This window comes from Callorhinchus milii, unplaced genomic scaffold (genome assembly GCF_018977255.1).
Source record: "Callorhinchus milii isolate IMCB2004 unplaced genomic scaffold, IMCB_Cmil_1.0 Scaffold3, whole genome shotgun sequence".
NCBI lineage: Eukaryota > Metazoa > Chordata > Chondrichthyes > Chimaeriformes > Callorhinchidae > Callorhinchus > Callorhinchus milii.
The window spans coordinates 55,505,285-56,082,000 of record NW_024704744.1 but is presented as its reverse complement, the minus strand read 5'-3'; the positions used below and the strand labels follow the sequence as shown (position 1 = coordinate 56,082,000).

Here is a 576,716-nt window from a genome sequence, read left to right as displayed (position 1 = left end):
CAACCTTTGTCAGATGTGATTTTTCCTGAAGATGCGGAAGGATCAGAACATTCACAGAAGCTAACTAATGCTGCATGAATCAGCACAGACAAAAGGGGAAACACACCTTTGTCACAGCTGGATTGTTCTTTTAAAAAAGATCCAGCATTGGCTGGAGGAAGTTTGGGAAGGACACCTTATTTTTGTTGAAGAAATTTATACGATGACACTTGGGAGATTTATTATGTTCCTATATTGCAACTTTTGACTGAATTGCTCACTGCAATCTCAAGCTGTTGATGGTGAATATATTCTGTCGGGACAGGTACAGTTACAGGCCCTTTAAGCTAATGGTCTATGGTTCCAGAAAGTAGTCCAGCTCTCTTGTTACTGAAAGACTTCTGTGCGCTGTTTATGAGATCAGAAGATTTTAAAGAACGGTCTCAGTCAACTTGCAGTAGACGTTGTAATTGATCACTGAAACTCAGGCAAGGCTTCCGCAGATGTGACCAGATCGACCAAGGTAAGCACATGGTGTTTACTTACCACTGTGTTTCAAAAGTAAAATTCAGATGGCTTCTTAAATGGGGAGATGCTAAATATTTGCTTTGAGTTTTACTTGGATGGAATTGACAAACTGTTTTGACCCGCACAAATAATTCTGGTAATCAAACGCAGTGTTTGTGTATTTGTATGATTATATGTCAGTCAATTTGCGCACATCAAGGTGGGAGAGAAAAAATGACTGAAAGCGTGGTCAAAGAGGTATGCTTTGAGATGTGCCTTGAAAAAGTGCCACAACTTGGATATACACATAACTCACAGTCAAGTAAATTTTAGCTTGTAAAAAGTTTGTCGTCAAATCGAAGATATGAAAAGCCTATTTTCTGTAATTAATAAAAACTGGCTTCCAGATTGAGACTGAATTTAAGAATTTTCCCGAATTCAGTCCAGTGTTTAATTTTAAGACAAAAATGGTTTTACGGCCAAGACTAGGTGGAATTTTTAGTTTCAAGCTCTGAGGTACGGTACATGCTTCCTTGTCAAAGTTGTGGGCTGGAGTCAGGCTCCGCCACTGTTAAGTGCTCTGAGATGCTACCCTGTGTAGAGGGCACTATAAAAAGTGCAAGTTGTTGCATTTCAATCAAATCTGCCTGCCATAGATGTGATAAGTAAGAGTCTAGAGCTCTTGACTGATGACGAGTATTTTCCTACAGCAGAGTGTTTGACTCCAGCTGAGATGAATGCAAATCAATCACCTCCTGTAATCTGAATCAAGTTTCACCTCAGTTCAGGATAGATCCAGACTGGCTGTTACATCCTTGATATACGCTTCTATCACTAATCAGTTGAGGTAGCAAATTCTTTTTTTTTGGTAAGGGGGCAGGAGGGAAGAGATGAATGATTCAAAGAATGAAATGTTAACTTTCCTCATAATTACATTTGAGATGTTTTGACTGTAAATTGTAATGATAATTCATGATAATCCTTGCAATTGATACAGCACCTTTCACATTGAGAAGTTGTCTCAAAGCATTTTACAGGGTTTACTGTGAAGTAACTGTGTATGCATGGTATACACATGTACACAATAAACCATTTTGTTCATGAACCACAAAGAATGGAAGCTCAAATGTGCTCCGCTCCTCTCTGCAGGATCTCTGATGCCCTTTCAGTCCAGCCAAGTTCTTGGGATTGTCAGAAAACAATCCTCCTGACATGAAAGGCGCATTTCCAAATCAAGGATTATAATTATTATTTTGAAAATGAATAATTGAAATCACCAGAATAAGCCACAAACAACAATAATGTTGGATAATAGTTGTTCAATTCCCAGTACAAACCAACATCAAAGGCATCTTATTACCTCAGCAACAGCAAGAGTACAACGTGGAACCTATCATTGTGGTAGCATGTTGTTTGTTTTTACACGATGGAGCTCATAGTATGAAGTTTTCCCTGCAAGCTATTGAAAATAAACTTGTGCAGACCAACAATTATTTACAAAGCAGACCATAATCCCTTCTTACCAATTCATTCCTCATTTACTTGCTATTTGTATGCATACCCTTAGGAGGCTTCTGGTGTGCTGAAGCTATCAAGGGGGTGGGAAGCAGAGATATCAATGAATTTGTTTCTTGCAGTGACTGCTGCTAAATTGAACAAGTCTCATAAGATTTAAGATTTTGGCATTTTCGGTCTGCATAAACAGTGGATGTCAGTGGAAACAAAAGCAAAGTAGTTATTCAGTTAACATTTACATCATCACATAGTTAAAATTATTAATTTGCAAACTACCTATGGGACCTTCACCCTCTCCCCTCCCTTCCTTTGCTGAAAATTCTGTGTGCCATGATAAATATTTACATCCCTTACATTCTCTCAGTAAGCCCTGCCACTGAGAATGACATGTTTGGAGTAAGACAAGTGGATCTTGTAAAACAAAGCCGGCCTTGGAGGTGGTAATGGTAAAGGGTTATGCGCTTTCGCTGCAGGGAACTCAGAAGTGCATCTAATAAAAAGGTAGACCCTTGAGGACAGGAGTACTTTTCCAATGCTAAAATTAAGCTAAAGTAATAAGGCAGAAAATTATAGAATCTTAGTTTGTAACATAGAAGCAGACATTTAATCCATCATACTTGTGTTGGTGCAGAGTTATCATCATGTGAAATGTCTTACCACAAATTATTATTTACGTTGAACCATTATGGGCAGTTTTGAAAGGCAATTGAACAAATGCATATACACTGTTCTATAAAGGGTCTAATGTACGATGTTTTAAAACAGGATTCCTTATTAATGAATTCCTGTTTTAAAGCAATGTACATAAGACACCTTTATGCAAAGTCAGTTTGAGCTATCTGATTCCAGCTACTAATAGCCATAGCCCCACAGTGCAAAACAGTCATGATTAAATACTGATTACAGTAAATTGATAATCTTTCTCAGATAAGCCACCGGATGCGTGGTGTGGGAAATGGGAGATGTTACAACAGAGCATGAGCACTCCTAATTCAGAGCTGAAGCACATTATTGGGCAAAATAGAGGGAACTGCACTCAGCATGTATTTATAGATTGTTATTACATAGACTGCACACCATGGAAATGGGTATTAGACCCAAGTAGTCCATGCCAGTATTTATACTGCACATAAGCCTCAATCCATTCTAATATCCTCTACAATATGCATTCTTTCATTAGCTAAAACAGGCTTTTCTCACGTCCCGCGACTCTTGCGAGCCACTATCAGTGGTCGTGCTTCCAGCCACTGCACTCCTAACCTCACCAACTTCCTGTCTCAAATCCTCCACCTCACAATCTCTATCTAACTTTAAATCCCACCTTGAGACCTACCTCTTCGATCATGCCTATGGTCACCTTAATCAATGCATGGAGTCAAACCAGCCCACTGTGCAGCATTCCAAGACACTATTCTTTGTGAAAGGTGCACTATAAATGTAATTTGTTATCATACTTGTACTGTCTCTGATTTTAGCCTAGAATGCTAAATACTTTAAAACATTAATTGTGGGTAATTTTAATCTGCACATAGATTGGGACAACCAAATTAGGAAACGTAAGATAGAGGAAGAGTTTATAGAATGTATTAAGGATAATTATCTAGATCAGTATGTCGAGGAGCCAACCAGGAAACAGGCCATATTAGACCTTGTTTTGTGCAATGAAGCAGGGCTGATCAGCAAACTGGAAATTAAGGTGCAAATTCTTGAAAACCTACCAAGAATAGAGGGGAACCAAGAAGACAATGTTAGCGAGCAACTTGGGGGAATTAATATTAGTAAAGAAATGGTTTTAGGTAAATTGTCAGGTATTAAAACTGATAAATCTCTTGGACCTGATGGCCTGCATCCTAGGGTTTTAAAAGAGGTGGCTACTGAGATAGTGGATTTCCTGTCTTTGATCTTCCAAAATTCTCTGGATTCCGGAACGGTTCCCATTGATTGGAAGATTGCAACCGTAACACCACTATTTAAGAAGCGTAGGAGAGAAAAAATGGGGAACTATAGACCAGTTAGTCTGAAATCAGTGGTAGGGAAAATTCTTGAGTCCTTAATTAAAGATGTCGTTATGGGATTCCTGGAAGACCATAACAAGATTAGGCAGAGTCAACATGGCTTTACAAAAGGGAAGTCATGCTTAACTAATCTTTTAGAGTTTTTTGAAGATGTATCTAGCAGGTTAAATAGGATGGAACCAGTAGATGTAGTATATTTAGATTTTAAAAAGGCATTTGACAAAGTGCCACACAAAAGGCTATTGCACAAGGTTAAGGCCCACGGGATTAATGGGAACGTATTAGCATGGATTGAAGAGTGGCTAACGGGTAGAAAACAGAGAGTAGGGATAAATGGGTCATTTTCAAATTGGCAGGAGGTGACTAGCAGAGTGCCACAAGGATCAATGCTTGGGCCTCAGCTATTTACGATTTACATCAATGATCTAAACGAGGACATTGAATGTAACGTATCTAAATTTGCAGATGACACTAAACTAGGTGGGAGAGTAAACTCTGAAGGTGATGCAAAAAGATTGCAACGGGATATAGATAGATTTGGGGAGTGGGCGAGTAGGTGGCAGATGGAATTTAATGTGGGGAAGTGTGAAGTTATTCACCTAGGTAGAAAAAATAGAAAAACAGATTATTTTCTAGAGGGGGAGAGATTAGATAGTGTTAGTGTTCAGAGGGATTTGGGTGTCCTTGTACACCAGTCTCAAAAAGTTAGTTTGCAGGTGCAGCAAGCAACTAAGAAGGCGAACGGCATGTTAGTGTTCATTGCAAAAGGTTTAGAGTACAAGAGTAGGGAAGTGTTGCTGCAACTATATAGGGCCTTGGTGAGACTGCACCTAGTGTATTGTGTACAGTTTTGGTCTCCTTGTTTAAGAAAGGACATACTTGCCCTGGAGGGGGTGCAGCGTAGATTCACTAGGTTAATTCCTGGGATGAGGGAACTGACCTATGAGGATAGGCTGAATAAACTAGGGCTATATTCTCTAGAGTACAGAAGAATTAGGGGAGATCTTATTGAAACATATAAGATTCTTAAAGGGCTGGATAAAGTAGACACTGAGGGACTGTTTCCCCTGGTAGGAGAATCTATAACCAGGGGTCACAGTCTTAAAATAAAGGGTCAGCCTTTTAGAACAGAGTTGAGGAAACATTTCTTCACTTAGAGGGTAGTGAATTTATGGAATTCACTACCCCAGAAGGCTGTAGATGCTCAGTCCTTGAACATCTTCAAGGCTGAGACTGATAGATTTTTTAAAAATAGAGGGATTAGGGGATATGGGGATAGGGCAGGTAATTAGAGTTAGGTCTGAAGATCAGCCATGATCTTATCAAATGGCAGGGCAGGCTCGAGGGGCCGAATGGCCTACTCCTGTTCCTAATTCTTATGTTCTTATGTACTGAAACTGGTTACCCAGCATTGTGTTCCATTCCTCAGTGCTAACGCCCCTCCTCTTGATAAGCGCCAAAAGATTTGGGTGGTTTGTTTTTAAAAAAATGTGCAGCTCCTTCTAAAAGCTCATGGCTTTCAGAACCCAGATATTACTTCCTGACTCTGAGCAATTGCTCTCAATGTACTTCCACAAAAAGCTTGTAACTTAAATCCATAATTATGTTGAGGAGAACAAGCCACAGAATACTGCACAACAATTTTGAATGATTAACTACAAAGAATTAAGCAATTTCAATTTTCATGTTTCGTTGGTCATGTTTCAATACATTTCCCTTCATCTGCACTGCACACTGCACTTCATGCTCATTCTAATCTCCTCCTGATACTTTCTGGAATTAAGTAAGCAGGATGCATCTCTCCAGGTAGAGACTGCCCATTTCAACAAATATCTCTGGAATTTCCATGTGCAAGTGGGATATAATAATAATATAATAATCCTTGCATTTGATATAGTGCTTTTCACATCTTCGAGATGCCTCAAAGCGCTTCACAGAATATACTGTAAAGTGAATTGTTTGTATATTTGTGGGCGAAATACAGCAGCCAATTGCACACAGCAGTGTCCTACAAACAGTCGTGGATTGAAGTGACCAAATTATTATTGTTTTTTTTCTTGAGGGATTATTATCAGGCGTGTGGAGTAAGGAAACTTGCCCAAGGTTTTGCCCTGCAGGGAATTGAACCCAGGTCTTTCGCTTGCGAGGCAAGTGCTCTAACCATTGAGCTACAGGACTCCAAATGGAATGCATGGAACTCTATTTGTTTTGGATACTCTTAAGCCTGGTGATGGATTTCTGCACATGTCAGAAACTCAACAGACCAAGCAAAAATTTAAGCTGTGACTTAAATAAACCTTAGAGTGAATCACCTGTTTTTTGAGAATTTATAACAAAGAGTACATTCTTCCTCAATCTTTATGCTTCCAGGAGCTAAATAAGCAGATTAGAAATGATTGCGTAGCATTTTTTGTGGTAGCCTGGTTTAGTTGGTAGCGCTCTTGCCTCTAAGTCAGAGGAGCCAAATAAGAAGGTTGGAGTGATTTCTGTTGAAGCTTGCCTCATTAGCACTCTGTAGTTTCAGACCCTTTCACAGATATACAGCAATACAATATGACTTACATTTATACAGCGCATTTCACATCACTGGAACATCTGAAACATCTCAAAGCGCTTCACAGGGTGGCTGGGTACTTGAGCCAGTGGGGGGGTGGGGGCGTGAGTTAGAGAGGGAGGAATCAAACATGGTCAAAGAGGTCTTAAGAAGACAGAAAGTGTTCTGATTATAAACCATTCTTTTGACTGTATACATATGGAAACATCTGGATTAAAAATTCCAGATTTCTTAAATTATCGAGAGGCAATTCTTTTTTATTGTCTGCTTCTTTACTTTGTCACATTACAAATCTTTCATTATTTCTAACACTATGTTCCACTTGCTGGCAATACAACATGATTAATAGCAGATGAAAAATATAACCTGATGGCAGGTTTAATTAAAAATTGAATCAATAAATTCCATTGCCCTTTACCACCCAGCTGCCAATGATCTAACACAAATCATTTTGTCTGAGGTCAAGTGAGGTCATTTGATCTTTTTTCTATATTAAAATGGGTCTCGGCTCGGAGATGGATGGACATCATCCCGCTTCCAGAAAAGAAATAGTCAAAGAAAGTTACAGAAAGAAATGTCCTGTAAAATAACCCAGCAATCTACCACAGTCAACACTGACCAGTTGTTCAAATGTATCTGCTTACGCTTATTGGAATTAGTCATGATATCAATGGTAAGGCAAAAAATTTAAGTCTAAAAATATCAATGTCATGACACTCAGCGATAAACACGTGAAAGAAAATCAACTCAAAGTAAAAGCTACACAGTTTTAATTTACTCAGTCTGCTCGATTGGGAAAAATGGCCCAAGGCACTACTGAAATGCGATTGCACAGGATTCTTTCCACTTAAAACAACAAAATTGGAAATAGCATTCGTACTCGCAGAAGTAGCTATTTCTGGGACCCAGTTAAGATGAGAGTTGTCTAAGATGGAGAGGGAAGGAAAACCATCAAAAGACAGTGTGATAACTCACTGCTTTGCCCAATTCTCTCATGCATATCTCTGCCTTTTCTCTGTTGTGTCTGAAGACACTGACCCGACAGCCCAAGTTGTCATTCTTCACATGTGAGGAATCGCTTTTCTGGGGATAATAATCGCTTAAAAATTAAAAAAAAAAATTTGGTCACTCAATCCACAACAGTTTGTGGGACTCTGCCGTGCGCAATTGGCTACTGTGTTTCGCCCACAAAACATAGTCAATTCACTTTACAGTATATTCTGTGAAACGCTTTGAGACATCTAGAAGACATGATAAGATGCTATATCAAATGCAAGGATTATTATTTATTATTATGTTGCCAGCAATTCTCAGCTGCAAATTCAACTATGGCTACTTCCATATCCAAACCTTCACACCCTCCCCCACCGAGTACATACGCACATACAATTTTGTCACCAAAATATACATTCAGAATACCCTGTGAAATGCTTTGAGATGTCCTCCCAATATGAAAGGCACTATATACCAAAATGTAGCTGGACAAGTAGTGGGAAAACTTGTAGCGGGTGCTCTCAAAGGCACGTTTTAGCTGGTTAGACTCCAGCACTACCTCAACGCATATTCTGGGGACCCCAAACTTTAGGTTTTACCAATCTGCATCTAATAATTTCTGGAATTAGGTCAGGATGTGTCCCTCCAGGGAGATAGTGTGCATTCCATTCTGACAAATGTCTCCATTTGGAATTTCCATGTAAAGGTGAGATGTATGGAACTCTGTTTTGGATACTCTTAAGCATGGTTTACGCATGTTTTAGACACGTGGCTGAGCAAAAAAAATCAAAATGTAAGGATTATTATAATTGTATTATTTCCAGGAGCCGACACAAGATAATGATTAGGATTTTTACCCCTTTCCATTTACATGTGCAGTATCACCAAGGTCAATCGTAGCATTACTTGGTTCACACCACCTAAGATCACTTTCCTGCACTGTACTGTTTGATATTATACACATAGTACTGTATATTTTCCTATTAGAAAGCTGTGAACCAAGCTTATTTCTAGTATTTCATCATGGGCTATTTGTAATGGACATTTTTAACAGATTCCAAATGCAATAATAACTCATTTGTTTACTTTGTACAGTATTTCTGTGGTCAGAGTCCATTATTTCCTTATGTGATATACAAGGCAATATTCATGGGCTGTTAATGATTCTCCCTCCTCCCCCCGCGTACTCTCAGCACTTCTGTTGAAATTATGGACAGACCCAGTGTGAGAGACTTATTAAACCTTCAGTGCTAGCTGTCTACAGGGCTTGTTAGTAATAACTGTGTGGAGGTGGCTGATATCGCATTTTTCAGTGTGACTGTGTTTGACTGTTTGACAGGCCAAAGTTTTCCATTCCACCGTGATGGAGTATATTTGTGAAAAATTAAGGGATCATTTCTTTTCTGATCGAGTCTTCACTGCATTTGACGATCTCTCTAAGATTGTAAGCCATTCAGAAGGCATGGGTCTTCTGGTTACACTCCAGCAGTACCCCAACATACACTCTAGGGTTCCCAAGACTTGGCTCTTGCCAACCTGAGGTAAATACTCTCTGGAATCAGGTAAGCAAAAATGCACCCTCCAAGGAGAGAGAGTGTGCGTTCCATTCCAGACATGGGTATTTCCATATATAGGTGGTACATGTGGAGCTCTGTTTGGTTTGGATACTCTTCAGCATGGTGACGGGATTTCTCATGTATTGTTGTTTTGACGGTTGTTTTTCTGACTGAAGCGAATTGTGCAGTGTCCTCCAGGGGTTGGTGTTGGGACCACTGCTCTTTTTGATCTATATAAATGACCTGGACTTGGGTATAGGGAGTACAATTTCCAAGTTTGCAGATGATACTAAGCTAGAAAAAGTAGTAAATGGTGAGGAGGATAGTAGCAGACTGCAAACGGACATAGACAGACTGGTAGAATGGGCAGACACATGGCAGATGAAGTTCAATGTGGAGAAATGTGAAGTGATGCATTTTGGGAGGAAGAATGAGGAGAAGCAATGTAAGCTAAGCTGGACAATCTTAAAGGTGGTGATGGAACAGAGAGACCTGGGGGTTCATATAAGTAAATCTTTGAAGGTGGCAGAACAGGTAAATAAAGCTGTTAAAAAAGCATACGGGTCACTAGGCTTTATAAATAGGGGCACAGAATACAAAAGTCAGGAAGTTATGATGAACCTTTATAAAACACTGGTTAGGCTTCAGCTTGAATACTGTGTTCAGTTCTGGGCACCACACTTTAGGAAGGTTGTCAAGGCATTGGAGTGGGTGCAAAGGAGATTTACCAGGATGGTACCAGGAATGAGGTATTTCAGTTATGAGGAGAGGCTAGAGAAACTAGGATTATTCTCCTTGGAGCAAAGAACGTTAAGAGGAGACTTAAAAGAAGTTTTCAAAATGATGAGGGGATTCGATAGGGTGAACGAGGAGAACTATTTCCATTGGTGGGTGGATCGGTAATCCGAGGACACCGATTTAAAATAGTTGTTAAAAGAAACAGAGGAGGTGAGGAGANTTTTTTTACACAGCGAGTTGTTTGGATCTGGAATGCATTGCCTGAAAGGGTGGTGGAAGCTGATTCGATAACAACTTTTAAGAGAGTAGATAATTATTTATGGAGGACGAGTTTGCGGGGCTATGGGGAGAGAGCAGGGTAGTCGGATTCAATTGGATAGCTCTTTTCAAAGAGCCGGCACAGACACAATGGGTCGAATGGCTTCCTTCTGTGCTGTATTATTCTATGATTCTATGATGTATCAGACTCGCCGCTGATCGAATAAAGTCAGATGGTATGCAATAGTGAGCTTGTGTTACATTGCTGTTTTCAACCCTATTCCATTAATGAGGCAGTTTCACAGTTTGTGGTGTGTTGAGTGTTTGAGCAAACACCAATTATGGCGTGCTATCTGATTAAGGGTTTTGCATTACTAATCTTCACACATGTCACAAACACTTGACTTGAAGGCTTGAGCCATTGAACACTGGTAAGGGATTGATGGGAAATAGTTTATTTTTGGGGGACATCCTCTCAACGTGAAAGTGCTCTATTAATGTAATTTGTTGTTGTAGTTGTACTAAGATTATTGCTGTTGAGGAGGGAAAGGGAATACAGGCCAGTTATTGCTTCTACTGGGAAGGAAAGCTTTGAATAGCAGTATGTCTTTGCACATTATTGTGAACAGTGGATTAACCAAGTAGGTTTTAAATGGTAAACACACCCAAATGCAGTGTTTTTTTATATATATATATATCAGACTCGCAACACATCCAAACTGGAGTACCTAGAGTGCCTCAAGATTATGGTGTGATGCATGAGTTATAATAATAGTAATAATAATAATCATTGCATTTGATATAGCATCTCATCACATCGTTGAGATGTCTCCAAGCTCTTCACAAGATATACTGTAAAATGAATTGACTGTATATTTTCCGGGTGAAATGTGGCAGCCAATTGCACATAGCAGCATCCCACAAACAGTCATGATTGAGTGACCAAATTATTATCTTTAAAGAATATAAAGAATAATATAGGATTCAAATACTACAATAAATATAAATATAGAACGAGAAGAGGGGTGATTGTGGTTAAGTTGGAACTTAACAAAATAATAAGCAGCAGCATGTGGACAACCCACCCCCTCCCCACCCACCAAGGATTACAAAAAATGCTGATTTGTAGGTTAACAAAAAAAACTAAAATAGAATTGGAGTTATGGCATGGACATGGTGATTGCACAAGCCACTGGGAGATGTGGGTGTGGGGGTAATATAGGGTTGGGTGAAGGAAAGGAAGTGAAGAGAAATCCACCTCCTGAAGAGGAGACCAGGCGAAGCCAAGCTGTCAGGAGTAGTGAGCAATCCAAAGACGTTAACAGAACATTCCTAGATTTACTCAACACACAGCAAATAAATAAAGAATTGTCACTCGTGACAGAAGGAACGAGCCTCTGGAGGGTTTTCTCTTCCAAATATTCTCCTAAATTGAGTTGCTGTTTGCAGAGTGTATAAAAAAATCGCTTATTTAATTTAATGTCAGAACTGCAATAAAAGCTTTGGTTCTCAAGAATTTTTACTGCATTTAATTATAGTAGGAACCGTTCAGGGACCTATTGAAAAGGGACGGCGTTTTCATGTGTTTTGTGTTACTCCAAGATTTCATTTTGAATTAATTGCTCTGTAGCACGGATCTCTTTTTGGTCTGCCATGTACCACTTTCATTTTGTTTGGGAACACAATCATTTTTTTCCATGCTTTATTGCATAATATTGATCCAATTGTTTTCAGAAACCTTCAGTCTCTGTGGCAGTACCATCTGAATGTGATTTCTCCTTTTCAGTTCTCTGGTCTCAAAGCATTGTGACGCCAATTTCCATGCCTGTTTTGTGGATAATCTCACTCTGCAGATTCATCCCTGTCTCATTTATTCTGATGCATTTCGATTAAAAATGTGCAAGATTTATTATTGGACAAATTATGAGTTTTATTTTGTTATTACATATTACTGTATAGCTGTGGTAATTGGACAATCAGAATTTAGTTCTGGAAATTTTGAGATGTATAAATGCAGTAGAACCATAGAAATGTATAGCACAGAAGAAGGCCATTTGCCCAATTGTGTCTTTATTGGCTCTTTTAAAGAGCAATCGTTTCAGTACATTTACCTGCACATTCCCCATACCCCTGAAGTTTACCCTTGGGGTACCTCATGTGAGCAAGCACTCTGAACATATATGCAGGAAATGATGTTGGTGTTGTCTTGACAATTCAGAAGTTGGCCATATTTAGTGCGTTGGAAACCAACTATTTGACACATCAGCAATCCTGCCTTAAACAATCCTACCTTAAAAGGGAGTTGCATTGTAATAATGCTTGCATTTGATATTGCACCTATAATCATTAAAAAAAAGTGCTGCACTGGTAATTGCTGTTTAGTGTAGTGACTGTGTAAGTGATTTTGTTGAAATGAGATTTTGTCTGCCGGAGGTTAACTATGTTCCAAAGATCTGCTGGAGCATAGACCTCTGAACCCCTGTGATATTTACGCCTGAATTTTATTGCTCATGGTATATTTGATCTGATACCTATTCTTTCCCTTGGGAAGAACACATCACAAAAAATATTCTGTAACTTGAAAGGGAATAAAATATTAATGCCCTGCAGTGATTTTGAGACTCTAATAAACTCATGCTAGGGTTCAGGTGGAGGTGAGGAATGGATCAAGCTTTGTTCTTACAATGTATGATGTAAGTTGTAGCCCTCGATGAGATGGCTGCTCTGCTGTCACCCTGTTATCTGTCCTATTTACGCAACAATAAACATTGTTAGTGCGATTTGCTGCATTGAACTGTTGGTTGTCATCTGATAATTGTTTGATCATTCAGCAAGATGCCCACATGTATCAATTGCTAAGGCTATTCTGGTCATCAATGACACCACGATGAGTTAAACCAAACTATGAAGAATTGAAGGAAACTAGCTGCATCAACTCATGTAGCTTAATCCCATTATGACATGCTTCATTATCTTACAGGTTTGCTTACTTGTTTAGCATTTTACTTACTAAATACAATTGCTACACAATACAACAAATTTTGTGAAGCGCTTTGAAATGTCTTCTTGACCTAGAAGACCTCCATTTTACCCTACTCCTGGTATCAGGAATTCGGATTTAGCAGGGTGGAGCCCAAAAACCTAAATTATTATTTTTTTAATTTCCGCAGGCTCACGTGTAGACTCCCAATGCTCTTAGCAAACATCACACTGAGCAGCCTCACCATCCTTGCATGTCTTCACAGTGGCCAGGGATATTGATTTTGACTTGGATTGTTGAAAACCCATGATCAGAGGATTGCTTATCTACTATCTCTCCAGTTCACCGGACCCGATCTCTTTCTCCCCCCACCCATTAGTCTGGCTAGCCTGGATTAAAATGGATATTTCAAACAGACAAATTAAAAGCAAAGATTATTAAATATGAATATAGGAGATGTAGGATCAAAAATATATTCAAAGCAAAGAATGACCTTGACACTTGTGAGTTTGCTACACATGGCACTTGTTGTTTCTCTATCTTTATATAAGGACAGAACATATGGTGTGTTTCAATAGTCTGACACACTGTAAGAAAATAAAATCAGCCAAATCTGTAAGGAAATAACGCTAATTCCTCTAACCAGATATCAGACTGTTTTATTATTATTCGTTCGTTATTCCCCAATATCCCGATGGGTCACACCAAAGGCCGGTACAGTCAACAGATCTTACAACAGAATAACACCCCTATAGATATCTCGAGTTCAAGAGTTCAACACTGTGTCTTTCCAGCACACAAGCTTGATTCTTCATGCTTTCAGTCTTCTTGCTTACAGCTTTCAATCTTCCATCTCCGTACCCTTGTCTCTGCGACCCAGGACGGCCCCATCTCCCGTATCCTTGTCTCCACGACCCGGGACGGCCCCGTACACAAAATTAACGGAACTCTTATACCAATGTTCGTCCAATCATGGTGCGGACATTAGATCACCTGTCGAAATCATGCCGGGTTCACGTGAACACCTCATGGGGTGTATGTGCCTCAGCACACATACACATTGTCCTTAAGACCCCTGTTATCTGATCTAATTGTCTAAGATAGAGGATTGATCAGTTTAGGACTGTATCTGGTGCTCATTATTTTGTGGTGTGGGATCATTCCTTTTAAGTGACTGGTTATTTCTTATCAGTATCCCGGGATGGTACCAAGGCCCTCTAGTTTAAGCAACTTGCTCATTAATTGCTATTCTTGAGGGTTGCCTTCTGTCGGTTGGCTCTGTCAGAATCTAGCGACTTATTGCTCAGTTGAGATCCTGTGTCGACTGGTACCTTGGACCGTTACCTCTGTGGCTTGTTGTCATTTACTGATAAGAGGTGACCCCTGCCCCTGTCTGTTATTCTTTCAAAAACAGAGAAAACCAGATGAGTCCTATACCATGACTGTCAGTCCAGTTGTCCCCCACACTTAACTTAAAAGTTAACCCATTCACAACATCTATTATGATTCTAGCAGTATACAAAAAGTGTATATTCTAACAACATGGTAAAATCCGTCACCATGCTTAAGAATATCCAGACCAGACAGAGTTCCATGTCACCTACACATGGAAATTTCCCTGTGACTGGAGGGAATGCCCTGGTTACCTAATTCTGAACAGTAGTGCCTAAGATGGCAAGAGACAAGGCTTGAGGACCCCAAAGTGTGTGTCAGGGGACTGTTTTAACCAACTGATACAGTGTAACTTCCCATTCAGAGAACTTGAAAGCTTTCCTGCTAATTGTCCAGTTAGCACTACCCTACATGTTAGAGGTTTGGCTCACAGGGTTAATGGGAATTGAGTGAAAGGAACCCCCATGATTGTCTGCGCCTCAAAGTCCTACGAATGAGCCATGCTGTCATCAGCAATGTCTTGCAATACCGACTCAGGAAATGGACTATCCTCACACAGGATGATTCCACCATTCCGTTGTCAAGCATGTCACTTTGGAGCGAATTCAGCTTCAAGGAGATCCCATTTAGCTCACCTCTCTGCCCCACTCCGCCCACTCCCCCACCACCCAAGGAGAAGAGTAAATTAGATTTAAAAAAAGGCAAAATAATGCAGATGCTGGAAATCTCAAAGAAAAACAGGAGTTGTTGGGAACACTCACCCGGCAGCAATTATGGAGAGTGGAATGTAAATTAACTTTTCAGGTCAATGACCATTCGGCAGAACCTTTTGTCAGACCTCACGTGCTAAGATTAGCTTTCAAGTACTCCCTTCACAAACCCCTTCAGTTGGGTTTCCGTGCTGCCCACAGCACAGAAACAGCTTTGGACAAAGCGACAAATGACATTTTGTCCATGTGTGACTAGAGCTGCCTCTGTCTCCTCGTCTTCCTTGACCTCTCTGCTGCCTTTGATACCGTTGCCCACTGTATCCTCCACCGCTGCCTCTCCTCTCACCTCAACCTTCATGGTTCTGTCCATGAATGGTTCAGATCCTACCTTTCACACTATCTCCACTTCATTTCCACAAACGGCGTCTCCTCCAGTCCCCGCACCATCTTGTGTGGAGTTAGTCAGGGCTCTGTCCTTGGTCACCAACTTTTCAATATCTATATGCTCCCTCTTGGTGACATCATCCACAGACATGGGGTCAATTTCCACATGTATGCGGATGATACCCAATTCTATCTCTCTGCTTCCACCCTTGACTCCAGGACCACTGCTGTTCTGACAGAATGTCTATCAGACATCAAGTCCAGGCTGAGAGCTAACTTTCTCCAGTTGAACATCAACAAGACTGAGGCTCTCCTGATTGGCTCCTGTCAGCACCTCCAAGCCTCAGTCATTGACCGCATCACTGTCGATGGATGCAAACTCCACCTTACTAACCCAGTCCAGAACCTTGGCATCTTTTTTGACCCTCGACTGTTTTTTCTACCTCACATCTGTGTCATGACCTGCTGTGCCTTCCCCCATCTCTGCAACATCGACCGGCTCCACCATTGTTTCATACCGCAGGCCGCTGAAACCCTCATACACGCATTCAGAAAATCCATGCTCGACTACCAAACTCCCTGTTTGTCGGCATCCCCAACTCCTCCCTCCATAGGCTGCAGATCATCTAGAAGTCTGCAGCCCGTGTCCTCTCCCACACCAGGCTCCATGACCCTATCACCCGTGTCCTCACCCATCACACAGAAATACAGTTCAAGTTCCCGGTCCTCACTTCAAAGCCCTCCACGGCTTTGCTCCCCCCTACCTCTGCGACCTTTTAATTCCCTACCAACCTGCTCGCTTTCTCCGCTCAGCGGGCTCTGCCCTGCTTCATGTCGTCCTCCTCGCCCGCCTTAACATTGGTAGGCCGGCCTTCTGCCCCTCTGCCCGCACCCTCTATAACGCCATCCTATAGCCCCTCTGCCTCATCCCCTCCCTTGCCTCATTCAAGACAAGTCTCAAGACCCTCCTCTTTGACTGCTTTCGGTCACCCTCCTTCATCTCCTGCTCTCCACCCTCCATGATCCCAACCCCCAGCTCGGGTCCGAACCATTGATTGTCCAGCGCCTTGGGACATCCTCCTGATGATTTGCTTTACAAATATAATTTTGTTGTTCCTGTTGCCTGACCAGCTGAGTGTTCCCATTGAAAAGTAAACTATGCTTGATGGGAAAGATACAAAGGAAATTCAGTAAATTCCATCAGAACATTGACCAATAAATTCATATTATTTTCAATGTTCTGCGGGATTTTAAAAGTCAGAGAAAAAGTTGAACTTTACAAGATAAAACAAGTTGAATTTCTAGAATGAATACTGAAGGTTTTCAACATAAATTGCACCTAGTGGCCAAATGTTAATTGCACAGATATTAATAATAATTTATAATAATAATGATTTAATAATTCCTATAGTTTAAAGCATGGTGTGTTCTTCCCTTTGGGTTAACCGCTGGAGTCATTCAATAGAGTATTAACCTTTGAAATATCATTCATTTGGTAGCTATATTGATCACTGTGATGGAACAAGGTAAAATGTTCATTATATCCAGTATTTAAAAATCAATATGCAACTAATTGTATTAGTTAAGTATTTAAATAGATAAATAGATAAGTATTTCTTTATCAGATTAATAAATTAACAGTTCAAGATTGTTATTTCATGTGGAGTTACAAATACTATGGCTGTGCAAGGGTTGGAATTGAAAGGTTCTGGAAGCATGAGCAGCTTCTCATTGTTGCAAGACTTGTCAATTGTTGTTGATCATAACTGTGTACCACTTTCTTGATGTACTGTTTGGCAAATATACTTTCAGAATGAAATGGGATTGGCTGCATAATCACTGTGCTGGTGCTGAGCCTGAATGCTGTGAGGTGAACATTAGGCACAGTTGGAACTGGTGATGCAAAGGACCCTCATTGCACATTAGATTCAAAAATCATTAGGAGCAATGGACTGGATGAAAAGGGGCCACTTAATGCCAGAGTCCATCTTTTACGACAGGGGAGAGAGTGCTTGAATAGACCGAGTAATTTACACAGCTCCACAAGCCCCCAATTATGGCACCACTCAGACCTCAATGTTTGCACCAGAAGCACAAGAGCTTCTATGGCTGCACCTTACCATTCTGTTGTCTGAAAGTGCACACAAGGCAATGTTTCATATATCACTCTATTTACAGAGAGTGTTGATACACTGTCCTCTTATTACAGAGCTGAGGCTGCCTAGTCACTAGAGGCATTACAATATATTCTATGAAGCGCTATGAGATGTCTTGAAGACATGATAAGGCGCTATATCAAATGCAAGGATTATTATTATATTGCACAGTATTGGAGGAATGAACTATGAGAAACAATTAGAGGTGTTAGGGTTCTTCCAATCTTGAAAAAAGACCTCTCAGAGGGAATTTTATAGAAGTATATAAAACGCTTACCACAGTAGAAAAAAATAAACAGACAATTTTCATTTATACCAAGGCAGCAGGACAAAAAACAAAGGTTCAGAGTTGTGAAGTTTATTTTAAAGGTAGCTCACTGGAAATGGGTTACCAGGAAGGCGGGTTGAGGTCAAGAAACTGGACTCCTTTTAGAACCAACTTGATCCTGAAATGGGGAAATGGTAGGTTTGGTATTCTGGAAGGATATGATCGAATTGGCTAAAGGGTCTTAGTTATCCTAACCTCTGTTGTGATAAAGTGAAAATTTAATCTCTTGCACCTTCCCTGAAGACCTAGTTACAGATGTTAGATACCAAAGAAAGGAACAAAACGGAAGGTCTCTAACAATTCAGTGAGAAATTTAAATGCAGAGTTAACTGTCTTTAGCTAAATATGGTTGCTCAAACATGTGTTAGCGTTGTGACAGTCTGTCTTCTGCTGGCATTTTTAATCTGTATCTGAGCATTTGCTAGAGTCAGAGCCAAATTTATACACTTCCAGCTGCACCCCATTGTTGTGCCACATGAAATATGCAAAACTTTTATTTGTTTGATTGTTTAAATTTTTAATGGTTGCTTGTGCCAGACCTTTAAGATAGCAGAGGTACACTTCTGGCACCACAATCATACATTGCATCAAACGCCTCTCTTCATTCTCCAGTGCACATAATCAAACTCAGACATTGGTCCATCAATAACCAAGAAATCCTTCATCTTCTATCATTTCAAGTGATGTTTTGTAGTTTGCTTACACTGCAGTAGTCATCTCCAATAAAACAACTGGCTAAAAATTGTTCAACACTGAATTGCTAGATCAACCCATGAGCAGTTATTTTACTGTTCATTTATCATTGTACGTTATGGTTTATCTATTACTTCCAATTATTGCCCATGCTCTGTTTCATTTATAATAATAACAGTAATATTACACAGCAATGAGGGAATCCAATACAATAATTAAACCACCAATGGGTGTTAATTATTATACAGGGTGACCAAGAAGGCGTGATACCATTTTGGTCTAATAAGTCTTAAAGAAATTATGATTCTTTTAGATAATAGAGTAGCTGAAAAATAAGACTTTTTGGTCACCCTGTAGTTTGAATCTCAGCTGAATTTCGTTTTGCTTTCTTTACAGTGTCTAAAATAATCTATTTCATTAAAATTGACTGGCCCAAATATTTCACACTTCATCACATCAATATGTTTTTCACAGATTCAACATTCTTCTACATGAATATGAATCTGCTGGGATTCTTATAACTGTACCTATTTGGGACATGGCACACTGGCTCTGTAAATTTTCAATTAAAAAAATGTAGTGGGCAATATTGTGTAGCAATTTTTAGTGGAATTACTTAATATGAAATCTGAGTGGAGACTTTGTCTGGTAATCGAAAGAATATCCTGTACATTAGGCTGATCAAAAAGGAATTCTGTTCCAAAAGTAGATTCCATTGGAGTGAAGTTCCTAATGGTTGACATGGCATACTTTAATTTCCTTATTAAGGAAATCCCATTGGAAATTGCTGCATATTGGAACTCAGTATTTCAGTGATAAAGCAGTTTGAAAATTAAGATAGCTTTATTACTGTAAAAAGTAACCACATATGAAAAACATAATTCCAAGTTTTCCTTTACCTGTGCGTGTTCTGTTGTCCTTAAATATGTAGTAGCAGGAATATTTTTTCATTCAAAAATACCATTCAATATCAAGCAGAGAGAAATAAAGTGCTGTCAGAGTCGCTCTCAATGTGGACAGTTCAATGTCAGATGTTAAAGAATGTGATAAGCAGTGACATATTCAGGCTGTGACAATGAGCTAGGAGCAAATCTTTTATATGCACAAATTACAGTCCAGGTCATTTGTCAGACTCTCATCAAACTGTTGGTTGACCACACATGTCACCATGCATGTCAATTGTACCCCTCAGAAAAACAATACTGTTATCAATGACTGGAGAATTCAGATTTATTACTAAACAAATCAAGGGAGAAGTTAGGAGTTTTGTTTACACACAGGGGATTGTTAGCCCATGGAATACCCTGGAACTGTGGAAGATAATTTTATTCAAATCCATATTAGTTTTTCTAAGAAAGAATTCAACTAAATATCTGAAAGAAGAAATATGGTAAAGTTGAAAAGGGCAGGAGAATGGAACACATGGAGAATGTTGTCCTGTAGCTTAGTGGTTAGAACACTCGCCTCGCAAGTGATAGGACCTCAGTTTGATTCCTGAGCAAGGCGAAACGTTGAGTAACTTTCCTTACTCCATAATCCTGTTTACCTAGCAGCAAGTAGGAACCCAGTTGTGAGTTGATTAGCGGATCACTTTTTCGGGAGTAATAATCCCTTAAAAAAAAAAAACAATTCGATTACTCAATCCACAGCGTACAGTCAATTCACTTTACAATATATTTTGTGAAGCACTTTGAGAAGTCTCAAAGACGTGATAAGGCGCTATATCAAATGCAAGGTTTATTATTATTATAGATAACTAACTGTTTCACTGAGTCAAAAAAGGTATGATGGACTGATTGGTTTCCTTCTGTGCGGTAAATTTCTATGTTCTAAGTTGAGAAAAGTGGAATCACTGGAGTGCCCTAGTCAAACATAGAATTGCAATTTCCCTTGCAATGACTCTGTGTGCTTTTTGAAATAGAGGGTTTATACTTTAAGATACTATTTCAAAATCAATAAAAGGCATCTCCAGACTGCACAATGTCATCAAAAAGGCTGAGCTCACCGTGTGTCACCCATCCATAACTCGTGTCAATTTATACGTGCTGATGGATATGTGTGCTATCTCGCACCCCTCAGTTCTTTTCAAGATTTTTAATTGATTTTGAGTTCTAAATTCAGCATTGTGAGTCGAAAAAGAAAGCTCTTGGTCAAAATAATTTTTTGAATGGCCTCCTTTGTGCTGTGGCACTTATTGTACCAAGTGATAATGGGCAATTTTAATCTATCCAGGCATTGCAGGAAGCAGCTCCACTACTACATATAATTATGTATTGTGGAGTCCTGTAGCTCAGTGGTTAGAGCACTCGCTTTGCAAGCGAGACACCTGAATTCAATTCCAGGCAGAGGGCGAAACCTTGGGCAAGTTTCCTTACTCCACACGCCTAATAATAATCCCTCCAAAACAAAAAAAAACAATAATAAATTGGTCATTTTCAATCTACGACTGTTTGTGGGACATTCCTGTGCGCAATTGGCTGCCGTGTTCGCCCACAAATATACAGTCAATTCACTTTACAGTTTGTTCTGTGAAGCGCTTTGGGACGTCCTCCTGACGTGAAAAACGCTATATCAAATGCAAGGATTATTATTAATTAATAATCCTTGCATTTTATACAGTGCATTTTATTTTGGAAGGAAGTCTCAAAGAGCTTCATAGGATGTACTCTAAAGTGTAGGGACTGTAGGTGAATAGTAATAATAATATTCCTTGCATTTGATATCGTGCCTTATCACATCTTTGAGACATCTCAAAGTGTTTCATAGAATATACTGTAAAGTGAATTGACTGTATATTTTGTGGGTGAAACGCAGCCAATTGCGCACAGCAGTGGCACACAAACAGTTGTGGGTTGAGTGACCAATTTATTATTATTTTAATTGTAGGGGCATTATATTTATTATTTAATGTAGGGAGCAATTTGTAATAGCAATGTCCACAATCAGCCATGAAGTGAGTGACCCTTTTTATTTGGGGGATTTTTGACCATAGCACCAGGAGAAACTTCCTTCTGTTTTGAATAATGCCATGAGATCTTCAATGTTCGCCTGAACAGGCAGGCAGGATCTTGGTTTAATGTCTCATCCAAAAGATGCCACCTCCGACAGTGCAGCACATCCCAACAGTGCACTGGGAGTATCAGCCTAGATTTACATTCAAAGTCTCTTTATGGGGCTTGAACCCACAATCTTCTGACTCAGAGGGAGAGTGCTATCAACTGAATGCCTGTTAGATTTCATTTGCATCAGTTTTCACTGGTCCTGCATAACATTATTGCTTATTTGGTCTTTTATACCTGATTGCTATGGGTGAGTTAACTTTTACTTTGGTATTGCTCCAAGCAGAACCTTCACTTCATTCCCAAAGTTTGCTGTTAGGTGGAAGCCAATTGCAGAACAGATTGTGTGGTGGAATGGATCACGTTTCACATTGCAGTGGACTGTGATTCTCATTGCTGAACCGTTGCCCAGTCCCTAATGTTGAAATACAGAAAAGCTATGTTGCTTTTCTAAAACTAAAGATAGCAACAGGGTTGCCATGGTAGTGTTAATAGTGCTTTTAAAGATGGTATTACATATTACAGCATATTTTTACCGTTGCCTTATAAATAGAATTGTATCTTTAATTGCAGCAGTATGTGCTGAGGTAGGCTACACTGAGAGAGGTGAAAGCTCTCTGTGTGTTTTGATCTCAGCTTAAGCTGAACATTCATTTTCGCAAAAGTGCTCTTTACTCTCATTAACTTTTATAAATAGTTGTTGCCTGGAAATTAAATTGGCAAAGAATTGAATTTGGTGCTTTTCACAATTCTGCTTTTAATCACAGTTCAGGTATAATTCTCAAACAATTGAAGGGAATGAAATAGAATGCTGAATGACTCCTCACCCTAATACCCATCTCCTTACAAGGCTCCACTTTCTTTCTTTCTCCCTCGCACACATTCCACGGAAATCCTTTCTCTTGTTCTCTCTATGCCTATTCTTCCTCTCTTTCTATTATTTCTTTCTCTATATGTCTAGTCCACTCTTCTTTATTCCTCACTATTTCTGTATACCTATTCTTTCTATCTATTCTTCATCTCTCTCACTTTTCTCTCTCTCTCTCTCTCTCAGTACAGATATTCTTTCTGTCTTTACTCCATCCAATCTCTCTATTCCTCCAATGTTTTGCTCTTTGGAATGCATGCTCCCTTTCATTCCCTTTCTGAACTTCATTCACTCTCTTGCAATCTCTTATCTCCTGTAAAATAATTTCAACTATGTCAGTGTTTAATTCCGAACACTCCCTGGAGCATTCAGTAGCTGAATTAGACTGAAGTGAGTGTTTGAATATAGCTGCTGTGGGTTCCAGCACAGTACTCTACAATGAGAGCAGGGTTACAGTTAGCACAACATGCTGCATGGCTAGACATTTTTTTAATCTTTGCTCTGATTTTGATTGATGGCTTAAATACATTTGAATTGCAGGATTAGCCATCCCCTGTTCCACACATTAAAAACTAGGTATTGATCCACTTTTGAATTCCTAGTTCACTGTCTATCTCTGAACTACACAATGATTTGAAATGTGGAAACGACTGTGCAAACAGAGTCTGTGCCGTTTGCTCTTGATAATAGTCTCGAAATGGACTTGAAATAAATAATATCTTATACTTCTTAAGACTGAACATCAAATGTTTCAGACCATCTTTGACTTGCAAGAGTTATGCTGTACTGTTCAGACATTCTTTTCTGGTAATTATAGGAAATCAGTAACATGTGGAAATACAAAAAAAAAAGTCATTTTGCAAACAATTTGCAGAAATTTGTTTCAGGAATTATTACCAATCTTTCTGGTTATGTAATTTTACTGAGGAAAATAGAGAAATAGAATGGGTGCCATAAGGTTCTGGGTCAAGCCCCACGTCAGGACTTTGAACTCGTATATTCTAGGGTGACACTCCTGCGCAGTGCTATGCATTTTTGGAGATGCCATCCTTTGGATGAGTTAATAAACCAAAATCCCATTTGCCTGTTCAGTTGGACGTTAAATATTCCATGGCACTATCTGAAAAGAGAAGGGAGTTTCTCCCTGTGTCCTGGCCAACAATCCCCCAAATAATATCCATCATTCACTCTCTGGCTGTTTGTGGGACATTGCTATGTACTAATAGACTGACATTTCCACCTACAAATACTGTCATTCCAAGTTACAAAGGGCCAGCTTTGGGACATCCTTGCAATGCGAAAAGCACTGTATTTATTATAAGAGTTATTATTATTGAAGCAGGTACAAGGACCTCAGGGCAGGAATGCTTGAGGGGTGCAGCCTATTCCTTCTTAAGGAGGTGACAATTCCCCCATCTCTCTCTTGGTGCTGGGGCTGGGCTGAGAAGGGTGAAAACCCAGGGAGCATGAAGCCAGTGCACATGGCCTATGGTTGGTTAATGGTTAGAGGGCTGGGAGGGATTGCAAGTGTGTGGGTCTGTAAGAGGGATGGCAGGCACTGGTTGATCTGGCTGCACAGTTCATATGTTGCTGTTCTGAGTTCTCCCCCCACCCCAGAGATTTAAACCTGTATTATAGTGAGGGTATTATGTTTGGGTGTGTATCTACCTGCTTTGGGCAGATACAGACATTTTGATAAACATTTTGACAGGCAAGAGTTTTTGTGTTAAGGATGAAGTAACTATTTTGTTCTGTTGAATGAAAAGAAAGCTTTGTCCTCACTTAACATTTGACAACATTTTCTTTACACTGAGAGGGTTGGAATGTGTATTTCCACCTGTCCGCCTCGGGTGAATGGGAAATACTGTATCACAAGATATGGAAAGTGGATAGAACATTCGCAAGAAACATTTCACCTCTGCACATCTGCAATAGAATTCTAATAAAGACTGATGTCCTGGATCACTGATTATATTTACATTTATGTAGGGCCTTTCATCTGGGGTAGCGTCTTGGAGCACTTAAACTACACACTGGGGTTTTAGTTTTGCATGGTAGACAAGCATGCAGAACTGAGGCTTACAAAGACCAGAGGCCCATGGAGTACAAAGGGCCAGCTATGCCAACAACAGTGACTTGAAAGCCCTTAGCATTTCATTGTAAAAACACAACTGAAAACAAGTGATAAATGATCTAACTCCAGAATATGACATATTCTCACAGATGTACATATCCAACCATGAACTGCTGGTGCATCTGATCTTACAGCTCATGATCCTAACGGTGATCTACTGTTTGTCTTTGACAACTGTTAGTTATCCTCTACATGGTCTTTGGAGACACTGTTGTTTACAAGAGTAAGTGGCAAAGAAAATTGGATCTTAGCTTTCATTTCATCTGACTGAGGTGATTAAAGCTTCTCCTTCAGGCGTGTACCATTACATTATCTCTTTCATTCCCTTAAAAGACTGAACAGGTTTATACTGGCTGCAAGCTGCAGAATACTGCACCTGTTTCCCAGACAGTCCAGTCAGTGCTCATCAGGGAACACAGTGCTTTGCCCAATTAGGATAATTAAGTTGTCAATCAATTTAATACTTGTTTTTTAATTCTGTCAACTATTTAAAGTGTTCTTGGAAGATTGCTACGTGCCCTATACCCAATCTGACTGTTGCCATGGTGTTTTTTTTAACATTTCTTGGGAGAGATTCCTTTTTTAATAAAATAAGAGTTACTGCATAATTTAAGAACCCCATTATTCACTAAGGTGTCACTAGCCTAAACACTCAATTTCAGTGGGTTCTGCGATCAATTCCAAGTAGATCTACTCAGCCCTTTGATTTTTTGATCATCATGTCTAAGATATTCAGAGATGGCGGAAGGCAGGGTCTCCCTGGGACAGAAATGATACCAGGAGATACACAAGGTTTACTGTGCACAAGACATGTGCACAGTAAACCAAAGACATTGCTTATGGCTGACCAGCCTGCCTCACACATCGATAAGATATAGAAATGCAGACACCGTATGGTGTCCACCATGTAAAAGTATACCCCAGCAGGTAGTCTGAGAACTCTGATATGCTGCCCCATGTGAAAGGTGCTATATACATGCATATTGTTGTTTTATGTGTGTTCTTATTATAGCTATTCAAGCTAGACAAGTAGGATGTAGCTCAGTTTCCAATATAAAATAACATGGAGCATGAAGACATTTCTGCATTGGCTCTCCTAAAATTTGCAAACTGTTACTCATTGAGGACCCAACATTATGTCTTACTTTTGTGTTCAACTTAGTCTTTAAAGACTTTGATGACAAGACACTTAAGAGGGTTAATACATGAGAAAATAACACAAGCCTTCGAAAGCAAAGCATGACATGGGAAAACTCAACTCATCAAGCAAGTCACTTTTACAGATGAGATACCCCCCTCCCCTCCACACACACACACACACTTGAATATGATCACTCTATGACCTGATTCATCAGTTATGGGAAGATTTCCCAAAGGCTTTCTCTGCTCCCATCCCCCAAAGAAGCAAATCAAGTAAAAATCAGTCTCATCATCTTCTCTTAATTCTTGGGATGGTATTTGTTCGGCTCCAGCAGGTCTTTTGCACAGCATTTAATAGCTGCACTGCTATTTGTATTTAGCATTGCTACCTGGGTCCCATTCCTTAACGGATACTCACTTGAATCTTATTGAAAGGTATTAATTAACAAGGCATTACTTGCTTTATCTTCAAGTGAATAATACATATTCAGTGCTCTGAGAAGGAAAAAAAACAACCTTCTAATCTCCAGTCTTGCTTGAGGCACATTCATTTTACACTCCTGCCTTCAAGTCTGCACTCAAAGCACAAATTAAATAACCTACATTATCCATTCCAGTCAGTGTTTTATAAGCCCAGATCACGATTCTTCTTGATGTTCTTTCCTGTATTGGAACCAAATTCAGTTCTATGAATCTGTCTTCATAACTAAGGGTCTAAGTTGCTAAATGTTCCTCGCTGTTCCGATGAATCAATGTCCTTTTGACTGCAGAGCGCCCAAAGTCACACAAATTATTGCAAAATATGGGCAGCTGAATGAATCATAAAAGCATGCAGCATCCTGATTTTGACTTTCAGTCAAATGCCCTTAAGGAACATCCAGTATATGATTAGCCTTCAATTAGACTCTGACTTTCTGATGAGAGGTGTCACATAGCATGTAACCTATCTCTTCTTTCACCCTCTGATCAACCTACTGTGTATTTACAGGATTTTATATTTCATTTCCACTGAAGAATTGCCTACTTAGCATTCTGTTGACTGGATATGAAAGGTTGTCTTTTTTAACCTTTTGTATCTTTGGATTGGCTTTCATTGCATGCGCATCGCATTGTAACCTGAAGACACAGAAGTCGGTCTTTTTTAAGCACAGGAGGCCAATGTGGCAACCTGGAGACCTGATAACCTAGAAGTTACAACAACAACAAAAAGATTACTTTTCTATAGAGCCTTTCACGTCGGGAAGATGTCCCATTTAGTTATTTTTCCACACTTAGTTATAATGTGGGGCCTGCAAGATTGAACGCAGGTGACTATTATAATTGTATTATAATTGAAATTCTGTAATTTCTCCATGGTTGTTATCTAAACCAATGAATCATAATTTTAAATATCTCTATCGGGTCTCCTCTCAGCCTTCTCAGTTCTAAGGAAAATAGCCTTTGTTCCTCCAGCCTCTTATCACAAGTAAACTCTCTCATCCAACATCTCATTCCAGTGAAACTCTTCTGCATCTTCTCATTGTGCACATCTTGATTGCCGCCCCGACCCAAGCTGCATTTCCCCAAAAATGCTCCCTACCCTGCAAATCTCCTGCTCTATCTTCCTTTCTATCTGTCCTGCTCACCTCCTATCTCCACTTATAATAATAATACTACTAATAATAATCCTTGCATTTGACGTCTCAAAGCTGACATCTTCTAGACATTTCAAAGCGCTTCACAGAATTTATTGTAAAATAAATTGACTATATTTGTGGGCGAAATGCAGCAGCCAATTGCGCACAGCCATGTCCTACAAATAGTCATGAATTGAAGTGACCAATTTATTATTGGTTTTTTTGACCATCTTGACTATCTCACTATCCCTCTGCTCCAGCTTGGGAATTTTCCGTCGGACTCGCCGTTGGCTGTCCACCAGCAGTCACACTGACTGCCCCATTCCCCACTATCACTGCAAGCCCCGCCAGACCCAGACCCCGGGGGCTAACCTCTCCTCCCTCATCCACATTCCCATCCTCCCTGTCAATCTTCCCAAAACCCCCTCCTATCTCACACATTCCTTTGTCAACTGTCCTCCTCCCCATTGGCCTACAAAATGTCCGCTCCCTTTCTAACAGGCTCTCACCATCAGCAACATCATTGGTGATGAAAACATCAATATCCTGGTTATCACAAAACCTGGATCACCCCAGACAATATCTTCCCCCTGACAGAGACCGCACCACCTGGCTATACCTCCCACTATACTCCACGTCCTACGTCCTAACCACCGCGGTGGTGTGGCTCTCATCTCCAGGTGCTCACTTGCTCTATCCCTCTATGCCCCGGCTCATTTCCCTCCTTCTAGCACCTTACCCTCTACCATCTCTCCAACCGTTCCCTCAAAATTCTTCTGATTTATTGTCTCCCCAAACCCTCCCCCACCTTCATCACTGACATCTCCGCCCTCTTAGCTTCCCTCTGCCTTTGTTCTGAACGCCTCCTTAGGCAACGTGAACCTGCACTTTATCCCCTCTTGCTCTATTTCCACTGACTTCTGTCCTTTCCTCTCACAACTTCTCCCTCCACATCCACTCTGCCACCCACATTCATGGCCACCCATTCGACCTGGTGATTACCCGGGGCCTCAGTGTCTCAGACCTCATAATCACAGATAAAGCTATCTTAGATCACCATTTCATCTCCCTTAACTCCTCAATTCTTCTACCCACCACCACCCAACCTACCTCCATCTTCTATTGCCCCAAGAATTTTTTTTTCCCCACACTCCCTCTCCGTAGCCCTGGAGTCGTCTGAACTCCTCCCATTCCGGCCTCCCTCCCTCACCGAGTTATCCTCCTTAGTCAATCTCCTCCACAACTCCCTCTCCACCATTCTCAATGCCTTTGCCCTCCTCACCTCCCGAATCACCTCCTACTCATGCAACTCAGCCTGGTACACCAGCCACCTCCACTCACTCAAGGGTCAAGTGCGTGCTGCCGAATGCACCTGGCTCAAATCTGATTTGCAATGTCTCACAAATAGCAATAAAGTGAAGGGCGAATTTAATTTGGGGATTGTTGGATAGGACACTGGGAGAACCTCCTTTCTCTTTTTGAGTAGTACCGTGGTACGTATAATATCTGCCTAAACTGGAAGATGGGATTTCAGTTCAACGTCTCATCCAAAGGATTTGAGTGCAGCGTAAACTGTAGAAGTTCAAATTCCCAACATAGCATTTGACCCCACAGCCTTCTAAATCACAGGTGAGAATGCTACCAACTGAGCCAGGCTGATGCATATCCTAAAAATATTTAACAATTTCACTTCCAACTGTTCATTTAATGCACAGTTGAATTCAATTGAATTGGCCTTTAATATTACATTACACATGACTGGCCATGTCATTTATATCCATATAAGAATATGTGACTGCACTCATTAAATATATATTTCTCCTGGCTTAGAGTGCTTTGTGTAGGTAAGATTGTTGCATTCTGATTTTAGTTTGTTTTGGAGCTATATTAAGTATTTAAGGCAATCCTTATTTTAAGGTTTTAGATTGAACTAAAATTATATATGGCAACAGATGTGAGACGGGAGTACTTATGGGTGTCAGGTATGATCACCATACTCTGCATTATTTTGGGCTATATTGTGTTTGTTGTATTTGAACCTAGAAAGAAGGTCCAGTGGGTAGCTCAGCTTGCAACAGAGCCAGGCAATCAATACTATTTGACTGCATTGGTGACTGGCACCTCAATGAGTCTTGGAGATGTCGATTTGCTGTATATATATATGAATATATGAGAATATATGAGTCAATACTCTCATGTTCAAAGAGGTCCTGCCTGGGCAAGTACTGGGGAACTTGACAGTACAATTGTTTGAAGCTGAGAACTTTCACAAGCTATCATGATGCTGCACATCTACTCTATATCTTCCCTGTGTAGTAGAGCACTCTGATCAATACATTTGTTGCAAAATGTTAGATTTCTGGAGGGAACAGGATCATGTGAAATGGACGTTTGCTTCAACCAGTTGCTTTTACTTGGCCTGTTCGGAAAAAAAACTCTATTTTTTTTAGTCCAAACAGGATGTGCGAGTGCACAGGTTAGTTTTACAGTGACAACTGTTTTCCTGAAATAAAATTGACTGAATGCAAACTGGACTGGTGCATACTATAGTATGACATACCACTGAACTCCAGGTCCGCCGATGTTCTCTCAGCTTGTCTGGTGGACATCAGGGCCTGAATGAGAGAAAACTTCCTATAACTAAATGTTGACATGACAGAAGCCATACTCATTGGCTTCTGTCAACGTCTTTTATCCTGCGCTCTGACCTCCTCAACTTACCGGCCTATCCCTCAGACCTACCGAATCAGTGTGCAACCTTAGCATCAGGTTCAATCCCCAGCTGTCCCTTCCTTCCCCACATTCGGTCCTTGACCAGGACCGAATTCCTCCACCTCCACCATATTGCCCGACTCTGACCGCACCTTACCCCAGATGCAGCCGAAACACTCATCCATGCGTTTGTCACCTCCCGATTCAACTTCTCAAATGCCCTCTTTGCCAGTCTCCCCAGCCCCACCATACACATGATCCAGCTGATCCAAAACTCCGCCGCCTGCATACTCACCCGTACTAAGCTCTGTATACCCATCATATCAGTTCTAGCCAAGCTCCACTGGCACCCTATTGCCAAAAGGATTGATTTCAAGTTCCTCACATTCATTTTCAAATTCTTTCATGCCCTGGCACCTCCCTACCTCTGCGACCTTCTTCCTCCCCAACCTAAAACCCACTGCTTCAGCTTGACTGGCTCCGGTCTTCTGCATGTCCTTCATCCCCTCCGTTCCACCATTGGTGGCCGCTCTTTCAGCGACTATGTCCCGAAACTCTGAAACACTCTTCCTCTATCCCTCCGCTTTGCCCCGTCCTTCCCCATCTTCAGGTCCCGCTTGGAGACCTTCCTATTTGTCCGTGCCTACAGTCGCCTCCCCATCCCCCTGGCTCGATGTCGTGCTCCTCTACTGCCATGTACTCTGGGATGGTACTCTGCCTGAGGGGTGCTATAATAATTGCAAGTTGTTGTTATTGAAGTTCCTTTATGACATACAGTAATTACAATCAGTCATTCATTAAAGAGGCAAATCTGAATAGAAGAAATTGCCATAAATGTTTCCTCTTTAAACATATTACTTTTGTTGTCTTGATTCAGTGTACCAGATTTAACAGCTTTAAAGTTTTATTGGGTGAACATAGAATTTTCTGTTCTGGGAAGAGGAGACCTGACACTGGTGTAGTTTGGGTACACCTCTTTGATTTTAAGCGCTCTTGAGATACCTGCGTGAAGTGCGCTATGTAAAAGTAGCTGTTTTTTTTTGTTGCCGTTGGTTGGACATGGCTGCATTGGTATCTGGCAGAAACGTGCAATGTTGATTAAAATTCTGATGCATTTTTTAAATTATGTTGTTGAGGTATAGTAAAATCTTCTGAAGGAATCATTGTGGAATGTCTTGATGGATTTGCAGTGTAAGTGCAGATAGGCTGATGTGGGAAACACAAACCCAACCAGTGCATTTAGTACAGTACTACAGTGGAGTTCTGTAGCTCAGTGGTTAGAGCACTCACTTTGCAAGTGAGAGACCTGGGTTCAATTCCAGGCAGGGCGAAACCTTGGGCAAGTTTCCTTACTGCACACGCCTAATAATAATCCCTCCAAAACAAAAACCAACAATAAAATTGGTCATTTTCAATCCACGACTGTTTGTGGGACATTGCTGTGCGCAATTGGCTGCCGCGTTCGCCCACAAATATACAGTCAATTCACTTTACAGTGTGTTCTGTGAAGCGCTTTGGGACGTCCTCCCGAAGTGAAAAGCGCTATATCAAATGCAAGGATTATTATTATTATTATTTAACACTAATAACAAGGGGGCTAACTGGAGCCCTTATTAAAATGAAAAATGATCAAGCCACTAGGTTGGTAATTTACAGCGAGCTCTTTTATAACGCATAGCTAATCAGAACCTCAGTTCTGAAGAATACAGACAGCTTGGAGATCCTCACTCGAAACTAACCAGAAAATCCTGTTTTCGAGTGCTCAGTCAGAAGACTGTCTCCCTCACAGCCAGCAGACTCATCTGCCATTCTGAAAACCAATACCAGCGAGGAGATTGATCTCAATTTATTTCTGCATGTTCTGCTTACGTGGTGTGACTGCACAATTTCTTATTTTGTCCTCAAAGTAACGTCTTTCATTACATTTGTATGTGTGAGGAAATGTGGTGTATAAGAAGCAAAAACAAGCTTGTTTCTGGTCAATGTACTGACAGAATGAGGCCTTCTGAATCCTTAAATACCCCAATGCCTGTTCTTGAACGCATGGATTCATGCTGAGGTAAAGCTCTATGTGCATCAACAGCCTTCCACTACTCTGTCAACTGGCTACTCTTCACATCTGAGACTAGTCAATGGGGGTGGGGGGGGGAGATGAAGAAAGTTGTAGTCGAGACTGAACCTGTCTTCATTTGATAACCACACACACACTATCCAGCAGAAGTCACAGAAATCACTGGACAGGAATCAGTATTTTATGGAGATTTTATTTGCTCCTTCCGAGCTCAGAGACATTGATGCCAATTGTAGCACCATTTCATCTGAGATCAACTAAGTCAGTCAAACGTTTTTTATTTCTCGATTCTCAAGTTACATTGTTTCTCCTACTGATTTGCGCTCAGCTGTCATTGCTGTTTCTTGTGCTTTTGTTCCTTGTCAGCACATTGCTGAAAGTGCCCAGTTCAATTTCCATTTCAAAATCCCTCCTGGGCTCCATTGGCTATTTGATCAGTCTCCTGATTCCTTCACAATGATATTTGTGTTTTCCTGCATTGCACAACCCTAAAAAGATTGTGATTGCCCTCAAATTAGAGCCAGGCAATGTTTTCCCCATTCCATTAAACTGGAAAAGGAGCTGGCATTTTGCATTGAATTCTCCCATCCAGGACAACACAATACAAATTTACATTGATGTAGAGCCTCAATGACGAAACTGCAATGGTGCAAGTGGTGCAGTCATGCCAGGGCCCATGAAATTGTGGGGGCCCAACCCATGTTGCGGGGGCAGAAACAATTTTAAAAATATAGCATTCCGGAAATAGTTGTCTGCTTCCTGAGTTCGAAGTGGGCTGGTACGTGTCAGGACGGTAAGCAACATTTTAGATTAGATTTTGGAATCGGCCTCAGACCTATTCATTCACCAGTCCTCCTGATGCCTTGTTGCATCCAAAAGCGCAGTCAAAGGGGTAGATCTTGAGATAGACCTTGATTGGAACATTGTGAACAGGAGCAGTGAATGAGGCAAGTTCTGGTCAATCATGATTGCCTTTAGCCAGTGATTGAATAGGGCAATGAGGGATAACTGAAAGATACTCATATGTTTGCAAATTTCCTTTCTTAGATTGCAGAGATCTTTCAGAGCAATGGTAACACCAGTGAATGTCACAATAATAATAGACAAGTTGTTTTATTGCTACTCTTGTAACCAATTTTAATTATGGAACGGTTAATCAAGCAGACAGTATAATGGCAGTTTTCATTATTTAATCTACCTTGTTACATAACTGTACTGTGTAATTGTCTTGCTATCAATCGCACAGTGCACAGCTGTTAAAATCATTGTTATCACCAATGCTTCATTTTTACCACCTACATAGGAGTATACAAAACCCTTAAAATTCTGGCCGAGTAGAAAACGTATGAGGTAGAGAACTGCTCATAAAAAGGCGTTGTTTGTGACAATGTTTGTTTCCTCTTGCTGCCTTGTCAGATTTACCATTGACATGTCAGTGGGCTGAGCAGCAATCCCACGGCCAGACAGGATTTGTGGGCCAAACAGTGAGAATTTCTGCAGGATCATTGTTACACCTGTCACTCCAAGTGAACTGGAGAGAGACGGGACTATTAGCTGATGGCACACTTGAACAGCTCTAACAAATTACTTTTTGTGAACTACTATATACTGAGTACAACAAATGGGATTGAGAACGTTATACGTTCAGATACAGGAGGTCAGGAGTGGACAGGTTCATGGTTTGTGAAGGACAATTTTAGGACAGACATGAGGAGGTATTTCTTCTAAAAACAAAGCAATCAACAACTGGAACAGGTTATCAGGAAGGATGAGTCCTGGATACTGGACTAATTTCAAAGAACTTGATGCTTTAGTGGGAGGATAGTGGGGTGAGTATTTTGGAAGAACATAAGAACATAAGAATTAGGAGCACGAGTAGGCCATTCGGCCCCTCGAGCCTGCACCGCCATTCGATAAGATCATGGCTGATCTTCTGACCTAACTCTAATTACCTGCCCTATCCCCATATCCCCTAATCCCTCTATTTTTAAAAAATCTATCAGTCTCATCCTTGAAGGATGAGATCAAATGAGCCAAATGTCCTTCTTTATTCAAACCTCTATTTTGATAAACTCGCATCCAATAGCTCAACCAATACATTCACAAAATGGAGTGCCATTTGGAGAACAGTTCAAGTTCTGCACAGCATTTACTGTTAAGTGTAGTGACTTTATTTGTAAGTGGATGCAGCAAACAATTTACACTTGCAATGTCCCAAACACAGCCGTGAGGTGAATGACAAATTCTTTTAAGAATTTCATTATTGGCTGGGACACAGGGAGAAACTCTCTTCTCTAATTGTTCCATGGAACCTTTAAAGTGGAGTCCTGTAGCTTAGTGGTCAAAGCACTCGCCTTGCAAGTGAGAGGACCTTGGTTTGAGTCCTGGGCAGAACGAAACATTGGATAAGTTTCCTTATTCCACATGACTCTGATTAGCAAGCAGTAAGTAGGAACCCAGTTGTTAGTCGATTGGTAGATTGCTTTTCTGGGGGTAATAATCCCTTTTAAAATAAAATAATAATTTGGTCACTCAAACCACGACTCTTTGTTGGACACTGCTGTGCTCAATTGGCCTCCACGTTTTGCCCACAGATTATAAAGTCAACTCACTTTACAGAATATTCTATGAAGTGCTCGAAGATCTGAAAAGGCGCTATATGAAATGCAAGGATTATTATTATTGTATAATGTGCACTTGAACAAGTAAATCAGACCTCAGTTTCATATCTCAACTTGAAGGATGGCACTTCCAACAATGCAGAACACCCGCAGCACTAATGTGACAATATTGGATTGTCAGCCTAAACCGAGAGTTTGAAGTTCCAACATGGGGCATGAACCCACAACTTACTGACTCATGCAAGATGCTACCAACTAAGCCAACCTGACACCAATGAGCAATCCAGAACAAAGGAAGACCAGCTGTCAGCTAATGCTGACTATGCTGTCAGCTAATCTTAAACTAGAGCATTGGTATGACAGTTCTTTCTGTTTCTAGTCTAGGGAGAGGAAATCAAATTAGTGAGAAATTTTACTATTTATCTATTGATAACCAGTTAATAATCCGTGTTGGAATGCGTCTGTATATATAATTTTGTTAGCGAGTGGGTGGAAGATAATGAAAAGATTGGATTCAACTATGATACTCTCCATGACTGAATGGACTATTAATACTATCTACACATGATTGCAAATTAAGAAGGTATCAGAGCATTACTGGCATCATTGAACTGCCAACCTTCAGAAGAGATGTGGGGAGAAAATTAAATTAAAAAAGTGCCTTCCTTCTTTTTTATATATAGAATAAAATTACATTATTTAATAGTTAAAATATAGATTTGGAATATTGTGATGGGAAGTTTTTTGTTTTCCTGTCATTAATATCATTCAGTCATGAATAAAATGATAATCCTTTTCCTTTGTACTGCACATAATTTAATTCTCCATGCCATTGATTTAGCAAACTCAGAGTATATCCTGAGTCTGTGCAACGTAAGTGTAATCCAACCAGCATTGATTGACTTTAGCGGTCCTCAGATCAGTTTATGTTGGGTAAGTCTTTCAGAGGAGACATTAAGCCAAGGTCCTGTCTCGCAGTTCAGATGAACGTTTGAGACCCCATGGTACTATTCAGAAAGAAAAGGGAGTTTCCCCCGGTGTCCAAGCTAATAATCCTCCAAATAAAATAAAAAGTGGTAATTTACTTCATGGCTGCTTGTGGACCATTGCTGTGCGCAAAATTGGCTACCAAGTGCATCTAAAAAAACAGTCACTGCACTTCACAGTGAATCCTTGAAGCATTTTGAGATGCCCTTGCAACATGAAAGACACTATATGAAATACAAGTATTTTTAGTATTACCTTTATAGACCAGGTATATTAATCCAGAACTTTTCACCTCAAAGTTCTGGTGCAATAATAATAAATGATAGTGAATGATTTTTTGAATGAAAAGGAATAGTACTGCAGGAGGGATTGATGTTACAGAACACTTTATCACATAATACTTCCCTTTTAACTATTTTAGTACACTCGTGAATAAAGTGTCAATCTTTTTGCAAATGTGTGTTTAAACGACTAAGCAGGAGGAGACTGTTGACTTCTAAATCTTCTCTCATTGAGCTATCTGTCACCAATTCATTTACCGCGTTACCTGGATGTCTGTTGTATCAAAGTTATCTGTATCTTGGGTCTGGCTGTCTGAATTCTGTGTGACAGGTTTTGACAGGAATGGCTCGAGGAAAGATTAAACGTGTGACCTCCATTACTTAACCTTCTCTCAGGGGGACTGTAAATTTCCACCGAGAAGACATTGGGCTGAGGTGCAGACTACAGCTTGCTGCCAAAGCAGTACTGTGGAGTCCTGTAGCTCAGTGGTTAGAGCACTCGCTTTGCAAGTGAGAGACCTGAGTTCAATTCCAGGCAGGGCGAAACCTTGGGCAAGTTTCCTTACTCCACACGCCTAATAATAATCCCTCCAAAACCAAGAAAAAACAATAATAAATTGGTCATTTTCAATCTACGACTGTTTGTGGGACATTGCTGTGCGCAATTGGCTGCCGCGTTCGCCCACAAATATACAGTCAATTCACTTTACAGCGTGTTCTGTGAAGCGCTTTGACGTCCTCCCGACGTGAAAAGCGCTATATCAAATGCAAGGATTATTATTATTATTATTACTGTTCATAAACTTGGAAATCAGAGAAAGCAAATGTATGTTTGAAGGGACTGTACTGATCTCCTGGTTAAAATTATTTCTGAAATTGATATTTACTAAACAATTCACCCCTTTGCCTATACATCTCTTGTACTGCTTCCCTCATTTATAGATATTAGTACAAAGAAGGAACTTGAATTTTTATATCACCTTGTATGTTGGAGCTTCTCAAAGTACCTTTACACTACTTACTGCCAAGTGAGTAAAAACTCCCTCATTTTGAATAGGGTCATGAGATTTTTAAGGCCCAGCTGAAATATCAAGGAGAACGCATTTGGTTTAACATTTCATTCAAAAGATGTTCCTTCTAACAATAAAGTATTGAAGTGTCAGCCCATACTGTCTGGAACTGAAATCCTGGTGTAGGTTGAAACCCACAACTTTCTGGCCCATAGATGAGTACTGCCAACTGAACCATGTTGACACCTAATAGAAACTATCTGAATACTACCATAATACACTTTGTTTAATTTTTCATACCAATTCTTTCACTCCACTCTGGAAGAGTAGGGGAAGTTATTTTTCTCTTCTACTGGGCCTTGCTCACTTGAGTGCACCTTCTGATGCTTTGCTGAAGTGGCCAATATTCACTTGTTAACCCTGACATTTTTGGGATCTACTTAGTGATAGTCACAAAAGGTTAGGAAGTGCTAACTGGGACTTGTGCCTTCGCTGACTAATTTATAATATTCAATAAATTGTGATCTCCAAAAGCTGCTCAGGTGTGAGACAAGATAGGTTTTTGCTCTTGTGCGGTGTTCCTCAGGGGTTCGGTCCCCTCCTCTTCACCTTCTCCATGCTCCCCCTTGGTGACATCATCTGCAGACATGGGGTAATTTTCCACATGTACGCAGATGACACCCAACTCTATCTCTCTGCCTCCACCCTCAACTCCAGGACTACTGGCATCCTGTCCGACATCAAGTCCTGGACAAGGGACAACTTTCTCCAACTCAACATCGGCAAGACCGAGGCCCTCCTGATTGGCTCACGCCATTGCCTCCACACCTCAGGAGCTGGCAGCATCAGCCTCCACGGCTGCACACTCAACCTCACTAAGCCGGTCAGGAACCTGGGTGTCTTGTTTGACCCTGAACTGTCTTTTCTCCCCCACATCCGCGCCATGACCGGCACTGCCTACAACCACCTCGGCAACACTGCCAGACTCCACCACTGCCTCACCCCTCAGGCTGCCGAAACCCTCATCCACGCATTCATCACATTAAGGCTTGATTACGGAAACTCCCTCCTCATCGGCCTTCCCAACTCTTCCCTTCACAAGCTGCAGATCATCCAAAACTCTGCAGCTCGTGTACTCTCGCACATCAGGCTCCGCGACCCCATCACTCCCACCCTCGCCTGACTCCCCTGGCTCCCCATCCCCCAGAGGATTGAGTTCAAGATCCTCGTCCTCACTTTCAAGGCCAAGCATAGCCTTGCCCCCTCCTACCTCTCTGACCTGCTGACTCCCTACCAACCTGCTCGCTCCCTCCATTCAGCGGGCTCCGGTGTGCCCCATGTCTCCTGCCTGACCCACCCTACCATCAGTGGCTGGGCTTTCAGCCTCTCTGCCCCACACTCTGGAACCCCATCCCATGGTCCCTTCACCTCACTTCCTCCCTTGCCTCCTTCAAGGCTGGTTTCAAGACCCTTCTCTTCGATCGTGCCTTTGGTCACCCTCCCACCTCTCTATCTTCCCACACCCCTACACCACCCCTCCCCCATGCTCAGGTCCCAACACCTGACTGATCAGCCCTTTGGGACATCCGACGTGAAAGGCGCTCTATAAATGTAATTTTGTTGTTGTTGTTGTTGCTCCTTAGACATTCTGTGACTATTTGAAATCAACAAAGAGAAAGTTGCAATTACCACTTCACATTCAATTTTTTAAATATTGCAAACATAAAATCTCGATGAGTGCAATCTATCCTACAATGACCACAATGAGTGTTGGAAGGCAAACTTTTAGTGTTAGTAGTATCAGAGGCAAAACTCATTCTTTACACACATATCTACTTCTAACAGATGTTAATAGTGCTAGTGGATCTGATATCCCAGCTGATTTTCCCCTCCCTAAACAAAGGACAGTTTGACTGAAGCTAAGAGGTAACTGCACAGATCAGTACTTGTTTGTGTGGCTTAGCGTCTCACTGAACTATGGGGTGAGGGAAAGTGGGGGATGAGTATTTATTTTAAAATTAGAATTCTGATGTGCTTTCATGCAGATCAGAAGGAAAGGATTAAGCTGCCATAACCCATGAGCCTAAAAATAATTCTGCGTTGTTTGCTGATTTCAGGTAATTTCCAGAACACTATGAAACCAATCACCTTTGATTCCCTGGCGAGTGACTTTCTAGTTATAAATTAGGGCAATGATATCAAAATGAAGGTAAAAGGAAGCATTCTCTGAATGAACGTGTTTGTTGGAAGTTTTGTTTTCCAATCTGTTGGCTTGTACCCTGGCCAACAATCCTGCAGATAAAATTGGTCATTGCTGTGTGCAAATTGGGTTCCATGTTTGCCTACAAAATATATTCACTATTATCTACAGTAAATCATGTGAAGTGTTCTGAGACATTTTGATGACATAATAAGGCACAATATTAACAACAACTTGCATTTATTTAGCTGCCACCTTGATGCAGGGTAGTGTCTCGGACCACTTTAACAGTGGTGTAGCCTGACACAAAGAGGGGGAGAGAGGACTAGACTCTTGGCACAGTCGAAGAGAACGGTGTTCAGGTGTGATCTAAAATGGGCAAGGAGGAGGCAAAACAGAGGGATTGAGTTAGAGAGTTCCAGAATTTCGGGGTGTAGTAGCTGAAAGCACGTCCGCTGATGGTGTAGTGAGGGGATGAGGGACATGTAGAAGGCTGGAGCTGGCTGAGCAAAGTAGGTGGGTAGTGGGTCTAGTGGAGGTTAAGCAAGTTGGAGAGATGCCTTGAGTTGAGTCCAGAAGATTTACAGACCAATGTTTTCGCTTTGTTAACTCAAGTAAGTAAATTTGAATGACAGGCAGCCAGGTTGCTTAAACATAAGACTTCTGGCTGTTAGGTTTTGAATCACTTGAGTAACCACCTGTAATATATTTCTTTATATACACATATTTTACGTAATATCTTGAATCTCATAACATTCTGCATAAAATTGATGACCGGTGTGACAACAAGAGTGATTGTTAACAAGGTGGCAAAATCGGACAAGGATTGAAGGAGCCTGCCTCTCTGTTTTCAGCCTGTTTTCAGTGCAGGATAAGCATGACTGGGCTAAGCAGAAAATCATGTCAGCTTGTATAACACCACAATGCATATTTAAAGGTACAATCGCAGCAGTTCGCCGACAACACATCACCCTACAGCTGTTGCACTGAAGGCTGATTCTGCAGAACTGAATCTATGTATAGATTTTACTCAGCATGTTTCATTGACAATTAAATAACCTAATAATATTTACAGGTGTCCCTTAAGTGACCTAAAAGATCATAATCAATTTTATCTACAGTAAAGCTAATAGTAAATTGAATTTAGGTGTCAGTTCATTTATTAGCTCTCACTGGCATAAATTTTAAGTTCAATTATTTAAATGGGATTCAAAACTGGTGTTTCACTGAATTATAGATAAATGATACAATGATTGAATATAATTGGTACACGAATGTTATAACTATATTAGGATAATGCATTTCTTCATTGATCCTGAACAACTATTAGGAACATAGGATTGATGCCTTGAAGGGGCAAACAAAAATCTGTAAACCAATGTGTTTTGGATGATACATTAAACTCTGGTCCCATTTGCCTGTACAGGTGGATGTTAAAGATCCATGACACTATTTGAAAGTAGAAGGGAGTTTTTCCACAATCGCCCAAATGAGAATCCTTCAGTTAAATTTATGGTTAAGTGGGACCTTGCTGGCACTAATGGCTGCCATGTTTGCCTACAAAAATGATCACTGTACTTGACACTAAATCCTTATGAAGTGTTTGGGGATATTTATCCCAACAAAGGAACTAGACAAATACATGCTCTTCCNTTTTTTAGAGATGTACTACCAGGGTTTACGATGTCATGGGTGGGTTAGATACTTTGTACAATGGTGGAGCATAAACCTATGCCTGCAATTTTACAAGAAAAATTATTTTCTGTGCCACTATCAGGAAGTGTGGGACAAAGGTTAGGTGTAACAAAGGATATAAGAAAGGTCAGGAGAAATTGATGGTTAATCAGCGGTAATTGCAGAGTTTGGAAGAACTTCACCAGAAGATAATCCTTTAATTTTTGCCACATACACATCTGAGATTAATGTGCACATATTCATTGGCTATAAATGTATGACACAATTACATAATAATAATCCTTGCCAGCTGATTCGCTCACAAATGTCTCACAACCAGCCATGAAGTGAATGACCAATTATATGTAGGAGATTTGGGGATTATAGTGAGGGTATTCTGATCTGCTTAAACACTTGATAATTGCAGAAAAGATAACAATAGTTGTTATTTTCAGGGGTATTTTGCTTGTTTCTTTTAATTGTTGTGACCAGTATCCATCGGCTTACTGGCCTCACTGGTTTTCCATTCCGCTCACCCTGGACAATCACTTAGTGTGTTACATATGGCTCTCACTATTTATCAGAGGCTCCAGTACTGGTGTTACAAATCAAGAAAGTGCAATTCATTTTCTAAAAAATCTTGAAAATAATAATAATCCTTGCATTTGATATAGCGCCTTATCACGTCTTTGAGACATCTCAAAGCACTTCACAGAATATACTGTAAAGTGAATTGCCGATATTTTGTGGGCAAAAAACCAATACGGCAGCCAATTGCACACAACAGCATCCCACAAACAATCATGGATTGAAATAAATCATTTATTATTTTTATTATTTTTTTGAAGGAATTATTACCCCTGGAAAATTGATCTGCCAATCAACCAACAATTGGGTTCCTACTTACTGTAGGGAAACAGTGGCGTATGGAGTAAGGGAACTTGCCCAACATTTCGCCCTGCTGGGAATCGAACTCAAGTTTCTTGCTTGAGAGGCGAGTGCTCTAATCACTTTTGCCCACAAATATACAGTCAATTCACTTTACAGTGTATTCTGTGAAACGCTTTGAGATGTCTAGAAGACGTGAAAAGTGCTATATCAAATGCAAGGATTATTATTGTTATTATTAGCTACAGAACTCCACGAATGTTATAACACATAATAATCCTTGCATTTGGTGTAACACCTTATGACATTGCTGAGACGTCTCAAAGCCCTTCACAGGATTTTTACTGTGAAGTGCATTTTGTAGGCGAGATGGTTGCTGTCAGCTCCTTTTATTGAATCGGTGGAAATGATATTATTCTAAAAAAGGTCCAGCTTCACTGTAATCATCGGAGAAAGTAAGGATTAAAATAAATTCATTCAAGTCATTTCAGTATTGCTGTCCATTATAGCCATTTCCAACAGAAAATATTCATATTTTTCCTGTTTGTTTTTCACTTAATTTCATGCTCTGCTGAAGCGCACAGTAACAGGTTGAATCATCGGATTAGAGGCAAAGATTGCTTTGTAAATTCAAAAGCAGCTGCTGAACATAATAAAGCTAGCAACGTTGTTGCTGTTACAGAAGATGTTTGAGCAGGAGATTCTGTTTGAACGTTTCATTCAGTTGGTCTCAGGGAAATTCTGTGAACACCTGTTGGGAAAATCAGAGATTTTAGCAATGAACAATTCAGATAATGAGAGAATTTCCAGAAAAAGATAGAAATTCAAGTAAATTTAGTCTTAACAGTGTTCTGGCCAATATGATTTCCAAAACCAAATTTACCAAAACATAATATTAAATAGTCCTTCATTTTATATTAGCCACTGTATTTGTCTCAGTAACAATGCAGCATTTCAAATTATCTCATTGTATGAACCAGTTTGATATGATTTAAGGTGCTATATCAAATTTATTTATTGTCAATTCATTTTATTTAAGTTCTTAAAACATTTTTTTTACTTAGTATGTTTAATTGGCTGTTACATAAGCTAATATTATTTACACATGTCCCTTACATGATGTAACTATTGTGGTTAGCTGTACAATAATAATAATTCTTGCATTTTATAAAGCACTGTTCATGGAAGAACATCCCAAAGCACTTCACAGGATATACTGTGAAGTGTCGTGACTATGTTTTTTGTGGGAAAATGCAGCAGCCAATTTGCGCACAACGATGTCCCACAAATATCCATGAAATTAATGACAATTTTATTTGGAAGACTGTGGGCCAGGAACTGAGGAGAAACTCCCTTCGCTTCTTGAATAGTGCTATGGAATCTTTAAAGTTCACTTGAATGGGAAAATGAAGCCTCAGTTTAACATCACGTCGGAAAGATGGGACCTTGACAACACAGCACAGCCCACTGCTGCATAGTGTGTTAGATTAGAATATGTGAATTCCAAATCCCAACATACGGCTTGAACCCACATCCTTTGACTCAGAGGCGAGAGTGCTGCCAACTGAGTCAAGCTGACATACCCTAAGAATGTGGAAAAGGTCATTTCAACCCATCCAACCAAATTTCCTTTTAAGGGTTTCTCGGGAGCTAATCTGACCATTTCTATCATTTATCTACAAATCCATGTTCTCTTCACCAAGTCAAGAATTGAGTCAGTTCCCTTTTGAATGCTTCAGCAAAGATGCATTTGTTGCACTAGATGGCAGTCTGTCCCACGTGTGTCTTTACAATAGCCATTGCCAGGAGACGGTACAATAAATACTCCTCATATGTTCTTGCTAATGTTTTGTATATTGCTACCAACACTTCATTGTACCTGTGCACCACAGAACTATTTACTTCAACATTTTATTTGTCGTTCCTTGAGCTGCTGTACACTATGCTAATATTTTTAAGTTTGATCAAATTTTCTAAATGTTTCTTTCTCTTAACACTCATTTCATTCAATACATGACATCCTCCTGATGTGAAAGGTGTTATATAAATGTAAATTGTCCTGTACTGTACATTGCCTAGGGAAAATATTGTGATGAAAATATTGCTATCTTTAGGTTGTTTTTGTCTGAATTTGAGGACTTTTGCACGAGGAATTTCTCCTGGTGTCCTGGCTAACAGTCCTCTGGTTCAGGTTAATTGGTCATTTGTTTTAGCACTCTTTGTGGGATCTTGCTGTATGCAAGATGGATGTTGGTCTTTTGCTCCAAAAACAAACATTGACAGCAATTATAAATCATCCATCTGATGCTGTTTCTAATCAATATAAGAATACTCCAGGTTTCAAAGGCTATTTCATTGCTGATCTATCCCCACTTTATAAATTTAGAAACACTGGGGTTCTGTAAATTCCACTGGAGTCTAGATTAATGTAGCATTTCAGAGTTTCATGAATTTGACAAATTCTCAAATATCGCCTTAATTTTGAAGCCAATTTTATGTTAACTTATTTTATGATCTACAGAAATTGGCTTTAATTAAAATTGAATTAAAAAATTTGCTAAATTTTGCACGCTCTGAAATGGAAATCACCATTGGAACACAAGTGGAACATATTATGAGCATTAATTTCTAAATTTTTCTGTCATGCATCTTTACAATATATTGGTTGAATAATCTCCCCCAAATTTCTTGTAATAAAGTGTTCCATTAGGTGGCATCTCATAAGCATCCCATTTAATACTCCAGGTTTCAAAGACTTTTAAGCGTTCTGAGACGCTACCCTGCATGGAGGGCGCTATATAAGTGCAAGTTGTTGTTGTCAATGTAAAAAGTACTTCACAGAAATCATATCGCTATAAAGTTAATAATAAATTTGTAACAATTCTTACAATCTACACTGCTCATGTGGAAGTAATTATGCACTTGTAACAACTGTCACCTTTAACATTCTGGGTATTTTAATTGTAACCTTTGCATTTCAACTTTCTCTCAACACAACACGTGCAAATCTGGAGTTCTCTGAATAAATACATTTGATCTACAATAGCTTTCAGGATTGCTAGCAAGACCTGATGAGGAGGCCTGCTCTCAACTGCTTTTACATAAGAACATAAGAAATGCTAGACGAAAAAGACCAAGGATCCATCTAGTTCACTTTCCACATTCCTAGCAATCACATGCACATATGTCCCAAACTACCTATGTACTCTATGCAAGCTATTCCTTGCACAATTTGTAAAGGGTATCTGTATGCAAAAATAACTGGGCCACAAGTCCTATATCCATTCTTGCCTCTTTATACCTACCAAGTGTAAACAACTGTCTTACCAATTTGAATAAATATAGAAGTTACAAAACATGATATGCTGTTACAGCATCACTTTTTGTATTTAACCCTAATATTCTCAATTTATTCTTAGTTATTCACTTATTCCTTCCCTATATCAACATTTTCTGTCATTCATAAAAGAACTTAACATTAAACTGGCATCAAAATTAAGGCTGAATTTGAGAATTTGTCAAATTCAGGATACTACGAAATGTTACATTAATCCGGACTCCAGTGGAATTTCTAGACTAAGTGTTTCTGAATTTATACAGGGGGGATAGATCAGCAATGAAATAGCCTTTGAAACTTGGAGTTTTGGGGTATTGATTAGAAAGAACATTAAATGGATGATTTAGAATTGCTGTCAAAGACAGTGTCTGTTTTTGTAGCAAAAGAACAGCAGCCATTTTACACGCAGTAGATCCCACAAACAGTGCTGAGATAAATGGCCAATTAAGGTGAACCGGAGGACATTTTAGCCAGGACACCAGGAGAAATTCTCTTTTGTGAGTTTTCCAGTTGTGAGTTTTCCAGTAACTTATCCCACTTTGCCTCACCTTTGTCCAAGCCAAAGTCACCATCTTCACTGACAAACATATACTTGTTTAGAATCTGTAGTTTTGCACAACTCTTTTCTTTACATTGTGAATTAGAACGGAATAACCAAGCAATACGATCTGCACAATGGCTTTTCACTCTGATCTTTTCCTTGTCTTTGTTGGACCAATTATTTCCACATTCAATCCCTACACTTTGCACCCTGCCTCTCTTCAAATCCTGCTTTCAAACTCCTTTTTGATCATTCATATGGTCACCTCCTCCCTTCCACTCCCCCTGGCTTGTCAAGACTCCGCCACTGTCAAGCACTCTGGGACCCTACCCCGCGAGAAGGGCACTATATCAGTTCAAGTTGTTGTTGTTGAACGTAACCTTATCCACTATCCCCAAACCTTCCTATTCCCTTCATGTTTATCCTTCTCATACTTGCTTCTTGTGTTAAGGACCGTTTGACACTCATGACATTTTCCTGTTTCTTTTCCATCACAAATAAGTGCAGAACTCAAACACATTATATTTGGAAATGTGCCTACATTGAATTACAATCCGTGTGCATCTCTTTGTATTCCTGATTAATATTTCTTACAATGGTACAAACTCTTATCATCTGCTAAATCATTTTTGGATTTGATAACTTGAACATTTTATAAACATCACAAAATATAACTCCATCCCCTGAGACTATCTCAGTAGTTTATTTCTTCTCCCATTCTCTTGACATCATTGTTATTTTGTGCTCTATATAGAGTTCCACTCAGGGTTTCATTGACCTCTTCATATAATCTCATGTTTGACGCCACCTCCTCTCTGCTTGCTTCACCCAATATTGTCTCAATATCTGAATATCAAAGGAAACACAGCAGGTTCAAAGAGCACTTGTATCTGATCTAATATTTTCCTGTGCTAGGATAACAGCATTATGAATTTTCCTTATCATAAACTCATTGTCCCAATTGAAAAATGAATATTTTGATACTTCCAGTTTCATAACAAATTCATGAATTATACATTTTCTACCTCATTCAGGTTTTTCTCATTATAGCTTGTACAATGTACCAGTATCATCAAAACATAAGCTATCTTTGCATCTTAATGCACCAGAAGGTCAAAATGCTAACATGACTCGAGCAGCAATACCGCAAGGAGAATAGCAATAGTGACACACCATCTCCTGGGTACATAGACAACAACATTAAACAAATATATTTATTTCGGTGTTTCATCAGCCTTTGCATAATAGCTTGTCCCTGTGTTCAAATCCCTCCACTGTCTTGTTCAGGTTACCTCTATTACCTTCCGTACCCTGAATACCCTAGCCACTCCTTTCACTCATTGAACATTGATGTGCTTCATGTCACTTGCCTGTCCCACTTCTTCTTTGGGGGCATGCTTTGAACCTTTTTGTTCTCTGGAACTCTATCCCGGAATTTCTCTCTACTCCCCTCCCCACTTTTGTAATCTGCCTCAAAGCTTTTGGTCACCTTTTCCTCCCTTTACCTCACCTTCCTCAGCCCCATCACCCCCATCCCCAACTCAGGCTCTCAGTCAGCTCTCTGCAGTGGTTTGAAATATATGAAATTCATTGTATAAATGCAAGTTGTTGTTGTATAACTAGTGTGAAAACATTGGATGTTTTGCTTCTCACGTGCTGTGATGTTCTTTGTTACATCAATTTACTTCACCCACAAAATATACAGTCAGTTCACTTTAACGTGTATTCTGTGAAGCGTTTTGTGACATCTCGAAAAAGTGATCAGCCGCTTTATCAAATGCAAGGATTATTATTATGTATTCCAAATCTTCAGCCCTCTCCTCTCAAAATTCTGTGCACTAACTTGTAACATTCCTCTCCTCTTCATCGTATATCACATGGCAAAGCTGTTATAATATTTCATAGCAGTTTTTCAAAGTTAGCACCAACTCTGAGGAAAGTCTGGCCATTTTTCCTACATAGAGTCAAATACAAATGCACTTGCACATTAAATAGCTCACATTAAATAGCTCATCAACTGTGCCTGTTGTATTTACACCCCCCCCACTACCCAAGTAAACATATTCAAGATCTCTTGAAAATACTCAGTCAAGTCGCACACATTAATCATGATTGAAAATATTCACATCTACTCTATTTATTTTCACAATCATCATCAAATTTAAAATTATTCAGAAACTGCATTGAAGACAATGTAGACTTATTTGTCATTCGGGGAGAATCAGAACATTCCTCTCTGGCAAGTGCAAGTCTGTGTTCCTATTTCTTTGTCTCCATCAATGAGAGATGATTAAATGTCAACACATTTATGACTATTTGTTGGAGGTGAAGATTCTTCACCATCTACTTTGCTCCCAATAGAATTTATTTCTTGTACTTTCATTAAATTGATGTATGATCTTCAGTTTGAAAATCACATTCAATAGGGCGTAACAGTCTATTGGATTCCTGTATAACATTTCAACACTAACTTTGTTTCTCTTCCATCCTCAATGTCCATCAATTTCCTTTAAAGATCCTCTTCTGTCAGAGATGTCAAAATCCCCTCACCCATTAATGTAATCATTTCAATATTCCTTCAGATATTGAAGATTACCTGAAATTAAATCGGCCACCACGTTATCGCAGTGAACATATCTTTTGTGATCAAATCTTATCTCTAATTTCGCAAACCTAGGCTCTTTTTTTCTGAGTTACTGCCTGACAGGTCACTAGAATGAATCAAACAAGACATTTTTTTTAAAAAAAACTCTTATCTCCTATGTGTACAATGTTAAATACACATAAATTTTATACGATAAAGTTCTGATAAATGTAAGTTCACATTAACCCTCAGGAGAATCACTTTTCCTGAATCGGAGCTGAATGAAGAGCATGACAGCAAAGGCAATGGTACATTATTCAGACTGTGCAATGCATATTGATATCTTACAAATATATTACAGCCAGCAGTCATTTTTAATATATACCCCTGCATTACAAAATAGTTTCGAATTAATTGGCACACCTGTTCTAAGTGATGATAAATGCTAGCATAGGACATGTAGCGATAGAGTATTAACTCCAGGAAAAAGCTAAAGTGGTCTTTTGATCTTTACTGAGTATGACATGTAATGTGTCATCTTTATAGAATAGCAGAGGAAATATTTAAGTTTTATTGCAGGCTATTATTCAGACTTTATTTTTATCTTGTTATATTTCTAAGTGCCAATGAAAATTTTAGATATGATCACTGAAAGTCGTACGTGGCTGAAATTTACAATGCATTTACTGACTGTAGTGCAAAGATGAGTCATACATTCACAGATGCATCATGTATACTGGTGTGTAGTGTGGGTAAAAAGCACTTTGATCTTGAATCACCTGAAACCGCTTCTGATCACGGGTACGGGAGAATCCCTGCTCTAAGTCTGTTAATGACACAGATGTGTGAAAGTGCCTGATATCTTCTCTGAAAGACGCTATGCAAATGTAATTTTCTTGTTATTGTTTTCTTTCACTGAGGAAACTCTTCTCCATCCAGCAGCTTTCCACTCAGCAATGCTGAGCTCAGGAATTCACCCCAAGGGGAGTTCTGAATTCTGAGAATCTGAAACAGTATGTTGGAGGAGCATTGCCCCAGCCTATAAGTAGGATAGATCAGTGTCTATCTTCTGAGGATTGCGTTTTTTCATCACCTTCTGAAATGGTAACTTGTTTTATGAGTGAGAAAAAAAAACTGTGTCTCGTGTCAGTTGTGGGGAAGCTATTTGAGGTCATTATAAGAGATGTCATTGTGGAACATTTAGAACTGAGGAGTAGCCAGATTATTGAGGGATGTTGTAAAGGGACAATTATGGCTGACTAATTTGATTGATTGCTTTGAAGAGGTTACCAAGAATATGGATGAGAGAGATGCAGTAGATGTTGATTATTCAGGTTTTAGGAAGCCATTCGGTAAAGTGCCACATACTTGTGACCAAAATTAGCACACATGGAATAAATGGAAAGCTAGTAAAATGAATAGAGGAATGGTTAAAGGACAAGTGGCAGAGAGGAGGAATTAAGGCATGTATTTTTTATGATTTTACGACCTCTATTTTTCTTTCTCTCCTCTCTCTCTCTCTCTCCCTCAATAATCTGGATGCAGGGGTTGACCATTGGACGTCATACTTTCAGCCACTACGTCCCAAAGGTCTGGAACTCTCTCCTCAATCCCTCTGCCTTGCCCCCTCTCTCCCCTTTTTCAAGTCCCACCTGAAAATCTTCCTTTTCGACTGCATTTGTGGTCACCTCCCCCACCCCCCTGGCTCTGCCATTATTAAGCACTCACAAACCCTGCAAACCGATGGGGTAGTGGGATGGCCCTCATCTTCCAAACATCACTTACCTCACTCTATCCCCCTATTACATCTGGCTTGTTCCCCTCTTCTGAACATTTAATCTTGTACTATCCTCCCTCTCCTTCAAAATTCTCCTTATTTATCATCCTCCCAAACCACCTGGTTCCTTCATTTCTAACATCTTCTCCCTCCTCTCATTCCTCTGCCTCTGTACTGAACAGTCAGGTTTCCGCCCTGCCCATAGAACAGAGACAGCGCTTGTCAAGGTTACAAGTGATGTTTTCTCTCTCTGTGACCAGGGCTCCCTCTGCTTCCTCGTCCTCTCCTCCCTCATCCTCCTTAGTGGAACCGCATTAGCCTGGCTCGTGTCCTACCTAACAAATTGCCTTCACTTTGTCTCTTCAAAAGGTTTCTCCTCCCACCCCTCCCCGGTCACCTGTGGCACACCCCAGGCCTCTATCCTTGGCCCTTCCTTTACTTGACCTATATGCTCCCTCTTGGTGATATCATTTGTGGACACGGGGTATGCAGATTTCACACAAATCTACTTCTCCTCCAGTTGCGACTCCAGGTCTGATGTTCTGTCAGCTTGTCTGGCAGACATCAGGGCCGGGATGAGCGCAAACTTCTTATAACTAAAAGTGGACAAGGCAGAAGCCATACTCCTTGACTCTCGTCAATGTCTTCTATCCTGCGCTTCCGACCTCCTCAACCTCCCCGGTCTATCCTTCAGATTCGCTGAACAGGTGTGCAACCTTGGCATCAGGTTCAACCCGCAGCTGTCCTTCCCTCCCTCCAAAAATAAAACAATAATAAATTGGTCATTTTCAATCCACGACTGTTTGTGGGACATTGCTGTGCGCAATTGGCTGCCGCGTTCGCCTACAAATATACAGTCAATTCACTTTACAATGTGTTCTGTGAAGCGCTTTGGTGACGTCCTCCCGACTTAAAAAGCGCTATATCAAATGCAAGGATTATTATTATTATTATTATTATTATTATTACCTCCTTCCCCAGGACCGCCTTCCTCCACCCCAATCACATTGCCCACCTCCAACCATACCTTAATGCAGACGCAGCCAAAACACTTGTCCATGTGTTCGTCGTCTCCTGACTCGACTTTTCAATGCTCTATTTGCTGGTCTCCTCAGCTCCACAATGCACAGGATCCAGCTGATCCCAAACTCTGCCCCCCGCATACTCACCCGCATTAAACTCTGTACCCCATTCACACCAGTTGTAGCCAGACACCACTGGCTTCCTATTGCCGAACGGATTGATTTTAAGTTCCTCACACTCGTTTTCAAATCCCTTCATGCCTTGGCACCTCCCTACCTCTCTGACCTGCTTACCCCCAACCCACTACTCACTGCCTTCATTCGACTGGCTCTGGTCTTCTACATGTCCCTCGTCCCCTCCGTTCCACAATCAGTGGTCGTGCTTTCAGACACTGTGCCTCGAAACTCAAGAACACTCTTCCTCTATCCCTCCATCTTGTTCTCTGGGATTGTGCTGGAGATATAGGGATGAGGGAAGCATTGTGTGCCATAACACAGATGAGTATTTTGGCTACAGATATTATGAGATTTACCTGCAGTCCAGATTGAAAAATTAATGCTAGTTATGGGAACTTCCCTATATTGTCAAGAAATACAGATGAAGCAACCAACATGCACAATATCTGGAGTACAAAAGCAGTGGGTCTGAATCAGAACAATACAAATTTATATATATGTAGCACCTTTCATGTGGGGAGAATGTACCAATGCGCTTGACAGTACTGACTTGTATCCCAAGATGAATGTGGGAACAGAGAATAACAACAACAACCTGCATTTATATAGTGCCCTCATGCAGGGTGGCTTAACAATGGCAGAGCCCGGTCCTGAATCAGGGAGAGGGGGAAGGTGACCATAGGAATGGTGGAAGAGGAAGGTCTTCAGGCGAAATCTGAAAATGGGGAAAGAGGGGGCAAGGCGAAGGGATTGAGGGAGGGAGTTCCATAGCTTCAAGGTGTAGTGGCTGAAGGCATGGCCGCTGATGGTGGAGCGGAGGATCTGAGGGACAAGGAGGAGGCTGGAGCCAATAGAGCAGAGGCAGGGGGTAGTGTTGTGAGGAGAGAGGAGGTTGGAGAGATAGGGGGGTGCCAAGAGATTTAAACACTAGAGTTTGGCAAGGTCTGGGGTAATCGGGGTGCGGAGTTTAGTGCGGGTGAAAATGCGGGTGGCAGAGTTGGCTGGAAAGGGGAAAGATGACCAAGAGGAAGACTTTGAGAAGGGACCTCGAAAGAGTTGAGGAAGGGGGCACTCCAGATGGAATTCCAGAGAGTGGGGGCAGACAAGCTAAAATTATGACCACTGATGATGGGCCAGGTAGGGTGGGGGGATATGAAACAGGTCAGGGCCCACTGATTGAAGAGAGTGGCCTGATTGGAATCAATTCCATCCCACCTCCCAAATGGTCTCTTTTTGAGACATCTTTGGCCAGGCTGAGAATGTCCAAAGTCTATTTTTTTTTATAAATGTTGTTGGAGCCAGTTGCATACATATTCCTTCCATACAGGTATGAACACCAAGTTCAACGTTTTGATCATTCACGAAACCAAAGGTGTGCAAAGCTATGCTCAGCCCCTCAGCCCCATCAATGGAAGTGCTGGAGTGTAAATCAGACTTGCTGCTGCTGTATTTGAAGATATATCACTTTGCTTCCAGCAGTATAAACAGGGAATTAGTGTCGTACCTTGGATGAAGTATAGTCAATAGATTCCTTGCAGAGGAGAAAAGGATGATAGGTTACTGAAAAAGTATCTCCAAACCTGCACAGTCATAATGAGCCCAATGACCACCTCCTGTGCTGTACATTTTGTACAAAATTCAGTGTTTGCAGTTATTCTGCTTCATTGTCCTTTTATGTAACACAATCACAATTTATGAGTTAATGTAATACTGCTGATGCTTCTCTTTCCACTAAGTGTTACATTTCAATTCTCAATGTACTAAGTATGTGAACCACAGCCATTTTGGACGTTTGCATTTTGGTTGGTCTAGTTGTATGGAGACTTCAGATGCCATTGCTTTTGCTATATTTATTTCAAAAACACTTTTCAAACTGCAGCTTATTAAATATATCATCTGGATCATGGCTTCACCGGGGAGAAGATTGATTCTGGCTTTAATTTACAAGTAGCACCAGTGAACAAAATGAACGACCAAAATGTGTTTTATCAATAAGATGATTTTATGTAAGATTTTCAGGCTGAATGATGCCGATCAGGACCAACTGACAGCAGCATGCCTCAAGACATTGCTGTGTGCAAATTGGCTGCTGTGTTTGCATACAAATATGCCATCACTACATGCATTTCACAAAAAAATCCTGTGAAGTACTTTGAAATGTCTGAGTAATATGATAAGGGATTATAACAAATTCAAAGATTGTTTGTATTATCATGACGACATTTAAATTATCACAATTTGAAGCAGTAAATTATAAATGCTTTGTAATCTTTTTCACCTTGGTGCTGAAATCTTCCTTCACCGTACTGACAGTGCTGCACAAAGGGAAACCATAAACCCCAGTGCTGACACACACATTTTGTAGTAGTGCTGAATTTTTTTTACTGGCAACACCTTCTTAAAAACCCAGCCATGAATGCAGGATTGAGTAGAAAATATACAATGTGCACATTGAACTTGACTAATGGTGAATTACAGGGCAGCATTTAATGAAGACCAAACTGATGTCTTGATATTTCATTTGAGAGATGCCTCAAGGCAACTGCAGAGCATGGAAGCATGGAAATAATAATAATAATAATAATAATAATAATCCTTGCATTTGATATAGCGCTTTTCACGTCGGGAGGACGTCCCAAAGCGCTTCACAGAATAGACTGTAAAGTGAATTGACTGTATATTTGTGGGCGAACGCGGCAGCCAATTGCGCACAGCAATGTCCACAAACAGTCGTAGATTGAAAATGACCAATTTATTATTGTTTTTTGTTTTTTGGAGGATTATTATTAGGCGTGTGGAGTAAGGAAACTTGCCCAAGGTTTCGCCCTGCCTGGAATTGAACTCAGATCTCTCGCTTGCAAAGCGAGAGCTCTAACCACTGAGCTACAGGACTCCACTCTCAATACTCTCAAGACGAGCTGATGGCCCATGGCACTAACACCAATATATATTGGACACCAGTTCACAAAGTTATTAAATGCAAATGGAAGGATTATTTTTATATTTTGACTGGTGTGGTGTTGGTGGGGGTGTGGGTGGGTGGTGGAACTGGCTTATTCTCCAAAGAATTGTATTTGGAGGAAGTTTCTCATCTGTGCATCTTGAGAGTTCCCTTAGTCTGACAAGATCGAAGAGCCATTGATGGCTGCTGTTATTTCAGATCCCATTTGAGGATCAACAACAACAACAATAACTTGGATTTATATAGCACCCTCCACGCTGGACAACGATTCAGAGTGCATCAGGACATGATGGTGTAAAAACCCCATCTGGTCACAGCCTCTCCATTACACATTGGTTGGGGAGTGGTGCAATCTGTGAAAATAATAATCCTTGCGTTTGATATAGCGATTTATCATGTCTCTGAGAGGTCTCAAAACACTTCACAGGTTATACTGTAAAGTGAGTTGACAATTATTTGTGGGTGAAACACGGCAACCAATTGCATACAGCGGTGTCCCACAAACAATCGTGGATTGAGTGACCAAATTATTATTATTGCAAATTCTTTTTTTTTGAGCTTGTGTGTGGCATAACAGGTCCTTTGTGTGAGACTCGGTCTGAATTCTTCCTTCATTAAATAATGGGTGGCATTCCATCAGTTCAAAATCCTCTCTGTCTTTGCAAGTTCACACATTAATATATTCTAAAGGGTTTTATAGATATAACAATAATCCTTAATAATCCTTGCATTTGATATAGCGCTTTTCACGTCGGGAGGACGTCCCAAAGCGCTTCACAGAACACACTGTAAAGTGAATTGACTGTATATTTGTGGGCGAACGCGGCAGCCAATTGCGCACAGCAATGTCCCACAAACAGTCGTAGATTGAAAATGACCAATTTATTATCGTTTTTTTGGAGGGATTATTATTAGGCGTGTGGAGTAAGGAAGCTTGCCCAAGGTTTCGCCCTGCCTATCCCAAATCTACAAGCACCCTTCCTCAAACACAGTTATTCTAGTGAGCTAGTATCCCCAGGAGTAATGCTTAAGATGCTCTGGTCAGGTCACTCAATGAATACTGCGTACAGTTCCGATCAATGTAATATAAGATACTCAAGGAATCCAGAGGAGAGCAATGTAGATAATCCCCATTGCTAGAGATAATGAGGTATTGAAAGGTATTCAAAATCTCCCCCTTTTCCCTCACGACTGCCTTAGAGTCGTCTGAACTCCTTCCCCTCTGGGCTTCCTCCTGCAATGACCTATGCTCCTCGGTCACTCTTCTCCACAACTCCCTCTCCTCCACTCTTGATTCCCTTACTCCCCTCTTCCCAAACCGCCTCCTATTCATGTAAGTCACCTTGGTACACCAGCCATCTCCACTCCCTTAAAGCACAGGTGCGTGCCGCTGAGAGCACCTGGCTTAAATCAAACTTAATGGTCCATCAGCAGATCTGGCTGGACCATGTCAAATCTTACCACTCCGCCCTCACCACCGCTGAATCGTTGTTCTACTCCAAGACAATCTTGGAGGCTAAGGACAACCCCAGGCTCCTCTTTTCCATCACCAATCGGCTCCTCCACCCAGCCCCTGACGCCTTGCCCATCCTAACCTCCAATGCCAACTGCGAGGCGATGCCAGTCTTCCTCAAATCCAACGTTGAGGGGATCCGCTCAGATGCCTCTGCCCTTCCGTCTACTACACCCTCTCCATCTCCCCCTCCACACCGTTGAACCTGACTCCTACTCCTCTCTTATGAAACCAACCACCTATTCCCTCAACCCATCCCTATCCCTCTCCTTACCCCCCAGCTCCACCTCCTTGCCCCTCTACTCACAGACATCATAAACCTCTCCCTGTCCATTGGTACTGTTCCCACCCGATTAAAAATGTCCGTCGTCACTCCAATCCTTAAAAAAACCCTCCCTGGATCCACCTTTGCTCTCAAACTACCGCCCCATCTCCAACCTCCCTCTCTTTTCCAAGGTCCTGGAACAAGATGTTACTTCCCAGATTCGCTCCTTCCTCTCCCGCCACTGCCTTCTCGAAGCCTTCCAATCGGGTTTCCGTGCCGCCCACAGCATACAAACAGCCCTGGTCAAAGTGACAAGTAACATTCTGTCCATCTGCGACCAGGGCTCCCTCTGCCTCCTCGTCTTCCTTGACCTCTCTGCTGCCTTCGACACCATTGATCACTCTATCCTCATCCACCACCTCTCCTCTCAGCTCAAACTTTGTGGCTCTGTCCTTGACTGGTTTAGATCATACCTCTCACACCGCCTCCATTTCATCTCCACAAACAGTTTCTCCTCTAGCCCCAGCACTATCTCATGTGGTGTTCCTCAGAGCTGAGTCCTTGGTCCCCTCCTCTTCAATATCTATATGCTCCCTCTTGGTGACATCATCTGCAGACATGGGGTCAACTTCCACATGTATGCGGATGACACCCAACTCTATCTTTCTGCTTCCATCCTCAACTCTAGGACCACTGCTGTCCTGACAGACTGCCTGTCGGACATCAAGCCCTGGATGAGGGCAAATTTCCTACAGTTGAATGTGAAGAAGACTGAGGCCTTCCTTATTGGCTCGCGCCAGCACCTCAGCACCTCAGGCTCTGGCTGCATCAGTCTCCATGGTTGCACACTACAACTCACCAAGCCAGTCGGGAACCTGGGTGTCTTGTTCAACCCTCAACTGTCTTTTCTTCCCCACATCCAAGCCATGACCCGCTCTGCCTTCCTTCATCTCCGTAACATCGCCCGACTCCGCCACAACCTCACCCCTCAGGCCACTGAAACTCTTGTTCATGCCTTTTTCACCTCCAGGCTCAACTATGCAAATGCCCTGCTTGTCGGCCTTCCCAACTGCTCCCTCCGCAGGCTGCAGATAATCCAGAACTCTGCAGCCCGTGTCCTCTCCCGCACCAAACTGTGACCCCATCTCCCCCACTCTCGCCCGACTCCATTGGTTCCCTATCCTTCAGAGGATCTAGTTGAAGATCCTGGTCCTCACATACAAAGCCCTCCGTGACCTCGCCCCATCCTACAACAACAACAAGAAGATTCCTTTTATGGAGCGCCTTTCACGTCGGGAGGACGTCCCAAGGCGCTGGACAGTTGGGTCAGGACCCGAGCAGGGGGGAAATGGTCAGGGTGAGGGGAGGGGAGGGAGCGAGGAGGGGGGAAATGGTCAGGGTGAGTGGAGGGAAGGGAGGGAGCGAGGAGGGGGTAGAGAGTTGAGAGGGGAGCTGAAGGCACGGTCAAAGAGAAAGGTCTTGAGACCGGCCTTGAAGGAGGAAAGGGAGGAGGCGGCGAAGGCACTGGGGGATAGAATTCCAAGAGCCTCGGGGCTGAGAGGCTGAAGGCCCGGCCACCAATGGTAGGGCGGTTGGGGCGGGGAATGTGGAGCAGACCGGAGCCAGAGGAACGGAGGGTACGGGCAGGTTAGTAAAGGGGATAGTAGGTCCGAGAGGTAGGAGGGAGCAAGGCCGTGAATGGCCTTGTAGGTGAGGATGAGGATCTTGAATTCAATCCTCTGGGGGATGGGGAGCCAGTGGAGGCGAGCGAGGGTGGGAGTGATGTGGTCGCGAAGCCTGGTGCGGGACAGTACACGAGCTGCAGAGTTCTGAATGACCTGCAGTTTGTGGAGGGAGGTGGCGGGAAGGCCGGCGAGGAGAGAGTTCCCATAGTCCAGCCTTGAGGTGATAAAGGCGTGGACCAGAGTTTCAGCAGCGTGAGGGGTGAGGTAGTGCCGTAGTCTGGCGTTATTCCGGAGGTGATGGAAGGCGGTGCCAGTTGCGGCGCGGATATGAGGGAGAAAGGACAGCTCAGGGTCGAACAGAACCCGAGGTTCCTGATGGCTTTGAGAGGTGGAGAGTGCAGCCTTGGATGCTGATGCTGTCAGCGCCTGAGGTGCGGAGGCGCTGACGTGAGCCAATCAGGAGGGCCTCAGTTTTACGCACGTTGAGCTGGAGAAAGTTATCTCTCGTCCAGGACTCGATGTCGGACAGGCAGGCTGTCAGGACATCGGTGGTCGTGGAGTTGAGGGTAGAGGAGGAAAGGTAGAGTTGGGTGTCATCCACATACATGTGGAAGTTAACCCCATGTCTGCGGATGATGTCACCGAGGGGGAGCATATAGAGGGTGACGAGGAGGGGACCGAGGACAGCGCCCTGAGGGACACCGCATGAGACAGTGCGGGGGCCGGAGGAAAAGCCGTTCGTGGAAACAAAGTGAAGACGGTGGGAGAGGTACGACCTAAACCACTCAAGGACAGGGCCTTGAAGGTTGAGGTGGGAGGACAAGCGGTGGAGGAGGATAGCATGGTCGACCGTATCGAATGCTGCCGATAGGTCGAGAAGGACGAGGAGGCAGAGGGAGCCCTGGTCACAGATGGTCAGGATGTCATTGGTGACCTTGACCAGGGCAGTTTCTGTGCTATGGGCAGCACGGAAACCCGACTGAAGGGGTTCGAATAATGAATGGGTGGAGAGGAAAGAGCGCAGCTGGGAGGCGACAACTCGTTCCAGGACCTTGGACAGGAAGGGGAGGTTGGAGATGGGCCGGTAGCTTGATAGCTGCGACGCATCAAGGGAGGGTTTTTTCAAGTTGGGAGTGATGGTGGCAGTTTTTAAGGGAATGGGAACAGAGCCAGAGGAGAGGGACAGGTTGACGATGTCTGTGATATGTGGGGCAAGAAGGTGGAGCTGGGAGATAAGGAGTGGAGTGGGGATGGGGTCAAGGGAGCAGGTGGTGGGTTTCAGGGATAGGATGAGTTTGGTGACAGAGGGTGGGGAAACGGGTACGAAAGTGTGTAGGGGAGGATGGGTAGAAGTCGGAGTGTGGGAGGGAGGGGGTGGGAGGTGGGTGGATGTTGGAGGGGAAGTGACCGTGGAGCGAATTCCCTTGATTTTGGATTCAAGGAAATCCAGCATCTCCTCACAGTGAAGGTTGGAGGAGATGACCTGCACGGGGTAGCGGGGGGGACGGAGGAGTCGGGATGTGGTAGAAAACAGTAGCCTGGGGTTGTTCTTCGCCTCCAGGATTATCCTGGAGTAGAAGGACGACTTGGCCGAGGCTAGAGTGGAGTGGTAGATTTTGAGGAGGTCCAGCCAGATTTGTCGGTGGACCGTTAGGCCAGATTTGACCCAGGTGCGTTCAACGGCCCGCACCTGGCTCTTCAGTGAGCGGAGGTGGGTGGTGAACCAGGGGGAGGAGTGAGAGTAGGAGACAGTACGGGAGGTGATAGGGGCAAGAGTGTCGAGTGTGGAGGAGATGGTGTTGTGGAGGAGGGTGAGAGGAGAAGAGGGGTCAGTGAAGGTTGAAGGCTACCTCTGCGACCTCCTAACCCCCTACCAACCCATCCGCTCCCTCCGCTCAGCTAGCTCCAGCCTGCTCCACATCCCCCGACCCACCTGCCCCACCATTGGCTGGAAAGTCTTCAGTCACTCTGCCCCCAACCTCTAGAATTCCATCCCCAAGTCACTCCACCTCGCCCCCTCCTTAGCCTCCATCAAGTCCCGCTTCTTCGACCATGCCCTCAGCCAGCCCCCTTCCCTTCCCTTCCGTCCCCCTGACCCCAGCTCGGGTTTGAAATCCTGTACTCTGTCCAGCGCTATACAAATATAATATAATCTTGTTGTTGTTGTTCCATGACCATATGCATATTCAGATTCAGGTGAAGAGGTATCTCCGATCGATTTGATTGCATTCTTCTAGAAGACAAAACTATTTTCCCATCACAACATCAGACAGTTTCTTTAATGATATTAGTATCCTTGCTCATATCACACTATTTGGTGACTCTGTGTAGTTCCTCTAGATGTCTGTTGGTCTTAACAGAGGTCAACTCTTAAAATGTTGAGAAATGTGGCATAGGTTAAATGTACAAGGAATGTCTGGCTAAGTCATGCCAGCCATTGTTTTGTTTTGTTGACTGGACTAATAAGGCAAATAGTCATGTGGATTTGTTTTCAGTCAACGTTGTGCTTCCTGCTACACCACAGTGTTATGGTGACAGGTGACACTTCAGAATGACAGTATTAATGGCAGAGCCCTTTGAACGATTAGACAGTGAGATAAAAAGTTGCTCAGGCCTTCTGGGCTCTCGAGAGTCATTTAGGTGAATGCTTTTTCATTCAAAGGATAAATTGTTTGGAGCAGCTTGGTGGGGGAGAAGGCAATCCTGTTTACCTGACTGATATTAGTAATTAATATAATAAAATGCATTTGATGATAAATATCAATAGGGAATTCTCTTAAAGGAAGAAAAAGAGACAAACTTTATGTTTGAAAATGCAATATTTGGAAGCTGAAAGTTGTGATTCCGGATAGCTTTTTTCTTTTGTGGCTTTTCTTGCCTGAGAAAAGACTCAAAAAAACTCTTGACAGAAGGCTGGAAAGAACAACAACTACAAAGGAACTTTACAGGCTTTTGAGACTAGAATTTTTACCCCAACGTTATTCCCAGTTCTTAGTGGATTTCAACAATTGTGACAATTTTGTCACACAGCACCAAGAATTCCACATTATCATTTGCAAAACTGAAGTTGCTATTAGTGAAGGACTTCTGGTTTGTCCTGAATTTGCCCTCTGCAACTCTAAACCAATGCCATTGTGTTCTACTGACATGGTGCATCCTGAAGAATTGTTCTGGATTTACTTATTCAATCCCATTTAAAATGTTATGTACCTCTGAGACAGATATTTTCTCAAGAGCAAAAGTAAGAAAGGTTAAATATGCATTAAAACCTTGGTTAGACTAAATTAGGAGTACTGTGCACAATTCTGTTCAGCATACTACAAGAAGTATATTGTGACAATGAAGAGAATAAAGCATAGCTCTACCAAGGTGTTACGTGATGAGAGGATGCAACTGTCAGGAACGAAAGACTGGATAGGCGTTGGAGCTTTTTTCCTCGAAGATGAGAGGAATGAAAGGAAGATGTTTGAAATTATGAAGGTATTATACCTAATTATAATTATAAGGTAAATATAAATAAACTGTTTCCATTTGTTGGCAAGTCTTAACAATGGACATAAATATAAGACAACCAATGACACATGTAAAAGAGAGTTTAAGAAGAACTTCTTCACTCAGCAGATTATGCTAAACGTTGATGCAGAACAGATTAGTGTATTTAAACGGAACCTCAATACACACGAGAGAAAAGGGAATAGAGGCCTATGGAGGAAGGCTGGGGGAGGGCTGGGGTTCAGGATGGGTGGAATATAAACACCAGCATAGACACAAGATGGACTAAATGGCCTGTTTCAGTGTTGCAGATTCTATATAATTCTGAGTAATGGAAAGTAAAACAATATTGAATGTATCCTTCAATGTAGGAAGGGGAAAAGAATGCTGGCTGTGGAGGGAAGCAGGCCAACATTATACAGCAGAGCCAATGTATGAATCTTTATTCCCTTTGAGAAAAAGGGCTTACCAATACAAACCTTTCCCAATAAGATATAATTGGCAGTATTTTTATTCTGTGGTGGTACATTTTGTGTGTGACCTGAGGCAAGTATGAGCTTATGAGACAAATAAAGTTTTTGACCATATCATTCATTTACATTCTACACAATCCGAGTGAGCTGATCCCCAAGCATTGCGGTACAATAGAGCAGAATGAAGACTTTTTTAAAAAATCTTCACTTATTCCAATCTAATTTATGATTCTCCATCCCAAAGGTTTATTCTGCACATTCTACAGCTGATATTATCTTGTAAAGCTGCCCCATTGTGATTAATTTAAGTGTCTGAATTCAGATGGTGGTTAATTTTCACTGTGTGTTGGGTCGTGGCAATTTTGGGGCTTTCTTTTGTTCATGTGCTCAATCTTTCTGAAGGCTCTGAAGGCATCATTAAATTGACTTGGTGCCCTTGATTTGCCTGCTTAATATGGAGTAAAGTACACTATCAAAAAAAGCAGTCTGTTTTCACATATTGTGCAGTAGTTTTCATTTTTCCACAATCCTTTGTGTATTGTAGACCTTTCAGAAAAAATAATCATCACTGTCCAACCACAACAAACAACATGGATTATTAAAAGTTTATTATTTAACAGCCAAACTATTATCTCTTATAACACGAGGGATTTTTAAACCTATAACTTTTTCTCAGATTTTCCTTCTTTGCCACCAATGTTCTGACTGGTGCTGGGAAGAATTCCCTTTGGAATTTCTGAACTGATCCCATTAAGAAATACTGAAAAATGTATCCTTCTTTGTGGGAACAAAAATAATAATAATAATCCTTGCATTTGATATAGCACCTTATTACATCTTCGAGATACCTCAAAGCACTTCACAGAATATACTGTAAAGTGAATTGATTGTATTTTGTGGGTGAAACCCGGCAGCCAATTGCACAAAACAGTGTCACACAAAAGGTCATGGATTGAGTGACCAAATTTTTTTTAAGGGATTATTACCCCCGGAAAGCGAACCGCCTATTGACTAACAACCAGATTCCTACTTATTGCTAGTTAAACAGAGGTGTGTGGAGTCAGGAAACTTGCCTAAGATATTGCTCTGCCCAAGAATCAAGCTCAGCTCCTCTTGTTTGTGAGGCAAGTGCTCTACGCAATACACTACAGGACTCCCAAAATCAATAAAATAATCTGACAATAATAATCTAAAAATTTCCAATTGCACATTATTTCTGGACAAATAAAATTGAAATTAATTTAAAAAGGAAATTATTAATATTTGTTGTAAACTTTTAAAAAATTACACAAAGGTGGAGGGAATATATACTGAGTGCAATACGTTTAAGAAACTCTAGGACCCTGGGACGTCTCTCCCAACGGCCTGGGATGTCTTTCCGATGTGAAAGGCGCTATACAAGTGTAATTTGTTGTTATACAATGGTCTTGTAGCAACTGTGCTTACCCAATGCAGCACCAATCCAGAAATTAAAAGTTCAAATCTGTGCTGAATTAAGTGATCTCAGATGGAACAGCAGTAGGAACATTATCATCAATGCCCTGAGTTAGAGAGGGGAAAATTGAAGTGCATGCATTTGCATGCTAGCCAATGACACTAACCCTGCTGTTAAAGTGTGTATATATGCACATTAGAAAACAAGATTGGGTTGGGACACCTTTCATTGTCCAATGTCCTGTTGACACTCACTATCAAGATTCACACAGTTAAGATGGTGGCTTGGTTTATATACCAGAGGGTATCCGTGATTCCCATACACCTGTACAGATTCACCACTGAAGCAAATGTAAGGATTATTATTACTACCTTCAGGTGAGAGGTGATGGGAAAATATTGAACAACACTTGCAAGTGAGAGAGAAAAACATGGCTATATAGGCTGCAATTGAAGTGCTCCAGATTTTTAAAAATAAATATTGATTTCATTCACTTAATTTTGAAGGATAATAAAATAAACTGTGTTTGTGTAAATCCATAGCAGTATACTGTGTAATGAGATAAGTATTCTGCTGAAATGCAGGCTAAGCGCTGTACAAATAATAAGAACTTTGTACTTTGTTCATGAATGAGGTCACTTTGTATTAATGAAAGGCCAAAGAATTTCATGTTTGATTGTAAATGTGGTTTCAGTCAGTAGTGTCTTTCGTCAATTCCACTCTAACGTAGCCATGCCTTTGAAAGCACCACTTCTCAATTTGGGATCTCGGGATTATTTCAGGGCTGTATCTTGATCCTTTGATCAGCAGATCCAACGTAAGTCTATTTGTATTGTTGTGTTTATTCTAGCTGTCTCATAGGTTCCTAATGTTATTAATATAGAATCAACAGGCAAAGTGCACTGAACTAAGAGTTGATCATCAACCATTATTTAATGAAACAAGTTCTTTGCATGCCATGATCGCTTGATACAAGGTGTTCCTTTCATCTTTGTGCTTCTGGCTGATGTCATCTGTGGAAAGACATGTACAATAACTTTAAGCATGGCAGGGGTCCAGTGTGATCTATGCAACACATTCAAAGCCGTTTAATGTGATAACTCATGAGAGAACACAATCTGATTGTGGTGATTGATTGATAATAAAATAAAAACCTTGACTATCAGAATAATTATTTCTCCTGCTTACCATATACATTGTAAAGGCACAGAGACATATATTCACATATATTTACTTCCAAAATAAACTTCTCAAATGCCTTTCTCGTCCACCAGTCCATGGGTTTAAGAACGAGCAAAATAAATATAGTCTGTTGGACAAGAATGATATGATTTGAATGATTGTTTCTGCCTACCAGTGATGGAATACAAAGCAGTTCACTTAGTTAGTTACATAGTTCTAGGATGATTGATGGGGCCTTTTCCAAATATTCAACTGCTACACTGAACAGGTGTTCAGTTTGCTCCCCGGATTATGTTAAAGCCAAACTAACATTGTGAACCATAGAATCACATTTAGGAAAAAATAAATGTTTTACTTCAATTATCCTGTATGAAAATTCCTAATGATATTTTGCAGATCCTTCACACCAGGTTAGGATGGTTTAGTGCTGTTGAAACTGTTGAAACATTTCACTATCAATGAAATTGAACACCTAAAGCCATAGATATTTACAGCACAGATTAATCAAACAGGCCTATTTTGCCTGTTCTGGCTCTTTGAAAAAGCTATTGTTGGTTTAGTCTCTTTTCCTTTTTTCCCATTCCCTCTATATTTCTTTATTTCAGATATTTATCTAATTCCCTCTTAAAAACTAATATGAATTCTGCCTCAACTACCTTTCAAGGTAGAACATTTTGCACCATAACCACCCTCCATGTAAATCCTAAACCATCTCTTTGCTCTTTTGGTAATTATCTTTAAATCTTTGGCCTCTATTTATTGACTCACTTAACAAATAATTTGTTAATTTGTCAAATTTGTCAAAATCCCTAGAAATGAAAAAAATAACCATTGAATCTCCTTTCAACCTTCTCTTTTTTATGGAAAACAGCCCCAGTTCTTCATAAGATTTCTTTAAAATTAAATCTTTCATTCCTATAACCTCATAGTGAATCTCATTGCACTCTTTCTATAGTGAGGTGCTTCAAACTGGACACATTACTCCTAACTGTGTTTTACTCATGTTAGATTCAAGTTTAGCATTACCCTCTTTTGCATTTATCTCTGGGAGTGAAGTTGGGCTCTCAAATAAATTAGAAGTTAATTTACTAATATCTGTTTAATAATCAGTCTACTAATATAGTTTACTTTTATCACTCATTGTAATGATATTGGGCCTGTAGCTCAATGGTAAGAGCACTCGCCTCGCTAGCGAGAGACCTGGGTTTGATTCCCAGCAGCGCAAAACCTTGGGCAAGTTTCCTTACTCCACACGCCTGCTATTAATCCTTCAAGAAAAAAAACAATAATAAATTGGTCACTTCAATCCATGACTGTTTGTGGGATACTGCTGTGCGTAATTGGCTGCCGCGATTCGCCCACAACTATACAGTCAATTCACTTTACAATATATTCTGTGAAGTGCTGGGTGACAAATTCTGTATTAAGCAATCTATATGGCATTAATCTTTTATATTAGTACTGCACATCCTGGCAGGTGCTACATGTTTTGGGTGAGGACACAATGTCCCTGTTTCAATTCAAGACAGATTTGAGGACGATACAATTAATGGACCAGTGCTCTCCAATTGTCTGATATGTCACTCATATTATAAGTCAAGTCTTTCCCCTTCTTTTGACAGGAACAGATAATAATAATACTATAATAATCCTTGCATTTGATGTAGCACTTTTCGCTAGATGTCTCAAAGCGCTTCACAGAATATACTGTTAAGTGAATTGGCTGTATATTTGTGGACGAAGATAACAAACTCTCCACCAGGATGATATTAAATAAAGTAAATCTTATTTTTTGTTTTGCTCAGCTGCTTGTCCAACACACAGGGAAACTCATTACAGTTTAAAAGTTTCCAAAAGAAGAAGATTCCTTTTGTCTGGCATAGTGTGTGCACTCTCTCACTGGAGGGACCTGAGTAAATCCTATTAGCAAGTGCTATGCAAATAAAAGTGAGATGGATTATTTTCTCTGCAGGAGGGAAGGTGATAATGAGTTTAGATTTATATTTTTTGGCATTCCTTTATATGAAAGGCACTATAATAATAATAATAATCCTTGCATTTGATATAGCGCTTTTCACGTCGGGAGGACGTCCCAAAGCGCTTCACAGAACACGCTGTAAAGTGAATTGACTGTATATTTGTGGGCGAACGCGGCAGCCAATTGCGCACAGCAATGTCCCACAAGCAGCCGTAGATTGAAAATGACCAATTTAATTATTGTTTTTGGTTTTTTGGAGGGATTATTATTAGGCTCTGTGTGGAGTAAGGAAACTTGCCCAAGGTTTCGCCCTGACCTGCCTGGAATTGAACTCAGGTCTCTCACTTGCAAAGCGAGTGCTCTAACCACTGAGCTACAGGACTCCACTATGTAAATGCAAGCAAATTTATCATGTTATTGATGACTCTTGTATTGGTCATTCAGTGCCCTTAACTCTGTATTTATAGGGATTGGAATGAAAGAACCAGATTTAACAGGGAAATAATTTTGCAACAGTTTAGGGTACAATAAAAAATACTTGTGTAACTGAGATTGATCTTTTTTAGTTTGTTTATTTCTGGTTTTCATTGTACTTTGGTGCAAACCTGCCTGGGTAGACCAATAATAAGAGGGTGCCTAGTTAAAATGTTACTTTGGAAGTCTGCAGGTGTATGAGTATCCAAAATCGATGTTCTCTGTTTCTTTGACTAATGATGTGCCAAACAAAAATCAGACTTGAACATATATATTTTGTATCCTAACACTCCCCCACCCCACCATCAGTAATTGGTAACAAAGGTTAGAAAGTTCTGTCTTATCCTCACTTGTGGATTGTATAGCTATCGCTCAGAGACTGTGCCTTCAAGTAAATGGATACAAGGCACTGGAAGTGCAAAGTAAAATAGGAAGCATGTGTGCTCCATAGGTGGGAGAGAATTTGCCAAGAGGAAAGTGTAAAGACAGCTGGGAATGTTAGTTGATACATTGCTCACCACGTCCAGACAATGCAAGACAGCAATAAACAAAGCAAACAAGCTTCTGGGATATACTGTCAAATCAGTTCACAAAGTCACAAGTCCAGTTCAGATGAAAGAAAGCCCTTTGATTTCCTCCTTCTAGAATGCACAACCTGCAGTGGTTTCATTATAGATTCCCAGAAGTCATGCTCAAGCTGAATATAGTGCACTGGTTAGGCTGCACACCTGAAGTATTGTGCACAGTTCAATCTTCCAAATGTATGAATCTGCCCCTTCTCTTGAACAGTATTGTGCACAACATAAGGAGCCGGGGTTAGGGCCACTGAGCTCAGCCATATAGGCAAAACCGAGACAATACACCAGTGTTAGAGGGATCAGCTAGAGAAAGAACAAGTTAAGCTAGGGATCTTCAGCCTCAAAAGTAGACATCTTAGAAGGGACCTTGTAATGTTTTTGGCTCTATAGTAAATATATTGGAAGTGTATCTTTACATAAATGATAATTAGTAGCTGCAACAGATTGTTTGGAAGGGTGTTTGATGTCAGGATATGTCTAGGTAACAGCATGATGCTGCAATAGGAAGGGTTGATATTCTAGAAAGATGAGACCAAATGAGCAGAAGGCTGTTCTTTATCTACATCTTTCTTCTGACCTTGTTCATGTTGTGCCACCTTTTAACTGCAAGGATGGCAGAAGGAAGTTGGGCAACATTGAATCGTTGAAGATGGTCCAATTTACAAGGTGGGAAAGGACTGAAGTGTGCTCCATATTAAACCAAACAGTATCTTATGGTGGGAGGAGGAAGCTCATTGTCATTTCATTTGTTTTTTTAACTTTGTCTTAGAATGTGGATGATACTGACATTTTTGTCAGCATTTATTTTCCATCCATAGTTGCCTGAGAAGGTTGTAGCCTTCTCTTCCAACAGCTGGATTTGCAACTGAGTGGCTTGCTACACTATTTTAGAGGACATATGAAAAGTAAACCAAGTAGAATGAGCCTGGATTGATATGTAAAGTTGGCAGATTTATTTTCCCGCTGAACTGGTTGAATATTTACTACGGTGCCTCTGCCACTGTCAAGCACTCCGGGACACTAATCTGGGTGAAGGGTGCTATATAAATGCAAGTTGTTGTATTTTGGCTTTTTGGTGTTCAATCAACAAAAAATGTAAATCTTCCTGGGCCTCCCAACAATGTTTATTCAGTTAAGGCAGGATTAGCTTAAAGTGGCACAAGATGTTGACCGGTTTCCATATGTAACCAGTAGTTTGTTGTTTTTCCAGCACCAGCTGAATGGAAATACTTGGGGAGTTCCTCCAACTCTGGGAAGCAGGGTACAGGTTAGTACCAAATAAAAAATGAAACTTGTGCTGGCAAATTTCCTTCAGTCTTCCAAATGTATGAATCTGCCCCTCCTCTTGAACAGCATATGTGTCAACTAAATGTGAAAGTTATTATAAGGAGCACAAGAAAGGTAATAATAATCTTTGTATTTGATTTGGATCTTATGTTGAAACGTCCTTAAGCATTCTACAGAGCTTTCTGTAAAGAATAGTGACTATGCTTTTGTTGGTAAATGTGACAGCCATTGCAGTGTCCTGCAAAATGCAAAATGCCTCAAATATGTATTGTATTTCAGCAAATGGGCATAAGAGATGGAGCACACAATTTTGCAAAAAAAAATCAGTGCTTTGCAACTGATGTCCTGTATCTCAGGATTGGAATCCAGAAACTGATTGTGAACATTCCCCTCCCCCTTCAGCTCCCACCCCCATCTCTGGAACCCATTCCATATTGTTAAGTGCTTGGGGTCATCTTGACGTGAAAAGGCACAATATAAATATAATTTGTATTGTACATAGATTCTCACACTGTGTAAACCACATCAGGCTGAAAGTGGTACAGCACAAGATCCAATAACTTAAGGTGGGATCCATACAGTATTCAGTCAATCACACTTCAGAAGTATATTTCTACCAAATTGAGGCATCAATGGTAGTATAGGAATGATATCAGAAAACAGATTTTTTAATTCGAAATTATACATAAAACAGTTGTGTACAAAAATGTTATGACTAAAATGGTTCATTTGAAAAGCTATGAATATTTCAGAAGTTAATCCTTAATCCTTAATATAATAATCCTTTGCATTTGATATAGCGCCTTATCACATCTTCAAGACATTTGTATGCTGTAAAGTGAATTGACTGTATATTTTGTAGGCAGCCAATTTTGTAGGCAAAACGTGGCAGCCAATTGCATACAGCAGTGTCCCACAAATAGTCATGGATTGAAGTGACCAATTTATTATTATTATTTGTTTTTGAAGGGATTGTTACCCCCCGGATAAGCGATCCACTAATCGACTAACAACCAGGTTTCTACTTACTGCTAAGTAAACATAGGCATGTGGAATAAGGAAACTTGCCCAAAGTTTCACCCTGCCCAGGAATCAAACCCAGGTCCCCTCGCTTGCGAGGCGAGAGCTCTAACTACTGAGCTACAGGACTCCACAACTAACACAAACCAATCTTGTTGAAGCAGAGTCCATAAACTCGAATTAGATAGGTGCTTAACGAGCAAGAAGGGTCTGCTGAGCAAGTGAGCGGTTGTTAAATTAAATTGGTTAATATGGAGAAAAAACAGCAGCATTAACTTCATAAGCTGATATGCCTGTTTCTATGCTGTACCATTCTATGATCCTTGAATCTATGAACTGCATTTTGTTTCCATATGCCCATCCTCTGACAAGGTATAACATATTGCATTTCAAATAAATCTGACAAGTGTGACAGCAGTAGCAGCATCACTGAATGCTGGACTCCTATTGAAGGCTGTTAATAAAATGCTTCAGGGTATTTCAGCGGCACTTTAGTGAACAAGGACCTTTCTGTTATAGCTGCTCTTAGTTAACAGACACATTGGCTGTTCATAGGATATCAATCCAAAGATACTCAGGAGGAACTCGGGAACACAAAGCTTAAAGCCATGTGTTTTCATCAGCTGATAGTATTTCATTCCAGAATACATTGATGCCTACTAAAGTCATTCATAAATATTTTGTATGGAACCAGAGATTCCATTTAGTTTCTGAACATATAAATGTACATGAAATTACCACCCTAGCAAATTCTTTACTCTCAATGCTTCACTTACATTACTTCATCGTGAATCAGTCGGTGAGGCCACATTTCAAGTATTTGTGCAGGCTTTAGAGCACTATATTATCAAGAGGCATTTGAAACATTGGAGAGAATTCAGAGAAGTCTAACAATAACAATTCTGGGCCTCCGAGCTCTGAGTTCTGAGAAGCAGCTTACAGAGCTGATGTTGTTTTCATTAGACAAAAAGTGGTTGAGAGGGCATGGGATCCAGGTTTTAAAATGATAATATGAATCCTTGCCGTTGACATAGCACCCCATCACATAGTTGTGACGTCTCCAAGAGCTACACAGGTTTATTATGTGAAGTGTAGTGACCGTGTATTTGTAGCCAACCTGGCAGCCAATTTGCACACAGCAATGTCCCATAAATAGCCATGAAGTGAATGACTAATTTTATTTAACACGTTTGGAAACCCATCAACATGCTTAAGAGTATCCAAACCAGACTGAGTTATCTGGATGCCACTTCCACACGTAAATTTCTGGACAATGATTCAAGTCACTCTTTCTCTGACTAGATTGCAATTGGGAATGATTATGAACATATTTTAACAAATACTTTCCCATTTCACCTGAAAGGAGAAGGGATTCAGATTAACAACAGTGCTGGGTATTTTCTCATTAGGCTGTCACTCAAGGACTCTAATAGTGCAGATCTCATTAGCCCTTTAATTTGGTCTCTGGCAGATCTCTTCTTGTGATGACTTGCTGCTAAAATCTGCTCTGTCACATGCCTTCTGACATAATAATGTCAGTTCCATAGGGGTTTCAGACCATGTGTAAGTGTCACTATATGACCTTCACATCATTTATCTCTCCTCTTGTGCAAAGCTGCTGAAAATCTGCAGGTCAGACCTATTGGCTAAACAGACATCCAATGTTGCCAGATTAGATTGGCCTTTTGTATATTATGCAATAGTTTCCTATATTGGCTCAAAGCTTTGGGTATTTTTGTTTACCATGTATGCACAGCAGGAAACGTTTGAATTGGTGAAGAGTTAGGAATTGGTGAAATGTTTTAACTCACTGAATGACACAGAAATATATAAGTTCAATCTCACCTTTCTAAATCACAAATCTGCACTGAAAATTGTTATCTGGATGTTAGCTGGATCATCCCCTTTTTGTTTTGTTTCAGCCATCTTGTGAATGGTTCTTCCCTCTGAAACTATGGAGTAGAAATCTCATCTGAGACTAGATTTACTATTAAAATAGCATGTGAGAGCATCCAAAATTAAGAAAATTCTTTAATTTGGAAAGTTCTTTTAAGAACTACGAAAAAGTGTCTTCATAGTTAGGTCTCAGTTCAACAATTTGCCAAAATGCTCTAAAATGTTACAGTCGTAGATGAATCTAGACTCGGGTGCATTTCTCCCCATAATTGTCTGAGCTGGGGGAGCGCTCTATGGCAAGTCCAGGACGGAGGTAACTGTTCAACAAAAGACTCTGGACCCTTCAATTTAAAAGCAGAATTTAACCCTCAATTTAACCCTTGGTTTTGATTAGCTGTGTCAACAGGCAGCTTCACACTGACTGAAACTTTCTGTGAATGGTTCTTCCCTTTGTCTTCAGGTTGTCTGCTATAAGCATTATTGAGCAAAACACGTCTCAGTGAGTGCAGCTCTGATGACCATTATGTAAAACATAATGTGAACTCTTCTCTGTGATTTCCTCTGAGGACAGGTTATAAATTATTCATACTTTTCATGTCTCTTGTCTTCAAAGAATTGTGTTTAAAAAGCAATTATCAAGCCCTTATCAAATGTTCTCTGAAAGTCAAACTAGAATTTCCACTTCTTTACTTTCATTCAATAACTTTCGTACATCAAAGAATTCCAATAAATGTGTTAAGCATGACTGGCTTTTCATGTTGGCTTTGATTTATTGTCTTTACTATCACTATATGCTCCTGAGATGTTTCCTTTTTAATAGACACCATTATTTTCCCCAACATGGGTGTCAGGCTAACAGGTCTATAATTCCCAATATCATCCTCATTACTGAAAGATTGCAGTCACTCAGCTATCATCCAGTGTCTTTAGTATCACTCTTTGTCCAATGAGCTTCATAGAATTGCAGATACTGCATCCTTTTCCTGCTTTTAATGAGAGCTAACTTTCTTCAGTTGAATGTCAACAAGACCGAGGCTCTCCTGATTGGCTCCCGTCAGCACCTCCACACCTCAGGCGCTGACAGCATCACCATCCATGGTTGCACACTCCACCTTGCTAAGCCAGTCCGGAACCTTGGCGTCTTGTTTGACCCTCAACTATCCTTTCTACCCCACATCTGCCTTTCCCCATCTCTGCAACATCGCCCAGCTCCACCACTGTCTCACACCACACGGCATTGAAACTCTCACACACGCTTACATCGAGGCTCGACTGTGCAAACTCATTGCTTATCGGCCTCCCCAAATCCTCCCTCCACAGGCTGCAGATCATTCAGAACTCTGCAGCCCACATCCTCTTCCGCACCAGACTCTATGACCCTAACAGCCCAATCCTCGCTCGACTCCACTGGTTTCCCATCATTCAGAGGATACAGTTCAAGATCCTGGTCCTCACCTTCAAAGCTCTTCACGGTCTTGCTCCCCTCTACCTCGCCGACCTCCTAACCCCCTATCATCTTGCTCGCTCCCTCTGCTCAACGGGCTCCGGCCTGCTTCACATCCCCGCCTTGCTCGCCACACTATTGGCGACCAGGCCTTTTGCCACTCTGCCCCCACCCTCTGGAACTCCATCCCGCAGACCCTCCGCCTCACCTCCTCCCTTGCCTTCTTCAAGACCCATCTCAAGACCCTCCTCTTCAACCGTGCTTTCGATCTCCCTGCTTCCCCCACTGCTCTTGACCCTCCCCCACCCCAACCCCCAGCTTGGGTCCAAAACTCTGTCTGTCCAGCACCTCGAATTCAAGATCCTCATCCTCACCTACAAGGCCATTCACGGCCTTGCTCCCTCTTACCTCTCCGACCTACTATCCCCCTACCTAGCTGCCCTTACCCTCCGTTCCTCTGGGTCCAGTCTGCTCCACATCCCCCGCCCCAACCGCCCTACCATTGGTGGCCGGGCCTTCAGCCTCTCAGCCCCAAGGCTCTGGAACTCTATCCCCCAGTGCCTTTGCCTTGCCTCCTCCTTTTCCTCCTTCAAGGCCGGTCTCAAGACCTTTCTCTTTGACCGTGCCTTCAGCTCCCCTCCCTTCCCTCCCCTCACCCTGACCATTTCCACCTTGCTCGAGTCCTGACCCAACTGTACAGCGCCTTGGGATGTCCTCCCGACGTGAAAGGCGCTCTATAAATGGAATCTTGTTGTTGTTGTTGTTGTTGTTGGGATGTCCTCCCGATGTGAAAGGCGCTTTACAAATGTAATTTTGTTGTTGTAATGGATTTACTGTAATCTATCTGAAGTTGTTGTTTTCTTAATAATAATAATCCTTACATTTGATATAAGGGCTTTCACATCATGAGGACATCTCAAAGCACTTCACAGGATATACTGTAAAGATTGTGAGTTTTGCAGGCAGCCAATTTAAAACAGCAAAATTCCATAAACAACCATTGAAGTGAATGACCAATTTTATACCATATCATTATTTTCACTGAAAAGTCACTTTATTTACTTGCTTGATAATAGTGTCAGCACCTTCCACAGTATATTAGTGTTCTTACTGTCTCACCATTCTCACCCTCAAGAAGCAAGTTTTTATTTTCTTCTAAAATCCACTGAAATTGCATTTCCACTTTTATCTTTATTCCTCTGATCCCTGTTTTAGTATACCTTGATTTGCTCTCATATGCTTTCATATCTTGGTCCATGGATCTTTCCTTGTATCATTTAAAATTATTTTATGCTTAACTCTAATGTCTCCAGTTAATACTTTTGGTCTTGATTTGATATTGCTTTCCTGTTTCCATGTTGTCTTGAATCTCATTTTAGTCCTGTCCAGTATGTTGCATTGTACCAGTTTTATTCCCCACTTTACTTTCCAAATTCTTCTTTTATTGACTTTAAATCTGCTATACTGAAATCCAGTGCTTTTGGTTTATAATGTATTGCTCCTGCCTATACTACAAGATCAGATCTAATTGTATTATGAACTATTACACTCACGTGCACAGTGATCGCCCGATTTTCCATCATGTCAAGCTCAATAATAAAGTTAAAGTACAGCATTTTTTGACGTGCTTCTTAACATGCTTAATGGATATATATCTAGTTAGAAAATGATTCTGAAGTTTCTTGGAATAGCTATAGGCGTGAGGTGATCAAATGCTCCATGAAACACAACTGGGGAATAATTTCATCTGGATTGAACTGTTGAATATAGCCTTAATATTATAAGTTGCTTTTCCTGAAAGAACCTATGGAAAACCAGCTACATTGTTTAGAATGTATTTAAGAATTTTCTAAATTCTGGGAACTCAGCTAAGAAAATAGAGTAAACCATTTTACTAAACCCAGGTGAAATTTCTCCTCTAACATGATGCTGGGACATGCCATGAGTGGAGAGTAAACAAAGGCAGCACAGAATAGAAGAGGTGTAAGTGAGGATGGATATTGTGAAGTTTTGATTAAAACCCTTTGGGCTCAGATTCCCCTTCAGGTTATCATAATAATAATAATAATAATAATCCTTGCATTTGACGTAGCGCTTTTCAAGTCTTCTAGACGTCCCAAAGCGCTTCACAGAATATACTGTAAAGTGAATTGACTGCATATTTGTGGGCGAACGTGGCAGCCAATTGTGCACAGCAATGTCCCACAAACAGTCATAGATTTAAAATGACCAATTTATTATTGTTTTTTGGAGGGATTATTATTAGGCGTGTGGAGTAAGGAAACTTGCCCAAGGTTTCGCCCTGTCTGGAATTGAACTCAGGTCTCTCACTTGCAAAGCGAGTGCTCTAACCACTGAGCTACAGGACTCCACATATATATGTTATATATATATTATATTCATTGCCATGTGTCCATAATGAAGTAACTCACTCCCAGTCTGTGGAAGGAGCAGAATTGATGCTCTTTTCTTTTCTTTCTTAAGTAAACTTAAGCTTCCAGGTCAAACTTCTTTTTAATATTTTAAGCAGATTATTTTATTCATTTTCTTCAATTCAGTCCCATTTATGATACAGTTTGATGCAGTATATATTATGGAGGGATGTCCTCCCAACATGGAAGGTGCTGTACCAGTATAAATTGTATTGTATGTGATCATTAGTGCTGGGGGAAGAATATTTTATTCCAAAGAAGAGAATTATTCATCCATCTTCCCAGTGTCCTGGCCAACAATCCCCCAAATAGAATTGGTCATTTGCTTCATGGCCATTTCTGGGACTTGTTTTGCATAAATTGGCTGCTGTATTTCCCTACAAAACACACAGTCACTATATTTTACAGTAAATCCTGAGAAACATTTTGTGATAGCTTTCTGACATGAAAGGGGTTGTATTAAATGCAAGGATTATATATTTATCTTAAGAATGTTTTAAACAACAATGCAAAATTCAACTTTAATGGAGCCTGTTTAAATTAAATTGAATTTGTCAATTCTGAGATATCTATGTTATTATTATTAATGGAAACTTGCAGTTCCAGATAATTTTTAATCTCAACATTCTGATGGTTCACTCAGCATGGCTACCCTCTAAGCAAAGAAGCTGCCTTGTTCTTTCAAGCTTGATATTGATCAGTCCGAATAGGAAAGGAGGAATTGAAACACATTCATGCTATCTTGATAAATGGTAACTTTATTTTAATTAAAATAATTGTGAAAACAATATCTATGCTTATTATAAAGATTTTAATCTTAATCAAGCTGAAAATATGACATGGCTATAAACCATTCCTTATATTATAGCTGGTACAGCGAGGGACAAGATTCAGTTAGTTACAAGCAGTATATCTTATATTATTAATATTTAAGATAACACAAAGACAAGGCTCTTGTGCCTATCTCTGCAAAACAATTAGTCAGTGGTGACAAAAGCTGATTACATGAAAAGACGTCTCAGGCAGAATTCAATTAGTTGCACACCAAAATGGTTCTGACCTTAAGTTGGCATTCCATTGCTGAAAGCTACTCAAAACTGATATCTGTTTGACCAAAGTTCCTGTACGCCCAATGAAGAACTTTCTCGCTGATGAACAGCTCAAGGCTTGTGAATCAAATGGGTTATACCTCCCATTGCACTGGTCGAAAAGAGAAGAGTTTCTCCCCGTGGCAACAATCCCACACATAAAATCAGCCATTCCCTTCATGGCTTTTTTGTGAGACATTCCTGTGCACAAATTAGCTGCTGCATTCACCTGCAAAATACTGTACACAGTCAATACACTTTACAGTTTGAATTATGCAGTGATTTGAGATGTCCTCCCGATATGAAAGGTGCTATAACAAATGTGCATACTATATTATTATTAATAAATCATTGAAGACAGAGCATCCCACAGGATAAGCAACTTGTAAGGCTAATGGAGTTGATGCTGCATTGATTGATTCCTGTGCCTTGGGACATCCTCCCGACACGAAAGTGCTATGCAAATAATAGCGCTTTTCACATCTTCTCGACGTCTCAAAGCGCTTCACAGAATATACTGTAAAGTGAATTGACTGTTTATTATGTGGGAGAAATGCGGCAGACAATTGCACAGCAGTGTCCCACAAACAGTCATGGATTGAAGTGACCAATTTATTATTGTTTTGTTTTGGAGGGATTATTATTAGGCGTGCGGAGTAAGGAAACTTGTCCAAGGTTTCGCCCTGCCTGGAATCGAACCCAGGTCTCTCGCTTGCAAAGCGAGTGCTCTAACCACTGAGCTACAGGATTCCAATGTAATTTGCTTTTGTAGTTTTTTTTGCTGATGCAGTCCCAAAGTTTGTCGAATGAGGCAATGGTATGAAACTGCAACATGGGATGTGTTGGTAAGCATTGATGTAATTATCACATTGTTGATAAATGTGACGAATGAATCCAACTAATAACTGACTATATAATGATACCTGAAGGCATGGTTAGCATTTTTAATATAAACAAGTGGCAAAGGAAAGAAGACGTTGGGATCTAATTGCACAAAGAATTTGGAAATAGCAAATCCCTTTTGTGAGCACCTTCGACCATACCTATGGTCACCTCCCCCTCCCCCTTCTTTTTTGCTTAGTGTCCAACCCCACCAGTGTGCAGCGCTCTGAAACGCTATCCTGCGTGAAGGGCGCTATATGAATGCAAGTTGTTGTTGTTGATCGAGCCGACCCTCTGGAAATCTGCTTGGTAGCTAACTTAGTGGAAGTTGGATCTGACATTAACAGCTGGATGGTAATCCTGTGATGCAGTGGGAATTTGCAACTGAGATCCCAGTGTGAACATTGTCGAAAGGAAGACAGTGATTTGGTGAGAGACAGAAGTAGAGGAACAGAACCTAGGCCTGGAGAAACAGTAAAGAGCATTCACATTAGAATGAAGAATTTACCCCATGGGGCATTATCCAGTAGGATCAGTTATATACATTGTATAAATTATAGATGAAGTTAGAAGCAGCAGTAACAGTTTGTTCAGTCAGAACACAACAAATCTCGTACCTGAACTACAGAATAAGCAATGACAAACAATGAAACCAGACAGTCCTAATTTCATGCTGTGCAGCTACACAGACCCTTACTTGGACATGCAACAGATTGGAAACACAATAAAATTCACCTTTTAAGCTAGAAGAAGACCTACCACCTAACTGAATGACTTTAGCTGTTACTTTGGATGTGGGGGTGGGGGGCGGGGGGATGTTCTCTTCTGTATGATTGTTGGTTCCATAAATTTATTTCAGTACTTCTTATCAGGGGAAAGTAGAAAAAGGACATTTTAATTTCAAGCCTAATTAAGTTAATTCTGCTGGCTAGGGCGGTTGACATGGTTGACATAATTGGTTGATTAACTCCTTCAATAAGGAACTCAGGGAAGCATCTGTTTAAGAAGTGTTAGAAGATGTAGGGAAAGAAGGGTACAGGCTGAGGTGAACAAATATTCCTCGGGGCGGGAGAATTCGTGCTGACGATTGTGACCTGTGATGTGATGAATATCATTGGTGATAATACAGTCCCGCCTAACTTCAGCTGCTGCGGCTGAGTTCTTCAGAGGATATACTCTAAAATAGATTGACTGTATTTTGAAGGTGAATGCAGCAGCTAATTTGAACACAGCAATATCTCACAAAAAACCATCAAGTGGATAACTGATTTGATGTGGAGGATAGTTGGCACAAAGAGAACCTCTTCTCTTTTCGACCAGTGCACTGGGAGCTATAATGCCCATCAAAACTCCCTTTTTGTCAATAAAATGATCTAAATGTTAATATCTGACATTTGCTTCATTTCTTAACAGATTTGATACGAATTGAATCTGTTGTACATCATCGTGTTTAGGGGGAGTTTAATGTGTTCAAAGGTAATAGAAAATACAGAGCTCTCAGCTTTAGAAATGGGATCATGGGAGAGTATGAGCAGGAAGGGAAGAAAACCAAGATAAAAGAAGCAATCCAGCCTCTCTATAATCTGTCTCCAGTCTAAATCTATTCTCAATTAACATGTGTTCAGCAGAAATGATTAGTTAATACACAAAGTTTACTGGATGCATTTGAACTTTCAGTATATGACATAATAGTGAGGTGAATTGACTTCTTGAGATGTGCTGTCCCAGACTGAGCCAAAGCTCTTGTCTGAAATTTAAATTCCACATTATTAAATGTATCCAAATTGTGTTAGGCAGACAATGGGGAGAAATAATTAAATTGAACTGTTTTTGTGCTCTGCTTTCTATATTGTTCTGATTGTAGTCTCAAAGGATTCTGTACTCTACAGTTACATTGTAACACTTAATCTGACTTAATCTGCCTCATTAGCTGCTTCAAAAGCATAAAGAAGTTATTATCACAAGCACATTGCCTACATCATTGCCTGCTTTTCTGTTAACACTAACAGCATTACATTTCTTGGGCACAGCAGTTTGGAATGCCAGGCGCTGATGCGATTTTGTTAGTTTTTGTAAATCTTGTCACCAATGCATCATTCACGAATGCTACAAAGCAGGAATACTAGACTCAAAATGATTATTTAGACATCAAAGCCTGGACCATGACCATTATCAGGACCATGAATTGAAAAAAAATGAACCTCTTTGTATTTTCTGGTTTAATGGAATATGTTGCTGCCTCCATTCTGATACTTACCCACTAAAAGACGATGCACAAATTGTGAGTTATGGTGGGTTATTATTATCAATAATAATAATAATAATTACATTTGTTATAGTGCCTATCATGTCAGATGAACATCTCAAAGCGCTTGACAGGATTTACTGTAAAGTATAGTGACTGTAGTTTGTAGGTTTAACTGTTATTGTGTGCAATATGAATGGCTGGTTTGGTGAAAGCTGCTTAACTGTTTACTTCAGTCACAGGAACAGTTTTCCAATGTTATTTATCACAACACCAACAACAACTTCCATTCATATAGCACCCTTCACAAAGGTAGCATCTCTGAGCACTTAAATTTACAGAAAGTTCCAATGGAACGTTTTAGTTTCTTTATCTCTCCATTACAGAAAATTATGAATCTAGTCCTGAGGAATATTCTGAATTAAAGCAGCTTTGTTGCACACTGAGTCAAGTAATTGGTCACGGCATATTGAGTGAAAAACTATGTACTAGTTTGTCACACTTTGTCACTGTCCTCGCCGTAGTTATTTGGAGCACAATTGATACCTGTAAGTGGATGAGGCCATAATCTCATTAAAGGCAAAATAATAATAACCCTTTCATTTGATACAACACCTTATCACATCGTTGAATGTCCAATTTCATTGGGGGGAATTTTGTCCAAGACACTGCGAGAAACTCCCTTCTCTTTTCAAATAATGCCATGGGATCTTTAACATCCACCTGAACAGGCAGACGGGACCTCAGTTTAACATTTTATCCGAAGAATGACACCACTGACAATATAGCTGCATTGGAGTGTCAGCGTAGAGTATGTGTAGGGTAGGAGAGAATAGAGTGGGTTAGACGGAGTATATGGAGTGGGTTGCAACTATCATCTGAACACTGTGAGGAGATTGCAGAATTGAACCCACTGAAGGATATGTATATTTGTATTGGAGTGAACATCATGGGATGTTTCTTGATTGTTCTTTTGTCTGTTTTGCTTGGAGCAGACTTCCTATTTCAAGTCAGCTTGCTCCATGTCATCAGAAGGTGGTGAGGATTGTACTTTAATCACTTCAGAGTTTATTGGGTGCAAATCAACACTTGGGTGGCGGAAAATAAAGCACTATGGTGGGTATATATCAGATCATATTTGGTGAAGTGTTTGAGGCTGTGAAATGGTGACTGCAATCCACAATAATCAATCTAAGACCCACTGAAATCAGTCTAATAGGAAATTACCTGAGACTCATTACCTCTTATCAGAATGAATGCTCCTTTCACACCAAAGTGTAATTGATGACTTTGACTGCAGTTTCTTCCACCGAGCACAGTCCAAATCGAATCACTGAAGACCTGGCGGAATTGGTTGCCAGTCTGCATGGTTAAATAAGAAAAACAAAAACGGGAACATACAGTGTAAAATCAAACAATTGCTTCAGGTCTTTGTGCAAGCTAATATCCGCCTGAGGAAACAACTTATTCTTGTAAAAATTTAGAGGGTTTTCAGCCAACCTGCTGATCATGGTGATGCTGCATTTACAAGGTTAACACACGATTTATGGTTGGCAAATATTTGACGGCTGGCTGAGATAGAGATGAAAGTCAGAAAGCTCTTCTGTGTAATGGAGCTAGCATTGCTAATTGCTGATGGTGCAGATAAAAATACTCAAGACCTACATTACTTTTCTTATCCATGGTTTATTGGAGTATAACGAATCCAAGGAGGACTGCAGATATGCCAAGGTAAGAATTGTTTTATATTTACTGCTTGCTTTGTGAAACATTTCACAACTTTGTAAAGGAAAGGAACTTGGCTTATACACTGGATGTCTTTAAGGGATATGTTAATCTGGATCTAACTTGGTTGCCGGAGATTTGTAGCCTCACCAGTTCCTTTAATGGAAAATGTATTCTGAAATCTCAAACATCCTGCATTTTATTTCCTGTTCATCATCTCCCTGAAGCTGAATTTGATGATACTAAAGAAGCAACTGGGGGGAGAGGGAGGAGGGGATATTACATATTTCTGCTTCTATATTTTCTTTGACCGATAACCCTCTGTCAAGAAATACAAAAAGGGACAGAACTGTAAGTTTTGTCAGTGTACAGGGGCTCTATGAGGATCTCTGTTTGGATGCAGAGCTGTGGCAAGCTTGTGTGTAAGCAGGTTTGATCCCCTAGCTGTCTTTCCTACACAACATCTGATCCCTGCCCAGGACCACTTTCCTCCACCTTTGTCACATTGCCTGCTTCCAACCATACCTCAACACTTAACGCAGACAAAACCCTCGTCCAGGATTCATCATCTCCTGCCTCAACTATTCCAATGCCCTCCTTGAGGATCTTCCCAGCTCCACTATCCACAAAATCTAACCAATTCAAAACACTGCCGCCCGTGTACTCACCCACTTTAAACTCCATACCCCCATCGCGCCAGTCCTCGACAGGTTCCACTGGTTCCCTATCATAGAACTTCAAAATCCTCACACTCAACAACAACAAGATTACATTTGTATAGCGCCTTTTATGTTGGGAGGACATCGCAAGGCGCTGGATAGAGTACAGCATTACTACAAATCCCTTCATGCCCTGGATCCTCCTACCTCTCTGACCTGCTTACTCCCACTCAACCACCTACGACCTCCGCTCGGCTGGCTCCAGTCTCTTGCTTGTCCCTTGTCCCCTCCGTTCCATCATCCGCGACCATGCTTTTAGCTACTATGCCCTGAAACTTTGGAACTCTCTCCCGCAATACCTCCGCATTGGCCCTCCTTTCCCATTTTCAGATCATCCCTGAAGACCTTCCTCTTCAACTGTTCTTATGGTCACATTCCCCTCCCCTGGCTCGGTGTCAGACTCCACCACTGTTAAGCACTCCCAGAAGCTACCCTACATGAAGGGTGTTATATCAATACAAGTTGTTGTTGTTGCTTTTCCAGCTATAATGACTCTACATGTTGTCCATCAGGAGGGGTGGAATCTGGAGTTCCTGTGTCACCATGGATCACCACCGCCTTTGGATGTTGTGTTGCATGTGCAGGTTGTGAGGATATATATCCATACTTTTTGATGTTTCACTTCTATTAGTGGTAAAACACTGCACTTTAGTTATTAACTAGTTATTTTTGGGAAAGTGACACATCAATGGTTTATTGATGGGCTAAGAGTGGAGTCCTGTAGCTCAGTGGTTAGAGTACTCATCTTGCAAGCGAAAACCCTGGGTTCGATTCCCGGCAGGGCGAAACCTTGGGCAAGTTTCCTTATTCCACACACCTGATAATAATCCCTCAAGAAAAAAGAAACAATAATACAATTGGTCATTTCAATCCATAACTGTTTGTGGGACTGTTTGTTGCTGTGCGCATTTGGTTGCCGCATTTCACCTAAGAATGTACAGTCAATTCACTTTACAGTATTTTCCTTGAAGTGGTTTGAGACGTCTAGAAGACTTGAGAAGCGCTATATCAATGCAAGGATTATTATTATTTGTAAGCAGCTCATTTCAAGTTGTACAAAAGCGTTAATTTTGGTCAAGGCATCAAAAGACTGGTGGGGAACTGAACCAATAGTTATTAATAACGAGTTATTAATAACTCGTTGTTTTGAACACTGAAGGCTGCTTTGTTCAGCAAATAAAATTGTTGAGGCAGAATTGTTATTTCCACCTCCAGTTATATGTTTCTCAAATGTTTTGTCACTGACTATCATTAAAAATGACTGCTGTATGCAGAGATTTACCTGATCTCAATCCCCACTCTATGTTTTCACACTGGCTGCTAATGCTGTTTCCACAATTCCCCAGTATGAAACGAACTGCTGCATGCTGTGTAAACACTTAAAGAGAAAAGATGACACTTTGTGTCCACATTTAAATACGTAATCCACGGTCCCAGTTGGCTGTCCAAATTCATTCAATGATCCATAAAAGTTTGTGGGATAAATAACCCTCTCACACTAGCATAATGTTTTCATTCTATAATCTTAGCAATAGCTAAATTTAGCAATTACTGTGTTTGACATTTTAGTTCAGTAACCAGCCTTATTCACTTCACAATAAAATACATAGTAATGTAATTCACTAACTGTAATGAATTGTTGATTTGAAAGAATGGATTCACCGAGTTTAAATACTTGAACACTTGTACACTGAGCTGCTGAGTTACAAGATGCACTGTTCTCTATTGCTCCTGCTTGCTGATGAATAATACAGTTTAGTGTTGTAATATTTACAAAGATACAGTATGAAGAATGTGCAACTGTGCTAAAACCTTCATCAGGCACAAATCAGTGGTGATGCTAAAATCTTCAGATGGTTTATTTTGCAGAAAAGCACAATTTCATACATATAAATAATGCTGCTACATTCGCATACAAATAGATAGTCATTATACTTCAAAGTAATATCCGGTGAAGTGCTTCAAGCCATCTCGAGAACATGATAAGGCACTCTATCAAATGCAAAGATATTATAAGGATGATTTGCAATTCAGAGGAAAGTGACATGAAATGGAACTGAAAATCTTTGGGGAATGTAGCAGGCTTGTGCGAAAGGCAAATATTTTCAAGGAGGTTTTTTCTGCTTGTAAAATTGAAAATTCAAAGACAATTAATGAATGTGAGTTAAGTCCAAGAGAACCATGAAGAGGAAAAACAATCTCCACTCATTCAGGTAACAGCAAGGTGTTGAAACTTACATATTTAGTTTGCAACCGTGGAGAAATTTGATTAAGAATTTACGTCTGAGAATATTTTATGCAAAAATGGGAAATGAGGTTCAATTTAAGAAGAGCTTGGAGCGTCAAGGTTTTTAACAATACAATGAACTAGTATAAAATAATTGATATTTGAAAGAATATCTGAGGATATCTCTGTGACAGCTTCAAGAGTACTATATGCAATTAATTTAGATAATAATAATCCTTGCATTTGCTGTTGCGCCTCAATCACATTGAGAACATCTCAAAATGCTTAATAAAGTTTTCTGTTTAGTGTAGGGACTGTGTATTTGTAGATGGCTTAATTTGCTTCTGAGTAGGTGTTAAGTACCTCGCACATAACTGTCCAGAATTCAGCCTGAATTAGTGTTTGATTAGAAGGCTTATTCAGAGAAGCCCAGAGGCTGGTTCAAGAAATAGAAATGTCATGCTGGATAAAAATAAAGTGATGCTTTACTGAGGTGAGCCTAAAGCACATTGTTGGGACAATACTGACAAACTTTACTCTGCGACTGATCTGTGTTCTGACGTGAACCTTCCAGCTCACAATCCAGCTGACACTCAAGGGGACCACTGAATTGTACCATCCCACAGTTGAGATGTTAACTGAGATTCCAACTGCCTGTTCTGGTGGACATTAAAGGTCACATCACTGTAGGAAAATAATCAAAAAGTGTTAAAATTAAGGGAAATTATTATGCAGTTTGGCTTTGTTGGTCTAAGAAAGGGAGCAACCTTGGTTATATGAAAATCTATGGCTGGGAGGGTAAATATTTCAGCCACACCAGAATCAAAACTTTACTTTGCTACAACATCTTTACCAAGATGTCCAGCTCCAAACAATCCTATACTAGGTGTTCTACCAAAGGCTCAAACACTGGGATAAATTACTCTGAGTTAATTTATGAAACTTGTAGCAAAGTGTGCAGGCTGCGTGAGCGTTTGAATCTGTCACTGTCACAATTTTCTAATAGTGTCTCTTATTTTTAGTGAATGACGTTTCAATGGCCCCTTACTTGGTCACTACAAATTTCAGCTGCACCCATCTTTGCTGTTACCGAACTTATTCGGAGATGAGCACTGAGGCACAAGTCACACTCCACAACATCAGGATGGAAATACTTCAGCTATCTTGTCAGCTCCTTTTCCAATTGAAGAATTAGCTTTAAATTCCAAATGTTAAGCAAATATTATAAATATACATAAAGTGATAAGTAAAAAATTAAACACAAAGGAAAAATGGGAGGTTTTACCTACGACCCATTTTGCTTTGCAAAACAATCTTTTTTTCTTCATAATATAGAAATAGTCAATCAGGCCGGTATACTCTCTATGTTGCAAATTCAAGCACCATATCTGGACTAGGCAGATACTCTAGTGTAGTACTGGGGATTGTTGCATTCTGAAGATGTTTGTCTTTTGATAAGTCTCTATAAATGGCATGTTCGTCCATGGCAGATCTCCACTCCAGGGTTGTGGATAATGCAGAGCTAGCAATCATAGTTATTTTACACTATGTATGTGCATAATTTATAATGTCTATGATTGCTAGCTCTGTTATGTGTGTATACATATACATTGCATTATATTTATGGATGTATACAATACCATAGTGGCTAAAAAAGATCTGTTTCTCTGCCATGTTTTCTATGCAATTTTCTGTGCAAAAAATGATTTCTCCTGCTGCAACAATGTGGATAGGCACTTGAAACGAACAGTGGCCATCACTTAAGCACATAAGCTGAATGAGGCCTGGAAGATCCTTAGTGTGAATCCCTGGAAGAGCAAAGAAGCCTCCAAGGGCAACATAAAAATAGAAAATGCACCTGTTCCACGTACCACTGTCATCTTGGGAGATATCTGTTAAATGCAATCTTTAGTAAAAGCACAATACTTCCAACTATGGAAGGTTGTGGCACATTGGTGTGTACAATTAGGCTGCCTTGTTCGCTAATAAATATAGTCATTATATTTTACTATTATTAAGTATCTGTTCCACCTTATCACATCGAGGAGGAATTTCTCTGTGATGATGAGACTGATAATTCTTTAAATAGTGCAGACACAAGCATCTCTAATGATACCCACGTTTCATCATGTGCGACATTAAATTGATGAATACAGAAAGAGCCATAATATTTGGGGTATCTTCTTTTCAATGGTAATAATAATCCTTGCATTTGATATAGCGCTTTTCACATCTTCTAGACGTCCCAAAGCGCTTCACAGAATATACTGTAAAGTGAATTGACTGTATATTTATGGGCAAACTCGGCAACCAATTGCGCACAGCAATGTCCCACGAACAGTCATGGATTGAAAATGACCAATTTATTATTGTTTTGTTTTGGAGGAATTATTATTAGGTGTGTGGAGTAAGGAAACTTGCCCAAGGTTTCGCCCTGCCTGGAATTGAACTCAGGTCTCTCACTTGCAAAGCGAATGCTCTAACCACTGAGCTACAGGACTCCACGTATTCACTTATGCACAAGGATTTTAAATAACTGCCTAAGTGTAACTTTTGTAGATATTTGCATACTGAGTGGAATTCTAGGCCATAATGATTGGACTGATAGTGGATTCTGTGGAATTGCTTTCATTATTTCTTCGTTATTACGTCTGTATTACAGCAGAATGCTTATGCTACAGCTTATTATGGTGTATGTGTAAGCTCAGTGTAATTAATTTTTTTATTTATCTTAAAAGTCTGTCCATTAATTATAAGAGTATTGGATGCAGAATTTGGTAGGATATACCGTTGAATAGAAATAAGTAAGCAAACAAGAGTGTGAAGCAGATGAAGTATCATAGATTACTAAGGATTCTTGTTAAAATTACAGTACATTCTACTATCTGTGGTTCTCTGATTTAGGTATTACACTGTTCATGCACTGTGTGTTCATGTTGTTACAGCATGTAATTTGATATGTCCAAAGTTGCACCACTTCCTGCTCTACAATTTGTATATTGAGATACACAACCTGTTGCTGGGCAACGTCTCCAACAATTCAACCCAACACCAACATTTACATCTGTCTCCTCCATCCTCATTAAATCCTGTTAATCCTGTTTCTGAACCTTCATGATGACATTTGTTTAAGGAAGCAGATATTGTTATTCACATTACCACAGAATCGCTAATGTGATACATTATTTTGCCTGTAATGAGTGCACATTTCCACAAATTAACTCACGGTTATATAATAATAAACATGATAATAACCCTTGTATTTGATATAGCACCTCATCACATCGTCAAGCTGTCTCAAAAGCATTTCACAGATTATTATTGTAAAATGTGGTGACTGTATTTGTAGGCATGGTAGCTTGTTTGTGCACAGCAATATCCCACAAAGAAGAACTTGTATTTATATATCTTATCTTGTCACGCATAGTAGTGTCTCAGAGCGCTGACGTATCCAAGTGTCTCAGAGCACAGACCTAAAGTGAGTGAGCAACTTTATTTGGGGGTTTGAAACAAAAACAGAAGTCGCTGGGAATACTCAGTAGGTCAGGCAGCATCTATGAAGAAAGAAAATCAGTCAGTGTTTCGGGTCCACGACCCTTCGTGAGAACCGTTCTGACTCACTTTCCTTTCACCATAAATGCTGCCTGACCTGCTGAGCGTTCCCAGTGACTCCTGTTTTTGTTTCGGATTTCCAGCATTTGCAGTATTTTGTATTTAGTTTATTTGGGGGTTTGTTGGCTTTGTAAGAAAAGGTGGTAATTGCTGTGAGGAAGATGGCTACTCTGTACTGTACAGGGTGAGCAAAAAGTCATGATATCTACCCTATTATCTAAAAGTAACCCAAAATATCATAATTTCTTGAAAACTTATTAGACCTTGAAATGGTATCACGACTTGTTGTTCACCCTGTATTTAATAGAATGTGCTGTCATTCATTCATCAGCCTCGTGCTGCCTGCTCTCTCATTCTGTGCATCTTCTTGTCACTCGTCTCGCTGTCTGCATGTGTCACAAAACATGGTGAGAATAATCAACTTAATGGAATGGCATTTGTCTTACTGGGCCACAATATTAGCTGTCTATCCATCTCAAATGCTAGAAGTGGCACAATGAAAAAATAATTTTGCTGGCTGTCACAGCATGGAAATTGGAATTTTGGATTTTTTCAGATGAAAATTAAGAAGTCTGTAGCGTTGTGTGTGAATGCATCAAAATGCCATTGGAGAGAAGTCATGAGCAATGAGGTGATCTTGTTTACACTGGTGCCAACCAAAACATGTCCCATAGGAATTGCATGGTGTTCTTCTATGCTCCAAAGAATTGAATTGCTTTTTAAGGATTCTATGCACTCGTTAATATGGAAAGTTAACAATTTAGATTCAGCCTTGCCAGAGGAGTAGCTGAAATGTACCAATGATTCAAAGGAACTGTATGAGATGTCTCTATTTTTTGCTTTCACCTTTGCTAGCCACTATAATATAATAATCCTTGTATTTGATATAGTACCTACCTCATCGCCAAGACATCTCAAAGTGCTTCACAGGATTTCGCTGTGAAGTGTTATGACTGCATATTTGTCGGCAAAAGTTGCAGCCTATTTGCGCAAAGAATCTCCCACAAACAACCAGGAAGTGAATGACCAATTTTATCGGAGCGATTGTTGGCCAGAACACCAAGAAGGATGTTCCCATCTAAAGGAATAACAAGCAAGTGCACAACAATTTATAATTAATTAATATAAAAGCAGTGGCCCAGGAGTAGTGGATGAGCATTATGAAAAATCATAATTAAAGGATATTGCAAGTGTTCATGTAATTCTTTGTCCCAGTGAACAGATCTATGTCCTTTATATTCTATATGGTTTGTATTTTTGAATCCATCTGGATTGGATTAAAAATGGACGCAGATTAATAGATTTCACAGAGCAAATGGTTTGTGAAAAGCAAAGTTTCCTGTGTTGTCTTTTGATTTTTACCCTACATTAAGTAAACACTGCTTCTGTTTCAGAACTTTGAGCACATGTGCCTAATGGCAGTCAACATTTGTTTGGTTATGTGCTTTCAGGTAATCTTTCTGAATGGCTTTGCATAGTTCACAATTCCACTTATTCCTGGATCTACATGTATTAGTCAGATGTAAGCAAAACTCTGCTATATATATAATTCTAAATTGTTGTGCATTCTTTGAGGAACACTTGCTAGTTATTTATTATATCAAAAGTTAAAAATTTGGTTGGGTTTTAAATAGCAGAGAGAATGGGAGGACAGTCTGTATGCTCACACTGAAGTTATTTGCTGCTAATATTGAAAATGTCCTTATTCAACCTTAATTTATTTGTGATTTGTGCTCATGAGCCTTCCTTCAAATTGCTTTGTATGAAGTATTCCACAGTATCTTCCTTGTCCTTCATAGATGGCAAGAAATAGTTATATAGAGTTTCTTAATCTATTGCCAACAATCCTTTAAGTATTGATGTCATTTTATAATGCCATTTATATATGTACAATCATAGAATGGTACAACGCAGAAACATAACATTCAACCCATCAATTTTGTGTTGGTGCTTTTCTCCCGAAGCATCATATTATGCGTCTAACCTCATGCTACTCTCTCGTCAGCGACTTCTCTCTATCCTTTAACACAGTATTCGTCTTTTCAAACATCTATTGAATTCCCTTTAAAATAATGTATGGACTCTGCTTCTACAGTGGATAACTCAATTTGGCCAGATTATCTCAGGGAGGTATGTTGAGTAGTCTGTTCAATAATAAACATGTGCTATTTATTTTTGGTTCTGGAGTCACAATATCGCATTGAGTGGGATTCAAGGAAAGTATCTCAAGTGTTAGAGATATGTCGGTGCTAGCTGCCAGCAGGTTGATTGAATGGTTCGGGAGAGATAACTGTTATTTCCCTGTCCCACATCACTTAGCAAAGGTAAGCACAACTTGCTTTCCATCAGAAATCTGAATCAAAAAGTGTCAAACTGCAGCCTTCTGACTTAGTCTATTACAGTCTAGTGCTGTAAATATTGTGGTTCTTTGTTTTATCACTGGTTCAATTTATGCAAATTTTAACCTGGACTAAGAGAAAGGATGGAGCCTGACTTTACCCATCTTACCCAAAACATGCTCTTGAGTTAAGTAAATACAGCACAACACTGGTAAGGGTAGTCATGGGTGTGAAAATAACTATTTCACTTACAAATATCATCACTACACTTTACATAAAATCTTGTGAAGCGTTTTAAGATTGTTTGACAATCTGATATGGCACTACATCAAAAGCAAGGATTATTGTTATTATTCAGCTATTATTGATGGGGAAAGAAGGTGTGGGGGCTCAAAATTAAAGAAATGACAACATTGAAGAACAATAAGTGTTAATGAACCATTGCTTCAAAAAAACTGTTTGCTTCAAAAGAAAGTAATTGACGTAATCTTGTTTAGAGGGCTCCATATATATAGACATTCATCAGTGTGGACTAAATGCTTTCGCTCAGTTCACTCAATGTTAATTTGCCCCTGTGCTCTTAAAATAATTCTAATTCAATTTTAAAATACAGACGATACTTTAAAATTGTATTCAAGCTGTTAGAAGCATAGGGGGACAAATTTAACAACTTATTGAATAAAGAGTAAAACTTATTAATTAATGCTTGGCCTGTGCTTGTTGGATGTCAAATGATCAATCACTAACTATCCTCTGGGGGGAGGTAAACAGGGTCTCTGTGGAGCTCAGCTTGTTCCAACGTCATTGCTTGCCAATAGAATGTCAGATTTAAGTCATTCTCAGTAGTCTGGTTCCTAAGCCAGGCGGGTTCACAATACGTTAAGGTAGTGTGGTGCTGACAGACCAGCCAGCCTGGCTCATCATCAGGACTTGGATAGGCAGAACAGTCACTTGGAGTAGCAAATCTTCCCACTCAGCTCTGTTAACCCTGCAAGCCCAAATGGATAGAGTGGCCCAAGCTGAACAGCACTCTCAATTGCAAGCAATGTTGTTTTAGCTGGTTGAATTTCAGCAGTTCCCAAAGCACTCTCTGGGGTCCCCAACATTTGGCTCTTGCCAATCTGCTCCTGGTAGCAGCTACTGCATAGTATAGGACAGCCTGTACCAGTGTCTCCCTCCCTCCCACCTTCTCTGTCTGTCTGTCTGTCTGTCTGCCCTGTCCTTCCCCTGCAGGCTGCTCGTTGCTAAACACAATGAGCGCCCGCCCCCCTCTGCGCCAACTCTAGCCCCTCCCAACCTCCTGCAGGCTGACAATGTCCTGCTAAACCCGCCACTTCTTGTCTGAGCGTGCGCATCTTGGCTGCCTCCCCTGACCCGAGCTGGCCCTTCCTCAAAATGCCCCCCTCCCTGCAACTCTCCCGCTGTGTCCTGCTCTCTCTCCGCCCTCCCCGCCTCCTATCTCTGCTTGACCCCCCCCCCCCCCCCCACTGCCTCCCTCTGCTCCAGCCTGGGAATCCTCCACCGGGCTCATCATGGCACTCGGTGCTGGCTGTTCAGCAGCAGCCACACCGACTGCCCCATTCCCCACTACCGCCGCAAGCCACCCTGGACCCTGACCCCGGGGGCTAACCTCTCCTCCCTCATCTGCATCCCCACTCCCACTCTCAACCATTCCACTACCCCCTCCCATCCCACACATCCTCTGTCAACTGTCCACTCCGCATTGGACTTCAAAATGTCCGCTCCATCTCCAACGAGACCCTGGTCTTCAATGAACTCATCCTCGATGAGAACATTGACATCTAGGCACTCACAGAAACCTGGATCACCCCAGGTGACACCTTTCCCCTCACTGAGCCACACCATCCGGCTACACCTGCCATCATGCCCCACGCCCCAACCATCATGGCAGTGGTGTGGCCCTCCAGTGGATCACTTGCCCTATCCCCCTACTCCACTGGCTCATTTCCCTCTTTCGAACACCTTACCCTCTGCCATCCCTCCCACCTCTCTCTGAAAATTCTCTTACTTTACCGCCCCACAAAATCCTCTCCCACCTTCATCTCTGACATCTCCCCCCTCCCTCTGCCTCTGCACCGACTGCCTCATCATCCTCGGCAACTTCAACCTCCACTTCACCCCCTCCTGCTCCAACTCCTCAGACTTCTCCACTCTCCTTTCTTCTCTCAACCTCTCCTTCCACATCCACTCTTCTACCCATATTCACGGTCACCTGCTCGACCTGGTGATCACCCGGGGCCTTAGCGTCTCAGATATCACCATCACTGACAAGGCCATCTCTAACCACCACTTCATCTCCATCAACTCCCATATCCCTCTCCCCATTGCCTCCAAACCTATCACCATCTTGGAGTCCTATAGCTTGGTGGTTAGAGCACTCGCTTTGCAAGTGAGAGACCTGAGTTCAATTCCAGGCAGGGCGAAACCTTGGGCAAGTTTCCTTACTCCACATGCCTAATAATAATCCCTCCAAAAAACAAAAAACAATCATAAATTGGTCATTTTCAATCCATGACTGTTTGTGGGACATTGCTGTGCGCAATTGGCTGCCGCGTTTGCCCACAAATATACAGTCAATTCACTTTACAGTATATTCTGTGAAGCGCTTTGGGACGTCTAGAAGATGTGAAAAGCGCTATATCAAATGCAAGGATTATTATAATTATCTTTTACTGCCCATGGAAGAAGATCTCCCCGCAATGCCTCTCCACTTCCCTGGAGTCATCTGATCTCCTCCCCCTCTGGCCCACCTCTTGCAACAACCCACTCGCTGCACTCACTCTGCTCCACAGCACCCTCTCCACACACTCGACGCCCTTGTCCCCCTCACCTCCCGAACTGCCTCCTATTCCCGATCCTCACCCTGGTTCACCAGCCACCCCTGTTTGCTTAAGGGCCAGGTGCGGGCTGCCGAACGCACTTGGCTCAAATCCGGCCTAACGGTCCACTGGCACATCTGGCTGTAGCTCATCAAGATCTACCGCTCCACTCTCGCCTCAGCCAAATCATCCCTCTATTCCAGGTTATTTCTGGAGGCGAATGGCAACCCCAGGCTTCTGTTCTCCACCACTAATCGGCTCCTCTGCCCTCCCTGACACACCTTGCAGATATTTTCCTCTGACTCTCACTGCGAGAAAATGCTGGACTTCCTCGATTCCAAAATCGAGGGAATCCGCTCAGCTGACACTGCTCCCCCAACTTCCACCCCGTCCCTAACCCAACCCCCCACTACCCATCCGACAATTACCCATCCCTCCTTCCACACCTTTGAACCTGTCACCCCCCTCCTCTGTCTTCAACACGATAATCTCCATGAAGTCCACCACCTGCTCCCTTGACCCCATCCCCACACCTCTCCTTAAATCCCAGTTCCACCTTCTTGCCCCTCTACTTGCCGACATCATTAACCTCTCCCTGTCATCTGGCGCTATTCCTTCTCCTCTCAAAAAAGCCACTATCACCCCCACCTTGAAGAAATCTTCCCTCGACCCATCACAGCTATCCATCTACCGGCCCATCTCAAATCTCCCTTTCCTATCCAAGGCCCTTAAGGGAGCTGTTGCCTCCCAGCTTCGCTCTTTCCTCTCCTCTCACTCCCTCCATGAACCCCAGTGTCCCTGCACCTCTGGCGCTGGCAGCATCAACCTCCACGGCTGCACATTCAACCTCACTAAGCCAGTCAGGAACCTGGGTGTCTTCTTTGACCCTGAACTGTTCTTTCTCCCCCACATCCGCGCCATGACCGGCACTGCCTACCACCACCTCCGCAATATTGCCAGACTCCGCCACTGCCTCACCCCTCAGGCTGCCGAAACCCTCACCCATGCATTCGTCACCTCAAGGCTCAACTACGGAAACTCCCTCCTCATCGGCCTTCCCAACTATTCCCTTCACAAGCTGCAGATCATCCAAAACTCTGCAGCTCGTGTATTCTCACGCACCAGGCTCCGCGACCTAATCACTCCCACCCTCGCCCGACTCCACTGGCTCCCCATCCCCCAGAGGAACGAGTTCAAGATCCTCATCCTCACCTTTAAGGCCATCCATAGCCTTGCCCCCTCCTACCTCTCTGACCTGCTGACTCCCTACCAACCTGCCCGCTCCCTCCGTTCATCGGGCTCCGGCCTGCTCCATGTCTCCTGCCCAACCCGCCCTACCATCAGTGGCCGGGCTTTCAGCCTCTCTACTCCCACACTCTGGAACTCCATCCTACAGTCCCTTCGCCTCGCTTCCTACCTTGCCTCCTTCAAGGCCGGTCTCAACTCAAGACCCTTCTCTTCGACCGTGCCTTTGGTCTCCCTCCCACCTCTCTGTGTTCCCTCACCCCTACACCACCCCTTTCCCTTGCTCGGACCCCGACACCTGACTGTTCAGCGCTTTGGGACGTCCTCTCAATGTGAAAGGCACTCTATAAATGTAATTTTGTTGTTTGTTGTTGTTGTAATACTCTCCAGAATTAGGTAAGCAGGATGCGTTAGGGAGACAGTGTGTATTCCATTCCACACACTTGAAAATTTCCATATGAAAGTGACATACTTATTTAGAACTCTTATGCACAGTGATAGGTTTCTGTATTTATCAGACACCCATCTGACCAAATAAAACACGTAATCAACATGAACAAATGTACCACAAGTAGTGCTGTGAAGCATAATAAGAACCATAATGTTTAACAGTTCCTCCATAGATCCCTAAAGGAGATCAAAGTGTAAAAAGGGAAGCAAAACATGGCAATGGGACCAGGCAGCAGTATCTCAGGAGGGTTTATTTGCATATGGCTTACCTTCAGGACTCTGCAAAGATGCATTTAGTAGCACATTTACTCAACATATTTTTATACATTAGTAACAGTACATTTATCTAGGTATTTGGTGTATTCCCTCAGTAGCTTCTGTTTCCTCTAGTGTTTTATTGTCTACTTTTCACACTGAATCTAATTGGTTCTCCATTATATCTACAAGTAAGTGTATTGGAAATCCACCTGCAACACTGGATTTCCCGCAACACGTTTCTGATGTTGCTGACAGTATTATTTCCATTACACTCCTCCACCAACTTCAGATCCCCCCTTACGTAAAAGGCGCTTATAACTATTATAAGTATTACTTATTATACGTATCACTGCAGTAAGGCCATGACTCAAACAAGAACTGTTCCATTTCTGATAAGTGTCATATTACAGATGGAAAGAATAATAAATCATTCACACTCCAACACATTTTTATTTGAATATGGATTTAGTTCTGCAAACTGCAATTCTCATTGCTGGATGCTGGGCGGTGGTGGGATGGGGTCGGGGGGTGGGTGGTGATCATAGGCGTGGTCTGTCTTAATGTGGGATTTAAAGGTAGATAAAGAGGGGGTAAGGCAGAGGGATAGGGGCAGGGAGTTTCAGAGGTTAGGGGCCTAGAGGTTGAAGACACTGAAGTGGGCAGAGGTGGGGGTGTCTGGTTAGAGAGGTAGGGAGGTGAAGTGTAGGGAGCCAGTGGAGCCTGGAGAGGATTGGGATATTGTGGGGTGTGGAGTTTGGTCCAGGTGAGGATGCGGGAAGTGAGATTTGCATTTGTTGGACCTGGTGGATGCTACAACTGGGGAATTAATTACTGCAAAGCCCTCTTTGAGATGCTTAGAGGTGATAACATGATACAAAAAAACATTAGCTTTGAGGAGAATGTGTGGAAGTTGTAAGTGTTTACAATGGAAAATAGATGATTGAGGGCCATTTTGATAAAAGTACTCCAGATCTTATATGGTCCAGCCAAGCTAGACTCCAATACCTTATTTAGTGCAGTTGACAAGTCCACAATAAGAAACAGGGATCATGGTCTTAAGCACCAATGTCTTTCAACAGCCATTAGCTGTGGAAGCACAAGCATGTTGTTACATGTGTCCTGTCTTTACCATACGAGTGCCAAGTGCCTTATTTCTATAGCATAAAACTGTGGACACTCACATTCAGAGCAGGACCTAACTAAGACAATTGAGAGTAGGGAACATGATAGTAGTGGTGTTGTGTGTTTGTACTACACCACCCGGTGTAGCACTAGGCCGTATAGACCACAGACCTGTTATCTCAGCTATAAGGGCAATACTGCCTAGGCCAGGAAGCAGTAAATCAGCTCGGGTTTCAGCTCCTGATAACTATATGGTGATCTCTGCTGGAAGGTCTATATTTATGGATGTTGGGTGCGGAGGGGATCAGGCTTGAGTTTGCCAAATAGTCTGCCAGCACTTGCTATCAAGGATCTCCCATGAAGAACGGTCACTTGTCTGAGTAGCTAGGTAGAAGAAAATTGGTAAAAATAAAATTAACAAAAAATGCTCTTTTTAAAATTAGGATGCAAGAATATTCTAAAGTTTAGGCCTCTGTAAGTATTTCACTGTAATAAATGGGCTGGTTTATCAGTCAGCACTCGCAAGAATCCAATGAGCATCAATGAATGCAGTACATACAATTGCAGTGAACTGATAAATCCGCATCTCACTACCCAGTGATTACAGTGCACCGATCTTGCCTCCTTTCGGGAAGCGATCTAAATCCAGAGCTTAACTGGAGAAACGTTAATAATAATAATAATAATCCTCGCAGTTGATATAGTGTCTTATCACATCATTGAGGAGTCTCAAAGCACTTCAGAGTAAAGTGAATTGACTATATTTGGTGGGCAAAACATTGTTGAAAGAATGACAGACTTATAATGCTGAAGATCTATTTCAGGAAAAATGTTCCTGGCTCCTTTGTTGAAATTCAACTTAATAATAATAATAATAATCCTTGCATTTGATATAGCGCTTTTCACGTCGGGAGGACGTCCCAAAGTGCTTCACAGAACACACTGTAAAGTGAATTGACTGTATATTTGTGGGCGAACGCGACAGCCAATTGCGCACAGCAATGTCCCACAAACAGTCGTAGATTGAAAATGACCAATTTATTATTGTTTTGGGTTTTTGGAGGGATTATTAAATGACATGCCCAAGACATGCTCTGACAGATTTCTATAAATCAAGCAGTGTTACAAGGCATTGATCATTCAGGGTCTGACTGATTGAATGTCCTCATCAGTGAAGATCAAGAAAACAATTAATTATTTCATCTAGAAAGCAAGAAGATCTAAGTTTTTAAAAAATGTTAATGTTCTAATTTAGAAAACCTGTGTTTCGTTGTACAGTGTGAATTGCAGTGCTTTGAGACATTCATTTTGCTATGATACTAAAGTAGCATTTCGTGCTTTGGAAACCGGAAGCATAACACACTTCTACACTGATAACAACATTTTGTGAGCCATTTCAGTCAGGCTGCATCAGGATTAACTCCATTAGATACATATACTATTGAAAAGGTCCCAGAATACAAATCACATAAAGCAATTAGGGGCTTTAGTCAGTGAAGCATGTAAGACTAAGAATACTATCTTTCCACATACGTCTGTTCCCTGTGAAGTGAAAGGATTTAATGGACTTGTTTTCAACCCATTACCTTTAATGCACGTGGCCAGGGAATGGTTGGGTTTCAGCACAATTGCTTAATGCACAGCCCCACCACCAAGTGGCAGACACAAACTATTGCACGCTACAGGGTAATTGCAGAACTAGCTGGGCATTCACTTCCATTGCCGTACACTCCAGAGAGTGAACTGGTGCTGCTGATAATTAGAAACTGCTAATATCACTGTTCGCATATTACACATCCAAAACAATGGAGTGTCGGAAGTCTTTGTTACGGGTTGCTTTCTTTCTCTTCAAATAACCACACTTCATCATGGAAAGATGCTGCTGCACTGGTAAGAAGACTGATTTTTTTCATATGTGGCATTTGCTTATCTGGTATACCTTATAGCAGATAACCTACGAGCGAAGGTAAGACCGTATTATAATATAATAATAATAATCCTTGCATTTGACATAGCGCTTTTCACGTCAGGAGGACGTCCCAAAGCGCTTCACAGAACACACTGTAAAGTGAATTGACTGTATATTTGTGGGCGAACGCGGCAGCCAATTGCGCACAGCAATGTCCCACAAACAGTCGTAGATAGAAAATGACCAATTTATTATTGTTTTTGGTTTTGGAGGGATTATTATTAGGCGTGTGGAGTAAGGAAACTTGCCCAAGGTTTTGCCCTGCCTGGAATTGAACTCAGGTCTCTCGCTTGCAAAGCAAGTGCTCTAATCACGGAGCTACAGGACTCCACAGAGTATTGGGTTCAGATGATGAACATGGAAACTGTTCAAGTCCCATGCTACCCTCGCATCACAGCAGCTCTGACTGTAATGTGAAGGTAGCAGTATTTGCTGCTGAGAACCTTGCACCTAAGGTGCTTTCAGGACTTCCCTGGAGACTGCAATGTTGATGACAACAATCCAAATACTCACTGTGACACATTGACACACAGGTCAGCAGTATATTGCTGGCACTAGGAGATGAAAGTGGCCAGCCACTAATTTCCGCAAAGCGGTATGGGCACGAGCTATTGGCCGTGTACGTGTTTGCCACTGGTGATGTGGATTCAGCTTCACAGCATAAACAGGACTGATGCATAGCACCAGAGATCTGAGCATCATGTGGATGCTTGTGATTTCCTCCCAATATGAAAGGCGCAAAAACAATTATGGAATGAGTGACCAAATTATTATTTTTTTTTTGGAGGAATTATTGCCCCTGGAAAGTGAACTGCCAATCGACTAACAATCAGTTTCCTACTTATTGTTAAGTAAGCATAGGCGTGTGGAGTAAGTAAACTTGCCTAAGGTTTCTCCCCACCCAGGAATCAAACCTGGGTTCTCTCGCTTGCGAGGCGAGCCCACTAACCATTACGCTACAGGACTCCATAATTGCATTGCAATTACTGTCCCCAACTCCTGTTTATTCCTGGTCTGTGCTTACTCTGCCTCTTCACATTGATGGTTTTCTATCCCAAGCAAGATATTTCACTCCCTGTCTAGAGTATGAAAGACTGAAAATAGCAAACTAGTGATCTATCTACATCACCCACCCCCCGACCTCAGATAAAATTGGTCACTCACTTCATGACTATTTGTGGGACATTGACTGTCAAATTATAAATACACAGTCACTACACTTTACAGTAAATCCTGTGAGGAGCTTTTCAACCTCCTCCCAACCAAAAGGCAGCATATCAAATATTTGAGGTGCTGTATCAAATTAGGCACTATATCAAAAATTATAATAATTATTGTCATAAAAGGGACGTCAGAAAATTCCCCAACTGAATTCGCCAAAATTCTCGCTCTCTTTATGTCAGCTGTTAGCCATCTCATTAATAAAACCCTTAGAATCGCTTACTGTCACTACTCAGTGGATCACGACCAGCAGCTCGAGCGCACATGTGTCATTACCCATTTCCTGCCACCTGCTGCTAAGGAAAACTTGCACAGGACACAAGTACAAGTGTGATTTCCTAATGTAATTCTGCTGGCAGACAGGTTGTTAGTACAAGATATATAATGTTTTGTGCAGGTGGCATAGGTATCTCTCCCCTGATTCACAGTGTTGTATTAGTATCAACGCTTTTTTCAACCAAGACTCTCATCCTTACATATCCAAATGATCAAATCATAAGCACACACCATTACAATCATGTTCCCTACCCACAATCTTCTCAGTCAGGTGCTGCTTTGAAAGTGAGTGTCCGTAGTTTTATGCTATACAAATAAAGCACTTGGCACTTGTGTGGTAAAGACAGCACACAGGACATTTATTTCCACAAATGCTCTTGGTAATGCTGCACGTTGGGACCTGGCACCAAGGAGCAGAGGTAGCATCAGTCCATAGAGATAGCTCTTACCCGCATCAAACTCCGCTCCCCGATTACCCCAGTCCTTGCCAGACTGCACTGGCTGCCTGTCCCAGAGAGGATCGACTTCAAGATCCTCACTCTTGTTTTCAAATCCCTCCACTCCTCTGTAGCCCCCTACCTCTCTGACCTCCTCTCTCCTCACAACAGTGCCTGTTGCCTTTGTTCCACCGGGTCTGGCCTCCTCTTTGTCCCCCGAATCCTCCGCTCCCCCCCGAATCCAGCCACTACGCCCTGATACTCTGGAACTCCCTTCCTCACTCCCTTTGCCTCGTACCTTCTCTTCCTATTTTCAGGTCTCGCTGAAGACCTTTCTTTTCGACCGTGCCTTTGGTTACCTTCCTCCCCCTTCCTCTGGCTCGGTCCCAGGATCCGTGACTGTGAAGCACTCTGAGACACTGTCCGACATGGAGGGCGCTATATAAATCCAAGTTGTTGTTGTTGTTGTAGCTCACAATCTCTGCTTGAAAACATGAGATTCCTTGGAAGAAAGCTCTGTGTATCTATCCTATGACCTGGCAGAGAATGGAACAATTAGATTGGGTGTCCTCATGCACCTCCTACTGGCTGACTGTCATTGATGTTGACTGTGGCCTGAAAACAGAGTATATTCCAGCTCCCTCTCTCTCTCCCTCTTGTTTCTCAATCCTTTCCATCTCTATCGTCTAACCTTCTCTCTGCTCTCTTGTTCTCTATCCTATCTCTATCTGATGTCTTTTCTCTCTGTCTTCTCACTCTCTTTCCTCTATTCTCTCTCTATTCTCTTTCACTCACACCTCTATCCTCTCTCTTTATTCTCTTTCTTATTTCTCTCTCCCCACCTCTCTCTCTCTCTCTTACACATTGGGTTCAGGCATAAATTGTACCCATCAATGGAGGTTAAACTGGGTGGACTGAAAATTAAAACCCTGTATGGAATCAATCGTTTTCAAGATCCTCACCCTTGTATTCAAGTTCCTGCACTCCTTTCTGACCTCCTCTCTCCTCAAAACAATACGCGTTGCCTCCGTTCCTCCTGGGCTGGCCTCCTCCTCGTCCCCCGAGTCCTCCGCTCCACACTCGGCGGCCGTGCCTTCAGCCACTGGAACTGCCTTCCTCACTCCCTAAGTCTCGCTCCCTCCCCATTTTCAGGTCTCTGCTGAAGACCTTTCCTTTCGACAGTACCTTTGGTCACCTTCCTCCCCCTCCCCCTGGCTCGGTCCCGGGATCCATTACTGTAAAGTGCTCTGAGACACCGTCCGACGTGGAGGGCGCTATATAAATCCAAGTTGTTGTTGTTGTTGTCTGCCCAAACAGTTTGAATTAGTGAGTTCATGTGTTGCACAAACAGACTTCAAAAAGTATTTTGAGACTTATTGCTGCAAAATTGATGCAAGGAAAAGGCAACAATTGAATTAAATAGAAGGCAATTTGCCACTTAAAAAATCTACAAAGTTAATAATTTCAAGAAGGTCACTTCAATACCGCATAGAATCATAACATGTTATTCCGACTGTTCTCCATGGTGATGTTTTTCTCCACAAAAGACAATCTAATTTAACCCTCCTTCTCAACCCAGTATCTTTGAGTATTCCTTCCCCTAAAGTATCTATCTAATTCACTTTTTATATAATTAATGAATTCTGCCTTAACTATAGTTTGCCTTAACACCTATTTATAACTATGCCTTTAATTCGTTTTTCGATTACCTTAAATTTATGTTTCCCTCATTACTGTCATTTTGGTTCGTGGTAACACCCTCGTCTCTTGAGTCAGAAGGTTGTGGGTTCAAGTCCCACATCGGGGCTTGAAACTCATACAGTCTAAGCTGACACTCCAGTGCAATGCTGTGGGGTGTTTAATTGTTGGAGGTGTCGTCTCTTGGATGAGATGTTAAACCGAGGTCCCGTCTGCCTGTTCAGATGGACGTTAAAGATCCCATGGTGCTATTTGAAAAGAGAGGGGAGTTTCTCATGAAGTCCTGGCAAACAATCCCCAAAATAAAAATTGGTCATTCATTTCATGGCTGTTTGTGGGACATTGCTATGCATAATTATGCTGCTGCAATAGAATAATGGCAGTGCCCAAAATCGGTGCAGAATTATTTGCTGAATATTAGTTCATAAGTTTATAATAAATATAACGTTCCACTTGATAGAGTGCCTATACCAAAATGTTGCAAAGCACTTCAGAGCTTTCCAGATGAGCCCATCAGCCAATTTGTTGTTGTTGCAATGCTCCCCCAGCACTACACTGGAGTTTTGTGACTTAACATCCATTCCTAAACCCTATATTTTTTCACGCTCTTAGCCTGATGACCATTGATGAACCACTTCCTCATCTCCCTCTCCTCCCCTTTTCCAAGACCTCCACCATTTTTTTCCGCCCCTGGATAAAGCTTCCCCCTGAGTCCCTAACAAATGCCCTCTCTTCCTCAGACCTCCGCTCCCTCTGTCCCTCCACACGCAGTGATCCTGATGCAGCCATTGAGCTGCTGAATGACCGTGTCTCTACAACCTTTAAGTCCCAGGCTCCCCTGAAATTCGGGGTTGTTTTCAAACCCACCCGCTCCCCCTGCTACAACAGTCATGTCCGCTGAAAGCACAAACCCAGACCCTCGAGTGCAGATGGCAGAAATCCGGTCACACGATTCACCACCATCTGTGGCTCGAGCACCTCCTCACCTCCCTTTCACAGGCCCAAACTGACTTTTACTCCAAAGTCAAAAACAACCCAAAGACACTGTTTTTCCACTGTCCATTACCTCCTCCGTGCACCCCCACACGTTCCCTCCATCTTACATCAAACGCCAAGTGTGAAGAGGTCTTGACTTCTTCACCTCAAAGATTGAAAACATCCACTTGGCTGCATCGTCCTCTCCCCATATCCCATTCCACCCCACCTAGACTATCCACACCACCTTCTCCCTCCGCCACAGCTCCTACCACTCCCCCTCTTTACACTCCTTTGATTCCATTTCTCCTTCCTCCGTCTCAACCACAATCACCCAGATGAAATTCACAACCTGCTGCCCCGATCACCTCCCCACCCAGCTGCTGATTATTCAACTCACCCTCCTCTCCCACCTGCTGGCTGACATGGTCAACCAGTCTCTCTCCTCAGGTTCTGTTCCACTCCCCCTGAAAACCGTTGTTATCACACTGCTCCTGAAAAAATACACCCTCGATCCCTCAAACTTCGCATACTACTGTCCCATTTCCAACCTGCCCTTTCTTGCCAACGTCTTGGAATACATTGTTGCAGGTCAACTTTGGTCACACCTCTCCCTCCACTCCCTCTTCGAGCCCCTCCAGTCTGGTTTTCGCCGTGCCCACAGCACAGAGACAGCACTTGTCAAAGTCACAAACAACATTCTCTCTATCCGTGACCAGGGCTCCCTCTGCCTCCTCATCCTCCTGGATCTCTCTGTCGCGTCGACTAAGTCAACCACGTCATCCTCCTCCACCGCTTCTCTTCCCTCATCCACCTTAGTGGGACCGCACTCACATGGCTCGAGCCCTACTTCACTAACTGCATCCATTTCATCTCGGCAAATGGTTTCTCCTCCCAATCCCGAGTGGTCACCTGCAGGGTACCCCAGGTCTCCATCCTTGGCCCTTTCTTTTCCTCATCTATATGCTCCCTCCTGACGATATCATCCATAGACATGGGGTAAACTACCACATGCATGCTGATAACACACAAATCTACTTTGCCTCCTCCAGTATTGACTCCAGGTCCACCGATGCTCTATCAGCTTGTCTGGCAGATATCAGTGTCTGGATGAGTGCAAATTTCCTGCAGCTCAATGTGGACAAGACAGAAGCATATTCCTTGGCTCTTTTCAACATCTTCACTGCTGTAGATCTGAACTCCTCAACCTTCCTGGGCTCTCCCTCAAACTCACCGAACCAGTCCGCAATCTTGGCGTCTGGTTTGATCCTCAGCTGTCCTTCCTCCCCCATATCCGGTCCCCGACCAGGACCACCTTCCTCCACATCCGCCACGTTGCCCGCCTCTGACCGTACCTTATCCAAAATGCAGATAAAGCCCTCGTGCATGCGTTTGTCACCCCAGCCTGGATTACTCAAGCACACTGCTCACCAGTTTCCCCAGCTCCACTATTGAAAAAATCCAGCTCATTCAGAACTCTGCCACCCCCATACTGACCCAAACCAAACTCTGTAACTCCATCTCACCAGTTCTGGCTAGACTCCACTGGCTCCCCATCCCCGAACAGATTGACTTCAGGATCCTTACACTCGTGTTCAAATTCCTTCACTCCCTGGAACCTCCCTACCTCTCCGACCTCCTCACTCCCCAATCCACCACCCAGCACCACCACTCGACTGGCACCAGCCTCCTGCCCATCCCTCGCACCCCTGCCCACAATTGTAGTTCGCGCATTTAGCCACTACGCCCCAAAACTCAGGAACTCTCCCTCAATCCCTCCACCTTGCCCCGTCTCTCCCATTTTTTAAGTCCTGCCTAAAAATCTTCCTTTTGACCATGCTTATGGTCACCCTCCGCCCTCCCCACTCCCCGGCTCGGAGTCAGGTTCTGCCACTGTTAAGCGCTCTAAGACGCTGACCTGTGGAAGCCGCTATATAAGTGCAAGTTGTTGTTGTTTTAAAACTAGTTATTTGAAGTACTATGGAATAACAGCTTTCAAATTAAAACTGTTATTCAAAAATCTTCCCAAATTCTACACAATCTTAATTTTTAAGGCAATGGTCTTCAAGCTAAGAGTATGTGAAGCCCCTCTCACCCGCCCCGCACCACACACACATTCCTCCAGAATTTCCCCTTTTTATTACAAATCTACCTCACTGCTTGGTTCTAGACTTCATAAATAGGCCAAAGCAAACCCCTTCGCTGTATGCCCAGGAGCTTGGAACCATGAAGGAGAATTGTTTAGATGGATGTCTTATATAGCGTAAGCTTAACCTGCATTCGCACAGGGCACTTGGATCATTTTCATCTCTCATGATAGCAAAGTCCCAATGCAGGTTAAGCTTCCAGCTTTAAATACCAGAAATTTACTGATACCAGAAGTATTCCAAGCTCTTTTGATAAATGACTTGAAGTCTTATGATGATGTAAAACAAGTCAACAAAACGTTAGTTTTGCTTTTTGGGGTGGATTTTCAACTTATGCAGATTCCACTTCGCAAGAGAAACGAGACAGAATCCAGAATGGTGAGGTCATATTGCACCTAAAGTCATTCAATAATGTAAAAGCACCATTAAATTCTCTTAAAACCTGCTCCAGGATCTCTATAGACAGAAACTCAAATGGGATCAAGGCCAAGTGGCATTGTTTGGCATGTATGACTCTAGTGAATAGATGGCACCCATAAAAATTTTAATTTGAATCTGTTGGAACACAAAGGGACGTTGTGCCACACTGCACTGCATAGATATTCAGCCTTATGGTTGAAATGTGTCCCATCTCTCTTCCTACTGAATTAATTCTAAATTAAATGACAGACAGCTATTGTGCAGATAGCTGGCTACTATATTTGTGCAATTCATTTGGAAATGCCACCCCCCCATCCCCCCAAACACTCATATTACGTATGAAATAAAGGGACACATTTTTAAATCATCTGCTGAAAAGAGCCATCATCTGCATCTTGTGCCTGAGATGAGTTTTTGACCCAATCAGAGCACCATGCTGCTATATGAAGCTCCTTTTGACACCTAGCAGACAAGGCTGACATTTTCACGTGTTTAAACAAAAGGGTGTTTAAGAGCCTTATACATCTTTCATGAAGATCCATTCTTTCTATTTTATTACCTCATTTAATAGACAGTTGGCGTGGCAGTTTGTTGTACTCGTTTGTGTATTATACCTATTCCAATGTAGCTATGTTTACTAGCGCTCGGTGCTTAGCGTGGTTATTTACAAGGATAATGCAGGATTCTCTGCCATAGACTATAATTAAGGTCACAGATTTGTGCAGTGTTAGGCTGACTCAGTAAGTAGCACTCTCACACTCTTGGGTCAGAAGCTTGTGGGTTCAAGTTCCTCCTTTGACAGGCTGACAATTCAGTGTAATGTTGGGAGAGTGCTGCATTTTCACACGTGACGTCCATAAGTTGAGATGTTTAAGTTGAGAGGTGGAAGTTGAACAGCAAGTGCACAGTTGCTATGTTAAACAGAAATTGCTATGAGGTACTTTAAGGTATTTCAAAGTGAAAAGATGCTATTTGAAAAGCAAACATGATTATTATTATTTAGATTGTTTGTAGGACAGTGATTGAAGTGCACAAATTGGCTGCTACATTCGACCAGAAATACACAGTCACTTTGAGACATTTTGACAACATGCTATGTAAAATGAAAGGATTATTATATTATTATTGTATGATTGTAGCGAATAAAAGATAAAACCAGATAAAATAACACCTTAATCGGGATGGCACAAAACATTGATTCATTCCACATCCTTAGAATATGCTTAGTTTATATTTCCTTGCTCCACATGCTTTTGTTTACTTAGCAGTAAGTAGGAACCCGGTTGTTAGTCGATTGGCGGATCGCTTTTCCGGGGGTAATAATCTCTGTTTGTGGGTCACTGCTGTTCACAATTGGTTGGCACATTTCACACACAATATATACAGTCAGTTTACTTTACAGTATATTCTGTGAAGCGCTTTGAGACATCTTGAAGACATGATATATCAAATGCAAGGACTATTATTATTATTATGCTTAGGTCCACTCACTCAGCAGTTTATCATATTTTATTTCACAAATGGCACATTTACGCTGCTAAGTTCATGCCAGAATGAATCTGGCATTTACAATGCTGAGTTAACAGTCTAAACACTACTGAATCATACACTTCAGTCCCAGACTGGCATGAAAAATGTGATTCTTCATGTCTACAGTGTAAATAAGATAGGCTGAATGACATTGGAGGAGTGAGCACCAGGCTAAATGCAGACTGAGGAGAAAGTATATGTGCAAAGATTAGGGTGGTCTCAATGAACATGCATTAAACTCTTCACAATCACCAATTGAAATAATATTTCAGGCACATTTCTGAACTGAGAGGGAAACAGCAGGTACAAAATGTAGTCTATGATGCTATGGATAGCTTGGCTTGTGAGAGGCAGGTTCTCTCCAGCCAGTACTTTTACAGCAGAAAAACACAATAACAAGAAGTTACCGAAAGATTATGTTGCTATAGGAACTACAATCAGCCTCATCTCTCCTGGGTTAGTAAGGGGGAATAAGCCAGAGTTCTCACTAATATAGACCGAAATTCTGGTTAAAGTTCCACATTGTGATTTTGATAATGTTGGGGAAATCTCATTTGATACACCATGTGGCTACACAAAATCCAATCAGACTTTCAGCACTTTGGATGGTAAACAAGCACGGGTCTAATCATTTGAGGGCAGGATCAGGCTCGGCCACAGTAAACCCCCAAACCGCCCTACTCCTGCCCCCTCATCAATAGCCCACTAACACTCAGTTGAGGCATAAGGTGGCATCAGGAGAGGAGTAGGGGAAGAAAGAAACAAATAAAAATCAAGCTCCTCCAAGGGGGAAGCTGCAAACTGGTTACTTTAAGTGCAGTCAGGCAGCAAACTGTGTTTCCCATCAGTCAGGTGACAGATTTGATTGTGGCTAAATCACTAAAACCAGCGGTGAGCACTGACATGATGATAGATGGTTTTCTTTTCATCCAGCGTCTTCCATGCCCTTCCTCACTTATTTATTACCATAATCGTAATTACATGAATCGTATGAAAGCACAGTAATCATTTACGAACTGATTGGTAAAGAAATTCTATCCTGCTAAAATACGTTGTTCACTTCAGCTCAAATATAACCTCAAATCATTGTTTTCTTAAATTTAATTTTCCCAATTTCTCAGTTCAAAACTTTGCATTATTGGGCTTGCTTCCTCCGCTGGTCAGTTGTTCAAAAGATGTTTTCCTTTCAAAAAGTCATGCAATAAATAAATGGCAGGCTATGAAGTTTTCGCTGGCTAACCCCCAAAGAAAAGTCTGTGGTCCTCAAGCTTTGGCTCTTGCTAACATACTCTATTACTCTCCGATATTAGATAAATGGGGTGATTCCATTTAGGGAGAGAGTGCACATTCCATTCTAGATACAGGGAAATTTCCATGTATAGGTGAGATGCATGGAATTCTGGTTGGTTTGGATACTTTTAAGCAAGGTGATGGGTTTCTGACACCCTGCTGACCAAAACTCATGTAAGAATGGTGCCGTGATTACTATCTCAAGTTAGTACTCAAGTTTACATAGCGATTAATATTTTTGGGAGAGGGGGAAACAATATGTGATAACGCAAGAACAGAACATACTTTTACAACATATACATAAAACATGTTGTAATGTCTGGATTGGGAAATAACCCATTTCCCCCACACCCAGACTTTGGGAGAACAGTTTTGGTCACTGGAGATCCAGTGTTGCTAATGTGTTTTTTGGCCCGCTATGTGGTGAAGGTGAAGTGTTGCTCTGGCGACTGGGCGTAACAAACAAGAAAACATGTCAGCAACATTTCAAATTCAGTGGATGAAAATCTTCTTTGTGTGCGAGAGAGAGGCAGAAAGAAATAGAGAAAGAAAGAAAGCGAGAAAGGGAGAAAGAGAGAGTGTGTGTGTTCAATCCCAAACCTATTGTTAAGGGCAGAATTTTAGAATGCTAAAAACCTGCTAATTATCATCAGTGACTAACTACCTCATAATACATTTTACCTACTGAAATGTAAAATTCTACCATCCCAATGGAACCATTGCAGGGAAATGGTAGAAATAATAAAAATAATAATAATAATAATAATCCTTGCATTTGATAATGCCCTGATATCAGCTGTAGAATAACACCGCAGATGGTGAGTCTGATAATGTACACAACTTTTGAGGCATTCTAACTCAGAATTCTTAAATAATCTTAACCGACAGTGAGTCCATTTTCATGATCCATTGGGAAAATACATCCCTAAAGACTGTCAGTGTTTAAAATATAGTTTTCATGTTCTCATATTCATTTCAATTAAAGTATTAGCAATACTGAATGGCGCCAAAGCAAGAATACATTAATGATGGTCAAGTAAATATTTGAACAGTTAAATCTCTCGCTTGTGCCAGCTCCTTTCAATATTGCTGATACCATGCCCACATGAGAAGAGGTGCAGTTTATGATGAATATTGCAAGGAGGCTCTTCCTTCCAGCTATAATCAAGAGAAACCAAAAGCAGCTCAGACATTCTGTGTTCCTTGTGAAAGGTGTATTAAACAGCAAGTGTTATGAAACCATGCAATGGAATTTTGATGAATCCGGTTTATCTGAGTTTGCTAGGTAGCTTTGTCTACTTGACCACGCCTATACTTACAGGGAAACTGTGCTGTGCAACTTCAATTAATGCCCTTAAAACACCCAATTCACTTCCCCCTATCCTAGTGCATCAACTGGAAATCCTCTTCAACTAGTCAGCATGCAGAGCGTGCACACATTCTGGGCCCAAAATTCTGATTGAGTTTATATGTTTTTTGGGCCACTTCAGTAGTGTCCATAAATTTTCTGTAGAAGTGCGCTGCTTCTAAGATTGGCTTCTCTCTCAAGGCCGTGGGTGGGGATGAACATTAGTATTGCCAAACTCCTAGGCGTACAGATAAGCAGATTCACATGAATGCACACACTAAAGAACATTTTGCAAATGAAGCAAAAATAATGGAATGTAGAAGAGGAGAAAATAAAGGCCATTTTACTTAAAGGAGCATGGACTGCTTTTGAGCTGCTGCCCAATCTTCCAAAGCAGTTTCCTTGTCATAAGTTTTCTACGATAATAATGTGGAAATATTTATACAGCAACAACTTGCATTTATATAGCGCCCTTCATGCTGGGTAGCTCCTGGAGTGATTAAAGACCTACACAAAAAGACCAATGGAATTTGCCATACATTTCAACAAAATGCACCTTACGTTGTCCCCAAATTTTCTTATCCTTATTTTGTCAATAGAAAATTGCTTGTAATTTAGACCCCTCCGCTCTGAACTGCTGTTTCATTGATTTGTCTGCAGAGATCCCTTGACTCACATGAAGCCAGCTTCACACCATCCTGTGTTTAAAGGCTTCTGGTTTAAAATAGAAGAACCTGATTACTTTGCTGCCTGAATACTTTTGATAAAATAATAAAGTCCAACTTTCAATCTCCATAAATTTGTAGCAGATTTGCCTTTGGGTTAGCAGAGTTTAGTTTCCGGTCAGTGTGCAGTCGGAGCTTGATGCGATTCTTGCTGTGACACTAGTGTTCCTTTGTAGCATTGAAAATAGATTTCAGGCTAGGGTGCCTCAAGCTCACCTATTAATGGTAAAATGTCTGTTCTATTTGTTGCTTTTCACACACTTTCAACCTGAATTGGAACAAGTATGAGTTTGAATGGCAGGACAATTAATAAGTCAGGCTATCAAAGCCTTTCTCAACCACTAATCCTAGGGTTGTCAGAGGCCAAGAAATGGGTTGTTGCTACTTTCTTCCTTGAAAAATATCATGTGATGTGGAGAGAGAACTTTGGGAGGAGAGGGAAAATTACCTTAAACATGGGGGTGGAGGGGGGAAGTAACCTTTGTTGGAAGAACTAACAGAGTAAAAATTGCGACGTGATATTCTGACAGGTGATAATTATCACATCGAACAAAGGTTCAGTCAAAAACAACAACGACAAAAAAATGTTTATATAGTGCCATTCATGTCTCAGAGAGTTTAACAGCTGTTTGGTTTGATGGCGAGCTGGAAAGAGAGGGTTGGTGACCAAAGGCACAGTCTTTATGTGTGATGTGAAGATGGATTGAGGCAGGAAGTTTCAGAATTTGGGGGCATAGTGGCTGAAAACATGAACACCAATGGTGAAATAGAAGGGACGAGAGATGTGTAGAAGACCCAAGCCAGTTGAGTGAAGATGGCAGGTAGTGAAGTGGGTTGTGAGCAGATTGGAGAGGTAGGTAGGTGCCAGGATTGAAGTGATTTGTGATTTGTAGGTGAGTGTGAGGATCTTGAAAGTAATCTGTTCTGCAACAGGGAACCAGTAGAACCTGTCAAGAACCAGGGTGATGGGGGCGCGGCGCCTGGTATAGGTGATATTGACAGCGAAAGCAGTCTCTAGTTAACACCGATCTTGAGGTGAGGAAAGACATAAGAGTTTCCAACTTGTAGGGTGTAATGATAGCTACTGAGTGTTTTTGATCCCATTTGGAGCAATAGGATCATTTTCAATTAATACATTTTTGCTCTCAATGAACTAACTGAAATTTAAAACTTGTTGACATCAAATGTGTTTAATAAGACACATATTTGGTTGGAAAATGTAACATTTCATCAACAGATTCAATGTGCTAATACTTCAGCTCTATTCTGAAATATCTAAATGTTGACCCTATTATTGTAAATGCTATCATATCTTAGAAGTATGAAGTACTTCTCTCAAACAACATTGCTGCCCAGTGTAAAATGATGTGACTTCCATTGAGGTGCCAGGGATCGAATTATTTATGGTCATGATATAAGGTTGCAATGTCCAACTAACTGGTGCATAAAAAATATTTGAAAATGTCATGGAGCCTTACTAAATGCAGTCCATTTTCAGCAGCAGCTCAAAAAGCAATAATGCGCCAGAGTATTATGCTGACCCTCTGTGCTTCCACTGAGTGAGTTCAACTGATCCATATTTGAGAGCAAATTTATCTGATTCACTGGTTCACAAAAGATGCAATAATTCAAATTTGAAATCTGAGTAAAAAGCAAAGTAGTGGGTGAAGGTTTTTGCAATATATGTATTGAAAGCAAGTGCCAAAAGAAACAGACTAAATCTGCAGCCAGGGATATGCAACTTGCGATTAGCTGTGAGGCTGTTCCCCCCACCATGGATCTTCCGCCCCACATGCTGTGTTTTTTCCTCCAAATGTAACTGGACTGGTGGTCACACTACCAGCAGAGACAAGATGCTTTACTACAGTGAGAATGGCAAACTCCAGCAAAAAGAAGCTGTCTGAAGAGCAGTGGAAAGAAAAGGCTGGTTGCTGCTCTCCTGACTACTCCCTCCCCATTCCCCTCCCTTTCTGGGCTGCGGAATTATCCGTGGTATAGTTTTATGGGATAGAAGTTAAATAAATATTCCACTGGGACACTCACTGAAGAGATTAAAAGAGCTGGGCAGAGATGTCTAGTACAAATTGTACATGTTCTTTAGAGGGAATAGACATGAGCACTGAATTGCCTTTCCCTTGTTTTCGGTCTTTTATTTTCTAATTTATTGGGCTTTCAATTCGTGCAGCTTGATAGTTTATACTGCTCGACATTGCTTATGGTTAATTTAGAAGTTTATTATATTTTTCTCCCTTTGTCACTCATAGCTCCAGTCCAGTGTCGGGTCAGTGAGAATGGCCAGGTTTATGGCCTGCACACAGGTGCAGGATGACATCTTTGGTTGCTAAGATACTGATTCAGTACTATTTTATTTGTCTTGTATTAAATTGCATTGCCATTTGCAAATGTGAGCTGACACTCATTATGGCCTGAATGCACCCATGCTTTTAAACAAGCCTGTGTTTGACATGATTTTCAACTGAACTGAATTTAGTTTTTTTTAAATAAACTAGAAAAGTAAGTGAGTTAAGCTTTTTCCTGGCCAATTACCCCGTAAATAAAATCGGTTACTCATTTCAGGGCTATTTGTGGGACATTGATGTGCACAAATTTGATGCTGCTTTCACCTGGACAATACACAGTCACTCCACTTTACAGTAAATCTATGAACTACTTTGCGATATCATCTCGTGTAAAAGGTGCAATACTAAATGCAAGAATTGTTATTAGTATTATAAACTGAAGAGTTCAGAAGATAAAAGTCTCCAGTTGACTTTATGACACAACTAATGAGACAATTTCAGCATTCAAATGCGCCTTCGAAGGCGCAGTCAAAGAGGAAGATCTTCAGATGGGACTTGAAGAAGGCAAGAAAGGGGGTGAGGCAGATGGATTGTGGGATAGAGTTCCTGAGTGCGGGGGGCCGAGATGCTGAATGCCCGACCACCAATGATGGGGCGGGAAGTGCAGGGCGACCTGGAGCAGGCCGGTGTCCACTGAGCAGAGGGAGCAGACAGGCTGATATGGGGTTATGAGATCAGAGAGGTAGGGGGGAGCAAGACCATGGAGTTCGTTGAAGGTAAGAACAGGGTTTTGTACTCGATTCTCTGAGGAATGGGGAGCCAGTGAAGCCGGGTAAGAATGGGGGTTATAGGTTCCTGGAGCCTGGTGCAGGAAAAGCCACGAGCTGCAGAGTTCTGGATAATCTGCAGTTTGCGGAGGGAAGAGATGGGAAGTCCAGTGAGTAGGCAGTTGGTATAATCAAATCGGGACGTAATGAAAGCGTGGATCAGGGTCTCGGTGGCCTGCGGTGAGAGGCAGTGGTGGAGGCGGGCAATGTTGTGGAAGTGTGGAAAGGTGGAATCGGTCACAGCACGAATGTGGGGTTTGAAGGATAGCCGAGGGTTGAAAAGGATACCGAGGTTTTGGATTGGCTCAGTGAGATGAAGAGTGCAGCCATGAATGATGATAGTGTCAGTGGCTGAGGTGAGGAGGCGCTGCCGGGAGCCAAGCAGGAGGGCCTCTGTCTTGTCAACATTGAGCTGGAGGAAGTTGGCTCTCGTCCAGGACTTCATATCAGACAGACAATTAGCCACAACATCAACGGTCCTGGAGTCGAGCGTGGAGGAGGCGAGATAGAGTTGAGTTGAGATACATGTGGAAATTGACCTGCATTGACATCGACGAGCAGGAGCGTGAAAAGTGCTATATAAATGTGGGAGGTAAATAGGAATTTAAACTAGTAAAGGGGGGGAATATAAAGGTAAGAGAAACCATAAGTTAGCATTAGAAAAAGTAAAGATGACAGTGCAGAATAGCATGTCAGATAATAGGAATATGTTAACTCGGGGTAAGAAGCTTGGCAAAGCAGAGAAGGAATCAGAGAGTAGAGGAAGTGGTAGGAAATTAAAAATTTTATATCTGAATGCGCGAAGCATTCGAAAGAAAACTGATGAATTAAAAGCACAGATAGACACATATGGGTATGATCTCGTAGTCATCACTGAAACATGGTTACAAGGAGATCTAGAGTGGGAGTTAAATATTCCAGGGTTCTCAGTTTACAGGAAAGATAGGCACTGTGGGAAATGAGGTGGGGGGGTAGCCCTGTTAATCAGGGATGAAATAAAAGCAGAGGAGAGGAAGGATCTGAAATCCGATGACCAGGAGGTAGAGACAATATGGGTGGAAATAAAAATAATAAGGGGCAGAAAATATTAATGGGAGTGGTTTACAGACCCCCAAACAGTGATCACAATATAGCACAGGGTATTAAACTTGAAATCAGTGGAGCATGTTGGAAAGGTAAAGCGATAATAGTAGGTGATTTCAATCTCCACATAGATTGGGAAAACCAAATCGGCAAAAGTAGGTTAGAAGAAGAGTTCATTGAGTGTATGAGAGATACCTTTCTAGAGCAGCATGTCGAGGAACCAACTAGGGACAGGTCATCCTAAACCTTGTCTTGTGTAACGAAACAGGGCTAGTCAGCAGTGTAGGTATTAAGAATCCTCTAGGGCAGAGTGATCACAATATGATTGAATTCTGCATTAAGTTAGAGAGGGATATAGTTAAATCCGAGGCAAGTATTCTGAATTTAAATAAGGCTAATTTTGTAGGTATGAGGAAAGATTTAGGTAAAATAGACTGGAGAATAAGATTAAGAGGTAAAAATGTAGACCAACAGTGGCAAATATTTAAGGATGTAGTGCATAATTCTCAGCGGTCGCATATTCCCTTGCGGAATAAGAGTACCACAGGGAAAGCAATTCATCCGTGGCTAACTAGAGCAGTTAGGGAAAGCATCAAATTAAAAGAAAAAGCTTATAAAACTGCCAAGAAAAGCAGCAAATCTGAAGATTGGGAGAGTTGTAGAAACCAGAAAAAAAAACTAAAAAACTCATTAAGAGCGAAAAAAAAAGTATGAGGGTAAGCTAACTAGGAACATTAAGTCAGATTGTAAAAGTTTTTATAAATACATTAAGAGGAATAGGCTAGTGAGGGTAAATGTAGGTCCACTTCAGTCAGAGACGGGAGAAGTTGTAATGGGGGATAAGGACATGGCAGAGTCCCTAAATGGGTACTTTGCATCTGTCTTCACCCTAGAAGACACAACAAGTCTGCCAACAATAGACTCACCAAGTGGATAAGGACAGAGGGCAACTTAGAGAAATTTTCATTAGTAGAAAATTGGTGCTGGGGAAACTGTTAGCACGAAAAAGTTACAAATCCCCTGGTCCAAATGGCTTGCATCCCAGGGTTTTAAAAGAGGTAACTTATGAGAAAGTGGAGGCCTTGTGTCTGATCTTCCAACAGTCCCCATGGATTGGAAGATCGCAAATGTCACAGCACTATTTAAAAAAGGTGGAAAGGAAAAGATGGGGAACTATAGGCCAGTTAGTCTCACATCAGTGATAGGGAAAATTTTAGAATTGTTGATTAAAGATGTGGTAGTGCGGTATTTAGGGAGCACAATATAATTAGGCCAAGTCAACATGGCTTTACAAAAGGGAAGTCATGTTTGACAAATCTCATAGAATGTTTTGAGGATATATCGAGTAAATTAGATAAGGGTGAATCAGTGGATGTGGTCTATTTGGACTTCCAGAAGGCATTCGATAAGGTGCCGCATAAAAGGTTAGTCCAAAAGATAGGGGCCCATGGAATTGGGGGAGCATATTAACGTGGATTGGGGAATGGTTAACAGGTAGGAAACAAAGAGTAGGGATAAACGGGTCCTTTTCAGATTGGCGGGATGTGACTAGTGGAGTGCCACAAGGATCAGTCCTTGGGCCTCAGCTATTTACTATCTACATCAACGATCTAGATGAGGACATCGAAGTTAATATATCTAAATTCACAGATGACACAAAACTAGGAGGAAGTGTCAACACAGAGGATGCCATTAAAAAAATGCAGCGAGACATAGATAGGTTAGGTGATTGGGCAGGTAGGTGGCAGATGAAGTATAATGTAGGGAAGTGTGAAGTCATCCACCTAGGTAGAAAAAACAGTAGAGCGGGTTATTTTTTAGAAGGGGAGAGATTGGAATGTGTTAGTGTCCAGAGGGACTTGGGTGTCCTTGTACACCAATCACAGAAAGTTAGTCTGCAGGTGCAGCAGCAATTAGGAAGGCGAACGGTATGTTAGCATTCATTATGAAAGGATTAGAGTATAAGAGTAGGGAAGTCTTGCTGCAACTGTATAGGGCCCTGGTGAGACCACACCTGGAATACTGTGTGCAGTTTTGGTCTCCTTATTTAAGGAAGGATGTACTTGCCTTTGAGGGGGTGCAGCGTAGATTTACTAGGTTAGTACCAGGGATGAAGGAGATGAGTTATGAGGATAGGCTGACCAATTTGGGCCTATATTCTCTGGAATATAGAAGACTTAGAGGAGATCTTATAGAAAGCTATAAGATCATCAAAGGGCATGATAGAGTAGATAGTGGGAGATTGTTTCCCCTGGTTGGAGAAACTAAAACCAGGGGTCACAACCTTAAAATCAGAGGCCAACCCTTTTGCACTGAGTTGAGGAAGAACTTCTTCACTCAAAGGGTGGTGAATGTATGGAACTCGCTACCCCAAAGGGTTGTTGACGCTCAGTCCTTGAACATATTCAAGACTGAGATAGATATATTTCTTATTGCAAAAGGGATTAAAGGATATGGGGATAAGGCAGGGTTAGGTTATTAGCTGGAGTTAGCTTAGAAGATCAGCCATGATTGAATGGTAGGGCAGACTCGAAGGACCGAATGGCCTACTCCTGCTCCTACATGTTACGTTATGTTATGTTAAAAGTAGTTTCATTGTTTAAAAAGAAAGGCATATCACGTCAAGGCGATTCTTCAACCTTGGTATTTCAAATCTATATTTATTAGTAACAATATAATATAATGCACTTCAGAAATACATTGTCACAATTATAGAATACATTTTGGTGTCCTTTTGTGTTGAAAGAAAGGTGTACAATATCATAAGAGCTGTTGCTCAAAATAGTGGAAACTTTTGGAGTAATTTCAATTCACAAGGACACTTCCTGTATGATTGTGCAGATAATTTGCAGTATTTAACAGGATCTGTTAAAAAGGAATCATTTGCACAAATGGTACTTCGAAGGCAAATACCAGGCAAATGAGACCTTGGTTAAATGATTCCTCCAAAGAAATGTACCTTCAACAATGCAGCACTCAGTAATTTTGTAGGTATTCAAAGTACCAATGTAGGGTTTTAACCTACAACCTTCTGACTCAGAGGTAAGAGTGCTACCAAATGAGCCTGGATAACACCCAGTTTGTTTGTTTCACTAAATCTGTTGAAGTCTGCCCTCTGGCTAGGTTCAGACTAAATCCATTCAGAGACCTCACCATAAGTAGCAATTACTTCTGCGAAGTTGCCTGAGTCTTTTTTTGGATTTATTTATTTTACTGTACAGCACATAATACTGTCATGTGTTGTTTTATCATAGAAAAAATGTTTAAAAAATGAAAAAAACAATATCACGGGTGCCCAAAAAGATATTGGAAATGGGAGTTCACTAGCCTAATTAATACAACATTGAAAAAAGCTTGATAATGTTAACAGAGAAGCTTCTACTTTGATAGCAAAAGCTCAGCTACAGAACAAACTGCTAGCAGTCACTGAACATGCCTGTTGATGGTATACTCGTATTTTGAATAGGTTGCAGATGGGGTGAAAAGGGTTGCAAACTGTGAAGGAAAATGGCATTCTTAATCTTTCACCAAATCGGAAATTAATGTCTTCTGGTCAGAATATTGCCAAGGAATGTTGTTCGCTATCCTACGTCTGCATTCCTCTGGCTCATGTTTAGGAATTTTTGTGATTGGCAATGCCTTTCAGCTCTGTGATATGTCAGCCACTTTGCTTGATTTACACTATGCATCATGTCGTACTTAATACATAGGATTAGAACTGCCTACAGACATAAACAATGGCGATGGTCAGTAAAGTGGCTTCATGTTAAGTTGGAAAAATCAGCCACGCTCACGTTAGTGATTGGACAGATATTTTTAGTTTTACATTTGAGCCGATGGCAGGAGTGAAACATCAATTTTCAGCACAGAAGGAAAAGTTTGGCCAATTGTGTCTTTGCTACCTATTTTTCGAAGATGTCCTCTTTTATTAATCCCACATTCCAGCTATTTCCCCGGATGCCTCAATGCCGTAAATAGTATTAAGGTGTGAAGGTAAATTGGTGTAGTTCCGTCAATGTTAAATCTTATACAAAAATGACTGAAGGTTATTTAAGCATTTCATATCAATTTCTTGGAATTAATTATGATTACTCTACTTGAGATTCAATAGTCTCAATTACAAAACCATTTCTGGAGAAGTTTTTGCTATAGTCAGTGGAGCATTTGGAACAATTGCTGTACATATTTTGTAAGCACGACAAGTTTGGATGGTGAATTAAAGCATTGGTAGCCACAGGAATTTAAAACAAATAGGAGTTTGTCAATTGGTCTGTCCAATTCTCCTGTTTGTTGTATGTTCCTATGGCCACCTAAGCTTATCAATGCTTTAATTGACCATCCAAACTCATGCCTACAAAAATACAAAATAATGGAGTTTAAAATTCATTAATGGTCTGATTTGATTTGTTTTTGACAAAAAACATTAAAACCATAGGATCGATTGTCCCTGCAGTGCCCGTGTACAACAACAACAATAAAATTACATTTGTATAGTGCTTTTCATGTCGGGAGGATGTCCCAAGGTGTTGAAAATGGTCTATTATGTAAATGGTATTTATCCCATACAATGTAGAATATTATGGTTAAGATTAATTCTGCTATTTCTTTGGGGAGATCTCAAGTAAAATACAATGATCAAATGTTTACTATGTGATTGTAACATGCAAATCAGTTCATTGTGACAACAAACACTCATTAAGATAATTACCTTTATCACTGTGAATTTTCTCTAAACCTTGTTCACTTCATGCCTGTGTGCAAATTGGCTGCCATGTTTCCCTACTGAATACACAGCCAGTCAAATTTTACAAGGTTTCACTTGATAGTAAAAATCCTGTGAAGGGTTTTGAGACATCTCGCTGATGTGATAAGCCTCTATATCAAATTGCAATAATAATTCGCCCAAAATAATAATAAATTGGTCATTTTCAATCCACGACTGTTTGGCTGCCGTATTTCGCCCACAAATATACGGTCAATTCACTTTACAGTCTATTCTGTGAAGCGCTTTGAGATGTCGAGAAGGCATGAAAAAGCGCTATATCAAATACAAGGATTATTATTATTATCAAATTGCAAGGATTATCATAAACAAAGATTATCAGAAGTGAGTCTCTCGCTCGGTCATGCACTCACTCACTCCCCCCATCCCACACTCCCTCCACCCCTCTCCCACTCCCTCCACCTCTCCTCCAGTCCCCTACTCCCTCCCTCATTGGAGTCCTGTAAGCGAGAGGACCCGGGTTCGAAACCTTAGGCAATTTTCTTTACTCCACATGCCATTGCTTACCTAGCAGTAAGTATGAACCGGGTTGTTAATCAATTAGTGGATTGCTTTCCGGAGGTAATAATCCCTCAAAAAAAAATAATTTGGTCACTCAATCCACGACTGTTTGTGGGACACTGCTGTGCCCAATTGGCTGCCGCGTTTCACACATAAAATATATATTTACTACACATTACTATATATCCTGTGAAGTGCTTTGAGATGATGATAAGGCGTAATATCAAATTCATGGATTATTTTTATTTATTTTATTTAAATTTTTTTATTTTTTATTTTATTTAATTTTATATCATTTATAATATTCTTTTATTTTTATATTATTTTTTAAAAAAAATTATTTAAAATTTTTATTTAAAGTGATTCATGTTCATGTTCAGAAAAGCACCAGTTTAGATTTAATGGGCCGAATATGACCGGTTTCTAAGTTGTAAAGTTCTATGATTTCAAGTCAGGCAATGGAATGGATTTTTTTCTGTAATGTGTACCTGGACAATTTCATTTGGATTTTTTTTTGGTCAATCGATTGTGGGACATGTGAAACTCGTCACCATTGTTAACAGTGTCCAAACTGCACTGAGTGTTCCACATACATTGGCCACTGATTAATTTCCATGTGTCTGGAATGAAATTCATTCTCTCTCCCTGGATGTTCACACACTGTCACTCATAATGACAAAGCACTGTCTTGGCTACCTTCCCATGACTTGTCCAGTTAGGATCACCCTATTCATTAGGGATTTGGCTTGCAGGAGTAACAGGAGCTGTGTGGAAGACTGATGACCTTCCAGTTTGTCCCTCCAAGTTGGTGGTCTCTCAACAGCAGTGCCTGTGAACATGGATCAGGAACTCGTATCTTTCACGCAGCCACTGTATGGAGGAGAAAAATATTCTTCTAATCTCTAGTTCCATTTTCGTGGTATAAATCAAATGGTCTGTTTATATCTACCTTCCGAATAATAGCAGATGTCCATGCAGCATAAAAATATTAACACTAGATGTCACTGCTGTAGTAAAGTAGATAAGTACTGTATTTGGGAAACTTATTATTAGGCAGCACCGAATCTTTTTATATGGGTCCTGCTATAGTGGTATAGTGGAAGCTGTTTATGTGATGGCAATTTGTAAGCAGAGAAGTTACTTTGAAAATATTATGGTGAGTTGCTGGAGTTGTGGAAGTAAATTACTTACTCCGGTGTCCTGCCCAACAGTCATTCAGATAAAATGAATCACTTTATGGCTGTTTGTGGGACATTGCAGTGTGCAAATTGGCTGCTGTGTTCAATAAAAATACAGTCATTACACGTTACAGTAAAATCCCATGAAGCACTTTGAAATGTTTCAACAATGCAATAAGGCAATATGTAATGCAAGGATTCTAATTTTAGCAATTCCCTCCATTCGTAAATACATCTAGTCATATTATAAATAGTGCAGAAGATAATTAAAAAAACAGCTTTCAGTGTTTGTTAACTCCTTCTGTAAATAGAGCACATGGTGATCAAAGGAGATTCTAAGATACAGTTTCACATCTTTAACAGCACTTGGCCCGTCCTTTCTCTGCAGTGTTTGAATCACTGTTGTCAGGTATCAGTGTTGTACACATCAGGGATTCCATCTGTCAATCACAGCAACAACAATTTTATATTAGTATAGTGTCTTTCACATCGGGGGGATGTCCCAAGGTGCTGGACAATCAGTGTGTCGGACCCGAGCTGGTGATCGGGATTAGGGAGGGTGGGGGCAGGGGGAGAAGGAGGGTGACTGAAGGCACGGTCGAAGAGGAGGATCTTGAGATGGGTGTTGAAGGAGGCAAGGGAGGGGGCGAGGCGGAGGGTCTGTGGGATGGAGTTCCAGAGGGTGGGGGTAGAGTGGCAGAAGGCCCACCCGCCAATGGTGGGGTGGGTGAGGCGGGGGACGTGAAGCAGGCTGGAGCCCGCTGAGCAGAGAGAGTGGGTAGGTTGGTTTAAGAGGTCCCAGAAGTAGGGGGGAGCAAGACCATGGGGGGCTTTGAAGGTGAGGATCAGGATCTTGAACTGTATCCTCTGTGATGGCAAGCCAGTGGAGTCGAACGAGGATGGGGGTGATAGGGTCATGGAGTTTGATGTGGGAGAGGACACAGGCTGCAGAGTTCTGGATGATCTGCAGCCTATGGAGGGAGGAGTTGCGGAGGACGACAAGCAGGGAGTTTGCGTAGTCAAACCTAGATGTTATGAATGCATGTATGAGGGTCTCAGTGGCCTGTGGTATAAAACAGTGGTGGAGCTGAGCGATGTTGCAGAGGTGGTGCAAGGCAGAGCGGATCATGGGATAGATGTGGGGTATGAAGGACAGTTAAGGGTCAAACAAGAAGTCAAGGTTCCGTATGGCCTCCATGAGATGTAGAGTGCATCTATGGAGGGTGATGCTGTCAGTGGCCGAGGTATGGAGGTGCTGACGGGTGTCAAGCAGGAAAGCCTCGGTCTTGTTGACATTCAACTGCAGGAAGTTAGCTCTCATCCAGGACTTGATGTTCAACAGTCGGCAGGCAGTCTGTGACAACAGCAGTGGTCCTGGAATCAACGGTGGAGGCAGAGAGATACAATTGGGTGTCATCCGCATACATGTGGAAGTTGACCCCTTGTATGCAGATGATGTCACCAAGGGGGAGCATATAAATATTGAAAAGGAGAGGCCAAAGCCAAGCCCTGAGGGACGCCACACGTGACGATGCGAGGGCTGGAGGAGAAGCCTGTAGTGGCGATAAAGTGGAGACAGGGTTTCTGCTGTAGCCTGTTGGACTGAAAGAGAACTGATTGAAATGAACCCAAATGCAGAATTAACAACCAATCAACCAACCCCACATTGCTAAAACAGAGCTCCTGGGAGAAATTTTTGCATATCGATCAATTTGATCTAACCAAGCTTCTACCAGTGTCAAATATGTAATACTGTCACTGGTACTAGTAATGTTGTGGAGTAATGTGGAGTCCCTCAGGGCTCTACTGTACTAGTAATGTGGAGTCCCTCAGGGCTCTGTCCTCGGTCCCCTCCTCTTCACCCTCTATATGCTCCCCCTCGGTGATATCATCCGCAGACATGGAGTTAACTTCCACATGTATGCGGATGACACCCAACTCTACCTTTCCTCCTCTACTCTCAACTCCACGACCACCAATGTCCTGACAGCCTGCCTGTCCGACATCGAGTCCTGGACGAGAGACAACTTTCTTCAGCTCAACGTGCGAAAAACCGAGGCCCTCCTGATTGGCTCACGTCAGCGCCTCCGCACCTCAGGCGCCGACACCATCAGCATCCAAGGCTGCACTCTCCACCTCTCAAAGCCAGTCAGGAACCTCGGCATTTTGTTCGACCCTGAGCTGTCCTTTCTCCCTCACATCCGCACCACAACTGGCACCGCCTTCCATCACCTCCGGAACATCGCCAGACTACGGCACTACCTCACCCCTCACACTGCTGAAACCCTGGTTCACGCCTTTGTCACCTCAAAGCTGGACTATGGGAACTCTCTCCTCGCCGGCCTTCCCGCCACCTCCCTCCACAAGCTGCAGGTCATCCAGAACTCTGCAGCTCGTGTACTGTCCCGCACCAGGCTTCGCGACCACATCACTCCCACCCTCGCTCGCCTCCACTGGCTCCCCATCCCCCAGAGGATTGATTTCAAGATCCTCATCCTCACCTACAAGGCCATTCACGGCCTTGCTCCCTCCTACCTCTCCAACCTACTATCCCCCTACCTACCTGCCCGTACCCTCCGTTCCTCCGGCTCCGGTCTGCTCCACGTCCCCCGCCCCAATCGCCCTACCATTGGTGGTCGGGCCTTCAGCCTCTCAGCCCCGAGGCTCTGGAACTCTATCCCCCAGTGCCTTCGCCTTGCTTCCTCCCTTTCCTCCTTCAAGGCCGGTCTCAAAACCTTTCTCTTTGACCGTGCCTTCAGCTCCCCTCTCGACTCTCTTCCCCCTTCTTGCTCCCTCCCATCCCTCCCCTCACCCTGACCATTTCCCCCCTCCTCGCTCCCTCCCCTCCCCTCACCCTGACCATTTCCCCCCTGCTCGGGTCATGACCCAACTGTGCAGCGCCTTGGGACGTCCTCCTGACGTGAAAGGCGCTTTATAAATGGAATCTTGTTGTTGTTGTTGTTGTGTTGGTTACCAGAAGAAATCCACATGTGCAACTCAAAGTCCTTCTTAAGAAATCCTCATTTTGGGGTAAACATCAAGTGCTCCCAAGTCATGCACTGAGCAGGCGAGTTAAGCTCCCTAACCATGGACTGGTTGGACTGAATGGACTGTTTTCATGCTGTACATTCTTTGCAAATCTTTGTAAGCACTCCCATCCAGTTTCAGAAGAATGCCTTTGCTAAATCATTCTTGTGATTTCTATGATTAAGATTGATTTAATTGGCCAACTTGTGACAGTTTTGTGCTTCGAACTCATATCTAGTAAAAATTTAATTTGAAATCACTCAAATTCATGTCATTATTTTAATGATAATCCCCACATTTGTCAGGCGCTAGGTATCAGTCAAACTCATACAATACCAGTCCAACCTCTGGGTCAGAATTCCCACATCGGTCCTTTGAGCTCATTGTCTAAACCGACCCTTCATTGCAGTGCTGGGGGAGAACTGTGTTGTCAGTAGTTCTGTTCTTCAAATTAGCCATTAAGTGAGGTTCCGTCTACCTGTTCAGGTGGAAGTTAAAGATTCCACGGCACTATTGGGAAAGAGAAGGGAGTTGTGTCCTGGTCAACAATCCTCCAGATAAAATTGGTCATTAACTTCATGGCTATTGATGGGATGCTGTGCAAATTGGTTTCAGCATTTGCCTACTAATATGCAGAAACTACAGTTAGCAGTAATATTGCAAAGCACTTTGAGATGTTCCTTGAGATTTTAAGCGCTATATCAAATGCCAGGATTGTTATTTGATATGGCATCCACATGTCAAAATATCTCAATGCTTCAAGAATAATTGCTCCAAAGTGTAGTGACTATTTATATGTAGACAGTGCAACCAATTTGTCATAGCACTGAGACTTCATGATGGTAAGATGAATGAAGAGTAATAAATTCATAAGACCTGACCTGAAGTAAAGTTTAGCTGCACTTCACCAGTGCTCAGTTTGAGACACCTTCCAGGTACCTGGCAGATTTGATTCATCTTTATTGTGAATTTTAATAATATATCAATGAATCTCCAAAAATGAACCTGATTATCATCAGTTTTGGAGCATAATTGAGGTCTCCAGTGATAAGCAGATTGGGAGGGAAGAACTTTTAACAGGACATGGTGATTGTTTTTCTGAGGATGGATATAATACAATACAAAATTACATTTGTGTAGTGCCTTTCAAGTCAGGAGAACATCCCAAGGTGCTGGATAGTCAGGGATTTGGACCCAAGCAGGGGGAGAGGGTTCAGGTAATTGAGGGTGGAAGGCAGGGAGGGTAGGAGGGTGGCTGAAGGCACAGTCGAAGAGAAGGATCTTGAGATATGCCTTGAAGGAGGCAAGGGAGGGAGTGAGGCAAAGGGCCCGTGGGATGGAGTTTCAAAGGGTGGCGAAGGAGAAGCTGAAGACCTAACCGCCAATGGTGTGGCGGGCTGGGCAGGGAATGTAGAGCAGGCTGGAGCTTGCTGAGTGGAGGGAATGGACAGGTTGACAAGGGGTTAGCAAGTCACAGAGGCGAGGCTGTAGAGTGCCTTGAAGGTGAGGATGAGGATTTTGAAATCTATTCTCTGAGCCACTGGAGGTAAGGGTGGGGGTGATGAGGTCACGGAGCCTGGAGAGGACACGAGCTGCAGAGTTCTGAATGATCTGCAGACTTGTGGAGGGAAGAGTTGGGAAGGCCGACAAGCAGGAGTTGGCGTAGTCGAACCTAAATGTGATGAACGCAATGATATAAGGTCAGTAAGCCAAGTTTCAGTAGTTGATAATGGATAATGTATGAGTATTGCAGCGATTTTTCTTGCTTGGGAGACAGGAAATACTCGCATTAAAATAAAGAGTGGATGGGATACATTTATGGAAAAATTAATGATTTTCCCACATATTTGATAGCATTAATTATATTCATGTTATGTACATGACAAGTAACCTGAACAAGCACTAACTTGCATCAAATTATTTTAACCTCAGTGACTGTGCTCATGGATAATGGATTAGCCCTCAGATATCCACTTTCCTAATTAGAATGGCCATTTTGTGCTAATCCCAAACTACCAGAATAAACTCACAAAGCCCACAGTACTGGCATTAAACCAGCATTCACAGGCGCACTCAGCACCCTTGGCACCAGTTATACAGCTAATCCTACAAACAGAACAGAAACCACCTTTTGGCAGCCCAAGGGATTTGGAAATTGAAATAATATACTGGACTAGTAGCTTTTGTATAAAATAGTATTCTAGTTATTTATCATGCAGTTCTGGGTTGTAATGCAGCTCAGTTAAACAAATATTAACATTTATTTGTTTGTTTAGGGCGTTAAGATGACGTTGTCGTGTGTCACAGGGCAGTCAGGCATGGTGTGCGCTCTTTTCACACATCTTATATTTCAACATCCAATTCGCCACCCGTCAGTTACTCACAGGGACAGAATATAAATCAAGGGAGAGTTGCCTTGAGCTCTCAGCCCACTCCTAGTGACTGGATTCAGAATAGAAAGGGTGCAAGTCCCCAATCCATCCCTCATTGGGAAGTAGTGAAGGTTTGGGCAAATAAATCAATGATATTTTAAATAATTGTCGTTTTTTTTGCAGTTGAAACAAATTTACCAGTGGTAAGGTCCTTGTTTGCGAAAGAGGGGCTTGCATGCAGGAAATAAAATACGTGTGGTGATATGAGCAAGATGATCCCCAAATAGCCAAACAGTTTGAAGCCAGGGATTGTGCAATATTTTATCATAATTTAAATGGAAGTTAGATGACCTCTCCATATGTATTATACTATACCATGGTTCATGGCCTTGGGCTTCTTGAATAGCATTCATTGGATATAATTTGTGTGCACTGAATGAGGGGATGTCAACATAACTGAATTAATCGTGTTGAGAACCCTCTGATCCCAAAAGCCCCAAATCACAAAGAAATCTGCTTAAAACTGTTTTAAAAACCCTCTTCTAAAAAGGTGCATTTTTCTGCCTTCCCTTTGCTTTAAGCACTTTGAGATGATCCTGATGTGAAAGGCACTATATAAAAGTAAATTTGTATTGCAATGATTTAAGCTATCAACTGTAAAGCAGTCAAACATAGCATAAAATTGATATGCGATCAATTCTCCATTCAAAATACTATGATTTTTGTTGACTATGTTGTGTTCAGAAATACTAGGGTCTCTCATGTTAAGGATCTGATGTGAATTCTTTGACATCAGTTTGTAATGGGAAATTGCAATATAAATATCAATGGAATGTGTATTACAAATAGTGAACAACATGGGATAAATCCTGCTGTCTCCCAGTGGAGGACAGTTTTTCACTTCTATTCTACAATGTTAATCAACTGCTTTTTAGTGTACATGGAGTTCTTTCAGTGAACTTTTCATTATGATTCAAAATAAAAGTCTCATTGCATGCATTGTGAATCGCCTTTATCTGACACTTCATCACTAGGTATGGTTGCTGCCCAAATTTGTATAGGGTGTTTTATTTGCAAACCAAAATAAACCCTTTAGGTTTTGTTTAACTACCAGTAAAAAAGGAGTGGTGCTCTCTGTAATAATACCAGTATTTGTTGATGGGCTGGTGCACAATAAACATATTCAAATGTAAAGCTAACTGAACAACGTCAAAAGTAGTACAAATAAACCAAATTAAAAAGGAAAGCACATTATTTTTATATTGAGAAATCTAGAAATCTAAGGACATAATATAATATTCCACCAAAGTTGAAGAGGCTGGGAGAGTGGACAAGAGGGACACCAAGCTTGGATATAAACAAAACACAAATACTGCAGATACTGGAAACCTGAAACAAAAACAGAAGTCACTGGGAACACACAGCAAGTCAGGCAGCATCTATGGGAGAAAGGAAAGTAAGTCAACATTTTGGGTCCATGATCCTTCGTCAGTTCTGACGATGGATGCTGTTAAGCATCTATCATCATGCCTGACCTGCTGAGTGTTCCCAGCAACTTCTGTTTCTGTTTAAGCTTGGGTATAATGCTGCTGTGGTTTAGTAGAGGAGAAGACTGAGGGGTATGAGGAATTGTATTAAGGTCCTGAGAAACAGTGAGTCATACAAGATAGTAGGGCTGTTTTTAACAAAACAAGCATGTAGGGAGTACGAAGTGTATGTAAGGGTATATCTGGATCTTCAGAGGAATAGGAGACGATATTTCAGTTAAGCATTGACCATTGCAATGTTAATAAAGAAAATTAAATATATATGAATAGATAAATTCATGCCCTGTACACATGGCTAAAGGCACCGACTCTCTCTTTGTGCTCTTTGTGTTCTTTTAGGCCTAGGAGTATATTTAGGACAATATATTGATGTAAAAGCAATAAAAGTTAATGCACTGCTGGCTTCTACTGCTGGTCCATTTCCAACGGGTCACACAGGAGGCAAAGAGCAGCAAGGCAGTGCTCCTCTGAGAGCAATAGGCATCATCTTGTACACAGAGTCAAAGTGCTGTGCTGAAGGGTAAAGCACACGTTGTAGTGATTGTTGTATTATAGTGTGGGAGTCTTACCAGATTTTTGTAGGAGTCTGGGGATGGTTGGATGGTGCTGCTAATAGACCCGTAACGGTTTCCACTGATTGTGATAAAGTGTTAAAGGTACTACATATTCTCATTTATTAAGCTCATCTCGTATGCTCAGTTAATAGTTTTCTTCAGCTTCTCATGGAGAGCATTCAAGATACATAGGTAGTTCAGGACATATGTCCATGTGACAGCCAAGAAGGTGGAAGGTGAATTAAATGGACTTTGGTCTTTTTTCGTGTAGCCTTTCTTATGTTATGTAACATGTAGATGTTGGTGTCAGTCTCCACTTGCAGCCATGTACTTGCCTCTTCAGGTTGAAGGAATGATGTACATAAGGTAGCAGGTAAGAATGGTGAAATGATTTGAGCAATTTAGCAGAATTGTTATGTTAGTTTGGTTTGACCTCTTGTGCCATGTACTGAAAGTGAATCTGGGCTCAACATAGGCATATTGAATGCTTACAACAATGTGACAATTAACTTTTCTTTTCTGTATATTAATGTGTATTATAAGAACAGGAAGCACAACAAATAATATGGTGGAATAGTATGACATTCAAAAAGATTTGGATCTGTTTGGATCTTATTAAACTGGGCCAGTAGACAGATGCAGTTCAATGTAGATACTTGCAATGTTTGGTGCGTGAGAAAGGAACCAATAAATAAAGGGAGAAGGATATATGTTTTAACTGCGATAGCTTGTTATTGTGCTGATCAAGAAAGAGATCTATGGTTTATTATTGGGGATCTGCTTATGAATTGTGCTGTTTAGGTCTGTTCTTAAATTATTAAATATGCTTAGACAAAGCAAATAACAAACTTTAAATTGTATAGTTTTGAGAGTTCAGCCCTTCAGTATTTCAGTAAGGCAATGTTGACAGTCGTCCTGGATAATTGTTAGCACGAAAATGGTAACAAATGGAACTTGCGTTTTTTCAGTTTAGTCTCCTGTAGAGCTGAATATAGACAAGCGGATCAATCAAGCCATTTTCAGGACCAGGTTTGCACCCCGGTTCAACAAACACAAACTTTGATTAGTGGCTGGAGGTGTCAGTCATATATATAGGCTGGTTTATATGGAAAAGGGATACACAAACATGTCACACAATCATGAGATTGATTTGAATGAGAAAGCCCTTTAATTATCTGATCTCATTCCTCCAGAATGTTCACCCTACTCATCACAGCATAAAGCTACTTTTAAATGAATAGTGCCCTAGCCTCGACCACCCTTCCTAGCAACCTGTTCCAGTCATTAATTATTCTCTGAGTGAATTAAAAGTTCCTGGTATCTGTCCTGAAGCTGTCCTTTGCAACTCCAAAACTATGTCCTCTTGTTCTGCTGTCCTTGTGCATCCGAAATCTAGAATAGGAGATGAGAGAGAACCTTTCCAAAAATAGTCAGTCTCATTTTTCCAAGGATGCCCATGCAGAGAATTTTTCCAAGTGCTTTTCTGTAAGACAATTTTGTCTCAAAATTTAAGATCTTGCAAAATTATTGAAAATTCTTCAACTCAGTCTTAATTTGGAAGCCTGTCTTGTTAAGAACCATGGAAAAGCAACTTCGAAATTAAATATGAATTTAAGAATTATATTGCAGTGTTGTGCAATCTTTAAATGTTAAGACCAAATGTTTTTACAGGCTAAGACTAGGTGGAATTTCAGCCTCATACTTCTAAACAAATCCCTCTAAAGGGAAGTTACATAAGTTTTTATTCAGGTCTACATTCTCTGCCACCAACACAGTGTATGGTTGAAAGACGTGAATCCAAATTGGTATCCACATGAAATCCACCACTGAGATAGATCTTGTTTTAGAACACTGCAAATGTAATTCACAGTTGCATCCACAATTGTAGTGAATTATTGTGAATATCAGAGACTGAATTTGAGTTGATTTCGGAACCTATCCCAACTCCTTTAGTCCAGCATAATGTGGACCTTGTCTTAAAGATACACAATTTAGGAGTTTGTAAGCTTCAGAGGAAGCGGGCACTTATTGTTTATTTAATACATGTTTGATACTGTTGGCTACAGTGCTTTCTTGGTATTCCAAGAATTCAGCTAATACTGATGGGATGAAAGCATCTGTAGAAGAGCATTGATGAAAGCATAGAGGAATTAGCAGAGATTTAGAAGGGGCTGCATTTTTTTCTGCTTTACAAATACAATAACTTGGATTTATCTCTGATGCACAATTTCATAGAATTATTTCTCTCTAAGCAATTGTGGGAATGTAAAAAGACTAAAATACGTAAAGTACAGAGTGTCTAGACTATGATAAGATTAAAGTTGTTTTTTAAGCAACAATGTAGATGTAGATAAATTAGAGCAGAACCAGTGTCCTTGTCCTGTAACTGTCTGCAAATGTATAATTAAACTTGTGATGACTGAATATTACTTGTCAATCAACAGCAAGAATTGTTTTGAGACATAATCCTAGCTATAGCGACTACATTCTGGGTTCGACACAATCTGAATAACTGCAGTGCAATATGAAATTATTGTGCCAATATAATTTATTATTAACCCTGCAGTTGCTTGTGCTAATAGTTGTTGTGATTAGCCAGTTTAGGATTGTCCCAATTATATAATCAAAATGACAAAAGAAAAATGAAACAGCTGTTGAATCTGTGATCATTTTCTTATGATAACAACTCATTTCTGTAATTAACTTTGTCCGTGTATGTGAGGTACCTCCAGGTTACACCTTTCACCAAACCCCACGGCCTAATCGTCATGGCAGTGGTGTGGCTCTCATCTCCCGGTCCCCCCTCGGCCTTTCCCCTTACTCCTCCGGAACCTTCCCCTCCTTTGAACACCTTACCTTCTACCGCCCCTCCAGGCTTTCCCTCAAAATCCTCCTTGTTTACTGTCCCCTCAAGCCTTCCCCCACCTTCCTCTTGGACATCTCCACCCTCCCACCTTCCCTCTCCCTCTGCTCCTAATCTTAGGTGGCTTCAACCTCCACTTCACCCCCTCCTGCTCTACCTCTGCCAACTTCTCCTCCCTCATCTCTTCCCTTAACCTCTCCCTCCTCATCCACTCCCTCACCCACGACCGTGGCCTCCCCCTTAACCTGGTGATCAACCAGGGCCTCAATGTCTCGGACATCACCATCATCAATAAAGCCATCTCGGACCACCACTTCATCTCCCTCAACACCTCAGTACCCCTTCCCCTTTCCCAACCCTCCACCATCACATACCGTCTATGGAAACAAATTTCCTCCCTCTCCCTCTCCACTGCCCTGGAGTCATTGAACTCCTACACCTCTGACCCTCACTGACTGATCTCCCCTCCTCACTCTCCTTTCTCCACAACTCCCTCTTCTCCATCCTGGACTCCCTTGCCCCCCGTCACCTCCTGAACTGCCTCATATTCCCGTAAATCCCCCTGGTACACCAGCCATCTCCGTTCCCTCAAGGCACAAGTGCGAGCTGCCGAAAGTGCTTAGACCAAATCCAAACTAAGGATCCATCGGCAGATTTGGCTTCACCAAACCAAGACCTAGCACTGCGCTCTTGCCTCTGCCAAATCCTCCTTCTACTCCAAAGTTATCTTGGAGGCAAAGGACAATCCCAGGCTTCTCTTTTCCACCACAAACTGTCTCCTCTGTCCAGCTTCCCATACCTCACCCATCCTCTCCTCAAAGTCCAATTGTGAGTAGATGCTGGACTAAATCTAAAATCGAGGGGATACGTTCAGCTACCTCAGCCCCGTCCACAGCCACCCTAACATCACCTCTCCCTCATGACCCACCCCCCACCCATCCCCCCTATACGCCTTCGACCCTATCTCTCCCTCCTCTCTCATCATGATTGTCTGCAAACTCAAAGCCACCACCTGCTCCCTCGATCCCATCTCCACCTCGCTCCTCATCTCCCAACTCCACCTTCTGGCCCCCTCCTTGAAAAAAACTTTCCCTGGACTCATCCCTCCTCTCCAGCTTCCGCCCCATCTCTAACCTTCCATTCCTTTCCAAGGTTCTGGAATGAGTCATCGCGTCCCAGCTCTGCTCGTTTTTTTCACACCATTCCCTCTTTGAACCCCTCCAATCCGGCTTCCGCACTGCCCACAGCACGGAAACAGTCCTGGTCAAAGTCACTAATGACATTCTGAACATCTGTGATCAGGGCTCCCTCTGCCTCCTTGTCCTCCTCAACCTCTCTGCCGCCTTTGACACTGTTGACCACTCCATCCTCATACACCGCCTCTCCGCTTTACTCAATCTTCACGGACCTGCCCTTGCCTGGTTCAATTCCTATTTCTCTCACCGTCTCCACTTTGTTGCCTCTAACGGTTTCTCCTCCAGCCCCCGCACTGTCACATCTGGCATCCCCCAGTGGTCTGTCCTTGGCCCTCTCCACTTTAATATCTACATGCTCCCCCTTGATGACATCATCCTCAGACATGGAGTCAAACTCCCACATGTATGTAACTCTACTTTCTGCCTCCACCCTCAACTCCAGGACCACTGCCATCCTGACAGACTGCCTGTCGGACATCAAGTCCTGGATGAGGGCAGAGGCCCTTCTGATTGGCTCGCGCCAGCGCCTCAGCACCTCAGGCTCTGGCAACATCAACCTCCATGGTTGCACACTTCAACTCACTAAGCCAGTCAGGAATCTAGTTGTCTTGTTCGACCCTCAACTGTCTTTTCTTCCCCACATCCAAGCCATGACCCGCTCTGCCTTCCCTCACCTCTGTAACATCGCCCGACTCCACCACTACCTCATCCCTCAGGCCGCTGAAACTCTTGTTCATGCCTTCATCACCTCCAGGCTCGACTATGCAAATGCCCTGCTTGTCGGCCTTCCCAACTCCTCCCTCCACAGGCTGCAGATAATCCAGAACTCTGCAGCCCGTGTCCTCTCCCGCACCAAACTCCGTGACCCCATCTCCCCCATTCTCACCCGACTCCATTGGCTCCCTAATCTTCAGAGGATCCAGTTCAAGATCCTGGTCCTCACCTACAAAGCCCTCCATGGCGTCGCCCCACCCTACCTCTGCGACCTCCAAATCCCCTACCAATCCGCCCGTTCCCTCCACTCAGCCGGCTCCGCCTGCTCCACTTCCCCCAACCCACCCGCCCCATCATTGGCGGGAGAGCCTTCAGCCACTCTGCCTCCAACCTCTGGAATTCCAACCCCCAGTCACTCCGCCTCACCCCCTCCTTAGCCTCCTTCAAGTCCTGCCTCAAGACCCTCCTCTTCGACCATGTCATTGGCCAACCCCTTCCCCTCCCCTCCCTTCTCCCCCCCTGACCCCAGCTCGGGTCTGAAATGCTGTACGCTGTCCAGTGCCTTGGGACGTCCTCCCGATGTGAAAGGCTTTATACAAATGTAATCTTGTTGTTGCTGTATGGGTTGTGGTTTTATGAATGCAGGATTGCAAAAATAATAATCACAGAATACAAAGCACCAGACTCCTATTAAAAATATTTGGAATATCTGAATTCTGTTCCACTCCTTCCCCCTTACAAAAATAAAGTGGTCACTCAATCCACGACTGTTGTGGGACACTGCTGTGTGCAATTGGCTGCCGCATTTTGTCTGCAAAATACAGTCAATTCACTTTACAATATATTCTGTGAAGCTCTTTAAGATGTCTCAACGATGTAATATGTTGCTATATCAAATACAAGGATTATTATTAATATCACTTAAAATCTAGGCCAGTTCAACTATTCTACCTGGTAGGAGTATTCAGACTTTTGTCCTTTCTCCCGAAGCCCACACCCCACTCTTTCAAGGCTTGACTGCAGCTCATCTATCTGAGAAGCTATATTTCTAAAATATAGAGTGTGCCCCCTAGTGTACACAATGGAGCTATTGCCTTTGCTATCTTGTGAAACATCAGGTGGTTGTGTGCTTCGGATTGAGATATTGAGAATTCATTGTACCTCAGTCCAGGATTGTTCAACCCATAAGGTTATGTGAATATTCACTGTTTAGACTGTATATGCTGCAAGACTGTCAACCAATTGCTACCATTGAACAGACCAAAGACAAGGCAGGCAGTTATGCTTGAAAGTGTGTACAGTAATTCTCTTTTAGCTAAAATTCATTGCGGATGCCTCAATAGTATTATTTTATCCTTTGTCTACAATTGCTGCCCATTATTCTTGTGCTCATTCATTCTGCTTTATCTCGGCGAACACAATAAGCTCAGTACAAAAACGTGTTCATAATAATTGTGATAAAGTAAAATACTCCCAGTGAAGCTATTGTGAGATACTAAGACTACTGCAAATAGTTCAGTCTGTCAACTTTCACACTGCCACACATCCAGGTCCATCTTTATTTTATCATAAATACTTAAACTTGTGAACAGAAATGGAAAGCATTTTACAGGTTCATAGAAACCCTAGAAATTAAACAATCATTATGTTTAATGTAGGTGCACTGTCTGCAATGGAGAATTACTGGCAGAGTCTGAATACCCATGTGGACTGATAATTGTGCAGATTTGAAATGTGACAGGTGTTATTAACATTCTCTGCTCATATCGACCTTGATCACAATAACAGTGGCACTGCAAAAACAAAAGATCCCCCCTCCAAAACATTAAGGTTGATATCAGTCCCCCTATGAAAACCTATGGCATCAGAGGCTTTATCAGTGTTTCTGTCAATCACTTGCAGTAAGGGAAATTGCTCACAATGAAGTTTCCATGTCGCCGCTGTATTAAGAGGAATTCATGTAGTACAGTATACTACAACTTAATTGGAGCTTTCAAAATAAATATTCCATGCTTCATTGTAAAAGTCTATACAATCAGAAGGCATTTCACCCTTTGAAAAATTCACCAAACATATCATAAATAGTGAATAGTTTGTCTGTATCACATTGTCAGGAAACAAAATAATTGATGTACAGTAAACAGATCTACTGTGATATATCACGTGAATGTTACAAATTTCTAACCCTTCTCTTTCTCTTGCTCTATGGGAATGCTACTAATAGGAATAGAAACATGATATTCTTCAAAAGCAAATATTATTCCCCAGTGGAACACAGGATAACTATCACATGTAAATGTGGTACTCAATCCATACATTCCAGTGGTAGGGTCTGTAGTTCAATATGTGATCTGTGGAATGTTAACTGATCTCTGTCCAGATAGTGATTGACAAGCACTCCAGCTGGCTTCAGTGGGCGGGGGAAGGGAGATACTGGAGCTGACTGCAGTCTACTCAGCCAGGGGTCTTGACCGTCAATAATAACTTGCATTTATATCGGCCCTTTAGGTAGTATCTAGGAGTGCTTAACAAGAGTGTAGTTTGACACCGAGCAGGGAGAGAGGAGAGGTAACTGTAGACACAGCCATAGAGGAAGGTCTTCAGACCTGATTTGAAGATGGGAAAGGAGGAGCAAAGCGGAGGGATGCAGAGTTCCATAATTTCAGGGCATAGTGACTGAAAGCATTGCCGCTAATGTTGGTGTGGAGGGGATGATGGAATATGTTAGAATGCTGGAGATGGCTCAGCGAAGGTGATTGATAAAGGAATGGGGTGCAAACAGGTTGGAGAAGTAGGGAGGAGCTGGGGCATGAAGTGATTTCTACTTCTTTGTGAGGATATTGACATTGATCTGTTCTGCAATAGAGAACCGGTAGAGCCTGGCAAGGCCTGATGGGATTGTGAACAGGTGAGAATACAAGCAGCAAACTTTTGGATCAGGTGGATTTCATGAATGATGGAGCTAGGCAGATGGTCGAGGAGGGCATTTGAAAAAATAGAGGTGTGAAGTGATGAATCCAGTAGGATGTAGGACAAGGAACAGCGGGAGCCCTGGTAACAGAGAGATAGGATGTCATATGTAACTGACGAGCACTGTCTGTGCTGTGAGCAGAACTGAAATCGGACTGGAGAGGCTTGAGTAGGGAGTGGAGGGAGAAGTTAGTTGGCACCAACACTTTTCAGGAATTTAGAAATGAAGGGATGTTTGAAATGGGCTGGCAGCTTGCAAAGTTAAAAGGATAAAGGGAGTGGAGGTGGTTGCTATACCAGCGGTGAGTGGAAGCCGGTCCTGGATTTCAGTGATTGCAGAAAGATTTTGTCTTGGATAATGATTGTTCTCCAGTCATCTCCACTGGACATTAGCTGCGGATAAAATCAGACTCAAATACGATTCTTCCCTGTGGTCAAAATCATCCACTGCCCCTCATTACAGTGTCTGGTTCCATTTACTCATGACATGATTCCAGTGTACTGGAAACCTGCTGGTGGCCAATGAAGTTAAACTCTGATATAAATAACCATCTGTGTGTCAGCCTGACTCAGTGGTAGCACTCTTCTCTCTCGCTTCTGAGTCAGAAGGTTGTGGGGTCACGTGGGAATTGAACTCACATCACTTAAGATGACACTCCAATGCAGTGCTGGGGATGTGTTGGATTGTTGGAGGTGCTGTCCTTCAGATGTTAAACCGAGGTCCCATCTGCTTGCTTAGGTGGATGTTAAAGATTCCATGATCCCATGACACTATTAAAAAAAAGAAGGAAGTTTCTCCCCGTGTCCTGGCCAACAGAATCTCAAATAAAATTGATCATTTACTTTATGGCTGTTTATGGGATATTGCTGTTTGCAGATTGGTTTGCCGACAAATACACAGACACCTCTTCACAATAAATCTTGTGACATGCTCTTGCATGTCCTACGACATGAAAGACGCTAAATCAATTGCAAGGATTATTAATATAAAAGAGAGACCATTGGGGGAAAAAAAATTCTGCAGATGATATGCACAAAAACAAATATTAGGCAATTGGTTTGAGGCTATTATTCCAGACCGCAGTGCTGATAATATTTATAGCTTCCTTGAACTGAGCTCCTGTGCTTGTGATGCCAGCAGAACCCTTCGATTAGCGACAGGTTCTGCAGCTTCCCATCAACAACAACAACTCGCCTTCCACCTTTCCATGCAGGGTAGGGTCTCAGAGTGCTTAACAGTGACAGATCCTGACTCCGAGCTGGGGGGCGCGTGATGGGGGCAGACATCCGTAAGCACAGTCGAAAAGGAAAGTGATTAAAAAAGGGAAGAGAGAGAGGGCAAGGCGGAGGAATTGAGGGAGAGTGTTCCACAGTTTTGGGAGTAGCAGCTGAATGCGTGACCTCCCATGGTGGGGCGGAGGGTGCGAGGGGTGGACAGGAGGCCGGTGCCAGTTGAATAGAGGCGCCAGGTGGTGGATTGAGGAGTGAGGAGGTCGGAGAGCTAGAGAGATGCCAGGGAGTGAAGGGATTTGAACACGAGTGTGAGGATCTTGAAGTTGATCCGGTCGGTGATGGGGAGCCAGTGGAGCCTGGGCAGAACTGGTGAGATTGGGGTATGGAGTTTGGTCCGGGTCAGTATGCCGGTGGCAGAGTTCTGAATGAGCTGGATTTTTTGAATAATGGAGCTGGGGAGACAAGCAAGGAGTGTGTTTACAGTAATCCAAGTGGGGGTAACAAACCCATGCACGAGGGTTTCGGCTGCATTTAGGGTAAGGTACAGTCGGAGGCGGGCAATGTGGCGGACGTGGAGGAAGGCGGTCCTGGTCAGCGACCAGATGTGGGGGAGGAAGGAAAGTTGGAGGTCGAACCAGACGCCTAGATTGTGTACTGGTTCGGTGAGTGTGAGGGAGAGCCCAGGGAGGTTGAGGAGTTTAGATCCACAGGAGTGAAGACATTGATGGAGCCTGTAAGATGTTTAACTTTCTGTGCAATGCACCACAAACAGTTAATATTCGTAATAAGTGCACTCTGCTGTATGATTTATGAATAAGATTACTGAGCAATGAATATCATTACCTGTGATTGGATATCAAGGCTGTACCCCGGGGTAAAACTCCCTTTAAATTTTAGATTTTTTCCCTGTGTGTGTTGATGTATGAATATGCTGCTTTGCATAACTATCATTTATGGTTTGAACTCCATTGAAACCCGTTAAGTTCTGAGAGGATTTTATTTTTAAAAGACTGATTGATATCTTTTTTTCCGAAAGTTCATTGAAGTGAATAATAAACTTGAAGACCTGCCAGGGTTGTTCTTTTTTAATTTAAACCATGCTACTCAGGTTCGCTGGCTTTAACTAGCAATTTATCTGGCATCTCACTGACTACATTTCAACCACAAAACAATGCTATTGGAAGAGTTTTGAACCTTGCTGGTATCTTTGTGCGACTCAGAATGCTACTAAATTTGAAAAATTTCCATGTTAAATTGAATCAAAACTTACAAAATCTTTTTTGTTTTTATTCACTGATTTCAGGTGAATAAAATGTAGATTACCTCAAATTTAAAAGACTCACATTTAAATACAAAATGGACTCAACTCACATATCACTGAATGGATTTGCCAATGATAATGATAATAATCCTTGCATTTGATATAATGCCTGATCACATTTTCGAGTCGTCTCAAAGCGCTTCACAGAATATACTGTAAAGTTAATTGACTGCATATTTTGTGGGCAAAATGCGGCAGCCAATTGTGCATAGCAGTGTCCCACAAACAGTCGTGGATTGAGTGACCAATTTATTATTTTTTGTGTAGAAATTATTACCCACGAAAAAGCGATCCAACTATTGACTAACAACTGGATTCCTACTTACATGTAGGTAAACAGAAGCGTGTGGAGTAAGGAAACTTGCCCTACGTTTCGCCCTGCTGGGAATCAAACCCAGGTTTCTTGCTTGCTAGGTGAGTGCCCTAACCACTAAGCTACAGGACTCCACTGTAATAAATACAATACAATACAAAATTGCATTTGTACAGCACCTTTCACGTCAGGAGGACATCCCAAGGGGTCGATAAAACCCAAATGTGAGGTCCTTGAAGTGGAAAGAGCCCTGCAATTCTCCTTACTTATTGCATTTCACCTCAACGTGCTGCAAATCCAAAGGCAGGTTGAAGTTGGAAAACACCTTGATATCATGGCTCATTTAAAGATGAGCAAAACCATGACCTGATCAGCATAGCCTGTTGCTTTATTAGTCAATATTCTGCCGCGTTTGCCCACAAATATACAGTCAATTCACTTTACAGTGTGTTCTGTGAAGCGCTTTGGGACGTCCTCTCGACGTGAAAAGCGCTAAATCAAATGCAAGGATTATTATTTTATTATTATTCATCATCCTTCATTCAATTCACAATGTGCATATGGATCAAGTAGGTGTTGCCAGTCATTACGTCAGATACTGAGCAACAAATCAGCCCAGGACATGGGCGGCAACACTTCACAAGTGCCTGAAGGAATTCCAGTACAAGTCAGTTAAACAGAGGCTTGAAGCCAAGAGCAGTCTGTAATAGAGAGAGAGAGAGACCACTTGCATTGAGTAAAACTGAAAGAGGAATAATGGTGTCACACTGAGAGCTTCTCATTTGATTTGGAAATGCCTGTGTTGGATTAATGTGCAATGGGTCATACCGATTATTTTGTAGATTATTCATGCACGTGCAGCTGAGGAAAGGTGAGTTGATTTTCATCACTTTGCTTTTATAACTGTGTTGGAGGTTCAGCAAGTCTATTGCAATTGCAATGCAACCTTTATCGTGTTTACAAATTATATTGCACTGTGTCACTTAGGTGGCATCTTAAGAATGTAAAACCACAGGCATATTATCCGTTTAACAGGGTGTTTTTTTTTCTCTGTGGCTTGTGAGTCCTATTTAATTGTGTGGTTTACTTGTGTGGTTTACTGAAGTTTTGATGCAACTGCAGCCACTGGTGGTAGTACAACCAGCAAACCCTGCAGAAGTCATTTCCTTAGCCATAATCAGGACGTTTTCCTGGTTGACTTCTCAACGAGTAATGTTTTTTTTTAAAAAAAACCATTTAATTCATTTCCAAACAGCCCAGTTTCTGACAAGATTAAATCAAGGCTTTGCCACCCACACGAAGTGCTTTTTTTTTGCTGAATCGACAGGGGAAGAGAACATCAGCACAGCCACCTTCCTTCCTCAGGGCATCCAGTGTATGGCAGTAAACACAAGCACACACTTTGCAGTCAAAAACTCACCACAATTCCGATGAGTTTAATTTATTGCCGCAGAACTGAGTCGAAATTAAGAGCGACAGCACTCATCCTTTTGCATTTGGTGACAGCGCCTTATATTATCGCTTTTTGCAAAATATCGAAAGAAAAGAAACTGCAGCTCTGATTTTTGACAGTGATTTTCGTCTGGGCTTCTGTTTCTTTAGAACTGGGGGTCTGCGCTGCCTGAGAAGCCGCGTTGGTGTCAGACAGGACTGAGCCCCTCACTGGGAGAGGGCGAAGGGAAAGAGAAGCACAGCATTTCTCTTCTCTCCCCTCCCTCTCTCCCCCTCCTCCCCACACACACACACACACACACACACACAAGAACATGCACAATGATAGCCTCGGTGGCATCACTCTGTCGTTGTTCAGCACAACGTTTGCACTTGGCTTTGCCTGGTGCAACATTGAACAGTCACTTATTCCCCCCTTTGCCCACACTTTCCCAATGAAACAGTGCGCACCTTGCAGCTCAGATCGGTTGATGCACGTCGTTCAGAAGAGGTTTGAATAAACACGAGTTTAGATTTCAACCCATTTGCTTCAATGTGCCAAAGGACTCTTTTTTTGTTTCTTCAAAAAAAAATAACCTGTCCACTTGCTATTTTGCTTACACTTTGACTAAACTCTTGGACTCGCAGTTGTGTTTGTCAGGGTTTTTGCTGAGGTGGATGGTGGCGATGCTGAGTGCATTGATGCAACCGATCCATATAAAGGCAGACCTGCAGCTCACATCAAAACACAATCACTAATTTCAGTGCAACGTTAAAAACACACACAAAAAAACATAGCCTTTGAGCCTGACCAATTTCTCATGAAGCGCACCAGGAATTTCAGTCCAATATTGGCAAAAATGTACAGTATTTACTGCAACTTTCTAATGCTAAGTAGTAGACCATGAAATAAACCATAGCGGACCTGTGGAATGCTTCTCTGCGCATGGGATGCTTTGAGTACATTGAACAATGTTACAGACTTTATTTTCATTGACAAAAGCTGCCGAAGCCTTCAAAATGATTAATTATCTGCCCATCTCATGATGCCTGCAATGCATTTTTTTCTCTGTTCATTTCCAGTGATGTGAACAGTAACGTTAACAGTAAATGGTATATGACTAGACTACTGATCATCAGTGAAATCACATTAATGAACCTCTTTTGGTGGGTGAATCGAGGGGACGTGTTGGCTCAGGGGCAGGTCTATTTTTTTCCCGTCAGTTGTCTGTCTGACACAAGCAGAAACTCCTGGCCATCCTTAAGAAATCTCCAGTTCCACCTGCCACAAAGCAGATTTCTGCTTTGCCAGATCTGAAGTGCACAATCTCCTTTCTCTCTTCTTTCTCTCTCGGGGAAAGAGGGGTGATGCAGGAAGCATATACCAACCACATGCCTAAATTCAGTGAAAACCGTTGATAGAAGCCCCAAAAGAGTTACTGTGCAGGGGCACTGTTGGAATTAAATGCACTGAATCACTAATGGACTGTTGAGCTTTTCGCTCCTTATTCAGCTAGGATCATCCTATCCTTTAGGGTAATATGTTGCAGCAGAGTAGGGACCAAGTGGGAAGAATCCCACTCCCAATAATTCTTCTACCTTTCCAATTCCCATTGATGAACAAGGCAGGCTGGAATCACTACAGCACTGCAAAGTTATGTCCAGTTATGCCATCTCATAGCTGTAGACACCATAGAGAGATCCTGCTTACTCTCCCCTCCTCCAAGGAGAATAGTCACAGATTGTCAGAGCTCTTGCTAAATTGATAATTGAAGTCTCTTCCCTACTTGTATATAACAATAATCCTTGCATTTGATGTAATGTCTTATCACGTTGCTGAACTACCTCAAAGCGCTTCAAAGGATTTTTACTGTGAAGTGTAGTGACTGTGTATTTTGTAGGCAAATGTGGCAGCGAAATTGTGCCCAACAATGTCCCACAAACAGCCATGATGTGAATGACAAATATTATCTGGAAGATTATGGGCCAGGACACTGGGAGAAACTCCCTTCTGTTTTGAATTGTGCTATTGGCTCTTTAACATTCAGCTGAACAAGCAGATGGGACTTTGGTTTATCATCCCATCGAAAGGACGGCACCTCCGACAATGCAATCCTCCCCCAGCACTGCATTGGAGTATCAGCCTAGATGATGATGAGTTATTTCTGACTCAGGGGCAAGTGAGTTACAAATTGAACTAAGTTGACAAACTGGTATCATGAACACAACTCCACAAAACTGCATTGCTGCTATCCTGCATAATACAGCCAGGAAATACACTGTCTTCCATTGAATAATGACACCAGTAATTGGAGGCTTCAATGGCAGTCCATGATTTGATCGACAAGCAATTTTTCAGCACTCTGAGATGCTACCCTGCATATAAATGCAAGGTGTTGTTGTATCTTCCTTTACAAGGTAGCTGTTAACAGAACCAGCAGCAAGCACTATTACCTAAAACAGTTTTCATATTAAATAACAAGCAATAATAAGAGCAGCACCTGTTTGAAAATCAAATTGCAAAGATTCTGCAAGCTATTTAAGCACATGTGTATGTTACTCCGAGAAGCGACAGATTTTCAGGGAAGGCAAAAATAAGGCACCACACGTGATTTCAGAATGAACAGGTGGACAATTCATTACTTTCTGGGAGCTGTCCTCAATGTGAGTTCAAGGTTGATCCTTTCAATTGTTTTCCTTTAATTGGACAACTGATGAAAAAGAGGTAGTGAATTCCAAGTGAATCCATTACTTTGCTCACTTGATCGATGCTAAGGGACTTACCCTCTCATGGTTGATCTACTGAGGACAATGTTTGAATGCTGCAGTTAAATATTAGGTTAACTGTAGCAAATCTAACTTGCGTGTCTTCATAGATCTATTAATTTCAATGTTTGGAGTTTTCATACTTGATAAAATGGATAATGAATTGCAAAATCCTTGCAATATGACGGCAAACATGTGTACTTATGCTGCAGTGCCCTATTTGATATCACAAAGCCAATGTCGCACAACAGGAATCCTAGCTCATGTAAATCAGGAGAAATTTGAATCATGCTGTTGTAATACCAAATAAATGGCATACCTCAAGGCTGAAGAATTTCCTGATGGTGGTTGATGCTTAAAGTGTTGACAAGGATGTGATTTGCTCCCCCCCGACCCAACAATTGAGAGGGTTGGGGGGAGGGTGCTCTGTGTACAATTCGACACATATGCAGAACTCTGTGTTATTAATAATAATCCTTGCATTTGATATAGTGCTTTTCACATCTTCTAGACGTCTCAAAGCGCTTCACAGAATATACTGTAATGTGAATTGACTGTATATTTGTGGGCAAAATACTGCAGACAATAATGAAGAAGATTTGACTATTTCTCTAATAACATGAATACCTTTACAGCATCCCAAAACTGGATTGCTGTGAAGATTAAATTAGCTAATATACAATGTATTTATAATGCAACTGATGTATCAGTTTCATTCCTGCAGTGGGGCATGAATCAAGCCCTTAAAACCTAATTTATACAGCAGAGTGATTCAACATGAAGTATAAATATGACATTAGTTGATGGGAGTGGCTGCATCTCTGGTTCATAAAACTGGAATCTACCCATTGTGTACTGTGTACATTTTATAGAGTAATGTATATGAAAATACAATTTTAATTTTGAATAGCATTTTCCTGCATTCTAAGCACTGTCCTGTTACAAGTGCACATTATTTACAGAGACACTTATTTAGAACTGCTACTCAAATGATTGACGACTGTGGAATGAAGTGGGGCCTGCTTTGCTCAGCAGAAAATTGGTGCTAACTCCGCAGAGTTCAAACTTTTATATAACTTTTACAATGGTCGTAAAGTCACTGTTCATTTTGTTTTGGTGATTTATTTCACTACTTTTCAAGATAGTCGTTGTCTTGGGCAATGTGATGCTTTTCTGCTTTTGGCACCCAATGTCAGTAGTAAGCATTCCTGGTCAAGTCACCATAATCAAAAAACTCTATTAATTCCTAATGCAACCTCAGAAAAGCATCTCAACTCAACTAATGGACATTTTTCCATGTCCCACACAAGGGCTCCTCGTATTGCTAAATTGTTGGTAGTCTGGTGAATACTCAGAATGCCATGAAGACTGACAACCTCATTCACTTTAGTCTCTTACAGAGTCAAAGAGTGAGAAGACTTTCATCTCATTATTATACTATTTGGATTCAAAGCCTGATCAGAGGTGGAAGAATAGCATTGAAACCAAATGCACCCCAGTTCATCCCTAGCCTCTAAGTCATTCTGTTTATCTAAAGAATTCTATGAAATTAAAAATGGTTTCACAGTTTCAAACACTTCTTTCACATAATCAACATTGGAGGTTTTCTGATATTCCTTTTTCAAAATGTTACTTAGATTTTTTGTTTGCTGAGCTGGGTGTATGAATCCCATCACCATGCTTTAAGTGTATCAAACCAAACTGAGAATTCCACATATATATTCTATCTACCAGAGAAATGTCCCTGTGTCCGGAAAGGAATCAGTACTTTCTCCCTGGAGGGTTGTATCCTGCTTAAATAATTCTGGAGAGTATTAGGTGCAGGTTGGCCAATGTTTGCAGACTCCAGAGTCTGCATTGGAGTACTGTTAAAGTTTAACCAGTTAAAACCATAGAGCTTGCCATGGAGAACACTCTCTGGCAAATTTCCTGCTGCTTGTCCATCTAACACCACCGTGTATGTTAAGGCAGGGTTAACAGAAACTGGGTGGGAAGAATGCAAGAATACTTGCTTCCAGTGACTGGTTTGCCTGTCCAAATCCAAGTGCAAGTCCTGTCAATATTCCAGACTAGCTGGGCTGTCATCGGCAGTGCCCTGGAGTACTGCAGACCAACCTGGCTCAGGAACCAGACTACCAACACAGCCACAGAGGCTTGACTTTATTCTGACATACCATTGCCAACCAAGTCATTTGGAAGCCAGCTCAGCTCCATGGAGACCCTGTTTACCTTCTCCCCTGGAAGATAGTCATTACTTGACACCTGACAAGCATGGGTTTGAGGCTTCAGTGGGTGGATGGCATGTACCAGGCACTCTCTGCAAGCTTCTTAATGAGCAACACAACTCAGTATCAAATTTGTGAGAGTATTGCCACCATCTTTCTCAGACACTATCTGCCCACAGCTCACACACCCATTAAACAACGGTTCCCCCACTTGGATGCAGAACTTGTGTAGCAAGTTCTCATCCAGAGTTCTCATCCAGAACTCTGCAGCTCATGTCCACTCCCGCACCAAGCTCCATGACCCCATCACCCCATCCTCGCCCGGCTCCACTGGCTCTCCAGCCCTCAGAGGATAGAATTCAAAATACTCGCCTCACTTTCAAGGTCATCCATAGCCTTGCCCCGCTCCTACATCTCTGATCTACTGACCTCCTATCAATCTGCCTGCTCCCTCCGCTCAGTAGGCTTCATCCTGCTCCAGATCTCCTGCCCGACCCGCCCTACCATCGGCTGCTGAGCTATCAGCCTTTCTACCCCAACTCTTTGGAACTCCATCCCATAATCCCTTCGACTTGCTCCCTGTCTTGCCTCCTTCAAGGTACAACTCAAGACCCTCCTTTTTGACCGTGCCTTCAGCTACCCTCCTACATCCTCTACCCTCCCTCATCCCAACCCTGCTTCTCATGCTTGGGTCCTGATCCCTGACTGTTCAGCGCCTTGGGACATCCTCCCAACATGAAAGGTGCTTTAGAAATTTAATTTTGTTGTTGTTGTTAACTTGCAGTAGAATATTGATGTCTTTAAAGAGAAACAATGAACCTTTGGCCCTTATGAGCATGGACTTGCAGATCAGTGTCCTAGCCTACCACAACTTCGAGATACCATTAAGAATCAATAATTGAGAATGATGCCCTTGATATCTTCCAATCAATCTTTGAGGTTACCTCACGAGCCATGCAGAGCTGATTCTGCATGTAGGGAAATCTACCACCATGTCCCACTGAGTATCCCCAGTGTTGGGGATGGAGAGTACAGTACACACGATCCCCAGCCGAGTCTGCCAACAGCACAGTAATGTCTGCAAACAGGTAAGCAATTCTGTCAGGAATCCTGGATGAGATACATCAGGTCCTTCCCCCTCTATGCCATCCAATCACATAGAGGTAATCTGATAATATTTGAGAGCTAGAAAGCATACTTTGAGCTCAAAGGATTGATTCATTGTTTTCCACCGTGTTCCTGTGGTGCAGGATTATATCTTTAAGCCGCAAACTAATAACATTGGTCTCAAACTATTCCTTGAATGTGAATTCCCTGTAAGTTACTTAGCTAAATTTTGAATAACCCATTAAATACCAATGATCTTTAGCTGGTTTTTGGAATATACATATCTTTTCCAGTAGCATTGACACACAGTGATGCTGTATTTTGTTAATATTTAAAGAACACTATTACACAGTGACATATTCTTTGTAAAATATTTGAAAGGAAGTAACTTTATTTCAGATTAATAAAATAATAAATAATTCCTGTGTGGAAATGTCTCAAAGCACTTCACAGGATTTCATTGAAAAGTGTAGAGGCTGCATTTTGTTGGTGAACACAGTGCCAATTTGCATAAAGCAACGTCGCACAAACAGCTATGATGCAAATGAACAATTTCTGCTGCCTGAACACTTTCNTTTTTTGATAGTGCCATGGGATCTTTAGCTTCCACCTAAACAGGTAGAGGGGACTTTGGTTTAACAGCTCAGCTGAAGGATCGAACCTTTGACAATGTTTCGCTCGAAGTTCTGATGTGGAGCTTGAACCTACAACCTTCTGACTCAGGCAAGAGTGCTATCAACTGAGACAGATTCCATTGTGTATATCTGGAATAGGTACGTTTGAATATGTCTTGAATATGCAGTTGGGCATAGTTGTATACATATTTGTGTTTCTTTACTGTAGGTGTCTGACCATGTATATTCTTGGATCTACATGAAATTTGAATGTCTGTATGTATTGTTCATCTGTATGTACTGTACACGTTTATGTTTTTCCATGTACAGTGTATATCTGTATGCATATGTTTGTGCATATCTACCTACATATATATGTATATGAGTTGTATTCTGATTGAGAAATGCTACTAAAATGCAACTATTTACCCATTAGTTAAATTTTAAAATAAATTAGACAGGAGTTAGATAGGATAGATCTCTGATCTATACTTGCAATTCTATTTGAACTCTTTCAGTTGAATACTAGAAGAAGAAGCTTTAGCATATTTTCAGAAATGAGATTTAATGATGGTATCCATCATATTGGATATAAATTCAGTATTTTCACAAAGTTTAACCTCTGTGTGGTCAGAAGTGAATCTAGATATTCTCATTTTCATTTGCACACAACCCCTAGTATGAGGTTTGCAAATTCTCTTTTTTAGATATCTGTCAAGTTCCTTCTTGAAAGCTGATATGGATCCTGCTTGACCATTGCATCTGGTAGGGCATTCCACTATTCCACATCCTAACAACTCTCTTGGTGTAAACAATCCTTCCAATAACCCCCTTTACTCCTTTGGTAATCATTGTAAATTGATGCCTTCTAGTCATTGACTCAGTAACCAATTTAAATTTCTCTCAAATGACTCTATCAAAACTACTTAATTTTAAGGACCTCTATCAGGTCTCCTCTCAGCCAGTGAAAATAGGCCCAGTTTCTCCATTTTCTATTAATAGGTCACTCCACTAATACCTGGTATCATCCTAATAAATCTTCTCTGTTTCTTTATTACCATTAGAGAACACACAGAGGAAAGTTATTTTATCATTGAAATAGAAGGATATAGGAAGACAAGATATTTAGTATCTTTATCAACGCGGGAAAGTTGTGCAAATAGTTAAACAGAGATATACGATGAGAAAGATTGGATTATGGTTACCGTTGTCTTATTTCATGGAAAACATGCTACATTTTACAAGGATTGTTACATTCTACAAGGATACTCCCGTGACTAGAGGTAGATCCAGATGGTTCTCCTACCTACTCCCTTTTTCACACATTCTTTCAATAGACCGATTGAATCTCAACTCATTTCATTTCTCTTTTCCACTATAAAACAACAGCAAACAATACAGTCAGTACACTTAACAGTATATTCTGTGAAGCCCTTTGAGATGTCTCAATGATGTGATGAAGCGCTTTATCAAATGCAAGGATTTTTATTATATTATCAAAACCCTCCATCCAAAATGTTATTCTTTATCCCAATCTCCTTTAACTTAACTCTTATTTTACCTTCTCCACTGCCTGCACTCTTTCATCACTCATTGTGTTTGGAGGGCTCTTTCCGTTGCTGGTTGCTGGGGTTAAGTGGAAGCTAAATTGCTCCTTCATCTCTGTCATTATTACTCTGTAACTGTCCACTAGAGCAGAAATGTGTGATATCTCGGCAGGTGGAGCCTGGTGTCAAGGATTGTTGAGTTAAATCCCACATCAGGACTTTGAGCTCATAGTCTAGATTGTCCTCCAATACATTGCAGGAGGAGCACCGAATTGTTTCAGGTGCTGTCTTTCAGATAACACATGAAACCCAGGTCCATTCAGCCGGACATTAAAGATCTCATGCACTATTTAAAAAGATAAAGGTGCTTCTTCCAGTGTCCTGACTAACAATGCCCCCGATTTAAAAAATGGTCATTCACTTCAGAGCTTTATATGAAAAATTGTTGTGTGTGTAAAATGATAGCTGCATTCACCTACAACTACACTGTTGCCAGACTTTACGGTAAATCCTGTGAAGCACTTTGAGAAGTTTCAATGATAAGGCACTATATCAAATGTAAGGATTATTATTATTTTTATATGTTACCTTTCCTTACAACCCTGAGATCAGTACCTTATACTTGTAGAATATAAGCAATGTCAGTATTCTAGATGCTTCAGACACTTTTGAAATCTTCCTAGCAATCCATGTAAGTTTTCTATCATCAAAGGTTGACCTTGTATACTCCATTGCATAAGAGTGCATCATTTGGCTCTTTTGTATCTGACAGGCAATATGTACAAGATCTTAGGACCACTGAGCAAGCTAAAATGCAGAGAAATAGGTTAATAAACATCTTCACAATGAATTTAGCAGCAATACTTCATAACTTTGCAAACTTCACAGAAAATTGATGTGAATTGCAGTGATTGAGTATTCGTTTGCAGAATTACTTTTAAGTAACTGCACAAACTGTAAAATGTGATCACTAAAATGTGTACTTTTTTTAACAAACAAACTAGAGTTGAGACAAGTGTTTTCTTTGCACTTGGGTCGTCAGCATTTTGTTTTTAAACAAAACCACAATTTACTGAATTTTTTTTAAGCGGTTCAAGACGCCATCCGGCGTAAAGGGCGCTATATAAATGCAAGTTATTGTTATTGTTTCACATGTGATCAGTTGGGTGCTCATGCATCTGATGGCTTATTAAGAAAGGTCCCTCATGTGCCTCTGCTTCTGATTTGATTGCTGATATTTGTCAGTGAATTCTCATAATTCACTCTTTTCAGTCACAGTGGCACTCCTAAGGGCATTCTATGCAAAATGGTTGCTTCCCAACTGCCTCCAATAATTATTTTAAACCCCTTGATTTGTTGCTAAAGCCTAAATTATGGTAATATGGGGGCAATTCAAAGACACCAATTACTACTGGGCATTTAAGAATATGCCAGTTCTGTAGCATGTAGTTTTTCTCTAATAAGAATAATGAGAGCATGAGTTGAGAGAAGTCTTGTACATTGTAACTCCAGCTATCAGTCTAATCTTCTGTCAATTAATTAACACTGATTTAATGGGAATTGCAAGAACAACAAATTACATTTGTATAGCGCCTTTCAGATCAGGGGGATGTCCCAAGGCAACTGTCAATACCCCATTTTTGAAAACAGTCTGTCATGTGAGATGATAAACCAAGATCCCATCAGTGTGTTCAAGGTCAACAATGCATGTTCCCCATTACACTATTTGAAACGGGAAGGGAATTCTAGCCAAACAACCGTCCAAATTAATTTACCGATCACCTCTTGGCTGTTTGTGGGACCTTGTTGGTGCATGTAGCAGGCAGGTTCATCTACGAAAGTAGATCACTACACTATACAAATAAGTAGCAAAACTCAAGTGAGAGTCTTCACCCTTTCCCCCAACAAAAGGTTGGTTTGTGGAGCAGACTTTCAGGAGAAGTAGATAATGCTGTGTTGGTTAAGTACTTTTTGAAAACAAAACAATCTGAATAAATATCTGGTCAAGCATGGAATTGAAGTTTAGAAGGATACATGTAAGGAAAGCTGCCTGTAAGATAAGGTGGCTTATCAAATAATGTATAGAGCACAGTAGGAATGTCATCTGATGAACTGCAGGCTGTTTGGCAGTGTAGATTGTCACACAGTATCGGGATGATACCTGGGACTTTTTCTGAATTAATTTGGAAATCAATAGAAATATCACAATGTTTCTTTTGCTCCTTGGACTCTTTTGCTGACCACTAGTTACCTTTCTCAGGAGGTTTAATAGATTGCTTGCAGTTTAAGGTACAACAAAATATGCATGAACTTGAAGTGCAAAACAGCATTTTCTTACTGTGTATATTTTCAATATATCTTTGTTCTCTCATTTTGGAAGATTATTGCACATAAATCATTATTCAAGTTTTCTAATACCATTCTGTTTTATTCCTAATACCATCCATAAACTTCAACATCTAAAACTCCACTGCCCACATCTTCTCCTGCCCCAAACTCTGATGTCCATCACCCCAGCCCTCTCCAGGCTCCACAGACTCCCTGTCTCTCAGCGGGTTGATTTTAAGATCCTCACTCTCACCTATCAATCCCTTCAGACCGTACTGTACCCCCATTACTCCAATCTACTCCCACTCATCATCTCTGCTCAGCTAACTCGGGCTTATTGTGCATTGACCGCCCTATCCATGTCTCCATCGGTGGCTGAGTTTCTTAAGTCAATGCCCCTCATCTCTGAAATTTCCTCCCTTGACCTCTCTCTCACTCTCTGTGTTTTCAAGTCCCAACTCAAACCTGGCTCTTCGACTGTGTCTGTGGTCACCTCCCCTCTCCCCACCTCACTGCTCAGCATCCATCTCTGCCACTGTAAAGCATTCCAAGGCATTGTTGAGGGGCACTATGTAAATACAAGTAGTGGTTGTAGTTAGAGCAATCTGACTCAGCCTTGGAAAAGTATCTTAGCCAAGTGGCAAGAGTACCAATAGTTTAAGCAAAGTTTAATTCTGCCCTTTTTTCTTATCAGAATTTGGCAAATTCTTAAATACATGCTTGATTTTGAAGCCAGTTTTCTGTCAGGTCTTAAGAAAACCGGCTTCATGAGGTTCAATAAATTGAACAATTTACTAATTTCAAAACGCTCTAAAATATTATGCTTTCTTAAATATGTAAAGTTCTCACCAGTGCAATCTCCATTGGTTCAAAGAGAATATTGCACCAGTGAGAATTTTACATATGAAAATAGGTTACAGGAAGCCCATAATCTCTTATTGTTTTTTCAAATGTAAAATCATATTTGAATATTTAATTTGCAGCCTGATAAATGTTAAAGTTCATTTTCCTTCTCGACGAACATTTGTGCTGTCCACATTCCCATTGCCAAGCTGCATCTGTTATATTTCCTCATGAATTTTCTACGAGTTGAGCCAGCACAGCTTACCCTAAACCTCATGAGTTCCAAAGTAAGGTTCATGCTCATTCACAGTGGCTTAAAAAATAATCACAAAACCAACTATCGTATTGAACAGAATTTGAGAGCACGCCAGACTATTATAGAGAAAGAAAGTGAAATAAACAGTGTCTGCAAAATGAACAATTATTCCTTTTCACATAATTATAAATCGTATTAGCTTATGTATTAAATGTAACCAAAAGCCTGGCCTATTCCTCTCTGATTATCTTAGTGCTCCCTATCTATTAAAGTAAACAAATCTGGGCAAAAGTAATGCACAAGAGTGTGCAGGTTAGACCAGAGATGGAACATGCATTGGGAGAAATTCCACCCAAGTCTATATTCACTCCATTAACTGTGCATTTCAGAGCACCCAAATTTGACAAATTATTAAATACAGCCCAACATCTTAAGAACTATTTGAAATCCGACTTCAAGATTAAGACTGAATTGAACAATTTGCCACATTCTGCACACTCTAAAATGTAATGCTTCCTTGAATATTTTTGGGGCCCTCCATTGGAGATCCCCAGAACCTTTCTGGGGTCTATAGGGGGAAGTGTTGGTCACAAACTTTGAATCCTTGGGTGGACTAAAATGTGCGAACATGTGCACTGTGCTCTAAGGGTTAAATGAATGGAGTTAAGCACACAGCAGAATATAAATCCGCAAATGCGTTACCCTCATTCCTGAGAAGACCAGATTAATAATTCTGTCAACATAGATCAACTCTGATGTTGCCCAGCCACCACTAATCTACGAGGTTTCAAGCTCTCTTCAATTATGAACATTCTTTTTCTTGGATATAACACCTAGAATTTGTAGGGACAAGGTCATAAAAAAGTTGGTGTAGAAGTCAAAGAATCATCGCAAAAGCTCCTCATTGCTTAAGCAACTTCAATGTACTTGAAGGGCCATCCTACCAAGTGATGGAATATTACAGGTCTGTTTGACAGGTTGCATTGAAAACTCATCTGCTCCTGGACTCAGCACAGTACAGCCTGGTAAGGATGACTTACTACGTGCCACAATTCATCATCTACAACAAACATTAAAAAAAAATGTGGCCAGGCAGCTATGAATTATAACTCAAGCAGTGCTAAAAAAGCTCCAAGTGCTTACACCTAATCTCCATGTTTATCCTCGGAACCCAAGAGCTTCTGCAGTTGCATCTCAATAGTCTGCAACGCGTGCACAAAACAGCAGCACAAACCATACCTCTGTACATGGTTCTCTCTCCCGCATTATGTCGTTGCATGCAACATTATCCTTTGCACATAGAAATAGGAACGGGAAGTTAACCATTGCTTGCTGAACCAGGATTGTTAGGGCACCCATTACTCAATGGAAATCTGTGCCCAGCACCTTGGTTGATGTCCCAGAACAATTTATCTCGGAATGCAGTGGCGGTCATCGAAAGCAAACTATTTGGTTCGGATGACAGAATGGAATAAGAGGCCTTCTTCTGTGCTACAAGATTTTGCATCTTTGGTTCTTAAGCATGGTGAAGAGTTTCCGCATGCGTCGGAAAGCAGACTGAAAACAAATTACTTCTGGAACAGAGTTTCCATGGAATAATGGGAATTCCAAAGGGATTTATTTTCAAGGAATTCTTTTAAGAAACAACGCAAGTTAGCTCTGATATGTGTATATTGTGGAATGAGATCTAGGTCCAAGTGAGAAACAGATTGCATTATACTCCAACTAACTAAAGTGTTATTCTGTGTGTAATTATAAGGCTATCATCCCAGAATTCACTATTTAGTCACAGTTTGTTAAGTGCATCGATTGCAACGATAAAGACAGTGCCACAGAAAAGTTAAACGACTGTTCCGGCAAATTCTTGCAGAAATCTTATTCATACAACAATACAAACCCCAGCAATTAAGAGTGATTCCTTTTTTAAACTGACCTACTTTGGAAATAAAAATTTGCATACACATTTTACCGTGTGTTAATTCGTCATGTACTTCATAACACAGTCTGGAAAATATAGTAACCTTATAATATTTAACACATCCATTGGTCCTTAGTTGTGTTGGTGACTGACACCGCCTCTTTCATCTATTAAATCTATTCATGAATTAAATCTGTCTGATTTACTACAAATCAGAATTTGTATTCATTTAAAAGTTATCACAACTGAACAAAATAACTTAAAAAGAAATTCATATTTCAATTCCTTTTTTGTTGATGAGATATTGGGAGTAATTTCCAGTTGATTTATGTGCTACTACTCTTGTTTCTGTGTTTGGTCGTGTTAAAAATGAAACCAGACAAAACATAGATTTGGGAATCGTTGGATTTGTCATGAAGTGCTGGATCAGAAGCTTTTCTTTCCCAAAACAGTGATTATCTGAACCAAGTCATCCCATCAGAGAGGGGGGAAGGGGGGTAATTGGAGAGAAAGTCATACCCTGCCACTCTCAGAGATTTATTTGTTTAACTTAGATTGTTATCCTAACATTTAAAGCTCAACTATGTTGTAAAATACATAGTAGGTTTTATCATCACTTCATTCAAACTATAGCACACAGCCAATTGGCTGTAAACTCTAAGAAGCTATCTCTAAAACATCCTTGGAAAAAGCCTTAGAGGAGGAATGTGTGTCTCAAAACAAACATAAAACTCTTGGCTACGACAATTTCTCCATTGCTGGGCCGCTGCTTTGCCTTGACTCTCACCTTCTCAACCCTGAAACAGTATGTTGTTCTGGGATATTCACTGGAACGTACTCTTCATCACCGTACAATAATTTGCCAAAACAGAGAATGGAAATAAAGACTTGAGCTGATTCAAATGTATAGTAACCATTTCTACAACTGGTGGGCATTGTAATAGATCATGAGATTTCTTTATCTCTCTAATGAATTTTCATCCAATTGCAATTCTGAAGAGTACTATAAATCTCTGAAATGCTTACCAAATTCCTGTTTATTTCTATATTTGCCATTGCAATCTTTGAGCGACCCAAATTTAACATACACTTGCAGCCAAGATCATTCAGTTTGAGTTGATCAGTTCGTAGCACACTCATCTTTAAGTCTGAAGGATGTGGGTTCAAGACCCAAATTGGGACATTTAACTCACATAGTCTGGGATGATATTCCAATGCAGTGCTATGAGACCTGCATTATTGGAGGTATCATCCTTTGGATGAAATGTTAAACCATGGTCCTATCTGACTGTTCAGATGGATGTTAAAGATCCCATGGCACATCTCAAGAAGAAAAGGGAGTTTCTCCCAGTGTCCAGCCCAACAGTCCCCCAATGAAAGTTAGTTATTCATTTCATGGCTGCATGTATGGCCATTGGAGTGCACATATTGGCTGCTACACTTGTCTACACAGTCACTGTATGTGCCAGAAAATCCTGTGAATTGCTTTGGGACATCCTGGTCTATTGTGCCTCCTGACGGAAAGGCACTGTGCCAAATGCAAGGATTATTTCTTCCTTAGCTTCTTGAATGGGTGAATTATCTTTCTCATGATTATAAGCATTGTCCCCAACATGACATCAGCACATAAAAAGCCTTCTCATGTGGCTATTTCTTTCATCAGAATACAAATCATTTCCCAACTCCAATTAATGGGTTAATTTTGTAATCCTATTATTTCAATACTTCTGTCTGTTAAGCAATAATCTTAGATCCTTGTTATTTCTGACTTGTTTTGCTGTCTCCTTGAAGTAGATCTGTCTCCTCTCATTTCTGTTGATTCCCTTTTCTCTTGGTCCCATTTCTACCCTTTTTAAAATGTGCTTAAAAGCTCGCTTAATACTAGAAACATGTCTGGCAGATCACAGCAGGACTCCAGTGTGCACGGATTCTGCAAAGCCAAGTTTAAAGCAATCCGATAGTATGTGAGTGAGCCATAGCTCCTTCAATCAAACACTGCTGAGCTAAACAGAATAATCAGTCTTTGGAGGTGGATTGTGTGGGTTGATTGGCAATACGTATTCTGGCTGCTAAAGATCTGAGATTTCAAGCTAAGTTTAAGGAATGATACACAGTTCCTCACTGTCAAATCTATGATAATTGGTTTTGCTTCCCTTTACAAGTTGCCTCGATAATCTTATTCAAAGGGTTTCCCTGCTAAGAATCAATTGCACATAATGGAATGAGTTGAGACAAGTGCCATTTGCCCTGCAAAGTTTCCATACCATATTGGTACTTTTGGTTTGTTTATCTAGGAATACTATTTCCAATCCCTTGTAAGTTTCTGATGTATGTCTTGGTTCCCATCAGCACCTTCTCACCTCAGGCACTGACCACATCCACCTGTATGGATGCTCACTCCATCTCATGTGGAACCTCAATGGTTTATTCAATACCTGCAACTGTCCAAACTGTCTGGGCTCTTATTCACTCGGATTTCCCTCACCTTCACAGCATGGTGCGCCTCCATCACTCTGTCTCCCTTCATGCTTTCATTACATACAGGCTCAATTATTCCAATGCCCAATCTACAGACCATTGGGAACTCTCCTGCGCCAGGCATCTTGAACCCATTCTCGTTCAGCTCCACTGCTCTACATCCTCCAGTGGATCAAATTCAAGATCCTCACCATCACTTTCAAATACCTCCACGGTTTAACCCCATCCTATTTTTGTAATCTCCTGTGGCCCTACTGCCCCAACTATTCCCTTTGTTTAGCAAACACCAGCTTGCATCATGCCCCGCTCGCTCACCCATTCACCTTTGATGGACGAACTTTCAACCATTCTCCCCACATTTCCTGGAACTCCATTTTGTACAGTTGGACAAAAACATGTTCATATTTATATAGCACCTTTCACGATGGGGTTTCTCTACCTTGCCCTCTTTGCCGTTAAACCTAACTTTAAGACCTATCTCTTTCATTATCTTTTGGCCTTTTTACTCCCTTTTTGAACTTGCTTTCGGTCATCCTCCAATCCCACTCAGGCCTCCGCCCTGCTGATCCACACACACAACACACACACACATACACACACACAGTTTGGGCTCCCATTAGACTCTGTGAAGCATTATGAGCCATCCTCCCATTGTGAAAGGTGCTATATAAATATAAACATGTTTTTGAAAAACAGTAGAAGAATCTAAACAAATACTCACTAAATAAACAGCAATAAAAAAAAGCCAGAACGCCAATCTAAACACTCACACAAGCATTGAATGGGGGATGTGTCGCATCAGTGAGAGGAATCAAAAGTTAGCAGTGCAATGGAGAGATAGTAATCTGCATGAATTACGACTGGTCCCATGGCAGATAAGTAATTTAGACATTACTCAAAATACAAATTGATTTCATTGCTATCTAAAAACTGTTCCATTAGTAGTTATACTGTCTCTATAATACCACACTATGCCAGACCTTCCTCTTTCAGACTCCTTCTTTCTCTTTTCGCTCTTTATTTTCTCTCTCTTGTTTTTTTTGTCTCTCTCTTGTGTGCTGTCTCATTCTGCCTTTCTTTCTGAGTGTTTAAATTTCCATTTTTAATTCTATGATTTTTTTAATGAAGTCTATGTCTATATATTTGTCAAGCTACACTATATAAACGTTAATATCTAAAGACTTATTTAAGCGCTATAGCAAAGTCATCCAGTTGTGTTGATATGTATGTCTACAAGGTTCCTGGGGCACTGTATGGGGAAATTGTGTCTCCAGCAACCTTTTGTGCAACTTCACTCATGTACACAGCCAGAGTATCTCCCATCACCTAATGCAGATACATGGACATGTGCATACATGATGTGTGGATATCTATAATATAATATACTATATTATAATAATATAATAATACATATTATAATAATATAATAATATATTATATCGTATTACTAGCATTCTGCTGTTTTACACAAATAAACTGTTCCTTCTATTTGAACATGATCATATCTGAAATGATGGAGTACTTACTACAGCAATCTAATTCCGTAGGCACAGCCCACATTGATACACAGAGATATATCGCATTGACACAGTATGGGAGCTATAGAGACTGTACAATACTATCACACTATATATGTGCAAACTCACAGATACAAACACGTGCTGCCTTTTCAGCGTGTGTCCAATCTGTGCCACCTCACAGTATGCTCTGGAATCCAACACATGATTATTTTCTGTGTGGAATTTTTTGTGTACACATTGTGAACAAATCCATCTTAAAAGTATTGAATACCAGTATGAAGAACGCAAGTGGATTACATGGATTACATTGACTTTCTGGCAGGCCTAATGCTGGGAGGTGGTTCACAATGGCTGACTGTACAGAGCCTTTCTAATCCGATTTCAGCACCTGTTTACGTTATTCAGCTGCAGATACTCTGTTATAGACTGGAAGCATCATTTATGATGATAAGTTGGAAACAGTTTGCATTTTTGTATCTACAGCACCATAATGCCCAGGAAGTGTGACCTCCATTTAATAATTCACTCACTCTCAGATCTTGGGCCTGAGCATGTTTCAGGATGAAGAAAGTGTAAAAGTTGTTACTGTAAATTTCTGTGACAAAAGTCTTTATAGCTCCCACTGAAGATATAAGAACTGCACAATTCTCTAGTTAGTTTCCAATGCTTAGGATAGTTACCTGAGAGAAAAAGGAACAGAGGTGGAACAATAGAGTCCCATAGTGTAGTGGTTACCGCACTCACCTAACAATTAAGTGGATCTGGGTTCAATTCTCAGGCAGGGCAAAACCTTAGGCAAGTTTCCTTCCTCCACACACCTCTTTTTACCTAGCAGTAAGTAGGACCCCGTTGTTAGTCAATTGGCAAATTGCTTTTCCAGGGTTAATAATCCCTTCAAAACATTTTTAAAAAAATAAAGTGGTCACTCAATCCACGACTGTTTGTAGATACTGCTGTGCGCAATTGGCTGCTGCATGTAGCCCACACTTTACAGTATACCCCATGAAGCAATTTGAGAGTTCTCGAAGCCGTGATAAGATGATATATCAAATGCAAGGCTTATTATTATTTATCCAGCGCCCTTCATGCAGGATAGTGTCTTGGAACCCCAGTTTTGCCGATCTGCATCCATTCTTAGCAGGCAGGTTGCGGGATACACGTACCCAATCATGGATAGTGAAAAAATCATTGAATTTGGATCTTAGAAAATAAATTCAGTTAAAAATAGTTTCATTAAAAAAACAGTCAACTAAAACTAAAAAAAACTAAAAAATCAGTATACCTCTGACTTTAATGGTTCTTATCTATTACCGGATTTTAATGGTTCCTATCTCTAGAGCGCTGTAAATGTGCAATCATTAATGAGTTAAACATAACTTGTTTGAACTTCTAATCAAATCCACTTGAGATGTATCCCAATAGTTGAAAGCTTTACATTGATTGAATGGTTATTGATCTAAGCTATTTATACTTCCACCTTCAGCTTTGTCATTAGACATGCTTCTATCTTATATCCATGTTTCTTGTGACAATTCTATTTATGTATATCTGTTAGGCCTCTATTCACAATTGTGATCACTTTGAAAACTATCTGTGCAACTTTCTTATTTATCACAAGATCACAATATTGGTTCAGATGAAGAAGACTCTTCAGCCGATCGGTTCTCATCCTTCCAGAACACCCACCTTACCATCCTACCATCGCAGCATCAAACTGTTTTATTTTAAATTTGAATCCAGTGTCCGGGCCTCAACCACCCTTTGTGGCAGCCTGTTGCAGTTGCTAATTCCGGGTGTCTTCCCTGAAATTGCCCATTGCAACTCTAAACCTGTGTCCCCTTGTTCTGGTACATCCTAAAGTATGTTCTGAGTTTACTTTTTCAATCCCATTTAAAATATTATACACCTCTATAAAACTTCCTTTGAGGCATCTTCTCTCAACACTGAAGAGCTCATGTTGTCCATTTGTTGCTCATAGCTCATTCCTCTACCTCTGGGGCATGATCCTGGTTGCTCTCCTCTATATTGCCACTAGAGCCTAAGGTAGCCTCCATATATCATAGTGACCAGAACTGTATGCAGTACTCTAGATGCGGCCTGATCAGAGCACGATATAGTATGATGTCTGGCGATCTAAACTCATCTGATTTAGCAAGATAGTCCAGCAACTGGTTTGCTATATTTTTCGCTGACTCACATCAATACTTTCTATTCGCAAAATATTTGCAGTCCAGATAGCTAGCATATATTTAATTCCAAATACTTTAGATATTTGTAATGTTTATAACTTTGTAATGTGTTTTCTGCAGGCAAAGGCTTTTCATAAAATTATTCTTAGCAATCCTCAATGTGGCTGATCCAGCTGATTTTTCTGATCACCTCTGGTCAGAGTGTTGCTTGACAGCAATTTCTTACTGTGCTGAATGATGTTGGCTCCAGAGGTGCCATTACGAACAACTGTGAGAGTTGATAATAACGGAATTACCTTTATAAGATCATAAGATTGGCTTGGTTAAAGGACCCCCATTGAACCCAGTCGATCTCATCCTTCCACAATACCTATCCTACCGTCCTCCCATCAAAGCACTCCACTTAATACCCTCCCATTTTGATCTAGATCCCCTCAGAACAGCACTCTACTTCCTTCCCTTCTGTCAATTCTGAATCCGTGTCTTGTCCTGAATACCCAGTGACCTGAGTTTGTGATAAGTTTTTTATGTGGTAAGCAACAATGGCTTTTGATCTAGCTTGAAACATTGCTTCCAAAGTCAGAGCTGCTGACTCAGGCAATCCTGTAAGTTAAATGGGGTGTGTGTAATCACATCTCATTTTAGAAGATGCCACTTTCTTGCAATAACTCATAACTGAGCACTGAACAAAATCAAACGGATAGGATTGCCTGTTATGCACATTCCTCTGTTAGTCAATTTGCCATTTGCAAGTGATCCTGAAGGATGATTCGAAGGAGTCTTACAGCAGGATGTTTGTTACTAATAAGCTCAAATCCATGTTTGTTACTATTAAGCTCAAATCCAAGTCAGTACTTGAAGTAAGGACTGACAGGGTTCAGAACCAATATCTTCCACTACTGTTTTTACGGTCCCATTGATTTAATTAACAGCGAATTGTCATGTCGCGGCACTGTAAAACTGTCATTCACACTCATTGGATATTTTGTTTACTTTCAACGTTTGTTTTAGGCGGTAAATGCAGGAGCCAAACATTTACAAAGGAATGGTCTCCATGTTTGTAGAGACTGTGTTTACCATACTATTACAGGTGCACAGAGAGTATACATATCATGGCAGGGTTTTCTTATCGTGCCCCAAACCCCATTGTGACAGCAATTTTCTTTATTTTTCTATGTAGCGACAGCGATCAACTGGACATGTTTTACCCCATTAATTCAGCTAAGTAGCCCACATTTGGTATTGTTTGAACTTAGAAATACATCACTTCATCTATTTTGAATCGTATTTATTGTGTTTTACTCCTTTTGATTTCAGGCAATTCATGACATGCAAACTTTCAGAAACTTTGCCCCTGCTTTCTAGAATTCTCATTCCAAAATCCCACTGCTACACCTACAGTTATCAACCCTTGTTTTTTTTTAAAAAAACATCTCTATAATTGCATCTGGTTACCCCCCCTCTATTTTCTCAATGTCCCACCCTGCTCAGACTCCCAGTCCATCTCTAGTGCCATTAAATGTTTAATTCCAAGAGGACAGTCTTAGTTCTTCATGTGAAGTAATATCTCCAGTTGCCTTTTTTCTTATTAGATCTGTTGTTATGGCTTCAATATCTATGCATTACAAGGTCACATTATGCTGCCTGATGCTTCTGAGAACTAGCTGCTGTACAAATTGTTGTGATTACCTCTGTGTTCGCAAAATCAGATCCAATTTTTAGATTAAAGGCATTTTTTTAATCTAAAGGAGGAAGTCAGAGGACAGTAGGTGCATGGTCATGGTTACAAGAAGGGATTATTTACTGCGATTCAAAAGATGAGATGAGATTTTTTTTAAAAAACTGCATGTAGCATTTATTTTTCTTAACTATGAGACTGAAATGTGGACAGTTTCTGTTTGAAGATTATGAGGTAAATATTTTGGAATGGTGGACAAGTGTGTTCAAATCTTGTTACTTAGTTTTAAATGTAATCTGTATTTGCTGAAAAGCCATCTTCATAGTGTAAGTATTGTAAAACAACAGATTTTTATATGCAGCAATTACTTTGAAAAAACACTACTGTGTAGATTGTGAAGGATTTACAGCCACATGATTATGACTCCCAACCCAAAATATTCTCTCGTGCTTAAGCTTACTTGCAATCAATATCTCGCAATAACTCTGAACTCTTTGGGAAAAGTGCTAATAAAGTTATACCCCATTTCCACATGAGTTTTATAAGGAAGAAGAAAAACCTTTCAAGATTTCAAATTAGTTTGGGGAAAATCCTGTTAAGATTTTTTTGCTGTCACATTTGAAAACTTTCCTTTACTTTGAAAGGATTATTGAAAATGTCAGTCACACTAAAAATCATTTTCTATTTATTAGTACCATTCACATCACACAAAAGGTTTAGAAAGCAATACTTGTATGTGGGTTGAGCTAGTTTATCCTGCTCAAGAATGGAATTGGATGTTGGATCTGCAAGGAGCATCCCCATCTATAATTAAAGGTAACAGCTTTCCTTTTATCTGCATGTATTAATTTATGTTAATTTACATTGACTTTTTATACAATCAGTTTGGCCTAACTGCCATGAGCAGAAACAAACGTTAAGTCTTTAATTACCGTTTTTTAAAGTAGCTAATACTACAGAGTCACTCTCAAAGTAGAAAAGCACAATTAACACAACTGCATTAGATTTGTGAGTTACTCATTGTAAACTTTAATGTGGTATTGGTGAGAGCTCCTTCATTTTGCTTTGGCTATTTTTTTGGTTGTAAACATCATGGTTGGCATCAGTGGCAAGTACAATGTTTTTATATAGTAAAATGTGCTTAAGCACCCCAAGACATTATCCTATTTGAAGAGTGCTATATATAAATGTTATTGGTGGTGTCGTTGCTTGCTTGCTAAAGGATTTCCATCTGATGGTGAAAACCTTTACACACTGGGTGCTATTTTCCAATTTTTAACTAACATAACTTACTGAGCAGAACTAGAAGTGAAGGCAATTTAACCGTTGATGTAGATAATGTGGGTTATATGATGGTTTCATAGCAGCAAAGGACGTCTAACAGACTGTTTGCTTTGCCTGAAGCAAACTGGTGATCACAAATCTTGCAGAGAACATCACATCACATTAATGAACTCAGACATGGAGCTTAATCTAATTGCAGATTGAGCCTGTTAAACTCTGCTTGTTAAACTTTTGCTTTTGTTCCCTCTGTGTTTCTTCTTTTCTTAGCTATAGATTGAACAACATAAGGGTGGCAATGAAAAGAAAGTGGGAGTTATTATTGAATGCGGTATGATTGAAAATGACTCTCTTTAGTTCATTAGAACTGAAGAGTGTCACAAAGTGGTTTCTTTTTGAAACAACAACAAAACGTGTGCTCTTCCCACAAGGTAGTGTCCTGGAGCGAAATTGCCCAATTCTGCAGCCAGATTACTGGCAAATCTCCCTGAATCAGCAGCATTGTATTCTTCCATTTTGAAAAGGCTGAAATTCTACCAGACACCGCCTTTCCTTTAGTAGCATGATACATTGGTCCAGAGATTGCCCCACAATCACATACATTTGTGAATTCCTCCTTTAATATGCCCAATACTTCTTCAAATAATGACTTTCCACCAAATGGCCTGATGCAAATGTAACGATGTGTGCAACTGTCTTTTTAAAAAAAATTGTCCTATAAGGACCTCTTTGAAAAAAAAGAATTATTTGAGCTCCAAGTCCAAAACGTTCCAGTGCAGTGCTGGGGAGTGCTCCATTGTTGAGGTGCTGTTCCTTGGATAAGGTGCTAAACAGAAGTCTCATCTGCCTTTCAGGTGGACCTTAACAATTAACACTTCATCCTTCCCCATCTTCAGATCGAGCATGAAGACCTTCCTCTTCGACCGTGCCTACGGTCACCTCCCCACTTCCCCTGGCTCGGCGTCATGTTCCACCACTGTCAAGCGCTCTGGGACTCTGCCTTGCATGAGGGGCTTTATATAAATGCAACTTGTTGTGGTTTTGCTTGCCGCAAATTGATTGCTGCATTCATGTACAAAGGTGGCCAGTTTAATTACCCGTGAAGCACTTTGAGACATTATAGATGCACTCTCCAACACAAGGATTATTATTCTTATTGATTGCAATAAATGAATCATTTGTTGAAATATCTAGGGTCATACATAAAGATACTTTATAATCAGTGGCGGCAACCCTTACGGTTGGCCAACAAAATAATTTTTCTTGATTGAATATTGTTGATTTATGCCAAAAATCAAGAAATGTTCAATCGAGTAAAAATGGAAAACACGATAACGAGTGAACATGGTCTTAATTAGACTTGTGCAAGTGTTTGAGGGGCCACCTCTTGACGGTCCCTCGGGCTACTTCCAGCCCATGAACCACAGGTTGGCCATTACTGCTTTATCTGGTTTGCATGCAAAGGTGCTAAACGCGACCAGCCACACACCACCAAATGTAGCTGCCCCATGAAAATGCTTCTTTGAGCATTTTGCCTACATTTGTACTCATTTTTTTGTGTGTAACTCTAGAATTTAATGTCATTTGATGTATCCTTGAACTGCTTACAGCCAATTCAGTCCCAGGGAATAACAGTCAATCTTATAAGCCACCAGTTACATGTTCCAATTGTACAAAGACAGCAAGTAGGTCCATACATTTTAGCTTGCAGTCCTCAGTACCTGAACCACGGGTTGTTTTTGTGTAAGGAGGCTATTTGATTGTAGGGTTATCACAGCCAATCCCATTTTTGTTTTGACCTTACGTCGGCAGATACACATTCAATGGTGAACAGGATTGGGAACTCATGTACCTCAGCGCAGACCAGGGATGGAACCTGGGAAGGTCCTCCTATGTGTGGTTCAGCACAACACCATTAAATACAATTTCCAACTAAGTCATCATTACAACAGCAACAATTTACATTCATATAGCACCTTTCACATAAGTAAGATGTCTCAAAGTGCTTAACTTTGAGTGCAAACCCTTGATTGTCCAGCGTCTTGGGATGTCCTTCTGACGTGAAAGATGCTATATAAATGTAATTTTGTTGTTGCTGCTTCACACGACTGATTGGCAGCATAAGTTGGGAAGAGTGACAGAACCACAGTAGAAAAGATAGGCCGTAAAATATCTTTATTGGTATTAAGAACTTCAAAGAGTATATTATACTGTATTCCAAAACTATTGGTTATAGGGGTTTATTGAGTGGTATGTCAGCATAATGTTATATGGGGGATGGGGTGGGGGACGGGGTGGGGTAGTGATATTTAATGTTATTAGAATAATTATCTAATTATTTTTAATATAAATTCATGAACCTATACCAAACCCAAAGATTATTATTATCACTAAACATAGTGGTTTTGGCACAGTTCCAGAAATCGAGATGGCAGATTGGTTACAGGATGAGACGAATCATTCTGGTATCCTAAGTAAAAAGGTGCCAATGTTGAGGTGACAAATATTAGTCTGCCAAGAGTTAAAAAGGCACTATAAAAAGGAATTGATAACTATGAAATAATTGTTTTATTTGAAATGCCAACCCACATAGAACTGGTTACAGAAATTGACATGAGCTAAGGATCCAGCGTGAAAACTGACAGAAAGATGGTATAATAATCACACTCCTACTGTAATTCCTTGGGATGAACTTGCAGTCAAGCATGTTTCACTTCAATGTGACCTGACACCAGTGTAGGAAGCTTCTCCAAAACAACTGATATAGTCAATGTTTAAGGAAGCCAAATGCTTGATATAGGAGTCAAGTGCGGTATCGATATTTATATTATGGTCTAGGCACATGAGTGACCTGCACTTTGTCACTTGCAATAGCTAGCCCCCTCCCTGTTGTGGTTGTAATTTAAACATGGTCACCATTGCCACATGAGAGAGTGAGTGGATTGAATCTTAATCCTCTCGCAGTGCTTTGCTGCTGAACACATGCTGCCTTCAGAAATAGCAATGGATGGTTTGAAGTGCACACAACAATTGAAGGTGATGAAGTCTGTCTATGGAGTTTCATTCCCTCCTAGGGTTGGGGCAAATGACTGGCATTCACTCAGTTACCCCTGCTCATGGGAAACTGTGCCATGGATGTTTGCAGTACTGCATTGGCACAGCTAGGTGGCGCTCCAGCATGTCATGCCAACACCTCACCCCTCAGCTGTGAAGATTTTAATTTCAGTTTTAATAAGTAAACAGCTCTGCAATATACACCAAAACAGTTAAAACCTGAAAGAAATAGGTTTCTTTTCAATATTGTTATATTTTAAATGAAATGGACTTTTTGGGGCAAAATATCTGTCAGCTTTTTTTCAACACTGCATTAAATTGTAGGAATAGGGGTTTTCAGATTTGTTTGTCTGCATCAGAAGGAAAACTTTTACAGGATTTTGTTTCAATTGCAAAGGTGCTTAAAACTTATAGACAAACAATGGTGTCTCTAAATGACTAGTGAGTGATCCAGCAGGTGGGAGAATGCGGAATTCACTGCTGGAAGCAGTGGTTCAAGCAAAAAACATCAATATATTTAGAAAACTTGATGCATACACGAAGGAGAAGAGGGTGGAAGGTATGTGTGAATTGAATTGGAAAGGTGAGGCTCATGTAGAATATAAGCACCATCGTAGATTAGATGGGTGGACTGGCCTGTTTCTGTGACATATCACTCAGTGTAACTAAGTAACAGACAATCTGCACAAAGGGAATTATAAAGTTAATTGACTGGAGCAGTTCAGTCATTAGCCTCAATCTAACTGTTCTTTAGGTTGTTCCAAGCTACAGCAGGTGACATTAAAACATCTTTGGATGCCACGTTATAGTTTTGTTGCAATATGGCTCAGTGTAATAAGCTTGCAGTGGCTGTGTTTTATCTGAGCTGCTGACTGATCTGCTTTTAAAACAAAGCAAGGATGCTATGAGCCTGAAATATCAATGACATGCGTTTATTGGAAACAAGGATAGGCACAATAGCACCAGGGAAACAAATTACTTGTTTGGATTAACAATGTGATTTCTGGCTGAGCATTTGTGAGTAGCAAAGTGACTAAGTGGGAAGAAGAAGTAATCTTTAAGAGAATACAATTGCTTTATATTATTTTTCCCCAAAAACTTTTCACCTCTAATTTTCTGAAGACATCTGACTCCTTATACTTTTTAGTGGAGTAACCTTCCAATGTCACAAATCTCAAATGACTGTTATTCCCTTGTGACCCGACAGTGAGTTTCAGGAGTGGGGTGAGGAGATGTGTTATGTCATCAAGAGCATACTCGCTCCAGTCCTCACTCGAGCATCACACATTCCGGCAAAGATCAAAGTAGTGATCTACTTGATGAAGTAGTGATCAAAGCGATGATATTTCTCAGGTCGCAGACTTCAAATTAAATGAATAATCATTGCATTTCATACAGATTCTTGTAGAGATACTTATACAGATACAGCTTCACTTGCAACCAAAGTATCCAATATGGAATGTAGATTGACACATAGACAGACAGGAACAGTAGGAAAAGCAGCGGAATAGCTGCCGTCAATGTCACTCGAGGCAACTTCCATTTCACCACCGCCATCTTGTTCATGCCGCTTGGCCTCGTCTGAGTGCGTGCTGCTTGCGTGCTCTGTGAAACATGATGCCATAACGCCACTGGGAGTTGGCGCGGCTACCAGGTGTAACTGCAGCATACATGTAACTGCCATACATGTGTGATGAGCTTTTTTTTAATATAGCTCATCAACGATAGGAGATCCCCAAAAAAGATACTTCCTTCCCCATGCAAGACCTTTCCGACGAGGTATAAATCATGTTTCTAGGTCAATCAGTTATTGAGTTCTTAGCGGATACACAGACATTATGTCTTTATTAGTATAGATTTATCACAAGATTGGTTCAGATGAAAAAGTCCTTTGGCCCATTTGATCTCATCCTTCCAGAACATCCATCATATCGTCCTCTCATCCCAACATCAAACTGTTTTTTTAATTGAGTCCAATGTCTCAATGAATCCAGTGTCTCAGTGTCCTGTCCTCAACCACTCTTCCTGGCAACTTGTTCCAGTCATTAATTACCGACTGAGTAAACAAACATTTCTGAACACTTTTGAGTTCTGTCTTAATTTTGAAATCAGTTTTCGTTTTAGGTTTTTTTTATGTTATTTTAAGTTTTCAAAATTACCACTGGATTTAAGAATTTTAAAATTGCTCTGGAAATAGTGTAAATCGAGACCCAGGTCATCGTTTTTACTGCATCTTCCATCTATAAAATATAAAATGGGCAATAATCCCCTCAAATAAAATTGGTCACTCATTCCATGGCTGTTTGTTGGACATTACTGTGTGCAACTGGCTGCCATGTTTCACCCATACAGTCAATCTACTTTACAGTATATCCTGTGAATGCTTTGAGATGTCTCAATGATGTGACAAGGCGCTATATCAAATGCAAGGATTATTATTATTAAAAAGTAACCAGTCAGTATTCAGCCATTTAATTTAGGATGTGAGACTGATATCCTGAGATCTCGCTGAAATACAAGATCCATTCATACTGTATGCGATGAACGTTTGCTGAGGATTAAGGATCAAGCCAATGCAATTACTTCCAGAGCTCATGTTAACAAATATAATTCCACCATAACCCGCCCGATTATTCCTGAGGTGATCAATTACGTACAAGAAATAATGAAGTGGCTATGAAATAAACACCTTTTATCAATATTGTCACAGCTATTTCCATCATTTATACAAAAATCTAGGAGGTTGAAAATTGCATTATGACCAAATGCATTCCTCCATTGCTTAATTCTGCCCGGGATAAAATGCAAAGTTAAAAAGCCAAATTCGCAGCTGTGAATCAAAATCATGGGACTTAGACACACAAAAAAAACCTAGCATTTGATATAGTTCCCTGTCACAGTGTTAAAACATCTCAAAATGCTAATTTATTTTGCACTTGGCAATATCCCATAAACAGCAAGTGAATGACCAATTCTGTATCCATGGTATTATTTCGCCCACAAATGTACAGTCAGTTCACTTCACAAGCGCTATGAAGCGCTTTGAGACATCTAGAAGACGTGAAAGGCGCTATATCAAATGCAAGGTTTATCGTTATTATTATTACTGTTGGCCAGGACACCAGGAGAAACTCCCTTCTATTTTCGAATAGAGCCTTGGGATTTAATCATCCACCCGAAGAGGCAGACAGGACATTGATATAATGACACATCTGTAGGACAGTATCTCCGACAATGCAGTGCACGCACTGCACTGTACTGGAGTGTCAGTCTAGACTATGAACTCAACAATATCAACAACAAAAATGACAACAAATTGCATTGATATAGTGCCTTTCATGTCAAGAGGATGTCCCAAGGCGTTGGATAGTCAGGGGTTTGCAGCCGAGCTGGGGTTTGGAATCAAGAGGGGTGGAGGGCAAGGGGGATGGCAGTGGGATGATGACTGAAGGTACAATCAAAAAGGAAATTCTTGAGACAGGCCTTGAAGGAGGCAAGGGAGGGGGCCCAGGATCTTTTTCCAGAGAGGCTGAAGGGCCGACTGCCAATGGTGGGTGGGCAGGTTGGGCGACAGTGCCCTTTGAGTGGAGGGAGCATGCAGGTTGGTATGGTTTCAGTAGTAACTCAAAGTCTCAGTGTGGTGTTTAACCCTACAACCTTCTAATTCCATTGCCACACTTTTTACTTTATTTATAAATGACTTAACCAAATTACCATTAACTTACCATTACTTTACTGAATAATTAATAATTCTTACATTTGGTATAATGCGTTTCACTTCGGGAAGCACTTCACAGGATATACTGTGTGTTTTGTGGGCAAACATGGCCTATCCTGAGATTGGGGGAACTATTACCAGGTAGGAGGAACTTGCCTTGTGATGTGATAATTATCACCACTGGTTGAACATTTTCGACTAGTACAGAATTTGCTGTAATTTTTCTCTTGTGTCAAATGACTGGTTGGTGCTCTACTTGAACAGGCATACGGGACCTTAACTAAACATCTCATCTGAATAATGACAGCTCCAACAATGTCGCACATCCCAGCAATTCACTGGAGTCAGGTCCAGATGTGGGGCTTGAACCTACAATCTTCTGACCCAGTGGCAGAAACCAAAGGGACACCTGAGCAAGGGTGATATTTAAAGATATAAACCAAGATTATTTAGTCTTTCATCAGTTAATTCTAGTTATACTTATCATTCTACACTTCAAGTGGGATCAGAAAACAGAACAACTTTCTTTTCCACAAAATGGGAAATATATTTGAATAATAACATGCAATGATAGGTCTCGCATCATGAAACCTTAAAAGTATAAAAGTTGGAAAAATACCTAATTAAGAACTTGGATGAATACATAATTAATTGTTAGCTTGCCGCAGTACCACTCTTATCCCTAGGTCAAAACTCATTCAGAACTCTGCCGCCCGCACAAAACTCCGCTCCCCGATCACCCCAGTCCTTGCCAGACTGCACTGGCTGCCTATCCCAGAGAGGATCGACTTCAAGATCCTCACCCTTGTATTCAAGTCCCTGCACTCCTCTGCACCCCCCTACCTATCTGACCTCTCTCCTCAAAACAGCACCCATTGCCTTCGTTCCTCCGTGTCTGGCATCCTCCTTGTCCACCGAGTCCTCCGCTCCATCCTCGGCGGCCATGCCTTCAGACACTATGCCCCGAGGCTCTGGAATTATCTTCCTCACTCCCTTTGTCCCGTTCCCTCCCTTCCCATTTTCAGGTCTCTGCTGAAGACCTTTCTTTTCGACCGTGCCTTTGGGCACCTTCCTCCCCCTCCCCCTGGCTCGGCCCCGGGATCCGTTACTGTAGAGGGCTCTGAGACACCGTCTGGCGTGGAGGGCGCTATATAAATCCAAGTTGTTGTTGTTATTGTTGTTGTTCAAAAGGTTGTGGATTCAAGCCCCATGTCAGGTTTGAGTCCTGCATTGTTACATGTGCCTTTCTCCTGATGACACGTTAAACCGATGTCCAAACTGCCTCCTCTTCAGGTGAATGTTAAAGATCCCATGATACTGTTCGAAAAGTGGAGGGTGTTTCTCCCAGTGACCTGCAGGTAGATCGGTTGTTTTATGGATCCTTGCTATACTATGGCATGTTTGTCTACAGGTACAGTTATTACACAGAGTATACGGTAACAGGAATTACCCATGAACGTGTTGAGTCATTTCAATGTTATAGGTACTGTATGACATTTATTTATTATTCTTACAGAATAAGATTGAAGGATGTAAGGATAAGTTGAGACACAGATGATGAAATCCTTTATGGAAATGAAATAGGTTTTGGGCTGCAGGGATCACAGAAATGTTATTTTTGAATGGAACCTGTCAAAATTCAGTAACATGGCATATAATATTAGAATGATATCCTCAAATATATTGCATTATGTAGGGAACAAAGAGAATTTCACAATGTTTTTTTTATCCGGTAATATTTAAGGAACAGAATGTGTCTGGCAATACTGCAATTTTGACCCCCTTATATCTGGATTATACATACAGGTAAGCACCTTTTCAGAATGTTTTTCAGAAAAAACTTGTACAATGCTTATTTGTTGTGTTCAGTGACCAGGTCTTTCTGCCTTTTTCTCATCTCATGGCAGTGTAATGGTATATACATATACATGTACATCAACAAACACAGTCACTGCACTTGACAATTAATACTTGTGAACTTGTGAAGCACTTTGAGATGTTTCAAAAGTTAACATTGTAAGTTCTCCCTTTCTTTATGTGCATCTTTTCTCTAACTTACCTATTCTCTGTTGCACTCTCAATTGCCCTCAGACTTTCTGTTTGTCTAGAATAAGAGTAGGAGAATTTACTTTTGTAAGGGTGATGGCCATGAGTAATCGATTTCCAACACAGGTGGTGCAATGTGAAAGGACTATAATTTCAAAAAGGAAATTAGATGATTTTCTGGCAACTGAAAGGATTTAGGGTTATTAGACTTTGAGGTAGATACATTGAAGCAATCTTGTAGGAAATTGGAAGGTAAACCAGACAGACCAATGCACTACTCCTGCCTGAAATTGTTACTTTGTTATTATATCACTTCTCACTGTGTTTCTCACTTTTTCCTTCTTGTCGCTTCAAATTTGACAGCCAGTCTCAGACACAGTACAGAATGCCAGAAGGTAGCTTGAATGTCACTTGCATACTAACATTTTACCAAGCAACATTTCTTGTCCTGGAAGAAGTTACCCACACAATCCCTAACCGCTGCCTTGGAGTCCTCTGAACTCCTCTCCCTCTGGCCTTCATCCCTCACTGACCCCTCTTCTGCTCTCACCCTCCTCCACAACACCCTCTCCTCCACACTCGATACTCTTGCCCCCATCACCTCCCGTATTGTCTCTTACTCTCGCTCCTCCCCCTGGTTCACCACCCACCTCCGCTCACTGAAGAGCCAGGTGCGGGCCGCTGAACGCACCTGCCTCAAATCTGGCCTAACGGTCCACCGACAAATCTGGCTGGACCTCCTCAAAATATACCGCTCCACTCTAGCCTCGGCCAAGTCGTCCTTCTACTCCAGGATAATCCTGGAGGCGAAGAACAACCCCAGGCTTCTGTTTTCTACCACAACCCGACTCCTCCGTCCCCCTCGCCACCCCGCGCAGGTCATCTCCTCCAACCTTCACTGCGAGGAGATGCTGGATTTCCTTGAATCCAAAATCAAGGGAATCTGCTCCGCGGTCACTTCCCCTCCAACTTCCACCCACCCCCACCCCTTCCCTCCCACAATTCCTACACATCCTCCCCTACACACCTTCGAACCCGTTTCCCCACCCTCTGTCACCAACTTCGTCCTGTCCCTGAAACCCACCACCTGCTCCCTTGACCCCATCCCCACTCCACTCCTTATCTCCCAGCTCCACCTCCTTGCCCCACTTCTCACAGACATCATCAACCTGTCCCTCTCCTCTGGGCCTTTTCCCATTCCCCTAAAAACTGCCACCATATACTCCCACATCGAAAAAAACTCTCCCTTGATGTGTCGCAGCTATCAAGCTACCGGCCCATCTCCAACCTCCCCTTCCTGTCCAAGGTCCTTGAAAGAGTTGTCGCCTCCCAGCTGCGCTCTTTCCTCTCCACCCATTCATTATTTGAACCACTTCAGTCGGGTTTCCGTGCTGCCCATAGCACAGAAACCGTCCTGGTCAAGGTCACTGACAACATCTTGACTATCTGCGACCAGGGCTCCCTCTGCCTCCTCGACCTATCGGCCGCATTCGATACGGTCGACCACTCTATCCTCCTCCACCGCTTGTCCTCCCACCTCAACCTTCAAGGCCCTGTCCTTGAGTGGTTTAGGTCCTACCTCTCCCACCGTCTTCAGTTTGTTTCCACAAATGGCTTTTCCTCCGGCCCCCGCACTGTCTCGTGCGGTGTCCCTCAGGGCTCTGTCCTCGGTCCCCTCCTCTTCACCCTCTATATGCTCCCCCTTGGTGACATCATCCGCAGACATGGGGTTAACTTCCACATGTATGCGGATGACACCCAACTCTACCTTTCCTCCTCTACCCTCAACTCCACGACCACCGATGTCCTGACAGCCTGCCTGTCCTGGACGAGAGACAACTTTCTTCAGCTCAACGTGCGCAAAACTGAGGCCCTCCTGATTGGCTCGTGTCAGCGGCTCCGCACCTCAGGCGCTGACAGCATCAGCATCCAAGGCTGCACTCTCCACCTCTCAAAGCCAGTCAGGAACCTCGGGTTCTGTTCGACCCTGAGCTGTCCTTTCTCCCCCACATCTGCGCCACAACTGGCACCGCCTTCCATCACCTCCGGAATAACGCCAGACTACGGCACTACCTCACCCCTCACGCTGCTGAAACTCTGGTCCACGCCTTTATCACCTCAAGGCTGGACTATGGGAACTCTCTCCTCGCCGGCCTTCCCGGCACCTCCCTCCACAAGCTGCAGGTCATTCAGAACTCTGCAGCTCGTGTACTGTCCCGCACCAGGCTTCGGACCACATCACTCCCACCCTCGCTCGCCTCCACTGGCTCCCCATCCCCCAGAGGATCGAATTCAAGATCCTCATCCTCACCTACAAGGCTATTCACGGCCTTGCTCCCTCCTACCTCTCCGACCTGCTATCCCCCTACTTACCTGCCCGTACCCTCAGTTCCTCTGGCTCCAGTCTGCTCCACATCCCCCGCCCCAACCGCCCTACCATTGGTGGCTGGGCCTTCAAGCTCTCAGCCCCTAGGCTCTGGAACTCCATCCCCCAGTGCCTTCGCCTTGCCTCCTCCCTTTCCTCCTTCAAGGCTGGTCTCAAGACCTTTCTCTTCAACTGTGCCTTCAGCTCCCCTCTTGACTCTCTACCCCCTCCTCGCTCCCTCCCTTCCCTCCCCTCACCTTGACCATTTCCCCCCTGCTCGGGTCCTGACCCAACTGTCCAGCGCCTTGGGACGTCCTCCTGATGTGAAAGGTGTTCTACAAATGAAATCTTGTTGTTGTCGTTGTTGTTGTCCTTGTTGCCATCCTAATACAGGACACCCGAGCACACAATGCATTTGCTGAACTCTTCAAGAACGACAGGCTCAGAAAGTTGTAACTCATTCATTGGATTCTTCAAATTCATCACTTCTCAGTTCCCAATTTAGATATAAATTTACAGCTCCCTGAAGAAAGTGTGATTTTTGTTTTTGTTGCTTTTTTTAAAAAAAAGCCAAACATTTCTAATAACTGATGTCAGCAATGTAGCCAGGCAGTAAATGTAATCAATGAGTCCAATGTGCTTCATTCTGAAATGGCTCATTGAGGATTTTATTCTTAACTTTCAGCTCATGAAGAAAGTGCTGTAATCTACCCAAAGTGACCCAGAGCATGGAGCACCCACCTCCATTGTTGTGGTCTATCTATTATGTGTAGTTACAGGATACTGCATTTTCCAAGGATAAACCAATGGTTAGTGTGCAATCACTAAGTGTCAGCTCCCTGCAGATGATTAACACATCTTGGAGCCTTGATACAGTGAAATAATATATTCATGAGGACAGTTCAGGATAAGTCTAGTTTGAACACTAATTAATAATTATTTTCATTCCTGATTCTAACTCAACATTTATTTTGGCAAATTTAAATATTTAGAACAGCTAAAATAAATTGGACAAAACACAAAATACAGCAGATGCTGGAAATCTGAAACGAAAACAGAAGTCGCTGGGAACACTCGGCAGGTCAGGCAGCATCTATGGAGAAAGGAAAGTGAGTCAATGTTTCGGGTCCATGACCCTTCATCAGAACTGGGGCATGTTGGGGAGGGAGAGGCTTTCAAGGGCTAACAGAAAGATGGGAGGCAGGGCAAGGAAGACAAAGGAGAAAATGGGGTAGAGGACGGGATGAGGGGTTAAAGAGGTGTTAATGATGCAAAACGGAGGGGGGGATTGCAACAAAACAGGGGAAGAGAGGTTATTAAACAAAGCGGGGAAAAATTGCAACAAAATAGTCAGACCAGAGAGAGTAAAGGTGTGTCTGGGACCCAGATGATGTGGTAATGTTCACAGAAGAGGGGGAGGGGGAAAGTGAGCTATTATGTATGAAATTGTTGAAATCAACATCATGCTGTGACCATAACCTCAAATAAAGTGTTCAGGTAAGTCCAGTCTTCACCGTCTGTGTTTACAAAGTAATGCTAGTGTTCAGAGAACTTGAAGCAACATGACAGTGGAGCACAGTGTACACCATGTTGTTTTCCAATATTTGGCCCTAGGAAGTTGAGTCTAAGCACTTTATTTTGTGGCATGGCAATGTTTATTATGTGAATGGAAATGCATGGACATTTCTGTTGCCATTAGGCAAAGCTGGCATTCAACCATGCACAACATGAGAGGGCAGATGAAGGCTCCTGCTAAATCTTTGGCAGAGAGATGTAAATGTTCTGCCCCCAGTAATGTTTTATTACATTACGTAGCACAATGTGCAACAGAATGACAAGTCATATGCGATAGCCGTTGTTTCCAAATTGCATGTCATTATACAGGTGCAAAATGGAAAAAAGGAAGAAATGAGAGTGCCTCCTTTTGTGGTAACAGGAGAACATTAACCAGGATCCGTTTCATGAGAAGAGCAATACCAGCAGTAGGTAGAGACAAACCATACACACACACCTACACAGAGCCCAATGCACCCTCACATACACAGCTCCAGACTTACTACTCAAAACTGCAAACAACATTGTGAACATATTTAAATATATTTATTCAGGCCATCACCTGAAATGCTGTACACCGTCCAACACCTTGGGACGTCCTCCCAACGTGAAAGGCGCTATACAAATGTAATCTTGTTGTTGTTAAATATATTTAGTGTGGTGCACTTATTGGAGTGGAATGCTTGAAGCAGCTGTGAAAGTGGAGCAGAGCCAATATCTCAGATAATCGACAGCCATGCTTTCTGCTGCTGGATTCAGTACTTGTTCTGACAAGAGCTTGACTGCAGTAACAAAGTGATAATTTGAGACAATAATAGAGAAATTCCAACCAATTTCACCCAAAACTCATTTGAAGTATTTTTCTCTTAAATTATATCTCTGAATCCTTTCAGCTAACAGAATGAGAAGATTTGCCTCATCTTGTCTATGAAACCATTCATGTGTCCTGTTGTGCCATCTATGCTGATAGCTTATCCCTGCCTACCTATCAGCCTTTAATTAAACAAACATGAATTAAAGAAGTAAAACTAGGTGGAATTTTATATAACATTTTTTAGTTTTTTTGGTCCTTATTTTAAAGATGTCGGGTCTGAAGATTAAGAATAATCAATGCATTTGAGTCCTGTAGCTCAGTGGTTAGAGCTCTCGCCTCATAAGCGAGAGACCTGGGTTTGATTCCTAGCAGTTTCCTTACTTCACACACCTCTGTTTACCTAGATGTATGTAGGAACCCGGTTGTTAGTCGATTGGCAGATCGCTTTTTCGGGAGTAATAATTCCTTCCAAAAAAAATTAAACAATAATAAATTAGTCACTCAATCCACGACTGCTTGTGGGACACCATATATACAGTCAATTCACTTTGCAGTATATTTTGTAAAGTGCATTGAGACATCTTGAAGACGTGATAAGGTGCTGTATCAAATGCAAGAATTATTATTGTGTGGAATTGTGGAAAATGCTTAAATCCAACCCAAATTTGGGACTAAGGTCTTTTTACAATAACTGCAGAATACAGGCTTCCAAATGAATTGATCTTGAAATTTAAGATAAAATCTTTTTATTGGCTAAGAATAGGCGGAATTTCAGGCCTAGCACCTGTTGGTTTTGAATTTTTTACATCAGAAAAAATGTTCGAAACCCTTTACTATCTTAAATGCCTGTATCAAATCTGGGCTTAGTCTACCCTCATCCAGGGAGAAAAGTTCCCAAATAGCTAAACTCTCCTTCAAAGCTCTGTTTCCCTAATTTTTGGAGTCAATCTATTAGGTCTTTGCTACACTGAATAATGAATTCAAAAGGGCAGACCTAGTACTCCAGATGTGATTGTGCCATGGCAACAACAATTTTAAACTACATCGGCTGCATTTTAACAGGATGTTCAATGATATTAGAAGCTTATGCTAGCTTGTCTTTATGTCACATTTTCTGCACAGACAAGGGCAACAATGACGCTTACGTAAATCGTGAAGTGAAAGGGGAGAAGAAAGATTATCTTCTTTACTCCTTCTCTGCTAAGACTCTGTGGAGTCCTGTAGCTCAGTGGTTAGAGCACTCGCTTTGCAAGTGAGAGACCTGAGTTCAATTCCAGGCAGGGCGAAACCTTGGGCAAGTTTCCTTACTCCACACGCCTAATAATAATCCCTCCAAAAAAACAAAACAATAATAAATTGGTCATTTTCAATCCACGACTGTCTGTGGGACATTGCTGTGCGCAATTGGCTGCCGCGTTTGCCCACAAATATACAGTCAATTCACTTTACAGTATATTCTGCGAAGTGCTTTGGGACGTCTAGAAGACGTGAAAAGCTCTATATCAAATGCAAGGATTATTATTATTAAGAGTGGTGGAAATGTTGATGCACTTTTATGATGGGATTTCTCAATCTGAATGCACATCGAGAGTTCCGCTGCATTTGGTAATGGAGCAGAACAACTGCCAAGGTGTTTTGCAGTTTCTCCATTACTGATGGAGCTGTAAATCACAGATGCTATTGTAAGGTGTTTCAAAGAGTTCTAAATTGCAATGCAGCAGTATCTCTGCTGGTCCTTCACCTTACAATAATTGAAATCCTTTTGCCCTTGGATACATTACAGAGCCAAGAGAGAGATACTTTTTTTCTTAATGTGGCTTGGCCAGCAGAATCTGGTTAGAAAAGGAATAAAAAAGAATTACGCCCTGCAGCAGCTCAGCTAAAACCACTGAAGCACTCGGAAATACAAATACAGGGAAACTTTGTGAAAAAAAAGCACAGAGCTAGTTATTGATGACAAGCCTGCTACCTGTAACTGAGTGAGACTAAGGACTGGTGATCCCTTCTGATTTGAGTGGCCTTCGGCATTGTGTATAAATAAGTTATACACTATTCAAGATTTATTGAATGACACCAAAGTGAGTCAACAAATTCAAACCTGAGCAGTCAGACCTGGATATTTTGAGAATTTGAGGTACAAGGATTGGGCAATGCATGTTGCATGATGCAAGGATATTAGGATAGACGTTCCTCTAACAAGAATAGTGGAAAGAAACAGGGATAATAAATAAATTGGAAGGTAGCTTACCTCTGGCCTATCATCTACTAAATTGAGGCCAGTTTCCGGAAGTGATTGACTTTGACTTTCACTTGGAAATAGCAATTCCATCCTTGTACTCAGGAATACTGAAAAATTTAGAAAATGTTAAAAAAAACATTGAAAGGAAAAAATACCCAACTTAATTTTGGCCATGTATTCCCATGCATGGTTTCCAATTTTATCATGAGACACTAGGTTGAAAGCCTTATGGAAATCAATGAATACAACTTGGTTTGAAGTATGGGCGAGACAAGTTGAACTGAGCCTATTTTCAGTGGAAAAGAGAAGGTTGAGGAGACATCTTGTGGATATCTTTGAAATGATGAAGATTTTCATAGAGCAGACAGAGAGAAATAATCTTCAGATGTCGGTGGGTCAGTGACTACAGGACATGAATTGCAGATTGTAGTCAGCAAGGGAACAAAAGGAAGGTTGGGAGGAATGTTTTTCGAGGGAAGTGTTTTGAGTTGCGGAATACCCTGCCAGGTGCAGTGGTCGAGACAACATCCATATTAGCTTTCAAGAATGGCCTAGATAAATATATAAGGATTCATTATTAGAGGTAGGGGTAAAAGGCAAGAAAATTAGTGAACTAATTGATTTTTCAAAAACAATGGCAAATAGCCTTCTTCTGTCCTGTAAATTTCTATGGTTCAGGAATTGTTTCCATGGCATGACATCGCACAAAAGCTCAGTATGTTTTAATATTGGCTGTGAGGGACTTTAGCTGCCCGTGGCAATAGATTTTATATGAAGATACATATTATCATTCTCCTGCAGTTCTGTGTTCACAGAATCACTTATTGATGTTCTCATTATCCTCTGACTCCCACCACTAATCACACTGACCTGTGAAAAAAAATGACATTCAGTGCCTCGACTGCAACTTTGTGAATGTTATCAACTAACACTGTCACTCTTAATGTTTTTCATATACTCGTTCAATATTTGGTGAAATAATCTTGGGCCTTCATTGTAAATCCTCGTAACAAGTCAGAATAAGTTTCTCCTGCAAAAAAATCATTTTTCCTCACCAAACTTATTTCATCCCCAGCTAGGGCTTGCGGTCAGCTCGCTAGCATCTCAAGACGTCCTCCTGATGTGAAAGGTGCTACATACATTTAGATTTGTTGTTTTGATACTTTGCGATTCCTCCCACTGTATATTGTTGTTTTGACTGAACTGGGGAAGTGAGCCTGACACCACCTTATTTAAGGTCGAAGAATCATAATGTAGGAGACGGGAGGTCACTGTTCCGTGTGGTAAATTAATGCATATAGTACACTCGTGTCCTTAGGTTTTGTTTATTTTTGCAAATTTTGTGTTTTGTTTCTTATTTTGCTTTGACCATTTTTAATTGGTTGTTGGTTCACTGTCTCGTCCGGTGTTCCTCAGGGCTCTGTCCTTGGTCCCCTCCTCTTCAATATCTATATGCTCCCTCTTGGTGACAACATCCGCAGACATGAGGTCACCTTCCACATGTATGCAGATGACACCCAACTCTACCTCTCTGCCTCCACCCTTGATTTCAGAACCACAGCTATCCTGACAGAATGCCTGTCGGACATCAAGTCCTGGATGATGTCTACAGTTGAACATCAACAAGATCAAGGCCCTCCTGATTGGCTTTCATAAGCACCTCCACACCTCAGGCACTGACAGCATTACCATCCAAGGTTACTCCACCTCACTGAGCCAGTCCGGAACCTTGCCATCTTGTTTGACCCTTGACTGTCCTTTCTACTCCACATTGTGCCATGACTTGCTCTGCCTTCCCCCACCTCTGCAACATCGCCCGGCTCTGACACTGCCTCACCCCTCAGGCCACTGAAACCCTCATCCACCCATTGATCACATCTAGGCTCGACTCCGCCAACTCTCTGCTTGTCGGCCTTCCCAACTCTTCCCTCCACAAGCTGCAGATCATCCAGAACTCTGCGGCTTGTGTCCTCTCTGGCAACAGGCTCTGTGACCCCATCACCCCCATCCTCACCCAGCTCCACTGGCTCCCCATCCCCCAGAGGATCGAGTTCAAGATCCTCGTCCTCACCTTTAAGGCCATCCATGGCCTTGCCCCCTCTTACCTCTCTGACCTGCTGACTCCCTACCAACCTGCCCGCTCCCTTCATTCAGCAGGCTCCGGCCTGCTCCATGTCTCCTGCCCTACCATCGGTGGCCAGGCTTTCAGCCTCTCTGCCCCCACACTCTGGAACTCCATCCCACGGTCCCTTTGCCTCGCTTACTCCCTTGCCGCCCTCAAGGCTGGTCTCAAGACCCTTCTTTTCGACTGTGCCTTTGGTCTCCCTCCCAAATCTCTGTCTTCCCTCACCCCTACACCACCCCTTCTCCATGCTTGGGCCCCAACACTTGACTGTTCAGCGCTTTGGGATGTCCTCTTGTTGTGAAAGGCGCTCTATAAATGTAATTGTGTTGTTGTTCAAAGCCCTCCACAGCCTTGCCCAGTCCTACCTCTGCGACCTGCTGACCCCATATCAACCTGTCCCCTCACTCTGATCAGTATGCTCTGGCCTCCTCCATGTCCCCCGCCCAGCCTGCCCCACCATCGGCGATTAGGCCTTCAGTCTTTCTGCCCCCGCCCTATGGAACTCCATCCCACATTCCCTTCGTCTCACTCCCTCCCTTGCCTCCTTTAAGGAACATCTCAAAACCCTTCTCTTTGAACGAGCCTTCAGCTACTCTCCTACCTTCCCTAGGTGTGGAGGACTCACAGTGTGGATAGATTTGCTTCTTGCCCAAAGAAAAATCAATTATCAGAGTTTCATTGCACCTTGGTCGCTCTAGATCATTAGAAAGCAGACATCAGATGCACTCATGTGTAACAAAATCAGCAAAAACGCCTGATGGTTTCTTCCTGCAGGGATGACTATGCAATTTAATAGTTTTACAGTTGTCAGTAAACTTGCAATCTAATGTTTTCCTAAATCGTTCCTCAGAAATTGGATGGAAACTGGGTTATGGATGATTGCTCTAGACTGGTTCATACAACCCGTGTTAACTTGAATATAATTTTTTTTCCAAACAGTCTGAAAATCCACTTATTTAGCCAGTGGCGGGGGCAGATCCCTACCACTAAAGATGAATATAACTAGATCAGTGCAGGACCTCATAAAAGGTGCATGGGTCTCACCAAATAAGTTAAGGTCTGAAATGTGGCTTACTTTATGAGGGCTATACAAATATAGTGATCCAGTCATATGTGGGGATTGCTTCTTGGGGACCTCACTCTGCTTTTTAGATCAAATAGGACTAATGCTCCTTAGCACTTACAGTGGCCAAATGAGTTTCCATTTGAGACTCTGAAACCTCAAAGCCATGAAGAGCAAGGATCCAGTTGGAGGCCACTTGGTCCTTGGTAATAGTGTCAATTTATGTTTCTCCAATGAAGCCATCAATCCATGAGCCAGAAGTAGAATTTAGCATCTTTATGCCAATTTGACGGACTGGATGGCAAATAGTATAGGGTATATGTTCCTTTAAGAGAAACTTTCTTTTTATTCAGTTGTTGCAGATTTCAGCCATCATAGTCTTTTGAATCAAATTTAGTGTGTCAGCTTCATTATATGTTAGCCTGGCTCAGTTTGTAGCACTCTTAGCTTTGAATCAGAAGATTGGGGTTCAAGCCCCATATTGGGTCATTAAGATCATAAACTAGATTTACTCTCCATTGTAGTACTGAGGGTGTGCTTCATTGTCAAGAGGTGCCGTGCTTCAGATGGGACATTAAACTGAAGACCCGTTTATCTGTTCAGGTAAATGTTACAGATCCCGTGGCACTATTCAAAAAGAGAAAGGAATTTTGCATGGTTTCCTCCACTTTACTTGTATTTCATCAACTGTGTACTTTTGTCTTTCCAACAACCTTGCAAGTTCAGTGACCTTCCATTAAAGTGAAAGAGATTTTGATGCATCCTGATATGATATTTAGCCATGCAAGTGCTGCATATCTGTACTTTTCGCCAGTGATATTTTCTGAAACGTTATGCCTCTGACAGATCATGATCATGATCCAACATACATCGTAGTTTTGACCCCATAAACTGTTGGTAAGTTGGTAAGTTTTTCAAACTTTTACTGTGTGGGAGATGGACATGGCTAGTATGTTCTTGTGATGCAATATGCAAGGCTGAAGCAGCTGCAGGTGACTAGCATGGTTTTCTGAAGGGAACAGAGGGATGGAAATTTCACTAGTTTGCAAGTTACCAGTCGCGTTGAATGAATCTACAGCCTTGGGTATCTCCTCTGCCTTACATTGTTGCTAGGTGACGGAAGCTGGTTAATCTCACTCACTCAGCAGTCAGAGAGATTTTCACATCACAATCTCTGATTGACTGAGCCGCTTCCCACTTGCTGAAATTTTTCTAGGAAAGGTGTATATCTCTGCTGGAATATTTTAGCGTAAATGAACTGGTGTAAAAACAGAAACTCTTTCAATGTTTGGCTAATGGAATTTCAACTGCCTGTCTGGCAGACATCAGGTCCTGGATGAGAGCAAACTTCCTGCAGCTGAATGTGGATAAGATGGATGCCATACTCCTTGGCTCCTGTCAACATCTTCACTCCTGAGGATCTGAACACCTCAAACTCCCTGGGCTCTCCCTCACACTCATCGAACCAGTGTCTAGTTCGACCCCCAGCTGTCCTTTCTCCCCACATCTGGTCCCTGACCAGGACCACCTTCTTCCACCTCCTCGACATTGCCCGCCTCCGACCATACCTTACCCCAAATGCTGAACCATGCGTTTGTCATCTCCTGCTTGGATTACTCTAACGCACTCCTCGCCGTGCTCCCCAGCTCCACTATTCAAAAGATCCAGCTCATTCAAAACTCTGCCGCCACTGACCCAGACCAAACTCCGTAACCACATCTCACCAGTTCTGCCCAGACTCCACTGGCTCCCCATCAATGAACGGATCGACTTCAAGATGCTCACACTTGTGTTCAAATCCATTCACTCTCTGGCGCCTCCCTACCTCTCCGACTTCATCACTCCCCAATCCACCACCCAGCACCTCCGCTTGACTGGCACCAACCTCCTGCTTGTCCCTCACACCCACTATCGGTGGTTGCGCTTTCAGCCACTAATCCCCGAAACTCGTGAACAATGTCACTCAATCCCTCTGCCTTGCCCCCTCTCTCCCCTTTTTCAAGTCCCGACTGAAAATCTTTCTCTTTGACCGTGCTTACGGCCACTTCCCTCGCCCCCCCTCGGCTCGGAGTCAGGCTCCTCACTTTAAAATTTGCTTTCTTTAAAAAAATAAAATGAAACAAGAAAGTTACCACGAGTTGTGTTTTAGTAGATGATCCATGAGCATGGGAAACATTTACCACTTGATGGTGTGATCAATCATAACGTGTGTAATTGTTGCACTACAAAGAAAGGGCAATGATCCAAGTGACAAACCTGGGCAACTTCACATATCCTTATACCTGGTAACTAGTACTGTACGTTCTCGTTCCAACTCAGTGAGAAAGTAGCTGATGACGGAATTTGCCTGTATTCACATTAACCTGCAAAGTCTCATAGAAAACACTTTCATGTTAGCGAATTGCTTCAAGGAGAAACTGTGCTGGAATATGTGAGCTCCTATCTATCTACTATCCAGTGTGGGGTAGAGGTGTTCTTACACTCCTGCAAACTCCCATATCGGTGAGTTAAAGTGGCTGAGAAACAGATTTGGGAATTGGTTCAGAGTTTCTTTAGCTATTGGAGATATGATCCACAAATATGCTGGGAAAACAGCGAATTGGTGTATCATGGATTCATGAGGCAGCTCTAACTGGTAAGCGTTTCACCAGTCAATGTATTAGAAAATATGTCCACTGACCTAACTGGTTCAGGTTGAAACTGGCAGTACTGTGGCTGTAGGTATGCTGCCTTACAACTTGAGAAGTGGTTTTACAAGTTCATTCTCGAAATTCCTGTGGTTCATGAAAAATCTGCATGAACCTTTTTGGTATTTCATAACACATTAAAATGCCATGCTATGGTGTTTTGGGTTCAACCAGGAAGCCAGAATGGTGTGACTGGTGGACTACTTCTGAATGTTGTTGCACTCTACACTTTTATGAATTCAGTTTTTTTTGTTTCACTGTTTCCTAACATTTTCGATTGAATGGTTGGTGTTCACTTCAGTTGCCCATTTCCAAAGAAAGGTGTAACTTTTTAAACAAAAACATCAATCTGTTTGTATAACAGGAGGCCAGTGGAATGTGCAAGGCCTCTTGATCATGTTGACTCGGATGGGTTCGTATAACCAGTATTGTTCTGGAATTCACCTAAATGTATGTATCGTTACGTTCCTCTTTGTGACCACATATATCATCCACGAGCCACCCTCATCAGGACTGTTTTGGCTTTCAATTGGCAAAGGGTGTTGCTTTATTTGGAGCTATTCAATCCAAGTTTTGTGAAACCCGCTCCTGCCTCCAAAGTGGAGCTGAGAGGAGGAAGAAGAACCAAGGTAAGAACAGTTTAAATGCACATTTTTTTGGAATTAGAAAAGATTGACTTGTTAGAGACAAATGATTTGAAATTTAAAAACAAATAAAAACAAGGCAAAGAGAGAGAAGAGAACTGGAATGAGGTAGCAGGGAGACACCTTGAGCTGAATATACACTACTGGGGAGGGGAAACGTCTCCAAAAGCACAGTCAAGAAAATATGTTTTGAAATGTGCCTTGAAAGCGGGGAGGGAAAGAAAACTCTCGTCGTAATCTTTTGGAGATTTGGCACCAGTTTTGATGTCTTTGGATTTTCTATCTGGAATAGAAACAGATTCTATTTGTTCAAACCTTTACAGCACAGAATGTCTTCTGCCCCAAAATATTCTTTGTTATTCACTTTTTATATATAATATATATATACTGTATATATATATTTGATGTGGTAAGAGTTGCATTTATATATGTGACATTTCAGGAAAATAGTAAACGTGGGGTGACAACTGCAGGATAATTTGCCAGGGCTTATCTCTAGGTACCAAACAGGAATTTGGGGATGAATCACTGCATGAATGCATCCAATCTGTTCCAATGGTACCGAGGCAGTTGCAAGAATATAATCCTCAGTGATTATTGGCACCTACATGTGCCGGTCAATTGACACTGCTCAGGAATATTATTCTGATCATACAAAGGGAGAAATTATCACCATAGTGTTGAGAGAAGCAGCATGCAAAAAATTGTTGTTCTCGGAGCGAAACTATTTTATCAATGGTAATGTTTGAAAACTATTATCGCACAATGACGTGAGATGAACCATTGGACTGCCCTCCAGCTAGTCTGGGTTAGATAGAGCTATAAAAATAGAAGGGAAAAAGCTATTCCATCTGGACAAGTGGTTTTATAATTACAACAACAACAAAATTACATTTGTATTGCACCTTTCACGTCTGGAGGACGTCCCAAGGGCCTGGACAATCAGTGTTTTGGACCTGAGCTGGGGGTCGGGAATGGGGAAGGTGGAGGGCAGGGAGGGAAGGAGGGTGATCGAAAGCACGGTCAGAGTCAGGTCTTGAAGGAGGCAAGGAAGGGGGCGAGGTTGAGGCACTGTGGGATGGTGTTCTAGAGAGTGGGGACAGAGTGGCAGAAGGCCCGCCCGCCAATGGTGGGTGTAGTGGGGTGCGAGGCAAGGGATGTGAAGCATGCTGGAGCCCGTTGAGTGGAGGGAGCGGGCAGTTTTGATAGGGGGTTAGGAGGGCATAGAGGTAGGGAGTGGGACCAGGATCTTGAACTGTATCCTTTATGAGAAGCCAGTGGAGTCGGGCAAGGATAAGGATGATAGGATCATGGAGCCTGCTGTGGGAGAGGACACGTAATTATTAATATAGTCGTATAATTTTATACACACCACTTTTTCTCATGCATTTGGGACATGAGCAGAGAAACTGACAAATAGGTCACTTGAGCAAAGGCAAATAGAGCTGAACTTGAAGTATCAAGCTTGAAGAAATTTGCAGCAATGCAGATTGAAGATGCAGACTGGTTGAGCAGTGCTCAGATTATGTAATACGTGATGCAGTTGTGCGCTGACTACAGTGTTGTACGGCAGTTTTTTCCAGGTTATAGTCAATCTGTTCATTTTTTGATATCCACATATTTTATACCTGGCACAGAGCCAGCATTTTATTTGTTTAACCTTTAAAGTCTTCTGCCAAAATATTGAGTGTTACTCATGGCCTTACATGGATACAATGTATAAATGCATGCAGTAAAGGTTCCAATATAGATGTAACCTTTGTGAGAAGTAATAATATGGAGTGAAAATTGTAGGAGAATTGCAGAGAACACGCAGACCATTCCCACATACAAAACATGACCGACCTCTGGGTTATTGGGTGACTGTAATGGCAATATTGATTGGTGAGCATGTGCAAAATGGGAAGTGATTTTGACAGGAACTTGATGACTTGGAAGTTTTTTTTAACCCTGAAAGCTATAATGACTGACCTCCAGGTCATTATGTCACAATCAACGTCACCTTACACTTTGTGCATATGTAGCAAAGCAGAAAATGATGGGAAATTGGCCATTTTAGGTGGAAAAGCTGCTTGACGTATGTTAAGCAAGCGTATCAGCTGAGCACATGTGCAATGAACGGAGTCCACAGTGTAATCATATTATAAGTGAATTTTACTATTGTGAAGAGGTCTGCACTATATATTCTTTCTCCTCACATGTTTTCTTTTAAATTTTGTCAAGGAGCGAGTTGTAATGTGGCATTTCCATATTCTATCAATACTGTCTGACAATCTTCTTACCTCATGTTTAATTCCTCTAAGGACTATTCTGATTTTATGCCCCCTGTTTACTATGTACAGTTTACCAACCCCTAGAATAAACTTTGAACCCACTATTCTCTCATAATGTGTCCAGTGTCCAGGCCTAAACATCTTCTGTCTGGTAGATTTTAACTGTATGCTTGTAAGTTTAAATTCTTTAAAGAAAGAGCTATTTTCAGTTTCCTGGAGAAACACTTATGAATGTGAATGGGGATAGTTGGGGAGGAGAGAACATACAGTGGTGTATCAGTGCGTTGCCCTGTATCATTCCATACCATTTAACAGCATGATTCAGGAGAAAGCTGTTTTAAATTGTCGAAATATCTAACCACCTCATTAAAATGTATGGTGTGAATAGCCATTATATTTTTTCTGCAGTAAAAACATTCAAAAGGCAAACAAAATGCAATATTACACCAAGCAGATTACAGACTCACATTCCTGACTGTGCTGAGCTAGTTGTTCTTACGTCAGATAGGGGTAAGGTTTTCTCCCTAGCTCCATCCACAAACCCCAGCACATCCAAAACTCTACTGTCTGCATTTCACCCGCAGCAAACTCGGCATGCCTGACACCCAGTCCTCACCAGGGAATAGCTTCCCTTGAATCGGTATCAAGATCCTCACCTAACCTACAGACCCCTTTACTCCTTAATGCTTCTTTATCTCTCTGATCTCCATCCACTGCACTCATCTACTCGGCCCCTCCAGTGCGGTGGAAGGAGATCAGAGAGATAAGGAGGCACTAAGGTTAACTTGAGATTGCTGCATGCCCTGCCCTAGCTACCCTATCATAAGTGGCCAAACTTTCAGATTCTGGAAAATGTATTTGGATGTCAGGTGAGGACAAGATCATGGTTGGCTGTGATTCTCTCCCACCTCCCCACCCCCTGCCCCCAATTGAATAACCTCTTCACAATCATGAACCAGGCTTGCACATGAATAAGATAACAGATGGAACTGAACCTAAGTTAATGGAAGAAGGAGTGCATACATCTTCAGAAGAGGCACAGGAGAAAATTGGAGGGGTTAAAATAAAGGAAAAATGCGAGTTTATGTTCATGTCATCTTCAGAATGTGAAATCCCCCCCTTAAAAAAAGGGCAAAGGATTGCACAATTAAAGGATAAAATATAGTATTTTTGTGCACAAATAAACAATAAAAACTGATGGTGTGTTGAATAAGTGGCAAGCTTTCCTACCCAGGACATTCCATGGTTTATTGCTATTATGATATAAATAAAATATACTGTAAACCAGTCTCTATTTCACTTGCTCTCTGGCAAGCCATGTGAGTGTTTGTGCCAGGGATAGTGTGTGGCAAGATACTAAGCTTTAAAATGGGGGAAGAGAAAAGACAAGGCAGTTTAGGATGGGTGCACTCTGCCACTTGTTTAATAGCTTCTTATGTCCATCTACATTTGATATACAGCTGGACGACCGGACATTATTTTTTAAAATAATCTTTTTGTACAGACTTTTATGATTATGATCGAAAAGGTGTGTGTGATTTTGATGACCTCAGTAAATTGTTGGTGAAGCGAGCATGACTGCACCTTTTATGTTTAATTGGCTCTGTAATCTTTATCTTGGGAATTGGGCGAAGCTGGCATTTTGCCTATATTTATTGCCAACTCCGAGCTGCTCTGAGAAAGTGGTGGTAGGAAGAGAGTGCTGTTCACTTGTGTTCTCTCAGTGTTTGCAAAGCTATTTTTTTAGAACATCTAGATGTGATTCAGTAAATGCTCAATTTGTGCTACAATCTTGAAAATATGGGCATAGAGTATAAAACCAAGGTTTTGTTTTGAGAAATCCATGTATCTCTAACTTGAGCATAAATTGAACATAATTTGGTTTCAATGCTGGATTGTGTATTTCAGTGAAACAAAATTATCAGGCACGATAACAATAAAACATGAGCACTCAAATTTTCATGTTGAAATTTTAACATTTTCTTTATAATGTAATTTATCAGACAGCGAATGAATTTCAGATTTAAGAAATTGTTCTACCGCACCTCCAATGTCTCAGTTGTTAAAGTTGCTGCCTGAAGGAGAACTGAGCCATGCAAATTGGGGAGGTCTGAGGTCTGATCCCTGGTCTGCTGTGAATTAGGCAACCCAACAGTTGGGTGAGTACAACTGGCTTTAGTACCCAGGGATTAGGAAGGAGAAATGTTAGAATCATGGAATATTACAGCACAGAAGGAGGCCATTCAGCCCATCGTGCCTGTGCCAGCTCTTTGGAAGAGCTACCCAATCAGCTCCACTCCTCTGCTCTTTCCCCATACCCCTACAGATTTTTCCTTTTCAAGTACCTATCCAATTCTTTTTGAAAGTTGTTATTGAATCTGTTTCCACCACATTTTCAGGCAGTGCATTCCAGACCATAACAACTCCTTGTGTAAAAAAAATGTCTCCTCATCTCCCCTCTGGTTCTTTTCTATGTTGGCTATTATTCCTGTTTTTGACCACTTATCAACTGACTACTCTTGGAAAATACATGTGCAAATGTATCATGCAAGGACAAGGTTAAGTTAGGTTGTGATGTCCCTGCCTAATAGATGACTGACACTCAGTGTCTGAGTTCACAGATTGATTACTAAACACATATGGGTGAGCTAAAAGAGGATGGTCAGTGCTCATAGTACCATTGCATAAATCAGCATTTTCAGGAGAGGAGGAGAAAAGTTTTGGATACATTGTTTCCCATAAATAAATCCATTAATTATTAGTTCATTGTTGATTAAAATGATTAATCAACCGATTTTAAGGGTTTATTTATGGGAAACTATATGTACCTAGAAATTAATCAAAAGTATATCTTGTGTCAGAATTTTGTCATTGAATAATGAAAAACACAAATTATGTTGTTTTATAATTGAGATGAACAAGTTTAAAAAAACACATTTCATGGTCTATGAAAGCTACCATTGCCTTGTAATGCTAGATTCCAGTGACAAATTGCAGTGCTGAATGTTATTGTAGTATAAAGCAATCTGGTGAAATATTCACTTTCTTTATGAAGATTTTACTGGTCATATGAAGGCTCTTCTGTACTGAAAGTTATTGTATTTGCCTATGTTTGCTAAATGGGAAAATTGAAAGGCTTGATCCAAGCTTCACTAACCAATTACCCAAAGTCAAACAAGTCAAAAATGGCTAGCAGAACCCCCATTGGAGAATGTATGAGCAGATCTCCTTTCATTACTCTAGGTGGCAAGGGGGCTAAACAGTGTTATACTTGTATATCACTGTATAACACTGTTGAGCCTGGAGTTCTTCAGTTTACGCGCACCAGGAATGTTGACAGAAGAGCTCACAGACAGTTCTTTGCAATTCCTTTACTGATAATGAAAGATGTGATTAGGCTGATGGATTCATTTTCTGCATTTTTATGCTAATATTACATTCACAGATAAGTCAGATATTTCTCCGTTGTTTTTCCTCCATATTAAATCGCGCATTCTTAGAAGATTCTCAGTTTATTAGCATTTTGATTAAAGAAAACTATCTGCAAATTCTGTAACCATTAATATTTGTCTTTACCCGTCTCAGTATCTGATGTCCCAGTGCTAGGGAAGAGTTAACTCCAATAACTAATTAAATCTCACTTTTATTCTTAACAAGTTTTGTTCAATTATTACTTCTGATGATGGATTTTGTCAACAACAACTTGCCACCTATGCTCATAATCTCATAAATCTCTCTTTTGCTGTCCAAAAATGAATTTCTGATTGATATTAAGCATTTTCTTTCAGCAGAGTAACAAATCTAAAAGTAAAGAAATAATGCTAAATTTGTACTAATCATGGGTTAGGCAGCACCTGGAGTACTATGTTCAATTATGGGCACCTCACTTAAGGAAGAATAATAATTCTTGCATTTGATATAGCGCCGTATCACAAGCGCGTTGATATGTCTTAAAGCGCTTCATAGAATATATTTTAAAATGGATACAAAATTATGAGGGTTTTGACAGGGTGAATAGGAATAAACTATTTCCTCTGGTAGGGGAGTCAGTGACTGTGAGAACATATATTTAAGATAGCGGCAAGAGAAATGAAAGGAGAGCTTAGTAAAACTTCACTCAAAGAGTTGGTGGAGTGTAGATTGCTTGCCAAGTAAGATGATAGAGGCAGAGTCCATTGTGGGTTTCAAGAGGCAAGTAGACGGGTATATGAAAGGTAGAGACTTGAAGGAGAATGGGGTTAAGGTAGGCTAATGGGATTGAGAGTACAACTTGCTCTGAGGGATGGAGCAGTCTTGATAACAATAATAATAATCTTTGCATTTGATATAGCGCCTTATCACATCTTCGAGACGTCTCAAAGTGCTTCACAGAATATACTGTAAAGTGAATTGACTGTATATTTTGTGAGCCGAATGGCCTTCTTCTGCGCTGCAAATTTCTATGAATCTATAAAATCAATACTGAGATCTGTCTGAGTCCTGTGGAACTGATGAATGTGGCACTCTTGAAATGCATTTGTTCTGCAAAATCAACTCCAATCTTGAATATGATTGACAATTCTGTTGGAAGGTTCCTTATGTTGAGATGGGCCTGAAAGTAACAATGTTTGTCCATATTCTTGGGCACACAATGACATTTCAAACAACTTGTACAGCAAAGGACAGTTTTCTCACAGACAGTTTTTAAATTGATGTTTCACTTTTATATTATGATATCCAAGGCCTTCTGTGATCGTCTGGTTACAGAATGAGTTATATTGAAGCTGGTAAAAATACCAGCTTCAATTAGCATGTGTCTGCCTTGCATTTTCAATCTATCTTATAAAGTTATTATTAGACAGTAATAACCACGTATGCATTGGATTATGTGAATCTGCTCATAGCTCTAATGACACAAAAAGGGTAAGTGCATTGAAATCATAATGATACAGATACAAAATCTGGTAAAATTGTGGCTGAGTGAAAAGACAAGCCACAGTAATTGAGACATTAGCTGAGAAAGAAATTGCAGCTTCAGAGCACCTGATATGAGTCATTCATTATTGAAGATGGCCTTTGATATCCCAGGAACATCTCAACAGATCCATGGTTTCATGGCCAAAGCCCAAAGATATAAATCTGTCCAATATGGAACGGATGTATGCAAGTCTGTTCTGTGGTAGCGTTCAGAAAAGAGCTGCTGAACAGCAAGTGGTCACATGCTTTAGGGTGGCTAAAACTCTTACAAGTAATTTGTGTTCTGGAGCAATCAGAAGAGGAATATTAACATGCATTATTACTCAAAGGCTAGCATTCTGCACAGGTTGTATACAACCTAAAGCAGCATTCCTTTAGCTCCCACACCTCTGCAATCTGATGTTCATCAGTATTCAGCTGTTCTGAATTGTAGATTCTATATTAGCTCACACTGAATGATATGTGCAAACATAACACTCAGAGTTGAATGATGTCAGGTGACTGAAACCATTTTGTGTGAAAGAGGAAGTAGTGTAAAAATATTCACAACAACAAGTGGCATTTATATAGCACTCTTCACACAGGATAGGGTCCCAGAGTGCTTAAACATTATTTAGTGTTTGCTGTACTTTAGCTTACAAACACTATTTCATGAAGGCAAAAAACACTATGTACCTTATTGAGGTAGTCTAAATGTTTGTAAACTAAGTATTCTTCCTGCCTCTCCTGGAGGAAGATCCTGAAGGGAAGGGGAATTACAAATTTGTAATGCCAATTATTAAAAAGTTTATTTCGCCACAACAGTTTAGCGTTTCACAAATGAAGAAAGAATTAACACAAGGAGACTGGGTGACATGATGTATTGGTGTACATACCCAGCACTGTGTCATCTTGTGAAGGGATACATTGTTTGTCTACAATTGGTCATGGTTGTAGTTAATGCAGGAGACCTGAAGTGGTGGAGAGAGGAGCAACGATTGGGAATTGTAAGACATTCCTGCGTTAAGACTTGTGCAATACTGAGAGAGTTAACAGTAGCTGGCATGTAAACAGCTCATCTGCCAAGCAGTGTCAGGAAATGAATACTTTGAACACAATATTTATCTGATGAGAAACACTTCTAAAAGTCTTGAATAAGTCAATGATCTACTTTATAAAAACATTTTTAAAAAAACAAAAGATTAAGTTCCTTTCTTGTTTGGAGGATATAGAACGTGAAATATTTTCTTCTATATAAAAAAAATTGTTATAAATTGTGATCTGTTCCAGTCTAAGCTCCTATAAGACTTGGATTAAGAGCAGAAAGAGGCTTTCACAAGACAATAAAATAAAATGTGAATGGAAGGGGAAACTGGGCACATTACTGTAATTTCACCTCTGGCACCTGAGTTCAAGTCCAGCCTGGAATAATAGGATGAACATCTCCTTTATGTAACTGGATGCAAATAAACTAAATTTTGGAACTTCAATTTCTGGAGAATAAAATTTACCATTATTATTAGTTTCATTCATTTAGATGCCACAAGACTCGTTTGTATCACTGTAGAAATATCACTCTGATTTAAAGGTGAGAAGTGCTTTTCTGAAGGTAAATTTAAAGTCTATGGAGAATTAAATTTCTCTTGCCACAAAATGTAGTGTCTTAGATATGTGCCTATATGGGGGCAATCACTGTACCGAGCAAATTGAGGAATCTCACCCTGAATACTGACAGAGCAAGAATTATGGTTGAATTTAACTCCTATTGTATTTAACTTATGAGTCTTCAATGCTGCCACTAAGGGTAAGGAGCTGAGAAAAATCCATTCTTTTAGAAATGTGAAATTGAAGTGACATTGGGAACATAATTTTTTTTTTCCACTTTGTGCCTTAAATATATTTTTACAATGGAAAAAAAAGGTTTAAAAATCCTAGTACCTAGGAATTAAAACAAAATGAAGTGAACTTCAATGACAATTTGATAATAATCAATATATTCAAAACTACTATGGTGATATCTCAGTTCTGGCGGGGGTGGGGGTGCAAAGGCAAAACCTCTCTTCTGAGGTCTAAGTGTTGTTTAGTTCCAAAGTAGGTTTCAGTCAATACTTTTATTTATCTATTTATTGCTGGCAATAGTTAAGGAACGGCAATTATGACGGTTACCCCATATAATCATGCAAATCAGCTATATTAAAGTCTGTACTTCCTGCTTCTTTTTGTAACGAGACCTTAGCTCTGATGTTGGCTGTGTGATGATTCTGTACAAGGCTCTATGATGGTTCGACAAACCCCTCCTCTGAGTGTATACCCTCCTTTAGGCAAATTCAATCTTTGCCTCCTTCTCTTGTTGAATCTCCAGAAGAATGACACAGCTGAGAGTAAGATGTCCCTTAGTATAGCCTTTTGAAGAAGTTAAAACTGACTTGTCTAGCTTTCCTGCAGCCTCTAAGTTGCAAAAGAAATATCAGTTCCTCAATTGGTTGAAGATGTGGAAGATCTGAAGAGAAACATTCCTATACTGTGTATATATATAAAGTATGTGTGTATAGTATGTGTCAGGGGCATAGTCACGGGTAAGCCACAGCCCACCCACTTAGCACCCAGGCCCACCTATCACTCTCCTTGCTATCTCAGCAAGTCCGCTAGCTCAGCCCAGGGAAGAGAGTCAAAGTGGGAGATATAATACGGTGGCATAGCTAGGATTGGAAATTTGATCGTTGTCCATCCACTGTAAATTGGTGCCAACCCAAATTTCTATTCCTGGCTATTCCACCAGAATGTGAGTATGTGTGTGTCTATATGCATAGTGTATACACACACACAATCTTGGGATCACAACCATAGAAAATCTCAGAGCTGAAAATCTTTTGTAAAGGACAGTTGTAGAAAATAAAAGTCTAAATTTCCTTATGGTGTTGTAAGTCTTAAGAAAATAAGGAGCATTTAATATAGTAGTGAAAGTACAACTGGGACTGTTTTGCAGAGTGATTCACACTTAAAAATAAAGCTTTCTCCTATATCTCTAAGAAAGTGCAATTATTGTTAGAGGTTTTGAAGAACAACTTGCATTTGTACAGTACCCTTCGTACAAGGTAGCTTGTCGGAGCACTTTACAGTGCTGGAGCTGGAATCTGAGCCGGGAGGGAGGGGAGGTGACCCTAGGCATGGGCAAAGAGGAAAGTCTTCAGATGTGATCTACAAAATATAATACATTTATACAGCACCTTTCAAGTTGGGAGGATATCTCAAAGAGTTTGACAGAGCTCGAAGGACATTCAAACTGAGAGTGGGAGCCGAGGAGAGTGGAGAGGTGAAAGATGGGTGAAAATGCAGTCAAATACACAGTTACTACATTTTACAGTAGATTCTAATATTACAGACATTTGCAGTGCCTTATCTCTCCTGCATACGATCAAGAACTGATTGGAAATATATTCACAGATTCCAAAAATAAATTTAAACTCAGGAAAGCAAAAATAAAGCAAAGGTTATAAAAAGAATGCTGGCACAGGATGCATGTTTCAGGCATGAACTAAGTAATTCATTATTTGGAAAAGGATTTCCTACTGAAAACAAAGGAATTAAACATGATACTGTATCCAGCAAATGCTATGCAATGTCATTGTGACTCCAGCAGCTGAAAGACTAATCTTCACTGTTGAATTAGAAACCATTTATGGGGTAATTTTTGCTGAAGGATGTTTGGGATTCAATCAATTCTTCCTGACATTTCTTATTAATGGTCTTCACACTTGTTTATTTCCATTCAAAATCTGTGCTGCCCGATTTGTTGTAGAAATAATGACCTTAAAGTATTTGTGATCCAGTGACAGTTGCAGACGAAACATCAAGTGTTATTTTTTTCCCTCCAGCTTCTAAATGAAAGCGCAATTCGAGCAACTAGATGTACAATGGACATTCCATTTCCAGGTCCAGGGCACGTCACTGCAGCTTGATGTAGCCAGACTTGTCAATCAAAATATTGGTAAGCTTCTTAAAGTTTTCTCTGTCTGTTTCTGCTCTGCCTGTTTAGTCTAGATATCAAGAGCCAGTTTGCCAATATGATGCTGTTGCAATATGTGATAGCTATTTATTGCAGTTTTGATGACAATTAAATTATCTCTTTTGCTTTGTTAAGGACATCAGAAATACCACCTTCATAGTTAGCTCGGAGCAAGGCTCATATGAAGTGTAAACAAATAATGATATAGCCATTGAAAGCTTTAACTCAAAACATCTGAAAATAGGAATGACTTTTTAATTCATATGTATCACATTTTAATGACAAAAATATCACAAAATATGCTTACACGTATCAATGAGAATAAGATAGTTATTGCAAGGCAGAGAAGAGGAGGTTCACAATGATTTCAGAAGAGCATTGCAGGCCAAACATTTTGTATCTAAAATTAATATGTACCAGCAATCATATTTATGTGTTCCTTACATGTAATCTTTGTCACAGTTGGGCAGTGGATGTCAATCATTTGCCATTCTTGTTTGCAGGATATATGTACAGTAATTCCTGTCTCTCGACACCTCATGTGTCATCGCATTCATCAATGCTCACTATACAGAAAAATTGTGGCTGTTATCAGCCTGTCACCAAAATAGTTACAGATAGATAGCTGAATCCAGGTACAGTGATAGGGACATATCACAAGCCTCTGAAAATTACAGAGTGCTGAGCAGTGTGTCGTGATGGATTTTAACAGCAACGACAAATTAGATTCGTATCATGTCGGGAGGACGTCCCAAAGCGCTGATATTTCCTATTTTAATTCTTCAAACTTTTTAGTGTAAAATATTGTTTGCAGTTTTCTACAATTTTCAGGTTGGTTAATATTTTAATGTTATTAAAGAGACTCAGTTATTAAAAATTGAATGGACTGCCCAAGAACGTTCAAGAGATGGGTTTTGATTGACAATCAAATCAATTTTCAACTGTAGTCCTACTGTAACAGTACAGATTAATTTCCCAGGGACACTATACCCATAAGATGGTTTCCACATCCAGTGCCATTTGCTTCCCGAATACATTCAATAGCAACCATGTGATTGAAAATTCTATATTCGCAACCAGAAAATTGTTGCTTTAAATAATTGGCAGGGGATATTTGGAAATAAAGGTCAGTTTTGTGACCAGCGTTTTGGTTCCCAACCTTTTTTTAAACTTTTAAAACTTTTTCTTGGCCGAGACACATCCAGCAAGTAAAAAGTCACAACTTCCAGTTTGGAAATATCATATTTTCAAGGATCATGTTTCTTTTTTCTTGGGTAACTCTTTCTTTCTTCCCTATCCCCTCCACTGAATTTCATATATTTTTTGCTCAGTTTTATACTTTGTGCAACTCATTCCCTCTACCATCCATCTCACCCACCTCCATCTGTATCTTTTTTAAAACCCAACTAAAAAATTTGCCCACACTTCCTGTTACCTTCCCTATCCCTCCTCTCTTGCTCAGCATCCAAGATTCCATCTTTGGGAAGCTTTATCCTACGTGAAGTGCGCTGCATAAATTAAAGGTGTTGTTGTGATAAGACTAGCCAACTGAAGGCAGTTAGAGACATTGAAGCCCAGTTGGCAATATTATTTAATGTATCACAGGGCATTTGTGGTGAAGTGAATTTGTGGTTATGTAAACATGTCACAGGAAATATTTACCAGTCATCCTCCAGTGTTTTTGGTGCCATGTAAAGGGATTGTTTCACATTCACATCTAAACATGTCAAAGTTATAAAATGGACAAAATAAAATTAACTAATGAAAAAAGCAGAACTCTGTGCATCTGTGCTTGTGGTCACAGTCACGAGCAGTAGCCTGCTTGTCGTTGTTTCATCGCGGCTTGATTTGTATTGGTAGTGAACAATCAACACAATTGTTGTGTCCTCGCTAACGTTAAAAATAAAGGTGGGTATTAGACATACATTCATCAGCTAAAGTTAGGATATTTTGATAGGATTTATTTGGCATTCTTTCTATGATAAGCATGTCAATGCTGGGAATGAAACAATTTCCTATTATTGTCATCAACTGCCATCAAGTCCTGTCAAGTCATTTGCATTGTGTGTTAGATGTAGAATGAATTTCCCTTTTGTTTGTCCTATTGAAAATCCTTAAATCCAACCCCAGAGCACCCCCTACTGCACCAAAAGATAAACAGTTAGTTCAGTCTTATGATTTATTCTGCTAATGTGATTCATGCTCACACATGATTGTTATTTCTTCAGCTATGATAAAAATGTGAATGAACACTAATATGAATGCAAACAATAGAATGTTAACTAAAATGTAAGTATTTAAAAGCTTGTGCTCTCCCAGACATCAATGTTTTGCTTCTATTTACCCTTTAGAATTCCATTTGCAAGATTATATCTATTCTAACTTTCTCTTCTAGTTTTAAGGTCAGTTTTTTTGCCTTTCATATTTTCTCTTTTATGGAAAGTGGAAGAAATGTTTACGTTTTAAGATTAATCTTCAATGGATTACTGTTTTTGGTCAGCCTGTCGCAGTTGGTAGCACGCTCCCCTCTGAGTTTGAAGGGTGTGGATTCCACACAATGAGCTCATAGTCTAGTCTTGACACTCCAATACAGTCCTGGGAGTGCACTGCAATATCAGCGGTGCCACCCTTTGGAAACTGAGCCTGTTCCTCCTGTTCAGGCTGAAAGAGTTAATGATGCTAATAATAATAATAATTCTTGCGTTTGATATAATGCCTCATCACGTTGTTGAGACATCTCACAGTTCACAGGATTTTACTGTGAAGTATAGAGGCTGTATTTGTAGGCAAATGCAACAGCCAATTTATTGGAGGGTTTGGGGATTGTTGGCCAGGATGCTGTCATCCTTTTTGAGATTTTTGAGATGCTGTCTCAAATGCATGAATTATTACTTTATTATTATTATTATTAAAGCTGGGCTGACAGGCGTTTTCAAGGCAGTGAAAATGTAAAAGATTGATGATTATCAAGGATGTAGTCACAGATATACCCCAAGTCAATTACAGATGTAACTTTTGCTCCTAACACACTAAACAGGGCCACAAATAATAATAATAATCTTTGCATTTGATAAAGCGCTTTTCACATCTTCTAGACGTCTCAAAGCACATCACAGAATAAACTGTAAAGCGAATTGACTGTATATTTGTGGGCGAAACGCAGCGCAGAGCAGTGTTCCACAAACAGCTGTGGATTGAAGTGACCAATTTATTATTGCTTTTTTTCTTGAGGGATTATTATTGGCGTGTGGAGTAAGGAAACTAGCCCAAGGTTTTGCTCTTCTGGGAATCGAACCCAGGTCTCTCGCTTGAGAGAGGCATGTGCTCTAACCACTAAGCTACAGGACTCGACAAGTCCTAAAACGAGTAAACTCACTAATATCTGAGACTTGGCTGCATCTGAAATACTGAACATGTTTGCAGCTTTTGAAGGGTTAATAATATGTTGTTTGGCTTCAATGCACCCGAGCTGCAAAATTACCTAGTTTGTATTATACCAGTGAAACAAAAACAACCAGAAACATTCTTACTAAAAACACAAAGTGGAAATGCATAGTACGTCAATCAGCAAAAGAGAAAAATAGGCTTACGTCAGAATTGAAAGGTTAACCTGTCCGTCTCTTTCAGATGCTGATTGACATGTCCCACTTTTGTTTCATTTTTGATTCTCAGAATTGAGGCACTCAATTCTCAAGGGAATTCATATTAAAGTGCATTGTTTTAAATTATTTTATATTTAAAAAAGGGAGTGAACTTGAATCAATCAATGTGAGAGGCCGTGGGAAGCACTACGTGGAGATGGTCTGATTTCCTTCACAGCGTTTAGTTATTGAATCATACAAATTTGCATTTGTGTAGTAATTCTGGCATTTGATATAGCGCCTTAGCACATCGTTGAAATGTCTCAAAGCATTATACACCTTTTTTTCACTTTGGGGGACATCCCAAGGCACTTAACAATACAAAAGTTACATTTGTAAAGCACCTTTCACATTGGGAGGACATCCCAAGGCGCTGATCCGATTAGGACCCGAGCAGGGAGTGGGGTGTTGGGATCAGGGAGGGTGGAGGGCAGAGAGTGTTGGAGGGAGAAATTTGAGGCGTGTCTTGTAGAAGGCAAGGGAGGGAGCGAGGCAAAGGAATGGGATGGAGTTCCAGAGGGTGGGGGCAGAGAGGAAAAAGGCTTGACCGCCGATGGTGGGGAGGGCCAGGCGGGGGACATAGAGCAGGTGGAGCGGAGCGAGCAGACAGGTTGATAAGGGGTTAGCAGTTTGGAGAGGTAGATGGGTGCAAGGCCATGGAGGGCTTGAACTTGAGAATGAGGATTTTGAACTCAATTCTCTGAGGGATGGGGTGCCAATGGAGCCGGGCAATGGTGGGTGTGATGGGGTCACAGAGCCTGGTGTGGGAGAGGACATGAGCTGCAGAGTTCTGGATGATTTGTAGCTTGTGGAGGGAAGAGTTAGGAAGGCTGATAAGCAGGGAGTTGGCATAGTTGAGCCTGGATGTAACAAAGATATGTATGAGGGTTTCGGTGGCCTGAGGGGTAAGGCAATGGCAGAGTCAGGCAATGCTGCTGAGGTGGGAGAAGGCAGAGTGGGTCATGGCATGGATGTGGGGGAGAAAGGAAAGTTGAGTGTTGAACAATACTCCCAGGTTCCGGACTGGCTCAGTGAGGTGGAGTGTGCATCCGTGGATGCTGATGCTGCCAGTGCCTGAGGTGCGGAGGCTCTGGCCCAAGCCAATCAGGAGAGCCTCGGTCTTGCTGACATTCAAATGTAGAAAGTTAGCTCTCATCCGGGACTGGATGTCTAACAAGCAGTCTGTCATGACATCAGTGGTCCTGGAGTTGAGGGTGGAGGTAGAGAGAGTGAGTTGGGTGTCATTCATGTACATGTGGAAGTTGACCCATGTCTGCGGATGATGTCACCAAGAGGTTGAAGGGGAGAAGACCGAGGACAGAGCCCTTAGGAACAACACATGAGATGGTGTGGGGGCTGGAGGAGAAGCCATTTTTGGAAACAAATTGGAGCCAGTATGAGAGATAGGATCTGAACCATTCAAGGACAGAACCTTGAAGGTTGAGGTGAGAGGCGAGGTGGTGCAGGAGGATAGATCGGTCCACAGTGTCAAAGGCAGCAGAGAGGTCAAGAAGGACGAGGAGAAAGAGGGAGCCCTGGTCAAAGATGGACAGAATGTCATTTGTTACCTTGACCAGGGCTGTTTCCATGCTGTGGGAAGCAACAACTCTTTCAAGGTCCTTGGAAAGGAAAGGGAGGCGGCTGAATGGATCCACTCGATTTTGGTCTCGAGGCAGGGAGGGTGGGAATGTGGATGAGGGAGGAGAGGTTAACCCCTGGGGTCTGGGTCTGGCGGAGCTTGCGGTGATAGTGGGGAATGGGGCAGGTCAGTGTGGCTGCTGCTGGACAGCCAACGACAGAGTGCTACGGTGAGCCCGACCGATGATTCCCAGGCTGGAGCAGAGGGAGGTTGTGGGACAGTCAAGTGGGGATAGGAGGTGAGGAGGACGGAGAGAGAGGAGGACAGAGCGGGAGAGTTGCAGGGTCGGGAGCATTTTTACGGAAAATATGCTCGGGTCGGGGGCGGCAGCCAAGATGCGAATGCCGAGACTTGAAGGAGGCGGTTAGTGAGGCATGGTCAGCCCACAGGCATGGAGACTGCAGGGGATAGAGGTGGCATAGAGGGGGGAGAAGTAGTAGGGCATTTATTGTATTATCCACCAGGTTGCCCAACCTGGAAGATAACACCGAGCAATCTGTAGGGAAAAGACAGTTCCTGACTTGGCACCTGAGCCAACAGGGTGGGGAGGGGAAAGAAGACCGAAAGCGCAGTCAAAGAGGTAGGTCTTGAATGAGGTGAGGGAGGGAGGGAGGAATCCAAGATGGACTTCTAGAGAATGTGAAAAGATAGGCTGAAAGCCCAGTCACCGATTGTGGAGCATAGAACATGAACATGAAGAAGGCTGGTGCTTGGTGTGTTGGTATTGTTTGAGGAAGTGGCAGAGGTAGGATAGGGCAAAACCGTGCAGGGATTTAAAGGTGAGAACAAGGATGTTGAACTCATCTCATGAAAGTTGGCCGCTGATTAAACAATTTGTTTATGTGAGAGCGAATAAAATCCTTTCCCGGTGCAACTTTTACGAACTTCAAAGTAAAAACAGTAAAATAACATGTGCCTCAACAAATTTAGAATTCTGTTTAGCTGTGCCTATCAGTTCATCAAATGAGAATGTTTAATTCTCTTTAAATTTCTCCCGGCCCCGTCTTAAGACGTTAACTGATGTTGAGGAACAAATCAAAGGCTGGCTGTAACCTTCTGGTATTTGCCCAAGTGGAAATGGTTCATGCGTGAGCCAGAATAGTGAGTGCTGACTGGCTATTGAAACATTGGGGGTAACATGAAGCAGTGAAGCTCATCAGTTCCTCACCTTCAATATTCACACACTTGCACTTTCCAGCAGTAGTCACTGGATAATAATAATAATAATAATCCTTGCATTTGATATAGCGCTTTTCACGTCGGGAGGACGTCCCAAAGCGCTTCACAGAACACACTATAAAGTGAATTGACTGTATATTTGTGGGCGAACGCGGCAGCCAATTGCGCACAGCAATGTCCCACAAACAGTCGTAGATTGAAAATGACCAATTTATTATTGTTTTTGGTTTTGGAGGGATTATTATTAGGCGTGTGGAGTAAGGAAACTTGCCCAAGGTTTCGCCCTGCCTGGAATTGAACTCAGGTCTCTCACTTGCAAAGCGAGTGCTCTAACCACTGAGCTACAGGACTCCTTCTTCAACTGGTCACTGATAGTGACCAGTTGAAGAAACTTTGCCTAATTATTTTCTCTCCCAATCTTAGTACAGTATGCAAGGGCAAGAGGTCATTTGTTGTACCCTTAACACCACCTGAGATGAGTTAGTAGGTTTCAGTTAGTAGCTGTCCCTGTCTCAGTCACAGCCACACACAAGCGCATGGTTCAAATCTCACTTAATAAATACATCCAGACTACTAAAAACAGGGTGTCTGGAGTGAAAGTGGATGGATCTGAAATATACCGCAGGCAAAATGGCACTAAACAGAGCTAATGACCTCCCTCTTCATCCCCCCCCCCCACACACACACACAAACACACAAAGCTCTGATATCTTGCAGTGATTCAGACACTGAATTTTTTATGAATTTATGTTGTATATTTAACTCGTTCACCACAGATGTGGAAATCAATGGTTCCTTTGTAAATAAGTGGAAAATGGTGTGTGTTCTTTCTTAATTTTGAAAATATGCTTTACAAATTCAAACAATGGATCATTGCATAGGATTAATATATTTACATAGAATTTTATTACCCAGGATAATGGACACCTTTTATGTCAAACATTGGCCAGGATTTTGTTTTTGTTTTGTCAATAAGGATCAGAGAGGTGCAATTGTATAAATTGGTTCCAAGTGCAATTTTAAACTGCTGGATGGGTGATAACTATCAAATAATATTTGCTTTTAATGGATATTTTTGGGCCTGACACATGTGGAAATGCATCACCATGGCTTAACAGTATCCAAAGCAACCAGTATCCAAACAATGCATCCCATCTATACATGGAAATTCTAAATATTTATCGGAATGGAATATGCATCCTCTCCCTAGAGGGACATCTTGCATACCTAATTCTGGAGAGTGCTAACCACAGGATGGAGAGAGCCAAAGCTTGGGTACCCGAGAGTATGCATTTGGAGTACTGCTGGAGTCTAATCAGCTAACACTGCATAGCTTACCATTCATAGCAATCTCTGGCAAGCTTTCCTGCTTCTTGTCCAACTAAGACCACCCTACCCGTTAGGGCTTTGGCTTGCAGGGTTAACGGGAGCTGAGTATGAAGAATCCCCCAATGACTGGTTTGGACTTCAAAGTCCTGCCAATGAGCCAGGCTGGCTGTGCTATCAGCAACAGTGCCTTGGAATTCTACAGACCCGCCTGGCTCAGGAACTGCATTACCAAGACCGCCACAGAGGGCAGGCTCGATTCCGATATTCCATTGCCAGGCATGTCACCTTGGAGCCAGTTCAGCTTGAAGAAGACCCCACTTACTTCCCATTTCTAGGAGGATATCCACCAGTTGGTCATTTGATATGACAGCCATGCTTTTGAGCCCTCACTAGGTGGATGACAGATAGCAGGAACTCCCTGTGAGTTTCCGGGTAGACAACACAGCTCAGCATGAAACGTGTGAGAGCATGGCCACTGTCTACCTCCCCACAGTTTGGACATATCCCTTCCGATTGGGCAATGATTCTACCAATTGGAGGTGCAGAGCTTGAGCAGCATCTGCTTATCTCTCTGCAAACCAATCAAGGTGGACTCCAAGCCTTGGATGTACGATTACATGTTCATGAACGTGGACTCGAGGTAATGCCTTCCAGCAGCTGCCACCAGAAGTCTCAGACTTTCCTCATCAGGTATCTGGCAGACATCTGTCTTCAGTGTGGTGGAGAGATCTTTACAGGACAGCTTGTGACTTGCCAGCCACTGTAATGTTCTTGAGGTCCAAGTTCAATGCGATGTACCAGGCTTCCTCAGCATCAGCTGCTTAATCCAGGTCCTCATTTGAGGGAGCTTGGCAAATAGACGTGTCTGCTGTGAAGCTGACTCTGCTTGAAGGGAGCTTAGCAACAGGTTAGTGTATGTCAGTGGTTTTAATGGATGTAATTCTAAAAATAGTGTTGGTGTTTTACGAAAACATAGCTTCTCAAAACTGCTACTACCCTGGTCCAATTTCTTACTTCAAACCAATTCATTGAATCATTCCACCCGTCCGGATACACAAGAAATCTCATATCGTTCTCATGATTTCTTTCCCCAGTGCAGCATTCTCCACTGCTCTCTTAAATGCACTGACTGACACTATGGTTCAGACAATACTTGGTTCCTCGCCCAAGTGGCCATTCTTCATATATGAGTTACTACTATTTTGTAGCCTGTGTTCATCTATAAAATACACAAAATAAATCCTGTGGTGTTTTGAGATGTTCTCCCAGATTAAAAAGCATCATATCAATTGGAAGGAATATTAAGCAATCAGAGCTAAGCCCTATCCTGGTCTTAAAAATGTGTGGCCACACACTCAGTCCAGAGCAATGAAACCAGTTCTGGATCCTTAAAGCTTTCTTAGATGAGATTGGCTAATTCAGTACATTTTGAGGAATGAACCTAAGATCATCTGAGTCTGTATAGCTCAACTGCAGTCCAGACAGCAACTTTAAAAACTGGGTCATTGAAGGAATACAATCAGATTGTTTGTAAGATGTATGCAAAATAATGTATTCTGGTTAAATAGGCAATCAACTAGAGAATCAATCCCTTCTTAAAAACCTTGACAAATAAAAGAGCATGAGCTATAATAATAATATCCTTGTATTTGATATTGCGCTTATGATGTTGAAAGATCTCAAGGCTCTTTGCAATTGTACCAAAATGTTGCATTTTGAGAGGGTGATAAAAAGAAGTCTGATGAGTGGTACATGGTAATGAGGTCCCATGCGAACAACAAAATGCAACTTACATAATTGTTTCATGTGCTTCCAATATAAAGAACAATTCTTGGTGACCGACACAGGGAAGAATAAAAATAAGTTATAACATCAAACTGATAAAGGAAATCCCCTGAGGAATCAGTAGTGCAAGTGTTAAGCTAACCTAAAATACAGTTTTGCACATTCCAACCTTGTCATAGACTTGAAAGCATTTAAAATGAATCTCGTCACAAAGAATGACAGCTGCGCCTCTGAAAATTAGCTCTCTGATTTATTTACAGACCTCGGAAAGAATTTCTTCAAAGAATCTAGATGGAATTTCTGAGATGACTGAAGTTTGCTGAAAGGCATATTGTCTTAGACTTGATACTAGAAGATTTTGAAATTCTGCAGCCTCAACATACTGACAAAGCAATGCCATCTTTTTGAGGTATAAGGTAATAGAGAGGAGTATGTATGCCTGAAGTTGATGTCTCTTGGTAATTTCTAGGCTTCAGTTCCCGGCGTAGCATTATCTTCCAATCATTTTGCTTGTGCTATGACAATTTCTATTTCTAACAGGGTGTTGCTATAGTCTTTTTAAGATCAATAGGTTAATAAATTATTACATCCTTTGAAAGGTCCTTATCATGCACATACAAATCCTTCAAGTCTAAAATTCACCCATATTCCAAGCATATATGGTGGCAAATTGGTTGTTAAAACTCCATGCAGAAGAAGATCCTGAGAGAAATGAATGAGCTGAGACCTTATATTTAGAAAATGATGCACTGATCCTGTGGTTAGCAACAAAAGAACAAAAATCGAATCATCACTGCGTGAGACATATAATCGTCCTGATTTTGTACGGCAGACTGGTTCAAAACCATTCAATCTAAAAAAAAAGCACAATTTTTAATCACATTCCTCTTTTTTTAGCAATTGTTTACAGTAAATATAGACTCTAACTATTTCACCCCCTGTAGTGTGGGTTTTTAGGAATAGGAGGAGCTGTCATTTCATATTGCTATTCACTCCACCGTTGCTTCACAGACAGACATTATTTTGCCAACAATTGCATGGTCAATATTAAAGCTTGATAGCTTCCTGACTCTACCCTACTTGTTCTCATTGACACTTTGTTTAAAAAAGTGCGTTTAAAATTGTGTGTTTGTTTACATTATGCATTTTTGTACCAGTCTCCTATACAAAACCTGGACTGTCACTCATCTAACACGCTGGTGCATTGATATTTATCCCCACATGTTCAGATGATTTCTGATTGTTTGAGAATCTGTAAAAGTGAGGATGCACATCTTAAATACTTTACACCTCCATTCTCCACATATCTCTTGCTGTCCATTGTCTCCCTTAGCATCAACTTCCTCCCAATCTTCCAACTCATGCACATGACTTGGGGTTTGTGCCACCCCCACACCCCCAACCTCACCTACAGTATGTGTTGTGCTTGTATCTGAGCCAATCTCTGTTGAACCTTGTGATGAAGGTGAAGTGTGTCATGCTGAACTTGTTCCAGGTGGTTGGAATCTGGCAGAGGTGTTAGAAGTGGGGAATGTCTGTATGGAATTGGAAGCCTATTTTGTCTTCAATGGTCTAAATTTGCCAGTTTGGTTCAGTGTAAGCAAAATATGGAATAACATTGGGGGAAGGATATAGTAATAAGATGTAATAGTCACACATTCTATTTTTTATCAATTGCAGAAAATGTTACACTTTAGTAGCAATGCAAGTTGTGAAAAACCTATTTATTTCATGACTTTTATCTGGCTCGTCCAACTGTAGGCAATTTTTCACAGATGAAATAATGGGTTTGGAATCAGATTCAAATGCTTTATCATGTACTTCAATAATTTTATTCTAGCAAGTTATCTAAAAAAAACAAGTCTAATCATCTCAAGATAGTTTTTGTGGCACTGTTGGAAAAGAGAAGAGAGTTTAGCCCAGAGTCCTGACGACAAACCAATCCGATAGAATTGGCCATTCACATCATGACATCAGTCACATCAATAATAATCCCTCCAAAACAAACAATAATAAATTGGTCATTTTCAATCTATGACTGTTTGTGGGGCACTGCTGTGCGCAATTGGCTGCCGCATTTCGCCCACAAATATACAGTCAATTCACTTTACAGCCTATTCTGTGAAGCGCTTTGAGACGTCGAGAAGACGTGAAAAGCGCTGTATCAAATGCAAGGATTATTATTATTATTTACATGCATTTGCTACCCTAATCTAAGGATTAGTTCTGGGTTAGTTACTTACTCTGTGGCTCAATGATTGTATCTTCTTCTGACGTCTTTGTAAGTGTCCCTTTCCAATAAATCTAACATTGAAGATGCATGTGGGCAGATAGCATGGCTTTCAATGGTGCTAAAGTATAGTGCTGAGTGGGATTAAAGTTTTTACATGACTCCATCCACAAGCTCTTTAGCTAACAGACTGCAGTGAAAAGTCATGCTTTAGCATTGATGCTTTCAACGGCGTTTATGCAAATCTCTTTACACTGGAACAAAGTCCACTTTATTAAACAGTTCACATGTACAGTAACAAGCCACATGTACACATGGTTTAAAGCATTACCAGAAACAATAACAGTCAGAACAATAGAGTCAGTTTAACAGAATGATCCTTGAAGAGAGCACAACTGCTTCTCATCAAAGTCGGTAGCATTTGAGGCAATGGGTCTGGTTTGTTCAAAGAGGAGAGATAAAATTATTGGTGAACTTCAGATGTGCTGTTTTCACAAACTACCAGTCATTTCACTTGGTATTTAAGGTGAGTTATTCTTTTCTATGTACATTTTTAATATTGTTGAATGATTTAACTGTTAATATCAGATTAAAAGATGTATGTCTATATTGTGCAAATTTGCATATATAAATAATAATAATAATTCTTGTATTTGATATAGCGCTTTTCACATCTTCTAGATGTCTCAAAGCGCTTCACAGAATATGTTGTAAAGTGAATTGACCGTATATTTGTGGGCGAAACGCGGCAGCCAATTGCGCACAGCAATATCTCACAAACATGGATTGAAAATGACCAATTTATTATTGTTTTGTGTTCTATTGATGATGGAGGGTCATATTGTGTTAGTCTGAGACCGCTCATTTAGAGGGTCATGTTTTCTTAATTGTATGTAGAACTTTCCGATGAAATATTGAAATAGGCTAAGAATTCAAATTAATTTGACTCAATGTTGTTTCCGGGATACTCCTGCAAATGTGCCTAATAACAACGTTCAAGATAAATATGAGCCTCTTATTTGTTCTCATTGTTTCATTAAATCATTAATTTAGATTTTGTCTGTCTTTTAATTTAGAAACTATTTACATGATTTGTGGAGTTATTTTCTCCCATGGCATATATATTCCATACTTATTAAAACTGGCTCAGCTGCTAACATTTTTGACTTTTGAGTCACAGGGTTGTGAGTTCAAATACTACTTCAGGAATTAAAACTCACAATCTAGACTGACACTCCATTTCAGTGTTGGAGGCGCTCTGCATTGTTTGAGGGGGCATTCGTTGGGTGAGAAGTTAAACTGAGGTCTCATCTGCCTGTTCAGATGGATGTTAAAGATCCAATGGCACCAGTTGAAAATAGAAGGGAGTTTCTTTCTCCCTGTGTCCTGGCTATCATTCCTCTTAATACAATTGGTCATTCACTACATGGCTGTTTGTGAGAGATTGGTGTGCCAATGCTGTTTGCCTATTCTCCATGAAGGTTTGTTTAGGCTCAGCCTAGTATCTAATATGTGGGGAATGGAGAAACCCATCATCATGCTTAAGAGTATCCCAAACAAATTGTGGGTTCCAAATAAGCATAGAAATTTTGCAGTATGTGGAATAGAATGTCACTCTTTCCTGGAGTACTGAAGCATATTAGGTACAGATTGGTAAAGCCAAAGCTTGGAGACCCCAGTGTATACATTGGATTTGTGCTGATGTTTAATCAGTTAAAAAAAAGTTTGTCCTTGGAGTTTTGAGGGTCAAAAATCCAATCAATCAGAATTCTGTTTTTACAGATGGCTGTTTTTTTTAGGCACCAATAGTCATGAGTAGCAAACTTTTCACTGCTTGTTTATAATAAGGAATCCTAGAACAATAATAATATTGAACAAGTAGCAAACAGCTTTGTATTGTCAGCTGTTGGACTCTAATGTTCTGTTGTTTTTGACATGGGCAGTTTTACAGGATGGTTTCTTTATACATAGCTGTAGATCGTGCTTGCATTCAGTACTTTAAATCTCACCCCCTGCCTACTTTTCCTGGATATTGTCAAATCACTTTGCTTTTACTATAGATGCTTAAAACTGGGTTTAACACATGCTTGAAACAGGAGACATTGTCTGTTTTAATGCTTGCTCATAGTCCTTACAGATTGTCAGTTCATCTTTTCAATTAGTTCATGCAGCCACTGAAGAGAATGACAGCCATATATGCTGCTAAAGTGCTATTAATTCACTGGAGGGTTCCAATAGGGGCAAATGGAATAAAGGATTGACAGAGTCAAATGTCTCTTTGGCACTCATCTCACACTGATATTATATCTGCCACTCAATTCAATTCAGCTTATTGGCGACGATCGTTTACACTGATAGCATAATTAATTTTACAGCATGCTTCATTCATTGTATTAGGCTGCATGAATCGTACTTTCACATATTCCAGTGTTACAAGATCATCTTTGTGTCACTCATATCATTACTGCACCCATTAAAACAAATTTCCATTTAAACCAGATTCAAAAAGTAAACCCATAAAAATACCTTAAGAAGTATCAAGACAGGAAAACAGGAAGACATAGGTTCACAGATGAAAGGTGCATTTTCAGCACAGACACTAAGGATAAATTTTTTTCCCCAGAGAATAATTGACAACTGGACAGGTTACCAGGAAGGGTGGTTGAAGTCAGTGCACTGAACTCACTTAAAAAAAAATCTTGATCCTGTGATGGGAGGACTGTAGGGTGGGTATTCCAGAGGGATGAGATCAGATGGGCCAAATTACCTTCTTCACCAGAACCAATTTTGTGATCTTCTGATTTGATTGCATTTCAATGGTTACTGAGGTAGAGGTGATAATGCACCAAAGCTGCACAAGTTGTTTACCAACATACCTTTCTATACACCTGTAGATGAACTCCTTATTTTCTTGACATTTATTATTTTGAACTCCTCTAAACATGGTCATTTTTCCTCTTCAGACTAGCTTCCCTAATGTTTTATCAATGTGATGGAATAACAGCAAAAACAACTTGCATTTATATAGGTCCCTTAAGATAAGATAATAACGTCTCAGCACTGTACAGTTTTTTTTTTGGTCAGCCGGTTGTTTGACACATGCAAACCCATCACCATACTTAAGAGTATCCAAACCAAGCTATACATTCCATGCGTCCCATCTACACCTAGAAATTCCAGAGATAGATTGTTGGAATGGAATTCGTCCTGCTTTCCCACTGCTTGTCCAGCTTGGACAATCCTAGCCGTTAGGCCTTTGGCTTGCAGCGTTAACAGGAGCTGAGTGGGATGATTCCCTGCCCCAAGTGACTGTTCTGCCCTTTCAGGTCCTGTCGATGAGCCAGGTGCTGACATCAGCAGTGCCCTGAAATACTGCAGACCCGCCTGGCTCAGGAATTGCATTACCGAGACCACCACAGAGGGCAGGCTCGAATCCGATATTCCATTGCCAGGCATGTCACCTTGGAGTCAGTTCAACCATTTCAGCTCCAAGGTGACCCCACTTACCACCCCTTCAAGGAAGATAAACCCTTCATTGGGGGGATGGTACAGTGCCAGGGTTGGACAAACAAGAGGAGAAGGTGACCGTAGAAGTGGTCGAGGAGATAAGTCTTACAGTAGGATTTAAAGATAGAATGCAAAGCAAAGCTGCGTTCCAAAGAATATTCCACGCATATTTTTTGTATTGTTGTATTTAATCCTCAATTTTTTTATTTGCTGGAATGTTTATTGAAGTTTTAAAAAATGTTATTATCCCAATTGTCATTAAAAGGATTACCCAACTCAGGCTCCCAGTCCAGATTTATAAAGCCCTTTGAGATGTTCTCCCTTACATGAATAACACTCTAAGCACAAATTGTGGTTGCTGTCTTCATGGAAAACTTTTCACAAAGTTGCGTCTGTTTGGAAAAAAGGAGAAACAGAAAAGCCATACATCAGAGTTATGCTGTGTGCGCCAAACTGATATTGTTCGATACACGTTAGTGCCAAACTCTTTTTCGTGCTGACAGAGCTCCTTTAAATGTGGCACAGAATGGTCATGCACAAAATAGATCTTTTCGTAAAAGATCTTTCGCAGCAGTTACTTGTTTACTTTCTCAGAACCTGAGTTTCCCCTCTCCTCACAGCTACTTAACCTCACTCAGAGATCACCAAAACAAAACTAGGCTGTATAAGCTAAAAATTAAACACCATTAATTCCCTTCCCTCAAGTGTAGTTCCATTGAAATTGATGGGCTGGCAGGAGTAGCAAAATAAAGCAGTTTTATTAAATGTTTCATTTTTATATTCCAAACACGAAATGGGATGAAATCAGCATTTGGACCATGCTACCTTTTATTTTTTTCTTATTTCATGACCCCTTCAAGTTTCACCTGAAGACGGAGTCTCATAGATACCACAATTCCTGATAATTCTCCATAAGAGTCCACTAGCTCATTTGTGGATTTTTTTGGGGGGTGGGGTTAATATAATTTGAAACTTAAAAGTATTTCTACATAAATCCAAAGGATATTATTGATTTTACAACATAGGATTGATACCTATATAGTTTGGACAATGGCTTGAATTTAGCAGGAACTTCACTGTATCTCTGGTTGTTTTGTTTCCTGTGCTAGGAGCACAGACATTGAGGTTACAAAAAAAGAAAATATGGAAAGACAAAGAGGTAACAGTGTGAACAAAAGCAAACATCCATTTTTTGTAGTTTAGTATTAACTGAACACAACCCTGAATAGAGAACACTGTATAAATGTAACTTTTTGTTGTTGATGTTATATTTAATAGTCACTTCTCAAAACATATCTCTTTGACCTTGCTTTTGGTTATCTATCCCTCAATCTCATGAGTACGCACCCCTGGATCGGATGCCCAGTCAAGCGCTTTGAAATGTCCTCCAGAATTTTTTATAATATTGTATGATGTAAATTCCTATTAAAAGACACACCCAGCCAACAGCACAGTTCGCCACAGAGTCTTAATGTTACAGTAAATTTGCAAATTCTGCCAACAAACATGCGATTTCTCATAACAGATTCAGTGTGATGAGATTTCACTGGTGATAAGATAGAAACAGAGTCCAGAGTGTCTATAAGATACACATTGCTTTCTGTACACCACCTGAACTGTTTTTGTTCTCATGCTAACTGTTACTGTTAATTTGGGCGATCTTTTGGTAAGTTACGCGAACTACATCTTCAGTGCTGGCGAGTTAGCTTGCTGCGTAACTGAGGAGTAGCCAGCTGGCTCCAGTATTTATTTGTAAGCAACAGTAATGCCGTTGCCAATTGGTGATAGTTGTGCTGGAATTGTCAGGGTGAAGACATGCAAATGCTGTTTGTGAGGTAGATTGGCTCCTGTATATTAACACAAATTTCGACTGCTCCCTAAGTTAGCAAACATAAGGGTGTTATGCTAGGGAGATTGGGTCCGACCTGGGAAAAGCAGTGAATCTTGTGGGTTTCGGGCTGGGAAATGCATGGGCAAGAGGAGAATAGTGAACAGTATTGCAATATTTTGCGCCACGTTTGAAGCTGATGTTGCATCCAAATATCAGACCAGCTTATATTCTGACTGCTTCCTCCTGTAATTGTGGTTTAAATTGAAAATTGACACCATTTTAGTTACAAAAAGAATCTAGGACAACAAATCTGTAGTCAAAACATTTTTGGCATGGTGCAGGTCATTGAAACAACTTGTATGTTAACACAAGATTCTGAGTAGACACAGTGGTGAGTCAACATTACAGCTGTCAGACATGGATGCAGGCAAAGAATTATAACAGCTATAAAACCTCTGCCAATGAAAAGCATAGAATTGATAGCAGTACGAGTGAGGGAGCTGTAGGAGGATGGGTCATGGTGTCCAGCCCACCAAGGAGAGGTAAAGAATAAAAATTACCACCTACCATCACAGAATTGGGGGGATAAAGATTGCAGTTTTTTTTCTGAAGTATAAACAAAGATTCTAATCATTTGATATAAAGCAAGCAGGAAGAAGAACACAATCCATGTCACTGAACTGTTTTGTCAGATCCATTACCAAAGCAGAGAGTTGGAAAGCAAAGATGAATCAGTGCTGGAGCTGAGTGCAGAGACAAGCTCAGACCTGAATTTTGTCTTACTTCCAATTAATTTCCTGGAATTCTGGATTTGTATTCGCTCTGTTGAATTGATTATTTTTAAAAAAATGTTCGGTGACAAATATATGTGCAGGCTTCACTACATGGCACTATTTTGAATACGATTCCCTTTGGACTAAGTATTCTTGTTTGCAGTACTGTGAAAATGACTCTTTCTTGATATTACTCCATGTAGTCATAGCAACAAAGGTAAGCAGATTGTTTTCTATTCCTAATTTTTTAAAACTTTCAATTCAGTCAACCCAGTGTAGCCATATGCAGGTGCAGTGGTAGAATAATTCAATTGATAGTGTCAGCCTGGCTCATTTAGTAGCGCCCTCGCCTCTGTGTCAGAAGGTTGTGGGTTCAATCCCCATTTCAGGGGACTTTGAGTTTAAGGTCAATGCTGACATTCTAATGCTGGTGGAATGCTACATCGTCGGAGGTGACAACCTTCAGCTGATACGTCAAACACAGAGATCTGCTGGTTCAGACGGACATTAAATATCTTATAGCACTATTCAACAAGAGAAAGGAGTTTCTCCCAGGGTCCTGGCTAGCAATCCCCCAGACAAAATTGATCATTCAATTCAGGCTGTGGTGAGAGAAAGCTGTGTGTAAAAAGGCTGCAGTGTTTGCCTACAAAATACACACTCACTACAATTTCCAGTAACTCCTATCATCGTCTCAAGGGGAGACTCTATAGCACTCACTCAATCCCTCATGGTCTAATACTGAAAACACGTCTAATCTGTTTGATAATCTAAGATATCAGTCTCAGATGTAAACAGATTACGGTAAAGTCCTATATCCATGATCCCAGTGGTCTAAGGAGGTTTGAATTGTAAGTACTGAGTTTCTGATTTTGTGAATACCTGAATACCTGAAGACAATTCCCCGAAACAATCTTTTCCCTAATTTAACTGCGGTTTCTGATAAGTATATGGGAAAACAATCAGGCATTTACCCTAAAACAAATTGTTCACTCAATCCTTATTTTATGGGCTTTTTTCAGGTGTTATGCAACAACAACAACAAGATTCCATTTATAAAGCGCCTTTCACGTCAGGAGGACGTCCCAAGGCGCTGCACAGTTGGGTCATGACCCGAGCAGGGGGGAAATGGTCAGGGTGAGGGGAGGGAAGGGAGGGAGCGAGGAGGGGGGAAATGGTCAGGGTGAGGGGAGGGAAGGGAGGGAGCGAGGAGGGGGAAGAGAGTCGAGAGGGGAGCTGAAGGCTCGGTCAAAGAGAAGAGCATTCCATGTACCAGTCCTCCAGTCATATTATAGGCAGATGATCAGATTTTGTGCCAGTGCTGGTTTGTAACCATACCCTGGGAAGTCTATGTGCTCACTCTGTGTCATCCTCTGATTCCTCCACTTCTCCTTGTGGGAAACTTCTTAGCTGAGCTCAGTCTTCTCGATGGTGGAAATATTTTTCTTAATCCTATATTCAGGGCTGAGATTATCCTTGAAATCTATCATGGTCTTAAAACCACTGCCTTCAAGTTAGGGCTCAAGTCAAGATTTTCTAAAACTCTGCACAATCTTAAAATTTCAGGCAATGCTTTCAGGGCTAAGACTAGGAGAAATGTCAATCTACTGGTGTCCAATGCTTCTGTCCACTGGCTCAACTGAATGCTGCAAGTTCATACAAAATGCTAGGCAAGTTTCCTCACTCCACCCACATGCCTGTTTAACTAGCAGTAATTAGGAACCTGGTTGTTAGTCGATTGGTGGATCACTTTTCTGTGGGTAATAAGCCCTTCAAAAACAAACAAAAATTAATAATTTGGTAGCTCAATCCACGGCTGTGGGATACTGCTGGCTGCCGCGTTTCGCCCACAAAATATAAAGTCAATTCCCTTTACAGTATATTCTGTGAAGCGCTTTGAGAAGTCTCAAAGACGTGATAAGGTACTATATCAAATACGAGTATTATTATTATACAAATAACAACAACAACTTGCATTTACATAGCGCCCTTCATGCGGGGTGGTGATAAATCTAAATTTACCATTCATTCAGTTTCTCAAAGTCGCTTTGGTTAGAAGATTCAGTCTGTGTAGTTCCCTCTTGTTACAAGTGAATGATCAATTACTCAAGATAGTTTCAGCAGTGAAGTTCCAGTGTGATTCATACTGACTCATCTTATTATAACATTGCACTTTTTATGCCAAGTTGGTATCCTGGATGAAACAATTAATCATCATGATCTTCTAAGTTGACTATTGCTCATTTAACATGCACTACACATCTAATTTCTGATGGAAAAAGATGAACTGAAGTGCTTATTCCATGCATAAGGTATGGAATAGGTCTCTCACCCTATCCCCCAGTTCATACCAGGCTCCACTGGCTCTCTGTCACAGAACGGATCAATTTCAAGATTGATCATCTACAAATCACTTCATACCCTAGCACCTTCCTACCTTTCCAATCCGCCCACTGCTCAGCTGGCTAAGACCTTCTGCACATCCCTCGTCCTCTCTGCTCCACTAATGACAGCCATGCTTTCAGCCATGATGCTCTGAACCTCTGGAACTCCCTGCCTCAATCCCTCTGCCTTGCCTCCCCTTTACCCATCTTCAGATCACATCTGGAGACTTTCATTTTCAACCATACTAATAGTCACCTTCCCTTTCTCACTTGCTCTGCATCAAACTACGCACCATTGTTAAGTGCCCAGGGACACTACTCTGCATGAAGGCTCCATATAAATGCAAGTTATTCTATCTTCTTGACTCTTGTGTCAATTGCTGGACTCATTCCTGTAGGTTAAAGTGAATCGATTGAAGTTAATTTGACCTCAGCTTTCACTGAAAAGCTATCTGGCTTGTTCCTCCTTTCTCTGCATCAGCCTCTTTGGTGCTCACTAACAAATGTTTTCTAACCTGATCCTCCTTTGGGCATGTATTCCACAACTGGGGTGAGATGTGGGTTTGGCTATAATATGCATCTTTTTGTATGAACTTGCAGTATTCAGTTGAGCCAGATTGTGCAGATGATTCCCAATTCCGAGGAATGCAGGATTGCAGTGAGATTGAATGCACCTTAGTAGAATGCTGAGGCTTGGCAGGTTACCAGTTAATAATGATCTTTATAGTTGATATAGCACCATTCATGTTGGGAGGATGTCTCAAAGTCCCTTACAGGACATAATGTGATAAGTGCAGTGATTGTGTAACCCGCCAACTGGACCAATGAAAAGAATTGTTCAAGATTTACCGTGGAAGACTGTCTCATGCCACATTCTTGTTTCTTTCCTTCTTCCTCTGAAGCAGCACCTTGCTCCGTTTATCAGCATGTTGTAAATTTAAAATTTCAACTGACGTTCTTTATGTTGCTATTTATTTTGTTGTCATAATCTTGTGACAGTTTTATGGTTCACGTCATATAAATTCCTTGCTGTCAATTTGACTGATTCAGATTTTTAAATATTGCTGAATGTTTACTTTTATGTACTGTAATGTAGTACTAGTTCAGGAATCTACCTGTGCTGCTGTGCTATGAAGGAAGTGGCAACATCAGTTTCAAACATTCTTTTGTTCAAAGAAATCTAATAGTGTTTACCATAAAATCATGGCTGCTATTTGCTGACGGGGAAATTAATCTATTCCTATCAAAGTGATAATCTGAAGCACTTCAAGGATATGGGGGCAAGACTGGCAAAACTTTGTTGAATTTGACTTAGTTGTTGACTCATCAAGAGCCTGCTTAAAAGGCACGATTCACAATCCAGCACTTTGGTTGCCTCAGTGTTGCTCTGCAGCAGATGCTATAAATTTAGCCATCCATTTCTTTTTCAATTTGTTCTCCAATGAGCAACAATTGGGCTGGATTGTTAATGTAGTAATGTTATTTTGTTACCTAGAAACACCAAAATTATGGTACACAAGGAAGCCATTCAACCTATCAATGTTATGCTGGTTCCAGCTTCTGCACTGCTGCTCATGACTCCAATCCCTTCTCTTTCCTTATATCCTTGTATATTGTTCCAATTCAAATATTTATCCAAATTCCTTTTAAATGGTTTTATGGTCCACAAGAGACAAGTTACTTGTATCTAAATCTTCCAAAATCTTTATAATTTTAACCACTGCATTCTTCTCTTTTCAGGAGGGAAATGTCTCAGAGTGGTTAACAAAGAACAAAAAGCTCACAATTTTAGGTGAAAATCCATGAAAGACCTCATGCTCTCTTTTTAAAATCCTAATTATTATGATAATCCTTGCATTTTATATGATGATTTATACATCATCGGGAAGTCTCAAAGCATTTTACATAATTAATTGTAAAATGTAATGACTGGATTTGTAGCAAATATATTTGTATTGTTTTTTGCAAAGAGACAGGGTTTTATAGTTTCATTTATTTTGCATATTGATATGCCAAATTAATTACCAGCAAGATCCCCTTCAAGTTTTTACTGCTGAGAATAATTCATTTTAATACAGTATACTAAGCACATAATATTACAAAAGGCTGAGACATGGAGCTGGGTTTATGCAATGGTATTAATATATTCAATACAACTTTACAAATGACAGATGAAACATCTTATTATAATTGCAAATCCTTCCACAAAAGAGAAAAAAATTACCAACCAACAGAGACATTTATCGCACAGAACAACTCGTCTTTTGAAACCTTACAATAACTTTATGATTAAGGCAAGGCAATATCAGTCACAACTCAAGAAAAATTAAAGTGTAGCTAATCGTTTCATTTCCCTCTTAAATTGTATTGTGATTTGCTTAAAAATTGAAGGGAATTGAAACTTCTGTATAGCCTGACTGCCAGAAATGGATAGGTTACCAAAGTTGAAATTCTTCAGTTCTAGTTCATTTAAAATATGCCCAGTTGTGCAGCAGTTGGATATCTCTGGTGAATCTCGGAATTTAGAGTTAATAAAACAATTTATTTCTATCTTTGAGTTGATGGAAACTAACAGGTCATAAAAAATTACAGACTCGCCAAATTACAGTTAGCACAGTTACTGTGGATCAGGAGGCATGTGAATAATAGATATAATAATCCTTCAATTCGATATACCATTGAAACCTCCAAGCATTTCAAAAGCAATTTCTAGCAAGTGTAGTGAGTCTGTATTTGTGGGCAAATACAGAAGCCATTTTGAATATAGCAAGTCCCCACAAATAACCCGGAAGTGAGTCACTGAGTTATCTGTGAGAAACATGTTTCTCTTTTCAAATCATGTCATAGGATTCGTAATGTCTGCCTAAAGAACAGGCAGATGGGACTTCTGAAGGCTGACATCTCTGACAATGCAGCACTCTTCCAGGACTGCACTAAAGTATCAGCCAATCTGTTTTCGTGACATTTCTGTATGCAAATTAGCTGTTGCGTTTGCATACAAAATTTATCTTGCAAGACTAGATTCTCCTCACTGGGCTTGTGGTTCAAGGAAGTGGGGAGTAAAGAAAGAACCGCATCTGTGCCCGATGGCTGATGTGTTTCTCTATCTGTATTAGCCAAGAGAAGAGTGCGCCTACACAAGATATGACTTATTTTGTATTTATAGGTGGATATGCAATCAGTAGTCAGATAGAGTTACGTAATGTGATGCAACACGGAAACAGGCATTTTGGCCCAATTAGTCCAGTGCAGTGTTTATACTCCACACAAGCTCCCACCTCTCCTATTACTCTTTCCTATACCTGTGTATTTCCTTCTTCCTCATTTATGCATCAAGTTTTCTCTTAAGTACATTGATGGTTTTTGCTTCAACCACTGCTTCCAGGAACGAATTCCACATTTTCACCTCCCTCTGCGGAAAGATACATTCATACTTCACATCAGCAGCCTTGGCATTCCTGCTCTGAGAGACAATAGAGCTGCACCTAGTGACACAGTCTTCAGCTTTTAGTGTGATTCTGCATTCCTTGTTCACTCTCTGGGGCTAATTTGCTAAACAAATCAAGCTCAACACAACACAGAGAATTTATGTACATAGAAATCAACCATAGAAAATGTTTCAGATATTGTGGATAGTTTGGTTTTCTGCCATGTGGTGTCATTTTCTCGTGAGTTACATACCCCGTAGAAAAAAAAAGTCATGTCAGATAGTTTCCATCCAGTAGTTAAGATGGTAAATTGGAATAATTTCTCCTAACTTTGAGTTCAGTTTGCTATTATATATATATTGAAGCGCTTTGAGACGTCTCAAAGACCTGATAAGGCACTATCTCAAATGATTATTATTATATATGAGGTTACAATATATTGCATGGCAAGATATAATTTTATATATAATAATAATCCTTGCATTTGATTTACCGCCTTATCACGTTGTTCAGACGTCTCAACGCACTTCACATCAGACACTGTAAAGTGTAGTGACATTTTTTTCTGAAATATATAATGAACAACAACAATTGGCATTTCTATAGTGTCTTTCACATCGGGAGGACAGCCCAAAGAGATGGACAGTTGGGCTGGGAGTGGGGAATCAGGAGGGGTGTGGCAAGGGGTGGGACATAGGTAGAATGTAAAAGAAAGGAAGTTGAACTGTGTTCAAAGGTTCCCTGGCTGAATTTTCCTCCTACTTCCTATTGGATCAGCTTTGAGGCAAAGTACAATACCCCAACTGCTCGGATCAACAATCCCAGCAACTACAGACTGGCAAGTTTCTTTACTTTTCAGTTCATGAGTGTTAGAAAGTGACAGCTACTGGGTACGTAATGGAATTTTGCAGGGTGGATTTGCAGACTGTTTATGTTTAATGATCTATGGCCCAAAGGTGATCATTTGATTTTGAGGTCGATTCACTGAAGGAATATTGTGTGAGGATAAGTTTCCACTTTCCTTCACCTTCGGTTTCTGTTACCAAATATGTTGCTTTTTATGTACTCCTTGCAAGAAACCTTTGTGAAACAAAATTCTAAAGCTTTTTAATTTACAAATATTCTTACTCAAAATATAAGCATGGTTTTGATTAGAAGTAAAACAAGCTTTCAAATGTGAGCTTTTCTAGTTTTTGTCAACTTGGAATTGACAATTGGCCAGATTTCACAATAAATTGGAAGTCTGATTAGGTTTTACCCTGGCTCAGTTGCTTGCACTCATGCTTCTGAGTTAGAAGATTGTGGGGTTAAGCCCTACATCAGACTTTGAGGTCATAGACTTAACTGACACTCCAGTCTTGTGTTTGTCCACAAAAACACACAGTAACTACAACAGCAACAACTTGCATTTATATAGCGCCCTTCATGCAGGGTAGCATTGTCTAGATTGTTGTCTAGGACATCGGGATGAACTCCCTTCTCTTTTCAAATAGTGCCATGGGATCTTTTAACACCCACCTGAAGAGATAGCTTGGGACTCGGTTTAATGTCTCACAAATTCACAAGATCACTTTCCAGTATATCCTGTGAAGTGATTTGGGACATCCTCCTGACATAAGTGGTGCAATATTCAATGTAAGGATTATTATTTTTATCGCAATTTAGCTGGGCAGCTGCAGAATAACTTGAATATCTGCCATTATGACCAAACACACCTAAATTCTTTGTGTAAGACTTATATTTTAAGTAGTGACTAATTATATTTTGGGGATGATAATGAAAAATAATCTAATTTTGAATGCATTAGCATTACAAATGCAATATCAGTCTGCTTCAGGATTATAGCTTTACCAATATAAATAAATACTAGCTCCAACAGAGGGCAAAGTGCACACAATTTACCCAAGAGCATCTGAGAATTTCACTATTTTGAATTATTCCTTCACTTATGGTCTTTGCCAACTAGCTTTGCATTTAGTTTATTTTAATTGAAAAACCTAGGTGAGGGGTTAAGACTCCCAGTACAGGATAAAATCATGATTGAAAGGAAAATTGAGAGTGGCGCCAAAGTGGGGTTCAGAGGCCTATAGATTACACATAACACACAATAACTTCCTTATTATTTAAGGAGAATGAACTCATTGTTGCCGAAGTATAAAACATATACTGTATGTATTCATATCCATTTTATCATGTAAACACTGTGAGGTTTCAAATGCTTTCATAGGAATTGAAACATAAACCGGGTTTGGAATGTCCCAGTTTACTATTTCCTCATCCTCTTTGAATATATCACAAGGAGTTGTGTGTGTTGACCTGCTCTAAGCTCTGCTTTGCACTCACTGTACTGTAAACATAGAGCAAGATGGTAAGTGGGGACTTTACAATTATGTAATACAGTAATTCATAACAAGCTCCAAAACATTAAGTAGGGACCAGGTTTCTTTTTCTTTGTGCGCTCAAGATTAATTCTAAGGAGAAATGGCTGGGGTATTCTAATGGTGCCTGGATATCATTAGAGGATGAAGTTCCAGTTGTCCTGGAGGAAGATTAGATTCATATTTACACCTTCCCACTTCCCGAGATCATGAGAGACTTTTGTTGAGATAAATAACTTTCATTTATATAGCGCCCTTTCATGCAGGGTAGCATTTTGGATCATGTACAGTGACTGATGCCAAGCAATGGGGAAGGGGGCGGGGACCGAAGGTGGGGTCAAAGCGGTATGTTGATTGCAACTGTTCTCACCCCTAATTGTATACCCGCGTTATGACAAAGCGCTTGGTGTACTAAGTGGCCTCTGTATCAATCCTTTCTCTGTATCATGCAGGTTCCCTCTCTGAGTGAAACTCTACTCATGAGAATATACACATGATGACAGGTAGTGCAAATGCCTTACTGCACAACAAGGGGATGACTTCATCAGTGTCCTTCGCACTACCAGACAGTTGACTTCAGCAATATCCTGCTTGTGTTTTCTCCCTCCCGCCTGGGCACCCAATAGAAAACACAGGGGTGTTTTATTGTTCCTTAACCCTCTGCCTAATTTACACTATCTGGAATATGATAACTGTCGCAACATTAAGGAATAGAAAATATCCTGACACTAAACTAGCAGTTTTATCCAAAGTTAGTTAACAAAGAAAAAACTATCTTGACCTTGAGGCGAAGCTCTCAAGTCAGACAAATACCTCCTTAATGACTCACAAGGCAAAAAGTGACCCTATGTTCAGTGAACCCATCCTTTTATATTATCCTAACTCCTCTTTCTAATGTATCGCATTGATACTTTTTCCATCCATTTTCAATGTCCTCCCTTTTCAATGTATCAGTAGGTTCCCCCTGCAGGACCCATGTGATCCTTTCGCACTTTTTTGTTTCAGTAACTCACGCAGATCACATACTTTGTGTCGACAAGGCTGTCCTTACCACTTCAAATTATATTTCAGTCCCTCGACTATAAATGTTCTTAAAGCGTCTTATTTTGCACAAAATCTCAATGTACACAGAATATCTACATTAATATCCTTAATAAGAGAGGTTGAGCGTTAATTTAAATAAGGTGAGCGTGACACAATAGAAGTGTGTGGTGCAGGTGATGAAGTGATGGTTTGTGAAATGTGTTTGTAATACAAAGAGCTTATTTGTAACAAGCAGACCATCTGCATTAGAGTACCATAAGGGTGTGTACCGATGTATCTGGTGCAACTGGTTCCACCTTGACGCAAGTGGCCAAATTTTTGTAGATGCAAATCGTAGAGCGCACAAAATTTCTGCCTTGGTTGCAAATGAGATCGCATGATTGTGTTTTAAGAAATGTCAGTACATCTGTTGCACATTGTTCGCTCTACCCTTATTGAGGCATTCTTACACTTGTATTTCTGATTCACCATACAAATTGGTAAAAGATTTTGTTTGCAGTGATAAATACATATTTAATTTTACCACTAACCATAACAACAAAAGCAGTTTCATATGTAGGTTCTTTTGTGGATTGGAGACGAATGAAAGACGTGCAGATCTGCTTCGGCAATGTTTGCCAATCATTAAGTGAACAAACTAGAGTGCGAGTGTCACACTTCAATGAACAGAGTTATTGTTTAATATGGATTGGCATTGAAAATGTCTGAAAATTATAGTACATTTGAAAAACTCAGTAAAGCACACTTGAGTTGCTGTATTACAAAATACAGTATGTACCCAGTAGTTTTGTGCCATTTAAATCATGATGCATTATTACTTGCCACATGACTGAAGTATTATACCTCATACTGGTTCACTTTTCTCACTGCTCTGTATGATGTTTTACCACTCCCAGAATGCTCTCTGATAATATTGCCACATTCAAGTAGAATTAACATCTGTGATAAAAAAAATCCAGTCTCGAAAGGATAAGCAAGAATGTATGGGTAGATTTAGAATTTAGTTTGACATTTTGGCAATGTTTGATTTAGCAAAAGAGTAAAACAAGCACGAAACAAACACAATTTTGACAAACTCCACACTAAAGTCATGATTTGAGATCAATATTGTTGTTAAATCCTCCACCTTAGGACTGATGAAAGTGGGAGAACAGATTAACCAGGGAGATGAGCAAAGTGTGTCAAGCGGGGAAAGGAAGCCCAGGGATAGGGTACTGGTGAATAGGACTAATAGCCCAAAGTCAGATTTAAAGGTGCTATATCTGAATGCGCGAAGCATTCGAAACAAGATAGATGAGTTAAATGCACAAATAGAAACAAACGAGTATGATCTGGTAGCCATTACCAAGACATGGTTACAGGGAGATCAAGGGTGGGAGCTAAATATTCCAGGGTACGTGGTGTATAGAAAAGATAGGCAATGTGGTAAATGAGGAGAGGAGATGGCCCTGCTAATAAAGGATGGGATAAAAACAGTAGAGAGTAAAGATTTTAAATCAGAAAAGCAGGAAGTAGTGCCAGTATGGGTAGAAGTACATAACAACAAGGGGCAGAAAACTCTAGTGGGAGTAGTTTATAGACCCCAGAACAACAGTCACAGTAACTCTCAAGGTATAAATCAGAAAATTAACAGAGCATGTAGTAAAGGAAAAACATTAATTGTGGGTGATTTTAATCTGCACATAGATTGGGACAACCAAATTGGGAAAAGTATGATAGAGGAAGAGTTTATAGAATGTATTAGGGATAATTATCTAGATCAGTATGCCGAGGAGCCAACCAGGGAACAGGCCATATTAGACCTTGTTTTGTGCAATGAAGCAGGGCTGATCAGCAAACTGGAAATTAAGGCTCCTCTAGGGCAAAGTGATCATAATATGATGGAATTTAGCATTAAGTTAGAGAGAGAAGTAGTTAAGTCCGAAGCAAAGGTTTTAAATTTAAGTAGAGCCAATTTTGCTGGTATGAGAGAGGATTTAGCCAAAATAAACTGGGAAATTAGACTTAAGGATTTGACAGTAGACCAGCAATGGCAGACGTTTAAGGAGATAGTGCAAAATTCCCAGCGAGCACGTATTCCTTTGAGGAATAAGAATGCCACGGGAAAGGTGGCCCAACCGTGGCTAACTAGAGCAGTTAGGGAAAGTATAAAGTTAAAGGAAGAAGCCTATAAAACAGCTAAGATGAGTAGTAAACCCGAGGATTGGGAGAATTTTAGGGATCAACAAAGGAGAACCAAAAAAGTGATCGATGGAGCAAATGGAATATGAGGGCAAACTAGCGAAGAACATAAAGACAGACTGCAAGAGTTTTTATAAATATATAAAGAGGAAGAGGCTGTCAAAGGTAAATGTGGGTCCGCTACAGGCAGAGACGGGGGGAATTATAGTAGGGGACAAAGACATGGCAGAGTCATTAAACAAGTACTTTGCTACTGTCTTCACCTTAGAAGACACTGAAAACCTACCAAGAATAGAGGGGAACCAAGAAGACAATGTTAGCGAGCAACTTGGGGAATTAATATTAGTAAAGAAATGGTTTTAGGTAAATTGTCAGGTCTTAAAACTGATAAATCTCCTGGACCTGATGGCCTACATCCTAGGGTTTTAAAAGAGGTGGCTACTGAGATAGTGGATGGCTTGTCTTTGATCTTCCAAAATTCTCTGGATTCTGGAACGGTTCCCATTGATTGGAAGATTGCAAACGTAACACCACTATTTAAGAAGGGTGGGAGAGAAAAGATGGGGAACTATAGACCAGTTAGTCTGACATCAGTGGTAGGGAAAATTCTTGAGTCCTTAATTAAAGATGTCGTTATGGGATTCCTGGAAGACCATAACAAGATTAGGCAGAGTCAACATGGCTTTACAAAAGGGAAGTCATGCTTAACTAATCTTTTAGAGTTTTTTGAAGATGTATCTAGCAGGTTAGATAGGGGGGAACCAGTAGATGTAGTATATTTAGATTTTAAAAAGGCTTTTGACAAAGTGCTACACAAAAGGCTATTGCACAAGGGTAAGGCCCACTGGATTAATGGGAACATTGAAGAGTGGCTAATGGGTAGAAAACAGAGAGTAGGGATAAACAGGTCATTCTCGAATTGGCAGAATGTGACTAGTGTAGTGCCACAAGGATCCATGCTTGGGCCTCAGCTATTTACAATTTACATCAATGATCTAGACGAGGACATTGAATGTAATGTATCTAAATTCGCGGATGACACTAAACTAGGTGGGAGATTAAGCTCTGAGGATGATGCAAAAAGATTGCAACGGGATATAGATAGATTTGGGGAGTGGGCGAGTAGGTGGCAGATGGAATTTAATGTGGGGAAGTGTGAAGTTATTCACCTAGGTAGAAAAAATAGAAAAACAGATTATTTTCTAGAGGGGGAGAGATTAGATAGTGTTAGTGTTCAGAGAGATTTGGGTATCCTTGTACACCAGTCCCAAAAAGGTAGTTTGCATGTGCAGCAAGCAACTAAGAAGGCGAACGGCATGTTAGCGTTCATTGAATACAAGAATAGGGAAGTCTTGCTGCAACTGTATAGGGCCTTGGTGAGACCGCACCTAGAGTATTGTGTGCAGTTTTGGTCTCCTTATTTAAAAAAGGACATACTTGCCCTAGAGGGGGTGCAGCGTAGATTCACTAGGTTAGTTCCTGGGATGAGGGGACTGACCTATGAGGATAGGCTGAATAAACTAGGGCTATATTCTCTAGAGTACAGAAGAATTAGGGGAGATCTTATTGAAACATATAAGATTCTTAAAGGGCTGGATAAAGTAGACACTGAGGGACTGTTTCCCCTGGTAGGAGAATCTATAACCAGGGGTCACAGTCTTAAAATTAAGGGTCAGTAATTTAGAACAGAGCTGAGGAAACATTTCTTCACTCAGAGGGTAGTGAATTTATGGAATCCACTACTTCAGAAGGCTGTAGATGTTCAGTCCTTGAACATCTTCAAGGCTGAGACTGATAGATTTTTTAAAAATAGAGGGATTAGGGGATATGGGAATAGGGCAGGTAATTAGAGTCAGGTCTGAAGATCAGCCATGATCTTATCGAATGGCGGGGCAGGCTCGAGGGGCCAAATGGCCTATTCCTGCTCCTAATTCTTATGTTCTTATGTTCTTAATGCCTTTGTGACCAGAGACGAATTATTATTCTAATCTCTAACTCTGAAACTAAGCAGCTGTGAGACCGAGTTTTAATTTAGAAGTGAGCCTACGCTGGTGGCTTGATATCTCCTGTTTGAGTGTGATGCATTAAAATTATAGTTTGTTAATGACTTTGCTTTGACTTTCATTGTAACTGGTAGTTTGGTTGCAAACTCTGACGTGACTTCTAAAAAAAAACATCAATCTTCAGCTGTATCACCTGTTTTTCATCATTACTGACCTATGCCTTTCACAAGCTTCATATATTATTCCTTTCTGAAACAAATCAAGCACTAACCCTGTGAGTTACCAGAGCTTTTGTGAATCCCAGCTTAAAACATATAACATTGAACACCATCCTGACGAGCTCGCTCTCTTTCTTCCTTGAAGGCATGACTCGAGACCTTCCTTGATTATGCCTTCAGCCGCCCTCCTATCCCCTCTGCCCTCCTTCATCCCAACCCTGCACCCCCACGGTTGGGTCCTGATCCTTGACTGTTCAGCATCTTGGGTTGTCCTCCCGACATGAAAGGCACTTTGCAAATTTAATTTTCTTATTGTTGTTGTTTTTCGATAAACTAAGTTCCAGGCCCCTGGAATCAAGGTAGAATTTGATTTGAATTGTTCCCATTTTTCTTTTCAAAGATTTTTACACCCTGCTGATGTCCGTATGTGGCATTAAATAATTCCCTCTTCCATTAGAGATTTTGAACACCTCAGAAACATTAACCCTTCTTTAAGGCCAGTCTCAAAACTTTTCTCTTTGACAGTGCTTTTGGTCATCTTCCCCCCCCTCCCCCCCCATCGAACTCTACCTTGGCTTGCACTCACAGTTTGGGTGCCCAACTAGCATTATCAAGTGCTTCGAGACATCCTCTTGATGTGAAAGGTGCTATATAAGTGCATATTGTTTTGTTTAATTTTCACTGCTAACCACTGGGACTATAAAAGAACAGGAAAAGTAAACAGTAACAGCATTCTATGAGCCTATACATTGTGTATTTTTTCAGTAGAAAGTGGTCTTTTCAAACTTTCTCCACTTTTTTCTTACAATAGAGTGGTTATGTTTGATTTTATAAAGTGTTTTGTATAAGCACAAAGAAAAAGTGTTTGTGTTGCAGAAAAAAATCTTTACAGTTTCCTGAGACCCTGGGCAGCTGCAGAGGAATCTTGTGTTAGGTTCAAAATATGCTGTCTACGGGTCCAATTTCTCTCCAAAATCTGAATGAATAATCAATTTAGTTAAAACTTCTCCTTGTTTGGCATGATGGAAGTAAATGTATTCTCTTCTCTCTCCACGTAAGCTGTGTTACCTACTCTAAGCTCTAAGAAGCTCTACAAGGCCATTCACGGCCTTGCTCCCTCCTACCTCTCCAACCTACTATCCCCCTACCTACCTGCCCGTACCCTCCGTTCCTCTGGCTCCGGTCTGCTCCACGTCCCCCGCCCCAACCGCCCTACTATCGGTGGTCGGGCCTTCAGCCTCTCAGCCCCGAGGCTCTGGAACTCCATCCCCCAGTGCCTTCGCCTTGCTTCCTCCCTTTCCTCCTTCAAGGCCGGTCTCAAAACCTTTCTCTTTGACCGTGCCTTCAGCTCCCCTCTCGTCTCTCTTCCTCCTCCTCGCTCCCTCCCTTCCCTCCCCTCACCCTGACCATTTCCCCCTCCTCTCTCCCTCCCTTCCCTCCCCTCACCCTGACCATTTCCCCCCTGCTCGGGTCATGACCCAACTGTGCAGCGCCTTGGGACGTCCTCCTGACGTGAAAGGCGCTCTATAAATGGAATCTTGTTGTTGTTGTTGTTGTAAGAAGAAAGAAGTGGGGCAAAATAGCAGGTTGATCACTGCAGAACACATCACTTACACTTGCTCACACACTTACACACCTCCAGGGGGTTTCTCACTCTCTGAGAGAATACTCCAGAAAGTGCAGAAGATGAGAGAAAATAACCACAATATAAAGAATCTCAATACAATTAAATTGAGTTCAAGAGTACACCAGCATGTTTTTCCTGGAATACAACTTGACAGGCACAAAGCAAGATTTGAGTGAGGTCAGGTTAAGCTGTGAAAAGGGGAATTGAGAGTACAATCAGTGATTTACTTTGACTAGAAAATCTGTTGCATATCTATTTCTAACCCATTAGTGTCACAAGGTGATTTTAGTAACTGGCAAAACTAACAGAAAATGTTCCAGGCATCATTTGCTGTTCAAGGATGTTTGGAGATCTGACAAAACTGTGTTTGGAATATTTTGCAATGGGATGATCTACTTTGTCAGATACCTTTGAAAATTCTCCACCTTGTTTATTAGCATTTGTGTGACTAAGGCTCCCCGAAGCTTGCAAAGAATACAGATATTGTTAATTCCATTAAAAGTGGTATCAAAGAAAATTGCCTTGCCAATGGTTACCATAGTGACTAAAACAGATAACATAATTGAATTGATTATTTAAGCTCCGAAATAATACTCTACATGAAGGGGGCACTACATAAATGCAAGTTGTTTAGTCACAATTCTTGGCTGTTCAAACTATTTATTTTCAACTTTTTAATTTGGTTCACATAATTTCCGTTGTATATATAGTGTAAGTTTTCAGGATACTATCCAGTGTGACAGAATGGAGAAAAAGTGCCAATGTTTTTGTGGTCAGTTATCTACGGGTTTTTGGTCTGCAAAAGGCAAGGATATATTGACCTGGTGCTGCAACATAACTCTCAATTACTCCTCCAGTACCACTCAATGTGGAATGGAGAGGAAGAAAGAGAGGAATCATGGACAGCAACTTTCCCTAACTATTTGTGGTATGCAGGACTGAGGAGAGTGCTGCAATGTTGAACGGGCAGATAGGGCCTTGGTTTAACGTCTCAGCCTTTGAATGAGATGTTAAACCAAGGTTCCGTCTGCCTGTTCAAGTTGATGTTAAAGATCCCGTGGCACTATTCGAAAAGAGACCGACAATCCTCCCAGATAAAATTGGTCATTCAGTTCTGTTTTTGCGACAATGCTTGGCACAAATTGTAATGTACAGTGTATCCTGTAAAGCGCTTTGAGACGTCCTCCCAACATGAAAGGCACTGTATCAAATGTAATAATTAGTATTATTATCAATGCTGAGGGTTTTGCAGGTAAATGCAAAAGAAGGGTGCATGATTATTATGCCACATTGGGATTTGGAACTCATATAGTCTAAGCTGACACTCCGTTGCAGTCCTGCCTGCGGGTGTGCTGCGGATGAGACGATAAACCAACGTTCCATTGAACCATTAAATTTGTCTCCACCAACGGTTTCCCTTCCAGCCTCGGCACAGTCTCCTGCAGGTTTCCTCAGGGCTCTGTCCTTGGTCCCCTCCTCTTCAACCTCTACATGCTCCTCCTTGATGACATCATCCACAGACATGGGATCAACTTCCACATGTACGCGGATGACACCCAACTCTATCTCTCTGCCTCCACCCTTGATTGCAGGACAACTGATGTCCTGACAATCCTGATGTCCTCAGGAGACTGGGTGTATTGTTCAACCCTTAACTGTCCTTTGTCCACTATATCTGTGTCATAACCCGCTCTGTCTTCCCCTACCTCCGCAACATTGTCCAACTCCGCCACTGCCTCACCCCTCAGGCCGACGAAACCCTCATACACCCATTTGTCTCCTCAAAGTTTGACTACAGAAACTCCCTCCTTGTCAGTCTCCCCAACTCTTCCCTCCACAAGCTGCAGATCATCCAGAATGCTGCAGTTTGTGTCCTCTCCTGCACGAGGCTCCATGACCCCATCACCCCACACTTGCCCGGCTCCACTGGCTCCCCATCCCTCAGAGGATACAATTAAAAATCCTCGTTCTCACTTTCAAGGTTCTCCACGGCCTTGCCCACACCTACCTCTCTGACCTGCTGACTCTCTATCAACTTATCCACTCCCTTCATTCAGCAGGCTCCGCCCTACTTCATGTCTCCCTCCTGCCCCACCCTACCATCGGTGGCCGGGCTTTCAGCCTTCTGCCCCCACCCTTTGGAACTCCATTCCACAATCCCTACACCTTGCTCCTTTCTTGCATCCTTCAAGGCATGACTCAAGACCCTCCTTTTTGACTGTGTCTTCAGCCGCCCTCCTATCTCTCTGCCCTCCATCCCAATCCTGCTCCCCCCCCCACATTCAGGCCCTGATCCCCGACTGTTCATCATCTTGGGACATCCTCCTGATGTGAAAGGCGCTTTACAAATGTAATTTTGTTATCGTTGTTGTTGTCCTATCTGCCTGGTCAGATGGATGTTAAAGATCCTACCACATTCTTCAACAAGTGAAGGGAGTATCTACTAGCCAAGAATCCCCTAAATAAAATTGGTTACTCACTTCATGGCTGTTTGTGGGACATTCCTGTACACAAATTGACTGTCGATTTTGCTTACAGAGCACAGTCACTACACTTTACCATTTATATTGTCCTGTAGCTCAGTTGTTCGAGCGCTTGTCTTGCAAGCAAGAGACCTGGGTTTAAATCCCTGCAGGGTGAAATGTTGGGCCTTACTCTAATCCTTACTCCACATGCTACTATTTACCTAGGAGTAAGTAGGAACCTGGTTGTTAGTCTTGGTGGATCGCTTTTCCGGAGGTAATAATTCCTTCAAAAAAATATAAGTTGGTCACTTCAATCCACGACAGTTTGTGAGACACTGCTGTGTGCAATTGGCTCCCGCGTTTCGCCCACAAAATATACAGTCAATTCACGTTACAGTATATTCAGTGAAAGGCTTTGAGACTTCTCAAAGATGTGATAAGGCATTATATCAAACGCAAGATTTGTTATTATGAATAAGTAGTTTGGGATGTCCTCCCACTATAACCAATGTAAAGATTTATTTAGATTATTATATCAATTCAGCATTGAAGTTGTTTATAGAAAAAATGCTTGTGGATTGAGATCACGACATGTGGTATGATTTGGATATCCTCTATTAAACTTGCTGATGATTGATGATGTACACAAGAGCTCTTACTGCAAATCATGTGGATCCGGTCCTAATGAATCAGCTCCATTAAAGAATTCTCAAAGGGTGGTCAGATGGCCTCAAAGACTTTGATCATAGAATGATAGAAATTTACAGAAATGTTCTTCATGTATCCACTTAGTTCCCTATTGAAAGCGGATATGAATTCTGCCTCAACCACTGCTTCCAGCAGGACATTCCATATCTGACAAATCTCCGTGGAATAAAAATCCTTCTGGTCTCCCCCTTTGCTCCATTGCTAACCAATATTAACTGACTCACCAACCAGTGGAAATCATTTCTCCCACAATCACAAAGCCCACATTGTTTTAATTTGTTCCAATGAAAATAGACACAGTTCCTCTAGTCTCTCCTTATATGTCGTTTCAGCTTTGGCTAGGCTAAATCTGAGGTTTTCTGAACCACCTGGGTCTAATTGTTTGTGAACGCAGTTCTTTCTGTGACCTAAAACATAAAAGGAAGACTATAATGGAGCAACATTCTTCACCTAAAATGTGTATTTTTCTGGTCAGCTCTTTTAACCAATGCCTAGCTGTTCATATCTCATGTATTCCCTCGTTTCTCACTGTAGTTCAGTTTATTTCACGAGAGTACAATATTCTCAGTTTCTTGCAAATGAGACTTCATTGGACGTGGTGATGTGCCCTGCTGCTTACTCATAAATGAGCCATCACTAGGGTGCATCTGCTCAGACTGTCTTCACAAGCTTATTACCATTAATTAGATTGGCCACCTTTTGTGACATCGCAGTAGCATTGCTACTGCCCCCACCCCCACCCCACATTGCTATAGTATTAGTTTATGTCAGCGCATTGTTTTGCATCGAGTGAATTCATTGCCATTTGTTAAGCCTACTGACTGCAGAAAGCAGAGCAGGTTTACAGATTTGCTCACAATAATAAATTGGTCACTTCAATCCACGAGTGTTTGTGGGCACTGCTGTGCGCAATTGGCTGCCACATTTCGCCCAGAAATATACAGTCAATTCACTTTACAGTCTATTCTGTGAAGCGCTTTGAGACGTCCAGAAGACGTGAAAAGCGCTATATCAAATGCAAGGATTATTATTATAACCACAATTCTCCTGACTGCACACTCGTATGGAAAGGAGACTCACATTCGCCCTCAAAACACAATTACTGCACTGTACAGTATATCCTGTTAAGTGCTTTGGGATGTCCGGCATAAAAGGTACTATACCAATTATAAAGATTATTATTATAATCGATAATAGTTCATATTTAATATGTGTCGTGTGATATTAAGGTTAGTTGAGAGCACAAATACTTAGGGGATGAGAATGTTCAAAATCTTCCTGTAAGTAGGAATGTTTTCCAGTACATAAATCATTGAAGCGTATAATTTTACAGCACACGGTTGCTGTCTCTGTGCTGGTTCTCTGAAAGAGCTCTCTTGTTGTGTTTTTGGAATGATCTAAAATTTATACCCATTAGATGCTGACACTTTCATCACTGAAAATAGTTTCTCCCTGTTTATCTTATCAAAACCCCTCATAATTTTGACCACAAAATATCAGAAACAACTGAGCACCATTAAAATAGATGGTAAACTTTTATTTTTTTAATTAGCCATTTTCACAGGGAAGTTTTCAAAGCAATTCTTAGGTTGAAAGCCAAGGTTGCATGACAGTGTTATGAGGATGGGAAGATAGGCAGAAGATAGTTTGGGACTGTTATACAAATTTATGTGAGCTCTCTGGGAAACTCGACATCAATAAAATGATAGTACATAATAAAACCAGTTACAAAGAGTTATTAATAATGTAAAATAAAACAATTAAACTTAGATCACTTATTTTTAGTGGGGGAATAGGAAGAATATTTTTCAAGTTCAGATAACATAAAAGAACATCTCTAGTCCTTTGGGATATTGTTTAGCATGATAGGCACTACATACATTCAATATGCTGCTGTGACATCAGAGATATAAAATAGCAGAATAGGGCCAATCAAACACCTCATCTCACACTAAATTATACCAGCTAGTCTGAGAACTTGTGAGATCTATATTTATTCTCCTATAAAATTGTCTTGTACTGAATATAGATCGACTGCAGCAAGGCAGTCATTAATGAAAGAGCTAAATAAGACAGTGTTTAGAAAGGCACCAAAATATCCAAAATTGTTTGACAATTTGTTGCCCCCAAAATATACTGTGCAATGAATTCAAATAGCTTACTAAATCAAAGAACCTAATTGCATCAATTCATTTGATCACAACATCACAAGAGAAATGGGTGCTTCAGTCCATTCGATCTCATTCTTCCATAATACTTACTCTCCCAACCTGACATGAAGTCATTCTGCCCCCAGCTCTCTGAAACACCATTCTCATTCAGGGGAAGGCTGTTTGACTGTTTTCAGTCATTTTTCCCCTCCCTATCTGTCTCAGCTACTAGACCTAGCTCTGGTGCCCATTAAGCTTCATCAAGCACTTTGAGACCTCCTGATGTGAAATATATGAATTTGTATTGCATTATTGTATTGAACCATCTTCTCAATGCAGCATTCAGCTACTTCTAAAATAAATTCAGGATCATGGCTCTCAACAAACTCTTCTCCCATCCCAAATAATTTAAGGTTCACCAAACAATATTTCATGTCGGCAATGTACCTTTAATAACATGTAACAAATCGGCTGTTTTCCTGGCATGTCTGCTGTGAGTGAAACAGAACTCAGACAGTGAATGAAAAAATGTGGTCTCTGTTTGATTGCAATGTTGTGGTTCATCGATGTTTATTGATATCGTTGATTCTGAAGCACTGCTCTTTGATTACCATTTCTCCTTGTCGCACTCATCTCCACAGGGAGTGGAGACAATTAACAACTCAAGACGCTCGCCTTATCTCAAAATTGTCAATAATTCAAAGCTGAACTTAGATTTTTTGCAAAATGTAATGAGGATGAAAACTGTCCACTAACATTAGTGTAAAGGTGTACTAGGAGCTGCAACTTAATGACCAGAAGCTCGCTGGTTCAAATCCTGGTCTGTGGTGAATTTGTGGGTTTCAGCCAGGGCTGAATGGGGAGCATAAGTGATCTCATTCTTCCCAGAGGTCAAAAGCGGATACCAGCCAGAATTGCTGCCCATGTTGTCTCTATACAAGCCTCTACTATACTAGTGTTGTGCATGGAGGACAGCATAGTATGGAGAAGTCAGGCTCGGCTGTTACACCCTCTACATTCGAGAGGCTTGCTGACATTCCTGCCATGGTCATCATCTTTCTCCTCCACAGCAATTTCCAGTTTTTAGATAAATTTGACCTGTGATGGTGAAAGGCTATTTTGCCAATCAGAGCTCACCCCTTTGGCACATTAAATCCTCTATTACTGCACTTTGAACAGGATATTGGATGGTAACCAATGCCCAGGCAACTGCATCCCATTGACAGAAGGCCAGACTAGGGGGAAAGAATAACAATAATGGGAAAATTAGAAAAAAAAATTGGACACACTTTTTTTTATTAAATTCACTTTGTTTTCAGTGGAAGGATTGCTTTGTAAATAAATTTCTATTTTATTTCCTGTATTACTTTCAAGGGTGAATTATTCCCAAAATATATCACTCTTTGAATATAAACATGTCTAATATTTCCCTCCCTCCTTGTTCATATGAAAGTATGGGACTCTTTCATTACACAAATCATATCATGGTGTCAGAAAGCTTTGTCAGAGAAGCCCTGATGCGTCTTAATTCTTGGCAGATTGAGCAACTGATAAGGGCAACAAGTATTCACCCTCCTTTGATGGAAGGCATTGGATGGTGACATGGTGTTGAAGCATTTTAATTGAGGTGCACTGTGAAATTCATCAGTGTCAGCAGTGCATGCTTGCACATATTTTACGATCACTGCAGCATAATCTTTACATCTATACATTTGCCACAGCTCACGTCAACACTTTATGTTGAAAAAAACACATCTTTAGTTGGTAGGAATGAACATAAATGAGCACTTTCCAATACAAATATCTAAACAGGGCACAAAATGTAAAAGCAAGCGGGCTATGCTAAACCTGTATAAATCATGTTGAACCGAAGTCCCGTCTGCTTGTTCAAGTGGATGTTAAAGATCCCGAGGCACTCTGAAAAACAGAAGGGAGTTCCTCCCAGTGTTTGGCAACAATCAGCCAGAGCTAAAATTGGTCATTCACTTCATAGCTTGCACGTGGAATATTCCTGTTGTGTTCATCTGTAAAATTGTCTGTTGTGTTCATCTACAAAATACAAAGTCACTACACTTTACAGAAAATATAGAGAAAATATGGATTGATGCCTTGTCTACCCTCCTTCACTAAATCCTGTCCTCACACCTTCCTCACTAGCACAAGCACAAGATCTGCTCCAAAACTGGTTTTGCACTACATTTCTCTCGTCAAACCATTTCCCATCATAATTCCAACACCACAATACAGATAAGTGCAATGTACTACATGTACAATGTAAGAATAGGAAACAGAAGTACTCTATGGGTGGATTAGAACATACCAATGGGAAGCTGAAAGAGATCTAGGGGTGTAAATTGACATGTCACTCACTATGTGAAAGCAATGTGAGGCAGCAATAAACGTGGTAAACAGTATGCTGGGATGTATTGATCTTCAGAGGTTGTACTCAGGCTGTACAGTGATCTATTCAGACTGCACCTTGAATACTCATACAGTTCTGGTCATCATAACATAAGAGGACTTAAAACAATCAGACTGGAGCAATGGGGATGCGCTATGAGAGTTGTAAGCTATGAACAATGATTTAACAAACTAGGGTTCTTCAGTCGCGAGAGAAGACGACTCAGGGGGAACTCATAGAGATGTACAAAATTTTAGATGGATTAAAAAGTAAACCCAGATTAATACTTTAGGATGCAGCATGGCAGTAGAATATGAAGACATAGGTTTAGGGTTGTAAAGAGCAATTTCAGGAAAGATACCAGGAAGTTTTTGTTAATCCAGCGGGTAGTCAATGACTGGAGCAGGTTGCCAGGGAGGGTGGTAGAGGCCATTACACTGGATCCATTTAAAAAGCAGCATGGTGGGGGCACAATAGGGTGCGTGTTCTGTAGGGATGAGATCACAAGGGCTGAAGGGCTTTTTTCATCCAGACTGATCGTGTGAACTTAATTTTTGGAAATTTTTAGGGATTAAATGACTTGTTGACTATATCAACAATATATATAAATATTGCTGCTGCCTTTCGCCCACTAAATACACAATCAATTTACTGTACAGTATATTCTGTGAAGCGCTTTGAGACGTCTCAAAGACGTGATGCAAAGATATGATTAATATTATAGTCCTGTAGCTCAGTGGTTAGAGCACTCGCCATACAAGCAAAAGACCTGGGTTTGATTCCCAGCAGGGCGAAACGTTGGGCAAGTTTCATCCCTCCACACACCTCTGTTCACCTAGCAGTAAGTAGAAACCCGGTTGTTAGTCAATTGATGGATCACTTTTCCTGGGGTAATAATTACTTCAAAAAATTTTTTTTAAAAATAATGATTGGTCACTCAATCGTTGACTGTTTGTGGAACACTGCTGTACGCATTTGTTTGCTGCGTTTTTCCCACAAAGTATTCAGTCAATTCACCTTACAATATATTCTGTGATGTCTCGAAGACGTGATAAGGCATTATATCAAATGCCAGAGTTATTATTATTTTTATATATTAGGTGTGAAAAAATCCTTGTTGAAGGTATGTTATAAGTGATTGGTCATTTTGTTAACCATTTTATTGCTAACTTAATAATTATTCTTGAAGTGATTTGAAACATTCTCCCTACATGAATTGTGCTTAACTTGCAAATTTGCATTAGCCTATGGAAAATGTAATCATTACAATTTTGTATATTCTGTGGAACGCTTTGGGATGTTCTCCCATCGTGAAAGGTGCTACATCAAATGTAAGGATTAATATTAAGTTGTTGTTCCGTACACCAGGAGCCATCCTTGCATTTTAATGTGTTGAACATATTGGTATAACTACGACTTGATCATTTACAGAATAGTGACAAATGTTGCATGGAGCACGATTATCGGGCTTGGTATTTTATTCAGGCATCATGGTGTCCAGCCAGCAAGAGTTAATCCAGGGACAAGCTTTGCAGATAGATGCTATATACATCAGGTATGATGGTGCTTTTTGGTAGGTCAAATTAAAATGATTAATGAGAAGGGAGACTGACTTGTGTAAACATTATTTTGGGCTAATGCAGCAAATCTGCCTGTAAATTGTATAATTTATCATCATAAAACAAAAAATATCATTCTAATTGTATAAAGCTGCTGTTATCAGCTCTGTGTATTATCTTGGTCCTGCATAAAACATTGGTCAGACCTCATCTGAGAGTGTTGTGTGCAATTCTGGTCATCTAATGGTAAGACGGATATTATTGACTTTGAGAGGGTCCAATATAGGCCAACCAAGATGATTCATGGTATCAGGAAGCTTAAAGTATGAAAAAGGAAAGAAGTTTGACTTGATTCCCTTTAGAAAAGAGAAGATTTAGAGGCGGCTTAATTGATGTTGTCAAGATTATGGTGAAAACTTACAAAGTTGACGCAGTTACATTTTGTGCTGTAATGAAAGGTTCAAATATCAATAAAAAGTTTTATTTTAGGAGAACAAAAGAAGTCAGATGCAACTATTTACTAAAAGGTTAACAGATCTGCAGAATAAAGTACCAGGTCAAGCCATGGATATTGACAGTATGAATAAGTTCAAGAGAAGTTAGATATATTCCTGGAGTGAGAAGGGATTTAGTAATAAAATGCTGGATGAGGTAGAATCATATTGCAATAGGCTTGTTGAACATGTACCATTTTCTGTTCCAAATGAAGTCAATTTCAATGGTTTTCTTCTGGTGCTTTGGTCACTGTTAATAATGTTTCCACATACTGCCTCAATATTATTGTTCAGAGTTACTTCCCGAATTGAAATTATAATTACTGTGAAGTTCACTTATTTTCAAGAAATACATCCTTAGGAATTTCTTTGATGCCGAACCCAAAAGGGATTGGTTTCAATGAAGAGAATACACTTAAATGATTAATCTCAAAGCTGTCAATCAGGGAGAAAGATCACCTCAGAATTATCTGCTATCTGAATTGATTTGTTTCCAGGCAAAAATTACATTTCATTCTCAAGCCCTGCCTTAGAATGGCGTATTTTATTTACGCAGGAATACATTTATTTTGTTATACCATGACAGATATTCAGAGTTATCTTCCAATTTGAATTTAATCGTAATAGAAAATGATTCACTCACCCCCAAAGATGCTCTTTTTGACTATGAATTTGACATCATCTTTGCAATCAAACAAAGTGGACGTCTGTAGCCAGACAATGAATGATAGTAAAGTAAGGCAAGAGATCATCGTCATAGCAATATGAGGATAATTGTCATATAGCATTCCTGTAAATGGAAAACTGAGTGTCCTTAAAGAGGAGAACCATCATAATGTAACGCATTAGTCAGGAAATCTAAACAGTAAACTTACGGTCAAAATATTATCGGATAATTATATGGACTGAACTGCATAATTTCCAACTACATTACAACAATTAGATTTAAGTTTTATTTTTAACATTAAACTCAGTTCCGTTGTTGCTGTTCACTGGATTGTAGAAGGAGTGAGAGGAAAGGCAATAAATGCAGGCAATCATTTATTGGAAATTTATTGAGAATTCAACAACAGATAAAGGTAAGTTGATAGATATTATTTTGGTTGATACTTAATAAGTCCCTTCCAGGAGATTTGACCAAAAATGAATATGAATTAAGATAATATTGGTTATTGATTGCTAAACACAAGATAATGTGTTAATAATAATTTAATAATAATAATCCTGGTATTTGATATAGCGCTGTATCACGACATTGAGCGTTTCATCTCAAAGCATTTCACGGGATTTTACTGTAAGGTATAGTTACTGTATCGTTTTGGTGAATAGTAATAGAACAGCTTGAAACAGATTATCATTGATCTGGAAATAAATATTAGAAATTGAATGGCTAAGATGAAGAGTAATTTGATTCTGTGAAAGAAAGCAAAATTCTGTGAAAAATAGATATTGTTGACATAGCCAGCAACAAATGGCAAAAAATAGTTTCTGAGAAATATAAGGCAATGCAATTATTCTGCTGGTGCTGTCTACTCTAATCTCAATATCCTGTTCCGTGTGGTGATGCCATGGCCAGGGAACCTGCGATTGCGGTTAAATACTGAATGGAGATTAAATGTCTGTAAGAATCTCGCCTTCTTGTTCGCATGGTATTGTTTTGGTTGTTCACACCCTGAACGTCACAGGTCCGTTATTCAATTTGGTAGTAATGTTAACTTATTTGCACTGTCTCAGTTAAAGGATATTGAAGGGGGCCTGATTTGCATGGAAACTCGTTGTTTGTACAAGGCCTACAAGGCCATTCACGGCCTTGCTCCCTCCTACCTCTCCGACCTACTATCCCCCTACCTACCCGCCCATACCCTCCGTTCCTCTGGCTCTGGTCTGCTCCACATCCCCCGCCCCAACCGCCCTACTATCGGTGGCCGGGCCTTCAGCCTCTCAGCCCCGAGGCTCTGGAACTCTATCCCCCAGTTCCTTCGCCGCCTCCTCCCTTTCCTCCTTCAAGGCTGGTCTCAAGACCTTTCTCTTTGACCGTGCCTTCAGCTACCCTCTCGACTCTCTACCCCCTCCTCGCTCCCTCCCTTCCCTCCCCCCACCCTGACCACCTGAGAGTACGGGAACAAGGAGATATACAACAACAACATTACATCTGTATAGCCCCTTTCACATCGGAAGGATGTCCCAAGGCGCTGGACAATCAGTGTTTCAGACCCAAGCTGTGGGCCAGTATCGGAGAGGGTGAAGGGCAGTGGGGGGGAAGGAGGGTGATCGAAGGCATGGTCGAATAGGAGGATCTTGAGATGGATCTTGAAGGAGGCAAGGGAAGGGGCGAGGCGGAGGGACTGTGGGATGGAGTTCCAGAGGGTGGGGGCAGAGTGGCTGAAGGCCTGCCCGCCAATAGTGGGGTGGGTGAGATGGGGGATGTGAAGCAGGCTGGAGCCCCCTGAATGGAGGGAGCGGGCAGGTTGATAGGGGGTTAGGAGTTCGCAAGGCCATGGAAGGCTTTGAAGGTAAGGACCAGGATCATGAACTGTTATAACACTAGTTGTTTGAGCAGGTTTATGCCTGCTCAAACAACTCAAACAATAATTGAGCAGCACTTCACCCACAAAATGTACATTTTGTGAAGTGCTTTGAGAAATCTCGAAGACTTGATAAGCGTTATATCAAATGCAAGGATTATTATTATTATTTGTACTTTGGAGGGATTTCTAACAGGAAGTTGGTCAACTTGCTCACCCTGCTCAAACCATGAGTGCCTTTATTTCATATATTTTTTGACTCTGACTTAATTTAAGGCTTTAGGGTGTCATCAAATTATATGCTTGTGGCCAATAAATATTTAAAATTTATTTTGAGTAATGTATTTTAAATTTGTTAATATAAATGGGATACCGGTTTTGTCCTCCCGACTCAAAAAGCCCCAACTCTAATCATTGGGACATTGGGTATAAAATATGAAGCTCCATGACATTGGTCCTCTCTACACTGCATAACTACTGTTCAAATACTTATCCAATTCTAATGCACTAATAAAACATATTTATTTCCGGATTTGTTTGGAACCTACAGCATTATTAAAATTATTAATCTGACCTAATAATAAAGGCTTCTTTATAGTATGTTACATATTTTATTTTCTAGTTCATATACTGCTTTAGATGATGTGAAAAAATGTCATATGCGATGTGTCCTTAATTAGCATCACTCTTAAGCGCATATAACAGCAACAACAAAATTACATTTGTATAGCGCCTTTCACGTCGGGAGGACGTCCCAAGCCGCTGGACAGACAGAGTTACGGACCCGAGCTGAGATTCAGGGTGGGGGAGGGCAGAAGTGAGAAGCAGGGAGATCAAAATTTGGGGCATGAGGGAGAGGATCCAATCGTAATGGTACATATAGGGACCAATGACATTGGTAGGACCAGTAGGACACCATGAGAAACTTTTATTTTTGAAAAGTGCCATTAGGATCTTTAACACCTACCTGGTAAATACTTTAATATCTCGTTCAAAGGATGGCACCTTTCACATGGCAGTGTAGACATTGAGTTTAAAGTCCCAACGTGGGAGTTGAACCACAACCTTCTTACTCAGAGATGAGAGTGCTACTATCCGAGCCAGGCTAATGCCTAATGCTTTGTTATAAGCTATGACCTTAACAGCATTTAAAAGAAATTTAGTTAAATATTTAAAGAGGAATAATACGAAATGGTGTGAGGAAAGAGCAGGGACTTGAGATTAGATCTAGCATCAGCATGGGGTCAGTGGGCTGAAAAGCTTCCATCTGGGCAGTAATTTCTAAGATTCTCTAACTTTTATGGCAGAAGTATTTTAGATTTTTATTGTACCAATATGAGTGATGAATCAGTCTAGTTGCTGGGTGTTAGCTGTTTATTGATGCAATGTTTTTAAACTTTGTTCAACATTCAGAGAAAGAGTATAGATAAGGAATTGTTAAGGATTGCTAAGTACATGTATTCACCATCTAGGTACACAGCAAACACTCTGTACTAATATTTGTGTATTTAATCATGTTGACAGATACACTATTTCTGTTATATGTTGGTAAAGCATATCGGCTTCTGTCATCGAAATGTATGTTAAAAATATTATGGTTTAGTTATTTACACAGAAAGAGATGGCAATAAAAGGAATAGCAGATTATCAAATCCTGGCAGAAGCTTTGGTTGCCATCCACAAGTGATGAATTTGGTCTTTGCCACAAGCAATCCCAGCCCCATTTTTTTGCCACATAAACTACTGTAAATTGCTTGATTGCCCATTACTGTGTTGCTGGCATGCAAAGGCCATTTAATACTTAACTGAATTAGAAGTGATTCCTGAAAGCGAGCTCTTCATATTGCTTGACATGTTGCCTCTTAATGGGGAATGCAACTCACCAGTTTCTTAAAATTATTAGTGAAACAATTGTGAGAATGAACCTACCATTCCTTTGAAATAAGCAACCTAATCTTTCATGGAGCACAATGACTAAGTCAAACTCATTTATCTTCTGCCTCTCTCCATTTATTGTTTACTTACCTCACAAACAGTATGCAGTATGCATGTCTTTTCTCCTTAAGAACAGCAAAGAGTAACAGCAGGTAAGCGAAATCCAGCAATGGAGATTTCAAGTATACTATAGAAGCCATAACAAGCACATTTAGTAAGAATTAAAGCACTTGTCAATGAAACCTTACTGTACAAAGTAAAACTTCTCCGTTGCTAGTTGATCTTCCTCACCAGCACAAAACCTAACCTCCAAATAATCATTCCACCTTACAGTGGAATGCTTGGAGAGGGTTGAATTATTCTGTGAAGCACTTTGAGATGTCTCGTGACGTGAAATATAGTATGAAACCTGAGTGCTGCACTTCACATTAGGAGGTAACTTGTCAAGGAATACGAAGAACTCGCTTTCAGGAATTAAACTCTTAGTCTGGTTTGGATATCCTAAGAGTGATGATGGGATTCCGCATGTTTCGAACATCTGGCTGACCAAAAGAAATTGTAATTGCTAAGCCTGAATCTCCGTTAACAGCAGCCAGTTTGTAAATGAGGTTGTGCGAACTTCTCACATAATGGAGATACCACACAGGAATGTCCCACAAGCATGAAGTCAATGATCAATTTTATCAATGTTATCTGCCACACTGTTGCCCAGGAGACTGGGAAAAGCTCTTTTTCTTTTTGGGTGGTGCCATGGGGTCTTTAACATCCACCTGAACAGGCAAATGGAACCTTGGTTTAATGTCTCATCCGAAGGACGGCACCAGCGACAATGTAACACTCTCCAAGCACAGCAATGAAATTTCAGTCTGGACTATAACAATAGCGATGTGGGGCTCGAACCCACAACACTTGTAACCCATAGCAAAATGTGCTACCAACTGAGCCAGGCTCACACCTTGGTGTCACTTGAGTTGGGACAGCAGAGCAGCGTCCTAGGAGGCAGAGACAAACATTCAAATCAGAGGAGGGCATTTGCAGAAGAGACTTGGAATATTTAGTCTCATTAAGGTCCAAACTGCACTGGAATTAACTAACATTTCTATTGCTGCTGTTCACATACAATATATTTGCATTGCATTGAGTGAGCCTGCAAATAAACACTGCGTATGCCTTTCATTTGCCAGATATAATGGTACATTATTGTAAACAGAGGGAGATGAAGGCTTGCATATATTGGCATGCATGGTTTTATCCAAAATGGGTTTGTATTATTACTATAATACACTTATTTAAGCAACAGCAGAACTCTATATAATAACAATCCTTAATAATCCTTGCATTTGATATAACTCTTTTCACATCTGTAAGTCATCTCAAAGCATGGGATACTGCAAAATGGAGTTACTGTGTATTTTGTGGAGCGAATGCCATAGCCAATTTTGCATATAGCAATATCCCATAAACACCAGCAAAGTGAATGGCTGAATGTATCTAGGGGACTGGTGGCCAGGACATCAGGCGAAACTCCTTCTCTAACACACAAAGGAAGCGGCTGCAGGGAGGGCTTCGATTTACACTGACTTGTCGCTTCAACAACGGACACAGTATATGTGTGCACAGTACGTTTCCTTTAACCTTCCTTTGCTTGCCGATCCTAACCATGTAGCACTGAATCATTTCTCTTTTAAACTCTCCAAAGACATTTAAATTCCCCCTGGTGCTCATTCCCAATGCGAATAAGTACACATTAGCCAATTGTAATCTCACTTAATACTAATGAGTACGTTAGCGAACACTTGAAACAAATTAACATTAGTCTGGTATTGATTTGCAATACAAGACAGGGTAGAACAACTGAAAGAATTATGCTCATTTGCAGTTTGTGTTCTGTTTAATAGCAGCTTGCTTTCTCTCTTGGAAAATAAGAGCCCAATAGATTTCTAAGCATCCATTTTTAGATTTGGGATGCTAACAAATGGAAAGAAACAAGTGGCCCATAAGCTTCATTAGTAGATCAAGCAACTCTAAAGCTTTTCCAGTAAATCCCAGCTTCATTTATCATTTGAAATCTTTACCCTTAATGGGTTATTTCTTAGCCTTTTATATTTCAATGTAGTCTAATACAATGCAATTTACATTTATATAACATCTTTCACTTCGGGAGGACATCTCTAAGCACTTAACATTGCTAGATGGGCACTCGTGCTGGAGGTGAGACACACATGGTTGTGGGGTGGGGGAAGTATTGTACTTTCGATCATTTAGAGGTGACATTTATCTGAGGTCCCATCTAACTGTTCAGGTGGATGTTAAAGATCCCACTGTTAAAAAAGAGAAGGGAATTTTTCTGGTGAACTGACCAATGATCCCTTCAATTAATTGCTCATTCATTTCAGAATTGTTTGTGGAATTTTACTGCGGCAAATGGGTGCTGTTTTGCCTAAACAAAACAGTTGCAACACTTAACCGTAATTACCTGTTTTGAGACATTTCAACATGATTAGAGGCTACAAAAATAATAATACATTTTTTTAAATTTGATACAGCACCTTTCACATCAGGAGGTCATCTCAAAGTGCACCACAGAATTTATTATACAGTATAGTGATTGTGTATTTTGTAGGCAAACAACTGTTGCTTCTGTGGAGTGAACCACTTAACAATCCAAGAGTATTTTGTTGTTGTTGGGGGTGGGGGGGAGGGGTTTTGGGCTGAACTAATCCAATACTATTGGAATATATTTCCTCAATACTGATAACAGACCTACAATATCAATTCGCATTTGTATCGCACCTTTCAAGGTGCTGACTGAGAGAAGTTAAGTGCTTCTCTCAGAAATAGAAAGTCTTGTCAAGGAGAGATACAGTGAGAAGCAGCAAATCCAAAGGAAATCGAAGTACAACCACTGATTTTACAATGCATAATAATGACGGTGAATGATGGTACGTGAAATGTATATTCCTAAACAAGGTGAGAGTCGTAACCACAGAAGTGTCAAATCAACTGATTATAATGGATTGACAGGTATATTTAAATTATCTTTGGAAATGTAGAATTGTACTTTAGGGTATCAGTATTTATTGAAAAAAATCTTTAATGGTTGCCATATTTTGCCAAAACTGGAAATCTATGTGCAAAGGGTTTCAATTAAATTCCCATGGAGCTCTAGTGAACTCATTTATTATTGTTGATTAAGGATCTAGACAATTTCAATTGAACAATGAAAATTAGATAATTTTGTTGCATACATAAAAACATATTAATATTTGAAAAACATTGCAACTGTCCCTTTTACAGATGTTTATGAATCAAGGTTGGAAAGGAATGATATATATATGTACACATAAATATACTGCATGTGTACTAATAATAAACCCTACATTTAATATAGCAACTTTCATGTCAGTAAGCCATCTCAAAGCACTATTTTTGGTTGTGGAATAAAATAAATCTTAAATTGATTTGCTAAGGTTTGCATTTCTAAGATTGGATTGAAAATATTATTGTTGGTGCTATAATGGGAAGATGGTAGGGTTGGGTATTCAAAAGGTCACAAAATTGGTCCAGATGAAGAAGTCCCTTCAGCCCATTTGGTCTCTTCCATACAGCATACATCACAGCAACAAGCTGCTATTTAAATGTGTCCAGTGTCCAGATCTACACCACCCTTCCCAGCAACCTGTACCAGTCATTAATTGCGCTTGGGGTAAAGAAATGCTTCCTGTTTCTGTCCTGAAAATTCCTTTTATAAGTCTAATCTGGTCCTCTTGTTCTGATGCCCAGGCAAATCTGGAAGTATTGTTGTGAGTTTATTGTCTCAATCCCGTATAGGTCACCTAATAGATATCTCTTTTCAAGGCTGAAGAGATCTAAATTGTCTTAACGTTGCACATAACACATTCCTCTAACATGGGAGGTCATCCTTGTTGCTCTCTGCACTGTCTCTAGGGTTTGGAGAGCTTCCTTATGTCACAATGACCACCATTGTACACAGTACTCCAGGTGCAACTTGACCAGAGTACTTGAGCATGACTATTGTGGATCTGCACTCAGCTGATTTGGCAACACAGCTCAGCATCTGGTGTTGGTTATTTGGAAAGGACAAAACCAATTGCCTTGCTTATCTGTAGCTCTCTTGTGATCAGGCTGATACTCAGCAGGCTGAGTTATCAATCACAACATACTTCATCTGATTACATCAGTACTACGTAGCTCAGTGGTTGGAGCAGTCGCCTTGCAAGCGAGAGACCGAGGTTTGATTCTCGGCAGGACGAAACATTGGGCAAGTTTCTTTACTCCACATGCCTCTGTTTACCTAGCAGCACGTAGGAACCCGGTTGTTATTTGATTGGCGGATTGCTTTTCCGGGGATAATAATTCCTTCAAAAAAAGATTTGGTCATTCAATCCTTGACTGTTTGTGGGACACTGGCTGCCGCAATTGTATGCCGCGATTCATCCACAAAATATATAGTCAATTCACTGTACAGTATATTCTGTAAAGCGCTTTGAGATGTCGTGAAGACGTGATAAGGCAGTATATCATTTGCAAGGATTATTATTATTAGGTACTTGATTTAAAAAATAAATGCTGATCCATGCAATGAGCCCACTAACCCACAACAATCAATTCCTTCTGATCACATGAAAGTCAGTAGGGATAAAAGCAATAATAATTATTATTATTATTAAGTCTGGGGTGAACCTGGGTATTTCACTGGTTAGAGATTGGCATTAACTGAACAGATTGTCCACACTGCCTAACAGTTAAGGTGCTAATCATTTTTGTTTTGAATCTTTAGATTAATTTAAAAGAGAACTGGATTGATTCTTGAAAAAGAAAATGTTAAATGACATGTGGAGTGAGCAGATCGGATTAGATTAGATGGCCCATGTGCAGAAAAACACCAGCACAGACTTGATGGGGTATAATTTTGTATCATTCTAGTTGCTACGTGTGGTTCTGAAACAGTCATACATCGTACTTGCTATAAATAATAATTTGCATTTGATATTGTATCCTAATCTGTCAAAATGCTCAAAACTACAGAGTTTTAATTGGTAATCCCAATTCAAAATCGCCCAATCCAGCTGCTTGGGACATTCTCTCGACATGAAATTGCTATATAAATGCATTTTGTTGTTGTTTAGTGTGGAAACCATAGCAGTGTTTCTCCACCACCTTAAGATCTACAACAGCTTCAAGAATAGAAGATGAAAGAAAGGGATAGAGAAAGAAAAAACATTTTTGTTGTGCATTTGCAGTTGAAGTGTTTCAAAATTGCTTCACAAGTAATTACTAACAAACAAACAAACCTATTTTCTCCAACGTACCACAAATAGACTTGAGGTAAATGACAAATTAAAAAGAAGGATTATTGCCCAGGACCCTGGGAGAAACTCCCTTCTCTTTTTGAATAGTGCCACTATATCTTGTTTTTCCCATCTGAAGAATAGGCAACACAGCACCTCCAACAATGCAGTGCTCCCACAATCTGGGATTCTCTTTTTTGGTGAAATGTTTTCTCTGAAAATTAAGTGGAGTTCAATAATATTTCACCTGGACAGCAACTCTATCAGATTCTAAACAGGATGCATGTTCGGCTTCCTGCGCTTTGTGATCTTGGCAGGGGTAAAACCTCTGAAACCTTTTAACAAATTACAATTTATTTTATTGAAGAGTTAAGATTACAAATGAAAACCAGTATTATTCCAGGCTTGTACCTACAGTGTGCAGATAATGAATGGATAGAAGGGCCATTGTTGACATTGGTTTGAAACCTACTATTGTAAATGCTAATGTAGATGAGATGATATATGGAGTTCATGTGCCAGTGAAATCTGCTTTATTGGTAATGTCATAATTCACCAGTGAAACAGCCACCAACAACTTGTATGATGAACCTGATCTATGAAAGATATAATTATACTGCACTAATAATCCTTGTATTTGATATTGCAACTTTTCACAATGGAACGCTTTACAGAATTTGCCGCAATATGTAATGATTATGTAGACTTGTAGACTTTTGTAGACTCTGCAGTCTTGTTCTGGTTGCATGAAATAAACTACTGGAGATGTTGAACATGTCCTTGCAGAAGTTTGGGAGGTTTGAGGCTAACTTTTTTAGTTCTTCTGAGCAGGGGTCATTTATACACTTCCCTCCTCATTTTGAAATGCAATAAACGGAATAATGGAACAGTTTCAATCACGCAATCAACAATTATACTTTCTTTAAAGCAATTGCATGGAAATTGGTAGTTGGCATTCCAGATTCTTTTCAACTGTTCTATGTGGCTTTGGTCGAATGAATTTTAAAGAAGGACATGGGGCTCTTCCAAAAACACTAATGGGGCCAGTAATAAACAGTAAAGACCAGATGGCCTCCTTCCATGTTATTATCTTTCCATGACTTTATGAACACAACAGAGTTGGAAAAAGCTGGCACAGTCCCATTCAAACCAGTTGTTCCTGTACAATGAGCTTGTACCGTGATTTTGTGTTGAAGGCAACCAGCAAATATTATTAAAATATCATGATTATTTTCCTATTTCCTTTCAATTATTTCAGAGTGATGTTGTAGGCACAGCAGTGAGATAATGATGGGCAAGACATGAATATAATGATTCACTGTGTCTCACCATTGCCTTTACATGAAGCTCAGTCACAAACTTACTTAAAAAATACAGGCATTTTCATCATTAGTTTCTTTGGATCTTATTAACAAAATATATGGTTGCAGATGAGGCTAGAGATTGTTTTGCTCAATGTGGATCCTGACTGTCATTTTGTGCTCATTTAGCAGTGCTTTTCATCACTGATAAAACCATTTTCTTGTTGTTTAGTTGATAATGTGCATAGCTACTTGCATCACTGAGAAAAGCTCTAGTCTTTAAACAGTTTATGAGCAATAATTAGACAAGTTAAGGCTCTTTACTATTGAGAGAAGACAACTCAGAGGACACCTAATAGAGTTGTATAGCATTTAAATTGGATACAAAAAGTAAAACCAGAGCAAAACTTTAAGATGTATCAAGACATCAAGCACATGAGAGTTGTAAAGGACAATTTCAGGAAACATTCCAGAAAGGTTTTCTTTAATCAGAGGGTGATCAACAACTGGAACAGGTTGCCAGGGAAGGTGGTAGAGGTCAGGACAATGAATGCATTTAAAAAGCAACTTGACATTGTGAAAGGAAGAAGGTAGGGTGGGTGGTCTGGAAAGATGAGATCAGTTGGGCCAAACGGCCTTCTTCATCCAAAATAATCTTGGAATCTTGTGATTTGCTAATCGAAGAGCTATAAACTTTGACTTTGTGCAATGAATGTACTACATGCTTTTCATCCAGACCTGTAAACATGAGCTGCACACCCCTAGCAACTGCTGCATTTCTGCTCTGTTATGTTAAAAATAAACATGCTGTCTGGCTTTGAGGAGAGTGTATAAGAAGAAGGTACAAACTTGGATTAGTTTGGTATACTATTCAACACATCAGTGATTATGTTTTGATGTGGAATAAACCATTGGTCTTGCCCAATCACTGGACCTGATAAGCATACAGACAATATGGTCTAATTTATAGTATTTCTGAACAGAGCTCTTAATGAGAAATCTAAATTTATCAAATTTCTAAAACACCTAATGTGCTGAAGATTTGTATTAATGAATCATTAAAATGTGCGTATTTACACTCAAAATTCCATTAACAATAAACCTCTAAATCCACTGTGTAAATTCTCCACTCCACTTCAAATTTAAATCCTGGGAAATCTTTCCAGACAGAAAAGCTGCTTCACAAATACAAAGATTATTGATATTATTTGGTATAGAAATGGAGATTCCTAAGAGTCACTATTTTATAATTATTCATTTAATTTTCTGAGTCCTTTTGTTCATCCACAAAGCACACAGTCAATCTACTTTACAGTATATCCTGTGAAGCGCTTTGAGACATACTCCTGACATGAAAGGCTCTATACCAAATGTAAGGGTTATTATTATCATTTTTACAACATGAATGTGAAATGACATAGGTTACAAAAGCACAATTTCAATAATGTGAAATCCAGAAAGGAAGAATACAAATTAATTTCAATCTAGACTTAAAGCTAACAGAGTGAGGCATTTAGCTGAGGTCCTGTCTGCCTAGGTCTGTCCTAGGTGGATGTTAAAGATCCCATGTCAGCATTTGAAAGAGAACAAAGTTACATTTCTATTAGAACACTCTGTAAGACCATCTGAAGTCAGGTCCTATCATGGGTTGTTTTTTAAATCTATTAAAACTTAAACTTTTCATTGACTCAAAACTGTTTCTTGAACCTTCACCAGAGAAAAAGAATTCTAAAACATGCGTAAGTGCACCTTTGAATATGAATTAAAAGCTTCAGGTAGTCACAGGTAGAAAAGTCTGCAAAAGTACACAACCAGATAATTGTGGAAGGAATACAGAGAAAGAAACAATGAAGGATCACAGATGAAGAAAGGTGAGAAATAAATGAACAGATTTTAGTTTCTTTTCTATTTCATTAGAGATGCAAATTTTTTGCCACAGACTCTAGAAAACTGTATTTTTCCAACCCTGATTCTGTTGTAGTTATGTTTTTGGTATTGAGAAATTACTGTTCCAGTGAGTTACATTCACACAAATGGACCTTCTTATAATAATAACTTATGCTTATATAGCCTCTTTCAGGTAAAATAAACATCCTGAATCACTTTATAATTCATTAAAAATGAAAATGAATCTTTTTATGTTGACAAATGTGGCAGCCAGCAATGTCCATAAACAATGAGATGGGTAGCTAATTAATTTCTTCATTTATGCTAGCTCTCAACTACAGGACTTCAATTTTGCCAAATCCTACCCGTGAACCACAGCCTTCATCGTCTACCAGTATTGCACAGCCTCCAGCACTGTGCTGGTTGTAAATGGGATTCATTGCGACCATTGCATACACAGCAATGCTATCTTATTGGCAAGCTTGATTAATCCAGATGCAGAGAAACCTCATGCTTGGCTCCTCAAAGACGTACACCTTTGATTCCATTTCAGGCAGAGGATTTGGAGCAAGTTATGAGTTTACATTAAGGAGCAATATAAAATGGATTTTCCAGCTGAACAGCTGAGCTAACTGCATTCTTTGGCAGTCACACAAGCTTCTCTCTAGCTTAAAAGAAAAACCCTACAGAATGCTCCAAATTGTGCTTTTTTGGAGGTCGCGTATGTTAACCCTATTAAAATAAGAGTAGAGTCCACTTGGTATTTACCTAGATTTAACAAATTTTCAAGTATAAAAATAAATTTTCAATATCGTGATCTAATGTTGTGTAAGGGGAACAATGTGCATATTACAAGGAATATTACACCTGTTTACTATGCTCCAAAGTTTGCTGCCTGATCTATTAAAGAAAATTCCCTGTCAATCAAAATCTATCAATTCTTACTGTCTAGTCAAATAAATAAGTCCCATTATTGCTGCGGTAGAAAACCTGCTCCAAAAGGCCACCAGTAAATGCAAAACAAACAGATAGGGCAAAGAGTTCAAGAGAAAGAATATTGAGGAATATTCATAATATTGGGACCTGTATCACATGGATGGGTTGCACCTAAACAGGGCTGGGGCGAACATGCTTGCAGACAGGCTATCTAATGCTATTGGGGTGGGTTTAAACTAGTTTTGAGGGGGGAAGGGAATTCAAAAAACGAAGAGTTAGAAAATGGAGAAAAAAACAGGGGGGAAGTGCAGAACAGGTCAAATCGGTCTTGGCGTGCATGTGCCTAAATGCACGGAGTTTAGCAAACAAAATTGGTGAGCTGCAGGCTCAAGTGGTCATAGGGGGATACGATGTAGTAGCAGTAACAGAGACTTGGCTCAAGCAAGGACAGAAATGGGAGTTGAATATTCCTGGCTATAATGTATTCAGCAGGGATAGGGAAAAGGAGGGGGTGTGGCAATATTAATCAAGGATACGGTTATAGCCGTGGAAAGGGTCGAGGTGCTGGAGGGCCCCAAAACGGAATCTATCTGGTTAGAGTTAAGGAACAAAAAAGGAGCTGTTACACTGGTAGGGGTCTACTATAGACCACCAAATAATAGGAAGGAAATAGATGAGCAGATCTGCAAGCAGATCTCAGACAGATGCAAGGCCAATAGAGTCGTGATAATGGGGGACTTTAATTATCCCAACATAGACTGGTAAAACAACAGCGCAAAGGGCAAGGAGGGGGAAATATTCCTAAAATGCATACAGGACAACTTTCTTGATCAGTACGTTTCCAGCCCAACAAGGAAGGAAGTAGTGCTGGTTCTAGTTCTGGGGAATGAAGTAGGGCAAGTGGAGCAGGTTTCAGTGGGAGAGCATCTGGGCAATAGTGATCATAACATCATTAGATTCAGAATGCATATGGAAAGAGACAAGAACCCATCTAAGGTGAAGATATTCAACTAGAAGAGGGCAAATTTCAGTGAGTTAAAAAGGGACCTAGCCAAGGTGGACTGGAAAGAAAGATTGGCAGGTAAAACAACTAAAGAGCAGTGGGAAGTCTTCAAGGATGAGATAGCTCGGGGACAGAATAAATACATTCCCACTAAAGGGAAAAGTAGAGCTTCCAAATCTCCCTGGATGATGAATGTATTTGTATCTAGAATGAAGCAAGAAAAGCAGGCGTATGACAAATGTCAAACCCAAGATACAGAAGACAACCAAATAGGATATAGGAAGTGCAGAAGAGGTTTGAAAAAGGAAATAAGAGGGGAAAAAGTTAGCGGGTAACATTAAAGGGAATTCTAAAATATTTTGCAAGCATATCAAGAAAAAAAGGCTAGTCAAAGGTAGGGTGGGGCCAATTAAGGACCAAGGGGGAAATCTTATTGTGGAGGCAGAGGGCATGGCTGATGTACTGAATGAGTACTTTGCATCTGTCTTCACAAAAGAAGTGGATGCACCAAATGCTGCAGTATCGGAGGAGAGGGTAGAGGAAATGGATAGGATAAGTATAAACAGAGAGGAAGTACTGAAAAGGTTGACTGCGCTGAAGGTAGATAAGTCGCCTGGTCCGGACGGGATGCAACCAAGATTACTATGGGAGGCACAGGTACAAATAGCGGAGGCTTTGGCTACAATTTTTCAATCTTCGTTGGACACAGGAATGACCATTGTGACTCCCCTGTACAAAAAGGGACAGAAGGACAAACTTGGGAACTACAGGCCAGTCAGCCTAACATCAGTAGTGGGGAAACTCCTGGAGACTATAATCCGGAACAGAATAAATCTTCACTTAGAAGAATATGGGTTAATTAGGGACAGCCAACATGGATTTGTTAAAGGCAAATCTTGTCTAACAAATCTAATAGAATTTTTCGATGAGGTAACGGAGAGGGTGGATAAAGGTAGTGCAGTTGATGTAGTTTATATGGACTTTCAAAAGGCATTTGACAAAGTGCCACATGAAAGACTTGTAAGAAAGATAGAAGCCCATGGTATAAAAGGGACAGTGGCAGCATGGATCCAGAACTGGCTGGGAGACAGAAAGCAGAGAGTTGTGGTGAACGGCTGCTTTTCTGACTGGAGGGAAGTGTACAGTGGCGTCCCCCAGGGATCGGTATTAGGACCACTGCTCTTCTTAATATACATAAATGATCTGGACTTGGGTATAGCAAGCACCATTTCCAAGTTTGCGGACGACACAAAGTTAGGTAGGGTAGTAAACAGTGAGAAGGATAGTAGCCAACTGCAGGAAGACATAGACAGAATGGTAAAATGGGCAGACACATGGCAGATGAGTTTCAATGTGGAGAAATGCGAGGTAATGCATTTTGGTAGAAAGAATGAGGGGAGGCAACATAGGCTGGTAATACAATCTTAAGGGGGTAAAAGAGCAGCGAGACCTAGGGGTGCAGGTTAATGAATCCTTGAAGGTAGCAGGACAGGTAGATAAAGCTGTAAAAAGGGCACATGGAATAGTAGGCTTTACAAATAGGGGCATAGAGTACAAGAGTCAGAAGGTTATGATTAACCTATATATAACACTGGTTAGGCCTCAGTTAGAATACTGTGCCCAGTTTTGGGCACCACACTATAGGAAGGATGTTAAGGTATTGGAAAGGGTGCAGAGGAGATTTACAAGGATGGTACCAGGAATGAGGGACCTTGATTATGAGGAAAGGCTTGAGAGGCCGGGATTATTCTCATTGGAGCAGAGAAGGTTACGAGGAAACCTAATAGAGGTCTTCAAAATCATGAGGGGATTTGATAGGTTAGAAAGGAAAACACTGTTTCTGGTGGGTATGTCAGTCATTCGAGGTCACAGATTCAAAATAGTCTCTAAACGAAACAGAGGGGAGGTGAGAAGAAATTTTTTCACGCAGCGAGTTGTTTGAATCTGGAACGCATTGCCTGAAAGGGTGGTCGAGGCCGATTTGATAACTACTTTTAAAAATGCGGTGGACGGGTGTTTGAGGAGGATGGGTTTGCAGGGTTATGGGGAAAGGGCTGGTGAGTGGGATTGACATTATTTGCTGTATTCAAAGAGTCGGCACAAACTCGCTTGTCTGAATGGCCTCTTTTTGTGCTGTTCGATTCTATGATTCTATGATTTCATGATAAGATCACATGATTGGCCTGCATGAAGAAGATCCTTTGGCCCATCCCTCCAGAACACTCACCCAACCACTCCCTCATCACAACATCAAACTGCTTTACAAATGATTCCAGTGTCCTGGTCTCTACCATCTTTCTTAATAATTGTTGATTACCCGCTACGTAAAGAAAAATGTACCAGAATCTGTCCTGAAAGTGCCCTTTACAACTCTAAATGTCTATGGATGGAAAAACTCCCTGTACCACCTAAGCTTTACATGAAGTTATCCAGCTGAGCCAATGGCTGTTAACAACAACATTATATTTTTAAAGTGCTTTTCATGTTGGGAATATGTCCCAAGGTGCTGGACAGACAGAGTTTTGAGCCTGAGCTGGGGGTCAGGATGGGGGAGGGTGGAGGGGCGGCGGGGAAGCAGGAAGATCGAAAACAAGGTCGAAGAGGAGGGTCTTGAAGGAGATGGGGGGGGGGGGGCAAAGCGGAGGGAATGCAGGATGGAGTTCCAGAGGGTGAGGCCAAAGTGGCAGAAGGCATGGTGGGGGAAAATGAAGCAGGCTGGAGCCCGCTGAGCGGAGGGAGTGAGCAGGATGGTAGTGGGTTAGGAGGTAGGAGTTTGCAGAGGTAGAGAGGAGCAAGACCATGGAGGGCTTTGAAGGTGAGGACCAGGATCTTGAACTGTATCCTCTGTGTGATGGGAAGCCAGTGGAGTTGAGCGAGGGTGGAGTTGAGAGGGTCACAGAACCTGGTGCAGGAGAGGACATGGAGGGAGGAGTTGGGAAGGCCAACAAGCAAGGAGTTTGCTTAGTCAAGCCTCGATGTAATGAAAGCGTATATGAGGTTTTCGCGGCCTGCAATGTGAGACAGTGGCGGAGCCGGTCGATGTTGCGGAGGTGTGGGAAGGCAGAGCGCGTCATGGCACAGATGTGGGGTAGAAAGAATAGTTGTGGATCAAATAAAACCCCAAGGTTCCAGACTGGCTTAGCAAGGTGGAGTGTGCAACCATGGATAGTGATGGTGTCAGCGCCTGAGGTGAGGAGGAGCTGACGGAGCCAATCAGGAGAGCCTCAGTCTTGTTGACATTCAACTGAAGAAAGTTAGCTCTCATCCAGGACTTGATGTCCGACAGACATTCTGTCAGGACAGCAGTGGTCCTGGAGTCAAGGGTGGAGGCAGAGAGGTAGAGTTGGGTGTCATCCGCATACATGTGGAAGTTGACCCCATGTCTGTGGATGATGTCACCAAGAGGGAACATATAGATATTGAAGAGGAGGGGACCAAGGACAAAGCGCTTGGTTGACAGATAAAGTGGTTGACGGTGTTGAAGGCAGCAGAGAGGTCAAAGAAGACAAGGAGGCAGAGGAAGCCCTGGACGCAGATGGCCAAATGTCATTTGTCACTTTGACCGGGGCTGTTTCTGTACCATGGGTAGCATGGAAACCCGATTGGAGGGATTCATGAAGAGAGTGGCAGGAGAGGAAGGAGCGAAACTGGGAAGCAACAACTTGTTCTAGGACCTTGAAGAGGAAAGGGAGGTTGGATATGGGGCGGTAGTTTGAGATTAGTGATAAGTTCAGGAAGGGATTTTTAAGGATAGGATTGATGATGGCTGTTTTTAATGGGGTGGAAACAGTACCAGTGGACAGGGAGAGGTTTATAATGTCTGTGAGTAGCAGAGCAAGCAGGTGGAGCTGGGAAGTAAGGTGGGGGTAGGGATGGGGTCGAGGGAGCAGGTGGTCGGTTTCATGCGGGTTTTTGTGGTGATGAGAGAGGAGGGGGAGACAGGTTCGAAGGTGTGGAGGGAGGGATGGGTAGGCCCAGGGTGGGAGGGGGAGATGGGGAGTGTGTAGCAGATGGAATGGCAGAGGCAGCTGAGCGGATTCCCTTGACTTTGGATTCGAAGAAGTCCAGCATCACCTCGCAGTTGCCATTTGAGGTGAGGATGGGCGTGGTGTGAGAGGGTGGGCGGAGGAGCCGGTTGGTGATGGAATATCAAAGATGTAGTGACGCAGATGGTGTTCTTTGGTTTTGAAGCTTACTGAGTGGTCATGTGCTACATTAATGTTCCTCCACAACAGAAGCACCTTATCTGTAACAACGATCGCACAATTGACTCAGTTTTCCCAGCGGTTACACAGCTCCAGTTGGAGCTGTCCCATAAACAGTTGTGGATTGAGTGACCCAATTATTAAATAATTAATAAATAGTCACTTACTATTATAATAATAATAATAATAATCCTTGCATTTGATATAGCGCTTTTCACGTCTTCTAGACGTCCCAAAGCGCTTCACAGAATATACTGTAAAGTGAATTGACTGTACATTTGTGGGCGAACGCAGCAGCCAATTGCGCACAGCAATTTTGTTTTTTTGGATGGATTATTATTAGGCGTGTGGAGTAAGGAAACTTGCCCAAGGTTTCGTCCTGCCTGGAATTGAATTCAGATCTCTCACTTGCAAAGCAAGTGCTCTAACAACTGAGCTACAGGACTCCACGAGTGACTATTATATTATTAGCTGGTGGGAAATCTGTGGGAAAATAGATCTGATAGACAATTTTGGAGCCCAAGGACAACCCCAGGCTCCTGTTCTCCATCACCAACGGGCTCCATCCCGCAGTCCCTCCGCCTCTCCCCCTCCCTTGCCTCCTTCAAGACCCTCCTCTTCGACCGTGCTATCGATTACCCTTGCTTCCCCCACTGCCCTCCACCCTCCCCAATCCCGACCCTCAGCTCGGGTCCGAAACTCTGCCTGTCCAGCGCCTTGGGACGTCCTCCCAACATGGAAGGTGATATACAAATGTAATTTTTTAGTTGCTGTTGTATTTTAGTTGAAAAAAGGATGTTGTTTTTCAGCTGGAGACAGTATTATCCTATCATTTGCAACAGCTGAAAAGCAGCACACTTGTTTGTTTTTCCCAGTAGATTAAAGAAGCAATGGTGTGTGAAAAAGAAATGACCCGAATGATAATTATCAAGTTGTCCCTGTAATTCAGATCTTTCAGCAACTTCTGAACACTGCTGCTTGCAAATTTTTGGTGCTATTGATTCAGATTACAGTAATCCTTCAGATTAGACAATAAACCAAGGTTCTGTACAGGTGGATGTTAAAAATCCCATGGCACTATTCGAAAAGAGAAGTGCGTTTTTCCTGGTGTCCTGGCCAAAAATCCCCCAGATAAAACAGTTCATTCACTTCATGACTGTTTGTGATAAATTGACTGCTGTGTTCACCTACAGAAATACAGTCATAGAATCATAGAATCTTACGGGACAGAAGGAGGCCATTCAGCCCATCGTGCCTGTGGCAGCTCTTTGAAAGAGATACCAACTAATCCCACTCACACACCCTTACCCCATAGGCCTGCATTTCCTTTCTTTTTAAGTACCTGCCCAATTTCCTTTTGAAATCTGTTATCGAATCTGCTTCCATCACCCTTTCAGGCAATGTATTCCAGACCGTAACAACTCTTAACAACCTTAGACAAGTTTCCTTATTCCTCATGCCTCTGTTTACCTAGCAGTAAGTAGGAACCCGGTTGTTAGTCGATTGGTGGATTGTTTTCCGAGGGTAATAAACCCTAAAAAAAAATTATAATTTGGTCACTCGACTGTTTGTGGGACTCTGCTGTGTGCAATTGTTTGCTGCATTTAGCTGTTAAGGTGTGTCTTGAACCCACATCTTTCTGACTAATGATAAAACAGCAAAGGCTATGGCATCAAAGACTTCACCCAACATGCTAATGTGCAGACAGCTGTTGCCCAAGTCATGAGTCTATTTAAAGATGATTCTGCTGTACATCAAAGAGAGTTTGCATTGCATACTATTCAAGGTCAACTTGTGTAAACCAGAGCATTATGGAACACTGGTTATTGAGGAACAATGGCAATTTTCCAGTCCGCTGCTTTTAATATACAGTTATGATCATTCATGGGAAAAGGCTACAATCCAAGTCCACACACACGTATCTCCTCTTTATTTAACATGTGGGTTGCTCTGCCTCCTGAATCTTTACATTTTGGCTACTTCACCAAAAACCTGGATGTCTACCTATGTCAATGTTTTGCCTCATAACTTAAGATCATGAGAAATTGTGAACAATTCATGAAATGAGTCTTAATTTGGAAGCTTTTTTTAAAAGAAAACTGCTTTCACATTAAGACTGAAGTTAAGAATTTCTGCAAGGATAAGACTTAGTGGAATTTAGGCCTCCTTAAAAAGCAATCGTCTTTCGTGAAATCTGCATGGAAGATATGTAGCAGTCACATGTAACTTACCAGCAGCTGTACAAGACTAAATGTAGCAGAGAATTGTGCCTCATAATTTGTTTTAGATTGTATTTTAACAAGAAGTACTGAGAAAGTTTTATGAAATAGAACCAAAAAGCTGATCCATACAGCAGCTCAGATCACAATCTGGAGCAGAAAAATAGGTGATCAGATCAATTTTGTTTTCTTATATTTTACGTAATGTTTCACAGCAGACCATATTTGGAAACATGCAATGTGTTCGGTTATTAATATTGGCCTCTTGAGGNAAAAAACAGGGACTTCATGCACTAGAATTGAAAGGAAATTCCTGACTGTGTAAATGTTATTTCTTCAGGAAAATGATAGTTATGCCATGAAATGTACACTTTACGGATGATGCAATGGAATTAATGCTGTGGCGTCTGTAATGTGACAGAACTCCTATCAGGTTCGCTGCCTGACTTAGAATTGACACAGCTAGAGATTTTGCCCTTTTGCCTTGGGTGGGGAATAAAATAGTTTTTTTTTAATACGTCGGTTTGTGGTAAACAGCTCAACAAAAAGAACAGTTCGTGTTCAGATGATGAGCTGCTTAAGTTATGAAAACAATACAATTTGCATTTATAGAGCATCTTTCATATTGGGAGGTCCACTCCAAGCACTTCAAACAGCTGCCTGGGTACCAGAGCTGGGGTTGGGATTGCAGAAGAGGGTGGGTGGAGGGAGAGGGAAGATGATCGAAAGCACAGCCGATAGTTTGGCGAGGAGGGCGATTAGAATGCTCTGGAGCGCCTTAGTTCATGTACAAAACTTAACAACAGCAAACAAATTCATTTTTTGTAATTCACGTTTCTTTTGTAAATGTACTTGTACTCTAAATTACATTTAAGGTAGTGAAGTCTTTCTAGGTGTCCACTACAAAGCACAAAAAAGAGATACATCATTGTTACAAGGGCCTTAAGGGCTTATTATTAATAATAATTTTCTTATTAATCTATATAAATGCAAGTTGTTGTTGCTTCTTATGGAGCGAGAATCCGTTTGCCAAACTATCACAGGCAAAGCTTAACAACAACAACAAGATTTCATTTATAGAACGTCTTTCATGTCGGGAGGATGTCCCAAGGCGCTGGACAGTTGGGTCAGGACCCGAGCAGGGGGGAAATGGTCAGGGTGAGGGGAGGAAAGGGAGGGAGCGAGGAGGGGGTAGAGTCAAGAGGGGAGCTGAAGGCACGGTCGAAGAGAAAGGTCTTGAGACCGGCCTTGAAGGAGGAAAGGGTGGAAGCAAGGCAAAGGCACTGGGGGATGGAGTTCCAGAGCCTTGTAAGTGAGGATGCAGGCGCTATATCAAATGCAAGGATTATTATTACGAGGATCTTGAATTCAATCCTCTGGGGGATGGGGAGCCAGTGGAGGCGAGCGAGGGTGGGAGTGATGTGGTCGCAAACTGATTGTTCACCTTGTAATGTGTTTTCTATTTGAATGGATGTGCCAGGGAGAATGGTGTGTTGTCAGAATACATTTCTGTGTTTGGAGCGCCATCATCTGGGCAATTTACATTAAAACAAGGAGCAGTCATCAAACAACACAAAATAAAAAGCTGTGGCAAAGGAAGAACAAGCATAGATGAAGCGTTTTCTGTCACTTCATGTAGACTAAATCATTCAGCTGATTTGTGTTGAAATGTGTGTTATTTACTGCTGAAAGAACCCTGGTAAGCATGTTTCCAAAGCCAATAGGAGGTTCAGCGGGAACATCTTCTTCAGGACGCAGTAATACAAATGAAGAGATGTTCCAGTGATCATTGTCAATATCCTTCAACAAAACCAACATTAGGAATATTCTTTAAAATAATATTAATACAACTATTGAAGTTGTGAGATGATGTGAAAATTAACTGCTGTTCGAGTTATGGTATCATTGTTTGTGTCAATTCAGTGTGGTTTGCACGCATTCATAACATCGAGGCTTGATTATGCCTTGTGGTTATCATCATGACCTCACAAGGAATGTAGCAACATTCCTGATGGCTCTAACATAGTTTTTAATGTCCTTTTTACTGAAACTGATGGTTGGAGTATGTAACTTTGTTCAAAAGGTTCACAAGCTATAATGCTATGAAAACACCTAATACTGCAATAATCACGTTACAGCATTTAGATGTTAGGAGCAGAGTTATTACTGTAATACTAAAATAAACTATATTTAAAAATAAATTCAAGTTCTAAAATTATATTTCTATTTCTTACCCATCAACGTTTATTTTAATAATAATGATAATCATTGCATTTGATATAGTGCCTTATCACGCTCCTTGAGATGTCTCAAAGTGCATCACAGAATATACTTTAAAGTGGAGCGACTCTGTATTTTGTGGGGAAACAAGGCAGCCAATTGCGCACAGCAACACCCACACACAGTTGTGGATTGAGTGACCAAATTATTATTATTTTATTTTGAAGGGATAATTACCCCTGGAAAAATGATCAGTCAATAGACTAACAACCGGGTTCTTATTTACTATGTGTAGAGTAAGGAAACTTGTCCAATGTTTTGCCCTGCCCGGGAATTGAACCTGGGTCCTCTTGCTTGCGAGGTGAGTGCTCTCACCACTGAGCTACAGGATTGCACAAGGATGATGGAAGGCAAACTGGATGGACCTTGGTCTTCCTTTATCCAGCAATTCTTACATTGTCCTATCGTGTATCAATCCTGGTCAGGGCTGGACTGGGGAGAGGCTAGTTAGTCAGGCATGCCCTGGGTGCTTGGGCCAATGGAAGGATTGGCAGGAAAGAGAGAGAGGAAGAGGGGAGTAGAGAGAGAGACAACAAGATGACTGCATTTCACCCATTTTATATAAGTTCTCATCTATATTGCATTTGTTTTACTTTTTTCACTTGTGTTTTGTGTACCATGTTCAATCAAGGTTTCTTTTTAGCTATTAATGTGCCCATTATAACTTAATAACTCTTACATTTGATAAAGCACCTTGTCACATTGTCAAGAATTCTCAAAGAGCTTCACAGGATTTTCTCGTGAAGTGTGTGACAATGTATTTGTAGGTGAAGATGGCATTTTCCTCTCTTTCTACCAAAACAATGTTCACTTTCAGAGCCAGAGCCTACTGCCTGGGAACCCATCTCCATTTGCCTGTGTAATGGTTCCAAATGCAGTACTATTTTGTTAGCCAACAGACAGGCTGGTCACTAAAGTTTGACCTGATCCAGTATTCAGAATGTCCAGTCAAACTGCTGGCTTGCTTTCAGCTGACTCTGCTCACTTTAGAAAATGCGAAGCTCTTAGTAAGATATCGTAAGAGAAATCCTAAGTTATCTTAAAACAAACGAGGTATGCAGGTGCCACAAGACAAATTGTTTTATTGATGTTGCTCTGAAGGTTAATAATTTAGCATTTTCTAACTCTCGCACAATTTAGTCAACTTGCTAAGCATCATGGGTTTGTTAACTTGGGTGCAGTTATCTGTATGTACGTAGAGTGAAACTACATCCAAGTGTTTCTATAAAGACAAATTAATTGTAAGTACATTTTGTTTTGAAATTTTTCAGCTGTCAATGGGAAAACTGATCTGATACTTAATCCCAGAGGGAAAGGACACAGCCCAATATAGCGCACCATCTTGTTTCCTCTTTGTAGCTGAAATTTCTTTTCCTTTCAGGACTGACCTCCCAGTCACAGCTGCCATTTTACACTGCTATGAAATGTCTCTGCAATCAGTAATAGGGTCTTGTTCCCTATCACTAAAGGAAAGCAGTCACCTCTTTTTTGGTAGTGGTAGTGGAGACTGAGCAACCAATGGTATATTTAAATATTCAGCTCAGAAGACCAACCCCATTCAACTGACAAAGACCATGCTGGGATCTAACACATACTCAACTGAAATGCAAGGGAACATTTTGTTCTAAGTTTACATAAGTTCTGTCTTTAACATTAGGAAACACAGCGATTTTTCTTTTAAACATTTTACTAAGAAAATAAGGATGTCCTCCTGACGGGAGAGACGCTATACAAATGTAATTTGTTGTTATATGAGTGAGGGAAGAGGGGTATTTTATGGTATGAAAAATCTGCTATAAGGGCTGTAATTTTTTTAAATACAAGTATTTTACTTTGCAGAGAACTTGTTTATATTGTTCTTTCTTTATTCTCTCTTTTTGTTTTGCAGAATATGCCAGAAGGTCACAATGATCCCATACAACAACAGCACGGTTTCTCCTTTTTTTCTCAATTCCAGCCTCTCATGGAGCGATGACTCACAACAAATTGTGAGTACGTTGGATGGGAGTGACGGTGGCTTGTTTGACTCGGATTCTCCCACAGCCTCTCTGGATTTAAATACACTTAACATAAGCAACAATGGAACTAATGCCCTTGGCGGTCACACCGTTTGGCAAGTCGTTTTGATTGCCTTCTTCACAGGAATACTCTCCTTGGTAACTATCATAGGAAACATCCTTGTTATGGTTGCATTTAAGGTGAACAAGCAGCTGAAAACAGTAAACAATTATTTCCTACTGAGTCTTGCATTTGCTGATGTGATAATTGGAGTGATTTCAATGAACCTGTACACGACTTATATCATAATGGGTCGATGGGCTTTAGGTAACATAGCTTGCGATCTTTGGCTCGCCATTGACTACGTCGCCAGCAATGCTTCTGTCATGAACCTTCTGGTTATCAGTTTCGATAGGTACTTATCAATTACAAGGCCACTTACTTACAGAGCTAAACGGACTCCGAAAAGAGCTGGGATGATGATTGGCCTGGCTTGGGTAATTTCATTTGTACTTTGGGCACCTGCCATCTTGTTCTGGCAGTACTTTGTGGGTGAAAGAACTGTCCGTCCCGCTGAATGTTTCATCCAGTTTTTAACCGAACCCATCATCACATTTGGCACTGCCATAGCTGCATTCTACTTGCCGGTCACAATTATGACCATCCTTTACTGGAGGATTTACAAGGAAACTGAGAAACGCACCAAAGAATTGGCAGGGCTCCAAGCCTCTTCCAGAGACATAGAAACCAAGCGGTTTCTCAATCAAACAAGCAGCTCAAGGAGCTGCAGCAGCAATGAACTGCAACAATCAGGAATAAGAAGTCAAGATAGAAGAAAACTTAGAGGGTGTCACTTCTGGCCCACCATGAAAACATGGAAGCCAAGCATAGAGGGTGATCAAGAGCCAAGCAGCAGTGATAGTTGGAACAACAATGATGCTGGTGGCTCATTGGATCATTCAGCTTCATCCGATGAGGACGATGTTGTTTCAGAAACACGAGCAATTTACTCTATTGTGTTAAACCTGCCTGGGCTCAAGGCTGCTGCCAACCTTTCCAAATCTGCTGATGCAGACGACATGGATGTTTCCAATGACGAACTTCCCAAAACAAATGACAACGGAAAGGAAAGGAAATTCAGATCACAGCAGTTCGAAGACTCGGATGAGCAAGGCAATAGTTTCCACCAACATTTTAGTAAGATTCCTGTACAATCCATGCCATCAATGCAAACAACTAAAACTTCTGAAGGAATTGCTTCTTTAGCAAAGTCATCCACAACTATGCCTCTATCATTTAGAGAAGCAATGGTTGCCAAAAGGTTTGCATCGAAAACAAGAAATCAGTTAACAAAACGGAAAAGAATCTCCCTTATAAAAGAAAAGAAGGCAGCACAGACACTAAGTGCAATTTTGCTTGCCTTTATTATCACATGGACACCGTATAATATAATGGTACTAATAAACACATTTTGTAACAAATGTATTCGTGATACATTGTGGCAGTTAGGCTACTGGTTATGCTACGTCAACAGCACAATAAATCCCATGTGCTATGCACTGTGCAACAAAACCTTCAGAAAAACTTTCAAAATGTTACTGCTTTGCCAATGGGACAAGAGAAAAAGACGCAAACAGCAGTACCAGCAAAAACAAACCGTTGTTTTTCATAGAAAAATTCCACGTGAGGCTTCCTAAAGCAGTATTTATTCAAATGCAATTATTTATGTTTGGTCCTAATTAACTGCTTTGGTCAAGGGTGTACAGGCGATCAGTGTTGTGAGCCCACAGCTGATGTATAAGCTGCTTTTGTATTATGTGCGGATGGTGTTTACATTGATGTAGACGAACAGTGCAAGTATTTAAACTGAATGGTGTTTGTGTATTTGAATTGTATAATTTTGTCTTTCAGTTTATATAAAATGTTTCTGTATGCTTTTGCTTAATATTTATTTGAACAGGAGTGCAAGACTCAAGTCTTCAATGCTATAATCTCATTACAGCAATTTTTCGAGACTGGATTTAACATCTCAAATTTATGAAACATTCTGTTGGCATACCTCGATTTTCACATATGGGCTTACTTATTTCTTCATTCTAACCTCCCCGCCAATAAAAAAAAGAACTGTTTCTCCTCTACTAGGAGAAGATGGAATTCTTTGAGGCAGGGCTTGTTCTCCACATTAGGGTTACCCTGAACTTAATTTTTTTCTGTTCCGTGCCCTCCAGTTCCCATTAAAATCCTCTATTCCATTGCCACTACAGCCACCCATCTTGGGAAAAATTAAAAACTTTTGAAACTTAACTGTAAAAATGTGAGTGTTTAAATTGGGAAATGAGCTACAACCTTCTGGGTTTGAGAGTCCTATAATTTACTGCTACTGATACTGAGTTAGTGTAATCTATGTTCTTATGATTTGTCTTTACTGTAAACAAAACAAGCTTTTAAAGCCAACAGAGGAAATTGTTGACATCAGATGCGGTCTGTTGCTTAAGCATTTTATGGTTAAAAAAAGCAAAAACAATCAAAGACCAAGAATTTTGATTTTTTTAAAATTTAATAATTTTATTTTATAATCACGTTATGCAGTCCAACCAAAAGGAACTATTCTCGATCAAAATTATTATAAGTGCAAAAACAGTCTGACCATGTAGACTTGAAATTGCTGTGTAAGTTTAACTTGGTTTTGAACTAACAGTTTTTTATTGGATAATGATTCAGCTTTTTTAAAATGTTTTGGATTCATTATGTTGGCTTCAATGAGTTTTGGAAAGGTTTAGCCTGTAGAATTAACTTTTTATTGTTGAGATTCAGTACCATGCCCAAAGTTTAATATTGTAAAAATAATATATGATTTACAAAAAAAACTGTCAGTACAAAAAAACTCAATCGTAATTTAACTTTTTTGTAATTTAGTCAATGAGACTTGTGGTTTAATTTGGTTCCATAGCTTGACACGTGTTCATTTACATATTAAATGTAATGTTCTATTGATAGGTTTTATAGTAGCAATAAAAGTCAATGGAAAATTTTCCACAGTTGTTTTGTCGTTTTGTTAAAGGCGAACATGTTCCTGAACGTAACCATTCACAACCAATACTGCATGAATAAGGGTTCTGCTTCACTAATGGAAATGAGGAATACATTGAAAAAAGCCAGCTGATAGTGAAATAATGAATGGCTATACTGAGCATTTCCTGTTTACAAATGATTTTGCAATATTGCAATACACAAATACAAATTGCAATACAAATTTACATTTACATAGTTCTTTTCACTTTTGGAAGATGAATCAACGCAACTAATGGTACTGGCTGACCTCCTGAGCTGGGTGTGCGGGTAAGGTAGGAAAGGGAAATCTCAGTCAAAGAGGTGAAGGAGGAAGGGAGTCGGAGGGACTTCAGGATGACATTCCAGAGAGTGGGGGCAAAGAAGCTAAAAGTCTGTCTGCCGACAGGGGCAGATAGAGCAGGCTGGGGCTTGCCTAACGACTAGTTTAGCAAAATGTTAATATATCCGTTAAATTGGACTGAATCCTGTTGCAGATCCATGGCAAACAAGGTAAGTACTGGATTACAATTCAATACAAAATTACATTTGTATAGCGCCTTTCACATATGGAGGGAGTCCCTAGGCGCTGGACATTCAGGGATTTGGACCCAAGCGCGGGGGTTGTGGTATCAGGGAGGGCAGGGAGGGTAGGACGGTGGCTGAAGCCACAGTCGAAGAGGAGGGTCTTGAGACATGCCTTGAAGAAGGCAAGAGAGGGAGAGAGGCAAAGGGAATGTAGGATGGTGTTCCATAGGGTGGGGGCATAGGGGTTCATCAATAACACATCATCTGGATAATCGCAAATGAACTATACCAACATTAGTCTTTTTTTTAGCTTTCCATTTCCTCATAAACATTGCGTGGTCTCAGCATTGCTTATAAAACACCAGTAAGAATATATTCCCCACTTATAGTTTTCTTGCTAATGAGACAATGCCTCTATTCTTTGAAAATGGAGGCTGGGAAAAGAAGTATACAAGATATTATGCAATGGATTTTCTCCAAAATGTGATTGGCCTTTTCATTCCTCAGCCATTCAGCATGTGTTTGAGAAGTGTTGATGACATGATAAAATGCTGTATCAAATGCAAGGATTATTATTAAGTACAGCAAAGGGTGCTGGCAAATACTATGCTCCCAGTCCTCTTCCACAATTGCTGCTTTAAATCACCTGCCAGAGGTGCACAAAAAGACAACCCTTGTTCACAAGCAGTAAAACCATGAATCATTGCTCATCCATCATTATAATATGGCTACATCCAGAGTAGAATCAGTCAGCAATGTTGCCTTTCTGCCTGGCATACTACAAGCAATTACTGGGGCAATGTTTCAGACACAAACTGAGGCAATGCTACACATACGCACTGAGACAATGCTACACCCAGTCAGTCAGTTTTTCAGGGATCTACGATCTTTGATGAGTTATGACCTAAACAAGCTTATTATGCATGTATGGCAGTTTTGCGCAGCAGTTACACCTGGTAGGCATGCCAACACCCAGTGTTGCTGTAGCATTGTGTATCACAGAGCACATACGTACATAAGCATGCACATAGCACGTACGCACTGCAGTTACATGTCGTGGCTGCACCAACTCCCATTGGAGCTGTGGCATCGTGTGTCACAGAGCACGCATGTTCGCACGGATGCAGCATGCACGCAGCACACACGTACTCAGACAAAGCCAAGCGGCAGGAACAAGATAAAGATACCTAAGCGAACATCAAGCCTTTCAAGTACAAATAAAATTGCCAGACACAAGAAAGAAGGCCGATTAAATGAAACTGAAGAACAAAGAACAGCATGGTCGCATTGCATTAACTTGAGGACCTGCCGGATCACACAGTAAACCCCTTTGGTTAGTGAAGCTTTGATAAGATCTTATATTGTTCATGAGCTATGACCCAAACAAGCTCATCGCACAGCTTTGCTTAAGGTGTGCACACAGTGTTTATGGCATATTAAATGGTTTGTGAGTGGTATCACTAAATTCTACATTCCATATTGGATCCTTTGGTTTTCCTGGTAATCTGTAACAATTGAAACAAATACTTTCAATTATTTTTTTACAAATGCTTGTCTTGTTGCTTTGCACATCTGAAGATATTATTTCACTATAACAGATCCCTTCTGAAATATTCATTTTCAAGGCTAAAGCCTCTGGGACTTGGACAGCCCCTATGTCACAGCAACCACAACTGAACATATGTGCAGCTTGACCAGAACACGACACATCTTGAGTATGACATTTGGGGATCTGAACCCAATTGATTTGTCAATATTGCCCATTAATGCCTTGTTTATTGCTGTCTTACACTTTCTGAACATGTTGAGCAATGAGTTAACTAAGACTCCTAGATGTCTTTCACCTTCCCTTTTGGCATGTTCTGTCTCACCCACAGAGTCTATTTGCCTTCTGTTCTTTTATTCAATGTCTTATTTCTAATATTTTGCTTGCTTCCTCTGATATCACCATTCTTCCTGTCTTCCTGTCATCTGCAAACATAATTACCATGTACTGAGCTTAGTCAAGATTATTTACATTGACTGTGGAACACTACATATCCGCTCGCTACCCAAGCACAGCATTGGCAAAAAAATGAGTCGTACTCGCATGCACAAAGTTACCAGATCTGCAATTCAGTTGCACAGTGTAGGAGCTAAGTATATTCATTCAACAATTTGTTATATGTACAATGTAAGGTTAGAGACCGTCAAAGAAATAGTCAGAGAAAGAGCCAAACCTAAGAAAAAGGGAGAAAACAAAATAATCAGAGAGAAAACAAAATGGAGAGAGAAAGTCACACAAACTCAGAAACAGATAGAAAGTTGAGTCACAGAATGAAAATCAGAAATTGAGAGCGAGGTACTTTATAACGAAAAGATCAGAACGAGATTAAGATAGAAAGATAGAAAGTTAGAGAAATAGAGAAAGTCAGAGGGGAAGGGCTGGTTTGGTCTTGTGCTATAGTATCACTTCGACCGTGCCTTCAGCTCCCCTCTCAATTCTCTACCCCCTCCTCGCTCCCTCCCTCCCCTCACACTGACCATTTCCCCCCTGCTCGGGTCCTGACCCAATTGTCCAGCACCTTGGGACGTCCTCCCGACGTGAAAGGCGCTCTATAAATGAAATCTTGTTGTTGTTATATCAGTATAACTCCTGATGGAACAAGTTTGTGATTGATAGTCAATGTGTATTTTGCATCATCATCCGTTATTTGACAATTGTCTACATTTATAATGGGATTGGTTTAAATTAGTATGGATAACAGGCTCTCTAAAGTTGGAACAGGAAGGATTCCAATATAAATCCTCGAGACAACTCAGTTGATATCTCTCACTCAATACCGCTCACTACTTTGTCCTTACTACCTTTACCCTCTTTTTACCCAATTACTAATCCATTCTCATGTCTTAACCTTGAATAGCCACGATGCTAACCGGAGTGGGGACAGGGAGAAGTGAACAGAGATGCTAATGGTTTATTTAATTATCTCTGGCTTTCAATTAGAATTTGGAAACTGAGTGGAAACTGCACTCCCCTGCAATGTGTTAAGGAGGCTCTTCAAATAAGCCCTGCTAAGAACTCTCCCTGGCCTTCATACTGCCGACACCCATCACCATGGTTACCATCAGAAATAGAACCATTTCCTCATCTCTTCAGATGGTAATGGAGGGGGTTTAATTAATCCCAGGAGAGTTATTAATGATACTTTGCTTAAATGGTTTTGAGAATAATTATATAAAAAGGATCAGTCTGAAGTTTGAATAATACTGCGTTTACCCTGCAATTCCAGATGGTTCTTCTGACTTCCTGGAAGCCAGCACGGTGGGTGAAGCCATTGCTTTTACAGGACCTGCAGTAAATGAGATTTGCTCATCATGTACAAACAGCCATTACGATTTGTTGGTGGTATCTCTGATACTAACTTGGTTTTGGAGAATGACTCACCATGTGAACTCTCAACCCATTGAGACACAAGAATACTGCTGGTACCACTGTATGAATGGTCAGCGAGCAGAGCAAGGTTAATTCAAACAGTGTATAATAATTCTTGCATTTGATGTAGTGTTCAACACATCAAAATAATGTATACACAGCAATGACCCATAAACAGCCATGAAGTCAATGACCCAATTTTAAAAAAAAATATTTTCTTTCTAAAATATGGTTGGCCAAAACGGGAGGAAAAACCTTCTCTTTTTGTATGCTGCCATGGCATATTTAACGTCCACCTGAATATGTAGGTGAGACCACAGTTTAACTCATCAGTCTCATCTGAAGATGGCAACATTCCCCCATGGCTACACTGGAGTGTCAACCTAAGACTATGATTTGGGATTCCCTACATACCTCAACATTTTGAAAATATTACAATCCCTATAATTGTAACATTTACATTCTATGAAGGCCATTACACATTAGCTCTATATGTCTTGCTGTAACTTGTGACCCTTTATATAAATATTGGGTTGAATTATCCTTGGTCTAACATATGATTTGTAGAAACCAATTGCACCTACACAAAGAAATTAACTCCATATACACTATGCTGGAAGCTCAATTAACAAGTGTACAGCACAGAATTGATAGTGAAAAAAATTGGAATAACAACATGTATTTTCTGACTGAAATTGGGAGTGTAATGGATAACTCGTAGGCAGTAACCTGATCGAACCTGATAAGATGATAACACAAATATACAGTCAATTCACTTTACAGTCTATTCTGTGAAGCGCTTTGAGATGTCGAGAAGATGTGAAAAGGGCTATATCAAATGCAAGGATTATTATTATTTATTATAACATGATAAACTGCATGAACAAATAAATGTAAAGTGATCTGTAACAATTATCCTAACCCTGAGACTGATCATAGTTTTGAATTCACCTTTGCTCCAAACAACTGCTATTTCTAATTGTTTAAAAAACAGTAACATTGATGTTCATTGACATGGATGTTTTATTCAGTTTATTTCCAGGTTGATGCCCTTCAGCTGTTGTCAGTCAAAATGCGCTTTCAATACATTCTGATAATATCTAGCTGCTTACCAACACTACATTGTTGACTCAACATCCTCTGAAATGGACAAGCAACCCCTTTAATCAGAATAACAATCTTTGCATGTGATATAGCACCTTATCACATCGTTGAGATGGCTCAAAACACTTCATATTGTATATGAATTGCCCAATTGCGCACAGCAGTGTCCCACAAACAGTCATGGATTGAGTGACCAATTTTTTTTTGAGGTATTATTACCCCCGGAAAAAGATCCACCAATCCACTAACAATTATTACGATGATTACAATGCCCTTAGAAGACCTGTTGCCAAGTTACTCAAATCATCACCGCTAAAATGGGTCTTTTTCTCCCCATCCTGGCATCCTGTGAGATTGTCTGCACGTTAGGTAGTGCACTGAAAGATCCACTTGGCCAATGTTTATTGAACTCCACCCTACCCATAATAAACTCAAGACTTCTTTCAAGAGGCAAGCTCTTTCAGTTTGACTGTAATAATCATACAGTCAAGCCATTTTACAGAATTAGTTGTGAAGTGCTTTGAGACATATCGACGATGTGATAAGGTGCTATAAATCAAAATGCAAGGATTATTATTATTTAGTCAGGACAACCAGGGATGGACAATAAATACTGGATCTTCCAGAATCGCCTACATCCCAAGATGAGAAAAAAAGGATGTCCTTCTCTGATAAATAAAACATATATCTTTACAATTGTAATTCTGTTGTTGTTGTTGTTGATGTGGTTGGAATTCATTGGGATCTGTTTTATTTCAAAATGGAGCTACTTGTTTATGGTCTGCTGAGAGAGGAACTTGATATGGTTGATCTCTAAAGCAAAAGAAAAGAAGAATTCAAATATTATCTTGGAGGTCGAAATTTTGATTCACATTTTTTCTCATATTGGAAGGTATATTGAAAGCATTCCTAATAGCTTTGTTTTCTCTTTTGGAACTCTGCATTTGAACTTTTGCATGGAGTATCTCCACACTCAAACAGAGCAGTTGAAAAATACCCTGTAAAATAGTTAAATTACCTTTCAAAAGCAATGCCACAGCGCCATCTACAGAAAAACAAACGTCACATTACAGAAGTGAAATTGTTACTTCTTTTAACTAACACATGCACGCACACACACATTAGTGTCATGTTTACTCTGCTCAGTATTAATTGGAATTAAGCTCAGTTATATCATGCAACATTTGGTGTTAATTATTTCAACCGCTTTGAGACATCTTCCCAAAGTGAAAGGCTGGAAGAGAAAGAATAAATGGAAATTGTATTGTATTCATGAAGCTTACACAATTGAAATGATTATATTCTGGTAGTTTGTTGAGATTTCTGCCAATTCTGTAGTGTGAGATTGGATGTTGTTTGGGACATTTAGGCAACTGAAAACTCAACAGCGCTAAAATGGAACATTACATAGTATGTACCTCACTATAATATACCAGTTAAAGTGGTGATCTTGAATGTAATTGTTAGAGCATCAACCATCACTGTTTATAGTTTCTTTGTAAATGTGAGTATTAAACTGCTTCAGCTTTTGTATTCACATGAAACAATTTCCAGCTCTTCCCAGCAATTATTGCCATTTATCTCTTGTTATAAAGAAATTGAAAACAAATGTAGAGTTACAATATCTTTTGTAACCAGTATCAATATCATACCTATCGTATCTGTTTCATTCCATAGACTCGCTGCTTAATTATTCGTACCCCTTTGTTCTTGATAGCCTGTTGCAACAATTCTCATCCCTTCATAGTGTCATACTTCTATACCAGAAAATATAGATAAATGTTTGCAGTCTTGTTGACTCAAAATTCTCCTAATTTACTGCCCCACCAAAACCTCCCCCATCTCCATGCCCCGCCAAAACCTCCCCCACCTCCTAGCTTCCCTCTGCCTCTGTTCTGAATGCCTCCTTATCCTCAGCGAATTCAATCTTCACTTCACCCCCTCCTGCTCTATCTCCTCAGATTTCTCCTCTCCCCTCTCCTCTCATAATCTCTCCTTCTACATCCACTCTGCCATCCATATTCATGACCATCCACTCGACCTGGTGATTACCCGGGGCCCTAATGTCTCGGATATCACAATCGCAGACAAAACCATTTCCGATCACCATTTAATCTCCTTTAACTCCTCAATCCCTTTCTCCACTGCCACCAAACCCATCTCCATCTCCTATCGCCCCTGGAAAAAATCTCCCTGCAATCCCTCTCTGCTGCGCTGGAGGTATCTGAACTCCTCCACCTCTGGCCTACCACTTGCACTGATTTAACCTCCTCGCTCATTCTCCTACACAACTCCCTCTCCACCACTCTTGATGCCCTTGCCTCCCTCACCTCCCAAACCACCTACTACTCGTGAATCTCACCCTGGTACACCAGCCACTTCTGCTCCCTTAAGGGTCAGGTGCAGGCCCCTGAATGCACCTTGCTCAAGTCTCACCTAACGGTCAACTGGTAGATCTGGCGGGACCACATCAAAATGTACCGCTCCGCCCTCGCCTCCGCCAAATCATCCTTCTACTCCAAGATAATCTTGGAAGCGAAAGATAACCCCAGACTCCTATTCTTCACCACCAACTGGCTCCTCTGTCTTCCCTCCCACACCTCACCCATTCTCTTCTCAAGCTTGACTGTGAGGAGAGGCTGGATTTCTTTGAGTCCAAAATCAAGTTCAACTGCCTCCGCCCTCCCAACCGCCACTCTCTCCCTTTCTCCCCCCACACTCTGACCCCTACCCATCCCTTCCTCCACATTTTTAACCTGTCTTCCCCTTCTCTCATCACCACCATATGCAACATGAAACACACCACCCTTGACCCCATCCCCACTCCTCCCCTTACCTACCAGCTCCACCTCCTCATCCCTATACTCTCCGAAACCATGATTCTCTCCCTTTCATCTGGCCCCAATCCCTTCTCCATAAAAAACAGATATAATCACCCCCATCCTGAAAAAACCTTCCTTGGACCCATCCCTGCCTTCTAAATGCTGGCCCATCTCCAACCTCCCTTTTCTTTCAAAGCTCCTTGAAAGACTCATTGCTTCCCAGCTTCGCTCATTCCTCTTCTACCACTCCCTTTACAAGCCCCTCCAATCGTGTTTCCGTGTTGTGAGCAGAACAGAAACTGTTCTGGTCAAGGTGACAAACGACATTTTGTCCATCTGTGACCAGGGCTCCCTCTGCCTCCTCGTTGTCCTCAACCTCCCTGCGGCCTTCAATACTCTGGACCAATCCATCCTCCTCCACTGCCTCTCCTCTCACCTCAACCTTCAAAATTCTGTCCTTGAATGGTTCAGGTCTTATTTCTCACACCATCTCCAATTTATCTCCGCCAACAATTTCTCTTCCAGCCCCCGCACAGTCTAGTGTGGTGTTCCTCAGGGCTCTGTCCTCAGTCCCCTCCTCTTCAACCTCTACATGCTCCCCCTTGGTGACATCATCCGCAGACATGGGGTCAACTTCCACATGTCCGCAGATGACACCCAACTCTATCTTTCTGACTCCACCATCGATTCGAGGACAATTGACATCCTGTCTGTCTAACATCAAGTCCTGGATGAGAGCCAACTTTCTCATGTTGCCAACTTTCTCTCTTGCTGAATGTCAGCAAGACCGAGTCCCTCCTGATTGGCTCACGCCAGCACCTCCGCACCTCAGGCACTGGCATCATCAGCATCCACGGTTGCACACTCCACCTCACCAAGCTAGTTAAGGAACCTGGAATTCTTGTTCGACCCTCAACTGTCCTTTCTCCTGCATATCCGTGCAATGACCCGCTCTGCCTTCCCCCACCTCTGCAACATTGCCCTACTCCACCACTGCCTCAACCCTCAGGCCGCTGAAACCGTCATACATGCATTTGTCACCTCAACACTCAACTACAGAAACTCCCTCCTTGTTGGCCTCCCCAACTCTTCCCTCCACAAGCTGCAGATCATCCAGAACTCTGCAGCTCATATCCTCTCCCGCACCAGATTCTGTGACCCCATCACCCCCCACACTCGTCCGGCTTCACTGGTTCCCCATCCCTCAGAAGATAGAATTCAATATCCTCGTCCTCACTTTCAAGGCCATCCATGGTCTTGCCTCCTCCTGACCTGCTGACCCCCTCTCAACTTGTCCGCTCCCTCCCGCTCAGCAAGCTCTGGCCTGCTCCAGATCTACCCCCCGACCTGCCCTACTATCGGCGGCCGGGCTTTCAGCCTCTCTGTCCCCACTCTTTGGAACTTTATCCCACAATCCCTTCGCCTTGCTCCCTCTCTTGCTCCTTCAAGGCATGACTCAAGACCCTCCTTTTTGACAATGCCTTCAGTCACCCTCCTACCCCCTCTGCTCTCCATCATCCCAACTCTGGGTCCCCGCGCTCGGGTCCTGATCCCTGACTTTTCAGCACCTTAGGAGGTCCTCCGATGTGAAAGGTGCTTTACAAATTGTTGTTTTGTTCTTGTTCAGACGCTGCCGATATTATTTATAACAGTCTTTAATCATTTCTTATCACAAAAGAGGTTTAGATAAAGATGGACCTTTGGTTCATTTGATCTCATCCTTTCGGAATACCCACCTTACCATCCTCACATTACAGCAAGTTTTTTTTAAATGAGTGCAGCATCCTGGCCTCATTCACCCTTCCTTGTAACTTCTTCCAGTCATTAATTATTAGCTAGGTAAACAAATAGCTCAGTGGTTAGAGAACTCACCTCGGAAGCAAGAGACTTGAGTTCGATTTCCGGCAGGAGTAGGCCATTCGGCCCCTCGAGTCTGCCCTGCCATTCGATAAGATCATGGCTGATCTTCAGACCTAACTCTAATTACCTGCCCTATCCCCATATCCCCTAATACCTCTATTTTTAAAAAATCTATCAGTCTCAACCTTGAAAATGTTCAAGTACTGAGCATCTACAGCCTTCCGGGGTAGTGAATTCCATAAATTCGCTACCCTCTGAGTGAAGAAATGTTTCCTCAACTCAATTTTACGACTGTGACCCCTGGTTATAGATTCTTCTACCAGGGGAACCAATCCCTCAGTGTCTACTTTATCCAGCCCTTTAAGAATCTGATATGTTTCAATAAGATCTCCCCTAATTCTTCTGTACTCTAGAGAATCAGCTCTAGTTTATTCAGCCTATCCTCATAGGTTAGTCCCCTCATCCCAGGAACTAACCTAGTGAATCTTCGCTGCACCCCCTCTAAGGCAAGTATGTCCTTTTTTAAATAAGGAGAATTCCATAAATTCACTACCCTCTGAGTGAAGAAATGTTTCCTCAACTCAGTGTGTTCCAAGCCCAAGACCTCGAATAGAGTTGAATGAATGAATAAGTACAGTGCAATTTGTACCCTTCTAAGTTGTTAATGTGCAGGTGTGAATTATGATCATAAATTTGATAAAGTGCTTTAATGAATGGTCTCAAAGCTCTTCACCGGATTTATTGTAAAATGTATTGCCTGTGTCTTTGTAGGCAACAGCAGCAGTAATTTGCTCATAGCATTTGCTCCCAGACCACCTTGAACTGAGCAATTGTATCCAAAGCAGGTAGAGTTCCACCTATACATTGAAACTTTCCTCTTCTGGAATAGAATGTGTACTTTCCCAGCCCAATTCAGAGCAATGTGGAGCATGGAGCATAAATAAGCAGGCATTTTTCTGATTCTATGGTTCATATGAGGTGAGGAGCTTTGGAAAATTAATGTGCCTGCTAAGAAGCTGACTGCCTCCATGGTGCTTAGCAACAGGTCAATGTAGGATAGAGTCCTCCCTCTATGAAGCCTCTTCTCCAGTTTACCACAAATCCTGGACTTCACAAATGGACCAAAGAGAACCCATTGTTGCATGCCCAGAAGTACAGATCCATGAATGAGAACTGTTTGGACATATGTATTGGGATCATTAATGTCATGGGATAGTGTTGTGGTATTCATTTTAATATCTCATCTGAAGACTAGTACATCATTCAATGCAATCCTCCCCAGCGCTGAATTGATGTGTCAACAAATATAATGAGCTCAAAGTCTTCACGTCAGTCTCAAGCTCACAACCCTCTGACTCAAAGAGAGTGTTCACCTGACACAGCCAGACTCCTGACCGGTAGGTCTATCTAAATTACCTCTTCATTGCAGTGTCAGGAGCCAGGCAGCCACTCCATGTGCTTTGTTCACCTCAATTTGCTAGGCTGCCCAGTAGCTTTGAGCAGTCTTTTTTAAAAATAATATTATAGACCTAATCAAACTACCCTCCAGCAGACATCACCGCCTCCTTAACATTACACCCAGAACATCAGCATTGTTTTTTTCCCCAGCCTAATTCAGAGCAATGTGGAGTGTGGAGTATAAATAAGGATTCTTAATCCAAATTGTATTACTATGACATTGAGAATTCAGAGCATTTGGCAGGTTGTTGTTAAAACAAAATTATGTTCTTCTAATGGCTATGTAAGCGGTCAGCAGACTGTTGAAATAACTAGTTCTCCACAAAGATTGTCAACAATAAATAGCTTAACATTTTACATTAACCTTTCACAATAATTTGGCAAATGCACAAATTTGATTTGTGGCAAATTAAATTTCTAATAGTTTTATCTTACTTTATAACAGACTTTATGTAAAGCACTATTTCTGCCCAATAGGCAACCTTCAACAGAGCTCCTCCTACTAGTTGCCTCTTTCCAGTGTAAGTCATCCTAGAAACTTCACCTCCCATGGAAGGTTCATTAGATTACCTTCAAGTTGAACATTGCTTTATTATATAAAGTCTATTCTTTGAAGATTGTTGTACATCTTTTGAGCATTCTTAATGGTACACATTGATGCTGGTGAGTGGATATTTTTAATTGTAATATTATCCACAATTACACCACACTATGATAATGTTCTCATGTTTATAAGACTACTGGAAGATATTCCACCTAGGTCGAGAATTATTCTATTTCCGCAGCACCTTACAGCATCCAGAATTTGGCATGTTGTTGAAGTCTTAACTTTAAAGCCTGTTTTCTGTAGTTCTTAAAAGAGCTTTGAGAAAACTAGCTTCAGAATTACAGCTGAATTTAAGAAGTTGCCAAATTTTGGATGCTTTGACATGCTCCATAAAAAGAGTAAACCTAGAACCAGTTGGAATTGCTTTACATAAATGTTTACTTGTGCAATGGATTTAAAACTTGTTTCAGTGAAGCAGCAGTATGAAACCACCAAAATAATTAGTTTCTCTTAAAACAGTTGATAAATTGTAACTCTTTAGCAAGATGAATGAATAGCCTATTAAATGATAGTTTTTATAGAACTTTATGTATTGTCTTAGATTTCTTTGGATAGTTTGATAGAGAGTCCCTTTCTTCAGACCTATATTTTAGGTTATAGCATAGGTGATACAAAAATCTGCTTCCTGCTCACTTTATTTTAATTCTATGTATTGTATGGATGATTTTCATGAAGATCACAAATGTTAGTTCAATATTTAATATCAAAAATGTAAAGTTTGCCATTCATAATTTACAGACATCAATCTAGTATACAACTTTTCCCTCTCAATACTGTTTGTTGCTGGGTGTGTGTGTGTTTTCTCTTTCCTTAATTGTACTTGTGCTTTGGTAAAGCACTTCCAGCTGAGTGATATTAGTTGAACCATTTACTTACTAAATAACATTCTAATGAGTCCTAAATGTGCTCAATCTGCCAACTGCTACCTTCATAATGGTGTAGCCACAGTCAGGAAGGAAAAAAAGTGTTGTTGCAAAATCAATACCCCATTACACAAAATGATCCAATTTGTAATAAAGCACTAACTTGGTGGGAAGAGGAGTTGTGTTGTGTCAGTTCAGGAAGGACTTGTAATTTGAAGTCATATGGTTTTGCTGTGGACGCATTACTTTTGCAGCAAATATTTGAACTACTTCAGATTTAATTTTCTCATTTGGAAAGTAAAGTGACATCAGCATGTTCAACTTGTGTTGATTTACAATTCATAGTCAGGGTTGAATAATGATTGTAATGTTTAGGTTTTATTCAGGAGTTTTTTCCTTTGATCTTCAAGAGTCTGACTTTATAAAGATTATTAAAGTAGATGTTTATACAAGTGCTCACCACTCGTATGGTAAGTAAGTTGGAGTGGTCTTGACTGTTTAAGTAGCTCAATAGACCAACAACAATATAGGGCCCTCCATGCTGGGTGGTTTCTCAGAGTACTTAACAATGGCGGAGCCCGAGGCCAAGCCTGTGGGAGGGAGAAGGTGACTGTAGGTGCGGTCGAAGAGGAAGGTCTTCAGGCGCGACCTGAAGATGGGAAAGGAGGGGGCGAGGTGAAGGGATTGAGGGAGGGAGTTCTGAAGTTCCGTAGTGGCTGAAGGCTCGGTCGTTGATGGTGGCGTGGAGGAGTCGAATGACACTGAGGAGGCCGGCTTCAGTAGAGCAGAGACAGCAGGTACTGCTGGGGGGAGAGAGGAGATTAGAGAGATAGGGGGAGTGCCAAGGAATGGAGGGATTTAAACACTAGAGTGAGGATCTTGAAGTCAATCTGCTCTGTGACAGGAGCCAGTGGAGTTTGGCAAGGACTGGAGTAATTGGGGTGCGGAGTTTGGTGCGGGATGAGAATGCGGGCGGTGGAGTTTTAAATGAGCTGGATTTTGTGAATAGTGGAAGGGGGGAGACCGGCGAGGAGGGCATTAGAGTAGTGCAGCCGAGAGGCGTCAAAGGTTTCGGCAGCTTTTGGGGTGAACCAACTCGTTCCTTTATTTTCTGCCTTTTTTGTTTTTAAATTGTTCCTTTTTTTAAAACTGCTTGTGTACTGTAAAACTGCCGAACATTGAATTAAACCTCTTTAAGAAACCCTGATGTGAAAAACGCTGTATAAATGTAAATTGTATTGTTTTGGGAGGAGCATTTTCAAGGCTGCATTTGTTCTGAAGTGTGCTGCAATATGGTTCGCTGGCCACTAGATGCCACCTTAGCTTTGGTGTATTCCAATCTTGCATATTCTTTGAATATTATAATACTGTATAAAATGTGGTTTCATTGTTGGGATTACTGTACTGTAAACATGTCTTCTGTCTTTTGAGGATAATTTTGAAGTTGCATTTCTAAACTGGAATTTTTAAATGCTTGTTTTCCTTGTGATGTGAAATTACACATGCTGCATCACTGTGGGCTATCTACTAATATTATCCAAAAAATCTTTATATCTCATTATCCTAAATACACTGTTGTAGTATGTCACAAATTATCTAAACGTGTTAGGAAAAGGGCGGGGGGGAAATGTACACTTTGGAAAACATAATGAATGCCCTGTTCTTGTCATTGCCTTAGCTGAGTTTACAAACAATGAATTAAATTCATTTTAAGCAGTCCAGTCCATACACAGGATCTACTGTTCTGATACAAACAAACTGTTTGCCAAGTTTGTGTGTTTTTGTCCTCTTCCTTCTCCCCAACCCAATGTGATTGTTTCAATGGCGATTACAGATGACATCATTGAGAATTGCTCAGAGATACCATTGAGCCCGACCGTGTGCCTAATTAACGTCTGATGCTGAACCATCTTTGTTAGGTTTGATTTAGCTCACTTGTGCTGTGGCTGCTTCAACTCAGAGTCTGGAGATCTGATACACATTTACTGCTTAACATTCCCAAATATGTTTCATTGTGATTCTTTAAAGGAGACAGACTGCCTCTAATACTAAATCCCTAGGTCATGAAGGCAATAATTTTGCTTCTGCTCGGGTCATGACCCAACTGTGCAGCGCCTTGGGACGTCCTCCTGACGTGAAAGGCGCTTTATAAATGGAATCTTGTTGTTGTTGTTGTGTAACTGTTTGTACAAACCATGACCACAGAGCCGATGAAGTTCATTTATATCACTAATGAATATCCCATCCCCCAAAAATCGCTGCTTACAAAATTAAAACGTAGTGTGTTGCATCCTACCAACATTTTTTTATGATTTCAGGAATGCTCTGGAAAGAGGTGCAAACTATTATAATAATCATTAATAATCCTTGCATTTGATATAGTACCTCATGTCAAGATATATCAGTGTTTCACATGAATTATTGTAAAGTGTAGTGACTATTTTTGTATTCAAATGTGGCAGCTAATTTGCACACAGTAAGGTCCCACATGTGGTGTTAGGTGAATGACCAATTTCTTTTGCAAGTTGTTGTTGGATCAAGATGTTTTGAAGTGTAGTAACGTTTTACAGACCAATGCAGCATTCAATTTGCTCACAGCAACATCCCACAATCAACCATGATGTGATAACCAATTAATCTGGAGGAGTGTTGGCCAGGACGCGTAAACAAATGCCATTCTCTATTCAAATAATGCCATAGGGTCTTGAATGTACACCTTGAAAAACAGGCAGCTAAGACCCCACTTTAATGTTGCATTCAATTTACAGTATTGACAAATGTAGTTCAGATATCACTGTAGAAATATTATGTATAATATGAAGAAAGTATAATATAGGCCTGGACTGTTTCCCCTCATTCTTCGTGCTCATTATTAACTCTTTTGTGGAACTAATTGGAATGGATCGTGACATTTTGTAGGTGGAAGAGGCCAATTCACGATTAAACTGTTTTGTCTTATGCTGACGGTGCTAATGCACATCATTAAATCTGATGCTACAATATTCTGCAGTTGATTGTACAGTATTAACTGTCAAAGTGAGTTATCCAACTGTAAATTACTAGAGAATGCAAATTATGCAGATGAGGTGCACTCATTAGTACATTTCAGTCGTCGATTATTAACACTGCAAATATCCAGTTTCAAGTAGCTAACCTAAATCTGGTGTATGAGAAAATAACATTCTAATGTCTTTTGTCATTTGTACTGATCTGCAGTGATTTATTTTCTTTCAAGGACATAGAGGGTTAAGTAGAAATGCGTAGGGGAACAATTTTAAAAGAAATATCCTGGCCACATTTTTCAAAAAAATCTAAATTTTTCCACTTTGCAGCAGTATCTTTTGCTGTCATTCTTTATCTTCCTTACTGTACTTCCTTGGAGGAAGTTGGAAAAGGATACCTTAAAACCTTAATTACCAAATTATTGACCTTTCCAAATGTGTGTCTTCTGTGTGAATTGGACTTTTGTCTGTGCCCATCACCCCTGCTTGTCTTATTTGTCATTTGGGATGTCCTCCTGACGTGAAAGACACTATGTAAATGCAATTTTTTGTTTTTGCTCAGGTGACCGCCGACCGGAAGGTTATTTTCTATTTGATGGTATTCCTATTTCATGAAAATCTGAAGAAATGTGGTGGATTTTAAGTTTCCTGTTGCTCAGTTTGCTGACCAATTTGGGCAAACTTGGATTTTCCTAGTTGGTTGGTGAAGATAGGATAGCCTTAAGCCTTACATTAGTTTTGAGTTTGCCAAAGTCCTCCATAGAATTTTACGTAGAATTTACAGAATAGAAACAGGCCATTTAGTCCATTTAGTATGTGCTGAGACTACTTACAGTTAAATTTGGATTAGATATTCAGTCTATCGTGGTCCTGAAAGTGAATAATGTATAGCAAAGTGTAGTGACTGTGTATTTCATAGACAAACATGCCAGCCAATTTGCACACAGCAACAAACAGCCACGGAGTAAGTAACAAATTTTATTTTGGGGGATTGTTGGCCAGGGCACTGGAAGAAACTCCCTACTCTTTTGAAAGACAGCTGTTATAATGCCATAGAAATCTGTTGACACTTGAAGGATAATTGCTAGTTGGAAATGTATACATTATGTTTCATTACTTACTTTACTGTGAATAAAGTGATTTTTCCTTTGCAATAATGTGAATCTTTTCTACAATATTTCAGTCCCACCTATGGATAGAAGATTCAGATAGAAGCTTGGAATTTGTCCCATTATTTATAAAGCTATATCTTGCTATAATACTTTTTTAAAAAGTTTAAGTTTTTCAGTATCATTGACTTATTTCTTGAGTATGCCTTTTTTAAAAAAGGTGTAGAATAGGATTTTTGTAAAAGTTGGTAAATTCTGATATGTAGCTTGCAATCATGTGCCATTCGTGATCTTTTCATGATCTTTTTGTGTGAAACTATTTTTTCCTATCCTCAATAAATGAAGTAGAATGGTAGCATGCACTACAATCTGGATTTCATTTTGTGAGCGGAAATCTATACAACGTTCTCAGTCTGGATTCTGTTTAGAACCATGTGTCCTTTTGTTATTTTCTGAATATTTAGAACATGCCTCCCGTGAGACTGCTAGGTGAGTATGGTGATAAGGTTGATCATGTATTCCATTGAAAATATCCATTCCAGATATGACCATTGTGAGCATTGCATAGAACAGCAAAAAATGCATGGCGTGTTAGTTTGGCGATGGCCGCAGAAACATACCAGTAGACATAATGTGATAATATTCTAACAATATAAGCCTACAGCATTATTTCTTCCACATTTCTTTTGTCTGAAACATGTGGAAACCCATCACCAGGTTTAGGTGTATCCAAACCAAACTGAGTTCCATGCATCCTACCTGTACATGGAAATTCAAATGCGTGTGAGCTTGCTTTGCAAGCGAGAGGACCTAGGTTCAATTTGATTCCCGGCTAGGCAAAACCTTAGACAAGTTTCCTTACTCCACACGTGTGCCTCTGTTTACCTAACAGTAAGTAGGAGCCCAATTGTTAGTCGATTGGCAGATTGCTTTCTGGGGGTAATAAACCCTTCCAAAAAAAAAATGTGATCACTCAATCCACGACTGTTTGTGGGACGCTGCTCTGTGCAATTGGCTGCTGCATTTAGTCCACAAAATACACAGTCCATCCACTTTACAGTATGTTCTGTGAAGCGCTTTGAGAAGTCTCAATGACATGATAAGACACAATCAAATGCAAGTATTATTGTATAAATTCCCATGTGTTAGAATGGAATGCACACTCAATGGAGAGACACATCCTGATTATCTAAATCCGGGGAATATTGGATGCAGGCTGGCAAGAGACAAGGTTTGGGGACCCCAGAATGTGCATTTGGGTACTGTTGGAGTTTAACCAGCTAAAACCCCTTAGTGGGCCATTGTTTGATAAGCTTCCCCACTGCTTGTTCAGCTAGGACCACCCTACCCATTAGAACAATGGTGACCAATCTTTTTGGTTGACCAACTAAATACATTTTTTTAATTCTTGAATCATGGCCACACCATAAATATCACTACTTAGTAGCTGCTGGAAACAAAATATTGAATAACACGTGCAAATCTTTAGTGGGCCACTTTTTGATGACTCCATGAACACTTTCAAGCCGCTATTGGGCCATGGGTTGCCCATCACTATATTAGGCTTTGGCAGAGTTAACCTGAGCTGAGTGGGAAGAACCCCTATTCTTTGTGACTTGTCTGCCCCTTCAAGTTCTATCGATGAGGCTGGCTGGGCTGTCATTAGCAGTGCCTTGGAGGTGGACTGCAGACTTTCATGGCGCAGGAACTAGACTTCTGAGACTGCCACAAGACTGCCACAGAGGATTGGCTAAATTCTGACATTCTGTTGGCAAGCATGTCACCTTAGAGCAGTTTAGCCCTGAACCTGCACTTACCCCCACCCCCCAAGAGTGGAGGTTGTTTCCACAAAAGAATGCACAATACTTAAATTCATCAAAACTAAGATGTAACAGTAATTATAATGTTAAATACATCAATATTTAACTTGGAAATTGAAAAGGATACTTAAGAATTTAGACGTTTCAGAGTTTCCTTTTCACACAGAGTTGCTGGGATGTGGAATGTTCTGCCAAGTAGAGTGGTAGAGGCAGAGTTTGTGAGTTTCAAGAGGGAAGTAGACAGTTGTATGGAAGAGGAAAGCTTGAGGGGATAAGGCAGGTTTGGTCCAGACGATGGGGTGAATGGAAATTTCTGTGACTGGTTCATAGACGGTGTGTTTTGTAAAATGCTTATGTTGAGTGTACTTGTCCTAATGGTGCCCTAACTTTATTTTTGTTTGATATCTTGCATGTTAAAATGAGTATTTATCTTGCAAAATAATACTACAAGTATTTGTACAATAAGTACTTTTTAAAAAAAAAATCCAAGTTAGGGATCTCCTTACTGCTCCATCCTAGAGTCCCTCTGACTCACTTGCTCCTTCCTCTCTTTCAAGGCAGTCTCAAACCATATCTATTTGACCACGCTTTCAGCCGTCTTTCAGCTCCCCACCCCTCCGTGGCTCGATACTCACCCAGTTCAGGTGCCCTACCAGACTGAATACAATTTGGGGTCTCCTCCTGACGTGAAAGGGGCTATATAACGTAAATTGTATTGTGAAGTTTGTGGAGGGGGCGATGGGTTTGAGATCAAAATCTACGTGCATGGTATAAATTTGCTTTTTATATTAATTTGTTTACACTTGAACTTACATCATGGAATAATTTTGCAAAAGAACAAGCGTAGCAAATTACATGTCAGTTTAAGCGATAAACCAGGTTTATCTGTCTCCACTTTTCATTTCATAGGAATCCTATTATCTTGGCTTACACATTACTTTTTGTTCTGTATGTCACTTCTGGTAAAGTTGTTACACTGAAGGGAACATAAAGTTCCAGGTTAGTGTGTTGTGATTTTCAATTTAATATGTGATGATCCTTCTTAATATTGAGGCTTATTAATTTTAACTCCTCCTGGACCAACAAACAAAATTCCAAACCTTGACATTTGCCAACCTGTGCCTAATATTTTCTGGCTTCAACTCTTAATTCTTGCTTGGACCTCTTGAATGGGACAATGGGTTCAAATTGGTAGTTTAGAGAAATGCCAAAATCTCACTACTAGAATGAAGAATTATGAATTTAACCTGATTTTTAAGTATCTTTTCAGTGATCTGGTGAGTGCTGACTGTATTATTGTTGTTGTGGTTCAGGTTCTTGTGATGTTCTGCAGGCATACATCAAATATACCATTTGCCACTCATTCACTTTGGATTGAACCCATCAGAACTCTCATGCCTCTATACAAATCGTACCAGTTAGAAATTCCCAGCCCCTTTCTTTGAAAGTGAGAAATTTGATTTACTGCAAACACATTGTTTGAAGAAACTATTTGTCTCACTCTTCAGAAGTCCTAGAATCGTAGACATTTACAGCAGGAAAAAGACCATTTAGCCCATTGAAGCTCTCAGAGCAAGCTGTACTTTCAATCTGACTGCCCTACCCTATCCCCATACCCTTTTAATAATAATCCTTGCATTTGATATAGCACCTTATCACATCTTCGAGACGTCTCAAAGCGTTTCATAGAATATACTGTAAAGTGAATTGACTGTATATTTTGTGGGCGAAACGTGGCAGACAATTGCAGACAGCAGTGTCCCACAAACAGTCGTGGATTGAGTGATTTTTTTAAATTTTAAGCCTCTAACTTTCATACTAAAATATGTTTAAACATTTCATCCAAAGCATGGCGTCTCCAACAATGCACTGCTCCCTCAGCACCAATTGTAGTGTCAGCCTTGGCTCTGAGCTCAAAGTCTGTGAGGGGTTTTAATCCCAAACTTTCTGACTCAGAGGCGAATTCTACAATGGACATGATCTCAGCTGGGTTAGCAGTACACAAGTGCTACAGTAGGCATCATTGCCCTCCCCAGATTATGATACAGGATGGTGGAGGGGACAAAATTGAAGTCAGTATTTCAGTGACATATCTTGAAGAAGTACATATCTTCAATCTGCAAATATCAAATTAGGAGCAGGTGAGGGTTGCTTGTCATGCCTGCCCCTATCTGATTGAATCGCCTGCTGGCTCACACATTTACAGTGAATATATGTTCAGAATCAAGGATAAGCTGCTAGATTTTGTGGATGTGAAAAATTACAAGTGAGGAATTGTTCTAAACATGCTGGTTCAGTTGGTTTAAAAACCACTGTCGTGGGTTAAACCTGAGATAGGGAACAAAATCAGCATTTGTGTTCCTGATACAGTGACCTGCTGAAAGGTGCATGTTGGGTGAGTTCAGGGTTACCATACAATTAACACTTATACAGCACCTTTCATTTGGGAGTATGTTTTGAATACTTCACAGTGCGCACCCGATGGGGGAGGGGAAAGATGACCAAAGGCATGGCAGAAGAGGTGTTTTCATACGTGCCTTGGAAGTGGGTAGGGAGGGTGCAAGGAGGGTCGGGCTTCACTCTGAGGCATCTAAGGTCAAGTAACCAGCTGACTCATTGTCAACACTGACATGTGTGACCAAGATTAGTCTGTGCCTTTGGGCAAAGCAGCAGGAAATAATATTTTCCTTTTAACAAATTGCAATTTATGGAGCCAGAGTACATAGCCTACTGCTCCTAGTTCCACATGCTGAAATCCTTGTTGCTTACTGCAGTGCATATCTCTTTTTGATAGAAAACATAGCATTTGAATTAGGTTTGTAAACCTCAAAGTTGATACTTAAAATATGTTGGATTTGTTTGCATTAAATATTTTTTTCAGTCAAATATATTTTTATTGATCATGTAGTCTGGAATTTATACTGAATAGTACGTCATCTTGGCTCGGTGGTACCAGTCTTGCCTCTGAGTCAACTGGTTGTGAGTTCAACTCTCACATGACAACTTGAACTCACATCTTTAACGTCCACCTGAACAGGACCTTGGTTTAACATCTTATCCAAAGGATGGCACCTCCAACAGTGCAACACTCCCCAGTAGTACATTGGAGTGTCAGTTCCATGGCTGTTTGTGGGACACTCCAATGCAGTGCTGGGAGGGGTTGCACTGTTGTAGGTGCCATCCTTTGGATGAGACTTTAAACCAAGGTCCTGTTCAAATGGATGTTGAAGATCCCTTGGCTCTATTCGAAAAAAAAAACAACAACTTGCACTTATATACCGCCCTCCACGCAGCGTAGTGTCTCAGAGCATTTAAGGAGAAGGGAGTTTCTCCTGGTGTCCTGGCCTACAATCCCCCAAATAAAGTTGGTCACTCACTTCATGGCTGTTTGTGGGATATTGTCGTGTACAATAGTGCTGCCGTGTTTGCCTACAAATACCCAGTCACTCTATTACACAATATATCCTGTGAAGTGCTTTGAGACGTCCTTCTGATGTCCTATATCAAATTCAAGGATTATTATTATTGTTAAATCTCCTGCGTCCAATCTTCTGCAGCTGCAGCATAAGACAATCACTTAATCTGAGATTTCTATTCTACTGTGATGTGAGTGAATGCCTTGTGCCACAGGAAACATCCTGCTGCAAAACTGAGTGAATTCCCTCTCAGTCTTTGCAGCTGTTATTGGAAAGACTTGTGTTTTGTGGAGCCTATGTGCAATATGGACAGGAAAATTTGTTTGCTGTTTGGTTCTGGTGTTTATTCTATGAAAGCAAAAGGATAATCAGCACCAAACTGTGTTTCAAAGCAGCAGCCCAGCTGCTGGAGTGACAGGATACTTCTAATCAAATTGAATGGAATTTAGGGAGGGGAGAATCTTAGTCTGTTTTGATCTCCTGGGGATAATGTGTCCTCATGGACTATAATCTGTTTCTATGGGAACAGGAACTACTGATGCATAATGTTTTTATCTTCTATTTTTAAACTAATTCTGCAGACTGTAATTAATCTTTTTTTTTTACCTACTCTTTTCCTTCCAGGAGAACAATTGCACTGTTCAAAACTTCTCTTGGGAAGCTGAAATCTCAGTACGTCTCCAATCTAGTTTAATGGATTTTTTTAATTTAAAAAAAATGCTGACCACTATGAAAGCCATTCACACAATTGAGAGATTGACAGATAATATCAGTGAGAAGTGTTTCTTGCCTTGTGTAGAGAGCCCGTCTGGTTTGCTTGGTCACAAGCCTTGCAGAAGTGCAAACTGTACTGAGCATGTCCCAGAGGAGGGGACCACATTATGCAAACAGACTGCTCCTGCAGATGGGAACATTCTAAGCAACGAGCAGGCGTTTGTTTCCCTTGCATCTCCGAGAGAGAAGCCTGCCGGTTTACTGAATAACTTGTCAGCCTGCAATGTCAAGAAGGCTGAAGATGGATTGAGAGCGAGAAGATCTTGGCTGTTTGGTAAGACTGCCAGCATGGGGAACCAGGACGGGAAGCTGAAAAAGACTGGAGGAGATGGGCAGGATTGTGCTGAGGATGCTGGGCCCAGGGATGCTGACGGCACAAAGAGAGGTCCAGGAGGTAAGAAAACACACTCAAAGCATGGGAAAGGAAACGAAGGAAACAAAAAGAAGAAATCTGAATCGTCGCGAGCGTCTGTGTTTTCTATCCGAAAGAGAAAACATCCGTCACGAGGTAAAAATAACACGAGTGGGTCCAAAGAAGATGTACTAGAAAACCAGGCCTTACAGACTGAGGAACTAGACAGTGTCCATTCAATTACTAAAACTCCAGATATAAGCATTTCTGCGGATGAAGGTCTGACTGATACTGAAGCTGACAATTTTGACCTGACGAGCAGCATTCGCCCAGCAGCTGCAGAGCTCCAGGACAAACAAAGGGCTAGCTCTGGCTCGGATACAGATATTTACAGCTTTCATTCAGCCACAGAACATGAGGATTTGCTATCTGATATTCAGCATGCTATTAGGCTGCAGCAGGGGTCATTTAATGCAGCTGCTAAGGAACTGCAAATACAAGAAAGAGAAAATGGAAATACCCTGCCACTAATTGAGCAATATGTAATCCTTGAAGCCTTCGGTAACAAAAAAATCAGCCTCGATACAGAACATATCTCCTCAAAGGCCGATGAAATAGGAAAGTCTAATGACGTTGAAGGCCAGTATGAAGCGAGTGAGGTAGGGACTAATACTGAGGCATCTTGTAGCACTTTACAATTACCTAAATCTCACAACAGATTTGGTAAAACTGCAGTGGAAAATGAGAGGCTGGTTCCCATAGAAACTCCTGCTGAGCACAGCTCAGAGCTGGGCAACAGTTCAGAGAATGCTAATTTGACAGTGACACAAAATGGATTTGCGTTTTTCTCGGACATTGAAACAACTCTTGAAAAGGTGCCTCTTTGCTTTGACGGAGAATTGACAGATGATGCTGATCAGATATGTGTTGGCAAGCAGCACAGTGTTAATGCTGAAGAAACATTACTAACAGATAGCCAAACACAAGATTCAGAAGTATTTTTTGATGCACCTGGTTCTCTAGCCAAAAAAGATGCACCGAGTGTTACTGAATGGAAAGGAGAAACTCCTGTAAGCGTACACAAATCCTGTTGGCCCTTTCGTACAGGAACGTCCACTACTGTCAGGCCATATCCTCCAGTTAGTGCAATCTTTGTTAGAACAACCACCAGGCAGTTGAGCTCTTCAAGTAATTCACCTTCAGTTTCTCCATCCCAGAGCCCTCTGATTCAGAGGAGACGACCTGCAGCTGAACAAAAAAGGGGCAAGGAACAATACAAAAAGCCGAGATCGTACAGTGTGAAGGGCTTGCTCACTCGATCAGCTGACTGGACGGAGGAACTCAAATGGCAAAAAAGAAGCCGTATTAAAAGGGCAGGGTCTGTTGATAATTTAGAATGTGTACGATATCCAGAAATTATACCACTTGGAGATAAAAGAGCTTCCATATCGAGCAGTGGCTTTCCTGAGATCTTCATGGGTGAGTGTGACATTTACCTATGTTGTCTGTTACCTAAGTCCCAATGAAGACTGAAGTTGTTTGACTTATTTTTTTCCCCCACATGGGTCAGGATGGGGAATGTGTTTGTGGAGAGGAGGAGGAGGAAGGATATGCAATACATTTACAGAAAATGTAACTGAAACGCCAGCAGCGGTCTCTGAAGTGAGCTTTTAAAGTTGGTATGATTGTTTTTTGGCAGAGTTGATAATGGGTTAACCCTAAACTGTCTTCTGGTTGCATGAATAGTTTAATTGGTAACCGATACTATGAATCAAACCTGGTTCATCAGTGTAATTTGATCCTTAGTATTCATTGTACTGTTCTAAACAAACCTTTGCATCAAGTTGTACAGATTACAAAAGCAAAACGACTTGAGCGCTAAAACAATTCAACATTCACTTCTGAGCAGTTTGTTTTTCCCATATGTTGAATCTAAAGGGTGAAATTTGGAGTTGTTTCTTGATCCATTTCTTGCATCTATCAGCGCAGGAATGAATTTAGCAATAACTGCTCATTGCTTCCTAATCTTCATTTAGCATCAGTGTTTTACTGAATGCTGCTTCTGACCTCTGTTTCTCCTGATCAGCTGGCTATTTGCCTGGGGTGTGCATGGGCGGGGTGGAGAAGACCCGCAGAAAACTGACTATTAATAATAATTATAGATTAATAATGCATGCATTTGAGCTCTGCCATTGTTAAGAGGCACTAGCCTGTTGAAGGGCACTATAGAAATGCAAGTTGCTATACAGTCAGTTGCCTAGTGCATGCCATTGGGTTGTAAATTCATATAAGGTGTTTTCGCTCTGAATAAAGTCCTTGTTTGAAACCATGATCACATTCTAATAGTCTACATCAAGAAATTTGGCTGCAAAACGTTGGTTTCTTGTTGGTGGTTCTCTAACCAGAACGAATAACTATGAGGATAAAATGCCAGAAGGGCAGGTAATTCACAGGGATCAGAGGGAACTAGTTAAGGAATGCTGGTGCTAATTAAGGAAAGGAAATAATTGTTGAGTATACATGAATTTATTTTCTTCATTGATCTAGTGAGCTCAAGTTAAGGTACCAAAAATGTTACCCTTCCTAGAATCTTCAGGAACAATTTACCTTGGCAATGAAGGGATGTGGCAATTCATGGACACACTCATGTCAGCATGAAACTTCACAGTGGAAAGTTTGCAGTATGTATTCATGTCTGTCCTTTATCAAATTTTAATCCATTAAATGTTTGCACTGATCGTTGGCAGGATTTTATTTTGCAGTAAAGGGTTGTTACTGTGAGCATTTGGAGTAGTGTGTACAGTTCTGTTTGCCATATCATATGAAGAATATTATAGCATTACAGCATAGATTTATACAGGTGTTATCTGGGATGAGTGGATACATCTAGCAAAGAATGAGATTGCAGCTTTTCTCCCGTGAGTTGGAATGATTAAGAGAGTTATAGAGGTGTTTAACGATTATGAAAAGATTTGAAAAGATGAATGGTGATGGGTTGGTTCCACTAGTTGAATCCCAAATTAAAGGATGCAAGATAGCTTAGGGTAGATCTAATGGGGAGTTCAAAAGGAAATGCTAGGGCGGTGACAATGTGGAATTGATGCTGGAAACTGGTTAAAGCAAATAGCATCAATGTATCTAAGAGAGAATTTGACGCATACTTGAGGATGATGGGAATAGAGAAGTATAAGATGGGCTTGTGTGGAGGACAAACGCCAGTGTGATGCTGGATCATATGGCCTGCTTCTGTGCTGTATCACTTTAACTCTGTGTAGTGTGTTTGTTGTTTACTACCAGCAAGAAGGAGGCCTCTTGTGTTGAGCCCATCTGTGAAAGTCGTGTTGAGTTACAGCAAGAAATATTCAGTACTCAAACAATTCTTGCTGGAGGGACCCTCTAATTTTTTTAAAAAGTGTTTAGTGCTGTTAATTGTATAGTACGTGTGGGATACACTACATATCACTGTCTCTAAATATGAAAAGTGCCCTCTGAAATCCATAAAAAGTTTTTTTTTAGGACTGTATTGCTGGATGCGAGTCTGTCTGGTCATTTGTTTCGTCCGTGTATAAACTAGTAGAAAGAATAGCCTCATCTCCTAGAATCATACAGCACAAAAAGAGGCCATTCAGCCCATTGTGTTTGCGCCGGTTCCGAAAAGAGCAATCCAACTCAATCCCACTGGCCCACTTTCTCTCCATAGCCCTGCAATCTTGTCCTCCCCAAATACCATGTACTTCTCTCTTAAAAGTTGTTATTGAATTGGCTTCCACTACCCTTTCAGGTAATGCATTCCAGATCCGAACAACTCGCTGGGTGAAATTTTTTTTCCTAACCTCCCCTCTGTTTCTTTTAACAACTATCTTAAATCGGTGTCCTTGGGTTACTGACCCACATGCCAGTGGAAACAGTTTTTCCCGGTTCAACCTATCAAATCCTCTCATGATCTTGAAAACCTCTATTAAATCCCTTCTTAATCGTCTCTGCTCTAGGGAGAGTAATCCTAGTTTCGCTAACCTCTCCTCATAACTAACGTCTTTCATTCCTGGTACCATCCTGGTAAACCTCCTTTGCACCCTCTCCAATGCCCTGACACCTTTCCTAAAGTGTGGTGCCCAGAACTGAATGCAGTATTCCAACTGAGGCCCAACCAGCATTTTATAAATATTCAATATAACCTCCTGACTTTTGAATTCTATGCCCCTATTATAAAACCTAGTATCCCATATGCTTTGTTAACAGCTTTATCTACCTGTCTGCCACCTTTAACGATTTGCTTATGTGGACCCTCAGGTCTCACTGTTCATTTGCCCCCTTTAAGATTGTACCATCAGCTTATGCTGCCTCTCCTCACTCTTCCTACCAAAATGCAACACTTTGCATTTCTCCACATTAAACCTCATCTGCCACGTTTCTGCCCATTTTATCAATCTGTCTAAGTCCTTCTGGAGTCTGGTGCTATCCTCCTCACCATTAACTACTTTTCCTAGCTTAGTCTCGTCTGCAAATTTGGAAATTGTGCTCCTATATCCAGGTCCAGATCATTAACATAGATCAGAAGAGCAGTGGTCCCAATATCGACCCTTGAGGGACACCACCACCTCCCTCCAGTCTGAAAAGCAACCGTTTACTACCACTCTCTAGTTTCTGACTCCTAGCCAGTTCTGGATCCATGTTGCCATAGTCCCTTTAATACTGTGGGCTTCTATTTTGTTTATAAGTCTCTTATGTGGCACTTTGTCAAATGCCTTTTGAAAATCTAGATAAACTACGTCTACTGCACTACCTTCATCCACCCTCAGTCACTTCATCAAAAAATTCTATTAGGTTTGTCAGACATGATCTGCCTTTAACAAATCCATGTTGACTGTCCTTTATAAAACCATATTTTTCTAAGTGAGAATTTATATTGTCCCAGATTATAGTCTCCAGAAGTTTCCCTGCTACTGATGTTAGGCTGATTGGCCTGTAGTTCTCAGGTTTATCCTTCTCATTCTCTTTGAGAATCACACCCATTCTCTTTTTGAACCCCTTCCGTCAGGTTTCCGTGCTGCTCATAGCACAGAAACTGCCCTGGTCAAGGTCACCAATGACATCCTGACCATCTGTGACCAGGGCTCCCTCTGTCTCCTCGTCCTCCTCGACCTATCGGCAGCATTCGATACGGTCGACCACGCTATCCTACTCCACCGCTTGTCCTCCCACCTCAACCTTCAAGGCACTGTCCTTGAATGGTTTAGCTCTTACCTTTCCCACCGTCTTCATTTCGTCTCAACGAATGGCTTCTCCTCCACCCCCCGTACTGTCTCATGTGGTGTCCCTCAGGGCTCTGTCCTCGGTCCCCTCCTCTTCACCCTCTATATGCTCCCCCTTGGTGACATCATCCGCAAACATGGGGTTAACTTCCACATGTATGCGGATGACACCCAACTCTACCTTTCCTCCTCTACTCTCAACTCCACGACCACCGATGTCCTGACAGCCTGCCTGTCCGACATCGAGTCCTGGACGAGAGACAACTTTCTTCAGCTCAACGTGCAAAAAACCGAGGCCCTCCTGATTGGCTCACGTCAGCGCCTCCGCACCTCAGGCGCTGACACCATCAGCATCCAAGGCTGCACTCTCCACCTCTCAAAGCCAGTCAGGAACCTCGGCGTTTTGTTCGACCCTGAGCTGTCCTTTCTCCCTCACATCCGCACCACAACTGGCACCGCCTTCCATCACCTCCGGAATATCGCCAGATTACGGCACTACCTCACCCCTCACGCTGCTGAAACCCTGGTTCACGCCTTTGTCACCTCAAGGCTGGACTATGGGAACTCTCTCCTCGCCGGCCTTCCCGCCACCTCCCTCCACAAGCTGCAGGTCATTCAGAACTCTGCAGCTCGTGTACTGTCCCGCACCAGGCTTCGGGACCACATCACTCCCACCCTCGCTCGCCTCCACTGGCTCCCCATCCCCCAGAGGATTGATTTCAAGATCCTCATCCTCACCTACAAGGCCATTCACGGCCTTGCTCCCTCCTACCTCTCCAACCTACTATCCCCCTACCTACCTGCCCGTACCCTCCGTTCCTCTGGCTCCGGTCTGCTCCACGTCCCCCGCCCCAACCGCCCTACTATCGGTGGTCGGGCCTTCAGCCTCTCAGCCCCGAGGCTCTGGAACTCCATCCCCCAGTGCCTTCGCCTTGCTTCCTCCCTTTCCTCCTTCAAGGCCGGTCTCAAAACCTTTCTCTTTGACCGTGCCTTCAGCTCCCCTCTCGACTCTCTTCCTCCTCCTCGCTCCCTCCCTTCCCTCCCCTCACCCTGACCATTTCCCCTCCTCTCTCCCTCCCTTCCCTCCCCTCACCCTGACCATTTCCCCCCTGCTCGGGTCATGACCCAACTGTGCAGCGCCTTGGGACGTCCTCCTGACGTGAAAGGCGCTCTATAAATGGAATCTTGTTGTTGTTGTTGTTGTTGTTCTCCCCGTTTTTGTCGTGACCATTCTGCACTTGTATCTACAATTGCTGTGTGTGGATCACAATCAATCACCTGACTACTGCACATGTGAGTCAATGTGACGTCTTTTACACTGAGGCAGGGTTTCTTCCCACTCAGCTCCCATTAACCCTGAAAGCCGAAGCTCGGACTGGTAGGATGATGCAAGCTGGACAAGCAGCTGGAAGCTTGCCAGAATGTAAACAACAGTGCCTTGAAGTATTGCAGACCCTGCCCCCATCTCAGGGACTGGACTACTACGTCCGCTAAAGAGGAATGAGCCAGCTCAACTCCACTTAGCTTCTCTTCCTCCCCACCCTCACAAAAAACCCCAAACAGGAGGATAGTCACCAGTAGTAACATTTATGGGATACTGATCAAGCGTATGAGCCATTGTGCATCATTACAGTATCTATTTTGCAAGTGCTAATTCAGTGAAAAGAGAAATGCAGGGATAACACCAGTGCAGTAGCTTTCCTGTGAAGTGACTGCAAAATGGTTTCAGAATCACTGCTCCTGTCTGCATGATGAAATGCCCCGAGCACCTCATAAAAGCATTGTTTGCTTTACGTGGTACAGGAATGTTACCAAAATTTGATCAAAATGTAGTGCAGTACAACTAAGTTTGATGCAATGTAAACTTTGCTTTACAGTCAATTAAATTAATAATAATAATAATAATCCCTGCATTTGATATAGCCTCTTATCACATCTTCGAGATGTCTCAAAGTGCTTTGCAGAATATACTGTAAAATTAATTGACTATTTTGTGGGCAAAACAAATAATTATATTCAAATAGAAATTGCAGCAGACAGAATGGAACAAAGTCAGTGGGGAGGAATGAAAACACAATGACTTAAAAAAAAATCCATACCAAAAAAACTTAGATTATCTATTAGAATTCTATGATAGTATTAAATAAAACTCCCTTTTTAAAATAAATCCTTTAATTTTGCCAACCTGTACAATTTAAATTGCCCACGCATTCTATTTAATACAATTAACTGGTTCTGTGTACTGCAGATAATGTCTGGCATTGCAAATTATCGCCTCCTCCTTCCTACACACTGAAGTGGATTTCTGAAACGCCAAGCATATTCGACCACCAAGTTGGTACAGATTCTGTATGCACTTGGCACCCTATCTGGGGAACTTCACGACAACTAACAATATATCCACTCAATTAATATTTTTTTCAGTTTTGGAATAAATACAGCAGGTTGCATAATGCATTCCAGATTGTTATCAGAGTGGAGGGCGGGTTATTTTAATACTTTAGTATGTGGGCTGTTTGGTAAAATAACACTAATAATGCGTTTTCAGTGGGAGTGTCAAGAATTTTATAATTGCTTTCTTTAAAATAACTTACCAAGTTCAGGCACAACATACCATCAAAAGAAGTATTACACATTAATCTGATGTTCAGGCTGCTACTTTGGGCCTTCATAATTATTTTCTAACTGAATGTGTGCATTTCTTCTTTTATATCTATGAACTTGATTGGCTTCTGTGAATGAAGCACAATAAATTAGTTGATTTACAATGTCTGCACTGGAACTGTTTTAGTTTTATTTGTATTGAATTCCAATGTGCGCAATTAGCTGCCACATTTCGCCCACAGTATATAGAGTCCATTCACTTTACAGTATATTCTGTGAAGCACTTTGAGACATCTTGAAGATGTGATAAGGCGCTATATCAAATGCAAGGATTATTATTTTAGAGTATAAGTAAGTGTAAATCATCAATAATGTGGTATCTCCAAGAGCATTCAGTATTGGCAAGCAAAATTACTCTGATTGTACACCTGAGTTTGCATTTTGCTGCCACATTTGATGTGATTACTCAGTACTTAACTAACTTAACATAGAATCCTCTGGGGCAATCCCAAGGTTACTTTTTATAAGGTGTTGCTCAGGACCACGTGTTGGTGTTGGTTGACTTGAACATGGTTGACTGTTTGTGAGCATGTTCCAAAGGTTAACTGCAGTATTAGGTTGCAAGGCATTATTGGGCTTATGGATCTCAGGCTCACCAATGCAGTTAATGACAAGAGACTAACTCGCTTTCACCCATCCTCATAATAACTGTTTTCACCCGCAGAATACCCCTTCCAAGTATAATATATATACACTTATTACTCAACTTTAAGGACCTTTGGGTGCAGTTCATCTGGACCTGGTGGTTTGTTGTTAATTTGCCAAATCCTCCTTTCTTTCCATCTTAAATTGTGGTTTAGTTCCCTGCACTATTATTTTCAACATCCGTCTCCTTTGTGAAAGATGACGCAATGTTTTTAGTATTGCAGCAATGACTATCTCTGGTGATCTTACCCCCTTACTCCCCCTCAGTGGTCGAAACACTGCATTAACTACTGTTTTTAATAAGAGCATGCTTATAGGACAACTTACTATTATGATTCTTGGACATATGGTGGGAAGGTGAGGCCTCTGTACTTGGCAAGGCTGGCTGTGTGGAGCGTCTGCAGAAGTGATGTATCAGTCCATTTGGGTGACTGGCAGGTGGGGAATGAATCCCAGGTGGGAGGGAAGAAAGGATAGCCTGAGATTAGAAAGCTGATCTCATTCTTAATTGGAACCCCAGAGATGGTGTGTGTCTACATTTATTATAAGGGTGACTTCAGGATCTTTGGCGTAGAAACCTCTCTGTGCCTGAGTATGTAATTAGTTCTGGAGGGGTCCTCTTTTGTTTTGATATCATGTTGTTTATGATTTCTTGACTGGTCTTCTGCCTGAGAGCTGATTTCCCCGGACAACCAATTTGAATTTGCGCTAGCAGACCATACTCTGGGGAAGAAATGGTTAATTAAGTGTGCTTTAGGATGGAATAAGTTAGAGTAGAATGAAATAGACGACTTTCGTGTTGACAGCAGTAATACTCATTTTGTCTTCTCCTTTCCTGCGCCACTCATCAGAACAGCAGAGGGGGAGAAAAGCCTTTGAAAATGCTTTACAGTTCTTTCAAAAAGTTGTACCAAAAAAGCAATTAACATTTAAACTGCACCTAAAATAAAAACAGAAGTCGCTGGGAAAACTCAACAGGTCAGGCCCCATCTATGGAGAGAGGAAAGTGAGTTAGCGTTTCAAGTTGCTGACCTTTCGTCATCGACCTGAAACGTTAAACTGCACCTGCTGTTCTCACACCAAATTATCACAAATTGTGTTAAGTTAACCTGTTAAATAATGCCTTTCATCACTGTTATAAAGAGATTCACATCTCAGTGATGGAACCGTATTCCACATGACCTTCTTCCAAGTGTGTTCCCAGGAAGCTGGACATCAGACGTGAGATAGAAGCTCAGAAAGAGGTGGCCTCTAAAGGATGGATAAACGTTTCACAAAATCACAGCATTCAGATGAAAAAGATCCTTCGGGCCTTTTGATCTCATCCTTCCAGCATACCCACCCGACTGTCCATCCATCACAACATCAATCTGTTTTTTCTATTTAATGAGTTCAAAATCCTGACCTCAATCTGGTAACCTGTTCCAGGTGTTATTACCCTCTAGGTGAATAAATGCTTCTTAGTCTCTTTCCTTAAATTGTTCTTTGTAACAATTGTGTGTCAGTCTGGCTCAGTGGTAACACTCTCACCTCTGAGTCAGAAGGTTGTGGGTTCAGGCATCACATTGAGACTTGAACTCACATAGTCTAAGCTGATACTCCATTGCATTGTCAGAGATATCCTTCAAATGAGACATTAAACCAAAGTCCCATCTGCCTGTTCAGGTGGATGTTAAAGATCCTAATGCATTATTTGAAAAGAGGATGGAGTTCACCCAGTGACCAAAGCACAAAATTGAAAAAAAGGTAATTTGTTTCATGGCTGTTTGTAGGATGTTGCTGTGTGCAAGTGGGCTGCTGCATTAAATCAGTAAATCCTAAGAAGTGCTCTGAGACATCCTCCTGATATGAAAGATGCTGTAAAAAATGCAAGGATTATTATTAAATCTGTCCTCTTGTTCTGGTGCCTTGGTGCATCTGAGAGTAGTATTCTGGGTTTATTTTCTTAATCCCATTTTAAAATCTCTGTCAGGTACCAGCTGAAATTTCTCCTTTCCAGAATGGAGAACCCTTGTGTGTCTAATTGTTGCCTATTCATCTAATAATGAGGAACATCCTAGTTGCTCTGCACTCGCTGGAGCCTGGGCAGCCTCATCCAATGCCTTGGGACATCCTTCTGACGTGAAAAGCGCTATACATGTATAATTTTGTATTGTATTTTGTGTTGTATTATCTCACAGGAACCAGAACTCTACACAGTAGTCTAGTTGTGCCCTGACCAGAGCACTATACAGCTTGAATCAGTCATTGGATAATTGTGTTTGTTTAGTTTAATTTTTTGTACTGTTAAAATGGTTGCTGGAATAAACAGCGACAAAATCTGGAGTACCATACTTGGTTCCTCCTTTACCAAGCTGTTGCAAGACGTGGCCTTTTCTGCCCATTCATTCATACCTCTGTTTTAAAAGTGAAACAATGAAATGGGTGCTCCCAAAACAATGCACTGGAGATTCAACCTCAGCCATAAACTCAATGTCCTGATGTGGGGCTTGAACCTCAAAGCCTTTTGACTCTGAGGTAAGAGTGCTACCAACTGAGCCAACCTGACACTTCTTAAAGCACAGTGATTGGTAGTTCAACTAAAAATTCTCCTTGTCCCTTCACCAAGGCTGGGATGAGTTAAAATTAATTAATCAATTAATAATTCATGTTAAAAGCAATGCTTGAGTTTGATATAGTGCCTTTTACAACAGGTGTCTCAAAGTGACAAATGATGAGGATTTTCATTGCATTGAGGGTGAGGAAAGGACAGAGGCAGGCAATATTATGGAGAAAAGCAAACTTTTCTACTGGATGGGGATTAAAATTGATTTAGCACTTTAATAGGTTGATCAATGGTGATGGCAATCTTAATTTAATGCATATGATCTATAAATATTGTATCTTGAAGTATCAACTTTGTTCAGTTGTTGCTTATCTTCCCTCTGAATCAGAAGTTGTGAGTTCAAGGCCTATGTTGGGACTTTGAATTCATAATCTAGGCTGATAATCCAGTACCTAGCTGGGTAAGAACTGCATTGTTTGAGGTTCAAAACTTCAGTTTGAAGCCCAAGGTCCTGTCTGCCTGTTCAAGTCGACTTTAAAGATCCTATAGTATTTTACAAAAGAGAAGGCAGTTTGTCCTAGTTTTGTGATTAACAATCCCTAAGATTTTTTAAAAAAAGTCATTCACCTCATTTTTTTTAAAAAAGTCATTCACCTCATGGCTGTGCACAAATTGGTTGCTGCATTTCCCTACAAATTAAAAAAAATCTCTAATGTGCTTTGACAACTTTTGTTGATATCATAAAGCACTACATCAAATGTAAGTCTTATTTTAACATTGTGCTGTGTGTTTATGGCCAGCGTCTGTTTCACTGGTGTGCAAACTACGATGACTGAATTTTCTGTTCCTGATATAAAATAAATCTTACCTATGTTCTCTCCTTCTCTACCATACTGGTAAATTAGTTTACATGATTATTTTGAAAAAGAAATCTAATGAGTAACTTTATCTTTCCTACAATTTTTCTTGGGGCTTCTTCTTTGGTCAGCTTGGTGTCTGACTAGGAAACCCATCATGCAGAAACCCCCACCATGCTAATGAGTATCCAAACCAAACTGAGATTCCCGTCCATTCCACCTTCACATGGAAATTCCATCCTGCTTACCTTATTCCAGAAAGTATTAGGTGCAGGTTGGCAAGAGCCAAGGCTTGCGGACTTCAGAATGTGATTCAAGTACTGCTGGAGTCTAACCAGTTAAAATCGCATAGCTTCCCATTGATATTGCTGTCTGCAAGCTTTCCCATTGCTTATCCAGCAAGGATCATTTTACCCGTTAGAGCTTTGGCTTGCAAGTTTAACAGGGGTTTCGTGGGAAGACTCCCTGTCCTCAGTGACTGGTCTGCCCTTCCAGGTCTTGCCGCTGAACCAGGGTGGCTCTGCTGTCATCAGCAGCGCCCTGGGATACTGTAGACCCGCCTGGCTCAGGAACCTGACTACTGAGACTGACACAGAGGGCTGCCTCGATTCCGACATTCCATTGCCAGGCATGTCATTTTGGAGCCAGTTCAATTCCAAGGAGACCCCGCTTCCCCTCCCCCACCCCCCCAACCCCCCCCCGAGGTAAAGGGAATAGCATGATAGTTGTAGAACAATTTTGCTGCATTAAATTCTGCAAACCGTAAGGGTACAGTTATAATCCTGTATGCAATTTTGCAGGAAGATTAATTTGTCCACTTCTATTTTAATTACTTTTTTTAAAATAAACATTCCATAGTAGAAACTGGCAATGATGATCTACCCTCCTACAAGCTGTTTTTATTGATTATTTTTGTCAGTTTAAATTGTCCCATTTAGTGGCCTGATTACAATAGTCAGTTATTCAGATTTTCTATGTTGATGGCTGCTTGACAGCAAGTTGCTCCCATTGGAACTGTTTTTGAGGCTATTGATTGCTTAAACGTTTGGTGATTTAGGAAACTGGTCTAAAAGTTTGATATTTATGTTTAAGGCTTTTTCACGGATCTTGTGGATAAGTGGCCTTTGGAAGAAAGGCCACTTGTCCACTCTGGCAATACAATACAGAATTACATTTGTATATCGACCTTTCACATCGGGAGGACGTCCCAAGGCGCTGGACAGTCAGGGATTTGGATATCAGCGGAGTGGGGGGTGTTGGGATAAGGGATGGTGGAGGACAGGGAGGGTAGGAGGGTGGTTGAAGAGGAAGGTCTTGAGCCATACCTTGAAGGAGGCAAGGAGGGAGCAAGGCGAAGGAAATGTGAGATGGAGTCACCAAGTGTGGGAGCAGAGAGGTTGAGCGCCCGATCGCCAGTGCTGAGCAGAGGGAGTGGACAGGTTGATAAGGGGTTAGCATGTCACAGAGGTTGGAAGTGGCAAGCCTTGGAGGGCCTTGAAGGTAAGGATGAGGATTTTGAACTCTATCCTCTGAGGGATAGGGAGCCGATGCAGCCAGGTGAGGGTGGGGGTAATGGGGTCACGGAGCCTGGTGTGGGAGAGGACACAAGCTGCAGAGTTCTGGATGATCTGCAGTTTGTAAAGGGAAGAGTTGGGAAGGCCAACAAGCAGGGAGTTGGCATAGTTGAGCCTAGACATGATGAATGCATGAATGTGGATTTCGGCAGCCTGAGGAGCGATACAGTGGTGGAGATGGGCAATGTTGCGGAGGTGGGGCAAGGCCGAGCCGGTCATGGTACGGATGTGGGGTAGAAAGGACAGTTGACAGAGGGTCAAACAAGGTCCAAGGTTCTGGACTGGCTCAGTGAGGTGGAGTGTGCATCCATGGATGGTGATGCTGCCAGTGCCTGAAGTGTGGAGGTGCTGACGGGAGACAATTAGGAGAGCCTCGGTCTTGTTGACGTTCAATTGTAGAAAATTAGCTCTCTTCCAGGACTTGATGTCTATGTATAACAACCTTACTGGGTTCATATCTGCTTGTTTAAAATCCAAACCCTGCATTGCATTCATTTTCAGAAAAAAAACTGCCCGGGTCTTAACAGAACACGATGAAGTATTAGAAGAGTGATGACGGTGGTAGCAGATGGAATTGCCGTTGTGCCAGATTAGCTGACCTGAAGCCAAAGAGCTGATTTGTTTGAGTAAGGACTGTAGTTACATATTTCATTATGTATTTATGATGGCTGCAGTTAGATAGGGAATTGAGACTGGAATCATTGAAATGCAAAATTGCTGCTGCTCTGTGTTTCACTTCTAATAGTTCTAAATGTAATATTCTTTCTACGCTTCATCTTGCCATGAATGTTTACATAAAATGTCTGATTGATACTACAGAATGACTGATCCTCCTTTCCACATTTCCTTGATCTAACCACTTTATTCCAGAGGCAATACAATCCAGCACAATGAATCTCTGCAATTTGCATTGCCTATTCCCTTCCTGATCTACTTGCCTATTTTTTTCAATACTAATGTTTACTCATATTTCATCTTCTGCTTTGTCTTTTTGATTTATTCAATATTTAATCGATTGTTTTTCTGGGGGGTATTGAATATTGGAGAGAACACAGGTTTGATTGTTAATACCATATAACATGTTTATCTGTGGGTTAGAAGGTTACGGGTTCAATTGCTGAGTAGGTGGCCAGCTCACAATGGGAAAGTTTGTAATTCAAAATAGTGCCTTGGGGATCTTCAATGCCAGCCTGAACAGGCAGGCAGTACTTCTGTTTTGTCAATATATGCGCTCGAACAATAAAGCACTCCATGATGGCATTGTACTGTCTGTCAGTCTAGAATGTGAGCTTGGCTCACAATGCAGTAATTGACCCCAGAGTGTAATCTTGTAACCCAGAGATAAACTTACTTTAAACTGAATCAAACTGATCTGTGTTTCATCTTCACTTCTTAATAATGCTGATGAAAATAAGCTGATGTGAAGGTAAATTGTGTTTACTGGTACAGAGGAAACCTGCTTTTGAGCCTTCAACCGATCACTGGATTAATCTCCTGTGGGTACAAGCTACCCAGCAGTGCAGTACACCCAGCTTCCAGTGTTGGGACAGCTTATTATTAAAAATTGACCAACTTCTGGGTTTACTTTGAACTGAGCAGCCTTCCTATGTAATGCACAGGAAGTGAAGTCAGCAACAACTTGACGACCTGGAAGTTGGCCATTTTGTATTGTTTTGCTTGTCATGCGGTTGGTGAGTTATTGGACCAAGCCAACCCAGTTATGAAGTTCCTGTAACTTGTTTAAAACAACCAGTTCATTTTTGAGTATACATAATTGAGATTTTGTTTTTTGGTCAGCTAACTCTTGATAGTTTCTCCATATCAGAATCCACATATGTATGTTACCAACACATGGAAGTTTCTCCTCATGGAATGCACATTCTCTCCGTGGATGGCCGCCCTCAAATTTTATTTTCCAGCATCTGTCCTAATTGTTGATTCTTATCGGTATCTGTGGGTTTTGGTGGACACGATCTTTTGTTTGAACAGAGCCCTAAGCAACCACTAGTCATTCTCGCTTCTTCAATGATAGCAAGGTCCCAATGTGGAGGTTAAGCTTGTAGCATATAAGATGTATGCTCCAACCATTTTGCTTTATCGCTCTGGAAACTTATCCCTTTAACACTCACTCTGGGTCAGTATCTTTGCTCTCATCTGTACTGTCTCTCGGAGCTGGGATATTCTTTCCAACAACCAAATTTGTTCCCAGTACATTTTGTATGACCAGAACATTTTGGATCAAATAGTACATCTGGAGATCTGAACTCAACTGATTGGCAATGTAGGCCAACAAATTATTTGCCTTACTGTACCTCGTAGTCTCACATGGTGGTAGAATGTCAACAAACGCATCTAGGTTTCTTTCAACTCCATTTCGACAACTTATTTCCTGTCCATAAAGTACATTATAGAATTTTACAGCACAGAAGGATGCCATTCGGCCCTTTGTGCCTGTGCTGGCTCTTTGAAAGAGCTACCAACTAGTCCCACTCCCCTGTTCTTACCCCATAGCCTTGAAAAATCTTCCTTTTTAAGTGCCTATCTAACTCTCTTTTGAAAGCTATTATCGAATCTGCTTCTACTACCCCTTCAGGCATTCCAGACTGTAACAACTCTCTGGGTTTAAAAAATAGTATCCTCGTCTCCCGTCTGGTTCTTTTGCCAATTATCTTAACTCTGTGTTCTCTGGTTACTGACCCACCTGCCAAAGGATACCGTTTCTCCCTATCTACTCTATCAAAGCCTCTCATTATTTTGAACACCTTTATTAAATCTACCCTAAACCTTCTTTATAGGAGAATAATCCCAGTCTCTCTCAGTCTCTCCGCATAATTGTAGGTCCCTCATCTCTGATATAATTCTTGTAAATCTTCTCTGCATCTACTCCCAGACCCTGGCATCCTTCCTAAAAGGTGGTGCCTAGACTTATACCAATACTCCAGCTGACACCTAACCAGTGATTTGTAAAGGTTCAACATAACTTCCTTGCTCTTGTACTCTATGCCTCTATTTATAAAGCCAAGGATCCAATATGCTTTTTTTTAAACCGCTTTGTCTACTTGTCCTGCACCTTCAAAGATTTGTGTATGTAAGCCTCCAGATCTCTCTGTTCCTGCACCGTCTTTAAAATTGTGACATTTATATCTTATATTGCCTCTCCTCATGCATCACTTCATACTTTTTTGCATTAAATTTCATCTGCCATGTTCTGTCTATTTCACCAGCCTGTCTATATCCTACGGCAGTCTGCTACGATCCTCCTAACTGTTTACTATGTTTCCAAGTTTTGCTTCATCTGCGAACTTTAACATTTTGCTCTCTGTACCCAAGTCCAGGTCATGGCCTTCTGTCTCCCAGCCAATTTCAGACCCATGATGCTATCCCATGGGCTTCAATTTTGCGAACATGTCTATAATGTGGCACTTTATCAAACGCCTTTTGAACGTCCATATGGACACCATCAACTGCACTACCTTAATCAACCCTCTCCAGTACCGAAGAACTCAATCAAGTTAGGTAGAAACGATATGCCTTTAACAAATCCATGTTGGCTGTCCTTTATTAACCCATGTTTTTCCAAGTGAAAATTAATTTTGTTCTGGATATTTGTCTCTAGAAGTTTCCCTACCACTGAATATAGGCTGACTGGTCTGTAGTTACCAGGTTTATCCCTCTCTCCTTTTTTTGAACAGGTTGTAACATTTGCAACCCTGCAATCCTCTGGCACCACTCCCATATCCAAGGAGGATTGAAAGATTGAGGCCAGAGCCTCCGCTATTTCCACTCTTACTTCTCTCAGCAATCGATGATGCATCCCATCTGGACCACGTGACGTACCTCTCTCTATCTATATTTATCTTATTCAATTTCTCTACTCCCTCCTCCTTTAGTGTGACATTAGCAGCATCCTCTTCTTTTGTGAAGACACATGTGCAATATCTTGTATCTCCATTTGTCTTGGTACATATCCTGTTGAAATCACTTGTGAGCAGGGGTGCCCAACCGTATGCCTGCGGGCACCATGACACCCACGGAAGGGTTTATAGGTGCTGCGCGAATTGGAAAACATCCTAACATGAAAGACGTTTAATTTGCCTATTTCGAACATGCTGGCTGGCTTGTTGACCCATACTCGGCTACAAGTTCTGCTCGTCTTTCTAGGAATCTACGTATTACACAGTAAATAGCAGTGCATATCTCTGACTTACTCCCCCATTCTTATATGAACACGTCCTTATCAGTTCTAAGGTATGTCACCCGAACGAAAACTGTTTGTTTCTTCCCTCTGCGCGTGACCCCTTTTCCTGGTTTTTGACCAGTTGGGGAAACACGGACCCGCGCAAGAACCTGATTGGCCGGCCTAATTCCCGCCAACGACCGCCCATCACTAACAGCAGGCGGGGTCTGCACTGGTCTAGCTTCGGCAGTCTTACTGGATTGTTAAAAGTCAATGTAGCCCTCGTGCTTTCAGTTAATATGAGTGGATCTACCAAAAGACAAAAAACGTACAATTTCAACAGTGAATGGAAAGAGCAGTTCTGTTTCGTTAATTTTAAAGGAAAGTGTGTGTGTGTGTGTTTATCGTGCTGTGCTATTGTGGCAGTACCCAAGGAACAATGTCGAAAGACACTTTCGGACAAATCACAAGGACTTTGACACAGATTTCCCACACAATTTTGTTGTAAGAAAAAAAGAGTGAGTGATTTAAAATCTGAACTTGCAATTCAACAATCGATTTTTACCAAGCGTGTTCATAAGTCAAAAAATTGTAGGATAGCATCTTTTAAAGTTGCTCATGTGCTTGTTAAAAGGAATAAACCTTTCGAAGACTGAGAACTGTGAAGGAGGCGATGCTGTCTGCTGCAGACTCTCTTCTGGCCTGCTCCCGACCCACCCGCCCCACCATTGGCGGGAGAACCTTCAGCCACTCTGCCCCCAACTTCTGGAATTCCATCCCCCAGGCACTCCGCCTCGCCCCCTCCTTATCCTCCTTCAAGTCTCGCTTCAAGACCCTCCTCTTCGACCATGCAATTGGCCACCCCCCTTCCCTCCCCCCCGACCCCAGCTCTGGTCTGAAATGCTGTACTCTGTCCAGCGCCTTGGGACGTCCTCCCGACATGAAAGGCACTCTATAAATGTAATCTTGTTGTTGTTATTTTTGAAGGTTTTAGCAATAAGATGGAAATCTTGTTGTCAATAAATGATTTGCAACCGTCACGTAACAAGACGAATAGAGTCCTATTTCACAAAATATACAATTTCAGTTGATGAGTGACCTTCAAGCATGTGACTTCTTTTCATTACAATTTGATGAGTATCACGGATGTGTCGAACACTGCCCAGCTAGTAGTATTAGTTAGGATGGTGTTCGTTAATACAACAAAGGAAGAGCTTCCAGCAATTCTTCCTTTGAAAGGCAAAACGAGAGGTGAAGATATTTACAAAGCCATCAAAGACTATATTTCGGAAAACAACGTCCCTCTCAAAAAAAAAAAATTGTGTCTGTGGCTACTGATGGAGCACCTGCGATGGTAGGTAGCAGGAATGGTTTTATTGGACTCTGCAAGAAAGACCGGTCATTCCCAGCATTCATCACTTACCACTGTATTATCTACCAGGAAACTCTGTGTTCAAAAGTGATTCATTTTCAACATGTGGTGACTAAAATAATAAATTCTGTCTGTGCTGCAAGCTTTTTTTCAAAGCTCTTCTAGAAGAAGTTGATGCTGAGTATACAGACTTGATACTGGACACCGAAGTTCAGTGGTTGAGTACAGGGAAAGTTCTTGCAAGATTCCTAGAGCTCATGCCAGAGATTCAGATGTTCTTGGGAGTCCAGAAAAGAAAAATACGAACAACTGAATGACCAGTCTTGGTTGCTTGACTTGGCGTTTCTCATGGATTTAACTTTGAAACTAAACATGTCAAATCTGGAACTTCAGGGGAAAGACAAACATATTGCTGAAATGGTCAGCTCAGTAAGTGCATTCAAAAGTAAACTGAACTTATGGATTTCTCACATAACAAAGAATTTCTTCTACACTTCCCACGTCTGAAGAAAGTAATTATTGAAACGGCTGATGAAAACTTTTTGATCCTCAGCCTTTTGTGGGACATATTGAGAAGCTACAAGAATTCAGTCAGATTTCAAGAATTTAATACAATTGCACCAATTGTGAAATTCATTGTAAATCCATTCAGTACAGTTGATGGCTCTGAGACTGCAACATCTATTGAAAAATTGTTTCAAGCTGACATTGGAAAACTTGAGCTTGAAATCATAAACATTCAAAGTGACATTATTCTACAGTCTCGTGCAAAAGATGATAACTTCTGGAAACGTGTTGACAAAAATAAGTATCCTCTTCTAAGAAATGCAGCATTGAGGATAAATTGTTGCTACGGATCAACGTACCTCTGCGAGTCACTGTTTGCCAATATGAAGTATATTAAGTCAAAATACAGATCCAGACTTACAGATTCACATCTTAATGATTGTCTGCGAGCTGCAAGCTCATCATACAATCCAGATTTCAACATGTTGGTGGAAGAAATGCAGTGCCACGTGTCACATTAATAGTAACTAACTTTACTTTCTGTTTGATATTAAAGGTTATACACATGCATAGTATATAATATGCATGTATATAATATCCCTAATTTTTAAATTGAGAATTTGATTCCCTTTTGTTCTGTACTACTCTGTTTGGTTCATACACATAAATTCATAGAGTGCCTGCTGTGTATTCAAAACTTCTCGCAGTAGCTCTTCACCCAGAAAAGCTTGGGCACCCCTGCACTAGAGGATCCCGGCTGCCCCTTCTTATTTGACAATCTACTTGGTGTACTGAGTCTGCAAGTTCAGCATCTCTGAGCACCACTTTCAATTCTTTCTCTTCCCTCCCCCCCAACCATTTCAACTAAGTTCTGCTGATGACAACCATCATTAATCTGCCCTTGTCTCTCATGTAATTTGCAAAGGTCTTTTGTAAGTCTAGGTACACTGTCATTTTGAGAACCATTGCAGAAAAAGATTGCCCCAAACCACATTTGAGGTCTTGCCATGGGTATAGTCTTTATAAATCAGTACAGATTTGTTATTGCTAAATTGCTGGGAGAAACTTACTTTACTTATTGAATATAATAATATCCTTGCATTTGGTATAGCCCCTTTCACATTGGATGTCCAAAAGGGCTTCACTGGAGTACTGTATTTGTAGGCAAACACAGTAACCCAATTAGACACAGCAGTATCCCACAAACCACCATTAAAACAAATGACTTATTTTATTTTGGGGATTATTGACCAGGACATGGGGAGAAATTAGCTGCCGCGTTTTGCCCACAAATATACAGTCAATTCGCTTTATAGCATATTCTGTGAAGTGTTTTGAGACGTCTAGAAGACGTGAAAAGCATATATCAAATGCAAGGATTAGTTTACTATTACTAATGCAAGTTGTTGTTCATTTAGGCCTCAAATTGCTTAATGTTGGATTCAAAACATCTTAATGTTTTGCTACAACAGATCATTATAGCGGCTTCTTCAGTAGCACAGAAGAATTGAAGTGTACAGCATCAGCGGTAAAGCTATCAAAATATTTTAAAATGTCACTGTTATAAAGCTACACACTAAATCATCTCTGGCAATTGAAATATATACAACCACATTTGGATGGCTTTCAAGAAGTCTTGATGTCTCTAGCCAATTAAGTCAGCTGATTTGAATTGATGGTGAAAATTTATTTTCGACTGTGCCTTTGGTCACCTTCCTCTCCCTCCCCTGGCTCGGCCCCAGGATCCGTTACTGTGAAGCGCTCTGAGATGCTGTCCGGCGTGGAGGGCGCTATATAAATCCAAGTTGTTGTTGTATGTTAATTGATGGTAAATCAGCCTTGTTCAGTTGGTAGTACTCTTGCATCTGAGTCAGAAGCCACACTGGGTGTGTTCTACATTGTTAGAAGGGCTGCCTTTCACATGACACCTTAAAACCTTCATGGCTGTTTGTGGGACATTGATATGTGCAAATTGGCCGCCATGTTTGCCCACAAAACTCTGTCACTACAGTCTACAGTAAATACTGTAAAGTGTTTCAAGGTGTACTGATCTAAAAGGCACTATGCCAAATGCAAGGATTGTTACAGACTACCATGCTTTTGATTTTTCATAGGCACGGTAGAAGAATAAAGTCTTCAGGTACGATCTGAATACTGAGAAAGAGGTGCGAGGCGGAGGGATTGAGGCAAATAGTTCCAGAGGTGCACCAAACTATGACCCAAGAGTTTTGAAATGAGTGAGCCCAGTTTGATTTTTACTTGCCATGTTTATGCTGCAGTGGGTATGATCTGCAGTACTCCTGAAGCTATATCCTTCAGATAGTTTCAGGAGTGGACTCCCAGGGACATAAGGTATTAGTCGCAATTTTACTGCACCTTCCAACAATTCACCGGTGTTGCCAAAATAAGTGAATTAGAGCTAAACGTATGATATGAATGCAACATAAATTGCATAGAACTGACAAAGCAACTGGCTTCAAACTATGATTTTGTATAACTTGATTTAGAAAGTTCAGAAAGACTTCTGCTGCTCAGGGGATTACACTTGTCGCTACTGTTTACATCATCTGTAACAATTTAGATTAAAGATCAGGTTAATTAAGTGACTAGAGGTAAAGAACTCACAGTTGTTGATGCGGAAAATGTAACTGTTTATTAACAATTAGTCATCAATGGAAGATTTTAAAAAATTGAACTGATTAAATTCAGGTTAAACTATTTTAAAAAAATATAAACCTGAATTAGATTTTTTCCAACAATTTCATATCTTATGAGTTGGTCTGTTTGTATGAAGTGAAATGAAGTGTTGGGTTGAGAGAGTCGCAAGAATGGACCTAATACTGAGGGAGACTGGGTTTATGTCTTGGATTGAGAATAGCCAAAGTAAATTTTGAGTTACTCCAATGTTTCCATAAACAAAATCTCATCTCCTCAATCTCCCAATGGTAAAAATGTTGAATGTGGATAATAATGCATATCTGACATTTAGTCTGCCAGTAATTATGGAATATTTCTACTCTCAGATCAGATTTTCAGACATATACACTTTCACTGGACCCTTCATCATTATATACATCAGATATTTTTCAAAAGATCCATAATTTACGTTATCTGAGAGGTTTAACAATGTCATGGGATGCAAATAAATGTACAGTTGTAATAACCTGTACATTAGTGTATCACAAAATGACCCAATTGAAGTTTGATGCTTGCATTTTTAAATGCAGCCATTTGTATGATTACATATCATCTTTGCAATAAACTTGCTTACTCACTTTCTTTATTATTTTGCAATTTACTTCTTTATCTGAAAAATACTTTCACTGATTTCCTCTACTGAAAAGTCACTGTCTGATTCAGGGGGAAAAAATAAGCTTTCACTCGTTTTCTCCTTCAACTTTTCCCCCTCTATTGAAGTTACTAACTTGATATGGTCTATGGATAAGCCTTCTGATACTTGGGCCTAATGTCTTTTCACAAAAGATCTTAGATAATGAGTGTCAGAAGGTACTTGAAGGTGGTGGGAACATCATAACAAGTTTATTTGTTTCCAAGTGTTCACGTGGACAATTTCTTGGGAAAGGGGAACAGGGTATTTGTGGTCATTGGATCAGTGGAGAATTGTGGTTGAAGTTTGCTGCCTGGGTATGGACTGAGAACTATCATTGTGACCTGATCAGAATGGCATCTTAGCAATACTTCCTGTGTATTGACCATTTGCACAAGTTTTCAAATTTTGTAATAATTAATCAACTATTAATAATGAAATAAATTGATAATGTCATAATTAATCCTTGCATTTGATGTAGCACTTTATCACGCCATCAAGCCATCTCAAAGACCCTCACAGGATTTACTGTCAAGCGTAGTGACTGTATTGCTGTATTGTTATAAACCTTTTCCCCTCCCCCCCCCCCCCCCCCCCACCACCCCACACTTACGTATGGGAGAGGCAGAGATATAAACAGGAATTAGAATTTTATGTTTAAAACTGGTTTTATAATCATTGTCCAAACACTGATGGCTTTATATGTAATCTACTGCCATCTTCAAAGTAATAGTTGAAAACGTTTATACCTTTACTAAATGGCAGAAATAGCAGTATTGCAAGACTCAATACCTTATTGATAACAGAAGTAAGACATTTCACATCTGAGTCTGATTAATGCTGAAGAGGGGAACTCAGACAGTAGTTTCAGGACATGAAAATGAAATCAACATTCCTCGAGGAGCTTGGGGAATTGGATTTTTTTTCCTCTCTGGAGCAGGCTCCCACCAAAAGTAGTTAAACCTTTTTTGTTTTGAAGCACGTTTGATCAAGTGCCCTGAGCGTCAACTTGTTTTATTGAGACCATGGAAATGTGCCGTGGAATGCACTGAGCTACTATGAATAACTTTGATTAACATGGATGTTTTACTTTCTTGACAGCCCTGGTCAAAGTCACTAACGACATTCTGAACGTCTGCGACCAGGGATCTCTCTGCCTCCTTGTCCTCCTTGACCTCTCTGCTGCCATCGACACTGTCGACCATTCTATTCTACACTACTTCGCCTCTCAGCTCAATCTTCACAGACCTGCCCTTGCCTGCTTCGAATCCTACCTCTCCCACCGTCTCCACTTCATCTCCACAAACAGTTTCTTCTCTAGCCCCTGCACCATCTGTGTGGTGCTCCTCAGGGCTCTGTCCTTGGCCCTCTCCTTTTCAATATCTATATGCTCTCCCCGTTGGTGACATCATCCGCAGTTCCACATGTATGCGGATGACACCCAACTCTACCTCTCTGCCTCCACCATCAATTCCAGGACCACTGCTATCCTCACTGACTGCCTGTCGGATCATCAAGCCCTGGATGAGAGCTAACTTCCTGCAGTTGAATGTCAACAAGACTGAGGGCCTCCTGCTTGGCTCCCGTCAGCGCTTCCATACCTCGGCCGCTGACAGCATCTCTCTCCTGGATGCACTCTACATCTCATGGAGCCAATACGGAACCTCAGCGTCCTGTTCGACACGCAACTGTCCTTCATACCCCACATCTGGCCATGACCTGCTAAGCCTTTCCCCACCTCTGCAATATTGCTCGGCTCCACCACTTTCGCACACTACAGGCCGCCAAGACCCTCATACACGCATTCATAACATCCAGGCTCATTTACACAAACTGTCTGTTTGTCGGCCTCCCCAACTTCTCCCTCCATAGGCTGCAGATCATTCAGAACTCTGCAGCCCGTGTCCTCTCCCGGACCAGGCTCCACGACGCTGTCACCCCCAATCTGCCCAACACCATTGGCTTCCCATCATACAGAGGATACAGTTCAAGATCCTGGTTCTCACTTTCAAAGCTCTCCATGGCCTTGCTCCCCCCTACCTCTGTGACCTCCTAACACCCTACCAATAGGCTCCCTCCCTCTGCTCAGTGGGCTCTGGCCTGCTGCACCTCGCCCACACCCCCCCACCATTGGCGGTGTAACTTCAGCCACGCTGCCTCCACCCTCTGGAATTCCATCCTCAATCCCTCCACCTCGCCCCCTCGCTTGCCTTCTTCAAGACCGGTCTCAAGATCCTCCTCTTCGACCGTACCTTCGGTCACCCTCCTTCCCTCCCTGATCCTGAACCCAGCTCGGGTTTGATACACTGACTGTCCAGCGCCTCGGTGCATCCTCCCAACGTGAAAGGCGCTATACAAATGCTAATTTTGTTGTTTTCTGGCTATAATCGTTGGCTCACGACTTGTAGTTTATCTCCCCCGGGATGAACTGTTGGAAAGTTCATGATGGTGCTTCTATTTTGTGTTTTATAGGCATGTTTGTTGAGGTGGTCCAACATGCTCAGTTAACCGTAATATTGCACAATCTGTATTCTACCAATTCTTGCTGTTGTGTTTTTGCCTTGTGTTCTTACCCCAGGGATTTACAGCCATTGCTGTATTGGAACACTTTATTGAGCACTGATCTGATAGGTCTCCTGGTTACTGTGAATGAATCTGTGAAACCATCCACCAAAGATGTTGTGCTTTTATTTTAAAAAGAACACCTCTGACATTGTGTTGCATTGGCAGCTGAGAGGAATGAGGGATTCCATGAGAATTCACACCAACTCTTTAAAAACTGTAATCAAAATAGATTTTCTCAGGTTTCCATGGGTCAGTGTGGGGTACTTTGTTATTCAGAGTTTTTTTCTATTTGCATGAGTCTGATGTTAAATACTATAGATAATTTCCTAATCTGGAATACTGTGCAGTTGACTTTCAAGGGATAGAGTGTTGGATAACTCATAATCAGTAAAACATTAAGGAAATTTAGTCTGTTCTCTGAAAGTAAGATTTTGAAATTTTGATTGAAGTTTTCAAAATTATGAAGGGGATTAACAAAATTGAGCAGAATTAATTCACAATCGGTCAAAATGAAACAAATTCACCTGGGAAAGAGTTCAAATACAGGAAGATACAAAATATATTTTGAAGGAGGATAAATGGGATGAGGTTACAATAATAGATATGTACTAATTTAATACTGTTGAAGCAAAATTGTTGCATTCAATTCCCTGGCGTTTATGTATGTGGTGATTAATGCCCCTTCCGCCACCCTCCTGCCCTCCACCGTCCCTCATCCTAACCCCCCTGCTCGGATCAAAATTCCTGACTGTCCAGAGCCTTGGGACATCCGCCCAATGTGAAAGGCGCTTGACAAATGTAATTGTATTGCATTCTGTTTCCTGAAGCGTTTTCCGGGAATATTTTATTCATTCGATGAGGAAGAAACATGAACTGTTGTTTTTCACTCGTATTAATCTTTTACTTATTAAAATATTCTTCTTATTATCTTTTGCTTGCAAGAGACCACCTATTCCACTCCTAATTTTGCAACTCAATAAATTATGAGATCTTTATCCCAACTGACAAATAACCTCCAAGTATACTGTTCATGATTCGGTGTCCTACACAGATAGTAATATTGGACATTGAGCGCATACATTGCAGCGTGCTAGTTTTGTCAAAAATACTCCACATAGTGCAGTTACCAACGCAGCCACTCGCTTCGCTCAGCAAGCCTAGTCTGTTTCATGTCTCCCACCCTATCCACTCCACTATTGGCAGATGGGCTATCAGCCATTCTGCCACTGCTCTCTGGAACTCCATCACGGAATCCGTCTGACTCCTTCCCACCCACCCTTCTTTCAAGGTACATCTAAAAATGTGCCTCCTTGCACGCACTTTTAGTTATCTTTCCAGCACTGGGAAGAGCTTTGGGATTTCCTCCCAATGCTATATAAGTGTAAATTGTATTATATTGCAGGAATAAGACATGATGTTCTAATAAATAATTTAAAGGTCCTAATTGTTTTACAGGAAGGACTCTGTTGGAAAAGCTCTTTGGGCAGCAAGAGAACGTGCAGCTTGTGGGCGAGCAGGAAGAAGCGGAGAAACTTTGCTCTCGTATTCTAGCTATGGGTCTACTACTTCCATTTGGGGACTGTTTTAGAGAACAGTGTGGTGGAGAAGCTCTTCAAAATACTACCAAGTTTGATGTAAGTCATTTTATTACTGTAAAATACCAACTAAATTATTTTTTTCCCTAAACAGAAGATACAACTGGAAATGTTTTTCTTTATTGGGTAAGTAGAAGTATGGCATGGAAAAGTTGTAGTTTGCCAATATTTCATCGAAACCAACTGCATTTATACAGCATCCTTCACTCAGGATAGTATCTCAGAGCACTGCACAATGGCAGGGTTGGATTCCAAACAAGGGAATAGTGACCATAGGCACAGTCAAAGAGAGAGTAATTCAGGGCAAATGAGCAGGACAAGTTTACCATACTTGTTGAGTGTGTTACCAATATGCAAGGTTTGTTTTTAACAAAAAGGTTGAGTTGGGAATAGGTTTTAATTCTAGGTGGATTGCCAGTCTGTTTAGTTAACCAATCTCGGCCAATGCAACAGTTGGGACAGAAGCCTTAGCCCCAACAGATTACTTCTATTACTGCATGTGATCAGTATCATATTATTGTAACCTCCACAAAAAATGATCATGTGCATTGTCCCAAGTATGCTCAAGGCCCAAATCTGCTCTGAACTGTTGTACCTAGCAATGTCTCAGATGCCCACGAGTCTGCCTCCAGATGTGGTTTGGTTCATCGGGAGCATAAAATCAATGCATGCTCCAGTTTTTTATCCCTGTACTCTGACATTCCCTATTCGTCCCTCCCATTCCCACACCACACACACTGTAAGGACAATTAGAGTTGATGACAGTGCCCTACATTCCCATTGAATACCCCCTGTCCCTGTGGTAGGATAGTCTGTTTTTCCAATTGTCTTAGCTCACACGTGAATAAATAGCCTATTGAACATGATACCGAAGGAGAACTGGAGACAATAGAATCCTGACCCACTGAAAGAAAAGGAGACAACTGCCTGTGGGAGAGGAAAATTGATGAGGAAACCAATTCCAGGTGGGACTTACCCTAGACTAGGAGATGAAACTTGAGCAAATATTTTTGTGTTAAACAAGGTCTTTAGTGTGGCTGTTAAATGGACTAAGGACGCACTTGTTGCATTAATAAGATTTGAGACTGAGTGGGAGTCATGCTGAAATGATTATGTGAGTTTTTTGTAGCTGGAATGTGAAATTAAGATATAAAATTGAGGCAACTTGGTATGGTTGTTGGAGCTGCAGATTTTGTTGGATTGAAAGGTAAGGGTAACTTACACGTATTACAATAATTAAAAAATATTTTGAATTATTGTAATACATGCATGCTTTTGTTTAAATTGGGTTTTCCATGCAATACACACTTGTGATTGTGGGAAGACTATGATCAGCTCTCCAGTCTTATTGACTGTTTTTGTGTTTCACTGGATGTTTCCTTGCATTTGTCATTGTTCCCCTGTAAGTAAATTTAACCATGATTTATGAGACCTTAAAGCCTACTCATGTATAGATTTGATAATGGTATCAGCAAATTTTATACATAGGGGCAAAGGAGTACAAAACTAAAGTAAGAAACCAAAGATTTAGAAGAATGATACGAGGGATGGGAAACTATAGTTGTGAGGAGAGATTGGAGAAGCTAGGGCTGTTTTTATTGAAGCAAAGAGAGTTGAGAGAAGACCTGAGAGAATGGTTTTGACAGGGTAAATGGGGAGATGGAGGAGTAAGTAGCTAGAGGATATAGATATGACTGTCACAAGGAGAGCTGAGAGGTAATTTTTTTCACTATAGAGTTGCTGGGATGTGGAATTCCCTGCCAAGTAAATGGGTAGAGATCAACTATTGCAATATTGTGCACATCAAACATTTAAGCTTCTGTAGACCTTTTGCTTGGACAGACTGGTGTTTGACATCTGCGGAGACTCCTCACTATTCATTTAAGAGAACATATAATTGAGGCAAGTTGGTATGACTTGATCAATTTATGTATGCTGCTTTATGCAAGGACATTTCTTGTGGGAATGGAATGTGTTTTCTTTCTGGAGGGATGCTTCCTGGAGAAAAGCACCCTGCTTGCCTAATTCTGGGAAATATTAGGCACGGGTTCACAAGAGCCGAGGCTTGGAGATCACAGAGCATGCATTGGGATACTTCTGGAGTTTAACCAGCTGAAACTGCATAGCTTGCCATTCGAAAGTATTGTCTGGCAAGCTTTCCACTATTTGTTCAGTATCCTGGCCAAAAGTCCAACCAGGCTAAATCATCAGGTTGGTCTGTCATCAACAGTGCCCTGGAATATTGCGGACTAACCTAGCTCAGGAACTGGACTACTGAGACCACCACAGGGTTGATTTACTTCCGTCAATCCATTACATGTCTTCTTGGAGCCAACTAAATGCGAGGAGACCCTGACATATCTCACTTCTCCCTCATGGAGAATCATCACTAGTTGGTAATCAAGAATACAATGCATTAAAATAATAATCTTTGCATTTGATATAGCGCCTTATCACGTCTCCTAGACATCTCAAAGTGCTTCACAGAATATACTGTAAAGTGAATTGACTGTATATTTGTGGGCGAAACGTGGCAACCAGTTGTGCACAGCAGTGTCCCACAAACAATTGTGGACCAAATGACCAAACTATTATGCTGTTTTTTTTTCTTGTGGGATTATTATCCCCAGAAAAGCGATCCACCGATCGACTAACACCAGGCTCCTATTTACTGCTAAGTAAGCAGAGGCGTGTGGAGTAAGGAAACTTGCCCAGTATTTCGCCCTGCTGGGAATCGAACCTAGGTAGTTGTACATTTTTTTGGAAAGTTCAGTTTGTTCATTTCAAAACCCACTTCCTTATATCCCTTTGTATCGCCCTTTCCTTCAAAGGCCTTCCTCTTTGACCATATCTTTCTTGTGTTTTGTCAACAGCTCACTACATTCTCCATCAGTGCCTTCTCTCCTCAGACACTGACAGCATCAATCTACATGGCTGCACACTCCATCTCACAGAGCCAGATTTGTTTGATTCTCAACTGTTCTTTAAACCTGATGTGCAGGCTCCGACCTGTTTAGCTTTTTGCAACTTCTGACGCATTGCCTGCCTCCACTGCAACCTCTTTCCTCAGGCTGGTGTGACTCTTGTCCAGGCTTGGCTATAGCAAATCTCTGCTTCCCAACTCTTACCTCCACAACCTGTAGACAATTCAGCAACTTAAGTCCTCCCCTGCAGTAGGCTCTGAGCTTATTACCCCTATCCTTGCCGACTCCACTGGCCACCCAAACCCAGTGGGTCAAGTTCAAGATTCTTGTCATTTTTAAAACCTTCCACAGTCTTGCCCCACCCTACCTCTATGACCTTCTAAACCCCAACCAACCAGTCCGCTCACTCTACTCAGCAGGCACTGGCCTGCTTTACGTCCCCATTCTACTTGCCCTACCATTGGTAGGTGGGCTTCTAGTCTTTCTTCCCCGACTCTGGAACTCTGTCCTTTTGTCTCGGCCCTTGCTTCAAAGTCTGTCTTGAGGCCTTCCTCTTTGATGGTGTGTTCGGTCATACTACTATCCCATTTCCAACCTACCCTGCCTTGCTAAAGTTCTGGAACACATAGTTGCAGGTCAACTTCGGTCACACTTATTCCTCCTCGAGTCCCTGCAGTCTGGTTTTTGCCCTGCCCACGCACAGAGACAGCACTTGTCAAAGTCAAAAATGACATCTGCTCTATCTGTGACCAGGGCTCCCTCTGCCCCCTCATCCTCCTGGACCTCTCTGCTGTGTTCGACATAGTTGACCACGCTATCCTCCTCCACTGCCTCTCGTCCTTCATCCACCTTAGTGGGTCTTCACTTGCATGGTTCGAATTCTACTTAATCAAAGGCCTCCACTTCACCTTAGCAAATGGTTTCTCCTACCGCCCCTGGTCGGTCACCTACGGGATACCCCAGAGCTTCATCCTTCTTTTTTTCATCTATGTGCTCCCTCTTGCCAATGTTGTCCACAGACACGGGATAAATAAACTTCCACATGTATGCGGATGACACACAAATCTACTTTGTCTCCTGCAGCATCGACTCCAGGTCTACCGATCTTCTATCAGCTTGTTCGGCAGACACCAGGGCCTGGATGAGTGCAAACTTCCAGCAGCTGAACATGGACAAGACTGAAGTCGTACTCTTTGTCTCCCGTCAATGTCTTCACTCCTGTGGATTTGACTTCCTCAACCTCCCTGGGCTCTCCCTCAGACTCACCGAACCAGTGTGCAATCTTGGCATCTGGTTCGACCCCCACATCTGGTCCTTGACGAGGACCACCTTCCTCCACTTCTGCCACATTGCCCGCCTCCGGTCATAGCTTACCCCATATGCAGTTGAAACCCTTGTGCATGCGTTTGTTATCTCCCGCCTGGATTACAAACGTACTCCTCACCAGTCTGCGTACCCCCAACTCACCAGTTCTGGACAGGTTCCACTGGCTCCCCATCACCGAATGGATCAACTTGAAGATCCTCACACTCGTGTTCAAATCCATTCACTCCCTGGCACTTCCCTACCTCTCCGACCTCCTCACATCCCAATCCACCACCCAGTACCTCCATTTGATTGATATGGGCCTCCTGCTTGTCCCTTACACCCTCTGCCCTACCATTGGAGGTTGCGCTTTCAACCACTACACCCTGAATCTCTGGAACACTTTCATGCATTCCCCCCTCTCTCTCCTTTTTCAAGTCCTGCCTGAAAACCTTCCTTTTCGGTCACCTCCCCACCCCAAGGTACATACCTTGTAATCAGTCTAGAAAATGAATTGTGATGAAGTTACACTCCAATACATTAGTGACAGATGTTTGGAGATTGCACAAAACTTTTAAATTATCAGTTTATCATATTGTTATATTGGAATTAATTTATTTGCTTCTTGAGTATCTTCAGCACTCCGAGCTTATTTGTTGAGGGAATTCCTAACCTTGACTTTGCAAAAGTGATTGATGGCCAGGACATCAGGGAAAATTCCATTCTCTTCTTGAATAGTGTCATGGGATCTTTAATGTCCACCTGAATAGACAAATGGTGCCTTGGTTTAACATTTCATCTGAAGGACGTCACCCCCCTGGCATTGCATTGGAGTGTCAGTCTATACTATGAGTTTCAAGTCTTGATGTGGGGCTTGAACCCACAACCTTCTGACTCGGAGGCAAAAGTACCAATTGAGCCTGGCTCAAGAATTATAGCTGTATGATGACGTCGGCTGAGTGCTAATTCAGATTCAACCTAATGGTGCAAGAACCAAGTTATTAGGGATTCCTAAGATGCTCTGATTATAAAGCATGCACGAAGCAGTCCTCGGAGGGAATGATGAGGCACTGATTAATGGAGAACTTGGCAGGTAGATCTGAATAAGGAAAAATAATTGAAGAAAAAATATTAATGGACCAAGATAATTACCTAGGAATTGGATGCAGTTGCAAAATCAAGTAGAAAAAATGATGCATCTGTTTGTTTTCCTAAAGTCTAGAAGGATTGATGGAGGTTAATGTTGTTTATCTCTTAAGTGTCTCATTTAGCATTTTAGCAAAATCATCTTAATTAAAATGAAGCTCAATGAGCCATAATCTTAGAAACATATTACATATAGAATACAATACTTGCTTAATCTTATCTGTCTTCCACTTGATTTTCTGCTTTTCCACCTACAGATGAGCAATATTTTTGACAAATTTGTACTTTTTTTTGTCCACCAGAGTTTATAGAAATAGAGACACCCACATCTTTACTAGTTAATGGGTAACCAGCAAAGGACAATTTGCTAAGGAGAGATATTTGAAAGATGAAATGCATGCTCGACCCCAGGTCCTAATTAACAATTGGGTCCACCTTGAAAGCCAAAGCCCTAACGGGTAGAGGTGTCTCGTTGGACAAGCAGTGGGAAAGCTTGCCAGACAGTGCTTTTAATAGCAGGCTATGCGTTTTTCGATGATTTGACTCCAGCAGTCCCCCAATGCACATTCTCGGGTGTTCAAGCCTTGTGTCTTGCCAGCTTGCGCCTAATATACTCCAGAACATCCCATGGCACTATTTGAAAAGAGAAGGGTGTCTCTCGATATCCTGGCCAACAATTTCCCCCAGATACAAATGGTCATTAACTTCAAAGCTATTTGTGGGACATTGCTATGCGCAAATTAGCAGTTGTTGCCTTTGCCCTCAAAAGAATTGCTACGTTTTACAGTAAAATTCTTTGAAGCACTTGGAGATATCCTCCTAATGAAAAAGGTGCTATATTAAATGCAAAGTTTTTTATTTAAAACATCTAAACTTTAAAGCTTTTTAATAATAAGGTGAGAAACAACCTACACCTCTGAAGATATGCTATTTAACAGTGGAATTTATTTTTGAGTGCTACAACTGAGAGGCAGCTGACCAAAGTTCTTTGGAGTGAATAAAAATATTACGATTGGATTATCTTTTAACTGTAGACCAGCAGTAAGTTACCTAGTTTTCCCTTTCACAATTCTGCAGTTTTCAGCTTTTAATACTAAATAGTTTACTTTTTAAATCTGAAGAGCTAACTTGTAGAATCCAAAGTGAATTAATTTTTTTTGGCTAAAACTGATCAATTTTCAAGTAATGTTATTGTAAGATATTCCTAAAGGAGTTTGAATTTAGACATTATCTGAAGGAACTTTCATGACATTCGTACAGTCTTTCTTGTAGCTCTCTATAAATTGTGCTTGTTTAAGATCTGTGCTTCAATAGTTGGTAGAAAAGAGAATTACACAAAACTGAAAACACAGAATATTGAAGGGAATTTTTGTTTCCCTAGTTTATGTAAACCTGATTCAGTTGAGGTGTGATTCTCACTGTTGTTTGCTGATCTCAGATGAAAGGTTTGTAAGGTTTCTACAGGTGGCTCGTGCCCTTGGGGTGGGTGGGTATACGTGTGTGTGTGAGAATATCAAGTGTTGCCCTCACTGCAGATCACCATTCACTAACCCCTGCTGGAACGTGTGTCTGGATTTTGTATGAGGGTACAATTGGGCTTGACACGCAGGGAGTTCCTGGTACCTGCCATCCACCTGGTGAGGGCTCAAATCCATGCTTGACAGATGTCAAATGGCCGACTAGTGACTACTCTTTTTTTGGTGGAGGTGAGGAAGTAAGCAGTGTCTTCTTGGTACTGAACTGACTCCAAGTTGACATGTTTGGCAACAGAATGTCAGAATTGAACCAGGTCTCCGTAGGACTGTTCCTGAGCCAGGTGGGTCCTCAATACTCCAGGGCACTGCTGATGACAGCACAACCAGGCCTTTTAAAAGGGACTTGGAAGGGCAGGGACTCTTCTCACTCAGCTCCTGTTAATCCTGCAAGCCGAAGCCCAAATGGGTCATGTGGTGCTAGCTCGACAAGAGATGGGAAAGCTGGCCAGACAGTTCTCTCAATGGCAAGCTATGTGGGTTTAGCTGGTTAGACTCCAGTAATACACAAAACACACTCTGTGATCCCCAAGCGTTTGCTCTTGCTAATCTGCACCTAATACTTTCTGGAATTAGGTAAGCAGAATACATCCCTCCATGGAGAGTTTGTGCATTCCATTCTAACATCTCTCTGGAATTTCCATGTGTAGGTAGGATGCATGGAACTCTGTTTAGTTTGGATACTCTTAAGCATGGTGATGGGTTTCTGCATTGTCAGATACCCGGCTGACCAAAACATTGTTTTGTAGCATATGATACTTGCTGAGACTATGGGGAAATATTGCGGAAGACACCTACTTTATTATAATACTGAAATTATTTTGTACAGAACTTCTCGATGTTTGAATTAAAATGTGCAAATCTAAATGTGAATTAATGGTTGCTGAGCAAGCAGTGAATGACCATCCTGTTTATGCAAATAGTTTTTTTTGTAACAAATCTGCTGACTGACTTGACCAGTAAGAGAGACTGGAGTGAACCTTGAGTGTCCTTGCTTGTGTGGAACAAACATGTGATTTGGAGGCAGTGAGTTTATGGTAAATGACGCTGCTGTTTCTAGATTTTGGACAATGATCTTTGGGAACTGAATGCAGCAGAAGATTAGCACTAGATGCAAGCTGCCGTTTAATGATTCAGTGGAACCTTGTTCCTTGTATGCAAATGTTGGATTTGTTACATTGGAAGTTGATATGTCAATTCTGCAGGGGGCACATCACTATCCCTGGAGAAACTAAAGACATTACACTTTGTGAGCAAGGAGAATGGTGAGCTGCGGTAAGAAGTGACAAGCGGAAAAAAAATTCAAGCACTGGAATTTAAAGCCAGTGTTAAAAACTAACCAGGAATGATTTTAGATAAACTATTATGTTGTTCTTTCCAATGAGCCATGGCAAGTAGAGGCTGCTGAATTATTGATGACCGATTGCAAATGCTGAACTATGTGTGGTGAAGCTAGGTGTATTCCGTCAGCACTGTGGATCTCTGTTCAACATAAGGAAGCAGATGAATGTGTAGAAATGTTAGGCCACGCTAAACGGCTGTCCTGTGACTCTGCAGATCAAGGCCTGGATCTGTCTGATGCTTTTAAAAGCACCTTAGAAGCAAAGGAGAGTACAGTTTTAATCTTTACAATTGTGAAACCTGCCCTTGGAGGTCAGCGGGACAAGTTCTGTTCAAACCCTCCTGAAATTCAACCGGAGGATAAACTAGTAGCAGCTGACGTAACTACAATGCATCGAATAACCTCTACATGGTGCAATAAAGCATGGAAAGAAGATCTAAACAACAATGAAGATGAAACTTGTGGTGGAACAGATGATGTGATAGTGGACATGGTAACAAAACAGTGGCCTACTCCTGTGTTCCTTAACACAAAAGAAAATAATTTGAAGGTAGAGCAAATGGGTCGGTCGGCTGTCAGGCTGGCCTCAGGAAGCAGCGATGATGGCATTTTGGCTTCTGCACCAATCAATAAGTGCAATCTGATCACATTTGAGGCAGGAAGAAAAGTTGCTGATGTAGAGTGTGAAGACAATGCATTATTGGGTGACTGCAGCAATAATAATTGGTGGCTTACAGCCCAGTATTTTACTGGCTTAGCAGAGAATGCAGGGAGGTTTCCAGATATCTTTGGTGATCTGCAGACCAAGGAAAGGCTAATGTTGTCTGCTGACGTTGAAGGTACAGGGTGCATTGTTGCACAGGTAAAGCTCCCGGTTGGTTTATCTGAAATTATAGAACTCTTGATATTCAGAAAGAGGGAAAAAATGATGACCTTTTTAATGCACAGGGTACCAAAGAGTTGTGTCACAACTACATAACTCCACACCATTGAGAATCATTGTTCAGTATGTCAAAACAATATGAGGCAGCTTGGAATAGTGCAAACGGAAATCTGGGCTATCATACTGCATCAGAATTCAGATCCTCAGAAGTTGTACTCAAGCTATATAGTTAGTGCTCTGATCAGGCTGCACCTCAAGGACGACATACACTTCTGGTTACCTTTACATTAGGTGGCTTTCCAGACCATGGTGACAGAGCAGATCATTGAAGATGATGCTCAGTGTTAGAGGAATGAGCTATGATAAATAATAATAAGCCTTGCATTTTGATATAGAGTTTTTCACGTCTTCTAGACGTCTCAAAGCACTTCACAGAATATGCTGTAAAGTGAATTGACTGTATATTTGTGGGTGAAATGCAGCACCAATTGCGTACAGCAGTGTCCCACAAATAGTTGTGGATTGAAATTTATTATTGTTTTTGTTTTGAAGGGATTATTATTAGGCTTGTGGAGTAAGAAAACTTGCCCAAGGTTTCGCCCTGCCTGGAATTGAACCCAGGTGTCTCGCTTGCAAGGCGAGTGCTCTAACCACTGAGCTACAGGACTCCACAAGTAATAATCAGACAACCCAGGCATCTACAGCTTTAAAGAGCTTTTATCAGAGGGATCCTCAATAGAGGTATACAAGATTTTAAATGAGATTGAGAAAGTAAACTCAGATCCACTGAGACAGCAGAACAATATGATGCAGGTTAAGTGTTAACAAAGGACAATTTAAGGAGGTATTTATTTTCTCAAAGGCTAACCCATGACTGCAATGGGTTTCCATGAAGTGGAGTTGAAACCATCAAGCTGTCTTATTTTCCCCCAAAAAAGACAGCTTGATACTGGGATGGGAGAGTAGTGGGGTGGGTATTCTGGAAGGATGAAAGCAAGTAAGTTGAAGTTCTTCCTTGTTTGTAATCAGGAGCTAAAACATAAATGTAATCCCTTCAGAAATCACCCCTTATGGAAGCAAAAAAACGAACTGGTATTTACTCATGGATTCCTCTAGTTTCTGTGAAGTGCTTTGAGGCATTAATACTATGTAACATTTGTTATGTTAGTGCAAGTTGTACTGATAATGGTTTTCGATTGAAAACTGTGAGGGCTAATCTAATATATTGAAATAGATAGAAAAAAAATTCCATAAAAAGCATTAACTGTAGGACTTTCATGACATTTGATTACATGCTTTATCAGACTTATGGAAGTAATACTCTATTTTTTCAATAAAAGCAAGACAAGCTGTACACATGGGCAGCAGTGAGCCAACCAACCCAGTCTCGTGACCATGTGGAAGGTCGCATTCCTGGGAGAATTCAGGCTGTGTGGCCACCAAAAACGTCGTGGACAGAAGAAAAGCTTAACAGTACAGAATCTGGTAAGCAGACTGCTATTTATTATATATGTGTTCTGATGGGTGATATGTATTGCTTCTACTGCAGAGTGCACAACAATCATAAGATGTTTATTGGTACCTTGCAGTTAAGTTTTGCTTAATATTTGAAAAGTATGATGAAAGCTTTATGGGCACCTGAGGGAGAAAACATTTTCCCCAGTTGGATTGTTCACCTAAGCTTGTCATTGAGGACATTTTCCAGGTGATAAAGTTGTCAATTATAATTTAATAATATTGTAATCCTTACAATTGCTATAGTGTATTATCAAAACACTTGGATTTTCTTGCATTGAAATGTGACTGTGTATTTGTAGGCAAATACTATAGCTACTTTGAACACATCAATGTCCAACAAGCAGCCATGAAGCAAATGACCATTTTCTTTTATCTTGGGGATTGTTGGGCAGGACATTATGGAAAAATTGGCTTCATTTTCAAATAGAACACTTGCTTCAACAGGCAGATGGGACCTCAGTTTACAGCTCTCCTGAAGGATGGAACCTATAATGCAACTCTCTCTCTCTCTCTCTCTATATATATATATATATGTAATGTGTTTACACATCCCACAGTTTTGACTCGCATTTTCAGGAACTTTTGCATTTGTTCCTACTTTTCATGCGGCTTCATTTCCATCACCATTAATGAGACACCGGAGATTCCGCTGCATATTTTATCACCTGTTGTCAGGAACTGTTAGTCGCAAAGTAATTTTGAACTTTCTGTTACCTATTTTCTTCAAGTTAAAATGACACTTTTGAGAGATGTGATTGTGAAAGGCGTGATCATGTGAGGGTAGATTTAGAACATTTAATAAAAACTAATGAACTTTTCACAAGATCTCACAAAATTGGTTTCAGATGGAGAAGGTCCATTTGATCTCATCCTTCCAGAAAATCCTCCCTACTGTCCTCTGTTATAGTATCAAGCTGTTTTATTTTCAATGAGCAGATCAACCAACATTCCTGGTGATGTGTTGCAGTTGTTAAATACCTTCTAGGTAAATAAATATTTCCTGACATCTGTCCTGGAATTGCCCTTTGCAACCTTAAAACATGCTTTCTTGTTCTTGTGCCTTGATGCATCTGAAAGTATTGTTTGGGGTTTGCTTTCTCAATCCCATTTAAAATCTTGTGAATTCCTCTCTGAGATGTTCCTTTCAAAGCCCGAAGAGCCCTAGTTTGAGTAATTGTCATTCATAAATCTTTCACTGGGGATCATCCTTATTGCTCTCCCCTGTACTACCTATAGAACTTGGGCAGCCTGCTTATTTCATGCCTCCCAGAACTGTATAGCCTGAGTATAACTTCTGGGTACCTGAACTCAGTTGATTTTAGCAATGTAGCCCAGTATCCTGTTTGCCTTGTTTATCACTGCCTTCACTGTTTGACATGATGAGCGATGAGTCAATTAATACCCCTGGATCTTTTTCAGCTTTCCCTTTGGCAAGTTCTATCCAATCCATGGAGTACTTGCATTTGCTATTTTTCATTCCGAAATGCAGTACATTGCATTTGTTTTATTGAGCTTTCATTTACCAGTTATCAACCTGTGTGCATATCCTGTCAACCATTTTGTAAAACGCTTGCTGCCTCCTCTGATTCTCCCCAAATTAGATGGTATCATCCCATTAATTTCCTTAGAGTAAGATGAGCGCTACTTTTTTTCCAGATACCAAACCTCTGCTTTTAAATTATTTGTTGTTCCATGTTGAAAACTTTTCAAGTTAACATTATCTTGGTGGTTTCTTTGTCATGTCATCTCTAACCTGCAGCTTTGGGATAGCTGACGGTTTTTGACAAGATTTAAGTTCTGTCTTAAATAGCTCAATTCTGCTCTCATTTCTGCTGCTTGAATTGATTCTCTTGAAATATAAATTGTTCCTTTAGCTCTCTCCTCGGAATATACTCTGTATGTAATTTGGAGAATATATTCTATATGTAATCCAAAGCATGCTACAGTAGAGTCCCAATTTAAAACCAAGAAAACATAGCAGCAAGCAGGAAAAGAGCCAGCATCAGTGTTTGGAAGAGCTGAACAAATAGTTTAGAATTTAGCTTTAAAGATTGGACTGCCAATAAGACTGCTATGGTTACAGGAAAAGATATCCTGCCAATTTTCTCTCAAAACTGTCCCAACCTCTAAAAGAAATGATGTGCTATGAAACAATGATTAAGAATATTTTATTGGCAGAACTGATGTCCTATATTGACAACAAATCACATTTTTGACTAACTGAACTCAAAACTTGCTTTTTTGATAAATATTGCACTTTGTTTATAAAATATAGGAAATCCTTTCTTTGTCTGAACTTTCCTATAGTTAAACATTTTAAATACGATTAATTCTGGTACCTAGGCCAGGTTTTTAATGCCTGGATGTGATGTTTACTTAACGCACAACCCTGATTAATTTGGTTGGTAAATTCTAAAGAACTATGTCATAGAACACAAACATGACCTTAGTTTTGCTGCATACCCTCATTAGTTTAGATGCATTTAATCTATATTTATTCTGCTAGTAATTTATCAAGATTTAACAAACTTGATAAACTCAACCTTGTACCAACCTTCAACTTGGTGAGAAGGGTCTCCTTGAAACCGAGCTGACTTGAGTTTGTTTAAAAGGTGTATGTATGAGAGAAGGGGTGCAGGTGTTCCATGATCTACTTGCTGATGGTTATAATGTTGGGTTTGGATACTCTAGGAGTTCTCAGACACCTGCTGTCAAAATAAAATCTAAATACATTTGCTTATAAATTGAGTAATGTTCAAGTAGCAAAGAGTGCACAATTTAAAATGTTTCCAAGAGGGAAACTCAAAATTAAATTTCTCTTTCGCCTTTTGTTCTCCCAAAAAAGTTCAAGGTCCAGAGATTTTTTTTAAACTAATATTTTAAAACTCAATTATTTAGTTTTTAAAAAATGCACAAATATTTGTGCCTTTCTATCCTCTTCTAAAGATGCTGGGCACCTTTTTATCTTTAATTAGAGGGCTCCATCTTATCTAGGTGTCCTGTGTATTTTGCGTGTGTCTGTGTGTGTGTATCTTCTGCATATATTTTTGCCTTCAGCAGGAATGTGATTTATTTTCCCCTTTCACTTTCCTACTATTTTATGACCTACTTGCTGGAGGATTGCAAAATTTCTTTTGTTTGCGGGCCGTCTGGTGTAGGTCAAGTATCCTATTAAGCATGGTAGTGGGTTTCAGCATGTGTCAGACACCAGACTTCCCAAAAAACAAAGCATTATAGCAACTGCTCAAAAACCAATTCTATGCAGTGCACCTACAAGTGGAAATTCCCGTGTTTGTTTCGAAAGGAAGATGTGCTCTCTCCATGGAGGGACACACTTTGCTTACCTATTTCTGGAGAATATTGGACTCGGGTTCACAAGAACCAAGATCTAGGGTCCAGGGTGTGTGTTAGAGTCCTGCTGGAGCTTAAAAAGTTAAAACCTGGGTAGCTTACCATTGAAAACACCATCTGCTAAGCTTCCTGCTGCTTGCCCAGCAAGGAACAGTCTATCCATTGGGGCTTTGGCTTGCAGAGATAACGTCTCGTATATATTAGGCATGTTTGCTTTGGATTTGCTCAAAGCCAACTGGATCATACTTGCCACCTTTCTGCCCATTGAGCCTGTTCTGCCATTTCATAAGATCATGGCTGATCTTTTAATTCTATTCCTCAACAGCAAAAAAAATGGCTGCTCCTGCTCCTCTACTCCACCATCATTGGCTAAGCCTTCAGCAATATGCTCCCTTGCTTCCATCTCGCCCCCTCTTTAAATCCTGACCAAAATTCTGCCTCTTTACCTGTAGTCTCCTCCATCCTCACTTAGTGTTCAACATCATCCCTGTGAAGTGCACCAGTATTATTCCACATGAACGGTGCTAAATGCAAGTTGTTACCTTATTTGCTGCCTTATCCTGTTTGGATGTGGTGAGCAATGAGTCAAATAACACTCCTAGGTCTCTTTCAGCTTCATTATTTGCAAGTTCTAATCATTCATTGAATAAATTTGCCATCTTTTTTTACTTCATATATTCAGAACCTTGCATCTATTTGAATTGAACTTCATGTGCCACTCATCAGTCCACATGCATATCCTATTAAATTTTTGTTCCAATACCTTTTGATTCCTCAATTATATTCAACTTGGTGTAATCTGCAAATTTAACTACCTTGCAACTTGAATTGCGAATCCAGGTAATTCATGTGTACAAGGAACAGGAGATCTGACAATGACTTTACTTTGCTTGTGATACTACCATTGCATAAAGATAACATCTCAACTTTATAAACTGGTATCAACAACAAAAACAACAAATTACATTTGAATAGCGCCTTTCAAGTCGGGAGGACTTCCCAAGGTGCTGGGCAATCAGTGCCTCGGCAGGATACAAGAGCCATGAAATATTTATATAATTCTGTCTTCTACTCCTACTCATTTCAGAACATCAAGAAACTGTTCTAAGTTTGAAGAGGATACAGAACGAGGAAGTACAAACATTGCAGGTAAATCACAACTTTTAAATTGCCTTTCGATTTTGTTCATCATCCTGCATGCAAAGGTGAGGCTGTATTGCTTTACAAACTGATGGCAATTAAATTGAACTGCATATGTGAAAATTGTGAATATTGTTTGGGATTTTTGAAATGTCCTACATGATACAAGATTATCATGGCAACCAAAGGAAATCTGACAATGCCAGCTAAATTATCAAGTAAAAATTATTATAAATTAAATAATGAAGTACATAACATGTCTTAATCTGCAAGTTTACTAATATGTTACTTTAAAACTCATAACAATTACTCACTTAATTTTTAAAAAAATTCCCATTTGACCTGCTTTTTAAAAAAAAATTGCTCCACATAGACAGAATTGAGGCAGTCTTGTTTGACTTTTGCCAGCATCTTCATGGCTTAGATATCTCAATGTCCCTAGTTGCTAGGTCTAAATGATTCCACTGATATGCAGTCTTGGCCTGAGTGTTTGATTCTGAGCTGAATTTCAAACCTCATTTCTGATCAATCATCTTCCACCTCTACAATGTTACCTGCTATGTCCCTATGGCCGAGCACTATTTCATCCCTAAGGTTGGATTTCTCCATTGCTGCCTCTTGTCTCTTCTTCACAAACATTCTCATCCATAACTTCAGGCCAAGTGCTGCCTTCCATAGGCTCCGGCAACCCTCAACCCCAACAGATTTACTTCAAGATCCTTGTATTTGCCCAACTGATCTGTCCACTCTTCACCAGCCCCGAGTCCAAGGCCACACTCTCTCTTACCTTTGATGACTCCAGCCAACTGCTTGTCCCCTACTCTCCCTTCTCCCATCTTTGGAGACCAAGTCTGTAGCGACCACATCTTGGCAAATTTTCCTTCCTACCTGATGGTTCCTCCCACTGCTCCCAATGTTAAGCATTGTGAAGCATTTTGAATTGTGTTTATATAAAGGCAGATTGTTCAACTCGAAGTGCAGTCTAAACATCGCAGTATCATAGTAATTAAAGTAACGAAAGCTATTGCAGTGCGTAGAAAACATGTGGGATCATTTAAAGTCAGAACAAACTCATAGTGTTAACCCCTTATTGACTAAAGAAAATAACAAAAAATGTACTATTGTTCTTCAGAGTTTCATTGTCTGTTACACAGGCCAGCTTCAACAGCGTTTGTTCCCTTACTTGTAAAGTGTGTTGCTTTCAAGGTTTTTACAGTACGTCTAACACTCAGTAGAATTAAAGATATGAACATAGTTGATTACATTCCAGTCAGTTTTTCCCCCCGAATTTAGTTCCTCAGTCATTACGTTACTTTACTATTGTTGTCGACTTGCCTTGTGGCTAAGATTGTGGGCACCCGTTTAACATCAAAATTAATAAAAGATATTTTAAGAAAAGCTTTATTTTACCACATCCTGTTTTGCTTAAAATGATGTAAATTGTGGTTATCCTAAATTAATTGCGCTAATTTTTGTCTCTGCCAGTAAATATTTCTTCCGTAGAAAGTATCCTTCTCACTTCACACCCTCTGATAGAGCCAAGAATATTTATCAATCTGTCAAGTTGTTTTATTGTGATGTAAACATTGGATAAACTATAATCTGCACAAGGAAAGGTTAGTTGTGTAATATATATACTTGCGTATTCACTCTCTCACTTTGTAGATCAATGTACAAAGGTTCTCTTCATAGTGTAAATTATCCACTTGGAGTAATTCCACAATTCAAAGGTCAATAGGGTCTTGAACAGGCAATTCTAAATTGGCTTAACTTTGAAATCACTTTGGCGCACAACATCACCAAAAACACATGAGTCATAGACTTCAATATAGCTCTTGTATTCCTTGAATTGAATGCAACTTCCATTTCTCTTGCATACTCTTGCATACCTGGTATGGAATGTTTTGTTTGTAAGCTTCCTTAGGGTCACATTGCACCATGAGTTAACATGCTGGTCTTTGATTTTCCGAGAACTGAGGTTGAACCTCTCCTGAAGTTGAGAAACTGGTTTTGTGTGTGTGAGTGAGAGAGAGCAATTGTGTTCAGAAAATGGAACCATGCAAATGGATCCTAATAAGCTTTTCTGGTCTAGCATGTCCCCCAAAAAATGGATTTTCACCCAGAGTTGATTAGAGTTCTAGACTGATCTTGTGCAATAATTTCTTCTGGAACTTTTCTGGGTACTAACCCTTCAAAAAAAAAAAGTAAAACTAATAACAACACGTTGGTCAGTCAATCCACGACTGTTTGTGGGACACCGCTGTGCGCAATTGGCTGCCGCGTTTCTCCCACAAAATATACAGTCAATTAATTTACGGTATAATCTGTGGAACGCTTTGAGATGTCTCGAAGACATGATAAGGTGCTATTTAAAATTCAAGGGTTATCCTTAATAGTAGTAGTGAAATTGTGTGGAAACTGAACTGCAAAGTATCAGTATCTTTTTAATAGAAGGCCTTATGCATGACATTGTATTTTTTTAAAAATACAGACTGAATTGCCCTCACTGCTCTGATTAATGTTTATTTAAGGGACGTGTCCTGCAGCATTTTTAGTGTGGTGATAGGAAGCGTGGAGATTTCATACTGTGATTGTGCCACCCGCTCACATGCTGACAATTTTATTCATCCTCAGCAACAGCAGTTCAAGCATTCTCCATTGTAAGGTCTTTTATTGCAATAGTTGGCTTAACTTATATCTATATATTTATGGACATCCAAGATTTTTTTTCATGTTTATGGCTTTCTAGATTTACACAGCATCTCCAAAATAATTAATAAAATAATCTTAATTTTTAGAAGACCAAAGTTAACTTTGTTTGGGTCTTAACTTGAATATGTCCTTAGCTTTCATCAATTACTGTGTGGCTGTCTGTTTTGTTTTCTTTCCCTATTCTTTGAATGGCATTGTACCTTGCACTAAGCGAAAGCCACTAGGTGGCACTGAAACACTTCATAGCCTTCGAGTAATGTTAAAGGTGGACAAATAAAATTTTAGCGAGACTTTTCCTTACTTGCATTGTCTAGGGTCATTGGATGTTTTGTATTTGTGGCCTTTTAGATCTTAGTGATGGAGAATGCATGCGGTTGCTTTTACCCAATGTTAAAAATGCACATCTTCCTTTTATGATGAAATGGAATAAGCTGATGTTTGACATCTTGTGACTAATTGGACTGATGTGGAACATGTTTGTTTAAAATTTCTTGAAGAGCTTCTTTCAATTGAACATGATCTCTTGTATCTTGCACAAACTGTTTTTGCTTCTTCTTATATTGGTTCTTATATATTATATTTCCTCTGGAACTAACTCCATCCTGCTGTCCTCCGCCTTGCTCCTTCCCTTACCTCCTTCAAGACCCATCTCAAGACCTTCCTCTTGGATTGGGCCTTCGATAACCCCCCGCCCTCCACCCTCCCCAATCCTGATCCCCAGCTCAGGTCCGAAACGCTGATTGTCCAGTGCCTTGGGAAGTCCTTCTGACTTGAAAGGCGCTAAACAAATGTAATTTTGTTTTTGTTGTTATCTATGTAGGGAAATGAAAGCCTGAAGTAACACACTGGTAGCAAATTCATTTTTAATGCTTTCTGAGTTTAGAAATTGGTATGTGTGGTTTGGTAGAAATTCGAGGGTTACATTTGGTGCAAACGTGAAGATAGAGATGAACTAATGAAATCTGTTAATTAGTTACAAACCATTAAGATTTTTTTTAATATAAACTTTGATACATTGCATTGGAGCATCAATGTACTGTGACAAGTAATAGAAAAAGGCTTAAGTTCATAAAACATAATTTTAAAACAAACTTGGTGTAGTCAATTTTTTTTTACATAAACTGGCATATGCCTCTCAGCTCCAGGTCTAGTGGTGGTTCCACGGGATGACTTTACCTAATAATAATAATAATCCTTGCATTTGATATAGCGCTTTTCACGTCGGGAGGACGTCCCAAAGCGCTTCACAGAACACACTGTAAAGTGAATTGACTGTATATTTGTGGGTGAACGCGGCAGCCAATTGCGCACAGCAATGTCCCGCAAACAGTCGTAGATTGAAAATGACCAATTTATTATTGTTTTGGGGGTTTTGGAGGGATTATTATTAGGCGTGTGGAGTAAGGAAACTTGCCCAAGGTTTCGCCCTGCCTGGAATTGAACTCAGGTCTCTCGCTTGCAAAACGAGTGCTCTAACCACTGAGCTACAGGACTCCACGAGTAAGTGGTTGTTCTTTGACTCTTAGCTTACGTAGTGAATGTATGATATGTGGCTCTTTCATTGAATCTGATCGTGCCTCTTCCCCCACTCCCCGTATGCATTTTGGTGCATGGAGGCCAATCTTAGTGTCTCAACTTGCTGATAATAACAAATTTACACTGAAACTGGATCCCTCTATTCTCTGTAGCCCGATGCCTGTGCCTGTTTAGCATTGGGGGCAACATTAGTAGTTTAATAATAATAATCCTTGCATTTGATATAGCACCCTATCAGGCCGGACGGATGTCTCAAAGTGCTTCACAAAAATTATTGTGAAATGGATTGAATATATTTCTAAGCAAACGTGGCAGCACAATTGTGCACAACAATGTTCCACAAACAGCCATAAAACAAATGACCAATTTATTTGGGGTATTTATTGGCCGGAACACCGGGAGAAACTCCTTTCTCTTTTCGAATACAACTTTAACATCCACTTAAACAGATAGATGGGACCTCGGCTTTATATATCCAAAGGATGGCACTTCTGACCTCTGTCACACATCCAGTACTGCATTGAAGTGTCAGCTTAAGTATGTGAGTTCAAGTCCCAAGTGGGATTTTAACCTACAACCTTCTGACTCTGAGTGAGAGTGCTACTACAACTGAACCAAGCTAACAGACAGTTTGGAAGTTTTAGGACAGAACTATGATGTTGGTAGTGTTTTTGTGTGCTTCAAAGGGTATAGCTTTTAGTGCATCTCTTAGTCCAATTAGAAAGTTGCGCTGAAAGACATTTTCTGCTATTCCAATGACTAATTGACATTGGACTTGAAAAATAACCAGTGACTGATGTGCAGATTTGATCAGTTTACTCCAATACCCTCTACTGGCAGATTAGAGAAGGGCCCTCACCAAATCACATTTTTTTGGATTCGATCATTCTCAAATAGATTTTTTTCAAAGCACAAATATGATAGACCTATATCACAATCAAAAATGAATAGCATTTGCACTTTCATCAGCTGCATGTCAACCAGTCAATCAAGAGCAATATTAAACTAATCTTTTTAACTGTTAAATCTAAATTGAATAATGCATAAGTCCTTACCTTTTAATCACATTTATCGTTGCATTCTCTGGGGTGGAACTTTAAGTTCTGGTTATAGACTCTGATGTAAGCAAGTTACATACGTCTCTGAAATATATCCTCCCACGGATTCCTATTTAATGAGATCCACTCTGTGAACATCTCTCAGCATTCAGTTTTACTCTGGATATTTTGTAAAGCCACCAGAGGCCTGAAATTCTATCTAGTCTTAAACCAAATCTGAGTGCACAATTGTGTAATTCTTAAAATCTTGTCTTCATTTAAAAGCCTTTTTATTTTATAAGAACTGTGAAAGCCCTTCCAAATTGAGATTGGATTGAAATATTTTCCTCCAGTTATCTGTGATCTTAAATTTTGAGAAATTACCTTTCCATTCAGACGCTTATAAAGAGCCTTGTATTTGTTTTTACACTCCATTGCCATTCTGCAATGAAATCTAATGTAGATCTGAGACTGTTTTCATTAAGTTCCATCACCTTTTATTTCCCACTTCCAAATTGATATGGCAGATATCAGGGCCTGAATTAGTGCAAACTTCCTGCAGCTGAATGTGGAAAAAATGGAATCCATACTCTGTAGCTCCTGTCAATGTCTTCACTCCTGCGGATCTGAACTCCTCAACCTTCCTGGGCTCTCCCTCACACTCACCGAACCAGTTCACAATCTAGTGGTCTGGTTTGACCCCCAGCTGTCCTTCCTCCCCCACATCCAGTCCCTAACCAGATCCGCCTTCTTCCACCTCTGTCACATTGCCCGCCTCTGACCATACCTTACCCCAAATGCATCCAAAACCCTTGTGCGTGCGTTTGTCACCTCTCACCTGAATTACTCAAACTCATTCCTCGCCATTCTCCCCAGCTACACTATTCAAAAGATCCAGCTTATTCAGAACTCTGCTGCCCGCATACTGATCCAGACCAAACTCTGGATCACCATCTCACCAGTTCTGCCCAGGCTCCACTGGCTCCTCATCACCGACCGGATCGACTTCAAGATTCTCACACTCGTGTTCAAATCCCTTCACTCTCTGCCATCTCCCTACCTCTCCAACCTTCTCACTCCCCATTCCATCACCCGGCACCTCCGCTTGACTGGGACCGACCTCTGCTTGTCCATCGGAGGTGGGGCAGAGGGTGCAAGGGACGAGCCACTATGCCTGAAACTCTGGAACACTCCCTTAATCCCTCTGCCTTGCCCCCCCCTCTCCCCTTTATCAAGTACCACCTGAAAACCTTCCTCTTCGACCGTGCTTGTGGCCCCCTTCCTCTCCCCCGGTTCAGAATCAGGTTCTGCCACTGTTAAGCGCTCTGAGACACTGCCCTGTGTGGAGGCCTTACATAAGTGCAAGTTGTTGTTGATATCTCGCAAGATTGTATTTGATTTCATCCTTGCAGAATACACAACTGTCCTCCCAAAATCTCTTTGTTCTTATATCGAGGATATTTTATTCAGAAAATATCTTATGTGAAAAGCTAGGGCCCAGTATTGTTCCCAACTTGTCATTGCACAATCTGCAATCTGAGTATGATTGAGAAGTTTGGATAAAGGCCAATTTAATCATCTTACCTGAATACCACCCCCCTCAAAGTATGGCATGACCAGAACACTGCAGCTTCTGGGGATTTGAACCCCATTGATGTGGCAATATAACAATTTAACTATTTGTTAGGTTAGGGTATTAAGGGATACGGGACAAGGGTGGATAACTAGAGTTGAGGTACAGATCAGCCATGATCTTATAGAATAGTGGAACAGGCTTGAGGGGCTGAATGGCCTACTCTTGTTTCTATGTTTCTACAACAGCGCATTAGGATCAAAAGAATGGCCAGGATATAATAAAATGGTACAACCGACTGGATGGGCTGAATGGCCTCCTCCTATTCCTGCTTTTGCATGTTTTCTAGTATCTTTGTATGATGATTAGAAATGAGTGAATTAGGAGTAATTTGATAATTTTTTGCACTCGTAAGGTACAAGGAAGATTATAAATGCTTGCCGAACCCAAGAACACGTGTGACACACTGGCAGACAACTTTACTTTTGTTTTGATTGTGTTGATCCCTCCAGAACAAGATTTATGAAAGCAATCGAGTTTGTAGCCTTGCATAAAATGTCAGTAGCATCTAGGAATTGCTACTGTATGTTATGAGTTTTGCAACCAAGTGGAGTACAAGAAAATATACAGTTTGCACACTCCTGAAATATTTCCACTGGTGCTGGCCAAATAATTCAGCAAATTTGTAAAGTTTACAATTGTTGCCAAATTATGCAGCTTTAAACAAATATACAAAAGGTTTTAAATTTGAAAAATGCAATAAGTACTGAACTGTTAATGTTATGATGAGAAAAATAATCCTGCCAATCCCAAGGCTGAGTATAGCTTCTTTGTGATTTCTTATTGAATTTGAAATCATGGGGAAGGAGAGGAAGGTCATTGTGATGGAGAGGGGACAAAAAGGGAAACGTCTAACAGTAAATCCAGAACAATTCTATGGGATGTGTCTAGACAGCAGAACCAGAGGACGTGAGTTCAAAGTTGCAAAGGACAATTGCCTGTTCTTTTCGACCATTCGGACACCCTCCTACCCTCCCTGTCTTCCACCTCTCCTGATCCCAACCCCCTGTTCTGGTCCAAGATGTCCTCCCGACATGAAAGGCCCTATACAAATGTGATTTGTTGTTCTTCTTCAGATGTTTCCCTTTTTCTACCCTCTCCATCAAAATGACCTTCCTCTTTGTCCCAATGGTCTTAAATTCAATAACAAAATCACAAAGAACCTACATTCAGCCTTGGGATTAGCAAAAATCTCCCCCACCACACTCCCAGTTTATCTTGGATTCATACTTTGAACAGATCATTTTGGGGCAGAGAGTAGTCTTTCTGAGCTTATAAAGGGAATACTGATCAACTCAGTCTGAACTTAGGTAGTACCCCATGAACAAGACTATTTTCTGCAGCCACAAACAAAATCTTCAGTCCTGAAAATACAAACTTATTTATTGCAGCTGTTACTGCCAGTGTATTTTTGTTGAGTATCTTCACACTATATGATGGGAGAAAACATTGACTTTTTGATGAAATTGACCATTTTACTAAAAGTTTCTTTCTTGTACAGTAGTCCAGACTCTCTTTGGTATTATCAAAATATTTATGTAGGGAATGCCTTTTCTGTTTAGGCATATATATTCTATTACCAATATATTTTAGGCTGTGGTAATTCATGTAGCCAAAAAGCAGATCTGCAAGAATCAGTAATCTTTAATGGTGGGCAGGATGAATAAAGTGCATCCATTAAACACCGAAAGAGGGAGCTAGAGTAAGCCAGATCTTTCTGTTTCAGAACGCTTTTTGTTGCTTCAGGAACACATTCAGAGAGGCTGATTCTTTCTCCTGCATTTAAAGGGAACTTTAAAGGGATATTGTGTTGCATTTATGTAAGATGAATGTTTACTGGTGCAAATATCAAATGAAATGCGTTTTGATCTTTGTGTGTATATATTTCTTATATAAAATCAGATCTGTCTGAGTTCACAAAGTTGATGCAGGTTTTTTTATATTCATGCCATAGCGTTGTGTTAGAAGTATCCTGCTTTGAATAAAAAAAATGTTTTCTGTGTAGAACAGCAATATTGGCTAAGAATGATGATTTACCAAATTCTGAAGTGTATCAAATTGTCTTTCTTGTCAACTCAGATAAGAATCCATTGAAAAACAGCCAGTACTGTGTTTCAAGAAGATACCTTTTTCTTTTGTTTGAAATGAGGTTCTTTGGTTAAAGAAGGAAACTGAATTATAGCGTGACGATAAAATAATACATCCTTACATCTGCCAGCCAAAGTGAAGACAGGTTTTATTGTGTTTGTAACAATACACCAGGGGTCCTCGCACTGAGCCTGTGCAACTACATTCATTCCTTATTCTCTTTGAAGATTGTGATGCTTAATCATTTATGGCTCAATACTTTAGGGGAATCTAAGTCTCTCGAAGAGGAGCCAAATCTTTCACTCAGGAGTCTTGACTCTAGACTTTTTTTCCCCTTCCTCTGTAATTTAATATTATTCCTTTGGTATGCTAAGTACAGACCATATCTGATAGCTATTGTTTCTGGTATGGCATCTCATAAGAAAGTGTTAAGTAACACCTTTGAAACTGGCTGACTCGTGATTGCTTGAAGACCATGTAGTGATGGATTGTTTATAATGCCACATTTGCAGATCGTGTAATCCATGAAATAAAATTACCCATTGAATAAATTCTACGGAGGCTATTGAAGTTCCCCAAAAGGTAGTGTTCGATAAGGTCATTCAACTCTCGTAAATTCGTTCCCTCACCTTTTTCAAGATATGTCTTGAGATCTACCCCTTTCACCGCGCTTTTGGTCATTTTCCCCTCCCCACCCACTCCAGTCCTATACCCATCTCAGGTGCCAAGGTGGGACTGTTAAGCACCTTGGGATTTCCTCCCTATGTGAAAGATGCTATAGGCAATGTGCATTTGTACTGTAGTAAGTATTTTCTACAGAATAATATTGGCTTTATTGTTACCCGGAATATAGTCGCTCAACATGTAAATAAAACTGGATGTGCGAGAAACTCAGATTTTTTTTAATATGGCTTTCTTGTAGTTCAAAACAAACTTGGTATTGGTATGGGAAGAGAAATGCTACAACTTTAATCTTCCAAACATTACAATTAAAGATGAAGACTGGTCAGATGGGAGAGTGATGTAAATTGCTTCAGGTGAAGTCACAGTAGCAACATAATAGTCCTAGATGTAAATTCTAGATGTTTTTCCACAAATCGATAACCGTCTACACATGGAAATTGCCCTGTGTCTAAAATTTAATCTGCAGAAACTAGACTATAGAGACTGTCCCCAATAACATTTCTTATGACATTTCATTGCCAATCCCATCACCTTGGAAGAGCCAGCTCAGCTCCAAGAAGGCCTTGCTTGTGTTTTTCTTCTCTCATATCCAGAATATTTAAGTTGATTTCTGCCCAAGTGGTTGATACCTGATGAGCAGAACAATTTCACTATTTTCACTTTCACCTTTTGCATTAGGAGAATAATAATAATCCTTGCATTTGTTATATGCACTTATCAGGTCGAGATATCTCAAAGTACTTCACAGCATTTGTTGTAAAGTGTGATGACTGTATTTTGTATGTAAATGAAAGACAATAAAACCAATTTTATTTGGGAGAAACTTCCTGTCCTTTTAGAGCTGAGGGTGGGAGCTGGCTAGCAGGCTAGTTGCAGGATTTCTGTTTTAGTACAAAATGGTCTGCAAATTCAGAAAGGTGGGGGGAAAGAGGAAAGGTGAGGCAAGCGAGAATCTAAGGGTAAATGTGTCATTGAATAATGAGGTTCTTCAAGCTCAGCTTCAGTCAACTCTGCAAGTTCTTGTTCTAAAGAGTAGGGTAGCAGTTGGACAAGCAGCGAGAAGCTTGCCATTCTGTACCTGTGTATTCCAGGCATAGCCTGTGGATAGTTGTACAGAAAGATGGTAACTTTAGAATGTGGTGATCGGCAAGGAATTGCACCTGTTCTGTTAAAGTTTCTTTAAAAATCTCTTCTTTACCTTCAAAACGATCGCAAGAAACATATCTCTGTCTGCTTTTGATCCAATTGGGTCACAAAAGACCCCCTATTGTGGCAGTCTGTGGCAGACTGCCTGTCAGACATGAAGTCCTGGATGAGAGCCAACTTTCTACAGTTGAACGTCAGCAAGACCAAGGTTCTCGTGATTGGCTCATGTCAGTGCATCAGCACCTCAGGCACTGACAGCATGAGCATCCAAGATGCATACTCCACCTCACCAAGCCAGTTAGGAACCTAGTTGTCTTGTTCGACCCTCATCTGAACTTTCTCCCCCACATCCGTGCCATGACCTGCTCTGCCTTCCCCCACCTCTACATCATTGCCCAACTCCGCCACTGCCTCACCCCTCAGGCCGCCGAAACCCTCAAACAGGCCTTCATCACATCCAGGCGCAACTAGGCCTGCTTGTCGGCTTTCCCAACTCTTCCCTCCACAAGCTGCAGATCATCCAGAAACTCTGCAGCTCATGACCTCTTCCACCCCAGGCTCCGCTACTCCACCACACCCACCCTCACCCAGCTCCACTGGCTCCCCATCCCTCAGAGGATCAAGTTCAAAATTCTCGTCCTCATCTTCAAGGTCCTCCAGGGCCTTGCCCCCTCCTACCTCTCTGACCTGCTGACTCCCTACCAACCTGCCCTCTCCCTCCATTCAACGGGCTCCCGTCTGCTCCATGTCTTCCACCCTACCTCTCTTCTCCCTCTGCTCAGCAGGCTCTGGCCTGCTCCATGTCCCCCATCCAGCCTGCCCCACCATTGGTTGTTGGGCCTTCAGCCTCCCTGACCCCACCCTCTGGAACTCTATCCCGCAATCCCTTCATCTCGCTCCCTTGCCGTCTCCTAGGCTCATCTCAAGACCCTCCTCTTTGACTGTGCCTTTGGCTACCCTCTCTATCCTCCACCCTCCCTGATTCCACCCAACATAAAAGACATTACACCAAATATAAGGACTATTATTTAGGAAGATTTCTAGGGTATCTTGCAGAAAAATGATAATCAAGTGGAAATGGGAGAATGTTTAGAGCAGAATATTCCCACTATCTCTAAGTTCAATGAATCCCCCCCAAAAAAGATTTTAAATTTGCACTTTTAAAATACCTGGGGTAATGTGCTGCATTCTTCTGAGCAGCCTAGTATTGCCCTTGGTGGAGTAACAGTTTAAGAACAAATAAATTAAAATAATTTATTTGCTGCACTGAATGGTTGTTGCAACATGCTCATAAAGACATTACGATGAATTAGGGAGCAGCAACCTTAATGTTTTGTAGCGCTATGGTCAGTTCTATTGGATCTCTCTTTTTCCCCTCGGGCAGTAATGATTGTAAATAGGTACCAGTAAGAAACATTACAGTTATTAGTAATGGTTTGGGAAGGTCAGGGGTCCTGGTAGGCGGCTGCTACTTGGCAGTAGACAGATGCTCAATTATTTTTGTGCAGCCTATCCTGTGGGGCTTTAATTCATCCAATAAAGGCTTATTTTTCTACCGGATAGTGTATACTGAAGTAGGGACAGCCTGCTTGTATATCTCCTGTGGAATTCTCAGTTAAATTTTCCTTCTCTCCATCTCCCCTCACTGTGGCACTTTCGCTGCGTAAATGCCACAGGGCGATAATTGAAACCATGCATAACTGAGCCAAGCCCTGATCAACCGCACCATCTGCTGTGTTGATTTACTGCTCCTCAACACAATCCAGCTGAACAATAAAAAGATCAGAAGATTAGGGTTGCAATCCAGTAGATACATGGCCAGTTTCAAGAAGCTGGTGTGAATGCTGCAAAGTATTATAGTTGGACATTGAGGGAGTGGAACACCTTCCTGCTTAAGTACTGTGGGCTGATGAGCCCTTGTTACCGTACCATATGTATGTAATCTATTATGGCCCTCACTCTTGGGGATTCCACAACAGCCCAAATCATGCTGCTGTCTCTACATTTACCTTTCTGAGTCCCTGTGGAAGGACAGTAAAACTCCTGGAGTTCTTCAGTAAAGCATTCATCCCCTGCTGCACATTGGGACACCTGGGACATTGCAAGTTCATTCTTTGCCCAGATGACTTTTCCTTGTTGCTCGAGTACAAACTAGAAATATCTAGTTCTTGCATTTGCAACACACGACAAGGATAATGTGTTGAGTTAGATCACTAAGCAATGGTCATTTTCTATTGAGGCAGTGATTGCTTCCCATTCAGTGAAGCCAGTTCAGCCAACTACAGTATACAGTATAAGGGTAGGGTAGACATTCTTGAACTGTAGGGTGTCCGAGAGAGAGTGAAAAGGCATACTTGTTTTGATGTGATTGGCTTTCAGCTATCTGCCCAGATCTCTAATTCCATACCAGTGTCCCTCTAATTCACTCGTTCCCTACCCTCTTTCAAGGCACATCTCAAAACATACTACTGTGACTCGGCTTTCAGTCATCTTTCCCCTTCTCACCCCCAGCCGAGGTGCCCATCCAGCATCCTGAAGTGCTTTAAGACGCTCCTGGTATGCTGTGTAAATTGTACTGTAATTCATTTGTTTCACATAAACATCTTTGATACCTTTTAGTGCAGTTGGTATTTTACACTGAGTTACAGCAATTTTGGGGTTGTGGGTCTGTGCTGTTTTGGAACAAGACCACACTCTACAAACACTTCGCCTGAGATTTGGAGTGTAAAAGTGAAAAGATGATGTTGAATTTGTATGAAAACTCAGTTAGACCACATTCAGAGTACTGTCCAACTCTGGACACCACACTACAAGAAGGGTATAACAGCATAGTAAAGAGTACAGCATAGCTTTACTGAGATGATATCAAGGCTCACAGGTTACTGCTATCAGGATAAGCTGAATAGGTTAGGTCATTTTTCCTAGAGAAGAGACCTATTAATAATAATAATAATCCTTGCATTTGATATAGCGCTTTTCACGTCTTCTAGATGTCCCAAAGCGCTTCACAGAATATACTGTAAAGTGAATTGACTGTATATTTGTGGGCGAACGCGGCAGCCAATTATGCACAGCAATGTCCCACAAACAGTCGTAGATTGAAAAATGACCAATTTATTATTGTTTTGTTTTTTTGGAGGGATTATTATTAGGCGTGTGGAGTAAGGAAACTTGCCCAAGGTTTCGCCCTGCCTGGAATTGAACTCAGGTCTCTCGCTTGCAAAGTGAGTGCTCTAACCACTGAGCTACAGGACTCGTTATATTAAATTATAAAAGGGATCGACAGGTTTAATATAAGTAAGCCGTTCACCCACTTGTTGGCAATCTGTAACCAGTATAAGACTATGACTAGGGGATCTGAAAGAGAATTTAGGAATAACTATTCACGCAGAGAGTAAAAGCAATCCGAAACTCTACCTGTGTGAAAGCCACTGTATAAATGCCAGGTGGTGTCAGTGTGCTGCTACTATAGTGAAAATGTGGAACTTTGTCCAAAGTGGCGGTGGGGATTAAATCAACAACAGCAACTTGCATTTATATAGCACCCTTCACGCGAGGTAGCATCCTGGAGCTCTTCATAATGTGGTGGAGTCTTACAACGAGCTAGGGGGAGGGGGGTGGGATGTGACTGTAAGCACTATCAAAAAGGAAGGTCTTCAGGTGGGATTTGAAGGTGGAAGGGAGGCTATAATCAAATGGCATAGATGTATTTAAGAGGAAACTTGATATACATGAGGGAGGAGGGAATAGATGGGTATTGGAGGGAGTGGGTGGAAACTCATGGAAAAAACCCAGCATGGACTAGTTTGGTCTATTGGCGTGTTGCCATGCTGTACAGTCTATGTAAATCCACATGAAGACTCATCTAACTGGCTAAAAGGAACCTTTTATCATTGGTTTAAGTTTAATTTAGCCTGGTCCCTCGAGGTTAATAGTGTGTTAACCCAAGGTTTCAACCAGTTCCTTAGTTTTTCATTTGTTTATGTAATATATTAACATCTTTGATTGTATACGTCCAAGTAAGATTCCTTTCAGCTACCACATACAAAATCTGTATTTAGCGCTAAGTTGTTATGTATTTTGTTAAATTCATGGTATATTTGTTCTAGTTTTTAAATTGTTGTGAATGCACAAGCTTTGTAAATTGAACTTAATGTCAGCAATACAATCTTTTTTCCAGAGGGATGATGAAGAGAATGCACCAGATCTAAAGGAAGAGGAAATCGCTGTGATCCAGAAACTTGAACAGACAATTGAGCAACTAAGGGTCAAAATAAACGAACTGGAAAAGCAATCTGTCCAACTAGACCATGAAAGCACTCAAAAGAACTATGAATCTGATTGTGTGGATATACCTTCAAAAGTCTTCTGTGATGTTCACCTTCAAACAGACGAGCAGACTTTTCTCCTGTACAGGTCATGGAATTCTTTTGCAGAAGCTAAGTCTGTACAGACTTCCCCTACTCAAGAATCTGTAACTATTGAAGTGCCTTTATTGCATAAACCATCACAACCTCCAACTCTGAGCTACAGTGTTCCTTCATCTCAGGATCGTTCTGCATCTCTTGTTCCAGGATCAAGAACTCCGATATCTCCCTGTAGTAGTTTGCAGCCACTATTGCCACCTTCATCTACATCTACACCTAGTTCTGAAGCCATTGGAATCCCACCTCCAGCTCTTTTACCAGACTATGGAATACCTCCGCCTCCCCCTCTTCCTGGTTTTGGAATACCTCCACCTCCCCCTCTTCCTGGTTTTGGAATACCTCCGCCGCCCCCACTTCCTGACTTTGGAATTCCTCCGCCTCCCCCTCTACCCAGCTTTGGCATTCCCCCGCCTCCCCCTCTACCCAGCTTTAGCATTCCCCCACCTCCCCCTCTTCCTGGGTTTGGCATTCCCCCGGCCCCCCCTCTACCCAACTTTGGCATTCCCCCGCCTCCCCCTCTTCCCGGGTTTGGCATCCCCCTGCCTCCCCCTCTACCCAGCTTTGGCATTCCCCCACCTCCCCCGCTTCCCGGAGTTGGCATTCCCCCACCTCCTCCTCTACCCAGCATTGGAATACCTCCGCCTCCCCCTCTTCCCGGCTGTGGAGTCCCTCCACCTCCCCCTCTTCCCGGCTGTGGAGTCCCTCCACCTCCCCCTCTTCCCGGCTGTGGAGTCCCTCCGCCTCCCCCTCTTCCCGGCTGTGGAATTCCTCCGGCACCACCACCCCCAGGACATGGTCCACCAGCTCCACCTTTTCCTCCAACAAATCATGGTTTTCTTCCTCCACCTCTTCCACCTGGGCTTTTTGCGTTTGCAATGACTAAAGAAAAACCTTCCAGGAAAGTTGTAATTGACCCTTCCTGTCCAATGAAACCTCTGTACTGGTCAAGGATACAGATAAGTAGCAAAAGGTACTGAGGATCTTGTTCATGTGCAATTATGCAGTCAGCAAAAATATGCATTATAATCTTTTTCTTTAGGAAAAATTGCTACATAGTGACAACTGAAATTTACAAAAACAATCTCAAGTTGGGGATGGTAGAGATATCCACAAACTGGCTATCTATTATCTTTAAACATTCAACAAATATTCTTGTATCGTCCTTTCCCCTTCATTTTAGTGAGACACTGCTGTATCCTTAAGCCAATGTATAGTATATTGAAATGTTGTGGGCAATTTTTGGCTCTTCAGAGAAGGTTCAGAAAAGAGCAATGAAAATGATTTGGGCTATTTGCAGTGCCTTAGATGCAAGGAGAGGCCTGTGTGTGCGGGGGGAGGGGACGTGGAGGGTTTGGGGGTGGGGGGGCTGGTACGGAGGATCAATTCCCTAAAGAGAAGAAGTTTGAGGGAAGACATGATTTGATCTGTTTGAAATGAATGGCACAAATGTAAATTTGCTATTTGGACTGTAATTGCAAAACTCGAGGCAAAGATACAAAATTTATGAACCTCACGCCAATCTACCAATTAGGATTGATTGTTTTTGTTCATTGAAGAGTTATGAACTAGCTCCCAACAAAAGCAATTTTGCTTTTATCAATTAATTCAGAAAGTATATACAGTTGGGAAGCAATGTGACAAGTGTTGATGATGGGTGCTGACCGAAACAAAGGATATTTGGGACATATGTGTTAATCGTCCATGTAGTTGTCCCCAAGATCACAGAAGTTGACAAGTCTCCAAATAAGTTCATCAACAGACATTTGGCTTTCTCTAACAGCCTATTTTGGAGTGAAATCTGTCCTATCACCTATAATATAAAAAAAATTGCACCAACATTCAATCATAACTGTTACTATTGTCCACTTCCTTATCATTAAAATCGCCATTTACTCACAACCTGCACAAGTGCAGGATTTTGTAATAAGGAGTCTGAATAATGCAATTGGAGATTCTTTCCAGTTCCCAGAGGTTTATCACACCGACTTGTGAGAACTCCACTTCAGTATGAAGGTTGTGCAAGGCCATGGGTCATTGGGGGGTGGAGGGGGAAGGATAGGTCAGTGGGGAAGAGAATGCCTGAAAACAGTGCTTTTCCTATGATTGAATTTGGTGAAAACTTTTTTACAGGTGATAGAACAGATTTCACTCTAAGTAGGCTGTTAGAGAAAGCTCAATAGCCTAAGTTAACTTTTTGTTTTAGGTATTATAGTTTTTATATATTGTCCTCTGCTGTGCTTAACAATCCTTGGTTATCGTTATCTGACAATGTTTGGCATCAGACAGAACTGTGATTGGAGTGATGTGATTCAGTTGATGGTATTCTGTTGTATTCATCAATTGTATACACATTTTAAGACCATAAGACCACAAGACGTAGGAGCAGGAGTAGGCCATTCGGCCCCTTGAGCCTGCCCCACCATTTAATAAGATCATGGCTGATCTTCTAACCCAATTCCATTTATCCGCCCTATTCCCATATTCCTTAATCCCTCCATCCTTTAGAAATCTGTCAACCTCAGTCTTGAATATGTTCAAGGACTGAGCATCCACAGCCTTCTGGGGTCGAGAATTCCACAAATTCACTACCCTCTGAGTGAAGAAATGTTTCTTCAACTCAGTTCGAAAAGGCTGACCCTTAATCTTGAGACTATGACCCCTAGTTTTAGATTCTTCAACCAGGGGAAACAGTCTCACCGCATCTACCCTGTCAAGACTCGCAAGAATCTTGTAGGTTTCTATAAGATCACCTCTAATTCTTCTATATTCTAGAGAATATAGGCCTAGTTTACTCAACCTATTTTCATAGGTCAACCCCCTCATCCCAGGAACCAACCTAGTGAATCTATGCTGCACCCTGTCTAAGGAACATGGCATTAGCCTTCCTAGTTGCTTGCTGTACCTGCATACTATTTTGTGACTGGTGTAGAAGGACATCCAAATCCCTCTGAACACTAACACTAGTTTCTCCCCCTTTAGAACATAATCTGCTTTTCTATTTTTTCTACCTAGGTGAATAACTTCACACTTCCCCACGTTATATTCCGCTTATCTTTACTTATCTTATTTTTTGTCTTGTATATGCAATTTTACTGCACATCAAGATACTTGCATTTGATAAAGCTCAAATTGTGATGGATTTCTGAGAATTCACACAATAAATGGTTTCATCCTTTGGATGAGATGTTAAACCGAGGTCCCGTCTGCCTGTTCAGGTGGATGTTAAAGATCCCATAGCACTCTTGGAAAAGAGAAAGGAGTTTCTCCTGATGACTTGACCAACAATCCCCCAAGTAAAATTGGTCACCCATTTCATGGCTGGCTGTGGGACATTGCTGGGCAAAATTGTCCTGCTGGGTTTGCCTGCAAATATCAGTCACTCCATTTCACAATAAATCCTGTGATCCTTTGAGACTTCCTTCCGACATGATAAGGAGCTCTATCAAATGCAAGGAATATTATTATTTATCAATCCCAGGCTGAGAACAGTCTGGTGATGAGCTCCAGATCTCTTCTAATAACAGTGTAGATTTAGCCACAAGAATACATGCAATCAGGAGTTTAGTGAAATCATCTCATTTTTTCCTTGCGTATGTATAGGTGATGTCAGTGTGCTTGTGTCACAAGCAGTTGTGCAACCTTCCTCTGTTCCCTTTTGTATTGCTTCAATTTACTGTCTGGTTACAATTTGGTGGGTTTAACCAATGTGTCACATTGTGGTTGTAAACCTGAGTCTTAATGCTCTGCACCTTGAAGCAGTAGTTTAATTATTGAAACCTTTGATCTCCCTTCTACTGTCCCCTGGCAATCTGATTTTGATGCAGTCAAAATGTCTCAAGTTTCTCTCATGGAATGGGTCCAAAAGTTTGAAGGCCTTTGACCAATAAAAGTGTATAATCCAGAAACCATTATCTTCATTTCACTATTGTGCAATATTCAGGAGAAAAGAAGAAATAATATAACTTGCACATCCACCAATAGTACAGGTAAAGCTCAAATTGTGATGCAACTCTAAGGACTTCTCACAATAAATAGTTTTTGGGGGATTGTTGTGAAGGCAACACAGCTTCTCTACACCGATAACATCCCACATATAGCAATGAGATGAATGGAGATATTTAAACTTGTTTAATTAGGAACCAGGGAATCTCCTTGCTTTTCAAAGTAGTGAAAAGCAAGGAGTTTTCCTGGTATCCTAATTATGGGATCTTTAATGTCCACCTAAACCAGTAGAATAGTTGAAATGGACCATTGTCTAATGTCTTACCTAAAGAACTTTGAGCCAAAGAAACCAATGCATAATTATTAAAATCAGGTTAACAGTTTGATGAACGATGACCTTAAAATGTGTATTAGTAAAATCACTTGGGTGGGGGGAAGAAGGAGAAAGACATCTGTAAGGCAAAGTCAGAAATGACAGACCCAGATCGGATAAAGTCCCTTTGGCCCATTTGATCTCAGCTTTCCAGAATACCCAATCTACTGTATTCCCAATTTAGAGTCCAGAATCCAAGTGTCAACCACCACTTCTGGTATCCTATTCAATTGCAATCGCTTTCCATGTTAAAGGAATAATTGGATGGATTGAGAAAAAGTAATGACTTACAACTGCTAAATCCACTTCAAACACAGTCATGCATTCTCTCTGCACCACTGAGGTAATCAAGTTAAAGGTTGAGAATATTTATTCTCAAATATTTATCCTACAAAATAAAACATTTTTTCTGTGCTTAATTGTTTAAAATAATCCAAATACGTATTTGTGTCTTTGCTGTCTTACATCTATGCTTTCAATCCCATGCAAGTCATTCATATATCCTAATTGAATGTAATAATTACTGGAAGTTTGATGGTGGTACTAGAAATAACTTGGTTATAGCAAGTATATAATAATGGTGGAGTCAATTTACTGTTGATGCATTATAAACCGATCTCCATTACATTATTAATTTATAGATGCTTTGTCTGGATTTTGACTGATATGCAAGTGGAAAATTAGTTTATTGGATTGAGTAACTTTCTCCACATGGTTGGAATGTTAGGACTGTTTTTGTTAAACGTAGAGATGAACTATTTCCTTCCCTTCTCTTCAGAGAATCAGAATTATTGCCTATTTGGGAAGCTCTTGAAGAGCCCTCTATTAACACCCAGGAGTTGGAAACATTCTTTTCAAAGACAGCTGTTAAGGAGAGGAAGAAACCAATTCTGGACACCTATAGCAAAACTAAAACTAAGCAGGTGAGTGCTCAAGCATCTGTGTGACTCTCATATTTTGGCATTTTAAGGTTGGCTTTTGTACCATGTATATGTGGGTGGAGCAGAGCATCTAAAAAACAACTGTGCAAGATAATCTTACCAATGGATAATTCACTAATTTTTAGTAAATGTTGAAATCGCTGTGGTTTGGATCCCCTCTGCTCGAACAAATATTTCAATGATTGGCAGATAATTAAAACAAAACTTGTACCTGATAGTGTCTTTCACATCTAAGCTCTTCAGTGATTTTTACTATAAAGTGTGGTAACTGTATTTTGCAGGTGAATGCTAGAGTTCAACATGGTAAAGTGAGAGTAGTTACCTTTGGATCTAAGAAAGACAAATCAGAATGAATTCTTCATGGGCGAAAAATGATGACTGATGGATGAGTACTGGGATTTACAATTCCAGGTCCACAGGCCACAAAAGGCTAATGGGAGAGTAGCTTTTATCTCAAAACGGTTGGAATACAGAAGGAAGAAAACAATATTTCCTTTGTAGAGCCCTGGGTAGACATCATTTGGAGTATTGTGTTCAGTTTTCAGTCCATATCACAGGAACAATGCTCTGACCTTGGATGGTGTGCAGCACGTATTCACCAGAATGGTACCTGGAATAGAAGAGGCTTTATAATAAAAATGTAGGTAAATTTTTGTTATATTCCCTTGAGTCATTAAGATCGAGGGGTGGATCTGATGAAGTATTTAAAATGAAGGGATTTGACTCTCCCCCTCACTCTCCTCCCTCTCTTCCCTTCCTCTGTCTCTCGCAAGTGAGAGGACCTGGGTTTAATTCCCGGGCGGGATGAAAGCTTAGGCAAGTTTCCTTACTTCACACATTAACCTAGCAGTAAGTTGTTAGTCGATTGGCAGATCTCTTTCTGGGGGTAATAATCCCTTCCCCCACCAAAAGCAAATTGGTCATTCAATCCTCGACTGTTTGTGGAACCCTGCTATGTGCAATTGGCTGCTGCGTTTCACCCACAAAATATACAGCCATTCAACTTTATAGTGTATTCTGTGAAGCGCTTTGAAAGTTTGCATTCTGATTTTACCTTGGTAGAGAGGTTAAGAAGAAACATCCATTTGCAACTAGGCAGAGGTTATCTATCAATTTTCCAGTTAGTGTTTTAATTATACATGTCAGCAGTCTCATGGCAATGGTAATGTTGATTTAATTTCTCTGTTTAATGTATTATGCAGTGGGCAACACCTCCAACAATGCAGCATACTCCCAGCAATACAGTGGAGTGCCAACTTAAATAATGTAAGCTCAAAGGAATGAAGTGGGGCTTGAGCCCACAGCCTTTTAATCTATAGGGTACCAAATGAGCCAGGTTGACACCTTTAAAAATGATCAATGTGCTATTGATGCTGTGCTAGTCTGAGATACCACTCCTGAAAATCTTACTACCAGTTTGTTTACTATCTTTGGGGATTCTGTTTAAGTAAAAGTTGACCAAATAAAAGAATGTCTGGTTATTGGCTGTTCCTTAGTTTTCAAATAAAGTTCAAAATTTGCAAATTCTTTTTTCCCACAGGCTGCAGTTTCTCTATTTGACTTTATGAAGCTTTTTATTCTGCTTATCATTGTATCATTTCCCTGCTGAGCAAAAATAACTAAGGGCACAGTTCACAACAAAGCTCTACGTGCAACAGTTTAGAGAAATCTGCTCAAAATGCATTTTCTTAAAAACAAAATTGTATCCAGCTGTTTATATATTTGTGAATCGAGGGTGGACTTGGAAAGAATAACGACCAGAAGGATAAGCCTTCTGTGGTACTTTGCAAGAAATTCAAGAGATAAACAAAATCTGTGTAATTCTAGAAATTACAGCTATTAACAGACCATTCAGCTCCTCCAATGTGTTCTAATGCTAACTCTTGCACCAGAATTGAATCCACAATTCAAATTCTCTGTACTCTTTATTTTACTCCTTCTGGAATTTTTATTATTTATTTTTTAAACTATGTTTGGACGCTAAATGGTCGAACATCACATGCTGTGATAATCCTTCCCCTGAAGTCTTTCAGTTACATCTCTGAATTTTTTCCTCTTTGTTCTGAATCAACTGATCAACAGTAATAATCTATCTGCTGAAAAATCTTGTTGAGAAATTTTAAGTCCTTCATTACATCCCATCTTAAATCTTTGTTCAGTGGAAAAATATCAAATTGTTCAAGGCTATCTCCATATTTGTAAGTGAATTCATTAATGGTTGATCAGATAATGATGAAATGTAAACTGATCGCCTTGATATCATGTCCCCACGAAAAGAGAGAAAGCAAAGCGATCTTTTCAACCATATTTGTTATCTTTGTATAAATTTGCCTGACTGATAGACTTCTGCTTTTACAGACACTTATTAATTGCTTCTTTCGAATGCTGAATTCTCCTGCTCCTGAGCTGCACTGGGTCCTTCACTCTAACAGTTTCCATTCCACAGTTGTGATTTGTTAAGCGTCAATTAGTGTTGAAGAGCTGTTGACTTTTTTTTGATTCAGCATGATAACTTTTTTTTAACTGGGATCTAATGCGCATTTTTCATAATAGGTGCTGAGTCGCGCTTAACATCTAAATCTTGGTAATCAGTTTCCTGAGCCAGACAGTTTCACAGTATTCCAGGGCACTGTTGATGATAGGATGTATAGGGATAGAACAGTCACTGGAGTAGGTATTGTTGCCAGCCTTTCTGTTAGCCCTACAAGCCAAAGCCCTAATAGGTAGAATGGTCTTAGCTGGAGAAGTCTGCCAGGCAGTGCTCTCAATGACAAACTGTGGATTTAGTTGGTAACTTCCAGCAGTGTGCCCATTGGACACTCTGGGGTCCTCAAGCCTTGGCTCTTGTCAAACTGCACATAATACTCTATGGAATTAGATAAACATGGTGTGTCCCTTCCAGGGAATGTGTGTGAATTCTATTTCAAATGCAGGGACATTTTTATGTGTAGGTGGCATGCATATGGAGAACTGTTTAAATTTGATTCCTAAGCATGCTAATGGGTTCCCACAGGTCAGACACCAAGTTGGCCAGAAAAAAGTAATTGCTACTGCTGCTAACTGGAAGGTTGTCATCCTGACTCATAGCAAATTGGCTGATTTACTTCCAGTCACAGGTTGGAGTGACACTTCTGTTTAACGGCATAAATCATTTAAGAATCTGGGTCAACTTGTGTGTGCTAAATCACTGTATGTAAGATCCTGCTGTGTTCGTAAATGTGCATTCTTGGATTGAGAAGTTGTAAAAATGTTTGGTATTGGTCTATATGTGGAAAAAGTAACAAACTATTTGATCTTGTGATGCAGATAAAAAATAATAGATTAAAGGTGAGTGCTGCTAGTGAATATGAGCATCACATTTGGAAACCATTCATCGTGTGCCAGAATTTTCTTATTACTGTCCAAGTCATAATGCAAAACAGTTGCAATGTATAATACCACTCAAAAAGCAGTTTCCGGAGGCTAGTATGTAATTAGTTGACCTATAATATTCATATCGGTCGCAAAAGTTTGTAAATTCAGTGTTCCGTTAGTCTGCTCTTAGCATAATTAATTATGCTGTCAATTGGACACCACTTTTCAGAAAGTGGTTTACCTCATGTACTGCTTTATGATTCCGGCTTGTGAAACAGCTGGTTTTAACCACAATCGGTGGAGCAATATACTGTAAAGTTTATTGCCGCCTTGTTTTCATTCTGCAAATGGAACAAGTGAAATAAAGCCTTCACTGCTTTGATCTGCAGGCTCCTTAGTTGAGAGTTGTAGTCCCATTCAAAATGAAACTCTGGCAATTTGATGCATTTTTTTCTTTCAGGATTACTAGTTCCTTCAGCAAGATTGGTTGTTTTAAGTGTGAAACCATCTTGGAAATGTGCCAGACATAATGAGTGTGTCTTCTAGGGTGGATCCTTGAAACCAATCTGAATCAATAGCTCGGAGTGCTCACCCATCAGTGCATCAGTTGGAAAATGTCTATGCGAACCTCATGACCGTCAATACTATAGTTCCAGCCGTGAAGATGAGAATTAATTTCTACTTCAATAAACTTCCTTAGTTCCAAATGGATAGATCTGTGTAAATGTCTGTAATGACCCAATGCAGTTTGTGTTTTAAGAAAATAAAATCAGACAAGTTGCATTTTTATATATATAGATATATATAGGACCGTTTAATCATGGTGGCATTTCAGAGTACCAGACCAGCATGAAGGTGTCAGAATTGTGCAATTAGTCTAGTAAACCTATACCACAGGGTGACCAAATGTCATGGTACCATTACAAAGCCTAATAAATCTTAAAGAAATTATGATTTTTTTTAGATGATAGGGTAGATTCACAACTTTTTGGTCATCCTGTAGAAATAAACCAGCTCCAGTGCTAATTATGTTTCTGCTGGGAATTGCTCTGTGTGTCCCAGACATGAAATCTTTTCCAGGTATATGTGGAATGTTGCAATATCCCTTTTCTGTAAGGAGTAGAAGGATTCTCCTGGAGACAAATTTCCCCACTGAATCGTGACTGATTTAAAACAATAAAGAAATTTGGTCACAAAGAATTCATACTAAAGTACAACCGTAATTTGTATGCATGAGATTAGGAATTCCAATTTTCGCCCCTCAGCTTCAAACCTTTGGTTTTCATCATAGCTGTGGCAAGCTACTCGGCTAAGCAAATTTCTCCATATAAAATGGATTGATGTGGAGGGAATTGAGGACCAACCTATGCCATAGCCTCTATCCCCTGGCTGTGGACAAACTTTACCTGATTGGGTAGAATTTGCTCAGGTACCTGCATGGATGATATAAACTAAATGGCATTTAGTACTTTCTCACAGTTCACACGGAAAAGTCACAGTTCCACTGTAATTCCAAGGCAATTGTAATTATGGAGACTCAAATCAGTTGATGGTTTTCCACTGGACTTTTTAAATTAAGAGATTATCACAGAGATGATAGATTTTACACTGCATCTTTCCTAGCAATAAATATCATTTCCAGCCTGGTGGGAATGAAATAGTATGGCTGTATTTAAGACTATTAAAATTAACAATGTCAAAGCAGAGATGTAGCTCTGTAGGGGACCTTTTAATTCAAATGGACGAGAACCTGGTTTGCATAATCAGTGAAATAGTACAGTTTGGAGATTTTGTGGCTTGAATAAACATACTGCTTTATGATTCTGGAGAACGTGTAAAGTGTCTTGTAGTCGGTGCAGCTCATTGATAGTGTTGCACGGTTCATGTATATGGATAATTAATGCCCAATGCAGCTCTTGCATTAAAGACTAGTCAACTGCCAAATAACACACTTTTCATAGTTTGAGAGCTTACAGTTCTGCAATTGGGAAATAGTTCATGATCAAGGGAAAAGTAAATGGGAAAGATAAAAGGGTGACCTCCAATTATGCTGTGTGGTTACCAAAAGTTCACTCCTTAATGTCCGTTAGTACATTATTGGCTGCAGAAAACCCTTTTTTGTTTCCTGAGGTTGAATCTTGAGAGAAAGTGCCATTTACCAAAATGGAAAAACTCTTGAGAAAATCTCTTGCCATTGGCAGCGTGAAGAGGCTGTCTGTCTCACTTACATCTGCTGATCGGCCTTCCAAAGCTGAAGCCAGTCATATTTATGTAGTCGAGCAAGGTACTAGTGGTAGAGTAGTTTTATGTACTGTAGTTCTCAGTATAAATTTGGAACAGCTGTAGCAGTCGAAAGCTGACCTCTAGTCTTCATAAGACAGACTAGCATGGTTTAAATGAATATTCACTTTATTTTCTGTGTTTTTTTACAAAAGATATATGCACTGCTTTGATGACTTTTAGTAAATGGACAGGTTGCAAATATTAAGGGTACAGAATTTTTCACGCTTGCCTTAACTGTTCAGGTGATTACCTGTACAGATTAGATAATGCAGCCTAGAATTTGTTCTCCTTTTTAAACGTATGTCAATTCAGCATGTCCAGAACATTTGTCAGAGGATGCTTAACATTTCCACAAGCAACATGTCTTCAGCTACAAAAAAGTTATTTGAACATTACTTCGATAGGGCTTTTGAACTTTTATTCAAACATATTGATCCCATTGGTTGGAGAAATGTGTTGAAAAGCAAAACTGTTCCAGGTGGTAACCGGGAAATAAACCATGATGAAAGCCCTCAGTGTAAAATACTTACAGCAAAAAGTATGTATTTCAGCCTAAAGATCTGAAATTCTTTTCAGCTTTCCTGATTTTAAAACAAAATTCCATTCCTTTCCAAGAAAAAAAAAGTTCTTTTTATATTCAATTTTTTTTCAAATTATGGACCAAATGGCCAATGGACCACATTGCATCCCAGAGTCTCTCAGATTCATTATAAAATATTTATCCCATTGAAGATAGCTAGCCCTATTTATGATTAAGAATAAGTAGGTTCTGAAGTTTCCCTTTACAGTCTTTAGATGTGAATCAAAGGCTTTACTTTAGTGAATTAGTAGATACAGTGATAAGTTGTCTTATCTTGGGATTTATTAAGGAAAATTACAAAACAGCATGCACAGGTTAACACATGCTCCTGTATTGTAAGATGTTTTAGTATGCTATCATGTTAGTCACATATATTTAAGTATTTTGTAAAAGATTCAGAAATATTGATATACATCCAGAACTTTGAAGTTAAGTGATGTATGGACCTACATGGACGATGGGAATGACCAGCTTAGCGTGCAAATGAGCCTTTTCTCTTTCCAGCTGTAGTATTGTGTTCTTTAGTTCATGTTAACTGACAGTTATAATATTAATAATAATATAATAATAATCCTTGCATTTGATATAGCGCTTTTCACGTCAGGAGGACGTCCCAAAGCGCTTCACAGAACACACTGTAAAGTGAATTGACTGTATATTTGTGGGCGAACGCGGCAGCCAATTGCGCACAGCAATGTCCCACAAACAGTCGTGGATTGAAAATGACCAATTTATTATTGTTTTGTTTTTTTGGAGGGATTATTATTAGGCGTGTGGAGTAAGGAAACTTGCCCAAGGTTTCGCCCTCTGCCTGGAATTGAACTCAGGTCTCTCACTTACAAAGCGAGTGCTCTAACCACTGAGCTGTAGGACTCCACAAAGCGTTATAAAGGTGACGCTTCATCTAACCATGAATGTCAGTGAAAAGTACAATCTGGATGATTCCAGGAATGTTCACCATCCGAAATCCATTTTGTCAACTGCACAATAGTTGTGCTCACCTTTTTCTTTTTAAAAAAAGCTTAACGAATGGTTGTTCAAGATTGTGTTGGCCTTTTTTTTAAAAAAAAGAGAAACAAAACTATTACCCATCTGGATATATACTTTAAACTCATATCTGTCTTGACCACGGAGCCCTTGGGTTATTCTGAAGAAGCAATTTACACAAGCGAGACAAATCTACTTCCTTCCTTCGTGCTTGTGTTTAAAAACTCAGCAACGCTTAAGCTATTTAGGCTGGAGGGAATTCATTAGTCAGTAGCTTGCAGTAAAGCTGCTTTCAACTTCTCAAATCTCTGTTGGTAATTTGAGAAGCATTGGTACCCCTCTTTTGTAGAAAATGTCCCTCTTTATAGATTGATCGCTCCCTTGCTTTCTTTGGTGTTATTGGCTTGATTGGGGTGGTGGTCAATTAATGTGTTTGGTTCCTTTATGAGAATCTTGGTTATAATTTCATTGGGCTCTGACCCAGTCCATCTTTCTCAATCTCACTATTGCCCGTCTCCGTCACTCTCCCCAGTCACCTGCACCTTTGACACTTCCAGATTATGACTCTTCCTGCTCACCTTCCTCCCCAGTTGCATCCTCCACAAGCTCCACATTGAAAAACTCCACAGCTCACATCCTCTCACTAGGCTTTTTGTGCCCTTTGTTGCTCATCTCCTTGCACGCAGCAGATTAATTTTAAGATCCTCTTTATTACTTTAAATCACTCCATTGCCTTGCCATGTCCTATCCTCTGCAATCTTCTGAAACTCTGCTCAATTGTCACTCCCTATTAGTAACACTATTTAGTGCACATTAGAAACTAGTGCTCAGTGGGGACAGCTTTTAAGGTTAGAGAGTCTGTTGTGTGACCACTCAGCCAACTCTACCCCACTGCTTGCCTTCTGCCCCACCATCGGTGCTTTTCTTTGCCCTCTGGAGCTCTGGACCAAAATCGCTCCAACTTGCTGCCTCCCTCTCTGCTTTCATAAGCCCATCTAAAGACCCATCTATTTGGCATTGGCTTCAGCTACCCCTTCTGAATTTCTCTCAGCTCAGGCATCTACTTGGTCTTTGGAAAGTACTGTAAGATGCTCTCCCTGTGTGAAAAATGCAATATAAGTGCACATTGTTATCCTGTTGGTTCCTATTATTATAGGTATTTGGGTGCTGCTTTGCTTCTTTTTTTCTGAAGTACAAGTTATCAGTTTTGTACTTGTGGACCTTTTGCTGCTTGAAGCGAGAGTAGAAGCTGCTACACGTGTTGGAACATTATGACTGATGGTGGAAACCTTTACCTGATCACTATGGCTGGATTCAAACCTAGTACCCGATGAAAGGTCAAGCTTGGTCACCCTAATACCAGCTAAATCTCCAGAGTAGATTTAGCCAGCAAGCAAGACACTGGGTGACCACTTTCATAAGTCTGTTTAGACAATTTTAGACACTGCATTGTAACGGAACCACACAAACACATTGGCCGCTTTATGGTGGTGTCACCACTTCCAGTTTCAGTTGTGGGCTCGCTGGTTTGTGCACTGTTATAACTCGGTTGTCTTGTAGTAATAAGGAATTAATGTTTGTCTGCTTCTTTGATTCTTCTTTCAAGTGTGCTCCATGCATTTATTACGACTACACCAACTCACTGCTTGTCGGTCTTCCAAACTCTTCCCTTCACAAGCTGCGGATCATCCAGAACTTTGCAGCTCGTGTCCTCTCCCAAACCAGGCTCTGCAACCCTATCAGCCCCACTTTTTCGTTCAGCTCCACTGGCTCCCCATCCCCTGGAGGATAGAGTTCAAAATCCTCATCCTCGCTTTCAGTGCGCTCTACCGCCTTGCTCCTTGCTACTTCTGTGACCAGCTAAGCCTATATCGACCTGTCTGCGCCCTCCGCTCAGCAGGCTCCAGCCTATTCCACTTCCCCGGCCCACTATTGGCAGTCAGGCCTTTAGCTTCTCTGCCCCCACCCTTTGGAATTCCACCCTTCAACTCACTCCCTCCCTTGCCTCCTTCAAGGGGCATCTGAAAACCCTCCTCTTTGAACGCCTCTTCAGCTACCCCCCTAACTCTACCCGCTCTGCCCTTCACCCCTCCTGATGCCAACCCCCTGCTCAGCTGCAAATCCCTGTAGAGTAATTTTATTTTCCATGAACTAATACCAGAAAATTCTGCAAATCCTCACTCAGTATTGGAAAGTTGGCGTAGGAATTTGCCAAAGAGGCTTAATTAAAGCTATCAGAATTTTCCAGTTTCGATTCCAACATTTATTTTCTAAATTTACGTCCTGAAGAGGGTTCTGGAGAATACCAACAACAACTTGCACGTATATAGCGCCCTCCACTCAGGGTAGCATCTCAGAGTGCTTAAATAACTGTTCCCAATAATGGAAACGTTATTAATTGCTGATGATATCCTGAATATATTCTTGGATATTGACAAGACGGCAAACGGAAATTATTTTGGCAGCGCTAGCTGTTGTATGGTATTAATTCCAATAAGAGCGTGTCTCGGCAGCTGTCATCATCCCTAGTGTTCTTAGTGGCTGTTGTATTAGTCACATTAATTAGTACCTAAATCGTTGTTCTACTCCAAGACAATCTTGGAGGCTAAGGGCAACCGCAGGCTCCTCTTCTCCATCACGAACCGGCTCCTCCGTCCACCCTCTTACACCTCACCCATCCTCACCTCAAATGACATCTGCGAGGCAATGCTGGACTTCCTCGAATCCAAAGTCGAGGGAATCCGCTCAGCTGCCTCTGTCATTGCATCTGCTACCCACTCCCCATCTCCCCCTCCACACCCTTGAACCTGTCTCCCCCTCTTCTCTCATCACCACCATAACCCATATGAAACCTACCACCTGCTCCCTCCATCCCATCTCTACCATTCTCTTTACCTCCCAGCTCCATCTCCTTGCCCCTCTACTCACTGATATAATAGACATCTCCCTGTCCTCTGGTACTGTTCCCACCCCATTAAAAAGCGCTGTCATCATTCCTATCTTTAAAAAAGCTCCCGGACTCTTCTCTACTCCCTAACTACCCCCCCATCTCCAACCTCCCTTTCCTCTCCAAGGTCTGGAATGAGTTGTTGCTTCTCAGCTTCGCTCCTTCCTCTCCCGCCACTCCCTTCTCGAACCCCTCCAATCGGGTTTCCGTGCCGCCCACAGCACAGAAACAGCCCTGGTCAAAGTGACAAATGACATTCTGTCCATCTATGACCAGGGCTTACTCTGCCTCCTCGACCTCCTTGACCTCTCTGCTGCTTTCGACACCGTCGACCACTCTATCCTCATCCATTGCCTCTTCTCTCACCTCAACCTCCACGGCGCTGTCCTTGACTGGTTCAGATCGTACCTCTCACACCGCCTGCACTTCCATCTCCTCAAACGGCTTCTCTTCTAGCCCCCGCACCGTCTCATGCGGCGTTCTTCAGGGCTCTGTCCTTGGTCCCCTCCTCTTCATTATCTATATGCTCCCTCATCGTGATATAATCCGCAGACATTGAGTCAACTTCCACATGTATGCGGATGATACCCAACTCTATCTCTCTGCCTCCACCCTTGACTCCAGAACCACTGCTGTCCTGACATAATATGTGTCGGACATCAAGTCCTGGATGAGAGCTAACTTTCTTCAGTTGAACGTCAACAAGACCGAGGCTCTCCTGATTGGCTCCTGTCAGTGCCTCCTCGCCTCAGGCGCTAACAGCATCACCATCCATGGTTGCCCAGTGCACCTTGCTAAGCCAGTCCAGAGCCTTCCGCCACTCTGCCCTACCCTCTGGAACTCCATCCCGCAGTCCCTCCATCTTGCCCCCTTCCTTGCCATCTTCAAGACCCACCTCAAGACCCTCCTGTTCGACCATGTTTTTGATCTCCCTGCTTTCCCCACTGCCCTCCACCCTTTCCCACCCTGACCCCCAGCTCTGGCCTGTAACTCTGTCTATCCAGCGCCTTGGGACATCCTCCCGACGTGAAAGGCGCTATACAAATGTAATCTTGTTGTTGTTGTTGTTGATTGTGAGTTAGGACTTTCAAGGTTAGAGAGTCCGTTGTGTGACCAACACTTCAATACCGTTAAAAATGGTCACATAAACTTCTTGGGCCTTCCAAAACTTTTACGGTTATTTACCGCAGTCCGAATCTTATTGCAACGCATGCATATATACTGTTGTAGTGTGAATCGATTTCCTGATGAAATCACCTCCTCTACATGGTTTGGGCAGATGGGCTCCAGGACCAATAACTTCCAGATCATGGGCAAGATTTACAGACTTTGTTTTGCACCAAAGTGACCCCAAAAATGAGGTATAAATAGGGCCTAATATTACTCACAGATGTGTCTTTTTTTGTTTCGCAGAGCAATTTCTAGGGTCCAAGACTGGATTAGGCATCAAGCTGCATGGTTTTTCTCTTCTTGCTACAATCTGTCACTTCAAGATTCACCAAATTGACACATTCAAGTATTACCATTGCATTCATGCTGCTCCTATGCAGTGCTGCATGTTTAACAGTAACTGTCAAATGTTTTTTGAATATGCTCTTGTTTTTTCCCCTTCCTCCAGTTAGTCTCCTCTAGGCCATATCATCATGAGGAGGTGCCAAATATTAGCTAGACACTTCCCCAGTGGGGGAGAAGGAAAAGTTGAAGTTCTCACAGACCTCTTCATGGTTGGCTTGAGAATTGTTGGCAACAACATGAAGTTAGGCTGCTCGTTTTCTTTGTTGGCCAGGAAACAGTGTATTTTAATGAAAGATCTAGACAGAAAGGGAAAAAAAACATTGCTTTGTATATGGATGAAATAAGTACAAGTCATCAACTCTTTCCACCCCCACCGCCCCCAGTAAATTGGAAAGCAATCAGATATTTTGGACATTTCAATGTTATAGGCGCTATATCAAATGTGGGGATCATTATTATAATCACTATCTAAATCTAACATTAGATGACTTATTGAAACCAGTCTATTTGAAGGAATAACTAAAGCTGAAACTATTGGGGAAAGAGGTACAACAGTGCTCATAAGTATTGGCCTGAGAGGGAGCTGTCTGAGGCTGTGAGAAACCTTGCCAATGCAAAGCCATATCTCCCCGAGTGGTTGAGTTGGCCTCAGAAGGTCTGGTTGCAAACATCCTGCCGGAGAACTGTCTGCGAAGCTTGGGTGCAGGCTCTGCGAGACAAAAGGACCCTATTGAGCATGAGGAGACCTTGAAAGACTATTCAATGAATGAGGGGGCCTCCTGTTCTCTCTAAGTGAGAAGGCTCTTGCCAGCGGAAGGAGAATTGGAGACTCTGGCGAAGCACCATCGAGTCACTCCTAGACTTCCCTCTCTGACAGTCATTTGAAGGAATCAGCTGTCAGACATTCGCCATCTTCTACAATAGGTGTGGTTTGTTCCCTAAAGGGAGTTTGAGCAAGGAGGTGCCAGAGGGGCTGACGTCTCTAGCAATTGTTTCAACACATGGTTCAGTTTAGTTCATTAAAAGTTCTTGGTCTTCATGTTAAACAATGGCTGGTTATTACCCATATGCTTCCACTACACCAATTTCTGCTACATTATTATTAATAGACAGGAATGCTGTGACCCAGGAATGGCTTTCCATCAACTCTGTGGGTTAAGCTCCGTCCGACGGGTGTACTGCTAATCTATCCAAGCCAGTAGCTGCATGTAAATGGTCACTGTTTAAAAGGGTAAATAAAATGGCGAGAAAAAATCCTTTGGTCAAAGTATTTCCATTTTATTGAAGAAAATGACTATACTCCTTGGAAGAAAATAAGCAGAGCCTCATTGGGACTGAGCTGGCTCCAAGGTCAGGTGCCTGGTAATGGAATCCAGATGATTCCCTACAGGTCTTGGTTGTCCGGGTCTTACAATACAATTTGTATAGCACTTTTCACGTTGGGAGGACATCCCAGGTCACTGGACAGTCAGGGATTTGGACCCGAGCTGGGGGTCGGGATCGTGGAGGGCAGGAAGGGTAGGTGGGTGGCCGAAGGCTCGGATGAAGAGGAGGGTTTTGAGATGCGCCTTGAAGGAGGCAAGGGAGGGAGCGAGGCGAAGGGAATGTGGGATGGAGTTTCATAGGGTGGGGGCAGAAAGGCTGAAGGCCCGACCGCCAATGGTGGGACGGACAGGGCAGGGAACATGGAGCAGACCTCCACCTGACTGTTCGTATTTGTCTGGCAAAGGTGTTAAACTTTTCTTGACTACATTTGGATATGTTTTCAAGGAAATAGATTCTTTAAGGAAATTATTTCAGCTTTAGTATAATTACAATGTGATTTACAAACTGGTGCGAGGTTTATCTTATGAAGCCACAGCACATAATATTTCATAGAAATTTTGTGTGGGCAGAAATGTTTGTGAGCAATACAACTTCCAATTTATTGTGTTTTTTTCTCTGCATTTATATTGAAATACTCATTTGTGTGGGTTTTTTGTGCAAGCAGAAAATGAATTTTTTGTAGCTTGGCGGTTAGTGCTCTGGAATGCTACCCTGCGTGGAGGGCATTATATAAATGCAAGTTGTTGTTAGAGCACTTGCCTCGCAAACGAGAGGATCTGGGTTCGATTCCGGGCAGGGCAAAATGTTGGGCATGTTTCCTTACTCCACAAGCCTCTGTTTACCTAGCAGCAAATAGAAACCCGTTTGTTAGTCGATTGGCGGATCGCTTTTCTGGGATAATAATCCCTTCAAAAAAAAAAATAAAAAAAAATAATAATAATTTGGTCACTCAATCCTTGACTGTTTGTGGGACAGTGCTGTGTGCAATTAGCTGCTGCACCCAAAAAACATTGTTAATTCACTTTACAGTATATTCTCTGAAGTGCTTTTAGACGTCTAGAAGACGTGATAGATAAGGTGCTATATCAAATGCAAGGATTATTATTACTTCTAAAAGCATTTTTCGTAGACTAATCACCTGGACAGTCTTTCTAAGCTCTTCCTTTGTTTTTATTTAACTTGATATCTTTCAAGTTTTAATTCTTCAATTAGTGATTTGCAATTATTACCATTTTGAACTAAATAAACCTATTACTGCCCGTAAACTGCAAATAATTCAAAACTGCAAAAAAGAACTCTTTAAATTTGATTGTAATAAATGCAGAGTAGTGAAAAAGTCAGTTTAGAAATGCCAAAAATACTTGTGGAGAATTTTTTGTAAAAGAATCTCTTGGGAGTTTCAAAATAGAGCACATTTACAAAATGCCATTATTTTCTGAGGAAATGTAATTACACTAAAGGCCAAGCAGAAATTATTTTTGGCTGCTTTTGTGCTCAGCTTTGTGCAAACACAAGTAAGGATACTACAACCTCAATGATAACTATTTGCCAATACCAGTGTTTTCAGTGTTCACCAGAATGATTGTCTGATTTAACTTTGTGGATGCAGGCATATTTACATTATTTAATGTACTCAGATTTCCTCTTCACTTCTCTTCCTCCTCCCCCCCTGCAGAAAATAAGATTGCACTCCCCAAACTAGGCGTGCAAAGCAGTCAGTAACCAGTCTACTTTATGATTTGGTAACATATGGTTTAAAGTTTGAATGTGTAGATGCATATGTTTTTCATTTTCCCTTCCTTTTTTTGGGTGTATTTTTGCAAGCATTGCACAGACATTTGTTGGGGAAGTTTATATCCAAATTGGTGTGAGGCTCAGGCTACCGAGACAAATTGATCTGTCAACTTACCAGTCATTGCTGCTGGGGTTGGGGGAGGGAAGGTGACGGTAATTTTGCTACAGATGACCTCAGATCACAAAGTCCATTTTTAGCATTAGAAACCTGTTGTGCATTTGAGTGTACTGAGATTATTGGCTTGTCTGCTGCTTTTACCCTTCTGTATAATACTTCAATACAAGTACAAAGCTTTTTTCCTGGTTTGGTTTAGGAAAATAAAATGATCCTCATAAATTATTCTAAAATGGCTGGAAATAATTTGAAGAAATCAACACTTATTTTGATTTTTGCACATTTTGTCCCTTAAAACATACATGTTCAGAACCTGCTTCTCCTTTAAGGATAACCATTAAGCTTTGCTGTTGCACGTTAGGTAAATTTAAAGGAACCTGAAGATCAGTTTGATTTAGAAAGCTCTCACTTTTGGCCTTGGCAAATACTAAGATAAGTCTTTCTGTCGCCAGGTTTTTATGTGCTTTGTAATGAGAGAGACTGTGCAGCTTTTGCCTGTCTGTTATGTAGCCAGACACCCATATCACTTATCTCAGCCAGGCTTTACTGCCAGTGGGTATTCTGCATTCTTCTCCTTTTGTCTTTCTTAATTATAATTTACCATTTTTGTCCTTATTACTACAAATGTTTCATTTTATGGTTTATCAATGAGGTTTGGTATTTTTGAGAACTACTTTGCCAAGTGGAAATAATTTAACTTTATCTAAAACCCATAAATCTTAATATTTTGAAGACGTAATGAATCTTTGTGTGCGTTAAAAGGTTTAAAATCCCATATAGGTTAGTAAAATGTGGGGAATTTAGGACTGTGGATTAGAAAATTACAGAGCCAGACCATCAGTGTCAATGTATTAAGGTATTGTTGGCACTTATTATTGAAGCACATCATAAAATTACATAGAATGATATAGCATGGAAAATGGCCATTTGGCCCAACTAGTCCATGCAGGTGTTTAGTTTCCATATGTTTATATTACGCAAGTCTCCATCATTCTTATTTTTACCTTACGTATACCCCTCTATTCTTCTTCTTCCTCATTTATGCATCAAGTTTCTTCTTAAATGCATTGATGCCAACCAGGGGTGGGTGAGCATTCATCCATTCTACTCCTGCTCTCTAAACATAACCCTTGAGTTTCTCCGATTCACTCCCTCCCTGCCCTCATTCAAGACATGTCTCAAAACATGCCTCTTTGGCCTTGCTTTCAGTCATCTTTCCCTTCCCCATCCTTAGTGCTCCATCAAGCATTGTTGAATGCTTTGAAATATCGTCCTGATGTGAAAGGCACTGTATCAATGTAAATTGTATTTATGTATCAATATAATAATTAATTACTCCAAGGAATGAGAAGATGTAACTTTTTCTTCCCATACAGTGAATTCAAAGTTGTATAAAGTATGGTAAGAAAAAATGAGAGTCTACTTGTTATCAGCTTTCACATACGTTCTGATAAACTGATCCAAGAGTCGTATTGGTCAAACACTGCAATGCAGCTATCCACTTATCCTTTTTGGGGAAATGGTTTGGTGGGACTTGAAGAAATGAAAACAAACTGACTTGAATATGGCTTTAATATGCAAATGCATATAGGACCTGGAGTGTCAGTAATAGATGTACCTGATTAAAATTAGCTAATATTAAATCACTTTTAAAGAGGATAGAAATAGTGTGGCTCTGCTCTGTATATACGATTCATAAAATCATTTGTTTGGATTGAGTTAATGAACCTGGGTATATATTTATTCTTCTAGTGTTTATCTTCATGAAAGCCTTATTTGTGGCTAGCACGTAAATAAGACAAATTGGAGCATTAATCAACTTAATATGTTCAAAGGAATCGACTAACTATTGTATTTTTCATTGCATCCATAAGAGCAATATTTCAGAGAAGTTTTCCTTGATCTGCAGTGAAGGTGAAGACAGGAAAGTGGAAGATAAGTGGGATCTTTGATGCTGAGTTAACTCCAAAGTGACATGCCTGAAAATAGAAAAACAGTATAGTTACCCCTCTGTAACTGCACTGGATCTTCAGTTCCTGAGACAGACTATAATCCAAGGCAATGTTGACTATGGATCAGTCAGTCGGAATCGAACCAGCCCTCTGTGGTGGTCTTGGTAGTCCTATTCCTGAGCCAGACGGGTCCTCAGTATTCCAGGGCAGAGCCAGCCTGGCTTATCAGCAACACCTGGAAGAGCAGACCAGTCACTGGAGGCAGGGAGTCCTCCAACTCAGCTCCTGTTAATCCTGCAAGCCAAAGCCCTAATGGGTAAGGTGATCCAAGCTGGACAAGCAGTGGAAAAGCTTACCAAACAGCAATATAAATGGCAAGCTATACAGTTTTAGTTGGATAGACTTCAGCAGTACCCCAATGCACTCTCTGGGGTCCCAAGCCTTGGCTCTTGCCAACTTATGCCTAATATTTTCCAGAATTAAGTAAGTAGGATGTGCCCTCCAAGGAGAGAGTGTGTATTCCATAACAACAATCTATCTCTGTGATTGCCATGTGTAGGTAGGATACATGGAAATCGTAGCTTGGTTTGGATACTCTTAAGCATGGTGATGGGTTTCTGCATTTGTCAGACACCTGGCGGACAAAAAAATAGAACTTGTAACATCAAGCATGTCACTGGGGCTTGGATTCTTCTCTGATGGCTTCTGTTAACCTTACATGGCAAAGCTCTAATGGGTAGGGTAATCCTAATTGGAGAAGCACCAAACTGTTTGCAATGGCAAACTGCAAGATTTTAGCTAGTTAAACTCCACTGGTACCCCAGTAAGCATGATAGTGACCCCAATACTTGGCTCTTGTGAGTCTGAGCTTAAGATCCCTGGAAAAAGACAAATGGGGTGCATTCCACTCAGTAGAGAGCATACACTGAAATCCAGCCAAATCAAAACACACGTGGAACTCGATAGTTTCCTTGGAGATTCTAAGCATGACACACATACAAATTTGCTACTCGAGGCTAAACAACAACTCACAAACTCTTTTTCTCACTGTCTGGGGGCAAAGAAGGAAGCAGAAAGGATTTGGCCATGTTTCATTTCTCGTGTTTATTTATTTTGCACTTTAAGTTTGTATTTCACTCTTCCATGTTTGGTTAGAAAAATAATTGTAGCACTGCATTTAGATATAAAGCTTACCATAATTTGAGCTACCGTTGATTTTTTTTTGGTCAACTAGTTGTTTGACACTCATAACCATACTTAAGAATTAAGAACTGAATTCCACATAAGTATATTACCTACACATCAAAATTTTGCTGGATTGGAAAGAACTATCTCTTCCCCCAGTCGGGATACACCCTGCTAATATAGTTTAAGAGTATTAGATGCCGGTTGACAAAGGCCAAGGTTTGGTGACCCCAGATTGTGCATTTTGGTACCACATAGCTTTTCACGGTGAGCACTCTTCCCGCATCTTTTCCAATTTGGATCACCTTACTTATTAGTGCTTTGACTTGCAGGGTAAACAGCAGCTGAGTGGGGAGAATCCTACCCCCAGTGACTGGTCCTACAATTCCAGCTGACTTGGCAGGCTAGCTAATTTGCTATCAGCAGTGCTCTGGAGCACTGCAGACCCATTTGGTTCAGGAACCAGACTGCTGAGACAACCACAGCGGATTAATCAAATTCCAACATGTTGCCAAGCAAATTGCCTTGGAGCCAGCTCAGCTTCAACCCTGTTTAACTTCCCCACTCTTACACCTCGCCCTCCACCTCCCCTAGGGTGTTTGTTATTTACTATCTGAAGAGCACAGGTTTGAGCCCTCACTAGATGGATGGCAGATACCATGAACTCCCTTCAAGCTTCCTGGAGAGAATCGCAGCTCAGCATGAAATGTGTGAGAGCATTGTCACCAGCCAAACTCACATCTTAGACACCCATCCCTTCCAATTGAGTGAGAGTTCCACTAGTTAGAAGTGCAGAGCTTGAGCAAAAGCCGCTTACCTCGCTGCAAACCAATCAAGGTGGATTTCAAGTGCTGGGAATATGAACATGGTCTTGAAGTCTGACTCCAGGAAAGTCTTTCACCCCAAGCTTCAGATTTTCCTCAACAGCTATCTCTTGTGGGCCGCATTTCTATTCTATGCATGTGTATTGCAGCCCGCAAGCTAAAGTTGGCCATGCCTGAGCTATCTGATGGACATCTGCCTTCAGCATGGTGGATCTATCCAGTTTTAGAGGTCCATGTCGAATGCCATTACTCAACACCAATTGCTGTAATCCAGGTCTCATGCAAGTGGCTTTGGCAAACAGAGTTGTGAAGCTGCCTCTACAGTGCTCAGGGATCTGTTGGTGCAGGACAGAGCCCTTCACTGCAGTTACCTCTTTTTTTTACTGTTGAGATTAACGTGGTCATTTTCAAGTTTTTAGAATGTGAAAATAACTACAAGAAAGACTTTATTCATTTAATTGAATGTGGCCAACTGAACAGAGCTCTGATGTTTAAGAAATGTGTTTGCTGGCAACCATGGCCAAGGTAATGTATTTTAGTCAAAAGTCTAATAGCGAATTGTATCCCTTCTGAAAGATTAACAACAAATTCAAATTGTTTGATTATCCAATGCTGTGATGGAGGTGTATTGCATTGTTGGAAGTGCCGGCCTTTGGATGAAACATTAAACCCAGGTCTTGTCCGCCTATTCAAGTGGGCATTAAAGATCTCTTGGCAATAAAGAGAAGGGAGTTTCCCCCAGTGACCTGGCCAACAATCTCCCAGATAAACTTGATCATTCACTTCTTGGCTGTTTGTGGGATGTTGCTGTGTGCAAATTGGCTGCCACGTTTCCTCCGAGTACCTAGTTGTTAGATTTTACAGTAAATCCTGTGAAGTACTTTGAAACATCCTCCTCATGTGAAAGGAGCTATATGAAACACAAGGATTATTTATGTCAGATGTGCAGTCTACATGCTGTCCCTTTATAGCTTCAAGAACTGTGAAACATTGTAAGCAAATGTGCTGATCTTCACAAGGCTCTGCAGAATCAATGGGTAGACATGTAACTGAACACTTTGAGCCCATGTACTATAGGTGCATTTGTGTTCAGATGGTTTCTTCAAAAAATAGTTAAGCCTGCCAAATAGGACCAAAAAAATAATTACAATGGTCATTTGGTGCTAAGTAGATGTAACCTTTCTAGACAGGATCATAAACTGACTTTAAACGTGTTTTATTCATACTTTATTTCTCTATAAATAGTACTGCTGTTTTCTTTGCAAACAAAATAGTAACATCTTGTTAATTTGCCAATTCACGAAGTGGGAGAAGGGGAGAGGGAGAGGGGAGGTGACCATAAGCATGATCAAAAAGGAAGATTTTTAGGCAAGATTTGTGGGGAAGGAGGGGGCAAGGCGGAGGGATTGAGGGAGAGAGTTCCAGAGGTTCGGCGTGTAGTGGCTGAAGGCAAGGCCACCGACTGTGGAGGGGTTCAAGGGACAAACAGGAAGAAGGGACAGGAGGCCGGAGCCAACCAGGTGGAGGCAGCGGGTGGTGAAGTAGGGGGTAAGCAGATCAGATAGGTAGGGAGGTGTGAGTGCATGAAGGGATTTGTAATTGAGTGAGAGGACCTTGAAATCGATCCGTTCGGTAATTAGGAACCAGTGGAACCTGACAACAACTGATGTGATGGGGGGGTGAAGATTTGTGTGAGTGAGTATCCGGGCTGCGGAATTTTGAATTAATTTAATTTTGTGTATGGTGGAGCTGGGGAGACCAGCGAGGAGAGCATTTGAATAGTCCAGCTGAGAAATGATGAAGGCATGGATGAGGGTTTCGGCTGTGTTGGTTGTGAGATATGGATGGAGGCGGGCAATGTGGCAGCGACAGAAAAGCATGGTCCTGGTCAAGGGGACTGATGTGATAGAAAGGAAAGTTGCAGATTGAACCTAATACCTAAGTTGCGCACGGGCTCGGTGAGTCTGAGGGAGAGCCTGCAAGTCAATTAGCGAAGTACAATATAGGGAGATAGGCACTAACTTGATTAGGAATGTGAGGTAGATTTACAATGAAATGTTCGTCCGTGAGGAAAACATATTCAGTAGAAAGCACTGATCTGCTTATTCTGAAAAAATAGTGAATTCTTTACATTTGTGCCTGTAACTAATGAGCCTGCTTAAGTGGCTGAACGTTTTAACCTTGCACTCATTCTTGTTCAGTTTGTACAAAAGTTGCATATCTAACAATTCAGTAATATAGCTAACTATTATAGCTAAAACAGAATTGTGGACCTCAATTCTAGATGTACAAAGTCACCTGTCAATATTCATATACCTGCCTTCCAGCTTTAAATTTGCTTATTTCTTCTAAAAGAAATCAGCTTTAGTTTTGAGATTACAGTACATTTTCCTTTGGTAAAGGCATTATGAACCTCTTCATTTATCGCCAAATTACATACAATAATCAAAACAAATTAAAAATGAAATAAAATGTCAAGTTTACCAAGAAATATAGGAAATGTTGCTTTGTACTTCGTGGGATTCCTTTTGTCATTTTTTAAAAAAAAACAAATGAGACAGGTGTGTCCCATGAATTCAGTATGTGATTACAATATTATATAATTGTTTAGATTACCGTTCTAGTGCCTTTCACATCATGAACTTAGCGTTCACAGTACATGTGAAAGCTTTATTTGCGTAAGATGAGCTAAAAGGGCTAAAACCTTATTTAAATATGTCAAAATTGTCACAGTAAATATTGACTCTTTTCTAAACCAGCAGCATTAGATGTATTTTTGTTGACAAGATTACATGGGGATAATAACAACCTGGGAGTGGTTATAAATCAGTAATCTAATTGAGGAGTTCAGATGTCATAAGAGCAAAGCTCAAGCAGCTCATTGTCATCTGAACTCCAAGGTTAGATTACTGGCTTTAAGCAAGCCTAAAGCGATACTAGAGATTAAAAGATTTTTGTTCCCCCCACAGAGTAGTGGATAGCTTAGCAATAAAAAGCAGAAGGTGCTAGTGGCAAACAAAAAAGCACTATATGGGCGACAGTAACCAGAGGAGTTTCACAGAAATGCTCTGCTACAATACTTGCTGCCATACTGCTTGTTGGTGCATTATTCAAACATTATTGAAGTGTGTCCAATAATTCTGCAAATTTTGAGGACATTCAGCTGTGTGGCAAGATCTGTAAGGAATGTTGGAATCCTTGCATTTGATATAGCCCCTGTAATGTCAACTTCTCAAAATGTTTAACAGAAAATTGCTTCAAGTATATTAGTAATAAATGCAGCAGCCAATTTCCACATTGCAAGATTTTGTAAACAGCAAAGAAGTGAATGACCAATTTATCTGGTAGATTGCTGGTTAGTGCAGTCAAATTTTGCTTTTTGAATATTGTCATGGATTTTTTATTTGTTCGGGATCAAGGCCTTGGGACATCTTCTGATGTGAAAGGTGCTATATACATTTAAATTTATATCTTTTTTTTTAATATCCATCAGGAAAAGGCAAAGGTACAACTTGACTTTAATGTCTCATCCAAAGGATAGAGGGACTGATGAGGAAGTAGTGCCCTTAATGCTGCATTGGAGTGCCAATCTAAACTGAACTCAAAGTCCTGATTTGGGGTTTGGACTCTCAACCTTTGACACAGAGGTGAGAGTTCTACCAGCTGGGTCAAGCTCACTTCATCAGTCAAAGGATTTGCCAATTAAGCCAATTTACTGATGCATGGTAGACGGATTTAATGTGGATAAATATAGGAAATGAACATTCATAAAGGAAATGGTTACATTTGAGAAGTATGTCCACCAGTATGGGCACAAAAAAAAAGCATTTGGAGTTTACCACTGAAAATTCACTGACTTCCAGTCAATGTGAATCTAATGCTGATGAAACACTTTGAGGGGATTTTGTCATAAGTGGATGATTATAAAACTGGTGAAGACACAATAGGAATGTTGTGTGCTGGTTGGACATCTTCCTTTCAAAATGGACTACAAAATTTCATTGAGGTGTGATGAGAGTAAATGAGATTTTGACGTTATGAATAGATTCTTGAGATGCAGTTTATTCTCATTGGTGAATGAAGGATTTAGATGAGACATGACATGATTTAAAATGCTGGAGCAGGTACAATATAATGTAGATTTATAATTAATACTTGCCCTTCCATAGTGTGGACAAATTTGCAAAAGTAATCACTGGTTACAAAACTGGAGTGCAAAACTTATTTGGTACATTATATTTCATTGGAACCTTGCACCTAATCATTTGGATATTGTTCTGTTATGAACCTTCGTTCAAGGTTTTGCTCAATAGGAATCTAATTGCTTTGATTCACAAGGCAAATGTGGTTTTTGATCAGAATTCTGCTTGGATCCTGATAGTACATCATATAGATTACTTTGTTGCAACTGTACTGCAGCCATTGAATGTGGGTACAAGATCAGGTGCCCAGAAAACTTGTTTCACCGATTAGCTTGGCTGCAGTTAACAGAGTTCCCATGGGAATCTTCTGTTCCAGCTTGTACAGATGCCTTTTGATCATAAGATCAATAAGAGAGTAAGCTGCTGGAAGATTACAAACCCCAGCAGCAGTATTTTGGTGCAGATTATCTTGTGTTTCCCCATCTTAGTGTAAGAAGAGATAGCTTTTTACCATCTTCCCTTATTAACGGAATCTATTTGTTTTCATGATGTTGAGCTGAGACCAGTTGATCCATCCTCCAACTGGTCCATTAGACATCCACAGCTGTTCCAGGTTCTACCAACATTAATTGCAATAAATGTTTCATTTGTTCTGTACCTTTTTATTAACAGATGGATAGGTCATTTTGGTAGCCATCCAAAAGTGACATGGTGTAGTATACTTGCTTCTACTGATCATCATTGACTTTAATTCTGTATAATAACTATATTGACTGCAACATATTGGTTTGAAGATGTACATTCTTAGAACCTCTGCAGTCTGCATTATATGGTACCCTTCCTAATTGCATATATGTGGAGTCCTGTAGCTTAGCGGTTCGAGCAAGCGAGAGAATTTGGGTTTGATTCCCAGGTAGGGCGAAAGGTTGGGCAAGTTTCCTTACTCCACATGCCTCTGTTTACCTAGCAGTACGTAGGAACCTGGTTGTTAGTTGATTGGCAAATTGCTTTTCCAGGGGTAATAATCCCTTCAAAATTAATAAATAATAATTTGATCACAAAATATACAGGCAGTTCACTTTACCAGTATATTCTGTAAAACGCTTTGGGACTTTTCGAAGACATGATAAGGTGCTATATCAAATGCAAGGATTATTATTATATGATCTGAAAGTATTGGAAAGGATAGAGATTTTGTATATTAGGTTTTGAAAATATTTCAATTTCACATATCAAGGTCTTCCTCATCAACCTACTTTTTACTTTGGAAAGGCTATAGGTTGAAGCACATAATGTGTTTTCGCTTTCACACCCGTCAACTCCAACCTCCCTTGTATGTGAAGGTTGAACACTCAAAGAAAAGGGAAATCCAGTAGTATTCAGTTTAACAGTGGGATATTAAGATATGCAAAACCCTGAATATCCAACTTTTCAATACGTTCTACTCATTTGATTTTTGGGTCCAAAATGGACTTGTTAATATTAAAGTATAAATAAGAGTTAGATTATATTGTATTGATAAAGAAAACTCCAGTTAATTATTTCTAAGGATTCAGATAGACTGGTACATTATCGAATTCTAGCTGTCTGTAGAAGGATATTATTTACAAGGTTTTTGGATTACAGCTTTAATGCAATTTTTAGAATTTGGATTCCAATTCGTAGGATTTAGTCTGACTCGTGTAGCCTGTGGTTTTATTCGGTTGATCAGGTTGCTTTTGAAATGTATCTATTGATATAAATTGCACAGTGACGTACAATAATGCATTATATAGCCAGGGCATAGATCATTATAAAATGAAATAAAGCTTGTGGGGGGAAAGAGAAGGAAATCTATTTTGTTTCTGACTGTTAAATGTTGAGCAGTTAATCGGAATAACTCAGCATCAAACCTTTATTTTTAGCATATGGCAATTACAAAATATGCCTGTAATAATCTAAGATGTTCAGTTTCTTATCCCAGTAGGGATTCTATAAATGGGAGACCAGTAGTCTCAAAGAAATTCCATCTGAACCTCAGAAAATGGTTATACAGTATCTTCAAAATGTTGAGAGGAATGCCCCCTTGTTTGAACAACATCTCCAGGTGGTTCCACTTATAGACCTGATGTTATGCCATCAAGGAAATTGCTCCACATATTGGAAAATTCACCCTTGCAAGTTCTAAATTTTGTTTTGGATACAGGGTTATGTGATTACCGAGTGGGATTTTTTTCCTGCCCGAAATTCTAAAACAATTGCCCTTCTGAAGTGCAGTTTTTTTTTAAAAAAATGAGCACAAAACGAATGCTGTGACAATTGTTTGCAGTTGCAGGAGTTCAAGGTTAAAGGGACAGTTTGTGAAGTCTTTGGCAAATATGTTTGAGAAATGATGTACAATTTCAACAGTGATGCTGTATGTGAATCATACAATGTGTTTTGACTTTGTGACACAAAAGGAAAGGTTTGCTTAACACTGTCATAAAGTCAGAAATCATAAATAGTTTAGTAGGTGTATCCATTGCAGTTGCCGGATCGCCCCAGACCGGAAACACTCCAGACTTGGTCTTTTGAATTAATTGAGTAAAGCAGTAAGTTACGTGCTGCAGTGTGCTTGGCCTTTCAGGTGATCAAGAGAAGGAAAAAAATCAGACCGTTTCCTGTTCCTCATCATCAAAAAGTGAACTCTGCTCAGTATTGGATGAGACTAGGATGTGGCTTGGGTAGGTTGACTGCAAAGATGGCAATGCAATATATTTATATGATTACTTTCATGTCGGGAGGGTGTCTCAAAGCACTTCATACTGCTGACTGGGGGGGTTGCAGCTGAAGAGGGCAGAGAGGCAAAAATTGACTGTATGGTCAAAGAGGTACGTGCTGAAAGCTTGCCTGCCGTTAAAGGGGTGGATAGAAAAGGGATACATGAAGCAGGCCAGTGTTTGCTAAGGGAAGGGAGTGGTCAGGGCTGCAGCCTCGAAAGAGGTCTAACCAGAGGATCAGAATTATTCAGTCTCACATATGAATGATTCCACATGGGTGAGGGTAGGATTCCCAGGATATAGAACTGTTTTAGTTGGCAGCTTCAGGAGAGCAGAAAATGAGCGAACGTTGTGGAAGAACTGGCCATCATACAATCTCAATACTATAGTAAATCGACCTTTTTTGAACTGCGTCCTTACAACTTGTCAAGTTTCAAGCCTCAACTTATTCATTTTCCATATGGCAGAGCCATTTGTATTCAACCTGACAGTATGTTAGTCATATTGGTGGTCAGTTGATGGCAAAGCATTTTAATTCTACTGGCAATCCAATTACAAATTTGTTTTGATTTCCAATAGAAATGCATGTCCTGTGGGGTTAGTCTTTGCAATATGAATAATTAGGAAGTGAAACTCAGATGGTGTGATGTGCTATTAGGGCTAAAAGTCATTCACTGCACTCAAATAATTGAAAACAGTTTTATAAACAGCTATTGACAGCATTCTTAGTATTCTAAAAGTGAAATATTTCCAAGACAAATTTACAAATGACCACAAAAATGAGTGTTTAATAATATAGTTTGTAATTAGATTAAAATTTGAGCCTTGGCATGAATTTACAATTATGGGAACCTTTTCATTCAGAGTACACAAGGATGAATGTGCACAGATACTGATGTGACTTTTGACTTCATTTCTGAGTATTTTTAATTTGGAACATTGTTAAACTGACTGGAAATTGTCAAATTAGTTCACATTGCGCAAATCTAATTTTGGGGAGAGAAGGACAGATGGTGCAATCCTTGCTTCAGTAAACAGTAAAATAATTTTATTCATTGCTAAAGTATGTGAGTGTCTGGTTTCAATCTGTTCCTTTTCGGAAGCTTCAAGAATTGTTTTTGAAATGTAAATGCCGGGCATGTTATATAGTTTATATTTTTGAGTGGGGGACAGAGGTGGTGCAGTAGGTTTACAATATTGACCTTTTATTTTCTGTAGGATGGGTTCAAATTCAGGCTGAACTTATTTGGTCTTGAATTCCTTTGCCAGTTGCAAAAACCACTTACTGCTGACAAGGTGCTGACTGGCTCTGAAATACAGGCTGGTTGGACAAACCTAATGTAAATCTTACAAAGGGAAATTCTTTTATTCCTTCGTCTTGATTGGGTGTGAGCCCAGATCCAAAAGGTGAAAAAAAGCATTTTTATAAATATTGGTGTGATGACATAAGAACACAAGCTATGCAAAAAAAGTTCCATCTAGATCGTCTTCCTGGCGGTCGCATGCACATATGTCCCAAACTACCTATGTACTATATCCCATAATGTTATTCCCTAATAGAAAACTATCTAATATGTGTTTGAAAGAATCAACACTTCCTGCTTCAACCGTCTCCCTAGGGAGCCTGTTCCACAGGTTCACTATTCCCTCACGTAGATTTGTTCTGAATTTACTCCCCTTCAATCGCAGGCTGTGTCCTCTGGTATTACTATTCTGGACAACTTGAAACAGTCTGTCATGATATATATTGTCTAGTCCCTTTAGAATTTTAAAGACAGCAATCACCTTGCCTCTCAATCTTCTCTTTTCCAGCGTGAACATGCCCAATTCACTTAGTCGTTCCTCATAGTCCAGTCCTTCCATTCTCCCAATCATCTTGGTTGCCTTCCTCTGTATCTTCTCAATTTCTCTAATATCCTTTTTGTACTGCGGCAACCAGAACTGTACACAGTACTCTAGGTATGGTCTCACCAATGATTTATACAGTAGCAGGATTACAACAACAACAAAATTATATTTATAGGGCGCCTTTCACGTTGGGAGAACGTCCCAAGATGCTGGACAATCAGGGGTCAGGATCCGAGCATGGGGGAGGGATGGTAGGGGTGAAGGAAGGCAGAGAGGTGGAAGGGCGACCGAAGACATGATCGAAGACCCCACTATTTTGCTTGCTATTGATCTTTTGATACATCCCAACATCTGGTTTGCTTTACTCACTGCCACAGATCTTTGTTGGGAGAGCTTCAATTTATTGGCAATCAGCGCCCCCAGGTCCTTTTCATTTTCCATACATATTATTTTCCTTCCGTTCAAATAATAGTCCCTTCCAGGATTTTTTGTCTCCATGTGAAGCACTTTATATTTCTCCACATTTAAATTTCATCTGCCACCGATTTGCCCAAATCTCAATTATGTTCAAATCCTCCTGTAACCTATCTTCATCAGCTTCGCAATCTACCACCTTCATCTGTCATCTGCAAACTTAGCCACTGTGCTTGTGACAAAATCAGTAGTCAAATTCCCAGTTATCTAGAAATAAACTATGCAAAAAGAACCTCCATCAAAGCCTCTAGAGATCTACTGATGTGATCCCATACTTAGTATTGTGAAAATCCAGCCTTTTCCTCAAATACCTATTTTCCTCTCTTGTCATGAACACCAGAGTTTTGTGGAGAGACAAATAGTGCTAAACTTCTATTTGTTTTCTATTTGGCAGCTAGGTGAAGAAGATGCCAGTAATATAATTGTGACGCTTCAGTGTCTGACAGTACTTTGGCGGTGCTATTGAACTATAAAAACCCAACATTGATCCCTAATCTGTGGTTGGTGTTGAAATAGCTCTGAAATAATTATGCACAGTAGCTGGGGAGGGGTGGGGGTGGAGGTTGTTCCCAGTACTCTCCAATGACTTGCCAGAGAGTGTAATTTGTAAAAGGACACAACTTGTTTGAGGTTTCTTTTGGTGAGCTGGGTGTCTGACACATGCGGAAACCCACGCAGAAACCTTTCATGATATTTAAGAGTATCCAAACCAGACAGAGTTCAGTGCATGCACTTGCCTCATGAAAATTCCTGAGTTTGGAATGGAATCAGTACATCTCTCCGTGGAGGGATGCATTCTGGTTGCTTAATTCAGCAGAGTATTAGGATTCTGCCTTGCGTAGCGAATAGCTTGTTAATTAGTCTTTAGGTTGATGTAAAAGATGCTCACTTTGATGTGGTAATGAAAGACCTGCGGAAATGTACGTTAAATGGTTTGGTTTCTTCAGGTGAGGAGGGGAAGCAAAGACTTAAATGAAGGTAGACAAAAGTTATCTGGCTTTGGAGGGAGCAAAAACTGATTTATTGGCTTGACTGTGCCTTTTGAGTTTAGGTCAGAATGCCGTTTTTTAAAACTCTCCAAAAGTAGTGTCTGATGATATTATTTGCTGCCGTATATGCCTGATGGGTACATTGAGCTTTATAATTCAAGCCATTTTCACTGATCCACAATTCAGCACAGCCCTTCTCATCTGCACCTCAAACTCAACAGTTTGCATCACTCGGCTACTTATATCTCTGGATCACATTAAGCAATTCTGCAGCTCTTTATTTGAAGAGAATCTAGTTTTACAGTTAACTTCTTCCAGAAATGAAGTTGAAAGAAACTGAAATGTGAATTGTATTCAAATTTGGGTTTGGACATTGACAAAGGTGTAAGCAATTGCTCCTGAACTCTAACGTGCAAAGTTTTAATGCCGTACTGGAAAAACACCTTAAATGTCCCGAAGCATTTCAGATCCAAGGAAATGCAAAATATAAGGACTCCACTTCAAAGGTTTTTGTACTTTGACCTCTTATGATGCCATCACTTCTTAGAAGATGCTACCTAGAGGTTTATCAAGCGGTGTCCAGAATCTCTCTAATTGGGAACTGAGCTTGTGGCCATTGGCCGAATGATGGCCTTCTTTACTATAAATTTCAATGGCTTTCAGGTCTTGCTAGAAGATGCCAGACACTGTTGTGATTAGAGATGTCGTGTCCTCACTACCAAAGTCTGTTTATATACTTTTTTTTAAAGAAGTCTCTTACGACATAGGCTAGAAGTTGAAGACCAAAGCAAGATACCAAATGTGTTTACATAAACTATTTTTAAAAAGCAATTATGTTAGCAGAATACAAAACAATATCTAATCAGTAAACAAAATGCAAAATACTGCAGATGCTGGAAATCTGAAACAAAAACAGAAGTCGCTCGGTACACTCAGCAGGTCAGGCAGCATCTATGAAGAAAGGAAAGTGAGACAAGGTTTCGGGTCCATGACCCTTCGTCAGAATATCTAATCAGTGTTTAATAACTGGATCACAAGAGAGGTTTGAATAAGGATCCTTTGAGCCATTTGATCCCATCCTTCCTGAATACCACCCTACAGTTTTCCTTTTACAGCATGACACTAAACAACAGTAGACTTCATATTCAGAGTCCTTTTTTCAATTGCTCCTTGGCTCATGCCAACTTGCGCCACTATCTCACACTGCAGGCTGCCGAGACCCGCATACACACATTCAAAACATCCAGGCTCGACTACACAAACTCCCTGCTTGTCGGCCTCCCCAACTCCTCCCTCCATAGGCTGCAGATCATCCAGAACTTTACAGCTTGTGTCCTCTCCCGCACCAGGCTCCGTGACCCTATCACCACCATCCTCACCCGACTTCTCTGGCTTCCCATCACACAGAGAACACAGTTCAAGATCCTGGTCCTCACCTTCAAAGCCCTCCATGGCCTTGCTCCTCCCTACCTCTGTGACCTCCTAACGGCAGGTCAACATGCCTGCTCCCTCCGCTCAACATGCCTGCTCCCTCCGCTCAGCGGGCTCTGGCCTGCTTCATGTCCCCCGCCTTGCCCACCTCACCCTTGGCGGTCGGGCCTTTAGACTCTGCCCCCACCCCCTGGAACTCCATTCCACAGTCCCTCCGCCTCGCACCTTCCCTTCCCTCCTTCAAGACCCTCACCGATTGTCCACCACCTTGGGACATCCTCCCAACTTGAAAAGTGCTATACAAATGTAATTTTGTTGTTGTAATACTCTCCAGGATTAATTAACCAGGAGGACAGTGTGCATTGGATTCCAATAAATAACTTGGGAATTTCCATGTATAGGTGGGATGGGACACATGGAACTCTGTTTGATTTGGATATTCTTAAGCATGGTGATAGGTTTCCTCATGTGTCAGACACTCTCTTTCTGAATAGTGCATGGAATCTTAAAATCCAGACAGGGCTCACGCGATTTGTAGATGAAGTTAAAATTAGATTTTGGATATGAAATTTGAAGAGAATCAAAGACTTAATGACTTGTTCTATATGGTCCCAGCTTGTCACAGGATTAATCATTGCAGCAATAGTTATTTGCTGAATACCCTTGGTACATGTTTCGTGATTTGGGGTATTGTGGTTTCCAGTTCTGTACCTTATTTAGATTTTTCTTTCAATAACACTGATGGTTTATTCATTATGCTTAGTTTACCTTTGCTTAATTAAAATTAAAATTTAAATTTGATAATGAAGATGGCAATAAAGCTCAGCTGATGACACTTGTGAGTGAATGTTGCATTAATGAGGTTATCAAAGGGACGGATTGGTTGCATTCCAGGTTCTGAGTCTGAAGGTTGCAGGTTTAAGTCTTCAATTCGGGACTTGCAGTCTAGGCTGATGCTCAATACAATGCTGGGGAATTCTGCATCATCAGGAGTCTTGTCTTTTGGATGAGATCCCGTGGTACTATCTAAAGAAAAAGGAGCCTGTCCCAGTGTTCTGGTCCACAACTGTCCAGGTAAAATTGATCATTCACTTCATGGTTGTTTGTGGAGCATTGCTGTGTATAAATTGACTACCATGTTTGCCTACAATATATTCAGCCGCTGCACTTCACAGTAAATCCCGTGAAGCATTTTGTGATGTCCTTCTTAAGTGAAAGTACTATATTAAAGGCAAGGTTTATTTATTATTCGACTCTTTTGACACTTCATTCCCTCACCCCCCATGATAAAGTATCACATATATAGATGAGATCTATCTTTCTGTTCTGGTAAATGTACAGTGAAATGACTAGTTGGTTCAACATATCGAAGTACTTTTAAAATGTTTTTTTTCCCATTTGAGTATGTGAAAGGAATGCCATTATTGCGATTAAAGAAAACCTTTGCTCCTTGCACGCCTTTGGGAACATTCTCATATCTACTAGCTTTGGACTACATCTTATATGTTGTGTGGCTCATATTTCATTTCTTAGCTGCTTGATGACTGTTGGAGATGTCTGTCACCTTGAAGAAACCTGACCTAAATCTTGCTGCTAAAAGGCATTTGATGAAAGACTTAATTTGTGTGGCAACAAAAAGGTATCACTCGACCCTCTGTCAATAATGACGTATACCACCTTACTGTTTTAAGGTCATCATACCAAAGGAAATGAGCTTAAAAGCAGTTAGTATTTATTTCTCACCAAAGTCACTCTCTTCTCCCAATTCCAAAAGTATTTTGGGGGCCAGAAACTAGAATCTCAAGCTAGTTGTATAATCAGCATGTATGCTAGTTTATATAAATCTTAATCTGTTTAAAATGTTGCTATTGAGATTTAAACACCAAAGAAGGCTTTATCTATTGCTGTTTTTGGTATTCACATGAAACATCTAACTTTTGAACATCATAGGATTCAAACTTGGTGAGAATTCGGAGTCCTGTAGCTCAGTGGTTAGAGCACTCGCTTTGCAAGCGAGAGACCTGAGTTCAATTCCAGGCAGGGCGAAACCTTGGGCAAGTTTCCTTACTCCACACGCCTAATAATAATCCCTCCAAAAAACCAAAAAACAATAATAAATTGGTCATTTTCAATCTACGACTGTTTGTGGGACATTGCTGTGCGCAATTGGCTGCCGCGTTCGCCCACAAATATACAGTCAATTCACTTTACGGTGTGTTCTGTGAAGCGCTTTGGGACGTCCTCCCGACGTGAAAAGCGCTATATCAAATGCAAGGATTATTATTATTAATTCGGCCTCCAGTAAAAGAGAGGATGAAAACAAGTTGATAGATGAACTAGTTTCTCTTCCTATCTATAAAAGCTCAGTAGTAACAAACTGGCCTTTGAGTCAGAAGGTTGTGTTCAAGCCCCACATCAGAACTTGTAATCACATGGTCTAAGCTGACACTCCAGTGCAGGACTGGGGAGGGAGGGTGTTGCATTGTCAGAGGTGTTAATAAGATGAGATGTTAAACCGAAGTCCCTGTTCAGGTGATGTTAAAGATCCCATGGCACAATTCTATAAGGGAGTTTTTCCCAGTGTCCTGGTCAACATCCCCCCAAATAAAAATTGTTCAATCACTCCACGGCTGTTTGTGGGACATTGCTGTGCATAACTGGTTGCCATGTTTCACCCACAAAAAAATGTTTACAATATATCCTCTGCATTGCTTTGAGATATCTGAACAACATGATAAGGCACTGTATCAAATGCAAGGATTATTATTATAAGATAATCAGGAGGCTTGCACACCTTGGAAAAGACTAGAGTTGTGTGGTCTGAGGATATTGTCAACAGGCAAGCCACCAAAAATATGCTTCTAGTTGGCTCCAGTTTAAGTGGAATCTTCAGTTAATTGAGTAGCTTTAGAAGTCAATTTTATTCAGCATCTGAACCTTGTACAGTTTCTGAAACTTGTTAACTTTGTCCACAAAATACACAATCATACCACTTTACAGTATATCCTGTGAAGCGCTTTGAGGCATTGCTAATATGATAAGGCTCTAGCTATATCAAATGCAAGGATTATAATAATTCCATTCCAGAACAGAAACAATTGATCAAACTATGTGCAAAATATTGGACGTGTTACAATCCTGAGAAATACCAATGCTGATTTGCTTGTTATGCAATTTAGATTGGGAAAGAACATCTTATCCCCATTCAGTTGGTTTGTACCATCTACTGATCTGTACCATCTGCGATATCCTTTAGTGCTGGGAAAGGGAACTTTTAAAGGGAACAAGTGTCTGTCCACATCATGTTTTTTCGGCTCAAGCAAAGTAAAGCTCCTTCTTCTTTGCCCCCGAAAAGTTTGTCGGCACCAAATCTCAAGAGTGTTCATAGGAAATTTCTATTTCCTACACTAGCAAAATTGTCTTAATAGAATCTTGGTGAAGAAGGCCTCCCCATCCACTCCCCTCTCACACCCGCCGGACTATCATCCTGGGCGTGCGGGAGAGGGGAGGAAAGCGGGATCTCCTTGAGCTGAACTGGCTCTAAGGTGATATGCCTGGCAATGGAATGTTGGAATTGAGTCAGCCCTCTGTAGCGGTCTCGATAGTCCTGTTCCTGAGCCAGGCGGGTTCGCAACCTGGCTCATCGACAGGACCTGGAAGGGCAGACTAGATTACTGGGGGCAGGGAGTCATCCCACTCAGCTCCTGTTAACCCTGCAAGCCAAAGCCTTAATGGGTAGGATGGTCCTAGCTGGACAAGCAGTGGGAAAGCTTGCTGGACAGCAATATCAATTGCAAACTATGTGGTTTTAGCTGGTTAGACTCCAGTAGTACCCAAACACACACTCTGGGGTCACTAAACCTTGGCTCTTGCCAACCTGCGCTTAATACTTTTTGGAATTAGGTGAGCAGGATGTGTCCCTCCAGGGAGAGAGTGCACATTCCATTCCAACAATCTATCTCTGGGATTTCCATGTGTAGGTGAAATGCATGGAAATCTCAGCTTGGTTTGCCTACTCTTAAGCATGATGATGGGCATTCGCATGTGTCAGAGACCCGGCTGCCCAAAAAAGAGGCCAGATTATCATATTAGGAACATCTCCTGTGCTGAGGATTCGTGGTCATGAGGATTTGAGTTGAGACTGCTCAGGTTTGTTTCATGCAGTGCCTTGCAGCCGTCAGACACTGAAGGCTTTCATCTCATCGATCTGGGTTTGATCCAAACTACTGGTGTAGGAAGTGATTTTATTTTGGGGAGGGAGGGGAGCAATGTTAATCCTATTTAAATTATTTGTAAAAAGATAACTGATATTATACCACAAGTGAATATAATGATTGTTTTAGGGCTGCGAGAGCGCATTTTTTATCGATTCCTTTCCTCTTGCTTTGGGAACTATTCTTGATCAGACCTCTAACAATAATATATTTCAAGTCCTAATAGTAATTAGACAGCACAGTCAGCCTGACTCATAGATGGGAGGGCTTGGAGGAACAGACTAGTCACTAGGTTTCGGCTCCTATTTACCCTGCAAGCTAAAGCCGCAATGGGTAGAGTGATCGAGCTGGACAATCATTGAGAAGCTTGACAGACAGCACTTTCGATAGCAAACTATGCAGTTTTAGCTGGTTAATTTCTAGCAATAATCCCCAGTACATACTCTGAGGTTCCCTAGCCTCGGATCTTGCCAACCAGTGCCTAATACTATCTGGCATTAGGTAAGCGAGAGAGAGAGTGTACATTCCTTTCCAGTACATTGAAATTTCAATATCTAGGTAGCATGTATGGAACTGTGAGGTTTGGATGCTTTTAAGCATGGTAATAGTTTTCTGCATGTATCAGACGCTCTACTGACCAAAAGAAAAATGTTTTTTTTAATTGAGTTAGTAAAGGCGGCCACATAGTAACTAGCTGGAAAGGATAACCAGAAATGTTTGTAACATCTTTTTATATATATAAAATGCACTATCTGTATGTTCATGATTCACTTCTAAATTTGCTGTTTTCTTCCCTTTGTTCCAGGTGGTGAAACTTTTGAACAACAAGAGGTCACAAGCAGTTGGGATCCTAATGTCCAGCCTACATTTGGAGATGAAAGATATCCAGCATGGTAAGTTGCTCCAGTGCTCTTTGGCAAATTACCCATAAAATTATTTGTCACGATTTTTCAGAAGCATTTACAGCTGTCCATAATCTGATATGATTCAACTGTTAACCTAAGTACTACTTTGAAGATATGAGGATATGTTATATGTGGCAATGGAATAAATGTCTCGTTGTCTTAAAAGTGATGAACATGCACACACACTCAAACTTAACAGTGGTAACTGGCATTCATAGCTCTGTCATTCATAATTCTCCTGTGAAAGCTAAGCACGCAACATGGCTTGTATTTTAAATCCTAAATGAATGGGTAAAATTTCAGTGGTTAAAATGGATTGCATGTGGATTTCCAATTTCAGTTTCTAAATGTTGGTATGTGTGCCAAAGAAGAAGTGGTACAGATGTATTGAACACAAGCTTGAATATATTCCTTAAGGTTTTGATCACCTGTTAATAAGGCAGCAACTCTTTGAAGTATGTTGGGAAAATATCCATTACAAGGACTGTATGGTGCTTTGGCACATTGTATTAATAACATGCAGTGCCACCAAGGAACGGGACCCACGTTTGCCATTACAATGCTCAAATCTGCAAAATATTAAAGGGTGATCACTTGAGGAAAGAGAAATAAGGGGAAGTATCTTAGGCTAATCTTTCATTAGAAATGTTGGAAACTTAGTTAAAGGCAGTGTCTGTAAAGGTCTATGAATTAACTGCCGACCTATCCTCTCAGTGATCTTGCCGAGGGAGGATAAAGATAAGATACAAGATTGTAACATAACCACAGAATTACATTTATATAGCACCTTTCACATCGGAAAGACGTCCCAAGGCGCTGGACGGTTAAAGTTTTGCAACTGAGCTAGGGGTTAGAATCGAGAGTGAGGTGGGAGGGTGGCCAAAGGCACGGTCAAAGAGGATGGCCTTGACATGGGCCTTGAAGGAGGCAAGGGAGGGGGAGCAATTCTGGGATGGAATTCCAGAGGGTATAGGCAAAAAAGCTGAAGGCCCGAGCGCCAACCGTGGGCTGGATACGGCAGGGGACATGGAATAGGCCAGTGCCCAACGAGTGGAGGGAGCAGCTAGGTTGGTATAGTCACACCACCGTAAAACTAACACTAAATACATAGAAAAGACAAAATTTACAAGTGAATTTTGTTCAAGGANTTTTTTTTACCAATTTAGTTGGTAATGCTTGAGTTTTTGCCTGAAGTTTTTGACGAGGTAGAATTTAAACTATCAGCAGATGTGTTTCTTTTTAAGCACTGATTGCCTGAGAAAATGCTAATTGGTGTAATTTTTGGAGACCACTTGCATTTATATAGCACCATGTGGGGTACTGTCTTGGAATGCTCACTTGTTAATATTATCTTTTTTTAGAAAGGCTGAAATACTCATATTTTGACATTGTCTCATATCTGTGATAACTCTATTTGAAATTGGCATGAGCCCAAAATACCACTAAATTAGCAATCTCAGTCAGAGTGCCCTTAAGGGTGTATAGTTTTTGAAATGTTGCAATGACTTGAAGGACGCTCTTTGGTTGTGGTTAAGTGAAAGGTGCTATACGATTGTAAGCTGTTGTTAATTTGGAAGAGAATTTTTAAAGGGCTTTCACATTGAGATAGAAATTTAAGACATTTTCTGAATTTTTAAAATTTTAGAATAATGCTTTAACCTTGAGAATTGTGAGCCTCAAATATGCTGTATAAAGACTACAAGGAGTTTGGAGCCTCAGATATTTATATCCTGCCAAAATGAAGGGGCTGTAGTTTTTGCAACTCATCTTGAAGGAGAAATAATATTCCCACCAAAAAACAAATTCAGAAAAGATTGGTCACTCAAACCATGACTGTTTGTGGGACACTGCTGCTTGCAATTGGCTGCTGCCTTTCACCCACAAAATACAGTCAATTCACTTTACAGTATATTCTATGAAGCGCTTTGAGACGTCTCAACGATAATGTGCTATATCAAATGCAAGGATTATTGTTATTATTAAGTTGTACAGTTTATGGGCACAGTAGAGGGAGAAGGCTATACATTATCCAGGAACTGGGAGGGTTGGATGTGGACATTGAGTGTTAAAATGTGGGAAAGGCTCTAATCCTCAGAGTTCACAACCCTCACCTTGACCAGCACAAAACCCATAAACTCTTATATTAACAATGATACTCCTTACATTTAATATAGAGACTTTAACTTTAGCAGGATGTCTCAAAGTGTTTCACATGATATACTGTAAATTCTAGTGGCAGTGTAATTGGAGGCAAGTTGTTTGCAAACAGCAGTGTTACACAAACTGTCAAGGGAATCACCAATTTTATCTAGTGGGATTGTTGGTCAGGATATCAGAAGAAACTCCCTTCTCTTTTTGAATAGTGCCATGGGACCTTTAACATCCACCTGAACAGGTTGATGGGATCTCAGTTTAATGTCTCATTCAAAGGACGGCACCTCCAACAACTCCAAAAAGGTGCAACTCACACCTGCACTACACAGGAGCCAAGAGAGAATATTATTGAAGGTTATTGCAATAAGTAAAGCAGTGGTGACAGGAGGACGATGAGGTTGAAGAGAACGTGTTAACATGGGAATATCCCGCAGCAAAAAGACTTGCAGTCCATTTGGCCAGTTCCAAAGTTTAAAGAATACCATATGTTACTCAGTTTTTCATAACATTCAATTGCATCTTTTGCCAGAAAATTTATTGAGCTCCCTGTTGACTTTGCCTTCACTTAGCATCTCCACTGTTTCCCTGATCAGCCTATTCTATATATTTACTGTCCAGCCTCAATATAAAGTAACTATATTGAATATTATAATTCTATATTGTATATTCTGTGAAGCACTTTGAGACGTCTCGAAGGCCTGATAAGGCGCTGTATCAAATGCAAGGATTATTATTATTATAAATAAATCTAAACTGTTCACCTTCCTTCCCATAAGCTCATGTGGTCATGCCTAAAATAGGATTGCATGTTAATTCCAAAAATGTAATTCTGCACATGAATTCACAATCCTAAATGATCACTACTTCTCAACTGTTAAATTATACTGAGACATATATAAATTGATTGTATTTGTTAATGACATCGCGGAATGAGAACTAATATAGCACATTAGCTTAGTTAAATTGAATGCAGTGTGCATTGATATTTAAGCAGCACTTAGATTAAGCAATCACAAACAGCTCGTCAGCTTTCCAATCCTGTCTTCTGAGCTAATGTTCTTTCTACGAGGCTGATTTTTTTTGCAATAAATTTTACGGATTTGAAAAGAATTAATAATGATGTTTGTGAATCGCATTTAGTCACAGTCTGAGTTCTGTGAAATAGATTTCTGGGGGTTACTAAACTTCTTAAATCAGAAAAACTGTGAGTGGTAGTCATATATTAAGGCGCCAGCCCTGGCGCCAAGAGGTACTTGGTATTTCTTGTACTGCAGATGTATTTCAGTTAAGTCATAGACTGAAGTCTGAAAACAATGATATGGTCGTTTTCCTCAGTCAAGTACTCGAGTCAGTTTGAGTCAATAATGAAAACCAAATGAATAAAGGAGTCAAGCTAACATCTGTGGTTCTGCTAAGTATGACACACGTTCAATGAAAGCCTTGCATGATGTGCAGCTAAATTAACAGTGACTTGACATGAAAATCTGTAACTTAACGTTCCCAAATGTCTCGAAACCAAAGTGTCTAAGGTACATTATATCAGAACATATTTATGTAATCATCTGAGATTTTTGATACAATCTATATACTAAAATTGTTCAGTTCCTAAAAACACTGTTGAATGAGTTTTATCTCTCTTTTCCTCCTAACTTTAAAATAATTCTTGTCCTCACGGATTAATGATGAAGATGAAAATTCTGAAGGGAGGAACTGGGGCAAGAGTCCAGCCAGTTGATAGGTGTGTGCAGACCCACACCAAAAACAGTCAAACTTCATTACTTTTAACTTAAAAAACTGGTTTGATGAGTCCCACAGTACTCTGTTGAAGCACCATATCTGAAAGGCTATTGAATCATCACTTCAAATGCTTTCACATTGTATAATACAGATTTACAGTGCTTAGATTCTGGGGTATATATTAAAGGAGAGGGTGGGCATATAGTTAAAATGGGGCTCACCTTAATAATAGTGCTGGTTCTTGATTTGACTGCACAGCTTCAGCACAGCATGCTGTTCTCATGTCCAGGTTATAGTTGGAACTCTGTCTGGTTTGGATACTCTTAAGTATGCTGATGGATTTCTGTAAGTGGATGTCACCCGGCTAACCCAACAATCTCATCAAATATTTTGTTGCTTCAAAATGAGATGCAAATAGCATGATGCAAATAGCAAATAGCAAATAACCCTAACCCTAGCTCTTTGCAGTGGCAACCTTATATTTAGTGAAATTTCCAAGCCGTGTGTATTCTGTTGCAGCCACCTTTGTTTCAACATCTCAACTGCGTAAAGTACTCTGATCCTTCGCACAATTAGTGAATCAGTGTTAACACCATTAACTCATCTTTAACCCTGATCTTGTTTACAATGCTACAATTTACAAAGCAATGCTAATACTAAGTTATTAAAATACACAATACTAAAACACCCTTTATACTTTGACCTTATGCCAACAAGGAACCAGAAGATATCTTTTGATTGTCGTTTGATTGATTAAGCCCACAATAGTCCTGGTTCTGTATAGCAGTGTTGAAATCATTCATCAGTACTTAATAAATGAATGCATTGAAGTTGAGTTCAAATGTTAACAAGTAAATTTAATTCCTGATATCTATAAATTGAAGTTAACCTTTTTTGCATGAACTATTTCTTGGCTTCCATAACTCTTAACCAGTAAACCAATAGAAATGTTCATTTGTTTTTGTTGATTTATTGCATTCTCTTGACAATTACTATATTAACATGAAAAAGCTGCTCAATCTCTCTACGTCAAGTTGTTACTGTAAATCAGAATGCATGGTCAGCATATTTAATCTATGGTGTTTTTACAAAAGTGCAACCAACCGTTCATGTTGTATAGTACCCATCCAAGGCCTTGGTAATAACCTGCAAATTATTTCTCAACCTAGCAGCAAATGCAAACATTAAGCTTGTGGTGAGAACATCCCTTGCTAATAACATGAAATGTATTGACAGCTGGCATCAAGACTGCCAGCTGTTGCCGACAGGAAAAGTGGAAAGAAACTGATTGGAAGCACCTACGTAAAATTCAAACAATAACTGATACCATGGAAAGTGATGAAAAGGTAGTAATCTAATCTGCAGGCTCAGCTTAGTTATAAATTGTTAACTTTAACCACAAGGCCAAAGCTTATCTCCTGAACCTCTCTATTAATTTAATGCTTCATGATGACTTCCAGATATCCATTATTCTATATTTAACCATCAGCCACTCCAGATTTTCAACAGATTCATGCTCTCTACTATAAAATGCATGAAATTTACAGACAATTACTATATTAAAATGAAAAGACTGCTCAATCTCTCTCGGTCCAGTTGCTGACAAATTCAACCTTGATCAGTATTTTATCATTTACCCGTTTGTGCTGCTTTCAATCCTTAAACCTTTTGTGACTCAACTACCGAAAACTTTACACATTTTACAGTGCTGTGCTTATCAAATAATCCTTAGCAACATGTATGTATGATTTGTATGATTTGTAAACTTGATACAAATATCATAAACTTGATATAAATATTTGCATTATTTTAATGAATCTAAAAGTTGCATCTGCGGTGTTAAGAAATGACTGGTGTATTCAGAAAATAGAAATGCAAACAATCATCCAGACTCCTTTTCATACACAGATTATAATGAAACATTTTTGCTATAGAGGGAGGTGGGAAACTTCACTTTAATATTATAATGGAAAACACATTTTGCATCAAATTTCAAAGTTAAGCATGCCGACTTATTTTTAATTGTATATATTTCACAAGCTTTATAAGGTGGCATGGAGGATTCAAAGTGTGTTTTAAATCGCTTAAAGTCCTCTTTATGCAGGATCATCACTTCAAAGATGGTTATTCTCATTTCAGCAAAGCTTCGATTTTTGTTTAGTTCTGTACAAGTGAAAAATCTGTAGAAGATAAGTTGAAATTATTGTACAAAACTTAAGCTGTGTGGGCCAAGCTTTCAGGACCCATTATCAGTGATATAGAATTTGTACTCTCCATATGAAGAGGTGCTTAACTAAAATCTTTTGATCGTACATGTGTGATTGAGTTGAAATGCATGATTTTATTACTAATGAGTCTTGCTTTTCTTCTGGTTCAAGTTTGCAAAACCTAATCAAGTTTGCAAACAAACTGGGTTCCAGAGTTTAAGCAGTTACAATGCTGGAAAGTCCTGCTTATTACTAAGTAATAAGACTTCTAAACCTAACATTTGGTACCGTATCTTTCGTGTCAGGACATCTCAAATGATGTATTTAAAAGTGTAGTGACTGATTTTTGAGTGAATGCAACAGCCAATTTACATGCAGCCATTTCCCACAAACAACTGTGAAGTGAATGACCAATTTTATTTGGAGGATTATTGGCCAGGGCACTGAGATAAACTCCTTTCTCTTTTTAAATAGGGTCATGCGATCTTTAACATCACCTGAACAGGCAGGTGAGGCCTTGGTGATACCAACTGAGCCAGGCTAAAAAGTTAAAATTCTTGGAAAAAGAGGGAAACTCAACAGATTTTATCCTGGTTATTCTAAACCATGTGGAGCATCTTTTAGAATAATTTTACTTTTAAAATATTCATAGTAAATTTATATAAACTGAAAGATGTTCCCACCCTCTGGAACTCCATCCTGCAGTCCCTCCGCCTCGCCTTCTCCCTTGCTTCCTTCAAGATCCATCTCAAGACCCTTCTCTTCAATCATACTTTCAATCACCCTGCTTCCCCCGCTGCCCTCCACCCTCCCCAATCCCGACCCCCAGCTTGGGTCCAAAACTCTGACTGTCCAGCACCTTGGGACTTCCTCCTGACGTGAAAGGCACTATATCAGTGTAATGTTGTTGTTGTTGAATTTGGGTGCATAATTAATTGGAAATATTGGTATCCGATTGAAAATAAAGCATTTGCAGAAGCAACATTATAAAATTGCTCCAGGTGCTTTGTAAAAAGATTTGTTTTTAAAAAAATAGATGCGCCACCTTCAAATAACAAACTTTGAGGTAGGGTAACTACCTAACTGAATTTCTTTAAACACGATCTACCTAATTTTTTGCTCAAGTTGAATACGTTTTTAGTGCAAGACTGAACCAATTTCCTGTGAACATCACTTTAAATGGCAAAAAATCTGTCACATTTACTGAAATTGATCAGTCCAATCAATCCTTGCACCAAATGTCTGCTCAGATCAAGGTATGCATGGAGATCTATTGGATTCCTAAACACTGACTCATTCCTTTAAGTAGGTAGATTAAATGGGGCCTCTTGTTCCCTTGTGCATTGCCTATCTATCAAAGTTCTTGTCCGTGACCTTCCATCACTTCCAGGTAGCTGCCAGGACTGCACAGAACCAGTTAACAAATTAGCAACATTTTCAAGCAAATCTGCTTTTAATCAAGGATAACAAGAAGAACTCATTCGAGCAATAGGTTTACTGAAATGGAATAATGAATGCCCCACTGCTGTTTCTTTGCCACTGTTCTGTTTTTGCCTGAACTGCGATTTATGATCTTGAAAGTTCCCTCCTTCCCTGTGCACACAAGAAATGGAGCACTCTGCTGTCACAGAGTGTTACTGCAGCTCGTTGCCAGACTGAGGTTTGGTGAAGCACTTGTATGGTCGCAGTGTTCAAATGTAAACCAATGCTAGAGATTAAACTTCTGACAGAATTAGACCATTTTAGCACTTACAGGAGCAGATTAAATTTGATCTACAGTTAAACAGGTTACACTAACTCTGATCAGATGGGATGATGCTTTATATATTGTTGTGTTCTGTTCTAATTGGGTGGCCACTGAACTCTGATTCACATTTGGGATGCACACGATGCCTGTCCCTAGAGAATTATGCACAAAACTGCTGCAAGTGTCGGCTTGTGGTGAACATGTGCACTGTAATGAGCGTTGAAAAGGTTAAACCATTTACGTCAGTTTCTACTCTTCCCCAACCACATTGTGAACTTTGCTTTTCTTTTATTCCCCGCTTCCCCCTGGCCAAGAACCAACCGGCTATACCATTGGGTCACTCCCATCCAAATCCAAGGTGATACATTGGAGAAACCTGGGATAATATACTTGTGATTTGTTTTAAAAAGTAACCTCCTAAGGAGTAGAACCTGATCTTTGCCCTGCAACTTTCTTGTGTCCAGCAAGCTTCCTGCTGCTCACCCTACCTGTTAGTGCTCTGAATTGCGGGGTTCTCTTTTGATGAAGAAATCAAATGTTTGACCATTGCTGTTGTGGTCTGCCGCTGCATTGCATGGATATGTTATCTACAAAATAAACTGTATACAAAGAATAGTTTGAAACCTACCTATAACACTTTAAATAGAATGAGGTCAACAGTCTTCAAATGTTTGCTCCCCCTCTTTAAATCCACACACTGTTTTGCACCGTGCATTTTCTCACTTTTTGACTCAGTGGATTCCTGATAACACTCTGCATACCACATGAAGGACTCTTACATAGCTGTTCTGAGATTTCACTCGCCAGCTATGAGCTTTTTTGCAGGTTTCCTGCAATAAATCTTTACTGAATAATTTTGCAATCATTAGTGGTTTTGAGAACCGGTATGATAGGTTTCGCACTGTAGACTTGGTTTAGTTCAAGTAACCCTCAGATTTAAAAAAAAGTCGTTGTCCTATATTTCATAAGTCTCTTGCTGCTATGATCTATCAAATAGGGACATCAGTGATGTACACCTATTCCATAGATTGCTTCACTGTAAATGTCTGAAAAAGACACAAGTGATTTGCTATTTAGTCAACAATTCATCCTCCCCTCCTCTTCTTTGGACTGCTCTTATTAGCCATCAAATGGCCTAATTAATATCAAACCAAACTTGCTCACTGAGAACAGGTAAGATTGGATATCCAATTGGCATTATAATTGAAATCCTCTTCCCCCAGTTTGTTACTGACTTGCTTGGAAGCTTATAGATGGTAAAATGTCTATGAATATGCAAGTGAATCGAATTGAATATTGAACCATAATGCATCAGGATAATTAAAATATTTTAGAGAACTCGTGGGTATTCTTACTGTAGGAATGCATAATCTTTGCATTATTTAACACATTGGGACAATTCCTGTAAGGGAATGCTGGGGGAGGGGGAGGGAGAGCGGAAGTGGGGAGACGAAGAGAAGAGGGAACATTTTCCAAATTAAATAACTGTCCATGAGCGAAATAAAAACTGATTTAAGATTGAAGTTAGTATTCTGCAATGGTTCAGTTTTCAAAATATAAATTTTTTGTTTGAATCCAGAACAGATTTGTTGAGGTCACAATGCATGTGTCACGTAACCTCGCTGCTTTTGAAAGTATGATCATAATGCTAGTAAGACTGAGACCGCATGAAATGTAGGATAACAGATGTCTTGCAGCCAGTTACAAAGGAGAAAATGATCTGAGCAGTTCGGATGTTGTAAACCGCGAGACTAATACTTGAGTAAGGTTATGGGGGAACCAGTAGGAACCCAAGATTGCAATGCTGCCTTAATTTCACTGCCAACTACAGTATTTTTATCTTATGACAGTCTATTAAATGACTTATTTTATTGGGCTTATTTTTGCTGTCTCTTAAACTGGCTAGCAGTTGACCTGCTGAGTATTGTAAAGGTAAGCATCCAGATGTGATCGGGTAAAATGGAAGTTAAAAGTGGGGACCCTCTTTGAACCATCATGTGACGCGATACTCCTGGGGAAGCTATTTTTTTGGTAGTGAATTATGAGAAAGTAAATCACTTTTTTTCCAAAGACCCTTGAGTTTTATAAAAGTTGCATATCAAGGTTCTTGAGGAGAATTGGATTCACTTCTACAATCAAAATAATGTGCAGTATGGTATTAGTCCCATCTCAAATGAGTGCATAGGCCTGCATTGTATCCCATTACCCTAACTGCCCCAGCATCGGAAGGTGCGCTTACAGCCATTCTGCCCCTGCTTCAGCGCCTTGGGACGTCCTCCTGACGTGAAAGGCGCTTTATAAATGGAATCTTGTTGTTGTTGTTGTTGCTCTCTGGAACTCCATCATGGAATCCATCTAACTTGCTCACTCCTTCCCCTAAAAGTTTGTCTCGAGACATACCATTTTGACTGGGCTTTCTCTTTCCCAACCTACCTCTTTTCCCAGCCCCAGCTCAGGTGCCCATCCAGCTTTGGCAAGCATTTTGAGACCACCTCCCAATGTGAAAGGCACTATGTTAATGCATATGTATTGTATAATAGATTCCACAGCTTTCAAAGTTTCCTATCCCATACTTTGAAACATCCAAGTTCTAATACACTCAATTCATCATATCTTGAAAACCTTGGATTACAAAATATCAGAACTGATTACAGGCATTTCCTGAAATGCAATCAATGAGAAAATTATTTTTAACTCAGCCTTTTTTAAGTGCAAAGCTTAAAATGCATAAAAATAAAGCTTTTCAAAAGGTGAAACTTGTTTGGAGACAACAGGGCATTGAATATTTCCCTACAGATGAGAAGCCTACTGATGCTCACTAAATGCACATATGAACAAAGCATAGCCTTTGCCCACAGTGCCAGCACAAGTCTTTACTTTCTCGAAGATAGGAGTAGAAGGAATTTTAAGAGGAAACATTTATTGGAGGTTTGAAACTGATGACGTGAGAGCTTGAAAAGTAAAACATTACAACGTTGCTGTGAATTAAATTAAACTTGTTATCTCCTAACAAATGGAGAGTAAAAAGTACAGGGATGTGTTGATTAGCATGTCTTCCAACAACAACAACAACTTGCATTTATATAGCGCCCTTCATATTGGACGGCGTCTCTGAGTGCTTAAAGCTGAGGTATGAAATCAGAACTTGTCAAAGAAAATATTTGCGTGAAGCAAGGTTTTGTATCTCAGTAGAGACGAAATATAAGGAAACTTGGAAGACGGCGGAAGCCTGAATATAATCTAAAGTAAGAAGAGATTGGGGAAATAAAAGTCTACATAAGACGTTCAAATGAGGAAATTAAAAGAACCAAAAGCGAAAGAACAGCTACAAGGAATATTGACTTGAAAGAAAGTCTTATACCTGAGATTATGAAAACAAAGAAATGAAAACAAATTTTGGAAACGACAAGGCCATCAAAAACCAAAGAGGAAATAGTTGAGAGGTTTTCAGGAGTGGAATCAGGAAGAAGACTTAACGCATGAAAGAAGAAAGTGAAAAACTGATAAACAAGAATAATTCAAAGTGAATGTGTATATAAAAAGGAAAAGAGTATATGAATTTTTTTTAATATGAAACCTACCTGGACAATGTCAAACAAAACTAGTTACAGCAATAAGATAACCAAGGATAAAGAATGTCTCTGATTCCCCGTCGGTGTCAGTCAGTCCGTTTTCCTGTGATTCATTGACAGGCAGTAGTATAAGAGAGCAGGTGTGGAGTCCTGTAGCTTAGCGGGTAGGGCACTTGCCTCGCTTGGACTTGGGTTCATTTCCGGGCAAGGCGAAACATTGGGCAAGTTTCCTTACTCCACACATCTCTGTTTATCTACCAGTAAGTAGAAACCTGGTTGTTAGTCAATTGGCAGATTGCTTTCTGGGGGTAACAATCCCTTCAAAAAAAATAATAATTTGGTCATTCAATCTGCAACAACAAAATTACATTTTTAAAGCGCCTTTCACGTTGGGAGTAGGCCCAAGGCGCAGTTTGTGGGACATTGCTGTACGCAATTGGCTGCCGCATTTCGCCTGCAAAATACACAGTCAATTCACTTCACATTATATTCTGTGAAGCCTTCTGAGATGTCTTGGAGAGTAATAAGGAGGTTTATCATATGCAAGGATTATTATTATATAATGCTTGAGAGGTTCAAAAGAATAAGTCCACACTGTGTGACCGTAACAGTAAGTACTGAACTCACTGCAATGAAATGTCTCATTTTCTAAACTGATTTGCAACACAAACAATGACCCCCACCACCACAGCCCCACTCCGTTTGGAATCGATGGGGGACAATTATACCCATTAATGCATTATTTTAATAATTTTCAAAGAGATTTTATTCAGACTTAAGCATGGGTTTATTCTTAGAGAAAGGATTTAAAGCTAGAAGATCCCACAATTTTTCTGTTAAATATGTGATGGAAACCATCTGAAAATTCAGTGCTGGTTTAAACAGTTTTATAGTTCAACAAGCCATGATGTATTCTGCAGTGTTGACTTTGCTGTGGTCAGTTCTGAATATTCCAGACTTTATTAGATGATATCCACACACAGCACTTCAACCCTCTTATCAAGCTTAAAATCTGATATTGGTGGATTGAAGTCTGATCCACTTTGGTAGAAATGGCTGCAGAAGATTTGGGGTGGTGGGGGTGGGGGGGGTGGTAGTGGCTCAGACTGGTCAACTATAGCATTGTGTAAATGCTTTGTACCTAGCTGTCTTTCTCAGTTGTTCCATTGCAGAAAAATGCTGAACAACCATTAATCACTTCTCCAAGATGAGGTACCTGTTTAATATCGGCAGAGGCCTGGGAGCAGGCATCAAGCCTTTTGGCTCAGCTAGGGAAAATGCCCATTTAGAATGACAGAGATCAGAAATGTATAGCCTTTTTTTTTCGTTTAAATAATATAACATTTTATCTGGGGAGTTGTTGGCCAGGACACAGGAAGAAATTCTCTTTTTTCAAAAGGTGCCTTTTTGTGCGTGTGTGTGTGCCTCACTGGGGATTTTTAATTTTAGGCTCGTGTTCTCCAGTTTCCCATCTTACCCTCTCAGTCTTGGAAAGGGTAAATCAATGTTTGCGTTATTTTATACAAGTGTTTTCAGGCAATTCTACGGAACAAGACAGGATTTCTTTAAAGCAATTGAAAATGCAGAGTAATAAGACGAGCTTGATAATACTGTAGCTTCAAGACACTGGTCAGCATGTTAAACATGCAATTTCCTATTCATGAGCGGGAGATTTTTGTTCGAATCAAATTCACTGGCCTGACCCTTGTAACCTAGATAGAGTGACTGAAAGAATGCAAGTCTGAGATTGAAGTGAAATCTGAAAACATTTCATATACTAGTAGAATTGGGGTGGTAGAAAGATGATGGTCATAGCCAGCCATGATTTGAATATGAATTAAAGTAACTGAACATCAGTCTCCTAGTGAGTTATTTCACAGCATGTTCAGTTACTGTTGTGGTATACAGGATGTGCCATTGTTGAAGGGGAGTTTGCCTACACCACCAGCTGGCACTGTAGCTGTAGCTGCTAGCTTCTCCTTGCTCTTGGTGGATCCTCATAATTGCGGAGTCTGCTCTCTGGTTGAGCTGTTGTGATCAGATCTTTAGAGGCCAGCACTGTATTTGTTATTGCTGTGGTTGCCCTCTTGAAACCCCCACCCCACCACCCCCTTTATACGGTTCAGTATCATACTGTATGGATTACATTATTGCTCCACTGAAGTTTTTGGTGTAATTTTTGATTTAGGATTTGATTTTACAATTTTACAATTGATTTGTAGCACCGATTATTGAGTGAACAATTGAATACAAATTTACATTTAGTTAGCACCTTTCATTATCGGTAGGACATCCCAAAGCTCTTACAATGGAAGGGCAGCCTTTTCCAGCAGGGAGTTCCATGTTCTTGCCACCCTCTGTGTAAAGAAATTGCTCCTAAACTTCCCTTTTAGATCTACTGTTGGCTACCTTATTTTTTTGTCTCCCTGTTTTGGACTCATTAATGAGTGGAAAGAGCCATTAAGGTCCACCTTATTGAATCCTTTCATAATACTAAATACTTTTATCAGGTCGCCTCTCAATTGTTTTAAATCTAGAGAGAAAAGCTCTAACCTGTGCAATCTTTTTTGAAACCTTTGTCCACTCATACCTGGTAACGTACTTGTAAACCTATGCTTCACTCTCTCCAATGCCACAACCATTATTACTATATCATTTGTTATTAACTGAGTCAATTATTTTGTACACAAAATAATGTATTTTCTGACAGAAACAAAGCAGCTAGATGGAGTGGAGCATAAGTCCGATTTATTCTTCTGCCTCGCTTTGAATTGGAACGAAAACAAAGCCTAATTTCAGTGTTCTGAACATCTGCCCCTTAACTGAAGTGAAGAAGACTGAATTTAGGCATTTATGTTTTGATATCAAGCCAGTTGCACTATTGCGTAATTAGTAATTAGCAGTAACATCAAAAAGCTGATGCGTTAAAATCCTGGGCTGTCCACTGAGAGCTAGCAAACCCAATGAGATTCAGACCCACAGTGGAGTTATACTGCATGGGTGAGCAGTGCACTGCCACAAAATCACCTCCTCCATATGGGGTAGAGGTCACAGCTTTAATTCATCCTCGTGCTGTCTGAAACGCCATTCGTTCTGAATGTTTGGTACTGAATTGCTGCCAGAATCATGGCGATTTGCTGGATTAAACAGCCTGAATATGGATCTCCATTCATTCTTTCGGGTCTCTTATCATGTCGGAGTACATGTACATTTTATTCTGTTTAAAGCAGAGGGAGGACTGTTTGGTAAAGAGAAACTTTGGAGCTTTTTTTTCTTTTTTGTGGTAGATGGAATTAATTTATCAGAATTTTAAAGTATGTACAGAATCCGATAATTATGATAGACTTATGTTGTTGTGCCAAGATTACTACTCTGTAGTACAAAATCTTGTTTCTGCCTGAGAATGTGTAAGAGTTAGAGGGGGTAAAACGTGTGGCAGAAGCAGCAACCTTTGAAAGTTGAAATGTTCTTTGTACTCTGAGGTCTTAAGAGGTTTGGAATCTGAATGTGACTTGCCACTAATTTCCATTGTAATAGGCTGCAGACTGTCTGTTCCAAAATACTCCTGTTACTTCTCCGAGGTCACAGGAGTAATGTCTAGCCATTTTAATAAAAAAGACGACAACTGGTGATCCATAAAAACACGTTTATTAATGGGAATGTGGTATTCATTTTTTTTTAAACTGATTCTCAATGAGGATTATCAATTGATCTCAGCAGAATGATGTCTAGTAGCATTTTCAGATTTTAGTGTACAACAGCTGTACTATATCCAGACTGCAGGCATTGAGTTATTGAGGAGCAATTTGGACATGTCAAATAAAGGGTAACAGATTCTTCTGAGCAGGTTTGTCATTCAGACTTCAAATTCTTGTTTTCTAGCAGGCTTCATTCATCTTTTGTCATGAGATTAGATTATTCTTAAAGTTTCAGTGAAAATTTCTCTTCTCTTCTTCCACACTTCCAACCCTTCGAGTTTCAGTCAGCAGGTATTGTATTCTTTCGTTTCAGTTTTCTATTCATCTCTGCTTTCTTCATGCTTCACTGAGTGTGAATGCATCTCCCTTCTCCACTTCACATAGTCCTGAGATACTACAGAATTTCATTCTCTAATGCTATTAAATCAATCGCTTGACAGCCCTTATTGAACACTAAACGCAAAATATTACCAACTTTTTACCTACTGATGAAGTACAACACAAATGAATGGGAATCTTAGAATGAGGCAAGTTGCAACACAGAACTAATTGAACTGATGGTAAACTACTGTGCTAGGTATATAACCATACTGAGACTTATATTAGCACCAACTCATTATTGGCAAAAAAAAGTCCAAACCAAGCCTATGAAAGTGTAATTGGGAATCAAATTCAGATTTTAAGGATGTATTTTCATAACTCCATTTCGAATATTTAAAATTTATATTTTCACATTTTGTAATGGATCTCCATAGATGAGCTTACTGATGTGATTAGATTTGTCAGTTTTTTTAAATAAAATGTGATTTAATGCTTTAAAAACAATACATTTCTATTCACACTTGGCAATCATTATAAAACTGCTAATTTGCAGTCAATGAAGGTGCTGGCACAAATGCTGGCATTGCAAGATTAAAGATAACTATTCCATTAAAGACCAAAAAGAATATATTGGATAAATATTGAATAAATGAAAGAGAATTATGGAATGCAAGGAATGTTATTATTTATAAATACAATTTGTATTCTTGAACACCATGCACTGAGGGCAGAGGTAGACTTGATGGGCCGAATGGCCTCCTTCAGCGATGTAAATTTCTATGATTCTATGAAACAGACCTGTAGTCCTGTAGCTCAGTGGTTAGAGCACTCGCTTTGCAAGCGAGAGACCTGAGTTCAATTCCAGGCAGGTCAGGGCGAAACCTTGGGCAAGTTTCCTTACTCCACACGCCTAATAATAATCCCTCCAAAACCAAAAACAATAATAAATTGGTCATCTTTAATCTACGACTGTTTGTGGGACATTGCTGTGCGCAATTGGCTGCCGCGTTCGCCCACAAATATACAGTCAATTCACTTTACAGTGTGTTCTGTGAAGCGCTTTGGGACGTCCTCCCGACGTGAAAAGCGCTATATCAAATGCAAGGATTATTATTATTATTATTATTATTCTGACCCCATATCAACCTATCCGCTCTCTCCCCTCAGCAGGTCTGCTACTCATCCCCAGCCCGGCCCACCCCACAATCGGTGGCCGGACCTTCAGCCTTTCTGGCCCCACCCTATAGGGCATAACTCCATCCCATATTCCCTTCGCTCCTTCCCTTGACTCCTTCAAAGCGAGTCTCAAAACCCTCCTCTTCGACTGAGCCTTCAGCCACCCTCCTAGCCTCCCTGCCCTCCACCCTCCCTGATCCCAATCCCCAGCTCTGGTCCAAATCCCTGACTGTCCAGGGCCTTGGGACATCCTTTGATGTGAAAGGCGCTATACAAATTTAATTTTGTATTGTATATTCAGTGCAAACAGTCCCACCTCATTTCCTTCTTCCTCAGTAATATATCAAGTTTCTTCTAGAATATGTTGTTACGTTCTTCAATCACAGCTTCTGGTAGCGAGTTCCACAATCTCAGCACCCTCTGCACAAAGCAGTGACTTTAAACTCCCTTTTTGTTCTGCTGGTGGGTATCATATTTATACACCCCTTCCCCTTGTTTGGACTCAACAAGTGAAAACAACCCATTAAGTTTCCACTTTATTAAATCCTTTCATAACTTTTAAATACCTCTATCATTCTTCTCAAACATCGCATCTCCAGAAAGCTAAGCTCCAACCTGCCCATTCATTCTTGATAGCTGTATGCTCTCATCCCTGACCACATCGTAATGGTAATCAAGATTGCATTTATGTTGAAAACTTGAATTTCATCTTAAACAAGGTATTTGCTTCTAAATGTATTGGCAAGATTTGGATGAGGTGTTGTTCTTTTAAGTAGAAGCTATTGTGTAATTTTTCTGACACACTGAAATATGAAACAAGGAAAATGTATCCAAATTAACCTGCACTTTTGTAAAGCAAAAATAGTGAAGCTTGGGTTTAAAAACTAAATGCAGGTTCTTTTACTAATCACTCAAAGCTTTTGTTCAAAATGTAGGCATACTCTCAGGCAAACATGCAAAGATCATTCGAGTTTTGGGCTTGCATGTTCCGAGTTTTGGGCTTGCATGTGTAGGCAGGTGTGTGTGTATTTTTTTTGGAAAGGAGTCAAGATCTGTAGAAAATATTTTTAAGTATCTACCCATTGAGTAAATTGAAATGCAACAGTCTCATAACAGTTTCACTAGTTGCATGGATAATCTCGTGCCCCCAGGACTGTACCTTCAAAAATTAAATTAAATTAGACTTGAATTTGATATAGCTCCTTATCATGATGAAATATCTGTTTCATATAATAATTTAGTTTGATAGTTTAGTGAATATTACTGTTTAAGCATAAGCAGCAGCCAGTCAGTTACCAACTGTGTTATCAGAAATGGCAAGCTTTAACAAACTTAATACTTATCCAGGCTTGTCCAGTCTCAGCTGCTTAAGTAATATTACTAAAATATTTTTGACATAAGTGGAAGAATAATACTATGCACTTCTATAAATTTAAAAAACTCAACTTTCAAACGTTCAGTTGTTTAATTTTAGTGGTGCTTTTTTTATGACAATTGCATGTCAAACTCTCCCTGGCCACAAGAAGGGAAAAATATACAAGGAATTTAGCCCACCTCATTTTTCAGACTTGTATAACTATAATTCCCAGTTGGTCATTCACTTTGTTGCAGTTTGTGAGACACTGCTGTGTGCAAATTGACTGCCATGTTTGCGCATAAAAACATACTTTACAGTATGTCCTGCAAAGCACTTTAAAATGTCATCCAGACATGAAAGGCACTATATGAAATGTAAGGATTGATATACTGTTGGCACAAATTTATTTTTGCTTGCTTAGTGGTTTTTCTACTGTTAGATTGAAGTTTCTAAAACCTAGATAAAGAGATGCATAATTAAGCTTGCATCGACTCTAGATCGGAGTCCTGTAGCTCAGTGGTTAGAGCACTCGCTTTGCAAGCGAGAGACCTGAGTTCATTTCCAGCAGGGCGAAACCTTGGGCAAGTTTCCTTACTCCACACGCCTAATAATAATCCCTCCAAAAACAAAAAACAATAATAAATTGGTCATTTTCAATCTACGACTGTTTGTGGGACATTGCTGTGCGCAATTGGCTGCCGCGTTCGCCCACAAATATACAGTCAATTCACTTTACAGTATATTCTGTGAAGCGCTTTGGAACGTCTAGAAGACGTGAAAAGCGCTATATCAAATGCAAGGATTATTATTATTATCAATTGGTTAGGGGTGCAGGACAGTCTAATTGGAAACCTACAGCATATGTTGCCCTTCTCAACTCTATTTCCTGAAGGGTGGTATGGAAGATCACAAGAGCCTCCTGGAAAAAGCCTATTGATTTATTCCAGGATACCCACCCTACTGTCTTCACACATTTTGTCGACAAACACACACAATTCACTTTATTGTATCTCTGCCCCCACACTCTGGAACTCTATCCCACATTCCCTTTGCCTCATCCCCTCTCTTGCCTCTTTCAAGTCCTGTCTGACGACCTTCGTCTTTGACCGTGCCTTCGGCCACCCTCCTATCGCCACACCCCTGCCCGCCTCCTTTTCTGACTCCAACTCCCAGCTCGGGTCCAAAACCTCTGATTTATTGTTGTTGATTACAGTATATTCTGTGAATCAGTCGAAGAAATGAAGACGCTATATCAAATGCAAGGATTATTATTATTATTACAACATCAGGATGTTATTAAATGAGTTCAGTATCCTGACTCCTACCTTCCTTTCCAATACCTATTTGCATGGTGTTGTGTAATTAACAGAATCCCCCTTCCTGTTAAGTACAGTGTAGTCAATAAAATTACCTTAACAAAGTCTGGGCAACTTATGATCTTTGTCTCCTAATTTACCAATAATGTCACCCATGAGCACTATTTTCTATTCAAGTTTTTTTTGTTTGCTCAGTGTAATTCAATGGGTTCGATAACTATCAAAGCTTTGCATTGAATATTTCATTTAAATGAACCAGCAATCTTGTAATTCTAAATCTGATGTGAATAGATCTGGAATATACATGTTTTGTTCTGTCTAACTGCCCTAATTGGAAGTTGAACATTACTTGGTGAGATACCAGCAACAATGCTAATTTGTGTGTAAGGTGCTAGGGATACTTGGAACTTGACTGTATGATGCCAGCAACTTGGTGCACATGCGCACAAATTTTCATATATGTACCAACGAGAATATTTTACTGGGACTAAAGATGCTAAAGATTATTACGAAGAGAGAGAAAGACGGAATAAAAGAGAAACTGTCAGGGGTGGAGAGAGAGGGGTGGGTGAAGGGCTGACACTGTATGGTCCTTTAGTGAAGGTATATCTCCTGATAAAATAATTTTTCAGCTGGCATTGCAAGCAATTCTTATTATGTGCTATGTCCAGGTTTTTGCCTATCTGCAAAGGAGATCATCCCTATTAGTGAGGATCCATCTTATAATGTATGATTATGAAGAATCTGTCATTAATATTTTTATGCTGGTCTTAAACTGACAAAACATCTCAAAGCCATTCACAGGTAGGTGTGAGTGTGTGCGTGCACTGATGAGTAGCATAATAACCACATTAGCAGGCAAACATGATGGACATTTCTGACTGCAAGGTTCTGCAGACCGCACTAATCGATAACCTGGAAATTTTCTTGGCTTGGACACTGCAAGACATTGCTCTTCGCTTGATCTTTTAACATCCATCTGAACAGACAGAACTGGCCTTGGTTTACCTCTTCCAAAAGAAGGCGTGTCCAAGTTAGAGATGAAGAAGATTAATGTATTGGGAAACAATAGATAATAAGATTATTGTATTGGGAAATAATAGACAGTAAGATTACTGTATTGAAAAACAATAGGACGAAGTACTTAAGTGATCAGAAAGAGAGCATTCAGGACCATCTTCTAAGTATTTAAATAATGGGCCATGACATTTTTTCCATACATGTAACATTTACTTTGTGTGTGTATATATATATACTTAGAAATTTCAAATTGTTTAATTATCATTTGAATTCACCTTAGCATGATTTCTGATCTTTTGTTGCTATTACCTATAAAAACTCCTAGATTTTGCTGTATTTATGTACCATTTTAGATGGCCCAGAATCTAGGGCTCTTAATTGTGAAGCTGGTTTTCTATAAGCTATTTTAAGATCTACAGAAAAATAATTTCAAGTTAAAGGTAAATTCAACAATTTGCTAACTTCTGGACACTCCAGGTCTTTCTATAAATTGGTGCTGGATCAGCTATAGGCAGTTTTTGAAAATGTGCATAAAAGGTGACACATGTTGGAATAGCCAGTACAGACTATCAGTCAAAATTACCCGTATTAGTTGTGCTAGTTAAAAATTGTGAAAGGAAGGCCAACAAGTGATGGGCAGTGTAACAAGATCTCAGAATGGAGAGAAAGTGCAAAATGATTTAGGCAGGACATAGCAAAATTGTGGTCTGAATTAATAGATTCTTTAAGTATTGGATATGAATTGACCTAGGTGTCAGGTATCTTGGCACAGTTCTCAATGCCATTGACTGATTTCACACATTTATCTGGCAGGATGAGGAGTTTGGCTTTGACAGTTAGTGGGATCGCAGCTTCATTATTTTTAAATAGTCATGATTCCATTGACCAGCAGCTCAATGCGATAATCCATGGTTCAGGAGAAGCATGTATGCCCTGGGTTTGGGATGTTCAGCATTGAAAACTATTTGAGGCGTGGAAGTGATATCAATCTTGAGCACGTCAATTCAATTTATAAGCTGCTTTTTAAATGATCCACTTTCCTGGCCTCAATCACCCTTCCTGGTAACCTGTTCAACTTAATTTCCATCTAGGTAAATAAAACTTCCTGGTATCTGTCCTGAAATTGCCCTTTAAAAATCTAAACCTATGTCCTCAGGTTCAACTGTCTCTCCGCTTCTTAAAGTATTGTTCTGGGTTTACCTTTTCAATTCCATTCACCATGTTGTACACCTCTATCAGGTCCCATCTGAATATAAAACAAAGAGCTTTCTTATTTTAAGTTTAAAGTGTGAATCTTTCATTCTTCCCAGTGAAAATGAATAGCAAGATGGCACAAAAATGTCGCACCTATTGTTTTGTGCACAAAAGTTAGATGGTATGAGCAAGAATGCCTTACCTTGGACAAAGTTTCCCAAGATTGTTTAGACTGATATCTACATACGAACAAAGGAGGAGCAGGGACACTTGTCTAGGAAACTACCAATCCATCTGCATGCCCTGATACTTAGTACATTTAAAGTATATTTTTATTGATGATGGTTGCACTCTGCTTTGACCTTTGGTAGATGTGACATGGGATGATGTCAACCTTGCTTGGCTGGACTCCAGCCCAAGTTTAAAGATGAAAGGAACATTTCCTGAGCACACATTGTGCCACCCATTTTCCCGTGTAGCAGATTATAAATCATTCCTTTTCCTTATGTTTATCAGCCTAGCATAAAAGACTTTTATTTAATGCATTGCACAAGTGTCTAATATTTTGGCAACTCCCTTATCTCGGATAAACAGCAAATTCTTAAATTCAAAATAATGGTGGTGTGTACTTATTAAACAAAGCGAGGGGTGACGTATTGGAAAACCAATATGCGTACCTTAAAATAAAGGGGGTTTGATTTTCCCTTCCCTTGAATTCTCTTTCAGATTTTAGACTGGCTGCTTCCTGGAGGTGGTAAAGGGTCTACATTCTAAACGTGTGCGATTCAGTGCATATGGAGTAGCACAGTACACTTGCCGATATCAAGTTAGACCGTGTTTATAGTCATTCTTTTACTTATGGTGCCTAATACAGGTGTTTCCACATGCCTAACAGGCACTAGTGCCATTGCCCAGGACTGTCTTTGTTCACATAATTAATATTTGACACATGTGCTAAGAGTTGAATAGACCAAGAGTTTAACTCACTGCAATTTTTATTTATTTTACAATTTTGTTGTGCATTACCAACAGAACTATGAGTTTCACATTAACCAAATTATCCCTTACATTTTATGATGAATTTTCAATAATCCTGTTTTTAAACAATGTATTGCTATGTAGATCATGGAACAAGTGTAAGAAGCGCCACAATAGTCTCAAATGGTGATTCCTTTGGTAGCCAGGAGAATATCACCCTGACTCAAGACTCTGATCCAAAGTAGACTTCATTTGAGCAGCGTTCCTTCCAGTAAGTGTCATGATCTTGAGGTCTTTTGTGTTTTTTTTAACGAATTCTACGAGTTAAAACTTATTCCAAATCAATCATAGGTAACACTCTGGCTCAGTTGGTACCAATTTCATCTCTAAATCAGTGTTGTGGACTCGTATGCTAATCAAGAAAATAATTTAGTTGATGGCTGTTTGTGAGACATTTATGTATATAGTGCACTAATTGGCATGACAAAAGTGTCTACAATTAGTCACTGCACGTCACAGTGAAAGTGTGTGAAGTGCCTTCAGATGTCCTCCTAATCTGAAAGGAGGATTTGTAAGGCAACCATGTTACGCAATTTCTTCGATTACTGAATAGTTTTATAAGATCATTTCAAGCATTTGATATATTGAATGATATATCAAAAGCTTGAAATTATGTGTGTGGTATATGTGTGATGAGCAAAGGCGTAACTATTATCTTAGTATGCACATGTAGATGGCATGAGTGGTGGTCCATAGATGTCTGGGCTGGAACATTTCCTTTAACTCCTACTCTTTACCTTCCCTTTAGTCATATAGCCACATGTTCCTTTCTAAGGAAGCTATCACTGGTCAACACTTTTTGTGTTGTGTGAAAGGAGAGGACAATGCGCTATAATATTAATAATAATTCTTGCATTTGGTATAGCACCTTTTCTCATCTTTGAGATGTTTCAAAGCGCTACACAGAATATACTGTAAAATGAATTGACTGTATATTTTTGGCGAAATTCGACAGCCAATTCCACACAGCAGTGTCCCACAAACAGTCGTGGATTGAGTGACTTATTATTTTTTGAATGGATTATTACCCTTAGAAAAGCAATCTGCCAATCGACTAACAACTTACTACTAGGTAAACAGAGGCGTGTGGAGCAAGGCAACTTGCCTAATGTTTTGCCCTGTGAGGAATCAAACCCAGGTCCTCTCGCTTGCGTGGTGAGTATTCTAACTACAGCTACAGCTTTAAAGGGAACTCCATTCCTTAATTTCTTCTCCCCTGTTGAACAATGGTCTGCCTTTGTTTCACAGCAAATAAAATATATACTCATAGAATGAGAAAGATTATGCTCAAAGTAGGTAATTTAACTTTTATAGCTGCAATGTGTAATGCAGGAGCAGGAAAACGAGGGTTTTTGAAATGTAAGGTAATACTTTACTGCTATAATTGAGCCCAGATCTCCGGTAATAGCATAAAGTAGCATGACTGCTATTAATAGTGTAGTTTGGTTTGAATACATATAGTATCCCAGTATTGCAAAATGTTAGGTAACATTTTAAATGCAGATTCTGTGCCAGGGATTAATAGCAATATGTTTGGGGTTAATGTGCAGGCATTAATAGCAATATGTTAACAGCAATATGTTAATATGTTATTTATGCTGCATTAATGCATCTTTTATGTGTGGTTATGCTCTCAATGCTTATGATAGGTAGCTGTCCAAGATGTAACACCAAAGTTTAAATTTTTGTACACCTGAAATGTTCAGGCCATCCGTTCATGTTCTGTTCCTCCAACTTATGGTACTGTGGTAGCAATCTACAAAAGTTTGCTTGCAGTAAATTCTCCACCTTTTTGGTATTCTGTACTCTTGCTAAAGTAATCTAAGAAGCATGTTCCTCATGTTGGTTGATAAGACTGACAAGAATAATAATGTGATCAATCTGTCCACACTTAATTCATCAACTGTGCCTATGATCTCTCGTGCACCAGGCTCCGTGACCCCATCACTCCCACCCTCGCCCGACTCCACTGGCTCCCCATTCCCTCAGAGGATCAAATTCAAGATCCTCATCCACACCTTCAAGGCCATCCATTACCTTGCCCCCTCCTACCTCTCTGACCTGCTGACTCCCTACCAACCTGCCGGCTCCCTCCATTCAACGGGCTCCGGTCTGCTCCATATCTCCCGCCCGATCCGCCCTAATATCGGTGTCCGGGCTTTCAGCCTCTCTGCCCCCACAATTTGGAACTCCATCCCACAGTCTGTTTGCTTCGCTTCCTCCCTTGCCTCCTTCAAGGCCGGTCTCAAGACCCTTCTCTTCGATCATGCCTTTGGTTGCCCTCCCACCTCTCTGCCTTCCCTCATCCCTACCCCACCCCTCCCCCATGCTCGGGTCCTGACCCTGACTGTCCAGCGCCTTAGGACGTCCTCCCGACTTGAAAGGCGCTCTATAAATGTAATTTTGTTGTTGTTGCTGTTGATCAACTTCCCTTTCCCCTTCTCCCTGGCTTGTTTTTCAGGTGTATAAAATAACTTGCATTTATGTAGAAACCTTTATGGGGCAGCAACCCCACGAGAAAAGAAAAAAAAGAGTTTCTCCTGATATCCTGGCCAACAATCTTCCCTCTCCCCAAAAACACAAAATTGGTCATTCACTCCAAGGCTGTTTGTGGGACATTGCTATGCACAAATTTGCTGCTACATTTGACCACAAAATACAGTAACTAGACTTTACAGTATATCCTGTGAAGCGTGTTGAGACGGCTTGATGACATAAGGTGCTATATCGAATATAAAGATTATTATCACTCTGAGCCTCTATAGCTAAGTGAAAATTGCCTTTTTATGTTCAAATCTCTAACATTTTGTTGAGATTAAAACTAAGTGCAAAATGTGTTGTCAAATTATGCACTCTTACCAGATTTAAACCCATTTTCAATCTGTTTCCAAATACTGTGCTATTAATTCTTTTCTAAAGTAGTTAATGTTCATTTACTTCATTTACCACTGTTTAAAACCTTAATCCTTCCACATTATTTTAATAATTATCTCAAGTCCATATCTGCTTGACTTGAAAGTAAATTTAGATGAGACATTAAACCAAGGTTCCATCTGGCTGTCCAGGTGGAAGTTAAAATCCCATGTCACTATGTCCTGGCCAACAAATCCCTAGATAAAATTGGTTGTTCACCTCACAGCTATTTGTGGGACATTGGCTAGGCTGATCGTCGCCAAAATAGTTTGCAGTAAATTCTGTGAAGCTCTATTTCAATGATGTGAACCGGCATAAAATGCAATGAATATTGTTAATTGTTTTCAGATCTCTGCATAATTATAATAATTAGGATTATTATTTTCAAATCTTTTCATGGTCTCCATACTTAAATTCATTCAAAGCGCAAATGATTTGATAGATTCAAAAAGTGGTCACTATCCTTTCTGTAAACTGTATTCATTTTAGTACTTTTTTAATGACAACTACTGTATTCTTGTTCCTCTGAACTATATATCTTCTTACTCTGCTTTATATATGGTATCCCACATGCTCATCCTTCTCCCTGCATTATTGTTGGGCTTAAATCCACAAAATGACTTGAACGGGATCCTACTCAAATGCATTCTTTTTTTCAGAACATCAAGTAGAAGTAGAAGTTTCTTTCTGTTCCTCCAGTTTTCATTTCTTACTGTAATCTAGTAAGAAATAATCTGTAATCTGATATCTTGATACTTTTTTTTTAAATTTAGAACCCTTGGTGAAAGCAAGTCTGAGAACCTGAGAGGCTTATTGAGGTATATCACCATAAAGAGTAAGAAAACAAGCAGTGAAAAAGTGGTTCAGATGTTTAAAATACAGTAGATTGTAGGAGAAAGGGAAGACTGAGTGTAATCAGTATTATTGTTTTCAGGTCATGGAAAGAATGTTCTTTAACTAGAAAAGGTCACTGATATGTAAAGGTCCAAAGTATGAGAGAGAATAGCATCCTGAGGGCTTTGCAAATTGATGAAAAATATTGGCGACTAATATTGGCATGGGTGTAGAGAGGTTCAACAAGAAACTAAATAGTCATGAATCTAACTTTAGTACTAAGAACATAAGAAATGCTAGACAAAAAAAGACCAAGGTCCATCTAGTTCGCCCTCCACCTTCCTGGTGGTCGCATGCACACATGTCCCAAACTATCTATGTACTATATCCCATAATGTTATTTCCTAAAAGAAAACTATGTTTGAAAGAATCAACACTTCCGGCTTCAACTGTTTCCCAATCGAGCCTGTTCCACAGGTTCACTATTCGCTCACTGAACTAGTGTTTGCGTAGATTTGTTCTGAATTTACCCCCTTCAATCACAGGCCGTGACCTGCTGCTCAATTTACCTAATCTTTTTCAAATCTGGGTTGTGTTTTGTTTTTATTATTTGCCTATATTTCTTATTGAATAACAGTGCTGGAAAGTGTGGTGTTATCAGGACAAAAAGGTCATAGTACTTTAATCAATGATGTGTAATTAATTAGTATTTGAATGTAATCAAATATGGTGACAATTGAATAGTAAGCAGATGTGTACCTATATTGACTCCACGATTGCCTACAAAATAATCACTACACTTTACAGTAAATCCTGTGAAACCCTTTGAGATGTCTTGACAACGTGATAGGGCGCAAGGATTAAAATGAAGCTTCATCCTTAAAGTATTTTAAAGCAAATTTGCTGTTCGGTGTAGTGATTGTATTTTTCAGCGCACATGGCATCCAATTTGTGCACAATTATGACCCTTGAAAGGCCACAAAGTGAATGACAGAGCATTGTTTGCCAGGGCGCAAAGAGGAACTGTTCTATTTTTGTATAATGCCAAGGCATCTTTAACATCCACCTGAGCAGGCAGATGGAACCTTAGTTTATCATTTCATTGCAAACCACAAGTGCCTCTCATGATTCAAAGCTACCCCAGGACAACAACGGAGTGGCAACCTAAATGATGAGCTTTGAGTCCTGACGTGGGCCTTGAACCAACAGCCTCCTGACCCAGAGGTGAGAGTGTACTTAGGACTGTGTAGAGAAACGCATCAAGAAGAACTTAGTGATAGGATTCTAGTCTAATGTATTTAAAGGTAATTGATAAAAATGGATTTAATGATTATTTATCATTAAATCACCAAACTAAGTCATCCTTCAGATAAGATGTTAAATTGAGATCACACCTGCCTGTTCAGGTCGACATTAAAGATCCCATGCCACATTCACTCACAAAATACACAGCCATACCACTTTGCTGTGTATCTTGTGAAGCACTTTGCCACCTATCCCATGACTTGATAAGAGGCTATAATCAAATGCAAAGACTATTATTTTTGTACATATTATGTATGTGAACACAAGTACGCAATTGTGAAATGAGGCTTAAATGTACTTTCTCCTGCCTGAAGAGATGCACTTAACCAGAATATATCATCATAGTACGTGAGAGAAATTGATGAAGGGGATATCGTCTGCATTGTTAGGCATAGAATCAAGGGTGAGTTAGGAACAATTTCTTCAGTCCAAGGGTTTGTCAGAGTGTGGAATTCATTACCACAACTAGCTATTGAGACTGGAACATTAGAATCATTCATAAGGGAATTGGATGAGCAATAGGGAAATGAACATTAAAGAATGTGGGGAAATAGCTGGATGGAAAGTGGGATCAACAAACAGGGTAATTTAAAAGATACTGAGGTAACGGTGGTATGGACCCCTGAGCCATATGGCTGCCTTCTGCGCTAAAAGTTTCTAATATTTTATCAAACCCAGCTCATACTATGTTAATGAAAGGAGCTGGATGAATGTTTAGTTAGGAACAGGATTGAACTTTGTATCAGCGAATGTAGATTTAAATCAAATCCATGGGTTGTGATGCTTTTTTAAAAAATATATTTGTTTCCTCTGATATATAAGTCACTGTTTCATACTGCCAAATGGTTCTGTGGACATTCCTTTGTGTCAGCTCAGCCAATGAGTGCTGGCAACTCTCGTGTAACATTGAAGTCCTGGCACCTACTCAGGGAGGCTTGGGGGTCAAGAGACCACAAGCCTTTTGGAAGGTTTGTTTTTAAAGCTTTTGCCAGTGAGTGGAGTTTTTTTTACAATTACAAATTTACATCTATGTCATGTTAGGAGAATGACTCAAAGTGGTTTGCGGAGCTGACCAGAAACCCAAGTTTGAGGGTGGGGGAATCCCTCACCTTGAGGAGTGTGGAGGAAGTGGCCAAAAGCACGTTTGAAAAGCTAGATCATAAAGTGGGTTTTGAATGTTGGAAGTGTTTGATGCTGACAGGTGATTAAATAATCTTTACATTTTGATATAATGTCTTTCATGTTGGGAGGACATCTCAAAGCACTTCACAGAGTATACTGTAAAGGGTATTGACTGTATGTTTAGTAGGTGAATGTGGCAACCAATTTGCACACATCAGTCCCACAAGCACCCATGAAGTGAGTGACCAATTTATCAGAAGGATTGTTGACTAGAAACGCCCTTCTCTTTTTGAATAGTGCTGTGAGATCTTTAATGTCCACTTAAACAGGCAGGTGGAGACCTCAGTTTGTCTAGTCTGAAGTGTACATATTTTGTAGAATCATTGTGCAAATCATATATGTGCCAGAAGACATGGTGGCTAAATTGCATTTTCTTTCATTTTATATGTTTTTGATGGTAGAATTATTTGGAACAAAAAGAGATTCAAACAGATTGTTCTGACTTACCTTTGAAGTAGCACAGAAAGCTGTTTGTAAATCTTGATCAGTAAAGTTATAGAACAAATGTATCTTGTTATTGGAAATATGATGGTATCATTCTGGTAATTCTTTGACTTCAAGGTTTCATGTGAGATTTCGTGCCATTTAACCCCATAACACTGATGGTACAGTCAATTGATAGTGAGTTATACAGATTAGATATGTTCTGTCGTGTCTGTGTTGTCAGATCTGAATCAGGCAGCGGTAGGGCATGCAATTATCTTCAGTGCAGCTGGTTTAGGGAGGGGAAAATCAGCAGTGGTTTCTGGACCTGATCTTTATTCACTGATCTCACTTCTGGAAAGTGCATGTGGGTGGAGACTGGTCAAACATTACATTGCTCCTATGGTCGAATAGCCTACTGATACTCATTGTCTAGCCTTACTCATACCAGATGCAAACTAGTATCTGTTAAATTGTATGCTAGCACGAGACAGAACCTCAGCTTAAAGTCTCATCTCTCCGAAGGATACCTTCTCTGACGATGCAGCACTCGTATCGTGAACTGTAGTTCAAAATCTACACAATTATCTCAGGAGTATTCTTGAAAATATCATTCTGCTGATTTCTATGCTGTCTACTTCACCTGTATCTAGTGGATTGGTTGGGGGTTGCTTGTCATATGTAATATACTATGATGGCTGTTGATTTAGCTCCTGTTTGTAAAGAGTTTGCAACGTTTAATGTGTCTCAATCTGTAGCATTCTTCAGAGCAGATTAAATGTGCGGTTACCTGAGCTGGCAAGATGTTATAATAATGATAATCCTTACATTTGATATAGCACCTTATCACTTCATCGAGGTCAAAGCATTTCACAGGATTTTACTGTTAAGTGTAGTGACTGTATTTGTAGACGAAAACTTCATTGAATTTGCGCAGAGCAATGTCCCACAAACAGCCATAAAATTAATGAAATTTTAGTTTGGGGATTGTTGGCCAGGATATTGTGAGAAACTGCCTTCTCTTTTCGAAAGTGCCACGGGATATTTAGCGTTCACCCAATGTGCAACAGAAGGACTGTTTTCTTCTCAGAAGCAAATACATTCAACCTATGGTTGTGGAATATGTTTGAATTATATACAATAGATTATAACTGTTTCAATACATGAGTCATAAAAGATTGTTTCAAAATCCAAAGCACTGAAACTGGCAAGCATTTTAATGTATTGCATAATGATGGAAACAACAATATAATTAAGGTAGATAATTTTGTTAAACAAACCAATCCTGTTGAAATCCTGTTCCAAGCTTCAAAAATGTCCTTGTTTTTAAAAAGTTTGTTTAATTTTTTTTACCATGTTTTTTTCTTTGGTGATCACATTAATTTAACCTTTAAAATAATAAAAGATCTTGTCACCTTGCGTCTTTAATATCTGCAAAACATCTTTTCTGCTTTTTATAAAAAAGGAATTAGCATGAAGTACCTACTCGCACACTGAAGAATATTTATTAGAAATAACTTTTTTTCTTGTTTTTCCCTTTTATTCTCCACTTGAACCATTCCAGATCACACCTGAAGATTTTCCTCTTTGACCATGCCTACGGTCACCTCCCCTTCTCCCGACTTAACATCAACAATAACAACTTGCACTTTTTAGCACCCTCCATGCAAGGTAGTGTCTCAGAGTGCTTAAAGCTCTGCCATTAAATGCTTTGAGATACTACCTTGCGTAAAGGGCACTAATTAAATGCAAGTTGTTTCCCCTTTCTTCCTAATGATCAAAATGCCTGAACTTCTTATCTAATACAATATCCTGCCGCCTCCATTTCGAGTATAATTTTAATACAACACAATTGCTGCTTTTTTAATCTTGTCAGCAGTTTAATTCTCATTTACAGTTGAGTGTAAATAATCCTTCCTATAAACTCTTCATCTACTTGAAATCATTCCCGTGTTATCTACAAACTCGGTTTCCACCCACTTTTAGTTGTGTGGATGTTGAACTGCAGCTCATGATACAAGTGCTGCATTGTCAGAGAAGACATCCTTCAAACAAATAAGACTTTAAGATGAGGTCTGCCTGTCTCATAGAATTTAACAGGTACTGGTTTCTGTTATGAGTAAGGCTAGACAATAAGTATTAGCATACAATTTTCCTCATTTGTCTTTGAAATTAATTATCCTGCTCATTCTTTCCACACATACATAGATAATGTAGGGAGCAACCCAACTTTGGACCCTTCTCTAAAAGTGCTCACCAGCCCTCTATTTATTTTGTTAGCTACTCAGATCTTCATTCCGTGATGTTTTGCCCCCAAATGTGAAATAGCTGGATTTACTCCCTCCCACTCATAATCACATCCAATCCTTACTTTTATGTACGTTATCTTTATCCTGGGAAGCAGTATAGCATCTTATTCATGTTATGCGTTTTGCAACATCCAGCTCATCTCTGTTAAGCAAGTCCCACCCCTCAACCCCGAACCTATATGCACACATTCCCGTATACATGTGCAGAGTACATTATATAATATGCACACAGTAACTGGCATTGTTAAAGGGAAAGAATGTAGGAGAAATGTTATTGTGGTATTAGAAATGCATCATTTTTGATATTGATGGATTGGGAAAACAGGGTCTCCAGGTTGGTATTGCTGTTGGCCTGGCTGATGTTGATTGCTTGAATATCTTTGTGCTGCCAGCTCAGCTGACAGCACAAAGGTATCCCTCAGGTAGGGGTAGTTATCCCTTAGGTGCAGCACAAAGGGATAACAATTGAAAAAGCAGTGGGTCTAAAAGAAAATCTGATGGAACTCAAATTGGATAAATCAGGAAAGCATGATGGCATGTATCCATGGATGCTGAGTGAAATTGGGAAGGAAATGGTAGATGGACTGATTAAAATCTTTTGAACCTTGGATAACACTAGTGCCAAAATACCAGATTAGAGCAGGATTGAAAGAATAACTAAAATATTCAGCGTAACATCCATAACTTCTAGATTTCTTAGAACTCAATATTAATGATCACTTAGAAATCACAGGTTGATTAAAGCCAGCAGCAGATGTTCCTTGACAAATCTAATAATCTAATAAAGTTCTTTATCGCAATAGCTGAAGGGAATCCAGTGACACTAATTTGTGTCATAGAAGTTATTATGCTTGTTTGTAAAAGACACAATACTGTATATTGATTTAACGTAGATTTATCACCCAAGGAAAATATTTGGGTGAAATATTACGAATCGTACTAGACATATTATGAAATTTTACCCCTCTACCTTGTTCAGAGATGGCCTTTCTCTATAATAATACTGATGAATGGTCTAGAAAAATTGAAAGCTTTCTATTCTATACAGTATCTTGCTGTCTGAGTATGAATTCCTTCCCTTGGAAACTCAAAGGCTAAAAGGGCAAATGAGTTATGTTTTTTTTTGAACACACATAAGAGGCTTATTAAAATTAAGGTGCATGGAATTAATGGAAAAGGGCAACATAGATAGATGGTTGATTGAAGGATAGGAAACATGGTGGGAATTCATAGTTATTTGGAATGGAGAGATGCAGTATGTGATGCACTATGGGATCAGTGTTGTAACCATTGTTTTTGTCATTTATATAAATGATCTGGGTTATCTAGGACATTGGGACCTATTATAGCAGTCTTTATGTGGTCCCGATTGCGATCTCTGCACACATACAGTGTCCAGGAAGTGATGTTGACAGATCTTATGCTTGAGTGGTTGATTTCAGGATATTAGGTTGCCACCAATGTACCTTCCTGCATTGTGTGTGCTCAGCAAAAAAGGAAATAACATTGGCAGTGACTTGATCATTTGGTATTGTGCCTTTCACGTCAGGAGGACTTCTCAAAATACGTTGCAGGAAATATTCTATAAAGTGGAGTGCATTTGTGTTTTGTAGACAAAGTTTGCAGCCAATTTGCACAGAGCAACATACCACAAACAGTCATAATAATAATAATAACAATAATAATCCTTGCATTTGATATAATGCTTTTCACATCTTCTAGATGTCTGAAAGTGCTTCATGGAATATGCTGTAAAGTAAATTGACTGTATATTTGTGGGCAACAAACGCGGCAGCCAATTACGCACAGCAGTGTCCCACAAACAGTCATGGATTGAAAATGAAAATGATCAATTTATTATTGTTTTGGCGGGATTATTATTAGACGTATGGATTATTAGACGTACTTGCCCAAGTTTTCGCCCTGCCTGGAATTGAATCCAGGTGTCTCGCTTGCAAGGCGAGTGCTCTAACCACTGAGCTACAGGACTCCACAAAGTAGAGTGAGTACTCACTATTAGTTAGAAAATTGTTAGCCAGGACACCGGAAGGAACCTCTTTCGCATTCTGAATGGTGCCAATAGTAATCTCCAATGAACAGGCAGACCGTGCCTCGATTGAATGTCTCCTCTGAAGGATGGCACTCCATAAATGCCGGCAAAGCTCATTGGAGTGTTGGCTTAGACTTTGAGTTCCAAGTCCCAATGTGGGGTTTGTACCCCCCATAACCTTGTAACTCAGAGGCATGAGCCAGGCCAGCACTGTCCAACATGCAGATGTGAGTGTTTTTATTTAGCATTGGAGCCAGTCAACATACAGGACTGAGCCATCGCAGCCTTGTTATAAGATGGGTTGGATTTTATGGATCCAACTACTGCCTGACAATGAGGCTCCACTGTACTGACATTGGAATTTTAAATCTCTTATTAAAGGCTCTCATCCAGAAGAGCACTTTTTTGAGGTGAATCTGTTTACTGAAGCAAGCGTGCTATGAAGCTGTCATACTTCATGATTGTTTTGAAGTTTTTCAGTGACTACTTTAGATGAGGCTGCAAATCTTTCTGGAGTCTTAAATTAACATCTGTGAGAAACAAACAAAGCTGCCTATTGACAGAAATATTATCATGACCTGATGACATATTGCAAAGTATCTTTCTTCATAGCCTGAAGTGTAGCTTTATGCATTTGAATTGCACAAAAAGTGTACACAGATCTGCTTTCAGAAACACTGCTGCCACTTAGTCCCCTCCTATTAATTTTTCTGTACTTTAATACTTGTCATGAATGGCTCTGCACTTCGTGGGCAGTAACTCACAAGTTTGGTTTGGCTGAAAGTTCTTCAACTGTTCTGATCCCATTCCCCCTCCCCCAGAACACCCTCCCATCACAGAATCAGGCTGCTGTTTAAATAGTCCATTGTCCTTGCCTCAACTACCCTGCTGGCAAGAGCTTCTAGATTACCCTCTGCGTAAAGAAACATGTCCCGGTATTTGTCCTGAAATTGCTCTTTGGAACTCTAAATCAATGTCTTGTTGTTCCACTATCTTGGTGATCCAAAAGCATTGTTGAGGGTTTACTTTTTTAATCCCATTTAAAATGTTATGCACCTCTATGGGGTTCTTTCTGAGTCTTCTTATCTCAGGATTGAAGACCCCTAGCTTGTCTAATCATTGTGCACAGCTTTCAAAGAGATCTATTTTGCTGTTGCTTCAAGGATTCTTCATGGCTGCTTCTGACCTGTGGATTTGAAGCATGCAATTGTGAGCAAAGGCACAAGCAAGCGCAGACATATCCCTCTCCCAGCAATTGGAGTTATGTATCAATCCAGATGTATCCTTCCCTTTAACTGGATCAACATCTATTTAAAATTTAAATGCATGTTCCTTTGAGTCCAATGTTTGACGTATTCTTTAATCCAGTAAATACCCATATACTATTAAAGGATTTCTTTGTGGTTCACTGGAGATTATTAAAAATATTAAGCTTCCAGAATTTTCAAAGGAGGGGGGTTATAATAACAGTCTTTAGGACTCTAATTAAAATCTGATATGGTTTTCTTTACATTACAACTTAAGCTGTAGCTTGTGTGTTTTAAGACATTACGGAATTTTATATATGAAATGGCTTAAAAATGAATTTGGCAAGGTTTAGGGTAAATAATAAATGAGTACCATTGGTCTTTCTAATCATCAAAGGATTATTTCCCCTCTTGTTGAGAATGTTCTACAGTACTGAATTTGTGTATTAGCCATGCAATTGCAAGGTTTCCTTTTTTTTAAACAAAGTACATATTTTTATAACTCAATTTTATTGTTTCAGACAAAATGAGAACCTATTTCTGTGTGTGTGTGTGTGTGTGTGTGTCTTCTAAACTGTGCCTCGGATTTCATTTGAAGGCATGAATCCAAGTTTTTCTTTTTTTCTGGCCAGATGTATTTTATTTGCTTAAACATTTCTGAGAACCCTATACTTTTCTTTCCCATTTCACCTTATCTCCCATTCTTCTGTAGTTATAATAATAAATAATAACAATCCTTGCATTTGATATAGAGCCTTATCATGACATTGAGACGTCACGAAGCGTTTCACAGAATATACTGTAAACTGAATTGAGTGTATATTTTATGGGTGAAATGCAGCAGCCAATTTCGCACAGCAGTGACCCACAGTCATGGATTGAGTGACCAAATAATAATTATTTTTTTAAATTGATGACGAGTATCTACTTATAGTTACGCAGGTAGACTGTATCCTTCCAGTATCTCACCCAAGTGATGATTCTTCATTTAGAATCTGGCACGGCAAGTTTATAAGCTGGCTGTTCTCCCTGAGAGTGATGTACAAAGAGAAATATCAAGTTGAGCCTTATCTTATTCTCTTTCTGCATTCCCATGTGATTTCCATCAGTGTCGTGCTCTGCCACTGTCAAGTGTTCTGGGACGCTACCCTGCGTAAGGGGCGCTATATACATGGACGTTTTTGTTGTTGTTGTGATATGCCATCAGCTGAGATCAGTTAACTCAACACAATATGAATTGAGCATGCAACCTGCTTAGTCTATATAATTCAGCAATGCATGCTGTTAAATGATATTCTTTGCAAATGCCCCTTTCTTTTCATATACTGCTTGTCAAAATAGTCTAAACTTGCATTATAGTAAAGCTAATGGAGTTGATGCCAAATCAGTTGAAATACAGTATTTAAGAGGAAATCATGTGAAGTATGGATATTAATGGATATGGAGGAATGCAAATTGAAAAAATATAAGTACCATAAGCTGATATTGTACAAAAGCAGACCAGTTGGCCCCTGTGTCTGTGTTCCTACTCTTGCCTCTGTTTCTGTGTTCCTAAAATTGAATTGCAAAAAAACTCAATTTGCTAAAATATCTTGTTGATGATGTGTGTGTGTCTGGCTACCAGTTGCTATCAGTTTCACATCTGAATCAGAAGATTGTAGATACAAGACCCATATCGGGAATTTGAACTTGTGGTCTAAGATGACATTCTATGCAGTGCTGCAGATGAGCTCTCTTGTCAGAGGTGCCGTCTTTTGGATGAAATGGTAAACTGAGGCCTCATCTGCCTGTTCAGGTGGATGTTAAAAATCCCATGGCACTATTCAAAAAGGTGGTTTCTCTTGGTATCCTTGCCAACAATTTCCCAAATAAAAATTGATCATTTACTTCATGGCTGTTTGTGAGACACATTGCCTTGTGCACATTGGCAGCTGTGTTTCCTACAAAAATACAGTCACTACACTTTACAGTTAATGCTGTGCAGCTCATTGAGACATCTTTCTGAGATAAGGTGCTACTGTACATCAAATATAGGATTATTAATATTTTTTTAATTCCAAAAATAAATGACCAGTTCTCTACAAAGAAACGTTGGAGAGTAGGGAGGAATATTTCAGGTCCTTTATAGAATCTGTGTTTGATTATCCCAGCATAAAAGAGAACCTTTTATGTGACTGATTTCCGAGAGTGAACCAGTAGCATTCAGCAAAGTGAATAGCTAGTGTGTTGCAGCAGACATAGAATGAAAATAGTTTCAGGCTCAGAGAGGTGATGGAATGGTTTAACTGCAAATAAAATGCCAATTCATGTTTACAGGTCTCAGCTTTATAAATGTGGGTTAAAGAGTTCTGTGTTTGATCTGTAGTCTAAATACAGGGGAACCCTGTTTTTTGCTTATTGTCTCCTGTGAATCTGCACTAACCTTAGGAAAGTTTCCTTAGTCTACACACCTCTGTTTATCTAGCAGTAAGTAGGAGCCCTTTGTTAGTCGATTGGCGGATCGCTTTTCTGGGAGTAAAAATCCCTTCAATAAATAAACTGCTGTGCGCAATTGGCTGCCACATTATAGAGTCAATTCACTTTACAGTCTGTGAAGCGCTTTGGAACATCTTCACGACGCGATAAGACACTATATCAAATGCAAGGATTACTATTATAATAACTGGAAATGTTACAACCCAATTTCCAGCACTGACTAACTGTCATTCTGTCTGGTTATGTGGTCAGTTTGCTGTTGCTGTCACTTTCTCCACAGTTTTGCAGTGCATAGAAAGTGTGGTCTGAGGCAACCTGACCACATATAAGTTGGCAATTTTATTGGGATTGGGAAGGTAAGTTAGCTGTAATGTGGACCCTGGAATGATAATAATAATAATAATCCTTGTATTTGATATAGCGCTTTTCACGTCTTCTAGATGTCTCAAAGCGCTTCACAGAATATGCTGTAAAGTAAATTGACTGTATATTTGTGGACGAAACACAGCAGCCAATTGCGCACAGCAGTGTCCCACAAACAGTCGTGGATTGAAAATGACCAATTTATTATTGTTTTGTTTTGGAGGGATTATTATTAGGCGTGTGGAGTAAGGAAACTTGCCCAAGGTTTTGCCCTGCCTGGAATTGAACCCAGGTGTCTCGCTTGCAAAGCGAGTGCTCTAACCACTGAGCTACAGGACTCCAGAAAGGACTCCACAAAGTTCCATCCATTGAACACATCCAGTTAATAAGTTCGCTTTGTGATGTGAAAGATTTCCCTATAGAAATACTGTAAAATAGTAAAATGTTTTGTAGAATAAGACATGATTTCAAGTTGTACTTGTTGGTTAATTAGTAAATTTACATCAAAGAATCAGGTTATAAATTCACTAGAGAGGTAAACAATTAAAGCAGGTTTCACTTCATACCAGAACAATGTTGCATTGCATTTGGAATTACCAAAAACTTAAAATGGGTAATTTTATGGAAAAAGTATAGAAGTTTACCAAATTCTTGTTTTGTACTATTTGTTATGTTTCGTGAGCTAACCTGATCAGTTTCAATTTAAATGTGTTGAAATTATGACACTTATTTAATTATCCGCCCACAAGGTACACAGTCACTTGACTTTCCAGTGTACTCTGTGAAGCACTTTGTGCTCCAGTAAAAGAGAGTGAAGAATGCAGTTTCTGTGTTTCCATTAATGAATTGCTGTTCAGTCTGTGACAATCAGTTGTTATAAATTCTACTGAGAACCTCTGTGTTCCAAGTAAAGTTGTAGTTTATTGATTGCCTTCTATTCATCAAATGATGCACTGTTTTTTGAGTGCTTTATATGGAAGGTGGTAGTGGTAGAATCTATTGTGAGTTTCAAGAGGGAAGTAGACAGGTATATGAAAGAAAAAAAAGGCTTGAAGAGTATTGATGGTGTGGCAAGTTTCCTTACTCCACACGCCTAATAATAATACCTCCAAAAAACAAAACAATAATAAATTGTATCGACAGCTTGCTCTGAGAGCCGATGCAGACTCAATTAATCAAATGGCTACGTCCTGGGCTGTAAATCTCAATGATTCTATGGTAGAACTGTATTATTAGTAAATTAGCTTCCATCACCTATCCTCCTTTGGTATTCCTCCTGATAGTGTGGTTGAGGTTGTCTATCAGAATTGCTAATAGAGTAGCACCCCTCAATAGAACACTCTCGTTTCTGGTGTCTACTTTGGCTTCACATTAATGGGAAGTGCCTTACACCCATCTTCCAATGCTAAAAATGCCTATCTTCCAAGTGGTTAGGTGTTAGAAGCTCTTGCAATTTGCTAATTTCTTTCACTAATGGAAAAGTGTCAAGTTTCTGAAAATTGTGCTTGTATTTGTTTTATTGTCTTTTTCCATCCTTGCCACGTGACATCTCATTCATTATCTTACATGACATGCCTCAATCCTGTTCAGTGCATTGAAATAATTGTAACTATTGTCTGGATAGCTTTGAACATTAGAATAAGGATAAGATGATGTGGATCATACTGTGTTGACAATGAGGCAATATGTATGCCTTCACCACCACTTTCCTATCTTTAAGGCTGGCGCCCTGAAAATAGGCCACCTAGTGTCCACCAAAAGCTGTTGCACATTAAAGCAGGAAGATCATTTCTGCAGGACCTACATTTTTAGTAAATGGTCAGATACTGAAACTGATGGTGTTTAGTAACGTAACACTGAAAAGGTGATGAATTGAATGCAAATTTACACCTTGAGCCCAAGTATGTGGCAGCAAGCTGTACTCTTGAAATGCAATGATATTGTGGAACTGATGACTTTCATCCCACATTTTACAAGAATTTCCCCGTATATATTGCAACAACTATTTGCATTTATGTAGCGTCCTTCACTCAGAAGAGTACTGAAGATAGGGCAGTTTCTACAGCAACTGGTCACTTAAATCAGCTACGTGTGTACAATTTTTTTGTTTTGTCTTCACTTTGTGACTACATCACAGGTGGTTGCTCCTTAACTGGGGTGCACAGGCAGGTTGAAGGCATAGCTGCTGGTGGCAGTAATTATCGATGCCAGCTTTAGCGGGCTTGTCATGTTTCTGTTGGAAGTGGCACTACCTCAGGCCAATATGCTAATCAGCTCTTTGGCAATGGTGGTTTTGCTATTAACAGCAAACTGGCACTAAAATTCTGCATTAATTGAAAATCTTTCAACTTTCCTGTTACAACACGTGATTACAGAAAGCAAGTAAACAAAATTTAGATGCTTGATCTTTCTTTTTTTTAAAAAAAGGCCAACAATTCTGTATGGGAATTCACTAAGTAGGTTTTATTTGATTTAAGGTTGTGGATATATTTTGATGAAAGAAGAATAATAGCTACACAAGTGGCAATATAAATTCTAAATGCTTTCTGGATTTATTATTGCTGCTAGCTGTGCTATTTTCTGCAAATAAGTTGATTTTAAATGTTTGCAAAATGAACTGTAAGATTTCCAAGACTAGTTTATATTTAAAATGTCTGCAGTATTCACTCTGGGCTGAAGTTTACACTGAGATTGTGCAAGTCATAATTGATATACTAGAATGTAATGGCAAAGACCTTTTTACTGGAAATCAAATTTGTAAAAGCATATTAGGATGAGTGAATCTTCACAATTTTCTTAAACAGTGTCACTCTGCAGAAGTTGCAGAAGAAGCCGTAAAGCTTTGTAAATGTAAATTGTGAAAAAGTTTTGTCATTCAGGTGGCATTAAAGTGTTTCTGAAGTTAATTGATTTGCAAGTGTTTCAAAAACAAGTTATACATGTAATGATGAGACATTTGGATGTTTGACAGTATCCAAATTGAATTAATTGCTTATCAAATTTCCAGAGATGCAAAGTCCAATTGGATTAATAACGAAGTTCCGTGAGAAATGGGGACCTCCCAATGTGTCTGGTGTGGAAATTTGTGGGAATGAAAAAGAAATATTCAAAATCTCCACTAAAACTGTCAGCTTTATGTACAGAGGATTTGACCCTTGTCAGGGTCTTGAAGTTAACTGGCTTATTCAATTGTGGATTAGTAGACTCGGGGTCGACACCAACCAGAGATGGGAATGAGCTTGTTTTGTTATGGTGCTGGTTTTATAATTCTCTTAACCAGGCCTGGAAAGCCTCGTTTGAAGCATCCCTCTGATCTTTGGCTTTGGCTGTGCTAATGGAGCCTGTGTGTGTGGTGGAATTCTGTAGCTGTTGACACCTGGCTCCGACAGTTTCCTAGTTTCAAAGTCTTGCAACAGCACAATTCAGGCTTTAGGACAACCAAAGCTCATAAGCCACCTGACCAGTAGGTCACAAACATAGCCATTGAGCATTTTTGTGCTTTATCACCCTTTGACAACCGACTTGTCATCATTTTGACAACTTTCTTTCTACTTTTGTCCTTTTCACAGCTGTTCTGAACTTGGACAATTCTGTAGTTGACCTGGAGACCCTTCAAGCCCTGTACGAGAATGTAAGTATTGGACTAAAGGACAAAAAACATAGGTACAAGCTTTCTGAACTAAACCGCCAGGAGCAAGGCATTTAACCCCAATGCTCAAAACCACATGTTAGTTTGTACATCAATGCACTGCTGCTGCATATTTGATTTTGTAGTTGAGCTACTGTTTCATTCCTAAACAATCTATATTTAAGTTAATTTGATTCTCTTTGCCTATTCTTCATGCTATAGAAGTAGGAAATTCTAAGTAATAACATTTTGCCATTTTATGCTTCAGCATTCATTCTCCGCCTGGTGGCAAAATCCCAGTTGCAAGGTTTTCATTGAGTTCAGTTATGTAAGGTTAACACAAGATCTGTATGAAATAAGCCACAGTTAAAATGTGTATCCTCTACTTTATGGAATGTAAGAAGGTTAATTCTATAGCCTGTGGAAATGAGCAAAAGGTTCAGATTTGACATGCTCCATTTAAGGGTCACTTTGAGCATTTACAGAGTTTTATCCTACTTCTGTGTAATTTTATTTTGGAAAGGGGGTGGGGATGAGTCTAAATTGTCATTGAAATCTTGACTTAATAGTGAGCACTAATTCGTAACCTCCAGTGTCACTCATTGCTGAGAGATGTGAACCGTATGTTCTCAACCAAAGCACTTTCTTTTCTTAGTGGCAGTTTTCATCATCGAACACTCAGTAAACAATTTCTGCATAGAAAGAAACACTATTATTTTGCAAACATGTGGATGTTTTCAAGCATTTCACAAGTGATTACTATCTGGTGTAAGGAACTGTTTTTGTAGACAATTTTAAGCTATTTTGTCTTGGCAACGTCCGACAAACAGCCTTTCAGTGAGTGAACAACAACAACAAATTGCATTTATATTGTCCCAACACACTGAACAGTCGAGGGTATGCACCTGAGCTGGGGGTTAGATTTGGGAGGGGTGAGGGCCAAGGGGGTCGGGCTGGGAAGATAACCAAAGGCATAGTTAAAGAGAAATGTCTTGAGATGGACCTTAAAGGAGGCAACAAATAATAACAATAATGATAATCCTTGCATTTGATACAGTGCCGATGGGCTCTGGGAGTCCAACATCAATGCTTGCTTGGATCTTGGAGCTGGACTACACATTCTGAAAAATATTGGCCATGTATTCCAACAGATTCTAATTTAGGCACTTGGTCAAAAGCCCTGCAAAAGGCTTGATTGGCTGCACTGCAGAGTCAGCCTAAATTGAGCAAGTCAAAGTGTGGAGCTTGTTGTGTGTTTGCCTCAGTTTGTAGCTGCCTTGCCTGAGTCAGAAGTCGAGGTTCCATGTCAGGACTTCAATCCCTTAAAGTTTATACTGACACTTGAGTGCAGTGCTGGGGGTGGGCTGCATTGTCAGAGGTGTCGTTATTCGAATGAGATGTTAAGCCGAGCTTAAACTGAACTGCATGTTCAGGTGGATGTTAAAGATCCCAAGGCAGTCTTTTTCCAAGGCAATTGTTCCTGGTGTCCTGGCCAACAATCCTCCAAATAAAATTGGTCATTCACTTCATGGCTGTGTAAGGGAAATTGTTGTGTGCAATTTAGCTGTGCTCCTCCCCCTCCATGTTCAGTCTGTCCTTGCCACTGTTCTATGTGAAGAGTTCTTCATAAATGCTTATGATTAAGAATGTTGTCATTTGGATCTAGTAGATGATGGGAAAATTGGTTAGTGTGTTCTCGTAGCTGCAGATTTTGCTCCTTCCTGATCCTTTCCCACATCTTATCTGTTCATTATTTTACAATCTGTAGAGGTTGTCAATAATGAAGAAAGGTAGACAACTTCTCTGAAACTATCATCTTTGTTCTTTGAATAGAAATCATCCTCTTCACTTATCGAGCTGCCTGTCTCTGGGTCCTTTAAAAGAGGACATTACGCAAATAATAATATAATAATAATCCTTGCATTTGATATAGCACCTTATCATGTCTTCGAGAGGTCTCAAAGCGCTTCACAGAATATACTGTAAATTGGATTGACTGTATTTTGTGGGCGAAACATGGCAGCCAATTGCGCACAACAATGTCCCACAATCATTGTGGATTAACATCAAATGAATGAGGATAACCTTCCTCATAGGGAGGGTAATTTAAACTTTTCTATTGTACTCGGCTGCTTAAGGATAATAAGTTAAGCAAAAAAAAACTTACTTTGTTATCAACCCTGTATTCTGGAATATTGGGAAATGCCTAGAAGGGTATTGAGCTAGCAGTTATGTCTGCAACTCATGAATTAAAACAAACTGAATGAGTTGCAGCAATAATAACTTGCTTTTATATAGTGCCTTTCATGTGAAACAAACATGTCCAAGAGATTTCCAAAATATAATGCATTCAGAATTAAATTAATGTAATACAGCAAATGCATGAGCTGACAACTTCCCAAAAACAATAATGGGATGAGTGGCCAATTAAATTGAATTTAAGGGTAAATCCTGATGAGCATCACTGCGGAAAATTGGAAGAAAGACCTCGCCTATTTTTGAAATAGCAACATCAAGATGGTCCCTTTAGATCAACTTGAATCATAAAGCAAATGGAACCTAACTAGCAAAAGTGAAATAATTTGCACGTATTGAATATTCGAAAGAATGTCTCCAAGTGTTGAAGAAGTCATCAGGAAGCCCTATGTTTTATATACAGTGTGGGATTTGGAGGGTCCTGTGGGATTTTGTTTTGGTCATCCAGGTGTCTTACACATATGAAAACCATCACCGTGCTTCAGAGTATCCAAACATAACTGAGTTCCATGTGTCCTGTAGCTCAGGTGGAGTCCTGTAGCTCAGTGGTTAGAGCACTCGCTTTGCAAGTGAGAGACCTGAGTTCAATTCCAGGCAGAGGGCGAAACCTTGGGCAAGTTTCCTTCCTCCACACGCCTAATAATAATCCCTCCAAAACCAAAAACAATAATAAAATTGGTCATATTGGTCATTACTGAGCTACAGGAATTCTGGCATTCAAATACCTAGGGAGATACCACCTTTTTAATTGAACAAAATTTTGAAGAGCGGTATCTCACAAATCAGTAATTAAAAGCCACAAGCTGGTAGCCCAATACCCAGCTACAAAGATGTCACCATTAATGGCAACACATCTGGGTACTGTTAATATAATAAATATTAAATACACTGTTAACCTAAGTTTTTGGAGGAATTGTCAAATTCAGTAGTACTGCTATCTTCTTATTGTGAGTATGTTCTTTTCATTGCAAGATTATAGAACCTGTAGATAAATTTTCTATGCTACTTTGTGTGTTTGTGTGTGTGTGAGAGAGAGAGAGAGAGAGAGAGAGAGATATGTACGTATATAGTAATTTCCCTTTTTTTAAATTTAACGCTGTGCTCGTTCTCCTTTTCCCTTCCCTATGTGCATGCACACGTGCACACACAAACCAATTTGTGAGAAAAGAGAGTGGGACAGTGTCACTTATCCTAATTCTTGGAACGCTTACCAAAGCTGTTAAATGCGGTTGTTTCTAAGCTGCGCACCAGAGGACTCCTGCCCCTTTTTGGCATGTGGCCTAGTCTTCTGATTTTAATCTTATTTAAACTGGACTGTTTTTCCAGAGTGTCTCCCATGTTGGCACAGACTGACTCCAGTTTGCCAAGATCATCTCTTAATACTGATTTGCCGTTATTGTACGGCAGAACAATAAGCGTGGTAGGACATAAAGATAATGTGTGACAGCAGGTCTGATGTATTTATATCATGACACTCTATAAGAGTGAAAGTTGCTTCTGAGCAGTAGTTTACAAATTGCATAGTCAACTTAAACAATGCTAATAGTTGTATGTTTTATTCAGTGTTTACTTTTAGTCATCATAATTGAATGCTTATTCTTTCTCATAAAGTCTGCAGATTTGAGACTGAGACATTTATAAGTAGCTTGTTTGCTGCTGATGTAAGGTCTTTTAAATAATATATAAAATCTTAGCCATGTTCCTAGTCTTGTGCTTGTCACTGTAAATGGCAAGTGCTTAAAACTTCTAGTCACTTATAAATACAAAGGAATTTGTGACTGCAGTGTTGGTGCAAGAATTGCCATAGAGGTACTATTTTCCAAGCAATCATAACTTTTCATTAATTCTGATATATTAAATGCACGTCAAATGATTTGGTGACCAACTTATCTTCTTTCTCTTTCCCTGTGCTTTGTTTGGAGAATTCCGACACACTTGTGTGATGAAGGTCTACATGTGCAAAATGCCATTGAAATTAACAGTCAATAGTTTTGCTGTTATAAAAGTTGAGCAGCCTATGTTGTATGTTCCTTACTATGAATAAGTGTGCTGCTATATTTAAGTGCAGTAGTATTTTCTGAGTAAGTAGTTTTTAAAAAGTGCAAGACCTTGGAAAATCATTATAATATGATCTGTGAGGAAGCAGGGTTAGAGAGGAATAGGAGGCATGGGGTCTCATATGAAGCATAAACATTGGCACTGATTATTTGGGCGCATGGCTTTTTCTGTGCATTATCTCACTATATACTTACATAATTCTAATAAATGGAGATCATAACTTTGAAATATCGCAACACTTCAGAAATAATTGCTGTAAAGTGTATTGACTGTACTTGTATGTGAACGCAGTAGCCAATTTGCATCGAACAAAGCCTAACAAACAACTATGAAGTGAATAAACAATTTATCTGGGTTACTGGTCAGGATATAGAGAGAAACTCCCCTTCTTTTCAAATAAAACTCCCTTCTATTTTCAATTCATCTCATGGGATTTGTAGCATGCATCTGAACTGGCAAATGGGGCTTTGATTTTAATATCTCTATCCTGAACCACAACAAAGCAGCACTTCCCCCAGGACTATATGGGAGTGGCAGCCGAGACTGTGAGCTGAATATCCCAAACTGGGGCTTGAACCCATATCTTTATAGTAAGACGTGTCTGATGAACACACAGAATGTGCAGCCTTGATTACCTCAATGTGACATAGAAGCATTGATAGACATTCAAATAGATATTTTGCTATACCAAATGCACATCAATATTTCTTGCATTACCATAGGTGCTGGGTGCTTTCAATTTAACCTGGCCCATCAACCTTTAGACTGATGTTAGCTTGCTGGAGACTTCCATCTCTCTGTGGACCCATCAGTTCTGTGACTGTTTAAAAGAACAGTAAATTTAAGTGGTTGAAATATAAACCTCTGTGAAACCTCTTGAACTATATGATGTGGAAAACACTGACCCCATGAAAAGTAATGAGACTGAATGAGTCAGTGACTTTTCATTTTAGCACCTACACATTGAATGTTTTCAGTTCCCACTGTGTCTGACTCTACTTGTTGAGGTGGGGACGGGAACAGGTCAGACAGTTGACTTTGCTTTTATATTAAAAAATTCCTGCTGGTGATGAGGTGCTAGTGTCATTCAGATTCTGCGAATAAGGATACGCCAACTTCAGGATTGCTATTTGTGTCAAATTAAGACGATCCCACAAAATTATTTTTAAAAATAAAACTTTTTATCAAAATATCAACTTGTTTTATATTCCCTTTTATTTTCTGTTTTTGTTCGCATTTTAATCTAATTTTTATTGTATTTTGTCCATTCTGCTTTGCTACATTTTTTTTCAAATTCGATCTGCCTTCTCTTTCTGTTAGCTGCCACTCACTGACCATTATAGAAGGTGGGAAGAACTTTATGGTATTTGTTAGCTGAAAAGAGGCTTACAGGCCAATCTTCCAGGTGATGTATAGGTAAGAAACATAAGATTGACAGGGCCACACAACATTCCTGTTGTCATTTTTACATCTGAAATGGGAAGTGGGAGCTCCAAAACTGCTTTTGGTTTCAGGAAGATCCAAATGTTGGGAATCGCTTGATTTTAATTGATTTGAATTCAGTCGTCTGTCAAGCATTTTGAGTCATATATTGCGTTGTTATGGAGACATCTAAAAATCAGCAGTCGAGACTGAAATCCAAAATGAAGCACTTTGAAACGTTTTGACCAAACACAAGGATCACTATAACCCCAGCATTGTTTTCCCTGCATTGCCAACTGTAGTGAGAATCTAATTTTGTGGTAGATATCTCTTTTTCTGATTATTTAGAATATTGAAATGCGAATTCACGTGAAATGTAATAAAACTGCAATTTGGAACTGCATTTTGAATAATAGCTGAGGCTTTATCAGGGAGTGGTTGACGAATGTTTAACTGCCAGAAGAATGAATGTTGCCACACTCGTGGAAAACATCCAAGTTTTTGGGCTCAGTGAAAGTGCTTGATTGAAACTTGTTACACAGTGGAGTTTCTCTTTGAAATCCTTTTCATCTGTTGATTTTGATCTTTGCCATTTATTTATATCATGGGAGGGAGTCATTCCTGTTATATCTGCTATTGTAGATTTTATAAAGGATTGAGATTGAAGTCATGCAGGTAAACGATTCACTGATCCATGTAGAGTAATATCTGCATGTGTTCAAAGCTAGAGATGAAGTATTTGAAGTTTTCTCACAATACAAAAGGCATTTACTACAATGCACAAGGTTTCAGTTAATGAGGAGTAAGGCTACAAGATTATATGAAGTAGTTCAAAATTTAAAATATCATTCTCACCTGTGATATTTAAAGCTGTGGAACAGAAGGCTTGTAAATTTGCAGCTTTTAGAAGATGGCTTGACCTTGTTTAGTTTTTTCCAGTGAAATTCATCTGGATGACAATGACTTTGGCAAGGAAAAAGAAAGATTGGCAGGATGTAGCATGTCTACAAAAAAACCCTCGACCATATGGGTATAATAAAAATGGAAAGGGTACATCATTCAGGAGATGAAATGCTTCTTAAATATTCAGACAGTGGCTATTAATTATGAAGTAACACATTCTTTTATAGTAAGTATGTTCCATGACTGTGCCAAATTTTCTTCGTAAGCTTGATATATATTTACAAAATGGATTACAGAGATTTGTGAGTAGTACAATTCCAGTGGGTGTCTTAGCAATGTGGGTTTATAGGTTTTCCTGAATAGGTGGTTTGGTGAAGTCAAATGCATAAAGTCATTAAAAGGAGTTGAGCCTTTTCATTTGCTTCCTGCCTGATGGTTGTTTTTGCTATGTCATTCTACTTGAAGGGGAAATGAATGGTAATGAATGGTAAGCTTACACATTTATTAGTAATGTGGGCCAGTTCAGAGCAACCAGTTCAGATTATTGGGATAACATTTTGTAAGGCACTCTGGTAAACCCATTTGCTGTGCTACAGAGGGATGGGATGCCCATCTTGCTTCTGATACAACATAGAATTACACAGAATATCTGGTTTATGCCGGAAATTATGCTCCACATGAGCCTCCGCCTGCCCTTCCTCAACTAAGCCTATCAGAATAATCTTCTATTCCTTTCTCCCTCATATACCTATCTGGTATTTGCCTCAATTGTTCCTTGTGGTAGCAAATTCCACATTCCTACCAATCTGGGCAAATAAGTTTCTTCTGACTTCCCTATTTGATTTATTGGTGACTATTTTATATTTATGGCCCTTGATTTTGTTCTCCCCCACAAGTGGAAACATCTTCTCTATGTCTACCCTATCAAAACCTTTCATAATTTTAAAGACTTCTTATAGGTCACCCCTCATCCTTCTGTTTTCAAGAGAAAAGAGTCCAAGCTTGATAAGCCTTTTCTGATAGGTATAACTTTGCAGTTCCAGTATCATCTTTGTAAATTTCCTTTGCACCTTCTCCAGTGCCTCTATATCCTTTTTATAATATGGGGACCAGAACTGTATACAGTAGTCCAAGTGTGGTCTACTAGACGTTAATTAACTGTTTTATCATGTAACCCAATAACTTTGATGCATGGATCTTAGACTCCTGTCTCTGAAGGATTCAGAAAGAATGAACTTGCATTTTTATAGTACCTTATTGTATTAAATAATAGTTATGCACTATATCAAACGCAACATCTCAAAGCACTTCACAGCTTTTAATGTAAAATGTGTAGTTTATTGCAGGATCAATATTCTATAAGGAAATGTAGCAGCCAATTTGTACACACCATTGCCCCAAAAAAAGCCACATAATGAATGACCAATTTTATCAAGGTGACTGTGAGCAAGGGCTTTCAAACAGTGTCAGAGGATCTTTTAGTGTCCACTTGAACAGGCAAACGGTAACTCCATTTCATGTCTCACCTGAAGGACGGCATCTTCAACAATGCATTGCTCCCTCAGTACTGCACTAGAGTATCAACCAAAAATACCAAAATTAACCAGGATCTCAAAGTCCTGACTTGGGTGTAGTGACTAGTTTGTTGACAGTAGGGGTTTGTGCCACTAAATCTCATAAGCATATGAATGATTTGTTGTCCAGTACACCGCAGGAAACTCCCTTCTCTTTTTGAATGTTGTCATTAGACCATTGTGTCCAAATGAATACCAGCAGATGGGATCTCAGATTTAACATTGTGTGTGCAGGAAGATGCATCTGATAAATCTAACCTCCTGTTTAGCACATTGTCAGGAGAAAAGTATTGAGTGAAGATAAGGCTCTTCCCTCAAGGAGGAAAAGTTGCATAGGGTAGTTATTAGACACCTCTTTAATGGAGCAAATTTTGCAGAGGCCAACCTTGATCATCTTCTATTTTGGCTGTGGCTGATGCTGATGAGCTTTTTACATGCATTTTGAACTGATCACAGAATGAATTCAGATGAAAATAGCCTTTCAGCCTATTTGATCTTGTTCTTCAAGAATACCCACCCTGCTGTGATTTGGCTTTGCATAGCAAACGTTTTTTATCTCAGCTCATAAATGTGAACCATCTTAACCAAGACTGAGTGTTAGGATTATGTCTGTGTCTCAGTATGGATTGCCAGGGTGGAGAGAAATTGGAAGTAAAAACAGAAGATGTCTGGATTGGTGAATTTGTAAAGAATTTCTGATTCTGGAAGTGGCTATCTCAAACAAAAGGAGCCAGAGAAAAAGATTAGCAACTCTGTGCTGCCCAAGCCATAAAGAAATGTCTGAATCACTGGAGAATGTTAATTACCAAAGCCCAGGCACCAGCATTATTAACAGTGTTTAATTTTGAGACCATTCTCACAGATTGCTGGCAATGTCAAACAGGCTTGGTCATTATTGAAAATGCCTTGGACATATCTACAGATTACAGGAAAGCTTTAATGGCAAACTGGACACCACGAATCTTAATAGTTGCCCTAGACATATTATTTTTAAACCTGTTCAGCTCGTATTTTACTGTACTTTCAAAGAAACCTGTTTTAATGTGCAGTTGTGTTACCAACTAACATTGGTATGATACATGCATCAATTCTTCTCATCTACGGGGCTGTAAAGGCAAGAAAATATGCAGTTGTCCAAGGAGAATTGTGAACAGAAAGTCACTGACTCATTGCGCATAGAGAAAGTTAGTTTGAGAAAAATAGTGGTCAAATGCAACATTTAAGAGCTGAATAAAACCCAACACTTTGTGGTAAGCCAAGTCTTGAGAGAAAATGGGTGATGAAGGATGAAATTGGGACAGCTGAAAATAATTGATCTGGGACCACTGTAAATTTGCAAATCTGGTTCAAATAAAATACCATAGATAATCAGCGCTATAAAGACTGTGTCCTGTAGAAATACTCTTCAATGCAGAGCAGTGCATGTTAAAACAACAAATCTCCCAAAAGATCACTCTTTTTGGCTTGAACATACTATTGAAGAGGATCTCGACAGAGCTATAACTTGTTTGAATGTTACAGTGAGTAGTGCTTCTCTCACCACAATATATAACTATATAGGCTGCTTTCCATTGACCACTCCGAACAAGCTGTGATTCTGCTTTTCAGACAATACTATAGTTTCTTACATCTTCATGGATTGCATCTGTCAATAAAATAATGCACAAGTGGATGGATGCTTTGAAAGACTGTCACTCTGGTCTATGTGAACGTTTTCATTGGATGTTTTCAATTACCTCAGTCCCTCGCTGTTTATGGAACACTGCTGTGCGCAAACTGGCTGCTGCACTTCGCCCACAAAATACACAGTCAATCTACTTTATAGCATATCCTGTGACGTGATTTGAGGCGCAAGGGTTTATTTATTTAATGAAATGTGAAATGCAAGAATTATTTTTCTAGCAAAACTCTTAAATTCGTCAATTAACTTTCCATTTTGGTAACAATAGAGATAATATTCAGATGGATTTGAAAGATTTGTTGAATTCTACCTTTAACTATCAGGGAATTATTCCTGTACACATGATTTATCTCAGTCCAGATTTAATTCTACACTACATGTAGTAACTTTTTAACTTGCACTCTGTGATGGGGTAGGAAATGAAGGAGGGAGAATAGGATTGATGCTCCCCAAGATGTTCAATAACAATAATTCTGCTTCGGTATAGTTTTGAGACAAACCTGTTTGATTAACCACCATTAATTAGAGATGTTCAAACCTTGTAAAACATGTAATATTAATATTCCTACTCTATTTTCCCATCTCCCCAGATGTTTCATCCCTTATTGAATGAAATTCACTTCCTCAAATTTGTTGACTTCAAGGTCATCACCTATAGATTAGTTGATAGCCTATCACCTCTCTATCTCTGATATTCACCTACCCCACTTTACTACTTAGCCCCTTGGGTCTGCTGCACATTCCCCGTTCCCTTTGCACTCCCATCGGAGGCCAAGTTTTCAGCAACTATGCCCCTAGCCTCTGGATCTCCCTCTCTCTTACTCCATTCTCACCCTCTACCCACAGTAACCCCCCCCCCCCCCCCACTCCCATCTGTCTTCAAATCAGCCTAAAAAACTACCTCTTTGACAGTGTACGGTTGCCTTCCCTTTCCTTGTTCAGAGTCTGACCCCATCTTTGTGAAGTGCTCAGATGATATCCTATGGCAAAGACACTATATAAATTAACCTTCTTACATACATCAAACAATACCAATGACTTTTTTCAACCATTAAGGGGTGCCTATTACATGCATTATATTATGTGCATATCTCAAATGGTTGCAAAATTACTTTGTTGAAAATTTATTGTATATTTGCGTATTTGTATTCCTATTCTAATAAGCTTTATATGTTCTCTAAAATACATATTGAAAATATTTAAAAATCATTTGACATTAACACTGGGCTCTTGTGGAGGCATTGTGTTTGTAAAATGCTAGGTTTCCTGTTTTACTGGCATTGTTATTTTATTGATGAATAATCTCTGTATCATACTTTCCTGGAATGTGCTATTGCAATGGCACTGTTTTCAATTATAAAACCATGTAACCTGCAAATTGATCACGAGCACTGCATAATGTGCACTCTGAATACCCTTTTTGTTTAGCTGGATTACATTTATTTTTGGGATTGTGTGAATTAAGAATGAGATAACTCGGTATCAGAACTCTGAATGTTAAGTGCTTGGACCTAGATGTGTCCTTTGATAGAGCTCTTGGATTTTTCTAATTAAATGGTGAAGTAAATAAGTTTTTGTCGCAATTTGGAACTTGTTTACTTTGATGAGCCTAGTCTTGGTATGTTCATATCAAATGCAGGTCTTTTGTTTCTATTTTCCCTCTGAGCTCAGTGGAGTTGCATTATTTTGTGAAGTTCACTGGCTCCGGGATGCTACTCCGCATGAAGGGAGCTGTATAAATGCAAGTTGTTGTTGTTTGTTAATGATTAAGTATGCCATGTGATGTGATACTGAACCTTACAGACCAGAAAGGTTCAGGTTCAATATCTTGTTCTCCTTGAATCAATTATGGAGGCCAACAGGGGTGCAATGATCATTTTCTAAAGCCGAGAAAGAGAAGTTTGGGTTGATTTCTGCCCTCATCATGAACTAGTTATCATCCTCTTTGACCCCCCCACCCCCCCCACCCACCATCAGTGGAGTCCTGTAGCTCAGTGGTTAGAGCACTCGTCTCTCAAGCGAGAGACCTGGGTTCGATTCCCGGCAGGGCGAAACCTTGGTCAAGTTTCCTTACCCCACACACCTGATAATAATCCCTCAAGAAAAAAAACAATAATAAATTGGTCACTCCAATCCACAACTGTTTGTGGGACACTGCTGTGCGCAGTTTGGCTGCCGTATTTCGCCCACAAATGTACAGTTAATTCACTTTACAGTATATTCTGTCTAGTGCTTTGAGATGTCTAGAAGACGTGAAAAGCGCTATATCAAATGCAAGGATTATTATTATTATATTAGAAGTCTATTGTGTGAGGACAGGATTGGCTTCCTACTTTATTGCCATGAAATAGTCCACTTACATTTGTAGATTTTCACCCGATTTAAAAATATGTTTGCCAATATCTCTCCAATTTTAAAAGCATGTGTTCTTTCTTGAAACAGAGAGCACAGCCAGAGGAGCTGGAGAAAATTGAAAAGCAGATCCAAAAGTCAGCCAAAGACAAGGAGAATGCTAAGCCCTTGGACAAGCCTGAGCAGTAGGTTTACTCTTTGGTTTCTTGTCCCTCAACCATTGGTGCCATATATACTTGCTTCTTTAATTACTTGCATTTGCCGGGAGCTTACATGTTTGGCATACAAGTTTCGAAATGTGCAGTGACTGGCATTCTTTCCCTCATCAGGTTCCTCTATGAGCTAGCTCAAATTATGAATTTTTCGGAGAGGGTGTTTTGCATCCTTTTTCAATCCACATTCTTGGAAAATATTGCTGCTATTCACCGCAAGCTTGAAATATTGGAAAAGTTGTGCAAGGTATGTCTCGCTAAACAAATGAAAAGCAGGATATACATCTCACTTTTATTGAGTGTCTGTTTCTCAGACTGCTTCATTTTGGCTCCTGATGTATTTTTTTACTTTTACAGTGTGTATTGAGGCTATTATATATAGTGTGTCTCCCCTAACACACATCATTCCTTTCCCTTTAAATTCTTGCCTTATCACCCGGTGGGAGGGGATATAGAAGGAGGAAAGAAAAACAAACCCACAACTATTTAATACTTTTCTCCCTAGAATTTGTTTTCATCTAAACTTATGCTTAAAAAGAGGCCAAGCTGGAGGCAAACCAATTGAGCAAATTGGAAGTGAATGTCATGTATTAAACCCATTACAGCTTAGCAGGTCTTGATAAACATTGGTGCTCAATTTCAGTGAACTTTACAGGCCAATAGCAAAAGATAATGAAGGATGTTATTACAGTTTGAGGATCTTTATGGAGTGTCCTTTTACTCAGCACTTTCTGGAAGCAGTCTTTTTTTTAAATTCCACTAATTCTGTTCTATGCTAACCTGCCCTTTGCAAATCTATGTGACCTGACGGTTGACAATTATCTCCTTTGTAGTCATTTGTTCCTGGATCTACGTGACTTGCTACTGGATTATTAGAAAGGCATACGACAAGACACATGACCAGTTTTTAGACTACAGTATAATTATGACTAATTTTATTTTACAAATAACAGATAACATTGAGATTCATCTATAGGCAGAATACCACAGAGCATAATATCTACTCTGGCAATAAAGCTAAAACAGTTTCCTTAAACAGCGGTTTAACCCTTGCTTTTAACCTTTCAGTCCAACTGAGTAAAAAGTTATTTCCTTGTCAGTTGGTCAATGACTGGCTTATTAATCTCTCCAGGACTCTTCACTGTATTTGGTCAATCCATTATGTATAACAACTCCAGTTCGATAAAATTAGCAAAGTTGAATAGCTTAAGTTTTTTTCCCAATTTCAAATATTATGTACCTTGTAAATAATGTCGATATACAGATATATATATGGTATTGATAAAGTAAACCTCGACCAATATTTTATGATGCACCAAAGCAGTAGAACAAGGCTACATAGATTCAGAGTTAGAAAGGGCAATTTCAAGACAGATGCAAGACAGGAAGGCAATGAAAGACTGAAACAGGTTTCCAAGGAGCGGGGCTGAAACCAGGACATTGGATTAATTTGATGCTATGGGGAGGGTGGCAGAGTGGGTCTTCTGGAAAGATTATGTGGGGGTTGGGTGTGAGGGTCTGGTAACACTGCTGCCTTACTGAGTCTTGAACAAGTTCTCATCTTCTATGTATCATGCAAGTTTAGACAAGTATTGACAGGCTATTTGACTGTAGCCTGGCTCAATTGCTGTCTTACATGAACATGCTTTCCAGCAAATATTTCCTCTCCTACCCAGGTTCGTTCACTGAGACCTAAGCATCAGTGGAGCCCTCCACTAATACATATTAAACTCTGCTTACTTTGCATTTTGTCTGATTCTGAGTAAGTTTACCAATTGAGCCATCAGTTGAGCAATCGGCTTCTCTGTGCCAACACTTAATCTTTCAGTGTAGGCACAATCAGGTTATTGTTAAACTACAGTGTACACAGATTTAATTTGAAGAATTATTATTGTTTGAGCAAACTGGTCCACATATTGTTTCAATGTGACTCCCCGTGACTATTTGAAATTAATAAGCTTTTGTTGAAACTCCACATTCTCATCTGTTGAAGTACCTGTCCTCTTCCATTAGAGGTCCTCAGCTAATATGTCGATGTTACTGCTCCCACTGACAATGGAGCGTTTTGCATTACCATTTACAGTAATGCACTACAGTCTACAGTGGACTTTATACTGATTATTTTATATTATACTGCATGAAAGAAAGCAGGCCTGCATATGTGCAATTTTTATTTTCTATTTACTAATGGGAAACATCTTTTCATACCTTTCCAGTGTACTCCTGAAGCATATTTGGATTAAAGTTATTAGTAGATACTTTGCTTTATTTCTCTTGTGACTGAATGCCCATTTATAATCACAACTGAGACTTATTATAGATTGTTCTCCAAATATACGGATTAAAATTCAATGCTGAATAGTCTTTGAAGTCTTTTGTTATCTCACAGTTGTTCATTTTTCAAATAGTTAGAATAATCGCTTAAAAAATAATAATAATATGGTCACTCAATCCATGACTGTTTATGGTACACTGCTGTGCACAATTGACTGCTGTGGTTCGCCCACAAAATATACAGTCAATTCACTTTGCAATATATTCTTAGACATCTCGAAGAGGTGATAAGGTGCTATTTCAAATGCAAGGGTTATGATTTAGATATTGCCAAAGCTTTTTTTAATTAGTCAGTATTTGATTTTAAAACTGCCCCTGTATCTCTGTTGTGTTAAATATGTGATTAGCACTGAGTTCGGTATGTGACTAGCAACATGAAACTGTCAGTTAGGTTGTGACCATCTCAAAGATGTTGCACATTCCTACTTCTGATCTCTTGTGATCTTGAGAAGGTATGAGTTGCAAGAACAAAGCTCAGGGGTATCAGAACTACCCTAAAATACACTGGGTTGGAAATAACCTTGGTACATATTGTGCTGGGGTTTCCTGGAGTGCTTTCCAGCCTGCTTTTTAAATCTATACTGTTAACACAGCACTGAATGTAGTGTTGGTTAAGAACTGGGGCAAGAAAGTGAACGCAGTGTTGGAAGAGCATTTGGGAAATGCTGATCAGAACATTATTCATGGTCAAAATAGGTACAGAAAAAAGTCAAAAAGAAAGGATTGGACTAGGAAGAGTAACTTTCAGTGTCGAGAGGAATTCTTGTAGGCAAATTGGAAGGAAAAAATAACAGAGCACTGAATGTAGCACAGCACTGAATGTAACACAGCACTGAATGTAGTGTTGGTTAAGAACTATGGCAAGAAAGTGAACGCAGTGTTGGAAGAGCATTTGGGAAATGCTGATCAGAACATTATTCATGGTCAAAATAGGTACAGAAAAAAGTCAAAAAGAAAGGATTGGACTAGGAAGAGTAACTTTCAGTGTCGAGAGGAATTCTTGTAGGCAAATTGGAAGGAAAAAATAACAGACAAACAGCTAGCTAGAAATATTAAATTGTGAGATTGGGAGGTAACACAGAACATTATTATTAGGAGCACTATTGTTAAACATTCAACATTATTCGTAGAAGAGTAAAGGGGAAAGGAAGAATCATTTTTTTGCACAAAGGGATATTGTCATGTGGAACCCATTACCACAACCATTTATTGAAGTCACGACATTTAAAAGGAATTAGACATGTAAAGAATTAAAGTATAACAGGTCTCATTCTTCAAGGAAAATAGGGAAATTAGTTGAGAACCTATGGTTCCATTGGAGAAGAATCAAGGAGTTGGCACAATGAACTGTATTGTCTCGTGAAACATCTGAGATTCTATATACAGTAGTTTTATGATGCATCAGATCTTCAGATGATGGCATTTGTCATTTCCAACATTTTATTAAATCTTTATAGTCTTTCCTCATTATAAGCTTGCTGTTTAAAGTTCAACTTGTATCACCACTGCAGTGTAGTTTTGCTATGCATTTTGGGATTCTGTAATCAGAGGGATGTAATTGACAGGATGGAACAGGTTCAAAGCGAGTAAGGTTGGAAAGGGGGGAAGGAGGAAGCCTGCGGAAGGGGCACGAAAGGGAAGAAAGAGGGAGCTGAGAGGGGAGGGGAAAGGAGCCAAGGAGTGGTACAGGAAGTAAGGAAGGAGGGTGTTGGGAGATCTTGGATGGAACAAGTTTACTGGGAAGGACCCAAAAGGCAGTTTCACTGAGAAAAACACGTTCTTCAAATTCACAGATCTTTTTAAACAAGAATGTTTTAACTTAAATAAACTCAGTGAAGTAGTTTCCTCACCAGGAACTTTCGTAGCCATGTGAATGTATGTATGGTTCTGTATTTACACAGATAGATAAATATATCAATACCTCGATCATTTTCTGTCAGTCGGTGATGTTGATAGCTTTGCTGTAGGAGGTTGTGAAATGGACATTATCATAACCACATCTTTGATATTCAATTATGATTCAGCAACTACATAGCAGAGACCACTTTTTATCAGGGGCAGTTTACTGGACTATTGATTAATAAATGTTGCTGAATATTTACATGTTTTGAGGTGATGCATAATCTGCAGATAAGTTGAAAATGAGATTTTCAAATAAATAACTGTAAATAGATGGCCTAAAAAGACTGCAAAAAGGTGTTACTTCAAATTCCAACATTGGACTAAAATGGTCTGTTGCACTATAACTAATCAGCATTTTAAAATTTATCGAAAATATTGTAGCTATTAAGTAATGAGCAAAATGTCCTATTTTTGATTGCCAATCTTTTGTGATTTGATTTTGACATGTTAAGCCTAAATGGATAAAATGAAACTTTCTTTCTTTCTTTCTTTCTTTCCCAGATTTTTAAAACAAGTGCAGGTGTGAAACAGGTGCTGAGTTTGATTCTTGCTTTCGGAAACTACATGAATGGTGGGAACAGAAGTCGAGGCCAGGCTGATGGCTTTGGTTTAGAGATCCTTCCAAAGCTTAGAGACGTGAAGAGCAGTGTAAGTACATAATGCCCAACACATATTGTGATTGCCTATCTCCAAACCAAACTGCCTCTGCTTGTATTAATATTCTTCATTGTCTTGTAATTTGTGTTTGGTTCAACTTTGTCTGATCTTGAACCTTTGGATAAGAATGGGGGAAAAGACCAATTGTCCCATTCAAGTTGTTCGCATCACATTCTTCACCAAACAAATGTCCGCCTACAAAATACACAGTTGATACACTTCAGAATAAATCCTGTGAATCACTTTGAAACATCCTCCCAAAGTAAAAGATACTATATAAATATGTATAGTATTGGATTTGACTGCATCAAAATCTATCTTCCAATCCTTGATCCATCTGTATATTTTGTTATCTGCTATTTATCTTCCAATTATTGACACACACCTAGCTTGGTATTAACAGCAAATGGTCTAACATTACAAGGATGAATTCCTTTCCTATCAAGTAATTTCTGAATAGATCAAACCTTCCGAGTCCCAGAACAGACTTGGTGGAATTCCATTTGTCACTGCCCTATATATGCTTGGAAAGAATAAATACATGTTTTGTGCAGTGGTGTAAAACGGAAGACACAAGATTCCAAACTATATGACAAATCTTAAACAGAATCCCCATGGTATTTGAAAATTTCCAGTTGTCTGTTATTGTTGTGAATAATAGTAAAAACAATTGGCATGATTGTATGAAAATTAGCATTGCAACAAAGTTATTGGGGCATGGGGTCATTATCGATGACTCAGGAAATCTTGCAGAGATTGACCTTTAACTACCCAAAATGAACTCCAGATGGTTTCTTGGTGTAGCTTAAACAGATTTATAAGTAAGGGAATGGTCAAGTACAGTAATGCGAACAATTGCGTATCTCATGGTATTATGTAGCAGTTGCGTTGAATGGTGCCATTTTTTTGTGGTGGTAGCTTTGGAATTACAGTATGCATGGTGGCCCAAATCTCTTCTGGCTCCAAAGTTAGCAGAGTTAAATTTTGCACCTTGTGGGTATGACATCTTGCAAGTAGCGCACATATAATGAGTCAGCTTGCTGAAACTTAGAATTTGCCAATGCTGGTTCTAGATGCAATGAAGCAATTAAAACATTGAAGACTGATATACATTTTCATGGCAACCTAGTTAATTTTTGATGTGGAATACTCTGAATCTTTAACTAATCTCAGGAAGTAGGTGACACTGATATGGCAGAGCATTTATTGCCATCCTCTTATTACCCTGGGAAGGTGGTGGTGAATCTTTTCTTTGAACCACAGTAGTCCTTGTGTCCATTATGCTCTCACAATAGTAGGGATTTCTAGGGTTTGGACCCAGTGACTATGTCTATGACCCAGTGATATATGCCCCAGTCAGAGTGGTGAGTGACTTAGAGGGAAACCTGAAGGTGGTGTTTCCATGATTCTTGTTCCTATCCTGGATCATAGATGTTGCTGGACTGTTGAAGCAAAGTTGTTGAGTTATTCCAGTGAATTTTGTAGATAGCGCAACATTGCAGCCACAATGCATCAGTGTAAGAGTGAGTGAATCTTGACTTGAGTTTTGGTATGCTAATCAAGCAAACTGTTTTCTCCTGGATTGCTTTAGTGTCTCGAGTATTAATATAGCTGCACCCATGGTGAAGGGTTTTGTATTCAATCATACTCCTGACTTCAACCTTGTAAATGGTGGAAAGGCTTTAGGAGTTATGAGTAGAGTGCAAAGCCTCTGCCCTGCACTTGAACTCACAATATTGGTGTGACTGGCCTATTTAAGCTTCTGGTGATCCCCGAGATATTGATAGTTTGAGACTCGGTGATGCTTGTGCCATTAAAGTCAGGGGGAGGTGGCTGCTTTCTCTCTTGTTGGTGATAGTTATTCCCCAGCATGTATGTGGTGTGAATGTTGCTGAACCAGGCTGACACAAGCTCTAAGTTTGCTCCTGTGGAGGTTTAAGCAAAGTAGACATGTTTCAACATTGATTCTCTTTACCTGGATTAATTCTATCTCAACCTACAGAACAGAATCTGGTGCCCATTAGTGATGACCCAATGTAAAAACCAGTATAACATTTAACAGTGCAAGTAGGATGTGTTAACATATGCCTGTTATATTTTTTGAAGGGAGGAGAGTAGTGGTATCGAGGGGAAGAAAACCAAACCCTGTCAATGCACAAAACTGTAACATACCTTTTGGGTGTAATCTAGTGATGAATTTTTATCTGAGCAAAAGCTAATAAGAAAAGGTCTTTTTTCAAATCAATGGAACAGAGTGTCTCTTGTGCTCTGATTTATTTGTAAAGAAACCGCAAGCAGTGCAAAGCAAAACCAATGCAAGTGGTCTTGCTTGAATCAATACTTAAAGATTGGGCTGGCATTCTTGTGCTGCACTTTGGCTCAACAAATCTTAGCATGGCACTGGTGCCAATAAATACAGCATAAAGGATGCAGTTGGAAATCTGCTTGTTGCTATGGAGTCACCAAGTATTCACTTAACCGAGGTCCAAATGTAATCAATAAATGTCATTCAGCAGGTCCCAATGCTGCTTTCATCGTATAATGTTCAGAACAAACTCCTGAAGCAGTTTTACTGATGTACAGAACCAGTCTGTAGACTGCATTCTTCAGTTTCTCACAAAACTTTAATATTTCCTTTTGGCTTTGCCTTTGCAGGATATTGTCTGAGATATGCTGTCTATCATTCTGGAAGAGGTACTTAATATTCAAAGTACTTTTCCCGTGTAGATTTTTTTCCTTTTTTTGGGTTAGCTAGGTGTCTCACACATGCAGAAACTCATCACCATGCTCAAACATTTCAATGCTTCCCACCTACACATGGAAATTCTAAAGATGTTTATTGGAATGAAATGAGCACCTGGAGGTACATATCCTGCTTACCTGATTCCAGAAAGTATTAGATGCAGATTGGCAAAAGCCATGGTTTGAGGATCCCAAAGCGTACATTGGGATACCCTGGAGTCTAACCTCATAGCTTGTCATTGATAGCACTGCCTGGCAAGCTTTCCCACTGCTTTCCCGGCTAGGACCATCCAACCCATTAGGGGTTTGGCTTCCAGGGTTAACAGGAGCTGAGTGGCAGGACTCCTTGTTCCCAGTGACGGGTCTGCCCTTCGAAGACCTGCTGATGAGCCAGCTGGCTGTGCTGTCAATAGCATTGCACTGGAGTATTGCAGACCTGCCTAGCTCAATAACTGAACTACAAAGAACACCACAGAGAGAGTAAGCTGGATTCTGACATTCCATTGCCAAATATGTCACCTTGGAGCCAGTTCAATTCCATGTACCTTATCTTACCAGGTTCTGTAACAAAAGAGTTATGATGAGGACTGATGTGTGGTATTTCTCTACAAACTTTCTTAATTTGCTCTGTTCATGCAGGATAGCATCTCGGAACATGGTTCCTGCAGGTTGATATTGTGTATTTCTTATGGAAGGAAATCCCATTTACACAATTCTGATTCCTTAGTAATAATAATAAATAAATCCTTGCATTTGGTGGAGCATTTTCATGCCTGGAGGACATCTTAAAGTTCTTCACAAGATTTACTGTCATGTGTAGTGACTGTGTGTTTTTGTTAAGGAATCCCATTAAGAAATGCCACAAATTACACCCCAGGTTATCTAAAAGTAGAATAGCAAATTATTGGTATTGACCAGTTCACAGGAAGTGTTTACTTAAGACTTCCATGTAATTGCATAGGTGTTAATAGTTTGCATTTCAAATCGCAGCTTTGATTTGACAATTTCATACTGTAAAACTATGGATAGTAATTGTATGCAGAGGTGACTATAATGATGTGATGAGTGATGTAGCTACATTATGGTCATGGTGTACATGCTTAATGTAAGAAATGAAGATTATAACTCAACAACAACTTGCATATATATATATATATATATATATAGGGCCCTTCACGTGGGATAGCGTCCCAGAGCACTTAACAGTGGTGGAGTCTGAGTTGGGAATGGAGATTATTCCCAACTTTGATTAACTAAGGAACTCTTATTGCCAATAACTAATGCTGGGGAACATAATTACAGTCAGAGCTATAACAGGGTGCAGTTATAATAATAATCTTTACATTTGCTATAGTGCCTTTCAAGTCAGGAAGATGTCTCAAAGAGCTTTATTTTTGTAGGTAAATGTAACAGCCAATTTGCACATTACAATGTTCCACAAACATCCATAAAATAAATGGCCAGTTTTATTTGTGGGATTCTTTTCAAATAGTGCTTTGGGATCTTTGATATCCACTTGAACACCTGCAGATAAGAACTCAATTTGATGGCTTATCTGAAGGAGGGCACCTCCAACAATGTAGCACAGCCTAAACCACTGCATATTGAGTGTAAGCCTTGAATCTGTGCATTCAAAGTTCTAACGTGGGGCTTGAACCTATAGCATTCTGACTCAGAGGCAAGAGTGCTACCCATTAAGCCAGGCTGACTTACTTGTCACAACTGTAGCACACTGTAGAAAGACAGCTAGCTCCACTGAGCAGTAAATGAATCTGCATTAACTCAATCAGATGCTATTAATACTCGCTGGTTGAAGATATTAATATAGTTTATTCACACTCTTGTTGCCCACATTTTTTTTTCATGGGTTTCTCATAAAACAAGAACAAACTTTCCTTTTTCTTCTTCCAGGACAACAGTATTAATCTTCTGTTCTACCTGGTTTCCTATTATCTGCGTAACTTTGACAAGGTAAGGTTATTTTTTTATATTTTTCACTTACAATTGATTTAAATATAAAGCAATTTTATTTGAACTATTGCAATAGTTTTTTTCCCCCTTTAAGTTAAAATATTTACAAATGTAATAGAATAATGCACAGAATACACATTTGTCGTTCATAAATCAAAATTGTTTTCTTTCCCAGGATGCTGGCACAGATCAAAGCATCTTCCCTTTGCCGGAGCCACAAGACCTATTTCAAGCATCTCAGATGAAGTTTGATGATTTTCAGAAAGACCTCCGAAAATTGAAGAAAGACTTGAAAGGTAAACAAACACAGCTTCTCCAACTCAATCAGTGAGCCACATATGGATTTTTTAACCATTTTATTGCACTGAAGGGAGCTGTTGAAAGATCAGCTTGGAGCTGGAACTTCACATTGTCTACAAATCTCCCAATCACAATTAGTCTGCCACTGAAGAGACTTTGTATACCCCAAGGCACAATATGCCAGCAGTTTTGTTAAGATCTAGACATGAAATGAGAATAATGCATCTGCACGACATGCTGTCATCAATAGTAAACTGTGCCAAACGGCTCACAAAAGATGTACATAAATGAGCATAGAGAGCCTTTATAGATTAAAGTCTATGGACTTTTTTATGGCAATAACTATCAGCTGTTACTTTTAATAGTAGTGATTTGTCTAACAACCTGAAATGGATACAACCCCATTAAACAACCATTTAGAATATTTATTTTTCACGTCAACTGGCACTTTTCACATCAATATAGATCAACATCGATATCTAAAATGAGCCTGTTTTTCAAAGCAGGTCAAAATCACACAGCATTTCAGCCTCTGCTAAAGCTCACAAGGAATTCTGGTGACATTGTTCATCCCCCAGGATTTGTATCAGAATGTGTATTGCATCGTATTGCCATGCACAGTAAAACTCACATAGGTGGTATCAGTTAGGCCCATAACATATAATATGACTTATGCAAAGTATGAGTTGTGGAAAACTTGCATAATTGTATCATTTGCGAGTTATGTAAAGTAATGTGTGTTGGATATTATATGACTAACACATAACAAATACCCAAGTAAAAAAATAATAAAATTGGTCACTTCAATCCACGACTGTTTGTGGGACACTGCTGTGATCAATTGGCTGCCACATTTCGCTCACAAATGTAGTCAATTCACTTTACAGTATATTCTGTGAAGCACTTTGAGACGCCTCAAAGACATGAAAGGGGCTATATCAATTGCAAGGATTGATTATAAGTATTGTGCTTGCTGCTGGGACATTAAGGTAAGGTTTCTGTATCATGTTTAACCCATGCATATTAAAGCTATGGTAGCGCATTCTTTCCATATGCACTATTGCATAGTACCATACCTCATGTGCAGAAAACTTGTACTGTACAATGAATGGCACAACCAAACAGGTTTCAAAAGAGAACTGTTTTATTAGAATATAAACTCTTACAAAGTTTGTTTCACATGGATGAATAGGGTGGGCAACCTTTTGGCTGCTGAGGACTGGATGCTGCGTTCACTTCCCCCCACCTCTCTCTTTCCTTCTCTCTCTCTCTCTCTCTCTCTCTATGCTCTCCCTCTCATTCTCTCTGTGCTCTCTCTCTTTCTCAGTGTCTCTTTCTCTGTGTGCTCTCTCTCTGCTCTCTCTCTCTCTCAATCATTCTCTCTCTCCCTCCCAATCACTGACCCCTGCCTGAGGGGACGGTTTGCCAGGGATAAAGGAAGCAGGTGGCCCGACCTTTTTCTGTTTCCTCTCCCAACCCACCCCACTCCTCCCCACTGCAGTAAGCAATGATGCTGATGCTATGCCCGCTGGAGGGAGGGTGCAAAGAGCATTAGGTTGTGCATGTGTGGTGTTCCATTTGAGGCAGGCACAGGAAAGCACTCCGGGATGCTACTCCATGTGAATGGGCGCTATATAAATGCAAATTGTTGATGCTGTTGAACTAACGTTTGGATCTAGTACTTGTGGTAGCGGCATTAAGAATTACACGGTGGTTAATACGAGTAGTGCGTATAAATTTAACTGGATTTTTACATGTAGCATCAGCAGCCACATCTAAGAGAAGTAAACACTGTATTGTTTGGCTAAAGCTGCCTTAGTCATGTTAATAACTACTTATTTTGAGCAATATGCAACCTTTTTAAATTTATCCAATACTAGATATGATTGATTAAAGAGGTAATGTAAAGGTAACTAACATGGCTCACTAGTGCTGGAACATTTCTTTCTTTGTAGCTTGCACCTTTGTGTGTTTTTGTGTTATGGCTGACACAATTCAAGACCTGCTTACAACTCCAAATCTCAATGATGGTCCAGACAAGGGTGTTTAGTGTTCTGTATAAATTGTGATAATTCACAATCTGCTCACTTTAGTAAATTGGGAAGATTCCACTTAACTGCTCCTAATCTTTCTGTACCCTCCCCAGAATATTTAAATATAATTAATTGTGTTGATCTGGAAGGTGTAAAGTCTGAGTGGAACCACCGGGATTGAAATTTAAAACTTTCCCAATTGCTCAGTCAGTACCTTACCTAGTGGAGCTCAGGGAACATTGAACAAGTTGAAGGTCCACACATATTGAACACAAAATGTATAACTTATTCAAGTGGTTAAACCTGTAGACCAAAAATGTTTTGTTTTTAATTGCACACATTTCTAAATTATGAAGAATGCATTTTTTTCAGTTTATAATAGTGCTAATAATCCTTGCATTTGATTTAGCACCTTGTGACATCATTGAGTCGTCTAAGCACGCTTCACAGAAAATATTATAAAGTGTATTTTATGGGTGAAATATGTATTTTGTTTAAGCTCTTAATGCATGTTAGTAGTACAGGGAAATCCATTATAGCTTCCTTCATTAAATAAATATGCTTCAATATAATCAGTGGTAGTTTTTGGAAATATTCTTTCCTCTCTGATCATCAGTACTAATTACTGCAGGTGGTTGAGGATCATCAAACATCATGCAATATCTGTCATTAGTTTCTAATGTGTGCCCGTCATATATCTAGGGTATCTATATAATATGTTAATCCTTCCTTTTGGTTTTGTGCTTTATGTTGTTGAGAGTGTGTTATGTTCAGAGTGCTTCCCACTGGACAGCTCCTGGGGAACAAGGAATAGTTTATGTCAATCCAGGTTATAATGTCAGCAAAAACAGTGAAACAAAGGAGCAATGGACGAGGGAGGTGGGAGCATAGGTATATTAGGGTGTGAAAAGATTTATAACTGAGGGTGAGGACCTTGAAATTGATCCACTGGGAAACTGATCTTGGTAAGGACTAGGATGATCGACTTGCAAAGTTTGTGACTGGTGGATTTGAATCAACAGGAACTTGGGAGACCTCAAAGAGTGGGTTGTAGCTGATGAGTCAGGAGGCAACACAGATATGAATGAGGAATTCAGCAGCATTTGCGTGAGATGAGAAAGGTGGCAGGCAATGTAAATATGAAGGGAAGCAGTTTTGGTCGGGGACTGAATGTGAGGAAGGAAGAAGAGCTGAGGATGGAACTGAATTGCAGGGTTTTGCATTGCTTCGGTGAGTTGGAGAGAGACGTGAGGGAGAATAAGGAGATTGGAGCCGGAAATGAGGAGATGTTGGTAGTTTCTTGTACACTACAGTGAGGTTACTAAACGTACTAAGGTAAATGCCTTTCATATTTACTCAGCTGTTATCTTTGTAAGCGAAGTTACAATTTAGAATGTGTAGGAGTGGGAATGTAGTGTAATTAAGGGAGATTGAAGAGCAGGGCTTAGCCCCCATTTGTATTTTGGAAAGAATTTTAACATGACTGAGGTAGAGTAATGATGTTCTTTTGAAGCAACATTTTTCTNAAAAAAACCTTAATTTTAAAAATAATAATGATAATGAGTGCATTTATTTTTGCTTATACAGATGAGAGCCTTTCTGGTAAACATCAAATCTCCGAGTACGGGAAAATACTCCACCATAATTAGTGATAGAATTCGTCAAACCTTATTTTCTCTTCGATAATCAATTCTAATTACGGTAGGTTGTTGAGGACAGTTAAACCTCAAGCAATACACTCTTGTCAGATTAACGTTTGTGGAACTATTTGAAGTGGTACAAAGATTAGATGTGTCTCATTTATGTTTCAAGAAGGGGTTCCTTTTAATTACTTGCCGTGAATTGTAGGTTACATGTACACTGCGCTATGTCTTTCAGTAACACATACCCACTAAGTTTTCGCTTGGGAAAGAGAATAGAGAATTTCCCAGACTGTAATAGTAAACAAACGCAATTCATTGTTGAACCCATTGGCGTGTGCTCCGACAAAGCCGCACCTTTACTATTTCACAGCTTTTTGGGAGCCCTATCTTGCCCTTCTTTGAGGCAAGTGACATATCGTTTGTACAGCAACCTGATCTGCCTTTGATCTTCCACGGCTGTCAGCAGCTTTCCTCAAGAAGTCATAGGACAGCTTCTGCTCCTGCTCTATTCTACACTGGAAATTCTAGCATTTCACCACATGACTTAAATCAACTCAATCTGCAGAGCGATGTGCATGATTAGGTCACTGATCTCTAAAGGAAGCACAAGGGCTTTTCAGAAGTTAAACCTTTTTGTTACTATTTCTTGGTTTAATTCGATTTTTTTCTCTCTCGCTCCACCCATCCACACCCCCTCCCCCTCTGTGAAAATGTTTCTTTTTATAAAAAGAAACATTGCATTTTTTGGCTCAACACCTGGTCACAAAAACATTTATAAATTAAATTATTTTAATAAATATGCGACATTTTTTATTCTTTTATTGGCTTGCCTATTAAACTTCTTACTATGGTTCATAAAACTATTTGAAGTAATCTGTTGCCTGCATAATATTTTGTTCTGTCCTTGTTTAAGGAGATTGTTAGCCATTGTTCCTTACAGGGTAATATTTATGGTGGAAGCTATTCCTAGAAAGGTTAAAGATGAAAGGTTTTATTTTTGTTGCAATAACCTAGCATTTTGCATTGGAAAAAGTGTTAGGTTTGCATGCATTGTGCACTGTGATGTGTATTGTATCTGAAAAATTACAGTGGGCTAACCAAGGTTGTGACTCAATTTTTAGTTGAGAATTAATTCCCTGGCACAGTGAGTAGAAACATTCTGATTTCTCTATACATGTATGTATTGGGTGCAAGGAAACAATTTAGTGCTACAACACAAGTGTCAGCCTGACTTAGTTAGTAGCACTCTAGCCTCTGAGTCAGAAGGTTGTAAATTCAACCCCCAGGACTAGGAACTCATGTAGTCTACGCTGATACTCCAATGCAGTGCTGTGGGAGTGCTGCATTGTTGGAGGTGCTGTTCTTCAGATGAGAAATTAACCTAAGGTTTCATCAGCCCGTGCAGGTGGATGTTAAAGCTTTCATTGCACTATTTATAAAGAGAAGGGAGTTTCTCCCAGTGTGCTGAATAGCAACCCAAAAAAAATTGGTCATTCACTTCATGGCTGTTTCTGGGATGTTGTTGTGCAGAAATTGGCTGCTGCGTTCACCCACAAAATGCACAGTCACTCCACTTTACAGTGTGTCATTTGAAGTGTATCCTTTGGTTTCTTTCCGTATGAGCCACAAATGTCAATTGATCTTTCACCTCTCTTGTTCTTCCTTTTACTTGCAATTCATGTGCACTAAAGTCTTTGGCCTTGTCTACTTCTGTTTGTACACCTTGTATCACCCATTTCATCTTTTTGGACTAAATTGCACTTTGAATGGATTATCCTCTTGAAATCCTTGCAACCTTGCAGAATGCTGTTAGCAGGCTGCATCACCTGATATCAGATCATTATTTAAATTAGTAATCAGATGGAAAACAGAATGGAAGTTTATACATGCTATAATAAGATACCTTTGTAACATCCAACTCCCAGTCATGTCAGTATTTGAAGTTTGCGGATTTTGGTTTGCATTTGATTTATAGCACTTAAGAATCAAATCTTCGTTCTTGCTCTAGCAAAATAGTTTCCTTCAAAAATCAGTTTACATGAAACCATACAGGCCTGTGATCTTGTTTTCTGTATTGACTGAGCTGATGTTTGGTAAACCCAAGTTCGCAATACTACAATGCAGATTTTTTGGGGTTTTACTAAATCTGAACAGTTGATCCAGTGCTTAATCTGTCTTGGCCATGAAGTAAATGGTTAATATACAGCATTGGTTAATATACAATATATAAGCATCTGTTTTAAAGTACAATACTGTAGATTTTTAAAATAAAAACAGATGTCTCTTTGACGTTTAGTTGATCTTTGGAGCAATATTTTTCTATCTTTATGACTCCAAATATATTTATAGGGCATTAGCTATTGGTGAAACTCAAAGCATTTCAATCATTTGGGTCCAAAAATCTGAATGCAAATTGCCATTGGATGGCCTTCCTGCTAAAGTAGTTGAGTGTGTTTGTTGGTCAGAAAGTTATCCCAGGCTTTCCAATGTCACAGGTCTCGGTTGGATGAGCAGAAGTAAGGGATTTGTTAGAGGAATGGGAGACTGACACTGAGGCATTGACTGTAATCCATCTTGCCATGCTCAAATCATTCTGTGTGCTGAAATACAGCTGCCAAGTATTGGCTACCATTCCAGAGAAGCTTGGACTAGACAACTGTCCCACAGCTGGATTGAAAAATAAGCCTTCATTGTTGGAAGGTGTTGATGTGTAGTTTTGCTTTGTGGTAAATAGTTGGAATGCACTTGAGAAAGATATCAGCCTGTTTCTAAAACCTTAAACTGAGATTTCTGTTGCTTCCATTAACAATTTTACTGTTTTGTATATTAAAACATTGTCTGTAAAAAATTAACAGGAACCATCAAGCTGTGTGATAATCTTATAGAGGTTATGGAAACCTTTTTGCCCCAGTCATTACAGTTGTTGATGATTATTTCTCAGAGGTGACTGTTTTACGATGTTGTTGGAGAAACTAAATTGTGTCCATTACCAACAGCAGGCATTCTTCTGGAAACCAAGTCAAATTTGCAGTGAGCTGCATCTATTTGTGCAATAACATTGAGAGAAACACTGTAGAAAGGATTGGAGCCATGATTTATTCCCATACAGAAACGTATCTTGCTTGACGTATAACAGGCTGAGGATTACTTTGTGCATTACTGTATTAGACTGCAAGGCTCTCCAATAATCTTTCAAATGGATCTTTTAATATAATAAGCAAGCCTTGTACCTAACCTGTTCATGAAGTTGATCCAGACAAATTGTTCACACTGACATAGGTTAAAAATTATGGGACACAATTTTAAAATTAGGAAAATAGGAATAAATAGGATATTCAGACAGGATTTTTCACATAAATAGTAATAGGCATATGGAAAAAGTTACCAGGGGAGACTGTTGAAGCAAATTACTGTAAATGGTTTCAAGAGAAAATGTATTGTGCTTTTGGAGAAAGAGGAGATGCATGACTATGATGCAAAGGTGGTATTGTGAATTTTTAAGAAACAAATGCCCAATGAGTTGAGGCACTTTTTCTTAAGCAGTTCATCCTTAATCAACTAGGATTTCTTAAATTCCAGCAGATCCCACAATACTTTATTGTGCTAGTTTTTAAGGAATATTAAGTCCTTAATATGAGGTAAATATTTCTTAATTGTTGAATTCTGTCTTGTAAATGTTTTATATTTTATTTTTTATATAGATCAAAGAGCTTCTTAGTCACATCAGATTTTTTTTGTTGCTCAAAAATCTGTAGAACAGTTGTGGCCAACCTTTATGGCCAGCCAACAAAATACATTTTCTTTATTGAATATTTCTTGATTTAAACCATAAATCAAGAAATATTCAACCAACAAAAATGCCGTAACTCCCTCAGTCTTCCTTTTTTCCTAAATCTACAGATTTTTAAAACCTAATCTTCTTGACTTAACTGGTCCTTTTTTCTATGTTTTCAGTCTTTGGTCTCATACATTTTTTTAAAAAAAAACAAGATTTTCAATAATTAATGCAATATATCCTTGCGTTGCTCTCTCCTAATGGGACTTATCTGCCAGGTCTACATAACTCAGTGTGCATATTCACCATCCACCAGTAGGTGTAAACTAAAATGCAGGATCAGACTGAATCCTGATTATTACCCTCAGGCCGCCAAAACCCACATTCACGCGTTCGTCACATCTAGGCTCTACTGTGCCAACTCCCTGTTTGTCGGCCTTCCCAACTCTTCCCTCCACAAGCTGCAGATCATCCAGAACTCTGCAGCAGCTTGTGTCCTCTCCCACACCAGGCTTTGTGACCCCATCACCCTCACCCGGCTCCACTAGTTCCCCATCCCTCAGTGGATCTCCCTTACCCCCTTCAAGGCACATTTGAGACCATCCTCCTCTTTGACTGCGCCTTTGGCCACCCTCCTACTCTCTCTGCCTCACTCCTCCCTGATTCCAACCCACACCCGCACCCTGCTTGGGTCCAAATCCTTGACTGTCCAGCACCTTGGTACATCCTCCTGCTGTGAAAAGTATTATAAAAATTTAATTTTGTATTGTATTACTTGACTCTTGCTTTCTTCCCTCGCCACCACCCCACTCACTTTTCCGTCTGTTGGTTCAGTGGTAGCACTGTTACCTTTGAGTTAGAAGGTTGTGGGTTCAAACCCCACGTCGGAACTTGAACTCATATAATCTAGGATGACACTCCAATGCATTGCTCTGGGTGTGTTGCATTGTCAAAGGTGCCTTCCTTCGGATAAAATGTTAAACCGAGGTTCCATCTGTCTATTCAAGAGGACATTAAAGATCACGTGGCACTATTCGAAAAGAGAAGGGAGTTTCTCCCAATATCCTGGCCAACAATCTCCAAATAAAATTCACTTCACGGCTGTTGCCGGGACATTGTTGGCTGCTGTGTTTCACCCACAAATGCACAGTAATTCCTGTGAAGCACTTTGGGATGTTCTCCCAACTTGAAAGGTGTAAACCAAACGTTGTTGTTATTCTATTATTCTTATTATTTTATTTAGGTGAAATGCTTTTATTCTAGGTTATATTTTCAAAACACACTTCAGTTTAGTTCTGACTGCAGGGGAGAAAGCTTCCATAACTTTTAATAAATGTAATGAATATTTTGTTAGTGGTATGAGCTTCTTGCTGATTATTGTTCACTTTTCGGTGTATTGGGTTTCCATTCTTGGAAACACTACCGCTGTTCCTTCAATATTTACAACCCACAACTTAACCGTCTGTCAAGTTTTACATATTTTTTCAATATTTGGAGAAGCCAAATACTGCAACCAAAATAGATACTGACATTGAATATTACAAGTAATGCACATATCAATCAAATTCAAATTGGCAAAATTATTGGCAGTGATCATAAATGATTGGTATTTCACTTTTGTGCTCAAAATCTGAGGTGAACATAAAACTTTTTTTTAGATGCCTGTGTCTGAATTTATTTGAAGTGAAGTTTATTGTAGGTTTTGCACACACTTTAGCACATGTGAAGAAATTGCCGGACTTGTTATTTTCAATCAAAAGGACCCAGCCTTATTTATAAGTTGTGCTTGATGCTGATTATTCCAAGCCCCGACATAGGGCTCTGAGATGCTATCTTACGTGAAGGACACTTTGTAAATGCAAGTTCGAAATATGAATCTTTAATTATTTTTCAAATTGCTTTTTAAAATAACTGTTATTAGCTATTCGTGTATCGGTTTCAAATTAAACCAAGGCTAACTATTTTGAGATTCTGTCAACCATATTTGTCATACTTGTGCACCTAGTTTACATTTATTAATTTTTCAGACTTTGTCTTGGTGTGTGCTTTGTCAATGCAATATTTACATATAAGCTCCATTTGTATGCTACAGCATTACAAGGGTACCTTTGAAAAATGTGCCCTCTGAGGTTGGATTATTTGATACTTAATCACCAAGATCAAGGAATTTGTGAGCACTCTGAAAATGAACTGATAAAATAGTGGTTCCAGATTTTCTTATTTGTTCATAATTTATCAACATATCAATTAATCTAACTCAGATTTGTTTTGAACAATTTTATGTTCTTGCTGTTTTTTATAGTTCAAACGAGTCAACGAAGAATTGATCGCTCCCACCCTTGTAAAGATGTCAATTGTGTTTTTTTCCACATCACCTATTTGGCATGGGTTCTTATGCTGGGGATGTTTATGACAGTGAAGCACAGACTACTGCTAAGCAAGAGGTCCTGATTTGTAAATCAGAAACCCCATGTAATTTTATCCCTCTGCCCCAAAACAAAATTAATTGAAGTTAAGGAAATTCAACTGAGGAAATCATCTGCATCTGAGATCTTTCTATAGGTGAGCCATTTGTCTGTTCAGTGAAAATACTGACGTCAACTGAGATTTTTCCCTTTTTTTGTGTCATTGCAGTCTGCGAGACAGAGGCAGAAAAGGTCTGCCGCCTTTCATCAGTAGAAAATCTCCAGCCTTTTAAAGACAAAATGGAAGAATTCATTAATCAAGGTAAATTGAATAGAGTTGAGACCTTTTATAAATAAATGAGTAGGTAAGTGGTATTATGTATTTTAGCTATGACAATATTTGTTTTGGCATGAGATGGTGCCAAGTACTAGAATTAATCAGTGTCACAAATGTAATACAAAAATACAGAAGGACTGATAGCAATGTTCTCGATTGCAATAACAAAAGTATTTTTAACAAGTGTTTTTATCCAAACTTCAAATTGTACAATTTGTTTTTAAGAAATAAAAAAGTGATTTTTTTTCCAAAATCAGTTTTTAATTTATTTTTAAAAAGGTTACTCATCTTGCTGACATTTTTCAATGAACGTTCAAATTTAATTATACTACTAATAATAAAAATAGTCCTTACATTTGGTTTAGTGCTTTCACATCCGGGGTTATCTGAAAGCGCTTCACAGGATATACTGCAAATTGGCGTGACTGGTTTTATTAATGCTGACAATTTCTTGGATATTTTTTAAGAAAACTCAATTGTGAAGAACACTCCTAGTGCATGGCATTCGAAGAAAATAAGTTCCCGAATACAACGTTAACTTAAATGACTTCCACAAGAATTTCTAATTCCGTTTATTTTGAAATCAAAGCCTTGGAATTGAGCTTGGATTTAGGCTTATTTAACAAATGCAGTGAAATCGTTTTTAAAGAGGATTAATTTTCCAGGAAAATAGTTTAATTTACAAAAACATTTCATCACTATTTGTTCCAGAGGATTATATATAGTGATATTTTCTGCACTTCCTTTTTGATATTATACAGCTACCCTCCCTGCCCTCCACCCCTCCTGATCCCAACCACCAGCTCGGGTGCAAATTCCTGATTGTCCAGGGCCTTGGGACGTCCTCCTGATGTGAAAGGCACTATACAAATGTAATTTATTGTTGTTTGTTGTTGTTGAGGGGAGAGAAAGGTCCTAATGTCTCACATTTATCTTCATAACTAAAGCTCTTAATAATAATGATAATTCTCACATTTAATATAGTGCCTCATCATGTTGTTGAGATGTCTCATAGCTAGTTTATCCCCACTGACTGTTGATTTTATAGCCTGAATATAATAATAACAATAGCTAAACGTTTAATTTCAATTAATATTCCTAAACCCTGTTGAGGTTGTGAAGTTTGTTTACTTTTAGAGCAGTCCATCAACTATGTGGGTGTGTGACCAGGATCACAGGCTGCTGTCAGACTGGAGCCTGTGGTCCTAGGCTCGATGGCATGCTTGACTGACAGCTCTGAAGATAAATAAATACAAGCTTTGAATTACTATAGTTCAGTTAGCAAAAAGATTTGGAAGGTTTTTTTTCTTAACCTTACATGAAAATAATTTTACTTTGGGAAGTTCTACTTTCAAACTAAACTTAACACAAGAAAGTACAGAAGTGCAGTTTTGTTACCATGTTTCTCAAAACGTCTAAAGACCTTTGGAAGGTTGACCAGCTGTTAGTCAATGATGGGACATGGAGCAAACATACCTGAAGCAAATTAACCATTTCATGGCTGAATGCTGACAGATCCCCTTATGATTAACAAGTGTGTGGAGAGTAATGAACGCATGTATTTTCAACTTAAAGTACTTTGGCACATGAGAATGGGAGGGGAGGGAGAGAAAGGTTAATGGATTCAGTATATTTCAATGAATAATAGTAAATATGGCTGCATTTTTAAAAAAATCTTTGCCTCAATTGCTGAGTATTTGCAAAATAAAGTATGTATTTAGGAATGATTTTGAGGCATTAATCTTGTGTTTCTACTTCGGTGGTTCAAGCACAGCTCAATAAGTGTGAAGTGAAGGGTGGAGGGAAGGGGAAAGATGACTGAAACCATGTGTCAAAAGGGTAAGTTTTGAGATGTGCCTTGAATAAGGGGAGGGAGAGACTGAGTCGAAGGGACTCTGGCATGGGGTTAAGGAAGATGTCAAGAAGCAGCACCGTGCTTGCTGAGTGAAGGTAAAGGCTGGGTGTATGGCATCATCTGAATTATAATTATCTGAACTCTGGATAATTATGGTTATGAAATCCTGCAGATTGTTTTGTTTGAGGCTTCTATTATATTAGTTTTACAATCAATTTAGAAAAGTATTTGCTTTGGAAAATGAAATTGCAACAGGCTTAAAGATAGTGATGCCATCGACCAGCATGGTTCAAGTGGAGAAGGACAAAATATAGACCAACAAAATCCCCCTCCACCCTCAAATGTTACCAATTAACTATTAGTGTTTAAATACCTTTTCAAAAAATCAGTATTTTCTATCCTTCCACTCACCAGTTTGAGGAAATTACAATCAATGATAAGGTACTTATCCTTGCTAGCAGTGAAATAAGAGTTAAATTCTGACCAGATTCATTTTGAGACTTTACGCTGTCTCAATATCACTTCTGACTTAAACTATCGGGGACTCTCCAGGATCTAATTCTGAGTTATTTGCTAAATAATGATAATCTTTGCATTTGATATAGTACTTTATCACGTTGTTGAAACAATTCAAAGTCTTCATAGGATCAAAGTCCCAATTACAATTAGGCATGTCTGAAGCAATATTTACTTGGCTCAGTCAGGCATCAGCCTGGCTCAATTGGTGGCACTCTTGCCTCTTAGTCAGAACGTTGTGAATTCAACCCCCACATTGGAACTTATTTGTTGAATTAATTACAACTTTCTTACTTTACAAATACTGAATCATTCATTCCTAAATCAAATCCAAAAAAAGGTTGACGAGCAAATACCTGTCTCTAGCAGTATAAGCTGGATGGTACAGTCTTAAAGGGGGTGAAGGAACAGAGAGACCTGGGGGTTCATATAAGTAAATCTTTGAAGGTGGCAGAACATGTAGATAAAACTATTAAAAAAAAACATACGGGCTTTATAAATAGAGGCATAGAATACAAAAGGCAGGAAGTTATGATCAACCTTTATAAAACACTGGTTAGGGCTCAGCTAGAGACTGTGTTCAGTTCTGGGCACCACACTTTAGGAAGGATGTCAAGGCATTGGAGAGGGGGCACAGGAGATTTACCAGGATGGTACCAGGAACTAGGGACTTCAGTTATCAGGAGAGGTTAGAGAAGCTAGGATTATTCTCCTTGGAGCAGAGAAGGTTAAGAGGAGACTTAATAGAAATTTTCAAAATTATGAGGAGATTCGATAGGGTGAACAAGGAGAAACTATTTCCACTGGCGGGTGGATCGGTAACCCGAGGACACCAATTTAAAATAGTTGTTAAAAGGAACAAAGGGGCGGTCAGGAGAAATTTTTTTACACAGCGAGATGTTCGGATCAGGAATGCATTGCCTGAAAGGGTGGTGAAGCCAATTTGATAACAACTTTTAAGAGAGAAGTAGGTAATTATTTGAGGAGGACAAGTTTGCAGGGCTATGGGAAGAGAGCGGGGGAGTGGAATTGATTTGGACAGCTCTGTTCAAAGAGCCGGCACAGACATGATGTGCCGAATGGCCTCCTTCTGTGCTGTATAATTCTATATATTAAAAAAATGATGTTGTGCTTGCTTGCCTTATTTTTTTATTTGAAGAAAGAACTTGTATTGATACAAATCTTGTGAAAAAATGTCTCAGGGGGGTTTACAACTTGCTGTTAATTGTAGCGACTTTTTGAAGGCAAATGCAGTAACTATTTGGCACGAGTTGAGAGCAGACGCGAGCAGCGAGAGCTGGGGCTACGGGTGAATGAGCAGGCAGTGACCAGCGCAAGAGTCGAAGGTTCAGTTGACAACAGCGAGGAGAGGTAGGCTACGGAAGGGCACCGGTGGGGCGAGGTAGGCCTCGGGAGGAGCAGGGCCATTTGCGGGTCCAGTGTGGAGGCGAAATTTCAAGTCTCCCGCTTGAACCACGGGAAATGAGCCACCACTGAGATCAGATGGGAGCGAGCGACCGCCAAGACCATGGGTGGACAAACGAGCGGTGGTTAGTAACCGGCGAGATGAAGTTCAGCTGCTTCAGGCGCGGAGACACTATTTCCAAATTCCCCGCCTGAAAAATGGCCGAATCTTGCTGTGTGACGTCACTTCCGGGCGCCATGTTCAAATCCTCCAGGGTAAGTGTAGTGAAAATTTTGCTATCCTTCGGCTACCTTGTCCTCCCTCCTTGCCCTCCCTGTCTCTGGCACCTAAGCCATGATCCCCATACCCCCTCTCCCCCCCGTGCTGACTCCTGTAGCTGATGCTGCCCCGCTGATGGCTCGCTCCTGGTCTCTGCATGCGCGTTCTGGCTACCGCCCCAGCCCGAGCCACTCCCTCTGAAAATGTTCCTGCTCCGACCTCCCACACTCCGCTACTCGCACTCTGTCCTTCTCTCCTACTGTCTTCCTCACCTTCTCTCTTTCCTGGACTCCACCATTGCCACCCTCTGCCCCAGGTTGGGCATCCTCAGCCAGGCCCATCATGGCTCCCAGTGTTGGTTGTCCCAGAGCAGACATCCCAACTATCCCATCGCTCATTCTCTCCCCACCAACCGTCTCCAAAAGGTAAACACCCCTTCCCCCTCCCTCATTCATACCCTCTACAACTCTTCCCACTCCTCAAACTCCAGGGTCACCTCTCCCCACTACCCCAAATTTTCTCTATACAACTCTATCCTCCATTCCCACCCCCCACCAGCAAATCTATCCGCATTTCCCTCCAAAATGTCCGCTAACTCTCCAATAAAACCTTACTACCCGGACGTTCAAGTGCAGATGGCAGAAATCTGGCCTCACTATTCACCACCATCTGTGGCTTGAGCACCTCTGCACCTACCGCCTCTCCCTTTCCCAGGTCCAAACTGACTTTGACTCCAAAGTCATCCTGGAGGCCAAAAACAACTGAAAGACACTGTTTTCCCCAGTCTATCACCTTCTCTGTGCACCCCCTCAAGCCCCCTCTCTCCTCACTTCAAACGCCAAGTGCGAAGAGGTTCTAGACTTCTTTGGCTTAAAGATTCAAAACATCCGCTTGGCTGCATCATCCTCACACCCACCCCTTGTCCCCTTCCACCCACCCAGACCATCCACACCACCTTCTCCCTCCACCATGGCTTCTGCCACTTCCTCTCCTTACATTTCTTTGCCCCCATTTTTCCTTCCCTCTCAACTACAATCACCCGGATGAAGTTCACGACCTGCTCCCTCCCCACCCAGCTGCTGGTCATTCAAATCCCCCTTGTCTCCCCCTGCTGGCCGACACGGTTAACTAGTCTCTCTCCTCAAGCTCTGTCCCACTCCTCCCGAAATCCGCTGTTATCACACCCCTCCTCAAAAAACCCACGCTCGATCCCTCTAATCTCTCACACTACCATCCCGTTTCCAACCTACCCATCCTTGCCAAAGTCCTGGAATGCATTGTTGCAGGTCAACTTTGGTCACACCTCTCCCTCCTCGAGCCCCTGCAGTCTGATTTTCGCCCTGCCCACAGCACAGAGACAGCGCTTGTCAAAGTCACAAATCTGTGACCAGGGCTCCCTCTGCCTCCTCATCCTTGGAGTCCTGTAGCTCAGTGGTTAGAGCACTCGCTTTGCAAGTGAGAGACCTGAGTTCAATTCCAGGCAGGGCGAAACCTTGGGCAAGTTTCCTTACTCCACACGCCTAATAATAATCCCTCCAAAACCAAAAACAATAATAAATTGGTCATTTTCAATCTACGACTGTTTGTGGGACATTGCTGTGCGCAATTGGCTGCCGCGTTCGCCCACAAATATACAGTCAATTCACTTTACAGTGTGTTCTGTGAAGCGCTTTGGGACGTCCTCCCGACGTGAAAAGCGCTATATCAAATGCAAGGATTATTATTATTATTATCCTCCTGGATCTCTCTGTTGCGTTCGAAACAGTTGACTACGCCATCCTCCTCCACTGACTCTCCTCCCACATCCACGGTAATGGGACTCGCATGGTTCGAACACTACGTAACCAGCCGCCTCTACTTCATCTCGGCAAATGGTCTCTCCTCCCACCCCCACCCAGTCACCAGGGCTCCATCCTTGGCCCTCTTGGCCCTCTTTATGCTCCCTCTGGGCAATGTCATCCATAGTCATGGGGTAAACTACCACATGTATGTGAATGACACACAAATCTACTTTGCCTCCTCCAGTACCAGGTCCACCGATGTTCTATCAGCTTGTCTGGCAGACATCAGGGCCTGGATGAGTGCAAACTTCCTGCAACTGAACGTGGACAAGATGGAAGCCATACTCTTTGACTCCCGTCAACATCTTCACTCCTGCGGATCTGAACTCCTCAACCTCCCTGGGCTCTCCCTCACACTCACCAAACCAGTGCCAATCAAGGAGTCCCGTTCGACCCCCAGCTGTCCTTCCTCCCCGACATCCAGTCCCTGACGAGGACCGCCTTCCTCCATCTCCACCACATTGCCTGTTTCTGACCGTACCTTACCCCAAATGCAGCCGAAACCCTCGTGTATGCATTTGTCGCCAGTCTCCTCAGCTCCACTGATCAAAAAATCCAGCTCATTCAGAACTCTGCCTCCACATTTGATGTAAATCCTCCACTTCTCTGTCAGCCTGGCTCAGTTGGTTTATGGGCTCAAGCCCCATGTTGGGATTTTGAACTCACGCAATCCTAGCTGACTTTCCTGTGCAATGCTGGGAATAGCATTCCATTGTCAGAGGTGCTTTCCTTCAGATGAAATGTTAAACTGACTTCCCATCTCTCCATGCAGATGGATGTTAAAGAACTCATGGAATTACTTGAAAAGAGAAGGGAGTTTCTCTTGGTTCTTGACCAATAATTCCCGCAAATAAAATTAGACGTTCACTTCATTGCTGTCTGTGGGACATTATTGTACACAAATTGGCTGCATGTTTGCCTAAAAAATATAGTCACTTAAGTTTACAGTGACTCCTGTGAAGAGCTTTAAGACATCCTCCTGATGTGAAAGTTGTATCGAATGTAACATTTTTTATTTATTTCTGTAACTTCTGGTTCTATCAATTAGCAATCCATTCATCATAAGTGTCTTTAGGTTTAATTAATGTGTATGAAGCAATTTAGTAAAATAGCTGAATAGATCAGATTTCAGATTGTCATGTTCCTGAAGGTTAATTTTAAATGGAAACAACCTTTGAGGACTAATGCACAGCTGGAACTGTGGGTGGTTTGCACTTTTATAGCACTGTATTTAGAGACTCTTAGAAAGGCTAAAATCGTTTTAAGGTTGTGCTTTTCCATTAGGTGTTGTCTTCAAACTGGCAAGAACAAGCATTTTCTTAAGTGTTTAATTGTTAGCATTTTTATGTATTCAGTGCTATAACACTCTGCCACTGTCAAGCGTCTGGGACGCTACTCTGCGTGAGGGGTACTATATAAATAAAAGTTGTTGTTACTTATTTGTGGTTAAAAACTGTCTGGCTATTATTCGCGGCCTTTATCACATCACTATTTATTTGAATAAAGGCTAATTTAAATAGGTTCTCAAATTTTGAGATTTTTCTAAATCGTTAAAGGCACCGTCTGTTAAGTTCAGACTGATTTACTTTTCATTTTGTCCTACGAATGATAACATTTTGCCATTGAAAGAACATTTTTTACTCTTTTCTTTGCTGTGAGGTTGACAGGTCTTTGATCTCAGTAAAAGTTTTCTTTCCCCTCCCCCTGAGCTTTGAATGTTTGGACAGGTATAATCGATGAGTTTCTCAACTGGCTTCACACTCTAGTCGAGAAGAAAAACAACCGGACTATTTTTCACCAGTTTAGCAAACACAAGCATGAAATCATTTACAAACTTGATCCTTGTTATCCCGTATCTGCCAGCAAGTACCCTCCCCAACTCATCTCAAAATAAATAACCCTGATGGGCTGGGCAACTCTTAATGACTTGCTGGTTTAGTTCCAGTAGGTCCTCTGTAACGTAGATCAATAAAGAACAGTGAGTGATAACTTCTGGGATCGAATGACTGGGATTAGGACCACCTTGTGCTCACTCTACCGGCATGTGCTAATGCAAAGGTCAGATCTTGTAGATGGTCCACGTAAAAGTGACTGAACACTTTTATTATGAATGATGATAGTGACGTTAGCAAAAAATTAACAGGTTTATTTCTGAGGACCCACCTTATTTTTTTTAAACTGCAGTTACCCTACCAATAAGGAATTGATAAGGATTGGCCACTTTATGCACAGTCACTCATTTTACACTATATTCGGTGCTTTAAAATGTCCTGATGTGAAAGCCGCTATATCAATTGTAAGGATTATCATGATGATACAGGCAGTAAATATTGTCATGTTAATGTCAATAGAGTCATTCTTATAGTTCATGTTAATATGATGAGATCAAAAGATGTCCAGGGTTAAAACCATTTTGTGTCCAAGGTTATGAAAGGCAATAAATGTCTGATAAATACCCCCATAAAGCCACACAAGTGATTTGTAAAGCAGTGTAATCTTTTGACAGCAAAGTACCAGCATCTACAAAATACACACTCACTAACTTTACAATAAATCCTGTGAAGTTTTTTGAGAAGTCCTCCCAATGTGAAAGTTCTAATAATAATAGTAATCCTCGCATTTAATATAGCGCCTCTTCAAGATGACCCCCCACTTTGGGACGTCCTCCCGATGTGAAAGGCGCTTTACAAATATAATTTGGTCTCAAAGCGCTTCACAGAATACTATAAAGTAAACTGACTATATTTTTGTGGGTGAAACACGCCAGCCAATTGTGCACAACAGTGTCCCACAAACAGCCGTGGATTGAATGACAAAAAATCTTATTATTTATTTATTCTTTTTTTTTGAAGGGATTATTACCCCCGGAAAAGCGAACCACCAATCCACTAACAATCAGGTTCTACTTTCTGCTAGGTAAACAGAAGCGTGTCGAGTAATGTAACTTGATTAATGTTTCTCCCTGCCCGGGAATCGAACCCGGGTCTTCTAGCTTGTGAGACGAGTGCTCTAACCAATATCCTACAGGACTTTCTATCAAAAACGCAATTATTTAATTTACTATTGAGTATATATCAAAGACAATTGACTATCCCCTAGTCCTCGGGGAGGGGAAGAATAGAAGCAGGGTCTCCTTGGAGTTAAGGTGGTTCCAAGATGACATGTTTGGCTACAAATGTCGGAATTGTCAACCCTCTGTGGTGTTCTGGGTTGTCCAGTTCCTCGATTAGGTGGGTCCATAACACTCCAGGACACTGGATTAGGACAACCTTGTACTCACTGTACTGGTATGTGGCAATGCAAAGGTCAGCCCATGAGGATGGTTCATGTAAAAAGTAACTGGCAGACTAGCCAGACTGGCTCATCAATGGGACCTGGAGGGACAGACCTTGGAAAAGGGATTTTTCCTACTCAATTGTTGTTAACCCTAAAAAGCCAAAACTCTAGCAGATAGTGTGGTCCTAGCTGGACAGGTAGTGGGAGACTAGCCAGATAATGCTTTCAATGGCAACCTCTGTGCTTTTAGCTACTTAAACGCCAGCAATACCCCAACACCACTGTGAGATTCCCGAGCCTTGACTCTCATCAATCTACAATTTTTTTCGCGAGAATTGAGTAAGGGGGATATGCCCTACAGTGAGAGTTTCTTAAGCATGACGAGGCATTTCCACCTATGTCAGAAATCCAGCTGACCAAAAACAAATTGGGCAATAAAAAGTAGAAGCAATTTGACAACTACAGAGAACCTGACCATTGTGTGGTGTCTAAAGGCAAAGGCTCACAATGGTATTGCATTCCACTCAAAGGTACACAAATTACTGCCACTAGAAAATGTATTTGATTTCTTTTGAGGGATTGCCTTCACCTTTTAATTCTTTACTGTGCTGTGGGAAAAGGAGGAAAATGAGCTGATACTGTGATTTAAGTCAGGATTTGAGCAGTTTTTTTCCTCGCTAACCTGGTCTGGGAATGTGTGACTCCGATCTGTTACACAATACAAATTTATATTTATATAGTGTTTTCACATTGGGAGGACATCCTGAGGCACTTAACAATACCGACTCTGTACCTGAGCTAGGGGTGGGAGCCGAGGAGAGTGGGGAGGACAAAGTGACTGAAAACGCAGTAAAACAAATAGATATTGAGACAGACCTTGACAAGATGAGGGAGGGAGCTGGTTGAAAAGACTAAGGATGAAGTGGCAGAAAAAAGGCTGAAAGCCCGCCCCCTGGTGGTGGAGTGGATAGGGTGGGAGACATGAAGCAAGCTGAGCGAAGAGAGCGGCCAAGCTGGTACAGTTTGCAGAAGCAACAAAGGTAGGGTGGGCAAGACTTGAAGTTGATTTGCTGGTGGAACCTGATAAGTGTAAGGGTGATGGGTTTGCGAAAGCGATGGAGTTTTGGATGAGTTGCAGCTTGTGAATGGTGGAACTATGAAGACCATTGAGGATGCTTTGGAGAAGTCAAAGGGGGATGTAATGAAAGCGTGAATGAGTGCTTCAGTGTGAGATGAGGAAGGAGTTGGCGATGAGGTGGGGGTGGGGGTAAAGGAAGGTGGGCTTGGTGAAGGACTGGATGTGAGGGAGAAAGGAAAGCTTGAGATCGAACTGGACACCAAGGTTGTGCAACAGTTCAGAGAATTTGAAAGAGAAGACATTAGTGAGAGCCAAGGATGACTTCAGTCTTATCCATATTTCCATATTGAGTTGGAGAACATTGGACTCATCTGGGCCTTGATATCTGATAAGCAAGTAGACAGATCATCAGTGAGCCTGGAATTAAGAGTAATTGTGGAAAAATAGATTATAATAATAATAATCCTTGCATTTGATATAGCGCTTTTCACGTCGGGAGGACGTCCCAAAGCGCTTCACAGAACACACTGTAAAGTGAATTGACTGTATATTTGTGGGCGAACGCGGCAGCCAATTGCGCACAGCAATGTCCCACAAACAGTCGTAGATTGAAAATGACCAATGTATTATTGATTTTGGTTTTGGAGGGATTATTATTAGGCTCTGTGTGGAGTAAGGAAACTTGCCCAAGGTTTCGCCTGCCTGGAATTGAACTCAGGTCTCTCGCTTGCAAAGCGAGTGCTCTATCCACTTAATGTGTCATCTACAATTCCAATGTGTCATCTACAATTCCAGAAGTAACCTAGAACATAAGGCATTTTCCAAATAATTCAACTTGATAGAGGTTTTAAACATGTTTGCACTGAAGGAAAAAAGCGTATGCGTACAAATCTGGCTGAATGTGATTTTCGTGGTGCTAAAATTAGACGACCAGTACGCACACACCTATTGACTGAGGTTAGACTTGTGTTCACATAATGTTTACCAGAGTATGCTGACATAAAAGAAAGTCTGTACTCTGACTCGGTGTGTGTCTTGCCATGTTAAATAAAACAGTGGACTCTAACAGGACTGTTTACCTATATCCCTGCAAACTGATTTATTGATTTGTCAAATCAAATTATGGAAAACAAATTATGCCTCAGAATTGTTAGTCTGAAATCTAGAACAGTTCTCTTATGAAAGGTAAGCATTTAGCATTTAAGGTGTAAACTCTTTTAATGAACAGGATCAATTAATCTGTTAAATAATATAGTTATAATAATCCTTGAGTTTGATATAGCGCCGTTCATTTTGGGAGGACATCTCAGAGTAATGCATAAGATTTTCTGGAAAGTGTTTTGACTATTTTATAGGCAAACACCTACAAATCAGATTAACAGAAGAATATCCCTTGCATTCAATACAACAGCATCAATGTTTGCAAACAGTTGCCACTTGCTCCTTTAAACACAGATGGTGCAGAAGTGATATGATGGAAAACAGCTACAGACCCATTTATCTGTAAGAGTTTATTTTGTTCCAATGTGCTGAACTCCATGTGCTGAAGAAAAACACTGTAGGAAAGAAATCTTCTGTCTTCTTTATTTTCCACCCCCAACTTAGTAATTGAAAGCATAAGTTCATTTGATAATATAACATACCTGCTAATGAATTTAAAACTGTTGCAGAGGTGATCCAGGACACTGAGTGACTGAGATCATAATTCATTTGTGGAGCACTGAGCTTGAGTCTCAGTGCTAACTGTTTAGAACTGGTCAGCCTTTTTTGGATATGTTTGTATCCTGCATCAGGCTCGGCACACCAGTTAATCCTTTCTTTTACTTTTGTGTCTTACCATCAGTTGCCAAGCCTTCAGCCAATATGGAGTCCTGTAATTTAATGGTTAAAGCACTTGCCTCACAAGTAAGAGGACCTGGGTTTGATCCTGGGCAGAGCAAACATTGGGCAAGTTTCCTTACTCCACACACCTCTATTTGCCTAGTAGTAAGTAGGAACCCGGTTGTTAGTCGATTGGTGGATCGCTTTCCAGCGGTAATAATCTCTTCAAAAAAAAATCTTTAAAAAATAATAATTTGGTCACTCAATCCACGACTCTTTGTGATTTACCGCTGTGGGCAATTGGTTGCCGTGTTTCAACCACAAAATATACAGTCAATTCACTGTACAGTATATTCTGTGAAGTGCTTTGAGAGTGTCTCGAAGACGTGATAAGCCACTATATCAAATGCAAGGATTATTATTATTAATATGCCCTTTCTCCCCTCCTCCAAACTCAGACCCTCTGCCTTGCTCCCATCTCTCCTGCCATTAAAACTCTCTTAAAGAGGTACCTTAGACTCAAAGAAATTTACAGCACATAAAATGACCATTTGGTCCATCAAATCAGCACCAGCTCTGAGCAAGCTGTTCATTCAATCCTATGTTCAATCTTATTAGCCATGCCCATGAATTTCCTTTCTTTCCTCCCTGCTCAGGGATCCCCATCATCTGTGTAAGGCTCTCTGAAACATTTATCCTATGTGAAAGATGTTATATAAGGGCAAGTCATCATGGCTGTTCTCTGTTCTTGGATATTGTAAAAAAAATAAATCCTTGCATTGCCTTCAGTCAATGTCTAATAACACATAACACAGTTTTCTGTAAAGTGATGTGACTGCATTTGTAGGGAAATATTGCAGCCAATTTGTGCACAGGAATGTTCCACAAACAGACATGAAGTGAAGGACCAATTTATTATGTGGAATTATTGGCCAGCTGTATCTCTCGCCGTTTCATCCCTCTCTTCCTTTCTCTCAGTCACTCTCTCACCTGTCTCTTTCTACATCTGTATTACTCACTGTATACTGTACAAAAGTATTAAAAAAAAACCTTGATCACTATTGCATGAAGTTTCAATGGACACTTAGATCACAATGATAGCAACCACATGTATGTTCATCTGTAGACCCACAATATTGTGTCTGGTTTCCTTGAAACCGCTGCAAGTATACCATCGTGGAGTGAAAGTATTTTTTTAATTAAATTTAGGAAAAGTTGCATTGTCAGAGGATAAAACATGTCCTGTTTACCTGTTCACATGAACGTTTAAGATCCCAGGGCACTATTTAAGAAGTGAACAAAGTTTCTCCTGATATCCTGGTATCCTGGTCAACAATTCTCCAGATAAAATTTGTCATTCACTTGCTTGTTTCTGGGACATAATGGTGTAGGAATTTGTTGGTGTAATAACCTAAAAATATAGCCATTAAACTTTGCAGAAAATCTTGTGAAGCTCAACAATGCAATGAGATGCTAAATCAAACACAAGGATTGTTTAGTTGGCTGCCAGTTTTCAAAAAAAAATTCCCCTTCCTCTACTTTAAATTTAACTCTGATATGAAAGGAAATCTGGGATTACATTAAATTTAGCCTGGTTTGCCATGCAAATGGTGGTTGAGGTGGAAGCAGGAAATTAACTTTATAAAAATTGGCCATCATAATGAAATTCAGAAATTTCTTGGAAAATCTGCAGCCGCTTAAAAATAAAAAGGGCATGAAACCTGAAACACCAAAAGATAGCAGGGGATTTTGCCCTGTTTGAATCATTGTGGTACAATTCCTCTTTGAGAGCATTCCAATGCTTGTGTTGAGCAAATCTACAGCTGGACTAGTATAGCACAAAACTACCTTAACCTTCATTAAGCACAGCTGGAGTTCAACCAGTTAAAACTGCTTACCATTTGAAAACACTGTCCTGGCAAGCTTTGTTCATTAGGGACAAAACACAAAATACTGCAGATGCTGGAATCTGAAACAAAAGCAGAAAGAGCTGGGAAAACTCAGTAGGTCAGGCAGCATCTATGGAGATAGGAAAGTGAGTCAACGTTTCAGGTCCACAACCCTTCGTCAGAACTTGTTCATAAGGGCTTTAGTTTGCAGGCTTAATGAGAGTTTTGTTGGAAGAATTCCCATCCCTCATGACCATGATCTGCAAACTGTCTACAGAATGGATTTACTTATATACATTTCTGGCTACTTCTTGGTCCATTGTGTGCAACATTTCCCTAACTGCTATGTGCAACAACAACTTGCATTTCTATTGCGCCCTTCACGTGGGTCGTGTCTCAGTGCTTAACAGAGGCGTGCCTCTTTGCTGAGCCAGAAAGGGAGGGGAAGTGCCCAAAGGCACAATCAAAGAGGATTGCGATTTAGTTGTGATTTGTAGACTGGTAAATAAGAGGCATGACAGATGGATTGAGGCAAGGAGTTTGGCATAAGAGCTGAAAGCACAGCCACCAATTGTGGAACAGAGGTGTTGGGGGACATGCAGAAGACCCAAGCCAATAAGCGAAGGTGGAAGGTAGAGGAGTGTAAGGCATCCACCTAGAGCAACCTTCATCTTTTTTGCCCAGCAATGCTGCCTTGCGTTTTCTGCTCATAGTGTCTTGCCACTTCCACTCTGATGTAAATGAGGTTGGTCTTCAGATGCCTAGTAATGTAAGGTCAGCTATTTTTAAAATCTTATCATCATGTTAATTTGCAGTTGAACAGAAAAGATCAATGATTGTGATGACGTTGTTTACCACAGAATTTTGTTTTATTGGCATGTTTTACTGTTAATCGTTCAATTAAAAACAGTCTCTCATTATCACAGTCCACTTAGAGGAGGTGGGGTGGAGGGGGGTATTGATTTTTTCGAAAAAATATATGTCCCATGAAATTAACTGATTCCAATTTTGATTCACAGCAAAGATTGATCAAGAGTCAAAGGAAAATCGTTCAACCGAAACTCATAAAAGGTAATTTTGTTTTGTACATTTCTGAACTGTAATTCCCATCATATTCTTAGCTCATCCCTACCTTGTCCCTCTAACCCCCCAACCCCTCCCCGCCCCCACACACCACAACTCAGGTCTACCACTCGTTTCTCACACTCCATCCCAACATCAGTGGCTGAGTGTTAGCCTCTATGCCCAGATTTGTTGAAGCTTTCCTACAAATCCCTTTGCTTTCTCTTCTTGCTTCTCAAGGTTTTTTTTTTACAAAATAACATCTCTTTGACCATGTTTTGAAATACTCTCAGGTAAAAGCTGATGTATTAGTGTAACTCTGCAGCTCAATTTATTAATTTATATTTAAATTGAATTTAATAAATTTAATTTAATATCATTTATTAATTTACGGTAGCTTATGCCCTCTCCCGCACCAGGCTCTGTGACCCCATCACTCCCACCCTCGCCTGGCTCCGCATCCTTCAGAGGACACAATTCAAAATCCTCATCCTAACTTTCAAGGCTCTCCATGGCCTTGCCCCCTCCTACATCTCTGACCCACTGACTCCCTATCAACCTGTGAGCTCCCTCTGCTCAGCAGGCTTCGGCTTGGTCCATGTGTCCCCCCGCAAGCTGCCCTACAATCGGCAGCCGCCCTCCTACCTCTCTGCCCTCCCTCATCCCAACCCTGCTCCCCCACACTCGGATCCTGATCCCTGACTGTTCAGCACCTTGGGATGTCCTTCCGATGTGAAAGGAGCTTTACAAATGTAATTGTGTTGTTGTAATAATAATAATCATAATAATAATCCTTGCATTCGATATAGCGCTTTTCACATCTTCTTGATGTCTCAAAGTGCTTCACAGAATAGACTGTGAAATGAATTGACCGTATATTTGTGGGCGAAACGTGGCAGCCAATTGCGCACAGCAGTGTCCCACAAACAGTTGTGGATTGAAAATGACCAATTTATTATTGTTTTGTTTTGGAGGGATTATTATTAGGCGTGTGGAGTAAGGAAACTTGCCCAAGGTTTCACCCTGTCTGGAATTGAACCCAGGTGTCTCGCTTGCAAGGCGAGTTGTAAATTGTTGTACAGAGCAAAATCTCAATGGAAAAGCCCTAGGAGGTGACCAAACATTCCAATCTGATAGCCCTTTCACTATTTCCTATTAGAGAGAATATTCATATCTACATGAAATATGCACATTGGGCAGCATTTACAAAAGGATCAGTGACTCATTACCCCTATCACATCCGCTCTAGTCATGCTGGGACCAACACTGCCCACGTTGATCTGGATTGAACCCAGATACACTTGCTAGTTTGGAAGGCTTAGTATGACACTAATTGATGTATTTACTCTTGAGCAATTGAGGGAGACCCACATGTCAATTCAAGGGTAACGGAGAATGGAATGTAAGTGTGACAAGAATATGGAGAGCAGCAACCAAAGGCATCTAGTATTGGAAGTGACTGTAGCTCTGTGGTAAATCTCAACGGCTGGGGGGATGTGATGTGTGGTTTGGCGTTGCGGCACAGCCCAGGAGCATTTCCCGTTCAATTGGTAAAATAAGTCAGATGACAGTGAGAATCCATAATTGGTTTCAACACCGCAGACCTAAGGAGGAGAATTGAACATTGTTCCTGCCCCCACGTTACTATCCAGTGAAGGATTTTCTTTTTTTTAAATCTGCCTCTATTTAAGAATAAAATTAAGAAAACAAATACTAGGGAGGAGAGAGACACTGAGACATTGAGCAGGGATAACAACAGTGAGCCTATAAAGATACTTGCACTTTGTATGTAGTAGCACAGACAGTTCAAGCAGAATGAATATGTGAAATGGCTGGGTTAAAAATCAGATAACCATGATAGATCAGCCTGCAGCTGTCCCACTGGCTCCGAGGCTAATATGTTGAAGATTTATCACAAATGTTTTGCATGACTCTGTTACAAAGAAAAGGAGATCAAGCAAGCAAAATGCTTGCAACATTTGTCATGAATATTTTTAACCATTTGTCTTTATTTGAGGGAGGGAAAGAGGAAAAATTCTCCAAAAAAATAGAGTTGTACAAGGAATGTTTGGATAGGAAAATGCATGGTGTGCTTACAGACTGTAAAAGTGTAAATACAATACAATTTACATTTATATAGCGCCTTTCACGTTCGGAGGATATCTCAAAGCGCTTTAATGTGGAGGAGGTAGGATTTTTGTACTGAGTGGTATCTTGTGAAATTGGCACAAAATGTTCAGGCAGCAAGTATTTAGGTCAGTCACAGAAGTTGTTCACAACAGTAATAAAATGCATTCTCGCCCCCCCCAAGTCACTATGACTTTCTAATATTGTAGTATGGTTTAAGCATCAGAGCCAGTTACTACAGTGGAGAACATTGTTTTTTATAGCAGAGAAAAAATGCTATATAACCAGCTCTATTTGGTAAGCCCATATTAAAATTACGAAAGGTAAAGATTTATTGATCAGCAGAATGTGTGGTTAAAACTGTGACAAGGAACATGCATGATGCTGACCTTTTAAATCTGCATCTGTGCACTGCTCTTTGTGGAGAATCAACAACAACACGATTACATTAGTATAGCGCCTTTCACGTCGGGAGGGCATTCCAAGGCGCTGGACAGTGTACAGTATTTCAGACCCGAGCGGGGGTCAGGAGGGAGAAAGGGAGGGGAGAGGAAGGGGGTTGACCAATGGCATGATCAAAGAGGAGGGTTTTGAGGCGGGACTTAATAATAATAATAATAATAATCCTTGCATTTGATATAGCGCTTTTCACGTCGGGAGGACGTCCCAAAGCGCTTCACAGAACATACTGTAAAGTGAATTGACTGTATATTTGTGGGCGAACGCGGCAGCCAATTGCGCACAGCAATGTCCCACAAACAGTCGTAGATTGTAAATGACCAATTTATTATTGTTTTTGGTTTTGGAGGGATTATTATTAGGCTCTGTGTGGAGTAAGGAAACTTGCCCAAGGTTTCGCCCTGCCTGGAATTGAACTCCGGTCTCTCACTTGCAAAGCGAGTGCTCTAACCACTGAGCTACAGGACTTTAAGGAGGGGGTGAGGCGGAGTGATTGGGGGATGGAGTTCCAGACGTTGGGGGCAGAGTGGCTGAAGGCTCTCCCACCAATGGTGGGGCGGGTGGATCGGGGGACGTGGAGCAGGCCAGAGCCAGCTGAGCGGAGGGAACGGGCGGGTTGGTTGGGGGTTAAGAAATCACAGAGATAGGGTGGGGCGAGACTGTTGAGGGCTTTGTAGGTGAGGACCAGGATTTTGAACTGGATCCTCTGAAAGATAGAAATCCAATGGAGTCGGGCGAGAATGGGAGAGATGGGGTCACGGAGTTTGGTGCGGGAGAGGACATGGGCTGCAGAGTTCTGGATTATCTGCAGCCTGTGGAGGGAGGTGTTGGGAAAGCCGACAAGCAGAGCGTTTGCATAGTCGAGCCTGGAGGTGATGAAGGCATGAGTGGGTAAGATTAACTGGATGAAAAAAGATTTTATAAATAAAACAATTGTAGAGTTTTGGTGACTGGGAAAAATCACTATTCAAAAGTGAAGGGAGTTTTTTTTCTTATGTCCTCGCCAACAATCCCCTGCCCCCAAATAAAATTGGTCACTCACTTCAACAACTTCACACACGCTAGCGTCTCAGAGTGCTTCATGGCTGTTTGCGAATGACTTTGCTATGCACGAATTGATTGCCGTGTTCACCCACAAATACAGTCACTGCTATTCACAGTAAAACAGCAGTCTCGACAACCTGATTAGCCACTATATCAAATGCAAGTATTTGGTTATTAAATCAATGGAAAATGAAGGGACTGGAAAATTCTGGATAAGTGTAAACTGAGGTTTTTATAAGGAGTTTGGAGTTTCTGTAAAAATTAAACTGCTTCATCCAGTTTTCCACATTGTCCACTTTTCTATTTGTAACATGAATGTGTTATGAATAGAAAAGTAGAAAATGTGGAAAGGTATAACAATAGAAAGGGAAAAAAGCCAAAACATCTGGCAAGGGCAGCAGGTTGTAAATCTGATCACACAGTAGAAACTAGGTTAAATAGAAACGGTACAATGCCTGGAGAGATGTGAAGCAATTGAATTCAAAGTAATTCAAATGCAGAAAAGTAAGGTTATGGTAAAATAATCATTTGGCAAGTTAGTATTTCATCATGCTGTGTGGTGCTGGTGGGTGATTGCTGAGATAACCTCCTGAAATGAGGGGAAAATCCAGCAGTAAGTAACCCTAAGCCATTCTGGCATATCTCCAGAAACCCATACTGTGTATCAGAAACTGTTAATCAAAGCAATAGAGACATTTCTACTTGGAGCTCATAAATTCCCAAAGCACAGTTCTGAGATTGCCATTAGAGAAAATGAGAAGGTTCACCGACAGCCAAAAATGCACTAATGCACTTTGGGGTGTAACATATGCTAGCTAAAACTAGTGATCTCTGTTATTCCTTAAAAATGGGAAATCTCATTATGCACACAATAAAAATAACTTGTTCACCACACTGAACCATTCTCTTATTGTCCTTTGCACCTAACATTTACACTTCTTGTGACTACTTGGATTTTCTACCTGATCAATTGCACGACCAGTCAAAACAGATACAGATGACAATATTCAATTAGTTCTAGCCTGAAATTTATTTTCCCTGCTCAATCCATATCGACTCCAACATGGTATCAGCACAGAATCTTCATTTCAAGAAAGGCTAATTTTCCTGAAGATAAGTCAGTTACATCTGAATCAAAAAATCATCAATTCACAGCACAGAAGTACTGCATTTGGCCCATTGAGTTTGCACTGGCTCTCAGAGCAAATTGTTCATTCAATACCACTGTCCTGCTTCAACCCCATACCCTAACTGAAGAATACTTTCCCAATTCTCATATTTATTGTGCTAATAGTAAATGTAGTTGTTGCAGATTCCAAATGTTTGGAAGTTCAGTTCAACATTCTATTATTCAAAATAAAATGATCATGTTATCATACCTTTCTCATTCCCAGGGTAGCAATGGAGTCCTGTAGCTCAGGGTTAGAGCACTCGCTTCGCAAGTGAGAGACCTGGGTTCCATTTCCAGCAGGGAGAAATGTTGGGCAAGTTTCCTTACTCCACATGTCTCTGTTTACCGAGGAGTAAGTAGGAACCCAGTTGTTAGTCGATTGGCGGATTGCTTTTCTGGGGGTAATAATTCCTTCCAAAAAAAAAGATCACTCAATCCACAACTGTTTGTGGGACACTGCTCTGTACAATTGGCTGCTGCATTTCGCCACAAAATATACAGTCAATTTACTTTATAGTACATTCTATGAAGCGGTTTGAGATGTCTCGAAAACGTGATAAGGCGCTATATCAAATGCAACGATTATTATTCTTATTATCAATCTCACTGCAGTGGTAAGATGATAGTGGTGGTATTCTATCAAGAGGTGACCTTTCTTGTGATCTGTAGGAGTAAGGTTAAAATTTGGTCACAAGCTAATAGTGCAGCAACCATACACTTAGAGTTATGTCAAACCATCTTAGTGAAGCTTCCCATTTGATTTCCCTCACCTCCCCCACCCTCCCAACTCCATATCCTTTCCTCTTTTTCCCCTCTGGATGGGAGGAATTACGTGTTCTACCATTCCATGTTGCCATTTCTTGGAACTTCAATACAATTTACAGTCATCCTCTAACTTCCATATCTCTTTCTTTCCTCTTCCAAACCAGAAAGAGGGTTTGGGAAGGATTCATAGAATCATAAAATTATACAGCACAGAAGAAGGCCATTCGACCCATCGTGTCTGTGCCAGCTCTTTGAAAGGAGCTATCCAAATCAATCACACTCCCCCACACCCTCTCCATAGCCCTCCAAACTTGCCCTCCCCAAATAATTATCTACTCTCTTAAAAGCTGTTATCGAATCGGCTTCCACCACCCTTTCAGGCAATGCATTCCAGATCCGAACAACTCGCTGTATAGAAAAATTTCTCCACACCTCCCCTCTGTTTCTTTTAACAACTATTTTAAATCGGTGCCCTCGGGTTACCGACCCATCGGCCAGTGGAAATAATTTCTCTTTTTCCACTCTATCGAATCCCATCATAATTTTGAAAACTTATTTTAAGTCTCCTTTTAACCCAATTTGCTCCAAGGAGAATAATCCTAGCTTCTCTAACCTCTCCTGATAACCGAAGTCCCTCATTCCTGGTACCATCGTGGTAAATCTCCTTTGCTCCTCTCCAATGCCTTGACATCCTTCCTAAAGTGTGGCACCCAGAACTAAACACAGTACTCTAGCTGAGGCCTAGCCAGTGTTTTATAAAGGTTCATCATAACTTCCTGACGTTTGTATTCTATGCCTCTATTTATAAAGCCTGGCAACCTGAATGATTTTTTAACAGCTTTATCTACCTGTCCTGCCACCTTTAAAGACTTACTTATACTTATACTGGCAGGAGCCCAGTTGTGCCCAGCAACTGATTGTTGTCTAGCCCAGGAAAGTCCTCAAAGTGGGAGAAACTCCCTTCTCTTTTTGAACAGTGCCACATGATCTTTAATGTCCATCTGAACAGGCAGATTGGACCTCAGTTGTCCCATCTGTCAGATGGCATCTTTGACCATGCAGCACCCCTCCAGCACTGAATTGGACTATCAGCCTAGACTGGCAGCTCAAAGTCTTGATGTGGGGCTTGAATCCGCAACCATCCGACTCGGACAAGAGTTGCATCAACTGAGCCAGCTGACACCTTTGATATGTAACAGGAAGAACCTGATTTTTATTTCCAAAGCTCTTCCCTTCCATTGCCAAATAAAAAGCACCTTAGATTGCTTTGTTCCCAGACGAGGATTACTGCTCTAAACCAAAGCTTAGCTGTTCTGCGAAAGAAGTAAATGCAAAGGCTTTGCGAAGAGCTTAGCTATGTGCAGTATTAAATTGTTAGCCAGCCCTCAATTCAGGAAAGCTAAATTACTGTTTGGAGTGTACGAAAGCTATTCCCTATTAAACATTGTAACACCACTGCAGCAATATCATGAGTATCTTTAAAAATGTTAATACTTAAAGATTAACCTTTTCCCTATGGAGTGTTTCCACTGAAAGTGATAGAAATTCCTGAAATTCCTAGGAGGAAAAGGGTTAAAGTAAGTCGAAGTTCATAGTAGTTCAGTTATACAAAAGAAAACACTTTTACCAGTGTTAGAATATTTTTTGGACACAACTGCATCAATGTTGACCACCACTGATGTGGTGTAAAGTAACCTTTTCAATGGCATTTTGTTGTGCCACTATAAACGGTAATAGCCAAATTTGACCACTTTTCCAAGCAATGCAGCCTTGTAGTTGGGTGGATTGAATGTACATTGCACTCAGTCTTTTTAAAAGTAAGTGTCTCTTCACTCGTTATAGTTAAATTCAACACGTGGGTATTTTTTCTACCTCTGACATCTCTACAATTGCTTACGTAGAAGATTAAATTCAAGATTAGTCACTTCTTAGCAAGCCTCGGCAAAGAAATAACTGAGGAGAAGAAAGGTCAGGCAGGCGGCACAAGGAAAAGTAACAGATCAGATGAACCAAGATTAATGTGAGTAATGTTCATTATTCTTTCAAGAAATTTGGCTTGTGTACAGTTTTAGAAGTTACATTTGAGATTATCTGGGAATAGTGAGTTTAGAGACAAAGCTTGTAATTGAAAAGGAGTATTTGCTTTGATATTGAGGCGGCAGCCAAGATATTTTCTGAATAGGTGTTTTATGATCTGATGAAAGCACACAGGTCTGTGTTTATATAGCACGAGCAGTCAGTCGGGTAAGGCTCCAGCCTAGCCTTACAGCAATGTGACATGGAATGTTTTCAGTAATCCGCAAACAAATTACATCACTGAGTTTACGATTCTGATGAAGAATAATAAAAATGGACCAGGCACTTGAACAGTTTGGCCTGTGTCAGGTAATGTTAATTTACATGAAGTCGCATAATAATGTTTACAATTCTGCAGTCCAGATGTCTTCATTAATCCATTACAATAACCAGGTCTGACAAGAAAATTGATTTGGTGCACTTACCTTTCTATTTATCGTGAAACATTCACTAAACAGTGAAAGCCATAGATAAGAGTCCAGTGCTCATCTTGCTCTCTGTGGAAACCTTACATAGATGAACTGTTTCTTGTTAAATAGGTTTGTCAGTTTTAGAACCAATTTCTCTTGGATGTACTTTCTTAAATTATTAATAATGAGTTGTATTATTAGTACAAAAGTCAGATTAATAGATACTGTATTTATCTTTTAGCAGATTGCCTAACCTATATGTGAATCTGGTATACTGTGGAATTATTTGGGTTCTGTGCCTGTTTGTTAAAACTGACATCTGTTGTCAGTCACAGCCAAATTGTAAATAGATAGCTGAACAGTGGAATGATGTAGAATGGAGTTAAGAGAATACAATATCTTTATATGGTACAACAATATATTAATATCTAATAATAATAATAATACTTGCATTTGCTACAGCCTTTACATCAGGAGGGTGTCCCAAAGCACTTCACAGGATGTACTGTAAAGTGTAGTGACTGTGAGACGGTAGGCCAATATGGCAGCCCATTTGTGCACAGCAATGTCCTCCGAACAGTCATGAAGTGAATTAACAATTTTATTTAGGGGGTTGTTGACCAGTAAAACAGGAGAGAGAAATTCCCTTTTTTCAAATAGCGCTATGGGATCTTTAACATCCACGTGAACAGGAAGATGAGACCATGGTTTAATGTCTCATCCACAGCAAAATCATACTGCATTTCCAAGCAACAATGCAAATAATTTACAAACGTGTTTGAAATGGGTTTTGAGTTCAAATAAATTACAGATAGACATTGCCATTTAATGGTCTTCTTCCCCCCTTTCTGTCATTTTGAACCAGACTGTTATTTGAAGCGTATTCCAGGCATCTCGCAACAGGTGGATAACATCTTTTCCTGGTGAATGTCACCCTTGATTGGTCTAAAATGTCACAAAGATGAAAAGCACTTTGTAAAAATTTTTATCCAGAAATAGCCACACGTATAGACCAAATGCTTCTTAACTGTTGATGACGAAATTAGTCTGATCATGAAGTACTATTTTTAATAGCTCAGTCATGCTTGGCAATTTGAGTATATTATAGCATCTTATTACTCATTGAAACGTCTTGAAGTGCTTCGCAGGATTTACTGTAAAGTGTAGCAATTATGTATTTTTAGTCAAATCCCTACAAAGTATTGCAGTATAACTCCTGTTTAAGTGGCTTTAAGTCTCACTTCCGAAACCTCTTTCCAGAGGTGGTTTTGGAAACCATCCAGTAGATCATATAGGCTGAAGTATAACTGCTTTACTGCAGTTGCTATAAAGACTTCTCTTAAAACGTGAAAACTCCTGGCTTTCACGATCCATTGCATCCTGCTAAAATTTTAATGTTTGAGAGCTGTATCACACTCGGAGACACTATCCTGCATAAAGACAGCTATTTAAATGCAAATTTGTGTTGTAGTCATGCTGATTTTAATAACAATTGCAACATTAACCATAATTCAGCTGGTAAAGCTCCAAGTATGAATTCCTCCACTCACACCTTCCTTTCTAAAAACCTGTCTCTTTTACCAGGACTGGCTTTGGCATCTCTATACCATTCCCACACAACCCCCATCTCCCACCCTGCTTAGGCTCCCACTCCATTTCTGCAGAGCACTTGATGTTTTAAGTGGCAAAGGCACAATGTAAATGCAAGATTTCTTGAAGTCCAGACTAATATTTTGAGGATGGCATTCAGCACTGGGGATGTTCCAATCGACTGAGCAAATGGGCAAATGTCATTTCCATGTTCATGAAAGGTGGCAGATGATACCAAGTAACCAGAAACATTTTAATAAAGTCTGCAGTTCTTTCTCGCCCAATGGGTAGCCCATGCAAATCCGTAAACTACCAGGCCTGGCAGAACATCAGTTGCTTTTCACCAGTTTCTTTTTCAGACATTTGTAGTTGTCTCTCTCCATCCTTGGGTAAAAAGGGTCAAGTTGTGTCAAAGTTTTCTGTGTTGTTTTCAGGTGTACTTTAAACTAAAAACTTGTATGCTGTTCTGTTGACGTCAGCTTGGATCCCGTCTTATTACCTGCCCTTAGTTGCCCCAGCATAGCAAATACAAGCTGATACTTACATCTTTGCATTCTATGCTATAGATTCTTATAGCGTGATGCATTTTTCTTGCTGACTTTGATCTCAGCACCATTTTATTACAATGTGAGGTGTTGTATCCTTGTTTGCTATGAGCTGATCAATTTTAGGAAATGAATCCTGGCCACCAGAATGTCAGCACCTGTCTTGGCAAAGTCACTGAATTCAGATTGGCAAACTACTCACGGTTCATTTGAAGAAAACCCTTTCAACCTATTTGATCTCATCCTTCCAGAATATCCAACCTACTGACCTCCCATCACAGCATCAAATAGCATTCAACTGACTCACATTCTCAAGTTTAATGTCTCATCCGAAAAATGCACTTCCAGCAATGTGACCCACCTCCCAATACCACATTAGAGGACAGTTTGGAAAGAAAGCTTAGCTGGCTCATGTTCCATGTTGGCTAGTGAATTTGATGACATGGTGTCAGACAAAAGCAAACATGTTGACTTACGAAATACACAGTCACTACGCTTTACTGTTTATCCTGAGAAGCTCTTTGAGATGCCCTCCCAACATGAAAGATACAATATCAAATGCAAGGAATAGCATTATTTTAGTATTCTAACATCAAATACAAGTATTTTACAAATTGCATCACTAGGCTAGGTAATGTGTGTCTATTCACTTGGGCAGCGAGGTTTCATCCCAGTAAGTCTGCCTTTCATTTAAATTAGAAACTAATTGATGTGCTATTGTAAAATGCAAAACATTGCTTTAAGATAATGTAAATAGAAAAGGAAGATAGAGAACACCCAGGATTCTACTGCAAACACATTGTAATTTGGAATTTTAAAAAAAATTTATTGGACATAAGTATCCCACTAAAAACTACCCAAAATCTGAAGTATGCACTGTATTTTTCTTGCAGTAGATAGAATGTCTTCAGTTTGTGATCCTGCATCCTTAAATCTTATCTGGCATTCAAAAATGTACTAGGCCAGTAAAATTTCAGAATGTTTACATGAATAGCAAGTCTGGATATTCAGTTAGACCCTATTCTCCATGGTGTGCAGTTGTGTGTTTGTGTACATGCCCAGTATCTGTGTGCACACCTGCGGACACATGTATTTGTTTGCCTGTAGGCATGTGTGTGTGCAGGCACGCCACATCATTATGTTGGCAAAAATTGATGCATCATACTGGAAGGCAAAAGGTGGTGTGGTATTGTCAAATCAATTCTCCGTAGATGTTCCTGAAATTTCTTTTTAGTAGTGTTAACAGCTGGAGTAAAGATTAATAATGGGGCCCATCAGACTGCTTTTGTTTTTCTAAACTTCTGTGGTGGGTGAATGATCTATAGCTGATGCGAACAGTGTTTCAGCTTTAACTCAAAAGCTACTGTTAGTGCACAGCCACTTCCAAACTCAATCCTGTTTTGGTCAGTCTTCTCTGTGAGTCAAGTGACTCAAGCTGAACTCCACTCACAAGTAGTAATTGTGCTGTCAGTCATAATAACCCTGATGGTTTTGACAAGTCGGAAAATGAATAAGGGTTGAGGTTATTAACCCTCCTGAATGGCTTTCAAACTTGATGGAAGAGATCTTTGGGAATAGAAATTGTTTTACTGTTTTGAGATTAATTTAGTAATTCTATCTGTGACATGCAGCCAATGTGATCTAATATGAGGCCATTACTAACTAGATTTCTTAAGGGAACTCTGTTCTGACATGAGCTATCTGCGGGACCAATTGCTCACAGGTTGGTGTGAGTTGGTAGTCTCTTACCAATGTAGGTCCCATCTCGGATTACTTAACAAAGAATCATCGAAAATGACTGCATGTGAAATGGCAAATATCAATTTCACTTGCTGTCCACATCATCTATCAGTATTGTTGTTCTATCCAACAAATAGTCTCTGTTAGGAATCACTTCAATGTGTGTCATGTTAAGTGAGGTGCCATTGAAAGTCATGTTTTATCAATGGAAATTGGCTTATCTCCATTAATGTTTATCATGGTGGCATTTCTTATAGTTTATTTGAAAAGGAGGAAATGTAAATTATAACAATAATCCTTACATTTGATGTAACACCTTTTATGACGGCAGGATGTCTCAAAGCCTCTCAAAGTAGAGTATTATGGCTGTACTTTGTAGGCAAATGTGAATTGACTTGATTGTTTCAACATACTACATGTAATTATAAATAATAATCGTTGCATTTGATATAGCGCCTTATCACATCTTCGAGACATCTCAAAGCGCTTCACAGAATATACAACAGCCATGTGTGTAATTTAAAATTTTTGAAAAAAGCATGTTTCACTAAAGCAGATTTTATGTCCAGTCAAATGTGCTTCATCGCCAGTATGTGAAATTTTTTTAAAAAATGAGGCCAAAACAAATAGTCCAGCAGTTTGTGCCCCTATCTGAATATTCACTGCAAATGTGATTGTTGTCAGTATCCAGTGAACCAGTGATTCCTTGCCACAGTCACAATATCCAGACAACTTTTAAAGTCTAAGAAACGGGCAATTTTGGTGAGAGAAAAAGAGATAAGAAATTTTCCAAGTGCAGCATGAGACATGACAATTTGCGAATCACATCTGTATTTATCTATAACTGGGTGATGTGTCGTGCAGTAGTCAGCTTTCTGCCCAGGAGCATCGTTCACATCACCTTACTCCACTATAATGCAGAGTCAGAGTTTATGGTCTCAAATCGCCATGTTGTACCAGGATCAACTTGTTTTAAGAGTTTGTTTATTTGATTTTTACGTTTAGAATATAAAAATATAAAACGTGATCAATTGCCTTGGAAATTCTCTTCTGTTCTCTTTGTAGATTGTGAATTGTAACCACTCACTGTCTTTTATACGATTGATAATATCAATTGGGTTTCGCAAAACGTGGCAGAATTCTGACCTCTTTTTGACATTGGGTGAATTATGCAAGCAGAATTGGTGCTGGTTTGAATCAAACTCACTTAGGATATATTTCGCACAGCACAGTATACACTGGAAGAGAGTTTCGCGGCTGCGGTTTCTTGTGTTTATGGAAAAATATGCAACTATTGAGCTATGTTTCTGATGTTCAGTTTATGAATAGGGCAGGAACTATCAATTCACAATTGTGGTTTATTATTTTGTGCCTCAATTATAGGACTCATTCAGTGTATAAGGTGTTTCGCTAGTTTTATGTTATAATTGCCAATTTCTGCCCGTGTATCAGCAGTTGGCATTGTCAGCATTTGCATGTGAATTTCATTATTCAATTATTTATGATTTTCCATTGTCCCTGTAATGAAGAGTTTACAGGATATTTGGTGCATCTTATCCCAAGTCTTTTTTTCAAAAGAAGCATCCATTAATAATAATCCTTACATTTGATGTAGCACCTTATCATGTCTTCGAGACATCTCAAAGGGCTTCACAGAATATACTGTAAAGTGAATTGACTATTTATTTATTGGGAGATTCACGGCAGACAACTGTGCACAGCAGTGTCCGACAAACAGTGGTGGATTGAGTGACCAAATTATTATTTTCTGAAGGAATTATTACCCTCGGAAAAGCGACCCATCAATCAACTAACAACCAGGTTCCTACTTACTGCTAAGTAAATAGAGTCGTGTGGATTAAGGAAACTTGCCTAACATTTCGGCCTGGCGGGAATCAAACCCAGGTCTCTTGCTTGTGAGGCGAGTGTTCTAACCACTGAGCTACAGGACTCCATTAACAACTTTATTCTATGAATATTTGAAGCAAAGAGGGTTCATGTATTCAGCCTGGACTATGTTACATTGGTAACTCCGTTCACCCAGGGAAACGGTGGTGGTGGTATCAGAAAAATAGAAATTTACATCACAGAAGAAAGCCATTTGGCCCATCATGTTTATGTTATCTCATTAAAGAGCAAATCCTTTCAGTCCTATTTACCTGCTTTTTCCCCATACCCCTATAAGTTTATTAATTTTTAGATATGGGCAAGAGCATAGGCTTTGGGGCCCCTGGGCAAGAAACGTTTTGTTCTCTCTCCAATTCACATAGCATTCGTATGTTACCAATCGAAGATACACTACTTGTGGTATGTATCCCCAAGCCACAATGTTATTTTTAACAACCTGGTGTTTAGAAGAGAGCTACACCTACATCTGAAGGACCTGTATGTTCACAGTGCACAAACGCTCCACTTCATAGTAAATCCTGCAAAGCGCTTTGGGATGTCCTCCTGATGTGAAAGGTACTGCACCAAATGCAAGTATTATGATTATTATAATGTGATGTCGGTGAAACTTGGGAATAAGCCAGAAAGACCTCTTCAGCAGACAGCCTCCATTTACAGACAGTTCAGTCTCTTTGTAAACATGGAAAGGTTCCACTTGGAACATTATCAGTGCATGCATTTATAGTAGCAATGTACACTGTCTCTCCAGTGTACATTTTTCTATCCACATTGACAAGTAACTCTTTTTCACCTGGCTGCATAGTCACAACCAAATGCCCCCTTCAGTATCCCAGGTCTGGTAGCACATGTTATCACTTGTCATCTGAACCAGGTGTTTTAAGGTTCCTAAAGAAAATTGCACAATCATTTTCCAAACTTTCCTTGATACTTTAACTGTTAAAATTAGATACAGTATTCACCAAGGTTTGTGAGTAGAAAAAATGTGTACTATTACTTGTGTGCTGTGACAATGCAATATTGAAACTTCCACCCTCAGGCCTCAATTTTATTTAAAAATGTTGCAGCTAGTAATACATCAATCAAATAGACATTGATGTGTGCAAACTGGCTGCTGTGTTTGCCTCCAAAATACAGTCACTACACTTTACAGTAACTCCTATGAATTGTCCTCTTGAGGAGAAATGTACTATATCAAATGCAAGGATCATTATTATATTTAATTATTATATAGGCTCATTTTATTTGGTTCGTTCCACTTACAAATATTTGTGGAGTTGAATAGAAATTAAGTAAAACTTAAGTTAAATAAAAATTGAGAGAGAATAGGAGACCAAAGGAAGGATCGATCAAGAGATGCAATTGAACTATTCTTAAAATCTTGTTTAAAGTATTAGAGTAACATAGAGTAAGTGAATGAATGGAATTATAGTAAATGGCTCCAGTTCAGATTAGCTCCAGAACAGAACTCAGAGGTATATAAATTTTTAAATGGGTTTGAAAAAGTCAAACCTGATCAATACTTCAGAATGCACCAGTACATTAGAATAAGAGGGCATAGGTTTAGAGTTACAAAGGACAACTTCAGGACACATACCAGGAGTATTTCTTCACTCAGAGGGTAATTAGCAATTGGAACAGGTTGCCAGGAAGGGTGGTTAAGGAAAGGACACTGGATTTGTTTCAAAAACAGATTCAGTGCTCCAGGATTGGACACTATGGAACCTTGGCTCTGAATGTCCATATCCTATCAATTAAATCTTTGGGATGTCCTCCCGATGTGAAAGTGCTTTCTCAGTGGAGATTGTGAATTGTATTGTATGTACAATCTTCCTTTCTATGCAAGGCGATCTGAAAGAATAGGCATCATTTCAAGTCATCTGTATCAGATGCAGAAAAACTTCTTTTTAGAGGTTTGGAGACTGTTCTGCTAAATTCATAGGATACGATCTTAAAACAAATGAAATTCTGGCACGGTGCACTATTCAGTATTGACACCTTAGCAATTTTATGGGAAGAGATTGTGTGCAAAGTGATGGCCACTATTAGGGCATTCAACAACCCATCAAGTCAATTTTAGCACACACCAAGTCAATGCTATATAATTTGCCATTGGGATAGAACAGAAGTTCTCTCAGTGATGGCATTGCTGAGAGATGCCTGCTTTCTGCACTTGTTGTGCAGAAGTCATCTATTGAATTTTGTGCTGAAAAGGATGACTGAGTGTAATTTGTTGTTGTTCACCTGATGGCTCGGGTGTCCATTATGGTACTCAGCCACACAAACCTGAAAGACCTCAGATCTGATTTGTACTGAATTATCTCAAACAGATGGCAATAGGAATGCTACATTTAGTTTATCTGTACCTAAGCCAGGCATGAGGGAAATCAGTCAAGGTTACTGCTCCCGTTTGCTGCCCAGTCATCAGCAAATCTGTAACCATCTGGTGAGAAAATGATCTGGTGAGTAAATGATCAGGCTTGAATCTGACCACTGGCCCACCATTAAATAACAACAATTTGCACTTACACCTGGGGTAGTATCTCATTGTGCTCACCATTTGAACACAGTACCAAAGGATAGTTAGTAGACTGTGCAAGCCTTGTCCAGCCTGCCTTCAAAATAAAGTGTAGGGAGCGGAATTAGATGGAATTTGTTTTAGAAAAAAATAAATAACTTGGGAACAACCTTTGATCAACTTGTCTTTCTCACCACACCATGTGGACCTCAAATTCCTGGTTTCAACTTAGTTTGGCTCTCATTTTGCATAAGGTGAGCTGGACAATATGGTTTTCATTACATGTACAAAACATGCAGGATAAAAGAAATCTCATAAAAATACTTGAGTGAATCCTGAGGTTTTCAATTATATTGTCAGGCTTACCAGTGATATGTGGTGGATGACATAATTTGAAAAATACTGGTACTAAAGGAGAATAACCTGTGTTTCTTGATTTTTGTTTTAAATGAGATGAAATTTGGCAAATAGCTTGGAACAAATGAATTGCATCAAACATCTCATTGGATCAATCTGGCATGCTTCCAGTGGTGATTGCTGCTGGCTGTAGCAACTTGTTATGAAAGAGACATAAGTGCCCAACTTTCATTGTATCTGATTTTGAGTTTAACTTAATTTGAATTGCACAAAGAAAGTTATGCTAATTTAATTGATATCAAATATATTTGTCAGCAGTGGGTTTCTTTGCAGTTTCTGGCTGCATGTTTCCAGTTCTTCTGATTCCCTTTGGGCGATTGAAAGACTTGTTCATACTATATTTGCATTTTGACCCCGTTGTGTTTCTTTGACAGCTTCCTGGAAATGGCAGCGTACTTTACCATGAAGCCAAAGTCAGGAGATAAAGAAGTCACTCCAAATCATTTCTTCACTGTGTGGCATGAGTTCTGTACAGACTTCAAAGAGTATTGGAAAAAGGAAAGCAAAGTTATTCTTAAGGAAAAGTAAGTCATCTCTAACATGTCTTTATTTCATAAAGTACCAAATTGCTTGCAGCTTCGGGGACCTGAACAGAAGTACTATTTACATTGTCCACAAGCATAGTGCAATAAAAGAGAGTTTATTGATTTGATTTCAAACGTGATGTCTGCATGTAACTTTTAAAGTCAGTTAACAGAGGCAATTTTGTGAACGTGAATTTGTGAACATGTGCTCAGGTGATAGTGTCATTGCTGTCGAAGAACTGAATGAGCAACAGAATTAAATCCACTTAATTCACAGTGTGCAAATTTTGAAACTATTTTTGGCAGTAAATGTTGCTTAAATCTTTTTGGTCAATGACACTCGTCACTTGCGGTTAAGAGACTTTCTTCAATGTTTATCAATTGTATTTATCTTTACATCCATATTGATGTACTGCATTTTGATAATAGAGCATCATTACAGTAGCTGTGAATTTGTTGTTGCAGTTTGAAGAGTTTATTCCTACTTTTACCAAACTGAATGAAAATGACTTTTTTTTAATTAAATTTAAACCTAGATGAATCTGAAGATACTAATTTTCATAGGTATGAGGATGGGAGAAATTCTTATGCTATATTACAATAGATATTCAGATTCTTCCCATTCAGTTGTTGATAACTATGAAAGTAAATATCCTAGCTTGACAAGCAGCAGACAGCAATCAATGTGTCGTTCTGAATGATTTGACATCAAGTCCTGGATGAGAGCTAACTTTCTTCAGTTGAACGTCAACAAGATTGAGGGTCTCCTGATTTGTTCATTCAATGCCTCCACACGGACAGCATCACCATCCAAGGATGCACACTCCACCTTAATAAGCCAGTCCGGAACCTTGGCATCTTTTTTGACCCTCGATTATCCTTTCTACCTGACATCTGTGCCATGACTCGCTCTACCTTCCCCCACCTTCGCAATATCGCCTGGCTCCACCACTGTCTCACACCGCACGCCTTGCTTGTCAGCCTCCCCAACTCCTCCCTCCATAAGCTGCAGATCATCCAGAACTTTGCACCACATGTCCTTTCCCACACCAGGCTCCGTGACCCTATCACCCCCGTCCTGCCCAACACCATTGGCCTCCCATTACACAGAGGATACAGTTCAAGATCCTGGATCTCACCTTCAAAGCCCTAGATGGCCTTGCTCTCCTCTACCTCTGCGACCTGCTAACCCCCTACCATCCTGCCCACTCGCTCCGCTCAACGGGCTCCAGCCTGCTTCAGAGTAAAAGAGAGTAAAAACATGATTTGTTTTATACTAACAAACTGATGCTGCTGTTTTTTACCTTGCTCTTCTCTTTCCTCTCTCTCCCAGATTTGCCATACTGACTAATTCATACAAAGTGACTAATCCATGCTATTAAGATCGCCATTATTGTAGGATGTGACTACCAGAATGATAGATGGTCCTTGGTCTTTTTCGTGTAGCTGTTCCTCTGTTCCTACTGCTTCTCTTTGAGAGATTGCCTTTATGGAATTACATATATATATTCTGTGAAGTGCTTTGAGACATCTCGAAGACATGATAAGATGCAATATCAAATGCAAAGATCATTATTACTCTGAATGGCAGTCAGTCACTTTCACAGTAACAAGTGATGCAAAACAAAAAGTTTTGGTTTCAACGTAGTGAGCCATAAACTCCTATCAACTGTACAAAGTTGCAGCACATTATTCTGCCATTTATCTACCCTCAGTTGCCAATATTCAATATGTAATATTCATTTGTGAAGAGTAGGTAAGAGCAAGTTTCCCTTGCATGAAAAGGAAGAAAATCTACATACCGTTTGTTGCACAAGAACAAAATAAGCGATTCTTTTTTTAAAAAAAAACTTGTGCATATAATCAAATCAACCATGTAGCACAATATGCCTTGATGGCTGGTTCCATGCATGCTACCTTACCCCTTGTTCAGCATTTGGGGGTCTCACTTAAAACTTAGCACTTTTACTCTCTTTATACTACTGATAGCAAAGCCACTTCATTTTCAGCATACAGTATATCAGGAAGCTGGTTTGTACTTTCCACTGTACATTTGAATCAGACTGTAAGATTAAAAGCAAATGACGATTTTGACATTTTGCATAACAGTTCTGAAATTGAGTTTTTATTTTTAATGTTATTGAAATGTTGCGTGACATTCAAAAAAAATTCTGTTCAAAATTTAATTTTCTAAAGGGATCTGGAGACAGTCCACCAAACATTTTGGAATAGGCCTTTTATATAATCTGTAAATATTTTATGATGTGTGCTACCATTTTATGACATAGTTAAGTGTTAGGAGACTCTACCCCACTAAGCTGGGAGAGAGAAAAAATACTATAATTGTGATTTGCAAAATCAGAAATTTTCAGCACAGAAGGAAACAATTTGGCCAGTCTTTCCTGTTCGAACTCCCAACCAAAACTACCGTGTCTACTCTAATCACACTTCTCTCCTCTATTCCATATCCCATAAATTCATTGAATTGCAGCAATCAAGCAATCCTGCAGAAATTTATGGTTAGCAAAATCATTCTTGCACATGCTGTGCATTGGGAAGGTCAATACAAATTTGTATTTTAAGGTCAACCCTTACAATACAAATTTGTACAGTAGATCTTGTACACAGCTGGTAACAGGGAACACATATTTGAAGGGACTGTTTTCCTCTGCAACTTGAAGCATCACTATACATTTCAGAGGAAACAATAAATGGCATTGATGAAAAAAGGTATTCAGGTGGGCTGAATGGAAAAGCATTGTTTAATGTACCTGTTTCAACCACACTGACCCATTCACTGAGTGGGCACCAACCTGTTTCATGTTTCCTACCCTATTTACTCCACCATTGGTGGGCCGACTGGCCTTCAACCAGTCTGCCCTTGTTCTTTGGAGCCCCTACCTCGGACTTGCTCCTTTTTTTCCCCTGGTTCAAGCCATATCTCAAGATTTTTTTTTGACCTTGCTTCTGGTCATCTCTCCCCTCCCCACTCAGCTCCCACCTACCAGCTCAGGTGCCTATCCAGCGTTGTGAAGGGTTTTCAGTTATCCTAACGTGAAAGATGCTTTATGAATGTATTGTACTTCTTTCAAACTACTTCTTTGTACTTCTTTCAGTACTCAATGGGTAAACAAAATGTTTCATAAAGGCCGTGAAGGAAAATATGCTGCAATATAAAATTGATGTCCAAGACTGGAGATATTTGAAAACCGACTATTAGTGGATCAGATTTGTATTAAAAAAAACTTCAGACCGAAACTATTTATAATTTGACTGAGCAACAGTTTTCCTCCCATGAAACTACATCCTTGGGTTGGCTGCAATAAATTAATTTCTGGCAGCTCTGCTGATGGCCTAGTGGGTAAATACCATGGCTCATACAGCACCAGGCCACACAGACTGAACGGTTTGCGGTTTGAATGCCTGTGCTGAGTAGCTGATCTCAGACATGTAGTGGTACATTTGGCATCAGTCTTCCTCTGGGTGGGGTAATCAACCAATTGATCATCCTGCTCCTGATTGTTATTTAGAGACTGGGTCTAGAAGGTGCTCGGGTTTTCTGAGAGTTGAAGACACCAACTTTGTTTGTGAGGCCTCCTGCAATAGCCTGACACCACTCACAGTTGAGGCTTTCGCTTAGATAATCACAGCATGGTATCAGAGGTGCCTGCTGCCATAGAGTATTTTCAACAGAGGAAGTTCTGTTTCTCACCTATAAATGCATTTCTGATTAAGACACACATTGGATATGTTAATCCATTTCAATGCTGATTTACAACTTATTTCTCTTACCTGAATTTTAAATTGGAAAAAGTTTTATAGTGGTACTTAAAGGCACTTCCAACTGATTCCTTGCTGCCTGTTAGTGGCCAATCCTTAAACCCCTAAAAACATCTGCTCTCTGGAACGTTCCCCCAAAGTCCTTCTGCTTTGTGTCCTCCTCCCCCAAATTTCATGATCCTCTTTAAAAACTCATCATTTGACTTTCCCTTTTATTAACATCATTCAATGTACCTCCTTTCTTCTTTGCTCAGCGATTCCCATTGTCTGTATGAAACACTTTTGAGTTGGTCATCCTACTTGAACGTTTCTACATAAGTGCAAGTTATTTCAGTCATATATTTGGAAATTTTTTGTATGTACTTTCTAATTTAAAGTTTCTTCTGAACATGAGATCAGATATAATAATACTCGCTGTTGAGACATCTCAAAACTCTTCATGGTATATACTATAAAGAGGATTTGACTGTATATCTTGTGGGCAAAACGCTAAGGAGAGCAGGGTGATGGAATCATAGAAATTTCAGCCCAAAGAAGGTTCCAGAGGAACAACCAGACGCTTATAAAAGAGTGGAAAGTTTGACTTTATAAAACTATCAATTAAAATAGGCCTATGTATGGTTAAGCATGGATTGAAGCTTGATGCACGTTTATGGAATGCGAAAGAACTACTACTGTTCGAGCCGTAGCATAAATATTAACTACACAACCATTGAATAGGAATCCTAGGCAAACAATTCCTCAGACAACTAATGTTAGTGATCCTGCTGTGATGTATAAAGAGTTGTGGAATATCGGGCATTTCTGGCAGCAAAGTGTTTTGTACTACTCCCCAAATAAAATTCATGATTGCCAATAAAAATGCCTATTAGGCTTGTCAAAGTGCATAGAAGTTACAATGTTTCTATACTACTGGCTCCATCCGGGCACCCATGCTGGGCTTTGCTGGTGTCAAACAGTTCACTTTTCTACACTGCATCAGTAAGAAATCAAGGCCCCAAATGTTCCATGATCTTCGCTGTATGACTGTTTCCTTAAAATGTAAGATTGTGTTGAACATTAGAAAATATTTTAAATAGATGTTAATCTGAAAGTCAGTTTCCATATTGTTTTAGAAAAATAAACTGCACTAAACTTGCTTAGACTAAGATTAATTTTAGAAATTCTACACAATCTTATGTTTTAAGACAATGGTCTTAAGATTTAGACCATAGGAAGTTTCAAATTCCTCTTTAGTACCTTCCTTGAACTTTCAGAGCACTGTTATAATAGCTTTCCCAAAAGTAGAGGAAGTCAGAGACTGGACCACGTATCCAATCATGCACCAACATGTTACCCAAAAGATAACGGAACTTCAAAGGCCATAAACAATAATAATAATTATCATTGCATTTGATATATTGCCTTTCATGTCACAAGGAGTGCTTCACAGAATCTTGTGTAAACAGCCATGAAGCAAATAATCAATTGTGTCCAGGACATTGGTGGCTAGGACCCTGTGAGAAAATTCCTCTTTTTTTTAATGATGCCTGGAATCTTTAACGTTTGACAATGTTCAGATGACGTGCAACCAAAAGAGGAAAATAGTGCAGTGCTTAGGTCCTGGGAGGAAATCACAATGGTTTTCTTCTTAATGCCATCTGTGGTTTCCAAGCTGTTAGGAAAGGAAGGATGGCTATTGGGGATGTGAACTGTGTAATAATACCCTGGCTCACAACACCCCTGCACACTCTCCATACCACTGTTGCAATATCTAAGAATGAGGCACATGAAGAAAACAGGATCCTCATAGAAAAGACTGCAATTAGAGAGAGTACAGTTTTCAGATTTTATCTCCAGAATTGAGATGATTGAGAGGGGACCTGATGAGTCCAAAACAAGAGGGCATAGTTATAAGATAGCTAGTATTAGATCTAATAGGGAGTTCAAGAGGAATACAGAGTGACGAGAATGTGGAACTCACTGTCAGAAGCTCTGAATGAAGTAAATAGCATCAATACATTTAAGAGAAAGCTTGATTTATACATTATAGAGCAGGGAATAGAAGTGAGGGGAATAGGAAGGATGGGACTCATGGAGTGTAAGAAACCAGCAGGATGCGTTGAGCCAAATGGCCTGTTTCTGTGAAGTATCACTCTGTGAAGTTTCAATGCTGCTGTGCAGGCAGTGAAAATGTTTGAGCAATCCTCTAACTATCTTCAGATTTTTTTGGAAGGTGAGGTGTCCACAACAGAAAAACAGTGCTCTATCTAATGCATAATTTGGGAGATAACCTCATGTGGCTTCATGTGCTATTATGCCCTTGAGCACATACATTCACTCTTTACATGTGTATTGTTTTACCACATTGTTCAAATCAAACAAGGTCGGAATAAGAAAAAAACACTCTTTGAACTTTTCTCTGCTTCAGAATTTCAAAACATCTTCTGGCCACTGTTACTTCAATGGAACAGGTTACTAGAAAGGTTGGTTGACGACAAGACACTGGACTTGTTTTTCTTTAAAAAACCCAACAGCTTGATGCTATAAAGGGAGGATGGTAAAGTACGTATTCTGAAAGGATAAAGTCAGGTGGGCTGAAAGGGCATCCAAACTAATAGAGTAATTTCAAATCAGTTTTCTCCCAAATCTTGCACAGGACTCTGAATCATGAATCTTAATTTAACTCATAAGGTTACCTCGTGTCTAGCTTTCTCACCATGATGGGTCTTGGTGCCTTTTCGCGGCTGCGTGCGTGGTCTAATCTAAAATTCCCTGCACACACAAGAAGCCTTAATACAAAGAGTTGAATGATGCCGTAAAGTTTATGTCGCTAGCTCCTGACTTCCAATGACTTGTCTTATTCTAAGACAAACTCCAGAGGCACTGGCAATACCCGTTTAGAAAACAATTTTCAAATGTGGATCACCCAGTGTATTCGTTCAAATTCCATGCACAGCACTTGGATTAATGTTCTTTGACCTATTTCAAGACTTGATGGGCTCATTACGTATTTGTCTCAAAAGTGCCTCACTGAAGGTACGTCCACATTAGCTACTGCTTGGGTATAAGTTTTAACACTTTACATTTGTCATTCTCAATATTGTGGATTTCAGATGTTAATGTGAATTAAAGGTTCAGTGAACTAGAGCATAACACAGACTTTTTGCACATTTTTAACATTGAGAAATTCTCTTCTTCCCCTCCCTCTAGCCCCCTTCCCCTACCCCCCTCCCCACCCTGTGGTATTTTGCTATGGTGTCATTGTTTAGGTCTGCATGATTGATTTCTGTTTTCTTCTGCTATGAACCCCATGCTATGCAGTTCATATTTTGTGAAGTATTTTGAAAACACTGGGCTCAGTTTCCACCTATCCTTGCATGTCAGAATGCTTTGATAACCAAAGCCAAAGGACATTGCTCAAAGCTGGTGGGTTGTAACATTGAAATTGACGAAAGACCACAGCTGTGGTTTCTTTGTTTTTGGACATTTGTTTGCAATAAAAACTTGAGGTGGGAGAATGTGGCTTATCTGCTCACCTCTTGGTTACACTCTCCGTTTTTCAGTGTTGAAATGAATTAATGCTCCTGGCAGACTATCTGTCAGAATACTGGGAAACATAAAACTCTTTGGTTGATGAAAAAGTAATGTGTTTTTTTTTCTTTGGGAAATGATGCCACCGGTGGCTTTTTATGCTTCATTTTTGATGTGAATTTGCCTCACTTAGATAAAAAGGTGCAGGCAGAGTTTATAGACCCAGTGAACAAATTAGCACCAGCATCAGCTTGATGGGCTGAATGACCTATTTCTGTGCTGTAACTTTAATGAATTTACAATGGAACCGGATCAGCATTTGAAGAGAAGCCTTGTGGTAAAATGTAGAAGCTGTTCTCTTGTACTTCAGAGAATATGTATTGATTTTTCAAATGTACCTTTGCAAACAGCAGTGTTATTACTCCGAGCAGGGGAGAGGAAACAGTAGCCAACAACATTCCTGAATTGACCACTGCGCTTGGTTGCTGAGGCAGCAAAATTTCTGTTAAAGATCCCATGTCACTATTTGAAAAAAAGGATTTTCCATTGGGTCCAGCATTTTAAAAATACTTGCATCCCCCCAACAGAAGAACATGGTGTTTCACTCTATAGTTGTTTGAGGAAGGTTGTTGTGCAGAAATTCCTGCCTACAAATAGTCATTACACTTTACAGAAAACTTTGTGGAGAGTTTCAAGACATTTTAACATTTAGTGTGCTGTATTAAATGCAGGGATGATTATAATTATGATGGCAAATCCAGGTCACAGCACTTTCACAGGACCATAAATGCTGAAATGAGTCCAGTGCATAAGAGGAGCTGCTCACTACATTGCAATGCTGAGATGTGCTTCAAATTTGACTATTGTGTCAGTCTGGCATATTTGGTAGCCACAGCCGTTTGAGTCACACAGTTGATGGTTCAAGAGACACTAGAGTTCAGTATGTAGGCTATTCATAATGTACTGAACTTCAGCTTGTATTGGAAAGTGCTGCACAGTCTGAGGTCTCATCTTTTGGATGAGACACAATCCTGGGATCCTGTCTGCTTGTTAATATCTTATGATTGGAGTAGGGAGTGTGTCTTGGTATCCTCGCCAACAATCTCTGAATAAACAGTACCTCAAGATTGTTTGTGGGATATTGCTGATGCAAATTGCCACCACATTTGCCTATAAAAAGTCACTGTACTTGATGATCATTAACTGTGAAGAGCTTTGAGAAATTTCTAAATAAAATATAACTTCTTCCTTTGCAATCCTTGTGATGCAACAAAGGTTCAATAAAATTTGAAACACGTTATGTATGTCTGGGCCAAATTACAATCCATTTGTATCAAATGGAGACAACATTAGTCCTGTAGCTCAATGGTTAGAGCACTCGCCTCTCAAGCAAGAGACCTGGGTTTGATTCCGAGCAGGGAAAAACCTTTGGCAAAATTCCTTACTCTACATGCCTGATAATAATCCCTCAAGAAAAAAAAACAATAATAATTAGGTCACTTCAATCCATGACTGTTTGTGGGACACTGTTGTGTGCAATTGGCTGCCGCGTTTCGCCCACAAAAATATACAGTCAATTCACTTTACAGTAAATTCTGTGAAGCGCTTTGAGAAGTCTAGAAGACATGAAAAGTGCTATATCAAATGCAAGGATTATTATTATTATGATTATTATTACCTCAGTGGAGTTTGTTTGGGAATGTTCATGACATTAAATGTTTGTAATTGGTCCCCAGCAGGTACACTCAGTTGTTCAGAATGCAGTTTTGAACCAGACCATTTTTGTGGGTTCACTTCCTATTGTTCAAGACATTTGCAAGACCTTTTTTGTTATAAATCCTGTGAAAACCTTGATTACAAGTTGCACATAATTAAAGGGTTAATGTCAACTCTTCTAAGCTGCTGTTTTATATCTTAGCTCAATTGGCCTTTATTTGCACTCCAGTAGTCAGCAAGCTGTCAGACGAGCCATTTTAACCGCAGGGCTCTTTCCGTGCAACTCTGAAATAAAACTTTTTATTAAATGCAGTCGAGCTATTCAGAATCACTGGCGCTTCCATTTGTAGCAATTGTAAATATCACATAAAATATCACATTCAGTACTGTTTCAAAATAACCCGAATGAGCTCCCTATTGTAGCTATTTCTTTCAAAATCCAAATGGATAAGTGTTGCACTGCACATACTTGAGATATATAGTAATAAACACAGCATCTAATGATTGGAAGGGACCCTTATTATTCCATTATGACTGACCAAGTTGAATGTAATTCAAATCAAGCCACAGAATTACTGGCATCCAATGTGTTGATCCCAAAACAAATAGTAACTTTCAGTATTCTGGCAATTGCATAAGTTGTATGACATTCATTATGTCAATAATTTCAGCCAGCTCGTCAATTATTTCAGTAACTCCACATATAATTTTAATTCTGGCAATGTTTTTTTAAATCAAAATTTAGATGAGGGGTGCTGATGAAACCAATGTGTTTCTCCTCTCTTTTTTTCTCTTTCTCTCACTACACCCACCCCATCCACTTTCCACTGGAAACAAACTTGAATTATTTGCTGGCTGTATAATTGTTTTGTCAAAGTGATGAGAACCGTACATGCATTAGCACTGCAAACCAGATGAGGCATGTTTTCTTATGTGAATTTGGGCTGAATGACACCAAATTATTGTTGCATAATTGTTTCTAGCATCACTCTTAAACTTGTATCTTATTTTATGGCGTAAATACTTTCTCAACTTTGTAGGTTCTCTCCGTGATATTTGCTCTAGTACATTGAATTCACAGAAATATTCCAAAAATGAATAGTCAAGTATTTGAGAATCGTCATTGATGCATTGTAAAATTTCTCCTGGGAAGTAATATGGATATGAATGAACCATATATTTTATTCCAAAGTATTTGAAAGCACTTTGGTTATGTTTAAACCACACATAAGTTGTCAGAGGCCTTTTGATTACCCATGATTCAAAAAGGTATCTGGTCAAGTACATTTCGTGAAGTCCTGTAGCTCAGTGGTTAGAGCACAAGGCTTGCATGCAAGAAACCTGGGTTCAATTACCGGGCAGTGCGAAACATTGGGCAAGTTTCCTTACTCCACACGCCTCTGTTTACCTAGCAGTAAATAAGAATCCGGTTGTTAGTCGATTGGCGGATCACTTTTCTGGGGGTAATAATTCCTTCAAAAAAAATTGGTCACTTCAATCCACGTTTGATTGTGGGACATTGCTGTGTGCAATTGGCTGCTGCATTTCACCCACAAAATCTACAATCAATTCACTTTACAGTATATTCTGTGAGTGCATCTCAAAGTCATGATAAGGTGCTATATCAAATGCAAGGATTATTATTTATTACTATACAATAAGACAAAAATGCAAGTGTTGGGATAGAGTTGGGGCAAAATAATTGTATCCAACATGACAAAATTGGAAGCTTTTAATAAGTATTGTGATAAGTTAAGCAGGACTAAAAGGTACAAAGAATGATCACAAGCTACAGAGAGTAATAAACTTCCTTTCATTTTTGTTGAATTCATGACAATTGACAAAATGACAATTACTAGAAAATGATTGTTCCTCACAAATCACAGTTTCAGCCCATATCTGCAGATATGTAGTTAACATTAAATTAATAACAAAATAATAATCCTTGCATTTGATATAGCGCTTTTCGCGTCAGGAGGACGTCCAAAAAAGAAACGAGTTTCTCCTGATATCCTAGTCAACAATCCCCTGTTAATAAAATTGGTCATTCAATTCAAAACTGTTGGCTGCTTGCTATGTTGGACATTGGCTGCTTGCTATGTTTACCTATAAATACATAGTTGCTGCACTTTACAAAAATCTCTCTTATACTGAATTATTTCTGCATAAGATACTAGATCCAATGCGAAGATTATTAGTAGTAGTAGTTGCCAGGCTGCAATTTAATATTTTATGATGGTGTAAAACAGTGATGGGTAATTGGTTAATGAGTATTTGTAAAACTCTTCACGCTGTCTGTTGTAGTTTGAATCCAACCTCCAGTCAATGTTAGAATGGGCTGCCCAGCATGATGCATGCTGATCCTTTTCAAGTGCACAGCTTGTTGATTTTTAGAGAGATTTCAGACCTCTGTGGCTGTTAGAATTTATAGAATTAGCTGTTAGCTTATAGAATTTGTGAAACCCCACCACAATGTCATAAAACCTGCTGACTTTTAATGTCCACTACTCACCTAGAGACAAGCAACACATCAATTAGATTGCAGCAGTTAGGGACTTTGGAACATGAGTAGACTATTTGTTCCATTTCACATGTTTCACATTTCATTAATTCTTTATAGCTTCTTTGCAGATCTGGAGAATCATTGCTTGGCACATTCCCAAAACAACAACAACAAAATTACATTTATAGAGCGCCCTTTACGTCGGGAGGGCATCCCAAGGCGCTGGACAATCGGGTCAGGACCCGAGCATGGGGGAGGGGTGGGGTAGGGGTGAGGGAAGACAGAGAGGTGGGAGGGCGACCGAAGGCACGATCGAAGAGGAGGGTCTTGAGACCAGCTTTGAAGGAGGCAAGAGAGGAAGCGAGGCGAAGGGACTGTATATTCTGTATAACTAGTATATTCTTCCTAAAACTGAGGTATGAATATGTAAATAGCTAAAAGACACGACAAATGTACAGTTTTTCTTGCCTTGGAGTTTTCTATTTTTGCTTTAAAGAAAAAGTAGAAATATCTTATGAAAATAAATATCTTGGTGGCGGAAACAAATGCTTAAATATTAAATATTAAATATTCGTCAAAAAGAATGCTTGTAATTATGAGTTCCTGAGTATTGGTTTGTTTAGGTTTCAGTTCTTCAATTTTAATAGTTTAAAACTCTAGAGTAACATGCCATCATATGTTACACCCACAGCAGTTTGCATTCTCTTATTTGGACTTCTGCATATAACAGCCCAGCTTTGCATTGATAGATTTCACAAATAATAGTTCCATATTTTAAAAAACTACCTTTTTATAAAATTTGTTACGACCCCCAGAAATTGTGTATGTGTCTGTGTGTGTCTCTTTTCTCTCTATCTCTATCCAGGGTCTTTCATATTTATATATTGGCTTTTAAAATCAGTGGAGATGGTGAGGTTTAAAGTAACTTACATCGGTGCAACAAATAGCAAACTATCAGAGGAATTGAAAAGCTTTTTAAAGCTTTTGAACAAGCAAAAATGTTTTAAACTGAAAATGGAAGAGTTGATGGTGTCTTTAATTCTTACAACTGTATTTAGTATTTTCTTGCTTCAAATGTGTGTGGCAATCTATTTTGCATACAATAGGGATGAAATCAGAAAATCCTCATTAAACTGGCATGATTCTTTTTACTGTATTCCAACTGAGGACATGTTAAGGGTCATGTTGGAGTGTCATTCTGCAGGTTTGTCCTTGACACTGTGATTCAAGGGAGATAAATGATAGTGCTTTTAGTCAGCTGTTGTCTGATGCACAAGCTGAAGGGAGCCACGGAAGACGTTGGCTGTGATGTTCTGATGGCACTACACACACAACCCCTTTGTTTTAAGCCAGAGGTTGGATTTCATCAGGCAGTTCAGTGGGACCAGGTACAATGTAATGCATCTCTTATCTGCAGAGGGACTGGGTAGTCCGTGCACGATCAGATACATTTTCTCCACCAAAACAAAGCCGCTCCAGCAGAGTTTGAGATAAAGAGAATTTGGCAGTGGTCCTGCAGTTTTGACTATGATGTCTGAAAATTGGATCCTTCTTGTATGTGTTTCATTATTGACTTTCAGGGTTACCTAAACTTAACTGTGACTTACACAAATTGTATTTCATCCCCTGCTGAGAACATAGTGCCTCACTAGTTGTTTTTTTGTTCTTTTAAAGGAGAACTTAAGAGATCAGAATGGTAGGGGTTCTCAAGTATTTCACTGACCCGTTCTGAAAATACTGTACTACTGTGGATTCAGATGTATTGGTTTGTATTTGTATTATTGTCACACAGAGTGAACTTATCATTGGAAGAATGTTGTGCCCAATGTACTTAATGAAGATGATAATGCTACTTTACATTCCATTCCTGCTTGTTTTCATTTTGTATGTACACCCTCCTCCCATGCAAATGTTTTCTCTTCACTTACTCTGCCAGGAATTGTCTTTACATGGTGTTTACCCTCAGGAATACCAAAAGTGGCAATTTTACCCTTATTTGCATACAAATATTGAAACTTTATGAAGTAGTTTTGAGACATTCTTGATGTTATAAGTGCAACATCAAATGCAAAGATTTATTATTTCATAACGTACCTTGCATTTGTATGTTCTCACAGCGCAATGTTAGGATTACCTCTCCATATACTGTTAAAACTGTTAGTTTGTCATGCTTAGCCTCTTCACATTGCTGAAATTGGCGCTGAACTAAATAATGCATCTGCTGAACTGCACGTTTCTCAGATGACCAATATGAAAGCTGATGCAAATTCTGTTTTTAACAGTAGGCAGTTTCTTGCAATATTCAGAAGCTGAGTCAGCCTGAAACCTTCACAAATCGTGGGGCGAGTGAACAACATGCAGCTTCAATGAGTTGTCCCTTATAGGGATTTATCAAAACGCAATGTGCCTATAATAGATGTGGAAAGGAAAGCGCTCTGGGACCCTGCCCCACGTGTAAGGCCTATATCAATGCAAGTTGTTGTTATTTAAAAGTAACTTAGAAGTTACAAGTCCTGAAAAATAGATATATCAGAAAAAATATGAATAAGTCACTTTTTAGTTTGATTTTGGACGATTATTGGTAAACGTGCTTCGATACAAACAAAATGTTGCATAAAAATAATAATAATCCTTGTATTTATTAAAATAATCATAAAATGTATTTATTACAATTAATTACTATAATAAGTAAATATATTTGCTGGTGCTATTGTTCTTGCTGAGTTAAGTTTTGAGCATATTAGGTGCAAGGACCAGGGCTTGGAGACCTTGCAATGTGCTTAACCAACTAAAACTGTACAGCTTGCCATTGAAAGCACTGTCTGGCAAGCTTTCCACTGCTTGTCCAGCTAAGATCAAACTAGCATCTTAAGGCTTTGTCTTACAGGGTTAATGGGAACTGAATTGGAAAGATCCCTGCCCCTCCAAGTCCTGTGGACAAACCTTTACCTTCCTGCCTCTCCCTCACCCCACTTACTGTTGGCCCAAATTCTCACCTTTTCTTAACCTGTAAGATTATTAGCTTTTTATCTCTTAAAATTGAGGTTGATGTAAAATCGTGGAAAATTCTCATTTAGTCTTAACTGCAAGTCAGTTCATTTTAAGAATTGCAAACTGGATTAGGTGAAATTTCAGGCCTTGTAACTCTTAAAACCTGCAGGTTTGCTTCTCTCAATTAACCACAACTTGGCTCCACAAGGTCGATTTCATTTAAATAAAAAATCACTGGTGCTGTTTTTGCTATTATTTGCCATTTTTAAACCAAACCTCCTGTAACATTTGGCTTATTAATCAAGTAAAGTTAGCAATTCAAATGTGTTTCATGATGTTTCATTCGCCCATAAGATTGTCACTCCACTTTACAGTTTATCCTCTGAAGCATTTTGAAACATTCTCCTGAACATGGGAGTGCTATATCAAATTTCAGGATTATTATCGTTAGAATTGATTGTTATGATGAGCAGGAATTGAATGAATGATATGTTTAAATCAGTATATATTTAAGTTCCAATAAACTCTTTGTCGTCCCTTTTAATATGAATGTTCATTTCAGGAATGGATCTCAAGTTACTCAGTGCTGTTTAACTGTCCGAGATGCAGATGAACCATAGAACCACAGAAATTCACAGCACAGAAGAAGGCCATTCAGTCCATTGTGTCTGTGCTGGCTCTTTTAGAGTTCTCTTTCAGTTCCATTTACCTGCTTTTTCTCCATACCCCTGTTGTCTGCTCAACTTTCAGTGGCTTGTACAAATTTGCAATTTTTCTTTGTTGCAAATGAAAGCCAGCAAATAGTGTAGCATCTCACATGATCATTGATGCTTTGCATTATTGTAACTTTGCTGAAATGTATCATTTTTTTAAAAAAAAGCACGGGTCCACATGAGTAAGTAGTTTTCTGTGAAGTGTGTTGTCTGGTAGCTTTGTGTTCATGACATTTGGCCGGGGTGACCTTAATTGTCTTGATTTCATTGATTGTAATGTTGAGACTGCAAGAGTGGGAGACTGGAAAAATCATTCAATTGGTCTGTAAGATAGGTTTTTTTTCCTTTGATTTAGTGCAGGCTGGGATTTAAATTGGGGACCTTTTGATCTGTATGAGTTAGTGCTGCGTCAAGCAGTGTATTTATCCAATGGAAAATTCAGAAGAATAGTTTGTGTTAAATTTGTTCTCGAATTGAGATACCCACTGAAATGTTCATATGGCTTGCACATTTGCAGTTGGGTCTGACAAGTGTTGTTCGTTAATGGCAAACCTTTTGTTCTGTTTATAATGGGACTGCAGACCTACATATGAATATATGCCATCTTTATATTGTCGGGAGCCATTTCAAGTAGACTTAGCTCTGCAATATCATGAGCTGTTGAATATTCACCATTTCCACTGACTGAAGCGTCAGGCACACTGGAAGCCCATGTGAGATCTCTTGTATACACATTGGTTCAAAGTCACATATGTGATTTTAGAATCTTGATTTGAGAAATTAGATATTGTTCTTTGGAGCCCTTGCTACTCTGATCAAACACAATAACACTTAAACAGTAACTTGCATTTTTATAGTTCCCCTCACCCAGAATTGCATTTATATAGCACCTTTCATGTGGGGTAATGGCCGGGAGTGCTTAGAATAGGCAATGCAAGACTATATTTTTCTGCAGAGGCAATGCAAGATCCTTTTCAGATCGTGCCATATGATCTGTAACCTCCACCTGAACAGGCAGACAAGACCTCAGTTTAACATCCTATCTGAAGGGCAGCACCTACGATAATGCAACCCATCCCCAGCACTGTATTGGAGTGTCATCTTAGACTGAGTTCCAAGTCTCGACATGGGGCTTGAACCCACAACTTTCTGACTCCAAGGCGAGAACGCTACCAACTGAGCCAGGCTGACACTGATGCAGTATGTTCACTGAGCATATGTGGTCTGCAAGAGTATCTTATTTTTCGCCCATTTCAGTGCAGTATTGTTGCTCACTTTACTCACTTGTAGGAAACCCAAAGAAGGTACCTACAGTACTTTTACTGTGAAGTTTTTTGAGATGTCCTCCTGATGTGAAAGGTGCTACCTAAATTTAAATCATATTTGTATTGCTTTCAAGGTCTTTGCGTACACGTGATAACAAAATTTGAAATGCTTGGGGTGTGCATAATGATTTAGAATGCCATCCTAAGTCACTTGAGTAAAGTGATTGACCACCATAAGAAGATGGCCATTAAGTGGCCCTCCTTAGTGTGGCAAGAACAGGTTAATATGATTTCTGCAGTACGTATGCAATCCTGTATTCCAGAACAATAAAAATGAATGTAAACAATGATCCGAGGAAGCATGTTGATAAATTCTGTATGAATTTATGTAGTGGAATTCCCCTCTTCTGCCAGAAATTGCTGCTTCCAATGGAGCAGTTAGTTTTCCCTTATGTAAATTGTGCTACATTCCTCTGCAGGAAATATTGTTCAATTATGTTTAAAAAATAACAATGCTTAAATATTCCTTGGTTGTATGAGTTCTTTTGATCAGCAACTGGGGCCACAGAGCATTTTGGTTCAATAGAATTCTTCCAAGTTGTTAAGCACTGAACGGGTTCTTTCTGGACCAATGTTTGCAATGTGCCATTTCACATAATAGATTGATTTCAACGGGATCATCATATAGTACCATATGTGGCAATTAGAAACATAGAAATGCATAGTTCAGAAGGAGGTTATTTGGCCCATCGAGTTCACACTGGCTCACAGAGCAAGGAAATTAATTCAGTCCCACCCCATGTCTTATCCCCATACCCCTTCAATCCCCTCCCTTTCATTCACGCATTCATCACATCTAGGCTCGACTATGCCAACTCTCTATTTATTGGCCTTCCCAACTCTTCCCTCCACAAACTGCAGATCATCCAGAACTCTGCAGCTTGTATCCTCTCCCACAACAGGCTCCATGACTCCATCACCCCCACCCAGCTCCACTGGCTCCCCATCCCCCAGAGGATAGAGTTCAAGATTCTCATCCTTGCCGTCAAGGCCCTCCACGGCCTTGCTCCTTCCTATGTCTGCAAACTCCTAACCCCCTACCAACTTGCCTGCTCCCTCCACTCAGTGGGCTCTGGCCTGCTTCACGTTGCCTGCCTAGCCTGCTCCACCTTTGACGGTCAGGCCTTCAGCCACTCTGCTCCCACCCTCTGGAACTCCATCCTGCATTCCCTCCGCCTTGTCCCCTCCCTTGCCTCCTTCAAAGTGAGTCTCAAAACCCTCCTCTTCGACCATGCCTGTGGAGTCCTGTAGCTCAGTGGTTAGAGCACTCGCTTTGCAAGTGAGAGACCTGAGTTCAATTCCAGGCGGGGCGAAACCTTGGGCAAGTTTCCTTACTCCACACGCCTAATAATAATCCCTCCAAAAAAACCAAAAACAATACTTAAATTGGTCATTTTCAATCTACGACTGTTTGTGGGACATTGCTGTGCGCAATTGGCTGCCGCGTTCGCCCACAAATATACAGTCAATTCACTTTACAGTCTGTTCTGTGAAGCGCTTTGGGACGTCCTCCCAACGTGAAAAGTGCTATATCAAATGCAAGGATTATTATTATTATTATTATGCCTTTTGCCCCATTTCTACCCTCCCTGCCCTCTACCCTCCCCGATTTCAACCCCCACCTCGGGTCCAAATCCCTGACTGTCCAGCGCCTTGGAAAATCCTCCTGATGTGAAAGATGCTATACAAATATCATTTTGTATTTGTATATGCATGTCTACTTCTCTTGAAAGTTGCAATGTATTCCACCACTACAACCTTATTGAGCAGAGCATTCCATAGTCCAACAACTTTTGGGTGAAAAAAAATCATCCTAAATTCTCCTTTCGCAATTCTTATGGCTATGTTATAACTATGTCCCCTAATTTATTACTGAGTTTTAAATTTTGCTTGAGTTTTTTTAGTTAGCATAAAAATGGTTCTTAAAGAATGGACACATTCTTTACTTCTCAGAAAGGAGAGGGCTTTTTTTTTACACAGAGAGTTGTTAGGATTGGAATGTCTTACCTTGGACTGCACTGAGGAAATATCTATATTTTTTAAGATGCAATTAGATAGTTATCTGAAAAGCAGAAGGTATATGGAAAGGGCAAGAAAATGGGACTGAATGGATATTGCTTTCTGCGTCTCTGCTGGAGTCAACAGAGACACAGTGGGCCGAATGGCTTCCTTACGTGCTGTAAAAGTTTGTCTAAGGTAGTTGCTGTTGGATTTACTTCTCAGAAGTAGAGCCAGTACAGTGTGATTTCAACTTGCCCTTGTGATGCTTGAAGAAAATATTCAGAAGTGTAGCCAACAGCCTCTTCACAATGACGTGGTCAGGTTTGAAGACTGGCACCAGAATACATTGAGTACTATGTCTGGCCTTCCCAGGGTTAGATAGGTTGAACTTGTTCCTTAAGGAGGGTAATTTAGCTTGGCACTCCAACTGTTTCATCTTCACTGCCTGCAGAACAAAGGGAACATGCAGTGAATAATTGGTAATACCATCCACAAAACCCTGGCATTAGCCCCTAATGCTGGTATCAGGGTAGGAAAGTAGGACAGAATACAGTACCCCTATTTTCACTGTTGCTGAGTGGAAAATAGTGGCCGTGGTAACTAATGTGTTAAATCATTGGTTTTTTTATTCTATCCCTGAAATCGTCAGCTAAATTATACAATATTTTAAGTAATTACACAAAGAAACATTTTTGTCTATTTGTACCCTGGGGATAGATTTTGTAACGTGTATAGCTGATAAGTACTTAAAAAAAACACACTGAAACATACTTTCTGAATTAACTTTAACTTTGAAGAAAGTTCAACTCTGGTAAAAATCCATCAAAGTTGAAGTTGTTTTTAGTTTAGTCCAAGAACACAGTGAATTGATTTGTTTCTGCAAATGTTGCCAATTCTTTGACATTCAATATTACAAATGAACAAAAAAATCATTTTGTGCATGTTGTGACTCATTTACAAAAACTTACAAAGCACATTTACTGCCAATGTCTTTACACATTGGTATGTACAGTAAATCAGGTAATAGTTGTTTTTTACACCACAAATTGTACTGAGAGTTGGTCAATTTTCTCATTCCACTAGAAAAGATTAAAATACCTTTAAAGTTAAATGGTATGTGTTGGACTACTCTTCAGAAGTAGCCAATTGCATAATTTTTACTGCATTTGGAGGACCCAAATTGTGTGCAGCTCTCCCCAAAAATAAAACAGTGTTTCAAGTTGTGTATAATCAGATTCTCCTTCCTACCCCGATTCCATAAACATCAATTAATCCAAAAGTCTGCCACTTGCATCCTCACGCGCACCAAGCTCTGCATGTCCATTATTCCATTCCTCACCAGGCTCCACTCAGTGTCTGTCTCTCAATAGATTGAGTTCAATAAATAATAATAATAAATAATCCTTGCATTTGATATACCACCTCGTCACGTCTTTGAGATGTCTCAAAGTTCTTCAGAGAATATATTGTAAAGTAAATTGAATGTATATTTTGTTCAAGGTCTTCAGCCTCATCTGTAAATCTCCTTGTGCCCTAGCACCTCCCTCTCTATACTTTTTATGTGAAGTTCTGTAGCTTAGTGGCTAGAGCACTCGCCTCCCAAGTGAGAGAACTTGGGTTCGATTCCCGGGCAGTGCGAAACATTGGGCAAGTTTCATTATTCCACATGACTGTGTTTACCTAGCAGTAAATAGGAACCCAGTTTTTAGTCAATTGGGGGATCGCTTTTCCGGAGGTAGTAAGTTCTTCAGTAATAATATAATAATTTACGTCACTCAATCCACTATTGTTTGTGAGACACTGCTGTGCACAATTAGCTACCGCGATTAGCCACAAAATATACAGTCAAGCCACTTTGCAGAATATGCTGTGAAGCGATTTGAGATGTCTCGAAGATGTGATAAGGTGCTATATCAATAATAATAATCCTTGCATTTGATATAGGACCTAATTGCATCTTCAAGAGTTTCAAAAAGCTTCACAGAATATGCTGTAAAGTAAACAAATATATAAAATTATATATAAATATAAAACATTGTAAAATACATCAATACAAGGATAATTATTATTATTATGTCTCTGATCTCTTCCTACCCCACTCCTCGTCTCAGTCCATCTGCTCCACTAACTTGAGCTGTGAATTTCCCCTCTCTATCCACGCCATTATTGATGCCTGGGCTTTCTGATTCTATGCCCCTATCCTCTGGAACTCTCTCCCTCACTCTCACCATCTCGCCCACTCTCTGTCTTTATGTCCTACCTTAAAATGTAGTCTTTGGTCACCTCCTCACCCTGCTTGCCGTCCACCCCCACCACTGTAAAGGGCTTGGACATTATTCTACGTGAATGGCACTGTGTAAATTCCAGAAATTGTTAGTCTTTGTCACTTGATATAAACTTTGTTTAGCTCTCTCTACTTAATCTTTAGAAAGCTAGTTTCAAATCGCAATCATCTAACTATCCTGTTGCTGTAACTTATGTTTTTCCTTTAATGGTCACTTGTTTCAATTTTTTTACTTCAATTCTGCTTAACCATCTGTTATGTTACTGTAAGTCTGTACTGCCATGTTCCCTTAGTATGCTGAGCTTTTTCCCATATTTTGTCAACAGTTTTCTGCCTTTCAGGTGTGAACTGCACATTTGTAATGTAACTTATTTGTTTGCTTTAAGGATCAAAGAAGCAGAAGAGCATGTATGTTCACAGAAGAAAGGAAGGTCTTACTCTGTAAAGGAAAAAGTTGAAACGGGAATTGTGAGTTGATGCAACTGTTACATACTTTTAAGTAATTGGGAGAGAAATTTTTAAGTCTTTAAGGTGCAATTGTACTAGTCCTTCCAAATCCTCTTCCTTCTCTAGGAACGTGCTGGAAGAGAAACATAACCCCAGACTCCTCTTCACCTCCACGCACTTAACAACAACAAGATTCCATTTATAGAGCGCCTTTCACGTCGGGAGGACGTCCCAAGGTGCTGGACAGTTGGGTCAGGACCCGAGCAGGGGGGAAATGGTCAGGGGGAGGGGAGGTGGCGAGGGAGCAAGGAGGGGGTAGAGAGTCGAGAGGGGAGCTGAAGGCACGGTCAAAGAGAAAGGTCTTGAGACCGGCCTTGAAGGAGGAAAGGGAACACCTTTGAGAATGTCAACTGCCGAAAGGCTTTCTCCCACTATTATCACATACTGGTTAAACTGCTATGGGTAACTCTGATTGTTATTCCAACCTACTGACTCTTGAAGCAAGGACATCCTGTAAATGGAGAGGGTTCAGTGACAAGTAATCAAATTGAAAAGACGGGTGTGACTAACTAAAATTTTACAATGGAGACAAAATTGAGGGCTGGTATGACAAAGTCATTAGAATTCTGGAGCATTTTGATGAGTTTGACTCTTAAAGTATTGAACCTGCTGAGATCCAAAACAAGAAGTCATAGCCACAAACTTGTAAGCGGTAGGGAGATTGACTGTTGCTACACAGAAACTACACAGCAAGTTACCATTTATCAGTTTAATCAGGGAGGCAGTGGAGGCAGATAGTGTGACCAGTTTCAAGAGGGAATTGGATGAGAAGGTTATTTTGCCAAAGAGCACAATGGGGAGATGCAGAAAGATAGTATTTGACATTGAGATGAGCCAAGTGGACTGTAATGGTTTCTTCTGATCTTGCACATTCCTGCCCTCTGTTCTAAAGATATTGACATTGGTGAAGTCCTTGCTGAAATCAGTACAGTATATATTCTTTTATAGGAATTTAATTTCAATCCATGTAAGACATTGTCCCACTGCCAGCAGAGAGGTTCATAGTAAGAGTGCTCCCCCTATAGACAGAATCTGCAGCCAACATTACCCTTGAATGCAAAGATATAGCCATTATACTGGGTTTCTTGTAAGCATTATGCTTTTGTTTGTCTGAGGTTTACTCTAACAGTAGTCTAAGGTTTTGGCATCACCTCTTTGCTTTCAAATAATCCGTACTCCACACTAGACCAGCAGACGTCATTAGCCAATTGGCAGAGTTAAAACAATGATGCGTGCATTGCTGATGTCTTCTTATTGGTACCTCAGATGTAGCTGAAGCTATCTGTATCACCATTCTCATGCCAGGAGTAGCAACATTTCTGGGGCTTTATCAAAGATGTTATCGAGAGCTTCCAGAAGCTCTGCAAATGAGTTTATGCCTATTTTTACCTCAAAAGGGAATATGAACTTCTAAAATTGTCAATGTATGAAGCTTGCCCATAGGTGTCAAGTTCATAGCTGTAACCCACAAGGACATAGTGTCTTATTTACAATATTTCTGCTAGAATGAGAGATCATGTGTTGCAGCTTCCTTTGTTTATTGCCTGCCCTGAGAGGAAGATTAGTAGAGAAATACCCTGTGGTATTCAACTTTAGAAACCATTCCTGGAAATCATAGCCTCTTGCTGAAGATAATTTATGAATTTGAATCTTGATCTAAGTAATTGTATATCAGAACTATCTGAACCTATGGCTTCATATGATATGCTTTACCTTTCAACGTATTTAGTTTGCTAGCCTCGCATACAGAATAGTGAACTACTTCCTTTGGTTGTGGTTCAAATGTATAGATCATTTGGATGTCTGTCAACTCCTTATTTTTCAACGATCCAAGCCCAATTATAAACTAAAGGTGTCAGCTGTTTCAGTTCGTACTGCGCTCATCTCTTGAGTCAGAAGGTTGTGGGTTCAACTTTTCCAATGCCCTGCTCGCCAGTCTCTCCAGCTCAACACTTCACAAACTCCAGATAATAATATAATAATAATAATAATAATAATCCTTGCATTTGATATAGCGCTCTTCACGTCGGGAGGACGTCCCAAAGCGCTTCACAGAACACACTGTAAAGTGAATTGACTGTATATTTGTGGGCGAACGCGGCAGCCAATTGCGCACAGCAATGTCCCACAAACAGTCGTGGATTGAAAATGACCAATTTATTATTGTTTTTGGTTTTGGAGGGATTATCATTAGGCGTGTGGAGTAAGGAAACTTGCCCAAGGTTTCGCCCTGCCTGGAATTGAACTCAGGTCTCTAGCTTGCAAAGCGAGTGCTCAACCACTGAGCTACAGGACTCCACATTGATAAAGAACTCCAGATGATAAAGAACTCTGCAGTCCACATCCTTTCCCCACCCAGCTCATTTGGCTTCCTATTTCCCAGTGGATCAACTTTACATAAATCATCCTCACCTTCCAATGTCTTCATGGTTTTGCCACCCTATCTCTGTGATCTTCTGTGACCCTACTTTCTAGTTACTCTCACCACTCAACCAAATCCAGCAGGCTTTATGTCCCATGCCTGCTCCACTCAATTATCGGGGAAGCCTTCAGCCATTTTGTGCCCTTCCTATGGAACTCTGTCTTGTTCCTTCCCTCTGTTTTAAAATATTTCCCCCTCCTCCAAAGACACACCTTTCTATGACTGTGCTTTTAGCTGCCCCCCCACCCACCACCACCCCCATCCCCATTCCCTTGTTAATTTCATCCTTGGGCTCCCACGCAGTCTTTGTAAAGCTCTTTACATTCTCTCAAATAAATGTCAAATATTATTTAGCCCCACATTGGGAATTTGAGCTCATAGTCTAGCTGATCCTCCAATAAAGTGCTGTGCGGAAGTGCTGCATTGTCAGAAGTGACATCCTTAGATGAGATATTAAACAGAGTTCCCATCTTTTTGATGAATGTTAAATGTTTTGGCCAACTGTCCCACATAGAAAAAAAATGGTCATTCATTTCATAGCCGCTTGTAGGACTTTTCTGTGCACAAATTGGCTGCCATATTAGGCTACAAATGTACAGTCTGCACTTTACATAATTCTTTGCCAAACATTTTGAAAGGTAAGGCACTATTTCAAATACAAGTATTATAATAACTAGGTGGACTTAACTCATCAGATTTCAGTAATCTGAGAGGTTCTACCAATCACAGCTACATTAAAGGTTCTCCAGTAATAACTCTGGAGTTATCCAATGACTCTGATTTTTTTTTTCGTTCTTTGTATTTCCATTCATCTTTGTGATCATTTGGAAATGCTGCCTTGTTTCTTTCTCTCTCCCCCTTCCCCCATACACCAGAGAAGAATAGTTTCCTACCGGGTGCACTTTACTAAGACATTCTCTCAGACTAGAAGTGAGAAAGGTACATCAGAGTGCCATCAGAGGTATCAAATAATATTGTAAAATGTCTTAAACCAGCCTGGGCATGACATTGGTATCTGTTTCCACCTTTTCTTCTGCAAGATGTTATCTGGTTAAACAGCTGCAGCCATGTCTCTTTTGGGTCCAAAAGATCTTTCAGTAATTTGCAACCTGGCTTTAAAGCTCTGCTTCAAAGTAACTCATTACGTTCAGCATATTTGGATGTTCTAAAATAGTATATGAAATGCAAATGTTATTTATTATAACACAAAGAATGTCCACAAAATACTCTGATTCTGCAAGTTATCTTGTCCATTCCTGAGCCAATTTAAATGTTAACTCTGCATTAGGCATCATCACTGATACCCAATGATAACAAAGTAGTTGAAATATTCAAGCACACTTCAAGTTGATCTGTTTGTATAAAAATAATCTTTGCATTTCGTGCAACACCTTTCACATCACAAAGGTATCTTAAAGGGCTTCACGGGATATACTGTGACATGCAGTGACTATATTTTAGACCATAGGACGTAGGAGCAAGAGAAGGCCATTCAGCCCCTCGAGCCTGCCCCGTCATTTAATAAGGTCATGGCTGATCTTCTAACCTAATTACATTTACCCAACCTAACCCCATAACCGTTAATCCCTCTATCTTTTAGAAATCTATCAACCTCAGTCTTGAATATGTTCAAGGACTGAGCATCCACAGCCTTCTGCGGTAGAGAATTCCACAGATTCACTACCCTCTGAGTGAAGAAATGTTTTCTCAACTCAGTTCAAAAAGGCTGACCCTTAATCTTGAGACTATGACCCCTAGTTTTAGATTCTCCAACCAGGGGAAACAGTTTCACGGTATCTACCCTGTCAAGACCCATAAGAATCTTATAGGGTTCTATAAGATCACCTCTAATTCTTCTATATTCTAGAGAATATAGGCCTAGTTTACTCAACCTCTCCTCATAGGTCAACCCCCTCATCCCAGGAACCAACCTAGTGAATCTACACTGTAACCCCTCTAAGGCGAGTATGTCCTTTCTTAAATAAGGAGACCAAAACTGCACACAATATTCTAGGTGCAGTCTCACCAAGGCCTTATACAACTGCAGCAAGACTTCCCTTCTCTTGTACTCTAACCCTTTTGCAACAAATGCCAACATGACATTAGCTTTCCTAGTTGCTTGCTGTATCTGCATACTAACCTTTTGTGACATGTACAAGGACACGCAGCACCAGCACTACCTAGTCTCTCCCCCTCTAGAAAATAATCCGCTTTTCCATTTTTACTACCTAGGTGAATAACTTCACACTTCCCCACGTTATACTCCATCTGCCACCTTCTTGCCCACTCACCTAGCCTATCTATTTCCCTTTGCATTCTTTGTGTGTCATCCTCACAGCTTACTCTCCCACTTATCTTCGTATTGTCTGCGAATTTAAATATAAGTTCTATTTCCTCATCAAAATCATTGATAGACTGTAAATAATTGAGGCCCAAGCACTGATCCTTGTGGCACTCCACTAGTCACATCCTGCCAATCTGAGAAGGACCCGTTTATCCCTACTCTCTGTTTTCTTTCTGTTAGCCACTCTCCAATCCATGCTAATATATTACCTTTAATTCCATTGGCTCTAATCTTATGCAACAGCCTTTTATGTGGCACCTTGTCGAATGCCTTCTGGAAATCCAAATACACCACATCTACTGGTTTCCCCCTATCTAACCTACTAGTTACATCCTGAAAAGACTCTATAAGATTTGTTAAACATGATTTCCCTTTCGTAAAGCCATGTTGACTCTGCCTAATTATGATTTTCTAAGTACCCCACGACGAAGTCCCTAATTAAGGACTCTAGAATTTTCCCCACCACCCAACTAACTGGTCTATAGTTCCCCATTTTTTGTTTCCCACTCTTCCTAAATAGCAGCGTTACATTTGCGACCTTCCAATCACTTGGAACCATTCCAGAATCCAGGGAATTTTGGAAGATCAACAACAAAGCATCCACTATCTCTGCAGTCACTTCTTTTAAAACCTTAGGATGCAGGCCATCAGGTGCAGGGGATTTATCGTTTTTAATCCTATCAATTTCTCTAGTACTATTGCCTTACTGATGTTCATTTCTTTAAGTTCCACCTAATTTTGTGGGTGAAATGCTAATTTGTGCCCATCAATATCCCACAAACAGCTGTGAAGTAAATGATCAATTTTCTTTGGGTGGTTGATGACCAGCACACTGGGAGAAACTTCACCGTGTTTCTGAATAGTGCTATGGGACCTTTTAACATCCACTTTAAACAGGCAGATGGGACTTGGGTTTAACGTCTCAAAAGCAGCACCTCCAACAATGCAACACCCCCACCAACACTGCGCAGGAATGTCAGCCTAGGCAGGGAGTTCATGAACCCAAACCTTCTGATTATTATAATAATAATCCTTGCATTTGATATAGTGCTTCTCACGTCTTCTCAATGTCTCAAAGCGCTTCACAGAATAGACTGTAAAGTGAATTGACTGTATATTTGTGGGCGAAACGCGCAGCCAATTGCACACAGCAGTGTCCCACAAACAGTCGTGGATTGAAAATGACCAATTTATTATTGTTTTGTTTTGGAGGGATTATTATTAGGCCGGTGAAGTAAGGAAACTTGCCCAAGGTTTCGCCCTGCCTGGAATTGAACCCAGGTGTCTCGCTTGCAAGGCGAGTGCTCTGACCACTGAGCTACAGGACTCCAAGGAGGATTCAAAGGCGGAAGTGCTAAAATTCCCAATAAGCCTTTAATTCCCTCTTGTACAAATTGTCTAAAGTAAATCAATTGTTTTCACAGTGCTCCTCTGGCTAATACTTGCCAATATAGTTTCACGTTGACAATTAGCTGTTGAACAAATTAAAAACACAATGTTCAGTTTGGAAAGTGCAGACATGGGCTTTCCTTTTCATGATTCCCTATTTCTGTAGAAGACTGGTATGAGCAAGTGCTGGAAATGAGAAATGAAGGAACTAATGAAAAAACAAGAGGGTTAAATAATGCATATTGCTCAACTACATGCATATATAAGTGCCTTTGATGCTGGGTAGCGAGCTGAAATACAAATGATCGAATACAGATGGAAGATTACTGTTAAGACGACATTCAGATTTTATCCAAATCTATCACTTATTGTACCGTCTAATTGTTCTCTCAGCAAATATTCTTTCATAAAGTTTTAATTTGTTGGATGATTGTACTGTGCATTGAAGTTTTTTAACCACTTTTCTTTTTATTTTGCAGAAAGCAAAACTGATTTTGAAGGACAAACGTGTTAGTGAATTGAATCCCTAGGAATGGGATGATACATGTGCACCATCCTTCCACTAGCCTTTACTTTTTATAACAATGTAAGGGCACATAATCACGCTTTTGTGTCCATTACTTAGTGGAAATGCTACCGCTCACTTCTCAATTGGCCTTTTCAGCAATTTGATTCTATTGCCCTTTATCTGCTATGCACGGGCATTGCATTCATTGACTGCATGCTCACCGGACAAACAAGAGGACCTTGGACAATATTTCTTTGTGAATTGCAGACCTGAAAGATGATGTGGGTCTGGGGTAACCAGGTACTGAATTAGCTCACTGTTGAGGAGGGGGAAATAATTAGTGATTGTAGGTGTTTAATTCTTTCGCTGGCAGTGTCTTCAACAACAATATAATCCAAAACAGAATTAATAATAACTATGATCTGGATAGATTCTATGTTGGCGTTAATGAGTAAACATTTGCAATGCATTAGAAATAAATGATTAGTTATTTTCTCAAATACCATTTCCTAACCTCCGCAACTTGCTGCACTGCATAGAGTGCATGAACAAATTCCATCTTTGGAAGGATTGATCGCTACAATTAAAGTATTTTTGACTTGGATTGGATGAAGTAGTGTTACTGTGAAGGAGTTTACAGTTTGCAACAGACATTTCCCAGTATTAAAATGGAGTTTAGTCTGCCGGGAGAGGTGGTGGTAAAGAATGCACTGTTATTACTATTAAGTTAAAGCTTATGATGATAAACATTTATCTGTACATCTTCATAGCTTTTTGTGTTTTTAATGTAAATTTGGTGTCTTTTGCGATTCATAAAGTATTAAATTATTTAAGTGTAGGAACATAACAGCATGTTAATTTTAGATTCTGTTGTCAGGATAACTTATATTTGTATAATGCTGTAAGTTGACAATAGTATGTTTAAAATCGCCAAGTGCAATACTGTATTTAGTCTTTCTATCTGGAGTTTCTTTTTTCCAATGTCTGTTAATTTTTATGAAATGTACTGTAGATTTTTCTGACAAATAAACTTGACTAATAATTAAGGTTTTTTTAAATGTACAATGCCGAAGGGGGAGAGTTTTATGGCCTCATATGGTTCTACAATTCTAATGTGCTTAAGGAGTTTAATTTAGGGAACTTGAATTATTGTTTTCATCTGCCTCCTAGCATTTGCTCTCATACAAAGTGATGGGTAAGATCACTCTTGCATATCTCCTTGTAGCCAAGCATTGGCATTGACAAAGTAGAAACATATCCCCAAACAACAATAGCAAAATTACATTTGTAAAGTGCCTTTCACATCGGGAGGACGTCCCAAGGCGTTGAACAGTCAAGGATCAAGACCCGAGTATGGGGGGGGCAGGGTTGGGATAAGGGAGGGCAGAAAGGTAGGAGGGCAGCTGAAGACATGGTCGAAAAGGAGGGTCTTGAGTCATGCCTTGAAGGGGGAAAGGGAGGGAGCAAGGCGAAGGGATTGTGGGATGGAATTCCAAAGGGTGAGGGTAGAGAGACTGAAACCCCGGCCGCCGATTGTAGGGCGGGAGACCTGGAGCAAGCCGTACTCTGCTGAATGGAGTGAGTGGACAAGTTGATGGGGGTCAGCAAGTCAGAGATGTAGGAGGGGGCAAGGCCGTGGATGGCCTTAAAGGGAAGATGAGGATTTTGAGTTCTATCCTCTGAGAGATGGGGAGCCAGCGGAGCCGTGGGATCACGGGGCCTGGTGTGGGAGAGGACATGAGCTGCAGAGTTCTAGATGATCTGCAGCTTGTGGAGGGAAGCATTTGGGAGGCCGACAAGGAGGGAGTTTCTGTAGTTGAGCATTGAGGTGACGAATGCGTGTATGAGGGTTTCGTCGGCCTGAGGGGTGAGGCAGTGGCGGAGTCGGGCAATATTGTGGAGGTGGGGGAAGGCAGAGTGGGTCATGGCACGGAAATGGGGGAAAAGGACAGTTGAGGGTCAAACACGATGCCCAGGTTCCTGACTGGTTTGGTGAGGTGGATTGTGCAACCTTGGATGTTGATGCTGCCAGTGCCTAAGGTGCTGAGGTGCCGGCGCGAGCCAATCAGGAGGGCCTCGGTCATTCTCGACATTCAGCTGTGGAAAGTTGGCTCTCATCCAGGACTTGATGTCAAACAGACAGTCTGTCAGGACATCAGTTGTCCTGGAATCGAGGGTGGAGGCAGAGAGATAGAGCTGTGTGTCATCCTCATACATGTGGAAGTTGAACTCATGTCTGGGGATGATGTCACCAAGGGGGAGCATGTAGAGGTTGAAGAAGAGGGTACTGAGGACAGCCCTGAGGAACACCGCACGAGCCTGTACGGGGGCTGGAAGAGAAACCATTGGCGGAGACAAATTGGAGACGGTGTGAGAGATAAGACCTGAACATAACTTTGAAGGTTGAGGTGAGAGGAGAAGCAGTGAAGGAGGATGCAGTGGTCCATGGTGTCGAAGGCAGCAGAGAGGTCAAGGAGAATGAGGAGGCAGAGGGAGCCCAGGTCACAGATGGATAGAATGTCGTTTGTGAACATTGACCAGAGCAGTTTCTCTGCTGTTAACAACACAGAAACCTGTTTGGAGGGGCTCATGAAGGGAGAGGAAGGAGCGAATCTGGGAAGCAACAACTCTTTCAAGGACATTGGAAAGAAAAGAGAGGTTGGAGATGGGCCGGTAGTTAGAAGGCAAGGATGGGTCCAGGGAAGGTTTTTTCAGGATGGAGGTGATTATATCTGTTATTAGGAAGATGGGAATGATGCCAGATGATAGAGAGAGATTAATGGTGTCGGAGAGTAGAGAAGCAACAAGGTGGAGCTGAGAAATAAGGGGAGGGATGGGGATGGGGTCAAAGGAGCAGGTGGTGTGTTTCATGCTGGATATGGTGATAATGAGAGAGGAGGGGGAGACGGGTTCAAAGATGTGGAGGGAGGGAGGTAGGGGTCGGAGTTCGGGGGGAAATTGGGAGGGAGTGGCGGTTGGGAGAATGGAGGAAGCTGAATGGATTCCCTCGATTTTGGACTCGAAGAAATCCAGCCTCTCCTCGCAGTCAGAGCTTGAGGAGAGAATGGGTGAGGCGTGGGAGGGTGGACAGAGTAGCCGGTTGGTGTTGGAGAATAGGTGTCTGGGGTTGTCCTTCACCTCCAAGATTATCTTGGAGTAGAAGGATGATTTGGGGAGGCGAGGATAGAGCGGTACGTTTTGATGTGGTCCAGTCAGATCTGCCGGTGATAAGATTTGAGCCAGGTGGTTCGGTGGCATGCACCTGACCCTTGAGGGAGCGGAGGTGGCTGGTGTGCAAGAGGGAGTTGCATGAGTAGGAGGTGGTTTGGGAGGTGAGGGGGGCAAGGGCATTGAGTATAGTGGAGAGGTAGTTGTGAAGGAGATTGACCGAGAAGGATAAGTCGGTGCGGGAGGTAGCAGAGTGGGAAGAGTTCAGATGACTCCAGGACAACAGAGAGGGAGTGTGGGGAGATTTGTATCCAGGGGCGGTAGGAGATGCCAGGAGAATGTGTGAGATGGGAAGGGGTGATGGAGTGATTGAGAGGGAGGATGGGAATGTGGATGAGGGGGGAGAGGTTGGCCCCCGGGGTCTGGGTTTGGCGAGGCTTGCAGTGATAGTGAGGAATGGGGCAGTCAGTGTGGCTGTTGCTGGACAGCCAATGGCGAGTCCCATGGTGAGCCCGATGGAGGATTCCCAGGCTGGAGCAGAGGGAGCTATGGGACTGTCAAATGGGGATAGGAGGCGAGGAGGATGGAGAGAGAGGAGGACAGAGCAGGATAGTTGCAGGGTAGGGAGCATTTTTGGGGAAGGTTAGCTTGAGTTGGGGGTGGCAGCCAAGATGCGCACGCCGAGACTTGAGGCAGCGGTTAGCAGGGCATAGTCAGTCTACAGACTGCGGGGGTTAGAGGCAGCACAGAGGGGGAAGAGGGGGAAAGGCACTCATTGTGTTGTTGGCCAGGTTTCCCAACCTGGGAAACAACACCAAGCAGCTTGGCAGGGGACAGACAGAGGAGGGGAAGGAGAAAGACAGTATAGACAAAGGATACTATACAACACCTGGTTTCAGTGATTCAAACCCGGCAGCGGAAGTGATGTCACACCACCAAAGCAACTCTTCAGAAGGAACATGAAAAGAATGAACTGAATGAGAAATAAGGATCCATATCCTCAAACGTTAACACACACACCACGTTAAACCATCAGAATGATCCTGTACTACTGTATTTTCAATGGTAACCTGAATAACCCATTTGTGTAACTGCTGATTTGTGCTGATCACTCTACAATTTGCATGGGTTTTTGGCTTGCACATAAACTCATTTTAATGTGCACTAATACGGTCTATACATATATGTACATCAGTTGAACAGGATTAAAAAATATTAGAAATGTGATCGTTAATAGATTTCAGCTTTGGTTACCCGGGGTCTTCACTTTGTCACTTTCTCTTCCCACCCCCACACAGTTACTTCTAGCATTCTTCAGGACTCTAAACGCAAGGAGAATATGGATGTGGATTCATACTGAACAGGAAGAAGGCCCAAGTGCCAGCAAAATATTGAACACTTCACTACACAATGAAAAGCAGGAGATCAAGCATGCAAGTCCTGATTCGTAGGAAAATCCTGTAGAATGAGTTAAGTTTGTTTGAGATTCCCATGATATGCTGCATTCTCCAGGACATGACTTTTGTTCTTTATTTTATCTGTAAAGTCTTGCCATTCAGATGCACATGATTAAATCGACTTTTATTTGATCTTGGTCTGCCCAAATTGAGGTCATTTGTGGGATAGGTGAATTATCCAATTTTTTAAAAAAATTCTAGTGTTCCACATCTTTCACTAGCTTAACCTCACCCAACCACCCTCCAAAAAAAATAATGCTAGAATACAATGTACATATCACTGACACTTTTCTGGCATGCTTTAGTCTCAAAATGTCAAAACAGGCCCTGTTCACTCACTGCAAGGCTAGTATTTATTTGCCTCCTCTTCATCTTAAATGACTTGCTTTTCCTTTAAGTTTTCCGTCTGCACTATATGCCAGCCAAGACAGCTGAAAAGTAACTCACTGACTCCTTGGCCTTTAGCAGTGCTGCTTTTCAGCTGGACATGCTTGAGTGCGATGTGGGAGTGACTTGACCTCTTTATTTCCCCTCTTCCCTACCCCCTGAGGGGATGCATGTATCCTCTCCTGAAAGACTCTTCTAACTTCAGTGCAGAGATTGGGAACTTGCTGAGCACAAAATATTCAGGTCTAAACTGTTCTCTAATTGTTGCCTCTGCTTTTCCTCCTTGTTTTTATTTATCCAGTCATTATATCAAGAATTGTTTCCACTGAGTGTTAAAGTGCTAACTAGGAGCACAAATATTTCCCAGCTTTCCCTGATATGGACCAAATAGCTTTCATTGCTCATTTCTTGTGCCACAGCAATGAGAAATATACATGGTAATCTGGGGACAGTATACCAGTGTGCTTTGATATCAAATAACCAACTAGTGATTATTGGAACAATGTTTGCATATGATAACACCTTAGCAGTTTGTCATCAAGATGTTTCAAATGCTTCACATGATGTGCTGCAAAGTGTATACTGGGTTTGCACAAACAGTCATGAAGTGGGGGATAGTTGGCCAGGACACTTGGAGGAACTCCTCCTTCTTTTTAAGTCATGGGGTCGTTAATATCCACCTGAAGAGGCAGACGGGACATTGGTATAATAACTCATCTGAAGGACAGCACCTCTGACAATGCAAGGTGCCCCCAACACTGCACTGGAACATCAGCCTAGGCTCTAAGATCAAAGTCCTAACATGGGGCCTGGACTCACAACCTTCTGCCTCTGAGGTGAGAATGCTACCAATTGAGCTAGACTGGTACATGGAATCTTTGTACTACAGTACAATTTACATTTAAGTAATGCCTTGCATGTTTGGAGGACATCTCAAAGGGCTTTGCATTAACTAGGCACCCAAATCGGGGAGTGGGAGCAAGATGACCAAAGTCTTAAGGCGGGCTTTAAAAGTGGGGAGGGACTTGGGTTTGAGTTCCAGAGTGCAGGAGCACCATGGCTGAAAGCTATTTTGAGTGAGGCAAGTGAAACACCCGCTGTGTGTAGAGACGAGCTGGGTTGCATGAGGTTGCAGAGCTCAGATGCAGTCAATCCATGGAGCAATTTGAATGCGAGGATGAGGATCTTGAAATCGATCTGCTGGGATAACAGGGAGCCAGTGGAGCCAAGTGAGGTTGTAGATGATATGCTTTCAAAGCCTGGTGAGGGAGAAGACAGGGACTCCAGAATAATCCTTTGAATTGATTTTTAAATTCTATAATTAGACGCACCTACAATTTCTTCTTTATTCCTATGCTTGTAGGCCAGCACTGCACAGTTGCTGCTTTCAAACTGATATGAGCTGCAGCTTTAATAATCTGCTAGCTCGCACCAAGTGCCAAACAACAGATCCCTGGGCTGTGCTCAGTTAATGAACAAGAGAAACAATAATAAATTGGTCATTTTCAATCTACGACTGTTTGTGGGACATTGCTGTGCGCAATTGGCTGCCGCGTTTGCCCACAAATATACAGTCAAATCACTTTACCGTGTGTTCTGTGAAGCGCTTTGGGACGTCCTCCCGACGTGAAAAGCGCTATATCAAATGCAAGGATTATTATCACTATTATTACATAATTCTGGAAAGTATTAGGTGCAGGCTTAGGAAGTGTTCTCATTGTGCTTCCTTGTGCCACAGCATGTGTGCATTGGGTACTGCTGGAGTGCAACCAGCTAAAATCGGATAGCTTAATAATAATAATCCTTGCATGATGTGGTATAGTGTCTTATCATGCCTTTGAGATGTCTAAAAGCACTTCACAGAATATACTGTAAAGTGAATTGACTATATGTTTTGTGGATGAAACACGGCAGCCAATTGCACACAACAGTGTCTCACAAACACTCATGGATTATGTGACCCAATTATTTATTTTTCTCAATTTACTTTGAAGGAATTATTGCCCCCGGAAAAGCGATCTGCCATCCGACTAACAACCGGGTTCCTATTTACTGCAAGTTAAACAGAGGCGTGTAGAGTAAGAAAACTTGCCCAACGTTTCACCCTGCCGGGAATCGAATCTAGGTCCTCTAGCTTGCGAGGCGAGGGCTCTAACCAGTAAGATACAGGATTCCAACTTGTCATTGATAGTACTCTCTGACAAGCTTTCCTGATGCTTGTCCAACTAGGAACACCCTACTCATTAAGACTTTGACTTGCAGCATTAACAGGAGCTGAGTAGGAGAATTCCCTGTCCCAGTGTCTCTAGAATGGCAGAACTACCTCTGAGTTTTGTTTCAAATTAATTTTTTTACAATCGCTCTCCTGTGCTATCACTGTTGCTTAATACAACTTCCAAATCAAGTCCAATCAAATAGAAAAATATTATTATTATGATATAGCACCTTATGTTGAAATGATTCATAGCAGTTCAAAACGTTTCCAAATAAAGTGTAGTGAATATGTATTTGTAAGCAAACTCAGTAGACAATTTGCACATGGCAATAAACCTCGAACAGCCATAAGTGAATGATTGATTTTAAATGGAGGATGTGCTGGCCAGCAATCTGGGAGAGTCTCCCTCTTGTCAAATATGGCAAGGATTCAGTAACATTCATCTGAACCGATTCTTAACTTTCACCAAAGCCTTAATTTAATGTCTCATCTGAAGGACAGCACCTCCAACAATGCAGTGCTTTACCCCCACCCCAACATTGCAATGGAGTGTCAGTTTAGAGTGTTAGTTTTATGTCTCTGACGTGGTGCATGCGCTTCTGATCCAGAGGTGAGTGTGCTACCAACTGAGGCAGGTTGATCCACAGTGGCACAAAAGTGTGACATTACAAAGCATGGATGAGACCCCACCTGAGAGTCTTGTGTCCAGGCGATTATGGGAGGACATGGTTTTATAATTCACAATCTATAGGAAAATATAGATAAGAAAACATCTCACAAAGTACAATTCAGACTTTCACCCAGAAAGGACAAATAATGTTTTGACAAAGTAAAGCTTAATTCAAGAACATCTTATTTTATTCTATAATTTACAGAATACCTATAAAATATCTGTTTCATAGCATTTCTTCATTTTTTTAGCATCCATAAAAACTTTGCAAGTTTTTCAAGCAGTACAAGGCGATCTTTCTACACATCAGAATCACTAAAAGAAACAGTACACATCAGCATTTTCAGTAAAATCTCCGAAACCTAGTTCTTCAAAACAAATCAAACCTAACCTAGTGTCTGCTGTCTGCTGGGTACAATTATTAACTGTAGTTAATGAATATGAAACGTGGTGAAAGGCATTGTGCATTTTGAACCTATAACTGTATGAGTAACCCCATCAGTTCAGAGCTTGTGCTTTCTATATTACATGCCCATTTGACTGAAAGAATGTAGTCCTAATGGTTCCATTGCACCACAGTAACAATTTTTGATATCAACACAGCAAAACATTATTGTCTATCAACAAACTAAATTGTGGTGTTCAGTTAGAAAGCTTTTAGCACTCCAAATCGACATTTTACTGCTTTATAGCATGCCCAATATCTTTTGGACACAGTAACGGATTCTCAAGTGCTTGAAATAGCTTTAATTTTTGAGATAGCAAGGCTACTAATGTGGTTTTCCCCACTGATCAGCTTAATCTGCATTTATGCTCTATAAACTTCTTTTGACAGTTTACTGCAGGCTTAACTGAATTTTCGTGGCACAACTTTTTCTTTTAGGGAACACTGTGTCCTTTTACTTGTGTTGCATTTTGATGTTTCTGAATCAGAATAACCGTATCCTATTATAAGGGGATATGATGGAGAACTCCATAAGGGCCAACTGGTGTTTTTTAATAATCAAAGCAATATCGTCTCTACATGCAGTTTATAAAAAAGATGAAAATAAAGAATATAGATCAAAACTGTACGGATTTACATTTTCATCATATATTAACAATAATTGTTTTTTTTTAAAAGGGTAAATAAAGGAAACTTCATTGTCTTTAGTGCCTTTACTATGTTCTGGTACCTTCAATGGGATTATGTTTGCAAAGTGCCATAAATTCATATGTACACATACAAAATGATTGATATCAATCTAGTTGAAATATAAAAGACATAATGAAGGAAAAATAATATTTAAACAATGTTTTGTGTAGTTAAATATATACTATAATCTTCAATGCAGGATCCCACATGAAACTTTGTTCAGAATTTGGTTATCTTGCAGTCTAGAGGTGCAAACTCTGGGTGCTTCCAGGAGCACGGTGCATGTCTTTCCACAGTCCAAGGAGCTCAAATTCTCTTATCTGAATTGAACCATCAGAAAGTCTCCTATCTGTTTTGGCACCATATCCATATCAAATCCCAGGCGACAGTGGTGAGCAAAACGAAAGTGAAAATGTCCAGACTGGAAGATCTTTAAAGATAATCAGGATAAGGATAGCTGTGCTTCAGCTGGTTTAGAGCTGAGTCTGTGACTGAAGTTCTGGTCAGCTTTTCCACACAGTGGAATTGTAATATTAGCGTGAGATTTNAAAAAAATTAGCAAATAAACTTAACACCCATTTCTGTAATGAATACTAATATTAAGGGCAGCATCTGTGTGTCAGGGTCCTTCCTGCTTAAAAAGTTGGCCACGTTGAAAAGGAAAAGTTGGTCATATATTAGGGCAAGGTTTTGTTTTTTATGGGTAATGGTCGGATGCCTGCACTGAGAGTGCGAATATTTCCTACTGACTGCGAGATATGACTGTTAATCTTATCTCACTGCTTGCTCCAGTCATTCACGTTGACTGATATACATTTGCACTGCTTGACCCGTTGGATTTTCTTGTGTCTGAAGGGAGGCTCCAGGTCAGGGCAGTTAAGTTTGACAGTCAGGGTAGTAAATTTCTGTGGCTTGCAGAAAGCGCAGGACTGGAAGGATTCTTGCTCCCGTTTAACATGCCTGGGGATATAGAAGGAGTTGCATTGCCCGTAACAGAACCTGTTGATGACAGTTCGGCTCATGCAACCATCCTCATTGATGGTCTGTCTAAGGGGCTGAGTCTTACACCAGTCACTCTTCAGGTACTTTCTCTCTGTGACCACAAGTGCCTCTTGACTAGAGGCGAGCACGTCCTGTCTCCGATGTGTGCGTTTCTCTGAGCTGTTGGTGCTTTCCTTGTCTGGAGGTGGGATGGCTCCTTGAGGCCTGGTTTTCTTCATCTCCACTCTTACCATTAACATCCCCACCAAGAGGAGAAAGACAAGTGTTCGATACATCCTACAGAGAAAAAATTAGATCAGTGAATCAACCTCCTATAACTTGCTGGATTTTATTTTTGCTTATCTTAAACCAGCGATGTTCAGTTTGTTCTATATAACCTTCTATGAAGAGCCAAGTACAACTGACCTCAGAAGGGGATAGATGGGAGAGAATTGAGGACCAAAGGGTTAAACAAGGCTAAAAAGTTTAGAAATTAAATAAGGAAACATTCTTTCATGCAGCGGGAGGTGGGAGTGTGGAACTTACTCCCCCAAATGTCAGAGTCAATTGAAGAATTTAAAAGGTAAATAACTAAATGCTTGATAGACAGGGGTATCGGGATATGGAGAGAGAGCGGGGAGGTGAAATTGAGTTCCGGGTAGGCCACAATATTTAAAAATGGTGGGATAGGCTCGATAGGTGAAATGGCCTACTCCTATTCAAATGTTTTTATGTAAATGGGGACTTTAGAGCTGAACTGGCTCCAAGGTGATGAGCTTAACAACAGAATATTGGAATCAACTCAACCCTCTGTGGCAGTCTAGCTATTTGATATATATATATTAAATAGTCTGGTTGCTGAGCCAGGCTACACTTTACAATGAATCATGTGAAGTGCTTTGAGACATGCTCCTGATATGAAAGCAGATATATCACATGTAAGGATTAAAATTATTTGGAGAATTTGGGGCCAAAATGCCCAACTGTGCTACCAATGTCTTCTTATACATAAAGTCACTAATTCCAAATATTGGCAGTAATAATGATAATGATAATGAGATATGGTCCAAGTAACTCAGCGCCACACATAGCACAACAGTTTGTTCTCTGCTCTGAGCTTGCAACCAGAAGTTGGCAGAGGTGAATTCCCAGGCTATTTGTTTGATTCCATCATGAGGCTGAACAGAGTTCCAACTCTCAGACAGACCAAGAGGTGAAGGATTGAACTGAATTTAGATGCTGCATCTCTTCAGGGCAGAAACTCACACTGGTTCTCTAACTTAATTTTATTCATCCCTACAAAGTGTCTGTAGAAATTGGTTTCAAAAATATTACATCCTCTGATGGGACAATTCAGTCTTGGGTGAAAATGTAATAGCAAAATTGTTATTACAGGTAGATTCCCCGCATAATAGACCTCAAAGTGTAGAACTGAAAATAAATTGAAGGTGTTTCTTTCACACATCAAACATGGTCCACTGCCTCTGAAGCCATTTCACAGTCAGTGTGTAATGTTTTCAATGAACCAATAAGTAAGGAGATTATAAATGGGATAAATCATCTCATTGAAAGTAGATCAAATTTCTAAATTATTTGAATGCCTTAATTTTTCGTACCTATGAAATGTTTTTTTTCTCAACAAAAGGCATGTTAGCTTCTCAGATGTTTTAAATTGAAACCAGGCTCTGTAGTAAAAGGATTATCACATGAGGAGCTAGGAATTGAGACTGAGTCAAAATCTGTTAGAAATATTGTACATCTAAGAGCTCAGCAGCAATGGTTGAAATGAGCAACTTTCACAAGAACAATCAACCATAATATAAAAACAGTGCAATGTTAAATGTTCAATACAGCAGAAATGGGAAAATGTTTTTCTGCATTAAATTACATATTACAGATTGTATTTGAACAAGATTAAAACAATGTGACAATGATCCTACAGGTTTCAAACTGCAACAGGTCCAATAAGCTAGCTAAAGGACGAGAGACACCTTTAGCATTGGATTTGAAACTGTGGCACAATGTGTCAGCCAGGCTCAGTTGGTAGCACTTCTGCTTCTGAGAATGTGGTGGGTTCAAGGACCATGTCGTGAATTTAAACTCACAGTCCAGGTTGACACTCCAATGCAGTGCTGCATTGTCCGATGCGTTATCCTTCAGATGAGACATTAAATTGAGGTGCCATCTACCTGATCAATTGATCATTTTTACACCAGGAAAATGTGAAGCCATAAGTGTGTGTTGGTAGATAGACAGGAGAGGCAGAAAGGCACTTCTTCGGGCAAGGAACCTCCACGTGCCTGAACAGAGTTCATTCACACACGTGCTAGGAGAGGTTCAGCCATTGCTGGTTCAAGACTGATACACATCAATGAACTAAAATTGCAAAAAGGAGAATTAACAATGGCAGTGCTGAATTCTCGAATGTTTCATTTACCTATGTCAAAGTGTGTTATATACACTATTAAAACCTGGCCCCACTACAACTCTGATTCAGAACACCCTTCTTCCTGTCATATAATGCAAAGCAGCATTAAAAACTTTGGCAGCTAATTTACACATGGATTACACAACTTGCATAATAGGCTCCAGTGTCAGTACAAGCAGACATGCACTCAGACAAGAAAATTCCACTGGGAGAGCTCCAAGGAGGTATACAGAACCACAAATGTTATAAATTGTTTGTGCTGTAACACAACTGCAACTTGCTCTTGGAGATCATGGCCCTTAAACTTTGGTCTCAACGTTCATGAATCTTACCTAAATTTCTCTGGTGAATTTTCAATATATACAGTAATTCAAATTATCAATCCTAGATCCTAGTGTGGTTGTGATAGTCCCACTGGAATGGAAGGCAAGTGCTAAAAGGAATAATCAGCCCGCTCTATCTCAGGATACATTATGTAGTCTGACACTCAACGTGTCGAGTGTCAAAGTGTCAGGCGACTGCCAGGATGGAAGCAAGCTAAATGGATGGACCTTGGTCTTCTTTTGCCTTGCAAATTTCTATGTTCTTATTAGAATTTAAGCAACAACCATGTTCTGATTTGCTATACAAATACAACCATGATCTTGTCTTCAGGGTGTTGCAAATTGGCTGCGATCACCCACAAAAAACATACATTCACTACATTTTACAGTATATTCTGTGAAGCACTTTGGGACGCCTCACAATGTGAAATGCGCTATATCAAATGTAAGGATTATTATTAATTGAAGTACCAGGAATTTTTCATGCCACAAATGAGCAAAAAACATTCTGATTATCAAATTATCTTATGCATTGGAAATAAATCCTAATTTATTTTTACTTTTCATGCAAGCCATATAAAGACTTCTCTGCTCTTTTCAATTTTGACAACTACACTATTCTCTCTCATCCACCTCAGTGGGATTGAACTTTGTTGGTTCCAATTCTACTCAACTTTATTTCCTGAAATGATTTCACTTCCCCCCCTCACATGATCACCTTCAGTGTGTCTCAGAGCTCTATCCTCACTCCCCTTCTACATGCTCCCATTGATTACATCATCTGCAATCATGGTGTTAATTTTCATACATCTGGTGTGTACAAATTGCTCACCACTTTCGCCTACAAAATTCACGTTAGATTTTGCAGTAATTCCCCCCTCCTCCCCCCAGCTTGGTATCCAGCATCATCCTGTGAGGTACTCTGAGACAATCTGTGTGAAGGAGGCTATATAAATGCGTGTTGTTGTTGTGGTGTATTTAGTTGCAATTAATGTGATGCCTTTTTTTATGTTTGCTACAAGCCAATGATTCTTTTTGTGTTTTTCCCATACTGTATATGTTCCTCATAAATTTGTTTTGTGTTGACATTGTTAAGAGACTTACTAAGAAGGGTTGTAAGATAGTCACTACTGTGGACAGAGATGATGTGCATCAAGATTGTAGGAACATTCATTAGATTGTAGCAAATCTCTGGTGGAGTTCAACAGTACAATGTCTGCAGGTTGTTCTGTGCTCCTAGCAATTGCAAGGACAAATTCATGAAGCATCTGTCCTTGCTCACAGTTGCCGGCACTGCTCCTTCCCAATAAGGAGTGTACTTACAGCAAAAAAAATCCATACATGCCAGACAGGCAAGAATGGCGTCACAGTGTTACCCATCAGCCTTACTATGTGTTGTGACAACGGCTGGAAAATTCCACCTTCTGACCAACCTGGAGCATGTTTCTTTCCACCTTTGATGAGATGAAAAATAAAATGACTTGTCAATAGCTTGGATTTTTTTTACTGTTGCTAAGAAGTGGAAGGAGCGAGAGGTGATGTGCAGAATGTGACACTGACTGTGGGAACTTGTTGAGTTTTGTATATTTGGTTTCTCTCTCTGTGACCTTGCTGAAGGGGCTCTTTTACATGAAGCTGCCACAACCTTGTTCTTCTGCATAACTTCACTTGGCTATGATAGTCCACCAATGCGCCAAGTATTTACTGGACTCAATTAGACCAGACTGATTCACTAATGTCTGATTCCGAACACATTCACCATAATTATTAACAAATTGCACAGGATGAACCCCTTCCCTTCCTAAAAATAATTCCACTGCTGGGTTGAAACGGTTTTTCACTTTGAGTTGCTTCAAGACCATTTCTCACAGTTTCTTAAGTTGCAGCTGATACTGTGTGTGGTGATGCACGCATGATCCAGGCATGTGACTGAGCTTTAACCAGCTTCTGTTCCCAACATTTGAGCCATGCCAGAGCTTTCACAAGATCAGAAACTGAACTGCAGCCCCGAATGAAGAACACCTAGGCATTTTACCAATTGATTTCTGTTCTCCATGTGTTATTCATAGATGCTCTATATTATTTGCAAATGACTATCTTTACGTGGAAATGAGGCTTTCTGAATAATATATAATCCTTGCATTTGATATAGCGCCTTATCACATCTTCGAGATATCTCAAAGTGCTTCACAGAATGTACTATAAAGTGAATTAACTGTATTTGTGGGTGAAATGCGGTAGCCAATTGTACACAGCAGTGTCCCACAGACAGTCGTGGATTGAAGTGACCAATTTATTATTGCGTTTTTTTCTTGAGGGATTATTATCAGGCATGTGTAGTAAGGAAACTTGACCAAGGTTTGGCCCTGGCGGGTATCAAACCCACGTCTCTTACTTGTATATACTCACTTCTATATACCTAGACTCCTTCGACCCTATCTCTCCCTCCTCCCTCACCACGACTGTCTGCAAACTCAAACCCACCACCTCTCCCTCGATCCCATCCCCACCTCTCTCCTCATCTCCCAGCTCCACCTTCTGGCCCCTCTCCTGTCCAACGTCATCAACCTCTCCTTGTCCACCAGTTCAGTTCCCACTCCCATAAAAACAGCCGTCATCACCCCCTTGACTCCCAGGGCGCTGGACAGTGTACAGCCTTTCAGACCCGAGCTGGGGTCGGGGGGGGAGAAGGGATAGGAGGGAAAGGGAGGTGGCCGATGGCATGTTCGAAGAGGAGGGTCTTGAGGCGGGACTTGAAGGAAGCTAAGGAGGGGGTGAGGTGGAGTGATTGGGGAATGGAGTTCCAGAGGTTGGGGGCAGAGTGGCTGAAGGCTCTCCCACCAATGGTGGGGCAGGTGGGTCGGGGGATGTGGAGCAGGCTGGAGTCATCTGAGCGGAGGGAATGGGCAAGTTGGTAGGAGGTTAGGAGGTCACAGAGGTAGGGTGGGGTGAAGCCATGGAGGGCTTTGTAGGTGAGGACCAGGGTCTTGAACTGGATCCTCTGAAGGATAGGGAGCCAATGGAGTCGGGCGAGAATGGGAGAGATGGGGTCACGGAGTTTAGTGCGGGAGAGGACACGGGCTACAGAGTTCTGGATTATCTGCAGCCTGTGGAGGGAGGAGTTGGGAAGGCCGACAAGCAGGGCGTTTGCATAGTCGAGCCTGGAGGTGACGAAGGCATGAACAAGACTTTCAAAGCTTATAAGAAGAGTAACTACTATGGGCCAGTGCCTAGTGGGTAAATGCACAGCCTAAATGTAAACGTAGCACTATGCTATGCAGACCAGAAGGTCATCAGCTTTGATTTTAACCTACAAAGCAGTTACGGTCAATTCTGATTATTGTCCAGTGATCTTTCTGGAAACAGACTGGAGAAGCCTCAGATGTACTGCTCCTCCTCTCCTCCATACCTTTGAAAACTGCAGAATAGTCTTCTGTGACTCACTAACTGGGCCACATATGAAAATGACCACTTAAGCAAGGTACTGAAGTTCAGCGAACCTTGTGTAATCCATATCACAGCATGATTCCTGCATTGGGGAGAGAAAATTAGAAAGCAAATCTTCTGGATGAATGCATCTGACTTAAGTATTTGTAAGGCATTAAGTAATTGTTGGGTAAATATTTATACAGTATTCCAACTTAATTTCTATAAGTATATAGTGAAACTTATTATCCTCAGTTGAAAAATGACTGTGCCATTTCTTTTAAAGAGGCATTTATGATGGAAAAAAGTTTTTTGGCCTACATTTCTTATTTAAGGAAGAATGTAACCCCTTGTGTTCTCCTCATTATGATGCACAGTGCTGGGATCATATATTAAATGTGATTTACACTGTTACATTGTGTATTTGGCACAGACTATTTTAAATTTGTTTGCAAACTTTTCCAGCAGGTTTGTGTTCTTTAGAATATATCAAAGATATTACTTTCTTGCAAAGCATAATTTTACAAGCGAGGCTAAAATATCAAGCTTTTAAATACTGAACTGCTTTTAAAATATGACATGAGCATTCCAGAATATAATCTAATGTGGAATCTGTCAATCATTCAGCCTGTTATGAATTTGGCAAAAACATAAATTCAGTTTAATAAGATTGCTAAAAAAGCTCTTCATTTATGAACATTAGAATCTCCTGATAGTTCTCTAGTCAATCCTTTAAGAACTAAAGGATTTTACACATTATAACAGTCATAACTTTCATCTTCAGTGTATGAATTTGTATTTTACGAAAACAGAATAAGCTGCATGGAGCCAGTAAAGCCCCACTGCGTGTGTGCAGTTGTGGGTATATAATATGAAGGTCTAGTCTTGTACAATTCTTGGATGTTCTTAAGTCCATTGTTTTAACCTTTGTCATAGCAGATTTAAAAATATTTTTTAAAAAATACAAAAATAAGGCATATGGTATTATACAGGTATTCTGACAATGTTGATAGAGTGATAATAATAATTCATTTGACATAGCGCCTTATCATGTCATCAAGATATCTCAAAGTGCTTCATAGGATTTTACTGTGCTCTGTCAAAGACCGGCACAGACTCGATGGGCCGAATGGCCTCCTTCTGTGCCATAACATTCTATGAATCTATGATTCTATGATGGAGTGACTCTATTTATGTAAGCGTAGCAGCCAATTTGCACACAGCAATGTCCCACAAACAGTCACGAGGTGAGAACCAATTTTATCTAGGGGATTGTTGGCCAGGACACAGGAAGAAACTGCCTGCTCTTTTCGAGAAGTCCCATGGGATCTTTAATGTCCACCAGAACAAACACACAGGACCTTAGTTTAATGTCTCATCCAAAGTATGGCACCTCCAACAATGCATTGCATTGAACTGAACTGTGCAACCAGACTGGGAGCTTAAACTCCCAACTTGGGGCTTGAATACACAACCATTGACTCAGAGGTGAGAGTGCTACTAACTTAGCCAGACTGGTTAAAAAACAGGAAGCTGAGGATAGCAGTAAAGGGATAACTTTCAGTCTGGTGAGATGTAGTCAGTAGCATTCCCCAGGTCAGTGTTACAGGTCTCATTTTCCTTGCGTAACTTACTTCAACCTAGATATAGGTAGCAAGGTGTCTTGCATTGGAAACAAGTAATAAGAGAGTGTTAGATTTATTGCTGATCTTGGTAATAATAATAATAATAATAATAAACCTTGCATTTTCACGTCTTCTAGAAGTCTCAAAGCGCTTCACAGAATATACTGTAAAGTGAATGGATGTATATTTGTGGGCGAACTGCGGCAGCCAATTGCACACAGCAGTGTCCCACAAATAGTTGTGAATTGAATGACCAAATTATTATTTTTTTGAGGGATTATTATCCCTGGAAAAGCAATCCGCCAATCAACTAACAATCTCGTTACTACTTACTGCTCGGTAAAACAGAGGCGTGTGGAATAGGGAAACATACCCAACATTTCGCCCTGCCGGGAATGGAACCCAGGTCTCTCACTTGCAAGGCAAGTACTCTAACCACTGAGCTACAGGACTCCCATTACAATGCCCATTAGTTGCTGTCTCACTGAGCAGCAGAAACAATTGCACCACATTTACTTCATCAAAACCCCTCATTCATTTTGGTTTTTGTCAGAGGTGCTGTCTTTTGGATGAGAAATTAGATTAGGATTCTTTCTGTACCTGTTCACGTGGACGTTAAAGATCCCATTCCCAAAAAAGAGAATAGAGTATTTCCTGATGCTCCCCTCCCCTTCCCCCCACCCCTGAGACAAAATCGGTCGTTCACTTCATGACTGTTTGTGGGACGATGCTGTGCGAACATTAGGTGCCGCATTCGCCCAGAAGCTATAATCACTACACTCTGCGGTAAAATCCTGTGAAATGCTTCGAGACATCCTCCGACATGGTAGGACTACAGTAGAACACTGCATCTAGTTTTGGGTACCCAATTATAAAAATAACATCACAGCCATGGTAAGGATAGAATTTTGATTAACCAGATCATACTACGGAAAGATTAGAATTATATTGAGAAACTTGAAGACTAGAAATTATTTTTTACAGGAGTATGAAGATCAAGGGGGAAATGAAATAGAGGATTTCAAAATTATGAATGGGTTTGATGGAGTAAATCAAGTGACTATTTCAATTGATCAGTAAGTCATTAACAAAGTCTGGCCAGGCTCAGTTGGTAGCACTAACCCTCGGCGTCAAATGTTGTGGGTTTTAAATCGTAATCCTCATACCAAGACTTGAGTTCATATTCTAAGCCGATATTCTAATACAATGGTAGTGTTGCCTTGTCGAAGGTGATGTCCTTCAGATGACATATAAAACTGAGGCACCGTCTACCTGTTCAGGTGGATGTGAAAGATCCCATGTTGCTATCTGAAAAGAGAAGGGAGTTTCTCCCAGTGTCCAGAACAACAAGCCCCTAAATAAAATTGCTTATTCACTTAATTTGTGGGACATTTCTGTGTGCAAATTGGCAACAATACAACTCCAACACTTTACAGTAAATCCTGTGAAGCGCTTTGAGACGTCTTCAAAATGTGACGAGACCCTAATTAAATGCAAAGAATATTGTTAATAAAATCACAAAGAAAATTATCACCAAAATAAAAAGGGGAGCTTAGACAAATTATTTTGCATAGAGGACTCATGTGCAATGTTATAGCACAAATGTTTGTTGAACAACAACAAATTACAGTTATAGAGAGGGTTTCACGATGGAAGGGCGTCCAAAGATGCTGGGTTTATAGCAGCGTTTAAAAGTGAATTTTGGTAAAAATGAGAAAATCATAATTTCAACAATTATGGAGAAAGAGCATGGAAACATGATTAAAATAATTGACTTCAGTGGGGAGCTAGACCAACATAGCTAAATTGAATGAATTGGCCTCTTTTTGTGCTGTAAACGTTCTATGACTTTCGATTTCTTCTTGATTTTTTTGATTTTTTTTGATTTCTTTCTTTTTTGGGTGGAGTCAAATGTTTGCAAACTAGTTCTGGCTCATGAAGTGCTCTCAGTAATTGGTAAGTTCTTCAAATAATAATCGCAAACAAACCATGGAATAGAATACAGTAATTATGTGTGTGGTGCCCATCCCTAGATTGAACTACATAAAGGCTGACCGATGCATAGTAAAACTTTGGGTGAATTGTATTTATGAGTGGACCAACTCGTGCGGTTAAATTATCACCCAGAAGCTGACTGTGATTAGAGCTTTTGGGCTTTGAGAGGGACAGCATAATAGGAAGACATAAAGAACCTTTGTTTCAGGCCACTGGTTCTCCTTGGGTTGAGAAATGGCACTTTCTTGCTTGACAACTAAGAGGGAGACTCCAGGGAATGAGAAGGGCTGGTACTGTGTGTCTGTGGGAAAAAGAAAGACTTGCACCATGGAGGAGGGAAGGCTAGGTCACTCAGTGTGTGTTGGGGGTGGGGTGGGAAGAAAGGCTGACATAATGTGTGGTGGGGGGAAGAAGGACTGGCATTTGTGTGGGAGCGAGAGAAGGTCTGGCACAATGTGTGGGGGGCATATTTTGATTAGCCAGGTGTCTTGACACATGCTGAAACCCATCACCATGCTTAAGAGTATCCAAACCAGTCATGTGATGTAAGTCACTTACACATTTTCCTGTGTGAGGAATGAAATGTGCACTCTCTCCCTTGAAGAAAGAACCCTGCTTACCTAATTCTGAAACGTGTGAGGGGTTGTCTAACAAGGTGTGTGTTGGGGTACTGCTGGAGTTTAACCAGCTAGAACTACATAACTTGCCATTTAAAGTACTGTCTGGCAAGCTTCCTGTGGTTGTCCAGCAAAGGACCATCCTACTTATTAGGGCTTTGGCTTGCAGGGTTAATATGAGCTGAGTGGGAAGAATTCCTATTATATACACATATACACCAATTGCTAGTATTTGCATCACAACATTTCATCCATATTTCTGTGGAAAGATGTTCCCAGATCCTCATCCTGGACACCTCCCCAACCCAGAAACTAGCATCCTAGACTCCATGTCCCGTCCCCCCCCCCCCCCCCACTCTCCCCCCCACATTGGATTCCAGTTTCACTGAAGTTTCTCTGGTGAGTTCCCATGACGCCAATGTCCTGGGCATTCTTTCTGTGTTGATTAAACCCAAATATTGGAAGATTTTGCCTACAAGATACCCAGTCACTACAGTTTACAATAAATCCCATGAAGCACTTAGAGATGTCTTCTTGACATGAAATGCCTACTGCATATCAAACGTGAGGATTATGAGGAAGAAGGAAATAGAGGAAAATCGTAGCAGGTAATTGGAGTGGTGGAGGCTGGTGTGGAGTACAAACGTGGGCAGTCACAAGTAAGACTGAAAGCTTTAGGTATCATTCCATGTCATTCTGTCATTAGGTTTTACATCCTCATACCTTTCTCATCCCGAATTTCAGATTAACATTCATCTCAACAGTTACAGAGAAATTTACCTCCGATCTGGTTCAAGAGAAACTGCACGAAAAAAAACTATGAACTATTTCCATTGCACTCCTGCATTTAATTGACTGATTCACCCTGGACATAGATGATGTGGGTGGTATAATTTTGCTCATATCAGGCCGTCTTGGGATGCGGAAAATGATAAGGCATCCAACCATCCTCATTCCTCAATCATCTCCTCGTTATTGTCAGTCGCGCTTCCTGATATGTGAGGCTTTGCACAAACAGTATCCAGAAGGTTACAATTGATGCATTTCACCCCCCGTCCCACTGAGGTGGAGTTTAACACTTTATATATGTGTATAGTCGGGTTACTAATCTGCACTACTGCAAGAATTACACAGAATTAAACTATTTCCTCTCGCTGGATATCACTGTCTGGCACACTCTAGGTGTTCTTTGAATAAAGGTGCGTGTGGAAACTAATAATATCTTTAGGTGTCGACCCTTCATTTAAAAAAAAACTAACGTGTTTTGTGTGTTTTTTTAAAAAAGAGAGAAGTTTGAGCTCGATTGCCTGTAGGGATAAGGCGGGAGTGGATGAGCACGACTTAATTAATGAAAGCTAACTGCGCCGCAGGACCTCAGGGGAAGTGTCGGGGTGAGTGAGGTGTGGGCTGAAGCTGCAGGAGTTGTGATGGGATGAGTTGGAAAGCAGGAGTGCAAATAACCTGAACAACTGGAGATCGCTGTCCACACGGGTTCTCGTGTCAGACACCCCTGAACCCACAACATATTTCATATTAGCGCTAAATAAAGTCCCCCCCCCCCCCCCCCCCACACACACACACACACCACACACACCACACACAGTATGTGAGGATTTCAGTGTCAGGTGTCAGCTGTGAGTTGGTGTTGCAATGATCAGATGGTTTGGAACACAACCAAATACTTCAAGACCAGGTTTGCACAGGGGATCGGGCAAGCTGACCTGATTCCTTCAGGCAACCCCTCAGGTTTCATTCCAAATCCAAGGATTATTATCATTCTCTCTGAATTCTGCTGACGTGAAGTCTAAATCAAATAGTTGCGTGGGTTATCTTCGCGAAGCAGTAAAGATCAGAGTATTTTCTTTGGAAAGAATGCAATCGTCGATTCCGAGACGATGTGGGTTTTTGTGCAGTGGGTTTAATAGCTGATATCTCCAATTCCTTAAAAGAATAACCAGAAATTACAGGGTTTTTTTTTAAGATTGAGTTCAGAGCGAGATCCTCAAACTCTGAGATGATAACACGTGTGTGTGTGTGTGTGTGTGTGTTTGTGGGGGGGGGAGAACACCAGCACCTTTCATGTCAACACATGTCAGATAAATGCAGGAGAGAGACAAGCGGACTGAGCGAAGTGACACGAAATAAATGCCTTTTCAAGTATTGCGTGTTATTAGCAATTAAGTGCAAGTCCAATAACAACAGTGCGGAGGGACTCCAGTGTATATCTACTGTATTCATATTGCCAACAATTTACTGACACTGAGGTTGCTTTAGGCAATCAACAAGTCTGTCAGCCTGGATATTTCGAGAAATACTGCAGACATGGTTTTTTTTTACCTGCAGGAAAATCTTGTAAGGACTTTATTCAAGTGATAATATAGACTGCGTTGTGGCAAACGTGATTCAAAGCAGTTAAACTCATTCATCCTGTCCAAGTAAGTCCCGGCAAATGGAAGGGTGTAAAACCCTCTGTGATTTGGGCTGACTCTTAAATCTGACGTGGGACTCAAACAGGTTTGCTGATACTTTTTTTTTAGAAAGAAAAGGTTAAAAAAAAAACTAAAATCAAATGATTGGAACTCAAAAGGGGCTGCGGCACACACTTAACCCAGTTTCGCCCACAAAATACACACTCACAGTAAATCCTGTGAAGAGCTTTGAGACGTCTGGCGAAACAACGTGATGAGGCGCTCTATCCGATGCAAGAATTATTAAGGAGTATCATTAACTCAGACTTGCAGCCCCATCTGCGCTCTAAATTGGTTTAAAGCCCGTCAGCAGAGGACAGACTCTATGACCTGCTTCCCTCTCCCCCTTGATCGGGGTGGAAAGACTTCAGCATCGCCGAACCACCCTGGAATATAGAGGATTATTGCAAACTGCTGGGCATCTCGCACCAGAGCCAAGGTTGAGATCAGGTACTCAGTTCACACAGCCCAGCTGTTCCGACACCTCGCAGCGTTTTACCCTCAGTGCCCTTTGAAGTCAAGTCAGCTTTACTGGTTGAAACAAATATTGCTGTCAGTTTTTTTTTCATTCAGTGGGGGCAAGGGGGCAATCACCTCATTTTCTTCCCATGGGTAACTGTTGGCTGGGTGGTAACCCTTCCTTTTCAGCTTGCAGAAATAGAAAAAAAAACATTAGCAATTAGAGAAAACACGTTGCAATGATCTGTTGGGACATCAATTATTCCATGAAATTATTTCCTGAAATCTAAATAGCTGTTACGTCGGGATCTCTTCCAAGTAATCAATTCTTTATTCAAAATGACTTTTTTTAAATACAAATATACTTAATGCAAAGGTACCCTATAATTTTATAAAGTACAGCGAGTACTGTGTTACTGTGTTACCTTCAACTGAGATTTTGACATACCCGGGTCCACACATACTATACGGAATGATAAACAATTCGTCAATAAAACGCAGGGCGTTTGAAGATGCCAAGGAGTATCTTTCCTGTTTGGAATAGATGGCACACAGAGGACGTTTCGAGATCACCTTGCCCTCTGTGTGTGTGTGTGTGTGTGTGTGTCCTCTGCTTGTGCAGGAATCTCTTGTGGGAGGAGAGAGGGAATTCTAGATTCCCTTCACACATGGCATGCACTGCAAAATAGCTTCGGAGATACCCTTTCGACTTTGTAAACGCAACCTGATTCTCCCGTTTTGTTGTTTCATCAGCAATAGTTGTGGAAATCCCCGTGTCTATGTGTTTGCAAATATGTCATTGAGAGGAGGACGCGTTGGTCACAGGTGACCAGAGTTAACAAGGTATGTTTTAGGCTGCAAAGCCCGCATCGAGTCTGCAATCGCTTTCTCTTCCACCTGGATATTTCCCGAATTCTCCCGTTGCTCAGCGGACAGTCGTTGGCATCGGGATCTTGGAAATGTTTGGGTTACTAAGGATTGCTGCTAATTGTCGACAATAACTTTAAAAACGCTGTGAATTACTTCTGACACCTGGAACTTAAACTTTCTGCAGCTCGTCTCGACTGAGATCCAGGTAGAGAGAGACCTTTCTGATCAGATTTCACATCAACAACCACTATCTCGCTGTCTAAATTAAAGCGATCCGAGGTGATACACACACGTCAAAGCAGGTGAACCGGTGCCTAATCTATATAAGGTCTATTGATGGTCACTATCCAGTGGGGAAATTAGACTCGAATACACAGAACACCGGGTCATCATCAACACTGGGTTAAGGGTTACAGATTTGTGATTCCACGTTGATGGAAAAAAAATCTACAGTCATTGCAGAGAATCAAACCGAGCTGCCCTGAAAAAGTTAATAGCATCTCAAACCTAATGCACAAGACTTTTTTTTAAAAAAATCCACTGAATTCTTCCAGAATGCCTCATCATAAAAGTCATCAATGTCCATATCGGAAAACAAGGGAAAGCTATTGGGAAGACTGATTACCCTTGACATAGCATTTAGGAAGGTTCACCTTACCTGCATCACTCTTGGAAAGAGCTATTTAAATGCTGAAGCGTTCTTACCTTGAGAGTGGTGGAGCTTTTGCTGGTCGCAGGATTGATGTCTCTGTGCCTGGATGTTGTTCTGTTGGGGCTGCCAGGAGTGATCAGTCTTGGAGGCTGAGTCCCATACACGCACGTAGAGGTGAGGAGAGTTTCAGACTGGACTGGTGGGTTGTGGAGTCAGCGCCGTTCAGTCTCACTTCTGGCGGATCAGAGACTCTGCATGTGGATGTTATCAGAGCGTGGGGCTGGGATTGGCTGTGATCAAACACTGAGCCAAAAAACAAATCGTACGCTCCTCTGAGTAATATTACACAACCAACACAGTACTGGGGTAAGGGGGGCGGGGAGGGGGGGGCTTCAAAACAGCCTGCAGGGCAAGAATCGGGAATCAGATAGAGAAATATAGGGCAGAAGGGTAGACTGCTTCACTGGCAATCTCACAGAATGGCACAGTTCCTAAAAATAACTCGCATCGTTCAAAAGGACCAACATGGCCCGTTACATGGCACCGACCTCCAGAATGTCACACCATTTGGACACGGCACGTTCACTGAGCAGGACAGAAATTCCCAAAATAACACCAGCTAATAGCACACGGGCTTTTGGACGGAATGGCGTTAACTCTGGTGAATTCTGTTTGACAGGAGTGGAGGAAGAACGATCTCCTGTTGGCACAGACTCAAACCGAAATACATTTGCAAATGGGACTCATTGTGGGATTTACATGTGCTAACTTCTAAATAAAATAAGGCACAAGCAATTCAGCTCAAGGCACCCCGCAACCAATTGCACTGTTCACAACCTTCTCGTTGTAGTGTTTTATATTACACTGGTTATTTATTCGAAAGATACAAGGGCTCAGCGGTTGCAATGCAGCACCCACGCCGTTTATCATGCTTTTAATTTGATAGTAAAGTATATTTCCACGTGTAGATCACATGGATGTTGACATATTTTGGCGGTTGTTTTTAATACCCATTGGGTGCAAATGCCTGGTGAAAGCAATGCCTTGGATGTACATTGTAAGATCTTCAGTACAAATGCTACTTATGAAATTCAGGCCTCTTACGTTTACCGTTCAACCCGAAGGGTTATATACTAACATATTTAAAATGAGCCGATTTGGGAATCGTCCCTGGTCTTTAATTTCAAATGACGATTGCGCCGTGATGTAGATGTATATAATAGTAATAATATAATAAAATAATAATAATCCTTTGTATTTGATATAGCGCATTATCACGTCTTCCAGACGCCTCAAATCGCTTCACAGAATACACTTCAAGTGTATTCAGAATATACAAGTGAATTGACTATATTTTGTGGGCGAAAAGTATATCCACTTTTTAAAAAAAGTATTCTGATAATACTTCCTAACAAATGCAATTTTAGTTTATCCTATTACATGTGCCCTCGTCTGGTGTGAATGTGTTTAAGACGCGCCTTTCAACAGCAAACCAAAGCCATGTATTTTACATGGTTTTCAAGCACCTTCTCATCAGTCCTCTTCATTGCACTGTTCGAGCAGAGACAGTATCAGATATTTGTGGTGCAACTAATTTCTGGGGAAAATATGTTCATTTTTAACCCTTCGCAACCCAAGGAACAAGTGAACAGTTGGTGGGAGGAGATGTACCTGTGTTATAAAGCAATCATTTTGCGTCCAGTTGACACCTTCGAGACCTTGAGAGTTTTATTCAGTGAGTGATTCTGAAGAAGGTGTCCTGTGCAAGAATCTGAGTAGGACTGAGAGACAATTTGCTCCATTGACTTCCCCACAAATGGTCATCCCATTTATAGAGGGGGGGGGGGGAGGAGTGCCAGAAGCAAATTCCTTCAGTGTTATCTGTCTTCAGAGGAGATTCCGCTCAATTCAGTGAACTACGAAACCACTTTGACGAATCCAATCTTTTTTCCAAGCCGAGCATCCCGAATTCCGTCTCATGTCCTCATTTCGTTGCCTGATTTCCCTCCTCTGCTATTCATTTTACCCTCTTTGACCTCTCTTCTCTCGCCGAGTCTCTCTCTCTCTCTCTCTCTCTGTCTCTCTCTCTTTACCTCTCCAAAGGGACGACTCAATTCTGCCTGTGACTTGCAGGTCCGAATCGCCTACAGGTCCTCTGTGGATTTCACCTGTTTTTTTTTCACACTGCGGGGCCGAGTTACAGTACATTGATACGTTTCCAACCCTTGGATCTTCCCAGAGCTAAACACTGCAACTTATAATCTTGCAAAACAATTCGAGGAACGTACTGAAGCAGCTTTAATATTTAAGCCAGGAGAGAGACCATGAGAGAGAGAGAGAGAGAGAGAGAGAGAGAGAGAGCCCAGTTAGCTCTTTACCACGACAGTTGTAACTGCAGGAGTCACACCGTCTCAGTGGGATGTCACCAGTGTTTCCTGGTTTTCTCGCAAAGCAAAACGGCGCTGTTTAAATGGGAATGGCTTAGGCTCAGGTCATTTGATTTGATTTCGGCCGCTCTGGGCAGAGAGAGAGAGAGAGAGAGAGAGATGTGTTTAAAATCTGTGGGGTGAGACAGAGCTGCTTTTTTTTTCGTCGGAGAAGCAGTCCCAAGTCCTGATGAGGCAGAGTCTGCTCAATCCCGGTCACACATCCCCCAGCAATATCCCTCTCACACCCTCTGTGATCCGTCCCTCTTCCCACCCCTCAGCCTTTCGCCTACACCAGTGAGTGACCCCCTCCGGCTGCTCTCACTCTCGCTCCACGTACCTTCTTCCTCTGATTTATTTGGTTTGCTCTCTGCACTCTTACTTCTGATCTGCTTCTCTCTTGAGTTTTTTCTCTGTGTCTCTGTCCCCCTCCCCATCACGCACAACCCCCCTCACCCCCCAACCCCCACACACAAACACACACACACACTCCTCTCTCTCTCTGTCTCTCTCTCCCTCTCTCTGGTTTCTTTTGGTCCTCCTCCCGGATCTCACTCCCTCTGCGCATCCCTGGTTCTCCCCCTCTCCCCATCATCTGCTCGGGTTGGAGCGTGTCCGGCGCTGATCGCCAAAGCAGCAGAGAGATAGAGAGAGAGAGAGAGAGAAGAGAGAGAGAGAGAGAGAAGAAAGAAAGCAGCTCCATCAGAAAACTTGTCAGAGAGAAAAACTTGTGAGAGTCGCCTCGAGTTTCTGGGGGGCAATCAGCCATGTGTGCTGGAATGTCTCTGACCGTACAGTAAGATTGAATCAACCAGAGAAAATAATCCAAACCCTTTTTTTGGGGGGGTGTGTGGTGGGGTGGGGGGGGGTGGAAATTATTTCAATCTGATTCCCCCCCCACCCCAAAAAAAAACGGGTCCAAGCGTCTGATGCGGTGCCCGTGTTTATTAGCAATTAGAGAAAGAGAAAAAAAGAACACAAGAGTCGTGTATTAATGAAACAATTGTCTCACGTCTCCCTCGTTAATCTCACATATTATCTGGAGCCCCGTGAGCATTCTTTGGCTGATATTAATACCGGCTGATGTGTTGATTCTTGGAAAGTGGCGCCTGGTTGAAGTTATTTTAAGTGACTGTATAAACACAAAGAAAAAAGAGAAGCAGCAAATTTACAATCTCACTCCTTTTCCCAGACGAGCCTTTCTCCAGATATTTATCTCACTTCAGTCTGTGTTTCTATTTCGGTTTTAAAATAAACCAAAAGGCCTGGGCTGTCTGATTCCGCAGATAACAGTTCGCTTTGCTCTGACAAAAGAAAGGGGAAAAGGTGAAATTGGACGGTTCTGATCCCCCCCCCCCCCCCCCCCCCATCCCCATTTAAATGTTTAACCTACGGGTTACAATAGCGCACCTCTTAAACCTGTTGGAGGAGGTGCACTGAAGTACGGATGGGGAAGTTCCTGTACCTGGTGTCCTGGCTGATGCTGTGGGTAGCCAGGTATTGCAGTGACCTGTGGTGGAGAGTGCTTGTGTTAGCCATCTCTCCTCGAATAACATACCAATCCGAAATGTCTGCCATCTCGCCCGTCCATCTGCATGGAGCCAGTGAATGCAAGAAATAAAACAGTCACATCCTCATCCTTGCATTTGATGCAGTGCCTTTCACAAATGCAAGGAGGACCTCTCAAAACGCCTCACATGATGCACTGTAATGTGTAGCGACTGTGTGTTTTGCAGGCAAACGCATTACATTCAAACTTTCTGCTCCCACCCTCTGGAACTCCACCCTGGAGTCCTGATGCCTCGCCTTCTCTCTTGCCTCCTTCAAGGCCCATCTCAAGATCTTCCTTGCCCACTCCCTTGACCCCCAGCCCTCTTGATTCCAATCGCCAATTTGGGCACTAAACTTTGTCCAGTGCCTGGCAGGTCCTCCCGACCTGAAAGGGGTGATACAAATGTAATTTGTTGTCGTTGATATGCAATAGCGTAATCCATGTCATCTCCATTTTATATGTAGTTGGTACTTGGGACAGATGTCGGTTATCCAAATTTCCACTTCAATCATTGGCAAAGATGCAGTATTTCTAACTCATTCTCACTCAGGAGAGATCCAATAGCTGCCTCCTTCCTCTTGTAAACTTGTGTCAAAGTAACCAGAGCCCATATCAGGAATTATGGTTCCTGCAATGTTTTGGCTGCAGGACATAATTCCTTCAACTGTATAAAGACATTACTAAAAGGTAGTTTATGTAGTGAAACCATTATAGTGGAACTACGTTTTACTAGATTTTTTATATAGTTTGATTATCAAGTACTGTCTTGTTTGTTGTCACAAATTCCCATCTCCTTTTTTTGCCTTGATTCATCAAACTTTCTGGATGGCAAACTAAAGTGGTCTGGTTTGATGCCTTTTCAGTTGCCTCTGTTTATCCGAACTGAAGTAATTGCTCTGTGAAAGTGGAACTGATTTTCTAGCCTACTGTTATAATGTTCAATGAAATCAAAACTATGAGGAATCAGGCCCCGATCTGATTTAGGAAATATGAAATAATAATTATAGTAATCCTTGCATTTGATAGAGCAAGTCTTTGAGACCCATTGTTCATAGAATATATTGTAAAGAGAATTGACTGTATATTTTGTGGGCAACGAGCAGCAGCCAATTGTGCACAGCAGTGTCTCACAAACAGTCATGGATTAAGTGATCAAATTTTTTTTAAAAAGAGATTATTACTCCTGGAAAGTGATCCATCAATCCACTAACAATCGGGTTCCTACATACTGCTAGTTAAATAGAGGTGTGTGGAGTAAGAAAACTTGCTTAAGGTTTCGCTGTGCCTTCTAATTGAACCCGGGTCCTCTCGCTTACAAGGCAAGTGCTCTAATCAATACCTTACAGAACTCCACAAGTCACAAAAAACTTCACAAGAAATATAGATCTGGCTGTCCTGGTGATGTGCAAGGTACAGGACCTTTCAGGTGGCGCCCTCTGCTGAGATATCATCAAACTTTCTCAAGGCTATCCTCGAAACTGCACAGCTTTGAGGAAAATGTGTAGCACTATACAGATTGTCGGCACTTTAATGGCTCAATAGCTAAAGGCACCTACCTGGGCAGCACAAAGCTAGAAGGTTGTACCTCAGACTCTGAGTCTTTGCTAATTGGTACAACCTGAGAGACATTCAGGAACTGCTCTCATATTAAAGTGTGTTTGCACTGATTACCCAGAAGTGGACCCTTCTGAAGTAGAACCAGACTCTTTCGGGATGACACATGTTTTTTACAGTATCTAACGTGATCCTTGGTAATATATTAAGGTTTACTTCGAGATATTTCCTAACCTGATCCCTCAAGTCTAAGCAATACAAAATGTGGACTCTTTCCACTAAATTTGCTCCAATGGGAGCTGCTTCCGACAAAGAGTTCCCACGTGTGGACTGGGCCCCATTAAGAAATACCACAAATTAGACCCCAGTGTTATCGTGTAATCTCCAGTTATGCCTCAGTCTATTTGGAAATATTACAATCTGACATGGTGTTTAGCCAATTACTCCAACATGTGTTTATTAACAGAGTGATTACATTACAATTAAATACAAAGAACACACAGATACTACATATAGGAGAATTAAAGCGTCTTAGGATAAATATTTTTATTTTAGACCCCTGTACTTATCATGGGAGCAAGTGGTGTTCCTAGATGAGAGCTACCTGTCAACTCCAGAATGGAGAATTCAGCTTAGTTGTGTACTGAATTACCCTCTTTGACCGTGGGACAGTGCGTTCTGATTGTGAAACACGCATTGTGTTTCAGGAATTCTTTAAATACTTCAACTGATTGTGGGATCTCAATCGTAATAAAATAAATAATCCTTACATTTGACATAGTGTTTTTTGTGTCCCTTCTCAAACAGTGGCATGGGTTCTTTAACTTCAACCTCAACAAGCACAGAGAGGACCTTGGTTTAATGTCTCATCTGAAAGAAGGCACCTCCAACAATACAGTCAAACTCCAGCACTGAGCTGGAGTGTCAGCCTAGCGTGGGGCTTCTGACTCGGAGACTCTGAGTTGAGAATGGTACCAATTGCACCAGGCTGGCACACAAACATGGCATTTATCCAAGAGGAGTAGGAACAAACCTTGTAGCTTGGATCCACCCTTCCCTTGTGCAATATTAATATTAAATAATATTAAAGGGGGCGGAGAGAAAGGGGGGTGGGGCTAGCACCGAGTTCATGGGAGGATTTACTTCTCTACATGTGGCTGTTAACTTTCTAGAATTCTATAACTTTCTACATTACCTGTTGGATGGCTGTTTTGGGGGTTTTGAATCTGCTGCTGAAATGCTTTGTTAAAACTTAAGTATTCTTGCTCAGACCCAGGGCAGACGTTGTCAAGTCTGTGATCATAATGAGATGAGTTCAGACTCTGACTGAAGCATATCATCTTTGATTAACCCTGTGCATTTAAAGAATTCATATTTAAACAGTGTTGTATTTGATATAATGCTTTTCACGCCAGGAAGATATCTCAAAGCACTTCACAGGATATACCGTAAAGGGTAGTAACTGTGGTGCTTTGGAGGCAAATGCAGCAGCAATTTGCGTAAAGCAATGTCCCATGAACAACCACGGAGTGAATAATACATTTTATTTGGGGAATTGTTTCTCAGAACATCGGAAGAAACTCCCTTTTTTTAAATAGCATGATGGGATTTTTAATGTGCACCTGAACAGGCAGATGGGACCTTGGTTTAACGTCTCAGCCAAAGTACGGCCCTTCCAACAGTGCAGGATACAGACAACACTGCACTGGAGTGCCAGTCTAGATTATGTGAGTTTAAAGTCCCAACATGCAGCTTGATCCTACAACTTTCTGACTCAAGCTAGAGTGCAATGTACTGAGCCAGGCTGGCTAGCATCTGAAATATTAAAATGAACAACATTAGCTAATGTTGACATTCAAACCCGCACTCTACTAGAGACTGGAGCCTAAATCTAATAATACCCGAAGAATGGCCAATTGGATGAGGGATGGAGGGAAACTCTTACTTGTGGAACAGTACCTCAGTAGGAGAAAAATACAACAGAGAGCCTGATATCTATACTTATTGTAACTGGCCAAATTAGGGATATGAAAGGAGTGTGAATGTCAGGTTTCTGTGTTTGTGTATATGTGTGTGCACATGTGTGTGTGTTTGTGTGTGTGTCTATCTCTGCATTTCATTATATGTGTGTGTCTGCTTCACCGAATCCCGGAATGTGTTAAGAACAGGTTGGTAAGAACCAAGGCTTGGGAACCCCAGAGTGTGCAATGGGTACTGCTGGAATCTAACTCACAATTGTATTTCCATTGGGGTCTATGAGGCCAATTGCGTGGCATCAACAACATAATGAAGATGACAGCAATGGGACACCTTCTTGGCATCACATAACTAATACTAATTTCTTCAACAGTTTGGGAAGCCTAATGTATACTATAAAATCTATACATATATATTGCATATAAAAGTGTAAAATTAAATATTAAAATTGAACATAAACTGCTTTTAAAGAAGAAACTAGCCTTTGCAGGTGAAAATGCTAGATTTTAAGAGGAACCAGTTTAGTGGGATCATGATTCAAGTATTTACAAAGATGAATCTGAAGATCCAATTCTGTCGGAGAATGCGTACAACTACAGATTCAAACTCTGTATGAGAAGACATGTGTCTTCACATCTAAAAGAAAAATCAACATAATAATAGTCCATGCATTTGATATAGCACCTTATTACCTTGTTGAGACATTTTACAGCACTTCGCAGGATATACAGTGAAACTCTGCTAAGTCATTACTCCAAGGAAAATTGCTCAAACGCTGACTTATCAGAGTTGTCGAAAATATTATTACTGTGTATCGGCCTCTATGTACCAGTGCTTTATTTAATAAGTAGCATAGCCACTGATACATAAACATTTTATCATGCAACATGCATATATACTATATTAGACAGTGAAGAACACTGATTTAAATGCTCAATACAATGGCATAAGATATTTAACTGAATATGCAATTAAATATTGTTATCCCCAACTAAACACATATGTGGGTACTCGAATCAGCGTGGGAAAGAAGTTTCTAAATTTCTTTAAGTTTCTTTATTTAAAATACTCGAATAAATCTTGAAGACACTTAGTTCATATCCACAATGCAAGAAACTGAACAGAGACATATACAGGATACTGTTACAATAATTGGTATACATTAGGTGCATGTAAGCAAACTGATAACTGTAAGCAAGCTGATAACATAGCAAAAATGCATAACAAAAATGACCACAGACACAAAATAATCTTATCTTTGCCATCCAGTCATTAAGTGTAATCCTGCGCACTTTATATTTTGGTGCAACTGCAGATTTGCTTGTCCATTGATGAGTTATCAGAGGAATTTTACATAGAAACAGTGTTAAAAGTGTGAAAACCTGATGAGTTATGAAATATCAAGGGTAACTAGTTATCAGAGAATCATAATTAATATTTCTTATTGGAAATAGCTGGGATATTGAATGAGTGACAATTTATATGGGATTGACAACCTATCCCAGCTGTGAGTTGTCAGATTTTAACTATACTTTAAAATGATGTGACAGTGTGTATAGTTTGTGGGTGCATGAACACAATACAACAAGATGACAATGAAAAGGAATCCGCAGAGTACTTTTATATCTCATATCGGTATTTCAGAGCTTCTCAATTTTATCCAATAATGTTTCTGACTTCACCGACTTTTACTCCATTTTACATGAAGTTAAAAGATATGGTTTTAAATACGTGCTTCTTTGAACCTAATTGGGAAACATTGTTAAATCTGTTGGTGTTGCTGGATATTAATTTACTTTTTCTAACTTTTCTTGTATTTATTTGGTTTACTTTTGTTTGCAATTATTTTCAGACTTTTCCGTTTCAATTCTTTGTGTGTCAGCTTGGCTCAGTTGGCAGTACTCTCGCCTCTGAGTCAGAAGGTTGCGGGTTGAAGTCAGGACTAGAATTCACATAGTCTAAAATGACACTCCAATATAGTGTTGCGGGTGTTTGCATTATTGGAGTTGCTGCCCTTCGGATGAGACTTTAAACCGAGGTACCATCTGCCTGTTCAGATGGACATTAAAATTCCATGGCACTATTCAAAAAGAGAAGGGAGTTTCTCTCGGTGTTCTTGCTAATAAACCCCCAAATAAAATTGATCATGACTGTTTGTGGGACATTGTTGTCATAATTTAGCTGTTTGCCTACAGATTTGCCTACAGATTCACAATCACTTTACTTCACAGTAAAATTCAGTGAAACATTTTGAGACATTCTTCCAACTTGAATAGCGCTAAAGCAAATATGCAAGGATTATTAATTTTTTTTGTTCATCTATTTGTATCCATGTTTCACTTTTTTACTGTGACTCTGTTGCGTATTTTGCTTTTCTTCCTTTCTGGACTTGTTTCTGGACTTATGTTCAAGAGAGCTTCAGGCGAATGGGCCTGGCTCTGCTTGGCAACATTGTTCTTTTGTATTACATGTGAATCTTGATAGGCACACAACTATTTTGTCAAGAAATGTCGTGCTCGAGTCTGGATGAGGATCAAGTCACTGAAAAATAGGCAACTGGCAGATTGTAGTTCTAGTTACTTTAATCATTCGTTCAGCAATTCAATGGAAACAACAAATGCAGGAAACGCTGAACAAAACCAGATTGTACACTGAAATCATTAGACGTCTAAACTGTGCCGCTATCCTGAGGAGAAATTCAATAGTTGATTGTCCACTATTTTGCTTGCTGCATACTGGAAACTGGAAACTGGGCAAGTTTCTTACGCTTGGATTAACATTTTAGGTTTGTATTTCAGCCTGGCTCAGTTGGTAGCACATTCGCCTGAGTCAGCAGGTTCTGGATTCAACCTCTATGTTGGAACTTGGAACCCATATATCTATGGATCTATGGATCTATGGAACCCAAAAGTCTATGTTAACACTTCAATGTAGTGCTGGGGGATGTGTTGGATTGTCAACGGTGCCATCCATTGGATGCGACGTTAAACCGAGGACCTGTTTGCCTGTCAAATGGATATTAAAGGTCCCATGGTACAATACCAAGAGAAGAGAGTTTATCCAGGTGTCCTGGCCAACAATCCCCCAAATAAAATTGGTGATTCATTCCATGGTTGTTTGTGTGCAAATTGGCTATGCGTTCGCTCACAAAATACATACAGTCACACCACTTTACAGTATATCCCAAGAAGTACTTTGAGGCATATTAACAATATAATAAGGCAATATATCAAATGCAAGGATTATTACTTATAATAATAATAATAATCCCTTCAAAAAACAAAACAATAATAATTTGGTCATTTTCAATCTACGACTGTTTGTGGGACATTGCTGTGCGCAATTGGCTGCCGCGTTCGCCCACAAATATACAGTCAATTCACTTTATAGTGTGTTCTGTGAAGCGCTTTGGGACGTCCTCCCGACGTGAAAAGCGCTATATCAAATGCAAGGACTATTATTATTATTATGTGTTATGTTTCAATAACGAATTCTATGCAATGGAAGTCAATGGTTTGATACGTTGCAATGATTTGTTTGATGTTTTGATCAGGTATGCATTTGTCTGCAGTTGACTGCACTTAATTCTATTTCTGGCCTTTGTTAAGTGGGTTGGCAACCTTCAGTGACAGAGCATACAAACTTCAGCAGTACATAGTAAAACCTGTGTTACCGAACCGTTAACTGTTACAATTATTTACACACTTTTGGTAATTTGAATAAAATAAAAATTTGGTCATATGGATAGTACAATGTACTTAGCAAAATCAAAGAATACAAAGTTCTCAAACTGTTTGTTCTGCGGATTATTTCCCGAAATTGCTATTGCTATCTAGGGTCGGAGAAATGTTACAATTTACGATACTGCTGCTTTTCTGAAGGGAATGTAACCAGAACGAACTGAAGATTTTGCTTCTAAATCTGATATATTATGGTTTGATGCACTGTCAATGGATGTGGAATAAAGTTGAAAGTGTATTGAATGAGAACACCTAAAGTTATGTCTTACAATTCTTAATAACTTTGAGCAACGAAATGCAATTATTAGTAACTTCTTTTCCTCTGCTGTTTAGGACCATTGGGCAGTTCACCTGCAAAATACACAGACACTACATTTTACAGTATATATCCTGTGACAAAATTCTTTGAGCCATTTTGCCGTCTTTCTGTATCAAATTATTACTCATTTTAGGAATATACGAATTGTGAATGCTATTGATAGTGAGACGCTATAATCATTACAGAAAGCCTCAGAGAGCCACTCTAGTTACAAAGTGTTGCTTATCTGTATAATTGAAACAGAAACTGAAGCGTGTTTTACAGACTTTATCTTCCTTATAGAAACCTACTATTTTACACCACAATTCACATTTGAAAAGTAGGTAGAGGGGGTTCTCATTATTTCCACCGAATATAGTGCTTTGCAGGCCCTGAATGCTAATTCAGATGTTTGTGAGCTAACAACTAGGAACTTGCATTCATGTAACATTCTTCATGTAGGATAATTTCTTGTCTTCACAGTGATAGGCTCACAAGCTGAGCATTTGAGAGAGGGAAACAGAGAGGGAACTGGGGAGGTGCTAGGGTGCCCACTAGAGGCTAGTAGTGGATAATTCCCACTTTCTGTGACAGAATGTGAATAGGAGAATTGAAACAATTTTCCTCAGTTTTTTTTATTTTATTTTAATTTAGATTATAAAGATGGGGAAGTACATTACGTTGAAATTTTTATTTTTTATTATAACTGTTAAAACATTCTCTTCTCTGGATCAGAAGATTTTGGATTCAAGATCCAAGATGGAACATGACTATAGTGGACCTCATAATTAGGATGACACTCCAGGGCAGTACAAGAAAATCCTTCAAATGAGATGTTAAAATAGATTTTGTCTGCCTATTCAGATAGATGGTAAAGATCCCACGACACTATTCAAATAAGTGTGTTTCTCCTGGAATATACACCAACAATCCCATGGATGAATCTGGGACTTGAATTTATTTGCTTACAAAAATAGTTACTACACTTGACAATACAGGGCAGCCCTCTTATAACACATTTTTTATAGCAGAACTTTGCTTCTTATAACACAGTTCCACCATTTCAGTGCAGGCATACTCATTCTCTAGATGCCAGCTGGATTTTGCACCAAAGTGGCTTACTTGCAAATGCGACTCGTTGCTTTGCTGCCTGTTTGATGGATCCCAACAGCCACTGTTATAATCACTATAATTACTGTGAAGCACTTTGAGACATTTCGGACTGAATAAGACACTATAAAAATGAAAGATTGTGTTTTGATGATCTTGCCTTTACATGTGTTGATTCTCACTGCTAAGTTCAGTTAGTTTCCTCTAGCAATGTCATCATCCCTTATTGTTTAAACAAATATATTCCCCCCAAAAAACAGAAAAAAAAGTTGACATTGAAGTTAGTCATAATTCTTTACAACTGTTTCATTTTAAAAGGGGTCCTGATGGCGAGACTCACTGCTTTAATATAAACTTTCCCAGTACGTTGTCCTCCACTTGTCACATTATTTGCTGCCAATTTTTGTTTCATGTCATACAATCTTCCTGTAAATGTACTATTTACTGGTAACACAAGTTTTATTGTCCTCTGTTTGACAGTACATTAAACAGTTGTCCAGAAGTTCGCTGTTTAACATCTCTGTTTTATTAAAGAGAGCTGGCTCCTGTGGAGAAATTAGTTGCTAAACAGTGAACTTAATGTACAATCATCTTTTATTTTTAAGAAAGTGTTTTGTCACAAATATATAGCCTCGTACTTTACAATTGCTCTGACAAGGGTGCCAATAATCTTCCTGCTTCAGCTACTATGCAAGCAGATAAGTAAAATTCCAGGGAATAAATCTAAAATTGCAGGAGTCAAATGTATTGTGGACATCTACTCTGGGACACCCATCTGCAGTTACTTTTACAAAAAGACAATCACCAATAAAAAAGCTAAACTTCCCAACTGTCCTGACTATTGATGATTTAATTATTGACACAGAACAACCTAGATTTGTGCCCTCTTTAATAATTATTTTCCAAATGCAGGTGCAAAGATTTTTGTGAGTGAGAGGGGGAGGCTAATGAGGACTGGAATTGTAATAAGTGTCTTGTGGTGGTGGAGAAGTGGGAGGGAAGGTTGTCGTATTTGAACCCTCTCCTAGTTCAAAATGTTTTAGTTGCATTACGTGTCTAAGTCATTGGAATATGGCGCCATGCATCATCTGCTAGCTATTATAATCTATTGCTCAGCTCCCTTTATTTTAAGCAGTCTGGTCAGGGCCAGTACATATTTGGACTGACTTGTTGCAGGTTCACGTCTGCCATAGAAGTATTAGCTGAACAACTCTCTTGGCTCTGAGACTCAACAATGATACTGGCACAGTGTAGGATTGCTTCTTCACAGCCTTCACCTCTCAACTGTGGGTATAGAAGGAGGCTATTCGGGCCATCATGTCTTTGCTGGCTATCTGAAAGACCAATCCATTCAGACTCCACTTACCTGCCTTTTCCCGATACCCCTGAAAATTGTTGTCATCCACCTCAGTGGAACCGCACTCGCCTGGTTCGAGTCCTACCTCACAAACCGCCAACAGTACATCTGCACAAACTGCTTCTCCTCCCGCTCTCACCCGGTCACCTACAGGGTACCCCAAGGATCCATCCTTGGCCCCCTCCTCTTTCTGATCTGCATGCTCCCTCTTGGGGATGTCATCCGTAGACATGGGGTACATTTCCACATGAATGCAGATGACATCCAACTCTATTTTTCCACCTCTCATTGTGACCCCCAGTCCCCTGATGTTCTGTCAGCCTGCCTGTCAGATCTCAGGGGCTGGATGAGTGCAAACTTCCTTCAGCTGAACGTTGACAAGATGGAAGCCATACTCTTTGGCTCTCGTCAACATCTAAAATCTCACGGCTCTCACCTCCTCCACCTACCCAATCTCCCCCCAAAACTCTCTGAACCCGCATGCAACCTAGGCGTCAGGTTAGACCCCCAATTATCCTTCCTCCCCCACATCCGGTCCCTCACCAACACCGCCTTCTACCGCCTCCGACACATCGCCCGTCTCCACCAATACCTCTCCCCAAAAGCCGCTGAAACCCTGGTCCATGCCTTTGTCACCTCTCAGCTGGACTACTCCAATGCCCTCCTCGCTGGTCTCCCATCCACTACCATCCATAAAATCCAAATCATTCAAAACTCTGCCGCCCACAATCTCACCCGCACGAATCTCCGCTCCCCGATCACCCCAGTCCTTGCCAGACTGCACTGGCTGCCTATCCCAGAGAGGATCGACTTCAAGGTCATCACCCTTGTATTCAAGTCCCTGCACTCCTCTGCACCCTCTACCTCTCTGACCTCCTCTCTCCTCAAAACAGTACCCATTGCCTTCGTTCCTATGGGTCTGGCCTCCTCCTCGTCCCCCGAGTCCTCCACTCCATCCTCGGCGGACGTGCCTTCAGCCACTATGCCCCGAGGCTCTGGAACTGCCTTCCTCACTCCCTTTGTCTCACTCCCTTCCTCCCATTTTCAGGTTTCTGCTGAAGACCTCTCTTTTTGACCGCGCCTTTGGTCACCTTCCCCCCTCCCCCTGGCTCAGCCCCGGGATCCGTTACTGTAAAGCACTCTGAGACGTCGTCCGGCGTGGAGGGCGCTATATAAATCCAAGTTGTTGTTGTTGTTATTGCTTTTTAGATAACTGTCTAATTCCCTCTTGAAAGCTAAGATGGATTCTGCCTCGACTACAACACCCAGCAGGGCAATTCACATCCTAATAACTCTTTGCGTAAAACAAAATTCTCATAATCTCCAACTTTGCTCAGTTGCTAATTATCTTAAATTGATGCCCTCCAGCCACTGACTCACTTGTTTGGTTGTTTTATTAAGTGTAACTCTTTCCTCTCCAAATACTGGGCTTTTTTTTACTTACAGCCATCTCCTCCCTCAAGTACTGGACAATTCTCCCCTGAACAATTATGCCCAGAACACCTCCCCTTACTTTGTTACTGGGCTGATTTTCCTGTCCTTTGTTTCCTTTGTGTGAAATTTATTCTTGCCTATTATAAATGGATTCATAAACCCCCCCAGTGTTGGCAGGATTGAAAGGTGTCTTTATTGCACTTAAAATATTATGGTCCACATCAAGTAATAAATGTTTCTGAATGAGAAGAAGGTACAGTGAAGTACCCTTTTGCTTGGTGTTTGGTACATGTGTTTTCAAAGTCCACCGATTTGCAACCACACAGTACTTTGGGTGACATTATGTTGATGAAATTTATAGCATTAGAGGCAGCATATTATTAGAACACCTTATACATCAAAGCGCTTTACAAATAATTACTGGCAAATGTAGTGACTTTTTTTTGCAGTCAACTGTAGTAGCTATTTGTGCCAAACGGGTCTGACAAACAGTCATGAAATGAATGATCAGTTAATGTGAACGATTCTTGGCCAGCACATAAAGAGATATTGCCTTTGGTTTCTAAATAGTGTCAATAAATCTTTAATCTGCACCTGAACAGGCAGATGGGACATTTGCTTAATGAATGCAGGCAATTCGCCGTCTACTGTTTGGTGATACATGGACTGGAAGAATTGTGTTCACTAATTCATTTGGCATTATCGCGTATTTGGGACATGCTTTTAATATAAAGCGGTCCAAACATATAATTACTAAAAACAATGAGTCAGTGAGTTTGGTCCACAGTGTGTGAGGAGGTAGGGCTGATTTTCTCTACTGGGTCCTGCTTTCCCAGAGCCAGAAGAGAGTTTATGGATTAGCTCAGCTGATGGTGGTTCTGTTGATGACATGTGTAATGTGTACCACTTTATTAATTCAGTGCTGGCGCAAATGGCAGCCCCTATGCTCTACAAAAACAGCTATTACTCTTGCCAGTAATTACTTATGAACCACTCTTGACATATAAGGCACTCTAAAATGTTTTGCCAATATCTGTGCATTCTTCATAAATTATATTGCATTGAATGTACTTTTCTCCCTCCCACAAAAGACATATTTCCCTCATATCATTTTATTTTATATTGGGTTTCCACACTAATTTATTAAGCTGGAATTGAAGTAAGAGATATTATATTAGTAGCCTGAAATGAAATAGTCTCTGTAAAATGGGTTTTATTTTAGATCCGGCCTGGAATATGCTAGCCATTGGTATCCAATACATCAGACAAAGCTTGGAGGTTAGCGAAAGGACCTTGAAGATCTCCCTATTACTCTAGGATCATTTTGGAATGCAAGAACCCCAAACATCAATTTCCTTCCACCAACCACCTTGGACAACCACCCTTCCTGACCTATGCATCCTCATCTCTGATTCAAAATTTGACAAGCTCCTGGATTTTGTGTTCAAACTTGACCTTATTTGTTTGGTTGTCTCAATCACCTCCAGCTCTCGCTCTTTCTCCCAGCCCTCATTTCTTGTATACCTTTCCCTCATGACGATGAATTCTGTCCTCTGTAGTTTCTGTCTCCCAGCTTTAATCAGACTTATCTGTTGTAGGAAGTCATCAACCTTTACCAATCCAGATTCTGACAACCCAACAATCCCTTTGTGGCCCCATAACAGCCAATAATGTCAACTTCCCACTGCCCTCAGGAACCGTAAAAAAAACTTTAATCCCTCTACCTTCTCAAAATACCATCCTAGTTCTAACGATCCTTTAATTGCCAAAAAAAGTAACTTGTTGCCATCCAGCTACCTGCTCTCCTCTCTCACCATTCCCTGTCAGAATTTCTTTACTCAGATCTTTGATTCAACCACAGCATTGAGACCATTTTAGTTAAGGTGACATTATTTCATTACCTGAGAGGATTCAATTTCAGATACTTGTCCATGGTCTTTAAATCCACACCATTCCAACATAAATTTCTGCAATTCTGCATTTAAGCCCATAGCCTCTATTCTCCTGATTCTAGTCTATCGCTTTGCTCCTCCTTTTGCTTCAGCCACCATGTCCAGCTCCTCTTCAAATCTCTTCCAAAAGCACCTTGCCACATTACTTCTCTGCCTGCCCTAAAAAGCTTAAAACAATGTCTTTGGTCAACATCTTTAAATCTGTTATTGCCCATCTCAGTGTTCATGCACGGCACTTGTCAAGCACTTTGAGATGTTCCTAAACGTGGATATTGATAGTAGTTGTTTTAGAAGGGACAACTAAAAATAGTACTCAGGAAGTAAGAAAGATGGATTGACCACTAGAGGTGCTTGCCAACTGTGGGCTGGTCGTTTGTAGCTACAATCATTTATTGGTGCAAGGTAGCATTACCACATTAACACAGCATCTATCTTTGAGTTACATTGAAGACTATTGGTACAATGTTATTCTTTTCATATTTTCTATATGGTTATATTACTTTTACGGAATTGCAACCATGCCCTGGTAGAATTTCTTTTTGAGAAAGATGTACAAAGCTTCCAGGGAGAAAGTAATTATTGGACTGCGTACAAGAGTATACAGAAACAATTTTTAAAAAATAGACTAGGGTCCGAGTTAAGTTAATAAATGAATAATAATAATAATAATCCTTGTATTTGATATAGCGCTTTTCACGTCTTCTAGACGTCTCAAAGCGCTGCACAGAGTATACTGTAAAGTGAATTGACTGAATATTTGTGGGCGAAATGCAGCAGCCAATTGCGCACAGCAGTGTCCCACAAATAGTCGTGGATTGAAGTGAGCAATTTATTATTGTTTTGTTTTTGAGGGATTATTATTAGGCGTGTGGAGTAAGGAAACTTGCCCAAAGTTTTGCCCTGCCTAGAATTGAACCCAGGTGTCTCTCTTGCAAAGCGAGCACTCTAACCACCGAGCTACAGGATTCCAAATAATATGCATTAAGTGTAGTTATGATCAGGACACCAGACTTTTTTACAAATTGTCTTATTGTTGAAACAGAAGGTCAGTCAGATGAATATTCTGGAAGGATTCTATCAAATAGATATGGAAATTTCCATATGTAGGTGGCATACGTATGTGGAAGTTTTAGTTTGTACTAATACTCTGAAATGGTGATGGGTTTCTGCAAGTGACAGACACTTAATTGACCGAAAATAATGGGTTGTCCATAGAGAATTTTCTCGTAACTATGAGAGACATCATTTGGATTCCAATTGAGCCCTCACTTTATAAGTATTGTGGTGCGAAACTTCCTAAACTAATGTGAAGTATCCTACAGAACAGCGCTTTCATCCATATTTGGGGATTTGTTGACATTATGTATTTCAAGTAAGTTGATTTAATTACTTGAGGTACAGATCAGCCACGATCTTACAGAATGGCGGAACAGGCTCGAGGGGCTGAATGGTCTACTTCTGTTTCTATATTTCTATAATTCAATATTATGAAGCAAAGTGATGCTGCCCGCAAGAGAGGTTCAAGAATCAACTGTAGAGAAATTAATCCACCTTCTTCCACCCTTCTCATTCTCAATGCTATTCTTTTCCAGCTCTGTTACAGTTATTTTTATGGGAGGGTATATGAGGGAACTAAGTGTGACTTCCTGGAAGTGTCCAGCTTTTTGCTTGGCAGGGGCAAGTTAAAGCCAACAACTCGACTATTGTGTGGTTTGAAATAGCGTTCAGTCTCTGAACATCACAGGATCAGTTTTGACCACTGGAAATAGTTCTTCAGCAAGATATAAATAGTCCTGATGAGGCACTAATATGAATAATTATGTTCTGGGAGAGCTGTGTAATATTATACAGCTTGGTGATGTTTCAGTTGTACAAACCTCAAATTAGGACTCCTTGATCTCATTGTTTCCAGAATGTATACACAGTGAATGCCCACATATTTGAGGATGAGTATTTTGTAAGTCTGCTTTGATTAATTGCATAATCCTAATTTTGGACAATGTTCAAACAGAAAAAAAAGCTTTGAATCTATCTAGCTTTTTTTTAAGGTTCATTATTGTAATGTGGTCTTAAAAACAGACAAATCTGTACTCATCAAGGAAATACATTTGCTGGTCGCCATTTTCTTGTAATAGATAGGGAACGGCATGGCTTGTTATATTTACTTTATTGTAGCTATTATTTCTAACTATAACAATATGTCTGATTTAAATTGTTGTTACTCGAAGTTGCAATTCAAATACATAGTCCTTTGATTGTAGTTTGCAATTGTAATAGTGTTAATCAGTTACATGCTCTCAGGCAGCGCTAACAGTTTTGAATAAATAGGCTTAAACTAAAGTATTGTGTGATAATGTATTTTTTCACAAGTTAATACAGGTTAATGCTATTTTCATTTCTTCCTTATTAATAACTATTGGTTTGAAACATTTGTTTATTTCAAACCATTGTTTTCTTTATATTTGGTTATTTATTCAGCAGAAGAGTGAATAGAGACTTTTTTGGTGAAAGCAAAGATTTTCAAATTCTGTTATTTATGTGTTGATCAATCCTGTGACAGCTTATTATCATAATACTGTAATGCTGTTTCTAAGAATCCATTAATGTTTGAAATGGACAAATAGAGGAACATCTAATCTTTATTGTCACTATACCTTTTGGAGCATAGCACTAGGTTTGTGTTAACCATTCAACCAGTGGGTACAGATTTTGTTTTAAATACAGTCAGTTACCATGAGACACAAATACTTCAAACTCTTGTCATTTCAGAATAATTAATATCATAATAAATCTATGTGGCCAAACAACTCAACATAGACCTTACCAGGAAAAAAAAATACACACATACTGAATAAGCCAGACTTATTGATTCATATGTAACCACAGCCACTTAGACAATCAAATAACTTGTAATTATTGAGTGGAAACCGAGTGACTCAACACTGGATCTTGAGAAGTTCAAAGAAAGCACACTGGTGCTGGTCATTTTGTTATGTATGCCCTAAAATAACAGCAATTACCTAGGAGACACTGAAAACCTCAGAAAACAGTACAGCTGCAGTAAAGATGTCCAAATATGGCCAGCAGATTGATAATAATAGTGGAATAATAATAATTTATTTTGATTCGGCTGTGGCGGTTGTTACCAGAGTGACCTCGGAAGTGTAATAACGACAAAGGTACAATTGCTGTGGTTTCCCACACTCAATTGTAATAGACTGTGAACGTGCAAAGTGTGAAACAGAGTCTGCATAGTTCATATTGCTACAATACCAATGCTGTGCATACAAAATCAAAGATTTCTTTAAGCTAGAACAAATGACTTATTTGTCTGCATTTGTTTTTGCATCTAGTTGTGAAGACTTCAAACCACAGTAACACACAACTATGTAATAATAATAATCTTTGTATTTAATATAGCGCCTTATCACGTCTTTGAGATGTCTTAAAGCAATTCACAGAATATACTGTAAAGTGAATTGACTGTATATATTGTGGGCAAAACATGGCAGCTAATTGTGCACATTAGTGTCCCACAAATAGTTGTGGATAAAGTGACCAAATTATTTTTATTATATGAAAACCTATTGGAGAACAAGGGGGAATTGAATTCCAATAATCCTTAATTCTGTGTGGGCATGGAAAACACATGTTAAACAAAGTCATATTCCACTACAATCAGACATTGAATTTCCATTTTTAGCCATTAGGGTGTGTGATTAACGGTAATCACACACCCTAACTAATGTGTAACATACTGTATATAATAATGGGTCAATTATGAAATGCTGCAAGTTAACATTCAATACAGTTTGGAGTTCATTATGTTTTATGTTTCTTGAACGATATGCTAGTAGTGGGTTACAATGGTAATGAGCATCCCTCGTAAACCAAACCTTCTTCTCTAAATGCTGCTTAATACTTTTCATCTTAAAGTTTTGGTTAAAGCTCTCTTGAAGCAGACCCTAAATAAGTCTGGTTAACAAGTCTGGTTAACCACAGACAAAATACTTTCAATTCTTTGCTAATATATTGGGGAAAGGGAGATTGGATTATATATCTGATGTGCTGGGAATTTTCATATTGTGCATTCGATGACTGCCTGGGAGATGGGTGTATGCAAAGTTTGCTAAAATGAACAAATAAGTTGAAAAAAAAAGGTTCTAATTTGTGGCATTTCTTAACAGATTTCTAAATAAGAAATGTATAATTATTGAATTTTTAAAACATTGGATCTGCTGAAAAATGCCTTTTTCAAAATAGGCAGACTTTTAGAAATCCCGTAGTTGTACATTTCCTATTAAGAAATCCTGCAAATTAGATTCATTAGTACATATTTCATGTAGGAAATGCATCCAAATCAAAGTAATGTTCGATTTATATAAGTGGACAATTATTTATTGCCTCATGTAGTAATAATAATCCTTGCATTTGATTAAGCGCCTTATCACGTCATCAAAATGTCTCAAAGCACTTCACAGTACTTTCTGTAAAGTGTATTGACTATGCATTTGTCGGTGAAATGCAGCCAATATGAGCTCAGCAAAGCAATGTACATAGTAATGTCCCACAAACAGCCATGAAGTAAATTATCAATTTTATCTGAGGGATTGTTGACCAGGACACTGGGAGAAATTCCTCTTGTTGAATACTGTCGTGGTATCGTTAATATCCACAGGTAGATTGGATCTCATCTGAAGGACGGTACCTCTGACAAAAAAGCATTCTCCCAATATTGCATTGGAGTATCAGCTTATACCATGAGCTCAAAGTCATGAGATGGGATTTGAACCCACAACCTTCTGACTCACAGGCGAAATTGCTGCCAACTGAGCAAGGCTGATACAGTAAAATGACTCAAGGCAGGAAACTGGATTTCCATTTGAACTTTACCATGATGAGGAGCTGAGGAGATCTATGTTCGATGAAATCCATGACCAAAGCTCCAGTTATGGGAACACAGCAGTGCTCCAGTGCTAGCAAAGAGTTCAAAGGTAACTAATTCTCAAATAACATTAAAAGTTTAAGGGTTGCCTGATGCATCACCTGAAAGCTCTTAAAATACAGTTCTTCAATAAAAAGTTATTTGAAATCATTCACAAATAAATAATACTTCCATATGTTGACCTGATAAGATCATATGTTTCGGCCTTATCAGGTCAAAACATTTGAAGATGCTGCACATAATGAGCCACTGTGAAGTGCATGCAGGCCTGGCAGCTATTCCGTATGTGTAATGTGCCACAAACAGGAATGCAATAAATTATCAAATTAATCCACTTAAAGAAATTCTGATTAATAAATTGTAATAAATAAATTGCTGCTTTTTGAAGGCGTGAGACTGATCTATTATCCATTCTTAGAGGAGTGCAATAGTGCTTCAGCATTTTCTGCTGGTTGGATGCGAATTCACACTTGTAATTCAAGCAGAGATTTGGTGATTCCCGACAGGGGAAGATCACTTTCTTGCTTTGGCCAACAACCAAAAGTAGAGCAATATCAGGAGAACACCAGGAATGGATACATTGTCTAACTTTGACTGCAAATTGTGTCTGACATGAGACAGCAATGAGCGGCAAAACAAAATAATTAGCATAAGAATGAGTGGTTACACTTATAATAATCCTTGCATTTGATATAGCGCTTTTCAAGTCGGGAGGACGTCCCAAAGCGCTTCACTGTAAAGTGAATTGACTGCATATTTGTGGGCGAACGCGGCAGCCAATTGCGCACAGCAATGTCCCACAAACAGTCGTAGATTGAAAATGACCAATTTATTATTGTTTTTAGTTTTGGAGGGATTATTATTAGGCTCTGTGTGGAGTAAGGAAACTTGCCCAAGGTTTCGCCCTCTGCCTGGAATTGAACTCAGGTCTCTCACTTGCAAAGCGAGTGCTCTAACCACTGAGCCACAGGACTCCATCTGGTTTTGTGACAATCCGGTCATCAATGGAGATATTTACAGCTGGGTCTAAGTAATGGGGCAGACAACACCACAATCATCAGAATTTTGATTGGCACAATCATCAGAATTTTCAATTAATTTGACTGGTGAAGGCAGCCAAGTAGCCACTTGGAATTGTATAGCAGGCCCGTGATCACCATTGCACTCCTCTAAAAAAGCATTGTCTATCAATCTCATGTCTTTCCTGGTGTAGTCTTTTCAGTGTATCTACGTTTTTTTCAATTGTAAGCTTGTTCTGGGCACAGAATTCAAGCAGAAATTATTGTTTTCCAAAGATGCAAAGGAAAAATTACATCTGCATTTTTGTCTCTGCTGCTCATGTGTTTCACGGATCAAAGGCTGGCAATTATACTGCTTGGTTGAGCAATTTTCGCCAGTGCTAACACAGCTGAATGCATACAACTATACCACTTTTTAACTCACTTCAACCACTATTATTTCTCAGTGCTAACTACAGTACCAACATAATCACTAATGAACTTTGAATTTGATTTTTGTCCAGATTTAATTCTAAATGTGTATTCAATAAATAATACTCAAATGTAACACACAATTCTTCATAATGGATTCTTACTTTTAATTTGGTGAATTTATTTGAAATGAATTCACCCAAAAACATTTTAGCCTGAGAATATTTTCTCATTTCAGGGTCAGCATTAAGCAGGGTCAGGTACTGTATCATGTAATTCAGGATAGCACTGCTAACCTATTGTCAAATTAGAAGCTATTTTACATAGGAAACCTTCATCCTGTCAATAATGCTGCATTCAAAACCCAATTGACACAAGCTGAAAGGACCATGTGCTGGCCACGATGAACTGTACAGGCCTGTAGCTCAGTGGTTAGAGCACTCGCCTTGCAAGCGAGAGACCTGGTTTGATTCCCAGCAGGGAGAAATGTTGGGAAAGTTTCTTTACTCCACACACCTCTGTTTACCTAGCAGTTAGTAGTAAGCCAGCCGGTTGTTAGTAGACTGGTGGATTGCTTTTCCAGGGCTAATAATCCCTAAAAACAATTTGGTCACTCAATCCATGACTGTTTGTGGGACACTGCTGGTTGAAATTAGTTGCCACGTTTTGCCCACAAATATACAGTCAATTCACTTTACAGTATATTCTGTGAGGCGCTTTGAGACAACTAGAAGATGTGATAAGGCGCTATATCAAACGCAAGGATTATTATCATCATTATTTTTACTTCATTTTTTGTAGAAATAGCTATCGCTTAATTAATGAAAACAGTCACAAACTGTTAGCCCAAGAAGAGCCAAAAGGCTTTAATAACATATACATGTATGAGTTTTATCTCTACTTGGAGATGTTAGCACATTTGTTGAACTAAACTAAGAAAGTCTGTTACATAGTTCTCACTTCGATTGAAAATCTCACTCTGCACCATGTTTTGCCAATCAATATCAGTCCTTCATCTCCCTCTCCCATTTCTCTGTGAGGTATTCTCTTACCTGGAGCAGATAGTAATTCACTTTCTCTGTGCTTTTCATTCATAAATACAACCGCGTTGCCAAATAATGCACATAAAACTCTCGTTCTTATGACACCGCAAGATCAAACATCTGTCTGCTAAGCGTCTGGAAGACTGGAATTTGAAAGTAATATTCAACCCAAAAGAAAATGATTTAAAATGATGTGGTGCCAATTCTAAACATCTCCCAGCTCGGTGCCAAGACGGTGTTGTTAAGCACCTTGGGAGATCCTGTCGAGTTAAAAGGCACTATACAACTACTTTTCTGACACAACTGTGTTGTATATGTTTAGTAACAGGAACAAAGTAAAGAGTAAATCATAGAAAAAAGTGAAGACAGCAAAACTAAAAGGGAAAAATGAGAAGAAAGACAAATAGAACCAAAATTATACTTTTATAACTTTTTATTTAATATTTGAGTATATTTTAGTAATACCACAGTAATAAAGCTATTTGTAAAACAGCAGAATTATTACTGTAATATTAACACTTAGGGTTGCTGGGTGTGATGTAGGGTATTTGTGTTATTAGTGTTATCGTACTATACGCGCACCTTTCTGCTGTACTTTGGATTCGAGATTACAGCTACACTTCTATGATGCAACTGTGTCAATATATGATCAATACAAGTCTGTCAGGCCAAAGACAACAAGTTTTTTTTTAAAACTTGCTTGACAGGAAATGGAAGAAGGAAGGTAAATCATAGATGAAATAAATTAGGTTATAGGAGATAAATAGTTAAAGATAGTTAAAGTAGAAATATAAAATAATAAAAAAAATCTGAAAGAGAATGAGAAACAATTGCACCAGGATGATCTCTGCAAAATCTCTATAAAGTTATTGTTATACAGTGTTTATTTTAGTGGGACAGGGCTATTATTACAGTAATAAAGCCATGTCTGATGTCTTTAGATCTGTAATACTAATACTTTCTGACAGCATCAGAAAGTGAGCAAGCTGAAAATACAAAACTGGTCTCACTCTTAGAAGCTCCCAAAGATCTGAGGAGTTAAGTGTTTCTTAAACTGCTCAACATGTGAGGTGAAACTATTTTTAAAAAGACTTTCCCCTAAACCCTTTCCTTCTTTAAACTCTCTTGTTTTGTTTCCTTCTAGGATTTTTGAGCTTCCGACACCTATAATCTTAAGGTTTGAGTCTATATCCATTTTAACATAACTTGCATCTCTGCAAGAAAATACTCGTGGTTCATTTTCTAGAGTCATTGGCTTTTTCCATCTATCGTTACCATGATCCATTGACCTCCCTACTTCAGCTTGATCACTTAGCAATTAAACATTTTTTTCCCCCATTATTTTCTTTAAAAAACACTTGGAATCAGAAAAGTTCCCTGACTTTTAAAACACCATTGTTTCACTCGCTCTCTTAAGCTCCAGGTACAGCAAAGTGTGAATTACTAGTTTGCTTACTACAAGTGATAGGAAGCAACGAATCCTGAGCTCTACTTCAGCCAATTGAATACTTCACACACTGAATGCCTCTAACAAATTGAATGGATCTCCAAACTTCAAGGAACGGATATTATTGTGAAGTATGAAACATGTCCAGAAAAAGCACTTAAATGTAGGAGAAAAAGCAACACAAACAACCATAGTGAGCGAGAGAGGAAGATTGGAAACAAAATAGCATCCTTTTACCAAAATGTGTGATTTTTAAAAGAACCGATTTGTGAAACCGCCTTTAAATATTGAGCATTTATTTTCCTTAAATCTTGGTAATTTTTGTGTTTATTCCTTTGTTTTTTTTACTTAATCCTTTATATTGTGTGCATGATGACAGTGTTGTAATGCAGTAGTTGGATCTGTAAAACTCCAACAGCTGTGATGGCTGCTCAGGGTTCTTACTGAGCATCCATGCAGCTGGTCAGCTCTTGCTTAAAAGAAGTCTACAAAAGACAAGACTGTGTTAAAACAGTGGCTGACATGTAAGCGATGAGTTTAGCACTTAGTCATTTCTAACGTGAGAGCCAGCCAGCATGTGGATACTACTGCGCACATGGATCTCTGTATGTGAACCTGAATTATAATGGCGCTTGTTATAAAGGGGTTTTTCTGCGTGTAATATTTTATCTCTAGTAAATGATGAATTTAACTATTATAATTGGAAAACTCAATTCGTGAGATTATTGATTATTGATTCTCCTCCTAAGGATGAGACTGTGAAATGAAATGCAGTTTGTGACTCTTGGTTATTGGCCAGTCTGTACTTGTTCCCACCTGTGAGAAATATATGCACGCTGTATGGCTGACGAGAAGAGAGCTTGGGTGCAAGTGAAAGGTGTAATCCCCCATCAAATGTAAGCAGAGCTGGAGAAGTATTTGATAAACTGAAATCATGCAAAATTGTTACATCGATTTAGGAATACCTGTTTCTCTGAAGAGATGAAAGGAATCATTGAGTAATTACAATCATATGCCTCGAAAGATGGAAATGTCAGGATTATTAGGACGCATTTTATTTGTTTAACTAGCTTTGTCTACCACAGTCTTGTCTTTTGTAGAGTTCTCTTAAGCAAGAGTTACATGGGTAGGAGAATGAATGGTCTTGCTGTGTACTGAATAGATAACTTGTCACTATAAAATAGCATTATTCAAATTGTTTTCTCTCTCTGTGTCAATAAGACATTAAACAATCTGTGCTTACATCTTTTAAAATATGGGTTTGGATCAGGGATAATTAAATAAATAAATTATAATTAATTTATATATAACACCTTTCATGTTGGGACGACTTCTCAAAGCACTTGTCATTACTACCTGGGCACCTAAGGTGGAGATGGGAGGGGGAATATGAATGAAACTGCAGTCACAGAGCCATGTCTTGAAATGGGCCTTGAATGGAGGGAGGGAGAGACGGAGAGAGAGAGGGAATCGGAGGGACTCTTGGATGGAGTTTCAGAGAGCAGTGAAGTCCTGTAGC

The 576,716-nt window shown here is 40.4% G+C and overlaps 3 protein-coding genes and 1 non-coding gene across 6 annotated transcripts; 3 read left to right on the top strand and 1 right to left on the bottom strand.

Moving 5' to 3' along the window:
• Positions 1–196,789: 196,789 nt before the first annotated feature.
• LOC103178918 (muscarinic acetylcholine receptor M3) lies at positions 196,790–268,337 on the top strand. The gene is made up of 2 exons (XM_007893907.2): positions 196,790–196,829; positions 265,293–268,337. The coding sequence occupies exon 2, from the start codon at positions 265,312–265,314 to the stop codon at positions 267,097–267,099; it is 1,788 nt and encodes a 595-aa protein (XP_007892098.1). The 5' UTR covers positions 196,790–196,829; positions 265,293–265,311; the 3' UTR covers positions 267,100–268,337.
• Positions 268,338–291,321: 22,984 nt separating this feature from the next.
• On the top strand, positions 291,322–528,775 carry fmn2b (formin 2b). 3 transcript variants are annotated; one of them, XR_487913.2, is made up of 19 exons: positions 291,322–293,059; positions 318,522–318,700; positions 329,134–329,278; positions 333,750–333,811; positions 348,819–350,035; positions 354,159–354,303; positions 389,825–389,912; positions 431,132–431,193; positions 443,527–443,621; positions 443,766–443,895; positions 448,386–448,532; positions 453,195–453,254; positions 453,430–453,550; positions 463,640–463,732; positions 478,727–478,778; positions 495,911–496,060; positions 517,273–517,354; positions 524,028–524,134; positions 528,523–528,775. XR_487913.2 is itself a non-coding variant. In XM_007893908.2 (18 exons), the coding sequence occupies exons 1-18, from the start codon at positions 291,517–291,519 to the stop codon at positions 524,076–524,078; spliced, it is 4,422 nt and encodes a 1,473-aa protein (XP_007892099.2). In that variant the 5' UTR covers positions 291,322–291,516; the 3' UTR covers positions 524,079–525,127. The 3 variants fall into 3 exon arrangements, 1 of the variants encoding a protein (XP_007892099.2); XR_487914.2 differs by having other exon boundaries at positions 524,028–524,356; XM_007893908.2 differs by lacking the exon at positions 528,523–528,775 and having other exon boundaries at positions 524,028–525,127.
• On the top strand, positions 443,065–443,136 carry trnae-cuc. Its single transcript has one exon. It is a non-coding gene; the product is annotated as a tRNA-Glu (tRNA).
• A 3,400-nt stretch (positions 528,776–532,175) lies between the features above and the next one.
• On the bottom strand, positions 532,176–549,209 carry grem2b (gremlin 2, DAN family BMP antagonist b). Its single transcript, XM_007893910.2, has 2 exons — positions 548,986–549,209; positions 532,176–534,366 (listed from the first exon to the last, which is right to left on the bottom strand). Exon 2 carries the CDS (start codon positions 534,363–534,365, stop codon positions 533,865–533,867), a length of 501 nt encoding a protein of 166 aa, XP_007892101.1. The 5' UTR covers position 534,366; positions 548,986–549,209; the 3' UTR covers positions 532,176–533,864.
• Positions 549,210–576,716: the final 27,507 nt, after the last annotated feature.

What these genes read in the sequence shown, in the direction of transcription:
- LOC103178918 (XM_007893907.2), top strand. Translation starts at nt 265,312, where the DNA reads ATGATCCCATACAACAACAGCACGGTTTCTCCTTTTTTTCTCAATTCC.
- fmn2b (XM_007893908.2), top strand. Translation starts at nt 291,517, where the DNA reads ATGGGGAACCAGGACGGGAAGCTGAAAAAGACTGGAGGAGATGGGCAG. An exon ending in GATGAAAGATATCCAGCATG is followed by an intron (nt 389,913 to 431,131) that starts GTAAGTTGCTCC and finishes TCCTTTTCACAG; the next exon opens with CTGTTCTGAACTTGGACAAT. An exon ending in AAAAAGTTGAAACGGGAATT is followed by an intron (nt 517,355 to 524,027) that starts GTGAGTTGATGC and finishes TTTATTTTGCAG; the next exon opens with AAAGCAAAACTGATTTTGAA.
- grem2b (XM_007893910.2), bottom strand. Translation starts at nt 534,365, where the DNA reads ATGTATCGAACACTTGTCTTTCTCCTCTTGGTGGGGATGTTAATGGTA.